The sequence below is a fragment of the Hydra viridissima genome, unplaced genomic scaffold, assembly GCF_058129835.1.
Source record: "Hydra viridissima isolate aposymbiotic clone 2 unplaced genomic scaffold, HvirCarnegie_v1 scaffold_4, whole genome shotgun sequence".
In the NCBI taxonomy this organism is placed as follows: Eukaryota; Metazoa; Cnidaria; class Hydrozoa; order Anthoathecata; family Hydridae; genus Hydra; species Hydra viridissima.
Window position 1 is genome coordinate 1272408 of NW_028324303.1, and position 490093 is coordinate 1762500.

At 29.6% G+C, this 490093-nt stretch overlaps 50 protein-coding genes, 5 long non-coding RNA genes and 5 pseudogenes across 111 annotated transcripts in view; 24 read left to right on the plus strand and 36 right to left on the minus strand.

The window, feature by feature from the left end:
* The first annotated feature begins 17922 nt into the window (after positions 1-17922).
* On the plus strand, positions 17923-20141 carry LOC149889340 (uncharacterized). The gene is made up of 5 exons (XM_090085333.1): positions 17923-18149; positions 18230-18286; positions 18718-18886; positions 19243-19379; positions 19812-20141. Exons 1-5 carry the CDS (start codon positions 18003-18005, stop codon positions 19905-19907), a joined length of 606 nt encoding a protein of 201 aa, XP_089941459.1. The 5' UTR covers positions 17923-18002; the 3' UTR covers positions 19908-20141.
* An 8583-nt stretch (positions 20142-28724) lies between these two features.
* LOC145182558 (protein Smaug homolog 1-like) lies at positions 28725-36792 on the minus strand. 11 transcript variants are annotated; one of them, XM_090085295.1, is made up of 12 exons: positions 36575-36704; positions 35699-35776; positions 33912-33998; positions 32637-32886; positions 31952-32473; positions 31599-31781; positions 31120-31316; positions 30530-30933; positions 30281-30449; positions 30023-30095; positions 29196-29270; positions 28725-29058 (listed from the first exon to the last, which is right to left on the minus strand). In XM_090085295.1, exons 3-12 carry the CDS (start codon positions 33954-33956, stop codon positions 29027-29029), a joined length of 1950 nt encoding a protein of 649 aa, XP_089941421.1. In that variant the 5' UTR covers positions 33957-33998; positions 35699-35776; positions 36575-36704; the 3' UTR covers positions 28725-29026. The 11 variants fall into 11 exon arrangements, with proteins under 11 accessions (XP_089941421.1, XP_089941422.1, XP_089941426.1 ...); XM_090085296.1 differs by lacking the exon at positions 36575-36704 and adding an exon at positions 36448-36468; XM_090085300.1 differs by lacking the exon at positions 33912-33998 and having other exon boundaries at positions 36575-36792.
* A 9985-nt stretch (positions 36793-46777) lies between these two features.
* On the minus strand, positions 46778-49287 carry LOC149889341 (uncharacterized). Of its 3 annotated transcripts, none has more exons than XR_016451826.1 (3): positions 49079-49287; positions 48942-48998; positions 46933-47063 (listed from the first exon to the last, which is right to left on the minus strand). It is a non-coding gene; the product is annotated as an uncharacterized LOC149889341 (long non-coding RNA). The 3 variants fall into 3 exon arrangements; XR_016451827.1 differs by lacking the exon at positions 46933-47063 and adding an exon at positions 48004-48133; XR_016451825.1 differs by lacking the exons at positions 48942-48998; positions 49079-49287 and adding an exon at positions 47422-47666 and having other exon boundaries at positions 46778-47063.
* Positions 49288-60267: 10980 nt separating this feature from the next.
* On the minus strand, positions 60268-62784 carry LOC149889342 (uncharacterized; annotated as a pseudogene). The gene is made up of 5 exons (XR_016451822.1): positions 62533-62784; positions 62396-62452; positions 61800-61968; positions 61283-61413; positions 60268-60936 (listed from the first exon to the last, which is right to left on the minus strand). The product of XR_016451822.1 is annotated as an uncharacterized LOC149889342 (transcript).
* A 1366-nt stretch (positions 62785-64150) lies between these two features.
* On the minus strand, positions 64151-69937 carry LOC149889343 (uncharacterized). 3 transcript variants are annotated; one of them, XM_090085335.1, is made up of 5 exons: positions 69653-69937; positions 69516-69572; positions 69001-69169; positions 68441-68474; positions 67131-68011 (listed from the first exon to the last, which is right to left on the minus strand). In XM_090085335.1, exons 1-4 carry the CDS (start codon positions 69806-69808, stop codon positions 68443-68445), a joined length of 414 nt encoding a protein of 137 aa, XP_089941461.1. In that variant the 5' UTR covers positions 69809-69937; the 3' UTR covers positions 67131-68011; positions 68441-68442. The 3 variants fall into 3 exon arrangements, with proteins under 3 accessions (XP_089941460.1, XP_089941461.1, XP_089941462.1); XM_090085334.1 differs by lacking the exons at positions 67131-68011; positions 68441-68474 and adding an exon at positions 64151-64398; XM_090085336.1 differs by lacking the exons at positions 67131-68011; positions 68441-68474 and having other exon boundaries at positions 68875-69128.
* A 2453-nt stretch (positions 69938-72390) lies between these two features.
* Positions 72391-74474, minus strand: LOC149889344 (uncharacterized). The gene is made up of 2 exons (XM_090085332.1): positions 74357-74474; positions 72391-74215 (listed from the first exon to the last, which is right to left on the minus strand). Exon 2 carries the CDS (start codon positions 73436-73438, stop codon positions 72791-72793), a length of 648 nt encoding a protein of 215 aa, XP_089941458.1. The 5' UTR covers positions 73439-74215; positions 74357-74474; the 3' UTR covers positions 72391-72790.
* Positions 74475-80294: 5820 nt separating this feature from the next.
* LOC145182897 (stress-induced-phosphoprotein 1-like) lies at positions 80295-85092 on the minus strand. Its single transcript, XM_090085307.1, has 11 exons — positions 84942-85092; positions 84382-84591; positions 84165-84303; positions 83870-84008; positions 83544-83620; positions 83276-83361; positions 81778-82007; positions 81466-81683; positions 81076-81341; positions 80774-80940; positions 80295-80662 (listed from the first exon to the last, which is right to left on the minus strand). The coding sequence occupies exons 1-11, from the start codon at positions 84951-84953 to the stop codon at positions 80590-80592; spliced, it is 1617 nt and encodes a 538-aa protein (XP_089941433.1). The 5' UTR covers positions 84954-85092; the 3' UTR covers positions 80295-80589.
* Positions 85093-89200: 4108 nt separating this feature from the next.
* On the minus strand, positions 89201-89746 carry LOC149889345 (uncharacterized). Its single transcript, XM_090085101.1, has one exon. The coding sequence runs from the start codon at positions 89744-89746 to the stop codon at positions 89201-89203; it is 546 nt and encodes a 181-aa protein (XP_089941227.1).
* A 1894-nt stretch (positions 89747-91640) lies between these two features.
* Positions 91641-93878, plus strand: LOC149889346 (uncharacterized). The gene is made up of 4 exons (XR_016451824.1): positions 91641-91852; positions 92360-92430; positions 93267-93341; positions 93853-93878. It is a non-coding gene; the product is annotated as an uncharacterized LOC149889346 (long non-coding RNA).
* Positions 93879-97448: 3570 nt separating this feature from the next.
* Positions 97449-106133, plus strand: LOC145183464 (RNA-binding protein 34-like). Its single transcript, XM_090085319.1, has 13 exons — positions 97449-97470; positions 97812-98072; positions 98312-98339; positions 98423-98447; positions 99615-99711; positions 99806-99865; positions 100374-100417; positions 100547-100630; positions 101098-101155; positions 101267-101309; positions 101489-101607; positions 105338-105434; positions 105703-106133. Exons 2-13 carry the CDS (start codon positions 97866-97868, stop codon positions 105912-105914), a joined length of 1074 nt encoding a protein of 357 aa, XP_089941445.1. The 5' UTR covers positions 97449-97470; positions 97812-97865; the 3' UTR covers positions 105915-106133.
* LOC145183463 (uncharacterized) lies at positions 102393-105289 on the minus strand. Of its 2 annotated transcripts, none has more exons than XM_090085304.1 (5): positions 104068-105289; positions 103859-103956; positions 103279-103703; positions 102870-103073; positions 102393-102711 (listed from the first exon to the last, which is right to left on the minus strand). In XM_090085304.1, the coding sequence occupies exons 1-5, from the start codon at positions 104830-104832 to the stop codon at positions 102545-102547; spliced, it is 1659 nt and encodes a 552-aa protein (XP_089941430.1). In that variant the 5' UTR covers positions 104833-105289; the 3' UTR covers positions 102393-102544. The 2 variants fall into 2 exon arrangements, with proteins under 2 accessions (XP_089941430.1, XP_079914943.2); XM_080058817.2 differs by having other exon boundaries at positions 102393-102774; positions 104068-104972.
* A 944-nt stretch (positions 106134-107077) lies between the features above and the next one.
* Positions 107078-109065, plus strand: LOC149889347 (carbohydrate sulfotransferase 3-like). Of its 2 annotated transcripts, none has more exons than XM_090085314.1 (2): positions 107078-107227; positions 107476-109065. In XM_090085314.1, the coding sequence occupies exon 2, from the start codon at positions 107512-107514 to the stop codon at positions 108760-108762; it is 1251 nt and encodes a 416-aa protein (XP_089941440.1). In that variant the 5' UTR covers positions 107078-107227; positions 107476-107511; the 3' UTR covers positions 108763-109065. The 2 variants fall into 2 exon arrangements, with proteins under 2 accessions (XP_089941440.1, XP_089941439.1); XM_090085313.1 differs by having other exon boundaries at positions 107196-107298.
* Positions 109066-116751: 7686 nt separating this feature from the next.
* On the plus strand, positions 116752-119291 carry LOC145183420 (uncharacterized). The gene has a single exon (XM_080058762.2). The coding sequence runs from the start codon at positions 116902-116904 to the stop codon at positions 119203-119205; it is 2304 nt and encodes a 767-aa protein (XP_079914888.2). The 5' UTR covers positions 116752-116901; the 3' UTR covers positions 119206-119291.
* A 1483-nt stretch (positions 119292-120774) lies between these two features.
* On the minus strand, positions 120775-133818 carry LOC145183043 (uncharacterized). Its single transcript, XM_090085278.1, has 10 exons — positions 133694-133818; positions 128491-128651; positions 128214-128311; positions 127654-127962; positions 123670-127318; positions 123172-123581; positions 122708-123013; positions 122354-122626; positions 121815-122117; positions 120775-121702 (listed from the first exon to the last, which is right to left on the minus strand). Exons 1-10 carry the CDS (start codon positions 133694-133696, stop codon positions 120876-120878), a joined length of 6339 nt encoding a protein of 2112 aa, XP_089941404.1. The 5' UTR covers positions 133697-133818; the 3' UTR covers positions 120775-120875.
* Positions 133819-135431: 1613 nt separating this feature from the next.
* On the minus strand, positions 135432-136827 carry LOC145183487 (glutathione-specific gamma-glutamylcyclotransferase 1-like). Its single transcript, XM_080058849.2, has 2 exons — positions 136490-136827; positions 135432-136083 (listed from the first exon to the last, which is right to left on the minus strand). Exons 1-2 carry the CDS (start codon positions 136697-136699, stop codon positions 135589-135591), a joined length of 705 nt encoding a protein of 234 aa, XP_079914975.2. The 5' UTR covers positions 136700-136827; the 3' UTR covers positions 135432-135588.
* Positions 136828-142331: 5504 nt separating this feature from the next.
* On the plus strand, positions 142332-145294 carry LOC145191378 (uncharacterized). Its single transcript, XM_090085303.1, has 6 exons — positions 142332-143001; positions 143088-143161; positions 143282-143438; positions 143512-144678; positions 144799-144875; positions 144973-145294. The coding sequence occupies exons 1-6, from the start codon at positions 142710-142712 to the stop codon at positions 145228-145230; spliced, it is 2025 nt and encodes a 674-aa protein (XP_089941429.1). The 5' UTR covers positions 142332-142709; the 3' UTR covers positions 145231-145294.
* Positions 145295-152602: 7308 nt separating this feature from the next.
* Positions 152603-156332, minus strand: LOC149889348 (putative glutathione-specific gamma-glutamylcyclotransferase 2). Of its 5 annotated transcripts, none has more exons than XM_090085329.1 (3): positions 156226-156332; positions 153535-153794; positions 152603-153248 (listed from the first exon to the last, which is right to left on the minus strand). In XM_090085329.1, the coding sequence occupies exons 2-3, from the start codon at positions 153742-153744 to the stop codon at positions 152784-152786; spliced, it is 675 nt and encodes a 224-aa protein (XP_089941455.1). In that variant the 5' UTR covers positions 153745-153794; positions 156226-156332; the 3' UTR covers positions 152603-152783. The 5 variants fall into 5 exon arrangements, with proteins under 5 accessions (XP_089941455.1, XP_089941454.1, XP_089941452.1 ...); XM_090085328.1 differs by lacking the exon at positions 156226-156332 and adding an exon at positions 155325-155440; XM_090085326.1 differs by lacking the exon at positions 156226-156332 and adding an exon at positions 154339-155432.
* Positions 156333-159977: 3645 nt separating this feature from the next.
* Positions 159978-164772, minus strand: LOC145182782 (actin-related protein 2). Its single transcript, XM_080058018.2, has 10 exons — positions 164586-164772; positions 162714-162824; positions 162431-162589; positions 162243-162299; positions 162000-162072; positions 161518-161654; positions 161217-161302; positions 161070-161133; positions 160657-160935; positions 159978-160429 (listed from the first exon to the last, which is right to left on the minus strand). The coding sequence occupies exons 1-10, from the start codon at positions 164634-164636 to the stop codon at positions 160259-160261; spliced, it is 1188 nt and encodes a 395-aa protein (XP_079914144.2). The 5' UTR covers positions 164637-164772; the 3' UTR covers positions 159978-160258.
* A 4531-nt stretch (positions 164773-169303) lies between these two features.
* LOC145196831 (uncharacterized) lies at positions 169304-172381 on the minus strand. Its single transcript, XM_080073718.2, has one exon. It carries the CDS (start codon positions 172379-172381, stop codon positions 169304-169306), a length of 3078 nt encoding a protein of 1025 aa, XP_079929844.2.
* A 1444-nt stretch (positions 172382-173825) lies between these two features.
* Positions 173826-175106, minus strand: LOC149889349 (uncharacterized). The gene has a single exon (XM_090085102.1). It carries the CDS (start codon positions 175104-175106, stop codon positions 173826-173828), a length of 1281 nt encoding a protein of 426 aa, XP_089941228.1.
* Positions 175107-193232: 18126 nt separating this feature from the next.
* Positions 193233-244367, plus strand: LOC149889350 (uncharacterized). 8 transcript variants are annotated; one of them, XM_090085286.1, is made up of 6 exons: positions 193233-193335; positions 193517-193686; positions 198083-198135; positions 198208-198462; positions 199151-202082; positions 241505-244333. In XM_090085286.1, exons 2-6 carry the CDS (start codon positions 193673-193675, stop codon positions 244203-244205), a joined length of 5955 nt encoding a protein of 1984 aa, XP_089941412.1. In that variant the 5' UTR covers positions 193233-193335; positions 193517-193672; the 3' UTR covers positions 244206-244333. The 8 variants fall into 8 exon arrangements, with proteins under 8 accessions (XP_089941412.1, XP_089941407.1, XP_089941411.1 ...); XM_090085281.1 differs by lacking the exon at positions 241505-244333 and having other exon boundaries at positions 193283-193335; positions 193517-193905; positions 199151-202243; XM_090085285.1 differs by lacking the exons at positions 193233-193335; positions 193517-193686; positions 241505-244333 and adding an exon at positions 196141-196269 and having other exon boundaries at positions 199151-202243.
* LOC145182441 (pinin-like) lies at positions 202353-375987 on the plus strand. Of its 2 annotated transcripts, XM_090085317.1 has the most exons (9): positions 202353-202382; positions 372037-372170; positions 372281-372379; positions 372629-372695; positions 373999-374081; positions 374251-374326; positions 374546-374701; positions 374808-374946; positions 375254-375987. In XM_090085317.1, exons 2-9 carry the CDS (start codon positions 372052-372054, stop codon positions 375613-375615), a joined length of 1101 nt encoding a protein of 366 aa, XP_089941443.1. In that variant the 5' UTR covers positions 202353-202382; positions 372037-372051; the 3' UTR covers positions 375616-375987. The 2 variants fall into 2 exon arrangements, with proteins under 2 accessions (XP_089941443.1, XP_089941444.1); XM_090085318.1 differs by lacking the exon at positions 202353-202382 and having other exon boundaries at positions 372021-372170.
* LOC145183454 (damage-control phosphatase 1-like) lies at positions 202359-363790 on the plus strand. Its single transcript, XM_090085311.1, has 6 exons — positions 202359-202383; positions 358633-358711; positions 359026-359131; positions 361730-361971; positions 362170-362320; positions 362497-363790. The coding sequence occupies exons 2-6, from the start codon at positions 358659-358661 to the stop codon at positions 363241-363243; spliced, it is 1299 nt and encodes a 432-aa protein (XP_089941437.1). The 5' UTR covers positions 202359-202383; positions 358633-358658; the 3' UTR covers positions 363244-363790.
* LOC145182677 (protein YIPF3-like) lies at positions 202360-355587 on the plus strand. 2 transcript variants are annotated; one of them, XM_090085322.1, is made up of 10 exons: positions 202360-202383; positions 350689-350817; positions 352620-352766; positions 353189-353295; positions 353445-353487; positions 353580-353672; positions 354181-354312; positions 354492-354611; positions 354802-354962; positions 355074-355587. In XM_090085322.1, the coding sequence occupies exons 2-9, from the start codon at positions 350701-350703 to the stop codon at positions 354931-354933; spliced, it is 891 nt and encodes a 296-aa protein (XP_089941448.1). In that variant the 5' UTR covers positions 202360-202383; positions 350689-350700; the 3' UTR covers positions 354934-354962; positions 355074-355587. The 2 variants fall into 2 exon arrangements, with proteins under 2 accessions (XP_089941448.1, XP_089941447.1); XM_090085321.1 differs by having other exon boundaries at positions 354802-354925.
* LOC149889351 (uncharacterized) lies at positions 209653-210828 on the minus strand. Its single transcript, XM_090085331.1, has 4 exons — positions 210618-210828; positions 210430-210537; positions 210048-210209; positions 209653-209965 (listed from the first exon to the last, which is right to left on the minus strand). Exons 1-4 carry the CDS (start codon positions 210795-210797, stop codon positions 209765-209767), a joined length of 651 nt encoding a protein of 216 aa, XP_089941457.1. The 5' UTR covers positions 210798-210828; the 3' UTR covers positions 209653-209764.
* Positions 222422-224591, plus strand: LOC149889352 (uncharacterized; annotated as a pseudogene). The gene is made up of 7 exons (XR_016451823.1): positions 222422-222464; positions 222662-222724; positions 222869-223145; positions 223275-223468; positions 223646-223710; positions 223869-223972; positions 224295-224591. The product of XR_016451823.1 is annotated as an uncharacterized LOC149889352 (transcript).
* LOC149889353 (uncharacterized) lies at positions 225018-226861 on the plus strand. Its single transcript, XM_090085615.1, has 5 exons — positions 225018-225554; positions 225664-225881; positions 225962-226069; positions 226290-226451; positions 226534-226861. The coding sequence occupies exons 1-5, from the start codon at positions 225530-225532 to the stop codon at positions 226732-226734; spliced, it is 714 nt and encodes a 237-aa protein (XP_089941741.1). The 5' UTR covers positions 225018-225529; the 3' UTR covers positions 226735-226861.
* LOC145182550 (COP9 signalosome complex subunit 3-like) lies at positions 246532-259409 on the minus strand. Its single transcript, XM_090085312.1, has 14 exons — positions 259073-259409; positions 258746-258858; positions 257486-257535; positions 256783-256875; positions 256398-256472; positions 255476-255580; positions 254989-255078; positions 248087-248137; positions 247900-248001; positions 247747-247818; positions 247479-247565; positions 247283-247396; positions 247103-247183; positions 246532-246689 (listed from the first exon to the last, which is right to left on the minus strand). Exons 1-14 carry the CDS (start codon positions 259243-259245, stop codon positions 246633-246635), a joined length of 1263 nt encoding a protein of 420 aa, XP_089941438.1. The 5' UTR covers positions 259246-259409; the 3' UTR covers positions 246532-246632.
* On the minus strand, positions 248562-250915 carry LOC145182548 (uncharacterized). Of its 2 annotated transcripts, XM_090085316.1 has the most exons (3): positions 250825-250890; positions 249668-250466; positions 248562-249540 (listed from the first exon to the last, which is right to left on the minus strand). In XM_090085316.1, exons 2-3 carry the CDS (start codon positions 250187-250189, stop codon positions 248686-248688), a joined length of 1377 nt encoding a protein of 458 aa, XP_089941442.1. In that variant the 5' UTR covers positions 250190-250466; positions 250825-250890; the 3' UTR covers positions 248562-248685. The 2 variants fall into 2 exon arrangements, with proteins under 2 accessions (XP_089941442.1, XP_079913838.2); XM_080057712.2 differs by having other exon boundaries at positions 249668-250915.
* LOC145182549 (innexin inx4-like) lies at positions 250979-252905 on the plus strand. The gene is made up of 2 exons (XM_080057713.2): positions 250979-251624; positions 251729-252905. Exons 1-2 carry the CDS (start codon positions 251103-251105, stop codon positions 252536-252538), a joined length of 1332 nt encoding a protein of 443 aa, XP_079913839.2. The 5' UTR covers positions 250979-251102; the 3' UTR covers positions 252539-252905.
* LOC145183826 (uncharacterized) lies at positions 262650-265833 on the plus strand. Of its 2 annotated transcripts, none has more exons than XM_080059305.2 (3): positions 262650-262872; positions 263496-263762; positions 264218-265494. In XM_080059305.2, exons 1-3 carry the CDS (start codon positions 262800-262802, stop codon positions 264406-264408), a joined length of 531 nt encoding a protein of 176 aa, XP_079915431.2. In that variant the 5' UTR covers positions 262650-262799; the 3' UTR covers positions 264409-265494. The 2 variants fall into 2 exon arrangements, with proteins under 2 accessions (XP_079915431.2, XP_079915432.2); XM_080059306.2 differs by having other exon boundaries at positions 262681-262872; positions 265133-265833.
* LOC145183827 (CST complex subunit STN1-like) lies at positions 265724-269026 on the minus strand. 2 transcript variants are annotated; one of them, XM_090084349.1, is made up of 6 exons: positions 268829-269026; positions 267938-268635; positions 267749-267844; positions 267455-267607; positions 267262-267361; positions 265724-267157 (listed from the first exon to the last, which is right to left on the minus strand). In XM_090084349.1, the coding sequence occupies exons 2-5, from the start codon at positions 268062-268064 to the stop codon at positions 267267-267269; spliced, it is 471 nt and encodes a 156-aa protein (XP_089940475.1). In that variant the 5' UTR covers positions 268065-268635; positions 268829-269026; the 3' UTR covers positions 265724-267157; positions 267262-267266. The 2 variants fall into 2 exon arrangements, with proteins under 2 accessions (XP_089940475.1, XP_089940474.1); XM_090084348.1 differs by lacking the exons at positions 267749-267844; positions 267938-268635; positions 268829-269026 and having other exon boundaries at positions 267455-267565.
* On the minus strand, positions 269480-271142 carry LOC145183825 (uncharacterized). Its single transcript, XM_080059304.2, has 2 exons — positions 270747-271142; positions 269480-270171 (listed from the first exon to the last, which is right to left on the minus strand). The coding sequence occupies exons 1-2, from the start codon at positions 271057-271059 to the stop codon at positions 269705-269707; spliced, it is 780 nt and encodes a 259-aa protein (XP_079915430.2). The 5' UTR covers positions 271060-271142; the 3' UTR covers positions 269480-269704.
* On the minus strand, positions 276749-280715 carry LOC145183525 (3-hydroxyanthranilate 3,4-dioxygenase-like). 4 transcript variants are annotated; one of them, XM_080058891.2, is made up of 13 exons: positions 280428-280705; positions 280188-280266; positions 279742-279825; positions 279459-279542; positions 279231-279293; positions 279023-279063; positions 278310-278399; positions 278157-278200; positions 277892-277962; positions 277688-277756; positions 277529-277594; positions 277161-277243; positions 276749-276992 (listed from the first exon to the last, which is right to left on the minus strand). In XM_080058891.2, the coding sequence occupies exons 4-13, from the start codon at positions 279531-279533 to the stop codon at positions 276911-276913; spliced, it is 684 nt and encodes a 227-aa protein (XP_079915017.2). In that variant the 5' UTR covers positions 279534-279542; positions 279742-279825; positions 280188-280266; positions 280428-280705; the 3' UTR covers positions 276749-276910. The 4 variants fall into 4 exon arrangements, with proteins under 4 accessions (XP_079915017.2, XP_089942038.1, XP_079915016.2 ...); XM_090085912.1 differs by having other exon boundaries at positions 279742-279852; XM_080058890.2 differs by lacking the exon at positions 279742-279825 and having other exon boundaries at positions 280428-280715.
* On the minus strand, positions 280839-281499 carry LOC145182955 (large ribosomal subunit protein uL29m-like). The gene has a single exon (XM_080058245.2). It carries the CDS (start codon positions 281489-281491, stop codon positions 280988-280990), a length of 504 nt encoding a protein of 167 aa, XP_079914371.2. The 5' UTR covers positions 281492-281499; the 3' UTR covers positions 280839-280987.
* LOC145183605 (uncharacterized) lies at positions 285905-289647 on the plus strand. Its single transcript, XM_090085305.1, has 9 exons — positions 285905-286040; positions 286426-286509; positions 286639-286782; positions 286863-286918; positions 287101-287210; positions 287283-287371; positions 288004-288037; positions 288142-289205; positions 289431-289647. Exons 2-9 carry the CDS (start codon positions 286431-286433, stop codon positions 289547-289549), a joined length of 1695 nt encoding a protein of 564 aa, XP_089941431.1. The 5' UTR covers positions 285905-286040; positions 286426-286430; the 3' UTR covers positions 289550-289647.
* LOC149889354 (uncharacterized) lies at positions 290695-293483 on the minus strand. 3 transcript variants are annotated; one of them, XM_090085793.1, is made up of 7 exons: positions 293152-293483; positions 292961-293035; positions 292294-292850; positions 291755-292018; positions 291556-291616; positions 291253-291421; positions 290695-291113 (listed from the first exon to the last, which is right to left on the minus strand). In XM_090085793.1, the coding sequence occupies exons 1-7, from the start codon at positions 293348-293350 to the stop codon at positions 290993-290995; spliced, it is 1446 nt and encodes a 481-aa protein (XP_089941919.1). In that variant the 5' UTR covers positions 293351-293483; the 3' UTR covers positions 290695-290992. The 3 variants fall into 3 exon arrangements, with proteins under 3 accessions (XP_089941919.1, XP_089941916.1, XP_089941915.1); XM_090085790.1 differs by having other exon boundaries at positions 291556-291613; positions 292961-293056; positions 293152-293440; XM_090085789.1 differs by having other exon boundaries at positions 292961-293056; positions 293152-293430.
* On the minus strand, positions 293875-296577 carry LOC149889355 (uncharacterized). Its single transcript, XM_090085103.1, has one exon. It carries the CDS (start codon positions 296575-296577, stop codon positions 293875-293877), a length of 2703 nt encoding a protein of 900 aa, XP_089941229.1.
* On the minus strand, positions 298346-307995 carry LOC145183786 (uncharacterized). 3 transcript variants are annotated; one of them, XM_090085051.1, is made up of 7 exons: positions 307866-307995; positions 304782-304927; positions 304518-304566; positions 304054-304139; positions 303801-303851; positions 303212-303255; positions 298346-299523 (listed from the first exon to the last, which is right to left on the minus strand). In XM_090085051.1, exons 1-7 carry the CDS (start codon positions 307920-307922, stop codon positions 298448-298450), a joined length of 1509 nt encoding a protein of 502 aa, XP_089941177.1. In that variant the 5' UTR covers positions 307923-307995; the 3' UTR covers positions 298346-298447. The 3 variants fall into 3 exon arrangements, with proteins under 3 accessions (XP_089941177.1, XP_089941178.1, XP_089941180.1); XM_090085052.1 differs by lacking the exon at positions 307866-307995 and having other exon boundaries at positions 304778-304916; XM_090085054.1 differs by lacking the exons at positions 303212-303255; positions 303801-303851; positions 304054-304139; ... (1 more) ...; positions 304782-304927; positions 307866-307995 and adding an exon at positions 301272-301361.
* LOC149889356 (uncharacterized) lies at positions 308042-309976 on the plus strand. Its single transcript, XR_016451380.1, has 2 exons — positions 308042-308193; positions 309811-309976. It is a non-coding gene; the product is annotated as an uncharacterized LOC149889356 (long non-coding RNA).
* Positions 311676-315679, minus strand: LOC145183488 (DNA-directed RNA polymerase III subunit RPC6-like). 2 transcript variants are annotated; one of them, XR_016452169.1, is made up of 8 exons: positions 315072-315679; positions 313612-313679; positions 313418-313485; positions 313076-313188; positions 312679-312822; positions 312388-312535; positions 312072-312266; positions 311676-311932 (listed from the first exon to the last, which is right to left on the minus strand). XR_016452169.1 is itself a non-coding variant. In XM_080058850.2 (8 exons), the coding sequence occupies exons 1-8, from the start codon at positions 315255-315257 to the stop codon at positions 311858-311860; spliced, it is 957 nt and encodes a 318-aa protein (XP_079914976.2). In that variant the 5' UTR covers positions 315258-315366; the 3' UTR covers positions 311676-311857. The 2 variants fall into 2 exon arrangements, 1 of the variants encoding a protein (XP_079914976.2); XM_080058850.2 differs by having other exon boundaries at positions 312388-312495; positions 315072-315366.
* On the minus strand, positions 328713-333207 carry LOC145183351 (uncharacterized). Of its 3 annotated transcripts, none has more exons than XM_090085816.1 (6): positions 333021-333207; positions 332598-332676; positions 331019-331102; positions 330801-330898; positions 330560-330655; positions 328713-329913 (listed from the first exon to the last, which is right to left on the minus strand). In XM_090085816.1, exons 2-6 carry the CDS (start codon positions 332661-332663, stop codon positions 328962-328964), a joined length of 1296 nt encoding a protein of 431 aa, XP_089941942.1. In that variant the 5' UTR covers positions 332664-332676; positions 333021-333207; the 3' UTR covers positions 328713-328961. The 3 variants fall into 3 exon arrangements, with proteins under 3 accessions (XP_089941942.1, XP_089941941.1, XP_089941940.1); XM_090085815.1 differs by lacking the exon at positions 333021-333207 and adding an exon at positions 332773-332971; XM_090085814.1 differs by lacking the exon at positions 333021-333207 and having other exon boundaries at positions 332598-332971.
* Positions 334972-343713, minus strand: LOC145183625 (uncharacterized). The gene is made up of 7 exons (XM_090085486.1): positions 343478-343713; positions 338562-338634; positions 338376-338469; positions 336045-336164; positions 335781-335862; positions 335435-335667; positions 334972-335198 (listed from the first exon to the last, which is right to left on the minus strand). Exons 1-7 carry the CDS (start codon positions 343517-343519, stop codon positions 335126-335128), a joined length of 717 nt encoding a protein of 238 aa, XP_089941612.1. The 5' UTR covers positions 343520-343713; the 3' UTR covers positions 334972-335125.
* LOC145182676 (uncharacterized) lies at positions 346443-350444 on the minus strand. Its single transcript, XM_090085315.1, has 5 exons — positions 350086-350444; positions 349677-349800; positions 348778-348869; positions 347283-347802; positions 346443-347197 (listed from the first exon to the last, which is right to left on the minus strand). Exons 1-5 carry the CDS (start codon positions 350326-350328, stop codon positions 346980-346982), a joined length of 1197 nt encoding a protein of 398 aa, XP_089941441.1. The 5' UTR covers positions 350329-350444; the 3' UTR covers positions 346443-346979.
* A 153-nt stretch (positions 375988-376140) lies between the features above and the next one.
* Positions 376141-379829, plus strand: LOC145183509 (aarF domain-containing protein kinase 1-like). Of its 3 annotated transcripts, none has more exons than XR_016451817.1 (9): positions 376141-376658; positions 376854-376937; positions 377199-377484; positions 377573-377671; positions 377787-377945; positions 378035-378151; positions 378335-378501; positions 378976-379173; positions 379289-379829. XR_016451817.1 is itself a non-coding variant. In XM_080058871.2 (9 exons), exons 1-9 carry the CDS (start codon positions 376401-376403, stop codon positions 379616-379618), a joined length of 1656 nt encoding a protein of 551 aa, XP_079914997.2. In that variant the 5' UTR covers positions 376151-376400; the 3' UTR covers positions 379619-379829. The 3 variants fall into 3 exon arrangements, 2 of the variants coding, with proteins under 2 accessions (XP_079914997.2, XP_089941432.1); XM_080058871.2 differs by having other exon boundaries at positions 376151-376658; positions 377221-377484; positions 378335-378481; XM_090085306.1 differs by having other exon boundaries at positions 376417-376658; positions 378335-378481.
* A 3638-nt stretch (positions 379830-383467) lies between these two features.
* LOC145182440 (DNA repair protein XRCC3-like) lies at positions 383468-396275 on the plus strand. 2 transcript variants are annotated; one of them, XM_090086051.1, is made up of 8 exons: positions 383468-383563; positions 383751-383920; positions 384074-384233; positions 393109-393248; positions 394382-394594; positions 395326-395369; positions 395725-395848; positions 396048-396275. In XM_090086051.1, the coding sequence occupies exons 1-8, from the start codon at positions 383509-383511 to the stop codon at positions 396180-396182; spliced, it is 1041 nt and encodes a 346-aa protein (XP_089942177.1). In that variant the 5' UTR covers positions 383468-383508; the 3' UTR covers positions 396183-396275. The 2 variants fall into 2 exon arrangements, with proteins under 2 accessions (XP_089942177.1, XP_089942178.1); XM_090086052.1 differs by lacking the exons at positions 383468-383563; positions 383751-383920; positions 384074-384233 and adding an exon at positions 391959-392076.
* Positions 387359-390706, plus strand: LOC149889357 (uncharacterized; annotated as a pseudogene).
* A 557-nt stretch (positions 396276-396832) lies between the features above and the next one.
* Positions 396833-432883, plus strand: LOC145182439 (anaphase-promoting complex subunit 1-like). 2 transcript variants are annotated; one of them, XM_090084474.1, is made up of 55 exons: positions 396833-396990; positions 397392-397454; positions 397564-397705; positions 397813-397904; positions 398557-398636; positions 401795-401865; positions 402055-402191; positions 402296-402557; positions 402683-402851; positions 403284-403382; positions 403621-403705; positions 403926-403991; positions 404192-404228; positions 404338-404393; positions 404572-404632; positions 405744-405925; positions 406016-406087; positions 406430-406530; positions 407480-407549; positions 407818-407888; positions 408125-408210; positions 409833-409906; positions 410115-410168; positions 410300-410379; positions 414772-414818; positions 417811-418004; positions 418237-418272; positions 419015-419121; positions 419320-419397; positions 419833-419922; positions 422095-422200; positions 422475-422615; positions 422787-422836; positions 422969-423245; positions 423404-423490; positions 423626-423664; positions 423777-423859; positions 423940-424018; positions 424193-424267; positions 425992-426041; positions 426215-426308; positions 426530-426574; positions 426652-426711; positions 428290-428426; positions 428643-428729; positions 428827-428944; positions 430635-430712; positions 430958-431010; positions 431369-431444; positions 431759-431803; positions 431992-432084; positions 432169-432258; positions 432344-432460; positions 432621-432684; positions 432780-432883. In XM_090084474.1, the coding sequence occupies exons 1-54, from the start codon at positions 396898-396900 to the stop codon at positions 432678-432680; spliced, it is 4995 nt and encodes a 1664-aa protein (XP_089940600.1). In that variant the 5' UTR covers positions 396833-396897; the 3' UTR covers positions 432681-432684; positions 432780-432883. The 2 variants fall into 2 exon arrangements, with proteins under 2 accessions (XP_089940600.1, XP_089940601.1); XM_090084475.1 differs by lacking the exons at positions 418237-418272; positions 419015-419121; positions 419320-419397; ... (24 more) ...; positions 432621-432684; positions 432780-432883 and adding an exon at positions 418023-418149 and having other exon boundaries at positions 417811-417936.
* LOC149889358 (E3 SUMO-protein ligase ZBED1-like) lies at positions 410782-412205 on the minus strand (annotated as a pseudogene).
* Positions 432637-437006, plus strand: LOC145182442 (putative RNA/DNA demethylase ALKBH6). Of its 3 annotated transcripts, XM_090084477.1 has the most exons (10): positions 432637-432684; positions 432780-432838; positions 433349-433406; positions 433631-433699; positions 434035-434095; positions 434235-434254; positions 434456-434482; positions 434563-434667; positions 434762-434869; positions 436629-437006. In XM_090084477.1, exons 3-10 carry the CDS (start codon positions 433359-433361, stop codon positions 436872-436874), a joined length of 684 nt encoding a protein of 227 aa, XP_089940603.1. In that variant the 5' UTR covers positions 432637-432684; positions 432780-432838; positions 433349-433358; the 3' UTR covers positions 436875-437006. The 3 variants fall into 3 exon arrangements, with proteins under 3 accessions (XP_089940603.1, XP_089940602.1, XP_089940604.1); XM_090084476.1 differs by lacking the exons at positions 432637-432684; positions 432780-432838 and having other exon boundaries at positions 433261-433406; positions 436629-437005; XM_090084478.1 differs by lacking the exons at positions 432637-432684; positions 432780-432838; positions 433349-433406 and having other exon boundaries at positions 433683-433818; positions 436629-437004.
* Positions 437007-439817: 2811 nt separating this feature from the next.
* LOC145183441 (ras-related protein Rab-27A-like) lies at positions 439818-444655 on the plus strand. The gene is made up of 5 exons (XM_090086231.1): positions 439818-440126; positions 440990-441078; positions 442009-442154; positions 442574-442725; positions 442832-444655. The coding sequence occupies exons 1-5, from the start codon at positions 439959-439961 to the stop codon at positions 442964-442966; spliced, it is 690 nt and encodes a 229-aa protein (XP_089942357.1). The 5' UTR covers positions 439818-439958; the 3' UTR covers positions 442967-444655.
* Positions 444656-450667: 6012 nt separating this feature from the next.
* LOC149889359 (uncharacterized) lies at positions 450668-452324 on the plus strand. Its single transcript, XR_016452241.1, has 2 exons — positions 450668-450972; positions 451587-452324. It is a non-coding gene; the product is annotated as an uncharacterized LOC149889359 (long non-coding RNA).
* A 3556-nt stretch (positions 452325-455880) lies between these two features.
* LOC149889360 (uncharacterized) lies at positions 455881-457176 on the minus strand. Its single transcript, XR_016452226.1, has 3 exons — positions 456989-457176; positions 456660-456743; positions 455881-456098 (listed from the first exon to the last, which is right to left on the minus strand). It is a non-coding gene; the product is annotated as an uncharacterized LOC149889360 (long non-coding RNA).
* A 2849-nt stretch (positions 457177-460025) lies between these two features.
* On the minus strand, positions 460026-461487 carry LOC145182901 (SNARE-associated protein Snapin-like). The gene has a single exon (XM_080058175.2). The coding sequence runs from the start codon at positions 460993-460995 to the stop codon at positions 460645-460647; it is 351 nt and encodes a 116-aa protein (XP_079914301.2). The 5' UTR covers positions 460996-461487; the 3' UTR covers positions 460026-460644.
* A 2552-nt stretch (positions 461488-464039) lies between these two features.
* On the minus strand, positions 464040-477575 carry LOC145183839 (RNA-binding protein 25-like). 7 transcript variants are annotated; one of them, XM_090083721.1, is made up of 17 exons: positions 477467-477552; positions 475655-475738; positions 475427-475502; positions 475294-475351; positions 473495-473586; positions 473263-473394; positions 472756-472825; positions 470131-470171; positions 469872-469955; positions 469258-469626; positions 468940-469103; positions 467022-467181; positions 466763-466873; positions 465903-466322; positions 465596-465694; positions 465381-465428; positions 464040-464402 (listed from the first exon to the last, which is right to left on the minus strand). In XM_090083721.1, the coding sequence occupies exons 5-17, from the start codon at positions 473537-473539 to the stop codon at positions 464310-464312; spliced, it is 1836 nt and encodes a 611-aa protein (XP_089939847.1). In that variant the 5' UTR covers positions 473540-473586; positions 475294-475351; positions 475427-475502; positions 475655-475738; positions 477467-477552; the 3' UTR covers positions 464040-464309. The 7 variants fall into 7 exon arrangements, with proteins under 7 accessions (XP_089939847.1, XP_089939848.1, XP_089939844.1 ...); XM_090083722.1 differs by having other exon boundaries at positions 475427-475548; XM_090083718.1 differs by lacking the exon at positions 477467-477552 and adding an exon at positions 474526-474685 and having other exon boundaries at positions 475655-475739.
* Positions 477576-479926: 2351 nt separating this feature from the next.
* Positions 479927-480788, minus strand: LOC149889361 (uncharacterized). The gene is made up of 2 exons (XM_090085477.1): positions 480561-480788; positions 479927-480421 (listed from the first exon to the last, which is right to left on the minus strand). The coding sequence occupies exons 1-2, from the start codon at positions 480771-480773 to the stop codon at positions 480206-480208; spliced, it is 429 nt and encodes a 142-aa protein (XP_089941603.1). The 5' UTR covers positions 480774-480788; the 3' UTR covers positions 479927-480205.
* A 147-nt stretch (positions 480789-480935) lies between these two features.
* LOC149889362 (uncharacterized) lies at positions 480936-481553 on the minus strand (annotated as a pseudogene).
* LOC149889363 (uncharacterized) lies at positions 481541-482428 on the minus strand. Its single transcript, XM_090085476.1, has one exon. It carries the CDS (start codon positions 482121-482123, stop codon positions 481614-481616), a length of 510 nt encoding a protein of 169 aa, XP_089941602.1. The 5' UTR covers positions 482124-482428; the 3' UTR covers positions 481541-481613.
* A 3467-nt stretch (positions 482429-485895) lies between these two features.
* LOC149889364 (uncharacterized) lies at positions 485896-487312 on the minus strand. The gene has a single exon (XM_090086395.1). It carries the CDS (start codon positions 486921-486923, stop codon positions 486111-486113), a length of 813 nt encoding a protein of 270 aa, XP_089942521.1. The 5' UTR covers positions 486924-487312; the 3' UTR covers positions 485896-486110.
* Positions 487313-488754: 1442 nt separating this feature from the next.
* Positions 488755-490093, plus strand: part of LOC145182711 (kinetochore-associated protein 1-like) — a 42793-nt gene continuing 41454 nt past the window's right edge. Inside the window, exons 1-2 of the mRNA XM_090085339.1 lie at positions 488755-489593; positions 489758-489830. The gene's annotated coding sequence lies outside the window, so the exon portion shown is untranslated. The remainder of the gene's footprint in view (positions 489594-489757; positions 489831-490093) is intronic.

A 490093-nucleotide genomic window follows, 5' to 3' on the forward strand; every position in this document is an offset into this window, starting at 1 on the left:
CGCAAGTCCCTTTGATCATGTTTCTGTTGTTTTTTGAGATTTCGTTTCTCAAATGGATCGTTTCTGTTTTCCTTTTACATTTGACGCAGTACATTTTTTTTATTTTAAATAATTATTTTTATATTAAAAAAAAAATGGACGTAACCGATTTGTCATGGAATATTGGAAAAAACAAAAGGAACAACAACGATCTTTTACCAAGAAGCATTCGAGGAATCATCGTTGGAAAATCAGGTTGTGGAAAAACAACCTTGCTTCTCAATTTACTGCTCAAACCTGGATGGTTGGATTATAACCACTTGCAGGTCTTTGGCAAATCTCTTTTCCAACCCGAGTACAAAATACTGAAAAGTTCGTTCGAGAAAAATTTACCAAAAAAGATTATCCTCGATTTGTTCAAGGTACAAAACGAAATGGGAATATTAAACTTAAACCCTGAATGCGTTATCAACGACCTTTCAAAAAATTATTCAGAAACCGATGACATGGAGTGTCAATTTTTTGAAACGGCTGACGATGTGCCTGAACCTTAAGATCTCGATTCAACAAAAAACAATTTAATGATCTTTGACGATTTGCAATTGATCAAACAAAACAAGTGCGAAAAATATTACATCCGAGGAAGACACTCCAACGTCGACTGCTTTTACCTCGCTCAAAATTATTTTATGCTACCCCGACAAACCATCCGAGAAAACACCAATTTTATTTGCCTGTTTCCTCAAGACTCAAAAAATATTGACCACATCTATCGAGACCACGTTTCGAGCGAATTGAAAAAAGAAGAGTTCAAAAAATTTTGCAGACATTGCTGGTCTGAACCTCACGGATTTGCCGTTATCGATTTGTCGTCAAAAAAATAGGATGGAAAATATCGAAGCGGATTTAGCAATTTTTATTTTCCAAAAGAAGCCATTTAAAAAAATTTTTTCACCCATTTAAAAAATGTCAGGCATAATCATCGATGTGGATGGAACATCAAACATAATAATAACAGAATTTTTGGACAAAATCGTTTTTGAAAAAGGAAAAAAATATGAGATGGCTTTTCTCGGTCTTGAGACGTACAACAGCTTTCCAAACATCACCAGCAAAAACAATTCTTTCCGGTACAGCATGACCAACGGTGCCAATTGGGAAAACGTCGTCATTCCAGAAGGAAGCTACGACATTATCGACATCAACAATTATTTGCAAAAAACCGTCTCAAACACAATCAAAAATTACGCGTCTCAAAGCGCAAGCTACGTTGTCGCAAATAAAATCAGCTACTCTCCCGAAAACATAAAAATCGGATCCAATTCAAACACTTTAAAATCAACCATCAAACTTGGATTAAATTATTTGATGGATTTGAACGTGGAAAACAGCATCGCCCCCCTTTTGGGTTTCACAAAAAGACAATTAGACTCCAATTCCGAATACGAGTCCGACGACATTGTCAGAATTACGAACATCAACACGATCAGAATCGTCAACAACGTTATCGGGTCTGCATACATCAACGGCTCGCAATTAAATTGCATTTACTCCTTTTACCCAGCTGTGGGTCCTGGCTTTAAAATTATCGAAAGACCCACCCATTTGGTTTACCTCCCTGTCAAAGTACCAGAAATTTCCACGATGATCACACGCGTTGTCGATCAAAACGGAAATTTAATCGACTTTCGCGGCGAGGACATCACGATCCGTTATCACATTCGAGAAGTGAAATAAATATTTTTTCCGGCATTTTAAAAATGAGCAATTACATTCGTGTCAAATTAAATGTGTCTCAGGGACAGATCGATAAAATAAAAAAATCAATCATTGAAGGAAAACCTGCGAGCATCCGTATTTCAAAAGATAATTTACACGGAAACGACGTTTTACTTTTAACAGAAAGCCAACATCGAAAAATTGTGGACGGTCTCAATCGAGGAGTTGGAGTCACCATAAAAATGAGCAAAACTCAATTGGAACACAACGCAAAAGTAGAAGGAGGATTTCTTGGTGCTCTTTTACCTTTATTGGGAAGGGTTGCAGCTAAAGCCGTCCCAGTTTTTGGTAAGGCCGCTTTGGGCAGGGTTGCCTCTTCTCTTGAATCCAATATGATCGACAAAATTTTAGGAAATGGAATAAAATCAGAAGGAGGATTTCTTCCTTTTCTTTTACCTTTATTGGGAGCTCTTGCACCCACTTTGATCGAAAAAATTGTTGGAAATGGTATTGCTTATCTCAAAAGCAATGGAAAAGGGATGAAAATTGCCACATACAAAGGAGACGGACTGTTTTTAACACCCTGGGTCACAGGAAGCTCACTCAAAGATGGATTTTACTTCAAAAGAGATGGAAAATATGTACCTATCCTATCTTGATTGCTTCTCGGACAAAACTCCCCATTCTCAAGAATCCTTTTTTAAAAAAAATTTTCTTGGCATAATAAAATGAACAAAAAAACTAGAATATTGCGAAATGAGGACGGAAAAATTAGAAGCATAAAAACACTTGACCACATTGAATATTTAAGGAGCAAAGGAGTAGGATGGCGCGAAATTGAAAGGTACAAATCAATTCTCGAACAAGAACAAGAACAAGAACAAGAACAAGAACAAAGAAAAAAAGAATTTTTTCTGGCAAGATTTAAACACCTTTACAAAAATTAAAGTTTTTTTTCATTACGCGTGTTTTACCACGTCATGAAAAAATAAAACGTTTTCTCGTCGTCGTCAGGAATTTTTATCCCAGAAAAATTTTCAACCCCACGATTATCAAAAAAAAAATCATTTTGTCCAAGAAAAATTTTCAACCCCGCGATTATCAAAAAAAATCATTTTTGGCTCAGAAAATTTTCAACCCCGCGATTATCAAAAAATTCATAACGGAGATGAAAAATGGTTTTGTCCCAGAACTCTCCTTTTATAGTAGTAGAGCCTTATACAGGTTCCAGATTTATTATACCGTTACGAGAATTCTCTGGCGTTTTGGCGTTGTGCTAACTAATTCCAAAAATTTCAATCCATGGAAAGCAGAGATTGACACTTTGGCGCTTGAGGAGATAAAAATAGAATTTGGGGTCCCGGGTAAAGTTGACAAACTCCCTAAAAGACTTTAGTGCCAACTAGCAGAGCATATTATCAAACGCCAACAGCATTCTCAATATCACCCTTGCCCCAGGTCTATATCTTATCCCGAGCATTCTTGGATTAAAAACTGACCCAATGCAAGAGTACAACAATGAGCTTCTCCAAGACAGGCATAGACCTTGATGTTGATGTTGAATCGGATACCGATAAAGCCAGAGCTGTAAGTGAGGCTATCGTCGCTCGCTATGAGAACGTGCATACCTGCATTAACTTGCTGAATCAGTTTTGCAGACACCTAGTTGAGCTGGGTCTTAGCGAGGAAACTGTTGTTGTTAGCAAGGGGTATAACATGGCCCGTATACATAATGAGGAGCAAAAGAGTAAATCAAAGAATAAATGGACAAGAGAGGTCTCAACATCCTGCGATAGAAGTGATAACTGCTGCAGCGTTAACTATGAATCTTTTGAAAGTCTTTTGACGTTGGTTGTTGCTGCACTAACTTTGATGTGGACCATGATAGAATTGGCTGTGATTGCTGCGATAGTTTTGACTATAGCGATTGTCGCTGTGAAGAGAGTGAGAAGGTTACTTTAATATATGAAATATGAGATATTTTAAAAAATTTTTGAAATTATTGGGGCACCGCTTTACTTTGCAAAAAAACAAGCTTGTTTACCAACTTCTTGTTGGAGTTTCATCAGGTACATCATTTGCGATAGATAAGAGACTATCTTCAATACAGTATTGGACAAAACATTTGCAACCAACATCGAACAATGCTAAAAAGTGTTCCTAATTTTACATGTCTTAAAAACGAAACGAACTATACTACCACAGCAAACAGTTCAGGAGTCTGGAGTCATAGCATGCCATGACATGAGCAATCAGCTGACAGGTGACAGCACACAGGCAGAATTTCGTTGACAAGTGCCAATTTGCAGCAGACAAAACAAGTGCAACTTTTTTGGTTTGTTTCATTTTCTTAAGTCTGGTCCGTGTCAACGTCACGGAAGTATTTTAATAATTAAAGGAAGTATCCAGAAGTATTCAGAAGTTTCCAGAAGAAGCATCTGGAAGCATCCAGCAAGCATCTCCGATAAGTTCCTGAGTTTTTCAAAAAAGTCTGGCAGCAGCGTTACATCATTCTTCATGTTGTAATAGTCACCAAAGATTTTGTTGCTCAGCTTGCTTCAAACTTCTTGTGGATGTGCATAGTCTTCATCCTCTAACTCACTTTCGCTCAGCTTTGAAAAGAGTACCTCTTTGGTTGGTAGACGGGGTTCATCAAATTGGTAAAAGCTATTGACTTACTTACAGGGATAGACACCCTTGCGCTTTAACAATTCTAGCTCAGCTTTCGTAAGACCTTCACTTATGATCCTAACACCTATGGGCTGCAGACCATTCGATAACTGCTCAAGAGAGAAACTGCGGAACTGCATAAAGTCTATAAAGGATGGCTACACAACTGAGAATGTCATGTACTTTTCCATATAATTGGGATATAGCTATGGTTATGGAAGACAACCGGGAGCTTTGTGTTCTTGCACTCGCTATCTTACTTTTTGGTGCTACATCTGTCATGGACTATTCTTCAGTACTTTCAACTCGTAGAGCGGTAGTTGGGAACCTTGTCACCATTCAGGGATATCTTGTAGATGAAGCCGGCTGTCTATTCCTCATAAGAGTGTTGATCTTTCCAGCTCATCCTTCTGCCCCAGTTTTCGAACACCGTCAACCCAGTCGCTCGCTGTTCGCACGCTGTTCACTATCTTGCCTTTCAATAGCCCACATGTCACCCGCTCGCTTGTCGCTCTCTTGCTACCTCAAAAACTACCTCAGAGGTTACCTCATAATGGTACCTCTGAGGGTTGACAAGAAAGTTGACATAGCACTTCGGGCATAGCCTCTGGCCAGATACCTCGGTGGATCAATATTTATCAACCTATGGTGCTACTTTCGTGGTATTCTTCTGAGGCAACATCTGAGGACTAAGGGCTTAAAAAGGTCTCTAGACCTATCTCAGATGGTCTCCAGAGCTATCTCGGAGGTTCTAAAATGTCTGATTGCTAGCTGAACTAGGGTCTAGACCCTAGGGTAGATTGAAACCGAGGTAGGATAAAAAAAGGAAATATTTATTTTCTATATTTCTGTCGTTGCTCATTTTAAAACTTCTATAAAAATTGTGCCGCTATTTTTTTTAAAATTTGCATAATTTTTTTAGTTTTGTTTCCAGGACCACAAAGTTGTGGAAGTTTGGAATTTTTTTTTTTCATTTTGCGAAAAACTCGCCGATGTTTCCATTCCAAATATTTCCCGAAATAAATCGCAAAATGATATTCTATTTACAACCAAAAAAAATTTGATTTAAATTAAAAATGCAAAACTTATTGTTTCTTGACTGCATATTCATTTTTCGTCATCTTTGAACTTCCTAAGAAAGTATTAGCTCTATTAAAGAACATAATATTGCAGAGTTTTTGAAGTGGATGGCTGAGGATTCTGCTCAACAATGACGACAATTATTTTAGGTTCAAAATGAGTCCTTTTACCTTAACGGGATAACATTCTCTTAAAGCATGAAGAAAGTACAATAAAAACCAAACAATGTTCCTTTGAATGACCCAACCACCTTACAAATGGGATGATGCCCATGGTTAGTACTGGGGAAGTTGAACTCAACTTAAGGTGGTGGACTTGATTTCAAACTGCAAGTGCCTTAGAATGATAAAACATTCTGAGAGGTACTTCAACATGCTCATGAACATTCAGGTCACATTCATTATTATCTGTTTCACCGGCAGAGAATGACACATTTGATTGCTGGACTGCAGATGAAGGAGTCTTTCACGGAATGTTTAACATTTTTAAAGTTTTTTAAAACCAAACCAAGAGTGAAGTGCTAAATGAATTAGCGAGCTGAGTATAGAGTAAGAGTTATAGTGGCGAGCTAGTCTATAGAATAAGAGTTGAATCAAAACTAAAAGAATTAATCAAACGTTTTACTTTAAAAACATTTGCGAGTTAATAAGGGTTTAACAAACATAATCAAAGGAAATAACTTTTTCAATAATTACCTAAAAGTTTGCAACTATTTGTGCTAATTTTTCAAACGCGTAAAACATATGAGATTTTATAAAAACAAATGAAACAAAAATAGGGTTTCTACAAACATGTGCGTTTTGTTTTAAGTTTAAAAAAATGTTCAATAAAATACCCTAATCAATCACAAAGTTTGCGTTTTCTTTTTCCCCGAGCTACACGTGAAATTATCGCAAATGAAATTATAAAATTTTAGGCACATTCATTGCCTCAGACCCTTTCTAAATGTTCGCAATCACACGTAAATTAGCTTTAATATTGATATAAACTGTTATCAAACAAAATCTTGCTAGTTTAAAAATTAATTTAATTCTTGGAATATAATCCGCCGTAAAAAGTCGCGTCAGTAAGATTAAGATAAAAATGCTTGATCCAAAAATAACCTTATTTACAGGTTATTGATGCTTTGCTGATTAAAGGAAAAACATTTTCGCAGATAAACATTTTTCTTACCCCTTTATTATTTCTGACTTGAAGATAACGAGTCCAAATCTAACGACAGTATTAACACTGACGCATCGTCAACATGTTTTTCCCCAAGCAAACTTATGGTTTGTATTTGACAATTCTGAGTCTACATGTCATCTGATCTTTGATTACATGTTGTTTTTGATGTTGGTTTCTTTCCTAGAGTTAAATTGTCTTTTAAGTTAGAAATAATATTTCGTATTTCAATTTGTTTGATGGTTAACAACTAACGGCATCAAGAAAAACTCAAAAAAAACAAAACAAAACAAAAAAAAGTGTTTCATATCCATAGGAAGCTAAATACGGTCTAATACCTGATCTTTAATCTCTGTTATGCGACAAAATGTAAATCTTACTTCAGAAGAACGTCGCAAACAAGCATGTAGACACAAAATCAACGATTAATCATCTTCTTTTTCTTCTTTTTCTTCTTCTTCTTCTTCCTATAAATATTATTATTATTATTTTTTGTTATTATTGTTTCTATTATTATTACTATTTTTTGTTATTATTGTTTCTATTATTATTATTATTATTTGTTATTATTGTTTCTATTATTATTATTATTTGTTATTATTGTTTCTATTATTATTATTATTATTTTTATTTTGATTTTTATTATTATTAATATTATAATAGAAGAAATAATTATGTGAATAAGTTTCTTCTCTTTTCAAGCAGATAAAAAAAATTGGGTTTGTACTTTTTTCATGCAAGATTCTAATTATGTTGAAAAGTTATTTTTAACTGATTAAAACCTTTAAGGTGTTATCTAGATAAATGAGTTATCTAGGTGTGGATGGGTTAATGGAAATGATACCGGACTCCGTAATCCATTTTTTGTGTAAATTCACTCATCTTCAAGCAATTTTGCGCAGGAGCATTACTTGAAGTGAAAATTAGAATAAAAATAAAAAACTATAAGTATTTATCATTTCGTCTATTTACATTTGTTTGAAAAGTCCATCAACTTATAGCAGCTAATTTTTAAAAAATGGTCAGTTGCTTCAGGGTTGACCTTAGCTCTACCCCTATCGAAACGCGGTAACACCCCTAATTTCTGCTTACTTCTAGTTCGAAACTCAAATACGGGGGTTAATTGTTAAAAGTAAAAAAGTTCTTGATTTGAAAAAATTTATCTTCTTACATATATTTTGTTATTTTTGAAAAGTAATAATTCAAAAGGATTTAACTGGAAGAGCATTATTAAGCAATTATTTGAAGAGTTGAAACAAAATAAAAGATAATGTCTAAACGCATCAATTATTTTAAACTTCATTTTTATTTCAAATAATTGAAATAGAAGTTTTTACTGTTTTAGTTATTATATATTATAATCAAAAAAACCAAACCCGACGCCATGTTAAGACTTAGAACATCTTGTCGTTGGGTAAAAGATTTCTTTAAATAAACTTGCGCAAGGTATCTTGCTCAAGAATGCACGTGACTAAATTCGCCAATCATCTGTTGCGTTGAGGCAAACACAACACTTCAGTTCACTATAAAGATAAAAAAAAAAACACATTTTACTTACAAAAAAGGGGACCTAACATTTTTTTTTTTATATTACCTTTCTTAAAGTAAAAAACCAACACTTGCAGAGCGTCGTATGTTTGCTTTCTAATTTATGAGGACAAGTGTAATCTTATCTTAAGAATTTGAATAAATGGAAGAAATATGTTACTCGCGTGAAGCCACTGTTTTATTAAGAGAGCTATTTATTTGCACAACAACACGAAGTTGTTTACAACCTTTAGCTGAGTGAAAAGAACAACGTGTAAGTTCCTGATCTTGAGAAAGCCTACACAACATGTCAAACTATTTGCAAGAGAAACACGCTAAAGCAGCGTTAGTACTGGGCATCGTTGAAGTGGTACTTTGGCTTATTTTGATCATCACCTCAATCGTGATATCAATTAAAGAAGGTTATAGTGTGAATGTGATTCACGTTTTCCCTATAATCATTGTATGTTACTACTTATTATAAGTTCTACAATTGCTGCACTATTCCTATGCTTGAATAAATATATTTTCGATTGTTTTCAGTTTCTTGTTCCTGGAATTCTCGGATTAATAGCCGGTATAAAAAGAAACCGTTGTACCGTAAGCTTTTCATTTGCACTTTTTTTACCATTTTTAATACCTTCGAATGAAATGTTAGCAAATAAAACCAAAAAAAAAAAAAAAAAGGTTAACAACAAGACTTTACTTTGCAAAGAAGTTTAGGCATTGATAAAACAAAAATCCTCTTTTACAATAAAAACATTTCTTTAAAGAGTTGAATCGTCCAAAGTGAAAGTCCGAGTTTTGCGATATTATCAATGTTAAAGTCCTAGCTTAGGTGGATTCGTAAAAAATTCACCAAAAATACCTACTACTAAATACCTGATCTTTTTGTAATAAGAATAAATTAGGTTAAGAAGCACAGATGTAACTGGTTTATATAGAGCAGCTAAAATGTTTACGTAAATCACATTAAAATTCTTTTGAATGTTAAAATATTGATTTTTTTAATTAAAAACTTAATGATTTGTTTCAGATGGTTGCATTTATGGTAATGAACATCATTTCATTCATTTGTGAGGGGTCTTCTACTGTAAGGTATATATATATATATATATATATATGGTTTGCTAGGTACTTCTTCACTCAAGAGGGTTCAATAGCCCGCTGATAATAGCAGTTACATTAAAAATATAACTAAGATTGGCATTTAAAGTTTCATACCGTAAACTTTGATAAATACATAGTGGACAAGCATTTTCCAACAAAATATATTTTGAACAAGAAATTCAACGGAAACGTTAAGTTATTTAAAGCTGCATGTCGAATTTAAAATTTATAATAAATTCATATAGACACAAAATCAACGATTAATCATCTTCTTTTTCTTCTTCTTCTTTTTCTTTTTCTTCTTCTTCTTCTTCTTCCTATAAATATTATTATTATTATTTTTTGTTATTATTGCTTTTATTATCATTATTATTATTATTATTATTATTATTATTATTATTATTATTATTATTATTATTATTATTATTATTATTATTATTATTATTATTATTATCATTATTAATATTATTATTATTATTATTATTATTATTATTATTATTATTATTATTATTATTATTATTATTATTATTATTATTATTATTATTACTATTATTGTTATTGTTATTATTATTATTATTATTATTATTATTATTATTATTATTATTATTATTATTATTATTATTACTATTATTGTTATTGTTATTATTATTATTATTATTATTATTATTATTATTATTATTATTATTATTATTATTATTATTATTATTATTATTATTATTATTATTATTATTATTATTATTATTATTATTATTATTATTATTATTATTATTATTATTATTATTATTATTATTATTATTATTATTATTATTATTACTATTATTGTTATTGTTATTGTTATTATTATTATTATTATTATTATTATTATTAATATTATTATTATTATTATTATTATTATTATTATTATTATTATTATTATTATTATTATTATTATTATTATTATTATTATTATTATTATTATTATTATTATTATTATTATTATTATTATTATTATTGTTATTATTATTATCCTTATGGTGCGCCTCCAAGAGGTCCGCACTTGAGAAGACATGCATGCAGCAGCGAAAAGGATGTTTCCTGTGCTGGATTTTGCTTGTTCAGTAGCACATCCCCGTCAGGTCCTTGATCCAGACGTAATTTGTCTTTTCTGAATCAGTCTTATCTATAATGAGTAGGAGGTCAATAACAAAGTCTTTTATCTCGCTCAGATGGATTAGGTACAACCCCTTCTTCCATACAAACACGTTCACCAAGAGGCTAGGGTTCAGACGCTCAATTATTCCAAAATTCATTACCTTCACCGGAAATTCGATTCCCCTGAAGCAAATCTCGTATATATGATAATTGTACTTAGTCGTACGTTCAGCGTGGGATCCTGCTGGATATATCGCAGATAGGATGGCCCACTCAAAGCATCTATTATCCCTTTTTCTAACGTTGATGACACATCTTTAGGGTTGTAAGATGGCGTTCCAATGTAGCTAGTACCGCGGAAAGGGTGATACTCGGTAGTGCCAAAGCCTCCAGCAAGATCCTTTGTTCACGTACGCTTCTAACCGCTCCATGATCTTTTCCCTTGATCTTACAAGCTTATCCTCAATATCGTTTTTATTTAGGATAGGTATCGTGTTGCTCCTCAGGTAAACGGTTTTCCTAACAGTCATTAACCTATCATCACCATACATACTGTTGACAGTAAATCTGTTCTTTTCCAGTTCAGCCCCAAAGATTTTTCAACACTTAGGTCGCGAGGTGCATATTCGGTTTTAATGTTGGAGATGGTCTGGACGCGGGGGTTGATCGGGTTGTGGGGGTTGGTCGGGATGCTGGCTTGATGAAGCTACCTGTTTCTTGAAGGCTTCAAGGTACTTATCTAAAGCTACTATTTTCTCTCTGAACAAACTCTTGAATTCATGCGTTACGACGCTGTTCATGTTGTACATTCGCGCTGCTGATATACATATTCAAATATATTTTCTAAATGGAAAAAAATATATCACGCTCTGATCACCAACCAATCGTCAACAGCGTCAACCCTGTCGCTCTCTGTTCGCACGCTGCTCACTAGCTTGCCTCTCGAGAGCCCGCGCGTCACTGGCTCGCTTGTAGCTCACTTACTACTTCAAAAACTACATCAGAGGTTACCTTAAAGGGGTATCTCTGAGGGTTGAAAAGAAAGTTGACTTAGCGCCACGGGCTTGGCCTTCAGTCAAAGCCCTCAATGATCAACATTTATCAGCCTATAATGCTACCTCCGAGGTATCCTTCTGAAGTAACCACTGAGCAGTAAAGACTCAGAAAGATTACCGAACCTATCTCGGATAGTCTCCGGATCTACATCGGAAGGTCCAAACAGTATGATTGCTAGTTGAACTAGAGTCTAGACCATAAGGCGGAGTGAAACTGAGGTTGGATAAAAAACGGCAATATACATCTACTATATTTCTGTGATTGCTCATTTTACAACTTCTATAAAAAATTTGCCGATTTTTTTTGTCACAATAGAACTAAACCCGCATATATTTTAAAATATTTTCAAAATTTCTGGAGGTTTGCAACTATTTTTTTCGTTTCGCGAAAAACTCACAGATGTCTCCACTCAAAATATTCCCCGAAATAAATAGCAAAATGAAAATATTAAATTCTATTTACAACCAAGAAATTTAAATTCAATTAAAAATGCGAAACTTGTTGTTTTTTGACTACATAGTCCTTCTTCATCTTCTTTGAACTTCCTAATAACATATTCCTCCATCTCTTATAGAGAACATAATTCTGTTAATTCAATAATACTGCAGAGTTTTTGATGTGGATGGCTGAGAATTCTGCTAAACAAGGAAGACGTTTTTTTTTACATTCAAAAAAGAGTCCCTTTATTTTTAAATGATAATAATCTCTCCAGACGTGATGAAGTTACAAAACAAAAACCAATCTCTTGCTAATCTAAAACAAACCTTTCAATTGCTGGACTGCAGATGTCTGCAGATGTCAGTCTTTTAAGGAGCGTTTAACATTTTTGAAGTTTTTAAAAACCAAACCAAGAATAAAGTGCTTAATGAATTAGCTAGCTGACTGTAGAACAAGAGTTAAAGTGGAGAGCTAGTCTATAGAATAAGAGTTGAATAAAAACTAGAAGAATTAATCAAACAAATTAATAAAACTTTAAAATCTATTGCGAGTCAACAAGGGTTTAACAAACTTGATGAAAGGCAATCACTTTTTCAAAAATTACCCAAAAGTTTACAACTATTTGTGCGATTTTTTCAAACGTATGAAATAGATGCGTTTTTACAAAAACATATGAAACAAAAACAGGGTCTCTGCAAACATGTGGATTTTATTTCAAGTTTAAAAAGATGTTCGATAAAATAACCTAATCAAATAAAAAGTTTGCGTTTTCTTTTTCCCCAAGCTACACATGAAATTATCGCAAACGAAATTATAAAATTTTAGGCACATACATTGCCCAGACCCTTTCTAAATGTTCACAATCACACGTAGATTAGCTTTAATATTGATATAAACTATTATCAAACAAAATCTCACTAAATTTAAAAATTCTTTTAATTTTTGGAATATAATCCGCCGTAAAAAGTCGCGTCAGTAAGATTAAAATGTCAGTAAGATTAAGATTAAAATGCTGGATCCAAAAATAACTTTATTTACAAGTTATTAATGCTTCATTTCTTAAACCAAAAATATTTTAGCAGATAAACATTTTTTTCATAACTTTGTTGATTTTTGCTGATGTGAAGATAACGAATCCGAATCTAACAACAGTATTAACACTAACTCATCGTCAACACGTTTTTCCCAAGCAAACTTATAGTTTGTATTTGACAATTCTGAGTTTACATGTCATCTGATTTTTAATTGCATGCTGTTTTCGATGTTTTTTCTTTCTTTGAGTTCAATTTTTTTTGAAGTTATAAATGTTTTTTCAGTTTTCAATTTATTTGATAACACCATGTAACAACATTTTTGTTTATGTTAATTTTTTAATGTTTCTTACATAATTTTTGTATGCTGATTTCAGTGGTACCATTGGTTTTTCTCTATCATCAAGATTTCCTGAGAAAAAGCATAAAGTATATTTCGGAGTTTTCGTATATGTGTAATGCAATTAAAACATTATATATATATGCTGATTTTAACTATATTCGTGTGTTTATTTTCAGTTTAACTAATTACAACTGTTACATGAAGTGGTGAATATGTCTAGTAGATCCTGCAAGCTTTGTCCTGACTCATTCTGTTATGTTTGTGGTTACTATATTAGTCCAACACAAGCTAAACATAAGATTGTCAGTGGTACAAAATTCTTTACTGCATATCATGCTTATTTTGGCATGGCTATGGGAGATCAGGACAAATCGTGGGCACCACACTACAGTTGTGGTAGCTGCAGATCAACTCTGGAAGGATGGCTGCGTGGAATCCGAAAGTCAATGCCCTTTGCGATTCCGAGAATATGGAGAGAACCGACGAACCATCATGATGACTGCTTTTTCTGCATTGTTGACATTTCAAAGTATAAAAAACCGAAAGATAGGCTGACTCTAGTTTATCCAAGTACACCATCTTCTATTGGACCAGTTCCACACAGTGATGAATTGCCTGTTCCTACTCCACCTCAATCCGAAGAAGCAGCTGCATATCATTCTGAAGTAGACTCACCGGATGAACTCAATGATGACTGTGATTTCAGGGAACCGAATGATTCACCTCATTTCCCTATCCAACAAGAACTTGATGACTTAGTACGAGATTTAGGTCTCACTAAATCAAATGCAGAACTTCTGACATCACGTTTGGAAGAATGGAATTTATTAGATCCAAGCTGCAGAACCTCGAAATACCGAAAAAGACATGAAACATTCGCATACTTTTATGTAGTATCAGAATCACTGTGCTATTGTCATGACGTTCGTGGTCTTTTCAATGACATTGGCATTGTTCACAATCCTGAAGAGTGGAGATTATTCATTGACAGCTCAACAAGAAGTCTAAAGGCAGTTTTGCTCCATAACGGAAACCGATTTCCTTCGATTCCAGTAGCTCATTCCGTTCATCTAAAGGAAGACTATAAGAACGTGAAGTTGTTGCTTGAGAAAATCAACTACGACAGTTACAAGTGGGATGTATGTGGAGACTTTAAGATGCTAGCATTTCTTCTCGGTCTGCAAGGAGGATACACAAAGTACTCGTGTTTTCTTTGTTTATGGGATAGCAGGGCTGCAAACCAGCACTTCACAAGACGTGAGTGGCCAGTGAGAGAACATTTACAGCCTGGTTCGCACAATGTTATTAATCAATCTCTGATACCTGTTGAAAAGATCTTACTACCACCCCTTCACATTAAACTTGGTCTTATCAAACCATTTGTCAAAGCATTAAACCCAGATAGTGCAGCATTCCAGCATATTCGGCAGATGTTTCCAAAGGTGTCAGATGCAAAAATTTCAGCAGGTATATTCGTTGGTCCACAGATTAAAGTTATGTTGGCATGTAAGGAGCTTGAGGACAAAATGTCTGCTGTTGAAAAAGAAGCATGGACTGCATTTAGACATGTTGTTCATAGCTTTTTAGGCAACAATAAGAGTGATAACTACAAAGAGATAGTGGAAAACTTAATTGTACGGTACGCAGATATGAAATGCAGAATGTCAATAAAGCTGCATTACCTGCATTCACACTTGGAATTTTTCAGACCAAATTTGGGTGATGTGAGTGAAGAGCACGGGGAACGTTTCCATCAGGATATTCTTGCAATGGAGAAAAGATACCAGGGCAGATGGGATGCAGCTATGATGGGTGACTACATCTGGTGTTTGATACGCGATGACGAGAAACTTCATAAAAGAAAACCTCGTTCTACTGTTCACTTTTAGTGTTTTTTGAGATTGTGAAAGACTGTTACAATACAATATAATGTAACATGATTGCAAAACGATTTATATTAATTATATGTTTAATTGATTTTTTTTTTTTTTACGACCAAACGATTGATGCAATAAAAAATCCAATGTCATATTTAGACTCAGCATACTCAAATTAATTAAGAAACATCAAAAAACTTTGATAAACAGAAATTTTTTTTTTTTTTGTTACATTGTGTAATTAACATTTAACGGCATCAAGATGAAATCAAAAAAAAAAAGAAAAAAAAAGCGTTTTGTATCCATGGGAATAACAAAAAAGCTAAAGAAGCTCTAATATCTGTTATGCGACAAAACAATTCGCGAGGTTAGAATCATTTTGTTCTATCTCCAATTTTAAAAGTTGGGAGAAAATGAGATATTTATTTTAGTAATAATAATTTTTAAAATACGCATTATTTTAGAAATTTTTTTCTAAATAATTTGCTTAAACATAAATTATTTAAAGCATAAAATATTATTTCTTTAAAAATAAAAGCTAAAACTTTAAACAATTTTTACTTTTAGAAAAAATCAAAAACTTTCTCCCAACATTTAAACTTGGAGATGGAACAAAATAATTCTAACCTCGCGAATTGATGAAACAGTTACGCATCTTGTTATATTAGTAATTTTCTTTTCTTCTCAAGAAGATAAGAAATTCGATTAATACCTTTTTCATGCAAGTTTCTTTACGTGAGGCCAAGAACAGTGAAATCAATAGAATGAATTTGCTAGATTTGTTTTTTGAAGAAAAATAGGTCGTTGTTATGAAATTTAGGTCTAAAATTCTAATTTTCTTAGAATTTTAGACCTAAATTTCCAAGATTTTTACTCCTAAATTTCCAAGAAATTGTGAATTCATCGGAGAACTTGGTGCTGAAACTTCAATTTAGTTAGTGACATCAACTTAATTCAATTTATTAACTAAAAAAAACAAAAACTTATACAAAATTTTAACTTCAAATCTTTTAGAGACAATCTAAATTTATAACACTGGAAAATGCAATGTCTCAAAGGTTTTCACACGCTTCATTCTGGAAAAGGAATACTTTCATTTTATTGAAAGAGATTTATTTCATTAAAATGAAAAAATCTTCTTCCTTTAAAGAAAATTTCATCTTCAATTTTGATTATCTGGAGATGTTTGAGATACTTTGATAGGATGCGTCTCATTTAACCCTTTTCCTCCCTCTGACCCGCACAGCAGGTCATAACAAATCTCGTGATGTTCGATTTTTTAGTTATTTTGTTCGATCAATGTATTAGTAAAAAAGAGACCAAGTTTCAAGAGATTGGTTCATTATTTTAGTCATTATAAGGTCTCAAAGTGTTTTAGTCAGAATCAGGAATTTTTACTCTGGGAATATAGCAGGAAATATCCCGGGAGAGAAAGGGTTAACATCAGATGGCTGAGTTTGCAAAATCAAAATTTGCTCATTACCTCATACTGACTGTGGACCAGAGGGTCATCAATGTGTTATGATGCATTACATGGAATTTTACTATCATTTTTTGTTCACAGTCTGAATTATGCTCTTTTTTTAAAAAAAGCCTTTTTACTGAGTTGTAGTTGAGTGTAGGATATATGTACCCATTAGTATGAAAAAATTTTCTTGTGTGAACTAGTGATAAATTATTTGAATAAGTCGAGAAGGTCTTGCAAGCGACTGATATGAAAATTAATTGAGCCATCGCCTCGAAGAATTAAAGCGGTAATTCAATGTAAATGAGGTCCTACCAAACATTAAGTGAATATTTGAAGTTTTACCAAAACATGAGAAGCTAATTTTTTAAATATTTTAAATATTTTATTATTTTTTTAAAGGTTCACCTTCTTTTGTCCATAGAAATACGTAGCTTTTTGCGGAAAGTTTGATAAAAAAAAGTGATTCTTTTTATGATTCAAACGTTTTAAATTATGTTAAGATTATAAACGTTTTAAAAAATAACACGTTATATTGATTATATTGATTATATTTGTGTTTTTATACTTTTGAATATTCAAGAAATAAAAAGTGTATTTTACTAAAACCGCTGCTTATTTAAATATGACTATTATGAAAAATAATCTTAATACACCATTAGGAATACGCTGTTTTTTTTTTCCCCGTTACGATTTAGAGTTATTGATTATCGTGACAGTTACTTTTAATGAGAGCCGAATGGTGACGATGTCAGGTACCGGGTTTCGGTTTTTTTTAATTTAATTACAGGCTCGATAACCCATTCGGTTATAACCTCGGGTACTCTGTATAACAGATATTTACTGATCTTATCACCGTTCGGATTCAGAACCCAAAAAAAAAAAGAAAAGTTGCTATAGGGTTAACCTTAGCCTTTACCCTAATTAAACGCGATGATGCTCCCTAATTTCCACATACTTCTACTTCGAAACTCAAATACGGGGGGTTATTTGTTGAAAGTAAAAAAGTTCTTGATTTGAGAAATTCAACTTCTTACATATATTTTGTTATTTTCAAAAAGTAAGTCCAAAATTTATTAGCTTTATTGAGCTCGAATGGTTTAAGCATAATAATTTAAGAAAAAAAACATTGTACTTACAAAAAAGGGGACCTGACTTTTTTTTTCAATGCCTTTTTTATTAGTAAAAAGCCAACACTTGCAGAGCGTCATATGTTTGCTTTCTAAATTTTGTGGACAAGTGTAATCTTGTCTTCAGAATTTGAATAAATGGAAGAAATATGTTACTCGCGTGAAGCCACTGTTTTATTAAGAGAGCTATTTATTTGCACAACAACACGAAGTTGTTTACAACCTTTAGCTGAGTGAAAAGAACAACGTGTACATTCCTGATCTTGAGAAAGTCTGCACAACATGTCAAACTATTTGCAAGAGAAACACGCTAAAGCAGCGTTAGTACTGGGCATCGTTGAAGTGGTACTTTGGCTTACTTTGGCCATCTTGATATCAATTGAAAATAGTTTAAGTGTGAAATGGACAAAATATTGGGCTGGAATCGTTGTAAGTTACTACTTATTATAAGTTCTACAATTGCTGCTCTGTTCCTAAGTTTGAATGAATATATTTTCGATTGTTTTTAGTTTCTTGTTCCTGGAATTCTCGGATTAATATCCGGTATAAAAAGAAGCCGTTGTACCGTAAGGTTTTCATTTTTTATTTTTTTGCAATTATAAATACCCCCGAATAAATTGTTAGTGACTAAAACAAAAGACAAGGTTAACAAAATCTGATTTCACTTTGCAAACCAGTTCAGGTTTTGATAAAACAAAAAACTTGACAAAAAGTTGAAAACATTTCCTTAAAGGGTTGAATTCTCAAATGCGAGATTTCGATATTTGTGATATTAAAAATGCTAAAGTCCGCAGCTTAGGTTGGACCGTAAAAAATTCACCCAAAATACCTACTCCAAAATACCTCATCTTTTTGTAATAACCATAAGTTGGGTTACAAAACACTGATGAAACTGTTTTATTTAGAGCAGCTAAAATATTTAGGATAAATCAAATTAAAATTCATTTGAATTTTAAAATACTGATTTAACACTTGAAAACTTAACTATTTGTTCCAGATGATTGCGTTCATGGTAATGAACATCATTTCTTTCATTTGTGTGGGGGGTGTTGCTTTTCAAGTGGGAACATTTGTTTTTAATTGGCAAAGCGCTGTGGACTGTACATGGAATTCATACACTAAAAATTGTGATTGTAATATTTATGGCGTGTCGAATAGTGTTCCAGGTGCTTTTTAAAGACAATAATTATTCATTATATTAACTTATAATTTATTCTTTCGTTGACTTTACGTTAATTTAAAAATTAAAACGATATTTATTACAACTTATTTAACAAACATATTTTCTTTTTTTATCCTTACATCTTTTTAAATTTAAACTAATTTGTTTTTGTTTCTTTTTGCATTTATCTTCTGGGTCTTAATATTAATTCTTGCATTAATACCATTATTATTATTGTTGAAATTATTAATATAATCGTTTTTATTCATATAATTAATGCTAACTAATGCCAACATCAATACTTTTAACTTTTATAATAGTAATTATATTTTTTTAATGCAGCGTTTATAAAATGTTAAGGCTTAAGCATTGAAGATTGTTCTGCAATAAGTACGATCTCAACTGCTTTCATCGCAGCTCTTGTATTGCTCATGATTGCATCAATTGCAACTTTATCTTCAAGTATCGTTGGATGTGCGGCTGTCTGCTGCTCAAAGGTATGCTTTTCTTACATTTTTTTTTTATTTTTGCAATCAAGTTTGGTACAATAAGCAATTTAGACAAATTGAGTAAATAAACTAAGATTACTTATGTTCAAACATACGATCCAATGAAGGTTACTTGTCTTAGTTATTTGATTGATAGATTTTTGAAATGAACGGCTTTTCTTACATTCTTTTTTGATTTGTGAAGTGAAAAAGTTAACTTTATTAAGAAAAGATCAGTGTTTTCGAAATTTTCTTTTTTTTTTTTAAATGGAGCCTTTAAATGTTTTAAACCCTTTCTTTCATTTTGGCATAGGATTAGTTGTTGCAGCTTCATATAACGATTGTTATTAACGATTCCACGAATTCAAGTTTTTTTACTAACGATAAGCTGTTTTATTTAATTTAATTCAAATACAACAATTTAAAACAACTTTTTTTTAGCCTGTCGAATACATGAAAACGTTTCCGAACGAAAAAGAAATCTGGACTCAAAAAACTACTATGAATAACCAGTTCAGTATGATTAATGCCGCTTGAACAAGCAAGTATGTGGTTCTCAACGTCGAGAGAACTTTTATGTTCGCTTTGGTTTCCTTCGATTAGCTGATTCGCTTACTACTTTTTTAACCTGTAATTATAAATCTGTAACAATATAAACCTGTAATTATAAATCTGTAACAATGTAAACCTGTAATTTTAAATCTGTAACAATATAAACCTGTAATTATTAATCTGTAACAATAAACCAGCAAAAGTAAACCCGCAATTTGATTGCTGACTCATCAGAGTTAGGATTAGGGTTATTTTATTAGAAAATTGAAACGAACAGCTTTTGGAATTGTGCGACGCATTGAATGTGGTGCTGGTCTTCAGTTTGTAACATGCGCAAACTTACCCCTATTTAGAACTATTGGTCTTAAATTCACTATATATATATATATATATATATATATATATATATATATATATATATATATATATATATATATATATATATATATATATATATATATATATATTTCAAAAACAACTAAAGTTAGGCGGCCACAGTTATTTGAAGTTGAAGGTTCAAGCCAACAAGTCTACAACAATCCGTTCATTGAAGGAGGAAGTTCAACGCTGTATCAACGAAAATCAGCCACATTTAGGCAAAACGGCCATGGAAAATTTTGACAAAAGAGTACGTATGTACTAGCAGAGCTGTGAAAGCTATTTAGCAGATATAATTCTATCCTATGTACTTTATCCATGCATAACTCTATCCTATGAACTTTATAATTCGATTAAAAAAAACTAAAATCTAAAGAAAAAAAAGGAGTGTTTTCTATTCAATTCAAATCTCTTAGAAAATACAGAAGATCTATAGACATGCGAAATTGCAAAACAAACAGCGCTATAACTTCTCAAAAATTGTAAAAGTGCTATTAATTCAATTTTAATAGGTGATCTTTTTAAAAGATATATATATATATATATATATATATATATATATATATATATATATATATATATATATATATATATATATATATATATATATATATATATAAAGAACCAACTGTAACAAAAGTTAAGTGACGAATGATGGAAGCAAGACATGGTGGTAGAATAGTGGCAAGGAAACCACTTTTTCGCCCTCAAAATAAGAAAAGAAGACTGCAGTGGGCAAAATTATATAAAAGATATGCTGTTGATGACTGGAAATATGTTATTTGGGCCGAAGAGTTAAAGTTCCAAATTTTTTAGTTAGAAGAAGGGATGATGAATATTTGGATATCTTTTTTTAGTAAAACTTTTATTATGTCTTCATAATCTAAGATATCAAATTGATTTGAAAAGTTTTGAAATGTTCTGAAAAGTTTTCGAAAAGTTTCGAAAATTTTTGGATTTTTTTAAGTGAGTACCAGCCTATTTTTTATGTAAGTACCACCCTATTGAAGCAAATAGATATTTGAAAACAAAAAAGTTAAATTTAAAGAATTCGAATAAGAATTTAAAGAATTCGAATAAGAATTTAAAGAATGCAATAGGATTATGGTTAGTTGGCTATGTAGACTATTTTGCTGTTGTCATGACCAGAGCCTATAAGTGTAATGCAATAGGTCTATCTATTTATTGAAATGATTGATAGTTCCATAGCATTAAAAACGAATTCTTAAGATGAGGTACTATTTTAACGTCTTTACGATCAAGTTTTGGAGGAAGAAAATTTATTTTATTGATTGATGAAGCTTGAGGTAGATTTATTGCATGTCACCAGGTGGAAATTCATTTGGAAACTTTGCTAATAATCCGGACAAATTTGCTAATAATCCGGAGAAATGAACTACAATGTTATATTTATATACGATAAAAAGTTTAAACGGTAGACCCCGAACTCTAAACAAGAATTCTTAATCTGACTTCAGCCGTTTCTTCGAAGTAAAAGCCTTTGCAAAATTGGCCTTTCTAACAAGAATCACATATTATAAAATTTAAGTTTTAATAAATCATTTAAAAAAACCGGATAAATTCCATTAATATAAAAAGAAATTATCAAGGAATCTTTAAAATAAACTGGATAAATTTCAAAAAAGTTTTTCCAAAACGTTTTAGCTGTGACTTTATATTTTTTATTTAAATGCTAAATAAAAAAGAAAAGAAATTATCCTAACTGCCATAATGCAACATTCTTCTTAACTAAGTCTTCATTTATGGCTGCAATCTGAAGCTGAAATAAACAATTTGGAGATGTAAGACTTGCAAATACTTTATTGGGTTAAGCTCAGCTCCAATCTCTCTCCAAATACTAATCCCTGCAATAACCATCCCAACTCACGGAATGAGCGTCATCAGGAGTTATGAAAGCCCATTGGAGAAACGTCATCAGGAGTGATGAAAACCCGTTGGTTTAGCGCCAACAGAGGAGAAAACTGAAAGTTCGTAAGATGCTATCATGGAGACCGATGGAGAAAAACTTTTCAAATGCTGGTAAGAAAAAATAAAGCCATACCTTTCCCAGCCATGTTTGTACTGCATCTATACACCTTCATCCCAGCGATAAAATAATGTTCTCATGCTTCGAAAATACTTTTTTCAGCCAAAAGGTTTTAGGTTATAATAAACAACGGTTGCAGTAATAGATTATTAAATCAACATTTAACATGTAAGTTATTGGTTTTATAACTAAAAATCCACATAATAAATGTATTGAAAAAAAATATTTTTATGTGTATATTATGACTCTTGATATCTTATGAGAAGGTGGGCTTAGCCTTTTAGACATAATAACTATTAAAGTATGGGGGGAGGGCGCGGGGGGGAAGCGCAACGATAAAAAGAGAAATCTAAAAAAGTTCATTTTCAACGATAAACGTGAATGCCAATAAAACAACGCATCAACCTCTAAAATTAACGTCACTCTATATTAAGTTAACGTCATTCCTATTTTAAATTTCAGCTCGCGATATGAGCTTTTGTTTGTCCTAATTCCGATTTTGTGAAAAACTCAAGTACATACTAAGCTGTCATTACTGATTGTAACCCCCGTAAAGTTATAGTAATATTTTACTTTGCACTTAACTCCACTCTTTTAATGCTCGTTTGTTCCAACGTACAAAGAACCAATCAAACTTTTATCGTCTTGGAGATAACAACAAATAAGTACTGTCATCGAGTAGCATACTTGTTGTGATGCTTTTATCTTGCCCCATGTTCCCCTACTTGTTTTGATGCTTTTTATAATCATTTTGTAACATACTTGTTGTGATGCTTTCATCTTTTTTAAGTCAATTTGCATTGAACGAGCCTGAAAATGAATCTGAAGCAATATTTTCATAATTCCCTTCAAATAAAAGTCGCATGCAACTAAGCTCCTAAATGTTGAAAACTAAATGTTTAAATTCGCCGACTCAATTTTCTCTAAACCTTGTTTAGTGGGGTGAAAATAAATAAAGCACTTGGGTCACGTGCTACTTCTTTGGAAAAACATGGATGCCAATCCCTGGAGACAACTTATCAAACGCATAAAGATAGTCCGCTTGATTTAAAGCGAGCATATCTTTATGGATAATATATAGCACTACAATATTTAATATACATAAGTCCTGATTAAGCTTGATGTTATGCTCAGTTTTGTTATTTAATGCAAATAATGGATGAATTATTATTTCATTAGCTTGTTCTTGTGAGAGTTGAGAGAGATAAAAATACTTGGCCTAGTAATTTTAGCCATTTCATAAAAAGATTAACTGGAGGGGGGGGGGGGGGTACCATAAACTCGCGTTTTTCAAAATGAAATGAAGTATTGTACCGATTAAGCATCGACGTTTAGTTTTTTGATTTTTATCGAATAACAACGAATAATAACCAATTTCTATGTAAGCATTTTAAGATAAATCAGATTTTCTAAAATTTATTAGAATTTTACTCTAAAAAAGAAAAGCTGCTGGTGAAACAAGTTTATTTTCATGTACAATTTTGTTTTTTTATTTAAACGAATAGTAATTCTTCGCATGCGTCTTGAACTGGTTTAAACAAAATAGCTAAAAAGCATGCGAGTTATCGCTATATTTTTTATCAAATCTTATAGCTTTATATGTCTAAACATAAATTATTTTAAATTTGATTTATTAAGCCCTGATGTGAATCGAATCGAAAGTTTCTGCGAAATAATTAAGTATAAGATTGAGCGTGCTAATGTGAAGACTAGTGATGAATTATTTGAATAAATCGAGATCTGGCAAGTGAGTGATATGAGAATTAATCGAGTCAATGCCTCGAAGAATGAAAGCAGTGAAAAAGCATGAAAGGAGGTCCTACTAAACATTAAGATAATTTTTCAAGTTTTTCAAAGTATGCTAAACTAATTTTTGAAATTTTTAAAATGTTTTGTCATTTTTCGAATGTTCGTCTTCTTTTATCCGAAGAAAAATGTAGTTTTTTTGTGGAAAAAGTTTTTTTTGTGGGAAAAGTTTTTTTTGTGGAAAAAGTTTTTTTTGTGGGAAAAGTTTTTTTTGTGGAAAAAGTTTTTTTTGTGGAAAAAGTTTTTTTTGTGGAAAAAGTTTTTTTTGCGGAAAAAATGATATAAAATTTGTTATGTGATTCTTGTTATGATGCAAGCTTTTTAAGTTTTATTAAGATCACAATAAACTTTTTAGAAATCAATATATTAAATTGTTTGTCAAGATTTTTTCAGTTTTTAAGTTTTGCTTTAAATTTGAGTTTATCCACCATGTTTTTTCCTTTTTTCTAATTTTCCAACTTTTTTTTTGTTCATTAATCTATCTTTGTGCGCCGTAGCTACTTGTGGTTCGATTTGTGTTTTTGTACTTTTGAATATTCAAGAAACAAAGAATGTATCTCCAAAAAGCACTGCTTACTTAAATATGACTTTTATGAATTAATCTAACGTACAGCATTGCAAATACTCTAGTTTTTTTTTCCCGTAATGATCTAGTTATTGATTATCATCGTTACTTTCAATGGAGCCGAATGGTCACGATGTCATGTACCGAACGGGTGGTCGGACATTGAAAAAAGTAATACTCAAATAGATACTCGATAATATTTTGCCTTCGGGATTATTTATTTATTAACTGCTCGATAACCCAATTGGTTACAACCTCAGGTACTCTATAAGACGGATACTCTGTATAACTCGGGTACTCTGTATAACGGATTTTAACAAAAAAAAAAAAAAAAAAAAAAAAAAAGAAAAGTTGCTTTAGGATTCACCTTAGCTCTGCTCCTATTGAAACGCGGTAACAGCTGGAAAATTTCTAACAAAATATGGTCGGAATATTGATTTAATTTCGTAAGCTGTGAAAAGAGTAATTGAAAAATTCATGGTGACTTGATCAATTGGTTTTACTAATCACACCGGTCGTCTAAACTATTCTTCCAACTCTTATATAGAACATAATACTGCAGAGTTTTTGATGTGGAAAGCTGAGAATTCCGCTCAACAATGACCATAATTTTATTTTAGAAAGAAATTTTAATTTAAATTTAAAAATGCAAAACTTATTGTTTTTTTGACTGCATAATCCTTCATCATCTTCTTTGAACTTCATCATCTTCTTTGAACTTCATCATCTTCTTTGAACTTCCTGAGAAAATATTCCTCCGTCTCTATTATAGAACATAATGCTGCAGAGTTTTTGATGTGGATGGCTGAGGATTCTTCACAACAATGACGACAATTTTTTTACGTTCAAAAAGGATCCTTTTATCTTTACGGGATAATAATCTCTCAAGACGTTAAAAAGTTACAACGCAAAAACAATCTCCTGTTAATCTGAAGCAAAAGTACTCTCCTGCTAATCTGAACATTCAGGTCACATTCATTATCATCTGTTTTACCGGAAATGAAAGACTCATTCCATGGCTGGATTGCAGATGTTAGTCTTTCACGAAACGTTTAAAATTTTTGAAGTTTTTTTTTAAAACCATTGCCATTTTTTCATAAACTATTATCAATCAAAAACTGACTAAAATTAAAAATTCTTTTAATTCTTGGAATATAATCCGTCGTAAAAAATCGCATCAGTAAGATTAAATTGTCACTAAGATTAAGATTAAAATGCTGGATCCAAAAATAACTTTATTTTACAGGTTATTAACATTTCGCTTACTAAAGCAAAGATATTTTAGCAGATAAACATTTTTTTCATCCTTTTTACTTTGGTGATTTTTGCTGATTTAAATGAAACGAGTCCGAATCTAACGACAGTTTTAACACATCGTCAACATGTTTTTCCCAGGCAAAGTTGTAGTTTGTAATTGACAATGTTGAGTTTACATATCGCGAGGTTAGAATTATTTTGTTCTATCTCCCATTTTAAAAGTTGGGAGAAAATGAGTTACTAATTTTAGTAAGTAATAATTGCTTTTAAAATACGTTTTTAATTATTTAAAGCATAAGTATTTACTTCTTTAAAAATAAAAGCTAAAACTTTTAGTAATTTTTACTTTTAAAAAAAATCTAAAATTCTCTCTTACCTTGCACTTAAGGCTGCGGGAGTCTAAATTTAGAGAGAGAAAGCATTTAGAGAGGTCAGCCTGACAGCATGAAGTTTGGAGTAAGCTCTATTTAAGTAAGTATTTTTTAACAAATGGGCTTTTTTTAACAGAGGGGGCTTTTTTTCCTAGAACTTCATTAAATGCTTCATCAAAATCTAACAAAAGAACTGTGACTTAAAATCGGAGGTTCAAAATACTCATGTTCAATCCTGAGCGTATTTGGTATAAATTCAAATACCAGTACCATTTATATAATGCAACGTCAGAATATTAATCGTTTAAAAGTTTTAATCCGTGAGGAATGCGTCGAGACACTACACCTACGTAGTTTACAAGGTTGAGGAATTAAAAGATGATAGAAAAGCTCAGTTTGTTTTAAAACAAGCGAACAAACATAAAAAATGAGCGCCTGGGACAAAACAAGATTTGTTAAAAATAACCAAATAAAAGAGGTTTAAAATACAGATATTAAAATTACAGTATATAAATAATTTGACTCAAAGTTTGTGTAAATAATAAAAAAAAAAGGGTTTGGGTTTGATTATAAATTATTTAATATCGCAAAAGTAAGTTATGATCCTTGGCTGGGCTTTGTAAAAATTTTATCTTAGAAGGATTTTGATTAATTTAAATATCAACTTATATTTTATTTCCTTACCTATTTAAAACATTTTGAAACAAATGGACGTATCTCCAAATGATGCTCTTTTTTAAATGCTACACCAGATGTGCACAATCTTAGATTTTAACTATATATACAGCATAATAATCATTGTAATGTTTCTTCCCCCCCCCCCCCCCTCTCCCTCTCTTTTCTAAGCTTTATTTCCCTAATAATTTTTACCCATTGTGGGCGTTTTAATTTTTGTCGCGAAAAATCTATTAAATGCTAAAAATATGCAAAAAAATTTGAATTTGACTAATCTGAATTTAGAAAACACGCGGTCTGCAATATTAGTTTCAAACTTAGTTTCTTCCTGTTTAATGATTTAAAAATTAAAGTAAGTCCGACCAAAGTGTTTTTTTAATTGATTTTGTTGTTTACATAAATTATGCATTTTTGAAATTTTGGTTTTTGAGGTTGTTATAAAGTTATATAACAGCCTTTATACTTCATCGCTTTGTAACCGATCGATGATGTAATCGATGATAATTAAATCAATTATTCAAATGTTTAATTAACTATTGATTAAAGAATGAAGAGCATCAAAAAAATAAAGAAATAAAATAAACTTAAATAAGAAGGAAACAGCAAAAATAATATTGTACAAATAAAGTTCAAAGCATCTCATAGTAGATCTAAGCGATCAACGACACAGCCGCTTATTGCTCAATTTAATAACCGACACACAGAGAAGAGAATCAACTCAGAATTTGCAATTTCGTTTTTATGTTATTAATTTCATATTTTAGTTTTTTTCTCTAAACCATTTTAACTAAACTATGCATGAAAAGAGCTTCAGTGCTTTGGTTACTTGTTTTTAAATTTTAACAGATGTCAAATGATTCACCTAAAAATGGTTTTGTAATAAAATAAAATTGCTTGTAATTAACATTAAAACTCGCATCTTAAGTGTATAAAACTTATTAAATTTTAACTTCGTAAACACTGAAGTACATAAAAATTGATACTCTGTTATCTTTTTCCTGATCATTTAGAATTGATCAGGAAAAATATCACTCGAGAGAGATTGGAGTTCAGAAGACACTTGATTCGATTTGATAGGGCGTAATAGAAATAAACTCTCATTGGGAATTTATCATCAAAGCTTAAAATATTTTTTAGGGGCATCCGATTAAAAAAAGAATACCAAGATATTATATTACGTCATTTAACCTAAGTCTCCGTTTTGCAGGATAAAATAAATCTACAAGCTGAACAAAGAAGACAAAAAGACTTGTGAAAAGATCTCAAGCAGACCAGCTACTTTACAAAGATTGAGACCAAGTAATTTACTTGTCGAGAGACATTGAGTGCAAGCAATTCGTCGATTTTAATCAGTTAAAAAACAAATAATTTAAAAAAATTAAAATTAAGATTTTTATTTCGCTTTTTGGTAAGATTTTTTCGCAGAAAAATAGTCACCTTCCTTAGCTCAATGAAAATTCGCTTGAAAACTATTTAACAATTGCTTTTGCTTGTTGAACCATTTTATTGTCTTGATAACAAACAAAAAAAAGGTTTTGGGGGGAGGGGGTGGTATCGAAATAAACAGGCTTTGAAGAAGTCAATAGCTTAGTAAAGGTTTTAGCAGGAACTGCTGTTTCGCTTATTTTTGCGGTCAAACCTCTTTATAGCAAGCAGGAGGTTTGAAAATAAAAATTTCTGAAAGGAAAGTTAAAGAACGACGATTTTGAAACACAAAATGTTTATTATGAGGTTCCCACTGGGAGCCTCATTTATTATGATATTCCCAAAGGGGATTTCATTCAATATCATTTTCCCACTGGGAGTTTTCATAAAATAGTTTCGGCAAATAAACTTATGTCTCTCTCAAAGATGCTTTAAAAATTAGTAAACGTAAAAATCTTTAACGAAAATGCTTCTCAATATACACTGACACTGCGCCTGGCATGATCAGGATTTGTCGTTCCTGACAACAAATGACACAACTGTAATTGTTTCTGTCAAAGCAGAGAAACCACGAAGATAATCAAAATACTTCATCTAACTTCTCTGACGCATCTGAAGAAAAACGCATTTATTTACAGAAGGAAATGACAATAGCTAAAAGAAACAACTTTATGTAAATATCTACATTTAAATTAAAATAAAATATAAACGGTTGGTAAGGTGTAAAATTGAAACGTTTTAGAACTTACCTTCCAGTGCGTGGTTAGTCATACTTAGACCTAGGCTTTCAAGACTTTTATTTATGTCTTCCATGTCTTGTTGCCCTAAAAGAATCATAAGTAGATTATTCAGAAAAACGCTAAATCGATTGGATTACTGAAAACAATACTAGCACAAAACAAGATTATTATTGGTTGTTAGGTAATAATGACATTGTTATGTAACACTAATTTAATCAAATCAACAGATACTTCCTTCTTTCCATGAAAACATGGCTTTTCTGAGACAGGATTTAAAAAAACTCCTAATAATAATTCATATTTTTATCCTTTTCTTTTATCGTTAAAACTTTCATCTTTCTTCCAGACCTCTCGTTCAGGACAACTTACTTCGTTAGCATGCTTTTATGTTAGTGAAACCATACTTAGCTGGTGTATCCTGCACGTTTCTACTTCTCATATTGAAATCAGTTTTTAATATAAACCATTAATTTTCACAAAAGAAATCACAGATCCTCAGTAATTTCCGATAAAATCATGAATTTAGTCCGATAACCATAAGCAAATAAACTACATAACTTAAATTTAACAAAGTTATGAGTATTACTTCATTTAACACACTTTTCACACAGGTTAAGTTGACACGTGGAGGTCAGTTGCCTGCAAAATGTTTGCTTATTGTGATGAAATCGCTGAAGTAATATCTGAGCTTATTTTACATTTATTTTACATTTACATTTTGAGGGCCACAAAACTTTTAACAGATACAAAAAGTAAATATGAGGTGGTTATTAATGTCAATAATTAAAGAAAAAATATTTTGGAAAAAAAAAGTTATAAACTAATTAATTTCTAACCTAAAGGATGCAATGTATCAGAAGAGCGAATAGGAGCTGATTTTGTTCTGTTTAATGTTTGGTGGGTTTTCATCTATAACAAATTCTGAAATCATTTTAAATGATAAAAAATAACTATAAATACCATTAATAACTTAATGATATTTTACATTTAGCTCAAAATGCAGACAAAAAAATGACAAAAAAAAAGTACTCACCTATCAGTGACAAGATACCATTTTTTACACAAATAAAATAAATAGATATGTATTAAATTACCATATTAGGGTGGTAGCTGTTTGCCACAGTTAACTTTTTATGTGTGTTACTTGCAACTAAAGGACCAGCTCTAGATGAATAAACTACAGTACCAGTGCCCGGTTTGGAAGGGTTCAAACGATTTGTTGATCGCCTACGAACAATCACACCACCAATAGGGTCATACCAACTGGAATAATAATTTTTATGAAATAAAAATTTAAAAGAATAAACTATAGCATCCAATTCCAAATTTAAAAAACTGCATACTTTCTTGGTCCTTTCTCAATTCCAGCTAGCTTTCGATTTGTGGCAAAGTCTCTGGCAAGTTTTTGGCATTGAGCTTTCCAAGATTGAAACCTTCGTTTATCTGTTTGTGAAAACGCCTCATGAGACAAAACCCTCTCCAAAAGACCAAGATAAGTAATACAGCACTCTTCATCAGGCTGAGTAACTAGAATCTGTGTGCAAGCTTTTCCCATGACACGAGTTATCTCAGAAGGAAGATCTTCTGAATTATCATCTTTACTACTTTTAATATCATCATCAAAATTATTTTCTATATTTTCTTCATTACCCTCAGTACTTTCAATATAGCGAGGTTTAATTGGCGTAACTAGAATGCTTTTAAGCTCAGCTAAAACATGTGGCAGACAACCCAGCTGCAAAACTTCCTATTAAAAGATCAAATCTGAACTAATTCTTATGAACTTTAATGTTTGTAGAAAAAGAATTAAAACTAAATAAGTTTACTTTAAAAAAAAAAAAAAAAAAAAAAAAGAAAAAACTTGATGAAGATTTTTATTGCAGATTTACAAAAAAAAAGATGCCTATAAAAGTGCTTCAAAAAAAATCATCACCTTTTCCAACTGCTCTAATGTTTCCTTTCTATCTTTTAACTTTTGAATACAAAGTAAAATTTTGTTACGAGCTCCTTTTGTAACACCTTGCTTATCCAAATAGTCATCACTAAAAGACATCATTTCTTCATAAGTGACATCAGTAAATATATAAGCATATTTGTGTAAACGCAGGCTCTTCAGCCACATTGGAATATCTAAATTGTAAATAACTAAAAAATTATATCCTTTAAATAAAAAATTCACACAAGTATAAAAATGAATAAAACATTTATCACCATCAAAATATAGCAAAATCAGTGTTAAATAAAAATAAATGCTCAAAGCCATTTAAAATTCACTTTTACTCAAATATAAATGCTAAATAGAATTACATAAAGAACTTAATACCATTGAAATATCTTAGAATGATAATATGAAAGAATTAAAAAAATTAAATACATTTGAAAACATTAAAAAAAAAGAGAGAAAAAAAAAACCTTTCATGCCCGGATGTGCATTCTCGTTTACTAAAATATTTTCTTTTCTAAGAGTGGCTTCTTCATCACTATCCAATGATGATTGTGGTGAAAGGGAAATATGCATATTTGAGGGATCAACAGGAAATGATTTTGATCTATTAGGTCTTGGATACACATCTTCTAAAGAGTCTTGGTTACCACCTACCAATCACAATCAAAGGAAACTATAACTTCAATAAAACAAATTTTTTAAAATTTAAAAACTTTGAAAAATTTTGAAAACTTAAGTTATTGGTTTAAAATTGAAAAAAAATAAAACAACCACAACAAAAAAACAGAAAAATAACATTTTGAAATTAATATAAAGAAACCTGCAGCATTATATCCATTGTTTGGGTTGTTGTCAAAAGATGTACAAATGCCTGAGTCTGTATGAGTAAGTTGAGACTGGCCTTTCCAACCATTAGTGGCCTGCCCGGATGGTTTATGAGAAAGAGAACTTTTAATAGGAGCATGATGATTAGTTCCCCATACTTGACAGGACTTTGTACCTGTTAATGGAGCATGCATATTTACAGTAGGATATATAAACCCAGGGGGAGGACGACGAGTTTCATTCATACCATCTCCTTTCTCCTCTATTAAACCTAACCACCATGTTAAAGAGTTGCGTTCTTCAGGAACAAAGGCAGGGTGAACAAGAGCAAGAGAAAGTAATTGCCTGCATTCTTCCTTATGAATTGAATACTCAAGAGAATGTGATAAAATTTTAGGAAGTAATTTGAGGTACTCATGCCTTGCTTCATCATTGCCAGGATGCAATAGAGGTAGATGAAGAAGCAGTTGTTGTACAGCTATTTCTTTTCTCTCATGACATAGGCTTCTAAGAAACTCTATTATAAATAAATTTTTAGCACTTTAATAATAAGTTAAACAATTAAACAATCAAACACTCAATCATTACAATTAAATAATCAAAAATTAACCAATGAAACATTCTTTTATAATATATACTAAAAAAGTTCATGTTAAGTTTTGATTTCATTCAAAAATAACCTTTTCCATTGGCCTCTCTTTCAAGAATATTCACTTCATATGCACTGTCTCGAAATGTATGCTCAAGAACAAGAGATAAAAATCTTGCTTGTGTGTGTCCTATTCTTTTAAGCAATGAATAACATGCAATAGTTTGTTCAATATCGTTCCATTGATCAAACCATTGTGCAACGGTGTTGACTTGATCGCGGAAAATATGAGCAGGTTTCATTACTTCATTGCGCGTGTGTAGGCTGTGTGAACGTTCGGGCTGAAAACAAACCATGTTCTCTTACTGATGAATTGCCTTTTTGTATTTTAAAAAAATTTAATTATCAAAAAAGATGAGTTTAGATTGATATGGTGGAAAATAATATGAAAGAAAAGGTTCAAAGCTTTCAAATGTTTGTAAGCACCATACAATGGTAAAAATGATGCAAAAGAAACTATTAAAATGGTGCTTTGAAAAATACCAAAATTTTACTAAAAATTTTTTAAGTAAAATTTTGGATCAAAAAATATATATTTGAAATTTCAATAAATGAAGTTTATCTTTGATGCTAGTAATTTATCTGAAAAAATTGGAAATCCAAGAAAATCATTAAAACTCATTTTGAGGAAAACCACATCACAGATATTATATGCTAACTATATTGTGGTTCCAGTGGCCAAGCAACATAATTTTTAAGTGTTAGTAAGGTTATACTACATTAAAAATTACTTTCTTAGGAGAAACTCAATGATCAGTATAGTAATAAATAAAAAGCTAAAACCCTTAAAAAAAAGTTTCAAACAGCAAAAAAAAAGAAGAAAAAAATATTATTTTATTTACTCCTTTCTTATTAAGAAGTTTAACTGAGCATATTATATTGCTTAGTAATCTAATTTATCATTTTTAATTCATAATATCTATTACACATTTAAATCATTGTTCTTATTGCTATTTTTCTGATTACTATTATTACTTATTTATTAGTATTGTAACTACTACTGTATTACAAACTACTACTGTATTACAAACACATATGTACATGAACATAAACAAACATACATCACACAAACTTTACTTGTATCTTTGTATACAATGCTTAAAACACAATAAAAACTTTTTTTGAAAGGACAAAAGATAAAACCTGTGTAATTACTCAACATATATTCAATATAAAATTATTTTCAATACAATAAGCCTTTTAAAATGTTAATTGGAGATAAAACGCACATATAAAAAAACAAGGATGTATAACTAAAGATACATTTTTATAATTAAAATATAAGTATACTCCAAACATAACTTACAAGGTAAAAATGAATTTTTCTTGTTTGATGCTTGGCGACCATCATGTATTAAAAACTTTTTATTTACACACAGCAACATCGAGTTATCTTTAAATATATTAAAGAGATTTTTTATGAAACACACAAAGACAATGACAACAGAAAAAATATTTAATCATACCTAACTAATTATTTATACATGTAGATAAAGATTCCCATCATGCTTAGTGCATAGGACAATAAGTTTAATCTGGTAAAAACATTACTTTAATTGACACCAGAACAATATATCCATCTCAAATAATGGACAGGAACTCTTTATTGTAATTACCACAACAGAGCAGATATTTTAAAGGGGGGGGCAGACAAAAACCAAACTTACTTCCTAAATCTATGGCAACATAAACTAATTAAAGAATATTTGGTAAGAAAAATAAAAACAGTTTCTAAGGGAAGTATATTCTAGGTTAAAAAAAAATCAAAAGCAACATCAGAAGGAAAGTCATAGAGAAAGGAAGGATTGAAACTCCAAACATATTTCAAATTCACAAAAAAAAAAAGCAATTAAGCTTTTCCTAATATTATATTGTACCTTCATGTTGATGATTCAACAACAAAAAAACACCAATAAAAGTTTTTTTATCCATAAAAAAAAGCAAAATAGACTTTCATGTTTAATTATTCCTTAAACAAACAAAAATATTTAAATAAAGCAGAAAAGCTTATATAAACACCTACAAAGTGGGCTTATCTTTTATTCATTCTTTAAGAATAAGCGTAGGTAGATAATGGCTTATACCACTCATCATGTCATAAAAGTTAGACCTTTATATATGTGTAAACATATATGTATATATATATATATATATATATATATATATATATATATATATATATATATATATATATATATATATATATATATATATATATACACTTAATCTTTTGAAAACTTAAAAAAACTTTTCTAAAAAAAACATTTCTTGACTGAATAATTTTTTTTTTGTATAATTATATACATATTATACTTAAAATCCATATATTTCTAACTAATTAAAAAAAATTAAAAAGTTTTAAAAAACAAATATAAGTAATAATAAAACATAAATTAATTGTAACAGTAGCAATAAGAAAAATTAGTTATATATATATTATATAAACACACAAATACACACATATATACACATACATATATATATATACACACATATATACACACACATATATATACATACACACATAGATGCATGCATGCATGCATACATACATACATACATACATACATACATACATACATACATACATACATACATACATACATACATACATACATACATACATACATACATACATACATACATACATACATATAAAGTATAAATTATACATTATAATATATATATATATATATATATATATATATATATATATATATAATGATTTAATGATTTATAATGTTAAGTTTCACACATTAAATTTACAAACACACTCTTCAACATTTTTATTGCCATCACTATCAGCATTGATATGATTATTGTCATCAAGTTTGAAAAAGCTATGATGATGATAATTTTAAGTTTTTTATATAAGTTGATGATTATCATCTTCGCCAAAATATTTTGGTATCAAAGATTTTTATAAATTAGAATTAGATAAACTATATCAATATTTTAACAATAATTAAAGCTTAAGTTAAAGAAATGAAACACGGGGAAAGAGAAATAGATGAATGTAAATACTCATATACCTTTGTTAAAATTAATTCATTTTCATACATATGATAAACTATTTAACAAAAAGAAACTTACCAGCATATTTTTAAGCCCCAAAGTAATCCAGTAAAATTCATTAAGTTTATTCCAAAGTGTATAAAACGTTGTTCTAATCTATAAAATACAATTTGATATATTTATTCATAAAATTAAACTAATTCCTTCTTTGTAAAAAAAACAAAGCAAACCAACACTTGTATTTATGCATGATAATAACATAAAATCTATACATATTTCAATAATCCCATACTTTTTTATATTATCACTTTCAAGTTTTAAATTTACATATATAAAGATTATATATATATATATATATATATATATATATATATATAAAATTAAAAATGACAAACTTATTATATAAATGCAACAAATACAAACAGTAAATCACAAACGTTAAGATTTAATGATAAAAACTTCATGAAAATTGTAATCAGGTCACTGTTGCATAATATATGTATAATAGGCGATTAATATATCACACGTTATGCTATATAAACAAACATTTAGAAATATAAATCATTATTTAACATATAGCAAATATTTCTCACCTACAGTTTTATATATATATATATATATATATATATATATATATATATATATATATATATATATATATATATATATATATACACATATATATATATATATATATATATATATATATATATATATATATATATATATATATATATATATATATATATATATATATATATATATATATATATTACACACACATAGATAGATCAGTGTAAGTTTAATTCTCAGGTTTATTGTCATACCTCGCCACAGCGCTCTCGGCGCAACTCAGAAACTGTTAACGACAAATATCTTATTTTAGAAACCGACATCATACATAATTATAACTTTTTTTTTACTAAAGATTTTCGATCTTTCACTATGACTCACCTGAAAACATAATGGAAGTCAGACGAAGAAGTAAAATGTATGTAGTTGTTATTTACACTTTTACTATAATCACTGATATATGTAAGCATACTTAGGCATATGTATGCTTATAACGATGTATATACCATGTTATGTAATATTATGTAACCCGGGATAATAAATACATATGCAATAAATGTAAAAAATGAGTGATATGCAAAATAAAAATTCGTAAGTTTGAATTTAAAAGATTATTTGTGCTTCATTTAGAAAGTAAGGGGGTTATTGTCGACAATCTTAAAAAAGTTGTCATAAAGTCTGTGTGAGAGATTTTCTATTTTAAAAAAATATATTTATATTTCTGCTTGTTCACGCTTAATATTTTAAAACTATTTAAACTTATTTTAATTTTAGGGTAAGCGGTTCTTTTTAAAATAACTTACATGAATTTAATTTACCTCCATAAAGAAAGTATAAAACATTTTACTTAAATAAACTTGGGAACTTGTCTTCGCAAAAATTACCGGATGTTAGTAGTTATTTTTATTTAGTCATATGTCGATGACAGTTCAAAATAAGAATATTAACTGCTGTAATGTATATACAGTAAATTTTAAATGCAGATTTTTTTTTCATAGAAATCTTTAAATCTGAGTCTCGTTTTCAAATTTATAATTCCGAGCCTTATTCTCATCATCATGTAATTTTATAAAAGGCAAAAACATATTAGCAATAATATTTCAAATATTTTTAATCGAATCGTTAGGGGATTTAAAAATCGAACCGTATCTTGGATCACGTTTTAACATTGGAAAGTTTCCTCTATTCCTAATCTGATAAGCATTCAAAAGGGTAATAAAGTTGGATGTAAATGATGCATCATTTAATGGCTTTACTAGAAGGCCATAAATGTTGGATATTAGAGACAGAACTCTGAGAGGCGAGTTTTTGATTCAAAAACATGATCATCTAAGAAAAAAGGATTTTGCATTGTGAGGTTTATTTAAAACCACTCATCAGTGTTTTAACCTATCTTTTTGTAGCAAAGGTTACTTTGGTTCATATACTTTAACATATTTTGAATCCATTTTATTAATGATAATTGAGGTGTTAATCTTAAGACTTACTTTCGCGCAATTTTTCTTCTTAAAGCGCGATATGTAACAATTAATAATGTATACACAATATAAAATATGTAAAAAAATAGTTATAAATGCTCGGGAGCATAATAAGTTTCAGTCCTTTACAATTGTTACCAAGCCGATACAACACATTAGTGAGTGAGTTTTTAACATGGAACAAATAATAAGCAAAGAATACGATAGAAAGTTTTTTCTATTGTATTACTTCTGTAAGTTAGGGAACAAGCTGCAGCCTGAGTTTGAACTATAATAACTACAATATTTATCAGTATTTCCGAAAGACTGCCACATATTTCAATTTTTATTCTTAAAAAAATTATATGCTCCCAAATTTAACCAAATTAGGAAGTAATAAGAATTTAAAACAACCGTTTAGTTTTAATAAACAATTGATAAATGATTTTTGAGAGGCATTGTTAATCACTGGTTGGATATTATAAAAGTTGAGTGTAACACACAAAAGGACTTTAACACCCTGATTTTCAGCAGAAGCTAGAAACGGATTTATTGTTTTAATTAACAAAGCAACGCAGTTACAAAAATAAAAAGGGGGAAAATCGCAGAATACTTCTCGGTTGTCTTAGTAACGTATATTATGATATTTACTAGTTTATTCTATAACAGAATCAACCATATTATCAACCGGATAGTTTTTTAAAAAAAAAAAAAAATACAAAGTCTTATTATAAGCGAGATCCCACTCGTTCTTTTTTTAAGGGAATAACTTTAGAGGCGACAATCACTTAGAGTCGAAAATCACTTTAGGCGATAAGCAAATCAAAAAAGAACAAAATAGATACGTCATGACTCAAAATGAAGAACGATCTCAGAGTTAAAGTAACGCACATTCTTAAACTTTAGTCGTTTAATGAACCTTCATACTTCCCACTCAGAAATAGAATCTAATAGTCAAAGAAAATTTAGATTTTTTTAAAATGTATTGCCAATCGAATTGCAGATGTTTAATTAATTTAAAATGCAAATTGAACAGATTTTTTTTTTAAGAAAGTGGAAAACAAACAAAGCAAATAAACTCTTAGAAATTTACGATTATTTCAAATCTTGACAAAGACAACAAATCGCTTTTGGTTTCTCGTGGCAGAAACCAAAAATGCAATGCAACAGGCTACTCTAGCCTGAAACTGTAAGATCGTTGCAGCGGATAAAACGGACTTAGTTTTATATGCGAACGAAATAGTTTTATATGCGAACTTCACAATAGAAAAAGCTTTTCCTTAAACAAGTTTGTTTATTTATATAATTTGAATTTTTTAACTGCTGCATTTAAATTCATTACTTTTCTTTTTTATTTGGTTTTGTTTAATATCTTGTCAAAGAGTTTTTGCGCATGATTTTAAAATGTTTTAACGTATTGAAAACAATATGCCTAAAGATAACATTAAGATTATATAAGCTGTCTTAGTCTTTCTATATTCTAACATTTACTAATATAACTAAACCTTAAATATACAGTGTGTGAAAAATATCTCGGCCACCGGTAAAATTTTTTGTTTTTCTCTTTTTTGGCTTTTTTTTCTTTTATTAAAAAATCTTGTCATTCATTTTTTTCTTTTTTTTAAAAGCTGGAAATAGAGCCATTTAAGAATGTCTCTGAAGTTTTCCGACAACCTTTGTTTTACACTTTCGTGCAGTGCGCTTAGGATAGGATTCAATACTCAATTATTAAGTAATTGAGAGAAGATTTTATTCAAGGATGTTTTTATAGACTATTAAAACTAGTTTTCCAAGATCAGAAGCTGCATACAGCACCATATCATCACAGAACCTTCTCTATGTTTAAAAGTTGTTATAAAATATTTTATGCCTGGCTGCGTAGTATACCTGCCATATATTGCACTTTTTAAGCTGTCATTTAGCACCCTATCATCACAGAACCTTTCCGTGTTTAACTGCTTTAATATTTAATATTTTATATCTGACTTGCGCCTCGATTGAACTCGATGTTTTGAAGAAAATATTTCGAATTTCTGACCAAACTTCTTCATCAGCTTTTATTTGCGCAATTTTATGTTTGAGTATAATTTTTTTCAATCGAAACATTTTTAAGGATATTGTTTATAAAAATGTTGTTTTGAACGTAAAAAACATTTATTCAAATGATATTTTAAGTTTGTAACTGTGAATTACAACTATATAAATATGTCGTCAAATTTGCTATAAAACCAATGATGGGACGTCAAAAATTGACAGTTGACGGAAAAATTCTTATGCATCAAAATGGTTCATCGTCATAGTGTTTGAAACAGTAATTGTATATCTTATTTGCCAGTTATTAGATTAAAGAACTTCATAAATAGATTTTAAAATATTCTTTTCCTGCAGTTTTTTTTTTGAAAAAAAAAAAAAAGAAAAAAAAAGAGGAACATTTTTCTGATTTTTCGCGTTTTAAAGGATTGAGATAACAGGATTAAAGATCGCGATTAAAAGATTGCGATAACAGCAACAAATATTTGATTGGGTTCAGTTCGACGAATGACTTTATGATCAAATTGACTCAATTCATTCAAAGGTATTTAAGGTATTCTGCGTAAGAAATGTGTCCTTTACAGAGGATTCCATTATAACTTTTGTCATTCCAACCAAAAAGGATTAACAAACTTCAAGCTATTCAAGATATTTTCTAAATGTTTATAAATTAGACTCTGACTCTTATCTTTGTTTGTCCTTATATATATATTTATATATATATAGTTTATTATTATTACTATATATATTTATATATAAAAATACGGGTTGTCTTAAATTTTATTTAAGTTAGTTAAATGAAAATATAAACTTTCATTTATTTTGATTCCCGCGATATTAATTAGCTTAACTAAGTTTCTCATAAAAAAAAACCGTTTTAAAGATTTAATTAGACAAAGAATTCATTTCATCGCCCTCTCCTATTTGCGTATAAAAAAAGTGACGCATCTTAGTACAAATTCGTCACTTTGTTAAAATACTACACTAAATACGAAACAGAAACCTAGGTTTATTTAGCACAAAACAAACGCTGGCTAAAAAAGAAATCTCGTAATCTAAATTAAGGCGTTATACTAATTCATTGAATGGTTTCACAACCTTTACAGATATGACGTAATTATAGTAAAAAAACGCTGCAACTTTTTTAATCCCAGAAAAAAATTTTGCTTATTTTTGCAATAAACAGCAGTTCAAAAACGCTACAGCACTTTTCGGCATAATTATCATCAAAACTTTAAATTCGTAACTACATAATTATCCAGGTGTTAAGTACAAAAAATTGACCAGTCAAATTTACTTTGAAGTATCCTAAAGCAGACGTATTTGATAATTACTTCATTTATTTTATGAATTAGTTTGACTCCCTCTTTCAAAACATTTTTGTGTAAGAGTTGCGGGTTGCATTTGCGATGAATCGAGTTTAGTTTAAACTTTTAAGTTTTATCTTATTAGATTATTTTGTATTTTACATGTTAATTTTATAGCTTATCATTGACTTGGGCTTCTTTAAAAAAAAATTTTCATTATGGAAACCGCTTGAAACCTGTAGTAAAGATTGTGGGATCACAATTGGATACTTTTATGATATCTCTTATTTGACTTAATTTCACGCAGTTTTAATACTAAAAACTGGCTTTGGTTATCGAAGCTGCAGGGAGTTCAAAGTTAAAATTTAAGTCAGAAAGTGATCATTTTAAGAAAATGCAGTATTAAAGCACTTTTAACCCGCAGAAGTTGTGAAATTTAATAAAAGTTTGAAAAAAAAAAAGAAAAAAAAAAAGAAATTTATAAAGGTATTTTGTTTTTTTACATATTCATTGTTAGAGACCGCCGATTTGTTACTGTTTATCGGTTTGCGGATTGTGCACCGAATTAACTATGCTAAACGGTTCAAATTACTTACGGATTGATTTGATCCGAAAATAATTTATCGGAAAAAAATTCGTTAAAAATTTTTCGGATTTTTTTTTCGGATTGCAATCCGATTCGATACTTTCGGATCGGATTGCAATTCGAAAAACTTTTTTCGAATTGGAATCCGAACCGAAATTATTTTTACGGATTTATACGGGTTCAGAATAAAAAATCTTTTTGAAATAAGATTCATTTTTATTTATTTATAATATTCAAATATACAATGAAACGAAATGATTTCCTTGTTAAGAAATAAAAAAAAGTCAAAATCACACTGAAAGTTAATCATTTTCCAAATTCATTTCCTGGCCACACAATGTCTTGAATTTTACTGAGTTGCTTAGTGTTTTCTTTCATATATACCAACATCTCAACCTTTGAGATTGAAAGATTGGTTCTTCTAGAGCTGTATATATTCCCTGCTGTTGAGAAAACTCTTTCAGATGTTGATGATGCAACAGGTATACAGAGATTTTTTCTGGCCAGCCTTGACATTATTGGGTAAATATACTGGTTTTGTTTCCAGAATTCCAGTACATTTGTATTTGCTAGAACTGGTTTTGAATTCAAATACCCCTCAATTTCAGCAGAAATGGCTTTCTTGGTGCTTGTTTCACCTCCAGGATTAATGTAACCTGCACCAAACACTTTCTTCCTCAGTTGTTCAGTGAAATCAAAGTCGTCATCATCTTCATCATCCAACATTGAAGGGGAAGGAGTGCTTTGGCTGGCCAAAATTTCTTTTCTTGACAGTTCTTCCATAGCTTTCTTTCCTGCAGTTTTGACTACTTCAAATTTTCCCCCCTCATCCACAAAGCACATGCTCTTCCTGTTAGGATTTAAAAAATGAGCAATAGAGAATTCAATATTCATCAACTCCCCTTCGAATCTTTTGTTTAGATCTTTATTGAATTAGTGAGCAAGCTCTAATGACACCTCGGTTTTTGGCTTGACACAGGCCTTATATTTTGCCTTGTTTTCCTCCACCTTGTTGAAGAATTCTCAAATATTAGATAGCTTAGGCATCTGAAAAGAAGAAAAAAATGAAATAACATAAAAATGGAATAAATCAGATTGAGTTTTTCCTTTATATTTGTCTTAATAAAAAATGATACTTTTGAGGCATGCATAAAGCTTTCAATAAAAGAACTAATTATTTAAAGGTTATTTGCCTTAATTGTTGAAATGAACGTAACAACTTTTCAAACTAGTTTTTATCTCTATTTTTATTTCTACTAATATTTAAGTAGAAAAAACATAACAATATAAATTTTATAGGACCAATCCACTAATTGAAGCAATCCGCAAAGCGAAATAATTCGCAAAGGAATTTGATCCACAAAAAAAAAAAAAAAAAAACGCAAAAATTTAGCTTGAAATATTCTTAACTTTTAAATCAAAATAAGATAATAATGGCTTACCGTAATAAATGTAAGTAAAGAATAGTAGACTTGATCTGTTGAACGAATTGTTGTAGGTTAAGATTTCCAAATAGGACTGATTGAAAATAAAAAAGAAATCCACTATTTATAGGACGCGCATATAATAAAAATGTAATTTTTTTGAACCACACCATTTAATGGTGACGCGAACGGAACGCGATTCGTATAATTCGCTAAGTGAATTAAAGTTAAATTGATTCGTAAAAGTTTTTCGGATTAATAATCCGAACAGCAAAGAGAATCCGCAAAAAAAAAATTCGCTAGTGGTTCGTAAATTAGTTTTCGGATTGTTAATCCGAAAAATTTTTACGAACTGACTGTTTTAATCCGCAAAATAAGTCGGATTGGCTTTTTGCGGATTTTACGAATCGAATCGGCGGTGCCTATTCATTGTTATTTAGTAGATAAAAAAAAACAGGACAAGTATAAAAACTCCTGAGCTTCGTTATGACAAAAATGTGATTTATATACTTTAATCACTAAGACCTTCAGTTATTACAATTAAAATGAGACAAAAGTAAGTTAAAGAGAATGAAAAGACTGGTGATGTACCGGATATGGTTTATCAAATTTAATATCCGGTCGGACAATAACTTCTAAAAAACCACCACATCCGGTACATCACAAATAAACATCAGCGTTACGTTTTTCGGCTTTTAACGAATAGTTACGAATAAAGTACGAACGATAAATCAAATGGAAAATAATTTATGTTAAGACAATAAATCATTTTAGAAAATACAGCGGTACCTCACATACCTTATGTTATTTTGTTTAAACTTTTCAAGACACATGCGCAGAAATGCTACTCGTTTAAAATCATCTTATTTTTACTCGATAAAAAAAAAAACAAAGTTGTGCATGAAAATAGACTTGTTCCTTCAACAGCTTTTCTGTTTTAGATTTTAATCTTCTAATAAATTTTAGAAAGTCTGATTTATCTTCACATATATAGAAATTGGTTATTATTTGTTGTTATTCGATAAAAACCAAAAAAATAAGGATCGATGCTTAATAAGTATAAAACTCGGTTTAATTTCATTTAGAAAAAATGCGTGTTTATGTTACCTCCCTCAGTTAATCTTTTTATGAAATAAATAGCCTAAAATTACTAGGCCAAGTATTTTTATCTCTCTCAAGATTAAGCTAATGAAATAATAATTGATCTATTATTTGCAATAAATAACAAAACTGAACACAATATCAAGCTTAATCAGGACTTATGTATATTTGTAGTGCTGTATATTATCCATAAAGATATGCTCGCTTTTAATCAAGCGGACTATCTTTATGCGTTTAATAAGTTGTCTCCAGGGATTGGCATCCGTGTTTCTCCAAACAAAAAGCACGTGACCCAAGTGCTTTATTTATTTTAACCCCACTAAACAAGGTTTAGAGAAAATTGAGTCGGCGAATTTAAACGTTTAGTTTTCAACATTTTTGCGTTTAGTTGCATGCGACTTTTAATTGAAGGGAATTATGAAAATATTGCTTCAGATGCATTTTCAGGCTCGTTCAATGCAAATTGATTTAAAAAAGATAAAAGCATCACAACAAGTATGTTACTCTACAACTTATTTGTTGATATCTCTAAGATTATAAAAAGCATCAAAACAATTATGCTACTCGATGACAGTACTTATTTGTTGGTATCTCCAAGAAGATAAAAATTTGATTGGTTCTTTGTACGTTGGAATAAATAAGCATTAAAAGCGTTGAGTTAAATAAAAAGTAATATATAGCTATAGCTTTACGGAGGTAACAATCAGTAATGACAGCTTAGTATTGTGAGGAGGGAGAACTAAAGTAAAAACGACGATCGATAAAAAATATGCACAAGATGATTCACCAACTCTTCACATAAATAAGTGATAAAGCGTTAGAAGAAAAGTTAAATACAACTGAGAAAAGACGTAAAGGCGAAGACTCGTAAATGATAAAGCGACAATAAGAAAAGTTAAAAATAACGATCGGAAAAGATACCCACAAGATGACTCGTCCACTCTTCACATAAATAAATGATAAAGCAAAAAGAATTAAGTTAAAAACAACAACTGAGAAAAGACGTAAACGCGAAGACTCGTAAACGATAAAGCGACAGTTAGAAAAGTCAAAAACAACGATCAGAAAAGACATATACACGATGATTCAGCGATCTATCACGTAAGTAAACGATATAACGGAAAGAAGAAAAGTTAAAAATTTAGAGAGAGAGATTAGAGCGACTGATGAGTACGGTCGTCTCTTTAGAAGAAGAGATTTAAAAGAGTCTTTAAGAGATTTAAAGAGATTTTAAAGAAGAGAAAGAATTTTGTGATAAGAAGAGTACTTTGATGAACAAGCAGTTTTATAAGCAGTTTTATATTTTTTTGATATTGATTGTTGAAGAATAACCAGAAGATTTAATTAAAGAAGAGATAGTTGTAATAAAAGAAGATATAAAAGAAAGAGAAGTAATTGAAATAAACTATATTGAACTCTGCAAGAAAGAACTCTGTAAGAAAATATTATTTGTATAATATAAAAGTTATAAGAGTAAGAGTGCTAACCATTATACATTAATAGAACATTTGTTGAGTTTTATTATATTATAGAATATATAGAGGACGGCGATTATAAGTTTAGCCCTTTAAGATTAAACCTTGCTCATTCCTAACCAAACTATTCCCAAACCTCACCCTTACCTAACCAAGTACTCCCCAGACCATCAACCTCGTTCCCAACCTCCAACAACCCTAACCCACATAACTTGAAGCTTCCCCTTCCCCTTCCCCTTCCTCTTACCTTCATTAGCTAAACTAAATAAAAAACTAAACGTTAAACAAAAATTAAATTAAACAGTTAATAAAGATCATTAAAACGCCACCCTCACAGTATGTACCTGAAGTTTTCACAAAATTCGAGTTAAAACAAATAAAAACTCAGGTCGCGAGGGGAAATTTAGTATAGGAGTGACGTTGATTTCATCGATTGATGCATAGTTTTGTGGACATTCGGTGAAAATTATTTTTTTAAGGATTTCTCGTTTTATCGTTGCATTTTCCCCCTACACTTTAAAAGTTACTTTTTCTAAAAGACTAAGCCCACCTTCTAATAATATATCTAATAAGAGTCATAATATACACATGAAAATACTTTTTTAATACATTTATCATGTGGATTGTTGGTCATAAAATCGACATTTTACATGTAAAATGTTAGTTTTATAACTTATTACATCAACTGTTGAGAAAAATAACCTAAAACCTTTTGGCTAAAAAAAGTATTTTCGAAGGCTGAGAACACCCTTTCATTGCTGGGATGAAAGTATTCAGATAGAGTTTAAACATGGCTGGGAAAGGGATGGCTTTGAAAATTCTGACCACCATTTGAAAAGTTATTTTCCATCAGACAGCGTCTTACAAACTTTCAGTTTTCTCCTCTGTCGACGCTTCTCCAACGGGTTTTCATCATCACTCTCGTTGAGGTTTCTGCAATTGCTTTTCATCACTTCTGTTGACGCTTCTCCAATAACGCTTCGCCCACACTTTATTGCACAATGGCGGCAAATTCAAATCATGCGTGAATTTTTGGGACACCCTATATAACTTTAGTGAATTTACGACCGATAAATCAAAATAAGGGTAAGTTGACAAACGTTGCAAACTAGCCCCGCAATTATTGTGCTTGCTAACCCCAAAAACTGTTTGTTTCAATTTCTTAATAAAATAACCCTAATCCTAATTCTGAAGAGTCAAAAATCAAATTCATTGCGGGTTTATTTTTGCTAATTTATAATTGCAGATTTATTATCACAGATTTATCTGTTTAGATGACTTACGAAATAGAAAACTTTAAAAGTTAGAAAATTAGTAAACGAATCAGCTAATCGAAGGTAACCAAGGCGACATAAATGTTCTCTCGACGTTGAGTACCACTTTTTTGCTTGTTCAAGTAACTTTAATGATATTGAGGTGGTTGTTCATTGGGGTTCTTTGAGAGCAGATTGCTTTTTTCATTTGGAAATGCATCTATGTACTCGGTAGGCTAAAAAAAAATTTTTTTAATTGATGTAGTTAAATTATATCAACTACAACAACTAATCGTATACAAAAATGAAGGGAGGGCTTAAAAGGCATTTCTTCGGCATTTAAAAAAAAAAAGTTAATAAAACACTCGATCTTTTCATGAATAAAGTTAAATTTTTCAGTTCATTTTAAAAATCTATCAATCAATAACTAAGATAAGTAACCTTCATTGAATTGCATATTTGAACAAATAACCTTCACTGGATTGCTTATTCGAAGATTTAAACCTTAGTTTATTTATTCCATCTTTCTAAACTCCTTCCTTTTTGTACCAAACTTGATTGCAAAAATAAAAAAAGAATGTAAGAAAAGCATACCGTTGAGCAGCAGACAGCCGCACATCCAACGAAACTCGAAGATAAAGTTACAATTAATGCAATAATGAGAATTACAAGAAATACGACGAGAGCAGACGAAATCATACTTATTATAGAACAGTCATCAGTTCCTACGCATCAACATTTTATAAGCGTTGTGTTAACAAAAATACTAATATAATTACTTAAAAATAAAAATATTGTTGTTGAAAAGAAAAATAGTATTCGCATTAATGTTAGCTTTAAAGTTAGTAAGTATATGAATAAAAATGTTTACATTAATAATTTTAACAATAATAATAGTATTAACATAAGAATTGATGTTAACACCAAGTAGAAAGATAAAAACACAGACAAAAACAAACTAGTTTAAAATTAAAAAATGTAAGGTTAAAAAAAGAAAAAATGTTGATTAACAGTTGTAATAAAGATTATTTTAATGTTTTAGTTAAAACTAAAAACAACGAAAAATTATATTGTAAACTATAATGAATATTTATTGTCTTAAAAAAACACCTTCAGAACTCTTCATCGCCCCATTGATAAAACAATCACAACTCTGAGTTTGTGAATTCCAAGTGCAGGACACAGCACCCTTCCGAACAGCAATAACATCTTTGTAATCAAAGACAAGTATTGCCACAAGAACAGCAGTAACCCCCTCACAAATGAAAGAAATGATGTTCGAAACCATGAACGCAATCATCTGGAACTAATAATTTAGTTTTATTATTTTTAAGTATAAAATCAGCATTCAAATGAATTTTAATGTGATTCAGCTAATTAGCTTAGTTGCTCCGAATGAAGCAGTTATGTCAGTGTCTTTTAACCTAACTTAATGCTTTACAAAAAGATCACTTATTTTAGAGTAGGTATTTTCGTGTGAAATTTTTACGACCCAACCTAAATTATGGATTTTACAATTGATAATATCGCAAATTTCGAACTCTTTAATTGGACGATTTAACCTTTAAAGAAATGTTTTCAACTTTTTATAGTAAAAGAAGTTTTTTATTATTCAAAACCATGAACGCAATCATCTGGAACAAATCATTAAGTTCTTTTAGTATAAAATCGATATTTTAACATTCACGTGAACTTTAATGTGATTTGCCTAAGTAATTTTGCTGCCCTAAATAAAGCAGTGACATCGTTATTTTTTAACTTATTGTTATTACAAAAAGGTCAGGTATTTTGTAGTAGGTATTTCGAGTGAATTTTATACGATCCGACATAAAATATGAACTTTAAAATTGATAATATCGCTAATTTTGAAATTTCACTTTATACGATTCAACCCTTTAAAAAAACGTTTTCAACTTTTTATTTTAAAAAAGCGTTTTTTGTTTTATCAAATCCTGAACTGATTTGTAAGTAAAATCTAGTAAAATTAAAATTAAAGTAAAATTTGTGACTGATTTGTAAGTAGAATCTCTTTGTTAACCATTTTTTTGTTTTATTCGCTAACATTTCATTCAATGGTGTTAAAAATTGTAAAAAAATATAAATCGAAAGCTTACGGTACAATGGTTTCTTTTTATACCGGATATTATTCCGAGATTTCCAGGGACAAGAAACTGAAAACAATCGAAAATATCTTCATTCAAATATAGGAATAGTGTAGCAATTGTAGAATTTATAACAAGTAGTAACTAACAATAATTCCAGCCCAAAATGGCGTCAATTGCACGCTTAAATTTCCTTTTTAATTGCGATAACTAATGAGGTGATGATGATTATAAGACCAAGAACTGCCTCAATGATGCCTAAAACCAACGCTGCTTTAGCGTGTTTCTCTTGCAAATAGTTTGACATGTTGAGTAGGTTTTTTTCAAGATCGGGAACTTATACGTTGTTCTTTTAACTCAGCTAAAGGTTGTAAATAACTTTGTGTTATTGAAATATCTTGTGCAAATAAATAGCTCTCTTCATAAAACAGTGGCTTCACGCGTGTAATATATTTCTTCCATTCAGTGAAGTTCTAAAGACAAGAATACATTTGTCCACACAAATTCGAAAGCAAACATATGACGCTCTGCAAGTGATGGTTTTTTACTTATAAAAAAGTGATGAAAAAGAAAAAGTTAGATTTTTGTAAAGTAAGATGTTTTTTTTCTTATCATCTTTTTTAGTGAACTGAGGTGTTGTGTTTGCGTGGTGAATTTAGTCACATGAATTCTTACGCAAGATATCTTGCGCAAGTTTATTTAAAGAAATCTTTCACCCAACAACAATTTATTCTTAGTCTTAACATGGCGTCGGGGGGTTTGGTGTTTATGATTATAATTAATAGTAACTAATGAAGCAAAAACCTCTATTTCAATTATTTGAAATAAAAATGAAGTCTAAAATAATTGATGCGTTTAGACATTTTCTATTATTTTATATAAATTAGATAAATTTGTCAAAACAACAACTTTTTTACTTTAAGCAATTAACGCCCGTGCCCGTGAATTTCGAACTGGAAGTAAGTGGAAAATAAGGAATATTATCGCGCTCCGTTAGGGTTAGGGCTAAGGTTAACCCTAAAGCAACTTTTGATATTTTGGGTTCAGAATACAGAGTACCAGAAATTCTATCCGATCTGGTTATCAAGCAGGCAATAAAAAAGAGATCTATAAACCAAAATATTTCAAAATAAATCTTTCCTTCCCGCAACAACCTTAAATGAAACTTGATCAAGGTAGTATACATTTAATTTAGCTATTTTTATTCTTTAGAAAAAGGTGGTTTGTTATCTAGATCTATTGAGTATTCGAGTATTAGTTTTTTAAATGTCGTACCACCCATTCGGTATATGACATCGTGACCATTCGGCTCCCGTTAAATGTAACAGGGATGATAAACAATAAGTCTAAATCATTACGGGAAAAAAGTATTCCCAATGGTATATTAATATGTATGGTATATTAATCGTAATTAATATAATCATTCCCAATGGTATATTTAGAGTATTTCATAATAAAAATATTTGAATAAGCAGTTCTTTTTGGAGATACATTCTTTATTACAGCATTGGAAAAAACGTGGTGGACAAACTTAAATTCAAAGCAAAACTTCTCCAAAAATTGAAAAAAAGTAGTTTGTCCTCGAAGCATTTGTTTTACGATATTTGACATATGTTTGGGCTCACAACCCCCCTCCCCTTCATATTTGCAGCGACAACTGTTACAATAAAAGTTGAAGTACGAAATAAAAAATATATTCAAATAACAAGATGTGAATGAAATTATACAACAAAAGTTACATTCAGTTATCAAAAAACTCATCATTTGACTCATCAAAACACTCAACACTTAAATCTTCAGAAGACTCATCATTTGAAACATTTAATGATTCATCGGACAAATAACAATTTGCTTTTTAAAATTAATAATACAACACAATGCAATGCTTAATAAAACACTAAAATTTTTAATTAGTTCGGCGTCTAATCCTATAACCTCTCCGTTCTTTTCTGGATTTAGCAAAAGCCTGCGAGCTGTGTTGCCATCATTAATGCATTGCCATAACGAGGTTTTGGTTTGTCTACAATAAGTCCCTTTTTTTTTAAAACTTTTTTTAAATTTCTTCCGAACGTTGTTTGATACGACATTTATCCTCATTGCTTCTAGCTTGCCACTTTTTTATGTCCAAGCGGTAGGTAATAAGTAGCAAACATTCGAAGGTACGGTTCCAAGCATGCAAGGTAGACAAACCAAAACTGTAATTTTGTTTTTTTATCAACCATATCTTTTAATTCACCATTCATCATTTTAGGAGTAGCACCACAGATATAACATTTTTGTGTTGAACGCGTGTCAGTTAAAGCATTTCATACTTTTGCGTCTGTTATCGTAAGTAACAGATTGCGTTTCACAATAAATTTAAGTTTACCAACAGTACACAGTGTTGAAAGAAGTTCAGATATTTCTTTCAAAACTTTGTTAGTTTCTGTTACAGTGAACTCATGTGTTTCTTTTGAAAAGATGAATTTAATTGGTCGATAATAAAGTGTTAACTTTTATTTGTATTTTTTTTTTTTGCGAATCACTAGTCACATTTTCTGTACAATATTCTTTCAGAATAAAGTCACACAGAAGAGAATCTCGTTCTTCCTTTGTATGTTTTCGCCATTCTTCAAATAATTCCAATTTTGTAATAGAATACCCTCGGTCTGAAAAAAATTCTACAAAACTTAAACGGGCAGACCTGGGCGGCCAAATTTTTATACATACCTTCTAAAGTAAAATTTATCGCAACACTCGTATCTAGTAGTTATTATAAGAGCGCTTAGGGTCATAATTATCCTGAAAAACAAAATCGGATTCAATACTCAATTATCAAAATATCGAGAGAAGATTTTGTTCAAAGATTTTTTTATAGACTTTGAAAGCTGCCATACAGCACCATATCATCACAGAATCCTCTCTCTGTTTAAAAGTTGTTATTAAATATTTTATACCTGCCATATATTGCGCCTTTTAAGCTGTCATTTAGCACCCTATCATCATAGAACCCTTTCCGTGTTTAACTGCTTTTGTTAAATATTTTATATCTGACTTGCGCCTCGATTGAACGCGATGTTTTGAAGAAAATATTTCGAATTTCTGACCAAACTTCTTCATCAGCTTTTATTTGCGCAATTTTATGTTTGAGTATAATTTTTTTCAATCGAAACATTTTTAAGGATATTGTTTATAAAAATGTTGTTTTGAACGTAAAAAACATTTATTCAAATGATATTTTAAGTTTGTAACTGTGAATTACAACTATAATTCATTTATTCTAAATATGTCGTCAAATTTTTCCATAAAACCAATGATGGGACGTCATAAATTGACAGTTGACCGAAAAATTCTTTTGCACCAAAATGTTACATCGTCATTGTGTTTGAAACAGTAATTATGTATCTTATTTGCCAGTTATAAGATTAAAGAACTTCATAAATAGTCTTAAAAAGTTTTTTTTCCTGTAGTTTTTTTCTTTTAAAAATAAAAAGAAGAAAAGTAAAGAGGAACATTTTCTGATTTTTCGCGTTTTGAAGGATCGCGATAACAGGATTAAAGATCGCGATTAAAAGATTGCGATAACAGCAACAAATATTTGATTGGGTTCAGTTCGACGAATGACTTTATGATCAAATTGACTCAATTCATTCAAAGGTATTTAAGGTATTCTGCGTAAGAAATGTGTCCTTTACAGAGAATTCCATTATAACTTTTGTAGGCACCGCCGATTCGATTCGTAAAATCCGCAAAAAGCCAATCCGACTTATTTTGCGGATTAAAACAGTCAGTTCGTAAAAATTTTTCGGATTAACAATCCGAAAACTAATTTACGAACCACTAGCGAATTTTTTTTTTGCGGATTCTCTTTGCTGTTCGGATTATTAATCCGAAAAACTTTTACGAATCAATTTAACTTTAATTCACTTAGCGAATTATACGAATCGCGTTCCGTTCGCGTCACCATTAAATGGTGTGGTTCAAAAAAATTACATTTTTATTATATGCGCGTCCTATAAATAGTGGATTTCTTTTTTATTTTCAATCAGTCCTATTTGGAAATCTTAACCTACAACAATTCGTTCAACAGATCAAGTCTACTATTCTTTACTTACATTTATTACGGTAAGCCATTATTATCTTATTTTGATTTAAAAGTTAAGAATATTTCAAGCTAAATTTTTGCGTTTTTTTTTTTTTTTTTTTGTGGATCAAATTCCTTTGCGAATTATTTCGCTTTGCGGATTGCTTCAATTAGTGGATTGGTCCTATAAAATTTATATTGTTATGTTTTTTCTACTTAAATATTAGTAGAAATAAAAATAGAGATAAAAACTAGTTTGAAAAGTTGTTACGTTCATTTCAACAATTAAGGCAAATAACCTTTAAATAATTAGTTCTTTTATTGAAAGCTTTATGCATGCCTCAAAAGTATCATTTTTTATTAAGACAAATATAAAGGAAAAACTCAATCTGATTTATTCCATTTTTATGTTATTTCATTTTTTTCTTCTTTTCAGATGCCTAAGCTATCTAATATTTGAGAATTCTTCAACAAGGTGGAGGAAAACAAGGCAAAATATAAGGCCTGTGTCAAGCCAAAAACCGAGGTGTCATTAGAGCTTGCTCACTAATTCAATAAAGATCTAAACAAAAGATTCGAAGGGGAGTTGATGAATATTGAATTCTCTATTGCTCATTTTTTAAATCCTAACAGGAAGAGCATGTGCTTTGTGGATGAGGGGGGAAAATTTGAAGTAGTCAAAACTGCAGGAAAGAAAGCTATGGAAGAACTGTCAAGAAAAGAAATTTTGGCCAGCCAAAGCACTCCTTCCCCTTCAATGTTGGATGATGAAGATGATGACGACTTTGATTTCACTGAACAACTGAGGAAGAAAGTGTTTGGTGCAGGTTACATTAATCCTGGAGGTGAAACAAGCACCAAGAAAGCCATTTCTGCTGAAATTGAGGGGTATTTGAATTCAAAACCAGTTCTAGCAAATACAAATGTACTGGAATTCTGGAAACAAAACCAGTATATTTACCCAATAATGTCAAGGCTGGCCAGAAAAAATCTCTGTATACCTGTTGCATCATCAACATCTGAAAGAGTTTTCTCAACAGCAGGGAATATATACAGCTCTAGAAGAACCAATCTTTCAATCTCAAAGGTTGAGATGTTGGTATATATGAAAGAAAACACTAAGCAACTCAGTAAAATTCAAGACATTGTGTGGCCAGGAAATGAATTTGGAAAATGATTAACTTTCAGTGTGATTTTGACTTTTTTTTATTTCTTAACAAGGAAATCATTTCGTTTCATTGTATATTTGAATATTATAAATAAATAAAAATGAATCTTATTTCAAAAAGATTTTTTATTCTGAACCCGTATAAATCCGTAAAAATAATTTCGGTTCGGATTCCAATTCGAAAAAAGTTTTTCGAATTGCAATCCGATCCGAAAGTATCGAATCGGATTGCAATCCGAAAAAAAAATCCGAAAAATTTTTAACGAATTTTTTTCCGATAAATTATTTTCGGATCAAATCAATCCGTAAGTAATTTGAACCGTTTAGCATAGTTAATTCGGTGCACAATCCGCAAACCGATAAACAGTAACAAATCGGCGGTCTCTAAACTTTTGTCATTCCAACAAAAAAGGATTAACAAACTTCAAGCTATTCAAGATATTTTCTAAATGTTTATAATTTAGACTCTGACTCTTATCTTTGTTTGTCCTTATATATATATTTATATATATATAGTTTATTATTATTACTATATATATTTATATATAAAAATACGGGTTGTCTTAAATTTTATTTAAGTTAGTTAAATGAAAATATAAATTTTTATTTATTTTGATTCCCACAATATCAATTAGCTTCACTAAGTTTCTCATAAAAAAAAACCGTTTTAAAGATTTAGACAAAGAATTCATTTCATCGCCCTCTCCTATTTGCGTATAAATAAAGTGACGCATCTTGGTACAAGTTCGTCACTTTGTTAAAATACTACACTAAATACGAAACAGAAACCTAGGTTTATTTTGCACAAAACAAACGCTGGCTAAAAAAGAAATCTCGTAATCTAAATTAAGGCGTTATACTAATTCATTGCATGGTTTTACAACCTTTAAAGATATGACGTAGCTATAGTACAATAAGCTGCAACTTTTTTAATCCCAGAAAAAAATTTTGCTTATTTTTGCAAAAAACAGCAGTTCAAAAACACTACAGTACTTTTCGGCATAATTATCACCAAAACTTTAAATTCGTAACTACATAATTATCCAGGTGTTAAGTATAAAAAATTGGCCAGTCAAATACTTTTATGATATCTCTTATTTGACTTAATTTCATGCAGTTTTAATACTAAAAACTAGCTTTGGTTATCGAGGCTGCGGGGAGTTCAAAGTTAAAATTTAAGTCAGAAAGAGATCAATTTAAGAAAATGCAGTATTAAAACACTCTTAGCCCGCAGAGGTTGTGAAATTTAATGAAAGTTTGAAAGAAAAAAAATTTATATAGGTATTTTGCTTTTTATATATTCATTGTTATTTAGTAGATAAAGAAAAAAAGGACAAATATAAAAACTCCTGAGCTTCGTTATGACAAAAATGTGATTTATATATAGTGTTCGGCAAAATCAAATATACGTCAAACCTTTAAAGATTTGAATTTGAACTGTTCTTTGAGGGGATAGATTTGAATTTGATTTGACAAATATCTGGAGGATTTGGATTTGATTTTCAAATATTCACTTTGTTCTCAATTTTTGCGTTTGAAAAAAAAACGCCAAATTTTACAGGCCCGCAAACATATATATCACTTTATTCCGGGGTCTTTGCAGTGGTTTCCGGAATGGCGGTCGCCTTTCAATAACGGAAAAAAAAAAAAAAAAAGAGTTTTTAATTAAAGTTTGTTAATATTAAAGAGAAAGTAAAGAGCATAGAGAAAGAAAAAAAGAAAAGAAATGTAAACAAAGTACAAGATTAAAAGAAAAAACGTAGAAAAAAATATATGTAAAAATCAAAAGAAAAAATTGCAAATACAATTTAACCACAATAAAAATGGAAAAAGTAAAACAATAACGAATCGAAAAACATTCATTGAAAGAAACAATCATTCGAAAAAAGAAAATAATAAAAAAATATAATAATGGCTTGCTTGAAAGCAAAGAATTTTTTTTTTTAATTTTATTAATTTTCTGTGCGTTTTTGTATATTGTCTTGTATGTTTGTCTATTGTTTGTATTTTCCGTCGTGTATTCAAATTCAAATTTATTTTAATATTCGTTATTCTTATTTTCATTAATTATTTTTCATTATAATAGTTGCTATATGTCATTGTTTACTTTTACGTTTTATCAGTTTTAACTGTTTGTAACTGTCTAACTTTGTTTATGTAGCTATTGTATTTATAAAGACAAGTGACTTATATATAATTATTATTATTGTTATCATTACTATTAATATTATTTTTATTATTTAAACCATTATTATTTTAATCATTTTCATTAGGTGTTTACTTAATATTAGTATATTTACTATTTGTAAACAACCTTGAAATGTATCTATTTCAGAAATATATATTACATTCCTAATTATGTCGGATAATCCAGAACCCGAATCTTTTTCTGTTACAAAAACCACCAAACGTTCACAATCAATTGTATGGGATCATTTCACAGTTGATGAGCATGACAAAACCAAGGCCATATGCCAGCATTGTCCAAAGCACAAGAACAAGTATGCTTACAATAAAGGTGGGACAACAAATCTAATGAACCATTTAAATTCTCAACACAAAAGCAAATTACTTGGGGACAGAGAACCAAAGCAACGACGTTTAGATGACATGATAATGACACCAATCGTTTATTCTCCAGATCTATTCAATGAATAGGGGAGAGTGGGGTATTGGCGAACGCGGGGTAAATCCGAACAAGGTCATTACGGCATGTTCGATTAGGAAACTTGACAAATTTTTTTCCCCCTGGCGAGAGTGTGTTCCACGATCAGTTCCAGACGTACAGTAGTGTAGTATAGATGCGCATGTTGTTCACGATAGATCTATTCTAAGTTTTTCTGTTTGTTTCATGTAATTTTTACTTGCGAAACATTTATGTATTGGCTATACTAAGTATATAAAACCTAAACTTTTTTTTATGTAGTTGCAAAGTATCATAATCATGGAGTTTTTTAACACGTATTATATTTAGGGTATATTAATACAACCTATAATTAATACAACGGTATGTTCGGAATTACCCCACGTACGTAGGGTAATTCCGAACACCAATGGTTTTGTTTTTGATCGAATTTTCTATTTTTTTATAAGATGTATGAAAATTGCTTTTGAGTGTTTTTAACTGAATAGTTAGACTAAATGATAAGCAATAAATATCATCAATATATAGTTATAGTTGTCTTTAATTCGCATTCCCGCTTAGCTATTCGCCAATACCCCACTCTCCCCTACTTAGTTAGCTGGATTGTCAAGAATGATCAATCATTTAATGAGGTAGAGTCCAGCCACTTTCGTAAACTACTCACTCTACTGAAACCAAATTTGTCAATCATGAGTGCGCGCCAATTAAAAAGCCAGATAATGGACACTTACAACACCAAAAAACAATTGCTAAAGACCCTTTTTTTGAATCTTGACTCAAAGGTTTCATTCACCACTGACTGCTGGACATCACCCAACAACATTGCTTTTATGGGCATAACGGCTCATTACATTGACAAAGACTGGAACCTACATGCCAAAACTCTTGATTTCAAATCCTTGCCTGATTCCCATTCAGGTTCAAATTTATCTAATGCATTCTTGTCAGTTTTGATTGAATTCGGTCTTACAAGCAAAGGAATGGGCATTACCTTAGATAATGCTTCCAATAATAATTCATTTATGGATATTTTAAATTCCAAGTACGAAATTAAAACCACCTTTGAGCATATCCGGTGTTTTGCTCATGTGCTGAATTTGGGCGCGCAAGCAGGTTTGGATGTTTTGAAAGATGATCTTGTAAAACTTAGAACAGGAATTAAAAAAATCCGATCCAGTCCTCAATCATATTCTAGGTTCAAAGGTTTCCAGCAATCAAATTGCACCTTAAAACCAATACTTGATGTCCCTACAAGATGGAACTCAACAGCTGATATGCTTAAACGAGCAATGGAATTAAAAGTTGGTTTCATTGCGTATTTTTGCGATTTTGACTCAACTGCAAACAATCCAGACTGTTGTCTATCAATTTCAGCAGATGTTTGGAACAGGTTTGAAACAATTGTTTTGTATCTTGAACCATTCAAGGAATTTACCCAGCTCATTAGTGGTGATTCATATTCCACATTGTCTTTGGTGGTTCCTCTCTTCAATATTCTTTTGGATCACATTACTGAATGGATGACCACAAAAACCAACCCTGAAGATAATCTACACCGCTCTACAGTTGCAGCGCTCGCAAAAATGTCAAAATATTATAATTTGACTAGTGACTGCTTTACTATCTGCACTGTCCTGGACCCAAGATTTGGTATTGAATATTACAAAAATGATAAGGGCGCAAACAGCGAGTCGTATACAAAGATTATGGACACAGTCAATTGTGAATATCAAGTCAATTATGCCCCAAGCAATGGTACAACTGCTACAAGCATTCAAAACGTTTCAAAATATACCCCGTTCAAATCGCGTGTTTCATCAAACCCATGTAATGAGTTTGAAAACTATTGTAATGATACAAGTAAGATAGATGGCGGCAATAATAGCAACATATTACTTTGGTGGAAATCTCGATCTGACAAATATCCAAACCTATCCAGAATGGCCAGAGATTACCTGGCCATTCCTGCTACATCTGTATCATCAGAAAGGCTCTTCTCATTAGGAAAAAATCTTATTACTGACAAAAGAAATCTTCTCTCTGCAGATACCATTCAAGCTTGCCAGTGCTTGAAGTCTTGGTTGGATTAAAAAGAATAAAAGAAGCTGTAATGTGTGAGAAATAGTAACAAATGCTGCAATATGAATAAAATTTATAGATTCAGATAACTAAAATTAATAAATGAAATAAGTTAAATAACGTTCAAATATACATCAAATCTTGGAAAGATTTGAATTTGATCTAAATTCAAAATAGGAAGATTTGAATTTGGCCATTTCAAACATTTGACGCATATTTGATCAAACTATTTGAATTTGTGCCGAACACTATTTATATACTTTAATCACTAAGACCTTCAGTTATTACAATTAAAATGAGACAAAAATATGTCAAAGAGAATGAAAAGACTGGTGATGTACCGGATATAGTTTATCAAATTTAATATCCGGTCGGACAATAACTTTCAAAAAACCAACACATTTGGTACATCACAAATAAACATCGGCGTATAAAACTCGGTTTATGTTCATTTATGCGTGTTTATGTTACTTACCTCAGCTAATCTTTTCATGAAATGGCTAGCCTAAAATTACCAGGCCAAGTATTTTTATCTCTCTCAAGAATAAGCTAATGAAATAATAATTTATCAATTATTTGCAACAAATAACAAAACTAAACACAATATTAAGCTTAATCATGACTTATGTATATTAATTATTGTAGTGCTATATTTTATCCATAAAGATATGCTCGTTTTTAATCAAGCGGACTATCTTTATGCGTTTGATAAGTTGTCTCCAGGGATTGGCATCCGTGTTTTTCCAAACAAAAAGCACCTGACCAAGTGCTTATTTATTTAAAAACCCCACTAAACAAGGTTTAGAGAAAATTGAGTCGGCGAATTTAAGTCTTTTTCTCAATATTTATACGTTTAGTTCTCAACATTTATTCGTTTAGTTCTATGTGACTTTTATTTAAAGGGAATTATGAAAGTATTGCTTCAGATGCATTTTCAGGTTCGTTCAATGCATATTGATTTAAAAAGCATAAAAACAAGTATGCTACTCGATGGCAGTACTTATTTGTTGATATCTCTAAGAAGATAAAAATTTGATTGGTTCTTTGTACGTTGGAACAAACAAGCATTAAATGCGTTGAATTAAATAAAAACTAAAATATATCTACAATTTTACGGGGGTAACAATCAGTAATGATAGCTGAGTATGTACATGAAGTTTTCACAAAATTGGAGTTAAAACATATAAAATCTCAGATCGCGAGCGAAATTTAGTAAAGGAGAGACGTTGATTTCAGCCGTTGATTGCATAGTTTTGTGGACATTCATATATAAAGGTGAAAATTATTTTTTTTAGGGTTTCTCGTTTTATCGGTGCATTTTTCCCCTACACTTTAAAAGTTAATTTTTCTAAAAGGCTAAGTACAGATGCAGTTTAAACATGGCTGGGAAAGGTATGGGGTTTTAAAATTCTGACCACCATTTGAAAAGTTTTTCTCCATCAATCAGCCTTGTTAAAACTTTCAGTTTCTCCGACGGGTTTTCATCATCACTCCTACTGACGTTTCTGCAATGGGTTTTCATCACTCCTGTTGACTCTTCTCCAATGACGCCTCGCCCACACTTTACTGCGCAATTGCGACAAATTCAAATCTTGCGTGGATTTTTGGGACACCCAGTATAATTTTAGTGAATTTACGACCAATAAATCACACGTTTTTTCACACATAATTGGCACACGTTGCAAACTAGCCCCGCAATTATTGTGCTCGCTAACCCCAAAAGCTGTTTGTTTCATTTCATAATATTATAACCATAATCCTAATTCTGAAGAGTTAACAATCAAAGTTATTGCGGGTTTTTATTATGCTAATTTATAATTGCAGATTTATTATCACAGATTTATCTGTTTAGGTGACATACAAAAAGAAAAATTGTTAAAGTTAAAAAATCAGCGAATCGAAGGAAACCAACGCGACATAAATGCTCTCTCAACGTTGAGTAACGTCATTGTTTGTTCAAGCAACTTTAATAATATTTAGGTGGTTGTTCATCGGGGATCTTTGAGTGCAGATTGCTTTTTTCATTTGGAAATGCATTTGTGTACTCGGTAGGCTAAAAAAAAATTTTTCAATTGTTGGAGTTAAATTATATCAACTGCAACAACTAATCGTATACAAAAATGAAGGGAGGGCTTAAAGGCTTCAAAAAATATAAGAAAACACTCGATCTTTTTTTTCATAAATAAAAATTAATTTTTCAGGTTCATTTCAAAAATATATCAATTAATAACTAACATAAGTAACCTTCGTTGAATTGCATATTTGAACAAATAACCTTTCACTGGATTGCTTATTCGAAGATTTAAACCTTAGTTTATTTATTCCATTCTTTTAAACTCCTACCTTTTTGTACCAAACTTGATTGCAAAAATAAAAAAAGGAATGTAAGAAAAGCATACCGTTGAGCAGCAGACAGCCGCACATCCAAAGATACTTGAAGATAGAGTTATAACTGATGCAATGATGAGAAATACAAGAATTGCGACGAGGGCAGACGAAATCGTACTTATTGTAGAACAATCAGTAATTCCTACGCATTAACATTTAATAAACGCTGTGTTAACAAAAATACTAATATAATTACTTAAAAATAAAAATATTGTTTTTAAAAATAAAAATAGCATTCGCATTAATGTTAGCTTTAAAGTAAATAATTATATGAATAAAAATGTTTACATTAATAATTTTAACAATAATAATAGTAATAATATAAGAATTGATATTAATACCTAGAAGAAAATAAAAATACAGACAAAAACAAAATAATTTAAAATTAAAAAATGTAAGTTTAAAAAAAGAAAAAATGTTGATTAACAGTTGTATTAAAGATCATTTTAATGTTTTAGTTAAACTAAAAACAACGAAAAACTAAATTGTAAACTAATATAATGAATAATTGTGGTCTTTAAAAAGCACCTTCAAAAGTCTTAATCGCGCCATCGATAAAACAATCACAACTCTGAGTATATGAATTCCAAGTACAGGACAGAGCTCCTTTCCAAACAGCAACAACAATGCCCACAAGAACAGCATCAATCCCCTCACAAATGAAAGAAATGATGTTCGAAACCATGAACGCAATCATCTGGAACAAATCATAAAGTTTTTTTAGTACAAAATCAATATTTTAAAATTCATACGAACTTTAATGTGATTTGCTTAAATAATTTTGCCGTCCTAAAAAATTAGTTACATCGCTATTTCTTAACCTAAATTATTGTTATTACAAAAAATCATGTATTTTGTAGTAGGTATTTCGAGTGAATTTTATACGATTCCACCTAAATTATGGATTTTAGCATTGATAATATAGCAAATTTCGAACTTTAACTTTGGAAGATTTAACCCTTTAAAAAAATGTTTCCAACATTTTATTGTAAAAAAGGTTTTTTATTTTATCAAAACCTGAACTGATTTGTAAAGTCTTGTTGTTTACCATTTTTTTGTTTTATTTGCTAACATTTCATTCAATGGCATTAAAAATTGTAAAAAAATATAAATCGAAAGCTTACGGTACAATGGTTTCTTTTTATACCAGATATTATTCCGAGAATTCCAGGGACAAGAAACTGAAAACAATCGAAAATATCTTCATTCAAATATAAAAATAGTGTAGCAATTGTAGAATTTATAACAAGTAGTAACTTACAATGATTCCAGCCCAATATGGCGTCAATTGCACTCTTTCTTTTCAAAATTACTTTACTTGCGATCACGAATGAGGTGATGGTGATTATAAGACCAAGAACTGCCTCAATGATGCCTAAAACCAACGCTGCTTTAGCGTGTTTCTCTTGCAAATAGTTTGACATATTGAGTAGGTTTTTTTCAAGATCGGGAACTTATACGTTGTTCTTTTAACTCAGCTAAAGGTTGTAAATAACTTTGTGTTATTGAAATATCTTGTGCAAATAAATAGCTCTCTTCATAAAACAGTGGCTTCACGCGTGTAATATATTTCTTCCATTCAGTGAAGTTCTAAAGACAAGAATACATTTGTCCACACAAATTCGAAAGCAAACATATGACGCTCTGCAAGTGATGGTTTTTTACTTATAAAAAAGTAATGAAAAAAAAAGTTAGGTTTTAGTAAGTTATATATATATATATATATATATATATATATATATATATATATATATATATATATATATATATATATATATATATATATATATATATATATATATATATATATATATATAGTCATCTTTATAGTTAACTGAGTTGTTGTGATTGCCTCAACGCAACAGAGTTTGGTGAATTTAGTCACATGCATTCTTGGGCAAGATATCTTGCGCAAGTTTATTTAAAGAAATCTTTCACCCAACGACAACTTATTCTTAGTCTTAACGTTGGGCTGGGGGTTTGGCGTTTATGATTATATTTAATAGTAACTAATGAAGCAAAAACTTCTATTTCAATTATTTGAAATAAAAATGAAGTCTAAAATAATTGATGCGTTTAGACATTTTCTATTATTTTGTTTCAACTCTTCAAATAATTGCTCAATAATGCTCTTCCAGTTAAATCCGTTTCAAAAATAAAAAAATATGTGTATAAAGATAAATTTCTCAAATCAACAACATTTTTACTTTAAGCAATTTTATTACGTTCATAACAAAAATTTAAAACTTTTTAATTAATACAAGAATCACATAAAAGTATTACATCACATTTTCCCAAAATTTACAAATTTTACAAAGTTTTCCCAAAATTTATAAATTTTACAAAATTTAGCTACATTTTTCTTCGGACAAAAGAAGATGAACATTCAAAAAATGACAAAATATTTTTAAAATATTTTTAAATTTTCAAGAATTAGCTCATCATGTTTTGAAAAACTTCAAAAATTATTTTAATGTTTGGTAGGACATCCTTTACTTAGATTTACTGCTTTCATTCTTCAAGACATAGACTTGAAGAATGAAAGCAGTAAATCTAAGTAAAGGATGTCCTACCAAACATTATTTCTAATATCACTCTCTTGCCAGACCTTTTCAATTTATTCAAATAATTCATCACATTTGCACGCTCAATCTTATAGTTAATTATTTCCCTGAAACATTCAATTCGACTCACATGAGGGCTTTGTGCAGACCACTCCATTACGATGGTATTTTTGTCCACGAACCATTTGTTTTACGATATTTGCCATATGTTTGGGGTCATTGTCCTGTTTTGCGTCTGTCATCGTAAGTAACAGATTGCGTTTCACAATAAATTTAAGTTCACCAAACAGTACACAGTGTTGGAAGAAGTTCAGATATTTCTTTCAAAACTTTGTTAGTTTCTGTTACAGTGAATTCATGTGTTTCTTTTGAAAAGATGAATTTAATTGGTCGATAATAAGGTGTTGATTTTTAATTGTATTTTTTTTTTTGCGAACCACTAGTCACATTTTGTGTACTATATTCTTTCAGAATAGAGTCACGCAGAAGAGAATTTCGTTCTTCCTTTGTATGTTTTCGCCATTCTTCAAATAATTCCAATTTTGTAATAGAATACACTCGGTCTGAAAAAAATTCAATACTTTGACTCTTATATTTGTTTGTCCTTATTACTATATATATATATATATATATATATATATATATGAAGACTCCACGGGAAGAAACGGCAGGGTCACATTTTTTCATTTTGAGATAAATCATTATTAAACTTTTAAACCTTTATAAGTTTCGAAGTTTTAGGAATGTTTAGAAAAACTTTAAATATGCATCAAATCGTTTATTTGATTTGAATTCAAATACAAAATATGCTATTATGATTAGCAAAGCTAGAAAGTGTAAAAAGTCGAAACTTTCAAAATGTGACCGTGCCGTTTCTTCCCGTGGAGTCTTCATATATATATATAGTTACCCAGCAAGCACACAACGTTGAAATAACGTTGATCGACGTTGACCAACGTTATTTCAACGTTGTTTCAACGTTGTGTGCTTGCTGGGTAGTTAAATGAAAATCTAAATTTTTAATTTTTTTTAATTCCCGCAATATATATTACTATATATATTTATATATAAAAATACGGGTTGTCTTAAATTTTATTTAAGTTAGTTAAATGAAAATATAAATTTTTATTTATTTTAATTCCCGATATTTTAATATTTTTTAAATATTAATTAGCTTCACTAAGTTTCTCATAAAAAAAAACCGTTTTAAAGATTGAATTAGACAAAGAATTCATTTCATCGCCCTCTCCTATTTGCCTATAAATAAAGTGACGCATCTTGGTACAAATTCGTCACTTTGTTTATACACTAGACTAAATACGAAACAGAAACCTTGGTTTATTTTGCACCAAACAAACGCTGGCTAAAAAAGAAATCTCGTAATCTAAATTAAGACGCTATCCTAATGCATTGAATGGTTTCACAACCTTTAAAGATATGACGTAATTATAGTAAAAAAACTTTTTTAATCCCAGAAAAAAATTTTGCTTATTTTTGCTACAAACAGCAGTTCAAAAACATTACAGTTTAATTTTGGAATAATTATCACAATAACATCAGGCGCGGAAGGGGTGGCCATTGTGGCAATGGCCACATAGTTTAAATTTAACGGCAACAATATTAGTTTTGGGTTTTTTCTCTTAAGGAATAACCCTAAAAATTTAAATTTGTCTGCCGTAATTTACGGATTTTGGCTATAGATATTCCGCCATGGCCACAACGGTTCTTATTATACGTTGTCAATGTTTTATTCAACCAATAAATGCTGCAAAAAAACATTAAAATATCGATCTTTTATCGAAATTTCAACCGTGAAAATAAAATTTGGCCACACAGTTACAAATTCCTGGATCCGCGCCTGAACATAGTAATCATAATTGCATAATTATCCAGATGTTTAGTATTAAAAAATGGCCAGTTAAATTTACTCTGAAGTGTCCAAAAGCAGACGTATTTTTATAATTACTTCAATTATTTTATGAATTAGTTTGACTCCTCTTTCAAAACATTTTTGTGTAAGAGTTGTGGGTTGCATTTGCGCTGAATCGAGTTTAGTAAAAATTTAGTTTAAAAAACTTAGTTTAGTAAAAGTTTATAAGTTTTATCTTATTAGATTATTTTGTATTTTGTATATTGTTAATTTTATAGCTTTTTTTTGACTTGGGCTGCGCTTCTTTAGAGAAAAAAATTTCGTTTGGAAACCGTTTGAAACCTTTGGAACTAGTAAAAGTGCTTGTGGGATGACAATTGGATACTTTTATGATATCTCTTATTTGACTCAATTTCACGCAGTTTTAATACTAAAAACTTTTTTTGAGTATCGAGGCTGCGGGGAGTTCAAATTTAAAATTTAAGTCAGAAAGTAATCACTTTAAGAAAATGCATGTTTACGTGCTTATGTTACCTCCCTAAGTTAATCTTTTTATGAAATAACCTAAAATTACTAGGCCAAGTATTTTTATCTATCTCAAGATTAAGCTAATGAAATAATAATTTATCTATTATTTGCAATAAATAACAAAACTGAACACAGTATCAAGCTTAATCAGGACTTATGTATATTTGTAGTGCTGTATATTATCCGTAAAGAAATGCTCGCTTTTAATCAAGCGGACTATCTTTAAGTGTTTGATAAGTTGTCTCCAGGGATTAACATCCATGTTTTTACAAACAAAAAGCACGTGACCCAAGTGCTTTATTTATTACAACCGCACTAAACAAGGTTTAGAGAAAATTGAGTCGGCAAATTTATCTCTTTTTTTCTCAACATTTAAACGTTTTTAGTTGCATGTGTCTTTTAATTGAAGGGAATAATGAAAATATTGCTTTAGATACATTTTCAGGCTCGTTCAATGCAAATTGGTTTAAAAAAGATAAAAGCATCAAAACAAGTATGCTACTCGATGACAGTACTTATTTGTTGATATCTCCAAGAAGATAAAAATTTGATTGGTTCTTTGTACGTTGGAGTAAACAAGCATTAAAAGCGTTGAGTTAAGTAAAAATTAATATATAACTGTAACTTTACGGGGGTAACAGTCAATAATGACAGCTTAGTATGCACCTGAAGTTTTCACAAAATTGGAGTTAAAACAAATAAAAACTCAGGTCGCGAGCGGAAATTTAGAATAGGAGTGACGTTGATTTCAGCGGTACTTTCACATTTATCGGTGAAAATTATTTTTTTAAGATTTCTCGTTTTATCGCTGCATTTTCCCCCTACACTTTAAAAGTTACTTTTTCTAAAAGGCTAAGCCCACCTTCTTATAAGATATCTAATAAGAGTCATATTATACATTTATCGTGTGGATTGTTAGTCATAAAATCGACATTTTACATGTAAAATGTTAGTTTTATAATTTATTGCATCAAGCGTTGTTTATAATAACTTAAAACCTTTTGGCTGAAAAAAGTATTTTCGAAGGCTGAGAACATCCTTTCATTGCTGGGATGAAGGTATACAGATGCAGTTTAAACATGGCTGGGAAAGGGACGGCTTTGAAAATTCTGACCACCATTTGAAAAGTTTTTCTCCATCAGACAGCGTCTTACAAACTTTCAGTTTTCTCCTCTGTTGACGCTTCTCCAACGGGTTTTCATCATCACTCTTTTTGACGCTTCTGAAATGGATTTTCAGCACTCCTGTTGACGCTTCTCCAATGACGCTTCGCCCACACTTTACTGCACAATGGCGGCAAATTCAAATCATGCGTGAATTTTTGGGACACCCTATATAACTTTAGTGAATTTACGACCGATAAATCAAAATAAGGGTAAGTTGGCACACGTTGCAAACTAGCCCCGCAATTATTATGCTTGCTAACCCTAAAAACTGTTTGTTTCAATTTCTTAATAAAATAACCCTAATCCTAAATCTGAAGAGTCAACAATCAAATTCATTGCGAGTTTATTTTTGCTAATTTATAATTGCAGATTTATTATCACAGATTTATCTATTTAGGTGACATACGAAATGAAAAATTGTTAAAGTTAAAAAATTAGTAAACGAATCAGCTAATCGAAGGTAACCAAGGCGACATAAATGTTCTCTCGACGTTGAGTACCACTTTTTTGCTTGTTCAAGCAACTTTATTGATATTGAGGTGGTTGTTCATTGGGGTTCTTTGAGAGCAGATTGCTTTTTTCATTTGGAAATGCATTTATGTTCTCGGTAGGCTAAAAAAAATTTTTAAATTGATGTAGTTAAATTATATCAACTACAACAACTAATCGTATAACAAATTGAAGGGAGGGCTTAAAGGCATTTCTTCGGCATTTGAAAAAAAAAATAGAAAAAGAGAAGAAAACACTCGATCTTTTCATAAACAAAGTTTTTTCATTTCATTTCAAAAATAAGTTTTTTATTTCATTTCAAAAATCTATCAATCAAATAACTAAGATAACTAATAAGGTAACTTCTTCATTGAATTGTATATTTGAACATAATTAACCTTTATTGGCTTGCATATTTGAACAAATAACCTTTCACTGGATTGCTTATTCGAAGATTTAAACCTTTGTTTATTTATTCCATTCTTTTAAACTCCTACCTTTTTGTACCAAACTTGATTGCAAAAATAAGAAAAGAATGTAAGAAAAGCATACCTTTAAACAGCAGACAGCCGCACATCCAAAGATACTTAAAGATAAAGTTACAACTGATGCAATGATGAGAAATACAAGAATTGTCATGAGTTCACTCGAAATCTTTCCAATTAAATTACATTACATTTCCAATTCAAATTAAATTACAATCATCAATTCCTACGCATCAACATTTTACAAACGCTGTGTTAACAAAAATACTAATATAATTACTTATAGCATTGTAAAAAATATAAATAGTATTCGCATTATGTTAATAATTATATGAATAAAAATTAATAATTTTAACATCAATAATTTTAGCAATAATAATAGTAATAATATAAGAATTCATATAATTACCAAGAAGATAAATAAAAACACAGACAAATACAAAATAATTTAAAATTAAAAAATGTAAGGTGCTGATTAACAGTTGTAATAAAGATCATTTTAAAGTTTTAATTTACGTAATTTTTTAAGTTAACTAAATATTAATTTTAAAACTTCAGTTAAACTAAAGTTAACGAAATAATAAATTATAAACTGATATAATGAAAAACTAATGTCTTTAAAAGCACCTTGTAATTGCATCCACTCTCCTCTGATATAACAATCACAACACTGAGTATATGGATTCCAAGTACAGATTTCAGCACTGTTCCAAACAGTAAAATTAGTGCCCACAAAAACAGCAGCAACCACCTTACTAATGAAAGAAATGATGTTCAAAACCATGAACACAATCACCTGGAACAAATCATTAAGTTTTTTTTAGTATGAAATTAATATTTTAACATTCATATGAATTTTAATGTGATTTGCCTAAATAATTTTGCTGCCCTAAATGAAGCAGTGACATCTGCATTTCTTAACTCAACTTATTGTTATTGCAAAAAAGATCAGGTACTTTGGACGATTCAACCATTTAAAGAAATGTTTTCAACTTTTTATTGTAAAAAAGATTTTTTGTTTTATCAAAACCTGAACTAATTTGTAAAGTAAAATCTCTTTATTAACCTTTTTTTTGTTTTATTCGCTAACATTTCATTCAATGGCATTAAAAATTGTAAAAAAATACAAATCGAAAGCTTACGGAACAATGGCTTCTTTTTAAACTGGATATTATTCCGAGGACTCCATGACCAATTTCCTGAAAGCAATCGAAAATATCTTCATTTAAGTATAGGAATAGTGTAGCAATTGTAGAATTTATAGCAAGTAGTAACTTACATAAATTCCATCCCAATATGGCGTCGATTGCGCGTTTAAACTTGTTTGAATTGCGATCGCGACTGAGATGCTGGTGATAAAAAGACCAAGAACTGCTTTAATGATGCCCAAAACCAAAACTACTTTTGCATGTTTCTCTGGCAAAAATTTTGACATGTTGAGTAGGTTTTTTCAAGATCAGGAACTTGTACGTTGTTCTTTTAACTCAGTTAAAGGTTGTAAACAACTTCGTGTTGTTGAAATATTTTGTGCAAATAAATAGTTCTCTTCATAAAACAGTGGCTTCACGCGTGTGATATATTTCTTCCATTCAGTGAAGTTCTAAAGACAAGAATACATTTGTCCACACAAATTAGAAAGCAAACATATAATGCTGTGCAAGTGATGGTTTTTTACTTGTAAAAAGTAATGAAAAAAAAAGATTAGGTTTTTGTAAGTAAAATTTTTATTTTTTCTTATCATCTTTTTAGTGAACTGAGGTGTTGTGTTTGCCTCAACGCAACAGAGTTTGGTGAATTTAGTCACATGCATTCTTGGGCAATATATCTTGCGCAAGTTTATTTAAAGAAATCTTTCACCCAACGACAATTTATTCTTAGTCTTAACATGGCGCTGGAGGGTTTGGTGTTTATGATTAGAATTAATAGTAACTAATGAAGCAAAAACTTCTATTTCAATTATTTGAAATAAAAATGAAGTTTAAAATAATTGATGCGTTTAGACATTTTCTATTTTGTTTTGACAGTAACGGAGTAGACATAATTATACATAATCAATAATATCTCATTATTACTCATTGGAAAACATCTTTAAAATCTTTTATTTCTATATTGTCCAAAAGATTTAAAGAGTACTAAAACACGTCATATAAAAATTTGAAATTTTACGGAATAAAAAAGCGTAACGGAGTAGACTTCGAATAAGAATATCATTTTTAAAATAAGGTAATTAGGCTCTCATTTTTATATAAATAATGCTTGCAGCACGATATAACTTTAAATGTTAATAAATTCCATAGAACTGGACTTTTTTTCATTATTTTAATTAGTAAATAAGTAAAAACTACAAACCTATGACTATTTTAGAATGTAATAACGGAGTGGACAAAAAATGTGGGGACAGCAAGTTTTTGACAAGAGCTACAACAGGATAAGGTGTAAATTAATACATGTATTAAAATACCATATATTAGCATGTCTAAAGCACCAAATCATGTCCCCAATTAGCCTTAATACAAAAGAAAAAAAATTATTGAGTATAACAATATAGTCCTAGATGCTGGACATCTACGGAGTGGACATTTTTGATTAACAATTGTGCACACAAAATTTTATATTTTAGTTGGAAGTATTCAATAAAATGCTAGTTTATATTAATGATAAGTATTACTACCCACGGTGCTGTTTTTTATGTTACTTGTACAAGAATTGCGTTTTTATAGCTGTAGGACAAAATTTCAGTAACGGAGTTGACGGAATGAGAAAATGACTCAATTGCTCAATAGCGCTGTTCAGTTAAATCCGTTCGGCTTACTTTTCTTAAATAAAAAAATGTGTGTTAGAAGATAAATTTCTCAAATCAAGAACTTTTTTATATTAACCAATTAACGCCCATGTTTGAATTTCGAATTGGAAGTAAGTGGAATTTAAGGGTTTTATCGCGTTCCGTTAGGGTTAGGGCTAAGGTTAACCCTAAAGCAACTTTTGATTTTTTTGGGCTCTGAATACAGAGTACCCGAAATTCTAACCGATCGGCCAATAAAAAAAAAATTCCGAAACCGGTATATTATCAAATACCTATTCGAGTATTACTTTTTTCAATGTCCGACAACCCGTTCGGTACCTGACATCGTGACCATTCGGCTTCTGTTAAAAGTAACAGTAATGATAATAAATTTAAAACTTAATTTGTTCAATTACTTTATTCCTATTTTTCAGTTATTGATCTTTAAGTTTTGCTTTAAGTTTGAGTTTGAATGCCATGTTTTGCCCGATACTGTAAATGAAATCGAAAAAAACTTACAAACAAACAACTTGACAAACTCTTTGTCTTCTCCAATGGCGTACATGCCTTACAGAAAAATTCTATAGGAATTCAATGGATGACCCATAGAATTCCATTGAGGCCCCAGGGAATCCTATGATGCCTCATGGTTAAACCATGGGTTCCTTTATATATAATTTATGGGTCATGTAGTACACTATGGGTTTCAAGCTACCTCATGGGGTCTTCACGGTTACCCTGTGGCTCCCAGTCATAATGACATGGGTCTCAATTGTTATTTTATGTGTTCCAATACTTTTCCCATAAGACTCAATTGTTGTACCATGGGTCCTAATGATTGGTCTATGGGTTTTAATTATTAAAACCATTGTAGCATTTTTTTTTATCATGCAGCACTTTCTACCTAATTAAATGATGAATAATGTACTAAATATGGAATTATGCATGTATGCATGAAGTCTTGTGCACAAATCATTTAATAGCTACAGCCAGAAATTATTAATATTGATCAGATGTACAATACATGCATTTGTTTCCCCATGTAACGTATATGTATGTCTTGCATGTACATTAGGGGGTTGACTTTTTCACAACTATACTTGGGTATAGTACCAAAATATGACATTCTACATTAGATTACCAATTTTAAAAGTTCTTTTGACTCAAGTTACAAAAACATCCCCCGTAATTAGAAAAATATGTTTTTGTTTGAGAAATACATAAAAATCGACAAATTAGCAGATAAATCACAATTTATTTTGACAAAATAACTTTCAGTTAAGCAAGATACAATTTAAAAGTTGTTTTGCAGAATAAATCTGTAGTTCATTTTTTCTATATCTCTGGCATGAATTTCTTGCATAACTTTTATGGCTCTTTCAGCACAAATATTGGATCTCTGAATTCCTTGTATTCAGCTGGACTCCTGTGACCAAAATCTTTTTAAGGTCTTCATGGCTGAAGTTGAAGCTATTGCTTGTTCTAAATTTTTAAAATCATGTTCTGAGTATTGCATGCCAGAAAACCATATATATTAGACCAAATTGATGCAATGAAGTCGCAAATCAAGCACAATTGATTATTATCCGATTCAGTTAAAATAAAAGCCAGAAGGACATAGATTGCTCTTGAATTTCATCTGGCGTTGTGGAACGATGGCAGACTTTTGAAGTTTATAGCTGGAAAGCTGCCATTAACCTTCATGTATCGGTAACTTTGTACCAATTTGAACAAAAACTCCATGTCGTCTCTCCATTTATTAGTCTTCACTTTACAAATATGTTCACCTTGCTTGAAGCTTGACTTTAAATTTTCATAATTTTTTTGCAGGTTTTCAATAAATTTGTTATGTAATTCTGGCGATTTTGACACTCCTTCATTAAGAATTTCATTCATAGTATGTTTCAAAATTGTGTCCAACACATGATGCTGACAACTAATAAATTGAAATGATTCAAGATTTTTCCTTTCAAATTCTCTTTGCAGTTGAATTACAACTCCATTTCTACTCCCAGTATTCACACTTGTAGTATCAGATGTTATAACTTTAATACTACTCAATAGTTGAAATTTATCCAACACTTCAACTATTTCACTGTAAATACTAATAGCTTTCCCATCATCTAGTTTTAAAATGCCTAGTTTCACCTCCTTTTCTGCATTTTTTAAAACCAAGACTTGATACTCCTTCTCGGACATTCTTTTACTGTCAAAATGCAACACCCAATTCTCATTTTTTAAATTACTTATCATGTGCTTTTCCATTTTTTGAGCTGCTGACATCGTAGCTCTATAAACCCCAGATTTAGATGGGGCTTGTACATTGACACCACATTCAGATAAATTTTTGCAAACTTCTGCTGATTTCTTAATACTTAGTTTTTACTTCTTAACTAAGTTAACAGCCACAGTAGTGTTCTCATATTTTTCTCTTAACTTTTTTGTATGGAGGAATATAATTAGAATCTTGCTCATCATTTTGTTCATCGCCTTCTTCATTGTTGTCACTGACCTCTACTGTATCTGTTTCAGATATGCTAGGTCTCTTCCTACCAGCCTTAGATGGATGTACTTAAACAGTTTTTGATGAACAATAAACAACTTGACCATTAGTATCCACTTGTAAGAAATAAAATGCTTTGTTTTTGTTGCTCAGCCATTTACCATTTACTTTAGTTATATCAAATAAATAATCCCACTCTTCTTCAAGACTTTGTTTAAATTTTTGAACTGAATGATATTTGTTGATGAGAATTTCCACTTTTTGTGTTATAAACCTTTCATTTATTTTTGGTAAACTAAGCTTGAGCCATGAATCAGATAGTTCGGCGCCAACTCTTTTACATCTCGAATAAATTGACTTCTGTAAACTTGATAAGTAAACAAACCGACCAATAACAGAATAAGTTTTTGGCATTTTATTCAAATTAATAAGTGGCTCTAAAACTTTGGGTATGTGAAATCTTGTTGAGTTTGACTTCTCAAAGTGGACTTGATTTTGAGACTAAGCTTTGATAATTTCAGGTTTTTCAGCTATTGACGAGCTTATTCTTGACATTTCTAAAATGTAAAGTATACGTTAATTATAATTGTAAGTTACACATGAAGCTTAGAATTAAATCTATTTTACATTTTAAGCACACATAAATAACTTATTTTAATTATATTAATTGTAGATTTTAGTAAACACGAAATAATCACCGTGATTTGAACACGCTTTTTTTGACAGCAAACGACAATTAAAGATGACACTTGCAGAAGTAACTAGTATTTCATGAATTTAAACAATTTATACATAAAATTATATATATATATATATATATATATATATATATATATATATATATATATATATATATATATATATATATTACCATTATTCGTATCATACAAAACAATAAAAACTGTATAAAAAATGTAAAAAAGGTTATCTTTTTAGCTTGTTTAAAAAAAGATTAAAAAAAAACCGTTTCTACGGGGGATGTTTTTGCGACCAAAGATCTAAAAGCATGTATTTCTATAAACAAATTTAATAATATCAGCTTTTAAAAATATACCCATTCATTTTTAAATGAAAAAATTGAAAAGTCAACCCCCAATGTACATATCTACTTAAGAAATATTGTAAGAAAACATTTGCAAATACATTATATAGGTATATGTGTAAAAATTTCAAACCATTTATTTATTCAAGTTTTATATATGGTTCGAAAGAGCTCTGAATTTGTAGTAAAATGGTGAAAACTTTATGAAAAAAGAATCATTACAAAAAAAGTTATGCTCATTTAAGTAACATTATTTTTATGAAGCATTGCTTAAGAAAAATGCAACTTTCGTATAAAACTCGCGTTCGGCTAACGGCAGCTTTGTAATAGAACCATTGTTAATTTGCGCATGATTTTGCATAGTGAAATGTGCAAAACGATTAAAAAACGTAACTAAAAAAGTTTCGAATTAAAGAAACAAAGTATTTTTAATGATTTAAAACGTAATAGTAAAATTTATAATAAAATTTTATAAAACATGCATAAATATATATATATATATATATATATATATATATATATATATATATATATATATATATATATATATATATAAGGTGGGTCGAAATGTAAAAAATATTAAGTTGGAGATCCTGTACATGTCTAAAAAGTTGCTTTTTGATGTACTCGTTTGAAAAAACCTCACTTTTTATTTTATGGACAGTGTCTACAGGTCCCAACTCTGACTAGAAAGACTACATAAATACCTAATGTTAGTGTAATGTATTGCAATGTATTACAAATTAAAAATAATGTAAACTGTAACGAATCAATGTTAAACAGCAACAATACAAAGTTGTTTAACCTAACTGTTAATAAAATCTTTCTTGCTGTCTATTTTTGGTATCTCTAATCTGGATTTCTTACTCTGTAACACCATGCCATGACGGGACTTTCTCCCATAAACTTTACAGCTCGCAGCGCTAACGTCTTTAATTGTTCTCTCTACTGCCTGTGAATGACATGGAACATCGGGCAGTAGTATTGGATGTGTGTAAGTAAGTTGATCATTTAAAAGGTGTGATAGCATTGGAGGAGATGTAACATTACTCTGGTCCCAGTCAATCATGTTAATGAACGATGTCGCAGCCAAATTTAATGTTATATCCTTCTTATCAAAGACGCGAACCGGTATGTTACTATTAGTCTGCTTCTCTCTTGCTCTTATTATTTGTTCTACTGAAAAACGACGGACTTCCATATCACTATCACTAACTGCAGCTAACAGAATGTTTTCAGCATGTGCAAAGTAGCAGTTATTTTCGAGAACAGGACGAACCAAAGCCTGATCTAATGCATCAAGTTCCTGAAACAACTGAACTAAGTAAAAGAAGTTGTTAGCACCATTTTGGCAAGAAGAATTTGATTTGATTTTGAACCAAGAGGGTCCGTAAAAGTTCAAAATGAAATGCGTTACTCTTCTGAGAGGTTCAGATGCCACCTCTCTAGACATGTAGAGACGCAAAATCCTGTTCGCTTTCGTCAACCACCGAGCATGACTTATATTTCCAGGTAAACTCTTCTCGAGGAAATCAATGTCTGTAGAAGCCTGACGTCCACGCTGAACTGCTAGACATGCTTTCAAAAAGTACAGTTGGTCTGTGCTAAGATCCTTCTTGACAGCTTCATCACAATCAGTCACCTTACCAGTAATGGGCAAATAATTAACGACAGGCAATTCATTCGGATCATATTCTAGAGCTGAGCTAATTGTACCTGTCGATGTGGAAGGTCCTGTAGTTCGAGCAAAATCCACGCCTGCCAAAAACCTTCTAAATGGCAGCTCGTTACAGTGTAGAAGGCATACCAACCACTGTAATGGTCTACCTAAGTTCTCCTCCAATTTTCTTATGATTCCGTTGCTTTTACCTGTATTATTATTTGTGCCATCACACACAACACCTTGAATGCTTTCTACGGAGTTTGTCTCTATAATAACTGACATTAACTCCTTTGTTATATCAGCAGCTTTACTACTTTCAGGAACTACATGATCGATGTATATGTTTCCTGGATACGAGACAATACTATAGTGTTCTTCTTTTTTACTTCTTCTACAACCAAAACTCTCAACTAATGTAGCGTCTTGTTTTCCATCAAAGCCTATACAGCAAAATTCCTTATTGCTCTGCATATGTTCTTCAACCAGAGTATCTCTCAAGAAATTCCTTTGTCGACGTAGCTTTGAAGGATCAAGAATTGTTGCTGAAGACAACATACTGAGGTCTTTTAAAACAGCATTAACAATAAGACATGTATCTCTGTTGCTAATTTTGCATCGATCAACTGCTTTACATAATTCCTTGTACTTGTTTCTGTTCTGCACTGATACTGTCTCTTCCTCTGATGTATAATTACTTTCAGATGTGTTACGCTCATCCTCATCAATATCTTTCTCAGTTTCATATTCAACCTCTTTTGACTGTGCTTCATCACACACTAATTTCATAAACTTGCGTTTTTGTCTCTTTTCCAGTGTTGCTGTCGTTTCTTTGTCTACTCCACCAATTATCATATTTCTAACAGTTTTCTGGTCAACCCAGAAATCCCACTCTATCAATGGAATTTTATTTGGCAGTGGGCACGTGCATAAGTTCCTATCTCTAATGCCCGAATCAAAGCATTTGCAGGTACAAATGTCAAATAACTGCTGAAAAGAATTCAACTTTTCAGTGAACGTGTCTGATGTTCTTTTTGCATCTGAATATTTTTCAAGTGTATGTACTTTATCCATAAGTCTTCTAACCCTAATGATTGTGCTATTCACTTCTATTGTAGGAATACTTGCTTTTGAATAAATACATTTCACTCTGTCTGCTAAAATTGAATATCTTTCTTGCAAGCTAATTTCTAATACTGTTTTCTGATTATAATAGAACGCCTTAATAACGTCTTCATATGATGGGATTTGATTTTCAGGAAGATCAACTAACTGTCCAAACAATGGATGTTTAGTTGCACTTCGTGTACACATAAATATGGATATTTAATATATTTGTCTAAAATAATAAAAAAAACTACAACAAGTTATGGTTACAATAAATAAAAGCTGTTAAAACAATTTTTCATAAGAATTTAGTCAATAAATATTCCAATATTTATACAGACTATAATATGTTTAGCCCTCTCATAAATAGGCCTACATGTTAAACGAAGTGATCTTTCTACAGTCTAAACTATAGCCTACTGTAGTATACATCTATATTAGCCTACTTGAATTTTACTATAGATCTATTATTGCAAAGAAGAAAATAAAATTACAAAATAATATATTAGATATTTTGCTTGTTTCTAAAAAATCCAGCACATGGTTTGTTGCTAATGTTGGTGACGTCACATGTAAATAACGTTATAAAATTTATTCCATTTCTTTTTTAGCACTTGTAGTTAGGTGCTAAACCATTTGCCAACGCATTTTAGTCCATGATTTATAGTTGGTACGTATTTAGACTGTGCCAAGGAAATGGTTAAAATACATCAAATAAGGTAAGGCTTTAATCAAAAGTTGGGACCCCTAAACGTTTCATAAAAAATCTTTAAATATTATTTTCATACTGTACTGATGCCAAGACAACTTTTTATTCATGTACAGGAAAGATAAAAAAATTCGACCCACCCTAATATATATATATATATATATATATATATATATATATATATATATATATATATATATCAATGAAAGATAAATATATAAATAACAATTCTAATAAAATATATCATTATAACGAATAAAAAAAACAAATATACTGAATTCTCTACAGTCAAAAACCGCCCCTCCCCCTAACACTATGTAACGGAAGTGGAAATACATACCTCCACTGCGTGGAACAATAGGGTATGTGGTCATGAATATTTTTTGATGAAATTTGGCAGGGAAATAGAAAATAGATCTATACAGTTGCCTGTAAAATTTTAAATATGTACCAACATGCCTTCAATATTAATGCACCTCCGGAACAGAAACGAAATTTTAAAACTGAATGAAAATGACTGGTAACTGTAAAAAAAACAACAGAATTTATAACAAAAAGTAACAGTAACAATAGCAGAAACAGTTTTATAAAGTGTAACAGTCACAGTAACGCTAAAAGAGGTGAAAATGGTACCTCCACTGGGTCGAAAAATACGGTATGTGGTCATGAATATTTTTTAATGAAATTTGGCAGGCACATAGAAAATAGATCTACACAGTTGACTGGAAAATTTCAAATATGTACCAACATGCCTTCAATATCAATGCAGTGCCAGAACAGGAACACAATTTTAAATAGCAATAAAAAAAACCGAAAAATTTATTACACGTAAAAAAAACCCATAATTTATTCAACATAGAACATTCTACTTTTTTAATAAAGTCTAAGCTGATATAAAATTCTAAAAAAAAAAGACAAATAAATACATCATTACCACACCGACTTCGAGCAAGCTGTGAAAAAAAAGGTCACAGTTTTTGTCTTTAAAATCGGTGCCGTAAAAACCCAGATACGCACATACCTACATTATAAATTGTAATTTAGCTTTAAGCAGGATACATTCATATTACTTTTTGTTGGTAGCCCTGACCATTTTTTTAAAAATTAGTTGCAATTAGTTGATGGACTTCTCAAACAAATGTAATGAAACTGAAGAGATGAATGAGAAGGGGGAAATTTAGTAAAGGTGTTTTCCATTTAACAGTATAAAGGTGAGTTTCCACTCATCCGTTTTAGCTACGGAAAAGAAATGGGAAAATTATTCACTTGAACGTGCGCATTGAATTATTTTTAAAATTAAATTACTGACTACGCAAACTCACGTGAATAATTTTCCCATCCCTTTCCCGTAGCTAAAACGGATGAGTGGAAATTCACCTTAATAAGATTAGTTTTTAATTGAAATGGTTCAACAGAATTGTAAATTCATGTAGTTTTTTATTTTTTATTCTAATTTTCACTCAAGGTTATGCTCATATTTAAAAATTGCTTAAGTATGAGTCTACAAGAGAACTAGATAACGGAGTCGGGCATCTTTTCATAAACCACACCACATATTTTGGTCATTATAAAGACAAAAGGAATATCAATAAGAAGATAGATAATTAATGTAGATGCCACCTTAGACGAAGGTTAATTAAGAATGAGATGACAGTTAAGGTTTTAACTGTCATCTCATTCTTAATTAACCTTCGTCTTTTCAGCGATGGCGAGATTCCTTTTACTGGTCTAAGTGATTATTCCGTTGGTATTATTGCGAGATTTTATTCCGAAAAAGAAAGTTGCAATTTGAACAACCTGGATTTATTTTACGCTTTAATTTTCACCTAAGCCTTTAAGATAATTGAGGTGGCTTAACTAACTTTAAAGTAAATTTACCTCATTAAAACTTCTTTTTCAGAATAAAGCATTTTAAAACATTTTCTATTTGAGATGCATTTTCCAGTGATATATTTTTTAACTGACTAAAAGAGATTTGAAGGTAAAATTTTGTATTAGTTCTTTTTAAAATTATTTAATTCAATTAAGTTGATGTCACTAATTAAATTGAAGTTTCGGCACCAAATTCTCCAATGAATTCACAATTTCTTAGTAAATTAGGTCTAAAATTCTCTATTATAGCAACGCAGCAACGATTTTTTTTTATTATTTAAAAAATAAGTCTAACAAGTCCAATTTATTGATTTCATTGTCCTTGGCCACACGGAAAGAAACTTGCATGTAAAAGATACAAATCTAGTTGTTTTTTTTTTTTTATCTATTTGAAAAGAGAAAAAAATTATTTACATAATTATTTCTAAAAGAACTATCACGGCAACAAACATAAAAAAAACAAAACAAAACAAAAAAAACTATTTAGGACAAGGAGAATAAAGAAAATAAGTCTATAATTAACAGCATATAGAAAAGGACATTAACGCATTTGTATGATTCCAGATTCTAGGAGTTTTGATATCTTTTCTCGGACAACAGGATTTTGTAAATGCCTAAATAAAAAATTGTTCAAAAGTAATTAAACGAATTAATGTAGGAGTAAATAAATTTAATTTTATCTTCCTAATAATCTCAGCAAAAAAAAAAAAAAGCCAATAACTTACTCTTGAGCTGCTTGCGGATTTTCTTGCATTTGTTCTAAAATCATGCGCATTGCAGGGTCTTTTAGAATATTTTGTACTTCTGGGTCTTCCATTGCTTGCTTGCGACGTTCTTCTGGAGTAAGATTTGCATTTTGTCGCATGACAGAGATCAGACCGTCTTTAGCTTCCTATGGATACAAAACACATTTTTTCTCAATCTTAACTACTTTATGCATTAAAAAAAAAAAAAAAAAAAAAAAAAAAAATTATATCAGTAACAAAAATAGAATATAATAAAAGAAAAGAGTCCTGCTTTAAAATACCTGACAGTTCTCATCTAGCTCCAAAGCCTTCTCATACGCATCTCTGGCTTTTGCAGTTTCCTTCATCAGCAAAGCAATGTTACCTTTCCGAAGATATGCTTTGATGAACTTTGGATCAAGAGCTAAACAACTTTCTACATCTTTTAGAGCAAGGCCAAACTCAGCTAGCTTCGTGTAGCAGGCAGCACGATTGCTGAATACTCTAGCATCATTTGGGTTGCGCTTTACTGACTCACTATACGCTTTAAGAGCTCCAGGATAATCACCTAAAACAGAGATGCATTAATGGTTACAAAACAACGTTAAGTTAACTAGAATTATCATATTTCAATTAATTGAATTGGTGTAAATAAAACCAGATTTTGATGTATGAAGATTTTTAAGAGAAACCTTTCTTGAATAACACATTTCCTTCTTCTCTAGCTTCTTCAGCTTTAATAGGATCTCGGTATTTCAACTCCTCCTCTTCTTTAATGATCTTTTTAAGACTCACCAACTTTTTTTTGACATCCTCATTGTGGGCCTCTGTTAGTGACATTTCTAAGTATTTCACAGCATTAGTATAGTCTTTCATTTTCTGATATGTGTTACCAATTCTTGCCAATGGTCTACCAATAATTTAACAAAATGTTATTTGAAAAAACGAAGAACATGAAAGAAATCAGATGATTTTAATTTAAGTAAGCGACATTCAAATCATACTTAGCAATATGAGCATAGGGAGCTCGATTTTGTCTTCCAACATCTACAGCTTTTAAACATAATTGTATACATTCCTCATACTTTCCTTCTTCAAATAAAACAGCAGCTTTGTTATTGAGATATAAAACATTTGTTGGCTCCAAATTTATTGCATTGTCATAATGAATATGAGCAGTAGCGAAGTCACGCTTTTTGTAAGCTTGGTTACCAAGTTCCTTTTCTGCATCTGCCTAATAATTTAAAACATGTCTTAGTTTAAATAAACCCAGAAATATTTTTTACCAGTATATATCTGTAATATCAAACATAAAAATAAACGGAGTATAATGAGGAATCACTAAAAATCTGAACAGGGTTCAATTTAATTTTGCCTCATTTCAAAATGACTATATGTAATATTCTGTATATATTTATTAAGCTTAGAATTTCTAGTTTTAAGAAAACTTGAAAAAAAATTGAAATGAAGGTGAACAAAAAAAAACAAACACTGAAAACATTTGTATGAGTTTTATATGGAAAATATTAATCTTGGAAAAACATACACTGCAAAGCACTTCCAAGCTGAAAATATTCTAAGAAGGAGAATTTATGACATAATTAAGCTTGCTGAAAACAAATTTGGACATGAGAGAGGCTGGGAGTGGTTATTTAGCCCAAAAAAATGCCAAAAAGTAAGGTTGTCAAGCTAAAAATCATTTTTCATCATCAAGATGGTAATTCTCAAATGCAAGTAGCTTGTAAATCCAGTATTTTGCAATCATATGTGAATAACTTACTTAAAAATAAGTCTGCTATCAAATGCTGTAAGAAAAAAAGAAAAAATTATGAAGCAAGATGATCAAATGATGTTCTTCTCATTATGTCTAAAGCGTATTGGACTATCTTAAGACTAAAAAGATTGAAATTGTACCAAAAAAAAGATAATCCAACAAATTTACCAGAATGCAGACCAATTTAAAATTTTTGGTCAATACTGAAAGGACTTATGTACAAGAATAGTTGGAAAACAAAAGCATTCCAACAACTAAAAGAAAGAATTAAACATTGTTTGACCAAAGGTGACCTCAATTTTATCCAAGAAATGGAAGGATGCACTAAGAGTTTAATCGACTGTGTCAGACAGAATCAAGTGATAGAATCAAATTGAACATTGTATTGAATAAAGTAGACAATTCTCTATAAAATACATTTTTCACTTTTGAGAATATGAAAAAAGTTATGATCCTTTTAAATTAGCGTGGATTTTTAGTGATCACCCATTAAGAATGTATAGAGTTAGAGTTAAATTGGGATAGAAAGAAGAACTTTGTAATAAAATAGTTTAGACAAAAAAAAGAAGTCTTTAAATGCTATTTATTTGATTGTATGTTTAAATGCTATTTATTTGTTTGTATATTGTCTTTTTAAACAAATTTTTGGTTAATTTTAAGGTAGACAAAATAATTAAAATATGACTTTAAAGTTCTTTTAAATGGTTACAAAAGTTTTTAAATCAGACCTGTCGCTGACTGTCTGTACGTTTATCTTCAGGAGCCTTTGTTGTTTCTGTTTTTACTTTGGTTTCTTGTGGCTTTGGCTTGTTTTCTTAAAAAAAAAAAAAAAAAAAAAAAAAAAAAAAACTTTAAAAGTTTACTTTTAGAATAATAAAGTTGCTATTATACAAGATTTTGTTAAGGCCATTGCTATTATTTATTTCGAAAAATCCTTTTTTTTAAGAGTGTCAAATTTTAACTTTAAAAAGATCTTTCAAAACAATTTTAAAATACCAGATTGTTGTGGAAAGTCCATAGGTATCCCAAGCAAAACACTTAACACTTGCATTACTCTTTGATCCTTTGCGAATCTAATATTTTCAAAGAAACCTATTATAACTTTGCACACAAATGTATATAGATTAATGATTATAAGTATTTAAAGCAAGTGCTAATTAATCATATTTGAAAAAAACTTGAAACATGCATTTTAATACTTTATAAATGAATTGCAAATATTCTTTGAAAATGCAGGGGAAAAAATGCTATGGCTCATTTATTTGTAAAACTACATTTGTTTTGTTTAATAAATTCAAACTGAGTGAAATGAATTTACTTACAAGCTTAACTTAGATGGGTCAGATTTTAAAACTTGGAGCATTTGTAAGAAAGAAGGGTCATTTAAATACTCTCGAGTTTTAGGATTCATTGCCAACTTTGCTTCTAGGCTTGGATCAGCAAATGGGTTGTTTTGTTGACCTAAATAAAGGAAAAAGAAAATAATGCAGAAAAATTTTAAATTATTTATACTAATAATCTCTCTTTTTTAAAATATTAAAAAATTTTCACAAAGCTGCAAAATTTTGTTTCTAATAATATACTTCTGCAATTAAACTGAAACAAAAAAAATCATACTCATTTTTTTATCTAGCTCTTGCATGGCTGTTTTCAGTTGAACATTATCAGGTTCATGTTTTAAACCTGTTTCATAAGCTTCATATGCTTCCATATCTTGCCCAAGATAACTGAAAGCAGCTCCAAGACGAGAGTAACCCTACAATAATTTACTTTTTGAAAATAAGTTTGAAGGACAACACATAAATTTACATATGAATAATACCGAGTATCTCACCTTTCCCCAATCAGGTTTGATTTCTACTGTTTTCTTTGCATCAGCTAATGCTCTATTATAGTCACCTTTCTTTGCATACGCTGCTGATCTGTTACTGTAGAACACATGGTTTAAACTGTCAAGATCGATTGCACTGGTGTAGAATTTAATAGCGTCATCAAAGTTGCCATCTTGCAAAGCTTTATTGCCCTTATCTTTGAACTCATTGGCCTAAATTTAATTTGCTTTAAGTTGAATGCTTTTATTTCAAGGTTAAATTAATTTGAATTCCTTAAATCATGATAAGGTTTTGCTGAAAACACAAAGTCAGTTATGATTCGATTTTCATTTAAATTTCTAAAACTGTTTTTAAAACTATTATGTTTGAAATAATAAAGGATTTAAGAAATCTATGTGATATTCACAGCTGATTTGTTTATTTTAATAGCTATAGTTAGGTAATTGTCAGGTGAAACTGATTAAACTGTAATCGTGGGGGAAAAAAAGGGAAAAAGTGAATATTAAATTGCAAATTTGAAATCAAATTTGAAAAACACAAAACACAATTCTACAAGCTATACCTTGTCTGACATTTTAAAACGTAATTCTTTTTTTCTGAATCTATCGTTCAGTATACTCTCTGTAAGGTAACTTTATTATTTGAGTCTAAAAGCATGGTCAGGAGACATAAAACATTTTTTTGCTGGCTCAGCGAAATATTGGTTCGATAAAAATGAGAATTTTATTTCTCGAAAGTTCGAGAAAACTACCGGATCCGGCAGGGTTGAAACAAAAAAAAGTTTTTTTATTCGAAATTTAGTCGAAGCTGAATGGATCCTTCCAAAGAATTTATATATCTATTGTTTAATTCTGATAATATAATAACGAGAGCCTTAGTTGGCAGCATCATGGCAATTTCCATTTTTTTCGTAGCACATGTTTTACAAGAAAGCGACGAAAATGTTGACAATGGTTTAGATAAAGAATATATAAAGACTTACTTAAAAGAACTAGAAGGACGCACTTACAGAAAATTTTATAGAAATCTGACAAAAAATTTACCGAAAATAAAAGATGTAAAATGAAGTTGTATTAAATAAAGGATTTTAAGTTGAATGATTTTTACCAAATGGCAACTTATGCGCTTGATACACTTAAATATGCCGTTCGTTTTTCTTAAACTATTGACACTGTCGTATCTAATTTAATTTCTGAACAAACTTAAAAGATTAACTCTTTTATTCGTTCCATTACTATTCGCTTCACAATTGCATGAAACTAGAACCTTTTCGCCTAATAAAACCACATTTTAAAAACAGACTTGCATAGTCAATGATTAAGAAGTAGGCTCTTTCTACTTAAAACTAGTGAAACCATTGAACCTGTCGATATATCAACAGTGATTGATATAAACTTAGAGGTTAATGATCTATTCTGGACTGCTGTTCTTTTTAAGTCAAGGAATTTATTTCTAGGTTACCGATCATAACACTGGCCAGTAAAAATTAGTTTTTATCTGATGCCTGGTCTATCTCAACAAATTCTTAAATAATCATTCCTGCTAAATTCTAAAACGCCTTCAGTTTTTCTCAATTAGCTTTTCTTATTCTTTTTATCTCAAGTTTTTGTTCAAGTAGATGCTAATAAATGCTCATAAAACTGTTTTCAGAAATATGCATGACCAGATTTCTGCAACAGAATTTTATTGATTTAAATGAACGAAACACATAAACAAACACAGCACAAATAAAAAAAATAATGAAAACTCAATTTGCAGGTTTGCATAAATGTTTGCTTAGAAATTCAAGAACTAAATTTACATTTCTTTGTGGACCATGAATGTTGAGTAACAGGAGTGTCTCGTTTTAAACACCAGAAAACGGGCTGCCATTTCAACGGGCTGCCATTTCAGAAAAAAACGATCAAAAAGACAAAAGAGAAAAAAAAGCTTCGATGCTCGTATTCGTACCAATATAAAAAAAAAACATGATATTAAGTTGGTGACTCAATACATATTTATGATACAATTTATGCTTATAAATTATGCTTATAATTTATGCTTATAAATTATGCTTATAAATTATGCTTATAATTTATGCTTATAAATTATGCTTATAAATTATGCTTATAAATTATGCTTATATTTTATGCTTATAAATTGCAAAATCTCTTCATAATTTTAACTTTTTTTTTTTTTGGTTACTGAGAGAAATTTGTACCACAAAAAATTTGTACCACACTTTGAAGTACGAACTTCCTTTTAGCTCATCGTTTTCAAGAAATATGTGTCCTTTAAGAGCTTATAGATCCATCTGATCAGAGAATCTGGTCCATCAAAAATCCCTGCTGAAATAACAACCTCTTAACTCCAAAGGTTTTATCTATCAAATAACGTAGATCAATACAATAAAAAATTAAATGGTAGTTATAACGCGACGATTATAATATTTCTCAAGAGAGTTGTAAATTGATAATTAGTTATAATTTATAACATTCTTCCAATCAATAAATTAATTGTCCTCAAATCCAAACCTTTGGGGCGCTTTCTGATTTCGTTGAGAACGTCTGGGAAAAGGTTGTACTTCTGGATGAGTTTCCATTTCAGATACCCTATCAAACAAGTTTTCTCGGTCTGTAATTAATGGTTTATTTAATTGTGGGGTATGCTCAGAGTGAACGGAATCCTCTTTGTCAGCATTTTCAGGATTAGGATTAGGGAGTTTTTTTATCTCCTTCTAATGGTGCTAAATCTTTAATTGATACAGTAGATTCTCGTCCGTTTGGATATTTGATGTGGGCGTACTGTGGTTCTGCTTCTATCAGTTGCACTTCTTCTACCAGGGGATCGTATTTACTAGATTGAAAGTGCTTCTTTACAAGTACTTTCCCTTGTTCTAGTAACCAGGTTGGCATAGATTGTCCGTTCGTAGATCTCCGTGGAAAATTGCAGAACCTTTCGTGTGGTGTTGCATTTATTGCAGTACAGAGTAGAGAACGTATCGAATGTAAGGCATCTTGTAACACGATTTCCCAGTTTTCGACTGGTAGATTTTTCGATTTGAAGGCTAATGTTATTGATTTCCATATTATTCCGTTAAAGCGCTCTACTTGTCCGTTTCCTCTAGGGTTATAAGGTGTCGTTCTGCTCGTTGCAACGCCTCGAGTATGAAGGAAAGTACGTAGTTCCTCTGATGTTAGGGAGCTTCCTCTGTCAGAATGAACATAAGCAGGCATGCCAAATAACGAGAAAAATTCTTAAAACACTTTATTACCGATGAGGAAGAAGTATCAGGGCAAGCAAAAGCAAATGGGAATCGTGAGTATTCATCAATAATTGTAAAGATGTAACGATTTTTAGTTGATGTTGGAAGTGAGCCTTTAAAATCTATGTTAAGGCGTTCGAATGGTTGGGTTGCTTTTATAAGATGAGTACTGGGTGGTTTGTAGAATCGAGGTTTCAGTTCGCAGCAGGTAATGCACTGGTTTACGACACTTTTAATCTCTTCTATAGAGTATGGTAAGTTTCGACAGCGGACAAAATGGTTCATTCTTGTGATGCCTGGGTGGCAGAGAGCATTATGAAGCTCCTCTAATTTTACTTTATTGTTACTAATATACGAACAAAGTGAGCCTTCATTGTTTGATAATTTTTGAGTCAGTAAAGCGGAGCACGAGGAACGTTTTAAACAATCAGCTGCTTGGTTATACTTTCCTGGTCGATACTGTATGTCGTAGCTGTAGCAACCAAGTTCAGTACGCCATCGCATAATTTTATCGTTTTTAATTTTGCCTCGATGGTTCTGATTGAACATATACGAAACAGCTTGTTGGTCGGTTACTAAGGTAAAATGGCGTCCGGTCAAATAATGTTTCCACTTCCGAAGAGCTTCTACAATCGCGTATGCTTCTTTTTCAATAGCCGGTTGGTGCGTTTCATGTTGGTTTAGAGATTTCGAGAAGAAGGCCACTGGCTGACCATTTTGGTTTAATGTTGCAGCCAACGAAAAGTCAGAGGCGTCCGTTTCGACAACAAATGGGATTGTTTCATCAATTGTTTTTACAACAGCATTTGCAATATCGTTCTTTAGTAGTTTAAAAGCGTCTGTAGCTTGTTGATTGAGTGGGAATGTTAGACACTGTAATAATGGACGAATTTTTTCAGAATAATTACGGATAAACTTTGAGTAATAGGAGAAGAGTCCTACAGTTCTTTGTAAAGCTTTACCATTTAGTGGTAAAGGTAAATTAAGTAGGGGTTGTAATCTTTCTGGGTCTGCCTTTATGTTGTTATGAGATACAACATAGCCAAGTAGATTTATTGAACTAACTGAAATTACACTTTTGGTGCTGTTAAAAGTAAGTTTGTTTTCCTTCGCTGCTTCGTATAACTTCTTTAAATTAGAATCGTGTTCAGCTTGAGTCATCCCTGCTACCGTAATATTATCTAAATACGCATAGGTGTTTTTTAAAGAGTTCTCATTTATAAATTCGTCAATTTTCCGTTGGAAAACAGCAACGGCATTTGTTAGACCGAATGGCAAGCGAGTAAATTGATATAGTTTGCCATCAGCTTCAAATGCTGTATATGGCTTGTCTTCTGTTAGAAGTGGTATCTGATGATAGGCATTAATAAGATCAAGAGTACTGAAAAAGTGGTACTTGGACAATTCGTTAATTTGGTCTTCTATTCTGGGTAGAGGATAGGCATCGAGGTAAGTGAACTTGTTTATAGTTTGGGAATAATCAACACACATTCGTTTTTTGTGTCGTTCATTTGTAGTGATTACAATTTGTGCCCTCCAAGGTGAGTTACTTGGTTGTGCCCTCCAAGGTGAGTTACTTAGTTACTTGTTATATTGCTAAGCTGTTTCATAAAAGCTTGACCAAGGATAATATCAGCGCATAAGTTAGGTAAGATTGACAAGGTGATAATAGCATACTTTTGGTTTTGGAAAATCATATTTACCCTACAGTAGCCTTGAATTTTTGTACTGAGTGATAATAATGCCATCGATACTCTGCCGCTACTTTTCGTATATGGGATTTGGTAATTATCTACTATGTATTTGTTGATAAAATTGTCCGAGCTTCCCGTATCTGTTAAAGCAGAAAAGTTCCACCCATTTATTTCCACCTTCCGAATTGCGTACGAAAGGCAATTAGTTGTCCCAGCACTAATCATCGCTACTATATCATCGGATTCGGTAACAGCTAATGATTTGTTTGATTTACACACTTTTGCAAAGTGTCCTCGTTTTTGACATTTGTGACATGTGGTTTCTTGAGCAGGACAAGCACTGCGTGGATGGCGATTGTTTCCACAAAAGTAGCACAGTTTTGTGGACGGAGGTGAAGTTAACTGGATTATTAGTGTATTTTCTTGCATTATGCATTGCATTGATTTGGGGTACGCTAGATTGGTACTGTTCCGAGTGCTTTTGAGTAAGTTCTAATGAGCGTGCTTGGTCGAATGCCGATGTTAGTGTGAGTGTCGTGTTTTCCAGTAGCCTTTGACGTATTATGCTTGAGTTTAAGCCAGTGATAAACGCATCTCTAATAGACTCATCACAATAAACATCGGCTGTTACTGCTTTGAAGTTGCAATCTTTTGCAAGAGTTCGGAGAGCTTGTATAAATTCGTCTAGTGTTTCCCCAGCTTGTTGCTTACGTGTTGCTAATTGATGCCGAGTAAATATTTCGTTTTTTGGTTTAACGTACAACGATTTGAGAACGTCGATCGCATTTTCAAAAGATAGTGAATCGGATATATATTCATAAACAGTTGGTGATACAAAGTTTATTAATATTCTTAGCTTTTCGTCAGATGTAGATTCTGAAGATAAGAAAAAATTTTCGAGAGTTTTAAACCAGTGAGTCCATTCTTTGCCTGATGTAGAAGAATTTGGATTCGCGTCAAATCTTTCAGGACGTAGATATTTCTCCATGAAAATTACTTCTTTATTTTTTATTTTTTTGATAGATAAATTGAAATAATAACCTATTAACTCCAAAGGTTTTATCTATCAAATAAAGTAGATCAATACAATAAAAATTTAAATGGTAGTTATAACGCGACGATTATAATATTTCTCAAGAGAGTTGTAAATTGATAATTAGTTATAATTTATAACACCTGCTTTAAATTTTCCTATTGTTAAAATTGAAACTTGCTACAAATATACATGAAGTACACCTTTGTTACAATCAGACTGCTGTCTAGCGTCATGATTTATTATCTTTAAGTCAATACAATTGACCCATTTATGATCATGGTTCTGTATCTTCTCAAAAAACAACTTAACTAATTACTCTTTTTTTTTCTTTCAGAGTTGTTGAGTGGGACAGAACCATTCAAATTTTCATTTAGTAACAACACACATTTTAAACTACGCTTAGAGCTGTCTATGAAAAAACGCCAATCCTCTGGATTGCGCCCCTCAATCCCAAGTTTATTAAGAACATCGCTAACACCTATGCATAAAACCAGCTCTTCCTCCTTGATGAAGAGAGAAAGTAGCTCTTCATGTCGAATCTAAAACGCTATATGGACACTATACTCTACAAGATTCTTTTGTTTAAATTGGGAAACCAATAGCTCTGCAGAATTTTGTGGGAGGTTTAAATTACGAACGAGATCATTTATACCAAACCTGGGGGCTTATGGCTTAGGTATGGCTTCTACTAAAAAGTCTTTATCTTTAACCTCATCTTCGGTTGATGAATCATTGTCGATTTGAGGGTAAACTTATCTGAGGGAGGACGCTGAAATCAGGAACAGGAAACTCTTAACTATGGAACTTAAAGTTGTGATACGATAAAGATTTTCAAATATGAAAAGCGGCATTCTATTTGCAAAATAACCCACGTGCGATGTACAGTGTTTTGAATTTACTTGCGACTTGTAGGATAATTTTATTGACAAAAAAATTATGAACGAAGTTTAAATTTATGATACGATAGCATGAAACTTTGGAAGAACAAAATTTTAGTGTTGAATGTTCCTTTCAGTCATGGCGCAAAACAATTCCTGATAGATGTGATTAACATATATAACTATACTTAACAAATATAATTCTAATTATACTTAATAATATAAATGTAATTATACTTAATTAAACATAAATTAATAATTACAATTATACTTGATAAATATGATTATATACTTAATAATTATAATTATACTTGATAAATATGATTATAAATATTAATTTTATACTAGATTCTTTATTTGAACAGAGATTTTTCTAAAATTTCAAAACCCATCAAACTTGATCAAAATGGTGTTGCAAATGTGACAATTTGACCTCTATATATCTAGTAACGTTTTTACGATTTATAATACTTCTAAAATTCACCTAACGTTTCTCTCCTTTATTTATTTTACTAGATAGTTATCTTAAGTTATGGCTTTAAAAATTACAGATCAAATAAAACGATTAGAAAAGCTAGCATTGGGAGTGCATAATAAAACAGTGAAAATCTCAACTGATAGGTAAATGTATACAATGTCTATTAAACAATCTTAAAGAAAAAATTAAGTAGCTACAAAAAAATTACTAAAATAGAAATGTTATTCTCCAACCTGCTTGAATCATAATGCATGCAGTATCCTATCTCAATATCAGTCACTATTTCTCTGTAAAAGCCATTAATGAATCACTGAATTACATTTAAGAAATAATAAAATTATTCAAGATAATTTTTTTCTGTCACTGCAATGGCCTTAACAAAATATTTACTGTTCATTGGAAAAACCTCAATATCTCAAAAGCTCAGTTCTTGCACTTAGAACATTCTTGCTCACAACAAGCAAGCTCAATGGAATTTAACTTTCAACTGTTTTCTTGCTATCAATAGGCAAATTCAACTGAAGTTAATTTAAATTTTTTACCTAATCTTTTTCTAACACAAAATATTGGTATCAATAAGAAATAAAATAGGTTTTTTTCAGATTATACTTTTTAAAATCTAAAAAAAATCTTGTTTCTTTAACTTTCAGCATTTTGTATGGTAAAGAAAATCAAAATGTGTTTGACATATCTTTTTCTACAGCTGGTTCTACAATATCTTGTAAGTAAATGTTTAGATATTTTGCCAAACCATGTTAAATATTTAGAGTTAACAATGTAAAATTTATGTTAAGTTTTTTTTTTTTAAGTTAGAAACCAAAGTTTCTTTTTATAGGGCAAGTGATATATAATGAAAACTACCCGGACTTTGCTCCTGATTTAATATTTGAAGACAACTTTTTTCCTGATATCAAAGAATTAAATGTAATGATTTTAAGTTTATTAGTTTAAGTTTGTTAAATGTAATGATTTTAAGCAAATTTAGTTGAACTTTTACTTAAATTTTTGTTTTTTCTTTTTTGCTGTGGAAAAGTTAGTAGAGCTTATTAAACAGACTTCTACTTTTAATAAAGATTGTTTAAATTAAGAAATCTTGTAACAATATACTCTGAAGAAAATAATTTAATAACCGAACTTATTTTCATCCTAAGAGTTTTAAAAATTGGAATGGACATCCAGATTCTTTACTCAAAATGATTGAAGAATTACATGACTTGTTCTTAATCCATCAACAAAGCTTACTCATTGAATATAAAAGCCTGCATTCAGAGCTACAAGAGTACCTTTCAAAATCAAAAGAAAATTGTGAAGTCAGTTTCATGAAAGATGATGTAATCTTTTTATTGGTTATTTTTTTTTGGAGATGTTTCAAATGCTTTTCACTTATGGATAGTAGACCCAATCTTTTCAACAAACCCCCAAAAAAAAGAAAAAGAAAAGTTACAATCTTTCCATCCATAATAACCCAATATCTTTATGAACACAACATCCTTTGTTCTTCTTTCTAATTCATATTTTGTGACCATCATAATAACTGAGATTTATTTTTGCTTTTAGTTGATGAATACTGTTGTAATGATTTCAATTCCTTTAAAAGTTGATAGCAACATTCTGCCAGAATATATCAGCATGGTGAGTGGTACTAAACAAAAATTAACAAATTGATTAGATAACTAGAAATAGTAAATAATAATAAATTATTAATAAATAATAAATTTTTAGTGAATGTTAAGAAATTTATGTTAAGAAATATTTTTTTTTTCAATTTTAAGGTTAAAGAAATAACATAAACAAATATTTGTTTAAATATATACTTTGATTTTTTAAATTTTTTCCAGGAAAATATAATTTTTAAATAAAATGAAATGATCATTATTTTCAATACAGTTAGTACATTATCAGCAGAAAAGCTACAATTTATTACTCCTCATTACACTAATCAGAGTTTTTATTTGAATTGTTATTCAAGTAAATGCTTATTTAGTAAATGTTACTATAAATTGGAATAACAAAACTATATTCTAAAGACATAGAATAATTAAAATGCCTGCTGACACCAAACAACTTCTAACTGGTTTTTATTAAACTGGTTTAACTGGTTTTTATTATTAAAAAATGATTTTTGATTTTTATAATGTTACAGGACAACAGCATTTTTTGTGGATGCTTATCTTTACAATACTCATCACCAAATCTATGTACTGTTAAACCATCTTTAGAACTGTTACAGTCAATAGAAAGGTGTGTTTACTTTTAAATTTGATGTAGACACTTTATCATTGTTTGTGCATGACTGATTTATTAGTTACTACATACATATTCTTTTGTACTCTTTTGATAAAGTAGATCATGTAACTTGTTAATTTTTATTTGAAATATAATTATTACATTATGCAAATGATTGTTCTAGTGTTATGGTCAACTATGTTGAAAAACAAATTTTTTGCTCTTTTTTTGGACCTTCTGTGCTCTTTGCAGGTGTTAAGCCTCCACTCATTAAAAGGTTTGATAGGTCATTTTACATAAAATCAACAAGAGGTCCCCATGGGTGACATCCACAGTTATCTAAAATCTATGCCTAATATTTGTGCATAACTACAATTACAATAAGCAAAAGGTTAAATTAAAAAAATGATTTTTTGTAGATTATCTTTCATAAAACAAGTGAAGAGGTATTTTCTTTCTTATTGAAGAAAAAATCTGAAAGACCTTTAAACAACTTCAAACGAGGCAAACGACTTTTAATACAAATTTTGAGTTTAAGTTTAACAATTTGAGAATTTTGATGGCGATGAGTTCATTGGGAGTTTCATCCAAAAAAAGAAAAAATAACTTGAATGGCTTAAAATTTTTTTCACATTTTCATAAGTTTCTGAAATATTTTCAGCAACAGCAACAAGCCGCTGACGCTTTTTTGCCATTAAATTTTCTCTATAAGTTATGCAGTATCAGATAAAAATCTGGAACATTTTCAATAACTTTGTTAATAACTTTATTAACTATTTTATTAGGCCTGTATGTTTGCCCACCATTTCTGATGCACTCAACTGTAGCAACATCAACTTGTATTAACTACAAGTGCATCAAGTGCCTCTTTGACATTAACATCAAAAAATTTTAGCTCAATCTAATGAAGCACTTCTGTTATGATGAATTTTGATACAACATTCCCAAAAAAAACACTTTTTTTTCAAATGTTTGGGGTTTTTTCTGGAATGTCTGTTTATTCATCAAGGTTTAGACTAATTGATTGGTTTAAACCAATTCAATCATTTGATTGGTTCACTGATTATTTTACAGTCTTTTTAGTCATTTACCAACCTGCTTTCTGCTACAGTATTGAAATGATCTTCCATAGTGGTATTTGCTTCTTTGCTGAATAATTACTTTTTATTTTTAAGAGCTCAATATAATTTTTTTATGATCTGAATTAATTACTGTAATAATGTAATGTCCATCGTAATTTTTTTCCTGAATTCAGAATCCCCCAAAAAACATGTAAAATTCCTTTCCCAAAAGTAAACAAAGAAACTCTTATTCTAAAGAGACACTTTTTAAAATCAAACTTGGTGAAGTTTAGTTTTAAAACTAAAAATTTTCATTAGAAACTTTGATACCAAAAGTGGTTGTTTTTTTTTTAAGTAAAGAACTACATCTGTTTCAAATTTCATTATGATAGTAGCTTTCCTTATTTAGTTATTGGATGCCAAATTTGGTGAAATCTTTTATGAAACTTACAAAATTTCTACTGATTTTCTGCAAAATTCAAAGAGCAATTTGAAAAATTGTTTGACCAATAAAGTTGAAGTTATTAGGGTATTTTTATAATTGTATTTTGTGGTTAAAATTTTAATAAAATTCTTGATGTCACCCATAAGACTGTCTGGCAAATTTGGCATTGGCTAAACTTAACTGTTTAAACTCATATCTTTTAAATTAGTTTGTTTTTACCTAAGTGCTCTTGGTGGTGCTACTAACATGCGGATACCTTCTTATACTGGTGCCACTTTGTTTACATATGTTGAAAAAGTGAAAGAAATGTTAACAAATTCTGTAAGTTATATATACATATAGTAAATTACTAATTATTTGATTATTAATTATTTAGTTAATTTAAGTTTTATCAATTATTGCACCAAGAGTATTTTGAATGATCAATTTTAATGCCATGTTAAGTAAGTAATCCTAATATTTAGCATTTGTTAAGTTTTAAGTTTGGCGCAAAAAGTAGTATGATTTAATTATTTAATTGAATTTAAAATTAAGTTTAAAACCAATTTAAATTATTAATTAAATTTGAATTAAATGTTTAACAATTAATTTATATATTATTTAATAATAATATGTAATTAAATGTTTAAGTAACTTAATTTAATCTAAATTAAATTAAATTTTGCTTTGAAAAATGCATGCTGCGAACGAATCTTTTTTTTTTGCATATATATTTTAAACCTCTTTTTTCTGATATTTGAATGAAGTTATTTTTTTTTTTTTTTTACTAAAAAAGTAACTTTGTTCATTTTGACATTCAAAAGATTTTTTACGTTGAGTTGAATTAAACAAGAAATGTGTTTTATTTACATAGATTGAGTTTGTTGGTCTTCAATATAAAAGAAGGAAGGCATTAATAGTTGAAATGCTTTCCAGTTTTTCTGGGTAAGTTTTTGTTTTGAATGACAATTCAAAACATCTAATGCAAAAATGGTGACAGTCTGCTAAATTATTTTATTATATAGTGAAGTTAAATACTTTCATAAAATTGATATATATATAAGATCAGGGCTATAACAAAATTAATGTATATACAAGGTCAGGGCTACAAAATTGTAAGTTCATTGATTAGTAAATGATGATTAGTAAAAATAAAATATAAGTTCAGGATTATGATAAAATTAATATATGTAAGATCAGGGTTGAGATAAAGTTTAAATATAAGATCAGGATAAAGATAGAATTTATATATATTTATATTAAATGTATGTATAAGATCCTTCAAAAACATCACATTTTTTTATCTTATATAGAAATATTTTTCAGTCTATTTTCTTTAGCTTTTGTTTTTTGATATCTTCAGATGTGTAATTGAATTTGACAGCAGCAGGTTCTTCGAAGCGTCATTTCTAATTTCAACAGATAGTTTTTACTTTATTTTAAAAGGTGATGTTCTGTTAGTTTCAAGTTGTGAAAAAGATTGCTATTTTTCTCTTTTTACAATATGCAATGTGGATGAAAATGATCATATAGAATGGCAAATGGTTGATAAAGACTTTTTACTTTTAGTCAATCTTTCTGAGTACTATCCTCTGGAACAACCATCATTAGTGTTGCAATCTATTTACAATATTCAATGCGAGTTTGTAAATATGCACAAGCTTTCCCTCCCTGATTTCAAGTTTAATTCTCAAATGGAACCCAAAGAAACATTGGAAAATATCAAGTAAAATTCAAAATATTAAAATCATTTAAATATAAAAAAATTTGTTATGATTATTTTAAATAAAATTTTAAAAACAAAAAAGCTTATATAATGTTATGCTGCAAATTTTTTTTTTTTTCAGTTTTAAACCATTATAAACCTTTCTTTAACCTGTAAATTCTCCAGTTGTTTATTTTTAGTTCAGATGTAGTTTGATTTGTACCTAAATATTATAAAAATCTAAGCTAAAATTTAATAAATGCTGAATGTTTTTTCTGTTTCACTTTGTAGAAAATGTGTTTTGGATAATATAGATGTTTTCAAACGAAGCTGCTTGAAACAATTGTAATGGAAATTAATATCAAAGTTTCTTTTCTTGTATATAAACTTTCTTTTTTTAAAATAAATTTACATATAAAACAATTTACTTTTTGTATTGGAAATTAACATTGTTCAACATTGTTGAATATTTTGTCATTTAAAATAATTTTTATTATCATTAATTTTATTATGTTGTTATCTTTATTTTTTATTATTATTTTATTATTATAATTTAACATAATGTATTATCTTATTATAATTTAATCACAACAGCAAACCAACCACTGAAAATTTTGTTTGTTCTGATGGTTGTTCAAACATCTTAAGATTCACCACACTCTTTTTAACATCATTATTGCTTATAGATTAACTATTACTTTTACTACCCTTGTAAAAGAAATCAATTAACAAAATCAACAATGGCTTTACAAAGTAATTATGAATTCGGAATGATCCATCAAGCTATATTAGCAGGTGTTGACGAAAAAAAAATCAAAGAGAAGAATAAAGATGGTAAAGAAGTTGAAGATAACAATCAAGCATTAGTGGACTTGTTTTCACAGAAAACATCTAAAGCAGTAGAACATGATAGCGGAGATCTAGAAGCACTATACCGCGATTATATTGTAAGCAAAGGTCTATATCAACATTAAGAATATTTACATCATTATTCTCAATTTAAAATCTACTGAAAGTGAGACAATTGGCTTTTGCAATTAATGTATATTTTGCATAACATATTTTGCATAGCATACATTTCATGGGAAAAATCTTTAAATGTAAAAGCTACATGCAAATAAAGTTTCTGTATTTATAGCTTCTATCCTGAATTATGTAACTCTTTCTTTTTTTTTTTTTTTACCAGGAATCTGCCAATAAAATTGAAGCAAAAGGTTTAAATTTATTTTTATTTTCTTTTAGTTTTTTTTGGCATTTTTAAAAATGACTACTTCATGAAAGTTTTTTTTTCTCTTAGAAAAAACAGATGAAACAGAAAAGAGGTACACATTTTGGAGATTTTTACAAAACATTTAAATTTCTGTTACTTTTATATTAGCTGCTTATTTTTAACATAGAGAAAAAAAACTTCTAACAAACCTTTCTCCCTCTCTCCTCCTTCATTTCTCCCTCTCTCCTCCTTCATTTCTCCCTCTCTCCTCCTTCATTTCTCCCTCTCTCCTCCTTCATTTCTCCCTCTCTCCTCCTTCATTTCTCCCTCTCTCCTCCTTCATTTCTCCCTCTCTCCTCCTTCATTTTCTCTTGCTTAGTTTCTATTTATAAATATGGTAGAAAGTTGAAAAAAGTGATTGTAGTTTCAACATCATATAATTTAGCAATGTAATTTCAATCAAGAAATTTTAATTGGATCCTTTAATTGGAGCCTGTTGTTGCATACTTATTAGTAGTTTTTTTATACTTGAAATATGATAAATCAAATGTTAGAAATAATCTTTTGATTGACATAACTTGATTTTCTATTTAGCAAAATTATAGAAAGGGTTTAATTTTATAATTGGTTATCTTGATACTTTAAATGTTATTTCAATAAGATGTGCTTGTCCAAATTATAAAGTTCTTGTAGATACTTCCAGGATTATTGTGATACTTTTAGTAGTCATTAAAGTTAGTAAAAAGTTTTAAAGTCTTTAAAATCCTGAGTATAAAACTATTACAATTTATTTCCTTCGTTTTCATATTGTTGGAATGATTTTTTTAATAGATAAAATAGCACCTAACAAAGTTAATATTAACGCAAGAAGCAACAGTCGTTCGCAATAATCTCGAACCAAAAGGTTTGATTAAACGTTTACATGACAAACAAAAGGGTTGTAGTGAATCTCAAAAAGGGAATCTCAGTTTATCAAAAAAACACAGCAAAAACATGACCTAATATATAGCATATTGGACTAATGAAGTATAACTTCATTAAAAGTATGAATTCATAAATTTAACCCATTCCCATGACTGTTCAAAAAATGGCAAAGTTTGTTAAAACTTTTAGAATTCACAATATTAACTTACCATTTTGTTATACTAATTATGATCTAAATAAACATAAAAAAACTGACTATTTTCACGCTAAAGAAAAAAAGGGATGAAAAACTGAAGAAAAAAAAGTTATATAACATATACTCATAAAATTTTTAAATGATTTTTTTTTTCTTTAGTAAAAAAAAGAAGAAAAAGAAAAAAGAAAAAGAAAATCCTGAAAGACTTTCCAGAACAATATTTGTTGGAAATGTTGCATTAAAAGTTACACGAAAGGTTTCATACTTTTATCTTGTTTATGTTATCTTAGTGTTGTGTCACTTTTTGATGATGTAAAAATTGATATGGGAATTTCTATTTCCTTTTTAAGGATTTGAAGAAACTGTTTTCAAAGTTTGGAGAAATAGAAAGCATCCGAATTCGATCAGTTGTAAGTTTTTTACTGTTTTAAACAGAAAATAAAAATGTTGGATATTTGTCTCTTTAAGATGTACCGTCAAGTCATTGTGAAAGTAGGCAAGGCTTTTTGTTTTTTTAATCTTTTACAAAAACTTTCTGAATAATTTTTATTAAATTAGGGAACATTGTTATTTTTAAACTATCATAGTAGTTATATTTTAAAATAAATTTACTTAAATTAAGTTTTTCATTTTCAGGCATGAAAATAATGTTTCACAATATATTCATGCCTGAAAATGAAAAAAAAAACAAAAAACAAATAAAAATTTTGCTATGCACACAGAGCCAGTTTCCTAATTTAATTAATTTTGATAAATGTTAATTAGAACACTTTTTTTAAATATTAGAAAAAAACTTTCATTTCCTTACACACGCACACACGCACGCACACACATGCACACACGCACACACTTTTTGATGACTGGACAGTATAATACAGTGCTGTATTTAATAAAATCAAAATGACAATTTTAATATAGCCAGTTGCTGAGTCAAAAATACCCAAAAAAGTTGCCCTTGTTCAGTAAGTTACTTAAATTTTTGGATCACTAAAAATTTGCTTTTTTGTTTTTTTTTCTATATATTTATTTATAATTTGTCTTGATTTTTTTAAAAAATTTAAAAGTTTCTTAAATGTATTTTAAAATTTAAGGAAAAAGTTCCATCCTGAACGTGACAGCATGAATGCTTATGTAGTGTTCAAAGAAAAAAAAAGTGCGGAAAAGTCCCTTGAAAGGTTTGTGGAAAGTTATAGATATATGTGTGTTTTTATTTGGAAATATTTAGTTAGATTAACTTTATTCTATTTCATTATTTAAAAAAAGGGTTCTAAATTTATTATAACAAATATTTAACCTCATAGTATTTTTTATGCAAATTTCCATGAAATCAAATGTTGTTCTTTTATTTTTTTTGGAATCATAAATTTAAATGTCATAAAATTAAATGTCATAAACTTTTTTGTGTTAAATGTAATATTAGCTATATTGGGGAAACCCAACATTATTAAGAATTTATCAAAGTCCTGCTAATTCTATATCCAGGAATTAATATTTTTCTTTGTAAAATCAATCAAAAAATGTTTGCTAACAAATGACTCAATTCATATTACCCAATCAAGTTCAACATCAGCGTAAGTTTATAAAAATGCTACTTTTAACAAATATTTTTTTATTTTAATTAATTTTTTTTAATGAATTTCAGCAATGGATATTTGTTAGAGGGATTGCATTTGAGAGTTGACAATGCAGAATTTAAACAGGTAAGTTTTTTGTTCAATAAATTAAAGACACAAAAAAAACTCTCAGTTTTTTTTTTTAGTTATTTGTTAATTTGTTGTTTATTTATTTTTTAATTTTTTTTTGGTAAAAAGGTTGATCAAAAAAGGTGTTTGTTTGTTGGCAACTTACCATTTAGTATGTTACTTTTTAAGTTTTTAACGTTTTCTTAAATTAATGACATCTCCATTTGGGATACAATAATTTTAGTATATAATAATTTTGCATGAAGTGATTTATATTTTTGATTTGTATTTTTCTTTCTTATTAATAATAAAGTTTACTGCAAGTATTATTTAAAGATTTTTTTTTAAAAGATTTGTCAGAGGAAGATTTACGCTCACACTTCAAAGACTGTGGTCCCATTGAAGATATTCGTTTAATAAGAGACAAAGCATCAGGACTTGGTAAAGGCTTTGGTTATGTTAGGTTTAAGGTAATATTTGCTTAGCTTTAATTTGTGCCTCCATAAATTTCACAAATTATTTTGTAAAGAATTAGATTAATCTGTGTAAAAATGTTGTATCAAAATATTAGGTCTATTGATTATTCTTAATAAAATCACTTTCTAATCACTGGCTATAAATTTTTGATAAGGTATAACAAACTATCCAGAACTGTTAGTAGCTGCAGTTAATTTTAACACAGATTTTTTTTTTTTTAACAATTTAAAAGACAACAAGGTATTGTATTTAATAGTGCCATTTTATTTAACTCACACACTCGAATTGACTTGAGTGAGCTTAACCTGCAGAAATGTACACACTCGAATTATATTTTTAAAAAAATTGAAAAAATTTGATTGGTGTACTTAGTGTCTAATTTTAAGTTTATATTTATCTATATCTTTACTTAATTATGATAATTATGATTGTATTTGGTGATGGAGTGACAATCTGATTTATGTCAGATATTTCTAGAATTTTTAGGGTGCAATATTTAAGTTAACTCTTCTTAGTTTTCTATTTATTTTTAAAACTGATTGTTTTGAATAAAGGTGGAATGTAAACATAAAAATGTAAAGATAGCAAAATTTGTTTTGAAATGATTCACGAAAAAAAAAAAAAAAAAAAACCTTTTTGACTGATTATGTATATCATGTGATCATGTGATCAATGTTCTTTTGTTTTTTTAACCCATTACATATCATTCGGCAATCATGGTTTAAAATCAATTTGTATCAGTAGCTGCAGAGGGTAAGAGATAGCTGAAGAAAGGGGCTTTTATTTCAGTTCTAATTAAACCTGAGTTTTATTCTTAAATATTAAACTATAATTATAAGACAGACTTTTTTTAAATTTATTTATAAAATGAAGAAAAAAAATACACCCCATGATGCTTTGCAGAATAATATCTACTGCTGAATTTTTCTCTTATTGAATTCTTGTTCCGAAAGCTTGCACAAAGTCTTCCACTCGTATTTGATCATTTTGGGACTGTGATATAAGCACATTGTGGACTTGTTCTTCGTTGAAATCTGCGTCCAATATTAAGTTGTAATAATTGATTAGCTTTCGAACCTCGTCACACAAAATAATGCCTGAAATAAATATTAAGTTGTAATAATTGATTAGCTTTCGAACCTCGTCACACAAAATAATGCCTGAAATAAAAAAATGATTTTTTTGTCACTTTCATTTTTGTAAAAAAGTTAAACAAATCACGTTTCATTTTTATGCAATATAATTTTCAAATTACCATTGGTGCGTTTCCCTTTATCATATAATGCCTGTGAAACTTTCTTATATATATCTCCTCTAATCCCATACATCGAAAATTCCAATTTTGGTGTTGTATTTTCTTGGTGATGCTTCTTTTCGTTTCTGATTTGGTGTAGAGAACTAGAAAACGCTGCCTCGATGTCTGCATCAATTTGAAAATGTTGTGTATTATCATAGTTATCTATAGAATGAGTGTAGTTTCATATTATATAGAATTATTGATTTACAGAAAACTACAAACAAATGAAAAATTTTAAAGATTTAAATTTAATATATATATATATATATATATATATATATATATATATATATATATATATATATATATATATATATATATATATATATATATATATATATATATATATAGTATGATGTTTGCTTACTGTAGTTAAATGAATTATTAAACTCTTCATCTTCATAGTTATCCGAGTAGTTATTTGATGGAACCTTATCAAAGTTTGAATAACTTTGGAAATTTTCATTGTTTAGTTGACCTGGATAACTACTATCGAAATCATTCCGATCATCGAAATCATTCCAGTTGCTCTGTGATTTATTTGAGTAACTGGTGTTTCTGTCATTATTGAATGAGTTATTAGGCTCGTTAAAATAGTTTTGATTCGTGTTTCCATTTGTGTTTCCATTCGTGTTTCCATTCGTGTTTTTATGAACTGCACTTATATCACTTAGAGGGCGGGATGTTTCCCATAGAGCTATCTTGGGCACTTTTAAATTGTTCTGATCTTGCTGTTGTTTCCTGGGTCTTTCACCAACCGACTTGCGGAGAAATTCAATAAAATTTTCCCATCTAAAAATATGTTTTCATGCAACTTGTTTTCTCTAAAGTTGTTTTAGTATGCAAAGATGCAATATATATATATATATATATATATGTAACGATGTTAAGCATTCAGCACGAAGTAAAATAGCAACGGTTTGCAAATTCTTTGCATAGAAACTTACCTTATTTTCCCTAGATTTTCAGTGTCACAAACCTGAATGCATTTAACGATAAGAGCGGGATTTAATGGTAGATTATGTCTTTCCACCAGTCTTTTCATCTAAACAAAATGGCATGTATACTTTCCTTGTCATCTATTAAGGACCTTGACGTGTGCTATTTCTTAATCTCAGTGACAACCCTTGCCTCCCCTAAGTCTGTTAGAACATACCTGCTCATTTACCACAGTTTTCCCATTGTAGTTTGAAAGCAATGTGTCTTCTAAAGCATCTATCATATCGTTTCTATCAATACGAGTATTCTTCAATGCTTTGTCTACTTCAATCATAAGTGCAGCGTCTCTTCGGTCATTAAATCTTTGCTGTGTAACTTCTCTACGATTAGGTCGGTACTCATTTTGTCGTTCACTTTGGGAGCGTGTTGTTGAATCAAACCTACCGATGACACTGTCTGCTTTTGATGTATTAGGAACAATTTCGTAAGTAGTTGTTGGTTTTTGAGGATTGACTTTGCTTTCAAACACTCCTTGACAATGCGTAATAAACTCGATCAAGATTGTGTAACGCACCTTCTCGTTTTCTGTGAAGCTTGCTGCGAGTTTTTTCTGTTCGCTTTCTTGTTCGGGGACTTTATAGCGCTTGAGTATATCAGTGATTGCATTAGTTGGTATGCAGCCGTTATTTGTGGGATCGTAGAGCGAGCATTCTCGTTTAATGTTACTGAGTTTTTCTTTTGATCTTGTCACGGCTCTCCCGACCTCGTACTCTAATTCCTGCAATATTTTATTCCGTCCCTCTTTTATAGGTGGTAGCGTGACATTGATACTGGTTGGGTCGAAATTGATGGAACTTGTCGTTGTGTTAACATTCGCATACATCTTTCTTCCAGTATGGTTGCTCTCTAACTGATTGTCTGCGTTTTGCATAGCTTTTTCCCAGGGAGACAGTGAAACTTGGTTATTATATGTTCGTACCATGGTTTAAAATATTTTTTTAAACAGAAAACTTATTTTTTTTTTTTTAGCATTAAAAAAAATTTGATAGAGAATAAAAACCTTAACGAAAGCGCATTTTTCTTATCCAACGGTGTTGATCTCGGAAAATGTGACTTAAGCATTTGCTTTCATATATTTTCACGTTTCCGTAGAGATAAGTGAAAAAGAAAAATCAATTATTGATCAACGAATGACGACGATCAAGCTTTAATTAGTTTGAACAATTGCTATTCATTTGCCTCGAGTTATTTAGTTTCTACGTATGTACGACGAATTTGTTAAAAGTTTGGACGCAACTCCCATGGGTCTCTTTAAGTTCTTTCTGAAAAAGAACTTGAATAATTGATTCATCCGATAGCATAATTGAATTTGTTGTGCGACTGTCGGTTCAATTCCCGTCGCAGCACATCTCAAACGTTTTTAGGAAGCGTTTTGCTCTGGTCGAAATTTTTAAATCGTTTTTAAAATATTCGACGTTTATATTTAGAACAGCGACGGTGTCGTGCTCGGTTTAAAATTGCACGGTTCTGATTTCAAAGGAAGAAACTTGCGCGTATTTCGATCGAGAGAAACCAATCATCAAGGTATTTTTTTCTTACATTTTTATTTTTGATCTGTAAAATGTTTTATTTCTTTAGAACTTTACTTTTAAGAACCTGCAATAAACAACTTAAGCGTAAACGAAATGTTAAAATTAAGTGATTCAATCCGCGAGTTTTTGTTTGTTTCCTAAGGAATGTGTTTTTTTGTTTTTAATTGTGATGTTTAACTAACTGTTTAATTAACAATTCCCCTCCCTCTTCCCCTCCCCCTTCCCATTTTATTATAATCTTTTAAACTTAATACTTTCAGAAAAGCAAACATCGAAACCTTCTTTTCGTGGTCTTCGAACGACGTCAAAGAAAGAATTCGAAAAAATATCCAAACAATTCAGAGGAAGCGCGAAAAGTACCAACGCTTTATATAGAATTCAAAATAAACACAAGAAACAGATTAAAAGCAAGCAAGCAAAAAACAATCAAAAAAACATGCGTAAAAAGGTTAATAAAGTTTCGAAGAAATAAAATTCTTTTGACTCAACTTGTACATGAAAAGGTTGAGTATATTATGCAAAAAACTGAGAATTTTTTGTCAAAATCTACTGGAGAGCGCAAAAAAAAAAAAAAAAAAAATATCGGATAACTTTATAATAAACGAGCGAAAACATTAAAACCGTCTGAAACCGCTTTTCATTTTACTTCTTGTAAGCTGCAATTGTTCTTATTAACATATCATAATAAAAATTTTTGTTTATTCCCTTGAGACCCTTTAGAAGGAAACGACCATTTGCGTGTCTAGCTCCATGGACTTATTTCGTTAAGGAGTTGAGTGTCCTTTGTTAATATTCTCACTATCGATAATACTAGCAAGTTATACCGAATGATCTAGCGTATCAAAGGATACCAAATAATCTATCTGCGTGCATTAATTTTTAAAATCTCGGTTTTTTATTAAACAAATTCATAAAAACCAACTCAAGTTTTTTTTAACTCAAAAAATTGCATCTAAATAAATAAAGATTGCGATATTGATGCGACAAAAGATCTCAACTGAAAATGGACCAAAAACTTGGAGTTATTCATACCAACTGGTCTGGTATTTCTTCATACCAACTGGTCTGACAAGAGATGAAATATTTTATATCTTAACCACTAAAACTACGGGGATTTTTACATTCACTGATTTTTTTTATCACGTGATACTTGCAACAATTATTTTTTCACACCGTTAATTCTCTAATTTTTTTAATGCGTTTTTAACTTTTTTTGTTCCAGTATCGCGTTTAATTTTAATTATGTTTGAAATTCCAGAGAAAGATATTTCCATCAAAAAATTTTATCATTTTTACAAAGAGAGCTTAAGAAAACATCTTAATCTTAGAATTATTTTGAATTACAAAATAAAAAACATGTTCGTGGTCTTAATGTTTCATTTTATTTATGTTTCATATATAAAAATGCCGTATATTGTACATACGGCATTTTTACAGTTATAAATGTGTTTGCTTTCGTTTTGCGAGTTTTAAATTATCGCGCTTATAAACACAACAAACAGGTTTTTACACTGCTATTACTAAAAATCTCTCAAATAATATGACTTCATTGAAAGATTATTTGCAAACATGAAGAAGATGTTTATAGATGGCTTTCAGCGAACGGTGATAAAAGTCGTTTGCGTTTTAACAGTTACGCACTTGGTAGGCGCAGTGGAGCCTCACTCAAGCGAAACGCTTCACTAACTATCAAATTGCCACGTGATTCACATACAATTTTGTGCCCGTTTTTCTGAGAAAAAAGAGCTTTAATCTTTAACAAAAAAAAGGTTTTTAAAGTTCGAGGTTGGTTTTTTATTTGATTGTTGCTTTCGTGGGCTGTCAAAAACTTTAAAATAAGTAAATTAGGAAACAAGGTTACCAGATTTTTTTAACATTTTTCATAAATTCGTTTGATATTTAAATAAATACATAAACTGCAATGTTAATAACACAAATAATAATGACAATAATAATAATAATTTCAGCAGCTATAAATGATAAAAAGATATAAATGATATAAAAAATAATAGATGGAATATTTATTTTTTTAGAAAAAAATAGATGGAATATATTTGTAATAGTTGCAGATGATGTGGCTTTTAATTGATGGCGATCTACTGCGAAAAATTCCAAAAACCGTCTACTTTGTAGCTGCTTTAATAATATTATCAGGGATAGTCGTTTATAAAAATGGATTTATAAAATTTTTATTGTGTGACTTGGCGTTGGAAAGTTGCTCTGACCTTTACGTATTCTCGAAGTACTGCGACTGTTACGTATCTGACGGAGAAACAAGAGATGAGAGAAGATCAAATAGAATCGTTCAAAAAGCAAAAAAAATTAGCAAAATTCTAATAACATCGTTGCCCAGATCTGGATCTTCATTTCTTGGGGAAATTTTTAATAGGCAAAATAATGTTTTTTATTTTTACGAACCACTGCAAGTTTTGACTGCACTCTCTAAGATAACTTCCTTATACAATTATAAACAAGAAGCCATTAATCTACTTTCAAAATTTTCTGATTGCAATTTTGAAGAATACCAAATTTACTTTGACTTTCTATCTTATCCTGAGCTGACTAATCCTCATTTTCGATTGATGAGTCGTGTTTTATCGAAACCACCGTTTTGTACACACCAAGTTCGTCCAAATTCTACAGAAGAAGAATACAGGAAAAACTGCATGAAAATCAACGTTAAGGTACTACGCGACCATTGCAAGTCGAAACAGTTTTTTGTTATAAAAGAACTATTGCATCGTATGCCCAGAGTTTATTCACAAAGCCATTTTTCAAACTATGTGTCTTTGATTCGGGACCCAAGGGCAATAATTTGGTCAATGAAGAAGAATAAATGGGTGGAGGAGAAAGGATACTTTGCTTCTTCTGAAGAAGAAGCAATTAAGAAAGTATGTGAACTTTTTCGAAGCAACTATTTTTCAATTATAAATAACAAAAATAATAAACCAAACAAACTGCTAATATTGCGGTATGAAGATTTAGTGAAAAAACCCAAAAAGATGGTGCAAGCTTTATTCCGAGCAACAAATACTTTTATTGAGCAAGATACACTTGTATGGGCGGAAGAAAATACACACGCTAAATCTGAAGACAATTCTTCAAGTTTTTCTGTGTTGATGAGAAATGCTTCTTACTCTTTAAGCTCATGGAGGGAAAACTTAAAGTTGAGTAGCGTTATAGAGATTCAAAATAAATGTGGCGACGTCATGGAACAACTTGGTTACGTGTTATACACCTCAAAAAGTGATCTAAGAGACTTATCCAATTCGTCCTTTGTAAGCATAGGCCGTTTTAAAATGAACATTTTAACCGGCTAGTTAAGTTAATACGTCATTCTAATACGTCGTTCTAATACATTGTTCTAATACATTATTCTAATACATCGTTCTAATACATTATTCTAATACATTATTTTAATACGTCATTCGAATACATTGTTCTGAAACATTATTCTAATACAAATGCATTATTCTAATACAAATGCATTATTCGTATACATTTTTCTAATGTGTTTTTCTAAAATATTGTTCTGATGCATTGTTTAAAGTTTGCAAAATGTTTTGTTTATTTTACAAACACTTGATTGGAAACTATGAAAAAATAACCAACAAAAATGAAAAGATACCGTTTTGTTTATAAAAAATTATAGCAGCAATCACAGGATTGGTGAAAGTTGCTAATAAAAGCTTTTATTAAAAATCCATCAATTTTGAAAAGTACTTTGCATTTACTATAAAATGATGGACAACTTCTTTCTATTTAGATAATGCTAATTTCTATAAATATAAACCTCGCAATGAACGAATGAATAATGTCTTTCTAATAATGTCCTAACATCATTAGGTAACAAATGATGAGGTGATGAAACTTTTTATAGGTCAGGTAGTAGCGCCCTGCGTTTCGACCGTCCACTACTGCGAACTATCGACTACCGAGGACTATTGACAAAACTCGGTCGATATTTTTGTACTTAAAAACTATTGACACGCAATTTCGGTTGGTAATGGCTTTCATTAAAAAAGTTATCGGTAGCGGACGCTAATACGCGGTAATTAAAAAGAACCGTACGATAATTAAGTTACTTGTCAATTCTATTGACATCTCTCAGTATAACAAAGTTAATATCGGTAGTGCGCGGTAATTTTTGGTAGTCCACTTTAGAAATATCGTTTCTCAGTTATAATTAAACTTTTTCTATCATTATCAAAACAAACTCGTCTGAAGTGAAAATGCGCGAGTGTTGTGGGGATGTGTTGTGGGGCATGTGTTGTGGGGGTGTGGGGCAACATACAAATGATCTACATTTAAAAAACTACCATTACTTTTAGATGAGTAATGCTATTCTCTTATATTTTGTCTAAATTTTTTTTTGATATACAGGAAGTTGGTTGCTCGTCGGGACAAAAAAAAAAAACATGCAGATAAATGAACTGCACTTAAAGTCAATGTCAGTTTCAACTCTTTGAATTATTAAGTAGTCAAAACTGCATGACTAATTTAGATAGTAGGGTTTCGCCAAATAATAAGACTTTATGGCCAAATTGCGTGTCTGTCAAAATAAAAAATAATTGGGCAAAATTGCGTAATCTGTCAAAACTGCTTCTACGTGGGGAATTATTTTAAATTGCTCTTGAAGATTAAAATTTCTCTTTGACAAAAAAATGAGTTCAAGTTCTGAAAATAATCCTCAAGTACCTAGTACTTCTACTGCAACACTACTACCTCGTCAAACTCAAAAAACAAGGAATTCATCTTCATAATTCAGTCAACCACCTACTCCTCCTAGGAAAAGTCAAGCAGACATAAACGGTGTTAAGAGTACAGTGCTATGGACTCATTTTACGAAACTACCACTGAAGGAAGGAGAACTACACCGAATGATCTAGTGTCAACACTGTCCTAAACAAATCAAGCAAACTCACTCTTGTACAACTGGTATGAGGTCACATCTCAGTAGCTACCACAAGGACGTTGCCTTGAGGGTTGTACAAAAGAAAATTGCCTGAAAGAAAAAGGATGATATCAATATTGTTGAACTAACCAGAGTCATTGATGAATCTGATCAGTAAGAGCAACGTTGAGATGAGTTCATCAGCGTTGAAAAGAACACTCCTCTGAAGCCTAGGCCAACAAAGAAGCGTCAAGTTGAGTATACTTCTCCTGGAATAAGACCCATCTCAGCCTTTCTTCAGGTCAAGAACAGTGCTTATGACAAAAGACAGCTCGAATTTGACTAACTTGTGATTGAGTTTTTGGTAAAAAGCAATCAATCAATCACTCTGATAGATAGTGATGCCTTCAAGGACTGGCTCCAAGATCTACTTTGAAGCGCTCGACTATTTTTAGTAGATTTAAACTACCGGTTTACTATACTGGTTATGCAAATGCGGAGGTGCAGGATGACATCATTAGAACAAATCCTGGTCTTCATTAGAATTATCAAAAAGTGGCCGTCCATGATGCTGGTGCCAATGTTCTGGCTGTTATTCGGAAATCAGATTCGGACATAATCTGTGCATTGGTCACGCCTTCAACACAATCTTGAAGAACAGCATTGAGGCTATTGCAGAGCTAGAAGACGTACTGGAATAGTTTAAGGCCTTGACAACACACTTCAGTCATTCAGAAAAATCAGTTGAAGTCCTGAGACAACACTGTAATGAAATAAGCAGTAAATATAAAATATGATTGGTTAAATACTATTAACATTTAACCAATGATATTTCGTCTTTTAGCACTGTTAAATTACCAATACTAGTTAAGCTTTAAATATAACGTGAATTGCGCTGCAAATTGCAATTCACAAATTAAACTATGATGTAGTTAATAATCTAAAATTAAGTTTATCAAGTTAATTTTAGATTATTACAATGCAAAAAGTACTTAAAACAATTTAAATTTATTACAGTTCAGTATTACAAACCACAGCCTCCAGTTCAAACACGTTGGAACACTCATACAATTATAATTGGAAGTCTACTGCGTATTGAACTTTGGTACTGCGTATTTGAGCTTTGGAACAAGAGAATGGTAACAGTTTGTGGACTAGGAAAGTGCCACCAGAGCAGCTCTCAGAAAGATTCAAAAGCTCTATGATTAGTGTCTTCTGCTCTTCAAGACATATTTTATGAAGCACTAACAGCACATCTGATCATTCCAAGTCTGTTTGAAATGAAGCTTAAACTTGACCGTGTGGGAATTGTTAGAACAACAAAACTACTTACAGGCTGACCGAAGCTCTTTTACAAAAAATCGAAAAACACCTGGATTTGGAAACAACATCACTTCCAATGGATTGGATCTATTCTACCGTGGAGCTTTTCTGAAACGCGAGGGTTGTTTTGAGAAGTAGATTTCTGAGATTGTGAAAGATCATCCTCCACATGAGAAGCTTCCGAATCAAATCCGAAACGAAACTGAAACATCAAATGATATAAATGAAATTGAGGAAATAGTTCTGTACTAATTTGGTACTAATGAAGCAGTTCCCAAGACTAAATCAAGCATTGAAATCGAATTTGAAGCATTCTTTGCAATACTAAAGCCTCCCAATAATAAAGTTAATGAACCGGATTGGTTGGCTAGGCTGCTGTTGCAAATACTGTCTAAAGTGGCGATGTTAAAATTTAATAAATTTAATTTCGTTATGTGGGTGTGGTTGGTAGCATAATCTATAAAAATTAAATCAGAGAAACTGGATGTTAATTAAATTACAAATAATTATCATTTTATTGCTGTATGAAACAAATTTTGTTATTTCGGACGAACTTGAAGAGAAAAGGGAGGAACTAACGATAAAATTTTTGTTTTTTTCCTCTTTTAAAAAAAAAGTAATAAACATTTTTTTGTAAAATTTAAAAACAACAACAATAAACAAACAACAACAATAAACAAACAGAAAAAAGTGAAAGATTCAGAAATTTCTTCTGGTGAAAAAACTTGCAGCAGCAAGTTGAAGAACTGTTTCTTTTGTCAAAATGACGTCAAAACTCGTTCATAATTTTGTTAAATATCTTAACTCGTCCATAATTTTGTTAAATACAGACAAGTATTGCTGTTGTAGCCGGATTTAAATTTTTTCTTGATGGGCGTAACAATTTACCTCTGGCGTTGAGTCGATACTCACTCAGAGGTCATTGTAATACAGAAAATGTTTCTAATTAGTTCAGCAAACAAGAGCAGTGTGGTTTGGTAACTACTCCACTTTTTAATGGATTAACGTTAGCTGTTTCAACAGGCGAAACCAAAAAGTGTTCTAGCTCCAGTTCTAATTACGTAAATGATACCTAATGCTGAGACGCCGTTACAGCCATCATTTCGCGAGGTTAGAGTTATTTTGTTCTATCTGTCATTTTAAAAGTTGGGAGAAGATGAGTCATTAATTTCAGTTAGTAATAATAACTTTTAAGATACGCATTAGTTTATAAATTTTTTTCTAAATAATTTGCTTAAACATAAATTATTTAAAGCATAAGTTATTATTTCTTAAAAAATTAAAGCTAAAACTTTAAACAATTTCTACTTTTAGAAAAAATCAAACGCTTTCTCCCAACGTTATAACTTGGAGATAGAACAAAATAATTCTAACCTCGCGATTTGTATTTTCATTTAAATGTCAACGTCGTTTAATAGTCCTTTGTTGAAGTATGTCTAAAAGGAGATAAATTCTTAGGCATCTTTCACAGTTTTAAAACTAAATGGTTTCTTTAGAGTTGGCAATGGCAATTGGTTTTTCTGTTTTTAACGAATAATAACGAATAATAATCAACTTCCATACCAATCTATCAAGATAAATCAAGTTTTCTAAAGTTTATTTAAAATAGAACTATTTATGCGTTTAAAATAGAAAGCCGTTGGTGAGACAATTCTAATTTTATACATAAATTTGTTGAAACTTTTTATAAAAAAAAAAGTTTGATGATTTTAAACGAATATCAATTCTAAGCAATGTCTTAAAGAGTTTAAACAAAATAACACAAAGCCAGCGATGTATCGCCATTTTTTATTGAATCTTGCAGCTTTGTATATCTCTATGTAAAGATTAATTTCATTTATTTCAAAAGACTGATATAGAAGTTTCTTTACCATTCTTTACGTTTCGTTAAAAACCGAAAAAAAAAAAATCGAAAGTCTACTTTAGAGAAGGAAACTGATATACAAATACAACTTTGAATTTATTTAAATGATTGAATAAGCGAGGCTTTTTTTTTTTTTTTTGGCACTCCAATTGGTTTGTGTCTCGTTAAAAGTCAACTAAATATTTGAAAATTGGGTAAACGTCTATTTAAAGTTATGTTTAAAACTATTGAGATGCGTATGTTTGAAATAGCGATCAGCAAATTCTCACATTTCCGAAAACCTGAAATCCAATACTTCATTCAGGTTTTGGATTCGTCCTACATGGACAAGTAAAGGCCTACAGATCCAGAGACCCAAATCCATGTGAACCGAATTCCAAAACCCAAATCCATACCAGAATCTTACGATCCCCAAATCCATAAAAGGATTTGATTCTTTTTTTTCTTTTTTAAGAAGACAAAAAAATTATTAGTAGTTAGCAACGACGTAATGAAAACTTTAATTTATTTCGGTTTCGTTTCGAATATAATATTCGCAACCAAACCGAATCCACACCAAAACCCGAATTCGAATCTGCATAATCGATACGAATCTCTAATTATTTTTTAAAAAAATATAACTAAATAAAATTTATTTTGAAAGATTTATTCATAAACCACATATGGTATACGAATCGTATAAAACTGAACCTTCAGTTCATGTTTCCAGACACGGTCAAAAATTCTTAGTACCGAATCGGCCGGCCAAGAATTTGAAATATTAAGAAAATAAAAAGATTAATAAAAGTGTTTTCCTCCCAGGCAACTCAGTTTTCCCCGGGGGGGGGGGGGGGAGGTTTTGAAGGTTAAACCTATTAAAATACAAAAAACATTTTTCAACACAAACAACAAGTTTTTTCTATACGAAAACAGAATCTTCTCCTTACCCTCATTTGTAAAGACAGTTTATGGTTAGATTCAGGGGGTTAACATATTTTAGGTTGACATATTTTACAGATTTACATATTCAACATGAAGACTCCACGGGAAGAAACGGCAGGGTCACATTTTTTCATTTTGAGATAAATCATTATTAAACTTTTAAACCTTTATAAGTTTCGAAGTTTTAGGAAAATTTAGAAAAACTTTAAATATGCATCAAATCGTTTATTTGATTTGAATTCAAATACAAAATATGCTATTATGGTTAGTAAAGCTAGAAAGTGTAAAAAGTCGAAACTTTTCAAATGTGACCCTGCCGTTTCTTCCCGTGGAGTCTTCATATTTATTTTACACATATTTTAAGTTTTTATACAAAAGCAAAATCTTTTCTTCACCCTCATTTGTAAAGTTGGTGCAAATGATCAGTTTTATATTTAGATTAAGTGGGTTTTTTTTAACATGTTGGAGCAATTCAAATAACAATGTTCATATATTCAGAAGTAGATGCAGGTGGGACAAATGCCAGCAGAAAAGTATGAAAAATATTGAATTTTAATGGTTGTAAATATGCAAACTATTATCATTTTAATTTTTGATTTATCAATCGACCGTTTAACTAAATTTAGGTAAAAAAAAGTCCTCTTTTCGTAAAATTGCTTCTAACGAAAAGTTTTCGAACTTATTTAATATTATCTGAATATTTTATGTTTGCTATTTGGGAGCCTACTCATTTTTTAACATTAATTACCTGTAATTTTTACCTGCAACTTTTTGAAGTTTACAAGTTAGCCTCTAATTAAATACTATAGTTGTAAAAGTGTTTAGCAGAGATATACCGATCCTGTTTTTTTGCCTAGCAACGAACCCGAACGTTCGGTCATGAGTTTTAGCAAAACTTCGAACAATCTGGCTGCCGAACTTTTGGAATTTCAAACTTTGTTTTGAAATTTTTTGGTGAAGTGAAAGTTTAAGACGTTTGATTCAACCAAAGTTTCGAAACTTAATGATTTCGACAGATAATCTAAAGAGTTTTGATTGATTTATGTTTCAAGGTTTATTTCTGGAGATTTGATTAAAACTATTTAGAATTACTGTTTATCTTAGCAACACTATAGCAACCACAAACACATATTTTATTATAATATGAAGCAGATTTGTAAGTTGTTTTTTCTACTATTAATTAACTGGTCTTTTTATGGGGTAAAGAAATAAAGGAAAATAAAGACGTTGCTATGGTTGCATAATGTGGATTGGCAAAAAAACAACCCTGAACTCCAGGAACGCGCCGAATGTTCCGATAAATAGCCGAACTTTCAGCGCGTCCAAATGTGTATATTGCTGTTTGTGTGAAATATGTTTATAGCTCAAAATAAAAAAGTATAAGTAAGTTGTTAAGCATTAAAAGTAAAAAAATATGTAAAAAACGTTAGGAATACATTTTCAAGGTAAATAACATCCCCCTCCTCCCTACCTTTAGGAAAATCCATTTCTCTCCCTCTCCCTCTCCCTCTCCCTCTCCCTCCCCTCCCCCTTCCTCTCCCCCCCCCCCCCCTTTTACTAGTACATAGATAATCCATACTCTTCTCAATATATCAAGCTGGCCTCTAACAAAATTAGTTGCCACCAGTGCACCTTCCCCCTCTCTTTACGCAAATACACACTGACATCTCATGAATTACCTATAAATAAAATGCGCAGTCTTTTATTCAGATTACAACTGCTCTTTACAGTCTTTTTTTACTTTCTTTATCTTTTACCGTTTTTCTTTCTCAAATGGTTCGCAACTGATTTACAAACGGTTATTTGTTTAATTAAAGTTCGTTTACTTAAGGTATCTTTCGACAATACTCGATTTTTCGATGATGAAGGAAATCTTTTTTTTTTCTTTCACAGTCACTTATCATCTAAATGATTTTGTAATACTTCGAGTTACACAAAGTTTATTGCAAAGCTTTTATATTTATTGCGAGACTTTTTATTTGGTGTTTTGATAAAACACCAAATTTCCGCCATTTTCTCTCTTGAGCTTTCAATTTCACTTTCACATGCTTCAAATCGTGTTTTTTAAATATTATTTTAGAACCGCATTAACGAAATTTTCATACATCGCATTTCTAAGATTTATCTTAGAATCTATGGTAACTACTTTATGATAAGCTTTTAATTTTTATTTAGCGTAAATTTTTTTTTGAATTTTTTTGAAAGGAACTCTAAGGCTTTGAAAAGCTAAATTTAAAGTAACTAAACGTGATCAAGCGAGACACTTGTAAATAAAATCATTGAAGCATAAACAAACAAACCAGATTTTCTGTTGAACTTTGTTAATTAGTACCAGATCGGCAGCACAAAGAAAAATGTTACTTTTATGGAGGAGGGATCAAAGTTTTTGGCAGCTGTTATCAGCTCTGCAACTTTTGTTTTTGATTTTAGTAACGTTATGAGTATTCCCTTACGGAAATGCATTTCTTTGAAAAAATAATCATCAGCGGGCTGCTGGCTTTTCACATAACAGCTCAAATAATTATACTGCCTTATAGCAACGAACTGGAAGAAGATGCTTTAGAGACAAAATTAAAAAATTCGCATTCTGCCACAACTCTAGTGAACAAATCTTTTGTAGAAAACTTGTTGACGAGTTTAAAAGGTGAAACGTCACAGAGAAAAGAACTTTTAACTAAGGAACCATCTTTTTTACAAAATAAAACTGTTGGTAAAGCGAATAAAGCAAACTTCCAAAAGTTTCAAAGTCAAAATGTTACTGAAGAAAGGGGTTTAAAGATATCTAATTTTTCACGTTTCTACCAATCAAAAGCAAATAACTTTCTGCAGTTCCACCAACCAAAATCAACCAAAGGTACGCGGTCCAAAGTTCATGAACTGAAAAATGAAAATGTTCGATTTGTTCAAGAAAGAGGGGTTAAAAAAAATTTTTTAGAAAATGCAATAAGCAATCAACCTCTTATTGAAGAAATATCATCTACTGATAGCCGGCGTGGTACACTAACCGATGATATAATAAAGCAAAAAGTTGCAAGGGCCAAAAACATTTTAAAATTAAGAAACATGCAGCATACAAACTCTGCAATGATTCAGCTACATAACCTAGATTCCTTGAGCAACCCGATGAAATTAGAGGCTGAAGATAGCTCTGCAAAAGACTCCATAGAAAAGAATGAAAATAAGGATGAGGTACCAAAGCAAAATGAAACTACTAATGACGTAACAAAAACTGTTCCTACATACGAGCTAGCTTCTAGCTTATTAGTTCCACCTTTGAGTACAACTCCAGTACCACTTATTGTTAAAACAACTGTACAACCATCATTAATCAATTTTGTTTCCCAAGACTATGGAAATGTTTTAGTTAGTAGCCCAAAGAATATAACCGAAATTACCCCACAAACGGAGGCTGAATTGAATGATCCGTCCATTCATTTAGTGGACATTTTGCAAAAAGACGTTTTAAGTTCATGGGTTTACAAAGACTACATTAAAAGTCCAGCTGATCTAATGCTCGACCAAGGCCTAATTAATCGTGCAAAAATAAGTGTTAGTACGGGAAAAAGATTGCGACATATTTTTGAAAAAGCGCTATCTGGTAAAGAAATCCATGTAGCGCTTATAACGAGTGCAGTCACTCGAGCTTTTGCAAGTGATCCAGCTAGTCAAAAGTGGCTTTACCCTAATGCATTAATAGACTGGTGGCAAAAAACAATAACACCTAGCACAAACTCCTCCATGCTTTACAAAGATGTTTCTTTAACTGGAGTAGGTCGAGATTACTTTTCTCGGTGTCTAAAAAGTCATTTACCTGATAATGGGGATACCAACCTTGTTCTATGGGAGCTCTCTGGAAGTGATTATAAACCACATGGAAAAATAAAACCTTTAGATGCAATATCTTTAGAGCGGCTTTTGAGGAACACTTTAAGTTTTCGATCTCACCCGGATCTGATTATCCTTAACTTCTTCCGAGGAAACAACATGAACCACAGTGCTTATTGCAAAGAGCTGGACGAAGAGAGTGAAACTCGTTTAGCCAACCATTACGACTGTACGGCATTAAGTTGGAGTAAATCTGTTTGCCCATATCTTACCGATGACGAAGAAGGTTTCTCATTTTCGTATTTGTTTTCAAGAGATAAAATTCACCCGAGTATTATAGGACATGCGCAAATGGCGTACATTCTGATAGATTACATAAGAGATGAGTTTTTGAGCTTTTTGCGTGATCCTAAACCGGTAACTAATTCGTTTTCTTTGCCCACAGCTATATTTTCACAGGTTTTTCGGCCTTTGTGTTTTACCACCCTGAAAACTATCAATGCAGTTATAAGTGGAGATAGCAACGACTTACCAGTTATATTCATATCGCCTGATTCGAAAGATGAAGCTATACATAGATCACAGATTTCAAACTTTTCAAACGCTATAATACCAACGATAATGCGCTTTACAATTCCAGATGATCCTCCAGAAGATAGTTATAGAAAAATCGGAATGTTAGCTTCATTTTCAAAGCCTTTAAAAACTGTTGCAAGATTAGACGATAGACCATTTGTTCCTCTTCAAATAGAAGATCACGCTTCAGGAAAAATAATAGAAATAAATCCTGCAGTACATTTAAGCAAAGGAGCACACATGTTGAGAGTTTGGTCTTTAGATAAAAACTTTAAAATTTTAGCACTCACATTAGATTCTATTCATAAGTCAAAATGTTCAAACGACAATGATCCTGGGTATGATTCTGGATGCTGGTAAAATTAAATTTATTCTGAAAAACTTTAAACTAATCATTTTTGATTTTTATAGGTGTAAATATGTAAAAATATAGTTTTGTATTCAAACTGTGTTTTTTTCGTAATGTAAATATAACTTTAATCCCAAAGTTTAAAAGTTTATTATAGAATACGCTAGTAAACCTCAAAAGTAAAGTTAAAAAAAACTTCAGTAGAAAGTTAAGATTCTGTTTACTGAAACTTAGAAAATTTTAAAATTTTATGAAATTTTACAAAATTTTGCAGAAATTGGTTGTTAAAAGTTGAAAAAATCACTTTTTAGGCATAGATTACTTATCTTATCTCCTAATTATTATTTTTTATCTCCTTCATTAACTTTTATTCCTCTGTAAAACTTTTTTCTGCAAAACAACCGTGAGGTTATGAAATCTTCTTCAAAGTGTGAATTATAAAAATATTTCTAATACTATTTTAAACGATGGGAATTTAAGTGATTGTCTAAATAGTAGTAAAAATAAAAAAGATTGGTCCTCAAAAATAAAAGTGTTTATTACAAAACACAAGAAGCGATTCGTATTTGAACACTAATAGACTGACTGGGACCAAAGTACTTTAAAAACAGTTATGTTTGGGTTTCTCTGTTTGTTTGACCTTGTGGAACCAAATATTGATACTGATAAAAAAATTTATACTCAGCAAACAACAATTTTTTCAAAAAATATATATTACGGATGCATTATTTGTTGCTAGTTTTTCATTTTTCTGGAAAATTTCCGTAGATGAAAAATAACCTTTAAAAAATATTTTCTCCGGAAATTTAGAGGATTTCTTTCTGAGTGTGATTTATTAACAATGGCTTTTGATAATCAAAAACCGAAAAAAAAAAAAAAAAAGAAAGAGAAAGAGAGGAAATTATGATTCTCTGATGAAGCATTTAAGTTTCAAAAAAAAATTAACGACAAATGAAAAAGTGCAACTATATCATCTTCAAATAGAGCATAAATGAAATCTCTACAAAAAGGCAGAAAATTTTCGGCTAAATCAACATTAGGAGCTATTTCTTATTATTTCTCTTCTAAGGTGAGTAGTGTTCTAGTGTTATTAGTGTTCTAGAGCTTTATTAAATCTACTCAGGACCGAACTGAGTACATGTTGTCTTCAACTTATCAGAACCAAAAATAAAGTTGCAACCAATTTGTAACACCCGTAAAAATATCATTTAGTAATTCTGCTGAGTTCTGTAGACAGTTATCAATTGATATTCGAATTAAATTGTTATTAGCTTCCAGTTTAGTTGTAATAGCTTCCAGCAACTTTGTGAACTGATGAACTTAAATGAATTGGATTTAAAAATTAAATGATTTGGTGGAATCTACCCAAGTTTATAGCGATAAAATATTTTGAGTAATTACGTAATCCACAAAAGAAGTTTGACCAAGAAACAAACCAAGGATTAAACTCAAAACAATACTTCAATAAATGAGTAATGAAAAAACAAAACTTGCAGTGTATAGAAAAGACTGCTGCAACAGGTTGAGATGACACAAGGAGCATTTTAGATAAACATAATTGCAGCAAAAATATTCTCATGTAATTGTTGTGTTATATTTCCGAGAACATTTTTAAAATAAATACAATTTTTTTAAAATAAATTTTCATAAGCAACAGCTTATTGACATTTTCTTTAAATATTTATAAAAAACATTGAGGACTCTTTTGAGCAACTCTACGATCAATGCCTTGCATATTTGCTAGAAGAACTGGTGTCATAATGGAATCCGAGATTGTTGATTTATAAATTGAAGCAAAAACTACGTATTGACTTCCTTTTAGATTCTTGAATGTTGTAACACTACGCACTCCATTTAAGGCAAACCTGTCAATCATTTCAAACCCGAACTCATAGCTAAACTTAAATAGAGAAACGGAAGTATCAAAGTGAACAATAATCATGTTAACAATTGACCCAAACTGGTAAATAGATGCATCAATAGCTCTTGTGGTTGGGATTGTCTGAAACCATTCAAATTTGCTTGATGCAGCGTACCAAGCGTAAACATCGACTCCTACTTTAAAAGTTGATTTGCTGCCTATAGTATAATCATGGTCGTTAACTACCACTAAATACAAAACTTTTTTTTGCCAAAAAGATGTTATATAGCTTATACCACGAGAAGCAAGTTGTTGATGTAAGGATATATTTACTCCAGATACTAAAGCAATACTAACCCAACCATGAGATGAAATGTTGTCTGAACGTGTAGCGATAGCAATAGAGTAACCTATTGGAGAAATGAATGCGTGTATTGCTCTTGAAGGTAATTGGTTAATCTGATAAAATGATGTTTGAAAAGCGTTTACTACCACTAACTGTAAGCCACCTTGTAAGTTACTTATAAAAATGTAAATAAGACTCATTTGATTCTGCAAAGAAGCATCCGTCGCTCCTGTTGTTGCTATGACAATTTCAATTTCAAAGTTTAAGCTGGTTGCATTCCATTTATAAAGTTGTGAAGGACCTGGTTAAGAAAAAAAAAATTTTTTAAGACGAAAAACAAAGATTTTTCAAAACCGAAGTAATAATAGATAATAACTGGTATGTAATTTTTAAAACTATATTAAAATCATCACCTTTTATCTTCGGACAATTTTCATCATAGTTAAGAACGAAAAGAAAAGAGGCGTTCCATACGGTCGTGAAAAATATCATTTTTCTAACATCAGCAGTTGGAATCATTTGATAGTCAACAAATTTTGCAAGGGAAGAGTTATATTTCATTATCAGGGAATCAGTGCATCGATTATTAAGATCATCTGATGGAACGGATACTGCTATAAATTCATCATCTCCGATATAAAAATATTCGACATGTTGAACTCTTTTGTGTGGTAAATTTTGTTCTAATGTAAAGAAGTCTAACTGGCTCGTACCGACTGAAAGTATATTAAAAAAAAACTTTTTTTCCATCTCTTAACAACACCAGCAAGTAGTGATAAATAAAAAAAAAAGTAATAACATGAAAAAATTAATAATAATAAAAAAAAACAACAACCCTCTAGTGATGCTTTTGTAAAAGTAAGTGAACTGCATTGTTTGTTTAATGTTGTATTTAACTGAACTTGAAATATAATAACATGAAAGATTAAAAATAAAAATAAAAAAAAACAACCTTCTAGTGATGCTTTTGTAAAAGTAAGTGAACTACATTGTTTATTTAATGTTGTATTTAACTGAACTTCAAGGCTGCTAACATTAACCGTTATATTTGGGCTTTCCATTAAAATTTCGGAGAGATCGATTCCATTAACTAAACCGCTCAATGTCGTATTACTATAAACGTAGACGTCGTTGATGAAAATTACATCACTATCAATTGTTTGATTACCATTTTTTGTTACGCGCGATTTGTTAAAAATGTTCAAATCGATACCAACAATTTTACCTGAATGCAAATTTAGTGATAATGTTATGAGTGTTTTATTAAATAAAAGTTCAAAAAAAGGATTCAAATTTACAAACTTACCCTCAACTTTAATGTTTTTGCAAACCAAATTTTCGACAAATGTTTTGTCTCCAACAACTTCTTGGTCTGTGTGCAAAGTAACAAATGTGTCGTTGTTTATCGTTAATCCGTCGACTTTTCCATCAGAAACAACAAGTTGCATTGTAATGTTTTTTAAAAATGACTTTTCTCCATGAATCTTTTGAATTAACTCGGAAGACTTAAGCAACGAGGATGAAGCCAAATCACTGATGTTAACATTATTGATTAACTTCCCCACTTTAACATCGCTGGTCGTTTTTAGTGATGATTGGAATCGTTTTTGACCTAAATGGAAATAAAAAAAATTATATTTGAAAAAAAAACAAAACAAAAAAAACAAAAAACGATAAAAGTTAACAAATAAAAATAAAACATGAAGCAGCAGTATTCACAATTGAAGATTAACTAGCAATAGAACTTGAAATCAAATACAGCCAACTTACCAAATACAATTTGTTCTGTAGTTTTTGTCAATAAATCATCTGGTAAGTTAAGTCCATTGATGTTCTCATAAACAGTCAAATTATCTACTGATAAAAGACCTGTGAAAGTTTTTGTGTTAATCACTTGATTCCCACGGCTTTTCAAAGTTGTCTCATTCAAGTTTGAAATATTTACCCCATTTATAAGACCAGTTGCAATCAAGTCACCATCTACCTGTATATCATTTGATACAGTGAATCCACTATGAAAAATTATTTCTCCTTCAACAGTTTGTTCCTTGTTTGACTGAACAAGAATTTTGGAAAATTCTTTAAGATTTACGCCATTTGCCTGCATTACCGAAGTAACATTGTTTAAGCTTATAAAATCATGGAAGGTCTTTGTAGCTGTAATTCTCTGATAATCCAAGCTAAAAAAATAAAACAACATTTCATTAACAATATATTTCAAGAAAATATATATTTTCTTACAAACCACTATTGCAAATAAAAACTTACCCCTCAATTCTTACAAGTCCTAAATTGGTAATGTTAAATCCATTTACATATGTGGAATCAATATCTGTCCCAAGCAAATTTTCTAAGAACACTTTATTCCCTTTTATTACCTGATCTTTGCTTTTGAAAACTGCTTGCTCATGTAAACGTGTAACATCAACATCGTTGATGGTACCATTAACAATAATTTCACCAAAAGACGCCGAGAAAAATGTTTTAAAACCGTCAATAGTCTGCTGCTTTGTTCTGTAAACAATATCTTTTTGCATGTCCAATCCGTTAATGTTTGAAATGTTGAAACGATTTCCTTGAACGTTACCTGAAACCGTTAGATTTTCTAGTTGTAGATTGTCGGATTTTGAAACAAAGTTGTCGAAACTTACAATATTCTCTCCACTCAGCAGATTTCCAGTAACCAATAAATCTTTATGAATTATCAAGTTTGATGAAAGCTTTAACTCGCCTTCAACAGTAATAGTTTGATTTTCATAGAAAGTGTTTGCTTCTAGTTCGGAGATGTCAATTTCGTCAATTGTAGAGGCTGTAATTAAATCTTTATTTATTTGAATGATCTCAAATATTTTATTTGATGAAATCATTTGATCTGTATTTAAAGTCACAATATCATCCTTAAGCGCATGCAAGTCAATATTATTGATATAATGAGTTGATGTATTGTAATTTGGTTGCTGAAAACAAATGCTGCCTGTAATGGTTTCATTTTTCGAAATCATCATTCCAGCAAAATTCAAATCAGACAAATCAATTTCATCAATCGTTGAGGAGACATCTAGGTCGCTTTTAACTGTTACCAGTAGGTCCTCATATGAAATGGACATAAATTGTTTTGTGGTCGAAACTTGCTGGTTTCCGTTTAACAGCATAGCATTTGTATTAAGATCGATTCCGTTGACCAATCCGTCTACAACTATATCTCCGTCTACGCGTACTTTCTGTGTAAACTCTTTCTTTCCACCAACAGTCTCGTTTCCGTACAGAGTAATTACATCTTCTTTCAACCGTCTAACTTCTATGTCGTTTATTGTACCTTTAAGATCAATGTTTTCTTTAAACACCACATTATCTTCAAATACTGCTTGACCTTGAAAAATTTGGTCGGTATTTAAGCGCGCAAAGTCACTTGGGAAATTGTAACTATTGAGCTGAGTAGTGTAAAAGTTAGATGCTACGTATAATTGGTCAATTTGCTTTCTTCCAGTAACTATTTGATCCCCATTGAAATGTAAAACTTCAGAATAGAGCTGATTCAGGGAAGAAAAATTATCATTATTTATCATGCCTTGGATTGTGGAATTGTAAATTACAACTTCATCTAAAGAGAGGTCATCAATATTCTCTTCATTATTCACATGAACAGCTGCGTCAACAAGTTGTGATATATCAACGTCGTTTATTGTAAAATTTTCTCCAACAGTGAAGTTTCCGGAAACGCGAAGAGACTCTGCAAATGTTTTTGATCCAAAAATCTCTTGATCGCTATCTAATGTCACTAATTCATTTAAATCCATGCCATCTATCTTTCCTGAAACAGCTAAGTCTTTTTTTAATGTTAAATCACCTTCGAATAACTTTAGGGCAGTTATGTTTCGATCTTCTGAAAGTTTGACGTAATTTGAAGGATCAACCCCATTTACTAACCCGTCTACATTCAAATCTGTTTCAATTTGAACCGTTGAATTAAAAATCTTGTTTCCGTAAATAGTTGTTAAATTTTCTTTAAACCCAATTTTTTCTCGGAGCTCTTGAAGATTGTAATTGTTTACATTAACCGCAACATTTATTGAATCATCACTGAAAATGCTATCAAACTGTTTGAAACCTGTTATAACTTGATCTGTTGATTTAGTAAAAGTATCTGAAAAAACATCTGAAATTTGAAGATCATTTATACTGCTGTTAATGAAGATATTACCTGCACTAAAAGGTGCGTTGAATATATTTTCACCTAGGATAACTCCTGGCCGATCTGAGAGCAATACTTCTTCTGTTAAATTGAGACTATTTATAAATCCAGTGTTCATGTTGTTACGCACAATAGTTTTTTGTTTAAATGTCTTGGCAGCAGTAATGCTTTGCTTAGTGTTGTTAATAACAAGATCTTTTTCAATAAAAAGTCCATTTAAAGATCCGAGTTGGATTTCAGCTGCAGTAACTTTGCAGTTGAAAGTTTTCTTCCCAAATATAATAGAAGGCTCCGTGTCAGTTACTAAATCATTTATCAAAGACGTGAACTCAATTTCATTTATTGCATTTAAGTTAGAGTCGGCTTCAATATCCATGCTCTCAACTAATAATTCGTTGAACGTCATGTTTGCTGTTATATTTTGCAGTTGATCTAAAGTCATGAACTTATCTTGATGGTCCAAAATATTGTTAACAGTTTGGTTTAGTTGGCTGAAATTTGAATATAGTTCATCCACAATAACATGAGAAAAACCTGATGGGTCTGCTATATCCGTTTCATTATCAAAAATATGCAGAATACTTCCGTTTGTTATTATTAGTTTACTGACATTCCCATTGTTAATAAATACTGTATTGAAAAAGTTCTTCGTACCAGTTATTACTTCATCTTCATTTGTTTTCACTGCATCATTTAATGCATCTTCAGCATTGGAAAGCATTTTTTTAACTTCCTCCAAAGTGTTATTTAGCTGAATTAATTTAGCGTTAACTTCCCTAGTAAATAAGTCAATTGGACTATCTGTAAAGAAGACTTCATAAGTAATTTTATAAACAGAACTTCCTTTACTTGTATCATTCGCTCCAATCATCAAAAACAAGTATGATTCTTCAGTGGTAAAAACCTGCTTGGAAAATGTTGCTAAAGACAAAGGATTGGGTCGGAAATTCGATCCAACATCGCTCAAGTGATAAATTGAAAATGGAGCAATTTTAAAACTTTCCTTCACGTGTGAAAACGTATACAAGCCAACTTGGTCTACATTATCTCTTTGGTCTGCATAAAAAAGTAAAATATCTTGCATGCAATTTGGCACTGCCAAGCTTTGCCATTTTTTTGCTCCAAATGTTTCTACTGATTGAATGAGATAATACTTTCCATTGATGAACTTATAAATATCGGAGTAGACACCTAAAGATTTGTTATAAACAGTCCCCATCGCTTCATTTGCTACCACTAAATAATCTTCATTACTTAACAAAAAGTGTTTCATATCTCGTGCGCCATGTGTTGGAAGATACTGCATTATATCAAACGACTTCGTTTTGTCATTATAGATATAAATGAAAGAAAAAATGTCTAAGTTTCCGATGTTATCACGGTAATTTGTCACTGTTATATAGGTTTTTAGATTAAAGGTGTAAGACTCGAGATCCACAACTCCTGATCCTGGTAAACTTGAATAGTAGTGAAAAAAGTTCGAGATAGGGTCATAGCGTTTCACAATCACTTGGCTTGCAGAATTATATTGCTTTCCATTAGGTGTGGTTATAAAGTAAGATCCTAGCATGAGGTAAGTAGTCTGTTGAACTTCCACATATTTTATAGCGCGTATATTCTGGTCTGGAAATTCTTGAATTTTGATAAACAAGAATAAAGGTGAAGGGCCAATTTCGTAAACCGATACTTTAGTTGGATGCGTGCCATCATTTTCTTCAACATATCCTTTATGCAATAAAAATTGATAATAAAGATAAAAATAAATAAGATGAATAGTACTAAAGCCAGAAAGTCAGATTTATTTATATATACTTACAATGGTGCCTGCTGGAATAATTAAACGAAAGGATATTTTTTATATAATCAATGTTTATAGAAATCAACCTCAATAACCTTTTTAAGGTCATAATCGGGGAGATCGGATGCTATAGGCTAAGTTCTCATGCTCATAGAAGTTGGAGTGTAACAAAATGAAGGAATACGCACCGCACATTTGGATAAAAGAGGTTAGGGTATCTACAAATGTAAATTTCTATAATAAATGTATGGTACTACCCTACCTGCCACAGCTAAGAAATGTTTGTGTTGAGCTGGAGTAATGCTTGCTTTAAAGGATTCTATCTCATAAGGAGCATATTCTTCTAAAACCTGGTGAATGACAAACTCATCAGTGGAATCATTATAACGCCATATTATCACATTTGAGAGATAAGAACCATTTATACTTCGATAGTTTGCAATTGCAAAAAATATGGATCTTTCTGGAGCGTACACTGTATTCTCTGTTTCTATTTCAATTGGTACAATATCTGCAGGTTCAGACATGAAAGGGACTTTAGGAAACGGTATTGAAGATTTAACATCCAACTCTGAAAAAAATTTAAAAGATAAAGTCTTTTACTACTGAAACAAGACAAAAGATTATGACTGTTATATCGATATACTCATTGTACTTGGAAATGCTTGATTAAAAACATAAAGAAAGATTGTATAGATGTTAAACAAAAAGAAAGATTGTATAAATGTTAAATTTCACCTCCTCGAAAATAAATATAAGTAATCAAAATACCCTCGTGAAAATAAAGTTAAACTTTTTTGTCAAACAAAAGAACCAAAAAACCTTCTCTATTTCCGGCCTGTTGAGCAGTTTTAATAGTGTACAAATTTAAATTTGATCGTCGTTTACGAACATGATGCTGATAGGTGTGCTCTGCATCACTGAAATTTAGTTAAAGATTATTTGTACAGATAACTATTTGAAATAAGTCAAAAAAATGTATTTAAAACGAAAGTGATCAAATTATTTGATTCAAGTAAAGTTTTTTTAGTCTAGTGATTACTTACAGAAATTAACAAACTAAAGCTATATAATAGACCCTTAGTACTCAAATTCTTACATAGATGGTTGCATATCGCGATGTAGACTGTGTGCGTTATAAAAGTTATCAATCAATTCAAGACTGGACATATCAAGACTGTGTTTAAAGTTTTCAATAATTTCAGATGATGATAAAACCATAGCAAGAAGGGAAGCCATGAAAAAAGCCTCCGGTAAATCCTAAAAAGAAAAACACTTTTAAAAAGAATCAGGTAAAATCAAAAATAGTTCACGAGAAACTTTGAACGACAGTAAACCTGAAGACCGCAGTGGATTAAATCCTCATAAATATTGATTACCATTTTGACAGTGAACTGTGTCAAAAATATCTGAAGCATTAATTATATATTTTTTGATATTTAGCTTTATCTTAACTGATGCTAAGCTATAAATACCAGGTATGATAGCGTAATATTATACCTTAAAAAATTAACGTTTTTTCCTTTTTTTTTCACATAAAAAGAAAATATATTTACACGATCCCTCCTTTTACCCAACCTTTCCTCTTATAAGTATATTTACACGATCCAACCTTTTACCCAACCTCTCCTCTTATAAAAGTTTAGGTAAACGCGCAACAGTAAAACAAAAAATTATAAATCAAACAAATTTTAAACGATAAAATGAGAAACAACAAAACGATAAACGGCGAAACAAGCAAAGAAAGTTAAACCTAACTAATAATGATAATAATTAAAAAGAAAAGTAAACATAAATGAAAAGGATGATGATAATAAAGAAAGGTAAGCATGCATAAAAATACCTTTGTAATACATTTGTCCATTTACAATCGATATACTGTTATACACAAATTATTGCATTAGTAGTCATATGCAATTTAGAATTTCACAATAATCGTAAAACTCATTTTCGTTTATGAATACCGATTTCAATCAAATCTTTTTTAAGTGATACTAAAATCTCCCTGGGCAAACCTCCCTGACACTAAAATCTCCCTAGAAAAATGATAAGTCCAACGCGTTATAATAATCAACACTAACGTCAGCTCAACGTCGGAAAACTGGCACATAATGCAACTGCCTATATGAAAACGGACCGATTAAAATTGAAAATATTAAAAGGAAAAGTTGTTCGCGTAAGAAACACAAAAAGATAAAAGATAATAAGAGGGAAGAGGAAAATATTAATTGCAAGTTAAAAGTCTTTAGTTTCTTAAAAAAACAAAAAAAAACAAAAAAAACAAAAAAAAAAAAAATCTGAAGCGATAAACTTGAAATCTGAAGGTATACACATGATGTTTCCTTCAAATTTAACTTAGATTTATCGATTTATCATTTTATAAATACCGTTACGAAGAGTCTCAATCCAATTGAGAACCTCTGAAATGGTATTAAAAAATCTGTGAATATACAGAAGGTAAAAAAATTCACAGTTATAGGAGTACGTAAAGGATAGATGGAAAATAAATTGAAGCTAAAAAGCTACCAAATGTTAGTACTGTTTAATCAATATAACCTTAATACTAATTTTAAGCGCTCGAAACATTTAGTAAGAACGAGCTAAAAAATATTTTTAAAATTAATTTAAATGTAAAAATAATTTTCAAAGATATAACAGTAATAAAAATTCAAGAAATTTGGATTTCTGGTTCTTTGAAAAGTAAATAAAAATATTGATTATTTTTTAGAAAATTTTAAAAATGAAAAGTAAAACATTTTTCTTCTAAACTTTTAACAACTATCAATATTTATTTTATCTTTTTTAATGATCATGAAAGATGAGGCTTGTTTTGTTAAGTTAGTGGATGAGAGAATGGAAAACAAGTGGTTTTTCATTTATGTGATTCATACTCACTATACGCATGCACATTACAGCAATATAACACGTTTTAAATGAGGTTGTGAAGGACGTCTTGCAAAGTATGAAAAGTTGTTAGCAAAAAAACCATAATTTTTGTAATATTGTTTAGAAAGTTTTATTGGACCTTGTACCTATGTTGGTTTACAGTGTCTAACATTTTGTGAGGAAGGGAAAAGAACATGTTGAGAAAAGAAAGAAATTTAATCATTAGTCTATAACTTTTACTCCACCATTTTTACTCCACCATAATACTCATGGAATAAATCAAAGTGCAAGACAGCTAAAATAAAAGTTGGAAGCGCCTACACAAACTGTGTGAAAGATAAAACAATTGCACAATTGCAGTTTCAATTTAATTTCGCAATTACAACTAGAGATAAAGATAATAAAATGTTTTAAGCATCGTGACCATTTTTTTGTATTTTATGATTTTTCGCTAACGAGTCGAGACCTGAGACAAGCTATGAAATAAAGTTTAAATAAATCAAAATGAAAAACTAGTAAAATCTTTTTTAGAGAATCATTATTCAGAAGTTGAGGTCACAACACTAAAGGAACTTTAGTGCTACATTGTGCATAATTTTACTGCACTCGCTGATAACTTTCCTGTAAGAAACTTCTCGTTGTGACTGCGAGGACTTTATGTTCAAACCAGTGTTATGCGAACCACAGCTCATTAACTCAAAAAAACTAAAACTTACATAAGTTTTAACTCAAAAAAACTAAAAATTATTTAAGTTTTAGTTTTTTTGAGTTAATGAGCTGTGGTTCGCATAACACTGGTTTGAACATAAAGTCCTCGCAGTCACAACGAGAAGTTTCTTACAGGAAAGTTATCAGCGAGTGCAGTAAAATTATGCAGAAATTATGCATAAAGCAAAATTATGCATAAAGCAGAAATTCTAAAAAAAATCTGCAAGTCTATCTTGCGTACCAGAAAAGTTTTTTTTCGGATTTAAAGCAAGTAAAATCAATTTTTTTCAAGGTCGTGTAGAATATTATATTTTTATACAAAGTTATTTTTTTTATGCAAAGTACAATGCAAGAGTTTTAGCAACAGAATAGAATTACAGAAAAAACGCTGCGCTTTTTTAAAACAACTTTTTATCTTTTATTTACTGTTAATTTGCAGTAAAACATTTTTCTGTTTTAAAATTTTTGTTCAGGGTCATGAAAGTTAAAAATATATTTAGAAGAAATTCTAGTTTTTCAGTTGAAAAAAAATAGGTGATGGCTAGTGATAGTGGATTTCTTTGCCAAGGTTCTTAAGCTGTTAATTTATTAAAAATCTTTTCTGTCTGAGTTTTCTGAAGCCGAAGTAAAAGCCGTTATTTACGTTTTTACAAATTTTCACAGCTGCTCAACATTCACAAAAGGCTCAGGACAGCTTAGAAGCAGTTGTTTATGGTTTCTACGGAAACAACATAGTTGATAGACAATAACAAAAACTTTTTGGAACTATTGTTTATAACTATAAACTCATGGGTTGCATCTTTTTAAGTGCAAATATTACATACTGGTTTGAACCAATTCAAAGACAGCATGAGAGAATATTCGGTAAAATACTCAGTAGTTGTTCATTTTAAGTTTTTTTTTAAATGATTCAAATTCCTAACTAAAATTTGTTTCATTACGGCATCCAATAAATTTAAAGAAATATTTACTTAAAATTGCTTATTTCATTCTGATGGCTGCATTAGCAAATATTTTCGGGTAAAAAGTTTTTAAGTTAGCAATGTGGAAGAAGTAACAATTAGTTATGCTGAACCCAGATTTAAGAAATTTATTGAGTGGTGTTAAATATGCTAATTTTTCTAGGCTCTCGTGCAGAAATGACTTAAGCTAGTTACAATATCTAACCATCATAAAATTGTGTTTTAATCATCAAGTCTATTTTCAGTAATCTGACAAAATATCATAAAGCTTAAAATAAATTATTTTGGGCTTGGCAAGTATTAGGTTGCTAAAGTATTCAAAACACGTGTATCAATACATTAATTAAAACCTAGTGCTTTAGGTTTTGTAATACCAGAAAACACTGCGATTATTGTCATGACAAAAAAAATACACAAAAATGTATTTTTGAAGTTCAGCGCATTTCTTTTTTAAATTAAAGAACTAATGCTACATTTCCGAATGAAAGACTTATTTTTATCAAAGCGAAAAATATTTTGAGAAGAAAAATATCGCAGTGAATAAATAAACTCATTTTTTGTTTTTATTTAATCATTAGGAACATGAAAGTAAGGATTTAAAAAAAGTTATGATATACGTCAGATAAATATGACTTATTACCTCTAAATTGTTAGTATAAATTTCTTAAGCCATTTTTTTCATTAAGCAGGATTGTAAATTTATTTTATTCTCTCTCCGTCTGACGGATCTGACAGATCGGAGAGGTAAAAAATGAAAGAAAAGAATTTAAGACGTATCAACAGTCTTGGCCGTAGTCAGGGAATTTTATGCCTTCCGCTACCCAACTTATAAAAACTTTGAAGATCCCAAAAACTAGAAAAATAAATCTTTTATAAATCTTTAGTTAAAATTAAGCAAATTATTATTTTTTTTTTTTTCTTTTTTTTTTTTTAACTTTTGTATAATTACATAATATATATTTAAACAAATATCAAGCATACATAATTCTTTGGTATCAAAGAAATTATTCATTAGAAAGATTGCTAGAAGATAAAAAATGTCATTTTTATAACGATCGTGGAAAAATACTCTTATAAACTTCCTTCCCCCAAATTTCTAATTCTTTGAAAAAAAAAAAAGGGATATTTTTTTTTTCCATAGCTTATACAGATTATTATAAGTAAAAAATTTGACTTAAAACTTCAACGAAGCAAAATAATAATAATAATAAAAAAAAAACAATAACAAATTTTTAAAACTTATGCCATTTAAAAAGTGCAAACTATTTTCTAAGATAATATCTTTTCACTTTCTCTTTTTCCTATTTACTTCAAACGTTACTTTTTATTTTGTTATAAAACACTGTATTTACTTCAAACGTTATTTCTTATTTGTTATAAAACACTGTATTGACGTTTATTCTTATTTTCATATTTAATTTTCAAATTAATTATTTTTTGAACGTAATTTTTAACCTATTTTCGTAATCAAAAATTCAATCTCTTTGCAATCACAAAGTTAAACTCAATTTTATCACTTACATATCAAGTATCATTCATAAACATTGTTTGTGAAACAAACCGTGTTTTTGACGCAATCCTAAAACTTCTTTCCCTAAACTTGATTGTAAAATGATCTGAACTTGTTTATTAAATGAGTTTTTTTTTATTAAACAAGTGTTTATTAAACAAGTTCAGATCATTTTAGTATTACATTAAAAACACGGATTCATATCAAGTACAAAATATTTAAAACAGTTTGCTTACCATTTCCCTCCTTAAGTCTTTACTTTACAGAGAAATAAGTATTGTATGAAAACTTATATTGAGTAGTAAAGAGAATTGACGAGAATAAACCCCACGGGAATAGTGTTTTTTTTTTTTGTGTGTGTACTAACTGTTTATGTTTATAGCAATTGGGTTTAGAAAGTTTTTTTTAACTAAATTACTGTTTAATTCCTATGAGAGAAAGTGCTTTTAACTTGAAATGCAATTGAAGGTTCATAGTGATTACGTTTAAAAAAAAACAAAAAAATGTAGTGTTTAAAATTAGTGGCTCATCCCGAACAAAATTGGTCGAAAATAATGGTGAATCATGGTGCATCGGCTCATATTTTTAACAATTCCCACTATACCTTAGTTTACTTTTTTCTGTTATGCATTAATAAAACCAAAGTAATGATCAAGTAAATTCCGATTCACAAAAATAAATTTCTTTTTAACTATGCACTAACTTTAAATTATGCAATAACTTTAAATTATGCAATAACTTTTGAAAGCTATTTTTGAACTTTTAATGACAACCTGTTAAAGAAGCAACGTTTGAAATATTTCCAAATGGTTAAATTTACGAAAGAAGTTTTTCCTTTAAGTAATTAGTTTCTTGGATACTGATACCATGGATAATAATGCCATGGTAGTAACCAATAAAAACAGGTAATCAAATCAAACGAACAACGTGCTGTCTGGTTGCTCAATCATCAAAAAGTGATAATTTTTATATTTACAATATCAATCATTAAGCGTTTATAATATCTTTTATCTCATTCTCTTCTAAAAAAAATTTTCTCTTCAAAAGTATATGGTTTTAATTAAGTTCTTAGGGCTTTTTTAAAAAAAACTTTTACTTTACAAATGCATCCAACATTTCGTGTAAAAAAAATTTAGCTTTAATTTTGGTCTTTACATTTTCACTTTTGTTTGAATGACAACAAATGTTTCTGACTCATTAGTGGCTTCTCAGTTATTTGTTTCAAAGGAAACATTATAAGCAAAATGCATGCACTTCCGTGCCGCATCGCAGAAGGGTATTTTTATCACCATTTTCGGCCTCTGGAAGGCGTAATGTTTTCATTGTAAAACTTATTGGTTGTGACGAATGAACGCAAATTTGCATATTGCGTTTTTGTATTTATGTTTATTGGCAACACAGAGTTGTTGCTACTATCAAAAAATGGTAAAAAATATAACAAAATTTGATTCAGTCTTTAAGAAGGATTTTGTCTGTTAAATGCTATTCCCATGTTACTAATGAGGAAACATTTAAAATTTAAGAAAAATGTTGTGTACTTCTTTAAAAAACAAGGTTTGAACAAAAGAATACTTTTTCAAACAGGTGATTAAATGGAGGAGAGGAGAGGGTGAAGGGTTTGTAATTAAGTGCTGTCGAAATTTGGGAAAAAGTTATAGACCGAAACAATTTGGTACGGAAGAGTTCCAGGAAAAAATTTTTCCTTTCAGAAAAAATACTTCCTTGCGTTTTTAATGTCTTCTTAAGCGAATTACCTCATTGTAATTATTTTATTTTCACGTTTTCAAAAACGTTCACCAGAATGTAAAAACGAATTTTCAAAATATGTGAGAATGATTCAATTTGATTAAGTCAAATACGACACAGATTGTACTTTTCTTTAAGCCAAAGTTTTAGTGTGAATCAATTTCATAATTTATAGTACACATTTCCCTACAAAATTTTGTATAAAAATACTATGCTAGGTGAATATATCGGAAGTTTTTTTTTTTTCTTTTTGACTGATGTTGTCACAAATTTATATATAAAAAATATATATATATATATTCGATGAGTAAAAAAAGAAAACAGACAAACCGAATATAAACAATTCGAAAATAGAACCTAAAAAATTTATCAATTTAGAAAAAACCTACGATACTCGTAGAACTATAGTTTTTAAAGCTTCATCGTCGTATTTCTTTTCCTCTATACTAAAGATTTTTTTTCTGAAGCTGTCATATTCTAAAAGTTTATGCCACGGCAACACGTTCTTTGTGTGTAAACCTATTTTAAACCGAACAAGTTTATCTAAATCGTAAAGGTGGTCATCCTTTTCTTCAGGCAAATTCTCGCGCATAAAATCTGTCAGTCTTAACAAATATTCAATATTGTGGCCGACCGCACCGTATGATTGTATGATATTTTCAGCAATTTCTTCTAACGAAGATTCGCCGAGAAACAACGGATTTTGAGGTGTTGCGTAATACACTACCGAATATAAAACGTCACTTGCATCTTGTATATGAACAGGAACAATGCTAATATCATAATGACCTAATTTTTGCTCGCGTGTTTGCAGCGAGTCCAACGCCTTGCGAATTTTATCTACGCCATTTATGACGAAAACTCTTCCCCAGCAACGACCCTAAAAATATAATTTATGTTTATTATTTATTGCTATGGATAAAAATCCTAATTTGTTTTTTTTCAAAATTTCTAATGAAAATCAAACGTAATTTAAGTAGATTAAAATAAAAATGAAACGCAAATTAAGCTCTTTCAGTTTCAACGCTTAAGAGTAGATTTAAATTTTATCTTTAACGACAATCTTTTAAAGAAGAAACAAAGCAGGTAATCTCTTGAGAAATTATTACAAAGTTTTGCCATTTTGTAATACTTTCTCTTCTTAAAAAAATCGAAAATTGTTATGAGGGCTTAATGCCATTTTAAAAATAACTATGTTTTATACCTTTTATTCAAAAATTGGAGTTTTTTAAAGTTTTTTTTAAAGAATTTTTCAAACTAATTAGAATATATTAGTTTATACGTACGTCATGCACTTTTGTCATTGTAAGCACTCTGCCCGGTTGTTCTAGCGTTCCTCTGTGATATGTACTACCTTGCCAAAATCTTCTTTCGTAACCGCTTATGTAGCCTAGATAAGAAGTGTCATATTCAAAGTCTGGATTCCATACCAAAGAGCCATAGCCAAATATGTTAATGCAACCTTGAGTTTTTAGCAACTCCTCTACGATCGCCATGATGCCACTTTAACTTTTAATTAAATTTGAATGTTGATCACATTTTTATAGAAAAAAACGAGGATGATGAAAAAAGCCCTCGGATTTCATAACTTTTTTTTTTCCGAACACAGGTGCAGTGCTTAAAGTGTTTGAAAACATTTTTCATTGGCTGAAGAATTCTCTAAAAAGATATAAGTTCTCTGATTGGTTCACTGAACCGCATAAACTCATAATTAAGATAATCTATATTGAAAGATAATTATACAGATGAGCAAACGTTTTCAATAAATAATAAAAAACGCATCCTGTTTTTAGTGTTCGTAAACGACAGTTAACAAAGAGTTATAAATCTTTTTGTCTGCCGTTAAACTTCCTTCATGAAACGTTAACAAATATTCAAAAGAAATATAATGCTTTAAATATTTATAATGTCTGAATTTTTTTCGGAACTTTAAGAAACTAGTTTATAAGAAATAAGTTCTAGAATGCTTAAGAAACTATCAGTGCTAAGTTACTTTTCGATAAGAAACCTATTTTATTGTGAGTTCGATTAATATTTCCCAGTTTGTGTTTTCTGTTTTTGTGTTCAGGGACAAACCTGAGGATTACATAACATTGAGTTGATGTTTTGATGGAATTCAAACAATTTTAGTTGACTCTGAAACATTTCATCCTGTTAACACGCTTTCAAATTGCATTTTATTTACTTTTTCTCTCTGTTGATAATCTGAAACTTAACAAACCCTTTAGAAACTTTTAATAAAAGAGTTGTAAAAAAGAAATTTAAAATGAGAAGCTTTCTTGTGCTACCTCGTTTGCTTGGTTTTTAAAAAAAAGGTGAAAAAACAAAATTTAAAAATGTTTGTATTGCAATATACAAGACGGCCAGATAAAGTAAAAAGAGCAATAAGCACTGAATTTTCTCCATTTTCTAAAGCTTTCATTAAAAAGAAAGAAAGAAAAAGGAGGTTAGAGCATGAAGAACAAAGGCAGCGGGAGAACAGAACGGCCAGACAACGAGAAACAAACCAAGCAAAAAAAAAAAGAAAAAGAAAAAGAAAAAGATAATACTTCAGGACTTGTCTTGTGTTACATTTCCCAAAATACTTGGAGGACTAAGATCTATCTACGCAACAAAACAGATTTAGATCTTACAACAAACATTTACAGTTTCAACGAAGCTTAAAAAGAACCAGTTGCAGTTAGTAAAAAAGAACCAGATGCGAATTAGTCAAAGTAAAAAGATAAAAGAGTTACAAAAGACGATTCAGATAATGATCAGAAATTGTTATGCCTAGGCGACAGATTTAGTGTTAATATTTGTTTGAGCACCCCACTGAAAAAAAATTTAGATTGCCATATATCTTCAGCAATTTTTCAGTTCCTTTTCGGTCGAAAGATTGCGTTTTTCTTTTGCTATCAAAATAAATAAAATTTGCAATATTTTGAATAATTTAAAATATTAAATCAATTTTATTAAAGATCGAGTACATTTTTTTAGTATAAAAATTATTAATAATATAAAAAAGTCGTAAAATACTCGAGCCAAAAAGGTTCTTGCGAAAGGCAAGAAGCTGAAGTTACATCTCAGATTGCACTTTTCAAGTACTCGCATTATGCAAAATGATGATAAACTGATGTTATTATTATTTCTTTTTGTAGTAGTGATACTAATAGTGCTGCACAATATAAAAAAAAACCCCTGAAAAACACAGTTTTGCTTAATTAAATGACAAAGTAGTAGAAGAAGAAAAGCAATATATGAAACATTTTGTTTTTGTTTGAGAACTCTTCTTAAAAAAAACGAAGAAAGGGGGAGAGGATATTTTTTTAAAATATAATGCCAGAGTTACATAAAATAGTGATAAAAATTTTTCTAGTTAATAAAGCCAGAACAAGTTTTATGAGGTTGCGATAACCCCATTAACATTTGATTATTTTTTTAATGCAAAATTTTATCGTAGCACACGGTTTTGAAGTTCTGTTTGTTAAAATAAATAAGGTAGTGAAAGTTTACAGTTGATGTTTTTACCAACGTCAAAGCAATCCATTTTTTATCATTAAATTTCTTGTTAAAGCATCGAACAATAAAATTAGTGAAACAGCTTACCTACTTCTTGTTTATTTTAAAAGCTATACATTGAAATATTATACTAACTTTCAACTTTGAAGAAAGCTTAACGAGTTGTGCTTCATGTTTTTGTTTCCTTGATTTATTATTGTTTTGTTCTAATGAGAAAACAAAGATAAAGATGATGTTCGATTGCGCAATCCACAAAGAGATTGTTTTTTGGTAATCAACACTTAAAATCTTTAAAGTATACTCAATTTGATACATCATCCTTGTTTATCAGCCAACTCCAGAAATATCTTATTCTCTGAAATAACTGAAACATCAGTCTTTAAATGGTTTTTCCCCTGCATTATGTCCCTTCAATTTTGCAAAGGTTGTAGCTATTGGAAAAAAAAAAAAAAAAAATTTCCATTTCTAAATGATCAATTCTAAAACATGGTTTAAGATGAATAATATGTTGAAGATGGATTCAAAATAAACAGACGTTCTTAAGAAGGATAACCAATAGAAATTAAAAACCATGCACAATCTTTAACACTTTAAGGTCAGAATCTTTTTGATTAAAAAAGAATAGGTGGAAAAAGTTTACAAATATGCTTCAAAAGTATTTTGATATGGCTATCCGACAAACTGTAAATAACTCATATGCATTACAAAAAGCTGCTTAGACAGTTTTATTTTGCAACTGTGACATAAGTGAAGAGTTAGAGACAAACAAACTTTACCCATAAACTAAAAATAGTTGATGTTTATGAGTGATAAAATAAAAAAAAGTATTTATGGCAGAGTAATAAAAAAAACAGGTGTAAAATTACCATTAGTAATTCAAGCAGTACTTATCCCTATATTTAGAGATTCAGGAAGTGAAACCATGTCGTCAAAATGAGTGCAACCTTGAAGTAACAAAGTCTCAATATTACGATCTGGAAGAGATCTTTGAAAATATTTTTTTATTGACAAAAAAGTCCTTGAATTTAGTGTGAACTCTGCTGTTGTTGCATTTAATGATGGAAGCACAGCAGTTGAAATGGCTATGTGTATTTGAGGTATTGAACCAAATATATTTATGCAAGAAAGAAAATAAAATAAGCTGGGCTTAATACTTAGAAAGATTGCATAAACTGGGCTTTAATAAAATTAAAAAAATTATCAAGAAATCAAGTACTTTGCATAAACTACAAAGAATGCAGCTTTGAGCTATACAATTCTTGAGAAAGAACTAGAAAAGTACCCACAATATAATAATGAAGGATTTTAATGTCAATTATACTGTAAATAATGTATCAAACTTTTGTTTTATTTTTGCGTTTTTCTCAAATTCTACTTTTTCAAATTTTAAAATATTTTTATTTTATAACAAGATGGTGACTTCGAATTTTCAGCATGCTTTCATTTTTAATTGACATAGGTAATGAACCAAAATTACAAATAATTCTTGTGTAAAAGTGTGTTTACTAGATTTTTTCCTTACATTGATTTTTATTTAAAATTTTTAGGAGCTATAATAAGTTGCTTTATAAATGTTCCATGCGTCTAATGCATCTCCAATGAATTATTTTAGTTCATAAACTTTACCTATCTTTTAAGAATATAATCTGAAATTTTTAGCCTTAATGATTTTATCGAAGTGAAGATACCTTGCTTTATAGGTAAACAACAAATTTTTTTTTTTTATATAGATAAGAGTAACAACTTTTATCTGGGATTATTGGCATAATCATGAGTCTAGACCCCTCACTTTTTAAGTGTTCAAAAGAGTAAGGGGGTTTCAATAAATTTGGATAATTCCACTTTTTAAATGTTATGTGTCATCTAAAAGTGTTTACTTAACTTTTCATTTTAGTTTTATGAGACAATCTTAGCTGATGTCATTAACATCAAAATAAAAATCTTTGAGACACCCTTGAGACCACCAACCACAAGAATAGACATGCCTATTCCTTTACTACCTTTTAGTGCATTCTCCCCTCTTTTATTCCCTTCCCTGCAACCCACTCTATAATACATTTTGGGTAAAGGCAGTTAATTTGGCTATTAGAAAAATTTAGCACATCCTCCAAATATGACAAAAAATTCAAAACAGTTTGTAACGTCTTTCAAGGGGGTGCATACTCACTTTAGGGAAATTAATCTTTTGTATATATATATATATATATATATATATATATCTATATATATATATATATATATATATATATATATATATATATATATATATATATATATATATATATATATATATATATATATATAGTATGCAACAAAATTATTCATACACCTCGCATGTTACTAAACTTTGTTTTCATATTCTAACGTGTTTATTCTTTATTGCTGTGAAAAAATATGTGTAAAGATGACAATAAAGAATGATTTTGTGTTGATAATTATGATGTTAAGTTATTATGTTTGGCTATATTTAGTATTAAATTGATTTATTAAGTGCTTTAGTGCTGTTTTGATTGTTTTTGCTGGTAAGTTATTTAATTTTGTCTGTCTGCACTAAAGACGGAAAATTTAAAATAATTAAATAACTACTTCTTTTGTTGTATTTCAAAAGTTATCCAAAATATGCCTAAAAGCTACGAAATTTGTGTTGATGTACGGCAAATGTATTTATGTAAATATATTTATCATGTATTAGAAGCCAACATCAACCACCTAACATCTTATACGAGCTGTGACGAAGACTTATTTGCGTGTGAAAATATATCTCTTAAGACAGAATTAGATCTCTAATTAAAAGTATGCCACGGCGATGTGGTGGTAACACTTGTTATTGATAAGTCAAAAGTATTTCAAATGAAACTGTATTTGTGTGCATTACAATAATAATCATTTTAATCATTGATTTTACTAATTGAACCATTATTTTTGGTTTTAGTTGTTTTTTTTTACCATTCTCAGAGTCAATTTTATTATTATCATCAAAATAATTCTGTTTATGTGTTCTATTCTTAAGGTGGTAGACTGCTAAAAAAAAAATTTTAAAATCTGACATTATTCCAATTGATTTTCTCATTTTAAACACGATAAATAGGACTAAAAAAAAAAAAATTTTTTTTTTTTTTCCTCTTTCTAATTTTTGGGCAAATTTAAGTGTTTTTAGGCCTAAAAAGTGAAAAGTTCTTGGAAAAGATATCTCAAAAAGTAAAATATATCAAGTCTCAAAATTTTACAGTTGTGTACCTTTTAAGTAGATAAATGTCCTGAGATAAACAAAAAATTTGAATCTTTTTCAATTTCGATGCACCATAAGCTTTTTCTATGCGTCTAAATTTAGGCCAAATTCCTGACCCCAAAACAGCCCAAAAAATTTAATTTTAATTTTTATCCAAAATTTCTTTATCTCAGGACATAAAGCTCATAAAAATGAACATCTGTACAAAATTTCAAATCAATTGGACAAATACAGCTCCCGCAATCTTATCCAGAATATGAAAAACTTTACAACAGAGAAAAATGCAAATAAAACTTTATATTTTGAAAATACAAATATATTAACACTTGAAAACAGGTTAAACCCCCCCCCCCCCTTTTCATATAATGTTCCTTCTTCATCATTGTGCTTATCATCAAACACTAGTCAATTCTAGGTCGTTTAGGTTGAAAATTTGATTACTTGAAAAATTTTTATTACAAGATGTTCAGGACTATTATACAGACAATATTATGAAAAGAACAAATTGTTTGGTGTACGTCCTAATGAGAAAATCAATTTTTAAAGGGGATCAGGGCAACTCTCTCTCCCTCCCCTTGCCCCCTTTTATTTATTTTAAAAAAAAATTATACCATCTTAAAAAAAATCAAACTTGCAAATGTCTTGGCGTTCAAAAGATATGACCATATAAAGTAAAAATAGTCAAAGTGTTACTAAATTTAATATGTATGAATGTATATGCTTTAGTTAAAAGCCTATTTATTTGCATTTAAACTAGCATAATTAATATAGTTAACATGCCAAACAAACCAAGGGATCATTTCTCTTCAAGAAAACTTATTTGCGTTTGTTGTGGTGATAAGAACTTAAAAAGTACTGAACTGGTAACTGGAAATCCTTTAATAATCTTGATTCAACTGTATGCCAACACTAACTATAATCCGACACTTCTTTCCAACCCTGTTGGGTTATGTTCAAGCTGCAAGATTTATTTGTACTGTGCTAAAAAAGGAGAATCTTTATCACTGGTTACTTTAGAGAGGTGGTTGCTCACATCAGAGAGAATAAAATTACTTCCAAGGTTTAAAGGTAATACTTGTACTTGTACTTACTTATTCATATAATAAAAGCTATAGGTAACATAAATAAACATTTGTTTATATATATAAATATAGGTGATACAGTGTCAACATGTGATTGCCCGCTCTGTATCATGTCAAGAGATAAATCCAAATCTATAAACCTTCAGGTAATTTATAAAGAACTCATATTTGTAGTTTATTTATTTACGTTTAAAACATTTATAAAGTTATAATTTTTATTATAGTTTAAATAAGTATATTTTAAATAAGTATAGTTTTTTATTTAGGATGTATTAAACATGTACATTAATGAACCTGAAGTACCAAAGGAGGTTATAGATAAAATTTGTTTTACTTGTTATCAAAGAATTGGATCTGGAATTCGACATCCCTGTAGTAAGAGAGACATTGTACAGAACCTAAAAATACTGCTAATGTCAACAGGTAAGAGCTTTATTATAGCTTTTTGTAAACCTAAATTTTTATGTAATCCTAGAACATATTTCCAAATTTTCAGGTTTAAAAACAGTTGAGCAAGTACTTAGCAAATCTCTGAAAGAAATTCAACAATTTAAAAATAATGAGTTAGACAACACTGTTACTTTGTCGACTGGAGGAACTCCTTTATGTCTGCAGATTGGGAAAAAGCCAACCCTTAAAACTATCTCTACCCAGACTTTCTATAATATCAAAAGAAAGCATGATATGTCAGACTGTACTATTAATTCAATAGCAATGGAATTAAGAAAAGATTTGGCTAGATTAGGTGTGGAATCTAATTCTTCCAAAAAAATTAAGATATTGTCACATGCTTTAGATAACTATTACTCAGTGGAAAAAGTGGAATTTTTATCCAAAAAAAAAGTTAAAGAAAATGAAACTATTGAAACCGTTATTAAAGATCTAGTGTATGTCAAAGATCCAATATCTCTGGTTAATCATGTTTGCACTGCTAGGGAACTTGAAATCGGTAATGTTATTATTCGTGTAGGAATAGATAGTGGCCAAGGATCTTTAAAAGTTATTATGAATGTTTTTAACAGAGAAGTAAATTATGAATCCAAAGAAACCAAGAATACTGGAGTAAACAAAGTTATAATATTGGCTTTTGCCAAAAATGTTTGCGAAAGCCACACAAATTTTCGAATTCTTATAGAAAAAACAAAGCTAAATGATTTAAAGTTTTACCTTGCTGCAGATCTTAAATTACTCAACATAGTTTTAGGTTTGTCAGGACACGGGGGAAAATATTCATGTTTATTTTGTGATGGTGATAAAATAAATCCCGGAGAACTGAGAACCTTTAATATGCTAAAAAACTTGTATAAAAACTTTGCTGAAAGTGGATTTAAGAAAAGCTCTATGCAACTCTTCAAGAATGTTATACATCCATGTCTCCTGGTTGAGTCTGGAGAGATGTATGTGCTTGATGTAATCCCTCCTCCAGAACTTCATTTGCTGATGAAGATTATAACAGAGATTTCAAATGTCTTGTGTAAGGAACCTGATGTTGCTCTCTGGTTAAAAAAACATGGAATTATTTGGCATGGGTATAATGGAGGTGGACTGGATGGCAGAAATGCTAACAAAATACGGAAGCTTTTGCCAGATTTGGAAAAATTTATCTTAGATAATTTTTCTTCTTACCATCCAGTTGTTGAACTGTTAAAGTCTTTTTCTACAGGTAAATTTTAAATTTAATTTTTACAAAGTATTTATATATTAAAAGTAAATATAATTAAAAAAGAAATATTTATTGAATCAAAAGCAATTTCTCACAAATGACATTAAAATTTACATTTAGTAGTAAATATGTGTTTCGGAATGAGACTCCATGAGGGTTATGCTGATGCCATTGCAACATATATAAGGAAGTTGAAGGTAATAGTTACATAAATATATAAACAACTCATATATTCAAAAATAAAGTTTTAATCTTTGTGCGTATCAAGTGGCATCTTTTAAAATGTTAATTTAGGAAAACCAAGAGTATGTAAAGACTAGATTCAACCACAATCTTTCTTTGGGATGGAAAGGTCATATAATTGAACACCATCTTGTCATGTTTTTAAATAGAACTAAGCTGCCATTGGGAGTATTTTCTGAACAATGTTCCGAATCTGTTCATCATAATATGTTGAAAACACTGAGCAGATTCTCAACTTCAGAGTTCAGAGAGAACCATGGAGAACTTCTTAGAAAGGCAATAGTTGAATATTCAAGTCATAGAATTTAGATTCTTTCTTTGTTTCTATCTTGTATATTATATCATATAGCTTTGAAGATTATATTATACTAATTCAGAGTATATATGTATATATATATATATATGTGTATATATATATATATGTGTGTATTTATATATATATGTATGTATATATATATATATATATATATATATATATATATATATATATATATATATATATATATATATATATATATATATATATATATACAGCAGATGATTTTATATTGTACCATAAAATATAATTATATATTTAAAATTATGTTATACAAAGTTATACAAAAAAAATATTGCAGGTTAGGTTTTATTATATCAATAATATTACATATTAAACTTTTTGTAGTTCTACTTTAAATAGTCATATCTTTTAAACACCAAGATATTTTTTATTGAATTTTTGAATATGTATCTGTAGTTTGATTTTTTTTAAGATGGTACAATTTTTTTTAAAAATAAATAAAAGGGGGCAAGGGGAGGGAAAAAGAGTTGCCCTGATCCCCTTTAAAAATTGATTTTCTCATTAGGACGTACACCAAACAATTTGTTCTTTTCATAATATTGTCTGTATAATAGTCTTGAACATCTTGTAATAAAATTTTTTTAAGTAATCAAATTTTCAACCTAAACGACCTAGAATTGACTAGTGCAAACCCCTTCCTTGTTGCTCAAAGCTTTTTTCTTTGTTTTTTAAACTTTTCAGATGATTTTATGTCCATAAGCTTTTCACGTAGCACATCACTATTTTGAAAACCGTTTTTAGTAAAATGTCCTGGTAAAATTCCTAAACTGTGAAGAACATCTATCATACCAGTTTTACCATCATTAAACTGTATGACAGCAGATGCAACACTAATTTCAAGTGTTGACCTACCCACGTACACATTTTTTGGGCATTTTGTCCAAATTACATTATTGAGCGATTCATTTGCATTCTGTGTTTCTCCATCAAGACATCTTTTTAATAATTTGTTTGCACCAAGATCTTTGTGTGTGAAAAAATAGGTTTTATAATTTCACAAACAGCTTCTGGAATGTTTATACTGTTTTTATAAGTCAAAGTTTGATTAATCTTGTCCCTTTGATATTTACACCACGAATCGCTAGTACGAGGACAATACTTATGGCGTTCTTCATCGCTGCTGCTTTCAGAACAGTGATGAATTAGTCCTGCTATGGATTTTTTCATGCCATACAAATTCCCTTTGTTTTGTCGTATACTCATTCCATAATAGTTTTACAATGTATTAATGACTTTATCTGTCATCCTTCCTTTTCCAGTAAGTCTTTTACCATCTTTTAAAACTTTTCCCTTGTACAATACTTTAAGAGAGCGTAAACGAGACCCAACTCTTTTTTGAACATGACTGACACATTCACTTTTTTCAATTTTATACCCTGGGTAAACATTATTACTTTCTATATTTTGGTAAGACTTACTGTCACCATCACCACAGTATTTTGTATAACGCAGTTTGTTAAAAACAGTTGATCGTTTAAATATTTGCAATGCCCCAATAGCTTCCATTGCACCTGCACTACCTTTGTGATTAATTGGGCAAATATGTGATTCTACCCAGTCATTGTATCCCGGTATATCTTTGTTTCTCTGCCAATATTGGCAACTTTTACAATCCTTTATGAGAGTTTGAGTGTCAACACACTTCCCATTACTAATAGCTGTAACAACACCGTTCAGCGAGGAAAAACCGCGTCGCTGCCACATTCCATCAACACTTACAGTAACATTTTTTATATCAGGGTCACCAATAGTAGACTCACTTGTACGTTGTGCTTGTGCAGCTGCTCACTTCATTGAATCTTGGGCAACTTTGATATAAGACGAATGCAATTTATAGACAATGTTATTGTATGTTTTTTTTTGCATTGGTGGTGGACTGTTTATTATGTTACAAAAACTTTCCATTGCAGCATAACCTTTTCCAATTTCTCTGAAAGCTACACACATTCTGATATTAATGTCAAACGATTTCATGCCTTGTGTTTCATTATCACTGTTTTTTTAAATTTTTTTTGAGGTAAAAAACTCATTTTGCCATTGACATTTTTTTGCAGTGCAAGACAAAACAAGTTGATGTGAAAATCCTTTCTTTCTTGATAAATCATTATTCAATTTTATTAAAGATTGGCATTTATGGACAAGAACCAACAAGATTTAAAATTGAACTCAAGACATCAGAATTAAATATAATGTAACATTCAGGATTACTATCTTGACTAATACTTGGAGTATCAGAAGTAGGTAAATTTAACTTTTCAGCAGATGCTGATTTGCTTGAAGAAGTATTTGTTAGAGATGTATTATTTGATGTATTATTTGAACTTGAAGTAGTATATTCAGAAGTCAAGTGAATTTTATTCGCAAGTAATCTATAACATTTACGTTTTTTGCTTTTAGACTTATTTCTTCTTTCTGCAGAACCCATGTTGATAGTATGCACTTTTATCGAGTTAATATATAGTAATAAACCAATTCAACAACGTTGTTCTTTCACACCATGTCATTTAAACATAGAAAAACAAAAAACAAAGAAGTAGCTATTGGTTTGAGTGCTTAGATTTTGTAAAATTTAGTTAAAATTGCCTTATTTTGACGTTGCTATGAGCGTTGCTAGGGGAAGCAAAATCACCCTACTAAGTTTAAACTGTTTTTTTTAGGCCTTTTTATGTTTTTTGTAAAATAATATGTATGTTTTTAAAAACAGCAATAGTTAAAGTTTTTAACTAATCAACTTTTGAAAAACTACTTTTTTCAATGTTTTTTAGCAGTCTACCACCTTAATATGTTGTTCAAAATGTATGATAGTATTGATGAAAATTAAAATAAATCGGAATGTATATGTGTATACATTTCGTCATTTGTTTATGGGGATTTGGTAATACCTAATTTCACAATAGGGTTTTAGAGGTAATTAGCATTTTATGCACTCACGTAGCAGTGCGCCTTATTGACTATAGACAAACGTTCGGGTTGACATGTGAGCGGTAGCGACTATTCACAGCGTCAATACTCGCATGCACAAGAGTACACAAATGAATTTCTGTTTTAAAAAATAGATGTGTATGTTTTTAATACATACTATCAATTATTTATTATATCCCGCAAGGTTCCTGGCCTGGTATTGGTGCTGTCAAGAAGTTAGCCGCTACGGCCAAGGTAAGTGACGAGGATGCAGGCGAATGGATAAAGCGACAAGCAATATGAGAGATAAACTTGCTTGCTCCGCGGTATGTTCCACGACCCACTTTTAATGAAGTCTGACCTAATTCAGTTTATCAGACCGACTTGGTATACTTACCAATTAATAAGCCAAGTCGCAAAACTAACAAATACGCGCTGACTTTTGTCGACATTGCCTCGCGATGTAAGGAGGCTGAAGCCTTGACAGATGCGTCATGGCAGGGTGAGTACTAATCGAGACCAAGGAATTTTAGAGAAATTCAACCGGATATATCAAAGAAAGTTGCACAATAAACTTCTCTCTCTGCTTTTTTGTAAAATTCTAGGAGACTTTACTTCCCTTATCGTCATTTGTTCTTCATTTGTTTTCATCAGGCGAACTCGAAAGTGGACGTTGTTGTGCAACCAACTTTGCAAGGTCACAAGAAGTGTATGATAATAAAAATGTGATCTATCAGAGAAATCAGCTTGCACTGAGTGATCGCGGGTTTTTTAGAACCCATTTAATGACTATGGCTATTAATAATCACCTGTTTTAGCCTAAACTCCTAGCGTTTGTTTAGGCACTGTTTAATTCATAGCGCAGATTCTTTGTAAGCACTACTCCTTGAACATTCTTGGACCTGGTTTTACTAACACTACTGGCCTCTTGGAAGAAGTGTGTCTTACTTGTAAACCTACAAACTCTGCTATGAAACTACGGTTATACTAATTTTTGAATTTACCAACAAAGTTCTGTAATAAAATATGTACAGTTGGGGACAAAATAGTAGTGGCTAGTAAAACAGTGATTTGTGATAATAATTTTATGTAAACTTAAATATAAGTTAATAAACTTAGGCATAACAGTAATACAAACACTGAATGACGAAATGGGAGTAAAAAATGTTGGTAACACTGTTAAAATTACTTTAGGGAAGTCCCGAATTTTATATACGAACATATCTAGATTTGTAGGTTAAAATAACCTATCTGTTGTTTCCTATCAATTTATTTATATAAGCTTTTTGTTTATTTGGTTTTAGTTAGACTAATTAAAGGTAAGATTAATTTTAGTGTTGATTTAATGAAATATATAAAATAATCCCGTAAATTTATTTTATAAATAGAAATTATGGGTCGTGCAAAGCATTATAGTGCAGAAAAGAGACAACTAATTGTTAAATTAAAACAAGAAGGGAAAACATACAAATTTATTCAAGAGACATTAAGTTGTTCTCCTATGATGATTAGAAATGCTTTAAAATGGAAAAATGTAGGCGAAACAAGGGCCGAAAACTAAAAACGACTGAACATGAAGACAGATTGATAAAACGTGCTGCTGTTGCCGATCCTTTTGTAACTTCACGCCATATTAAAGAAGATTTAAATTTAAGCGTTTCTTCGAGAACAGTACGTAGGCGGTTAGTACAAAGTAAATTAGTCGGCAGAAACCCAAGAAAAGTTCCCCTTTTGAAAAAAAGGCATGTTGTAGCAAGATTACATTTTGCAAAAATCCATGCAGATTGGCCTGTTTCAAAATGGCATAATATTTTGTGGTCTGATGAAAGCAAAATTGTTTTATGTTAGGCGGTCTGGATGTTGTCCGAGATTTACTGAAAATAGTGCATAGAAAATATTTTTAACTTTTATAACCACCCTTTTTGGGATATATGATGTTGACTTTATAAATGAGCTTCCTCGAATGGGTTGATATTTTGTTATTGATAGATCATGCGACACACATTGATTAAGACTCCAATCTGACTGATGCACAAGGTTATTTCACAAACTTAATTTATTTTCTCTACCATAAAGCAACACAATCTTTAATCTCGCTTTTAGCTTGCGATGATAAAGAATTCATTATTTTAGTTCTCAGAAAACTATTTTGATAAATATCTAAGACTTGCATATACATTTTCATTTTTGAGTTCTTTGAATAGCTCTACAGCTAAAACTATACTAAATTTTATTTCCATCATTATCATTTTGTATCAACAAGTAGATCATATCAACAGCCTATGGAATTTCAGTTACAAGCACGCGTGGGTGCTTTTCTAGAACATGATTGAATGGGATAAATCTTTTTACTAGGCTGATATCCTTAATTATAATAAACTTTATGGACTCTTGTTATTTGTGGGATCTGTAAACCTTCACGAAACAAAAGAGTTTTTTACTGACAACAAACCGGTTGAATTCCGGTTCAAACCGGTTGTATGTAATCATAACTCAATATATTTCAAAATGCTTCCCAGTCAGTAGCAGTAAGCAATAAAGGTTCCAGAGGAGCTATTATTGATTTAAGCCTAGGTAGAGGCCTAGGTTTAGGCCTTGGAGCAATTGATTGCACCGCTGCTACTCTCAACAAAGCAATCTCTTTACTCCTTTCGGACAATGTCTGAGCTGTTATTGTATCGATTGCTTATATATATAATCTATTAATATTGTAACGCTTGGTATATAATGAATATATTTTTTTCTCTCTAAGTAAAAATATTATAGAAATGTTAGTTGTGTTTGTATCTCAACCGTTGGTTGAGACATCAGTCAAACCGTGTGTTTGCGTATATTTTTTCTCTCCAAATAAAAACAAACAAACAAAAAATAAACAAAAAAAGTTTATATTAGAGAATATTAATATAATTGTTATAAACAAGATGTCTGAATATGCAGTTCCATATGCACATAATGAATATTTATCATTTAAAAGTCCATGCGAATCAATATGTTTAGATTGCTCTAGTCATATCCATAAAAAGAGAAAGTGGGTAATAAATGGCAAAGCGGTTGTCATCATGGTGTATCGTTCATTAGGGGTTACTTGCGCCAAATTTAAAGTATCGAAACACAAGTAAAAAAACTAAAATCTCTACAAAAGCAAGACGCTCTAACTGAAATCCCACCCAATGTTTCACGCTTTGTAAGTTTTTTTATTTTAAATCTGAAGTGCTTTGGTACCAATAATTGGAAGAGTTTTGTTAGAATCGTAACGAGTTGTGTAAACATACCCATTTGTGCGTTTCATCTAAATTTTTGTTGTTCACAATTCTTTTGAAATTTTTATCTTTTAACATTTAACTCTGTCCCATATGATAATTACATTTATTATATTTGTTATATTTATTATATTTATTATATTTATTATATTTATTATATTTATTATATTTATTATATTTATTATATTTATTATATTTATTATATTTATTATATTTATTATATTTGTTATATTTGTTATATTTGTTATATTTATTATATTTGTTATATTTATTATATTTATTATATTTATTATACTTATTATATTTATTATATTTATTATATTTATTACATTTATTATATTTATTATATTTATTATATTTATTATGTTTTTTTTCACAATGTTTCAAATTGAGAATTTCGCTTAGAGACGTTGCGCTTCTTATGCGCTACGAAAGGTTGCGTTTACAATGGCCAAAACTTAGTAGGAAACGATTGTTCTTGGGTAAACTCTTCAGCCAGACGCTAAATAGTTGCTGAACTTTCATTGCTTATAAATGAAGTTTTCCCTGTAGATTTTTGATCGAGGTCTTGATCTACCTAAATCTAGATGGATTTATTCGCGCAGTTTAATTTGAGGTTAAAATCAATTGTGATTGTTAAATTGTTACTGACACCATTAGCACAATCAGAGAGCGTTCTTCTGATAAGAAAAACAAGTGAAAAAATGGTTTCTAATCTTCATCGACAACTCGACAACTCGACAACTCGACAACTCGACAACCTAAAATTCTTAGCGAAAGGTAAACAATCTGGGCTCAGTTTTTTTTTTTTTTTTGTATTTTTTATTACATTTGTTAATAAAATTAAAACCAAAGATTTTAATTTTATAAACAGCTTTTTTTAAACAGCATCTTCAAGTTAAAGCAAAAAGATTATTAACGCAATATCAAAAACGCGATATCAAAAACGCGATATCAAAAGCGAAATATCAAAAACGCAATCTCAGCCTTTTTGAAATCATCGTGCTCAATACTGTTTTTGAATCAAAGCTTCGCGATCTTTTTTTTCAATTTTATCAAACTTATATCAAATTTTAAGAAAAAAGGATGAAATTTAATTAACTAATTAATTATGCAAATATTTTATACTTGCATAATTATCAGGATTATTTTGCGCCGAAGGGTAAAATACAACAGTATCATTAAGGACCATTTCAACGGTCAATTCTTTGTTATTGCAAAACTCATTACAAGAACTACAATTCTAAAAAATTCTTTAACATTAAAAGCTTATTTGCAAACGAAACGAAGTATTAAAACAAATATTTAACAATTTACAAGATGAAAAAAAAAACAAAAAACGATTAAGTAACACTATTTCATTATACGTTATTTATCTTTTTCTCAATTTCTGTTGAAACTTTTTTTCTAAAAATGTCGTACTCTAAAAGTTTACACCACGGCAACACGTTATTTGCATCCAACCCAGCTTTGATTCGAACAAGTTGGTCCAAAGCGTAAAGATGATCGTCTTTTTCCTCTGGCAATTTCTCCCGCATAAAATCAGTTAGTCGTATTAAATATTCAATGTTATGACCGGATATTCCACAAGATTGAACAATTCTATCAGCAGCCTCTTCTAAAGGCAATTCACCAATAAAAAACGGGTTTTTTGATGTGGCACAATACATCGCAGAATTTATAATGGTATTAGTGGTTTTTATGTGAACTGGAACAATAACAACTTCAAAATAACCTAGTTTTTGTTCACGTGTTTGTAGAATAGAGATTGCTTTATGAACTTTATCAATATCTTTGATTACGTACACCCGACCCCAGCAACGTCCCTAAAATACAAGTAATCAATATACTTTTGAAAACGGAGTTGAAAAATCATTATCAAAAAAATTTTAAATATTCTTCATCATCGATTTGTGTCTACGTGTTTGATGTATCGATATAACGATATATCGAATTTATAATGTGAAATGCTTAAAATCATTTTTAATAACAGTAAAAAAATTTTTTAAACTTTTTTCTTTATCAAAAAAAAAAAACAAAGAAAATAAAAAACAAAAAAACAAAAACAAAAACGGAATAAAGTAGAATAAATAAAAAAAAAAAAAATAGTACTTCATCACTTTTTATCATTGTAACCACTAATCCTGGTTTTTCAATTGTCCCTCTATGGTTTGGACTTCCTTGGCAAAACTTTCTTTCGTAACCGTCAATGTAGCCGAGGTATGAGGTGTCGTATTCGAATTCCGGATGCCATGCCAAAGAGCCATAGCCAAATACATTAATACAACCTTGTTTATTTAGCATTTCTTCTAAGTTGTCCATTATTTGAATTTAGCTGACACAAATCAAATATAGGTTGACAATTTACAGATCTATCAGAAAAAAAAAATTGATTTATAAAATTTTTTTTTTCGTTAACATGCCAAATTTTGTTAAGTTTTTTGTAAGTCCCAATTTTAGATTTTTATTTTACTTTTGGCTATAGCTTTAATGCTATTAAAAGGCTTATAAAAGTTGTCTATAAGCTCTCTATTATTACATAACACTTTGATGTAGTTCCTTTGAATAAGTACAGGAAAGAAATAAATGAAACAAAAAAAAAGATGTCATATTTGAATCAACTATATAAACAATCCAAAAATTTTGAAAATATTTTGTGATTTCGCAATCTAAGTAAATTTAAAGAGATTTAAAACTTTCAACCCCCCCCCCCCTCCTCCTATGAGACCATCAGTTTAAACAACTATTTAAATCAAATGAAACACCAAATTTGTTTTACAAAAGTTCATTAACTGAAACCAAGATGTCAAGGATCCTTTAAAAAGTAAGTTTTCGAACTTCGAAAAGTAAGATAGCATATCAAATCATAAGACGAATGAGGAGGGAAAGTGGGTGATTGAATCTTTATCTTTTCACCTTTAGAATGAAAAGGGTCTTGATAACTAAAAAACTTCAGATAAAAGTCTTAATTCCCAAAGAGATCAACCTTCTTTATAACTAGGCATTTTAGCATGACCGATGTCACAGTAACATCAAGAATGCGAGATAAAGACCAAACACTCCTCTCTAGAATGAGACTTCATGCCACAGATAGTTCATATTTAAAGCTTGGCTTTAGAAAGATTTTTTAGAAAGTTTTTTTAAACCAAACTTTAGATTTAAAATATATCACTTGAAACTTCCAGTTCAGTTCATGCATTCGGGCCTAAAAAGAATATTCTAGAATTTAGCATTTTCTAGAATTAAACACTTTTAAAGAACTGATGACACCCTTTTTTTGACTTCTTGACCACTCATTCCTAGAGTTTTCTCTGCTGCCTAAACTAATTGTTTTGTTAACTGACCAATTGGTACTACTAGGATGAATTCGATAACAAACACAACTGGTTTCAACTGCTGAGAATAAACAGCGTTTTTCTTGTTTGTGATTAAAGAGCTGGTAATTAGTAAATCTAGCCCTGCTTTCAGACATTTTGACCGTTCGAATGGAAATCTTTCTTTCAGACATTTTGACCTTTTTTATTGAACTTTTATTTTCTTTTTTTAGCGAATGGTTATCTTTTTTTCATCATTCGAGTTTCATATTTTTATGCAAGAAGAAGCAAAAGAAGTCTCAGTTTTTCTTTCTAAATTTCATCGGCGCATATTTTGTAGCTACGAGGAAGGGAATGGGGTAAGGCTAGGTTGAGGTGCGATGTATTCTTTTTTAAGTCGAACAAACGTACAAACAAGATTTTGCTTTTGATGTTCATCTTTTGGATAGTTTACATCGAATGTTATGATAAGAGATGTAAATATTAGCTTTTCGAATCTCTTTTCAAATGCGCTTAACTTCAACTTTTTGCTTTCGCTGTCCCAAAAATTTCTAAATGGAGAAAATATCGATTTCTATAGTAAATTACTTATGTGTTTTTTAATAGCTTGACATCTAGTGCAGCCGTGTCCAACTCGACTTAATCCAGTCCAATCAAATATTTTCTGCTGTCAAATGTTGTTTTAAATGTTGGCCTAAAAAAAATAGTGGAAAAAGATTAAAGGAAAACCCAGAAACTTTATTAATACGTCAAGTAATTAAAAAAAAAAGATATCAATAAAATCAGTTACTTAAAAAAAGATACCTAAAGTAAAGGAGTTTGCTCAAACTTCGCTTGAAAGAAAGACGAGCGTTTACTTACAGCGGGAAGAAATATTTACATTCTAAACCGCCACGAAAATGAATAAACTACCATGAAAATGAATAAAGAAACTCAGATGATTAAAGTTTTTTTTAAATATAAATTACTCTTGTTTATTTATGAACTGAAATAACCAATGTTTGTTTACAAATCCACTTTTTAAAACTTTGAAAAAAAAAAAAATATTTTTATAATCAAAAACATTTTGTATTTTTGTTAATAAATGCCAATTTTTATCTTAAAAGAAGGTTTGACGTAATATTGCCAAAAAGCTGGTGGGAAAAAAAACAATAAAAATCCATCTTGATTTTAAGTCACAATGGCATTAAAGTTGTATCATCGAGACCATTTATAGCAAAACCAATCAGCAAAAATCTGTTTTTCAGGTTTTAAATGAGATAATAGCTTCATTATTTTACCAATGATTATTATTGAAAATAAAATTGAATATTCTTCTTCTTCTTTCAAAAAAATTTAAAATCTATTTAAAAGTTTTCAAATTTACAATTTACTTCTGCATCGCAAATATCTGAAATTCTTGTTACAATAAAAGTTCTTCATACATTGTTAACAATTTACTTCAAAAATAATTTTTTTTTTTAGTCTTCCGATGAAAAACACTACGTACTTTTTGTAATTTTTTAGATTATTCAATGGTAGATGACCAATCACTCGATGCATTGAAGTTGAATGACTGGTCATTGAACATTGAATCTAAAATTAATATCTTTAAACGTTACAATTAAGTTGAATGAAGTTGAAGGAAGTGGAAAACTTGTCAAATACTCTCATTAGAATATCCTCGTCAGCAAATACAATATATATATATATATATATATATATATATATATATATATATATATATATATATATATATATATATATATATATATATATATATATATATATATATCAATAAATCCAAATTTTTGAAAAACTTTTGTATATATTGCAGTATCGCATATAAAACATAACGTATTTTGCTTTTTTTATTTCTGAGAAAAAAAACACTAAATTTTGAAAAAAAAAAAACCAAAAGGCATTTTGCGTTTAAAAAGCGCAAAAAAAAAAAGATTTCTTAACTCCAAAAAAACTCAAAATTCACAACAATAACATAAATGACAACAGCAACCAGCTCATTAATCTCAGTTGTGTCCATATGCATCAACAAATATAATACAAATTATGATTATTTTCAAAAATTTTGCAGCAAAAGTGTTATTTATAGAAAAGCATTAATAATAAAAGTTGTCACTTGTTGCTTAGTTATGATTTCAATTAATCCTATTCATGGTTTTGTTAGACTTTAATCTCAAAGTTTTTTTGCAATCGCAGCACAATCTGAAACAAAAGCTGTCAATGTCACGTTTGACTATAAGTCCAAAGGGTAAAGTTGAGGCGCTGGCATAAAATTCTCTTTTACATTTTTACATTTTTCAAAATTAATAGTCTGTGTAATATGTAAAATATTATATGATTCCACTAAAATAGAAGATTAATCACTGCCCCACCCCCCTTTTTAAAAAAGACCAAATTAAATCCGAGTAAAGAAGTGCTTTAATAAATCAACATTCGCCGCTTTTGAATGACTATTATTGAATACGCAACGCTTTGATCAAAAATTTATTTACTAACATATGTGAAAACAATATTTATTAATATATTTATTTAGTAATAAATATATAATGTACTAGTAAGTTGTGATAAATATATAACATTTGTAACTTTTATTCATCAAAATGTAATCACTTTCTTATACCGTTTTTTTTATATTAGGTATATATTTGCCCTCGTAATAAAAAAAATCTATTCATAAAACTTTCGTATGACTCTCGTTAATAAAACCCTGCCTACATTTTTCTAAATCTAAACTAATTTAGGGCGACCGGGAGCATTACACAAAACATTATGTGTGGCAAAACGCTCATGTTTTATTTAGATTTTTCTGTTTGAAGAACGGTTTTGTTATTTCCCGCATGGTACAATAAAAAAGTTCGTAGGTATTTATCTTGACGAAAATATGACATGGAAAACTCATATTAATTATTTATCAACTAAAGTTGCAAAAAGTATTGGAATCCTCTATAAGGCCAGAAACTATTTAAATAAAAATAATTTAAAACAACTATACTACTCATTTATTCTTAGCTATATAAGCTATGCAAATATTGCCTGGGGAAGTACAGGTAAAAGTAAGTTGCAACGTCTTTACCGCCATCAGAAACATGCAATGCGAGTAATATATTTTTTAAATCGTTTTTCAAACACAAAATCTTTATTCAAAGATATGAATGTATTAAACGTTTATGAACTAAACTTGTATAATACTTTATGTTTTACGTTTTGTTGTGTGAACAACCATTTATTAAATGTTTTTAAAGATCTATTTACCTTTAAAGTAAAGAATAAATATAGTTTGCGAAATAAAATCTATTTAAAAGAACCCTTTTGTCAAACAAAGCTTAAACAGTTTTGTATAGATTATCGAGCACCTTATCTCTGGAATAAAACTGTCCAGCCTAATTTAAATTCATCTATCTCTTTTTCTGTTTTTAAAAATAAGTTAAAGAATATTATTTTTTCAACGAATAATATATTGAAATATTTTTGAGATGTTATTCTAACTATTTTTCAAATCTTTTGAATAATATTTTGTTATAAACTGTATTATATGGTCTAAAAGTTATATTGTAATTATATTGTAATTTTTTATATGGTTCTGGCGACAAGATCAATATGATCTTCTTCCAGATTCCAAGTTTATATATTTATATTACATGTAAATCACGACATGTAAATAATGTAAACTAAAATAAAAAAAAAAAAAAAGTCAAAGACGCAAAGTCAAAAAGTAAAAGATTTTGTCAGTTTTATTACTTTAATATACAGTGTTGAATATCGTGCAGTTCGGCATCGGATGCTCCAGGAATGGCCTAATGTTGTTACGCGCTCTGCTAACACAGGTAGATGTACATCCTAAATTTACAAAGAGTACAATTGCAGTACTAAAGCACCATCTTTGGTATTTGAGATGATTCTGAAGAGATGTTTTCATTCTATCGAACAATAATTCCACTTGCAGAGGCAGGGATTTTAGCTGACAGCCTCTTGCTATCAAGTTACAACAAACAGTTTCTGTTTCAAAAACACTTGAAAACCTTGCGGATTTATGGTTCATGCTTTACAGTCTGCAGTTAAACTAAGACTTTTTTACCGAGAATATTGCAGCCAAATTCAGCTTCATAAATCAAGTTTCAAAATAAGTATTGAAACAATAAATTTTGTTAATGACAGTGTAGAGCAAAAGGTAAAACTCAGCTCCGATTTCCTAGCAACAGCGAGAAGTAAAGAACATTACCAGAACGTATTGCAAGTTGTGTTAAGAGACCGACAGGCGCAACCAAACATTATTAAAGGCATGAAATTAACATTGAAGCCACTGATGAGGACTGTTAATTAACACAGATCAGCACAGAAAAATCCTCCACTTTTTTATTTTAGATTAATATAAGAACTTTTTTTTTAATTTGAGGATGCTGAATCTGAATCTATTAGCCTATTTGTCCCATCTCCAAGTTTTTAAAAAAAGGTCTTTAAGTTCGAAAATAGTGCATTTTCGACCATGTTGGTGGCACTGTGGCATCAAAACCATGGTCTTTCTGGTTAATTCTATAAGCTCCCCTTATCATGAGAACTTTTCTGAATCCAAATACGGTTTACATTTTTTTCTATCAGACGCCGTTTTTTCAGGAGAAGCATTCGAAATTTACGCTACATGAATTTTCAGCTAAAGAAATTATACTATTGCATCATCAACCTTTCTACCCGGCAGAATTAAAGCTGACTCATGAAATGGACTATATTGTTGACTTTACAATCTCTAGATAGCTTTAAGTCAATGGGAACGCGAATTTATCGAGGACGTTATTGGAACTTATTGATAAGAGAACCTCCTGAGAAAACGGTGCGTAGTAGAAAAAAATCTATTACCACAAAGGTTGACAATGCACTTCTTTTGAACTTTAAAAGTTTATTCTGAAAAGTCGATAGAGTAAAACAATTATTTTGCCGCGCAAATTTCTTTTTTTCTTTTAGATAACTTGTTTATAAATCAAACAAAGCGATTGGGAAAGTCAAAATGCCTTATTTACCAAACAACAAACTTAACTGTCGGTAAAAAAAAAGACGACGACAGTGTTTTTCGCGACAAGCTTTAGCCTTTTCTCGAAGACCTTTTACCTCACTTCCATTTAGTGGCTGAATATTGTTTTCATTTAAATAGCAGCGTGCAATTAAAAAACAAAATGGTGCTAATCACTTTTAAAAGGTACTGAATGGCGAATAAAAGTTGAATCAGTTGACATCGCCGGAAAAAAAGGATGATGATTACGAAAAATTATTCAAAATCCCTCCAGCTATATACAACAACGTAAAAACACACAGAAAAGAAATAAAAAAGTTTTATAAAAGAAATCATAGACTAGGAGAACAAAATCCAAAAACCAATTAAAACGTCGGATCGAATTGAATCTTGTACGTAAAAAATTTTTGCTATTAAATTAAATTTTCAATAAAAAAAACACTTTAAAGCAAATAAAAAACAAAAAAACGGAAGCAGCAAAATTTTTCATTTAAAATATTTATAAAAATATCTGGAAAATTTACTTTGGTGCAACACCTAATTTTGAAAGAACTTTTAAACCTTTTTCTTCGTATTCTTTTCTAGTCATCCAAAACTCTTCTTTATTTTTCATAATGTCAGCCAGCACAGCGCCACCCAAATATACCATGTGTTTTCGACGAGGTGGATCTTCGATACGTATCTTAAATTTCTAAATAGGAGATTTCGAAAAATTACCGAAATTTTTAAAAGTTATAATTTTTAAAAAATTTTAAAGAGGGGAAAAAAAACTTTAATATCTAATAATTGATTGGTTAGTTTACATTTGTTAAATAAAGAACACTATTATCTGATATTTGATTGGTTGGTTTATGTTTCTTAAATAAAGGCCACTTATAGAAAAAAAAACGATAAATATTATGTCGAAAAAAACTGTACCGATAATCTTGCAGTGTCTCCTTTCAACACCCTTTCTAAGTAAAGTTGTTTGATTTCACGTTCAAGTCTGCTCGGAAGTCCGGGATACATAGTTGAGCCACCTGATAACACAATATGTTTGTAGAACTCAGGTCTTGTATCTATATCAGCTGCTTGAATGGTGTTAAACAAGAGCTCCGCTACTCCTACACCTTCTACATTGATGAGATGTGGTTGAAACAAAGCTTCTGGTGCTTCAAACCGTTCTCCACTCATGCGTACAACTCGACCATCAGGTAACTAAATGGTCATATTACAGAACAAGCAAAAGTACAATCAAATGGCAATAGAAATGGCTGACATAATAAAAAATTACTTTATTATACTTCGTTTCAAAAAACTTGCTGAAAGATGATAGAATAAAATTTACCAACCGTATATTGTTCAACTAAAAAAGTAGTCTCCAGTGCCAACTTTTGTTCTTGCATGATGTCATAACTAACAGTAAAATTTTAAAAACGACTTAAGAAAGAGAAAATAATAAGCTTTTGAAATATCAGAAACATTTTAAAAAATTATACCCAACATAGCAAAGTTTTTCCTTCATCATTCGAACAGTTTCAAAGTCAGCAGTGTGATTAAAAGCGTAACCTCTCAGCAACAACAGCTAAAACAGTAAAAATCAAAAAAAAAAAAAAAATTTAAGTTTAACAAATATTAATGTGAGAAAAATAATCTTGAATAAACATGAAGATTAAAAAAGATCTTTGCAGAAACAAATGATTTTAAAACCAAATTAAAAATCTCTCCAAAAGACAATTTCTTTTTTGCATATTTAAGAAATTTCTTTAAACGCTAAAAAATAAAAAGGAAAACACCAACCTTGATAAGATATTTAGTAATATCACGCCCAGCAATATCTAACCTACGAGTCAAATGAGGTAGTGCAAAACCCTCGTACACAGGGCAGATATGTGTGACACCATCACCAGAGTCAATAACTACACCGGTAAGAAGTCCTAAAAACAAATCGAGTGTTGAACATCAGAAAGCTTAAGTAGCAAAGGCAAACAAATTTTGTATTTGCGTTAAGTTAAAAAGTTTGTGCAAAAGTAAATATACTTAAAAACATTTTTTCCATGAACCAAATTTTTGGTTCCTTTAAACCAAAAAAAAAAAAAAAAAAAAAACAGTTAAAACAATATTATGATTATTTTTTACTTTTCAATATTATTATTTATTTTTCAATACAAAATTATAAAAGAATTTGTAATAGATCTCACAGCTAATACTATTATATATTGCATTAATAATTTTTTATCAAGCAAACAATTCATTTTTTTTTGATATTACAGATGTTATACCTTGAGCATATAGTGTAAGAACTGCCTGAATAGCAATAAATACTCCATCAAACCCATATTTTTCAAACATAATCTAAACAAGAAAAAGTGATCAAAATTTAAAATTTGTTTTTGCTATTTATTCATTATTAACATTATTTTAGATAAAATTTGTACAGTAATATATATATAAAAAAAAGGAAGTTTAAAATTAAAAAACTTTGTAAAAAAAACTTAGTAGAGTAATATGTATTATAAATCTACCTCTACCATCTTTTCTCTATTTTTACTTGGATTTAGAGGAGGTTCTGTTAACAATATCTGTAATTAGAAAAGGTAAATTCTTAGCAAAAGAAATAAAATAAATATAATTTATTTGTAATGAATTTTACTTTTAAAAAATTTAAATGACACAAATGTTATGATTTATCTAAAACTAAATAAAACAATACTTTGCATTCACGAGTATTAACATTGAGTTTGGTTTCTCCAAAAGTGTAATCCCAAACATGTAACATGTCATCCCAATTTCTAACCATACCATTATCCATAGGATAACTGCATTCCAACATAGAGCGCAATTGACTGGCTTCATCACCAACCATCAGATCCTAAAGTATACAAGTTAAAGCTCACAACAAAAAAATATCAAATAAAAGATTTTCACTTTATTTGCTTGCTTTTAACAAACAAGATTATTTTCACTACAATAAACTTGAAAAAAAAATTACATACTTTAACTTCAATATCTCCAACTTTAGCAGAAGAACGCAGCATAGGTCTTCCTACCATTGAAGGAAATATAAAAGCAGGAAAATTTGTACCTGCATACCCGCATTTGACAAACTAAACAAAAAATCACATAAGTTAGAAAACAACTGAACATTCAACGAAAAAATCAGTTTACAGGAAATTATTACATGAGCTAAAAGTTTTAGGAAAGTAAGGCAGCAAATTTGCCATCAAGCTGTTTTAAACAAAAAATTTAAAAGAAAATTAAGAAATTTTGTTTAACATTATAAATACATGAAGGCCAAAGTGGACCCACTAAAGATATAGATATGATTAAACATATTGAATTTTATCTAGTGAACCCTTAAAGAACACACTAATACTAGCAAAAAAAACTCCCATTATTTACAAAAAAGTAGCACTTTAGATTCACCTTAAGCTTAAGCAAATTACAAAGAATGATTTTAAAACTTGTTGAGACACTCAAGCTAATTTAATATCTTGATATAACTTTGATTTTGTACATAATGTTTGTGCATCACAAAATTTTAAACACACTTACAGATATATATATATATATATATATATATATATATATATATATATATATATATATATATATATATATATATATATATATGTATGTATGTATGTATGTATGTATGTATGTATGTATGTATGTATGTATGTATGTATGTATGTATGTATGTATGTATGTATGTATGTATGTATATAAATATGTATATTGTTTTTTGTTTTTTTATTTCATAAAACATACATACATACATACATACATACATACATACATACATACATACATACATACATACATACATACATACATACATGCATACATATATACATTTATATAGAACATTTTTACATTTTAACTAGGTAAATTTCAAAATAAAATTTATATTTACATTGAAATTTCCGAAAAAAATATTCTAGTTAAACAAAATTTGTCTTACAGTTAAACTCGAGACAAACTTTATTCAACTAATATTTTGAACTATGAACAAACTTTCAAGTAAATATTGAAAGCACACTAACCATAATAGTTACTCCATTATTTGAGTATACTGAAATAAATCTTTCATACTTACACATATGGATATACTAAAATTGCAAGAACATATTGAAATTGACATCTTACTTAACACTGGTGCATGTGCATACTGAAATAAGTGTTTAACAGACTTAAGACTTTTATTTAAGGTTGATTTCAGCAGCAATACTTGTAACCATTGCTTGACATTAATATCCTTATCATTTTACAACTACAACTATATGGTGAACTGCTGTTCATTTTTTACAAAACTAAATAGATTAATGAAACTATTTGTTACAACTTTCATTGGTATATGAATTACTAATGTAAGTTTTTTAAAATGTATTCTAGAACTGTTCTAATGACATTTGCTACTTAGTTAGAAAATAAAGTCGATTGAGGAAGAGGAGTGTTTTTGAATATTGACTGGTGATTTTTATTTTTATGTGTTGAGGGTTGTGACAGAGTTCATTTTCATGTAAATCATATATAATTAAATTCTTATTTCTGTAATTTTAAAAAGCAATTTGTTTTTTGTTTTTTTATTTTATAAAACAATTTCTTTGAGTTACAAATTATCCCAAATTTCATAAAACTAATTTATAAAACTTAGGTTTATTAAACTTTATGTGGTGCTTAACCAGCCCAAAAACCGATAATATGATTTGTAGCTATGTATCGCATTTTTTTATCAATGTTTAACCACGAAAAGCTGGCATTGTATCGTCATATATACAGAGCTAACCTTTTAGTAAACTATTAAGATAAATAAAAGAAGATTGAGGAGTAGCTGCAGTATTTATGAATGTAAAAGATATATTTACCCCAGTTCCATTGTCGCATACCAGAATCTTCCTTCCCTGGTCATCCATCATCAACTGTTCCAATATAACAACCAGGAAATTGGCTTTGCGCTTTAAGCAAACGAATGGTTACTTTAGGGAGTTTCAAAATGGTTTTCCATAAATTAGAACCCGAATTGGATGAGACTGCTATAAATTGCAATATAAAAAGCCAATCGCAGAGAGTTAGGTTGATCATTGAAAACGAAAACATTGTGTCCTCCGCCGTCGAGCAAAAAGTATGATATTTCATTTCGGGATTGGTTTGAGACAATGACTTTGAGACGAACCTAAAAAGTTCGGTTCAGCTCTTTTAGACTTGTGTTGAAACTCTGGTCTGTATTTAGCCAAATTCACGTCAGAGGCCTGGGTCTATTTGTAGGGAAAAAAATAAAAATGGTAGCTTTGTTTAAACTTGTTTAGCGCATTTTAAAGGTGTTCTGTTTGTGTTTTTTATTCAGAAAAAAAGTTTTCTTTGAGCCATATTAAACATTCTATTTTATTCAAAGAATAAATACTTTGTGCGAGTAGTAGAAAAAGGCCGGTTCTGGCGCATTTCATGCTAAGCTAGGATTGAAGCAGAATAATTTTCTTATCATGCGCCAGAACCGTCATGTAGTAAATCGTTGATGAAAAAGGTCGGTTCTGACGCATTTCATGCTAAGCTAGGATTGAAGCAGAATAATTTTCTTATCATGCGCCAGAACCGTCATGTAGTAAATCGTTGATGAAACAAATCTCATAATCTAAAACATGTTGTGTTTTTTAGATGTGTAATTTCATGATGAAAGTATATCATGAAATTTTAATGAGATTTTTTTTTTTGATCATTATAGAATTAAATTTAGAAAAGCATGACATGAAATAAGATATATATACGTTATTTCATATTGCTATATAGTAAGTTAAGCATCGTCATCCGATTCTTTGACACTTAGATTCATATCTTCGACTATAATACTCGAATGAGAGATGGAAGCTAATTTTACGATGACGCCTTCTACCAATTTGACTTGAATGGATATAATCGAAGGACCGATATACACTCCCTCAATTTTAAGTGCTCCAATCGCATAACATCTTTGATTAAGAAACTCATGCCCAGAAGAGAGGACTAAATTTTTATTGTTGCGCTCTCCTTTAACTCCATTTTTTATATCGAGATTTGTCTTCTTTCTATAAAATACAGAAGTAATGAGCAATTCATCTTTTTTATCTTTCTTTACAAACATTTTGGCATAGAATACGGGAGCTGCTTCAGGATGGTCAGGCTTGTATTTTAATAGACTCAATTCGGAGGAATTGATTTGCTTTTTTCTTCCTCCCTTTTTTAGTTTAGCTGATAATTTATCCACTTCACCTCTGATAAACAAAGTAATCTTTTCCATCATGCTGATAAACTTTTCGTCTTCTGGAGTCCTTCCCTTTTTTGCATCAAAGCATACAAAAGGCATGGAATATCCAGTCAGTTTTTGTGTCGCTGGATCCTTATTTTCGCACACACCATACGAAAATAATATGGGCGTACGTATTAAAAGAGGACCCTCTTCAGTTGGATATGAATATTTTAATGGCACTTTTTGATATGCGACTGGTTTAGTGGCAGCATAAACTTCACCTACCATCAATTTGCTCTCATCAAAATTATCAATTGTAATGTAATTCATTTCCTTTTTCTTTTATTAAGAAAAATGTTTTATTTAAATCATTTTTTTCTTGCTATAATAAGATATATACAAAACCCATTTCATACTATTTTTTCATGATGTCGCATATAAATTTCATGATGTCACAACATCATGAAATTACATCGAAAAAATGCTTTAAGCCGCAGGAGCACATGAGTCTTCATCATTAATACCTTCTATTGCTTTCTTTAAATAGAAAAGATATTCACCTAACTCCTTCTCCAATTCATATCTAATAAGGTCATTATGTATATAAACTATAAGATCCATAAGCATTTTCTTTATGATGATAGCGTTGCAACACGATTTTTTTATATCCATCAATTTCATAAGGTAAACATTTGATCTAGCAATGAGCAACTCCAACCTTTCTATTTCTTTCTTATATCCATCAGGCTTGAATTCCATATACTCATACAGGTAGTCGCTAAATTCCTCAATGCTCTTCTCCATAACATATTCAATATGATCTATATTTCTAATGATGCTCTCCATTTTTTATTATAATGGGAATTTATTTTTCTTAACTCAAATTTTTTTTATGTCTTACCTACAGATCGAGCTCCTTTATTCTGTATAAAAAAATAGTTAGATAATAAAAATGCGCCAGAACCGGCATTTTCTTACTACTAGTGTGTAATGATCACGCGTAATAATAGACTTGTCCAAGTAAAAGGTAAAAACTTCCAGATTGACCGACTTGAGCGTCGCCAGAGTTGAGGGTGACGACGAGTCTTCTTCCAGGTTCAACGCTAGGCATGGAGTCTGCTTTTCCGAAATTTCTGTAGAAGGAGATGGTGGTGGTAGAGTCAATGGAAGCGTTGGATTGATAGAGTATTCCAGAGGACTCGTTGTTGAAGGAGGTTACGTTTGATCCGTTCCATGAGGACAAGTAAAAATCTTCCAAGCCAGACGAGGAGAAGATGCATTTGCTGCCGCTGTCATACCCAGGGAAGGAAGTGTAATTGCTACCGTTACAAGGAGTCCATGGACTGAGCACAGCTCCATTTCCAGGGGGTAAATTTCCATCATACATTCTCACTCTGGATTCCCACCAGTTTCCAGAGGCTCCAATGATGTGTGCTCTGATGCCTTTCAGAAAAACGCCATTTCCTTTACCTGGAGTATTGATCAGTACATATTCATTTCCGTAAGTGGTGTTGATATACCTAAACGTTCTACAGTATAACTTGTAAAACGGCAAGTAGGTGGGGATGTTTGAGAGTGTGGTGATGAAGGGTTGAATCCAGTAAGTGATGGGTGAAGCCGTTTTGTTGTTTAATTTTATTTCAATGCTTGTTTTAAACGGCATGTCAAGTGTGAAATATCCTCCTAAGGAAGTGTTGCTATATACATTGCAACCTTGTAAAGAGTTGGCATAATACGGTCCCCCGAGAGGAGAGAAGAGCAAGTCACAAGCAAGAGCAGCTTGGTCTACACCTACAGCATCTGTGGTTTCTGAATAATTTCCAACTCCAATTTCTCCGTCTGCATGAATTCTAAGAAAAACATTTCCAGGAACGCTTAATCCTCCTGTGACAGTGCCATAAAAAGCCAACCATAGCCTTCTCAAAACTCCAGGACCGTCAGAGTAGCTGAAAACTGTAGCCGCATCTGGTAATCCAGCAGCTATAGTTTGCGATTTTAATCCTAAACTGGTGAATCCAGATCCTGGTATCATTTCTAAAAAGTTGGATTTTTGTGACAAGACGTCCACATAGTTTTTCGTCGCTCCGTCTTGCACACTTGTCGGATCAGTCACGTTGATCAGTTTGTGAGAATTCAAATCTAAATCTGCTGTTCCTACTGTCGTTCCAGTCCCACCTGTCACATGAGTGTCCACATAGTTTTTAGTAGCAGCATCTTGCGCACTTGTCGGATCGGACATGTTGACGATTTTGTGCGATGTCATGTTAATGTCTACGTATGAAATATTATTGTAAGCGACTTTCGTGTCTACATACCCCTTTGTCGCAGCGTCTTTTAAATTAGTCGGATCAGTCACGTTGATCAGTTTGTGAGAATTCAAATCTATATCTCCAGTGATCGTACTAGATCCATTTGTTTTCACGCAAAGACTCGTGCTCACATCCACATAATTTTTTGTCGCGGCATCATGAAGAGTTGTCGGTTCGTTCAAATTGATGGCTTTGTGAAAATTTAAATCCAAATCTGAAGCTCCAACTACCGTTCCAGTCCCACCTGTCACGTGATTGTCAACGTAATATTTGGTGGCAGCATCATGAGCATTTGTCGGTTCTGCCATGTTGATGATTTTATGAGAGTTGAAATCCATGTCTGAAGTGATAGTGCTATTCCCATCTGTTCTCACATATAGGTTACTGTTTAAGCTTTCAGTTTCTAAAACAGCGTCTAAATAAGCTTTTAATTGTGTTCTGTTGTATCTGTCTACCATTTTTTTATAGGCGTTATTTTTTTTAATTCAGCGCTAACACGCATTGATTCTTTGAATCTAACGCTCTGGCAAATTGACTCATTGAGTCTACCACAATGTGTTAATGACACTTTGAAAGTCGTCTCCTTCCTGCAATCTTTTTAAAACGTAAAGGCACAAGTGGCCACAATAAGAAGTGTTGCCAAATTGCACCCTTTCGCTGTTATAAAAGACAGGACTTTTTAAATAATGGACAAGCTCCTCGAGAGGAGGCTGAGCGTAAGAGTCAAAGCTGTATTTTTTATCCCCGTCTTTATACCAGCAGACCCAATGAAACCCTTCTGTGCTAGAATCCCCCGTATTCACAATTCCACATTCTTTTTTCAGTGCCTTATTCGGTAATTCATTACGAACAAAAACGCCTCTGAAATTTTTAATCTTTAATTTTTTTGCAGACTCTATCAGTTGAAAGTTGGATAGAGGTTCGTTTGGCAGTATTATTCCTTCTACATTGATCATTTTATTATTTTGTTGTATTTTTTTAGCTGATCATATTAACAGAATGCATTCTGTTAATATGTTATTTTTTTATTTTAGCTGAGCGGATCTACTTACCATTAGTTTGTTGTATTTTTTTTTAATTTGTAATGTCCATAGGCTAAGGTACTTACCCCGTCTTCCAAGATGATTCTTTTATCATCATCAGCGCTGAGTGCTACTTTGTTGATCTGTTCAGTATAAATGTCATGTAAACGAGACCGGATCACATTCATGGTTCTAAGTTGCTCGTTTTTAGTCATAAGACAGTTTTTATAGTCCTCGTAAGTGATTGTTTTTTCAACCACCTTTTTTTTCACTCCTTTACATCTTTTCTCTTCTTTTTCATGGAGTTTGTAAGAGTAGAGCTTAGATCTAAGCCCTACAAATTCTTCAATCTGTTTTCCTCCAGTTTCGTCTTTAAACATTCCTATCACTTTCTTATTTAATCCTGCCTTAAATCCGAAATTGCTTATAGCAGGATGATCTTTATTAAATTCGCTCGTGTCGAATTTACTTTCTACATCTTCGGCAATGTCTTTATAAAAATCGTCTGTTTTGATTTCATAGAAGAGTGAATCAGTGTCTGTCATTAACAATTTTGCTTTATCACCACCGTATTTTGGTTTGATATAGTCGTAATGGAATTCAAACATGAGCGTTTTGCTCAGATCCAAGATGCACATTCCTAAATAAATGGGTTTGTTGTAAACCAACTTTGTCCTTTTCATATGTATAGCAACCAAGTTTTCATCGAAAATGGTTCGACTTTCAAAATTAGGTTTCTTAGATAATTTTAGAGCCTCGTATTCTTGCGTCACGAGTCTGACATCCACACGATTTTCAATATTCTCCATGGTCTTTCCAAAGACAGAGTTGTTCATGAGCTTAAAAAAGTCCTTTTCAAATTCGTTTTTAGCTTTGGTTCTTAAATTCGTATTAAGATCGATATACTCTTTTAACCAAGGTTTTTCTTCAAAAGTGATACCTCTATGAATCTTTGTCAATTTCAATCCTAATCTCTCATACAGCATGAGATTTTCATGGTGAATGACATAATTCTTTTTATCGTTTAAATTTGGAACAAGCTTATCCACTTTATTAATTTCCATTCTTTCAGGAGCTAAGGGGTAGTCATTATGCGCATCGTGAAGGCTTTCAGGATAATCTAAATCGACTTCGAGAATGCAAGGCATGGACTTCCAACGAAGGAGCTCCTCTTCAGCCATCCATCTAAATCCTTCAACGGGAAGAGGTTTGCTCATCGCCCATCCATACAAGTTATTCGCATCCAAGTATTGGATGAAGGTCGACTCTTTGTGGGGATCATAAGAATCTCCCATGTACTTATTGTTAGAGACTCCATATCTATTCGATATCATGCTGATTCCACCACGTATTCCTTCCTTAATCATCAGTATCATGTCATAGTCACTGATCAACTCTAAGGATATCTTTGTTATTTTGAGTGCGGCATCCCAGGCTAATCCTGGAGATGTGTAATAATGAGCGGGATCAAGACCATAATTTTCACTACAAACATTTCTAAAATTCTCAAACACATCTGCGAGGATGAGCACATCAGACGCATTGTATATATTATGATAGTCTCTGAACGATTGACAGTTAAATTCTTTCCATACCTTTTGAGCGTGTAAATAATCCTCATCGCTTATTCCCTCATCACAAAGCCTGGAATAGAACGCCTCTTTAGGAGGCAATTGTGTTTCAGAAAATTTATCCATCGTATCCACCCATTCATAGGGATACACCCCTTTTTTTCTCAATAGATCAAATTGGGTTCCTGAATAATATTTTGCAACGTTTTTGCATTGATCATCGGTAAGATTTTTAGCTAAACTGTCTAAAGTACTAGCCATGAATCTGTAGCTGTCGATAAATCTCAATTCTCGCTTTACATCACGAGTCTTTCCATCTTTACCCACAAACTCTCCCACTTTGATTTCTTTTGAAAAGCTAATGTACTTTTCTTCATTGTTGGGGATGCAACTTAATTTTCCACCTGAGAGTTTCTTGATGAACAAATGAGAGTCATAACCAGATAAATTGTGGAAAACGATAGGGAAGAATTTTGGAACTTGATATTTTGTATTGCAATCGCTATGAGCAGCACCTCTATATTTTCCTGAGAGATGACAATGATCTCTCACTCTATCGGTTGTAAGATCTTCTTTACAAATATGACATACTTTAGCCTCTTTAAAATTCTTCTCATCCTCCTCAGTGACCACCATCTTTTTTGGAAATTTAGTGCTTTCGTAAATCTCTATAATATCCTTCTCAATACTCTCTACAAATTTACCAGCTACATCATCTGTTTCACTCGTCGCAGTATAGGTCTCCAGCTTTCCTTTATATACTGTTTCGTCAAAGCATTTGATATAATAACAGTACGAGCTTGGAACATGCTTTTGATACTGTTTGGTAAAAGACTGCTTTTCATCAGGATTGCATGTGCTGATAGGTATGATGCGACTTTCAAAATCAGCATACACCACAAACGGAACTCTCATGGATCTTCCCACTTGGCTAAAGCTTACGGATGAACCTTCTTTAGGAAGCTCAACTCGAACGCAACTATGCTCTTTGCAATAAGTACAATGCTTGTCTAACGCTTCTTGAGAAGAATATCCTTGTAAACAATTCCTACAAAAATATTTCTTATGCTCCTTCTTCGATGTTGAAGAGGCCATAAGTCGACTGAAATTATTAATTAAACAATAATGACTCGTTGTCTTGTTTGAAATGAATAACAAGTCGATATGATGCTTTCTATCGAAATATTTTAATTTTTTCAAAGGGTAAGGTTGTTTGTCTTCAAATCCAAAAACAGAGATGCTTATGTCAGGATTGTTCTTCTCAAACTTCTCGATTTGTTCTAGCTTGACTGGGAATTCTATTCCTTCCCAATGGAAGTCTTTTGACTTTTCAATGAGCTCTTTATCCATTCTCTCGTTGTCTCTGTTTTTCATGTTCAAGGCTCTAGTCACACACCATTTGAAGCATTCGTTGTCGTTATTTTTTATATTAATGATTGCCTTTTTGTTTTTCAGAAATTTATCCAGTTCTATCCATGATGAAGCTCTCATAGGCTCATAATTAATCACATTCATATCTATTTTTAAAATTCTCGACATTCTCCAGTTGGATCCATTACTATTAAATTTAACTATGTTCTCTAGAATTTCTCCTTTGGATGTATTATATAACTCTTCTAAATCCGTTGCTTCCAAGACAATGGCGTACTTACTTGCAAAAGGAAAAGTGAGACTGATTTCCTCCCCAGTGGTAATACTCGCACGAGTCATGGTACAATTTAAAACAAAGTTCACTTTGGTATTTTTATTTTGTTTCAACATTTTTACCGCCCCCTCTTTAACCATGTCTAAAAATGCGGAAGCATCTTGTTGATTTTGTTTAGCTTCATAAGAATATTGTCTAGTCACATTCTTCACAGCGTGTTTGGTTAATTTAAACTCAATAGGACTTTTGTAAACGGTTGATCTCACGATGGCTTTTAAATTGTTCATTTTTTCTCTCAATTCATTGCCTACATCGTCTACTTTTTTCTTGATCGGTTCTGGGATGTAGGGCTCTACCCATTCTACGACATCGTTAAATTTATTAAAAACAAAAGAAGAAACTTTTTTCGCAGTTGATGCCAAGGTTGAAAAAAATCCAGGACGAGGAGCAGGAACAGGTCTTGGTAGGATAACGGGCGATGGATCTGAAACAGGCTCATCAACAATAGATGTTTCAACTCTAGTAGTCGCATGATTTTGTAAGCGAGCAGGTCCGAATGAAATCAAGTCGTTAGAAACAGGACGCGGAGCTGGAACAGGTCTTTGAACCACAGGACGAGGAGCTGGAACAGGTCTTGGAACAGGAGCTGACTGCAGAGCTCTTACAAGATCTGCTTTATTCATCCTGTAATAATATTTAACATTTCGCACTCTAGCGATTTCTTTTAATTCTTTGGCAGTTTTGTTTTCCATTTTTTTATAGAGTAAGATTTTTATTTATATCATTTTTCAATTTTGTAACTTTTTGTGAAAAGTTACAAAATGTTATCAGAATTTATAATTTCTATCTTTATACCGTTATCATCTACTTTCCCATTTCGATTATAAAAGTATTTGCACCCATGTTTCGTCTCGTTAATGGCTTTGTAAAGGGAATTGTATTCAGTCACCTCACCCGTTTCTACATTAGTGATTCTCACAACGACAGGAGTATTTCTAATATTATGAAGACGAGCATATTTAGGATTACTTTCATTCGGCTTTTCTTTTTTTGCTCTCTTTCTAGGTCTGCCTACAGGTCTATCTTCTTTCTAATCTTCCAAAAGCGTATCCTTATCGATGAGCTTGTTCTCGATAGCAATCATCATCAGCGTCATTAAATGGTTTGATGTTCTTGAAACACCATTTTCTCTTAACAATTTTTTCAAATCCTTCACTGTATATCTCATGTTTTTATTATGTAATGAAAAAAAATTATTTAAATCATTTTATCAAGAGTTCGAATCGTGTATTTTTTTTAAAATTCGAAGAATTTCATTGATCCTAAAAGGAACTATAATCAGTAAACAGCTATCATGTTAGTTCCATTAGATTGGAAGCTCAACAGTTTGTCTGAAACAATCACCGCGTAAATAACAGTGTTTGCAGGTGTTGCAGTACGGAATTGAACATTGACAACCAATTCAGCAGTTTCAGAAACTACTCTTTCTTTTTGCTTGCTTATATCCACCAAGAATATCGGGAATAAATTTTTATACTCCAGCAAAGATAAACCAGATTGGCAAACAAGCTCATTTGTTCCATAATATCTATCGTCGAATGAGAAAGCGTCCGAATGAGCCTGTGTAATTTTCTTCTCTCCAAAATTCAAGTCGTAATTGTAATTGGGGTATTTTATCCCATTGACAATCACGTAAAAATTGTTGACATCGCAATGGTCGAATATGGACGGATTCACAGTTTGACTTTGATTTCTATTTGATTGAAGTGCGAGCAGTATGAATCTAGGAATGCTCTTGTCTGTGGCTCTTCCAAGAGACCAATTGAATTGCGTTATTCCAGCTGGTACAATCTGCCTTTCAACTCTGTTTGATTTAAACGCTACTGGTATGGTCAACTTACTCTTCATCAAGTCATAGAAATTATTTTTCTCAGTCAAGTCCAATTCAAGTCTAGGCATGAATAGTCTGAATTTCGACAAACTAATCGTTCCTGCAGCAACACTCTCAGCTCTGTATATAGCATCGTCATTTCCTTTCTTTGTAAATTTAATGGTGTGTCTGAAACCGTAAACAACTTTATCATAGGTTTCGCAAAATCCAAAAATGTGTCTCAAGGGTATTTTAAACGAAAATGCTCCAATGGATGTGGTGTCTGCAAACAAATGATCTCTCCTCACGATGAACCCACCATTTCCAGTGGCGTTTGTCGAATCCTTATACCACATCTGTTTAAGACCTTCCGCCACCTGAAATGCATAAGGGTATTTTAGCAATCCAAGCATCGTTGTTCCTTGGCCTGGTTCTGTCACTCTTTCTACTTGAGCGCCTGTTAAATCGTAAGTGATTTCGCTAAACAAATACATCATTGCATTGTGCACCAAGGTAATATTATCCGTTGCTGTGTACGCAGTTCCATCTGCTTTTTTCAATACTCCTTCGATGAGGACGTACGCCTCTGACGGAACTGTATGCACAGACTGACAATCAATTTCAAAGGTGATGTCGGTTGAATTATTTAAATCGAGATTTGATGGAAGGTACTCATAGAAATCAATTTTTTCAATACCAGTGTCATATTCTGGTTTTTCTGTTACTCTTAATCTGTCGGCGTTAATCATTTTTATATAAGAAATAAAAAAAGTTTAAATCCTTTTAGGATCAATGAAATTCTTTGAGATCACTTCATGCAGTGCGCATCCCACTCCCTAGTCGAACAAGATTCTGAATTTTAACTGCATTTTCTTCTGTCATTTTTCTTCTCCTTGTAGATTTCTTAATGGACGATCCATATAACAATTTATGCAAATCATCTATGGGTTTAACCACGTCGTTCACTAACGTATTGATCTTATCGGCTGGACTCCCCCTATTGGCTTGCATCTCTGGTTTCTCCGTCCCAGTGATTGAGTACACTTTTTCGATCGCTTTTTTACCCTTGTCAATAGCAACATCTTTGACAGTAGATATAGCTGAAGTAGCCAATTCTTTACCAGCAGATTTTGCGGCCAGGATGGCTTCTCTACCCAGTTCGCTCTTTGCCGCCTTTTTTAACAGGCTCAAAGAAGATCTTGATGCGTTAGAGGTAGCAGCCCTTCTCAAAAAATTCTTAATCGTATCCACAATTCCTCCTCCAAAAACGTTCTTTTTAACATATCTTCTGTTGTTTATGATTAGCATTTTTTAAATGGGTAAATATTTTTTTATATCTTTTGATATATACTTCTTTGTAGATGTTTGTATTGCTCTTTGTTTATCTCTTTTTGTCTTAGCAATTCATCACAAATGGCGACAGCTACGTTTTTAGAGGTCTGATTTCCAGCATGACCAGCAGTGATGCTCAATTCAAGCTGTTCTACAAGAGCATCGGGGTCGCTTGGAATAATAATGATTCCTTTACCTGTTCTTTTAACACTATTTTGACTTTTAAATCTATCCCAAATGGGTTTTATAATTTCCGTGTATTTTGCTAGTCTGGAGCTTTTTGCTCTGTTTGGATTTGATTCTGTGTAAATAGCTCCAGTGTCGAACAAAATTTTCGAATAATTTTCCAAATCTTCATCGTTCACATCGCTCCATTTGTTCTTAGAATAATTTTCCGTCATAAGACTCCAAAGACCCTCTGTTCCTTCATACCTCTTTCCTCCAACAATGATATCATTTCCATCTACTTGCACCTCCATTTTTCCAAAGAACCTTTTTTTTCCAATTTTACTAATTTCGAAATTTCTTTTAACTATATTTTTTTTAAATCGCGTATTATACATTTCTAAATATCGGGATGAAATGTCTCCTAATGGATTAGACTCATCTCCTAATGGATTAGACTCATCCACATGAGCAGGCTCGTTATTCACTTTTTCTTCAATACTCTTGATCATCTTTTCATTGCTTTCGATGAGAGGTTTATAAAACTGACTCAAATCACTCTGATAATTGACATTTGAAATGTTTCTGTTGAGGCTTTCTTCATAGATTTGTTTTCTGTTCTCATTAATATTTTTAATAATTTCAGCCCTCTTTTTAGGGTCTAGTATTTTAAAAAATGACATTTTTTTAATCACAAGAAAAAACTTAAATAAAAACCCCGAGTTGACGTTTTTATTTATTTTAAATTCACTTGTGTAATCCTGGAAAATCATTATGATTTTTTAAACATGTTGTTAAAGGCTTTGATCGCTTGATCTCTTCCCTCATTGATCAAAGACTCTTTGGTCACTTCGTCAATAGCATTTTTATTTGTGGATCTTATCTCACTCATCATAGACTTAAACTTTTGAAGTTCATTCAAAATCAATTCATATTCTGAATCGCTCACAACATCATCCTTCAACGCTTTTGAAATGTGATCGCTTATGGTGTTTAGTTTTGAATCTGCAAGCACTTTTATTTTTTCATGCTTTTCTGCTTTTAAAGCCAATTTTTTATTAACTTGACCTCCAACGATAGATAAAAAACCAAGACTTAGAGCCACACTTTCGCAAGCAATCGCAACAGGAGCAGCTGCAATGGTGGTTAAAAATCCTACTCCAACAGCACCAAGAGCGATACATAAGGCTTGCATTGAATCATCTGCAAAAGAGATGATTCTTACAGCTCGATGGTACTTTTTGCTCAAAGTCATTCTTTTTTCCTTTTCCAATTCAATCTCCTTTTGGATTTCTCCTATTTTTTGAAGTCGGTAATGTTGACCTTCATAGAATGGAGCCGTTGCTAGATCTGGATAAAGTTTATTGTTTATTTCCATTTATTTTCTTTACGTAAAGTATTTAATTCAAATCGATGTACGATATTTTACAAAGCAACTCTCCTTTTTTGACGGTGACATCGCGTTCACTATTACTATTTACTTCTATAATAATGTCATCTGCAGAATCTGAAAGAATAATATCGTTTTTATAATATCTAAGCTGATCTTTTAATTTATTCGTCAACGTCACGACTGCAATACCTTTGTCTAATTTCAACCCGATGGATAAAGATATTTGTTTGTGCGAAAGGGGCTGAAATTTTAATTCCTTTTGAGCAAAAATCTCGTACTGGTTGTTTATGTTTAACTGAGGAGGGTGTTCCAATTTAGTCTTGGTTATAATACTATGACTCTGTTTTCTTTTCTCTAAAGATCCAATTCTTTCTTCCATATGCTTCAACACCGTTTCAAAACCGTTCCATTCTAATTCCTGAACATTTCTTTTATACTTATGAGTAAATGACATTTTTTTATAAAGAAAAGAAAATTATTTAAATCCTTTTAGGATCAATGAAAATCTTTCGATTTTTAAGATCCTTTTTGCATAGAAATCAATTCTTTATTGTTCACCCAAGAGTTGAACGTATCAGGATATCCTAGCCATTTGACTAAGGATCTGCTCTTTTGCTTGCGAATGACTTTTTCAATTCTAAATACGTCTTGAGAGGTCTTTTGCATTTCTTGTTCATAAAAGGTACCTTGTATCTCTTCACCATGATGGTCTGATATTTTATATGTGGGCGGGTCTGTGTACTGAATTTTTGATACAGTAAAAACCTCCTCTGTCCATCTTGGTGTGTATCCTTTTTCAAAATGAGACTTCTTTTTGGCGATCCTCACTTTATCACCCATGGAAAATTTAGGCTCTCGTCTTTCTGCTTGCAACTTTCCATTGAGGCTCATCCATACCCTGCTTTTATTCTTTTCATCGCTCGCTTCAACTGGAGTCATTTTAATGGAAGAGTGTTTGGTGTGATTGTAGTCATCTACCATTTTGTCTAAAACGCCAATGTATCTATTGGTGTTGTTAGCTGAAAAGTATTTAAACATTTTCTCTTTCATCGTTCTATTCCATCGTTCGACAACAGAACTTTTTTCTTCATTTTCAGTAGAGTATAACGACACACCTAGAGCTTTTACATGCTTGTTATAAAATTCTTTTCCTTTATCTACCCACATCTTCATACACTTTCTTTTCTCAAATATTTTGCTAAGAGCGTTGGCTACATCAACTCCAGTCTTACTCTTTAATGGAACAATCCATCCATACTTTGAAAACACGTCAATCACCATGAGCAAATATTTAATCCCGTTGTTGAATTTTGAAAACGATTGCATGTCAACCAAATCAACAGCCCATATTTCATCCCTATTATTCACAAATACTTTTCTTCTTCTAAAATTCTGAATCATCGGTTTATGAAGCTCGTTTGCAAGCTGATCTGTCCATTTTATTTTCTCCGGTGGTTTTTTTTCAGATTTTTTGAATCTGTGGAAAAATCTTTGATTTTTTTCACTCCTAATCCGAATTTGGCTTTGGCTTTGATGATGGGTTCAATTATTTTTCGTTCGTTAATTTCTCTCTGAGTAGGGTTTTGTATAGAGTTCATTTCTTCAAGCATCATTTGATCTGCTAGATTTCTGTTTTGCTTGTCGTTAAAATATTTATAAGCGAGATCGTGATGGTAGGCTGCGTTATCCACTCTGTCCACCGGCTTGCTCCAATCTTGATACATGTCTGTAGAAGTTAGCCTTTTGTCTAAATTCGTACCAGGTCCTGCAAAGTTCATCCCTGGGACGTGCATTTCTCCTGGAAACTTTGCCCATGGAAGTTTGATTTTGTTAGAGAGTTTGTTAATCGATTCAACCAAGTCTCCTCCTTTGGCAGACGAAACAAATTTGTTTTTGGTTGATCCGCAGACGGAGCAAGTTCCTTTGAGCATATTTCTATTGTTTTTGCTTATCGCATGACGCGAGTTTTCTGTCTCTGTGTTTCTCTTACATTTGACGCAGTACATTTTTTTATTTAAATATAAATTTTTTAATATAAAAATGGATATTACTGATTTGTCATGGAATACCGGCAAAAGCAAAAGAAACAACAATGAACTTTTACCAAGAAGTATACGAGGAATCATTGTTGGAAAGTCTGGCTGTGGAAAAACAACGTTGCTGTTGAATTTACTACTCAAGCCTGGTTGGTTAGATTACAACCATTTACAAGTGTTTGGTAAATCCCTTTTTCAACCAGAGTATAAAATACTGAAAAGGTCATTTGAAAAAAGATTGCCAAAAGAGATCATTCTCGACTTGTTCAAAGTTCAAGGTGAAATAGAAAGATTAAACATGAGCCCAGAATGCGTGATTGAAGATATTTCAAAAAAATGGGGAGACAAAGCAGACATGGAATGTCAATTTTTCGAAACAGCAGACGACGTGCCAGAACCTGAAGATCTCGATCCCTCCAAAAACAATCTGATGATCTTTGACGATTTGCAGTTATACAAGCAAAACAAATGCGAAAAATATTACATCCGAGGAAGACATTCCAACGTGGATTGTTTCTATCTAGCACAAAATTATTTTATGTTACCTAGACAAACCATAAGAGAAAACACCAATTTCATTTGCTTGTTTCCACAGGATTCGAAGAATATAAACCACATTTATCATGATCATGTTTCTAGCGATATGGGGAAAGAAGAATTTAAAAAGTTTTGCAAGAAATGCTGGTCTGAACCTCACGGATTTGCTGTGATTGATCTGTCCTCTAAGAAGGATGAAGGAAAATATAGAAGTGGACTTGACACTTTTTATTTCCCCAATGAATGATTTTTTTTTAAAAGATCTAAATAAAAAATCTCAAATTATAAAATGACAAGCATTACAATCGACGCTGATGGACATTCAAGCGTAATCATTACAGATTTTTTAGATAAAATCGTTTTTGTTGATGGGAAGAAGTATGAAATGGCTTTTTTAGGCCTTGAAACGTATAACAGCTTTCCAAACATCATCAGTACAAACAATTCTTTCAGGTATAGCATGAACAATGGAGCGAATTGGGAAAATATCGTCATTCCAGTAGGGAGCTATGACATTTCTGACATTAACACTTATTTGCAAAAATCTGTTTCAGATACGATAAAAAATTACACAGCCCAAAGCCCTAGTTTCATTTCTACATATAAAATCAGTTACAATGCTGAAAACATCAAAATTACAGGTAACTTACACACTTTAAAAACAAACGTTAAATTAGGCTTAAATTATATGCTGGATTTTAACGTGGACAACAGTATCGCGTCCGTACTGGGATTTACAAAAAGACAGTTGGATCCCAATTCGGAATACGAGTCTGACGACATTTCTAGAATTACAACGATCAACTCCATCAGGGTTCTCAACAATGTGGTTGGCTCCTCCTATGTGAACGGGAAACAATCAACCGCCATTTACACCTTTTATCCAAAAGTAGCACCTGGTTATAAAATCGTTGAAAGACCTGCTCATTTGATTTACCTCCCTGTAAAATTGAGCTCGATTTCTACGATGATTACAAAAATCGTTGATCAAGACGGAGAACTTATCGATTTTCGCGGCGAAAACATTGCTATCCGATATCACATACGAGAAGTGAAATAAATATTTTCCTATGTATATAAAATGAGCAACTACCATAAAGTACAACTAAACATTTCACAAGGACAAGCTGATAAAATAAAAAAAGCGATTCGAGAAAAGAGTGACGTCAATATAAGACTATCTCATTCAGATCTAGACGGTGAACACATTCTTGCAGTGACGAAAGCCCAATTAAATAAAATTACAAAAGCGTACACCAACGGAACCGGAGTCGCCCTCAAACTGAGCAAAAAACAATTATCTTACAACTCCAAAATAGAAGGTGGATTTATCGGTGCTTTGCTTCCACTCTTGGGGATGCTAGGTAGCACACTTGCGACGAGAGTCGTTCCTGCTTTAGCTACCGGATTATTAGCAGGTGTTGGATCTTCTGCAGGAGCTGCCATGGTCGATAAAATTGCTGGAAAAGGTGTCATTTACTTGAAAAAGAACGGAAAAGGAATGAAAATGACTGCTGCAGGATCAGGAATGTTTTTAACACCGTGGGTAAGTGGAAGCTCCTTAAAAGAAGGAGTTTATGCCAAAAACGGTAAAAAATATGAATCTGTTGGATCTGGTTTACTTCTAGGACCAAATTCACCCTTTTCAAGCATCCCTTTTCTAAATTTAATTCTATAATGATCAAAAAAAAAAATCTCATTAAAATTTCATGATATACTTTCATCATGAAATTACACATCTAAAAAACACAACATGTTTTAGATTATGAGATTTGTTTCATCAACGATTTACTACATGACGGTTCTGGCGCATGATAAGAAAATTATTCTGCTTCAATCCTAGCTTAGCATGAAATGCGTCAGAACCGACCTTTTTCATCAACGATTTACTACATGACGGTTCTGGCGCATGATAAGAAAATTATTCTGCTTCAATCCTAGCTTAGCATGAAATGCGCCAGAACCGGCCTTTTTCTACTACTTGTGCGTTTTATAACTTTAAACAGAAACCAACATTTTCAGTAAAATGCTATAATAAGTAGATTTCATAACTAATATAAAAAAAACCGTTTACTTTTGAAAATTCATTTCTTCACTTTTCAATCAATCTATATTTTTCGACATAATACGACTTTAAACTAAAGTAACTATTTTTATTGAAAAAGATTTGAAATTTATATAAACAAAACTATCTATATACAAAAATAGACTTCATACGATTTTGTTGTTATTTAAAACGCTACCATTTTTATTTTTTTCCCTACAAACCGCGTTATATGAATTTGGCTAATAACAATCAACTACGAACAATCAATTATGAGCAAATATAAAATCCATATATTGAAATACCTCTTTCCAGATCTAGTATCAATCTCGCAATGATAAATATTGCACCGATTTCAAATTCAAAATGTAATAAAGTTGATACCTTTGTACTTAACAAATTCTACAGATGCAAAGGAGATCAAAACTCGTCGATGTAAAAGCAAAAAGCATTAGTACTTTAATCATTTTTTGCTTTAAAAATTGATATTTTAAAAATGAGCACTTAGTGAAGACTCTTTACGCGGGAATGACCTCCCGCAACATTGTGAAGAGATAGTTAATATATTCATTAAATGTCTTCACAATTTCGCCAGAAGTCATACCCGATGATAAGCACACCTGAAAGAAGTCTATGCGTCACCTAGACTTATTTAGATCTTGAACAGTATACTTCGAACTATAACTTTTATTAAATAAACTTTCGTTCATATTCACTGAGCATTGTTTAGTTTTATTTACACTGTTCTGTGAAATTTAAGAATAAGTAAATTAGCGTACCGCATGCGATACGTTTTTGTCAGATAATATTTCATCAGTTTTTCGGTATAGTTAATTGCAAAAGTTGTAAATGGAGATATTCACTTCGTCTGAATTTAGAATTACTACCTGTGTGGTAAATTACTACCACACAGGTAGTAACTTACCCGGCTCTAATCTTAAACGGGACAAAAAATACCAAATGTGATTGAGTACCCGGCTACTTGTGAGTAGTTTTTACTAAAAACCAAAAAACTTACTGTTAAAACCAAATAGCAGGTTCCACAATGCATGCTATCACACCAAAATAACTATGTATCTGATATGTATCTGGGTTTAAGGAATATATTTTTGCAGCCATTCTCCGAATGTAATCCCAAAGATGCTGCATTCTTTATACTAGTTAAATAAACTTTCGATGCTCTTCATATTAAAATTCTGCAGCTAAATTCAAAAGCTGGCCCGCGTGGAATGGTGAGCACAGTGTTTGTTAGTCTCAAAATAGGCTGGATTTCACAGATAATGACTCAACATGCTATTGTTGACAAAATGGAACAATTCAACCTAGATGATAATTTAATAAGAAAAAAAAATAAAAACTTTCCCGACCTTCCTCATCTCTTAAAGATAGTGTGCATGCAAACCATCAAACATCAGCCTCATCAAGCTCAGTAGTTCTTCTAATGTACCATCATGAAAACTTAAGAAAAAAAATTTTATAATATTTAAACACTACGACAAGGTGTTGAAAACACTTTTTGCTTGAGGAATCAACCACATAAAGCTCTTTACTTAGTTAGTGAAAGTAATATTTTAAGAAAAAAAAAAATATACAAAAGTCGCTTTTCTGGTCACGAAAACTTTGGTAAAACCGGGAATAATTGAACCTTCTGAGCGTGTTTTTTCTATAGTTGGTCTCCCTGCCACAAAAGATAGATCCCAATCAAATTCCAGTACCGTTGATTTTTAATTGAAAAATATTGCATATTAGATAATGCAAAGAAAATTTTTGGCATATATTACCACGAGCCCTCTCAAAGCACAAGATATGGTCAAAAAAATATCATAAGAATGATTTAACAAGGAGCTAAAAGAATTCAATCATGAGCAGAGTGGTGTCACTTTACGGGACAATATCTGAAGCCAACCATACTAAATATTGAGTAAAAGCAACTGGAGTACATATTGATTCTAAACCATTTTATCTTAGAGCAAGTCCAGATGGAATTTTCTGCTACAACTGTTGTAAAAATGAAAAAAATTAGTTTTTGATCTGAGTTTTTTAATGGTTGTTTGAAATTCTTAGTGTTGCCTTTAATGTCATTCTAAAGAAATTTTTCAAAACAAGATTTAAAAACTTCGTTGAAGCATCTGAGGGTGTGAATAGATCCACAAACTTGAAATGCTTAAATTTTTTCCGCCATTCCTTGCAGAGTGATTAGCGAGACCTTATGGCTGTCGTTTTCACCATAATATCGATTTTGGAAAAAAATGCTAAACCGAGCAATGTGACACAAAAAACAAATAATATTTTGGAAATCTATGTTGACCGAAAGACTGATTAAACATATATTAATGCATTGATTGATGAAAGTGGTATTAAGAATGCTATTGGTATTGAAAAGTAAATACGTTGGTTGAAGCTTCTCCTCAATATAAATCGCCGAGCGATTTTAAAATGATTTCAAGGTGATTTACATTTTGGAGAACTATAACTATATTGTATGACGATAAGATGTATACAAATACAAAATCACAAAAACTATTCAATTCGATGAAACTTCGTAACCTATGCATTAATGATGAAGAAAAATTATTTACACAGGTTTGGGTAATATAATTCGAAAGGGGCGGTGATGCAGAGTGTTAAAAAACCATACTTTTATGATAATTGGAAAAAATATTTCAAAGTAAAAAAATATTTTCTTCAAAAAAAATGTACCCTTTGAAACAAAACTAAATAGTCCTGTCTCGAAGGGTATATTTAGTTTGAAAGTACCTTTGTATCACATCTTTAGATATTGCGAAGATTGTGATAAATTTGTATATGGCATTAAACATTTACTTACACTTACAAGAAATTCTGATGATGATGCTGTTGTTAGGGACAATGCAGTAACTGGTAGAAAAGTAACACTGGATTTAATTTGTTGGTGAATGCCAGAAGTAAAACCTTCATTAGAAGAGAAAAGTCAAAAATGACCTTACCTATTGCTTACAGAGGGAAATAGTATAATCAGTTTGATCAACCTGCTTCAACTTACTTTACTTGGAGACTGTCTGTAAAGTCATCACCAGAGATACCTAGATTTATTTTGGTGGAATTTCAAACTGCTAGAGATTTTAGTCAGCTTCAGAGCACTGCTATCTTTAACAATGTGACTTTAACTAACATTTACGCCACATTAAATTCGACTAGGTATCCTGCAACTGATTATGATATTAACTTTACACAACAAAGAATTGGTCGCATCATTTGAGACAATTTTTCATTCAGAGTTTTACAATATAGGTGACATGTATCAAATCCAAATATAACACCATCTGGTTTTAAAACACTCTTTCCTATTTTTGTTCTTGATGTAAGAAAACAAGAAGAAAAAGTAAAGTCATTTATAACTGACATTTTAATAAAGTGCTATTTTTAAAAAAATGCTTCAGAAAAATACTCAAACTTTTACAGTTATTTTAGGGACAATATGTTGTTTAAAAATATCTTACGATTTATTCATTTATTTATTTATTTATTTTCACTGAATAATATATCGAAAAATTTTTCATTACAAGAAAAAATGAATTTTTTTTTATAAATCAATATTTTAATTATTCTAACCAGATTTTTTTTCTGAAAAAAACTGCAGTGTTTTAATAAATTCTGAGCTAAAGTTTAAGTCAGAACTTTTATTTCTTTAAAGAGCATGAAAATGTTTAAATTTACCCCAACCTGGGGTAGCTTAAAATACACTTTGGGCAGCTTTGAATTATCTCTGACAAATGGAAATAACACGTAATTACAATTTTTTTTTTTTTTAAATAGAGCATTGACTTATTTTTAAATTTTCTATTAGTAGCAATAGATAAAACAAGGGTTATGTAAAAATATTAGAGCATCCACTGATCTATTTAAAATCTTACACTTTAATAAAAATCACAAACTTTTAAGTTAGTTCATTGTTTAGTTGGCAGTGTATTATAGAACATTAACAACGTAATAAAGAATATATATATGTATATATAATATATACATATATATATATATATATATATATATATATATATATATATATATATATATATATATATATATATATATGTTTAAGACTGTATGAATATATATATGTATATATAATATATATATATATTATATATACATATATATATTCATACAGTCTTGTTTTTGCATAGCTATGCTTTCAGGTGTAATAGGAATTTGATGTGAATTATCAGAGGTAGCTATAGTGAATGTATCTAATTAGTTACTTCAGCACTTTGAAAGTTGTCATAGCAGAAAGCAATCCATGAAAAAGTATATATTCCAGATGTGGAAAAACCAGCAACAGTATTCCTGGCAAATATATTTTTTAGCATATGCTAGTGTCACTATCCCAACTAAATCGTGTATTATTATTGTTTTCCCTGGATTGCGTACAAGCCAATCATTCTGAGAGATAGACAGTTTTTGCTTGAAATGTCAAAACAACCATTCCTTTTTCACAATAATAATTGATGGCATCTAATGTACAATGGCTTTCATGATTATCTATTAAGAGTAAAACAGGATCCTCTTTCAAACATCTGACTAGTTTTTTTACATGTTCTAAAACCTTTTAAAACAACGGCCCTGTCATCCAGCCACTTGTTGGACTGTTTGCATTTCCAAAACAACCAGGTGGTCCTCCTTTTATCAAGGTTTCATAAAAACGTGCTCTTAGAAATATAAAGAGAGATAGAATGACATTTCCAATACCCCACATTGTAATTAGTTGTCCACGTTTAGTAGACACACTCTGTCTTACTTGTATTGTTCCACATGATGCTATAATATGGGGGTCCTTGTACTACTGTTATAATGCTGCTTTCATAGATATTATATACTTTACTATATACTAAAACTTTATATATTATATAATATTATATACTTTACTAGATACTATAAACTTTATTAGGAACAAAATTTAGGTTTAAACATTTTCATATCAAAAAGTGATTTACATTGTGCTGATTAAAACTTGTTGCGTAAGACAAATTCAAATTTTCAGGTTTTCTAAGTGAAAGTTGTTGGTGACGTCTCATGAAGCCCTTCAACCACTCTATACCAGCTTGTTTATTTTCCATCCATTTGCTTAGATATTTTCAGGTTTTTGTAACATAATGAAATGCTAATTCCTTTGCTTGTTTACATGTCAAGCCATAATTCATTTTAGAGGTTTTTATTAGGTAGTCTCTTAACATTATTTCCTCATCTTTATTAAATACTTGTGTGACAGTATATTTAGTTGTGAAACTTGGTCTTAGATAATAAATTTTTTACATTCTTTATTTTTTAATGTAAAATTACGTTTTATATTACGAGTTATAACAGGTTTGTTTGGCCTTATTTATTCATTTGCAACTTGGAGTACAGCATTATTAACATCTTCCTCTAAGACTTCTGTCAATCTCTTTTTTTACAATTTCGAATCATTTTTATCATTAAATAATCAAATTCAGGCCTTAATAATCTAGCAATAAAATGCGAGGAGTTTAAAGAACTAATTCAAAGGTGTCCCATTCACTTTATTCAAAGCTGCCCTAACAGCATTTTAATAATAAACGATGATTTTTCCAAACAAAATTATTGACATTACCTGCTTAATTGTAAATGTTATGAATTATCCTATCTTATAAACAACATTAAACATCTCACTGGTTAGAAACGTGGTCAGGAAAATCTTGCAACTTTATTTCAAAATTTTGATAGCTGCGAGGATAAATATTATCTTAAAATACAAAAACACTTCAAAAATGCATTTTTTCAAAGTTGTCCCCGTTCAAAACTGCCCCCTCTCCCCTATTTGGTTTTGAACAAATATCACTTACTTCCTAATCAAAAAATTCATCATCCATTATCTGCAATAGATCACAATTTTGTTTTGATACCTTTCATATGCGTCTGAAATAACTTTCTTTTGGTTTTGACTTGATGCTATCATTCAAGAATTAATCTGTTGAAGCTTGCAAACATCTCTTGCAAACCAAGCTAAATGTTCCCAAAAGCTCTCAATTGGTCTTGCTTAAGGCACATTTGATGGATTGGATTGCTTATTAACATGATTGATATACTCGTCCATCAAATTTAGAGAATCTTTGGAATAATGAGAACTTGCTAAAATAAATAGTAAAATGGCCGCGATACTTGTGAATGAATGGAAGAAGTCATTTATCTAAACATTCATTAACATAGATTGATGTACTGATTGCTACAGCCTTAGAAATACAAAACAATGGATAGGACATACCTCTGTAAGATACGTCTATTTACATTAACAACTTTTACGAATTTTCTGTTTCTCTACTAATGCGAATACTTTCTGGGCTTGTTTCTTTGATGCTTGTGTAGTGTCCAGAATTTCCAGGTGTGTTATCACCTGCAAACCAAAAGTATTTTTCATCTTCAATGACCAGAGTTGACTTCATACAAGTTTTCTTCTTCTTTTCTTCTTCTTTTATTTGCTGTTCATTATTGAATTTGGGAATCTTTTCACGTTTTCTGTATTGAATATATTTTTTTCTTAATCGATGATCGATTACTGAACTAAAGAACAGGTTTTTCTTTGATTGACCTTTTTTCAAATGTTGACAAACCTCTTCAATTTGGCATTCTATTCTCTGGCTCAAGATATTAGAAGACCAGAGTACTTTTTATAAAAAAAAAGACGAAACCAGTCTTTATATTAACATAGATTGTATTCCTTCTTTTTCGAATTGATTTACGAATTCAATATTTGTCATATTTAAGTTTCAAAATTTTTGAAAAGGTTTTTGAAAAGACACTTCGTTATGCTGCATACAACTTTATTTTTAATAACTTTTTTAAATCCACGGAAACGAAATTTCGGTTCAGTAAAACTGTAACTGAAACCGCATCCGAAATTTGAATGAAAACGCAAAGCCAAAACAGTTTGAAACATGAAAACTAAATTAATTCAAAAATAACATGAAATAACGATTTTACACATAAAATGTATCCCGTAAATCACTACAAAAACTAAACCTATGTAATATGCAAAAAAATATATTTCTGGTAAACCAATCATACTTTATCTTCATTATTATAGGATAAGGTTTTTATATAAACTTCTAACTTTTGCAGATAAGTGCACCAAACAATAATGCAAGTTGGAAAGAATTCGCGACAAGGTTTTTGGAAAACCAGTTGAATAAGCAAGACAAATATCTGAGGACTGATGACGTATTTCCATTTAGACGGTACTGTTTACACCAAAAACGCCATCTTTTGTGGTAACACGATTCCTCACAGTCGTGCCAAAAAGTCACTAGTTAACCAATTGTGCGAGTGGATATTTTCTTCATGCAAAGTTATTGTTTCACCATTTTTCATCAAAAAAGGGACTGTTTATGGTAACAGCTACATGTTGCAGCACTATGTGGTTCTATACTTCAAAAATCATTGAAGATTTTTATATACAGTATACCAATAAAATAGTGCTCCACTCCACATAAAGAAAAATGTGCAACAATTTCTAACGGAGACCTTCACATACGATTGTGTTAGCCGTTTTTTCCCACAGTTCTGGCTAAGGTGTTCACCACATTTATCGTCTTGTGATTTCTGGTATTTGGGCAATCTAAAACAATTGGTGTGTGCGCACGGACCACCTTTAACATTTGAAAATCTAAAGGCTCGAATATCAAACACTGGCGTTTACTTATCACTCAAATTTGTTTGATTAAATTTATATTTGAAAAAATAAAATAAATTTGTTTTTGTTGTGACTAATGGAACTCTAGCCATTGAAACGATCAGTATGTAAAATGGTTGAATAAAATTTACATTCTAAGACATTTAAATTTTACAAAATTAACGCAACACTTATACATTTAAATATTTTTAAGTTCATTAAAAAAAAAAAAAAAAAAAGATTAGAAGAATAGAGCAAATAAATAGAATTATTTTGATGATAACTACAAACTTGATTTTGTAAATGGTGAAAAAAACAAACTAAAACCAAAAATAATGTTCTTTTAAGTAAAATGATTTTTATTGTTATGCACAAATACACAGCTTCTTTTGAAATACTTTTGATTTATCAATAATTAGTATAATCATCTCTAAATGTTTTTACAGCTGACAGCGCCGTAGCATACTTTCAATTAGAGATCTAATCGTTTCTGTAAGGGTATCTTACCACACGTGGATAAGACTTTGCCACATCTCGTCTAAGCTGTTACATGGTAGATGTTGGCTTCTCACCCGGCATCCCATAACATTCCTTATGTGCTCTATTGGGTTCATATCTGGACTACAACCTGGCCAATTCAAAACTTTAACATTAAAATCATTTAAATATTCAGTAACAATAAGTGCCGCATGTGGAATAGCATTATGCTCCACAAAAAGGAATCCATATCCAATGTACGGTGCAAAAGGAACCACAAAAGATGTTAAAATGCCTGTTATGTATTGTTGAGAAGTCAGATGTCCACCATGTGTTTCTTCTGTGGTCTACAAACAAGCTAGGACCAGCATCTACTACCCAAGGTTGTAAGTTTGAAGAGCGAAGCCTTCTTCTTATTGTATCTTAACAAACAGCAGCTCCATGACCCTCAGAAAATTACATTTGGAGACTTTGTGCAGTTGTTTTGAAGAATTAAAAATTGGTCTTCCACGACATTGGTAGCTCGTGGATTGCCATAGCCAAGTCGTGTGATGGTTGGTCTCTGCAAACCTTTGAAGAACCCTACCGACTATTGTATGAGACACTCAAAATCTTCTACCAAATCTAAAGTGTATTCAATGATAATGTTAAATAGAAAAGAATAAAAAAAAGGCAGATCTGTAAAAAAGCCATTTCTAAAGCACTGCTTTACATTTGAAGAATATAAAAAATGTTTGTTTCATAAAATAAATAGTTGCGTCTATCAACATTATTTGTAATCGTAAAAATGAAGTTTATATATATATACATATATATATATATATATATATATATATATACACACAAAATTAGATGATGGTGTACTTAAACTAGTATGTGCGCATTTTAAAATTTGAAAAGAAAATAAATATTATTAATAATTATTGATACTTGTTCTAAAAATGGCTGGTTAGTTCCTGTAAAAGATAAAACAGATAACACTGCAACAAAGGCATTTAAAAGCTTTATTCAATGTGCGAAAGCCAAGTCAAGTCGAAGTGTAAAGAAATACAAAGTTAAACTATACACAACAGAAAATGAAGAGAAGTTGGGTGTTATAGAAAGATAGAGCCGTACAATCACAGAAAAAAAGTGGCAATATTTTAAAGCCAATTCAACACGTTTACATAATTTCGATTGTTTAGTTGAAGAAAACTAAAAACCACTCACTCTTTAAAAAGGTGACTTTTGCTGAAGCTGGTACTAAAAATTGATAAAATGCAGTGGGAAGAAGGATATTCTCAGATATAGTTTGCAGAGTTTATAAAAGTTAGAAATATTGAAAACAACATAAAATTGTTGAGTGCTATTAGTGATTGTATTTAAAAATGTTTGACATGTATTGATTTTTTAAGTACAATTGTACTCTTTTGTACAATAACTAACTTGACCGTAGTTCACTAATGAACTTTAATATGGTGAAGCATTTTATCATTTTTTTGCCTTTGTTCAAATATTTAATTACATTTAGTCATTTAATAAAAAGTTACTGTATTACATTAACTTACAATATTATTAATTTAAGTTAAACATTATTATCTCACCAATCACAAAAACAATGCAAATGCAAATCGGCATTATTTTGTTAACTTGACTGTAGTTAACTAATGAACTATGATAATGTCAAACATTTTATCATTATTTTACATTTGTTCCAATATTTAATAACATTTGGCCAGTTTTTGAGCTCCAAAATATATATGTAGTTGTGAGCTGGTGAACTTATTGATAATGCCAGGCCTCGGCTCGTTCCGCTAGCTGGAGAGCATGTTAGCTACAGTTCACTTAGTTCAATTCAGAATGCGACTATGAGCTGATACGCGAATTTCAGAACTACTTAATTTTCAAAAACTGTAATCAAGTTTTTTTGAATCGGTTTTTTAGTTTACTTTTGGTGCGAATGTGTGCAAATGGAGTGTTCATTCACACCAGAGACTTTATCTACTGCAAGATATCAAGGTGTTTACAGTGAACAGGCTGTGGAAACTGCTTATCAAAGCTTCAATTACCAACGATAGATGTAAAAAAGAACTCCAATTCATCCAGAGTACGGGAACAGGCTAGAAGCTGTCTCACAGACTATAGCAGTAAACATTGTTAAGAATAGTTAATTTATTCCAAAAAGTTTTGATCTAAATTTCTCATTTTTTAAACCACTTTAGGGATTGTAATAAATGCATAAGCTGTAAAAAATAAAAGTAAAAAACTTCTTATTTCTCTAAACAAAAAGCCATTTTTTTCGGTCGGATGTTGTAACTAGATTTTAAATTTTATATTTTTAGACTCTGGGAAGTGGGTACTTTTACCCCATATAGGTGGAGTTGTCGGGTCACCTCGATTTAGTTTTTAGCTTTTTTTGACAACCGTGTGCGTTAATATTATTGTCCTCAACCTTGTCCTAATAATGATGCGTATTTAATCATCGAAACATGTTTCATTCGCTAATCTTTAAACATTATACACGCGGGAAAAATACAAACTTTGTTTTATCGATGTTTTTCAAAAAATCACATGTAAAACAAAAATTTTCTTAGCAACCTATAAAAATTTTCTTACCAACTTATAATGCTTAAAACATCCAAAAGTACATTGGAGTAAAAACAATATGAGTTAACTTTAGTAATCTAAATTTTATTTTCATACTTCTAGGATGCTAGTACTCGATTGTACACGTAAAATAAATTGCACGTTGTGCAGGATTGATTTATACTTAAAATGCTTTCACAACTTTTTGTCTGCGTCTGATGTATAAAATAAATTTCAGCATAAAGATAAATAATTTTTTTTTGCTCTTACCTACACCTATAATTATCAAAATTATAATATAATTATAATGTAATTATCAAAGTTATAATATAATTATAATATAAAAATTATAATATAATCAAAATTATAATATAATTATCAAAATTATAATATACTTATAATATATTTTTCAAAATTATAATATAATTATCAAAATTGTAATATAGTTATAATATAATTATCAAAATTATAATATAATTATAATATATTTTTCAAAATTATAATACAATTATATTATAGTTATCAAAATTATGATATAATTACAATATAATTATCAAAATTATAATATAATTCTAATATATTTTTCAAAATTATAATATAATTATAATAAAGTTATCAAAATTATGATATAATTATAATATAATTATCAAAATTATAATATAATTATAAGATAATTTTCAAAATTCTAGAAGATATTAGAATTTGCAACTTTTAGTCTGAGTAAACAGCCTGGATATCAGCCCAAAAGTTAAACAGCAACTTATAAGAGGTCATACAGGGTTTTGTTAATGTTGTTTTTGTTTTTGTTACTTTTGTTTTATTTATCTTTAAAATCTTTCTTTATATGTAAAACTATGAAAAAGTTATTCTCAATCTTCATATTTTAATCTGCTTTTTTTTCCAGTCAAAGGTTTCTAATATTTTTTGTGTGTTTTTTTTTTATAATTTAGCCAGAATAACGCAAGTTTCAAATCTCTTTACATTTACACCTTATGAGTTGGAAGAAAAAATCTCAATAAATGAATCAGAAGTAAAAGAGTTTTTAATTATAGCAGCAAAGTTCCTTTTGAGTACATCTACAAGCACTGCATAAGATATTCACTCAAATGAAGAATCTAAGGTATAATAAAATGTGCAAAATGTTTGACAGACAGTAGTTGAAGTCTGTATATTTTTTACTAGTTTTAAAGTTCATAATTGTTAGCGTATTAGAATGATGATTATTTTTTGTTTTAGATAAATTACTCTTTTAATTAATTTTTAATTTTGAAGCACCAAACGTTGTCAACAGGATGTGCTTTTATTGATCAGTGTCTTAATGGAGTCCAGTTTACCGCAAGTATGTAGTGAAGTATAGCATATAGCAAATGCTTAAGTCAAAAATGCATATTGGCTTATAATTACGATGCGTTCGCTTTAATTCTGCGTAGCGTAGTAAAGTGCTATAACTTAATTTGTGAATCGTCTAAGGTTATATCCGAGGTTTGCGCCCCATTCCGTATTTTCTATTTTTTTGCGAGCAATTGAATTTTAATTCTCTGCATCGGTTACCTAGGAGTCTACTTAAACAGGTAGATCAGCTTAAATGTATTAGGTAAAACTAGTTAAACGAACATTGACACTCAGCAAGAGCTAAGAGAGTTAGGCTAAAAATATACACTTCGCAAGAACTTAATGCAATTAGCAATTCGCTTTATTTTTAAAAACGAATATTGACACTCGGCTTGAACTTTTGAACGAATATTGAGAAAATGAAGAAGAGGACCAGAATCACACCGAGCAAAAACTTATTCCGATTAGAAATGTCAATTTTATAAGAAACAAATATCGACATTAGTCTAAGAACTAAGAAAACAAGGCTAAAATTTGCAGATCAGAAACTTAATTCAATTAGGAATATCATTCCTTAAAAAACCAATGTTAACACTGATCTTGAACTAAGTTTTAGGATTGCAATACACTGAGCAAGAACTTAATCAAGTTAGAAAGACTAAAAAAATTATTGACAACAGGCTAGAACTTGAAAACGAAAATGGAAACTAGGCTAGAAAGTAAGGAAATGGATCTTAACCACACCGAACAGTAACTTCTTCTAATTAAAAACGAATATTAATGCTAAGCTAGAATTAAGAGGATAAACTAGAAATACCTTAAGTAGAAACTTAGTTTATTCAAAAATTTCAATTTTAAAATGAATACTAACACTGGGCTAGATCTTTAAATCAAAGATTGAGACTAGACTAGAAACTGAAGAAGAGGATCAGAGTCATACCAAACAGAAACTCCTTCCGACTAGAAATGTCAGTTCTTCATAAAGGAATATTGAGACAAGGCTAGAACTAAGAGAATAAGGCTTGAACTTAGAGAATAAGGCTAGAAATACCTTTAGCGGAAACTTAATTCAATCAGAGGTTTCAATTTTAAAACAAATATTGACCCTGAGCTTGGACTAAGAGAAATAGGCTAGAAACACACGGAGCAGAAACTTAATCCAATGTCATTTTATAACAAATGTTGACATTGGGTTAGAAGTTGAAAACGAATATTGAAACTAAGCTTGAGATTGAAGAATTGGATCAGAATCAGACCGAACAAAAACTTTTTCCAATTAGAAATGTCAATTTTGACACTAGGCTAAAACTAATGCACTAGGCTAATGCACTAAACAAGAACTTTATCCAAATAGGAATGACAACTTTAAAATGAACAGAGACACTGGGCTAAAAAAATTTTTAAAAAAGTAGGCTAAAATTAGACTGAAGAAGTATCTAACTTTTTAGATTGACCATTGAAAGAAGACAAGGAGCGGAATTGTTAGGCTAGAAGTCCACCAGGTAGTAATTCAATCCAAGGTCAAATAATACTGTTGTTAATGTTATTAATAGTATTAATAAACAATTTATAAAAGTTGTTGAACCTGGAATATGAGGAAGTTAAGGTTTCTAGAGATAACATTTATGGCTAAGAAGTATTAAGTAATATTTTATCAGGATGGGCTGTATAATAACAATCTGGTGCACATGCAACATTTGGGCATTGAAACTTTTTCATCAGCGTGAGTCTTTAATTTCTTCACCTACGTGAGTCTTTAGTTTACTCTGGACAACCGTCCGAAAATATTTTTAAACTCCCAACCTTAGGGCTTATGCTATTTCTCCCTGGGACATTCACTGCTCAGTCTTGACCAAACAATCCAAAATAATTTTCAAATGAAATCAAATGATTAACTGTTTCTTGGATGGTAAAAAGCTTAGGTAAATTAAATTTTGATGATTTATTTTTTGCTCACGTAGGTTCGTCAACTTTTTTTAGGGAGATATAACTACTGTTTCTGGCTACTCATACTATACTGCATTTTATTTATATTTTAAAACAATTTTTGAAACTTTCCAAAACTATAAGTGTGTTAAAAAAAATTGCTGGATAAATATGAAACAAGAATAAATATTACAATTTGCTTCGTATCGAATTCCCGTTATACCAATTTCTATCCATGAAATTGCTTGCAGCTCGTGACGTTTGCTTAAGCTGATTCCAACTCACTTTTAACTCATGGTATAGATACAATGAAATTCTTTTACAATTTCGAGAACAAATAACAACTGAATTTGATTTCTACGCACGAGTGCATATTTTAAGTTCAAACATCTTAAATGATAATTCAACAGCCATACAGCAGTTCAAACTTGTAGATTGGTTGCAGGTGTTCGGTTTTTCATTCTTTAAAATGAATTGATTTAATTATTTTTTTTTTTATTTTTTTTTTTTTGTTTTTGTTGCTTTTTTCTGATTCTCGGCGAGTGAAAAACAAAGGCAAAGGATATGGTAATGTATTTATTCTTCGCTGAAGACAAATAGTTAATTGTAAACTGCTGATTTCAGTTCTTTTTGTATATATCTTCAAATATTTAAAAAATTAAGTTCCTTTAAAACTGAGCTAAATAAACATTAAGCTAAATTACATTTCACAATTTGATTTTGTAACAAAATCTTCTTAAAGCCATTTTCTACTTTTGATATCTCATTGCACTCGTGACATGCTCACAGTAATTCGATCCCATGCTTTGTTTGACCCAACTCCAACTCATCTTTAGTTCTTGGTATACAAACAACCGAAACCTTTTTGCAAACTTGAGAATAAATAACAATTTTAATCTCTACGCAGGAGTGCTTGTTTTAACTTCAACCCTTTTTTTTTTTTTTTTAATTCAAGAAAATTCATTCAAATTTTGTAAAAAATGGTCTCCATTTTGTAAAAAAGCTGACTTAATCAAGCGGTAATTTGACGTCTTTATTTTTGAAAATCATGTTTCTTTTGTTATTGAGGATGGATTTTTCACTTCATTCCTAAAATGGGTTGACGTCAAGTTTCTATTTTGAAATAGCAATCTAGGTCCTTGAAGACTAGAAATCTATGATTTAAGTCGTCATTTTGCCGTTCACAACACAAAGCTATTAAGTGGGTTTTTCATTATCAATATTTCTTTCTTAGAATTTCATTGTTAAATATACATTATTATTATTATTACAAACATTATTATTATTAGTAATATACATGTTATTATTGACTTTTCACAAGTAAAGTTTCCCTTTTAAAACTTCATTATAAAAAATTTCTCTATAAAAATTTCATTACTAAAGTTTCAATATTAAAAATTCATTATCAAAACATCATTATTAAAACTTCCTTTAACAAAAATGGTGATTTAAATTTCCAATATAAACCAGGGCATAACTTTGCACCGCTCGTAACCTTTTTTCTGGTTAAATTTTTTTTTGCTTTTCAATTTACAGGGGAAAACATAACCTCAATTTTTATAATTCAAAAATTAAATTTTTAAAATTCAAAACATGCCTCAATTTTTAAAATTCTTTGTAACATGTTATTTCTGTTTGCATACTTGCAACTTAGAAAAGCTCACCTTACTTTTTTATTTTCAAATTATGACTGTCTCTCTATGCTAATATTTTCGAGTTCTCAAAATGTTGAGCCTATTTTCGTATTAACGTAGAAAAGTAAGCAAACGGATTTGGCAAAACATATATGATATCCTAGGGCTGCACCTGTCATTGGAAAGGTTACACATTTTTTCATTTTGTTTTTGAAGATGCTCTTGTACTAGTTACAAATTTTGTTATAGAACTTTACTTGCTCGCTCGAGCATGAGGTGAGACACATTGCTATTGTTCTCTGTTAAACCTCCAGTAGAAAAACTAATAGTTAATATACACTTAAAAAGCTACGTGTTAAATGTTGCAAAGCATTTGAACTAACAGAAAAATTCAATATAGAAAACAATTTTAAGTAGTTAACAATTCCATAGATATAAAAGCGAATAGAATTTTTTTTTTTTTTTTGAGTATTTCATTTAATAAGCATTTATCTAATAAGCAATTGCTCATTTCCACCTGCTCTTGTTTTAATTTACTTTTTCATGAATAAATTTGATTCAGTAAATTAGCTTACCACAAGCAATTACAAATAAAAATAGATTCATCAAATTTGTTGTTCATAGGATGGCTTTTAAGGATCAAACTGTGATGGAGAACGAGTTTGATGACATTAAAGGTAACTTCAAAGCGTTTAAGTTACAATATGTAATTTGGTTTCAATTTTACTTAACAAAACGTGGTCTTTTAGTTAAAAAAGTGCCACGAGAAGTATTTACAACACTTGCAGATAAGTTGGCTTATGATTGGGAAAAATTTGCTCGACGTCTTTTGATTGAAGACTCAGCGATTAACAAAGTTAAAGAAACGTTTATAACATTCAAAGAGCAGACCTTTCAAGCACTAAACCAATGGCGTAAAGGTAATCCATTAAAAAGATGGCGAGATATAAAAGACGGATTAGTTTTTTGTGAGCGGCAAGATTTGGTCACGGAATGTGAGCAAAGTAAGTGCTTTATAATTTTTGAGGATTTTTTAAGGATTTTTAAATTTTTTAGGATACTTTATAATTTCTCATTCAGAAAAATCACTTATTTAAATTCTTGAAGAAACTCGAATTTGAAGATTACAATTTATGACAAAATTTTAAAACTAAAAACAACAATCCATACAGGACTACTCAACTTGAACAATTTTGTTTTTGCAGTTTACTGGATTTGTTAATATTATTTGTTTAAAATAAAATAAAATGTCGAGAAAAGAACTGTTAATAAAAAGTATTTTACCTTCAGAAAATGACTTTTATGTCTAATGAAAAAAGGTTTTACAATAAACGAAGCCTCATTAAAACGAACATTAGTACTGTTTTACAGTAACTTCTCATTTTTTAGCAACTTAAGCCCAGGATTTTCTCCTTATTAAAAGATTTTTGCTCTCTTAAATTCCTGCTGCTTAAAACTGTATTTCCTTAATTTATATGATTTACTTCAAGTTGTCGTTATAATCGCCATTTAGAACCTCTAAAACATATACATATTGATTTATAATTTTGCGCCTTAAAAATAAAATGAACGTCAGTGGTGCAAATGTATCTCCTTAATTTATATGATTAAGTACAAATTTATATATATATATATATATATATATATATATATATATATATATATATATATATATATTGTATTGTTTTGTAGAAATAGCATTACGACATTCAGTTTTCGGAATGCTACCCCCGCTGAAAACTTTCTTTTCACGCGATGATGAACTGCAACAAATTCACAAATATGTTTGCGAAAAAGACCAATCGGGTAAATCTATTATAGTTTTAACTGGGATGTCTGGAGTTGGAAAAACTCAACTCGCTAGAAAGTATGCAGCAGTTTATAACTACTTCTTTGAAAGTATTGTGTGGGTGGATGCCGCGATAAACAAAACACAAATCTCCATGATCAACCTTTGCCACGTATTGGGGTTAGCCGTAAAAGACTCTCAAGGCAACGCGTTCGATATTGAGGTGATCTGTCAAAAAATACATAACTATTTTGAAAGTGAAAAGACGTTATACATTTTTGACAACGTGGATGATGAAAGCATTAAGACCTTTGAGAAATTCGTGTCAAATAAAAGAAACGCGTTTACATTGGTAACATCGCAATGGAAAACGTGGTCAACCAACGTTCATCAAGTGCAAATTAATCCTTTCTCGCATCAAGACGCATTTATTTTCATGAAAAGAGATCTTCAAACAACAGACGACGAAACACTGAAGGAAATAGCCTCAGTACTAAGATATCATCCTCTCGCCATTAACCTAGCCATTTTCTATATAAAAAACAACAACATATCTTTGCAAAACTATCTAGAACTTTTCCAATCACAACCCGTAGAAACTCTACACGAAGGTATGCCTATCGAAGCTGAAACAAAGTCTGCAATAACATCAATCAACTTGGTTCTATACAAAATAGAAACATCGAATGAAAAGTCAGTAGAACTTTTAAACCACTTATCTTATTGTGACGGTCAATGCATTACCAAACAACTCATTCACGATATTTCAAAATACCTGAAAATAGAACAAGAATATTTGATATACCGCGCAGTTGCTTTGTTAGTAAGTTACTCTTTAGTTGATCGTTTTGAGGTTGAAAACGGCAGTTACACAATGCACGAAATAACACAGTTAGCGTGTAAACATTATCAAAAACGCAAAGAAATAACAGAAATATGCAACAAAAACATGATCATATTCTTAAAGTCACAGATTGAGGAAGTAAAGCAGCACGTTGATGATGGGAAAGATATCTATAACCATTTTATCCACATGTTTCGAATTTACCAGCCAAAAATGTGCGAAGCGTTCCATCGTCATAGTGGGAGTATCCATCGGTTATTATCAAAAAAAGGTTTTTGTCAAGAAGCTGTGAATATACTTGATGCTGTTCAAAGCTATAACACAAATACTTATGGGGCTAAGAATGAAATTACTTTAAATACAAAACAGACTGTAGCAAGGTGTTTAAAGGATATGGGAAAATATAAAGAAGCAATAGAAATTAGCTATGAAGTTGATGAAATGCGAACTGTTGTTTTAGGAATCAATCATCTACTAACATTAGAAACAAAAGATTTTATAGGCCTTTGTTTAGATGGAATGGGAAAACATAGAAAAGCTTTAGAAATTTTATATCAAGTAGAAAAAACAAAAACTGAGACTTTAGGAGTCAGCCATCCATCAACATTGAACACAAAATCTGGCATTGCATTCTGCTTATTTCATATTGAAAACTATAAGGAAGCTTTAGAAATTAATTGTCAAGTTGATAAACTACAAACTGACATTTTTGGCGTCAATCATCCATTAACATTGGATACAAAAATTAATTTAGCAGCTTGTTTATATGAAATGGGAAAATTGAATGAAGCTTTAGAAATAAGTATTCAAGTTAACAAAATCCATGCTGATACTTTCGGAATCAATCATCCATCAACATTGACTGGAAAAAATAATATAGCAACTATTTTGCTTGGAATAGGAAAATATCATGAAGCTTTAGAAATTTATTATCAAATTGAAAAAGCACAAACTATTTGCTTAAGAGCCAATCATCCAAATCTAATGATTACAAAAAAAAATATTGCAAGCTGTTTACGTGGAATGGGAAAGTATAATGAAGTTATAAAACAACTGTATCAAGTTGAAGAAGTACAAGCGGATACTTTAGGAATCACACATCCATCAACACTGAATACGAAATATGATATAGCTCTCTGTTTATATGAAATTAAAAAATTTAATGAAGCTTTAGATACTTACAGTGAAGTTGAAAAAATACAAACTGAAATCTCCGGAATCAGTCATCAATCAACATTGAATACAAAAACTAATATGGGGATGTGTTTAAAAGAAATGGGAAAATATAATGAAGCTTTAGAGATTTATCATCATGTTGAAAGAATACAAACTGAACTTTTGGGAAGTAATCATCCATTAACATTGAATGCAAAAAGCAACATAGCAAACTGTTTACAAGAAATCGGAAAATGTGACGAAGCTTTAGAAATTTATTATCCTGTAGAAAAAGTAGAAACTGAAAGATTAGGAATTAATCATCCATCAACATTGCGTACGAAAAATGATATAGCAGTCACTTTAACAAAAATGGGAAAATATGATAAAGCGTTAGAAATTTATTATCAAGTTGATAAAATACAAACTCGCATTTTAGGAATCAATCATCCATTCACATTGGATACAAGAAATAATATAGCGTTGTGTTTGAAAGGAATGGGAAACTATACTGAGGCTTTAGAAGCTTATTATGAAGTTGACAAAATACAAACTTGTGCTTTAGGTATATATCATTATTCAACATGGAGTACAAAAACTAACATAGCACTTTGTTTATATGATATGGGTGAATATAACAAAGCTTTAGAAACCTATTATCAAATTGATAAAATACAAACTGATGTTTTAGGAAATAATCATCCTTCAACAATGAATACAAGAACTAATATTGCGAGTTGTTTATATGCAATCAGAAAACACAATGAAACTTTAGAATTTCATTCACATATTGATAAAACACAAACTGATGTTTTAGAAATCAATCAACCATCAACATTAAATTCGAAAAGTAATTTAGAAAACTCTTTGAAGAATACAAAAGATAATCAATCAGAGAAATTGTCTTGTCAACTACTGTAGATATCATTTTTTTTTGGACATTTCTTAAATGAATGACTTCTTTTGTTAAAAAAAATTGTTTATTTAATCATTACATTAATGAGCAGTCTTTTCACTAAGCAATATATATATATATATATATATATATATATATATATATATATATATATATATATATATATATATATATATATATATATATACACACACACACTTCTACTAAGTCACTGTGTATTAAGTTAACTAATAAATAAACTTAAATAAGTTCTCGACCAAGAGGTAATCCACTGATATTCAGAGTGGTAGCCCTCTTATCAAATATAAAACATCATATTGAGCAATTTTTCAATCATTGGTGATAATGAGCACACCTTATTCAACCGACCAACTTGCAGCTCTAGCAGCCAACTGGCCAGGCCTAGGTCAAGGTAACCATTCAGCTGCTTCTCAAAAGCTTGATACAACGATATCAAAACTAATAGCCACAGTCAGTATACTTCACACCCGCGTATCTGCTCTTGAAAAAGAAAATATTACTCTAAAAGCTACCCTTTCTCAACAGTCAAACTCAGCATCTCCGAGCTTAACCACAACTCTTAACTGGGAAAACGCAGTCAAGCACGGTTCAGAAGCCAATAAAGCAATTATCACAGCAGTCAACGAAATGCCAAAATAGTAGAAATGAAATCAAAAAGAGCTGCCGGTTTGCCAAATTGCCGGTCTTCCAAAATCCTCTCACAATAATCAGAGGCTAATTTCAGTTCAAAGTATGCTTAAAAAACTTAACTATAATGTTGCTTTTAAAGTTGTTGGACATTTCACAAAAAAGATTAACAATACCGCAATAGCAGCTGAACCTAATGAATTGATCATCGTTGAGTTTGACTCGAAAGAGCACCGCAATGATCTTTTATCTAATGCAAAGCAACTTGCCTTAATAGACGAATTAAAATCTGTCTGCATTCGCCCAGACCGTACACCTCTCGAACAAGAAACATTCAATAACTTAAACAAAAAGCGCGCTACCGAAAATGCAGACAATTGGCAAAAGATTTACTTGACAAACCCTTTCGATTTGTCATCTGCAGCGAAAAAATCAAGTGCATTGACACATCCAAAACAGTCAACATCAATGGAAGAGAGAGGAACCCATTCCTCAAATGGAAATCAGCTGCTGAAGCCATTCAGTCGCTCTCAAAATCCCACTAATTCATTCCTTAACAAGGCCAACTCTTCCATTAAACTATCTCATCTTTCATGCTTCTACACCAATGCAACCTCCCTCAATCCCATAAAACTCATTGAACTGTCCTTACTTGCAGAAAACAACTCTTTTGACATTATTTTTATCACCGAGACATGGTTCAATGACCAATTAACTCCCTCTCTTCCGTACTACAACCTCTATCGTTCAGACCGTTGCAACCAAATCGGAGGAGGTGTAGCTATATACACAAACAATAAAATCATCTCAAACCAAATAAAGGAATCCCTACTGCACGAAGATTTTATTCGTTACTATTCAGAACAATCATGGATTGAACTAAAGCTTCTGAATGAAACTCTGCTCCTAGGCTGCATTTATAGACCTCCATCCTCCGGTATCGAAGCCTTCTCAGAGATTTCAAGTGCTATTTTCCATGCCAAAACTTTAGTATTAACCAAAAAATACAATGGTATCATCATTGCCGGTGATTTCAATTTCCCAGAGATTACTTGGACTTCCAATTCAGTCTTTTCCTCTAGTAAAATTGGTCTCAGCTCTTCATTTGTCTCTCTCTTTCAAGATTTTCATCTTCACCAAATCGTCACTGTCCCTACTTTCAAACCTGCTAATCGCCCTATGACAAACACTCTTGATCTCATAATATGTGACTGTCCTGATCGTGCTAGTGAAATTAACACCGGTCCTCCACTCAGTCTGTCTAATCAATATCATTGTTCTATCACCTGGCATTACAAACTGGCTTCCAGTGTAAAATTATCACATTACAACAGCTCTAAATTTATATACAAGCTTGGTAACTACGAAAAAATCAACGAAGAGTTCAATAAGGTTGACTGGTCATCTATTATTAAAGACTTAAACGTAGAACAATGTAACCAACTTTGGCTCAACAAATACAATTAATGTTGTCATCAATTCATCCCTCGTATGCCGAACAAACCATCCCCCAAAAAACAACCATGGATAACAAAAGTCGACATAAAAAATCGCTCTGGGCTCGTAACCTCAGTTCAAAATGGAAAATCACATCCCTGGTTGTGAAATATAGAGAAACTAGAACGCTCGTTAAAAAAGTCGTTCTTCTTTGAAATCCTTCAAAAATGCCCTTGCCAATGATAAGCGTAACCCTAAAAGACTGTTTTCATACATAAATAGTAAACGCTCTGTAATAAATCAGATCTCATCTATGCGAATCACCAGTTCCAGTGAGATCATTAGTTCTGACAAAATTACAATAGCCAATTCACTTAACAATCAATTTCAATCAGTTTTCAGCAAAGAGCCATCCAATGACAACCTTCCCCGTTTTGATCTTAGAACTAACGCAATCCTCAATAATATATCTTTCGATACTCTGGCCACAATTATCGAATTCTCAGCACTAGATATATCTAAATCACTTGGTGTAGACAATGTCAGTCCTCACGTTTTACGCTATTGTTCTACCTCAATGTCTTCTCCACTTACTCTCATCTTCCAAAAGTCATTTGACAATGGTGAAATTCCAAGCTCATGGTCCAAAGCAAATTTAACACCTTTATTTAAGAAGGGCTCTAGAATCGAACTACAGACCAATATCCCTCACCCCAATTCCTTGTAAAATAATGGAGAAACTAGTTAAGAAGGCAAATATGCAGCACCTAATATCGAACAAACTTTTATCAAATAGTCAACATGGATTTTTAGAAAAAAAAGCATGCGTTACAAATCTCCTTGAAACAATGGACTTCTTGACTGGAAATATAGCCAAAAAGCTACCAGTTGACGTTGTATTTCTGGATTTTGCTAAAGCTTTTGACAAAGTCCCACATCAACGAATGCTTTACAAATTAAAAATGTACGGAATCGAAGACAATCTTCTCAATTGGATAAAAGCTTTCCTACTCAACAGGTTTCAAAGAGTCATCCTTGGTGACACTCAATCGAATTGGTTACCTGTGACAAGTGGAGTTCCGCAAGGATCAGTCTTGGGTCCAATTTTATTTGTCATTTTCATCAATGATCTGTTCATCAATGATCAAATCATCAATGAATGGGTCCAATTTTATTTGTCATTTTCATCAATGATCATTTTCATCAATGATGTAATAAGCAAAGAAAACAGTTGTAAGATCTATGCTGACGACACTAAAATCCTAAGCATTGTCAACTCACTTACTGCTCAACTTCAACTCCAATCAGATATTGACCAAATTGTTCATTGGACCAAATCTTGGCTCATGGAGCTAAACGCAAAGAAATGCAAGGTCATGCACTTTGGTCAAAAAAAAAAAAACTCCTTTCAAGTACTCAATGGAGGAATTAGGCCCTTGTTCAATAACGACTCGAACTACATTGGAAGCAACCACCTCTGAGTGTGACTTGGGAATTCAAATTAACAATAATTTTAAAGTAGAAACTCAATCCATCATTGCCTCATGTAAAGCAAATCAAATGCTAGGCATCCTAAAACACACTTTCCAATCTCGTGATGCTTCTTTATGGAAACAACTCTATTGCACCTACATTCGTCCTTCACTTGAGTTTGCGATTCCGGCCTGGAACCCCCATTTTTATGAATGATGAACAAACTATTGAATTAATACAGCGCAGAACAACAAAAATACCAGACAAACTGAAAAAGTTAGACTACATGTCCAGATGTTTACATCTTGGCCTATCTTCTCTAGTTGAACGTCGTAAAAGAGGTGACCTCATCCAAAAATATAAAATTACTAATAACATCGACATAGTCAACTGGCACTTTCCCCTCATCACAGAAAGACATCACCGTGAGAAGTACAGCAACAACTTAGCTCGTTTTCACTTTTTTAACAATCGAATTGCCAAGGCTTGGAACATGTTACCAAATAAAGTAATTAGTTCTCCAACTGTCAACAGTTTTAAAGCGAACCTCGATAAGCTTTAATGTTACTACAGCTCGCAGCTTTCCTTAGAGAAAGTTCCAGTATGAGCTTCACAAAAACTAACTGTAATCTGACAATCTATAATTTTTATTTTGTCAATTATTATTATTTTTGTTGTAACAAATATATACTACTACTACTACTATATATATATATATAAATATGATAATAACGTAAACAATAATTACAATCTATTCTGTGGCTCAGATGTAGACGAGACTGTAATGGAAAACTTAAGAGATTTTCTTGAATTCTTAAAAGCAACAATCGTTGAAGATTTTAACCTCACGGCTGATGAGTTAGTAGGTATAGATTTCAATGTTTGGATTGCCAACAAACCATCAGATGAAGACATCATTGCAGAAGTCTTTGGACATTATGCTATTGAAACTGAAGAGGAATCCACCCACCCAACATAAGACGACTTTAAGACGTATGTAACTTATCTTTAACTCGACTATACGTCTGCAACTAGTTAAAGACATGTTTGTGACGGCTTTTCCACACCTTATTAAGAAGTCTTCCGACAAACAGTTTAAGACCTTCGTAAGACATCCTAACAAGACGTCTGTTGGAACAACCAGTTTAAGATGTTTTTATTCAAGGACGTTTCCCACCCAACAAAGACAAAGTTAAGACGAATTGAAATTGGTATTAAAGATGTCTTAAACTGGTCTAAAATGAAACACGGTAAATCGTCTCATTTAAAACGTCTTAAAGTTGTCTTATTTAACACGTATTAATGACGGCTTAAAAAGATGTGTGTGTGTGTGTGTGTGTGAGTGTGTGTGTGTGTGTGTGTATATATATGCATACATATATATATATATATATATATATATATATATATATATATATATATATATATATATATATATATATATATATATATATATATATATATATGTTCAACAACAGAAATATATACAGTTAAGGATAAATAAGTTATACATAAAATGAATATAAATACAAGAAAGAAAAAATAGTTTGTCTCAGATTTAAAGAAGTTATCAAAGCCAATATATGGCAAATCGCAAGAATTACTAAGTTTTTAATATTAACATAGTATGATTTACCAGATATATAAACTAACTTTTATTAGACAGAAAGTAATGGGCTATTATGCGCTTTTTATGATAAATGAAATAATACATGAAATATGTTATGATAAATGAAATAATATATGAAATATGAAAAACGAAAACATGAAATATCTGGCCACATTTTGCAAGATAACACTGGTCAACAAAAAAATAATTTTTGAATGCACCATGAATCTAAATAGCTTTTTCTAAAACAGTTTTTTGCGCTGATTTCAAATCTGCTTTTAGTTTTCTTCCAGCACATCTAGTTCTTGAGATATTTGGAATTTTAATTTTCGGACATTCTGTACTTTATCCCAACTTTTACACCGGGTTCGTATTCAGTTCTCAACATCCAATCACGTTTTACGTAATGTTCGTTCACAGCACGACTATCTCATAAACAAAGAAAGCAGCAGAACTTGGTAAACCCTGTTTTCATACCCATTAACATACCAATCACTTTTAAATCACCACAAATGTTCCACTGATGAGTTTTTTAATCAATAGCGTCTAGTAATATTTTCATATTTTCAGCCCACTTTTTGGAACGAATCGAGTAGCTTTTGAATACAAATTTCATGTTCACACGATTTGTGTGAATACAAATTTCATGTTCACACAAAATTTGTATTCACACAAAGTTTTATTCAAGTGTACGGAATGAGCGATTGGAGTACATGGCAATACATTGACAATATGCAACAACACGGCCTTCAAACTCCTCTTGGATGAATCATTGAAGAGGCGCCAATCATGAGGCGAATGCATTTGTTATAAATTTTCGAAAAGACCATTGACATTATTTCAGTAGCACAAGGGTCCATCAATGGTGAAAAACCATGATAAATCGTTGTTGCGCTTTCGAAAGTGGGATACTTTGACACCAACTGCAAACAAACATTTTTATTTCAGTCTTGACGCCAAAAGTTCAGCTTTTTCCTTGGAAAGAGACAAGTCTCTAACCAAATCATTCAGCTCACCTTGTGTGAAAACCTTGGGCTCTTCAATATCTGGATCAAAGTCAACATCAGCCGCATCTTTACGTTCAACATCAACAACACATTCGTCTTCAACAGAGTCTAATCCATAAGCCGTTGCATACTTTAATGTGTTACACGTTTGAATGTGTGAGGTTAGGCATTAGATAAAAATATTATATTGTTTTTTCAAGATTTATTTTTTCAAACTATTTCATGTTTAGGGGAGACTGGGTCTAATTGGCTGCTGGGGTAAGTTGACACACTGCGTTTAAGTTTGGAATTTCCCAACAGAAACTTCTAAAAATCACATGGAATCTTCCGACTATATTAATTCTTCTTTCAGTGTAGTATCAGGCCAATTTTCTGTTTTTTCACTAATTTTGTAACTTTTGTAACTAAGATACTTTTTTAATTTTAAAAAGCAATAGCATGAGCTACAAATAAATTCGATTAGATGAAAAAGTGTTGAACGGTTCACTCTAACCAGTCACCTTTTGTGTTTCTCTACATTTCGTGTTTTAGGGGATTTACAGGCCATTTTGTGAGCTAAAAACTTTTGGTGTTAGTTGGCACAAAGATTGCGGAGTTAGTTGGCAGCATGTGTAACTTACAACTTTTTGCATCGGTCGTAAATTCACTAAAGTTATATTACACTGCAGCTCTACAGGCATGCGAAGTTATAAAAGAAAAATACACAAGCCTGTAAATTCTAAAAATGTTACGACAAATGCTGTTGATGCTATTTTTATAGGAGTAAAGTCTATTCGATAGACTTGAGAGCAAAAAAAGTTCAAAAGGTCAAAACAAATTATTGGATAAAAGTTATGAAGAGTTTTCATAAAAAATGATGCACTTGAAACAGATGCTTAACGTTGTTATACTTGTCTCTTTTTACATGGTGATGCAAATTACCCAGAGAGAATAGACAACTCACCCCGGGTCGGAGAATGTTGGCACATGTTTTTTTCTCTGCTTTAGAAGCCCGTTTTCAGCCAGCAATATCTTCTTTTGGTATGTTTGACACTTGAACATGTTTGCCAAGTTCTTTTTTTTTTTGAATTGCTGTTTGATATCTTCAAAAAGTTCACGCAGAAATGCTCAGAGCTCAAAAACTGTAGCCAACTATTCCCGGTCTCCCCTTCAGCACCAATACATTTAATTTCATAGTTTATGACATAAAATATAGTGGGGTTTATGCAAAAAAAAAAAAAAACATTTTTTCATTTTAATACATTAGTATACTGTTTTTTATTATATACATATATATACTTTAAACACAATTATACAACTTATTTTCCTATGCAATTATATACAAATTATTTTCGTTACAAAAATGATTTAAATAAGTTAACTTCTTAAATACTTCAATGTGCATATTAAATATGGAATTGCTAAAAAGCCGCATTACTGAAAACGGGTTTAATTGGAGGTATCGCAGGAAACATGTTTCTTCTGTCTGTTCCAAATATCTTCTTTCATGCTTTTCTTCAAAATGTACAGCTGTTTGAGTATGACAAACATGCTTTTGCGATGATCGTATTTTTTAGTCAAAGTGGCATAGCCTTGAATGTAGTCGTTACGAGTCTTCTCAAGAGCTTCGCATGTGCACTCAGAAAATTTCTAGAAAAATAAAACGATGCAATGTTTTTTAATTCGACACAAGTGTCGAAAAATGAAACGAAAAATGTGCTCAAGCACGTACCTGTACAACACTTTTAACTCGATTGACGAGAGCTTTGACATTATCGTATATGTTTAACAGAGTCGATCGAAAGCTAATGTCTGACTCAGAGTTCCTTACAAGGTGTATTTCATCAACAAACTTATCCAACAGATCTCGGTATTGCTGAAGGGCCAAAAAGTCCTGTGTGAATAAAAAGAGACAAAAATCTTTGTCATTTATTCCATAAAGCATGGTTCGTATCGTGGTTCTTAAAAACAACGTGACTTTTCCGTAACTGACTCTTTATTTGGAATCGTCATTTATTTGTTGTAGTTGTTCATACGAAGAGAGGCAGTATGTTCTTTTGACGACTTAATATTTCACCTTAAAAATGATTTTCAACAAAAAACATAAATCTTACCGACTTAGGGTCAATCTTTGGGCTTTTAACAAAACTTTCAGAAATGTCGTAAGAACAAAGCGATTCGTTTATGGACAGTTTCTGTTCAGGTGTTGATATGTGTTTTTCCTATAATAATGTAAGAACTTTTACGTTTAAAAATGTCGTTTCCTTTCACGAAACGAAAACAATGACTTTACACAACTTACCAACAAGCACTTCAGATTTTGCATAAGCGACCAGTGGTATCTATCCACGGTTAGGTAGTCTGTTAAACTGTAGAACTCCTTAAAAGCCTCCAAGCAAGTTTTTGATCGTTTCAGTAGGTTTGTAAAAAGCTTATCCGAAGATTCTGATGGAAAGAAACCACCTCTATTATGCTCCAACATGACCGTGTTCTTTCCAATCAAAAAAGTTATAAGAATGGTTGGAATAAAAACTATCAGTATATCTGAAGTCCATTTAAGCAAAGTGCGTTATGAAATTACTTTTCAGCCAATTAACTAAAAACTCATTAATGAACTTCTTACCGAAAAACATTTTAACCAGATTCATTACTTTTAGATATGTGCTTGTGTTGCAAACTGTGGAATTGTAGTTTTTTTCTAACGCTCATTTTTATAAGCTTCTTGACAGACGGTTATTACTTTGTCCCAACGGAAATTGTCTTTCTAACGGTTCTAATTAATTAATTGAAGAAACTAATTTTTAATTGGGGTAAATTTTTGTTCGTTTCGCTTTCAAAACTTTGCTTTAAACAATCTTCGAAAAGCATATTACTAAACGAATCAATCATAAATTTAATAATGAATTATAGCTGGCTTCAATTTTGGCATTGAAGGTTTTTTGTGAAACTGACATATTATTGAGTATTATTTTAGTGGAAGGAAAAAACCATCCATATTTCTTAGAAGTCGTTTAAAACGGTTTCTAAGAATTTATAAACTTATGTGAATTAAATGTGAAACATAGCAACTTTATTTTAATGGAGAATACTCAATGGAAACTTTCGGTTTCGGGAAAGGTTTCTGCCGAAGTTTCGACCAAACCGAAACCGAAGTTTCTCTTTCGGTAACATTCTACCTGTTCGGTTTCGGCCGAAATTTCGGTTCAATGTGTTTATCCGTAATGAACCAAACGTTGATTAGGAGAATTTTTTTAAGTTTAGACAACTTGTTTTTAGTGAGAGATTGTGATCCTAATTAAACTGGTCTTTTTAGTGTTTTTGGAACCTGATCAGTTTTTGATTATAACAGCTGTTGTAATTTTGATTAAAACCACATTACATAATTGTTTCAAGTTTTGTTCTCAAATCATTTTTTAAGTGAACTTCAAATTTTCAAATGCCTTCATACGTTCTACTTTTTATTCAACTATGTTATAACTTGATTGTTTAAATATCATGAGTCTCATAGGTCACTACAAAAACAAATCAGTTTTACTTTCCCAAATATTTCTTTATTCAAATAAATTTGAATTATAAACAAACGTCATAGGAATGGGGGTTTGTGAATACCTCCATTCCTATGACGTTTGGTTTTCAATATCACTGCCATCACTTACTGAGTATTGCCTGATATTCGAGTCTTTGGATTTTCAGTTCTTAAAGATGGTCCTGGCACATACACCAGCTGTTTTTGATTGCTCCAGAACCAAAAAGTTTCAAAGCAATAAATCTGGTAAACGCGGCGGACAGAACTGTAGGAAAAAACGACTAATAACACGATCATTTGTAACGGTCTCTGTTAGAAGTTGTTGCACATTTCCCTGTATGTGCAGCGAAGTGCCATCATGTTTGTATGTTGTTGATGCACGTTTTCGTCAGGCTTTCAAATATGAAATCACATGGTGCTGTAACCATAAACAACTCTGGTTTCGATGAGAGAAGGTGGATCGATAATTTTGCCCGAAAAATTCATTCACACGCACTATTGGTGAATAACTTTAACTTTTTACGGAAAAAAACAAAATCGAGAAAAACATACAAAAACAAACGAGAATGTTCCAAAAATATTAAACTTAGTTAAGTACCCGAAAACTTTCTTTTTCAGTTAACATTACTTGTCGTGGTGTTATGATATATAAGAACCTTTTGCTAAAAAACTCATAAATGAACTTACTCTCAAGTTAAACCTTGACTATCTGTTTTTCAGTCAGTTTTAGGTTCACAGTTACAATATGCATGTGAACTTTGGTGAAAATTTAAAACCATTTATACTTTTAAAATTGTTTTACATCAAATAGAGTAATACGAATAATTCATATCTGCACTAAGATCAGTCACTTTTAAGAACTTAACTATCCCACTAACAAACAACTAAACATTCAAATACATCTTATCATCGAAATATGTATTGAGAGTTCCAGAGAAGGATTAAGATCATTGACATAGTTAATAAAGAGAAGAGGATGTGAAATGGACTTTTGAGGGATACCAATGCGAACACTTTTAATATCTGAGAATGTGTCGTTTAAAGCAACAAACTGTTGATGATTGGAAAGGCATAATTTAAAACTTTGCGAGGGTATGTCGCGTACACCATTACAGTAAAGCTTTGATAGGAGAGAATGTTACGATCTAAGGTGAAAAAAGTTTTTTGTAAATCAATGAAAACCCCACAAGTAAAGTTTCCATTATCAAGAGTAACTCTTATACTTTCTGTTTTTTATTTCGATAAGAGCGTGAGCTGAAGAATGCTTTTTAGGAAATCCAAACTGGTTTTCTGTGTATATATGGTATATATGTGTATGTATACAGCTGTTGTGTTTATATAAGTATTGATTTATGTTAAGGAAATTGAACAACTTATTATGTATAACTTTTTTAAAGATTTTTAAAAAGTTGAAAAACACTAAAATCTCTACGACATCTATGCGCATGCACTAATTTCCCTAATATACACTGAAAGATGTATAAGCTTTGTTGGAAAGCTCCATATGATATGGAGATTTCTGGTGGAAAGCTCTACTGTTTTACGCGGTGTATCAATTTACCTCTTTAACCAATTAGATCCTACCTCCCTACCTTTTATTACTTCAGTATTTACACGAAATAAAATTGCCAATATTTGAATCCTGGTATTTTTATTTCACTGTGAGGGGGTTGAATCTGAAAAGTGAGAAACAAAGTTTCAGTAATAAATTTTTTTTAAATACTGATTTTAGTATTTTTAAAAACTTCACAATACTCCCCCTCTCCCTCCCATTAAAACTTTCCACAGCACTATGGTTTCTGAGACCCGATTTTTTGGCAGAAACACATTTTTTTTTTAAGTTCTAAAAAAGATGTTTTTTATGTGGTACCTTAAAGTATACCCATCAAAGTGATAATAAACGTGGTCTATTTTTAAATTAATTACCTAGTCTGTTTTTAATATGCACTCAAGTTGAGGATAAATTTAATCTCAGCTTCGTCTGCAGTGAGTTAGCGTGAAGTGAGCTGTTAATTTAATAATACATAACTTTTGAAATAATTAACATTTTTGATTGCTGTAAAGAAAATTACTTTTATACAGGTATATGCTTTTTAAAATTATTTAATTAAATTAAAATACTGCATTATTATATTATGTAAAAGAAATAAGCGCGCGTATAGAATTTTTTCTTCCTTTACATTTTTCAAAACTTTGATTTGACTTTTAAAAAAATCTCCGTATTCCTCCAAAAACATTTTTACACAATTGAATTTTGGTAATATTCAGCAATATATTCCAATTTTCAAAACTTGCCACTAGTTGCCCCAATTATAGACGATAATTCGTCTGACTATTTTTTCCCGTGAACTTTTGGAAGTCAGTAGGGCTAGCAAAACCGGTTTACCAGTTTACTGGTTTACCGGTAAATTGGTTAAGAATTATGTTTAAATTTACCGGTAATTTTCAAATAATTTACCGGTAATTCTGTAAAATTTTATGGAAATTCTGAATAAATTATTGGTAATATTTTTATTAATATTTCTAACTAAAAAGAAAAATTCTACAAAAAAGCTAACTTTTTTACATATTATAAAAAAACAGTTGAAATCGCAAAAAATTAAGAACTTTATAATGAAAAGAATTTTGTTTCCTTACAATATTACAATATGCATTTCTTAAAAAAAAATACAGCCTACTTGATTGATTTTTCTTAAATTTTCGTTTTTTAATAGAGAAAGAAAAATATTTACATACAATTAGGATTTGTTTATGTAGTTTATGTATAATTACATTCAGTTTATTTTGTGGTCGCGTCCCATCTGGTTACAGTTACAGGTGACATTTTATTTAATTTAAATAGTGCGTTAGTGAGTTTTTTTTTTAATTACTTGGTTTTTTGCACTGGATGATAAAATTATTAAGTATCATAAAAAGAAATTGAAAATAAACACAAAACATAACTTTGAAAATAAAGCGAATATTTTTATTGTGTTGAGTATTTCACAAAAAGTCTTTAAAATTATATTATAGAATATATTTGTATTGTGTTCCAAAATTTACATATTGAATTTTTTTTAAAAAAATAGCCTTATCTATGATATCTACTGGATCCGGACAAAATCAATGTGGAATCATTTTCTACGTACGAAAGCTGGCGATTCAGCTATATGCAATGTATGCAAAAAAAATATAAAATGCTCTGGCGGCAGCACAAGTGGTTTGCACAATCACCTTATCAGAAAGCATAAAATTAATCTGCTAAAAAGAGTTCAACATGATGGCAGAAGCTAGCTGTTCTAATATCAATACCATAACTTCCGTTACAAATGATACAAATTCTAGATCAAAAATTTCTGATTATTTCAACATTATTAAAACAATTGATAATTCATTTCCAGCTGTTTTAGCAAGACTGACAGCACGAGATTGTTTATCATTTAAAAAGATTTGCACATCATACGATCTTCAGCAATTATTTAAATCCAAAGGATATGATTGCCCAAAGACTCCAAAAACAATTAAGAAAATGGTGTTGCAGTACGGTGACAAAATCCGAAAACAAATCGTTACAGAATTATCAGAAAGAATAGCCCGTGGTGATTTATTCAGCTTGACTTTCGATGAATGGACATCTCTCAAAAATCGAAGGTTTATGAATAAGAATGTCCACTCGTATGATAATGTATTTTGGAATCTCGGATTGGTTAGGATTAAAGGATCGATGCCTGCTGAAAAATGTATAACTTATCTTCAAAATACATTTAAAGAATTTAGTATTGCGATAGAAAATATAATTTCCATTACTACGGATGGGGCCGCCGTAATGAAAAAGGTAGGCAGATTACTGGACGTAAATCATCAACTTTGTTTAGCCCACGGCATCCAGTTATCAGTAATTAAGATGCTGTATAAAAGATCTGTTTCGGATAATATTTCCGTAGAAAATCAAGAAGTGGCTATTACTGAATTTGAACATGGTAAAGATGAAGAGGACGATGTAATGGAAGATATTAGGGTTTTTGACGTTATTGAGGATACATCAACTACTGATTCATCAATTCAACATGAAAGTATAGGTCCAATAACAACAAAAATTCGAAAAATTGTTGTCATGTTCCGTAGGTCACCAACAAAAAATGACATCCTCCAAAAACATGTTAAGGATGAATTTAAAAAAGAACTTACGCTAATCCTTGACACAAAAACACGGTTGAGCAGTATTTTGATAATGTTGGAAAGAATTTATGAGATTAAAAATTGTGTTTGTAAGAGTCTAATTGATATCAAATCCGATATAGATTTATCAGAAAATGATCTTAATGTTGTATCAAATATAATAATGGCTTTGCAACCTGTTAAAGTAGCTGTGGAAGCTCTCTGTTCAAGGGACACGAATCTATATGTTGCAGATTTGACAATTAGGTTCATGTTGGATGAACTAAGTAACCAAAATAATTTCTTAAGTAATGAATTGAAACAAGATTTAATATTTCGAATAAGTGAGAGAAGAACCGTATATTCTGATATATATTCATATCTTCATGAACCATGTCCACGTACAGCTTTAAATAATGAAAGTAATTATGGCGTGTTTAATACAACAAGTAAATTGGTAATGGAAAAATATATTGTAGAAATCATTCAACAATTTTTAAAAAACGATTTCGAAACTACTGAAGCTGAAGTTGTGCACGTGTATGAAACTGAATCAACTAGTGAATCTACGGTTTTATCAGCAGTGGCGACATCAAGTCAAGCAATGTCAATGAAGGAAAAACTTAATTTAGTAATTAAAAAAAAAAAGATAACTATTGTACACGAAGTGATCCGAAGACAACATCCGGTCTTTTAAATATAGTCAGGAAAGAAATGACGTATTTCAAGGAACAAAATATTAAAGGAAAATATTTAAACAAATTCCAAAAGTAAATTTCAGCAGTTCGCCCAACCAGTGTAGAGTCGGAAAGAGCTTTTTCTGCAGCAGGTTTAATTGGCACAAGGTACAGAACAAGTTTAAACGGCGAAACATTAAATGTAATGTGTTTTTTAAGAGCTTACTTCAATAAACAATTTATGCTCCTTGAAAAGAATTGACTATATTAATTATTTTTACTTTAAAAATGAAGTTTTTTTTATGTCTATGTTTGTGAATGTTTACGCTAAAGTACAAAAATGTTAATGTATAATAAATGAATTAATTATATTTTATTATATAAAAAAAATCTTTTTGATTGTTTAATTTATTTCTTTTTAACTAGGATGGGCCTGTAAACTGATGCTGTTTTACTAATATATTCATTTGTTATGATTTTTGTTGTTTTCAGTGTTTAGATTATTACTATTTGAGCCTTTAGAAAAAAAACCGTTAAATTTCCTGTAACCCGGTAATAATTTTTTTTTTACCGAATTACCGGTTTTTTAAAATATCGGTAAATTTACTAGCACTAGAAGTCAGACGAGAAAACTTTGGTTATTTAAAAAAATGAGTAATGGCAAAATATAATTACGTTTTGCAGGTTTAATGACGGGGGTAATATGCCATTGCTTAGAGTTTTTAAAGCTTCTTTTTCGTAATCCTTCAAAAATTTAATAAAAAGTAAATCACAAACTATTTTAAAAGCATACCTTAAATTATCTTTTTCTTCTTTTATACTGCTTCTGAATAGCACTGATAATTTAATTTTAAAAATTTTGGCGCAACCTACGATTAACCCCCCGAAACTTTACGATATTTCATTAAGATCAAAGAAAAGCCGCAGGAACATATTTGTTCCGGTAGATGAAAAATTGCATTAGCGCGAAAACCAAAGTTTTCTCTTCTGACTTCCCAAAGTTCACGGGGAAAAAAAATCAAACGAACTATCGTTTACCCCAATTCAAAATATTTCTGTTTATTTGCAGTGATTATATGTTTCAAATGTGAGGATTTATTTAATGTGAAAAGAAAAATATAAATGAGAAAAAGTCAAATGTTTTTTAGCACGTCATTCAACTAGTTGGAAATGATGAAACAGTAGTTATTAGCAAAAAATATTCAAAAGAAAATGTCGTTTGTGCAATTCTTTTGAACGAAAATGGTCAGATTGTCAAAGAACAATATGCCGATTAAAATTAAAAATTCAGATTGTTTGAAAAGAGAAATTACATTTACTGGTGATACAGTTCCATCAACATCTTTAAGTCAATCAATTCCATCAACATCTTCTGGACGACCAAGGTTATCATATACCGAAAAATCGGATCGGGCCAAGAAATTGGAAGCATCAGAGTTGTGCCGAGATATTTACACGAGACAACTCTTATATTACAAGCAGCAGGTATGGCTGCACATCAGCAAAAGAAAGGTGATTTAGCATTCTCGGCCAACTGAAACTAAAAAAACTATATTGTCACCAAAAAAGAAACAGTACGTTATACAGCCGAAGAAGCATTAGAGTTAATTTTGGATTCCAATTTAAATAAACAACAGTATCAAAACATTAGAGTTATCAAAAATTGTAAAATAAATCCAGATTACAAAGAGATTTGGAAATGTAAATCAGCATGTAGACCAAATGGTATATCAATATCCGATATCATTGCACATGTACCATTAAAGAATTTCTTAGAGCATACAATGAAACGTTTTGTACAATTACAAGAAAAAGTGATTTTTCAGCACATGGAATCCATTAAAACTATTGAAATTATAGCCGAGATGATATTTCTTTCCAGTATCAAATTAATTTAGATAATTTAGAAAAAGATTGTTTTGATACGGCAAAACATTTTGTCTAAATATCCTTGGTATCCGATGCCTGCAACTGTACATAAGGTTTTAATAAATAGTAGACAAATTCTAGAAAATGCAGCACTACCAATAGATTATTTTGGTGAAGAAGGGTCTGAAGCCAGACATAAAGTTTTTAAACATAAGAGACAACTTCATGGACGTACATTCAACTACTGGACGTACATTCAAACAGCAAAAAAAATTATTTATGACTATTATATAATTAAATTAATAGAAAGAAGGCCTTAAAGTAGTCATAAAAAAATTAAAAAAAAAAACAAAAAACTATTTTACATATTTTGTTTTGAAAAAAAATTCGAGATATCCGATTTTATTACCCGACTTGTGTGTAGTTCCGAAATACGGGTAGTTCCGATGACCGCGTAACAAAAAATGGGTAGCGTATTAAATAAATAAAAAAAAAAAAAGAAACTTTTACTTACTTTTATATTTAAAAGGTTATAGCACAATGTTTAAAAAAAAACTGTGAAGAATTGAGTATTAATTCCACCTATTCCATATCAATTTTTAGCTAATTAAAAATTATTACTTACATGGAGTAGGTGGAATTAATACTTACATGGAGCATTAGTTCCACCCACTTCATGTAAGTATTAACTTTTAATTAGTTAAAAATTAATACTTACACAGACTGGGTGGAACTAATAAATAGAAACAAATATGATATTAAAAGAATTGAAATAAAGTTAAATTTAAAAAAACACAGTAAAAAAAAACAACAACAACAAAAAAAATGTACGAAAATACCCGATCGCGCGAAAACTTCGGTTCGAGGATCGGGTAATTTTTTTACTTAATTTCAAGTAATTTTATTACCCGAATTATCGGATAGTTTTATTACCCGATATACCAGATTATCGGGTATTTTTATTATCCGATTTTCGGGTACTTCTACGGGTAATTTTATTACCCGACTTTCGGGTAAAGATATCGGGTAATAAAATTACCCGATGATCGGGTACTTCTACGGGTAATATCCGGGTAGCTTAAATCGGGTAATACCCGACCCGAAGGCTTGGATATCGGGTAACTGAAGTTATTAAAATTACCCGTCTACGGGTACCCGCGGGTATTCGGGTCGGGTATTCGCTCCCTAATCCGAATCTTGAAAAACTAATTAATGCCAAAATAACATGAAATAACCCAGCAAGCAAATGACGTCGTGTCAACGTCGAAGCAAGGTTGAAATTTCAACGTTGGAATTTAACATTCGAATGAACCGTTTAAAATTTAAAAATTTAAGCAGCGGCAAAAACCATGTTTAATTTCTAAATTATTACTTTTAAAATTCGTCATCTCGTTGAAAAAATGGCGAATATTAGCGTTTTCGTCATGAGAAACTTTAACACTAATGCAATTTTTATACTAATAATGATTATTGAAAAGATTTCATGTTTTTATCTTACACAGCTTTATTTACAAACATTTTTTTGGTCTGTAATTAAAGCTAAAAGTGCTATAACGATAATAACGATAAATTAGTGTTGAGAGAACTTGTATTTATTGATGTTTATATATTTTCATGTATATGTAGGCGCTACTCAACTTTCTTCCCCCCCCCCCCCCCTAATTTTATGATTGATTCTGATAGAGAATTTTATGCTGATTAAGAATCGTATAAAAACATGAGTCTCAAAATCAATGGAAAGTGCTCTAATTTGAAGTTGAAAGTACAAAATTTATCGACAAATCCCTAATATTCGCCATCTTGAATAAACTTATGCTACGGTTGATTTGGTTCTCAAAAGCTAAACATTGCCAGCCTGGTTTTTATTATAAAAAAATGTTTTTATGAATTATTGTAGGCGCGAAATTTCTTTCGAGTGAAATTAAATATATATACGAGTATAAACAATTACTCTTACTCTTGTGAAACGTAATTCTTTCTTGAAAATTTTATTTTTATAAAAGAATTTAAGACTATTTTTTAACAAAAATTTGTATGATCACTAAAGAAAAAAGTATTAGAAAAGATGAACTTTCATTGAATAATAAAAATGGATTTCTTAAGCCGTTTTTAGTTAGCAAGATCCTAGGCGATAGGGCTATTAAGTTTGTTTGTTGGTTTTTGAAGAGCTATGGCATGTTGATAAATGAAGAAACACAAAGATTATTGTGAAACATTCTTTTTTTTTATGACATAATGAAAATAAACCTTTACGGGGGGTTATTTTGAAGTATTAAAAAAAAAGTCTATAGTTTTTAATATATATAATTTGTTAATAAACAAATTTAATTGTTTTGAAATTTATTTCAGTAAATAATCAATAAAAGAAGTTTTCTACTTATTCCATAAAAACTTTAAAAGATGTTCTAGACAACAAAGTAAGAGTCCTAGTTAAAGCATATTGGCGTGGTACTTTAAAACTAGAATTAATTCTCATGTTCTATTATTCGAAGTCTTCAACATAACAAAATAAAAACCAGGTCGTGAATTCTCTGAAATAATAACTTTTAGACAAAAAAATCATTATTCAAGATGGTGAATATTTGGGATTTGTCGATAAATTTTGTACTTTCAACTTCCAATTAGAGCACTTTCGATTGATTTTGAGACTCGTGTTTTTATACGATTCTTAATCAGCATAAAATTCGATCACTGCTAAAGGCTCCGATCGCCGCCATTTTGGGAGGCCAATTTTGGCTTCAAATTTTTTTGAAAAAGACAATTGAATCCGCTATCCAGTTATATTTTGAGATCAGTGGCACACACACACACACACACACACACACACACACACACACACACACACACACACACACACACACACACACACACACACACACACACACACATATTATGTTATGATATACACACACATATTATGCTATGATAAATTTGTTATAGTAATAATAGAAATAATGATAATAATACAATAAATATAATAATAATAGAAATAATGATAATAATACAATAAATATAATACCAATAATAAATAATAAGTAAATGATAATACTAGTGATATTAGTTACAAGAAAATAAATTAATAACTTTGAAACCTATAATAATGGATTTTTTTCACATTTATTTTGATATTTTTATTTATTCATTTTACTATTATATTTTCCTAATTTATTTTTTATAGATTAATTTTTTCTTTTGAATTAGATAAACAGATGTACAATAATTTAAATATCAAAAAAATATGTGAGTGTGACAAACAAAGTGTCTTGGACCAGAACAGTTTACTTCAAATATGCAAAGGATGGCTCATAAGAGGAATTTGACCAGAATCTTTCATCAAACTGGGTAAATCGACAAAGTATTTTGGGTTAATAGGAATGTAGAGTCATCGCTGAAAAAAATGTCTAATCCAATTGATTGTTGTCCAATTGATTGTTGTTTATTATTACTAAATGATGTACTCTTTTAACATAATGACTTTACTCTTTTAACATAATGACATCTCTCTATTTATTTACATTCACAATATTTACACAAAAGTATTATTTTTTAAGGGTTCTTTCAATTCTACTAAATTATTTACATATTTGCAATGACTCAAATGTCTACTATACTCCTAAGGCGCTTCACCTATATTTCTTTCTAAAATAAATTCGTTAGAGATTTGTGTTTAAATTTTTTCTAGGTCTTTTCATACATTTAATGAGTGCTCGTTAAAATTACTTAAGATTAAGAGGTCATCCTTGTTTTTGTTTCTTAAAATAAGACTTTCATATTGTAAACATAAATTATTTCCATCCTAGATGATGACAAAGAAGTATGTGAGAAGTATGGAGACAATGTGACAGCTGGAGAATAACAATGAAATGACAATTAAGACATGCAGTTATTAAGTTAGCAGAAAAGTCTATTCCAATGCCAGCTCTACCTAAAATGAAAACAAGTAAAAGAATATATTATTGATAACACTATTCTTGCTGTTAATTAAGTTTTATTTATTTTTTTTTAGTTTTTTTTTCTCTTTTACAATTAATAAAATAACCAAAGTTGTTCTTTTTCAATAAAAAAAAAAAAAAAGAAAGTCAATATGAAAGAAAAGAAAGAAACGTCAATTAGTTATTTTCCTTCCTTCTTTCTTAGGAGCCTTTTATGATATTCCATAAAAAGCAACGAGGAATAATTCAAGTCAAAAAATATTATCTGGTACCTTTTCCCTTCATGCTATTGTTTTACTTTTTATTTTAGATCATTTAAATTAATTTTTAGACCTTCAAAATAGCATGTTAATGGTATTTACTGTAATAAGTTTTTTGTTAAACTTTTTTAATGTTAAATTGGTTTTTAAAGGTTATACTGCAACCTTTTCTATACCTGATGGCTATTGGACTCACTGCTTTATCAGCCAACATACCAATGCCCTTTAAGTCAACTACTACCTCTTCTATATGTGGAGGTTTTTCTGGACTCAAAGCAACATTAAACAATCATTCCACTATTAGTATATCAGAAAGCTCTTTCACCAATGTTTCTGCTGGTATTCCTCAAACCTACATGAATTACAATAGAAGAGATTCTGCATGTGCTTGGGACGAGTTAATTAGCTCAAAAAATCTTAAAGGTAATGGTAGGTTTATTTAAAATAATTATTTTTTGTTGATTTTTATATAATCTTACTTCTTTTGAGACCCAGGTTGACATACTTAAAAATTTAACACATTAAGTAATTTATAAGTACTGTTTGTTTTCAACTTAGGATTTCAACATATAGTATTATGGAAGTTGGCCCAAATAACCTTGGAAATGAATGAAATTTCTAAAAGGTTAGCAATTAATGACACCAGGATGAAAGATGCTAAAAGAGAGATGTTAATACAATTTGATGATGTTAATGTTCTACATGAATCTGATTGAAAAATGGGAGCTGAAAAAAGAGTTCTTAAAAAGTTTGTAAGTTATTTTTCATTAAAATGTACCATTGATTCAAGTCATTGGGTGGACGTTATCTTTATCTTGGGTATTGGGTGGATGTTCCTGAAAATGTCCATTGAGAATATAGATCTTCTATTGTGCAAGATCGCCACATTGTTCATAGAGATATTATTTTGTATTCTATTTTTACATCAGGTGAGGCAGCTATCTTCCATTGGTGGTAACAATCAAAAGAAAAGTATTACAAACATGATAAACAGGTTAAAACATTTCTTTAATCAATAATACTTATTAGTTTAGTAAAGAAAAATAGTTCCACCGATTTTTTATTTTTAGAAAGATTTTAAAATGTTGAAATTCTCTTTTGACATGTTTAATCTTGTGTTGCCAACGTTATATACCAATTCTCTAATTTTAGGGCTAATGACAAACAGATTTCAAAGTTTAATTTGGTTGGTTTGAAAGGAAAAGAAACTGTGAAATTACCTATGGAAGGGTTGAATATTTATAAAGCTATAATTGGTAGGATATTATTTAGATTTTAAATGTTAAAAATTAGGTAAGATGCAGATCTATATTGTTTTATTAAAAACTTTTTTGTATACTACTTTTTATTGGCTGTCTGTTGAAAATAAATAAATTTGGTTGATTTCACAAAAATTAGATGGCAAACTTTTTTTATGCACATGTTCATCAAAAAAATAAATAAATCTGTTTAAACGACTAAAAATTGAAAACTTCATGTTATTGTATAAAATAATGTCACTGGAAGGTTTTCTTTCCTCCTTTCTCTGCATTTTTATTCACTTCACCAAATTTGAATATTTTTGCATTTATTTTCTAGAATCGATTAAGCGCTGCGATGCAAAAGCGACAGAAAAAGAAACTCGGACGTTTTTAGTCTTCTGCTTGAAATATGCTCCTTATCGTTTAAATGGAAGTAAACGGAAATCCTGCAACCACAAAGTCGAAGATGAAGAAGTTCTTGAAGAAGGTGATAAAGAAAATCAAGATGACGATGAATGTGAAGTAGAGGGTGACGTTGAGTCAAACGAAAGCGAAGGTAGTGGTGAAAAAGCGAAAGAAATTACCCCCACTTGTAAATTTTTAAATACAAATACATTTTAGTAAATGTTTTAAAGTATTAGCTTTCGAAAGTTCATAAAACGTAACGTCAGTTCAACGTTGATTTTTTAACTTTGAATCAACGTTGATACTTCAACGTCGATATTTTGTTTCCAACCCAGCAAGCACACAACGTTGAAACAACGTTGAAATAACGTTGATCACCGTCGATCAGCGTTATTTCAACGTTGTTTCAACGGTGTGTGCTTCCTGGGAAACAACGCTTAAATCAACGTCCGTAAATCAACGTTGAATCAACGTTAGATCAACGTTGAAATGCTGACTGGGAAGAAATATGGATGGTTTTTTCCTTCTACTAAAATAATACTCAATAATATGTCAGTTTTACAAAAAACCTTAAATGCCAAAATAGAAACCAGCTATCATTCATTATTAAATTTATGATTGATTCATTTAGTAGTATGCTTTTCGAAGATTGTTTGAAGCAAAGTTTCGAGAGCAAAACGGAAAAAAATTTACTCTAGTTAAAAATTAGTTTCTTCAATTAATTAATTAATTAATTAATTAATTAGAACCATTAGAAAGAAAATTTCCATTTGGAGAAGGAAATAACCTTCAGTCAAGAAGTGTTGCGGTAATCAAATCGTCATAAAACAATTAATGCGGAATATGTATAAGTGTCGCGGTAATCTAATTGTATTAAAACAGTTAATGTTCCCCTGGATAATATGTATAAAAAGCGTGATCTTCGAAACCTCGCTCTCTTGAAGTAACAACAACGGACTCGAGCAACTCTTCTACCACTAGCTGTTATAAACAAGCTCTTCTTTGTACTTACCGCATAAGTTTATATAAAATTCTTATAATATATTAATAAATTAAACTCGTTTTACAATACGACTCTTACGTAAAACAACAAGAAGCATATAAAAATGAGCGTTAGAAAAAAGCTTCAATTACAAAGTTGCCAACACAAGCACAAATCTAAAAGTGATGAATCTGGTTAAAATGTTTTTCGGTAAGAAAGTTCATTAATGAGTTTTTAGTTATTTGGTTGAAAAGTAATTTCATAAAGCACTTTATTTAAATGGACTGCAGATATACTGACTATACTGTTTTTATTTCAGTCATTCTTATGACTTTTTTGATTGGAAAGAACACGGTCATGTTGGAATATAGTAGAGGTGGTTTCTTTCCATCAGAATCTTCGGATAAGCTTTTTACAAACCTACTGAAACGATCAAAAACTTGCTTGGAGGCTTTTAAGGAGTTCTACAGTTTAACAGACTACCTAACCGTGGATAGATACCACTGGTCGCTTATGCAAAATCTGAAGTGCTTGTTGGTAAGTTGTGTAAAGTCATTGTTTTCGTTTCGTGAAAGGAAACGACATTTTTAAACGTAAAAGTTCTTACATTATTATAGGAAAAACACATATCAACACCTGAACAGAAACTGTCCATAAACGAATCGCTTTGTTCTTACGACATTTCTGAAAGTTTTGTTAAAAGCCCAAAGATTGACCCTAAGTCGGTAAGATTTATGTTTTTTGTTGAAAATCATTTTTAAGGTGAAATATTAAGTCGTCAAAAGAACATACTGCCTCTCTTCGTATGAACAACTACAACAAATAAATGACGATTCCAAATAAAGAGTCAGTTACGGAAAAGTCACGTTGTTTTTAAGAACCACGATACGAACCATGCTTTATGGAATAAATGACAAAGATTTTTGTCTCTTTTTATTCACACAGGACTTTTTGGCCCTTCAGCAATACCGAGATCTGTTGGATAAGTTTGTTGATGAAATACACCTTGTAAGGAACTCTGAGTCAGACATTAGCTTTCGATCGACTCTGTTAAACATATACGATAATGTCAAAGCTCTCGTCAATCGAGTTAAAAGTGTTGTACAGGTACGTGCTTGAGCACATTTTTCGTTTCATTTTTCGACACTTGTGTCGAATTAAAAAACATTGCATCGTTTTATTTTTCTAGAAATTTTCTGAGTGCACATGCGAAGCTCTTGAGAAGACTCGTAACGACTACATTCAAGGCTATGCCACTTTGACTAAAAAATACGATCATCGCAAAAGCATGTTTGTCATACTCAAACAGCTGTACATTTTGAAGAAAAGCATGAAAGAAGATATTTGGAACAGACAGAAGAAACATGTTTCCTGCGATACCTCCAATTAAACCCGTTTTCAGTAATGCGGCTTTTTAGCAATTCCATATTTAATATGCACATTGAAGTATTTAAGAAGTTAACTTATTTAAATCATTTTTGTAACGAAAATAAATTGTATATAATTGCATAGGAAAATAAGTTGTATAATTGTGTTTAAAGTATATATATGTATATAATAAAAAACAGTATACTGATGTATTAAAATGAAAAAATGTTTTTTTTTTTTTTTTTGCATAAACCCCACTATATTTTATGTCATAAACTATGAAATTAAATGTATTGGTGCTGAAGGGGAGACCGGGAATAGTTGGCTACAGTTTTTGAGCTCTGAGCATTTCTGCGTGAACTTTTTGAAGATATCAAACTGCAATTCAAAAGAAAATGAGTTTGGCAAGATATCAAATTGCAATTCAAAAGAATTTGAATTTGGCAAGCATGTTCAAGTGTCAAACATACCAAAAGAAGATATTGGTGGCCCAAAACGGGCTTCCGAAGCAAACAAAAAAACATGTGGCAACTTTCCCCTACCTGGGGTAAGCTGCCTATACTCTTAGGGTAATTTGCAACACCATATAAAAAGAGACAAGTTTAGCAACGTTAAGCATCTATTTCAAGTGCGTCATTTTTTATGAAAACTCTTCATAACTTTTATCCAATAATTTGTTTTGACCTTAACTTTTTTTGTTCTCAAGTCGATCGAATAGACTTTCCTCTTATAAAAATAGCATCAACAGCATTTCTCGTAACATTTTTAGGTTTTACAGGCCTGTGTATTTTTCTTTTATAATTTCGCATACCTGTAGGTGTGCATTGTTATAACTTTAGTGAATTTACGACCAATGCAAAAGTTTTTTGCTCACAAAATGGCCTGTAAATCCAAAAACACGAAAGGTTGAGAAATAAAAAAGGTGACTGGTTTGAGTGAACCGTTCAACACTTTTTCATCTAATCGAGTTTACTTGTAGCTTATGCTATTGCTTTTTAAAATTGAAAAAGTATCATAGTTACAAAAGTTACAACGTTAGTAAAAAATCAGAAAATTCACCATAACTTTTATTCGCATGCGCATATAGCCCTGATACTACACTGAAAGATGAATTAATATAGTAGGAAGGTTCCTATCAATTTTAAAAATTTCTGGTGGAGAATTCCAAAGTTAAACGCACTGTGTCAACTTACCCCAGCAGCCAATTAGACCAAGTCTCGCCTAAGCATGAAATAGTTTGCAAAAATTAGGGTGGAATGCAAGAACCGAACTTCAAATTTGAAGTCGAACTTCAAACCTTAAGTGCGACTTGAGCGAATGCATAAATCGAACTTCAACTCAAGTCAGACTTGAAAACCGCCAAAAATAGACCGTTTTCAAGTCTGATTTCAAACCAGACTTAAGAAAGCAAAAATTCCTTCCTAATGCAAGAAGCGGACTTGAAATTTCAAGTCAGACTTCAAATCTGAAGTCTGACTTGAACGGAATGCAAGAAGCGAACTTGAACTGAAGTCAGACTTGAAAAACGAGAATTCTTGAATTTTCAAGTCATTTTTTCAAGTCTGCTCCAGACCAATCTTGAAACCAAACTTGAAAAAAAAAAAAAAAAAAATCGCCATAATCATTTTGCTGATGCGTAACAAAACTTTACTATTACTATATACAACCTTTTTACAACCTTTGCAAATATGAAAATGAGTTTTTAACAAGCAAAAGTAGTTACTTGGGTATATTGATGTGATTAATTAAAAGATTACATTGTGAAAGTATATTTGTCAATGAATTTATTACAGAAAACTGAATACCAACATTGTGAAATCGTGTGTCTTTTAAAACATCCTGTAACTCGTATGTAATGATCCAACATGTCATATTTTGATGCCATTAGAAATGCTTATCAGCAGGTCGAACTTCTTAGCATTATCAAAGGCTGTTGATTAAGGCACGTTTATGTGATACAGTATAAAAGTATTCCATTTAGTAATAAACAGTTGCAGTTATACAAAGAAGTGATACGTGTAAAAGGAGTAAAAGAGAGTTCATGAGAAATAGTTACAACAATATGAAGTATTTTAAAAAAACTTGTTTTAAAACGTTCAAAAATGAATCGGTATGAGCTGAATTTTAGAAGAAGAAATATGCCAAACCACATACCAAGGCTTATTATTAACAGAGTCAATAATAAACCTTGGTATGTGATTTGGCATATTAGCCATTTGAATTGAAATGTTCTTAACCACTTGGCATGTTAGCCATTTGAATTGAAATGTTCTTAACCACTCGACAATCAGTCAACTGTTTGTCGAGTGGTTAAGAACATTTCAATTCAAATGGCTAACAAAAGATATCAGTACATAAAGTTTCCAACAGAAGCTGATTCTTTAATAATTCAGCAAAAGTGATTAGAAGTTTTCATGGATATCTGATTTTGTTATTTCATACAAACTTTGAACTTTTATTAGATAAAGAAAATATTTATATTTATCAACCAATATTTAGATTTTACCAAATTCAAGGATTCCCAGGATGTATAGAAGCAATTGATGGAACACATTCCTATAAGAATTCCTTGTGGAGAAAACACAGAAATTTCGAGAAGAAAAAAGGGATTTTTTTCTTTGAATTGCCAGGTCATTGCAGGTGCTTCAAAAGAAATTTTATCTGCTTGTGTTCAATGGCCTGGAAGTGTTTAGGATTCATTTTTTTTTGCTAACTCAGCTATAAAACAAGTTTTTGAAGCTTGCCAACATGTTCATGTTTTAGGTAATTCTGGCTATCCTTGTAAACAATATTTAATGACACCTTTTTGTAACCCAAAAATGAAAGTGAAATCAGATACAATTACAGCTTAAGAAGTACACACATGTTGAATGTTTTTGTTGAATATTGTTTTGGTATATCAAAAAAATGATACCCTTGTCTTAACATTCCTTTACGAACAAAACTGCAAAATTCCATAGATATAATAATATCCTGTTCTGTGCTTCACAACATTGCCCTTCTACAAAATGATTATTGTGGAGGCAATGAAATACAAAATAGCAATGAAAAATATGGTGCTGAAGCATTCACAAGAGATATTTTTGTAGAAACAAAGAGAAATCAAATTTTAGACTGATTTTTATTTTTTAAATTTTGTCTGATTACGGATAAAAAATTTGTGTCTGATTATGGATAAAGGTCTAATAACAAAAACATTATTTGCAAATGTTTATACTGCATATTATTTCAAAAGAATTACATTTTATATTTCAAATTAGTATTACATATGAAAAAAACAATTTCACTAAAAAAAAAAGGTGATAAATTAAAACATTCTAAAAAAAAAATTTGGATCTGATATTGTTTGAAAATAATCATCCTCACATAGAATCATTCTGTTGTATTGCTTTTTTAAATTTTTGTGAAAATTTTAACTGCGAGATTTTTTTTTTGAATAAATTTCCATTTTAATTTCATGTTCTTTTTTGTTTGTATTGTTGGTTTTTCTGGAGTGAGTTTTTTTTTTATATTAGTTATTTCTATTTGTTTTTTTGCATCAGTTCTTTATGAAGATCATGAATTTCATTTTATTGCTTTTTTGTGTTTTTTTTTTATTAAGAGATTTTTGCTTAACCTTAAATTTTGCTCTTTTTCATGTGTTAATGAGCAAGATGCTATCAATGGTTTCTTAAAAGTTTTATTTTATGTTTCTATAAGTGGCTCAATAATTTCAGAAGACCTGTCTCCATATGTGATCTTTGTTGACTTACATATGTAAATGGTATACTTACATATATATATATATATATATATATATATATATATATATATATATATATATATATATATATATATAAAATTTAAGTGACATCTTTAATAGTATGTGTAAAAGTATTATAATTATTAGAACATCATATACGGTATCATACTATTATTTCTTTTTTTATGTAATATTTCGGCTCATATGGTGAGAGCCATTATCAAACTAATAAAACCGTTTAAAAATTATAATAAATGTAATCAAATTATGTCATTGCAACGTCAGATATTCAAGATCTTTTAGTTTTACAAAAAACGGTTTCCAATGGTGAGTCATCACCAAATTGCCATTGCCGCGATTTTACATGTTTTCTTTTGGTTTTGTGCATTGTATACGTTGTATTTCAATGGCCTCACGAATTTTCCTTGTGTAGTTGTTTGAAATTATAGAGAGTGTTTTAGGTTTCTCCCAGTTTATTTTACCATTACAATGTTGTGAATGTTCGACTATTCCAGATGTTTCCCAGTTGGCTTTTGTAACGTTATTTTTATGTTCTTAAACTCGTGTGGAAATCTTTTTTCTTGTTTCCCCAATATAACATGCGCCACATGTGCAATTAAGTTGGTATACTCCTGGATAACTATTCGGAGGCAGTTTAGATTTGTTTCGGCAAAGTATATTGACTAAGGGATTACCAAAACGAAAGACTGTTTTAACGCCAACTTTACGAAATTCTTTTCTAAGTAAATATTACATAAAAAAGAAATAATAGTATGATACCGTATATGATGTTTTAATAATTATAATATATATATATATATACATATATATGTATACGTATATATATATAGTATTATGTAGTATTAGAATTGAGATAACTAATTTTGTTAAAAATAGTTTTCTCAGTATTTGTAAAAAAAAAAAAAACATTTTCATTGAAGTATTAGAAAAAAGACAAATAAAAATACATTCTAGTATAGTATCCCCAAAAAGCGTCAAAATAAGATTATCTTTTTTCTAGAACATTTCCGTGTATTTTAATTCGAATAGAATCTGTTAAAATGGAGAAATCAGGAGATATTGTCTTGATCACTTAAGTGGTACATATAAACAACCGTTGTTTACCTACAACTTAGGATTTGGAACTGAAAGTGCCGAGATGAATTTACTTTTGTAATGAAAAATACATAGCAAAACTGTTTTTTTTTTTTTTTTTACTGTTAATAACTTTTTATTTAATCGTATATTATAAAAATATCATTACACGAATTTCAGTAAAAGGTTTTTCCCGTAAAAAAAAAAATGTTTTGCCGCTATTGGTTGCGAAGTGCATTTTCCGATAAGCGCCCTTAATTCAACGCCTCGACTATTTTTCAAGTTCGACTTTCTCAAGCACGAACTTGAAATTTTCAAGTCTCGTTTACGCATTCGTTCAAATCAATTTTTCAAGCCTGACTTGACAAAGTCGAACTTGAGATTTCAAGTCGAACTTGACTCAAATTCGGTTCTTGCATTCTACCCTAAATCTTGAAAAAGCAATATAATGTTGTTGGCATTCATTTCAAAATTCGTGACGTCACAGACTCTAATGCCTAACCTCACACATTCAAACGCGTAACACATTCAAATCTGCAACGGCTACAGAAAAATTAACAAGTTTTGAGCGGGGAATTGCACCTTTGCGACATTTGAAGAAGCGTTTTACTTTCATTTTAGACTGTTTGGCTTTTTGTTTAAAAAAATTATTAGGTTTGGTTTTCTTTGGCTTTATGTAAAAATCACTCTAAACACAAAGTTTAATACTTTTGCCATTTTTATTTCTGTTGTAATATCCACTGAAGAATTAAACGAAAGGCCAGAAAACCAGGTCTATTGCAGGTAGTTAGTGAATTTTGAGCTACTCCCGAGCCGTCACACATTAGAGTCTGGGACGTTACGAATCTTTGAAAAGAATACTAATTACTAAGAGTGTATTATATTTTCAAAACTTCTTTTTTTTTTAAATTTACCAAAACATTACATGCTACAGTTTGTGGTACAAAAGATGGCGAGGTTTATGTAACAGAAAAACATATTGCTCTCTTAATACATGATGAGACAACTTTTTTGTTGCATATATATATAATTTACTTAATGCAATAATATATTTTATGCACTAATCTATTTAAAATATATTTAAGTATGAATATTAATATATTCTTTTAAATATATTTGATATATTTAAAAGAATATCTTTTTGTTATAAAAATGATTTAAGTATTTTATTAAATATTACAAATAATATACTAATAATGTACGTAATATAAAATATATTACAATTTAAGTACTTCTTAAATACTTTAGTGTGCATATTTAATATGGAGTTAGAAAATGCCGCGTCACTGAAAATGGGTTTAATTGGAGGTATTGCAGGAATCATGTTTCTTCTGTCCGTTAAAAATATCTTCTTTCATGCTTTTCTTCAATATGTACAGCTGTTTGAGTATGACGAACATGCTTTTGTGGTGATCAGCCAAATAACTAAAAATTCATTAATGAACTTTCTTGTTTGTTGTGATTCAGATGGTCCAATTAGTGATTCCAATCAGAATCACTAATTGGACCATCAATTAGTGAGTCCAATCAGAATCAATTAGTGAGTCCAATCAGAATCATCAGAATGAATCTTAAAAGAGTCATCAACCCTCATTCTATCTGCATCTTTTCTTTCCAATTCTGTGAAAAGATCTGCATGTTTTCTTTTGAGGTGCTTTCGCAAAACACTTAAATATATATATATAACTATTATACATATTTTAAAGAAATATTATGAAAAAAAACCATGAGATATCCGATTTTATTACCCCACTAGCGAGTAGTTCCGAAATACGGGTTGTTCCGATAACTGGGTAACAAAAGCGGGTAGCGTCTTAAATAAAAAAGTAAACAAATTAAAAAAAAGAAATTTTTACTTAGTTTTATATTTAAGAGGTGATAGCACAATGTTTAAAAAAAAACTATTAAGAATTGAGTATTAATTCTACCTACTCCATATAAGTATCAATTTTTAGCTCATTAAAAATTAATGGCGTATTAGTTAGCATGACATTTTCTGTAATAGTTATAGAACAATATGAGTAACAGAAGTCACCACCACCAAAGAGGTGGGTTTATGAAGAAAAAATGTTACTTTGTGTGATTAATGGAGTTGAAAGTCAAAACCAAAACGTAAGACGATAAAGATAGCGAATAAAAGTGTAAAATGATACTAGTTGCTGTTGAAAGTCAGTATTTAATTCGCTTGTTGTTCATATTCATAGTTTTGCTAAAAGATGTAAGTTTTTAACATTTTGCTTTTCGTCATTGCGTATTATTTAAAATGCAATATCAAGCTAAGAGGAAGAGAGATTATTTGATACTAAAAGAAAAATTCAAAAGGGCTACTTTTTTGCTTTTGAAAAACCGAAACCTATGTAAAACACAAATATACTTCATTGCTATGTTGAATTTTGTAAACAAAATGCCACGCTGCTAAAAAGCGTCCCATTTAAGAGTTAAATGTTCATCTGCTTCATCAAGGAGTTTTACCTGACTAATTTTAATCCATAAAAAAACATTTTATGAGCATCCTCTCAAAAACATGTTATCATTGTTACATTGTGCAAAGTCTCTTTGCCATTCATTATTGCTTATGAGACGAAATAGAAAACATATCTCAACAGTGTCACCTCTCCTAAAAATGCAGTAAAAGAGAAATTTTGAAGAAATAGATTGCAATTAAAAGGTGTTTCAAAATTTGTGATTCGTTGGCATCACAAATTTATTTGTGGAATTGTGTTTTGCATTTTTTGCCTTTTTTTAATAAACAAGCAGGGGGGTCTTGGAACATATTAACTTATAAACGTATTTAACTGGAAGTTTGACTTTTTTTCTGAAGGAACCCATTTCAAAGAAATGCTTATTTGTATAGTTGGTTGAGCATAAATAACTTGTTTTTTGTTCAGTAAAAAATCATTCCATAATTGGTCAATGACAGGCGATTGGCTTTTGATAAAAAATGACCTTAAATAAAAACCAAGCATTCCTCAAAAATAGTCACTTTTTCTTTATAACGTTTTACTAAAAAAACAAATACAGCATATCTTTAAATATGTTGTTTCTTCGTTTTATATGGTGTGCGTGTGCGTTTGTGTGTAAATCATAAATACTTAAATTATTGTAAATTGTTACTATTAATGTGATTAAAAATGTAGTTCTTTATACAATGAGCGCATCAAGAAGTAATCAGTTACAGATTCATTTTTTATTTGAACATTAAATATTTCATATTTTGCGTAAATTTAGAACAATTCCAAAGGTTATATTTGCGTAGACCTTTTAACCCTTTTATGCTCTGGGGTGTTTTATAACAACGAATTAAAATAAGCTTCCCCAATCCAAAAAGTGCATCCTAACCAATTGAAAACAATATTATTTTAAAAAGAACTGTTGATTAGGGCTGTGGAAGAAGTCTATTTTACTATTTCAGAGTACCACTAACATTTTGTAGATGATATTTTATGGGCGAGGTTGGTACTGGGAGCAGACAACGAATGCTACTAATTTAAATGATTTTTCATTCTGATCTTGTTGTGAAAAAATATTTAATGCTAGTTTCACATCGTCCTCTTCTTACTACTCATTTATACTTTTGTTTATTTCTAACTTTTTGACATAAAAATAAATAAATAAAGTTAATTTGTTGTTGTAGAGCAACACTGCACTCCAACGGTATAAAATCCAATCCATTATTATTATTGATTTATGCAATGAGATTTTTTAAATAAAATATCTTTTTTATCATTTAACTGTTAAAATGTTTAACGATTAAAATATTGTTGTTGTTATTATTATTTATAATATCGTTATTCTTATTTTTAGTTATTTTAATTAGTAAATATTATTACTGTGAATGTGATTATATATGTTACTTATGGTTAAATTGAGTACAATGCTATATTATTTACTGGGTGTGCTTTGTACATGTGTGTGTGTGTGTGTGTGTGTGTGTGTATGTGTGTGTGTGTGTGTGTGTGTGTATGTGTGTGTGTGTGTGTGTGTGTGTGTGTGTGTGTGTGTGTGTGTGTGTGTGTGTGTGTGTGTGTGTGTGTGTGTGTGTGTGTGTGTGTGTGTGTGTGTGTGTGTGTGTGTGTGTGTGTGTGTGTGTGTAATTTGATGCAACTTATTTATTTTCAGAGCTTAAAGTAAAATAAGTTATGGTACTGGTAAAAAAATTTTATTCTTCTAAACACACACAAAGAGTTTTTAGAAAGTTAGTTTCTGAAGCTTTGGTCATAAATTTTGACGATAGTGATGTTGATAGTGATAATACTAATAATTGTGATTTCGAGAATGCAAATATAGAGAAGGATTTGTGTACAGTGATTTTACTTGCTCAAAATCTGAGTTTAAAGTAGATGAAAATTGAAAGTTTGTAGATGAAAATAGTTGATGAAAGTTCTGATGATGAAAGTATCAATATCAAAATAACTTCAGCAAATAAATTTCTTTGTCATGTACATTGTTAGCGTAAAGTTTCTATCCAATAAGAAATCAATACTTTTGATGGCGAGCCTTTCCCAGAAGCACCTTATCCAGAACTAACACCTTATCAGTACTTTAAACAAACTTGATGTTCTGAAATAGTTGATCTAATTGTAGAACAGACAAGTTCGTATAGTGCAAATTTGACAGATAAATCAATAGCAGTGATAGATAATGAATGAAAAAAAAATATTGGTGTTTTAGTTTTGATGTCGATAGTTAAGCTTCCACATCAGAGATTTTACTGGAGTAATGAAACTCGTATGCCAAATATACCAAATGTAATAGATGTCATGACTTCAAAGCAATTTAAGAAAATAAAACGGTATTTGCATTTTTCAGGTAATGATAAATCACTTCCCTTAAACTACCTTAACTATGACAAATGATTCAAGGTGCGACCTCAAATTCAACTTATTTTAAAAAACATTAAAAGTATTTCACAAGAAGAAAGTCATTCAATAGATGAACAAATTTTGCAAACAAAAAGAAAATCTTTTCTAAGCTGACACCTTCCTAAAAAATCTCATCAATGGGGTATAAAAGTATTTGCTAGATGCGGTGTTTTTGGAATTGTATACGATTTTGAGATTTATTTTGGAAAATGTTCGTTGAAAAAAGATGAACTTCCAGGTCTATTGATGGGAGGCATCGTTGTATATCGCTTGACACAAAGTTTAACGAGTGGTGTTAACAACAAACTCTATTTTGATAACTTTCTTTCATCTATCGATATTCTTCGATTGCTAAAAGCGATCTTTACGGATTGTTGCTACAGTAAAAAATTTTTTACTGTAGCAACAATCCGTAAAGATCGCTTAAAGGATGCAAGTAAAAAGTTACTTAATGATGAAGATCTTAAAAAAGCTGGAAGAGACTCCTCTCACTATATAACTGATGTTAATTTAGGAATTTGTATTGGTAGATGGTATGATAATATTATTGTGCAACTCATCTCAAATTATGTGGGAAATGAATCAGGTAATCCTGCTGACAAGGTGGTCAAAAAAGGATAAAAGATTTGTGACTATTGATTGACCCAAGATTGTTGAAATTTAAAATAAGTTGATTTATGCGACATGCTGCTAGAGACAAACAGTGCGAGACAAAGTACCGTGAGGTTATATGCATATTTTCTATTACTGTATTGGCATATCTGTATAACAATAGTTTGTTTTTGTATTGTCGTCATATGAATCAACAACATGTTTCTATCAAGAATCAGCAATCACTGTCACAGTTTAAAACACAAGCCGGAAACTGTTTGTGTAAAGCTGGAAAAGATATATTACTTGCAAAGCGCGGGCGCCCATCACTTGCTGCAGAAAATAAAGTAGCTAGAAAAGAGACGCCCACCAAACGTTGAAAACCCTTCTAAAGATAATAGATTTAATATGTGTAGCCATTTCCAAGTATTTCAAGAGAAACAAAGTTGTTGAAGGCAGTGTGGAAATGGTTTTACTTTTATTCAATGTATGAAATGCAAGATGCAAACCAGTGTCTTTTAAAAGCAAGAAACTGTTTTAATGAGTTTCATGGAATCAACCAATAATTTTTAATGTTTTTTAATCCACTACCAGTTTTTTTCTTGTTGTTTGGTCAGCATCCCTCTTTAACTGTTGTTAACGTCCCTTTTTGACTGTTATTTTTATTTTTTTTACTGTTTTAACAAGTGTAGTGTGGAATTAACTTTGCTAAAACTCAAAATTTTTTGTTTATTAAAAATACTCAATTAGCGGGCAGAGTCGTTGTTCCATAACTACAATTTCAAATGGCATCTTCACATAATTTTTGCATAATTTTTTTTTTTTATGTCATATTTTTATTGGCATAAATGAGAATCAAAAAAACAAAGTTTGGATTTTTTTTAGTTATGGAACGATGAGTGGAGCATAAAAGGGTTAAGTTGTAACCTGCAAACTCTTTTCACAAAGTATTATTTTGAAAATATTTAAAGTTTAGTAACTTTCTTGGTCATCGTATTTACTCTTTCGTTTCCTTCCAGCATTTTACTTTTACATGAAGTATACGCAAATATTTCGTTAATAAAATAAGCAATTGCTAAGAAGCGAGAGTGAAAGATGAAAAAAATAGTTGATGCATATTTACTGTGGAAGTTATTAAAGTTATTAAAAAGTAATTGAAGTAAAATAATTAATAAATAATTCGATTAAAAGTTGTAAAAAAAGCGATTGGAGTGAAATTTAATAAAATTTATTGATAATATTTAAATGTAATAACTGTAAATTTTACATTCAAGTTAAAAAAATATATATATATATTAAAACATTTTTTATTAAGACTTTTTTATTGAAATTATTAAATTTTCCAAATGCATTTCATCGAATTGCTTTTTTTTCTTTTGTTTTTTTTTTTTTTTTTTTTTTTCTTTCGTTCTTCTTCTAACGTTTCTTCGAAACAAGATTTCGCTTTCAAAACTCACAGTTACTCGATCGTATGGTTAATTTAAGTCTACTTAAACTCATCGATAATTCTTCGTATATAAACTATGAAAATCTTTCGCCCAATTTTAGAATAATAACAATCGATTTTCTCTCTACGCACGAGTGTTTTTTTTTTAATTTAAACATCTCTTAACTAATTATTCAACGACTTAAAGCAATCTAAATTTCGTTGATAACTGCTTTCGTTCGGTAATTTTTCATTCTACAAATAAATTGATTTAATTTTTATCTTTAGATTTTTTTTTTTTTTTGTTTTTTATGTTGCATTATTCAGATGTTTTTTTTTTTAATTGATTAAATACATAGTTTCAAGAAAAACAAATTAAGCTTTGCTTTTAGCCATCAAGTAGCCGTTCACAATAAGCGTCTGCGTATCGTTTCATTTCTGTATCTTTATCACTCCGATATGATATTGGAAAAAAAGTGTAATCGGAATGACTAGAGTTCCGGTATACACCGGGATTTAAACTAACTACAGTACCGGTTAAAATTTTTTTAACGATGTTTTGTTGTAATCATTCCGATGACACTGTTTTTTCCAAAATCGTTATGATAACGATACGGAAATGAAACGATATGCAGAAAAAGTAAGCCCTAGCGCTTTTTTATCATTTAGAAACAGAAATTCCGTTTTTTTAGATTAACTTAGTTTCAAATTTTGATTTCGAAGTTTCAATTCACCTTTGGTTTCGTTTCATAAGTTGCGCTAATTTTATTTTTTTGATGCGTTTTGCAAACATTTTTTATGCACCACGCAAGTTTATGTTTATTCTAGAAAATGTTTTCGTTTATTTAATTTTGCATTACCAATCAATAAAAAAAAAAAAAAAAAAAATCAATCGGTTTAACAATTTTTTTTTGTTCATAAGACGGCTTTCAAAGATCAAATCGTGATGGGGAACGCATTTGATGATATTAAAGGTAGCTTCAATTTTTACAAGTTTTCAACAAAAGACGTGGTTTCAATTTTACGTAATAAAACGTTGTCTTTTAGTTGAGAAGATCCCACAAGATGTATTTACAACACTTGCCGATAAGTTAACTTACGATTGGGAAAAATTTGCTCGATGCTTTTTGATTGACGATTCAGCAGTCGACAAAGTTAAAGAAAAATTCATAACAATTAGAGAACAGACTTTTCAAATACTAAACCAATGGCGTAAAGATAATCCATTAAAAAAATGGCGAGATATAAAAGACAGATTAACTTTTTGCGAGCGAAGAGATTTGGTTAGTGAATGTGAACAAAGTAGGTTTTTATAAATTTCTCATTTATATACACCATTTACTAGAATTCGAATGAAAATGATCGATATTTAGGATAAAATTTTAAAGTCAAACTTAAAAAGATCCACGGGAGAATACTTAACTTTAAATGAAATGCTTCCATCATTCACTGGATTTTTAACCTATATAAATATTTAAATCGTTGAATTAAGAGATTCTAATAATGACTCTCTTAAATTTAGAAAATACGAGTTAAGTTTTTAAATAAATGAAAATTTTCATTAAAACGAAGATTTGCACCTGTAGAAATGTTACATTTTTAAGCATTTAGTTACTGTATACTTTTTTCTTCAAACCATCGTTGTAATTGCGTTTCTATCGTCTAAATCATTTACATGATAAATTATATTGTTGTGTCCTCAAAATTGGATGAAAGTTGGTTGCGTATTTATAAGAACAAAGGCATATGTATTTGTAAATGTTTCTTTTATTTGTAATTTAGAATTGGCATTACGACACTCAGTTTTCGGTATCCTACCCCCGCTGAAAACATTCTTTTCACGCGATGATGAACTGCAACAAATTCACAAATACGTTTGCGAAAAAGACCAATCGGGTAAATCTATTATAGTTTTAACTGGGATGTCTGGAGTTGGAAAAACTCAACTCGTTAGAAAGTATGCAGCAGTTTACAACTACTTCTTTGAAAGTATTGTGTGGGTGGATGCCGCGATAAACAAGACACAAATCTCCATGATCAACCTTTGCCACGTATTGGGGTTAGCCGTAAAAGATTCTCAAGGCAGCGTGTTCGATATTGAGGTGATCTGTCAAAAAATACATAACTATTTTGAAAGTGAAAAGACATTATACATTTTTGACAACGTGGATGATGAAAGCATTAAGACCTTTGAGAAATTCGTGTCAAATAAAAGAAACGCGTTTACATTGGTAACATCGCAATGGAAAACGTGGTCAACCAACGTTCATCAAGTGCAAATTAATCCTTTCTCGCATCAAGACGCATTTATTTTCATGAAAAGAAATCTTGAAACAACAGACGACGAAAAACTGAAGGAAATAGCCTCAGTACTAAGATATCATCCTCTCGCCATTAACCAAGCTATTCTCTATATAAAAAACAACAACATAACTTTGCAAAACTATCTAGAACTTTTTCGATCTCAACCCATAGAAACACTAGACGTAGGTATGCCCACTGAAGCAGAAACAAAGTCTGCGATAACATCAATCAACTTGGTTTTACACAAAATAGAAACATCGAATGAAAAGTCAGTAGAACTTTTAAACCATTTAGCGTATTGCGACGGACAAAGCATCACCAAACAGCTCATTCACGATATTTCAAAATACCTGAAAATAGAACAAGAATATTTGATATACCGCGCAGTTGCTTTGTTAGTAAGTTACTCTTTGGTTGATCGTTTCGACGGTGACAATGCCAGGTACACGATGCACGAAATAACGCAGTTAGCGTGTAAATGTTATCAAAAACGCAAAGAAATAACAGAAACATGCAACAAAAACATCATTGATTTTCTTAAGTTACATTTGGAAGAAGTAAAAGAGCACGCTGACGATGGGAAGCATATCTATAAACATTTTCTGCACATGTTTTCTGTTAACAAATCAAAAATGTGCGAAGCGTTCCACCAACAGAGTGAGAGCATCCAACGGTTGCTATCAAATAAAGGTTTTTTTCAAGAAGCAATCAAGATACTTTATGCTATTCAAAATTATAACACAAATACTTATGGGGCTAAGAACGAAATAACTCTAAATACAAAACATATCATGGCAAACTGTTTTAAGGAAATGGGAAATTATAGAGAAGCCTTAGAAATTTACTGCCAACTTGATAAAACACAAACTGATATTTTAGGAACCTATCATTCATCAACATTGAATATAAAAAATGATCTGGCACTTTGTTTATATGGAATGGGAAAATATAATGAAGCTTTAGAAATTAATTATCAAATTGATAAAATACGAACTGATATTTTAAGAATCAATCATCCATCAACGTTAACTACAAAAAATAATATATCACTTTGTTTATATGATATGGGAAGATATAATGAAGCTGTAGAAATATATTATCAAGTTGATAAAAAACGAACTGATAATTTAGGAATAAATCATCCATCAACATTAAATACTAAAAATAATTTAGCATTGTGTTTAAATAAAATGGGCAAATATAATGAAGCTCTAGAAATTTATCATCAAGTTGATAAAATACAATCAGATATCTTAGGAATCAATCATCCATCAACATTGAACACAAAAAATAATTTAGCACTTTGCTTATATGATATGGGAAAATATAATCAAGCATTAGATATTAACTCTCAAGTTGATAAAATTCAAACCGATATTTTAGGAGTCAATCATCCATCAACATTGCTTACAAAAAATAATATAGCATTGTGTTTGAATAGAATGGGAAAATATAATGAAGCCTTAGAAATAAACTATTATGTTGATAAAATACAAACTGGTATTCTAGGAATCAATCATAAGTCAACTTTGCGTACAAAAAATAATATAGCACTTTGTTTATGTGAAATGGGAAAGTATAATGAAGCTTTAGAAATAAACTATCGTGTTGATAAAATACAAACTGGTATTCTAGGAATCAATCATCCATCAAGTTTGCGTACAAAAAATAATATAGCAGCCTGTTTATGTGGAATGCGCAAATATAAAGACGCGTTAGAAATTTTGGATAAAATTGGTAAAGTACAAACTGATAATTTAGGAAACAATCATCCATCAACATTAATTACAAAAAATAATATGGCAAGCTGTTTAGTTGGAATGGGAAATTATAATGAAGCGCTAGAAATTTATTATTCAGTTGATAAAATACAAACTGATACTTTAGGAATAAATCATCCATCAACATTAACTACAAAAAATAATATAGCTCATTGCTTACACGGAATGGGTCAAGTTGGTAAAATACAAATTGATACTTTCGGAATCAATCATCCATCATCTTTGCTTGCAAAAAGTAATATAGCATTGTGTTTGAATGAAATAGGAAAATATAATGAAGCTTTAGAGATTCATTATGAAGTTGATAAAATACAAATGAATACTTTAGGAATCAATCATTCATCAACATTGGGTACAAAAAATAGTATAGCACGCTGTTTATATGGTATGGGAAAATATAATGAAGCTTTAGAATTTCATTATGAAGTTGATAAAATACAAATGAATACTTTAGGAATCAATCATCCATCAACATTGGGTACAAAAAATAGTATAGCACGCTGTTTATATGGAATGGGAAAATATAATGAAGCTTTAGAAATTCATTATGAAGTTGATAAAAAACAAACTGATATTTTAGGACTCAATCATCCATCAACATTGACCACTAAAAATAATATAGCACTTTGCTTATATGACATGGGAGAATGTAAGGAAGCTTTAGAAACATATTATCAAGTTGATAAAATACAAACTGTGGTTTTAGGAATTAATCATCCATCAACAATCACTACAAAAAATAATATTGCATTGTGTCTAAATGGAATGGGAAATTATAATGAAGCGTTAGAAATTTATTATTCAGTTGATAAAATACAAACTGATACTTTAGGAATCAATCATCCATTAACATTGACTACCAAAAATAATGTAGCACTTTGTTTGTATGATATGGGAAAATATAATGAAGCGTTAGATATTTACTATCAAGTTGATAAAATTCAAACCGATATTTTAGGAGTCAATCACCCATCAACATTGCTTACAAAAAATAATATAGCATTGTGTTTGAATGGAATGGGAAAATATAATGAAGCTTTAGAAATAAACTATCATGTTGATAAAATACAAATCGGCATTTTAGGAATCAATCATCAATCAACATTGCGTACAAAAAATAATATAGCACTTTGTTTGTATGAAATGGGAAAATTTATTGAAGCTTTAGAAATTTATTATCAAATTGATAAAATACAAACTGGTATTTTAAGATTTAATAATCCATCAACTTTGCGTACAAAAAATAATATAGCAGGCTGTTTATGTGGAATGGGAAAATATAATGAAGCTTTAGAAATTTATTATCAAGTTGATACAATGCAAATTGATTCAGTTGGAATCAATCATCCATCAACATTAATTACAAAAAATAATATGGCAAGTTGTTTAATAGGATTGGGAAAGTATAATGAAGCTTTAGAAATTTTGGATCAAGTTGGTAAAATACAAACTGATACTTTAGGAATCAATCATCCATCAACTTTGCGTATAAAAAATAATATTGCTCGTTGTTTACATGGGATGGGAAAATATAATGAAGCTTTAGAAACTTTTTATCAAGTTGATACAATACAAATTGATACTTTAGGAACCAATCATCCATCAACATTAAATACGAAAAGTAATATAGCGATTTGTTTGAAGGATATGAAAGTGAAAGAAGCGGAAAATTTGTCTTTTGATCGATCATAGATTTTCAATTTTGAATTTTTCTTACTTTATTGATAAATTTAATTTTCATTTGATGTATACATTATGTGTATATAAATCTATTGTTTCTTCATAAAGCAACATTTGTAATGATATATTTTAATGAGTTATTTTTAAAATATGCATGAAACTATTTGTTTAAAACAGTGAAAGGTTTAATGTCGCTTTTATTTTGCTTACGATGATGAGAAGCGAGATTGGGGATAAAAAATTTGTGGAATGCGATAGTTTCGTTGTCTGCTGTAATGGAACTTTGGAGGAAGTTTTTAAATAAATTTTTTTTTTTTTGGAAATGCAATTAAAAAATCGAATAAATCAAAAGATTGTAAATTTAGTAACTGAAGAAGCAGAAAGTTATTTTTTCTTGCTCTTATTCTCTTCTGTACCCAAATAAAATATCAGTTTCACTAGCTTTATTGAGACATCTTGAAAAACTATGGTTTGTTCCAGTTTAGTTTATTTAAAGCGATCAACCATACTTTATAGGGTACGTCGTTTAGGCATTGTTGAGAAAATCGTGTGTACACGGTTTTATATTGAAAATTGATTTTTAATGTAGATTTTTCTTTTAATATCTGTTCGTTTGAAAACAGTTTGGTACAGCTGAAACTTTAAAATACGAACTTAGATTTGAGGTACAAAAATAATGATGCTCGTCATTCTATTTTTCCTTTGTTTGCTGCTGTATTATCAGAATACCTTTCAAATTATTGCGCCGTGCCTGGTGTGATTACCTGAGAATGTCTTTCTTTGTTTTAAGGGTTGGAGTCACCTCATTATGTCTCACTCTAATTCTGATTATTCCTAACTAACATTCCTGGCTAAAAACAGTAGCGGCTAATTCCTTAATAAGGTTGTCGCAAGGTTCTGTGGCTTGGGGGTTAATTCTAAACCTTTGCATCTGGGATGGGTTTTCTGCAGGCCTAGTTATCTCAGCCAAGTTGGTTAACATATTCATATAGACTCATAGCAATATTAACGTTCCAAGCACCCAATTCCTGAAATGTAGAATCGTTTAGGCTAATCTTCAAAAGGTACCTTGACCAATTAGCAACGTCTCCTATTTCAATATTTGTTCCTATCTTAACTTTGGATTACCGAACTCTCTTTCAGTTTGACGTGTGCTAGAAAGCAGTGAGAGAAAGACACGCAGTGATGATGCAAGGTCTTATAATTTGAGGTGTAAGGTGTTATAATTTGACTCGATGAAAGATATTCTCATTACACAATAACAAAGAAAGAAAGAAAATTGGATTGTGATACCAAAAATAAACCATTTACAAATTAATAATCGGTTTTTAAATGTTTATTTTTGTAAAAAAGTCGATTGGCACACCTCTCCCTTAACCATACGTATGCAAAGGTCTTGCTGATTTGAATCAACATTCTTTTGATTTTTTTTTAACAGACGTGTAAAACAAAAAAAACCTGTGACGCAAATACAGGATGAAGCATATACAGTCTATCAAAACAAACCGAACACATTGAAATTAATAAAAACATAGTACGTTACCTAGAATTTTGTTTCAATAAGAAAAAATATAAAAAAAAAAAAAACTGGATTGGTTGGATCTGTACTTTGTATAAAGTGTATATGTATATATAGTTTGCTGTTCGCTGTAAGCTATTTGGTTTACATTCGTCTTTTTTTGAAAGAAAGTAAAAAGCGAACGTTTATTTAAAAAAACACACCCTTTTTTAAAAACATACCACAAGTTCACTTTTTTGACATTACAAAATTATCTGAAGTATACGTACCTAACATGCTATACCTGAAAAAAAGATTCCAGACTTAAAGCAGATTTAGTGTGTTAAAGTTATTCCAAAAATTATACTTTTGCATTGTGAGTACAATTTAATCCAATAGCTTACTAATTAAGCATTCACATAGTTATCATAATTAACAAATTATCATAATTATCATTGGATGCTATTAAATCCACCAATGTCTTTAGCAATCAAAAATGGAGTTGATGATTGATTGCTGAGCATTGGTCATCTCGATTAATAAAAAGTTCTTTGAAATAAAGCTGCCGATTTTTATTCTCTTAAAAATCCGTCTGTTCCCTCAATTGCTGCGAACTCTCTCATTCTGATATCCTTACTGCAAGTTCCGGAAAAAGACCGGAAAAACTCTCCGGAGAATCATTTCTATTACTTCAACAGCAAGGTGCACAATTAAAGTCAAGGATTTTAAAAAGACACGATAAAGTGAATAAACTATGGTATATATAATTATTCTGATTAATTTCATACCCGTCGCCACCATCAATGATTTGACCGAACCCCTTTAGAAAAACTATTGAACTGTGGTTTGTTTGTTTTTTCAAAAATAATTTATTACAGCAAATATAAAAAAACGTTTTCTTGCAAAGGATTTTGGGAGAAAGAAAAAACTGAAAGACCTCTTTAGCTGACAATTTCATCGCTTCTGCCTGCATCATCGAGTTGAGCCAGGTTTATCATCTAGAAATCAAAAGAAAATCAAAATGTGAAAATGATGTAAAGGATATAAAATTACCAGTAGAAAAAATCAGTTTGTTTTTGAGTATCATTATTCTCCAGCCAAATAAAAACTGTTGCTTGAATTTTCAATTTGATGCTACTTGTGTCCCCCTCTTCCTCTTTACAAAGCCTTAACTATCGTCACAATAAAATGCAATATAAGGCACTAAACCGAATACAGCTATTATGCCCGACGACTATCACGAAAACCAAACTGCAACACGATAATCACATTTTCCGGTGGAAAAAAACAAAACAAACGCTTTTTTAAATTTCATTAAATAATTTTGTTTTTAATTTAATTTCATAAAGATATATTCATAAAATTTTATTTTATTTTTAAATCATTAGAAACTTGCTAAAAGTCAACTCACCCTTTGCACATATTGCGGATTGGTTTGTAATTCTCTGTCCATGATTTGCAAGCGTTCATTTAAATGGATGCATTTTTTGATCTGCAAATAAGTACAGTTGCGTTTAAGACTGCCTTCACACAATAAAATAAATTTAAGTGGAAGAAAGTTTAGATAATTTTATCAATTTTTTCAAAGCACCTCAGCATCGAATTTAGAAAAGACTTCCGGAGAGCAATAATCTTCAGGATTATCATGGAAAGATACCATAGCTGCATCTTGATCGATAGTAGCAAATATGGTACCTTCTGCTATCTAAAACATCGGAACAAAAAAATAACTTCTGTTTTTGAAAGTCTTTCAAAATTTAGAAGAAATTTATTTAAAAAAAACTAACCATATCCAAAAGAAACTTTTCGGCTTCTGAAGCATCTCTAAGATTAACTCTGGCAGCCATGTTTGACAAAGATAAAGTAAGAAAAGTCTAGAAAAATAACCCAAAGCAAAATTTAACCAGAAGCTTAAAGCTAAAGATTTAAGTTATAACAAAAAAATAAAATTAAAAAAAAAAAAGTATAAACAACTAAAGTTATGAAAAGAAATTTAAATACATATATTATAATAAAAAAAATAATAAACGTTCCATGCACATATAATATCCAAACCTTCGTCAGCTTCTGTATTCGCTTTTTAACAAGTGAAGCCATTACTTGCTTTACAAGACCGATATTTTTATCCTAGGAAAAAACAACTTTTTTATAAAACCTTTATTTAAAAGGTTACATTAATAAATAAGAAAAAAAGAAATATGAAAATACCGTTTGGAAGACTGACTGGTGTTTATTTGCAACTGCTCTCAACTGATCTGGATCAAAGGTTAAATAAGCTTCAGCAAGCTCAGAATATGCTGAGCTCTGGGGCTACAATTTACACCATAAAAACACTATAAAAATCAAACATCAAAATTGATGAACTTAAAAACAAACGATTGAGAAAAACGTTTACCTTAAGGAAACGCGATACCACAGGCGATGTGTATTTCGGAAGATTGCAGATCTAAAAGTGATTTGATGAATTTTAAGATATTATATATGAACAATATGACGTGGCTAGAAAATCAACACTAATCTTTATTAACAGTAATGTTTGTTAACATTAAAGAAGAAACATCGCATGGGTACGAAGGTGGTTCAATCAATCTAATAGTTAGATTCATTTAACTCTCAAAACAAATTAAAAAACGTAAACCTAATTTGGTTGAGCGAGTTCGGTCATCGAGTTCCTGGTATAAAAAACGTCGAAACCAAACCGATTTAAATCAAAAGTTGTCTAATTTAAAATTTGTACGAAGGAAGCACACAATGAGGAGTTTGCCTGATTGACAATTAGAACTTTGATTTGACAGTTCGAACTTTGAACAACGAAAAAGCAAGATGTAGAAAAACAAAACAACAATAACAAAAAAAAACAACAGCCGACGACCGTAGCAACAAAATATCATTCCCAAAAAGTTACTACATTTTTTACTAGTAAACAAACGATTATATCGTAAGAATAAAACGGGTTTAAAAAAAATTTCAAAATCTAATGTTTGTTTTAAATCACTATAAACCTCCAGATAACAAATCATCTAAAAGAGAATACTGCATTTCGGCTTTTGTTCGATCCTTAAACTTCATTTTGGTCATTTCATGATCGGTACTGCGAAAAAAATTTAGTTCTTCAGGCGAGCAATCTCCGATATCGTCTACAGACGAGTTATGAACACCAATAACGGGTTGAGCGATGAAACCCCTATTTTTATTAACTATTCTTTGAGGGATAAGATGACGTGGAATGACGCTCTTTAAAAGAGAATTTTTAGTAGCAATAATTCTTACGACATTACCAAACACGGCTAAATTCTTGTTTCTAATGTATACCAAATATTCACATTCTCGAAATGTTAAATAGCGATAAACGTTACTCGATCCAACCGGTTGTCTTGTCTTCCAAAATGCAGTCAAAACATGAGTAAAGATATTTTCTAACAAGCCGACGGAAGATACAAATATACCAAAAATCAAAACGAACCAGAGTACCATCATCGCGTACTGATAAAGGATATTTGATGAGATCTCGCAGATGATTTTGTTTTTGTTTTCTGTAGCATACTGGCCGTCAAGTGATAGCTCGTGAATGTCGCAGAATCCGAACGTCGGAAGCATCTTGTTTCCTGGTGTAGCGGAGAATCCTTTCGCATATTGAACAGATGCGTTTTGGATTAACCATTTTGTCCAGCTAATACCGTAGTTAATAAATTGTCCGTCAAGTAGAACGTCCAAAACTCGGAACGCAAATAAATTAACAAACACATATAGACATTTTATTACCACATTAAATACGACACGCAAACGCATTTTTGACTTCGAGTTGACTTGATGATTAAAATAATTCTGGACGATCTCTTCACAATCAATCTACAAGAACATATTTGTAAACTTTATTATGAAAAAAATGTTTAAGACTAACAATGAGACGCTCCAGAGAGATTACAAAAGGAGAGGCTGGTTGCTTAGAAAGAGGACAGATTAAAAAATACTTTACCTCTGAGATCTTCATGTGCAATTGTAGACTAATCATATCTGAGTTGACGATGCGGAATAAAAAGTACGGAACGTAGAACAGTACTGCTAGGCTAGCAACGTAAAAAGGCATCCACTGGAAATGAGCAAAGTAATGTTTCTCCATTGGAATACAACTGGGATTTGGTTTATACAACTTTTTCATTGTGCGACATAAAAAATCACCGTGTTTTGATATTCCATCCAGATCAACATATTGTGGAATGCCATAGTAAGCAGACTCATTGACAAAGCTCTCCATTTGTGGATAAATGTAAAACCCCTGGATCCAACAGGCACTGTGGACAAAATTTTCAGACATTTTAGAATTTTTCGGAAGGACGCAGAATACCGTATCATGAAACCAATCTACTCCAACAACTAAACTAGCCACGAGGAACATTTTTGCAACGAAAATTCGTGATATTTGATCCGAAAAACTATCATGACGATGTTTTATTTTGATGGACAAAATAGATTTTATGCTTCCAGTAATCAATGACATTTTCGCTGTATTAAGATCAGCTTGATAATGATTAGATAAATATGATTTTCAAAATATTTTCATCGTACTTAAAAAAATTGTTAACTTTCCTTTTTACTTGTTTCAAAATTTACTCTTTACTCTCTATAGCCTCTCTTTTCTAACATAAAGATGAATAATTAAAAATCTTTCTCCTCATTGCCACATCAACCGCATCAAAGAGTAAATTAGAAATTGAATCAAAAGGAATGTATCGAGACATTATTCAATGAGTGCACTTGATCTGTGTCAGCTTCAACTATTGTACATAATGAAAAATTTAAAAACATTACCTAAAAATTAATTATTAAGTTAAAAATGTAATAAATTAGTTATCCTTTCTATGAATATTTATTGCTTCTCCATTTTCTGGATCTTTAAATGAAAATCATTATGACTAACTTTAAAGAAATTCAAGATGACAAATTTCAAATGAATTTCAAATGAATTTATTCAACATTGATCAATACTTTTATATTTTCAATCAAAAAATAATTTTACTTCACATAAAAAGTGAACGATCGTTTTACTTTTTATGTTATAAAAAAAAATATTCCTTTAAATTATTTTATTTTTTTTAAATTGTAAAGTTTATGCAAACTTAAAACAGTGCTTACAACAGGGTGGTTTTACAACTTTCAACACTCAGTCTTTCAGGAACCATATTTATTCAGAAATGTTTTACACAAGTACTAAGATATAAGAATTGAATAATTAATTGAAGAAGCTCAATTACATAAGTTTTGAGAGAGAGAAAGCATTCTTTTAATTAATTTTTAAAAAAAAAATTACTTGCTTCTAGATGCACAAATAATTCATGTGCTGTCATTCTTAAAAACCTTATTTAAAATTTTGTAGCAAAAACGTTTTTAATACATGAAAATAGTTTTAAAAGATGTCTCTCATCACTGGCAGCATTAAATCAATTTTATCTATCAAAATCAAGCACAGAGATGATAGCTACACAGATCAGATATCAAGAATTTTTGTTGCAAAATCATTTATGGTTGCAAGTTTAATAATAGGTGTTGATTGGTTCCGCGACAATGTCTTTTGTACTCTACCAAAAAATTCCATCATAAATGAAGATTTTGTGCACAAAGCATGCTGGATTCAGGGGTTTTATGTATATCCACAAATGGAAGGATATGCAGAACATTCTGCTTATTATGGGATACCACAGTATGTTGAAATAGATGGTATAAGGAAAGACACCATGGACTTGTGTAGAACAAAGAAAAAACTTTATCAAATAGATAAAAACTGCATTCCTATGGAAAAACATTTTTTTTCTCATTTTCAATGGATGCCATTCTACATGGCGAGTCTCTCAACAATATTTTATCTACCATATGTTTTGTATCGAATGGTCAACACTGACATCATTAGTTTAAGAAAGCATCTAAAAGACTCCAAGGTATGTTGCATCACTTGATATTTGAATCAGCAAAAAAAATAATACAAAAGCAGTAAGCAATTTAGTTCTTCATCTTGTTAAGTTGATACTTTTTTCAAATTTAGACTGAAGTCAGAGAGATTGTTGATAATTACTTTAATCATGAGTTGAACTCAAAACTCAAGATGAGATTTCGAGTTTTTGCAAACCTATTTATCAAGTGCGCTTATGTCGGCATCAATGTATTCACATTTACCCTTTTAAATGCAATTCTAAACCATAAATATCGTGACTATGGTGTAAACTGGCTGAAGTGGCTTCAATACAACTCATCCATGGCTTTGAACTTTAATTTGCGAAAAATACCCACTCCTGGTAATAAAATGCTCCCCACTTTTGGATACTGTGATGTACATGAACTTGCAATGGATAGCGAATCTGCAATTGACAATAAGAACAAAGTGTTGTGCGAAATCTCATCAAATATTCTATACCAATATGTTCTGATGGTCATCTGGTTTGTGCTGGTACTCTCAATTATTGCATCTATTGTTGGTGTTTTAGCATACATATCAACACATATGATTAATGCCTTCTGTCTTGTTAGAAGAGAGAAAACATCGAAATTTATCTACCGCTTTCTGACTTTCAGAGAGTGTGAGTATTTAGAATTCATTCGTCAAAGAAATCTTGCTCTTTTTGGTAATGTGGTTAGAGAGATAAATGCTAAAATCATTCATGAATGCAATAAAATGCCAGTAAACAAATATATTACAAATAATAAGCAAACAGCAAACAATGGCATGATCAAGAACAATATCAAAGAAAATGATCATTCATTTGTTATGACTAACAACACTTCAAAGGAGCCTGACAAAACACAAATACTTAATGGAATTTTGGCACAACTGAACTCTTATGAAGTTAATGCATAAACTTCATAAGATAAACTTGATTGCTTTGAACGATATTTTAAGCAATTCACTCTGTGTAGAGTGAACTTCAGCTTCATTACAGTAGTTTTTAAAAAAAAACCAACTTTTTCTGAAATTTTTTTCCTCAAATAATGTTAGGATTTATTAAAAGATTTATAAATTTTCTATGTTTTACGGAAAATATTTATAAAGGATTAAAAAAAAAAACACTTAAAAAAACCATTTAACATGCTATATGTAAATTTTTTTAAGTAACAATAAAAATTTGAAATAGTATTTCAATCTTTAATTTCTAATACTAATTAATTTTGAATATTTGTTGTATTTTGGGGAGTTTAGCAAATGAATTAAATCTTGAAAAAGAAAACTTCTTATTAAAAAAAACATTTACTCTAGGCAAAGTTGTGTCTTTATTATCATGCATTATTATGCTAAAAATGTAACAAAGACAATATTTTTTTTTCTTCACTAAGATGTACCAGAAAACTTTTAATAATGTAAAATAAAACTTAACAGCTTACAATTTACAAGCAGAAAACTTTGTTTTTCAAATAAACAGCAATTTGTTTTAACTCAAGGAAAAAAGAATTTTAAGCTTTTGAAGAAAAGAAAAAAAAAAAAAAAAAAAACTATTTTTTTAACTAGAAATATCAAGTTAATTATTTAACTGGAGAAGTCATTTTTAACAAATTTTTGCAGTAAGCATGTTAGAGAAAAAAAGCTGACGGATAAATTTAATAAAAAGGTTTCAGTTGATCGCAACAACAGAATAAATCTAAAATATTGTCTCTTTCTTTGATTTTAATCTCTATTTTTTGCCATTACATCTTGAAAACACAAGTCAATATAAACTTTAAGAGGATTTTTGATCTAGTTATTTAGAGATTTTGACTATTTTCACTAGAATCATAATAATACTACCCAAAAAATTTGAAAACTTAAGTTTTTCATTTGAGAAAGTAAATGAAAGTTATTTTTTGTATGTAAAAATGATATGAAAACATTTCTATCATATCCAGCTTTTTACAACAATTAGTATCAATTAATAGATGAAGCTTAGATTTTAGAAAAAAATCATTGAATTCATATACAATTTCAATAAAAAACAGTCCAACATAGAGTAAATGGTATTAAAAGTAATCAAATGAACTTAAAATCATTTACAGTTCAGCAGTCAAATTTCCCATTCAGAAACCAGCAAAAGCCTGCCATTGTTCTTTTCTCAAATGCTGTCTTGGTAGCAATTCTTAATGGTCTTACTCATTTGAAGACATCACTTATCATGTTGATCACTAACTTTGCCTATATCTATCTCTCACCTGATTGATAGTCATTCTGAATGCATTATCTTAACTGAGGGGCAAACAAAAACTCATGCTTCAACTTTTGTACTGAAAACCAATTGGAATATCTCAGTCAGTATTGTCAATGTTTCACCTTTATCTAAATATTTGACAAACTGCTCAAACAATCATAGCTTTATGTGTAGAGGAGGTTATTAAGATATTGTTAGGTTTGACCAGTAGATTATGTTTGAATGTCTTCCTCATACTCTATCTTATCTAGCTGCTCAATTATTGAGTTTTATCTTTATGTAGTAACTAATTTCAGATCATCCCCAAGTTTCCACTCATATTGGACATTTTATCAATAATAAATTATATTAAATACATATAACAAATAAATATAATAAATATGACAAATATGGAATATACATATTACTATTGGTAATATGTATTTTCCATATTTATTACATTTATTTACTATATTGAACATTATATGTATTTAATATAACTTATTATTGGTAACGTGTATTAGTGACGTCAATATTTTTGTTAGCGACATCAATATTTTTGTTAGTGTTAAATAGTATTAATATTTTACTATATGCTTATTTTTATTAATGATATAATACGCTTATTTTTGTTAGTGATATAAGATGGCTAATTTCTATTAGTGATGTAAGATGGCTAATTTTTATTAGTGATATAAGATGGCTAATTTTTATTAGTGATACAAGATGGCTAATTTTTATTAGTGATATAAGATGGCTAATTTTTGTCAATGAGCCATGCATATCATTAATATGTTAAAGAGCTTGAATCATAACTTAATAATGAGCTGCTAAGTAAAAAATTAATCTCAGGTGGTGAAATTAAAAAAGATGTATAAGCTGAATATTTTAAAATATTAAATTCATTCTTCTGCACTAATAAATAGTACTTAACTCACTATTTCTGTATTTCTGATAAAGATTAAAACAGAACATGACACTGATTTTAAATGGAAGTGTTAATAAGTTCCAGGTGTTACTCAAGGTTTAGTAAAACTTGTCACATAAACTATTTATTTATGCAAGTTAATTGCATTATGACTAGTTCAAAATATTAAGTTTAGTGTCCTAAATAATATCAATGAAGATCTAAGTATCAATAATGACAAAAGTATACCTTTCCATTTATCAATAATGATAAAAGCAGATATTTTTTGTAGGCTTCTAGCATTATATGACTAACAGGCATAGCAGGTGTTGTCACCACCTAAAAGAAAATTCTACATACTTTTACTATTACAAACAGGAATGATCTTTGTAAAGTAAATATATAACTTCATTCTATTTTTAAAAGGAATCCTTAAGTTATTAAGGGATTTAACACCTTGACAGCTTTTTGTTTAAATATCCAAAGATCTTAGAGTCAGGAAATGTGTCTAAGCCTTTTTTTCTTTTTTCTTCTTCCTCATAATTTACACCTTTGTCAACATTTGTCATTTGATCTTGTGCTGTTTAACACACTAAACAGCAGTCTCTTTCACAAATGAATCTCTCTTGTGTAAATTAAGGAGAGATATAAGTCCTAGTTGCAAGTAGGTATAAGCAGAAATACACTCACAAAGATATAAAAAAATTCAGAAAAATGTAAAAATTATAAATCATACTGCTTGTAGACAAAACATTGCTTTTTCAAACTGCTTGAGTGCAAGAAATATCATTCCACCATAGTAAAAGTAAAGTAGAAATGATTTTGCATCAAAACTTCTTTCCTAAAGATATTAAGAAAACTACATATAACTAGAGTGATGGATAAATGCCTATACAGGTCTGGAGATTAATGTTGGTTATTAATATTGGTTAATTAAGGTCTGCCTGAATTTTAGGTATGTCAGAGCAAAATTTGTAATCAGACATTCTTCATGCACAAGAGACTTTCGTGTTATAAAGAAAAAAACACTACAGTCTGTATTTTTTATGCTTACCTACATTTAAAAAATAAAGTTCTTCTTGTGCCTTTTCAACTTTAATTTTGAAAATTATCTTTGAAAATTTTAGAATTCTCTCCTGTTAAACGTCAAATTCTTTTTAGTTTTAAGCAGTTTAAAAAATAATATTACCAGCATTTGCAATATATATATATATATATATATATATATTTATTAAAAATATATATAATTATTTATATATAAATATATTTATTTTATATAACTAAATATATATATATTTATTAAAAATATATATATATAAATATATTTATTAGATTTGTGAAAAAAATGTTTTCTATATAAAAAATAAATAATCAATGTTAGGTTTTTTTCACTTTAAGTAAAAAAAAAACATTTAAAAAACAAAATCTACAGAAGGATTTTAGAGACCTAAACTTTTTTTGTTTTGCCTTGAAAACAAGAAATTAAATGAAAACAAAATATTAGCATAATCGTTATGTGTTTCACTACTATAATTCTCAAATTAATTTGTACTAATAACTGCAAAAATTTCTGTGGTGTAAAACACAACAACTAAATAAAACTCTGTTCAAAAAAAGGTACGAAATCCTTCCCTTGACAATAAAGAGAAAGAACATACTTCATTATTTATATCCGTTATATCTATTTCCAGAAATTTTAATGCAGGTTTAAAACACTTGGCAGATAGACACAGCTAAAAAAAGAAAAATAATGATAATGATAAAGTGTTCAATAATAGGTGAGATAATAATAATATATAATATATAATAATAACAACAACAATAATAATAATAATAATAACAATAATAATAATAATAATAATAATAGGTGAGATTTAAATCATATGTAATCATGTATTATTGTAACTACTACAATAGATACATTTTCTTGTTGGTAGCTACGACATTGATGAGTAAGCTTTAAATTGTTAGAAAATTTAGTCTTGATACTTTGATACTTTACACAATAAAAGAAGAAGTAAAAGTCATAGAAGTACTTTTCACCTGAAAAAGATCTGCGTGCAAGGAAGTCATTTGAGAATGACTTGTTTGAGCTTTTGTGATGGCAATTGAGAAAATATGAATGCCACGTATTGCCTATAGATAAAAAAAAATTTATAGGCTATAAGATAAGTAATTTTTACAATCCAAATTATTGTCATACCATGAGTAGAACTCAGAACTATGAACATGTTTGCCGTAAGACAATAAAAAAGTTTAAAATAATGAAGAGTTTAAACATGTTAAGTTTTTTGTTAATGAAAAATAAACCATGTTAATTCTAGATTTTATTGTTAAATTGCAGATTGAGGATAACTTGCAAATGAACAGCAAGTTGTTTTTGTGTTTATGTTAATTAACTACTTTAAACATTTTTATTTGTCCTAATAATTTGTGAAGAGATTAAAATCTTTTTAAAATCTATTTGTGTTTAGGAATTAGAAAAAGAATTTTCCATGAAATTCTTTCTAAGAATTTTAATGATTGAAACTAACCTGAAATTAGATATATTTCAATGACATAGACAAAACAGTTTGCCAGTTGCTTACATACTTTAAAGTGCACTACTTACTTAAAAGTGTGTAAGCAACTGGGGAACTTACACACATTCAACCAATACAATTTTTTGACAATTAAATTTTGCTAACTAACTTATTTTAAACTAAAAACATTAGGTTAAATGTAAAAAAACAATTGACAATTATACCTGTTTAATTTCAATTAGACATTTGACCAAAACATGGCAAAGGTGACAAACTAGTAAGAACAAACGAAAAATGTATATATATTATCTACAATGCATAGTGGTGGGATATTAGAATCACCTATAAATTTCATTGATTTCTTTGGATGGTGGATTTTTAGGTTTTTCATTATTGTTTATGATTGTAGGATGTTCTTTTTTTTTTAAATAGTTTAATAATTAATTTTTTTCCATGATAATCACCAATAGATAAAGTAACTGAACCTAGTGGACCTACTGAACCATGATTGTTTGTCAACCAAGAAAGAAGCCACTGGTGAATGATAAGCAATGGGTCCAGCATCTCCAGTGGGGTTTAATGACACCAATATTGGACTGCTGGTGATTGAAAAAAAAAAAGATAAATAAATAAATGGTAAGTCTTCTTCACCTCTTTTTATTAGATTTTTATTGTTTTTGACTTTTATACTTTTATACTTTTTTTGATTTTTATACTTTTATATTCTTATACTTTTTTTGATTTTTATATTTTTATACTTTAGAATATTTTTATGGTCATGTTTTTATTTCCCTTTTGACTTTTTTTGAATTCTTCTTCAATTGGTAAGCAGATTACACCTAACAAAACTGGTGGAAATCCTGATATTATCCTGCATTAAAATGCTAAACAACTTAAAAAACTTGAAAAAAAATTTTTTTAAAAATCAGGCAAAAATTTACAAAATCTCAAAACTTTTATCAAACTTGTCAGAAAAAGAAAAAATTTTATATTGGCAGTGGCAAAATAACTAATTTTCTCATCTTTACCTAGATAAAAAACACTAAAAAAGCTCATGTAGCAGCAACAGAAATCAATGAAATGTAAAACTGATTCTAAATATTTTTCACATCACTGTATTCTGTATCAATAAAAGGTGGATTTAAAAGAAATATAAAAAAAGTAATTAACATATACTACAACATATATAACATATACTACTGCAAATATAAAAAAAAGTATTTAATATATTCATAATATACATTTTTTATCAAAAGGAAAACAACATGTTTACTATTTTAAGCAATTACATCTTTTGTACTTAACCAAATGACAATGTCTAAATAAACTAATTATGAAAACTTAGCTAAAAAACTTTAACTGGTTAGCAATTTTTTGTTTTTTAATATTTTTATTGATTAAAGGAAAACTTCCAAATTCTTTAGACAATTATACAATTCTAAATAGCATGGGTTATCTACGCAACTTATAAAAAAAACACTTACACTTTTCTAGATCCTGTTGAATTTGCTCCTTGCTCCCATTCTTTACAAGTTGGTGAAATTGATCAAAAAGTAATTCAAAGTCACCTACATTGGATAATGAAACTTTAAATGCCCTATAAAATAAAGGGAAAGTCTCTTTTGTGTGAACGTATGGTATGTGTGTTATGGTATGTTTGTTTATATATATATATATATATATATATATATATATATATATATATATATATATATATATATATATATATATATATATTATAAGTATTAGTATCAGCACTATAAGTTATATCTCCCTTAAAATGCATGGAGATAAATCTTAAAATATCTTACATCAAGTACAAATAGCCCAAACTATTTTCAGGTAAATCTAATGCATTCATAGCAATATCTATTTTTGATGCATTTTTTGTGAGAGCAGTTGCAGACTCGCTAAAATATTCTTTTAATGCAACCCAATTTTTGTCTGGAGAAAACCCTCTTATTGCAGCCACAACATCTTCCATTTTATAGCTGCCTGATGTTGAATTGGTCTGCTATTGCCGAGTTTCGATCTGCAACCCTGTTCTCCCTGAAATATTTTTATATATTTAGGAGCCACCGGACTAGGGTCAAGGGTATGCGTAGCGAAAAGTTGCTCAAGACGGAACAGTTATTATTAAAACTTACCAAGAGTCTTTATTTGTTGTTGTTTTTCAAGGCCCCAAAATGGTAGCTTAATAAAATATCTTCGTTAGAATTCTGTATTATCAAATTACAAGATTTATAATGCAAAATTTAAAAAATGCAAATGAACATGACTTCTTCGTTAGTTCATCTCAGGATATTAAGGTATTAAGACGAAACAGTAGGCTTCCAAAATATCTGATTTAAGGGTTTTCATTTTTTTAATTTAGACAAATCAATAAATATCTTCGATCAATTTTCCTATTTGTAAATAATGAAAAAAAAAATATCATATAAAGAAGAATGTTTGTGGTTAAAATTTCGTGTTTATTTGACTTAATAAACAGCAACTTTTTTTTTTATTGTTGATGCAAAATCAGGTGGTATGCAAATCTTGTTTATTTCGCAAAAGAAACAGATATTCTATTTTCTGAATGAGGTTTTGATCTTTGCAAGCTCATTTGAAAATAAAGTTCTTTTTTAAAAATAAAACAAACTTTTATTTGTTCAATTAATCTCATCTTACAAATCAATATTCAGATAAATTGACAAAATTGAAACAAACTATCAGACAATTTACGAAAAAATTTTGAAACAAATTCGTCTGAAGACTGAAATATTTATGGTATTATCATTATCAAAAATCTAAGTAAAAAAAAAAAAGAAAATATTTATGATAGTAAGTTGTAAGAAGCCCCTGAATAAAAAAAATACTTTGATTTGAGGCACGTGTCTCGTGGTTTAAGAACTAGAAGAAAAATGCCCTCAAAAGTTCTCCTCAGTGGTGAATTATTTTTTGAAAAAAAATTTTACTTTTGTAAATTTAGTTACGATTCATAAACAGATTTTACATTTCGTCAAAATCTATTCAGGTGCTCAAAAGATGTAACCAATTAAAGCTTAAAACTCCTCAGATTTCAAACCTTTGGCAGTTTTAGAAAAAATTCCATTTTTAATTCGCTTTCGACGGTTTCTATCTCATGCTACTGAAAAAAGTTTTGCAAGAATGTTGGCATGGTTAACATTAAATAGCTCAACAAAACCTGCTGCAAAATTTAGTCTAATCAATCTAAATTTCTTATACTTATCTCGTTTTTGATTATTTGATCAAGCCATCATTCTCGTTTTAAATAAAATCAGAATGAGAATTTTCATGCAATCGTTCACGATTGCACACGTTTGAACATTCTTAATGATCTATAGTTTTATTTTTTCTTTGGCTTTTTCATCTTTTCTACCATATCTTAGTTCTGGAGCTACATATCGCTTTTGTCTTGGGAAACAATGATGAGAAATAAATAACCACAAAGTAACAAACTTATCGACTGCTTATCTCTCACTATTACTCAAAAACAATTCGTTGATTGAGAGAAATCGAAGGTCTGACGACTTGAAACTAGCAAAAACGTTGTAATATCTTCATGCAATTATGAAAAATATGATTATACAATCAAACAGCACATTGTTTATCAAAAACTCCAGCACATTGTTTATCAAAAACCATGTGCTTTTTCTCATCTAGGATCTCATCCATTGCATCTAATCGATTACACATTACAACAACTGTAATCGTTATGTTGGGGTTTAATACTTGTAATTAAGCTACATTTCTCAAGGATGTAATTTACATTCAAAACAGCTTTAGTTAAATTTACGGCAGTTTTTCAAAAGAAATCTTTTTTTTTAAAAGAAAATTATTTTTCAAAAGAAATTTATTTTTCAGATATTATGGCAAAAAAAACGTAAATAAGGGGGAAATATTCTTCTTTATTCATCTGTTATATATGTAATTATCATCTGCTATATATATATATATATATATATATATATATATATATATATATATATATATATATATATATATATATATATATATATATATATATATATATATATATATATATATGCAGTGGCGTATCTAGGGTAGGGCAGGTAGGGCACGTGCCATGGGCGCCAGCCTGAAAGAGGCGCAAAAGAGGCTTGGTTGCGATACAATAAGCGAGAATTATATAAAATAAATTAAGAAATAATATATCATATAAAATAAATATATTATATAAAATAAAGTTTGTGTCATCATCTATTAAAAAATTGTAATTAAGCACTTTATGTGGGGGAAGAGGGGCGCGAGATCGGTGTTTGCCCCAGGCGCTATTTACCCTAGGTACGCCACTGTATATATGAATTTTCATTTGTTATATTGCAGAAAACATGAGTAAATGTGGACAATCGTGTTTTTCAATAGAATGCCAAAGGAGACAAGCATTATTTCATGTTACCTGCTAATTAGCATTATTACCTGGTAACGAGTATTGTTAACTGGTAAAACAAATGATGAAAAAATTTACAAATGATTTACAAAAATAATTGTTGAATCAGACACTAAACAGAGAAAATTGCAAGAACTGTTTATGAACCGGTTTTATTTATACTGCCTAAACATATTTTCAAATACTTTATTATGTTACAAATCTACATAAATTATATGAGTAGCAACCAATCTAGTTTTCTAAAATTCTTAATAATTTACTTAAAGCTGATAATTTATTTGGTCATACTTCGTGAGAACAGTCATTAAACGGCGATCAAAGATACTATAAATTACACTGACATTAAAGTTTTTAAAAAAATGTAATTACAGTATCAATTTATATTATGGTTTTATTGGGGCGAATATAAGCAACTGTAAATAAATTATTCAGGTTTTTGAAACTGATCCTAGTCTGCTGAATTTAGTCAAAGATCTTTCATAGTCCCAGATTCTTCATATGTTTTCTGAAGGCCCAGTTAACAAAGTTCTAAATAGATTTCATTCATTGTATTTTGTTAGGTTTTCGTTCGTATCCGCCATTTTAATTCTAATTGAGATTTCCCTTGATGGTAAATGATAAATATGAATTTGAAAGAAGTTATTTTTGCATTGAAAAACTTTTGGCTTTGAGTAAATACTAAAGTAAATACTTGGATACAAAATGTTCAGTTTTTTTTTTGAAGTTTTATAATTAGCTAATGGCGCCTAAATATCAATAAGTATCGACTTAAGTGAGACTTATGAAATATTTAGAGCTGTGACAAACTCAATTCAATGCGCGCGGTAAGAAGTTTACTAATTTTTTCTGACCGCTCATTTGCTTCCATAAAGCTTTTATTGCAAATGTTTTTAACGCTATAAATTTTAATTCGAACGCAAAATGTTCCGGTTTCGCGCACAAAATTAAAAAAAACGCCAAGTTCTCTTTGTTTTATGCTGAACATTTCATCAACCAATTGACATGGCCCAGATTCACTGCGCACTTTCTCAAGCGTGAATTTAACACTACACGCATTTTCATAGGAAACGCGAAGATATGGAAACTTTGCTTAGTATATTAACTTAACTTTAAAACAATTTCGAATGGATTGGAAAGTGTTGTTGTTATTTTCAGTCGTTGTGTACGGAACTGACGTAAAGGAGGAGAACAACCATGGTAATTGATTTACTATGCACAAAAAGATAAAAACAAGAAACAGAAATTTAAAAAATTATACCAACAAACAGAATTATTTTTGAATTTTCAATAAAAATTTAAAATAGAAACAAATTTTCATGTTAAACAGTTTCTTTAGTCGTGAGCCGTTTGTTTTTCAACGAGCTTTTAAATTTCATGATTTTTTTGGTGAGAGATTTAAAATTATTTTTTGAATCCTGAAAATTTTACCTTTAAAAAAAAAAATTTGATAAAAAAAACCGTACTGTAAAAAAAAGTAATTACTTTCTTTTTTTTTTAATCTCTATGTTTTTTTAAATCTTCTTAAAAATAAACCACATTTCATTTGTTTGCAAGATGTTCTTCAAAATACACACGTCGTGCTTATTCGAAAGATGCTCTTCAAAATACATTTACCATACTTATTTGCAACAGCCCTAATATATTAATTGTCACAACCTTTAAGAAGTAAAAAATATTTTTAGTTTATTTTACATAACAGCAGAAAAAAAGTAATTGGTAAGGATCTTGAAGATAGCGAACAAAATTTCACTTTAAGTCACTTTAAGTTTATTTACAGCGACAACTAACAACAATTCATGAACTGAGGTTTATTTTTTCAGGTTTAGATCAGACTGACCTCCCGATCTCTCAACTCTTCTCAGATAAACGGTCCGCAATTGCTGAGCCAGACAACAAGGAGAAGATATTGAGACGAGATCGACGAGGATTTCGATCATATTTTTACAATTATTTAGACGAAATCGCAATGTCTATTTGCGCCTCTATTCCTAGTGAGGGCCCAGGTCTTCTCTATGCCGTTAGAAGAACTTGCGGGGAAAAAGCTACCTGCAAGGATATCTGCACAGATCCAAAGCTTAGAAAGCAAGGTAAAAACTAAAGTTTCTTTTCTTTTTCTGCGTTGTAGACCAGTATTGTTTTTAACAAATAAATTTTTTGGAAAAAAAAAATGTCATTTAAAATGAATTGGTAACTATTCTGAAATTCTAAAATATACAAAACAAAATTTATTTCAGGTTGAAATGTCATTATGTTATTGGACAAGGCATATTTTTATTTCTTTTAATAGTAAAATGATGGTCACACGTCCTTAAACAGTGAGACAAAAAAATCGAAATATTTTTAATCATTTTAAGTATTTTGTTTATTTGTGGCTTTTTTTACACACATCATTGATGAAATTAAGTGTTGAAACTTTAAGTTGTAGTAATTTAACTTGATTGGTCTTAAGAACTTCTTATATCACTAAAGAAATGTATGTCAAATTCAGATTGGTAGTAAATTTTTTAGATCGTTTTCATTTTCTTGAAAATTTTATAAACAGGACCAAAGGAAGTGCAGAATCTACAATGGGCGTGTGCAGAATCGCTCCATGTTTACAAAAGACAACCTGCTCTTGCGGACAATTTTGAAGATTACACCGATTCCCATAAATTAGGACTTGCCATATACAGGCATTATTCGTGCACAATTGGAGGCTGCGGCCCTAACTACTGCTGTTGCAGAGCTGCATAAGGTCAAAAGCAGTTCAAGTCTGTTTATAGCTATTGAAGTCTTAAAAGATAGCTATTGTGAAGTAAATAAAAAAATAGCTATTGCAAAGTTTGAGTGAAAATTGGCTTGAACTAAAAAAAAATTTGTCACTCCAACATGTTGCTAGATTTGGTGCTATATATTTTTCACCAAAAAATGGTGAACATTTATCAATTAAACATTAATAATTTATAATAAACTCCAGCGGGAAATTAAAGCTTGACCCGAGTTCTTAATAATATTTTTCATTGAATGACTTTCTTTGTTTTAACTTTTATAATTTACAATTTTAAAAAAATTCAACGGAGTTCAGTAACTTTTATTTAGTTACCTACAACATAGTTTGATAACATAATTCTTATTTTTTGACTTTTTGAATAAAAAAGATAAAAACTTTTAGTTTTTAGGTAATGATTTATTCGAATAACATGTACACATTTTTTAGTTGAGAATTTTCAGATTCGCATGTTAAACATAGATATTTAAAATGGAAGAATAGAAGATGTACAATACTTTTTTGACATCCTCAAAATAAATTAACTTTTTTACAAGAATTTTAGTTACTACAGCATTTTATTGCTTTCAATTCCGTTTTATCCTTTTAGTTCAAATAAAGAAATAGCATGCTTGTTAACGTTAAAATTCATGACAAACTCCCATTCATATTTTCATGCATGATTATATTTTCAATCACGTTTCCATCTAGGTCCGAAGGAAGTTCAAAGTCTTGTTTGGGCTTGCTCTGAATCTTTGCATGTTTACAAACGACAACCATCGCTCGCAGATAATTATGAAGATTATACAGATTCGCATAAGTTAGGTCTTGCCATATATAGACACTACTCGTGTACGATTGGCGGATGTGGTCCTAACTACTGCTGTTGTCGAGCTGCGTAGAGTACCAGTTTAACTAAACTACGATCATAGTTAGGAGTTGTTAAGACTAGAAAAAAACAGCCTTACTTTTAGACTATTTGAGCGACGAAACAGTAAGAGCTTTAATCATGGAAAGGAAATCAAAAAAAAAAAAAAAGAATTATTTCCTCAGTTAACATCTTTTATTTCAAATGACTGAACATGTGACGTAACTATGAAGGTGATGGAATGTTTCCTTCATGATTCCATAGAAATTCCGCTTATTTTATCAAAATATTTGTTACAAAAAAAACTGTTACAAATGTTTTAAGCTATAAAATTTTGGTATTTATTTGTAAACCTCACTTCAAACATTTTGGCTTTGAGAATAAGTTTAATAGAATGATAATCAATTTTAAGATAAATAAAACAACACTAGTTCGTTACATGCTATTATCGTTTTTGTAAAAAAAATTGTAAATAAATATATATCCCATGAAGCTTTGTAAAAATTTTGCTTGGACAATAAAAAGTGTAACGAGAAATAGGAAACTTAAGCTTATGCAACTCTGTCCTATTGACATTTGAAAATTTGATTTAAAAATCAATTTCATAATTTACATCATCCAGTATTGGGCTGTTTTTTTTTTTTTTCCCCCAATATTTTCCATTAGTTCTTGCGACACATGCTGTGTCTTCAAAAAGAGTTTTTGTACCTGTATTTTGGACCTCGAGTGCTAAAATGAAAACTCTTTTAAAAGAACTTATATCCATTCAAATTTAAGAATATAACTTGTAATAAACCTTTAGCCATCACCTCCTTGGGGAATCCATATGAACCAAGTTAGGAAAGTGGATTTCTAAGAACTCAGACAGCCATATTTTATTATTTTCCTTTAAAGATTGAAGTTCAGCCCTAAGATCAACAATTTTGTCTTCATCACTTTTTTCTCCTATAACAACCGGCTGTAAAGGAGTTATCAATAATTCCATCAAAGCCGATTTCACGTTCATAAAAGGAATATTTGCAAAATCGTCATGGGAACTTTCTCCTGCCGTTCGTTGCATACAACCTAATTGCAAGATATCATTACACTTGACAAAATTTGAAACCTTGGTAACACTGCACATCCACTTCCAAAATATCGCTTCATTTTTTAACCACTTCGAGTGTAATTTAAGGAGAGATAACTGTTGAGTTAAGATGGGCAACATCTTTTTTTGCAATTTTATATCACCAAGGAAAAGAAAATCAATTACCCTAATGTTTAATTCAAATTTGCACGAGTTTTTGTTCAGCTCGCTTATTAGCATTTCAGACACAGGATACGCTTTATTTAACAATTTGGTAATATGTCTTGATGCACCAAACAAAATTCGAAAAGCAATATCAATATGTTTTCGTAAAACAATTAACTCATTTAGATGCGTAACTTCAAATATTTTGAGTGATAGAGGATTTGAACTACTTAGAGGATCGTCAAAAATATTTTCTGCAAGAAGAAAAAGTGCCGCTTTACGTAAACGGTCAAATAAATGCGTTTTTTCAAGTAGAAAACCGAAGACAAGCAGTAGTTCTCGGCTTGAAATGTTATCCTGAGTACATAATGATAATGCTGATAAACGAGGGTACTTAAATGCACGCAACAGAGATATCATTACTGTAAAAGACTCGGATGGTAAAATTTGTCTTCGAGATGCGCGATTTATTATAGCATTTATTAGTAGCAGCAGATAAGAACTTGCCTCTGGCCTATCAAACTTTGCTTGACGAAAAACCTCCGGGGACAACTTTGGATAATTATGTAATTGAAGAAGCTGGCATAATATATTGATGACTTCCTTTACTTTGATTGGTTCACTCATTCTCAACAAGCTACAAATAAGGTTTAAAGCAATTTCTTAAAAATAAATAAAGCTGAATAAAAAAAAAAACACGTTAACAAAGGAAAAACTTTTTGCATCTCAACAATGGCTTACAATTTTTATGCAGGATGAATAAACGCTTTCTTGTAAATTTCTTGACAATCAATAACTTGGAGCCAGTGAAAATGCTCTATATTTGGATCTTTTTCTAATACTGTTATCATGATTTAAGTTAAAGTTCATTATTAAACCAGAATAAGAAAAAGAATACATTTAGAAATAAAAAAAAAAAATGCGCAAAGGATACTCAAACGATCAACCTTTATTTCTCTTTCGTCTCGAAAGGTGTGCAATTTTCCTGTTACTGAAACCAAATCTCCTAGATCATATGAGCAAAGATCAGAGGACACGTTTTCATTGAGCCATAAGCAACAACTGATCACTCCTGTGCCATCATCCACTAAAATTTATAAGAGTAATTTTAATTTAAGTTGTGAAAGCATAAGGGCTTAAACAAAAAAAAACAAAAAACAAGTAACACTAACAATGATTTAAGAATAAGCTACAATTTCATACACTAAGATAATCAGCAACAACTCACCAGCATATTTGATAAATTTTTGTGTGAGATGTTTACTAGTAATGCAGCCCAAAACATCAAACCTTGTAACCGGGTGCCCGTGCAAATTAAAAATACCTATTAAAAAAATTGACCTTGCAAAATATTTAACATTTATTTGTATTTAGTTTCTGTCATTTTTTATTTAAATTCTTTTTCAAGAATTATTACCTGGAAATCCTATAATTTGAGGTAATTGATTGATCTGTCTTATGAACAACTTTATGCCACATCTATGCAATGGATCCAATCCCCAGATATTAACAGGTGGCAACTTGTTTAAACATTCATTCTCCATACATATATTACTTATAGCTATAAGTTATCCATAAAAGTATAAGAAAAGGAGAAAACAAAAAGATCAAAGTAGTAAAAACTGGTTTGTATCAAAAAATGAATAAAAACTCAAACTTGATATTACAATTAAAAAGCTTATAGTTTTATAAATCAATATATAGTACGTTGAGTAAGTACACAATAAATCAACTGAGATTAAAGTACAAAGTAAATACGCTGAGATAAAAGTGCACATTAATTTACTAACAAAATTTATAATGGGTAGTTAATTATGAACAAAATTCCATTACCAGTATAGAATATTGCGTAAGCCAGAATCCCATTAAAAATATAGAAAAAATGCGCAGGACAGAAAATTCTCAAACAAAAAGATCACTTTTTCTTCATTTTGTAACAAAATATAAAATAAAAATAGCTTGATAAAAAATTAAAAAGTGAGAAACTGAAGTAACGTTTTTTGCAAACAAGATATCAAGACAGTCCAAGAATTTCCATTCCTCTGCGTATGGAAGCTGGCATGAAGAAATATGATGATATCAGGCTCATCAAGACTACACCAAGAAGAATAAAATCTATTATTTCAATCAAAGAAAAAGTTAACAACAAGTTGTAAAAATAAATTTAAAAATTTTTCTTCGAAATATTAAAATCAGAAACTTTACATTCTGATTAAATTAACTTTATTCTTAAGCTTTCATTATAAAATTCAAATTATCAACATTTTATTGGACTCTCTGTAGATAAAATAAGGTCTAGAAAAGATACTGAAAATCTTTTTCTCCCAAGGTTCCAGCATGTATATAGATGTATTGATTTCATACTGGTAGTACTTCAAATTAAACCAATCTCGGACTTTTTTTAATGATGTCATACTTTTGTGAAAGCTACTTTCAAAAAATTAAGCTATTGTTCATTCAGTGTTCTTTTACTAAATATTTTTTAAATAAATACACTTTGCGTACTAATTTGGTGATGAACATAACAACAAATTTTGTAATGAGCATAACAACAAATCATAAACTGGTTAAATTATATGTATGTGTATCAGTTTGTGAAAAGACATTTATAACCAATCAGAAAAAGCTAAAAGAAATTTTATTTTAATTCATAAATGTAAACAAGAAGGAATTACACAAAATGTTTATGGTGGCAAAAATATAAAAGGTTGCAAGATTTTTAAAGTAAAAAAAAATGAGCATTAACACCAACTTGCTTATAAATGATTGAGGATGCCTTACCCTTCCTGAATCAAGACTACATATTAATCAAAAAATATCATATAAGAAATTAAATACCATGCACCAAAAAATAAGAAAAACATATACATTAAATTTTTCAAACTTTCAACAAATTTAAAAAAAAGGGGGTGAGGGGGGGGGGGGGGGAAGGAATAAAAATTATGCAACAAAGCAAACAAAAAGAATTAACAGCTAATATTTCAGCTTCATTCTTAACAAGAATAAAATTTAAACTTGTTTAAACTTTTCAGCAAATGGTAAATAAAAAATACTTTTTCTACATTTTATAGAAAAACTATAGAAAAATATCAAGATTACAAAGATAGAGAAATAAATATTAAAGTAAGTAGAAAAAAACTTGATAAATACAAAAATTTCTCAGATTATACATAAAAATATTTTTTTATTTTGCTAACTGAGCTAATTGAGGTGCTTCAACAGTCAGTTTAAAATTGCTAGTGTAACGTGAGCTCAACTGTGATGGATCAATTCCAATAGGTAATGATACTTGTCTGGTGAACTGCTTCTGGTGAGAGTGGACACCATGTTCACTATTACCTTCAGCTTTGGACTCACCATGTATAAACAATTTTTGACCATCTACTCTAATTGTAATTTCATCAGGTTTATACCCTTCAACATCCAAAGAATATTTAAAACCTTTATTTCGAGTTTCATTTTGTTCCAAAGGATGAATTGGGTCTTTCTCTTTACATACTTGAATACAAAGTATTCCATCTTGACTAATTTTAGAAACAAGGGATCGAGGATTAATGTTACTAGGTATTTCATACTTTCGATAAAATTTACATGACTCAAAACCATTTTCTTTTTCACAGTAATGTTTTCCTTTGACCTCAATAGTACGTCCTGAAGAAAAAGAAAAAAAAAATAGAAAAACTATTTAAAACTCTATTATCAGATTAAGTGCAACTTGTAAATCTTGTCAATAATAATTCACATTGACACACTGACTATTACAATAACTTTTAAAGTAAAAACCTGATGAGTTTATACATTTTCACCAATATATGACACTGTTTCTGGAACTAATATTTCATGAAATCTTACTCTTTTTACTTGACTAATAAGTTCATGAAGAGTAAACACTAGACAGTGTGTTGAAGAAATAAACAATGCACATTTAGATACCACTCTTGGAATGTATGCTCAATTTCTAATGTTTTTTTTCTTTTAATTCAGCAATAGCTATGCTTTATATCATTATTTTATTAGTAGTGCATAAGATTGGAAAAAAGATGTTAAAAAAGAGATTAGAAACTCTTCTATTACAATTGTGGTACAAAATTTTCAGTGAAATATCAGTTTAATTTATATATGAACAATTCAAATTCATTATACACACAAAATACTTGTAAAATGTAAAAGACTAATCATATAAAAAGAAAATTAAAATCTATATTATATTTAAAAGAATTTAAAACCTTCAACTTTTACTGTAACCTCCTCAGGTTTGTAGTGTCTTACATCAAGCTTTACACGAAAACTACCATCATTCATTACATTACGTTCTTTATGATGTGATATGTATGGTTCATGTCCAACTAGTTCTTTATACAAACGATCCCGCTCTTTAGCACTTTCTCTGCGAGAATTTGAAGTACTGACTACCTTTCTGTCATAGAATAATGGCAGATATCTTAATGGTGGAAAAGTAAAATCTTGTAGATCATCTTCAAAAGCATCTTCTTCTTCATTATCACCAGACTCATGAACTGGCATTTGCCATGTAGCCATTATGTTAAAAAAATAACTTGCCACTTATTCACTAGAGAAATTTAAAAAAATATAAGTGCAGTCACCTAATCAAAATAACTCTTTAAAAAAATGCATTAACTTTAGTAAGGTGGTTAGTTTTACCACCATTCTAAAGGTGATGCCTTTTTTTTAAAGAGTCACTAGGTTGTAGTAGGTAAAATACTATTGCATGTAATTTAGGCGAACAAAATAAATAGACAAAACAAGCAGTAAATTATATATATATATATATATATATATATATATATATATATATATATATATATATATATATATATATATATATATATATATATTAATGGCTGCATTGGGCGAGAGAAAAAAATAGATTCTTCATGTTTAGCCTATTGTCTATTGCTGTGAACAATGTGAATCATGTTGCACAAAAATATTGATTACTATACAATTAACAGAGAGGCTCCTGTAGATATAAAATTATTTTTAAATCTGTATAGTTGTAAGACTTGATTGTCACAAATTTAAATTCAGAAGCGGATGAAGCTCACAAAAGGTTACTGCTTGATGATGATTGGAGGTAAAATTACCAGTAACACTTAAGCAAACAATATACAAATCCATTTTAATATTCCATCAGTTAAATAAACAAAAAAATTTCCTTTATTATATGCAGTTCTTGCAAACAGCTTATTAAACCAAATGAGATTGAATTAAAGTCTAAAGAAAAATTTTGGTTAAATTTTACTAATAAATAATCAAATTTTATAGTTTTATAGGTTTTTTTTTTCATTTTATCTATTATAGTTTTGAATTTTTTAATGTAAAACCAAACAGTTATAGCCTATTATTAAGTTGTTGTGCAACTTTGGATCAAATTTGTTAATTTTACTAAGAAAAACTAATGACAAAAAGTAATTTTTAATTTTTGTATCAAAATAATATATCAGAATTAGTTTTTTTACTATTTTCTGTTCTGAGTGTGAGAATAAGACGAAATTATGTTAAAATTTTTACTGAGATGTTATGATATCTTTAACCCAGGATGGTTATGACTTTTACTTCTATAAAACCTGGCTTAAAGATAAGAAAAGCTCTGACTAGACCATAAAAAAAAATATGAAAAAAAATTCTTGTACAGCCTAATTCATCCTAAGGTACTTTTTTGACACTCCAACTGTCTTGATGAACATTCCATTAAATCCTTAGCTACAGGAACATACCCTGAAAAGAGGTACGATACATTTAATAGATCTGTTATAGCTAGAGAAGTTTGAAGTGCATTGTAGCCTAATGCAATTAAGCACGAAGGCATGCCAGCATCCCGTTCAATAATTCCGACTTGTGAGTATCAATGATTAAGAATTTAGTATTTCGTCTCCCTTTCAAATTACATCCATGGATAGACTATTAAAATTTATATTCTACCACCTCCGTATTTCTCCTTTGAAACTCCCGGCCGGGTGTTTAGATATAGGGCAGAGAGTGAGGTAAACTGGTTAAAATTCACCTGCCGGAGGTTTTTTTAACAAAACATTTAACTAGTTATTTGGATGATCTCGCTTGTTAAATATCGCTTTATTTCCTTTTTAAGGGATATATGAAGTAACATCATCACTAACAAAGTGATTCCATTACTTATAGTTAAATTGGAATTTAGTAACTAATCATTTGTATCTAAAATAACGCTTAAACCATCCGGCATAGGGAATTATTCCCCGGACTTTCGTCTAAACGAATCTTTTAATCCGTGCAATTTCGCAGGCACTCAAAAATGACTCACGAAGTGGGTGCTTAAGATTTCATACTCTGTTCTTCGAAGTATAACGAATTTTTCTTAACCTGCTGAAAGTTTTGTATAAAGATTTTTTTTAGTTACAATGTTGATAATAAAGATGACCGACAATGTTGGTAAAATCGGAAAGTGTATTTTTGTCGGATAGTCAAAAATATTTAATCAAAGATTCCAAGAGGCGAGTTAAAATTAAAAATTCATAAAAAAAAAAATTATAGAGTAAAGTAGGGTCAAATGAAATATTTAAGAATTTTTGAACAAATTAAAATAAGTTTTAAAAGTTTCACCGGTATACTTATAAAGTAAAATGATATAAATAAAAACTTAAGCAATCAAAAAAAAAAAAATTTTTTTTTAATTAAAATCTGATATCATACATTCAGAAAAAAATTTTCTACAACATGATTAAAAAAATATCTGCAAAAGGTTTATTCAGTAATTAAAAGCAAAAGAATAAACATTGTCATAACTATTTCATTCAACCCTCTGTTTCATCTACCCTGTTTTACTCTACCAAGCAATATTAAAAACATGACAAAATATTTTGTTTAATAAAAAGGAGTTGTGAAAACTCGTCTCAATTGTTTCCGGCGGGAAAACAAAGGTGTTTTTTGTGTAAGTAAAAAAGTTTTGTACAAGTAAAATTTCGTTGAAAAATGACTTTTTAGGGAAACAATTTATGTTAAACTTTAAACTATAGTATCTTTCGCTTTTGACTACATCAATACCATTCTTACTTCCTGGGCTTCAACCCTTCAAAACTAATGTCTTGAGGGGTTGAGCCGAATTGCTGCTATTCGATTTTAACCGTTCAGCTTATAACTTTAAATTTAACGATTAATCAACTAGCAGTAACGGAAAATACAAGTTTGTGACGCAGAAAAAAAAATAGATATTTATATAATAAATATTTATAAAATAATAGATATAGATATTTATATAATAAATATCTACATTTATATAATAAATATAAATATTTATATAATGATAAATATAGATATTTAATATTTATCATATACTTTTGAAAGGTTTGACAAAGATACGAGTTTTTTTTTTAAACTTTAAAAAAGTCCCTTTAAGTATCAAAAGTTAAGGTGGTTCGTGTAAAAAAATAAAAAAAATAAAAAAAACTTTTTTTTCTTATTTTTTTTTTTCGAACTTAATGCTCAACTCATGATATAATCATTTCCTATAAAATCAGTCTATAAAATCAGTTTTTTTGTTTGTTTGAATATCACAAAATGTATTAAACAAAAGGGGTGAAAAAAAAACGGCATATGATCATGATATTTGAACCCATGGTTCAAACATAATGATCATATGCTGGTCTTTTATTTAATTTTTCATTATTTGGCAGACAATTTGTTTAGGATTTTTTTTTTTACTATACAGAAAATTGTTTTATACTGATTTTTTGAACTTTTTACATTGTATGCTGTTTTGAATAGCCGAAATAAATATAAATAAAAACAAGCAAAAACTACGCAGAAAAACCTCCATATCGGTGTGTATGCCGTAGTGAAAAGGAGCCTTTAATAACGGCGTTTTTACGGTATTTGTTACGGCGTTTTTCCGCGTCTTTTTTCATCACAGTTTGAAAATACTAATGAAAACAAAAAAAATTATTAAATAAAAGTTGTTGAAGTGTCTCTGTAGAGTAATAAAATCTCTTAGATAGTTCAATTTATAACATACCCGCCTCATTGAAGCGTTTTGCGGCAAAATCGGCAAAAATTTGGCTTGCAGTTAGCTGAAACCCCATAAAACCAGTTGTGTGCAAGATATTTGTCTGAAATTTGGCAAACTTGCAGACATCTCCTTTAGTGGCAAACCCAATAAATCTTATTGGATCATACCAGAGGGATTCTATTGCTGTTTTTCTATGTCACATAAAATTGGTTGATTTTAGCTAAATAATTTAGCATGAATTTGGATTTTGGCTTATAATTGCAAAATGGATTTATTTCCGTAGACGTCAGAGATGGATTTCGAAATTTATATTTCCTGATAGTGAAATGTCTACTTTTACCTAGGGTAAATTGCACTCTCGGATCAGCTAGTTCAGTATGAGTGGCGTTCTCGGATGAGCTAGTTCAATATCTCAAAATTTTACAACTGTAAGGTTTTCATGAAGATAGACTTCAAAATTTTGAATTCTTTGTTTTAAGCCTTGATTAAGCCAAGATTCTCCTACTTCCATTCTAAAATCTGAAAACTTAAATCATCTTTAGTTATGAAAAAATATATTTCTGACTCAGTAGAGTTTGGAGCTAAAAAGATAATTTCTAGCTTATCAAATTTGTTTAAAACTCTCTGAATTGTTAACATCTAGACCTATTCTGTCAATCCAGGTGTTCATTTCACACACACACACACACACACACACACACACACACACACACAGAGCTAAAAAGATAATTTCTTGCTTATCAAGTTTGTTAAAGACTCTGAATTGTTAACATCTAAACCTATTTTGTATTTTTTGCTCTCAATTATTTTTCTCTGCACCTTCAAGTGCAACTATCTAAACTCTATGCTTTTCACAAACTGCATTTCTGCATTTTAGATCAAATGTCACCGAATACTTTACATTCACATAATATACAAATGGTGTCAAAAGTTTCAAACGTGTTATAAAATAACCGATGATAACTAAAAAAATACGAATAAATTTGATAATGTGTTCTGTGTTATATAATATCAATTACTTTAACATGACCTTAACAAAGCACAAAGAATTCTTGTTTAAAAAGGGTAGATTACTTATTTTAATTAATTTAGATCATTGAATAAAATAAACAATAAAACAAGCGTGTATAAGAGAGCGGATATACAAGTAACAAGTTGGACAATAAACCTAAAGGAAAAATGTTCATTTTAAATATGAGAAAATCCAAAAATAAAAGCTACTTATAGTGGAATTAGACGTACTGAGAACGAATCTGGCCATAGACGCTTGAACCTCTGATATACAGTGATCTTTGCATTATCAATGCAAGTGTTCCATCATTTAACTGATGGAACACTTGGATTGATAATGCAAAAATCACTGTATATCAGAGGTTCAAGCGTCTATGTACCAAGTACATAGACGCTGTTGGCAAAAGCTCTTGGCTGTCTTCTTTTTTGTGACTTTGGCATATAATGGAGGAAACAAGATTAGCTTGTCATTAAAAATTTCTGTTGCAAAAAGAAGTTTATTAGAAACTGTGGGGTACACTCGAGCAACATCTTTTTTAACTTGTTGAGCCTTTTCTTATTCCCTTGTCAATCTTATCGCTGAACTAAATAATTGCACAGTTAAGTTACAAAATAAATTCTAATCAATAATCCAAAAGCTGTCGTTGAGTGTTAGTCTAAATTTACGTCTGAAAAGATCTGTCACACTGTCAGGTGAATTCACAAGATTTTTGATAGTAACAGTAACATATCAACAGTTGTAAAACTTTTTAGTACTAAAACAATATTTCAATGTCCACCTTGAATTGAGTTTTAACATAATATAAAAAATAGCTTACAGCAGTTACATTGGTATTTCTTAACCTACCTGTTTTTTATGGAAGTAGGAGAAATCTTGAATGAATCTTAAAACAGAGAATTCAAGGTTTTGAAGTTTATCTTCATAAAAACCTTTGCTACAAATTAAGAATCAGCTGGAAAGTTTACATTCTTGTATGTCATCTTGTTCCTTTTCTTAACAAAAGGCTTTTCATTCTTACATACTTAAATTGTCGAAAGTTTGTATTGTGAAAGCGTTATAAATGACATAAAAAGGATTTAGAATGAAGTAAAATAAGAAGATTATTGTAAAAGCTTGGAACAATTTGAAATCCTCGTTCACTTCACGATATCTTCGTTGAAATTATGAAATCTCTTGTGTAACCTACTTAAAACAACCTTAAAACAACAATAAAAACATTTTTCAACTAAGATTTTTTTTTTATTTTAAAAATATATTAAAGAATTTTTGATTATATACAAAATTTGTGATAACTATACATATAAAATTTTACACATATAAAATCATTAGCTCTGAAAATACTCTTTAAAAAAATAAACTCTGTTGATTAGAAGACACTTTCAATCCAGTAAATTGTGATTTGGTGACACGTTAGAAAATACCATACAAAACGACTTTTCACCCAATATCTTCAGAATCAAACTAAATATTAATATTTTAACAAGTAAAAAAGCCAGTGACAAGGAACAATTTGCATGTCTCTTACTTTAATAACTATTTCAACTTAACATCTTAACATTTTTGTTTTCTTATTTCAAACATATGCTAAAGATATCGGGATTAATTAAGTATGAGAAGAAAAATACACACTTTTTGTTAGCTGAAATAAGTAGCGAATCATTTTCATTGAGGTACATTGTTTTTTTTTCAAGTGTGCAAACTGCAGTACCAACCTTAAAAAAGCAAACAATTTCCATAAAAAATACAAATAGTGGCTATAATAATTAAAAATTAAAGATAAAAACAAACAAAATAATACTTTTGACTTTTTATGATTGAGAAATTTAGTCATTGGAACTTATACAATTAATTAAAAAGGCAACTTAGATATTAATTATTACGAGCTTAAATATTAATTATTATAAACTTAAATATTATAGCCAAAACATTTAAATTTATTTAATTTTACTCATAACCATGTTTCATTCTGATTAAAACTGGGATTTAGATTTACTTACTTTTAGCCATAACCATGTTTCATTCTGATTAGAAAGATTGAAAGTACCAACTCCATAAACTCTCACCTTTAACAAAAGTTTATGAATTGAAAAAGTTTACCATTCAAAAGTATTCAAAGTTTTTTTTTCCAGATCATCATCAATACTCAAAAAATTTACCTGGAACTCTTCACTATTATAAAGATCTGCCACACTGTCAGGTGAATTCACAAGATTTTTAGCTAACCACTGTAAACAGACCATATGTAAATGTTAATGAGTTTTAAAAATAAACTTGTAAAATCAATTCATAATTCAGAATAAAAAAATTCAGAAAAAGAAATAGAAAAAAAAAAGCCTAAGAGTGAAGAAAGCTTTTCTTACTTCTTGTAATCGGATTGGTTCAGAAAAACTGGTGTTTTTAGTATTCGGAAATGTAAAAAAATCTTCAGCTCCTAAATGTAATCTGCAAGTGCTATTTACTAGCAATCTTTAAATTTTAAATGTCTTAACGCAATATGTTTAATATATAAATCACACAATATTTTTAATACATAAATAACATAATACTTTTAACATATAAATAACAATATTATTTCACAGAAATCTAAATCACACATAAAATCTTAAAAAAAAAAAATTGAAGCACTTGGTTTTGGAATGCCAGATTTGAACTCATCTGATTCATGAAATCTAGAAACAACCAGTATAAATTATATCTTTGAATTTTTGAATAAACAATAAGCATTACACATAGAATGAAACATGTGATGAATCAAAGTAACAAAATTAATAAATTTACTCTTTAATTACAACTGGGAAATCTTTAACCAAACTGTGCAAATGAAAAACCTTCTCCCATAAAATAGTTACTCCATCATCACAATAATATCTAAATGTCAAAATTATAAAACATTGTCATCATTATACAGTCATAGAAAATCATACTTTAAAGATTTCCACAACACAGGAGGAGGTATATTGTTAACATAAGTAAAATATGCAGCATTTTACAGTGAATTAACATGATTTTAAAGTGAACTTCTAAAGTAATTTTTTCAGTGTGAAGTATTTAATAGCATTAATATTTAAAGTTAGTAACAACTTGGCATTTCACAAAGAAATTATTTCAAAAAAAAAATTTACATTTTTCCTTTCCCTCTAAAAGATCTGATTGAAAAAGCTATATACATATTTTACAAAAAAAAAAAGAACAAGAATATGGACAATATTACTTAACAAAAAATTATAACTTAATGATTTGTAGAAACATCTCAAAAACTGATCATAACCATAAATTAAAATTGGACCTCTGAATTAAGATGTTAGAAAGGAACAATGTTAGAAAGAAAGATGAACTTTTTAAAAAGTTTATTGTAAAACTGAAACCCTGAAAAAAGGATTGCAAAACCCAAACTCTAGAAAAGTTCGATTATAAAACTCCAGATTTAGCTCAACTTATGCAAACTTTTGTCCGAAAGAAAATGCAGCTCAATAATTGAAATATAGTTTCACCTCAATCCATCATAAACATTGGAGCGGTCCCGCTCGATTACCTGAAAAAGTAGAATTACACAAAATTTACTGTGAACATTATGCTTAATCAAAGGTTGCTGGAACATTATGCTAAGCCAATGGCATTGCTAGACATACATAAATGCGCTTATGTATATCTTGAGATTTTAGTTCATAAAGAAAAAAAGTAATTTCCAACAGAACTTACCAGACCAAGTGTGTTTGGGAATCTTTGAGGAGAGTGAGGAACACATGATGGAAGCAAAAAAATCTTAAAATAAGTAATACTTACTCATATTTAGGAGGATTTGTCTATGAAGCATTAAGTATTTATTTGATATGTAAGATAAAAATGAAGAATATAAAAATTGTTCTCACATTTAAGATTATCAAGCTGAGAAAAAGTTTTTATGATTAAGATTCAGCAAAAACAAACCTCTCCTTCTCTTATTAATACATCTTTTGGACCATCAGGAAGCATTATTTTCAAGCACATGTCACCTTTCATCATGTAAAATAGCTAAAAAATTTTATTAAAATTAGAGAAGAAAAAAATGAAATTTTTTTTTTTTTAGTAAAAGATACTGATTTGATATATACTTATGATGAAAACCTTGTCAGAATCTCAATCAAACAGAAGTATCAATCAATGGAAGAAGTAAGGCTAAATTAAACCTTAAATTCAAAATTATGCGATGAAAGGGAAAAACTTTACTAACCTCTCCATCCTGTCTTATTAGTAAAAAATATACAAGATCTGTTTATGACAATTTTTCTTTCCAGATCTCAAATACAATGCTGAGCTGCACACAAAATGAGCAGAATAATCACTGTGAGATTAATGGAAATAAGTGATAATGCATTTTTAACAAACACCTGGGTCATAAAAATGGAATTCAGGTCATTGTAATGTTGTTTAACTATGCTCAATATGTTTACAAAAACCAGATATCACCGATAACAATTTTTAAATGACTCCGGCAGAGCTTGTAAAGATTAGTTGAGATAAAATAAATAGAAACCAGTCTCCTCAACTATCAATTTCAGAAAAAATTGTTTTAAGTCCAACTTAAATAAATAAATATTGGCAAATAATTCTAGTGTTTGGCTCATGAAGTGTTGAACATTGTTAGTTTTTTATTTATCTAAGCTAAACAATTTCAACCTCCTCTCCTTGATCCAAGTGATAATCTCTCCTAACATTGGGCCCACCAACAAACATAACCTTTAAAAAATTTCCAGCCCTGTAAAAAGGTTATAGGTGTTAAAATAAAAAAAAGCTGAATTAAAATACTTCTATTTAAACTTTATCACTGATACAGGATTATTAGATAACAAAAACCCTAGATACATTCAGAACTCCACAAAAAAAGGTGACACTAATACATAATAATAAAAGATATACATAATTGCATTGCACACAGGAGGCTTAAAATTTTCATTATTCTCTTCCACCCATCTATCAATATTAACAATCTGTTCTAAGTTTATTTCTTCCACCATTGTCAGATTTATATGTAATTAATCTGTATATATTAGTGCTAATGCATAACAAAACCAAATTAAAACCTGATTGCACATATTAGAAATTCATCATAAAGTTTAAAAATATGAAAAATATGAAAACATCTATTGAATTTGCAAGCAATTTTGAAGGACAAATTTTTATCTAAATTGTATTTTTAAAAGTAATTTGTATTTAAAGTGCATGTTTTGAAGTAAAAAAGTAAATATCTAAAAATTAAAAATTAAACAGATAAGTTGATACATGTAGAATTGTGTATAATTTGTTACACCAAATAAAGTGAATAAATCATAAATTTTTAAGATTCTTCTAGGTTATGAAAAACTTCTACAAACTTTTTATTTATTTTTAATTGCAACAAACACATTGTATTCACTAAATGGCAACTTAAAATCTGCAGCAACAAGAAGATATTTAATTTCCTGTAAATACAAATCACTCTATATCTTTACTGTCTCTATATCTTTAGTGTCTTCTTTAGTGTCTTCTGCTTTCACTATATTTGACATTTTATATGGCAATGGGGGAGGATCAAACTTATATCGTCGCTCTTTTTCTAAATGAAGAATAGCATCATGTCTTTCTTTTATAACTGATTTAACAGCCAACATGGATTTATTTACTTTATCTAATCTTGTTGGACCTGGTACAGGTATCCCTAGTCTTTTAGCTTCATGTCTCATAGTTAATAACATGTTTTTTTCTTTTAATAAGACATACCAAAACTTATGAAGATCAGTATTACTTCGTATTCGAAGCTCTGACTTTTTCCATTTTCTACCTACAGTTGGATTTTCGTCAACAAGTTTATCAGAATCATAAACACCTGGAGGAAAGAATTCTGCCAAACTACTTCTGTGAAAAGTAAAAGATAGTGGTCTTATCACATTTAGGGTATGACCAAGTCTTTCTGCACTGGACTGAAATAATTTCAGAAATAACATTTTTTTTAAGCTGTAAAATCAAACCAAAAAAATGATTAAATATTCATATAAACAAAACACAATGCTTAATTATATAAAAATTAATTTTAATGTAGAAAAAAAATTTTTAAAAAAATTGTCATAAGTTTAACATAGTTTGCACAAAATTAATACATTTTTCATTTCAAAAATGTTTCTCATTTCTAGATTAACTTATTTGCCATTTCAAAACTACTAAAATTTCAAAAATAACAAACATCTCATTATTATATTTTTCATTTTAAAATTAATAATTGTCTCATCTTAATAACTAAACATTTTTAGTCTCAAAATTAATAAATATCTCATCAAAGAAAAGTATAGTTACTTGTTAAATGTGTAACTGTTTTGACAATAGTAATTCAGCTATCTATTGTTTGGGATTTTCACGTGCAACATCAAGACGTGACTTTCAATTATGGAGATAGTAAACAATAGGGGGCGCCAGAGGGGCATGTGGAAGGCTTTCTACTTGAAGGTTATTTGTAGTCAAAGCCGTAAAATCTACCAAAGCATTCGGGCAAATGCCACGGGAAAATGTCAAACTTTAAAAGGAGCTAAGAATTAAGAAATTAAAATTTTTATATTTTGCACTAACCTATTTTAATGCAATAAAAACAATATTTGTAAAATGAAATCTAAAAAATGATTTTCTCATATCTTGAGAGACCGCAAATACCGTAAAAAATTTGTTTTTTGACGAAAAAAAACAAAACAAAAGAACAATAACAACTTAAATTTGAAACGTGAAGCAGGAGAAACAGGTTTATCAAATAAAAAGTGTTTAGAAATACATTTACCACATTTATCATTTATGACAGTTTCAAGTTGACTCTTGAACTTGGAACAGATGGTCTGGATGAAGCCCGTGGACATTTTATTTGACTCCGTCTTGATAGCAGCCTTCGGGAGTTAACACAATATTGGTGACTTTTGAGAAGGAACACCGTTCTGGGTTAAAAATGGCATTGTTTTCTGTTGTATGAGATGAATGAAATATAGATGTTTGAAACTCTGCTCTTGATCAACTGAAGTGCATGAGCAGATCTCTTCGAAATACTGTCAGGCTTTCTCTTTACACGACATTTGTAAAAGTGAAATCACAATGTAAACTGAACTTAAACGCTTGTCGAGCATCTTGACAATGTTTTATTCTAAACGAGGTCAATAATTGGCTTGATTTACATCACTGATTTTCGCTTTTTTTTTTCTTTTGCGCATACACTAAAAAACAAAACAAAAAAAAACACGGAATATTTGTCTTGAAAGCGCCAAATCTTCGATGAAATTTGAGTTCGTATTCAAAACAAAATTTTATTTGCTTCGAAAACAAGAGGTCATTACAATCACCAAACGTTTCCAACGACGAAAATCATAAATCTAATAACATCATTCAGCACCAGCAAACAACTCATGCTCACACCTTAGGCAATCATCCAACATTAAAATTTGTCAACCCACTAATTCACAATAATTGGTTGAGCTGAAGTATGCGATTATATCGTTTCGTGATATTTAAGGTCCAAATAAATGGTATTCTACTGAAATGGTAAACAAATGGATTATTTTGCGAAATATTAAAGCAAGGAACTTTCTAAATAAGCTGGTTCATTTTATCAAGTTTATTTCGCAATCAATGTTTCCTCTTTGTTATTTATGATATAAAAGTAAAAATTTAGCTGAAAGAAATGATTTCTCTTAGCGTTCGATTTACTTTAATGTTTTTAACAAATCCATTTTTTTAAAAAGATAAGTTAACCATTGTAAACGCGGTCAATTTAACCACGGTAAACGCGCTCAATTTAACCCTTTTTTTAATTATGAAATATATTTTCCACTACAATCCAAGATTTTCAAAGAAAGTTTCGCAAGGTTTTAATTTGGCGCAGGCGATTTAGTAACAAACAGTTACGAATTAAGTAAGCATCTGCGTCTCGTTATTTTTTTTTTATTCGAGACGAGACGATCCTAAAGGCTTTGTTCCGGTCAGCGATAAATTTCGAGACAATTTTCAACCTTCAGTGGAAATCCGGAACGATACCGAGACGAGACGAGATGTCCAGGGCAAAATAGGAGCTTTGTAATTTCCCGGAATTTACATCTTTTTAACGGGGCATAACCAGTTAATCCTTAATTTGAAATTTAAATAATGAATTTTTCAGACATTTTTAAAACTGTTTAATTGGTCTCGCGCACAGTATGTGAGAGGTCGCGCGTTTGCACCCAGGAAGAGGAACATCGTTTGTTCTGTGTGGCTGTCTTGACTCATGATCTCCTCATCCGTTCAACATCAGCCTCATCAAGAACAACCACATCGTCTGAGTCTTAAAAGTTGTAACGTGTCAAACCTACGCATGAGTTTACTCTATGGATGAAGTGCTAGAGAACCTCCTTTCCTCCAATAAATTGTCGGGCAGCGGATATTGTCTGTTGAAAATGTTTTTCTTTTTTTTAATATTTTTATTTTTATTTTTGGAGTACAATTGAATGGCCGAGTGTTCAAAGGGATAAGTTCAGAGAGCAGAAGGTTGAGCGTTCGTGCCCCGGCAGATTACTACTTGGCTGAGACTAATGACTCTCCTCTGCGCTAGGCTACAGTTGGTGTTGGTAATAGACTGCCTTTGGTTTACCAGCATAACAACTGAAGACTTCTCCGTTTAGTATTCTGCTGGAGGGCACGGCCATAACAATTTTTTTTGCTTCTTTATCATAATTTAACTAAGTTAATTTATGCTGACTTGGCAGACTTGGATTAACCTGAATCTCGACCACGTCATCAAATTCAACAACATTGGCTTGATCACTCTCTTGAGACAACAAATCTGGAAGAAAATTTAAAAAACTTTTTTAAACTGAGCAAAGTTTAAGTTTGAAAAAAATTTCAAAGTTTAAAGTTAAAAATAATAAACATAGTAACAGAAAATATTTATGTTTAGCCTATGATATAATAATAAGCAAGCCCTTAATAAAACTTTAGGAAAGTTGTATAACTGTATGGTTTTTACAAAAGTCGCAAAATTTAAAATTTTACTAAAGGCGAAGAAAAAGTTAAGATCTAGCTTTAGAATTTTTGTGAATGCCCTACTAGGATATTTATCATCTTTTAAGGTCAGTTTCCAGGACTTGATTTGAACACAGCCATAGTTCTGTTGGAGATAGAGCAACTTTTCAACATTTTCCGACTGAAGCTTGGTCCTTTTGTGTGTGAATATGTTTCCTCCTTCAAGTTTACTGTGGCCGTTGGTTGATCCATAATTTTTTGAGCTATTAACGATGATTGTTGTGGTTTTCAACAAAATACTTGTAGGCATTATCATAAGTTCTAGACCTTTTGCATGCCACACCTTTATAGTAAGGATTAAGGAGATAACCAACAGCAAGAAGCATGGTGCGAGTGCCAGCATCGGGAAAGCTTTTATCAAGCTTGGTTGAAAAATTTCTCAAAAAAGTTTTTATTGTGTCTGACAAATCATCCTTGACCAATTCAACATTGTTGATATAGTGCTGCAAATTGTAGAGATAACCAACAAAAATGTATAGAGTCGACTTTTTGTCTGCACTAATGCTGTCAGATGCCTCTGCCAACATTTTGAGAGTAGGCAACTATTCCTCAAAGATTTTAAACTCCGATGCAGAGGGCACAAGAGAATACAAGATCTGCTGGGTTAATGCCTAGACTTTTTTTGATTGCCAAAGGAAGTTCTTTCATGTCAAAGATACTCTGGATACAAATATATGTAGAATTACAGAGAGTGTTGTTGGCGGTGATGAACTTTTTGTAGTCCAACTCTGTAACATTTTCCTCTAAATCGGTTTCCATGGTAAGACGAAGGTCCCTGTTCATAGCTACGATTTCGGCATTGATCCTTTCATTTGCCAAATGACTCTTGTACGTCTTTTCTGCTACCCTTTGAGCACGTGTGATACGAAGTTGTAAGTAGGCCTCAAAAAAAGTTATTAACGTGACATCACTATTGACATCACAATTATTTGGAGTACTTTGATCGTCAAAATACTCCAAATTATATGCTTTTATTATTCCATTTACATGTTGTTAAGGTGCTCAAATAAAAATTTTTAACTTGATATTTAAATCTGTCATGTGAAAGATTGTCTATGCACCTAACATCAGGTCAATATCTCATTCCTTTTACTAAACATTATTTCACAACAACAACAAAAAAGCATGTTTCAAAAAATGCTGAGTCAGCATAAATAAGGAAATTGAAATCTGAATATGTCAAGAACCATAAGGAGTTTGAGATTCAAACTTTCAGATTCACCTGATTTTCATAAACCCTGTGACATATATAAAAATTAGCAAATTCCAAAACGTGGGGTGACATTTTTTTTCTGCTGATTTTACTTGGACCCGTGACATTTATTTGGCAGTTTGATTTAATGTCCTAGTGTCCAGACTTTATGTTCTTATACGCGGAATTTTTCAAAACAAAACGTTTGGGCATGTGTGTTTTTGAAAGTTAGCCACAATAAACTCAAACCTCGACTTTTGTTTTGAGTTTTTTTTTCGGTCAGTCCTATAAGTCTTAATATTATGACAGCTATACAAAACATCACCATTATTACTTTTACATTTAGACAGTTTATGCATGTTAAAAATGGTATCAAACCTTCGGTGTTTTTGGTGTATAATGTATTTATCTGAAAACATTTTTTAAAAAGAAGATAAGTGTCTATATAAAAGATCAGGAATTCTTAACCTGTTCAGTTATTAGCTAGAAAGGCAAAAGTATTGCTGTGTGTAGGCTGTTCTGTTTTAATTATCTGTTCTAATCTGCTTGTTACTAATCATATTTTAACTAAATTGAATGAATTAACGAATTAGTAATATTATGCTGTTACTTTCTGAATAGAGTATTTTTTTGTTGACTTATTTTTGTACATTTTTATTTTAGTTAATATGAATATTGCTAATCATTTTCCAAGCAAAAAGAGAAGAGATTCTGAAATTGATGTAACTCCAACAAGAATCACACCTGGTAAACATTTGATTTATTTATATTTATGTAAAATTTATTTATATGAATTTTCTGTTCAATTTTATTTTAATGACTTTTATCATGCATTTTTTTTTTTTACATCTATATTTTTAAATTAAAATCTTATAGGTGGAAAGCACAAAATTAACCAAGATATTCGACATAAAAAAAAGCGCTCTCGAGTTTATTCGCCTTCCTGTAATTCTTCAGATGAATCTATGATAGAAATTAGTTGGGATAACAATTCACCAAGTCCTCGTCGTGCTTTTTCTGGTATTAAACATTCATATGTGATTTGGATCTTCATTGAAAAATGCATTTCATTTAAGTTCTTTTCTTTTGCTCTTTTTTAGGAAGGCGAAAAAAAATATCAGATATAACATCAATTATAAATAAAATCTCTAAAAAGGTAATAGATTTATATTTTCAACATTTTTTGACATCTAAGTTTGAAAGGATATAAAAACATTTTAAAATAGCATATTTTTAATGTTGACTGATTAAATAAATTACTTTACATCATAACAAAAATAAAAATGTCATTTTTTTTGTAACACAAGAATCATTAACAAATATAATACTAATGTTTAGAAAAACTCTGATTTGATCATAAAAGATAATGATGAAAGTTTGTTGACAACATGGAAGTTAGGAAATTTGCCATCTTCAAACTCATTTCGGTTATCAACAAAACCAAGAAGGTATTGTCTTTTTTTAAAAGTTTTTATGTGATTTTATATAAATTATTTTTTTAAACAGTCTTTTATTTTAAGGTTATCTGCACGTCGTTCAATACAGAGTAAAGTAACCACAAAGTTTAGCGATGAACTGAAGCGTTTTTTAGAAGGTGTTAATTTAGCAGGTTTGAATTCACTATTAACTTTAACCTAAAACTTACTTTTACTAATCTTTTACCATTTTAGTTTTGTATTGTTGTTATTGCTTTACTTTTTTATTACCCTATTTTTTTTTATCACTCCTGTTTTTACTAGGAATTTAACCCTGGTTTGAAAAGGTCCCAGTATTTACATTCTTTAACAAATGTTGTTAAGTAGAAATTACCTAAATATTTTTAAATTTGAGTTTAAAGAAAAATTTTAATTACTTCCACAATATGATTCTAATGAGATTTTATGAAAGAGATAATATCTTTAGATTATTTGAGTTGACAACAAAGCAGAAGTTATCTTTATATGCATTACATATATTACTTTATATACTTTGTTATAAAATCTCTTTTGAACTGGTGTAGCTTTTTTTTATTTGAATGCTTACTCTAAAGTACAAGACTTTAAAATTTATATTTGAATGTGTTTTACTAATTTCTACTTCATAATGTTTTGTGTATGGAAATTTATAGATAAGTAACTATTTTAAACAAAGTTGAGCTAATGAATATGTTTTCATTTTATCTTTAGTTTTTAAATTCAACATTAAGCGGGAATTTTTTTTTTTTTTTTGCTTTTTTATATAGAACTTATTAACTAAATTTAGGATGTAATGCAATAGAAGATCCATGCATTAGAAGGTATGTTGCATAATGTTGTTTCAATTTTTTTTGTAATTTTAATTGTTTTTTGATATTTTTTATTTGTTTAGATATTTGTTAATTGTATAGGATTTGTTTTGTAGATCACCTCGCCTTATTGCTATGAAAACTAAAATTGCATCCAGTCCTGTTACATCAGAAAGATTTGATCAGGGTGTTTACTATAGTAGCAAGAATGCTACACCACGTAGAAAACATAAACTTCCCCTTTTGGATTCTATTTGTACAACACCTATTGGTCAAAAGTCAGAGAAAAGTTTTGTTTCTACTGAAAAACAAAAATTACAGTTAAGTCTTCTAAAAAATTCTCTTGATTTCAAACGTTCAAAAAAAGAGACATCTGATTTTATTGATATTGATCTAAATGATGGTTTAGATGCTATTATATCAAGCCATATTGAACAGTATGATCATACCACATCGCTAAATAAATCTGCAGAAAATCTTGTTAATCGTAAGACAAATCAAAGTAATGATTCTAATAATGAATCAGAGACTTGCAAGGAATTGACTGATGGCTTTTTTACAAAGATCAAACCAGACATTTACGAAAAACATAAAAAAGATATTGAAAAAAAAATTGAAATAGTTACAACTCCAAAAAGACAGATGTTAGTTGATTTTAATGATGCAGATGGTTTTGATGAGTTGTTAATAGATCTCGATGATGAAATAAGGTGTAAAAGTCAAGAAGTAACACGTTTAACACCAAGTCAACGTGTTTTGAGAACAAGAAGCATGACTTCGCCTTTTCCATTTAACAAAAGTTTCAACAGACAATCAAAACTAGCAGAGAAAGAAAGATTAACTGAGAATCACAATAAATCAATAGACTTAGATACTTTGAGTCTTCATTCACCCATAAAAATTACTCCAGTAACTAAAGTGTTACAAGATAAAAGTTTCTCATCAAATGTTAATACTCATTTGCCTAAATGTCCGAATCTGCAAAAAAATAGTTCTAGCCAAATAAAAAACAAAGTTTACCATAAACCTTCGGTACTGAAAGGTAGAAACACTTTAACGAATGAAACTCTTTGTTGCAATATTCCCAGTATAAAAGATATGCCTTTAAATCTTTCTTTGATTGAAAAATCTGGAAAAGAAAATTATTTGGAAGATGAACCATTAACTTTGGACATGCCAGGTAAATTTTATATCAGGGATTTCTCTTGAAAAATATTTGTGGCATTTTTTATTTTTATTTTTTTAAGCTCGAGCGAAGTTATTTTTAAAAAAAATCTTTGTTACAAACGATCCATTTCCACTTGTTTGCATTTTTTTTTTTTTTTTTTTTTTTTTTTTTTTTTTAATATGCATTTTTGCTTAAATATACCTTTCTTACTTTTACATATTTTTCTGCATATTTTAGTAAGGAACAGGCCAACTCCTTTTATGTCAACACAGCGTTGTTCTTATTCTGAAATCGAACGCAAGCGACAAGAAGCGCAAAACCGGCTAAAAGAGAAACTTAAAAAAAGAAAGAAATGATGTTTGTTCGCTGTTTTTTGTAAATCAGCTTTTTGTTATGATCTTTTTAAAAACTTTCGAAAGAAAAAAAAAATTTTTATTAACTTTATATTTTTAAAGGAAGAGTTTTCTTTTCCGCTTCAATCGATTTAATGATAATCCTCCTTGAATTTATACTGTAAGCAGACCTGTATGGGATAGCCTAAACTTGGATTTTAGTTTGACGCGAAATTTAAGGTTTTCTTTTTAACTATGTAAATAAACCCACTGTGGGCCGAAGAGACCGCCAGGCTCAATGTCGTTATCTTGTATGTTAAGAAAAATGTTTTTAAAATCTGAACAAAGTGTTAAAGTCAAAAAATGGGCTAAGGGGTAAATTTTAGGGGGGCTGGACCCATTTACGTCCTTAGGATCATTTCTTTTTTTTTTTTAACTTGTATTTTTTTTTTTTTTTCTTTTTTTTTTTAATTTATGGTAATTTACACTTATAGATAACAAGTTTGTTATATATCAATTTTCATCTTTCTTTTTACCTTGTTCTGAAAAGGTTACAAATGTTTGAAAACCTTTTTTTAAAATTGCATGTTTTAATGTAAATAAAAAAATCAAACATATAAAACAAAAATTCTTTGGCTCTCATTAATTTCTTTCCATTAATACTTTCTCCGCATAGTTTGGCTGAGTTTACCCAATCCTTGGTTATGGTGTTCCACATACGGCTTTTTTTTTTTTTTTAATCTAATCTTACTGCCACACTGTAAAACTTTACCGTGAAAATCACGGTACTATACCGTTACCCATAAATGCCGGTATTGTACCGTGATTATTTTACGGTAAAACACCGTGAATTAATCTCGGTAAAACGCCGTTATTTTACGGTAGAATACCGTGATTATTCTGTAATGAAACAGCGTGAATTACGGTATAGTACCGTGATTAATTTACAGAAATGCCTCGCTCATTTGTTGTAAAGTTTATATTGTATAACATAAATCAAAATATATTTTTACTATTTTCGAAAATGCTTCGCCTGTTTCATTTTGTCTTATTTTTTCTTTAATTTCAATTGTATTTCAATAACATTTTTTTCAATTGTATCTTCAATTATAAATATCTATTAACATATATGTTTGTTTATATGCTAATGGCAACAAAAACACGTCATATTTTTAAAAATCTTTTCAGTTTTACATTACTAACATGTTATTAAATAGAAAAAGTTACTCAGATAAATTAAATGAATATAAATAAATTCAAATAAAACGAAAATTTAAAATCTCTTACATATCAATATGACGTTATATAAATAGTTATATTCGGTAAGTAGGAGTTCAAGAATGTATTAAATTCAAAAATAAAACAAAAGACATTGTAAAACTTTTGAAATTTACAAATAAATATAAATAACTACATAATAAATTGCTGTTTCAAAGTTATATTAAAAAGTTTAGCAACGTGGTAAATTCAAATATTATTAAATTTCGCAAACTTCTGCAGTATTGACAGCACAATTTTGCTTATTGCTGAAGTCTTCTTCGTTCGCCTTGCTTTGCTTCCTTTTTCAGGATTGATGCCGAAAAATGCACTAGAACGGTCAATAATATATGTATAAGCAATTGACGTTTAAAAACATTCTCATCAATAAATATCATTAACATCAAATACTATGTAAACCTTAGACAAATTAAACACATTTAATTAAACATAATATAAGCATTATATACCGTTGACAAAATTCTAATATTGATGAAGCTTCTTTTGGATATGGTATATTGAAAATATAAAAACTCGCAAATAAACAACAAAATGACTTGATGAAATTGTTCATTCCATCAACTACAACAATGCAATCAATTACCAGCATGAATCGATTTGCTGTAAATAGCGAATTCCCTAAAAAAAGAATGCAAGTTGGCCTAACAAAAATCCATTTTAAATATATATAAATAAAAATGATCAACCTCATACCTTTTTTTTAAATTATTTTCAAAATCTTAAAACATGTTAGAACTTGTAATTCAACATACCATAAACACATAGATGAGGAGAATTTGATATTGGCACCAATTCTGTTTGATCCATTGTCTCCTAAACATATTTTTCTTACTACCAAATATCTTTTAGTAACTGCATTGCATATTATTATAAAATGAGTGAAACACAATTAATGGCTTGAAAATATGTATTGGATATATTTTAAATTAATGATTACTATCTTTAACTTACATCCACAAACATAAAGAGTGCATCAAGTTTTTCATTAAACAAACTAATCAAAGCCATTACAAGACCGGGAGCCACAGGTAAATCTGACAAAGTTTCATGTTTTGCTTTATCTAAACTTATTAACACCTTCTTTACTTTAAGGTCTGCTATTCCACAACTATGCAAAAATAAATATAACTTTTCATCATATAATGCTTTCATCAAAAGTTCACCAGCATTCACTCCACCCATCAAAACATCAAAGTGATGTAGCAAACCATCAACCTAAATAGAAAAAACCAATTTACATATATATATATATATATATATATATATATATATATATATATATATATATATATATATATATATATATATATATATATATATATATATATATATATATATATATATATATACCAAAACTAAATAAAATAAACTTCTACAAACATCTTATTAAATACTATAAAAAAAATCTCTATTTAGTAGTAATATAGATTAATACATACTGGTTAACAATATAAGTTATATTATTTTTAAATAAAATGAATTTAATTTACTGTAAATAAATTGGGGAATTTTATCAACAAATCATTCAATAACATCTTTTCATTTATTTCAGTTCGTTGCAAATAGTATTCGAGTTCTTCAGGACTGTTTGAAACACTGAGAACTGGTTCTCGGTTCAAGCAACCATAACTATCAGTTTTTCTTTTTATAACATCTACTGATAATTGTTCCTTTTGGGATTCCGTATTTAAAACACTCAGTAATGGTGGAACATGGTTTGGCCGCTGCAGATAGTCATAACGGTTTACTAGTTGTAACGTTAAACTGTCATGACCGCTACCAATCACTGTAGTACCATATTCATCTTTAAACGATTTAGGATATTTGGCAACCATTGAAGATGCAATTACATCTAAATGTTTTTTTAATGGCTTTGGGCAAACAGCAAGGACATCATTCATAATAATCCTTATAATTGCACACCGATGTGCTGTTAAAGGTCTTTCTCCAGCTGCTAATATATCTTGTACCTCTTTAGACATTTTGGCCCAAGGTAAAACAAATGTCAAATACCAATCAGCAGCACTTACATGTTTAATCTTCATTACTAGACAAAATTGACACTATTTTAAATACAGCAATTAAATATATAAAGAACACTAACTAAATATTTTTTCAATTACTATGTTTTATTAACAACTTATTTTAATAACTTACTTGAATTAGTTGAGTTATTTTTCACTTCAACTGTGGGCACCATTTGCATGCTGGATTGTGTGGCCACAATAAAATCTACAGAGTTTTGGGATTGTTCTGCATAAAATTTTATTAACATTATAAATAAAAATATATAAATGTATATGATAATAAAAATCATATTTATTTTGAGTATCATAAATCGTTTTTACCAGAGCTTTCCTTTGCCCAAGATTCAAGGAGTTTGCGTTGTTGGATGGGTTTTAGCAAAACCAAATCATCAACTTTAACCAGGTAGAGATCTGTTTCATTTTCAACACCTATTTCCCATAAATTTTTCACAACCTGGTTTAAAACACATCCGTCAATATTTGGCAGTGTTCTTAAAATATTACTTTTAATAACCTCCATTATCTAAAAAAATAGATCATATATAACATGTGTATATATCAAGAGTATCATAATAAAAGTCATATTATATTGTAAGTAAATTTTACAGAGTTTGATGTGGTTATTAAATTTAAAAGATTACAACTAATTAAATTTAAAAAACATATATAGTATTCACAAAATGCAGCATTCAAAAAATAAATTAAATTAAAAATATATATATAAAATATTAAAAATTATACTTGCTTCCATTTTAAATTATACAAAGCAAAAAAACAAAATATTAAAAAATTTAACAAAATTCTTAGTAAGGCATTATACATGTAATTATGCAGCAAAATTCTTAAAAAAGAAAGTTTTCTTAAAACGTTTTTATAATACTCTCTACTATTGTTTTTGATTGGTTCTTATGACTGGTTCTTTAAATAATATTTCTGAAAAAAACTGCACAAATTTACTGCATAAATACTATGAATAAAATAGTTTACAAATAAAATCTTTTATCATGATATTGCCAAATAAAATATATAACTTTTAAAAATCATTTATGTAAACCTGTAGTTGTTCGATGAGCATGACACAGAGTGCTTTAAGGAAATAAAAGAGCGATTGCAGTGCTTGTAAGATGGTAGTGGAAGGTAGTCTATTAAAGAAGCAATCATTATACATCGAATCTCATTATTTTCTCCACAGACCTCATACATACCAAGCTCATGCACAAATTGTGTGTTCTGCTCATTAATAAGAGCATACTCAATTCCATGTGTATCAAAAAAAAGAAACAAAATTCTTGCAAAAATAGGAAGTTCGTGATCTTTTGTAAAGTCAAAAATCAAGAATAAATCTTTTTTGTAATGGGTACCTTGATAGACAATATGGGTAGAAAATGTATCTGGCAGTTGTCCACATGTAGTTATAATTGCCTCAGAAATTGTAGAACTAAAATTTGTGACATTGAATGAAAATGAATTGACCGCATAAATTTTTGAACTTGGTATGCTTGAATTATTGTATGATTGCAACAACTGGTGTGTCTCTGTTAAGGTTTTACATACATGCTTGTAATTGTTAAAATTTCTGGCACATTTTTTAAAGTAAGAATGCTTTTGTTCAAACCTCAAAGTGAAAACTCGCATTAGAGGCCCGTAACGTAAAATTAGCTGTGGATAGTGGGACAAATAATGATGTTTTGGTAATAGTTTTGAAGAAGAGAATAATTCTCTACGAGAAGACAAATAACCATTTATTGAAACCTGCAGATAAGCAATATGTTGAATGTCAATTTTAGGTGAACATATAATCTCAACAATTTCTTTCAGTCTTAAATACAATAACCACACAGGATCTTCAAAATCTGTAATGTAAATTCCTATATAAAGGGGAAACAAACGCAAAAACACCCAGTTTTGAACTGCATGACCACTTAACTTTTCAGTACTCGAAGTTTTATTCATCTCACAAGGTTTATCCAAGGCATCTCCTTCAAAATATTTCTGCATGTTAATTCTTCTGTTGATGTTGTTAAATGAAAACCATCGCTTATTAACAAAATATTTAACAAATAGATACATATCTCGTGAAGCAACGCCTTCGAAGATATCATGAGCTAAGCATGGTGGCAAACCTGTAGACACATGAAATCCACATAAACCATTAAATGGTGAATTAAATTTTATTCCTTCAAAATTGTTACCATTATTCTGAGCTAATTGAAGCAGGCTATTATTGTAGCTTGATTCTGTTCGATCTAGTCCACAGAATTGAGGGTTAAAATCAAACTCTGCACGTGTTGCTAAACAGTATCGACAAAAGTGTGAAACTGTGCTAAAATTTTCACAAAAGCCTCCTATAGAATGTGATCCTAAATTATCCCCTAGTACGCATAGAAGTTTTGTTTTTACAGATAAACTTTCAGAAACAGAAACAGAACCAGATATTTCTGCCAATTCAGAAAATATTGGTGCAAATACTTTGCTGAGGCCAAAGTACTTTAAATCTGCATCTTTACACATAAGTACCAGCTGTAGCTGCTCCGATGCATATCTCTTGTGTGATGGAATATTAGCTAATGTTAAGTAAACTGCAAGTATCTTGTGTTTTTTTCTTCCTGATCCAATTGGGTTGACAATTTCAAAAGAATCTTGATATAGAATAAGATATAAAATTTTATCATCAGACTTTGCAATATCTTGAATTAGGGATCCACTCAGTAAGTCTGAATATATACCAAAATTTTCCTCATGTTTTAGCCAAAACCCAGGTTCATTGCTGTGTTTATTGTACATCATTTGTAACAAGTCCTTTATTGGAACATGATGAACAGTTCTAAATTTTTTATTGGCATCAAAACCTAAAGTAAATTCTATTGGAGATATGTAACTCATGTGTTTATGAAAATAAGCTTTCCTTTTTTTATTAGTACTTAAAGCATACAAACTGTTTTTCTTTATTTGTTCTGATTTAGAAAATTCAGTTAAAACATTTTCACAGATATCGCTGCTTTGATTCGAGATTGCAGAAGTCAGACTTTGAACAGAGAATTGAGTACTCGAATTATTAACTACCATAAGTTCATCAAATATAGATTGAACACAAGAAGCTGGAAATATATTTTTTACTTGCAATTTTAAAAAAAAGAGAGCTTGATCCTTCAAATATTTTTCAGAAGAAATGTAATCAATACAATCATGAAACTCTTCATTTTCATAGTGTTCTAAAGATCCACATGAAATACTTTCTTGTTCAAGGGTGTTAACATCTTTATTGTTGTTTAAATTAGAAGAATTTAAGCCAACAACATACAGTGGCTTGATAAAACTTGAATCCCATTGCTTGTGTCGTCTTGTTATATGAGATGCAAATGAATTTCGATTAGTGTAAGAACTTTTGCAATTCATGTAAGGACAATGAACGCGGTCAAGTGAATCAAGATGCAATTTAAGATGTAAGATAAACTGAGATAGTCCAGCACATATTTTTTTACATAGTGCAATATCACATTTAAAACTTTGGAAAATGTTATTTATTTCTGTTGTTGGTTTATTTTCGATAATACTTTTATTATGTTCTTTTCTTATATGCAATTTGAAAGTTGAATACGTTTTGAAAATAATTCTGCAATTTTGAATGCAACAAGGAAATTGAATATTAGCTAAATTGCGATGGCTTTGATAATGAGTCATATAACTCAGCAAAGATTTCATTTTTTTGCCACAATGGTTGCATGCTTTTAAATCCAATTTAGACATTATCTTTTTATAAACTATATATGTATATATAAATATATAAATATATAAATATATAAATATATAAATATATATATATATATATATATATATATATATATATATATATATATATATATATATATATATATATATATATATATATATATATATACATTTTTATATATACAAAATATATATACATATAATGCAATAATTATTAGGATATTTTGTATATATACATAATTATATATACAAAATATATATACATATAATGCAATAATTATTAGGATTTATAATATTTATAAGATTAAAAGGATATAATGTATGATATAAAACACAACTAGATAACCTAGCTGTGATCTTCAGGGTGAAGTCTTCAGCCTGAAGATACCATGGACTTCAGCTATGTCTTAGTAAGATATAGCTGAAGTTAATGATATCTTCAGGTGTGTTGGTATCAACGTGTTTGATATCAAACACGTTTTATATACTCAATCTTTAATCTTATATTTGATGTCAAACACGTTGATATCATTTAAGTTATATCATAAAATTAAGTGCAATAAGAAATGACATTGAAACAAATAATATTATTTTGTAAATTATAGGATGAATTATTTAGACATATACAAATATTTCAAATAGAGATTATTCAAAAATCATTGCTAAGACTAAATATAAAAAAAAAAACATGGCAACCCAATTTACTTGATTTGTCTAAAAATTTAACGGTAATATACCGTGAAGTAGTTAAGAGTCGTGTTCGCAGCCAAAACACCGTAATAGTTACGGTATTGTACCGCAAAATGCATTCACGGTGAAATACCGTGTTATTCACGGTATAGTGCCGTGAATTTCACGGTAAAGTTTTACAGTGCACCTCTTATGCTGAAAGAAACGAATTCTTTAGATTTTCTTTATTGCTTCTTTAAAGCAAGGTTGTAATTTGCTAGAAAAACAACATTTTTTTACTTTTCAAAAGTCTTTTAAACACTGATTAACATTTATAGGCTAATCATCGAACCCTTATGTAATTCATTAAATCTGATTTAATTCATTAAAGATGATTTTATTGACTTGTTCTTTGCATATTTACAGTATCAATAATAATGCCAATAGATTGTTTTGTCCCTGGCTTTTAGGTAGAAATTCCGTCACACCATAAACAAGCTCTTTATCAGAATGAAAAAGAACGGTTTACAAATTTATACTTCATTATGTTGAATTTTTAACAAGTTTTATTAATCTATGATATGAATAACTTATAATATTTAAGTGTATATATATATATATATATATATATATATATATATATATATATATATATATATATATATATATATATATATATATATATATACATATATAACAAAGTAAAATGGCAAAAAAATTAAAAACTAACTACTTTTTCCATGGGTAAAGCTCATGAGCTTTTGATAGTATAATTATAATATGCTTCCAAGCACAAATGTTCAACTATTATATAAAGTATGCTGTAACTCATGCGTTATCAAAAGCATCCTATGCAATCTTAAAATCTAGTTTAATTAGTTTAATTCCTAGCTTCTTGTATAAATCATTGACTCGGTGCAATTGATGCATCTTTCTTATCCGACATTTTAGCTTTCTCTCAGTATTATACTATTCATTTTCTCAATAACATCATTTTTCTACTTAACCTTTCAAATCAGTCTTTGAACTGCTAAACTTTGTATGAACATTTTTAAAATGTTTAAATACAACCTTGGCGCCCGCAATTCAGTTTTTTACTATTGAAATTAAAAGTCAATTTTAAAAATAGCTATATTTGTATAGCAAAAGGTACAGCAAGAAAATCAATTAAGGTCAAAACATATTGATACACAGTTTATCCTGGTTAACTTCAAAAGTATTATAATTGCTTTTTGGATGCTTTTATAACAGCCATATTTAACTGAACAAATTCAAAATCTTCAACTTTACCACCTCTATCAGGGTGATGTTTTTTGCACTTCATCCTATAGGCGGTATTGATCTCATTATTAGATGCATCGTATTTTAGATTAAAGTATCTGAATGCATTTTCCAATGCTTCTTCTTTGGGTAAACCAAATAGCCATTGAGTAAATCTGTCTGACAGATAATTTACAGTCGAAGCAGAAAGAGTACCACCTATAACTCCTCCTGTGTAGATTCCTACAGGACCAAACAAAGATCCAACTGCAGCACCAATAAACCCTCCTGCTGCGCTAGCAACAGCTGTGGATAATTTGTCAATTATATTTTTAACGCACCTAACACCAGATATATCTCCCTTCCACCAGCGATCTACATTTTCGACAACGTTTTGATAAAGAACCTGAAAAGCTAGAGAAATCCCTGTCAGTTGGATACATGCGGAATTTATTAAACTAGCGTCGTTAATTATCAGTTCATAGTATTCGCTTGCAAAATAATTTTTAGCAAAACTCAACACTAAACTTCGACTTGATTCAGGGATCACTGTCCAGGCGCGGACAAATCCTACTAAACCTGCTTTTAATAAGACTTTTTTTTCTAATAACTTTTTTGGATCAAAGTTTTGATAAATTGTAATATCTGTTTTGCTGTCAGAAGGATCAAACATGAAGCAACGCAGCTGTTCCATTAGTAAGTGAAACTTATAATCATTTTCAAATTCCTTTGCTTTTTCAACTAACTGCTGAGCGTAATACTTAAACAATGGTTCAATAGTTCTTGAGAACTTAAGGCAAAACGCAGTTAGTGATAGTGTATAGTTAAAATCTATTCGCTCTTGATCTAAATAAGTTAAAATTCTGGTAAACGTTTCTGGGTCATCTTTATACACTATTGCTAGGCTTTTGTAAACATTGTTTCTCCATCCTTCTGATTCTGTCATCATAATCATCATCATAATTGTCATTATCGTCATTGTCACTGTCATCATCAACATTACCATCATTGCAATCATCATCTTCATTTTCAGTGCTAAAGTAAACGTCTCTGGTATATCAAAAACAAAAAATTTGAAAAAAGTTGAAAATAAAGAAGTATGTAACTTTTTTGAATTATATATAGGATGAAGTAGTTTTTAACCTTCCCTTATCAGCAGTTATTTTTCGCCCAAATATGACCTTTTTTAAAATAATTTTGAATGATTTAGAATAAAATCAAGCATTTATTGGTTATAACGTGTTTAGAAATTTTAAGCTCGTTTCAAATCACAGTTATGCAAAGCTTTGAGATTTTAAATTATAAAATATATTTGACATAAAGCAATTAGATGCTGTCAATTTAAGCTGTTTAGAAATGAGAGTCTTATTTAGCTATAATTGAATATGCTTACCATTTCAAAACGGAATAAATACATAGTGGAACTATAGGCAACAAGTAAAAACAAAAAATGGGTTAAAAACGAAATCATCCTTTCAAAGAAAAAAATTTTAAGATAGAATATCTTAATTGGATGTATTAAACGTTAATTCACGTTCTGTCTCACAACAATTAAATCCTTATTTTGAAACTGGATGAGGTGTAATAGAATAAGGTTAACAAAAATAGATCATTTAATCAGACCGGAATCAATCAGTGCTGAAAACAATGGTTGAAGAAAGACTGCACCTTTTGTTCATAATTCATGCCTTCTTAAAATACTTTGTATATCTTAGCTGTGTCTTTCAACTATCATCAATAATATTTATTTTGTTTGATTAATGGAAGAGATAGTTACTTATTTTATTTGCTTAATGGAAGAGAATAGTTTATCATACTGTTTAATTGAATATATTTAGAAAAATTTTTGAGTAAAACTTATTTTCTTAAATCATCTTCCAAACATTCAGGATAGTTTACTACATAACGAAACTATATTTTTGCATGGCTTTTTGGAGAAAGCATCTAGTATATTTCAAAACATTCTCTGCAGTTTCAAAAATATGTCAAACACTGCTCTAGAAGAAAAGCATTTTAATAGTATGTCTTAATTACATAGATAAAAAAGGTTCCAAGTTGGTCCAGATGTATTTTAGTGAAAGCTCTTTTCAATTTTAATCAAAATTTGCGTAAAACACGAAAAACCACATTACTGCGAGTGAAAATGAATTCAATCAATCAAAAACACTAGTTAAGATAATTTTTGTTGTTGTTAGAGATGTTGTTCGAAATCTTAGAGACTAAATCGTAGATCAAATGCTGCCTTTAGATTAACAACGCACTTTTTTCTTTTTTATTTAACAGCCGTGTGGAAATGCGTTATTTCACTGCACTTCAACACTGTAAAGTGAAATTTTTAAAGGTTTTGTTTGCTTTTAAAACGTAACTGATGTTATTTGTTTTATAAAACATTTCCATGATTTAAATGTCTTCAAACCATGTAAACGTCTAAAACAAATTAGAAAAAAAAATCGAGATGGAAAAAGAAAGTGACCACGTTTTAATGTAATTTGTTAGGGTTTTTAAATTTGCCCCTCATAAAGTTTGATTTTTGCTTCAAAAAATACGCGGAAGTTAGACATCTAGTTATTTTTAACATATCATTGGATTTGTTAGGGATTACTATTGGATACAATGCTGTAATAGAAAACTTCCCAGCAAGCACACAACGTTGAAACAACGTTGAAATAACGTTGATCGACGTTGATCAACGTTATTTCAACGTCGTTTCAACGTTGTGTGCTTGCTGGGTTTATAGTATAAAGCTACATCAGCATTTTTTTTAGTACTCAATTAAAACTTACCTTCTTTCTTTCCGTTAGAAGTTACAAAAAAAAGAAAAAAAGTTCTTTTTCTTTTGTTTTATTCAACCTTTTAATTATCTATAATATAATTCCTACAGAAACGTTTAACATTTAATGTTTAACGTCGTTTCGTCATTAGTTACTAGGCTTTGAAAGAGCGCGTTCTCTAAATGCACGCGGTCATTGGAGAAATATCTCTTGAGCGAGTTAAAATTTTTGCCTTTTGAATTTATTTATTAGTTTAGATATATTATATAAAGAACCATATTAAGATAAATAATAATCGTTAAGGACATATTATAATTGAGGTAACTGTATAAATATATACAGTTACCTCAATTATAATAGCACTTCCATTATGAAGTGTAGACTGTTATAGTATTATAACCTTATATAGTATAACAAGTGCGTCATTTTAAAGAACTATCACATTATTCAAATAAATGATCTTCAATTAAATAAAAGGGTTTTTTAAAGAAAAAATCAATGACGTATGAAAAGAATTCGTTTTTTTCTGAAAGTGCAAAAAAAAAAAATTTCTTTCTTTGAAGAGAAACTTTTTGCAGTTTTCTATCAAATGAACTTAGTTTTATAAATCTTTTTATTTCGTTTTTCTAGATCATTATATAACTTATGATTTGAGAAGATCAGCTTTCCCTCTTCTCATTATAACGTTTCAAAAACAGGAAAAAGTATTTTTTAGGATTAAAAAAAAAAAGGTTATTATTTTCCCCATTTTCCATGATTCAACGCAAGGTGATTATCCTTATATTTGTGAAAAATATCAGGAAGGTGAATGTAAGCTTGAAGTGACCAAATTAGTCATCTTTATAGTGAGATATTGGTAAATTTTGTTAAAAAGTATGGACAGCAAGACCAAGTCTGTGGAACTAGAATTGAGGAGGTAGAGTTGGAAGCATTTAAAGATATAAGAGTTGGAGTTGGGTTCATTTTACTCTGATTTTGGCCTGATTATAGTACTTTCAACGTAATTACAGTGTGATCAACCTAAATACAGTACTATCAACCTAAATAAAGTACTATCAACCTAAATACAGTACTATCAACCTACAGTAATAGTAGAAGTAGTGTTAACACACTAGTTAAGAGATCTGGCATCACAGCCCTAAGTAAAAAAAAAAATCACTCCCTATTGCAATAAAAAAAGAAACATCGTGGATCGCAATGGTTGGTGAATATCACCCTAAAAAATACCCCCCCGCGGTATTTTTCTCTAAGTCTAAATTGCATATTGTTTGTCTAATGCTAGTAAGAATATTTCGAATGGCAAACTGTTACCTTGTTTGCATTTTGCCATGAAGGTGTTCAAGCTATAACCAATTAAGTTGAAGTATTGGTGTTTTGAAGGTCATAGTATTAGGTTAAAGCAATTAGCTTATTAGCGCGAAGTCGAAATACTTAGCCTCATTTTATCCACAAATGTTTTATGAGTTAGCAAGCTATAAAAATATAACCTTCAAACACGGTTCGCTAAAAAAAGCTTATTTAAATAAATAATTGATAATTTCAAGGTTGAATTTTTGTGCAATAATTACGAAGGGGTAATGAGACTAAAAGCTTTTAGAATCAAAATACTTGCTAATAACGAACATATTGCAGGCGCGGATCCAGGAATTTGTAACTGTGTGGCAAAACTTTATTTTCATGGTTGAAATTTCGATAAAAGATCGATATTTTAATATTTTTTCACAGCATTTATTGATTGAATAAAACATCGGTAACGTATGATAAGAAGCGTTGTGGCCATAGAAGGAATCTCTCTAGCCAAAATCCGTAAATTACGGCAGACAAATTTAAATTTTTAAGGATATTCCTTAAGCAAAAAAACCCAAAACTAACCTGGCTGCCGTTAAATTTAAACTATGTGTTATACTTTAAACAATAAAGTTAATTTTTTTCCTTCAAAAATATTTATTTACTTAATGCTTTTGGTTCAAGTCTTTCTATTTTCTTGAGCATTTCTCTAAAAAGGAAAAAATTAATTCTTCTTCTTATCAAATCTTTTACAACTTTAACTTTTTTACTAATATTTTTATAAAAAAAAAGTACACACTAAATTAAAAGGTGTTAATTTTCTCTAAAAAAGGTGTGCAGCATGAAAAACACCGGAAATGGTGTTAATTTACGTCGTTTTGGTGTATTTCATCCGTGAAATTAATGTTAATAATCTCTAAAGAACCTTAAAGTGTTTCAAATTATTTCCGGAAATACCAGCAGAAAAAGCATTGCAGCTTTTTATTAGTACACACTGTACACATATCAATAAAAAATAAAACCTGTATTATTCATGCATGAAATATGCCAAGACGGTATAAGTGTCATATATATCATTTGAAATATACCAAAACGGTGTAAATTTCAGCCATGAAACACACCGAAATTGTGTAATTTAGCACCCAAACGGTGTAAATAAGCACCTTTTTGGTGTTTTTCATGCTGTACACCTTTTTTTAGAGAAAATTAACACCTTTTAATTAAAAGTGTATAAAAAATTAATTTTCTACTTACATCAGATGTGAATTTTCTTTACAACAACTAATGCCATGTTTTAAAGCAGCTCTGAAAAGAGTTTTAAGAAATTCTTCCTTTTAAACACTTATACATTTTTACAACTTTTAATGATACTCTCTAAAGAACCTTAAAATGTTTCAAATTGTTTCCGGAAATACTAACAGAACAAGCAATACAGCTTTTTATTAGTACACACTGTACACATAAAAAATAAAACCTTTATTATTCTAAATTTCTCAAAGTTACCCACTGTGCTTTGCTCCAATCGTTCTGCAATAACAAAATTCTAGCTTTCTTATGATGGTACGAAGGCTCGCCTTCATTTAAAACTAAAAACTAAAAAAATGTAAACTCTTACTTGTCATTAACCATTGAAAGTTATTCACATACAATAGAGCTACTAGGAGTAAAAAAATGGGCTAAAAAAAGGTTACCAATATGTCTTTAACGCATGTCTAACAATATATAGTTATATAATATATATATATTTTTCTTAATTACTTGTGGAAATGTGTTAATGAGAACATTTATTATTTAAATTAATTATTGTTACATTTATTTGTTAGTGTCTATTTATATTTACTGTTAAAATTACAAAACTGATTTTAAAACTAGTATTTTTTTTTTACTTGTTTGATTATCTATACACACATCGATATTATTTTAAAAAAGAACAAATTATTTTAACTTTTAAATGAAAAAATAAATAATAACCTTCTCTGTTTCTGCTAAATGTGCGTTCAAGAAATTGTTTCCCCACTCTCTATAAATAAAAAACTAGTATACAGATTTGAGTTTTTTTAAAAAAGTGTGTGTTTGTGTCTACCCACCCAATATAAAACGTCTTTAAGACGTCTTTAAAACGTCTAGACGACTTAAAGATGACTTAAAGACGTCTTATGTTGGGTGGGTATGTATCTACATACGCATATGTGTTTGTTAAGTGTTAAGGAGTAACAATCAGATGTGGGTACCTACAAGTTTCTTTTCTCTGATTTGTCAGATCTGTCTGTAGAATTTGTTCTTAACTTTAAAGCTTCGCAGTACCAAAATGAAGCTGCTCTAATATCTCCGTTTAAGAAACATTTGTCACCATTTTGTATCAATTTTGATGCGTCAACATTCTACATCAGTAAGTTAGTATTAAAAGCATATATTTCTTTAATGATTTTTTAAAAAATACCCGTTGTGTCACACTAAACTTGAAATAAAATTGTGAACTAAAAGTTATTAGTATGTTTGAAGTAGTTTATTTATACGTCACGCGCCGAGGGGGGAGGGTTTTGTGATTTTGTAATGATTCAAGGAGGCGGGGGAATATCAATTTTTGTGATGCATCAAATTTTAGATTTATAAGTTATTGTATAAACCAATTGATCACAGTCGTCAAAAACATTGATTTTGAAGCTTGAAAGTTTAAAACCGTTTTTTTATGCACTAGAAAAATGAGTTTTATCATGAACAGTGTCTTGAGCGATAAAAATCACTTTTTTAGTGCATATAAAAAGCTATAAAATACAAAAAAGTAACTGTAAATTTAAGAATGAAAAAAAATTTCAGTAAGACTTTTTGTATTACTTTAAAAAATCGAAACTTATAAGAAAAAACTTTAAAAAAGAACTTTTAATTGCGAACTAAAGGTTTCATAGATCTTCGAAATGCTTTGATTGATTTTAAACATCAGTTTCTAAAAATCGTCCGCTCGCTGTTTGTTGTTTTATGTATTGCTACATCGATTGCCTCAAAAAGAAAATTCTTTTTTCCCTTTAATTTTTTATCTTTTTAATTAATAAATCTATACAAAATGGATAGAGGAAATTTGTACAAAGAGTTATTGAAAGGATAAGTAAAAGCTTACGGTCGTGCGCATAGGCGCCGAGTTCACGGGGGCAACAGGGTCAGTGGCCCCCCTGGAAATTTATACTAATAGTATATTATCATAGATTATCATGAGGGCGAGAGTATCTATTCGCCCCCGTAATAATCCGTGATTATAAATTATTAGTATAAATTTCTGGGTGGGTGGGGGGGGGGGGGGGCACTGCCGCTGTTGCCCCCGTGAACTCGGCGCCTATGGTCGTGCAAATTTGAAGCAAAAATATTAACAAGAGATAAATTAGATTGATAGAAAGAAATAAAAAACGACAAAAGACTTCCTCAAAAAGTTCAAGAGTTGTTAAATAAATTTTCTTCAAAAACAATGAAAGTCAAAGGCGATTTATTTGACAACTGGTCTTCATTTTCAAACATCTAGGATCTCTCATGATAAAGAGACCAAATGCTCTATCCAATATAAAGTCTATCGAAGTTGATTTAATAGTCGAAGAATCTCAAGTGACCACATTAAGGCTGAAACTTCGAGTTTTCAATTTGCACTGCGAGAAAAGCTCAACACTCATTTTTTCAAGATTTGATTGGTTTGATGAAGAGAAGAAAATGCGGATAGTTAACATCTAACCGACATCGGACCTTACGGGAAAAGAGAGAAGGAAAATTGAATTAGAAGAAGATCTTAAAAAAAAAATTCCTTGATGAGAAACTGGAAGTTCCAAAGTAGACAGCGGGAAGCCTTGAAAGAGTTATCTAACTCAGTTAAAAAGACTCTTCGTCTCTGAGTAAGTATTTGTCGTCTACGAATTGAAGAGGATCAACTTGATACACTAAAAACTATTTGTGATATTGCTCTTTATGGGTGGGCATCTCACAAAAAATGAAGAGATGCTGTTATTAATACAAAAACGTTGAGCTGACCAAAAAGTTTCAAGTAGTAGTACAACCATACTATAGTTTTAAATCATATTGTGTCCTCTAAAAACAAAATCCGGTTTTCGCACTTGAAGAACATACAAAAAAATATTTTAAAAATAAAAATTATCTTCACTTAAAATAAATACACATATTAAAACAAGAAAAAATTGTCTATAAAACATAGTGATTACATTTTAATTTGATTATTAACTTAACTTGCATAATTTGCTTAAGATTAAAGTTTGACGACATTACAAACTCCTAATAATTTAATCTTTAATAATATATTCTTATATATATTATATTTACTTTTAATTATTTTTAATGTAAATGTTATATATATATATATATATATATATATATATATATATATATATATATATATATTATTATTATTATTATTATTATTATTATTATTTTTATTATTATTATTATTATTATTTTTATTATTATTATTATTATTTTTATTATTATAATTATAATAATAATAATAATAATAATAATAATAATTATTATTATTATTATTATTATTATTATTATTATTATTATTATTATTATTATTATTATTATTATTATTATTATTATTATTATTATTATTATTATTATTATTATTATTATTATTATTATTATTATTATTATTACTATTATTATCATTATTATTATTATTTTGCAAACTCCTAATAAAATATGTAAATGCCTGATTTAAAAGTTAATTGAGATAGCAATACATTGTTTCTTGGAGAATGATTTTTATGCCATATTTTTTATTGGAAACACACCAGGAAGGAGAGATGTTTACAATTTTTATTACGACAGAAATCTTTAAAATTTTAACGAAACTTTGAAACCGTTTTTTGTTTTGTTCTGTTTTTCTATTTCTCAAATAAACATAAAATTTAAAAAAATGCTGGGACAACACCCGGCTGCTACTCATTTACCACAAGAATCGAAGACTTCGATCTCTTATTTTAAGGGAAAGTCATGGGGCTGCAAAAAATGGTTCGCAAAAATTTGCAGTTACGCGAGGTGTCTCAGTTCTCTCATATTTCAGTTCTTCCCATCCTATTAGTTAATAACTCTATTTTTAAAAAGGCGTATTTTCGCTTTTAGGGTTTTTTACTTATAAAATTAAAAGTAAAGAGGTTTACTGAAACAGCTATATTAATACACTTAATGTCATTGTTTGAATAATTAGGTTTTATAATTAGGTTTTATAATTAGGTTTTAAATTATGGTTTTATCGTGCGCTTAATTGTTCGAAGTTAAAAATATATAAACTTTTTAGAAATAAATAGCTTATATAAAAGCACTTACTTGGTTTAAGGAACTAAATACTGTTTTTTCAGGTTCTCGCTTTTCTTTGGAATTCATGTGATATTTTTATTTGCACTTCATCTGCAGTTGTTTATTTTTTTTTTTTTTTTTTTTTTTTTTTTTTTTAAAGATCGAAAAGTAAAGAAAGTATTTCAAATATCTTTTTTTTTTTTTTAATTTTTTGTCTGCATCTTAAATGAAATGTAAGATAAGATTATTTTCTATAAACAAGATATAAAGCCATTATAATCTGATTATTTCTTCAAATTACCTTAAGAACAAAAGAAGACTTTTTATTGGGGAAGTAATAACATCGACGCCATTAAAGGTAATTTTATTAATGTTTAACTACGGTACAGTGCTTTTGAAAACAATTCTTTTCGTCATTTGTAGAAAACGCCAAGTTAAATTAATATTTCTAAGATAAAAATTGATATTTCTAAGATGAAAATTTGTGAAAAATTCAGTGTACAGGTCTTAGAAAACAAATCTGACCACTTCGCTTTATGCAAACCAAAATCTTTTACTTTCTAAATGACAATTATATTGACTTTTATTGTGAACTGATGTCAAAGTCCGTAGCAAGAGAGTGACGTAGCAAGAGAGTGACGTAGCAAGAGAGTGATGAAGCAAGAGAGTGACGTAGCAAGAGAGTGACGAACAAAGATAGCTCTTAGACTATGTCTTAAAGTGGGCGCACTAATCCTGTTTTTTAAAATTAATTAATATTGAATATTTACAAACAATTTATAGAAACTTTAATCTAAATTAACTTATCACAATTCAATATTGTGAAAAGAGGAGAATGTGAAAGTGGAGAGGGTAAATTGAAAATTTGAAAAACATGTTAAGGTTGGCTTTCTGTAGCTTTTACAGGGTTTAATAATTTTGGATATATATCTACAACATTTGGAACTAAACTGATATTATGTAAATTCAAATGAAGGCTTCAAGAAGGTTATATTTTTTTAATGCTACAGATTATGATTAGTAACTTCATCCGCTCTCCAATACAAAAACCAGAAGAGCACATAAATGTTCTTCTTAATCTTATGTCCAGGATCCATGATCATATCATTAATTATTAACGAATATGCATAAATAATTTAGGCATAACGAGTGTTCCTTCAAAAATAGAACTCTACAAAATGGTTTATGTACAGGTGTTTAAATTTAAAAATAAAAAAATGTTTTCGTGTTTATGTAAACTAAACGATATGTAATTACAAAACGATATGTATTTACAAAAACGATATCATAAACACGATATCGTGTTTATGTAAACTAAACGATATGTAATTACAAAAAAAAACAACAAGTGTATTAACCAAACTCACTTTCTTTAGTTACGAAAATGAACTCAAAAACGATGTAAGAGAACGCTTGTACAACCTCAACAAAAATAACATTACACTAGGAAAACTGTTTATGTATAATTACAATGGTCAATACAATTTTTTGCTGACTTTTAATGGTTTTTTTTTTACTAAGCTCGATGTACTTATTCCAACTCTGGCTTCCTTTTTTTTCTATCACACCACGTGTCTGTGTCAATCTTGATATCTATTCTCCATACTCGTCGCTTACTTCGGCAAGATTAGAAGGAAACTCATCGAGATGGCTATTGATGGCTTGCATCTGATATATTTACTTGGTATATTTTGCTCTAGTTCGATTTTTAATCGAACACTCGTTATAATTCATCACCTGAGTATTCATTATTTCATGAAAGCAAAAAAAAAATCTACAGAAAAAACCTACAGAAAAAATCAACAGAAAAATTCTACAGAAAGAATCAACAGAGAACATTTAAGTGATAATACTTAGTAATAAGACCCATTTTGTTAAAACCGGGGGTTGTCTTGCGTGTCTTTTTCTTGGGAAAACTGCCAAAATTTATATCTATGTGTATGTTATTATAACATTGTTATATATGCAATTTCAGACTCAATACTGAGCCTAGTCAGGCTGTTCAGGCGATCCTAAACCATGGTGAAGGCTAGCTTGGTAAAATTTCTTTCTGCTGATGCTACTGTGGCTGGTGCTGCAAGGAACACCCGCAAACTAACACTGAAGTTTTTTTAATAAGGAAAGATTATGGAATAAACTTGCTTACTAAAATTCTTTATTCTTTATTTAAAAACCTTCAAACTTTTTTTCTAAATTCATAAAATGTAATTTTAAAACAGCATTTTATATTTTTTTCTACTTTTGATAATTTCATGCTATGAATCCGTTCGTTCAGCAAAATCAGCATTTTACATTTATAAAAAACCATAAAAGTAAAATTTTTAAACCGCTTCAGACTTGATTATGATTATTTCGGAGATCTACATTGGAAACCCCACTTTGTTTTTATATTGTAAATAACTGAAGGGTCCAGGTGAAAAACGATGAGATAACCAAAAATCTCATTTTGAGATTTTTGGTTATTCACAACTGATAAAAACTGATATTTTTATACGCACTTATTATACGTGTGCGTATATTAAGTGCGTATAAAAATAACTATTCCGATATATAGGCTTGTAGAATAAAGTTCACTAATGCGTTTTAAACGGTAGCAACGTGTATTTATCATTCTTAACCCTGGAAAAAACGTTCTATAGAACTTCTATAAACTTTTGAAACATATGGCCTACAGAAATTCTATAGAAATTCTATAGAGCTTCTATAGAATGTCTATTAACTTCTATAGAATTTCTATAGAAGTTCTATAGAACTTTTTTTCCTAGAAAATTTCTTTTAATCAATAAAATTCGAAGCTGTGGTGGAGTGTCATCGTTTTTCCCCTGGATTTCTCCTCGTTTCGGTTAAACAAAATAGTTGCTTTGTTGATTATTTGGTATAAAACCATTTTTGAAAAATGTTGTGATCAAAATAAACTCCCTCCTCCTCCCTCCCTCCCTCCCTCCCTTTAAAGTACCTCAGCATTTTTATGTTCAACGGGACGAAGTCTGGCACAAGTGTATTAACGCTATTTACTTGGAAATCGACGCTTAAGAATTCTTTTAAAGTGAATTTTTAGTCTCCAAGTACTTGGAGACTAAAAATTTGTCTTTATTTTAAATGTCGGATTTGTCGTAAAAGTAAAGAAATTATTTGCAACGTCTATGGTTGGATGGGACCCCTAAACTCTTATGGACCCTGGTGCGGCGCACAGGCTACACGCCCTCTTGTAGGATCTTCAGAGAATTGTCAGAATATTTGCTGATTCTGTAAGCACTGTGCTGTTTGTCATCAATGTCATCATCCACCAAATGTTTAATATATATTCTTTTTTCATCTTTATTGATCATTGAGCTTTTGAAAGAAAAACTATTATTATTTATTAAAGTAATTTAAAGAATTAAGCGCATTAACAAAAAAAAAAATAGTTTGAGGGGAAATAAAATCGCAGTGGCAAAAGTCACCCCATTGGCTAAAGTTGAATGTATTTATAGTTTGTTTTTTTTTTTAATATTTGATTTTTAAATCCTCTGCTTGATTTGAATAATGAAAACGTTTATTGAAACGATAAACTGCAGAATGGGAAATAGTCAAATGGGAACTCCGAAAAGGAATCTCGCAGGAGTTTGAATAATTTATCACTTAAATTATTGCATTGTTAAAAAATTTCAAACATCTTTCGTAATTTTTTTAGTAATTTGCTACCTGATGGCCAATATTCTACACAATAATTGTTCGATGGATTACTTACTAGCATTCATATCAATGGCCATTTACAGCGTAATGCCAGAACAATTTCTTAACTTTAAATGCGAGAGAAAACAAACAAGATATTTCCCCTTAAATTTATGAAACAAGAAATCTGTTGTTTTGGTATATAATTTGAAATTTCTATGAGATTGCATATTCCTTTTATATACCAGCCCATGTTGCACGTTTAGATAATCGTTGAGATTGCTGACTAAATCCATTTAAAACACGTGAAAGTGAGCGAACGCAACAGTGACGCACAATGTTGAATATTTTCTTGTAGTCGTCCGAAGTTACTCTAGCCATTCTTTTATATAGACACAATTTTGAGGTGAAACCAATCCACCAGGGTAACAGTTTTTAACAACCTGAAGAAAAAAATAAATTTTATTAGTTTGTTATACTTTTACCAAGAAAACTTTTTTAAAAAAGGTTCCTTGTGTTTAATATAAAATTGATAGCAAAATTGATTACAAAATCGGTGCCGTAATAAAATAAAATAAATACCGGACAAACACCACAGGGTACTCGCATAAGCCCGGTCACTGGCAACAATGGCTTAACAGCTCGATACAGTTTTTTTTGCATGATTCCAGGTTCACTGGAAGCCATTGAAGAATCAGATACAATAATCATCTCAGCCGTTCCATCATAAAGTAAAGTACTCAGGATTGTTTCAATATCTTTAATGGTCAGGGTTACCTAAAAAGCATAAATCTGTAATTGAGAATTCAAATTAACTAACTGTAAATAACAAAATATTTAGAAAAAAAACCCCGGTTCAAAAAAAAATTAATTCAAGAATTAAAGTGAAAAGCAATACCTTACTGATTCCAAGCTCAGAAATATATTTCCAGACTTCGTGTGATGAAGCATACGAGCGATTCCGTTGCAACAATGGATCAACTTTTAGTTCTTGTGCCTGCTGCAGCTAACAAATGAAGATAGCCAACACATGAACCAGTGAAGAACTAATACATGAATCAGTAAAAAACTAACACACGAATCAGTAAAGAATTTGAATAACGCTAATCAGGTATTCAATAATAATCTTACTTATACTATTTTGCGTTAAACATTCCTAATACAATAATGCCTTAAAGGTATGGCTAACCTTTTGAATTAAAAATTTATGACATTGCTGATTTAATATGTCAACAAACTCAGCTTCAAAATCTTGATCACTGTACCAAGCTCCTCCTGTAACAGATGTATCTGGTACCATATTGTATAACATATACACTTTTTTTTTGCCAGCCTTAAAAAAAAAATTTAAAAAGAAAGAAATTCTCAAAAACATAAGAAAATATCTCTCATCTGAAAAAAAATTACATTACTTGATAGTCAGTGGCTTTAATTTTTTTTTTTTTTGAAGACACTCGAGCTCTTAAGCTGAATTTTATCAAAATACTGGAGCTCTTGTCTTAAAAAAAGGTGTGTTTATAAAAATCTATTTTTCAGATAAAAAAAAAAAAAATAATAATAATAATAATAATAAGATTAGGATTTACCCCAACTGAAGTTACAGATTTGATGAGCTTTTTACTCTCAAGACTCTTTAACACTTTATTTACTTGGGTCATCGGAAGATTACATTTAAAACGAATATCACGTATCCATATTCCTACAATAGTTAACACCTCATTATGATCATCATATTTATGAAATCTTTATCAATAAGAAATTAAGATTAACAAATTATAATAACTATAATAAATTATAATAAGATTAATAAACTAAGACGTAAATAAAACAGAAAAACATCAATTTACAGTAAACCAAAAAAAAAATTAATTAACATTAACAACAGAATTTTTAAAGTTAGATATTCAAGATTAAAATTTTAAAACTACCTTTGTTGTCTGAACTTTCAATGACTTGATAAATCAACTTTTCCTCAACCTCAAATCCCTTTGTTTTACTATAGAAAAAATATAAAAACTCATTTAACATTTAAACACTCATTTTACTATGAAATATGTAAAAACACACACTTAAACACAAAATACATGTTTAATAAATAGAAGCCTAAATACAAATAAGTAACCTGGCAGCTTGACTATCTTTATATTTATATAAGAGTTTTGAACCACTTTTCAAGAGCTCAATTTGTCCCTAAATAAAGTTCACTTTGTATAAAAAAAGTTCACTATTAACAAAAATCACCTTCATAAATGAAGTTCACAGTTTATCATGAATAACAACTTCACTGGTCGTAATAAAATATTTCCTTTCTACTTAAAGTAAAAAAGAAAAACAAAAAAAAACAAACTTATATATGAATGCAGTTATGAAAAATAAGAATAAATTTGAGTACATTTTGATTTTTTTTTATTCATTACTATAAATGACAGAATGGGCAAAGCAAAAATCGCTGTCTTTGAGAGCTCTAAAGAATATTATCTGCCTAAAAAGAATCTGGTGATCAAGAGAAGAAAGAAAACAAGATAATAGTGAATTTTAGAATTTCAGGAGTCAAAATTTCTGGGGACTGAATTCCAAAGAAACTGTAGTAGCTTTGAAGCAAAAAATTGTACAAGGAAAAAAAATATGAGTCAATAAACTTTTCAGCAAGTGGCTAAACATATTATAAATACTATAAGAAGGTCAAAAACTGCACTGTAAAAACATCCTTGAAACTCTTGAAGAAAAACAAAAGAAAAAAGTTATAAATACACACACACACACACACACACACACACACACACACACACACACACACACACACACACACACACACATTTGTCTTACAAATCAAAAAGTTGATTAAAAGAAAAATTGATAGATAAGCAGAAAATATTGTCATACCAAAGAGAATTTAGAATCAATCTAATAAAATTATTTGCTATGGAGAAAGTACTATATTTGTAATTAAACTACAGCAATAATGAGTTGATAACAAGAGTGTAGAAATCATATTTTGAATTAAAGATGAACACTTGCATTTAGTTTAAAAATCTCTCAAGATCGAAAACTTATAAGGTATTAAAGAAAGTACAGACTGAAGGGCATTAATGTTTGGATTTCTGATGATCAACCTGGAAGTTTATCTAATGAGCGAAGACTGAAAAACAACTTGTTTTGCAGTCTCAGTACTGTGGCAAAAAGAACCATCTTGAACAAAGATAATATTCATAAATCATTAAAATTTTATCACTTTTTTCTTTTTAATAATAATTACCAACAGTCCAAAGAACAAAGACAGTAAAAAGATAAGAGCAAATGATGTAAGGAAGTGAAAGAAAAAATGTTGTATGCAATAAAACAAGAAGATTCTAAAAACATAAAATGAGAATTCAGATAAAATCTAAAAAAAAACACATTCTAATGACAGATGACAAGGAAATTTTAGACTCTAACAAGGCAAAACTAATTCCACTCAAAATATTGAAAACACAAATGTATAGATGGCCAGCACTTTTTTACCATACAATCAGATCAAGTCTCAAGAAAACTGAACATTATTTCTTTTTTTAAAAAAACCATTAAAATAAAAGCTATACATACAGTAGATAGCAAACGATTAATTGCTTTGACAAGTTGCTGTGTTGAAACATCGCGTAGTGCTGCCTTTACATCACTATCAACTATGCCTTTTACATTTGATTTGCAGAGATCAACAATTTTTGTCTCAATACCAACAAAATCAGCAGCTTCTTGTTTTACTTGGACTAGAGATGATGCTGTTGCCATTATATCACCTCCTCCCCTTGTATTTTGACATTGAGACTGAATAAGATTTTTTAATGTAATGTTTAAGATATGTAACTTTAAAAATATATACTGTAAAAAATAAAGTATCTAAGTATGCTGTAGCATGAAAACTTATGAATTCAACACACATCTGCAAATATTTATGAACTTAACAAATAAAAATAACTGCACTTCGGCGATCTAATCAAAATATGATTCTTAAGGAAATAATGTTAAATGTTTCGACAAACCCATGTGTCTAATTTGTTGCTTCTGTAAGGTTTTTTCATTTTTCTAAACATCCTATAGTAGTTAAATAATTTTAAAACTTTGTTATAAAAAATTAGGAATAACAATGAAACAAACACGAGGCTTAGGAAAAGCGTCAGGAGTATTTCCACTTTTCGCTGTTCAAAATGAAATGCATAAATCTCGCAGCAGTAAAATTAGTCGAATTTCAAAAAGTGGAAAGCGTTTTGATTGTTCTTAACCGAATTTAGTTTAGAGGGGAAAATAATCAAAATTTAACGGTAATTAATGGAAAAAAATCTTTAAACAATCCAAAAAATCATCAAAATCTTATAAATAAAAAAACATGTTCTAGTATAACAGACAACATGATAAGATTTGCGATTCATCTGCGGATGCAAATGTGAGCTTTGAGAAAACGTAACGGATCAGGTACGTCATCACTCATCCTAGATTTTTGTTAATGATAACCCTGGAGCAGAAAAAGTTCGGTTACTTTACAAACCAACATTTCTTTTAGATTGCTAATAAGATTACTCTGCCTTCTCTCTTCATTGCAATTCAAAGACTCGAATCTCTTTGTAGCAGTCTTAACAGATCGATACAAAGAAGATTAAACCAAGAAACTTGAAAGTTCATCCAGCAGTAATCGAAGTTCATCCAGCAGTAATCGAAAGTTCATCCAGCAGTAATCGAAGTTCATCCAGCAGTTATCGAAGTTAGATTTAGTTGACAAAGAGCTTCTCCTGCTAGTTTGAATGGCGCAAGATTAACAACCAAATGTGGAGAAATGTCCTTCAGTTCCTTTTTAATTGAACCTTTTACTTTGAAGAACTGTAGAATCATTAAAAGTAAGCTGCTCGATCTTGTTCTTTAGTCGGAAAAAAAGAAAGAAAAAAAAAATTAGAGACCTCTTTTCTTCATTTTTCTCGAGGGTCGTAGTTTTTTTAACTCGAGGTTTTCGATAAAATAACTTGATAGCAATGTAAGTTGATGATATTTCTGTCTTTAATGATGGTAGATTTCAAATGAACTTTTAAGAATGAGAACGTTTTAATCTGAAATTGTCGCTCGCTTCTTCCAGTATGTGTATTTTTGTGAAAGCTTCTCATATATTATTTCTTCCAGTATGTGTATTTTTGTAAATGCTTCTCATACAGTATTTCTTGAACTACCATATGCATTTCGCGCGTGTTACAGGTTTAATGCTCAGTTGGAACCTGTTCTCCGAACATAATCATCATGGAAGTCCTTAACTGAGCAGACAATACTGGTGCCATTTTTCAGTCAAAATTTTGCTACTTTTTGGTGAAAATTATTTCAACCTCCAAAGATCTATTGATTTCATCATCTTTTTCGGACGTTGCAAGTTGAATAAAAGAGAGCAGTTGACAATGGCATTGAAAGACATTGAGTGCTCTCAGTCTTCAGTTGCTTTTGAAAAAAAGTTGAAACTTCTGGATTTTTTGATTCTAAAGCGGTTTTTCTTGTCTCCATTTTGATTCTGTTAGTCATCTGTTTAATATACACAATAATTATTCCCAAACTTTATTTTATAGTTCTTACTCTTAAAACTCTTCTTTGGGTGCCATACTTGGCGTTGACTAAGGGTTTTGGAGAATTGGGGTGTTTGGAGATGGTTTTAGGTTCTGTCTAATTGCACCACTCGGACTTTTGTTTATCACCGTGTATCTTTTATCTTTACAATAAACCTAATAAAAATATTATATAGGTAAAAAATGTATATTTAGTATTAAAGTATATAAAAATAATATTCTATAGGTAAGTGTTGTGAGTTTTAAAATAGTTGTTCTTACATCATTTAAGGACGTTAAAAACGAAAATGATATTTAAAATATATATTGGTTCTATTTTCCATGATACAAGCAATCAAATGCACCAATTTTGCAATGTTAATGTGAGGGCGGTAATTTGTGTTCACAGAGATATTGTTTAGTCTTTGAGGAATGTGTTTTTGTTTTGATTGGTTACGTTAGGATGTTTGGGTGTTTTTGATTGGGTTGTTGGGTTGCCCTCAGTGTTATGTGGGTGTGGGTGGTTCGTTTATGGTTTGTGTAGCGTTACACTCCTAGACTTCAAACATTTTCGACCTGAGTAAAGCTTAACAACAAAAGTCTAAACGCAATTAATAACGATATAATAATTCCTCAATCAAAATATGAATGAAACGGTCTTTCTGGTCTTACTTGATAAATATTCTTACTTTATTCAACTCAAGTATATTCTTTTAGTAAACACAGATAATAATATGCAATCAGCTCACTCAAAAATATTCTCTCGCCACCTTTGGACTTATGACCAAGTTTTCTTCTTTTTCTTTAACTCTTCTTTCTAAATCTCTTTTCTCTCTTTCCCAAAGCACTCTTTTTTAAATCTCCAAAAATTTCTCCTATGAATTCTCTAATAAAAATGTTTTATAAAATCTTCTATAAAATCTTCCAAAAAAATCGTTTTCTGTGCCCACCGATGTTTCTTTACTCAAATGTTGTTCTAGCATAAACAATGATTTTATGTTAGTTCACTTAGTGCTTTAGCATGGGCGCCGGCAGGCAGGGGCAAGTGGGGGCAGTTCCCCCCCCCCCCCCCCTGGAAAAGCAAAATAACAAATTTTAATATTCACAAAATTTCTTTTAACTGTTAAAAGATTTTATTTCGATATCTCATCAATTTAACTCATTTATAGTTTACTCACCGTAATGTAAATGACTACAGTTTAAATGAAATATTACTATCAAATGCAATAACTTCCACGATGGCGGAAGCTTTTTTATAAAGGCATATTTTATATTTAAAAAAAAAGATGTTTGAATGAAAGTTTAAAAAGAAGTATAAAAGAAAAACAAAAAAGGAATAAATAGAAAAAAACAATAGATAAAGGAGAAGTATAGAAAACAAAAAGAAGAGAGGAAGAAAAAAAAGGAAAATAAAGGAAATAATAATAATAATAAAAAAAAAGAAATCGAATTACAATAACAAAGTTCTTACGCAAACAAATAAACTTCGAACTAACGAAGAAAGAATTGGATACAGTGATCAAATTTTTTAAATTATTTTTTAATGTGTCAGTTTCATTTACCTTTTTATGCTGTTGTTTTTTTGTTTGCAAAATGTTTTTTGTTTGTATTGTATTTCTTTTTTTTTTTTTCCAAAATTTCTCTCGGCTGCTATGATTATATATATTTAATTTGATTAACTTGCATTAACCTGCTGTATTTTAATTTTTGTTTTGTTTTTTGGAATATGTCTAATTTGTATTTAATAAATCATTTAATGTTTTTTAACTAATCATTATATTATTATATAATTTAGCATTATTAGGTATAACTTAGCATTAGCATTATGAGCGTTTGTCTGGGCTTTGCATGCTGAGCGTGCATCGTGAAAAAATACGCTCCAGAAAATCTGAATTTATGGAACAAATTGTAAATAAGTTTGGTAGTGAAGGCAGACGACTACAATTTACTGAATAACAATGATTTAATTTTTGGTTTTTTTTTTTTACATTTTCTTTAATTTTCTGTTGTCACTGGTCTAATAAAATGACTTGATTAATTGATGTATTTATGTAGTTTTTGAAATATCACTGTTGAATTTTATTTCCCCCCCCCCCCCCCTTGTAAAAAATCCTGCCGGCGCCCATGTGCTTTAGTTTCGACCTCTTCGTCATGGCAAACAGATGGTGTAATTTATAATAATCAAGGCTTGTCCGTTGGTTAAGTGGTTAAAAGACTTCTATGCCTTCGCAGTTCCAATTAACGAGCTACTATCAGTACAGATTCCGGTTTTTTACCAAGTTGCAATTAAGGAAACATAGTAGTTTAAAAGAGCTCTTAAGATAAGATAACGAAGATCGATGTTTAATCTTCCTTCAGGTCTTCAGATTGAATTTTGTTGCTTACTATGTGAATAGAACAGTCTTGTTGAAGAATTTTACTATATTAAAATTAACTGGTCGTTATGGCAGATATTGAAGTTAGGGAATAAGAGTGTAAAGTATCCAGCACTTAAAAACAGCAATAAGATTATACTGCCTCCATTAAGAGTTGTTATGAAGCGAAATTTTTGTGAAGGCAACGGACAAGAAAAAAGCAGCTTTAATGTACCTAGTAGATAAATTTCCATAACCTAATGCTGCAAAAATAAAGAAATTTTTGCCCAAAGATCCATGAGCTTACTAATTATGAGTTTCTTTCTCTGTTATCCATCCAACTGGTACTTGCATGGATATCATTCATGTCACGTAGTATCAGTTTTTTTCTTGGAAACAATAAAATAGCTATTGGAAAATAAACTGGTAAAAAAAAGTTGAAAAAATAAATTTAAAAGCTCATCCAGGCTAAAAACATCTTGGCTGTAGCATATCCTTAAAAATTCATTTTCTACACTTATCTGGGTTTCTTTCAAAATTTTTGGCTTTTAATAATAGATTGCAACTATAGAAAAAGAGATATCACGGTAAATGGAGGCCATCATTGCAGACTACTAACAATTTCTAGAGATATCCATGAATACAAAAAAAAAAGTCAAGAGATCCAGTAGAGACGCAAACTAAAAACAAGAATAATGAAAAGTTACTAAACAAAACAAATTACTAACATAATAGATTTAAGTAAAGTATAAGTTAATACTTTTTATGCGTTTGGAAAACATAAACTCACCGTTTGCATGTTGCTATGTTTAAAGAGACTTACGGTTGCGATTAAGCGAAGTAGAGTCAGTTTAATCGCGTACGCGGAAATTTTTGATTTTCCGAAAGTCGATTAAATTAGTTGCATTTTTTTTTAAATACGTCATTATTTGATTCATAACTTACGATCATATTCTAATTAACGAAATTAATTTAAGATTTAATCTTAATGATATGTATCTTAGGTCAGTTAGGAAACTTCCGTTAAGAATTTGTGTTAAAATTCGTAAATAGCGATATGGGTCTTTTTATAAATGGTATTTTTATATAATTTTATTCGTTTAAAAAATTGCGCTCTACTTACTAGATCAGTTCTCATTTTTAAAAGTTTTTAAAGTCTTTTTTTTTTAAAGCTATTTTCATTAGTATTATTGATTTTACTGAATTTATTTAATGTTAACAATTTAATTTTTATTTCTTGTTATTTGTTATTTTAATCATTATTTACGATTTTTAAACGTAAATATTCGTCAGTTGTAAAATTTAACTCCTTTTTTTTAAAACTAAGTTTCTACTTTTGGTAAGGTCAACGAGGGTTGTCAGGTCAAGGCCAAGTACAAGGTAAGTGAATCTGAGGGTAAGCAAATCACTCTTTCACTTTCAGCATTAGCACCCAGAAGAATGGAAGCAATTCCATGCAGAAGAAAGAGCAGAAAAGCCAAACGAAGTCGTGCAAGATTCCGACAAAAATGTTGAAGTAAAAGAAACTAACCGTGGTGAAAAGAGGAAGCGGAGCTGGAGCCACAGACAAGTGGGAAACTTGACTCCCAGCATAGAGGTTCATTTTTAAAAAAGGCAAAGTTCCAGAAACGACATAAGGGCTAGGTCTTGATCATCAGCAATAAAAAGTATGGATTAGTCAAAAAGATCTTTGAAGAATACACATCAATGTAAGCTTACAACAATTGCCTTCACAACAAGAACAGAGTTGTTGATGCTGAGCTACAAAACCCAGAAAAGGACATTGGTGAACATTGCTTAAGAATGCACTTGGATGAGATGGCTTTAACAACTGGACCTAAAGATGAGGATTAGCAGCCTTCATTGGACAGAGAATTTAAAAGATACTTTGCCTTCTCAAAAAACCTAGACTAAGTTTTAATTTGAAAAAAAGATATCAACTGATAACTTGTCTTTAAAAGTAATCAACATTTTGTCAATAAATGATCATGATCATGATATTCATTTAAACAAAAAAATTTGTTATTGACGGAAACGTGCTTATAACGTGCTTGTGCACCATTTTAAAATTTATTTTTAAAATTGTGTAAGATTTTTCTTAAGATTGACCCTCTGGACTGATGGAGATCAAATGAGAAGCATCTAGCGTTGATTGTTAGTCTTTCCACGTGCATTCTTGTGTACTCCACCCACATCTCTCGAAAGAGAAAGAAAACACTGAGGTCTCGGATTCAGAGGAAGAGACAGACGATGAATGCAGTAAAGGAGCATTTACTGCGCAAAATATCGCTCAGTCTCAGTTCTCTGCAACAGAGAAACATATCAGGACACCAGCCAGAAAACAACTGAGAAGATACGACAAAAACTAAGCCAAGTCAGTCTAATGACAAGTTGTGATTATTGTAAGAAAAAACATGTTCAAACTAGTTTAAAATTTTTTACATTGTCTAAAATTTTAAACATTTTTACGACAATATCAGTAAAAGTAAAGCTGTGCAAATGTATGTGTATAATATTCTTTAACATTACGTTAGTAACGAATGAGTTTCTAAAAAAATCTTCGATAGTAGTTATCATAAGAATCGTTAGTTTCGAAATTTTATGACAATTTAACGGGAGAAGATTGAAATAAATTCAGCGAAGGTTTTAGCGGAAATTTCGAACAAATTAATTATACCTATCTAATTAAAGTTTGTTGACGTTCGAAACATCAATTGTTAATTGGGGTGGCTAAATAAATATAATGGGATCTTGTTTTTTCAATTCATTTTTTGTTATCAATATTTTTGTTGTAGAACTTAAGAACTGATTTTTATTTTCACAAGAAACTATTTTTTAATGTTTCAAGCGACTGAATTTTTTTGTTCAAAACTGTTGATTTCAGCAATATATAGAACAATAGGAATGTAAGAATTTCTTTCTTAAAATATTTAGACAAAACAATGTATAAAACGCGAAGAATGTAAGAACTTCTTTCTTAAAATATTTAAGTAAGCCGAATCAGTTTGCAAGACAAACTAATAACAGCTTAATTGAGAGCCACGTGATAACTAAACTTTGTATGCGTCAGTCAAGCAATTTCTGGCATTTTCTTACATCTCCACGCATTTTCAAACATTAAAAAAAAATTTCTGGCACCTGTTTGATGGGGGGTCATAAAGAGTCTTTTAATAGGAGTGGAAAGTTTTTCAATAGATATTTCTCGGTTGCTGTTAAGTATATTTTTTTACTTCGAGGTGTCAAAATATTTTATATAGGTTTCAGTTTTATTGTGCAGTGCTTGACTCTTCCCAACCGATTTGAAAAAAGTTTTAAACTGTTACCTAAGAAATAAAAGTACGAGCCTAGTTGTGGAAGTTCAATTTTTATTCATTGGATAATTAGTTTCTATCACTGTTGTGGAAAAGTTTGAGCGGGAGTCCCTCTACAGGATATAAGTAATCAATAAGATAACGAAAAGCACGAAGTAAGGAGAATATCGCAGCTGTAGCAGCCGATGAACCGAGTTTGTCTGCTTTAGGACGATTGCAATAATTGGAGCTCGGATGCCAACTCGGAGAACTTTGTGTGAGAATTTGGGCCAATATCCTTACAAAGCCATATTGGTTCAAAAGCTAAAGCCAAAGATTGCGTTTGGAGGTTGCAGATTGGGCCCTTGAGCACTTGAAAGATAAGATTGATTTCAGTTTTAAAAAAATCTTCTCAAACGAGGCGCATTTTTTGTAAATGTATTCATTAACAAATAAAATTGCCGTTGTTAGTGTGAGAACAACCCACAAGTGCTACAGTTTTTGGTAATGCCAAAAGCTGTAATCATCAATCGCAAGCGCTATACATGCGTGTTATTCGAATATCCGATTTCTGTAGTAGGGATGCGTTGAACCTGATTTATTTCCCGAACATCAAATCCGAAATTTTTTTTTTTCATGTTTTTATGATTAAGATAAATTCACACTCTATGTCTAAAGTACCTTATTTCAGTATTTATCAAACTTTATTTTTATAATTTATCATTAACTTTACGGTTTTCAAACCATTAGAAGTATAAAACAATAGTTTCTAAAAGTAAAAATTCTGTGAGAAAATGTTTCAAAATTTGAGTAAATAACCAGTTATTCAATAAAATAGCTTCTTTGTTAAACTATAATATTTCAGAAAATCTTTCAATGTTGACTGCTCTTAGAAATGGTTTTTTTCCTGAGCTCAAGTATTCACTGAGCATTGATTAGTTTTGCTTTCTAGTTCTGTATGTAATCATTGTTTATGTTGAACTTAACAGAAGTTGTCATTTTTATTTGAAATTTACTTGTTTGTGTGTTTAGAATACGTAGCCAAATTTAGACTAAAATAATGCCCAGTTACTACAGAAATAAATCTTTTAAACCTGGCAATCCACATTTTCTTGGCGCCATTTGGAAAGATTTGCTCTAATTTAATCACATTCACTTCTATACACAACAGAGACATGCATTCTTGTCCTCAAGGAAATATTCCGTGGGAATTCAATGGGTAATCTATTAAATTCCATTGAAACCCATGGAGTTCTATGGGGTTTTGTGGGGTTTAAATCATGGGGTTACACACACATTGGGTCGCAATTGTTATCTCATGAATCCCATGAGATTTCAATTGTTTTCCCATGGCTCCCAATGGTGACACACAATGGTTACACCCAATAGTGGCACACAATGGTTGCACCATGTATCCTAATGATTATACCATGGGGTTGTTGGAACCATTGTAGCATATTCTGAGTCATGTAGCAACATGTGTCTAATTAAATGATAAATGATGCACTAAATATGGATCTTTGCATGCATTCTTGAAGCCTTGAGGTTAAATCATTTCGCTGCTGCACCCATTAAATATTGATATCGATCAATGTATAACAAACATCTTTTTATATTATAAAACATATTATAAAAATTATATTATAATATATTATAAAAAAATTTATGTAAGTGTTTATGCAAATAAATTGTACACATCATTTGGCTTAAAAGTATATACAGACAAAATAATTTAAATTGGTACCCATAACCCGTTAAAATTAGCTGCAATTAATTGACGGACTTTTCAAACAGATATAAAACGGAAAAAATCTGCATTGTATGATTTAATGTAAAACTTGAATTATCAATAAAACATGCATCAACCTCCATTTTATTATTAGACAAAAATATAATCATAATTAAAGAATTGTTGCATAAATTTTCAGAAAATTATGCCATAATTGTAAAAATACTATAGTTAAAACGAAATGCCACGACCTTCACAAAATAATTAGGTTTATTTGAGTTTTGATAATGATAAATATTGTTTATGGTGTACTATTGTTTATGATGAACTGCTTTTTGCTGCATATTGTCATAAGCAAATGTAGTATTTATTTTAATAGTGTTTTACACCAGTGACTCTGTATAGACTTTGTTATCTTTTTCCAGTAATGTTTTGTGCATTACTTTATCTTTGGTTGGCTGCTGACTATAATCGAGTGCCCAGTTGATACATATGGTTTGGACACCATAATAAACCCATGGGTTATGGGTTTCTTATGGTGTTCAGATGTCTTTTCCATTTATTTTCCATGGATTATTCACGGAAAAACCATTAGTCATGGTGTTCCATATAATCCACGAACTTTGAATCGTTTGGAACCCAACATTCGTCAACCGATTGCTGGTAGACAACCTCAAACGTAGGACAGAGTGATCGAAAATTGGAATGATCAGGTGCCTAAGTATAAATGGAGGTGTGTTGGACATATGAACGATGTTCCGAACACTAAATATAAACCGTTGTTGTTTTATTTAAAGTTAAAACCGCTCTTAATAAAAGACCTTTTAGCGCTGAGTTTTATTTATATACAAAAATATCAAAGAAGAAATCTATTATAGGAGGTTGGTTTGTAAAATGAGAAATGTGGAGAGTTGGTATGAGTGAAATCAATTCATTTTAATAAAGCTAATCTGCTTTAAAAAAAAAAAAAAGTACCTACTAAGTTTTGTTACACGTAAACGGTTGTTAAGCACATGTTTTGTTACAAATTTACACGTTGTTAAGCACATGTTTTGTTACAAATTTACACGTTGTTAAGCACATGTTTTGTTACAAATTTACACGTTGTTAAGCACATGTTTTGTTGCAAATTTACACGTAAACGGTTGTTAAGCACATGTTTTGTTACAAATTACACGTAAATGGTTGTTAAGCACATGTTTTGTTACAAATTGACACGTAAATGGTTGTTAAGCACATGCCTCGTTGCAAATTTACACGTAAATGGTTGTTAAGCACATGTTTTGTTACAAATTTACACGTAAACGGTTGTTAAGCACATGTTTTGTTACAAATTGACACGTAAATGGTTGTTAAGCACATGTTTTGTTAATGTTTTTTGAATGTTCTTGACGCTTATTCCGGAAATTATTTATTTAATTGCTATTTTTCTTTTGCTAATTCTGGGGGGGGGGGGGGAGCTATCCTTTATAGCTATTATCTGTCACTTTGAGCCTTAACTACTGCTTTTTTGACTCTTTTCTACACATCTTTTCTACATATCTTATCTTTTAGATCTTCACATAATCTCAATAAAGAAACCTTAAATGTGACTGGTCTCATGTAAACCTTTGTATGTGGTGAAAAATGTAATGAATAGCATTTGGTTTGTGAAGAAAACAGAAATCACTTTACAACTTTGAGCGACTGTATTTTTCAACATTTCCAGTATATTTTTTACATGCACATGATAAAACTTTTTTCATAAAAAAGCAAAGATATTACGTAGAGAAATATTGATTTAATTGACTTTTTTTAAATATAGTTCATTTTTTAAGATGTTTTGAAAAAAAGAATCAACAAACAACTTTCATGTGCCAATTTTTTTTTTAAAACCACTTTTATTCCCTCTGTATGTTTGTAATTACACTTGAGGTGTAGTGTACACAGTGACATAAAATCCAGTGTATATAGTACAAACATAGACACAACATTTACCTGCACACATAAAAGTGTTAAATAGGTAGCACCAGCACTTGAACTTTTGTGAGCTTGCTCCTCCTCTCCCCTCCCCCTCCCCCCTCTCCCCAAACAAAAAGTCAAGCGGACCCTTTAAAAGTATGTTGTTTAATCATCAAAAAAAAAAATGTTTACCAGAATATAAAATACCAGAAACATTTCTACAAAAGAAAATTTTAAAAATATTAAGGACTAATTGCCATTCATTCAAATAAAAGTCTTAGCCGTAAAAGAAGTCACGTCACAATTACAATGAGCTTTTCGACCTGGGGGGGAGCTCACTTTATTACTTAAAAACTTTGACATTTACAATTTTTAAGTTTTGGAAAAAGTTTGCATTTTTATTGAACAAAAATATTTAAATAAATTGAAAAATATTTGAAGAATAAACAATTTAATTTTGTATTTTGTTTGTTTTTTCAAATATCCGTGAGAAACAAATAAATCTTTCTTTTTCAAAGGAGTGGCTACAAATGTTCCAAACCACAAATGTCGCAATATATTGAACAAGTAAACCTGTTTTCATACGACTAAGAAACATCATGGGTATTGCAAATAGTTATATTGTTTAATGTATCAGTGTCTTACGCATCTACGTTGCCGTACGTGTTTACGTGGCACGAGTGTCTAGGTATATTACGTGCCATTGATAGTGATGTTATGTTTGCTTTGCTAAGTAAACTGCTTTATGGAATTAAAATACAAATTAAAAAGTGCACTAAATAAACCAAATGACGTAGTTAAGTTAAAAAAACAAAACTGTCAAAGGTTTTCTATATTTGTTTATGGTGTTATCAATTATGTTAGACAAAATAATATATATATCAAATATAGCAAAAAGGAAAAGTAAAATCTGAGGAATGTAATGATCGAAAACCTTTTTCTTTTTTTTTAAAGTTAAAATTCAGAATTTTTATCTTTAATAAATTCAAGTCTCTAGAGCAAGTTTCAGAGGACGGTAGCAAACAGAGGAGACGTTGGCTGTTCAAATTTTTAAATTAAGACTTAGAAAGAAGAGACATTAATGTAAGGTTGTTTTTTTAAACGAAAAAAACTTGAAAATGTGCATGATGATTCACTTTTAGATCAGATAAACTGGGCTTCCGATGTTTAAAGGCCACTACTTACATGTTTATTGATAAAACAGGACCTGTGCAAACTCAAAGATAACCCTATTCTTCAACATCCTGTTCATGGTCAATCGTTTAACAGGTGTTACTAGCACCTGATGTGATACTAGCAGATTATTTAACGTACACATCCATTGATCCTTAACCATATAATTAAGAAGTCTCGCCTTATGATACTAGCAGATTATAATTGTTAGGCTAAAGTTAAGTTACCAACTTGAATATATAAATAATTGAAAGTTACACAAGTTGCTTTCAAATAGTAGTTGGTAAAGTGAGAACGGATGGATTTATAAGAACAATAATAGTTGGTAAAGTGAGAAGGGATGGATTTATAAGAACAATAATTGTACAGCGAGACATTATACCAATCGAAGCAAGACTTGTTAAAACTATTGAAATTAATATAAAAGTTTTTAAGTTTTTTTTTTTTAAAATTCAAAAGTTTTATTCTTATTTATGGTCAACTAACTTTTTAAGTTATTCTATATTTAAGGGCCATTTTTCTTTAGTCAATTACCAATTCAAAAAAAAAGGAATTTTTAATGTTAAAAATTTAATTTATGTAAACTTATGCATTATGTCTGAAATATGTCTAATATTTCTTGTTTCTTTTATCATTTATAAGTTTAAAGTCAAAGTATAGAAAACTGCTAAATAAATGTTTTTTTGGTAAAATTATATTTTTAAAAATCCCTTATACCTCTAAAAAATATATAAATTTAAAAAGATAATTGTTTCGTTTTCCATCCTAGATAGTAATAGATAAAAAAAAAAAAAAAATTCCTAAGTGTCGTATTACTTAAATATGATATAATGAAATTCATTTTTTTACTCATAAGAAAGCGTGCTAAGAGCTGTCTTTATTCTTTGTAAAAAAGAGAAAGAAACATAATGCTCGTTTTTATATAACAAATAAAAGGAAGCGTGAGAGGCTTGAATGACTGCGCAATTGCCCGCAACACATAGCCCTCTACCATTTCTAAAATTTACAAAACCCATCCTGTACGGTATGTAAAACACGTAAGGCACTTAAAGCACGTACGGCACGCAGGAAACGATGTAACATAACTGCCACGTAGGAGACACTTTAACATAACTGCAACGTCATTCGCACACTTGCTAAAGTACCATGTTGAATGGTAAACGAAAATAAAGCAGACACAGTTCTTTTTGTTCAATGTATTTAAAACCCCAAACTTAAGTAAACACTTAAACATGCTGTCTGGTCCGTATATTTACCGGGGGCTTTTGATTTGTATAATTAAAGAAATATTTATAAATAAAAATAGTTGTGAAAGAAATCGTAAAAAAAAAAAAATAGATACCAAAAGCAATATCATAAATAGATTCAAGAGTTCTAATTTAAAGAAATATATTACAGATGAGTAAAAAAAAACTATTTTTAAATCTAAAAATTCATAATGACGTCTTTAGATGTTCATCAACCGCTATTCTGAGTGTGTCGCTATGAACAATTATATACTCATTTAAACTGATCTTTCTTTTAACTGGTGTCCTCTCAGTAGAAGATAATAAAGAGTACGACCGTCTTGACGGAATAGTCTGCTTTGGGGACCTAAACCCTGTAGGTTTTGTATTCTTAACAGGAGTGTTTAGTAGCGATTTGTGACTTGAAGCAAAGACGTTATCAGAACCATCTTCATAAAACGATTGCGACGGTGTCAACGCGTGGTTTGATGAAGTTGGAGTATCACTATATCTGTCTTGTAATTGAGATTCTGACAAAGAAGTGTTTGAGTTAGCCTTGCGATCTCTAAAACGCTTTTTTTTAAAACGTCTTTTACCAGGTGTGGTTGGAGCGCTTTCGCTCGCAGTATTTGTTTCTAAAGTTTTAATTTTTTTATTATTTGAATCGGAAGAGTTGGAGTATAAATATTCGACAGAGCTTTCAAAGCACCCTTTTTCATCATCACTGGGTATTGGTGCAGGAAGAGATGTTAATCTTAGTAATGTTATCTGATTTAACAGTTCTTTATCATCTTCAATTTGTTCAATAACGTCTTCGTCGTTGTCATCACTTTCGTTATCAGCCAAGTGACCGTCGTTGCATATATCATCATCATCAATTATTTTAAGGCATAAAATTTGATCGTTTGTATTATTTTCAGAACTATCGAGAAGCCAATCAGGTTCTTCACCTGAAAATCCGCTGTCGTGTTTAGCTGCTCTTTCGCGTAATAATACTCCATTTAGACGATCTTTGCATTCTGATTCGGCAAGGATCTCTTCGGAAGCATCCTCATCTTTATTGTTATCAAGAAACTCCTCAATTTCCTCTACAGATAAGCTACTTTGTAAAAAAAGATGAAGACCAGGGTGCGAAAGATAGTTTGCATTTTCAACCAGTCTAAGGATAAAGTAAAAATCACTTTCTTTTAAACTTTTGTGAATAGTAAAAATTTAGTTTTAGATGTTTAAAATTTTGAGAAAGTTAAAAAAGTTAAAGTCTAAATTTAAGTTGGGGTTCTAATTTTGCTCGCAAAGGTCGCGGATCTTTAATTTATTGTGGATATTGCGGGTATTTGTTTTCGAGAAGAAATGCTCTTCCGTTAATTGTGAAGTTAGAATTTTACGCGAGTGAAGTACAAATTATTGGTTCGGTATTACGTTAAAAAAACTCTTCGTTTATTATAGGTGAAGAATTTGCTATTATATTGATTTGGGTTGCACAGCTATAAGTTATTAGAAAAATTAAATTACGCAACTAGGCCTAAAAGAAATTTTTTTTTTTTCAACGAGTAGTTGTAATTAATTGTCAGATAAGATGCTGTTTAGACTATTCTGTTATGGCTGCAAGATGGATAAGTATTCCAGCTGCTTGTATTCAAATTCGCTGTCAAAATGTGAAATCAAAACACGTATCTTCTTTAATGTCGATGACTCATCGAGGTTGTCATTCCAAAAAAAATACTTATCTGCCTTGTTCAGCGATTAAATGAGCTTAATTTTTGAAATCCCAACAAAAACAAAAAAAAAAAGCACGAAATTCTCACCCAAATATAAAATCTTTCAGTTGTTTTTGGCGTTGTTTAATGAAATCTTTATTGAATCTGCCAAATAGCCTTTTCCCAGGTAGTCTTGGAGCTTCCCTGAAAGATTTTAAACTGGTTTTAATCTTTTAGTAAATTGTTTTTTTTTGGATAAAGTTTTCAAAACGAACTTTTTTGTCGTAATAAAAAGTGTCTCGAAAATAAAAAGATTCTAAACTTGATTTTAAAAAAGTGCTTCTCTTACGTCCGTGTGTCTTTAATTAATCTGTTACGAAGCCAGACAAAATCAGAGTATCGTCTTCGGACTTTGGAGTACTTTATTGTAAATGCAATGTGGTTGGTCTATAAAATAAGTGTATCTTTAAAAAAACGTTACCAAGGTGACTTGTTTTTTGTAAAATGAAACTAAAAAATGCTGAAAAAAAATACTCAATAAAGTTTTAACGAAAATAGAAAAATTACCCGAAGTTCAATTTCGTAGTCCGTGAACTGCGCCTTGCCGTCATCAATATGAGTTCGTGCATGGCGAACGGATATCTGTATAAACTAAAAAGTATTATTTTGTTAAAAAAAAACATTAAAAATTTTCGGTTTAAAATTGGAAAAATCTTGTTAAAATGGAAAATTAATATACAGACATTTAAAGAATGAACTATACTTAATATGAATGATAAATAATTAACAAACATTTTGATGATAATGATAATAAGACGAATTAAGAATTTTAGCTTTAAATAAACGACAAAATCCCTGTAATTGAAATATGTCAAATAATTAGCAAACATTTTGATAATAATAATAATGATGATGATAACTAAATATAAATGAAAAAAAAAACGAGTTATAATTTAAAAATTGTTTTATAAATAAATTTCCGAAGTTCTTTAAAAGCAAATGAACTTTAAGCTATAGAAGAAGAAAAGGGAGAAGATAAAGAAGTAGAAGAAAAGGGAACTTGAGAAGCCAAAACTTAAGCATTGCAATATGCGAATCATGAATGCTTGTAAACAGTTCAAAAAAATGATTGCTTATAAACGCTTCAAAAAAAAGGGATCAAAAGAAAGCCACCAAACTAAAAGCTGAGGACACATGTTTACAAGTTTTGAAGCATTTTTCGACATGCAAATCTTAAAACAAACGACTAGAGCGAAAAACAGCTTTTTTAATGTCGCGGCAAAAAAAAACTTCGAATAAGAAGAATTAAGAATGTTAGTTTTAAATGAAAGATAAAATCCTTGTAATTGAAATATGTTAAATAATTAGCAAACATTTTTATATAGTCTTATATATTTCAGTTTAAACAAGAGAATTCACGTCTACGGTGCTTGGCAAAAGTTTCAAATTCACGACGACACAAACAATAATATTATTTATTTACTTTGTAATCACTTTCTGATGAATCGTCATAAAAACAAAAGAGTACATCAAGTTTCAAATATACTGTTTAATTTCTTTTTCAAATTCTTTTTCAAAAACGAATGTCAGTGGAGCATTCTTAAACTAAATTGCATCGTATAAGCTACGATTACACATCGTTTTATAATAAGTTATTTTAGATGACTATGTTTATTTTAAATTACAGTCGATAATCTTTTTTTTTTATTATCACTTTTAACTTTTATTGCACGCGCATTTCAGAGTTTTCATTATAGTTGAATATATTATAGTTCACATTAAAATATTGCGTTAATTATCATCTCGCTTTTTTACTTCATTGAAAAAACATTAAATATAAGTTCACGTAATATGAATGAAACCTGAATTTGTTATGATAGCCAAGCCAGATCGGATACACAATATCTCATACTCTAATCCTGGTATGATTAAAATCTATTTATTTGACATACAAAAATTATAAGTTCCGTTATTATAAAAAATATGTTTTTAGCTAAGATAAAAGTAATATTACAAACTGGATTTTTGTAGTGAAAAATAGCAATTAAAGTAATAAGTCAATAATAAATTCGGTACCTTTGTTAAAGATTTAGATTATTAAGTTGTAAGGTGAATTTGACCAGTGAAAGCAAGAAGTACTTAATACCTGGTTTCCTAGGAAACGTCTGATGTCGGGGCGATCTATATCAGATGGGAGCATTTTATCCACCATAGTTAGCGCGAATCTATAAACAAAGGAAGCTGCAAGTTCTAAAGGTTGCACTAAATATCTCTTCGCATTAGATAAATTTTCCGAAAATGTTTTGCCAATCTTTAATTACCACTCGCTAAGTCGACGTTGAATCTGCATGTGAACTAATCGCAAAATATTTTTAAATTTAAGATCATAACAATCTTGTTTATTTAACTAAACGTTTTGAAGAATACTTGTTCTAAAAAAATAACGGTTTTTTTCTTCAAAACAAAACATAGGTTTGAAAAACTAATTTTTCCAAAAACAAACATCTTCTTTATGCTTTCGAGTACCTTTCAGGAAAAAAAGTAATCGCAAACAACACTTGTAACATACATTAACGAATGAAATTATCCTTTGAAAACAATGATTCTTCTAATTCTAAAGGTTCCTAAAGCTAAAATAAGCAAACAATAACAAAGCGAACAACCGGACAAAGTCAGAATGTTTGCTTCCTACATTTGTAATATTTTTGTGTGTGTGTCTAGAACGTTTTGCGCGTTCTAAATAATGCTATCAATAAATATTGCGAAAATAAGTTTTTACGCGTAACAATTCGCAAGAGCTTAAGTGCTTCCGAGTTAATGTAATCTGAAAAATGTCAAAAACTGCGTAAATTAATGCCTGTGTAAGTAAGCCATTTTTTATAAGGAATCGTTTCACCATTAATTTTTATAATCATTTCCAGTTATCTCAACCTAACTGTCAGAAAACTCATTAAAGAAATAAAATAGATAACATCTATAAAGTAAAAGACAATTTGCTCTGTGAAAACAAACGTTTTTAGAAATCTTTTAAATTATCATTTTCAAATTGGGTGTATCTCACCACGTGGTTGTTTTTCGCCATCATTTGCATTTTTAAAAGCGTCATTTAAAGTAGAAATGATAACCTTTTTAATGAATGATAAGTTTATTTTCATTTTCTTAAAATTTTTGGAATTGCAAAACTTGTTTTTAGAACTGAAAAATTTCAAGAACTTGAAGTGCAAAATATTTAATAAAAAAATCTGCAGCCTTTAGAGATATTGATTAGATAAAGTTATTTTAAGATCATTTTGAACTAATTCTGTAGAAAGTTGTCATTTGATTGAAGAAACTGTTTATATTTCAGTGCTGAAAGTAAAAAGCCCTAAGAGAAAATATACTTACCTAATTATTATCTCCATAAATTGATCGTATAAATTGCTCATTTTGTTCTTAACTTAAAAAAAAAATAAAAAACAAAAAAAAAACGAGTTTAAAAAAGAATAAACAGATTTTGAAAGTTGGAAAATACGAAGATCCTATAGCCAAATTAATGAAAGTATCATAAGAGCATTCTTCAGCTGGATTTTACATATGTGAAAGTTTGAAGAATTCACTGAGAATAATTAAAAATATACAAAATAATTATTTTAGTTGAGTACTTCCTGTCTTTTGACCAGTACTTTTAACGAACGTTTATAATTAGATTTATGTATGACAAAAGATTAATGTCAAATGATCAAATTAAAATATTTTAGAGTGACTTTTCCTTAAATCTGATTGACATAACTGTTGTTTCCCCGAAGAACAAAAAAGGAAAAAAAGAGTTTTCTTTGTTGTTTCCCCGAAGAACAAAAAAGAAAATGAATCTCTTTGTTTTAGTATATCTTCTTTTTTTTAACTTCTGGTAAAGGTATTCAACGAAAAAAAAATCACGGTCACACTTACCAATAAGCGCATATTTTAAATTAGTCGAAATTTTAAATTGCGTCATGGAGTGCAATATACCTTCTAAAATTTACCCGAAGTAAACAAGAAACAATCTTTTTATCCATCAATCAACATTTTTTGTCAAAATACACGAAAGGTAAACAGCTCATAAAATAATTGGGACAATTTAAAGACGTTTATGCTAAAGATATATATTTTTTATGTTTAAAATATTTTTAATGACCTTTAGTTTTATTTAAAAAAAAAAAAAAAAGTCTTTTTATAACATCCAGAAACAAATAAGCTCCGACATTGAGGGATATTCAAAGATTTTGAAATTTCATGGAAAAAAAAGATTGTCAAACATTGAACATTGAAATAAAACTGATTTTTTAAAGATTTAACGTAAGGTGAGATCAAGTCATCATCTCGAAATGATTATTTCAAAGTCTAACAAAAGAATCCTTAGGATTAAAGTCAGAATTGAGCTTATTGAAAAATGTACCCAAAGTTGGATGCAAGATGATTGAGATGATCTGAGTAAATCTTTTGCTTCGAAGCGGTACTCTCGTTTTGAAAGGAAAGTGGATATGTAAAATAATACACCTGTAAAACACCAAAATACCTGACATTATCTTTCGACAAAATAATTAAATCGGTGTAGGTTATCCTACAAAATGTACAAGTTTGCAATTCGTAACTGAAATCAATATCCACTTTCAATTATATATTTATATGTATATATACACAAACATATCGAAAAATTTAAGCATCGTAATCATCATCTTCATCATCGGCGTGTTGTGATGACGGCAGTTTCATAACTGCTGGTAAAGCACTAAAAATAATAATAATAAAACAATACTAAAAGTGGTTTAAACTATCCTTTACATTTAATCGAAGAGTAAAAAGAAGTTTTAATGTGTTACTTATAACATCATGAAAAAGTAAAAACGGTTTTTCACTTTCACTTTCACTTCACAAAAAGACAAGAAAGGGGGTTTGATGAAACGACTTCACCAAAGTAACAAAATATTTCACCACAGATTACTTTTAAGATTCTAATAGCCTCACCTAACCGGTTGACCAGATAACTTTTGTATGACAGATTGGGATTGAGGCTGGGGTGTATGAGGCCGACTCATTATAGACTCAATAGAATGGTTGCTCGTTTTTTGAAATAAATTCATAGATGTAGGAGATTGAGAAGTAACTGATGAAACAATACTATCCAAAGAACGCGATTGCTTGCTTTTTGGTTGAACTTGTCTTGGTGTCTTTTGTTTTTTGTGTTGAGACCCATCCTCCTAATAATTTAAGAAATTTATAGAAACTTACATTATAAAGAGACTGAAGTGTAGGAATGATTTTACCAAATTCAAAGTTAAAATAACGTATATATTTTTTAAAACTTATTTACGTTTTCAGCATCTGTTCCTTCATCATTATCTGATGAGGAGGTTTTCTTTCTCTTTTTTCTTTCGTGATCTCCTTTTTTCTTTCTGTGCAAACAAGTTTTAAATTTTTAAGGTTACGATAGTTTCTGCAAAACTTATCGTGAACGTAAAAATAATTATTGACAAAAAAAAAAAAAAAAAAAAAAAAAAATCATAACCGTAAGTGTTTCAAGTAAACAGGTACTTTTAAACAAAATGCAAACAAAAATGACTATAATGAAATTTGCCTTTTTGGTTTTTCATTCATTTCGCTCGAATCTTCTTCCTCCGCATTTCCAATATCTGCAATATTAGCCACTAAATCCTTCAAGAAATCAAATTTTCCTTCATTCTCAATGCAGTGTTTTCTAAAATGAAATGTTTTAAATCTCATAAGGGCTCCACTTAACATTTGAGAATAATTCGCAAACTTTTCTGTTCGTACCGGGAAATACATGCCGTAGTTCATGGCTTTATAACAATGAATGAATGAATGCTGTTTATTAAATAGGAAGTTCTCATTTTCAAATGTAATATGAAACAAATATCTCCAGGTTTTTTAATTATCATTATAACCATTCTTTATAATATACTTAACTCTAAAGATAATTACCTACGCCCTCGTCTACTTTAAGTAAAAATACACAATTAAAACTCAGTTTTTAAAAGTTTCAAAGCATTCAACAAATTTAAAACATTTGTACTTTTAACACTTCATGTAAACACGGCTCACCAATAAAAATCCTTCATTAGCTTGATAATAATAAAGAGCAGCTAACAATAAACTTAATGCTTTTGAAGACTATTTTATACAGCATTTATATCGTATCTAGTTTAAATAAATAAATTCTGCCGAAATGCGACTTATGAACGTCCTCATGCGACTTATGAACGTCCTTATGTGATTTTACTTTGAACTGGCGAATTTAACCGTCTAAATGTTTTAAACTATTAGTACTATATAAATATGACAAAACACAGCACAACTAAACTTTAAAGTTACAAAAAAATATAATGCAACAATCACTTTATCACTCATTTCTTAGAGTGACCTTTTAAAAACCTTACAATCATGCAAACTTTTCGGATAGTTTTTTTAATTCCATCAAGCTCACATAGCTCAACAGTTTCTTTGTTAAATGGTGATCATTCTCAATTGACTTTGATAATTAGTTTCATTATCCACATCAACTTCTTTAGTGTCCTCTTCTATTTTGTCACTACAAAGGTCTTTATCTTCTAATAGACCTTTTTTTTTTATAAAGCACATCAACTACTGCCAAATGAATTTCATTAGAAAGTGATGAGTTTTTTGAAACAATCTTACAGTTTTTTTCATCACACTGGCTCCATCCTAAACCATTCCAAAAATATGATTACCAAGATTTAACTCAAAATCTTCAAGCTTTGTTTCAACCAGTTTAAGACCATCTTTAGGCTTTATTGAGCCAACAACCATCATCATTCTAAGGAACTGAATTATCTGACAAGTGTAAGTTTAGACAAATATATCTTCACTTTCTATTGGAAGTCCATTCATCCAGAGTCAATGAAAATCTATCACCATCCTCAACCATTTTGGACAAACTATAAACCATCATTTCTAAAGTTTTTTTCTGTATTCCAAAAAAATTGAAGTCATAGCTTGCCTTGAACTTGGATTTTCAGCACCTAGAGCAGCCCATCCATTTTGAATATCAATACTTTTTAACAATTTATATATGGGAACAAGATTGACAGCAATCATTCGAGCCAAAACAAGTTCAGGAGAATCTTTTTTGGAAAAACTGACAAGAAACTCCTTCAATTCCTATACGTTTATACTTTCTCCTTTTTCTAAATAATAAAGTAATGCTGTTGTTGCTTGTTTTGCTTTAAAAATTGAAGGGCAATAATTGCACTTGATTATATTTTTATCCCTTGTTGAAATTAATACATTTCCAAATTTCAGATAACTACTAAAAATAGATTGAAAACAAAAAAAAAACAATTTTTTATAGACAACCAGCAACATTTTCAGCAAAATCCGTTGAAGTTGGCAAACATGGTAAGACAAAGCCACATGCTGTTACATTTATGACAGTAGCTGACAAAAAAGCTATATATTATGTACAAAATACTCTTGTTTACTATTTTTAGCATGGATGATGCAGTAGAAATTATTTAGCTAATAGTTTAAAATTTACCTGGAATAAACCAACATTTAGCTCTAGGGAAAGTTTTTGGATGAATTAAGTTCAGCTAAACTTTCCAAAACTTTAAAATTTTTTGAATTAATTTTAGTTTTACAATGTTACGTTAATTTTTTTTTTAGATGCAACATAAATGTGTAAAAAAGTAGTCCTTAGTTTTTCAGCAAACAGCTTTAAAACAAAAATGTTGTGAGGTTTGAGCTGTAGATGAATTGAGTTAATTTTATTCAAGAAACTTAAAAGTTAATTAAAAAAAAATTGCATATTAAAAATACCACATTCATTATCATTATCTAGTAATGAATGTAGTACTCACAAAATGTATTGCATAAATACATTTATAAGTGAAACAATAACAGTTAGTATACATTTAAACAGCCAACTTACAGATGAGATGTTGTAATTGTTTTAGCTTTCCTATCATTAGTATACTTAGCTGTAGTTTCCACTAACGATTGCAGAAATATCTCCAAAGATCGTGCTTTAACACCAGTTAAGGTTGAAAGTAAACTTTTAATAAATAGATTGTCTTTAAATTTAAAAAAAAAAAAAGAAAAGAAAAGAAAAAGATACAAATAATAACGGGGACAGCAGCAGCAACCTTTCCTATTTCTTCATCTGTCTGCATAATTTTCTTGATACGTGCCTAGCAAAACAAAATAGAGTCTAACTTACTATAATAAAAAAAACTTAAAAATAAACCATTTTTAAGTTTGTAAACTTGAGCTGGGTTTGTGAAATATATGGAGATTCTGGCTCAGTATGTTATCAAAATCAAAAAACCCCTTTTGTTAAATACTTACATTTTTGCAAACTGTTTGGAAATTTATAATTGTGATTATTTTTTTAAATATGATGGCATAATTTAACACTTAAGTGATGGGTTTCAAAATTTTTGACACTAAACAGCATACAATATCTGTCCAAACCCTAGAACAAAAAGTTCTAGAATTTTCCAGAAGTCTATAGAATTCCAATATAAAAAATTCTATAAGATTTCTAAAAAATCCCCTGGACAGAATCCAGGGAATGAAGATTCCAACTCCATTGTTAAAAAACCTCAAATCCTTTTGCTAAAGGTTTTAAATGAATTAGTAAACCAAATTTATATTTAACCCAAATTTCAAGAGTTTTTTGGGAAACATTGTAAGTAAAGGCATTATGCTGCTTTTGTAACAGTGAGCATTATTGAAACTTTGAAAATATCAGCAGAGGATATTGAAGCAAATCTTAGGAATGCTAGGGACAGTAAAAAAAAAAAAAAAAGCTTTTACAGAGCCTTTATATCTGGAATACCTATCTAAAAAAATAAATACTAAGAGTCATCTCTTTACTTTTATATCATTTATTATAAAAAAATATCAATTACTTTCAGAAACCCCCTTCTACCATCAACATTAACTTATATTATTAATTCAGTGATTACAAGGCTGTTTGGTATAGAGATAATTCAAACCATTAAAAAGACAAGTAAGTTGTATTTTCTTTTACCATCTTATGAGAAAGAAAGTGCATATGAGAAAGTTTTAACTATATCTTAATCAGATCCATTAAAGTGATATAAAGCTGCTTAGCTATAACTAGGCTTAAAAATAATTGTAAAAACCTTTTTTATATAGCTTAATGGCTAAGTATTTTTCACAAGTTGTTTGCACTGCTACTTTAAAAGCAACTTGTTCCTTCACTTTACTGGAATCTTGAAGTTTTGTAAAAACATTTATTTGTAACATTTTACTAGCACATTTGTGTTTTATACCTACTGAGATGTCTGAAAGACACTAATAACACATCTTTCTATTTGAAGGAAAAAGTTACGATGGCCTTCCTGGCTTTTCTCAAAGCTGGTCTGCCTCAAATTTTAGCCAGCTTATAAAGTTTAAAGTGATAAACTGTAGTATTTCTTGTTAATATGGTGATTTTAACTTTGGAAACACTTCTAAATAATAATTTTGTTCTTCATAAATCCATAACTGTTTTCTAATATCATCTCAATCAAAATAAAAACGGGTACTTTGGCCCACAAAACATTTATTGTTCAACAGGCTTTATAGGTACAAAAAAAAGGCAAATCTTCTCACTATCATTTGGATTAAGATCGCACTTTTTGAAAGATGAGCAATCATTTAAAACAAATGTAAAACAACAATATACAGTGGCTTTCAAAAATATCAGGCCACTTTCATTTTTTAGTGATTACTTAAATTATTTCGATGCTTTTTTAAAAAATTTAAAAAATCTTTTTCTATATTAGATAGATTTTTATTGGGATTTACATTGAACCAAAATAAAAAAAAATTTAAAAAAAAATTGTTATTTTGGTACCAAAATCATTCAAAAAAGAGGTCAAAAAACTATAATAAAAAAAATGTAATGTTTAAAATGTAAAAAAAAAAAAACTATAATAAAAATATATATCCACCCAAAGATAACACAGAAAGTCAACGAGAAATAGCAAGAATATGTGGTGTTTCACTATGCTGTGTCCAAACAAGGCTGAAAAACTACAAACTTTTAAATGACGTAAAAGATATACCAAGAGTTGGTAGGCTGCTAAAACTTAATTCTAGGGATCAAAGCTTATCGTATAGAAGGGTAAGAGAAGATCCTAAAATTAGCTAGCGAGAACTGTCGGCAGAGTTAGGTGTAAATAAAATAATAATAAAAAATAGGCGTAAATAAAATAATTTAAAATAAGGTATTTACTCTAATGTTGCTGCTAGAAACCTGCTTTTAAGTGTGACAGATAGGATTAAAAGATATAAGTGGTGTAAGGAAAGACTTCACTGGTTAGAAAAAGATGGGTGTAAGGTCATTTTTAGTGATGAATCAAATTTTGAGGTGGTTAATCGTAAATCAAGATTTATCGTTAAAAGATTTGGCTTCAGAGAAATATAAGAAAAGATTTTGTGCACCAAGAGTACAAGGTGGTGGTGGCTTGATAGGTATATAGGGATGCATTTCTCATAAGGGGATAGGATTCAAAATATTTATATAGGGAGAATTAACCAGTCTACTTACAAAAAGACTTGGGAAAATAAGCTTTAACCTACTGATTGATCATTTTTTGGAAGGCGTAAAAATTGGATTCTCCAACAGGATGGTGAAACAGCACATACTAGCAACTCAATGAAAGTAGTTTCAAAGGTAACATATTACTCTTCAACCCTGATGAGCACAATCACTAGACCTGAACCCCATCTAAAATATTTGGTCATGGATGGATTAGAAATTGTTTAGAGAGAGCACGGAAAGTTTCGCACAATTAAAACTTGGACTGGAAAAAAAATGGAACAAAATTCCAAAGGAATTATGTATGCATTGCATTGAATCTATGCAAAAACTAGTTGAGTTTGCATAAAAGCACATATTGGTCATGCAAAAAACTGAATTAAAGCATGACCCAATATTTTGACACACATTTTTTCTATTACAGTTTTTTGAACTTATTCTTTTATTTGATTGATTTTGGTAAGAAAAGTGATCTTTTTTTTTAAATTTTTTTTTTTTTTTTAAAAAAAAATTTTAGTGACCTTACATTTTTGAAAGCCACTATTTAAAGAAACAAAAAAAAATATTAACTTTCTAAGTATTAACGGAAGTTATCTACCTTATACAATAATAATTATTTAACATTTATTAAAATTACTATTTAATTATTTAAACTATTATTTAGGCTATTATTAACTTTTAAACATTAACAATTTGCAAATTGTTACCAAAACAAGATTTTTTTGATTTTGGTGACAAACTGAACTGGAATTAACACATTACAACAAGTATACTGATGCATGTCTCAACCAACCAGCTTCAAATCAACCAGCTTAAAAATAATTGAGAGGAAAGATCCTTTCTTATTTTCAATTCTAAGAAATATTTTAATAACTAAAAGGAAAATGAAATATCAAAGCACATACACTTAAGGCTGATTTATACCAATTGTTTTCGCTACCTAAATATGAAAGCCTCAACTTTCTAAGCATGGATAAGAACTCAAACTTAATGTTGTATTCAATCATTTGAACAAATCATTCACTCTTTTCTAATTGAAAATGGTTCAATGCACCCTGTATCACTTGTTTAACTTCTTCTTCAGCTCTGAATCTACACAAGCCATGGCCAGCATACCATGTTCATTTTAAATTCAAGCTTTACAGTATGCAAAGCTTTCAGCATTACAGCTTATAAAAGTGTCCAGCTTTCCAGCTTTTAAAAATTCCAGCTAATAAAGAATATATTTAAAACAATACATTTTCCAGTTTTTCTATATTAAAAACTACAAGAAATCCAGCTTCACTTGAATCTATTTTGCAGCTTATTATTTACTCACTATTAAGACAAAATTTGTTTTTTTGGCATAATTAAAATGTGTGTATTTGTTCACAAAAAATCACCGTTGGCTTTATTTTTAACAAATGCTTTAGGTGTCATTTGCCACACTTCTTTTTTATTAAATACCTTTATTGTATCTTGAAAATATTTTTTTCATTTCCAGTAATTTTTTTAAAATAGAAATTTGCTCCAGCTAAACCAGTCTGACTGAATATAATGAGATTTTTCACAACAAACTCTTCTTTCAACTCTCAGTCTCCAATCTTCACATTTCCTCTTTGGATGATTCTGTTTCCCAGCCAATAGTTGAATGTGAAAATAAAGCATATATTGCAAGAAATGCGCAAAAGAAAATTATTATCTAACAATTTTTAGCAGTCAAATGTACTTCTTCTATATTTAAATTATGATTATCACTGTTAATTAGAAAAACAGTAAGATTTTGGACTACTATTCTTTTCCGCAGTCACAACTTTTTAAAAAGGTTACAGATAGAGTCAGTGAATAAAAAAAACAACAGAAGGTTATCTCAAATAACTCATCAACTATATCTTTCTCATGGAATTCACTTGATAGTAGTTGATATACTTTATAAAAAAGCAAATGATCTAGTAAAAGATAAAGATTTTTGTAGTTTCAACTTAGAAGAGGACACTGAAAAAGTTGATGATGATGATAATTGAACTAATTATCAAACTTCTGAAATAACTGGTGCGACATCAAAATACTGATTGCAACAATCTTTCACAGATCTTAGCTTTTTTTAACAACTTTCTCTTAACATGAATAACTTTTTAAGACTATTTTAATATATCTCTTTTGTTACTGTTTTACATTAACAAGTAATATCTACATGTTTGAATACTTGAGAAAATCCTAATTATTTCAGTTACAAAATCTGTTAGTTCTCAACTAAGTTTACAAAACTTATAATTGTTAATCAAAAAGCAAAAAACTGTGCTGCAGATAATATGAACGATAAAAAATGTAATAATTATAAACTTCTCTACCTACTCCTGCCCATACGTAAAACCAAACATAAGTTTTTATATTATGTCAATAATTTAACTCCCACCACAATTGTTAAACTAGTTTACACATATCAGGTTCGCCACCTGTTGAAGAAAAATGGAAGGGTATCAGGTAATATAGTCACTTACTGGAGGAAAACGTGCTTCGTACTTCCTTTTCTTTGAAGGCATTGTCTTTGGGGAGCTTCAAATAAAAATAAAAAACTCATGAGAAATCTTAAAACAACGAAATGGTCTTTCCATCCATCGTCCTTTTTTTTTTTTTTTGTTTTTCTGTTTTTTTTTTTTTTTTTTTTTTTAGGCAATTAGAAATACTAACGCTATCCTCAAAAAAATGTGCGTAAAAACGAATTTCTAACCTCGCTAACCAGGTTGGCGCACAGCATTAAAATAAGCTTAACGTTAATTTACTTGCTCCTTTTGGTTTTGGGATGTGGATTAAGAGTTACTTTTAGGTTAGATAAGTCAACCCAAAGCGCGAAGGAATGGTAAGCCAGGAATTCATGCTCTTCAAATAAAATGTACTGCTTAAAGAATTCTTTGGGTATTTTGTATCAGGACCTTCAAAACCAATTTTAAAGTGAAGAGGTACAATAACGGTGCCTAGTGATCTCTTATAGTTAAGAAAATATAAAAAATGAAATTAAACTTTAAGCGGTAAACATTTTATGCTTAACAGCTATCATCATCACGAAACACAAATCAAAAAATAGACATTTGATGCCTAATAAGTTCTGACTTCATAAAAAAAAAAACAAAAAAAAACAAAGAAGTTTAAAGGCCTATCCAATCGCCTAAAGAAAACATGTAAAATGTCTCCTTTTTACAAATATGTCTCTCTATTTTTATTACTTTATGTATACATATTGACGTAGCAATTTAACTAAAATAAAATTGATTCCCGTAAATGTGAATTATGGGCGAAAAGATAGTGCGATAGTGTCCATGGCTACTGATAAAGTGCATTTTACGTTCTTTTATTTTATACGAGTTTCAATAAGGAAGAAATGCTATAGAATTTGTATGTAATAATTTATTAAAAGTTTTTGGTGAAGTACATTTTCTGATAGGACATGCAGAAGATGGTACGAAAAATTCGAATCAGGTGATTTCAACCTTCCTAATAAGCCAAGTTCTGGGTGACCACAACTGATCAGTTGTAAAAACCATGTAATGATTCTTTTCTAGTCCTTTCACCTCTAAACCGAATTTCACTTTGAATAGGAGAATGTTGTGTATATGGTGGGATATTCGAGAACAAACACATTATGAGCTTTTAAAACCAAACAAAAAAGCTCAATTCGGTGAGGTATTGTCAGTATCTGGACAGTTAAAAGACAGCAGTCCAGGAAAAGAGGCCGGGAATGCTCAATAGGAAGTACATTTTAATGCATCTTGATAATGCCAGGCCACATGCTGCTTTAGGGACTTATCAAAAAATTGCAGAATCAAAGGCTGTCCACCATATTTCCCGGACTTAGTATCCTCTAACGATAACTTGTTTTTGTGCTTACAAAATTTTTTGAGGGGCAAACAATTCAAAAATGAAGAAGATATCAAGCAATCACTGTTTTAATTTTTTCTCATCAAATGATAAAACATTTTTCGAAAATGGGACATATAAACTGCCCCCTCACGCAAGAAAAAGCCCTCTAACCCTGGCTAGAGATCATTAATAAAAATGTCAATTACATTATTTAATGAAGTTTGACGGTAAAAAAAAATTTGTACTTTGTTTTATTCCAATATCTTTCCGGTTTATAATATCTTTCCGGTTGTTTTTTTAATGGAGGAAAACAACATCATTTATTACATCAGCTATTATTATTGGTAATTAATAGCTGATGATTGCCGCAAGGCACAAAACTTTAAGTTCTATTAAAATGTTGTTTTTCTCCGTCTAATTAACAGATCTACATATTGCTCTATTGTAGTAATACTGAGGACTCTTTTACGTACAAGAGCTTTGTATTATTTTGATATAATGCATAACAAATCAATATATATATATATATATATATATATATATATATATATATATATATATATATATATCATTGTAAATACAAGGAAATTTAATGAGTTGATGATGTTTATATTGAGATTGGTAAAAAAGTCTAACGCCAGAATCGCAAAGATAAAGTAGAAAGCGCTAATTAAAACTTGGCTGTTGCTAAAGGATTTTCTCCTTACAATAAAACCATAGTATATCTTTCAAATAATTTTGAGAAACGAGGATATATTGGTATTTCTCGTTTCAAACGATATGCTATAGTTACAAGCTGTAAGTTTGTAACTATACAGCATATCGTTTGATACGAGAAATAATAACTAGAAATACCGAAAAAACTGATAGGAGACGCTAACTGTAAAAATAATTGATTCCTATTGTTTAGAAGTGCATTTTAAAGAATGGAAACTTTTTATCTCACATAATAAAATTATAATTGGTATCGTTATAAGAAGAAATACTCAGAGTGCTGCACAACTTTAAAAATAGATTTTTTTTTTTTTTTAATTAGAAACTGGTTTATGATAACCAGTTTTTGTGTTCCATTTTTTGAGTAATTCGTAACTTAATATAACTTACTTCATAAATTGCCGAGATTAAATAAGTTTTATTTAGGCGTCGACATTAGATCTTTAACGAATAACGAAGTAACTACAAGTTTCTATAGCTGTCTTTTAAAATAAATCGATTATTCTAAAGTTTATCAAAATAGATCTCTTGATGCGTTTAAAACACCAAAGGTTTTTGGTGTAATAAGTTTATTTTAATACAATTTTTTTTTCAAATTCGTTATAAATGAGTTAAAGGGTTGAAACGAAATAAGATAGGTATGCGACATATGATAATTTTTTAGTAACCTTGTAATTTTGTAAGATTTTAAATGACTGGTATAGAAGCTTGTACTTTATTCGTTATCATTCGTTAAAAACAGAAAAACCAAACGCCGATACTTAGTTTTATTTAAAAAATTATAAATATATAAATAATATATTCAAATATATAAAAAATATAAATAATTGACTTTTATGGTTTTGAGGTTGATTCGTTACTAAATAATGATGACTAGACAGAAATATCAACTGCTTCTAGAATGTTGCATGTAATGTAAAAAGCATTCAAGTAATACAAGCAGTTCTATTGTTTTACAAAATTTTATTTGATTTAGTAAAAAATTTAGTGAAAAAAACCATTTATAAACTTTTATAAGCAGAGCTTATAAAAGTTTATAAATGGTTTTTTTCAAAGTATTTTTTACATTTGAAACTTAATTTTAAAATGTTGATCCAAATTTAAAGGACAACCTGATTTTTTTTTAAACAAATGCATCAAATCCATCGGGAGAACATAATTTTCTGTGATTATTTTTCACAGTTTAATCGAATATTTCTCGCTGGTCGGCAATTTCTACAACTTCTACAATAAGATCCATACCATAAATATCAGCCCTAAATCATTTCCCAATTACGTTCAGGAAGCTTCATGCAGAGAGCATAACTCGTTTTTGCAATGCAAACATGCTATGCAATGCTTTTGCAATGCAATGCAAAATATGCTACCATTCTGTCAGCTCAAGCAGCAAAAAAACTTCTTCAGACTTCTCTTTTCTATGTAAACTCGTGCTTAACAACAGATAAACTTTTTCAAACTTCTTAATTTTGCAAAGAAACCAGAGAGAACTCCACGTTGAGGAATGTTAAAAACAAATGTATCCTGATCAAAATTATGTTCCATTTTTTGATTTAAGCATATTTCTGCACAAGCGCGAGAACAGGTATACACTGAAACAGGTACATAAGTGCAATTCACAAAGGATTGACAAGCATACGTGAATATGAACCCTAAGCATATAACACAAAATCTTGTTTTAGTATTTTAAATCAACACTTGCTAGAAAAAATTTAACAGACCAAATTTTTAACTTACCCTCCTCACGAAGAATGATTCTGCTACAATTGCTGCAAATTCCAACTATAAGCTGTAAAACATCATTGCGGATGTAAGCAGGAAAAAAATTAACAAAGTCACATTGTATATCCAAAAGGGAAACTTGCCTAATAAAAGATTTCAGGGACATCAAGTATAAACTCTCACATTCAAACACTTTGGAGATTTTTTTATGTGTTTTTTTTGCTTCATTGATAATGTTAAATTCATTAAAGTTAAATGAGTTATGAAGACGATAGAGAGTATTTAAACATGGCAATTTCAAGAGAAACTCTGGTAAGCAATTGAACTTGTTAAATTCTAACAACAACTCTTCAAGCTTCTGACACATAATTAAAGCAAAGGGCAAATTCTTAAGATGATTGTGCTGCAAAATCAACACTTTGAGATGCTTCAAATATCCTATATCATGTGGAATAAAGTTCAATTTATCGTTACTGTTATCTCCTAAAAAACATCCATTTAGCTCCAATCGCTCTACTTGCGGCAAGTTCCAAATCTATAAATATAAAAAACAAAATTAACAAACAAAACTATTTATAGAAATAATATTTTATATTATGCATAAATGAGGCTAAAGCTGTACAGACAGCTTTTAGGTGTTCATTTACATACCCACCATATTCAATTATCATACCTAATAAAAGCAGTTACTCATTACAATCCCCTATTGAATGGTCTAAAACTCTGTGCCCCAATATTATAACGAACAACTTTTATATTTTCCAAAAATAAAAACTTCAGTAGCAAAAACATGTTTTCTTCATATTTTGAAGCTCTATATTTTTAAAACAAAATTTCAGAAGAACTTCTAGTTTTTTTCTATTTTATACAACTCTTGACTTACTTTAATAAAACTCTGACATTGAGTTCTCAAATGTCACATTTTTTCCATAATGGCTAACTAAAAAAGCTAAAAATTGTTTGCAAGATTTTATTAAAGATCACAAAACAGTTAAACTTATCTCAGTGTATAACTCTTATTAATTTTTTAACAAGTAAATTCAAAAGCTATTGACTTTGATCAACATCTCAATTTATGTCAACACTACATCAGCTTGATGTAAGCCACATAAGATAAGATTACATTTGAATGCCTTTATTACTTTTGAATATTCTAACAATAGTTCCTTTTTAAAACTTAAAAATATATTAAAATATGACAGTTTAAATATATAAAGCCCTCCCCTTTGACTGAACTTTCCCATCTGATCAAAAAAAAAATTTTTAACAGGCTTTCATACTTATGGGATGTTTTAAAAACCCTCAGTCTTAAATTAAGCCTTAAATTCTGTAAAGTCAACTACTTGCCCCTAGTCTCCTAAATGTACTAATCAAATTATCTAATGTGAGGATTTTTTAAAGTTTTACATTCAGGATTGTCAGAATTGAATCTCATTTTAAAAAAAGTACTAACTTGTTTTATGATAAATATAATCAACTAGGAAACAGGAAACTAACAAGAATGACTTACATAAGATATGCAGGGCAAAATATTTTTATCCTTGAGAAGGACATAAAGAAACCATCTATTGGGCCAATTCGGTGCTTCAGAACTGACTGTTTCTATAACAAATTGAAACACGATAAGCTTTTAAAAAAACACCTGTAACTTAATTCTAGAAATCACAATTAAAAGATAAATACAGAGAAAAAAAAGTAGTAGAGTGGAAATAAAAACTTTTAGGAAAAAGCATTACTAAAAACAATTATAATTTCAATTATTAAATACACTTGGAGATACAACACAAAGAAATGTAAAAACAAAATACAATCATCCTGCTTCCTAATAATAATTTAAAAAAAGCATCAATAAAAAAATAACATCATTAAAGAGAGCTAAGTATTCATATACTCAAATTAAAAGTATATAGCAATTACTACTAAAACTCAACCAAAAAAAAAAGCTAATAGTTAGCTGTTGCAAAAAGACAAAAACAAATGTCACTACTGATATAAAAAAAAGTTAATGAGTCAAATAACTTTCTTAAAAAAAAAAGTGGAAATTTTTCCCTAAAAAACTCATATTATAGTCAAAATTATAGCAAAAGCAATCTTAGTCAGAGAAATGAGAAAATAGGAGAAAAAAAAAAAAAAAAAAGCAAGAACAATATGGTCTGAAGTAGGTAGTTAATTAAGCTATTTATTAGTGACTAATCCTGCACTTTATAATAAACATATATTTCCCTAGTCTAGAAGAGAAATTTAAAAAAGCTTGAATGGATTGGAAATATAAAATGTAGTGCAAAAATTAAAAATTCATTAAATAATTTTTTGCTTTTTAAGCAACAAGTCTTCAATATTACAAAACAAAACTCAATTAACAAAAAGAAAATTTTTTCAGAAATATTGTCAAAACAGAATAGTATTTACCTGTTTTTAGCAGTTTTTCTTTAAGACATAAGTTAGAACTCTCTTTACCAAAAATTAGTTTCAATTCATAAGCTAGTTCATAAACTCTTAAGACGTCATCTGAACTTTCAATAACAATTACTACCTAAAAATTTAAAGAACATTTGATATTAAGATATATACATATACATATAAAAAAAAGCGCATACATACACATACATACATAAAAACTCTGTTAAAAAAAAGGACTGGCAAATACTAGCAACCATGATGGGCCAATGGCCAAAGTGTAATAATTAAATTATAAACAAATATGCTTAGGAAAATTAACTAAAAAAAACATTTTCTAAATTTAAAGCTAAAAAAAAATTTAACTATCAAAACAATATATTGATGAATTTGTAAAAACATATCAAAATATGTTAAGTACCTTTTTAAAGTACTTTTCTGTTTTAGATTCTTCATCAAACTCTGGATGATTTATTTGTCCTAAAAGCCAGTTAAGAAAAAACGATGTCGATCCACAATTTGAACACTTTCCTCCATTTGAATCACCTTTTGAACATTCGCTTGTTTCATGTTTTATTTTTCCTGATTCTGAAATCTTTTTACTAAACTCTTGTATGTAAACTTTTTTTATTTCTGGAATTTGATTCTCGAAAACAGTAGACATGACCTGCCAGAATACTTAGATTCATGTTTTAATGCCCTCAGGCCGATCGAATTTATTTGCATTTTTTTATGAACTAAATTTATATTTGCTAAATCATTAACTTTTTAGTTTCCAGTTCAGTGCCGTGAAAGCAAAAACCAAATGACGAATAAGAAAAGTTTAAAGCTCACTTTAACTTGTAAAAAAAAGTATTTTTGAGAAATTAGAACAATTACTAAGTAAAAATACTTCAGTATAACTGAAATATAAGAGCTAATTCTGTAGAAGAAATAGTATTTCAGTATAAAAAATCTTGAAATAGAGATGTTCTAGGTTGTTTCGCGAAACAAAAAAAAGATATTATATGACATCATAACTTTTAGAATAACAAAGATGGCTGCATCGCAAGGAAATCTAAATACATCAACTTCTCATTTGAAAAGAACAGAATATGTAAAAAGAATGGACAGCAGTGAATCTTCTACTTCAAGTTGGGATCTTGTTCCTAATGTATTTAATTTTTACTTTAAATAAGTTATTTTAAGTATGTCGTCATATATGTCATTTAATCAGTGACATCTCAGTATCGCTATCTCAGTTAGGAGGAACAAAGATGATCAAGATTAAATATCTTTTTAAGTGTGGTGTTTAAAGATTAATTTTTCTTGTTTAATTTTTTTAATATTAAAAACAAACAAATAAAAAGTTTAACTTCAACATATATGGTATAGTTAATGACATTAATAATCTGTCCATGTAAAGTATTTGCTGAATGTTTCTCTTACTTGGTTTGGCATACTTTATAATATTTACAACAGACATGCACAACAAATTGTTTGATAAAATTGTAGAAATTTTAAAAGTTATCATTTAGAACTAAAATATATTAAAAAATAAATTTTTTATACTTTCTACAATTTTATCAAATAATATATAAAAAATAATAATGATAATAATAATAATAATAATAATAATAATAATAATAATAATAATAATAATAATAATAATAATAATAATAATAATAATAATAATAATAATAATAATAATAATAATAATAATGATAATAATAATAATAATAATAATAATAATAATAACAATTATAATAATAATAATAATAATAATAATAATAATAATAATAATAATAATAATAATAATAATAATAATAATAATAATAATAATAATAATAAATTACAATAATAATGATAATAATAATAATGATAATAATAATGATAATGATAATAATAATGATAATGATAATAATAATGATAATGATAGTAGTAATGATAGTAATAACAATAATTATAATAATAATAGTAATAATAACAATAATAGTAATAATAATGATAATAATAATAATAATAATAATAATAATAATAATAATAATAATAATAATAATAATAATAATAATAATAATAATAATAATAATAATAATAATAATAGTAATGATAGTAGTAGTAGTAGCAATAATAGCAATAATAATAATAATAATAATAGTAATGATAGTAATATATATATATATATGTATGCATGTATGTATGTATGTATGTATGTATGTATGTATGTATGTATGTATGTATGTATGTATGTATCTATATACATACATACATACATACATACATACATATATATATATATATATATATATATATATATATATATATATATATATATATATATATATATATATATATATATTTATATATGATGTAAGTTTCTTTGAAAAACTGATTATATTGTTTTCATGTATTCTACTCAAATTCTACACAAATTGTTTTAAAAAAAGTTGTTCCATCTTCGCCTGATGTAAACAAAGTAAATTAACACAGTTTCAACACAATTTTACAAAATTTCTCTGTCAAATAAACGTATCTAACTTTTTTCTTTGGACATTTTATATTCAACCCTTAATGAAATAGAACATATATATGTGCAAGTTCTATCAAAGTTCATTTGAGAACTTTATTTTCCATACAGAGTTGGTTATGTACTGAAAATACTTTTAAAACTTACACTTGAAGAGTTCATAAATCTGTTGGTTGTTACTCTTTAACAACTGCAAACTAAATTTGAAACTGCCTTATACTTGAGCATAATCACTGTAAATTTTATTCCAAAATTTTATATAAAAGTAATTAACTTTGTTTTTTTTTTTTCTTTCTTTAAAAGAATTTTATTTTTTAAATCATTTAGTTTTTAAACTTCACTTCATCTACTTTTCAAATTAAGGAAATAAAAGAAATTTATTAAAATATAACAGTTTCAGTTAAATCATCATTTTTTTTAAAATATTTAAATTTTATCTTTAACGTTAGGATGGAACTGCTGTAATTGATTTGGGTTCAGACACGCCACTTTCATTTGCCTCAGGTAATTTGACACCTACAGAAAAACATGCAAAAAATGAGTATGATTTTATGCAGCAGATGCGAACAAAGATTGTAGAAGAAGTTGGTGGACAGGTATATATTAAAAAATATGCTTTTAGACTTAAGTATTATGCACCTAATATTTATTTAGGTAGTTCATTTATTGAAATCATATTTGCTTAAATGTAACCATTTCAAATACTGTTTATATTTAGATAGAAGTTTTAATCTTTGTCTATAATATAAAAGTGTTGTATTCCTGTAGCTCTGAAAAAAGATAAGACATTTATTGTATAAAAACACAAAAATTTGTACTTATATCTACTGAATTGATACATGACTAAGTTACTTAGTTTCACTGGGTTATTTGTCACATGTTATTACTAAAAAAATAACTGTTTATTGAAATGTTGAGTATTTTATCTTAAAGGTAATTGATTCTTATTATTTACTATTTTTTTTAAAATTATTTAAAATTAAGTAGATGCTGAAAAACACCACAAAATTTATTACAGGTTTGGGCTGCAGGAAAGTCACAAGCACGCAGATTTTTTGACTTATATTCAAACATTGACACTTTAAGACCATATTTTGATGTTGAACCTAGAGAAGTTTTAGTGAGGTATCTTTTAATATGCTTAAACTATATAGATTTAATTTTCACAGATTGAAAGCATAATTTTTCAAAATCAAATTAATGGAATTATTATGAGAGAATTAAATTTATTTCAGATTTTTAAATTTATTTTTTTTTTTTTAAATTTATTTCAGATTATCTCAATCATTAGTTCCTAGGAAAACAACAAAGCCTCAGGTAATTTTCTGATCTAGATACTTTTTTTTAGAATGTGATTTCTTAATGAAAATTGTATTTTTACTTGTATATTTCTGATTACAACTGAATAGACTGTAGCTGGAGAGTTGTATGGACCAATCATGGTTGTATTCACATTAGTTGCATTACTACTTTTTTCAATGAAGTTTTCTGGACATACAGTGGTAAAAAAATGATTAAAATTATATTATTTAGAGATTGTTTGTTTTAAAAAGTATACAAAATAATCAAACTATTTTAACTTGAGCAAAAAACAAAAATTTTTATGAAAATTGTTAATTCTAATTGACTTTACATTAATTTTTACTTCAGCTTGTTTTTGTTTTAACAAAATCAAATTGAAAATTCAGAAAAAAAATCAATAAAGATTAATATTTTACTTGATTTCTAAAAATCCCTATTGAGGATGGGGTGAATGAATTGCTCCAGCACTACCTTTAAATATTATCTTTAATCTTTTTAAAAATATGTTGGAATGAACACATTTAAACATTTAGAGATATATATTATCCTAATTTAATTTTTTTTTTTTTTTTACAAAAAGGTATGTGCAAATACATACATACATACATACATACATACATACATACATACATACATACATACATACATACATACATACATACATACATACATACATACATACATACATACATGATCTTTATTATTTAGCAAGAAGGAACACTAATGGGAACAGCTATTGGAGTTTGTTTTGGTTACTGGCTTGGTGGCTCACTTTTTTTTTATTTTTTATCATATCTCTGTAATGCTCATATAACATTGCTACAGATTGTATCATTGACGGTAACTGCTATGTATTACTATATTTTCTTTAACCTTTTTGATGTTTTTTATCTTGTTTTTTAAATCTTGCTTTATGCATGAGTTAGTACTTTTTTAAATATGTTTTGTGTGGAGAAATATGGATAATGGGTTTAAAGAATTTCTGCTTCAAATTCTAACTTGTTTTTTTGTTTTTTTAGGGTTATGCTTTATTTAGTCATTGTATATGCATACTTCTAGCAACAGTTACTCATGAAAGTACTCATGGGATATTTTACTTAGCAATATTTTTACTTGGTGGACTGTCGTCTCTGCGAATGGTAATCATCTCAAATGACTTTTCTTTTTAAATTTAAAAAAAAATAGTAAAGAGCAGAATTTTTTTGACGGTTTTGTGGTAATGCAGTGGTATCTCATCATAACAGAATCTGTAATTGAATAGAGCATTTTGTTATTTTGATGTGTATAGACATTTTTTTTTTAAGTGTACTTTTTTACTAAATTCTTTAGCTAGGTGTCTACATTAGTCGTACTTGGTCAAAACATCAAGGCTTGATTATTGGCAGCATTGTGGCAACCATTCATTTACTCTTTCTTCTATATTTGCACTTTGCATATCATTCTACATACGAAGGTATATAAAAGTGACATTATGAAATTTTGAAAAAGAAGTGAGTCGTCACTTTTTCTTTAAAATGGTGTTTAAAAACTTAAAAGATTCTAAATTTAATTTACAAAATTCTTGATGTTGGTATAATATACAAAGGTTTTCTTATATTTAGAAGCGGCAACTCTACTCGGTCGAGAAAAGCGCTCCGTTTCCCCATTTTCGGTTATGCAGTCTTTAAATCCGGTGTCAATCATATGAAAAAATTCAACTTTTACATAAAAGTTCCTGTATTATACTTATCATTCTGTTTAACCAATGTTGATATGTAAAGAGTGTTAACCTTTGGTGCTCGTTTCACTGAATCGAGTTTGTTGAAAATGGTGAAGAAGACTTGCCACAAATATGTCCATCATGCGGACATAAAAATGTAAGTCAAGTACAAAGCTGAGCTGATCGATCGATTTTTGTTCTTTATATAAATATGGATTAGAAAGACCTACAAAACAAAGTGTCAGTGTCACGTGGTTGAACTCTTACCTAATTTATATTTCGTATTTAAGGAAAAATCAAAAGATGAAGTTCTATGAAATAAATCTTTTTATTGAATAAAATCTATTTAAGTGGAATATTTATTTGTTAAATTTTAGCATAATCTCTGTTTGGATAATATATTGAAGTTCGCTAAATTTTTACTTCATGAAAAATGCTCAGTAATTAAAAAATGCTTCAGAAAGAACTAACAAAAAATTTGTTTGTTCCTCCTTCATCCTGAATAAAATAATATTAATACCATTATATTAATATATTGAAATTAAATAGCGATGTCTGTTGGTGATTCTGTTAACATGGCAATTAAACCGTGTTAGTAAAGCACAATCCTAAATTAACTCGGCTGCGCAAAGGCTACGTGATTCAAAAGTTGCCCAAAGACTCCTAGAAAACAGCCCATGTTGGTTTTTAGTCAGAACATTTATCGAACAAAATTTCTCGCAAAATTAAGTATTCAAGATGGTTTATGGTACATTATGGTAGTTTGTAATAAAAATTACAAAAATTGAGGATTCATAGCCTCAACAACTTGTCCTTTTCATTATGGAGAAGCAATCTTTAAAAGACTAAGGCAGTTGGACTACAGTCACAAAACATTAAAGAAGCCAGTATTAAGGAAATATGAAAGAAATTTTCATGTCTCTCACCATTTTAATAAATGCGTGGAGGCTGGTAAATTTGGAAGAAAATGACGAAAAGAAGTTAGTTTGAAGCTCTTCAGCTTGACAGAGATCTTGTTAAATAGAATCAAAAACCCCATTGAAGTTAGAAGTGAGCAATTTAAAAATATATAAGTTATTTTATATCCATTGAATTAATTCAAGACATTAAGGAGAGAGATGGTGATTAAAAGAAAGGAGGGGCGGCATTTTTCAACTCTCTCCTAGCTTGGCAAAACACGTATAGAAAGCTGGCGTAAATGGGTTCATAATTTTAAGGGGAGGCTTGGTTTAAGGTGGTTCCTACATAATCAAAAGTCGAAATTTTTTCAAAAATTGATTTTTTGGCAAATTAGATATTCTAATGTAAAATTTATTGCTCTTTCTCGTGGTATATACTTTTTTTTTAAGTTTGTTTATGCTTTTTACAATAATTTTAATTTTATACAGGTAGGTATAGTTTTAGTGCCTAGCAACGGCCATAGCAACCGTTTTATTTTTTAAGTTAATATCTTAAACGTACTTTAAAACTTTAAATAGTACATCTCTTTTGCTATTCTAATGTTGCCTTATACGTCAAAGTTGGACATGTAAATAAACGAATAGGCTTTCGACTTAGGGCACTAGTACAAGAATATAAAAATACCTCTACACCATTTGGTGGAAAAGGAAAATTGACAAACAACTCCATCAATTCAATAACAAATTATTATGGTATGGCTATTCGAAGAAGTCTAAATCTAAATTGCACTAACGATGAAAAAATTTACTCAATGAAAAAGTGGATAGGTGCTATCCTTCATCATTGTACCAACTTTTCTAACTTAGATAAGCGCCACATGTTTTGTCCACCAGGAGAAGAATCGTGGTGTACTTATAAGAAAAATAAACTTAAAAAACACAAAGAGAAGATTAATTTACCAGAGTGGATGTTTCCTATCTTGTCAAAGATTTTCCAAGATCTTTCAAATGATGATCTTCTTCGCAAGTGCATTCACGGGGAAACTCAAAATGCTAACGAGTCCCTGAATAATATTATCTGGATGAAATGTCCTAAGCAAGTCTTTGTAGAAAAAATGAACTGACGCAGCATCAAAAAATGAACCGACGCAGCATCCAAAATTTACTTGTTAAAACATCAGAGAAGACAAAATCAAAAAGAAAAAAACTAAAAGCCATCAAGAAGGGTTTATTGGATATAGACTTACATAAAGAGGGAGGAGAAACTTATTTAAAAGGAGGATTTTAGTTTTAAAAACAAATTTTTTTCTTGTTTTTTGATTTTCTACCGTATCGTTTTTCAAGAAAATTGTCTCACAAAAAACATCATAACTTTTGAATTAATAGTGATAGCTACTTGAATTTTTCAGGACTTATTCATCCAGTGTACTGCTAGTGCCTGAGTTTTTTTCAAGTAAGTTTATTACTTGTAAGTTGTGGTTAGGGAACTAAGATCAGAGGCCTAGTAGCACATTTTTCGAAAATACAGTTGTTTTGAAGCATAACTTTTAGTAGAAACATGATCTTTTAATAAAAAAAACTCACGCACTAGATACAGGTAGCACGAACAAGTATTCCAAGTTTGAAAGTAAAATGAGCTTTTACTCATGAGTAATTGTGTTTCTAGTAAGCTCAATTTTTAGGGGTTATTTTGACTATTATAGGCCTCTATGTGATCATCAATATATTATATGTGTTCGAAAATTTTTTTTTTTTTACACATTCTGTACCTACTTTTGAGAAAATTAATGCTTAATGAATAAAAGTAACTTTTTTTGATTACGTAGGAACCACCTTAACGAATTTATAGATCAGAAAAACTTTTTTCCGCATGACGGAACATCTCCGTTTGTTATCGAAAGCTTAAGTCTGATACGGGATTCTGAGGTGTGAGCAGCATTAGCACTACATAACTTTAACTGTAGATCCTCTAGACCTGGCGTCTTTTTACGATTGGGGAGAAACTTTGCTTTTCAACAAATATTTTTTGCAACGTACTTTACAAGAAATGTTATTTTTTAGTTAGAATATTTCCGTCTCCACCACGTGAACTCGGTTAAAGGAATCGCTTTTTCCTTAATTGTTTTTACTACAGAGAAATAACAACAAAAGATGTTTTCTAAAAATTTTCTATCGCCTAGACGAGTTATAAAATATTTTGGCTTCGTAGAAATAATTTTTTGAAATGACTTACAGAAGTTTTTAGATCCAAGAGACTTTTTCTTTTTTAACTTTAACGTTGTAGATACTTCTCAGAAATTTGTATTTAACCCAGTCTTTTGCATAATTCAAGACTCGATTTAAAAGAATCTCGTTATTCATGATTTCTAAAGTAATTTATCTTGAAACATGTAGCTGTTATAACTCTGTACAGTCCAACTCCTACTGTGCCTTGTTCTTCTTGTTTTTGTAGTGAGGAATTGTCAAAAATTCTCCTTTTTTCTAACACCACCAGTGATTGAAGTATTTATATTAAAACATGTGTTAATAGTTACTTTATTTCACATGCCTTTTTATAAATATAGTTTAAAGGGATAATTATTACAACAATGATAAGTGCACAAGATTCTTGTCCTGCTCCACTGTCTGGCATGTTTAAAGGGTAAGCATTTCATCGATTTTTCTTAATAGCAACTAGGAAGACTTTTTTCACTCGAGTCATTGTTTGCATAAATTAGAATGTCTAGTCATTGTTACTTTATTGTTGCATTTTTAATTCTAAAAGTTCTGAGAATTTGTTTTATAGCTGATAATTTTTATTACCATAAGGCAATTCAACCAAATCATTTTTATATTGCATAACTTGAAACTTATTTATTACCAAATTTTTTTTTTTTTTTAAAAAAAAAAAAATTGCTCTTTGTGTTTGTTTTTTTTGAAAAAAGCTCTTTTTATATCAAAATTAATTTTATTTAGAACATTTGCTTACCTGACTATCCGTGATCGCATGCCAGCTATACTAACTAAAGTAATAGATCATGTCAGCAGATTAGCATGTCAATATTATGATATAAAGGATTTGGTGTGTATGTTAAATAACTTACAAATACTCTAAATATATTTTTACTGTTTTTGACATTTTCAAGAACAAGCTAAATTGGATTGCTCTTAATACAATTTGGTTGAGAAATAGCAGTGGGAGCACTGTACATACAAAGAGTAAGAAAGATGTTTAAAAATGGCTTATTCTAGATAAAGTAGGACAAAAAAGCTACCTTTAGCAGCCATCTTCTCAGACTTTGATAAATTTTGCTGCATATTGAAATTTTTTTAAAAAAAAAGTGAAAAAAGTTTAAAACTTTATTTCATAAATATACGCTGTTGAAATTTAGCCATAACTTGGTATACATAAATGTATATCAAATTTTAATTAACTAAAAAATTGGCAGGTTTTCACAAAAGTTCACAAATGGCAGCCACTTTGAAAATTTAAATTTTGTAAAAACCCTTAAGTCTTCTCACTGGTACTTACAAATTTCCTTATGAAAAGTGTTTATTAAAAAGATGTAGAATTCAAATCTGAAGTAAGAATTGTGTATTTATGTTATTACAGCCATTTACAATGTTATTACAGTCATGCCTCTGAATTTCCTAGTTGATTCTTTATGGTGGAATTAGGAAATGCTCCTTAAGTTTCAAATTTCAAATAGAAACCCTTTTTATTAGTGACAAGCTTTAGTAAAAACTGTTCAAAGAGTTTTAAAAATCTGCAAACCATGGAGCATGTTTTTATATTTTGTTTATCATACTATCAATGCTTTTGACATTTTCTGCTGAGAGATGTTCCTGGGACTGCTTTTACTAATGAACACTGATTTTCCCAGACCTTAAATTTTTAATTTCGTAGTAATGTTCAAACTTACTCATGGGGTTCTATAAAAGTTCAGCATATCATATTAAGATTCGATCAGTCATTTGGTGCTGTGACCTTGAGCAGTCATTTGTTTGAAAGTAATACTTATGAAAATTGCCATGTGATGGAATCATCACATTTCTTAATAGTGTTGTTATAATCAAATTAACAGTATGATATATATGACATGATAGATACGTTGCAAAAGATGTCACTTCAGAATGATATAATTATATGAGACCAGATTGTCACATTAATATTTTCTTTTTTCTGGTTCAAGATCAACAAACCATAACAACACTTTTTCAAGAACAAACAAACCATAACAACATTTTTGGAAAAAGCTTTAGGATAGTTGTTACTGGCAAGCATGACACCAAACCCTTAAAAATACCTAAAAGATTTTTTTTACATAAAATGGTAAGAATCTGCATCATAAATTCAAATAGTTTAAAATACTAACAGTAAAAAACTCACTTTTTTGCTATTAGTATTTAAAGTGCTCCTCTGTTTTGTAAATGCTTGTAAGAGTAAATTTTGTGTACCATAAAAAGAATTAAAAAGTTCACTTTTTAGTTTTGAAAAAAAAAAAAAAGTTTATTAGTAGTTTATAAAGCACAGTTTATGCAAATTAGTTACGTTCATGTTATACAAAAAAAAAAAAAAAAAGCTAAAAATTCTTTATATTTCTGTTAAATTATAAATTATGCTTGGATCATAAATTTATTGCTCAGGCTTTTGGTTTTTCTGACCGTTTACAATTTTTGACCATTTCTAGTATAAATAGGTTTTGGCCTTTTTGATTATATATGTTTTTCCTTGTATTATTGTTAAAAGGTTTTTGAAGTTAAAATTGTGGTTTTAGGTGTTGTATAACCTTTTAAAGCAATTACAGTTAAAAATTTGGTGAGTATTTTGTAAAAATACCACTACGTTTTAATATGATATTAGACATGTAATCTCTTAAATATACAAATACATTTTTTTCATAAGCATATATTATTGTATTTTTATTAACAAATGTATTACAATTAGTGATAGATCAAAGGGGTAAGATAGGGTGGTAGGACTGTAGTCCAACAATCCCACCACCCAACCACCTCCACCACCCCATATTCCCACCAGTTAAAACAGAAAAATCCATGATAATATCTTTTTTATTCGTTTACATTTCAATTGGTATTGTTAAAGTTTGTGTTTGCAAAATATAAAAAAAGAGAATTGGTTTCAAGAAAGACTTAAGATAATTTACGCGATGTTTCAAAGCATATTTGGTAAAAAAAAGTTACATGATGTTTTAAGTATACTTGGTAAAAAATTTCAGTTCCTCTCAAATATGATTTTTGGATCCACCACTGATAACAAATGATGAGTCTGCTGTAACAAAGAGTTAACTCTAAAATCTGCCATTTTGATATTTAACTCCATGTTTTAGTAGTATTAAAGCAGCTTTTTTGTTTGGTGCAATATTCAAAATAGTCTTAAAAATGAATTTAAAAAAATCTTAAATTAAAAAAATGAATGGACAAAGTTCAAAGATTATGTATTTAAAACCCAATTTGAAAATATTTTTTCTTATTTGGCAAAATCCAAGATAACCAAGTAGCTCCTTGTTACCACAACCCCTCAATTCACCCTTTTTCTAACACTAAATATATTTAGCATATATTATGTACTCATAAATTGATAGAGAAAAATTGCTCTGTAACTTTATAAAGTGTTTCCTTGGCTTTTTTAAAAAAAAACCATTGTATTTTTTCAATTTAGAGTAAAGCTGAAGATGCAAAAATCATTGTGTCAAAATTGTGCAAGTTGAAAAATGAACTCCAGACAGACAAAGTTATAAGAAAATTGAGTGACTGTTGGGATGATAATGAAATTTGGAATAGCTTTATTGAAAGAATTCCGATACTTGTAGATGGTGTGACCGAACCTTCGTGGTTTACTGTAGCTTGGCTTCACTGTGAATGTTACATGTACAGGAGGATTATTGAAGCAATGCTAGAAAGGTAACACTTTCTTTAATTGTAGTTTAAAAGTAAATTCTGTCTTTCATTTGTGCAATATCTCTTTTTCTCCCATCAATCTTTATTTTTACTAAAACTACATAACTATTTTAAAAATTATTTATATTTAAATTACATTTAAATTGACTTTAATTAACCGAATTCTTTTGTTTACATACAAAAAATCTTTTTTTTTTTCAGCCAGTTTCATACTGAATTCGATCCTTTTTTAAAGCAAAAGTCTGATGCATTTCTGTCATCCATAGACCCAATAAAAAATTTGGCGAACTACTTGTCTAACTTTAAAACTGTAAAAGATAACTTATTTGAGCGTTTTGAAGTTTTGTTGGAGGTAAGTGTGACTATGGATTTGAATTAAATTAATAGTTTATTTGATCATTTTGAAGTTTTATTTGAGGTAAATTTGACTGTAAATATTTATTGAAATGAGTGGATTTTTATTGCTTGCATTGAAAAAAAAACATAGGTTTTATAGATTTATCTTTAATTTATTCTAATTTGTCTCAGTACTCATTATGGGGTAATAGGTGTGATCTTTCAATATCATTCGATGGAGATCAGCAGTTAAAAAACACTGAAGAGCAAAGCGATCTCAAAGCGAACATTATATCTAATCACACCGATGAATTATGGATTTATCTTGGCAGCATGCGTTCAGCACTTGATAAAGTTCGATTTACATTCGTTTTAGACAACGCAGGATTTGAATTATTCACTGATTTATGTTTAGCTGATTTTTTTCTAACCTTTGAGTTTTGTTCTGAAATTCATTTTCACGTGAAAAGTATACCATGGTTTGTATCTGACGTAACAGCTAAAGATTTTTTGTGGACTATAGAACAATGTGCTAATTCTGAAGATAAAAATGTTTCAGACTTAGGAAAAAAATGGCGCAAATATTTGGATGAGGATTGTTTTGTTGTTATTGAAGATTTGTATTGGACTTCGCCGCACGACTATTCAGTGCTTGAAACAGAGAGGCCTCTACTTTATTCCAAGTTGAGTGAATCTCAATTAATTGTTTTTAAAGGTGATTTAAACTACAGGAAGTTAGTAGGTGATCGAAATTGGTCCCACACCACAAGTATCAAAGTTGCATCATCTGGATTTCTTCCTGCACCCTGGTGTACTCTTAGAACATTGAAAGCTGATGTAGTTGTAGACCTCGCTCCAGGTATTTCAGAGCAGCTAGACAGCAAGTTCGAAAATTGGATGACTTCAGGACTTTATGGGGTAGTTCAGTTTTGTATTTAGATTAGATGTTCTGAAAAATTATTCATTTTTGTTACTTTTGCAAATTCTCGGACTTTCATTTTCTTAAACTGGTTTAGCAATTTTTCAGTATAATTTTAACTTAAGTAACGCTGGACCAGCCGAGTTCAAAGTCGTGAAACTTGAACGAAAATTTTTTAAAATAAAAGTTGTCGTGTAGTTATAGAAAAGAGGAGCTTTGAAATCTGGTGCTCGTTGAAAAATAGAATTAAAGATCAAAGTTCTTAAATGGCCCTGGCCCATCTAAGAACTTTGGGCCTTCAATTGTGGTTTTCTCTGTTCAAGTTTATAGTATTGTAATTTAGATTTTTTACAATTTTAGTATATTGTAAGTTTGAGCCTCTTTAAGGCGAGTACAGGCTCCTGAACGGGGTAAATAAAAATTACGAAGTATTAAAAATGAATAGTTTTGCAGACTTTAAATATGATCGATGTGGGTAAAAACGGTGAATTTTTCAGAACTTAGTCTTTTGTATTGTTTATGATTTTCTGTGAATGCTTTGAACTAAAAACTACCCATTTCGATTAATTGTTGCAAAATCTGTGTGTCAGTTTTAACCGAATTTAAAACCGGCGCATGAGCTAAACTTCATTTCGTTTTCAAATCACATAAATAGTTTAAAGTTTTTTCAGATACTATTTCTGTATTTAAAAAAATGAAAGATTTATTTTTAAAAAATTATATATTCTTTTCTTGTTTTCAGTTCAAATTCAAAACATATAAATTCAATACGATTATAATCTTATTACAATTATTACAATTATTACAATCTTATTACACAACGATTAACTTGATGGCTAGTAATTTTTTTCCGCATTCTTGTAGAGCGTATTGTCGGGTTTCAAAGATTTATCTGCTCAGTTATTACTTTTGCTGTGATTTCTATCTTCTCTTCGTAGGTTTCTTTACTTGGGGCCTTTGATCTTATCAAGGGCAAATTCATCGAAACCTTTAACATTTTGAAGTGTCCATGTTGGTATCTATACTTTAAAGAACCAATACTTGTGGTTTTGGTCCTATAATTGTGTAATTATCACACCAGCACATCGAAATATCATCGATAGGTGTTAAAAAAAACAACATTGTTTTCTGATTACAGGCACAATATCTCGCCGAGTTTTTTTAATCCTCAAGTTCACACTTCAGAACATTGTTGTAGTTGGCAATCAAGTTCTTTAGTTCAGGAAAACGATCAAAAAATTTTATGTCCTAAAAGATAATTTTATGTCCCAAAAGATAGATAATAAAATATACTTACCTGACTGGGAAGTAAACCTGATCAACATGGAGCTAGCCTCCCATAAGCGGTCATCAGGATACTAACCTGGACGACGGGGGGTCTTTGTCTACTTCCCGAAGCGGGATCAAACTCTGGGACGACGCTCACAGAGTCTCCTCTGGACGAAGTGCCCATGTGTCTATAAGGCAATTAGCTGGAGGACGTTAAACTCTAATACATGTCCTAAAATATAGTCTTCTTCCTTAACCATTACGAAAAATGAAAACCATCTCTTTTTGTTTTTTATTTTAAGAGTTCTTGAACAATTTGTAATTGTACAAGATTTTGCCTTATTGCTCTTGTCCCAATGGTGATTTTTAGAGGGTTCCTCGCTGTAACAGAAAGTATTATCAGCCAGATTTTCTGTGATCATCTTACATTTTTTTTTATTCTCATAAGCAACCTTCAAAATTTATTTTGAATATATAAATATAAATTCATTTCACAGATTGCTAAAACCAAATGTATTTTCATAAAAATATTTTATTATAGAAATAAAGTATTTTTATTACATAACACTTTACTATTTAAATAAAATACGCTTTGTTTTAGGAACCAGTGAAGGAATTTTCCCTCTTTTTTACTTTTACTTAAAAATAAATTGCTATTATATTATCATTTCTACATTGCTTAAAAATAACTTTCTATTACGTTTTATTATATATACAGTGTATATATAATAAAACGTAATAGAAAGTTTTATATCGGATATTGGGTTGCTAGGTTTGTACAAGGGACAATCCGATCCGTAAATATTTTATGCTTAGAGGCTACTTAAATTACTTATTTCTAAAACTAATTCATACTAACAAGTTTTACAAATAAAAATTTACGTGTGGATTTAAAATTTTATTTCTGTATCCTAAATTAAGAAATAAACTCATAACTCGTGGTGAAATTTAAAATATTTTCCGGTGTTAAAGTTAAGCGTCTGCGTATCGTTTCATTTCCGTATCGTTATCATTCCAGTATGATATTGGTAAAAAGTGTCACCAGAATGACAAGAGTTCCGGTATATACCGCAATTTAAACTAACTAAAATACAGGTTAAAATTTATTTACCGATACTTTGTATAAATATGAGAAAACTCAACATAACTAAGCTTTGAAGTTAGAACGCAAAAAACATAATGTATAAATCATTTTATTACTAAATCATGTTCCAAACTCAGTAAAAAAATGTCCAGCAACACTAAATCTTTCTGGTTCAACTAATGGTGGTAAAAAATTTAAAACACAGTGCAATTTTTTAAATTTTTTTGGACAGCCATTTGATCCTTCAAATTCACCTATTTATTTTTTGATGCAAGCTAAAACATTTATATAACCTTGTTCATTATTAAGAGAGTTTTGGGCTAAGAAATGATTAAATTCTTCTTCCTTACATTTTTTTTGTAAAGGCTTTTTTAATTTTCAAATAGTATTAAATGCATCTTTGGGATCATAAAAAAGATGTGAATAAATATCTCTTGCTACAACTGGAAGTTCTTTTTCCTTTGAATAATTTAAAAAAGAATCTTTTTGAACTTGATCATACTGATTTGATGTCTCTAAATATCTTCAATCCCAATCCTTTCTTTCTTCAAAAATGTTAATGCAAAAAAAAAAAAAAAAACCACCAGATTTTTGTTGTGTCTTTACTTTTTAACTTTCTTAAAACAAATCACGAGTTTTATCAGCTCCAAAATGAGTAATGTCTCTTCTACAAACGACATTATCACCAGCTTCAACATTTTCTAAACAACCTCCAAAATATCTGGCAGTTTAATCTCATTATCAGTTGGTAGCATTTCCAATGCATTAAGGTAACACACCCTGTAAAAATAACAATTAATACCAACTTCATGTCCCCTGAAAACCCCTTCAGGGGTAAATAGTATATGAGTACAAGGTTCATCACAAGAATATTCAAAATCAAATATGGCCGTCCGAGCGAGATATTCACATTCAAAGTTTTTGGTCCATAAATCTTATTTTCGCCATAAAGATATTGTCAAAACTTAACAGATTTTTATTTTTTTTCTAAATTGAGAAGCTCATTATTGTTGCTAATAGAAACAGCGACTATTTACAACATTTACACCACAATCATATACTTGGCAGAGTAGATATACTAGGGTGTAAGTTTTAACCATATCATGTATTTTAAGCCAAAAATGAAACAGACAAATAAAGATAACAAATAGAATTTCATTCTGGTCATTTCAGCATGTATAAAGAACAATATCTGATGCTACAATTTCTGTCATTCCACATAAATTATTGCTGCCAATAATTAGAAAGGTTGGAATGCATTGCCTCGTTCGTTTGTTCACTAAAGATTCCCAAAGAGCATTTACTTCTAGAAATGAACTAAGGAACATAGTGGAAAAGAGTATGAAATTTTTTTTTCACAGTTATTGGAAGTCTTAGGTATAAAGATTTGAATGCCTCAATCTTCTGATTGCAGTTGGCTTCCTAATGGTTTCCAAAACAGGCTGATACAACATCATGAAGTGTTTGAAATGCATCAGTGAACTTTGCCACTTCTTGAACTTTGTCTATTGGTGCAAGAGACTCCAATAGATCAAAATTTTCCAAAAGCTTTTTACATTCATTTCCATTGAATTGATCCCCATGGTATGGTTGAATGGTAATGTGCAGCTTCGAAGGCCATTCTTTGGCACCTGGTCACACTTGAAGCAACCCCTTGAACATGTGGTTTACAACTCCCAACACGAAATGCTGTTCCATGAGCGGAATCAGGTCAAGAATCAATGATGATTCGTTTCCTGGAATGATTGGTGGGTGAACAACACTTTTGAACTCTCGGGCTTGTTTCACATTGCATCCTGTTAATTCAAAAGCTTTGAAGCACTCCTTGATGGAGCCTATTGTTCGGAGAGCACCAACATTAACAAGATCTGTTGATGCAATGTGACACCAGCAGCAAGGGTGACTACTAGAATGTGCCTGGATTCCACAGATGATGTTGGCAATCTTCAGGTCACAAGAAACAACAAAAGGTACCTTGTCAACACGAAGAAGGCCCAAGATTTTTTTGATATTTTTTCATAAGCTTCTGGAACCTCTTCAGCCACTGCCACTGTGAAAAGCCAAAAGCTTTTTTGAGTTGGGTTAGTCTCACATGGAATGACTCCTAGAGTGACTTTAAAAAATAATCCACCACCATCCATGCCAATCTTTAGAAAGTAGTTGTTCTGCAAATGTCTTGCTTTCACAACCTTTTGTGCAAGTTGCTCAAGACTTTTGAAGTGAAAAATATTCTTTGTCTGTTCTTTTCCAGTCCTATCAGTAGAGATACTGATTTGTGAGGTGATAAAAAAAATCTTGCAAAACTCGACCAATAGCTGCAAAACGTTTTTCAAAATTGAGCTCAACGACTTTGCCTGTTGAAGATTGGTTTAATGTTGATACCTATTGTCTCATTTTTGTGTTAGAAAGATCAGTATTCAACTGCACCTGATTTTCATGCCTTGTTCCTGCTGTGCAGAAATGCGGTAGGCCTCGGTCAGTTGTTGAGAGGCAGTTTGCACAGAGTTTTTCAGTGATGGTTTTTGAATTTTGAATACTTTTATCCAGATCAGTTTTGCTGGAAACTTTTGTATTCTGGAGTTCTGACAAAGGATGTATATCTCTTGATGTCATTTTTCCAATTTTACAGATCAAACAACTGCATACTGTGCTTGTCCTTGTAAAAGGTCTTACTAAGTTGGAATCAAAATTAAACAATGTAGGATACTCTGCACTAGCACCCTTGTCAAGTCTTTCAACATTTTTTCTGCAACCACTACAGACACCTGTAGGTACCCTTTGATCGAAACCAATGTAGGTACCCTTTGATGAAACCAATGTCTTTGTTTACAACTAAATCCACTCTTTCAATTGCGAATGGAGTAAGTTGTCTGCCGGTTTTCTGAAGGCATAAAAAAGCCATGTTTTTCTGCAGTCCTCATGAGTTTTGCTTTTATTTGGCATTTTAATTTTGGAACTTTGAGATTAGAAAACCAGCAATACACAAAAAAAAGTGAAGATTAATCTATGAAGAAATGTTTAAAAGAGGGTGAATGCCCTTTCCTGAAGCATGGTGACATATCTTTTCCCGGAAACAGGAGTTGTGAAAAAAAATTGTAGTCTGCCAGACAACAAAACATAAAACCTAAATTACGTGAGAGAAAGATATTGTAATGCAATTGACAAAAAAGGAGATGGTTGTTAAATATCCTTTTGTTACCTTTATTCGTCGGTTTCATTTTTGGCTTAAAATACATGATATGGTTAAAACTTACACCCTAGTATATTTACTCTGCCAAGTACATGATTGCGGTGCGAATGTTGCAAATAGTTGCTGCTTCTATTAGCAGCAATAATGAGCTTCTCAATATAGAAAAAAAAATGTGTTAAGTTTTGACAATATCTTTATGGCGAAAATGAGATTTATGGACCAAAAGCTTTGAATGTAAATATCTCGCTCGGACGGCCATATTTGATTTTGAATATTCTTGTGGTGAACCTTGTACTCATATACTATTTACCCCTAAAGGAGTTTCCAGGAGACATGAAGTTGGTATTAATTGTCATTTTTACAGGGTGTGGTAATCCTGCAGTTAAGCGGCGTAAAATAATTTAGAATTCTCGCTTGAATAAAATATACGGAGGTGAAAAGTGAAAGCAATAAATCTGAAAGTGACGTAAAAGAAAACTCAAAAATTCGAAATATGGAAAAATTCGAAATATTATAAAAAAAAGTAAAGAAAAGAAAAACCTGGTACAAACGATGAGTAAAAGCAAGAGTAATTGTTAAATTTTTTTATTTTTTCATTTATATTATATATTATACAACATAATTATATATGTGAAAATCAATTTTATTAACTAATTCTGCACTGAGTAATTAGTTTTTATAAGTAAATAGTTTTTCTTAATTAATATGGACTAGGTAAATCCTTGTTTAGATGGCTATGTAGCATGTTGGTCATGGGAGACCAAGTGCTCTTGCAACAGTTGTTGCTGTTGATGAACACCTGGCTGAACCAGGTGTGTTGCAAGAAAACTGGTGTTTAATGGAGCAATACTTTTCTATCTTGTGTGTCACTCCAGTATCCTCTGTAATTGAAATATAAAACGGCTATTTTCATAGCCACATATCTTTTAAAAACACATTGGCAAGAACAATAATTGTAGTATCTTATATTCTATAATTGTGATAAGCAGTGTTGGAAAATATTTAAATACTAGTATTTTAAATATGTAATTTAAATACTTTTAAAGTATTTTATTTAAAGTATATTATCCACCAAGAATTTTGTATTTGAATTTTAAATTTTTTAAAAGTATTTTTTACAACACTCATAATAAGTAATTAGTGTGAAACAATCTGAAATTCTTACCATAAATCTTAAAATAAGGCAAAATTCTTAAAATACAGAAAAAATTTTAAAACGTTAAATACTTAAAATACTCAATAAAGAAATCTTACAATAAAGAACTTAAAATATTCTTACATAATTAATGGTGTAATAAGTAAATATTAACAACATAATTGATAAAATAGTTAGATATTAAAATAGAAACAAATAAAAAGTATAATAAACAAAAACGTAATATAAAAAAAACAACAAGCAAATAAGTACTTTGAAATTTATCAACATTGATTTAATATTTATTTTAAGAACTTTTTAAGTCTCTACAAACGAGAGCGCTAAAAGCGAAAATTATAAATTATTTTTAAGTCTCTACGAACAAGAGCCCTAAAAGCGAAATTTACAAATTATTTTATGCCGCTTAACTGCAGGATTACCGAAATATGTATAAGATAAAACTAGATAAGCAAAGTTAATATATAGGACAAAACTACCAGAAGTAAATAGAAATCACAAACAAAGCCATTCTTTGAGATCACTGGCAAAATTTTCAGCAAAATCCATTATATTGGCAAATAAGGTAAAACAAAGCCGAAAAGTTTCAGTGTCAGGCAAGAAAACGGTAACATTTTATTTTTAAGGCGGCTGTCAACAGAATTGAAAATGGGACTATTTTTGTACAAATTTTTCTAAAATACCAATTTTCTGTTGTTTTTTTTTAAACAATTACTCAAGTACCTTAATTACTTGAAACAGCCCTATATTCAGCTGTGTGCAATATAATAGGTAATATAATACATATAAAATATAAAAGGTAATATAATATATATAAAATAGGTATCATTGGTAATTATAATTAACAATCAATTTAAACTGATGTTATAATCTAATTCCCTTAAAGTTTATTTTAATAGATTCTCTATTTTGGGTTCCTTTATTTGGATGTAGGCAAGTGCAATTGTATTTTATGTTTAGTATTATGTAATCTTCACTTAAGTTGGTTGATACTTTTAAAAATTAAATGTTAAAATTTATTAATATTACCCATGTATCAATTGTGAAAAGATTGCCCCGAAAGTCAAAGAGACCTAAAAACTGCAGGCTGAAGGTGGAGCACAAAAAGAAATTGCTAGTTTTTTTGGGTCCAAGAAATATGGTGGAAGCACAATGCGAATGTGATAAATGCTTGGTTTGAAGATAGCAAAGGTTGTGAGATGACTAGCGTAATGTCTAAATTCTAGATCTCATACAAAACCTATTGAGTCAATTAAATCGTGCGCAATGAAAATTTTGAGGCCATTAAACAAAACTGTACTTTGAAAAAAATGTTTTTATTTACTTTTAATTTTGATTATTTCAATTTTTATGTAACAAACATTTTCTTATATACTATTTATTTGCACAGAAAGACCATTTGTGGTTATAATGAAGTTAAAAAGTAACTAATTTCCTGTTGCTAAGAAACTAATAATTAAAAAAAAAACAATTTTCATTTTTCAATAATAGTGATTTTGTGAAAAAATTATATCAAAAAAAGACATTTACAACAACATATCCTAATATGGTAAAGTTCGTCTTCCACCTTACCGATTCATGTTCTCGATTAGAGTGAAAAAGGATATTATATCATTAAGATATAATTGCATCGGGTCGACACACAGCAACGATCTTTTTATACACTATTTTGTGGTCGTACTAGTGTCATATTTTCCTATTGTGCTATTTAGTTGTTCTAATTTAAAATAACGCTAACGGCATTCCAACAGTACGTAAATATCATGCTTGAAATGTCGTTAGCGACGTCTGTGCGCTCGATTTAGATACGATCTAAACTTACTAAAATCTTAAGTACTCAGATATGATGGTGACCATCAACGTACTAGCTAAATTTAAAATATCCTGTGCCGACCACTCTAAATGCAGCTTCTGTTATTTATAATAATTGTAACTAAAAGAATAAAAAATTATTGTTTACTTGAACTACAAATAAACAATTCAAATCTCCAACAAATTCAATTTTTCGAATTAGGCAAATTTGAAGCGTAACATAATGTAGTTAATTTATTTTAATTTTATTTCATTTATCTATCTGTGCAATTTCATGTAATATACATATAGATTTTTGTTACAAAAAGAAGTAAAGAAAAATGGCAACTGATATGATCAGCGAGTTACAACAAGCTCGTGATGCTTTAAAACAAAACATAATTGCTGTTGATGAAACTATAAAAAAACTAACAGGTCGTGATCCTGCAGAAAACTCTAGGTAGAAACTTAGTGTAGAGTATATAAGCAAAAATTTAAATTAATTTTTTTAAAATATTAAATTTATATATATATACATATACATATATACATGCATGTATGTGTATTTAGGTCCACAGGAAGAAGAATACAACTAAAGAGAAACTCGTATGGTGACAAATTTGGTAACCACCAACCTCCTGCTAAGTTAGCAAATACAGGACGAAGGAGGTAAAAAATATTTACATAGTTTTTTTAATTGTAAAAGTGTTGTATCTATTTTAGCAGATAAATATTTATGGTTTGTGTAAAACTTAGGCTGATAAAAAGTTAATGTTCAACAACTGTTGTACCTTTGGATTTTTTTTATGAATTGTTTTCTTGTTCAATTGCAAAATCTAAAATAGTGGCCAAAATCACCTCAGTTGACAGTACTACTTTATTTGAAACAATTTCTTTCTTTGCATTTGACTTACTTAGATGGGGTACAACTATTAACCGTGAAAAGCGGCTGGATAGTGGTGGAGAGGAAGAAGAAGAAAAAAAGGTTGGTCAATATAATCATGAAAAATCAAAAGTTTCTGTATTTTTTTTGCTGAAACTAAAAGCTATTCGTTTTGAAAATAATCATTAATTTTATTTGTATATATGTTTGTATTGCTTAGTCAAGACTGAGCAGTGAATGCCTTAGAGATGGAGTAGCATAATTACCATAGTTATTAACACTCGAAAAAATAAAAGTACCATTATTGATCCATTTCTGTATACAGTGTAAAAAATTTTCATAAGACTTCTGAATATCTTTCTTTTAACAATTTCTAAAATGTCAAAGTACCTCAAATAGGGCAGGATACAATATTTATCTATCAATTGTGTATTGTGTTGCTTCTACAATGGTAAGAGCTGCAATTTCTGGTAAATAAAGAACTTCAGTTGTTCAATTCTTTGGTTTATATCAAAGAAGCTTAAATATTTAATATGTATCCAACACATTTGCTATATAATTTAACATTTGCTATACAATTCTAATGTTTAGAATCTTTTATACATCAATAATTGTGAACATGTACAAGAATCTGGCATGTAGAGCATTATTAAGAGAAGGACTATTTTATTTTGAGGTTTTCATAGTCTAAAAATAAATGGAATAAAGAAGCTGTTGGCAGTATACTTGATATCACTAATATTAAGTAAACTACTACTATTGGTAATACATGATATCAGTAAAAGGTTCTAAAATCTGATAAGTTCTTACAAGATGGCAATTTATGTCATTTTAATCTGACAAGATGGCCGTACCCTACAACTATTACCATGAGATGATTGAGGCTCTCTATGCACAACACATTTTCTAGCTTTATCTGTTATATTATAATTACTGCTTGAATATGAAAAATTAAAATTGACTATAACGGTGATGAAATCTAAATTATTTCATGTTATCTAAGTAAACTTATACAATTTTGGGATAAAACTGGAATTTTTCTATTAGATTTTAAAAATTGTTAAATGTCTACACTCTTGCAGCACCAGCAAAAAACTGATACCTCGTTTTGAATAACAGTATATTGATTTTTGTTTTTTTTTTCTAAAAATAGTAAGCTTTTAGTTACTTTAATATTCCTACAGAAATGAAACATAATTTGTTATATAGTCTACTTTAAAAAAGTTATCAATCTACAGAAAAAATAAAAAGTTTGCATGCAATAAGTTTTGTACTTTAAGTTTTTACCTTCTTTTTATTCCTTAAGGACTGTCTAAATGTGTATTTAGGTATTGTCTAGCAAAATGGTAAGGTATTGCTAGTGCCATGTAGTTATTAAAGCATAGTTCTTATAAAAATTTTTTAGCCTGCTGTCCATTCATCGGTTGTGGTTACTGGAAAACCTGTACTTCAGTCATCAATAAAGGAAGATGCTACTACGAAAAATAGGTTAAAATTTTACAAACTGGTAATAAATCATGCATTAAGTGTAATAGGACATTATTAAACAAAAACTGCATGTATATATATAAACATATATGTGTGTGTGTGTGTGTGTGTATATATATAACAAGTTTTGGCTAAAATATTAGCAATAGACAGCAATTAAATTATTTAGAAACCGTCGTATGTTTGGACTATTGGTTGGTACATTGGAGCAGTTTAAACGTGATAGTCAAATCAAGACCGAGCAGGTAAAATTCAAATAAAAGTTTTAAGCAATCTTTTTTTTTTTTTTTGTTTAACATTAATGTGTGGAAATTTCTGCTCTCTATGTAAAGGAAAGCTTTTATTTTTTCAATGGTGCTGTGTGCAACAGTTGAAAAAGTATTTAAACTTGATTATAAGTAAGCTGTTATGATGATTGAACAATACAAAAATTTAGACTTAGGTTTTGCATTTTTTTATCTTAGGATTCTAAGCGTGAAGAAAAGTTAAGTAAAGTTGAAGACCAAGTTCAAAAGGAGAAAGATAATGCGCTTGTCGAAAGAAAAGAACTTTATCAAGCAAGAAGAAACAAACAACTTGAACTCAAGCAACTTGAATTTAAATTGGAAATGGCACAACTAGTATTATTTTTTTAAATTTTAAACATTTATAATTATAATGTTATTCAACATGCTGATAAATAAGTCAACCTCTGATTTTTTGTTTAAAATAAGCATTTTGTTGTAGAATGTTGAGCTGAAAGAGCATTATTCAAAGTTCAAAGATTTTATTCAATTGAAGTCAACTCCTCGTGTATTCTACAAACCTGCTGTTCACAATAAAAAAACAACAACACTTTTGGAGGAATCACAAAAGTTTTTGGAAGGTAAAAACTTTTCTTTTAACATTAAATGATAACACATAAATTTTGTAAAAAATTTTTTTTTCTAATTTTGTTGTGTTTAACAAATCTCTTTTTTTGATGATGTCTTGACATCAATGCTTATTTTTTCATAATGATTATTGGTTCCACCATTAAAGTAAAATGACTTTTTATTAATGACTTTTTTTGGGTTTGGTTTTTACAACAATTTCATAAACTTCCTGTTTCAAAGAAATTTTACACTGAAATAAATATAAATAATGTATAGTAATACATAGTTTTAAGTCTAAAACATGCAATTTGATTTTAGAATCACTTGAGCAGCGTCTTAAAGAGATTGAGATGTTTACAGAAGCTGATCTTTTACCTCCCTCACGTAACACCCTCGGTAAGACTAGTAAAGAGCCCATTGTTATTACAGATGCTAAGCCTGCAAATCAAAGGGACTTGTTTGCTGAAGATGCAGACAATGAAGAGAGAGAAAAAGATTCTGCTGTAGATCATTATATAAAAGATGAAGATGATGACTTAGATGTTGATCACAAAAAGCAGGTTTGCGATATTGATGTTGTAAAAAGTGCATCTGAGAGTTTTGATGTTGTTGATGAGCGGATTGTTGAATTAGCTAATCATTCAGAAGAATCTAGAGATCAGGTAAGTATGGAGGAGTAAGCAGGCTGTTGCATCAGTTACTAAACTTGCCAAAAGAGCAACAGAAAAAGCGTGAGTAATTGTGTCTATAACTCAGGAGCGAAATTTTTTGGTACAGAGTAAATATGAAGCAAGTTATTTTCTTTTTAGGCAAACTTATTATCTTATAACTATAAATTAGTATTGTGTTGTGCAACTTAATATACAAGAAACTAAACTTATTTGTAAGTTGGCTGACAGCAGTTAAGAGTTTACCTCATCTGCTGTGGACTATTTCAGTGTAATACAGAAGGCTGTTAAAAGGCTTTCTTGCCAAGCAACGAATTTTATATTATATTAAGTCAGTTGTACTTTTACAATATAGAATAAAATTGATTACAAATATAAAAAAAATCAATGTTTTTTTCTTTCAGTTGCTGTGAAAAATACAGAATTGCTAAATTTTATGACCTTTAATTAAGATATTCAGCATGTTTTTTAACTAATTTTTTTTTCTATTGATTTTTCTTGTCCTGAAAATGTTGAAAATTAGAGATAACAAGTAAAAAATTTACATTAGGATTTTTTTTGTTGTATTAAGACATTGTTTCTAGAATTCACATAACATTTTAAAAGGATTTTTTTTTCTGATTTATAAACTGATAGTAAGAGATAACAAGACTTAGACTTATAATTTGTTGTAGTTTGTAACAGTTGCGCTGTGTATAAGAGGTGATGGTCATCAACATGTTTTATTTGCAAAATAAGTAATAAAAAAGTTCTAAGATTATATTTATAATTTTCTATTATCACTTTGATATGTATAAATGTATTTTTTAATGCAAGTAATGGGGAAATGGGTAATAAATAATATATTCAAAAAATTATGGGAGTGTGAAGAAAATTCAAGGATTTTATGTAGAAGAACAATATACACTGCTGCATTTACATTTGCTGCTGTAAGTAATGCAAAAAATGACAATGATGCTAGGAAATGGAGTCAAATCAAATTGTGGCTATCCAATGAGTACAATGAGAAAGTTACTCATAGCAGTTTGATGCGATTTGGAAGAGCCACATATGCTGTAAGAATAAATTTTTGATTTAGATGAAGAATATGATTATCAAAAGAAATCAAATAGTTAACTTTAAAAAAAAAATACTTTCTTTAAATAGTTATGATATAATTATTTATTACAACGATAGCTTTTTTCTTGTTATAAAATCAGAAGAAAAAAAAAAGCTTTTTTTTTATCTGTAAAATTTTGAAAAATTTTCAGATTGTTTCAGTGGTTCTTGATTATAAATACTCATTGGTGGGGATCGATCAACAATCAAGCCAGTATTTTGAAATAAAATCACAGGTATGAAGATTATTGTTATTTTTTCTTTTAGCTTATATTTTTAAAATGAATTCTGATCATAAGAAAATATTTGATCATTCAAATTAATAAATCTTATGAGAGTTTTACCAATTTTTATCATGCTATCTATAGACATTTTGACTTTTTTTGATAACATATTTGATTAGAATTTTTGTAATATTTTTGCAGTATATTTTTAATTTATATATTTGATTAAAAAACTTAGTCAAATTACTTTATTTTTTTTATGCATTTGTGTAGTAAGAAAAATATCTTTGTTAAGTGTCATCTTCGATCTGCCTTGAAATTCCGTGATTTGTGTTCAATGAATGGTGGATTGTTTATGAAGATTGCTCAACATATCGGATCATTAGAATTTCTCTTTCCTAAAGAATATACTGACACATTAAAATGCTTTCAGTATCAAGCACCTGCGAGTAGCATTGATGATGTTAGATATGTAATTAAATCTGAAACAAACCAAACCATCGAAGAGTTGTTCACTGAATTTAATCCAAAACCAATAGGATCAGCATCTCTGGCACAAGTAAGTTATCTTAATTTTTTTTTTGAGCATTTATTTAAACTTTATCATTGATGTTACCTTTGCTTTCTTTAAAAACACCCTAATTTAGGTACATCAAGCTGTTCTTAAAGATGGCACTGCTGTTGCAGTTAAAGTACAGCATCGTGCAGTAAAAAAATATGCTTTAGCTGATGCAAAGTTTATTGAGGTAAATGAGCTAGAGTTTTTTTTGTCTACTCTCTTTCAATATATTATCTGCTTAATTGCTGTCAAGTTCTTTAAATTTGTTTTAGTCAATCAGTTTTTTGCATTTTTATTTAAAGTTCTTTGTTGGAATAGCAACTCAACTTTTTCCTGAATTTCAATTTCAATGGCTTGTTGATCAGATTAAAGAGAACATACCATTAGAAACAAATTTTCTTCATGAAGGGAAAAACTGTGAAAAAATGGCAAATATGCTTAAAGAAATTTCTTTTTTAAAGGTATGGCTTGCACAAATGACTTAAATAATTCATATAACTTATCACATGATCATGATATTTTCCTACAATTCATTGTCTTATCTTTATAGGTTCCCAAGATTTATTGGAACGGGTCTACAGAACGTGTATTATTGATGGAGTATTGTGAAGGGGGGGTTGTAGATGATCTTGAGTTTATAAAGAAAAACAATATTGATCGAAATGATGTATGAACTTTATTTAAAGCATGAAATGCATACACTCATGCATTTATATATGCTTATATACTTATTAGTATTCGTTGTTGTTCTTGAACTCAAGTTGACAGATTTTGAAGTGTACTTATTAACAAAAATTATAATATATTTCAATACATCAAAGTTAAAACATTTACAAAATGGCATTTTTAGATATCTTCAAAGCTCGGTCGTTTATACAGTGAAATGATATTTGTTCAAGGTTTTATACATTGTGACCCTCATCCTGGAAATATATTAGTCCGATTAAATTCATCTGGTTCAACTGAAATAGTTCTTCTCGATCATGGCTTATATCAGGTTGGTCCTTGTTGTCTCAGGTAGACTTTTGCATAAACCTGCTAGACATTTTTACTTATAAATGTTTTGAAATCCTGAAAAAGCTTTTTATTTAAAGTAACCTTGAGAAGCTGTGATTTTTTTCTTTTTTTAAGCAGATTAATTATAAATTTTTAGATGTTGATTTTAATGACAATTGGTTAAAATATCATCTGATCGCCATTCAAATCCTGTACATTGTTAAATTATCAACTTAATATTGATATTGTGATATAAAACTAATGATGTTAAGTTCTTAAATATATCTTTAGATATTATCCTAATATTAAATGATAATTGATGGACGGTATTTTGAAATCTGTAATAATGGACAGTATTTAACAAAATATTCACAATAATATTTAATGGGCGAATCGACGTAATTTCGAACCCTATAACAATGGACTGTATTTGATGAGTGAGCTGAATGAACTCTTGTGTTTGCATTTTTACTATTTCAATTTTTTTCTTTTTAGAGCCTTCCTAACAAGGTTCGATTAATGTATTGCGATCTCTGGCAGAGTTTGATTAACTCAGATATTAAAGGTATTAAAAAATATAGTGAGATGCTGGGCGTTGGAGAATACTATAGCTTGTTTGCTTGCATGGTGTCTGGAAGATCGTGGCAGTCAATTCAAGCCGGCATAGAACGTAAATCGATCACTCGAGATGAGGTTTGTCGGCTATCCTTATTAAATAGATGATTTCATTTATTTTCAATTTATATTTCATTTAATTTGAAAAAATTTTTATCTAGCAAACATAATTAGCTTAACAAAATCCTTTTAGCTTAACGAAATCCAAAGCACTGCTGTGCAATTGGTATCTACGATCACAGAGGTATTAGAAAAATTGCCTCGGGAGATGATACTCATATTTAAAACCAATGATCTCTTACGCGGACTTGATGGCCGCTTAGGTACCAAAGTATCTTTCGTCACTATGTCTAAATGTTGTATCAGAGCCAAGTTCAATCATGACCTTTCGTGTGCTTTGTCCTGGTCCCAAAAAATGCTGCTGTATGTACGGTTTTCTTTAAGTTCGCTCAAACTGTGGTTATACGGAATAATAGTAACTAATTATTACTTGAGCTCTGGACTTGGAAAAATGTCCAAATGAATTTTTTATTTAAAATAACACTCAGTATTTGTAAAAAAGAAACGAAGAGTTCATATTGAGGTTTTTAACAAAACACGAAAATGTAAATATGTCTAATTCTTAAATACTTCAATTTAGGTTTTTTTTATTTTATATTTCTTAATCTAGATTATAAATGTATTTAAAGTTTCCAAAGATAATAACTTTTATAAGAAAAACAGTCCAGTACAAATTTTTGTATTTTATAGAACTGAACGAAAAAATATCGAGCAGTAACTAAATACGTATCAAAACCCTAATAGTATTCAGTAAAATATCAAGAAATTAGAAATTTGAAATATTAAAATCACTTAAAAAGTTTAAAAAAATTAATTTTTCTCATGCAGATCAGAAAAACTTTTTAGATTATTTTTAAAAATATTTTTTTAACTTTATTAATTTTTTTTTTGACACCTTTATCGAATTTGTTTTCTATTTTAATTTTTAACGTCCAGCAGTATATACACATGTAACCAGCATTTTATTGTAATTTGCTTCTCTGTTATGTTGTATCTACCTAAATTAAAAGTGGATCGTTGAAAGTTTCTCACCTGTTTGCTTTGCTGATTATTTTTTTTCAGAGTGATTTAAGGCTTCAAACTGAAGTTAATTTTTGATTTTGAAATTTTAAAAATTATGAAAATGTAGGGTTCATCAAAAATAAAGTATATTAATTAATTACAAAAATTAATTACAATAGATGAACATTATTTTGAAAGAAATATCAATTAGACTAAACCTCACGTTTATTCGGGTTGATTATTCTGAAATTGAAATTAATTTCTTTTTCAATTTCGGTAGAAATTTATACAGACTTTAACGAATGCTTCAGATCGCAGTAATCAAATTTGTTCGAAAAAAAAAAAAGTTGCGCACATTTTTTTCAATAAAAAGTATTGCGTACACTAAACAACAACAACAACAACACTCAACAAATCAGTCGTTACAAATCATACAAAACAAGAACACGAAAACTAATATTGTTACAAAGTCCTAATGAAAATCTTGTAACAAATGGAAGCCAGAAGTATAAGCCTCCTAAAGGAACTTGTAAAAATGGATCCAGATGTATAAGCCTTCTAAATAATACACTTATCAACCTTAAATGAATTACTAATTTCATAAAATCCCCACCTCTGATCTTTAAGAGAAAAAATACAAAATTTCTATCAAGTCATTTGAACTAAAATTGCTGCTGTTTTTTCTAAAACTTCTAACTTTTGTACGTCATCCTTATTAAAATGATTTCCTAAAATAAACGTTTGTCAAGGAAAACAAATGTTTTCAAATACTCGAAATGGATCATTTTTTAATTTCATCCAAGGTTAACGCCAATTTTAAGGTTATTCTTTTAATAGTTTCTAAAGCTCTAAAAATATTTGACAAATAGCTGAATAGCAGTTTAGCGAACGTCAAGATTTTGCGAATGTTTCATCTAAAGAAAAATGCGTAAAAAAGAAAAAAAAAAGAAGAAAGTGATAAGGATTATTCAGAAATGTTAACAAAAATTATCCTTTAAATAGTCGTGGATCAATTCGTAGTTTGGCTGCTGCCATTGACGTCCCAAAGTTAACACCTTTTGATGCTTTTCAAACGTATATTGTTTTTGTATTGCAAATTCGAAAGCCCAGAAAGACTTTAACCAATATGGATCGCTTAATCGTTAGGAATTCTAAAAAAGATCATTTTTTAACTTCTCATGAAATAAAAACCAAAATAGAAGAACAAAATTTTGTAGTTGTTTCAACCCCAATTATTCGTCGTCCTTTACAAGAAGCCGGCCTTTGAAACTGTACAGCATACAAGAAACCCCTTCTTCCAAAATAAAAATTAAGTAAAGCGATTAAGGTTTGAAAAAATGTTCCTAAATAAAAATATTTCCCTGAAAAACATTTTATGGACTGATGAATCCAAGTTTAATCACTTCCAACCTGATGGGAAAGTATACATTAAGCGTCCTATGAAGCAAGAAAACAACCCATTATATACTCTAAAGTATGGTAGAGATAGTAATAAGATATGGGGAACTATTTAATGACATAGTTCCCCATATCTTGGGGAACTATTGGTGGTATTATATCAGTGGTATTATATTGTATTATTCAATATGTTTACAACAGTTTTGAACCAATATTCTAGGACACCCTTGTTGAAGCGAAACTTGAAAAATGTTTAGTCCATTCCGATAACATATTCAAAATTACTTTTCTTTTTCTACAGAGCAATGTTAGTACAAGAAAAATTAAATGTACTTTACAAATAATATTACAATACTTTGTCCCAGTACTCACTTAAGAATTTTATTGAAAAACTCATATTTTTAACAATATCGGTCAGTTGGTCAAAATATCGGTCCGTTGGTCAAAATATCGGTCCGTTGGTTAAAATATTGGTCCGTTGGTCAAAATTGACGCAAATTTGGATCAATACAAATATAAAGATATATTAGAAAACGTAATGAAGCTGTATGCTGATGATAACCTACCTGCTACTTGGATTTTAAAGCACGACAACGACCCAAAGCATACTACGAGATCTTAAAAATCTTGGCTTGAGGAAAATAAAGTTAATATTCTAAAATGGCTACCTCAAAGTCTCGATTTGAATTCGATTGAGAAGTTATGGAACGATATTGGAGTGGCTTTACGAAATAAACAAAAGTCTAATTTTAATGAGTTTTGGGAAGAAATCCAAAAAGTCTGGAATGCCACTACTGTCATCACATGTCCAAAGGTTTTGTTAACAGTATGCCATCACGATTTACTGAAGTGAAAAAGAATAAAGACTACCCAAAATTATATTAATGTTATTTTTAACGTTTTAATGTTGACTTTTATGCAGCACTATTTTTTTTGTTTGATAAGCTATTTCTATAATCACAACTTTATGTTGTGTTTTGTAAATTTTTCAATAATTATAGTTATACTTCAGTTAAACACGATTTTTTTTTCTTACGGTTTATAGCTAATAAATGTAAATTAATGAGTTAAAATTTTTTTTTTTGTTATCTCCCTAATAAAGAAAGAAAGTATCAACTCCAATGAGATTCTGTGATCACTGTATAGTGCAACAAAAAAATCAATATTAAAAAAGATACAAGTAAATGTACAATATTAATTTATTTCTCTATCTTGAATGATCATAAAAACAATTTCTCTATGTAAATGATCTTAAAAATCCTATCTTTATAAGAAAAATATTTTAATGTGTTAAACCAAATTTTTTACAACAGAACAAAATAATCGCCAAAATCTTTTATAATTCTAAAACTTAAATGTGTAAAACTAGTTCTCTGTTATGTGACTGTCCAAAATATGGCTAGCCGGTTATTGGGAAGTGTATACTTTCACCTCATATCGGGTCACCTCAATTTAGTTTTTTTTTTTTTTTTAATAACAGTGTGCGTAAGTGTTATTGTCCTCTCCTCTTGTCCTTATAATGATGCGTATTTAATCAGGGGAACGTGTTTCGATTTAAAGTTTCATTCGCTCATCTTTAAACGTTACACACGCGGGAAATATACAAACTCAGTTTTATCGATGTTTTTCCAAAAAGCACATGCAAAACAAAAAAATTATTAGCAACCTATAATGCCTGAAATATCCAAAAGTACATTGGAATAAAAACAAGCTAATTTATCTTTAGTAGTCTAAATTTTAATTTCATTCTTCTAGGATGCTAGTACTCGATTGTACACTTAAAATAAATTGTGCGTTATGCAGGATTGATTAATACTTTAAATGCTTTCACAACCTTTTGTTTGATGTATAAATTAAATTTCTGCATAAAGCTAAATAATTTTTTTTTCTCTTACCTACACCTAATTTAATTTTCTAGAACATATTAGAATTTGCAACTTTTAGTCTGAGTTCATGTCTGTAAACAGTCTGGATATCAGCCCAAAAGTTAAACAGCAACTTTTAAGAGGTCATAAAGGGTTTTGTTAATGTTGTTTTTGTTTTTGTTATTTTTGTTTTATTTATCTTTAAAATCTTTCTTTATATGTAGAACTATGAAAAAGTTATTCTCAATCTTCATATTTTAATCTGCTTTTTTTTCCAGTCAAAGGTTTCTAATATTTTTTTTGTGTTTTTTTTTTTTTTAAATAATTTAGCCAGAATAACACAAGTTTCAAATCTCTTTACATTTACACCTTATGAGTTGGAAGAAAAAATCTCAATAAATGAATCAGAAGTAAAAGAGTTATTAACTATAGCAGCAAAGTTCCTTTTGAGTACGTCTATAACCACTGCATATGATATTCACTCAAATGAAGAATCTAAGGTATAATGTAATGTGAAAAATGTGTGGCAGACAGTAGCTAAAGTGTGTATGTTTTCTACTAGCATTAAAAACTTATATTTGTTAGTGTATTAGAATGATTATTATTTCTTGTTTTAGATGAATTATTTTTTTAATAATTTTTTAATTTTGAAGCACCAAATGTTGTCAACAGGATGTGCATCCATTGATCAGTGTCTTAAAGGAGGTTTAATTTACCCTGGCGTTAATGAAATATGTGGTGAAAGTGCAAGTGGTAAAACACAGCTTTGCATGCAACTCTGTCTCCAAGCTTTAATAGCAGATAGTTCTTCAAGTACGTAAATATGTTTTTTGTTTTCTTTTTAGAAATAGTAAACAAACTAATTTGTTTAATGTGTATTATTTGTCTTCTATCAACAATAATTTTTTAAAAATACTTAATAAATGTTTTGTATTAAAAAAAGTTCTGGAAATGTAGCACAAATCGATTAGAAGCTCAATTTTTGGTATGTTATAAAATAGAAACAAAAATAAAAACATAAACTTTTGGGAAACAATATCCTGTACATGAGCAAAAAATGTAAGAAAAGGCATTATGCATTTTACAATAAAATTTATTAATGCTCTTGAGAGTTGTTTTCTTAGAATATTCTTTATCAAGTTTGCATAAGATAAAAAATCTATAAATATACTTTGAAAATATATAAATATAAAGAATATGTCTATAAATATATAGAAGTTATATATAAAAAATACATATAAGTATGTAAAAAATACATAAATATATAAAAGTTATATAAAAATATATAAAAAAGAAAGTAAATACATAAGAAATATATAAATATATGCACACACTAAAGTAAAGTACATCAATTAAGTTTTTTTCTATGTACTATACAATTATAAATATTTTTCCCACATTTTATTGACAGATCATTGATTCTTTTTACAAAAAGTTCCATTAATATTAATATATTTTCTGACTTTATTATGTAAAAATGAAGAATTTTTCAAGTGGTTATTCATATTTACTAAATGAAGTGATTATCTTGTTCAGCAGTATATATATTAGGGTATGTCATACTTTTAAAGAATTTTAAAATTTCAAAAATAGCAATTTGGGGAGTGATTTTATTATGCGGTAGGTATTTCTAAATAACATTGAAATAAAACGTTTTTTTTTTTTTTTTTTTTTTTTTTTTTTTGAGTAAAAATAAACATGAAAATTGCAATATTTGAGTAAATACTGTTAAAATGAAATCAATGGATAAAATTACATTATATTTTTATAACACGTGGTTGTTATAACATTTTACCAGACATAATAATTTTTGAATATATATGCGTTACTGACTTTTGATAAAATAATCTTTACAACACTAAAAAACCAAGCAAATTAGGTAAAAATTAAAGTTTTGAATTAGATTTGTCCATGGGCAACATACTTTTTTTATGTTTCATATGATATCTTTGGCCATTTCCAACTCCAAACTTAAGTATGTTCATGCTTATGTCAAATGAAAATGTTTTGCAAAAAACAGCACCAATTAAAGTCTAGAAACAAAAATACCTAAAAAGTTTGCTCATGCGTGTTAGCTCCTTTGCCCTCATACGTGAGGGCAATGAGCTAACAAAGTATATAGTTTTACTATCTTATACTTGGTATATATTCTTCAACAGGTTTCATCTAAAAATCTTTAGGTGTTCGAAAGTTATGACCGTATAAACTTCAGCCCTTTCTAAAATGAGGGTTGCAAATTTTTCATTGTCATAACTTTAGAACACTAAAAAAGTATTATATGAAATTTAAAAACTGCAGATGAACTGCTTGATATTGTTATATGTGAAACTTCAAAATGTTTTGTGGATGCACACAGATTTGTCCAAATATACTATAATTTCATAAAATGTTAAAAAAAACAACATGTTTTGATGGAAAATAAAATTTTCACTAAAATTAAGCTTGAACATCAACTAAACAGTTTGATTAAATCTTTCTTGGATTTCAGATTTGGAACATCTCTGTGCTCTATTCTTGCTCTGATAAAACCATTGTATCTCTGAAAACCATGAACAGCTGCTGCTGCTTCAGCCACTTGCTTTAAAACTCTTTCACATCACTGGGTGTGGAGAGGATAGTAAGGTACTTCCATAGGAGAATCTATTACTTTTTGTAAATCTTTTTTCGTCATATTACATGTGAAATTCAGCTCCAAGATTTGTTCATTACTCCAGTCAATAAGTTCAAGGAGAGTAACAGCATCAAAGTTGAGTGTAGGTTTTTTTCGGTTTCTTACACTTGCATTGCCTTGCTCTTAATCTTCACTAACTTTCAAAATCATGTTAACTGCAAAAGTTCTATTTTCATTTGATGAATTTCCAAGAAGAGAAATAAGAAGAGACTCAAAATGAGCATGAAATGCCCCATTTTGAATAGACTTTGTAACAGCATCCTTAACTTCGACTGTTTAACCTCTTAATAAATAAAGAAGTTTGATTAGATGATGGTGCCCATCAACAATTAAGTGTTTCACCTTGATTCTAAATCACATATGAAAGTATACTTGAGCCACGAACTGAGAAAGAACTTTTAGATTTTTTAAAATATCATCTTCCAACCCATGTTCAATAATCTAAAGCTAAAGGATTGTTTGACCAGTTGTGAGCCATCTGCTATGGCAAAGATTTCGAAATTTTTTGTTGAGATGTGAAGGATTTAAGATACCTGATTCAAGACAAGAAGCTAACTTGTAGCTTAGTAAAGTGTTGGTGGGTGTTAACTTTAAAATGTCATCCGGAATTTTAATCAGAGGTTTAATCTGCCTAATTGGTTCAAACTTTTCTATTTGCTTTAATTGATTTACTTTTGACAATAGTTTGCCTATAGGCCCTTTAAATCCATCCTTAGAGTTTGTAGGCCCATCAAGATTTTCAATCAGGTGTCTTAAAGGTAACTCATCTGTATGCAACATGCAAATTGACCAAAAACATTTTCTTCCAATAAGTTTCTTCTTATGAGTTAACAATCCGCAATCATTACCAGACCCAGCATTGAATTTGTGGAATCTGATCCAATCACAATTATAGTTTGATCAAGTCCTCTAGGAAACATCCAGTTATTAAGCCCAATTGCAGCTTCTTTAGCTGGTTTGTTTGGACCCTTTGAAGGCGTGTATTGGGTCAAATAGGTTCCATCTGGTTCAGAAGTAACACTTATATTTTCTTGCTTTTCTATTCTTTGACAAAACATTTTAGTGATTGAATCTTCAATCCAAATTAGAGTTACATCTTTTCTTCCATCTACAAATATACCTTTGATAGGTACTTCAATAATTAGTTTTTCTGGTGAAACTCTAGTTTTAACCATAACCTCTTGTCTGGCTCTCCAAATTTTTTTTAGGATTACATACTAAATTAGCCATTTTTGGAGTCAAGTAATTAGATTTGATCAAATCTTGAATGAAAGCAGATACAATTGCAGATATAGCAGCAGGTGATATGTCAAATCTAAGAAATGCTAGTACTGTATTGGGGATCTTCATGTAGTTCTGTTTAATGGTGACAAATGGGGAAGTTTTTTATTTGATATTATTGGAGCTATCTTCAGAAGATATTTCATTTACATCCCTAATATTTTCAGGTGAAGTTTCTTGACTAAAGTCATGTCCCACTGATTCATAAAATTCATCTTCAATGTGTTGCACCTACATTTTGTTATATCCAAAATTTGTCCAGCTTGCCTTCCCACAATTTGATAACTTTTTCTTTTGTTTCTTTTCAATTAGAAATGTCTCTAAACTTATTCCAGGCAGTTAAAATTTTATCTGACAGCGTTTTTTGAGATATGACTACAGGAATCTTAAACAAAGCATTGGATTGAAACCATTGTTTCAATACCAAGTCTGTCAATACCACAAAGATTTCTTTTACAGGTAGATGACATCTCCTACAAAAAATATAAAATTTAAACTGTTAGAAATACTTAATATTGTAATATTTTCTACCCAGTGGTCACTGGACATCCAAAGACACTCAGCGGATATCCAGACATCTAATGTATGTCTTATGGATGTCATCGGATGTCTTGTGACAACTAGATATATATTGAAAACCCACTTATCAATATTGTGTCAAAAAACTCACATATCAAAGTCATCAGAAAGAAGCAAATTTTATTGAATATGTAGACCTTTCCTTAGTACATCCCTCAGTGTAGGAACTTGAGTTTCCAGCCAATCTTTTCCTACTCCAAGATATTTAATTAAATTAGTTGTAGAAGAATATCTAGTTTGTTTCAATTTTGAACTTTCCATAGCAAAATCTTTTATTTATCATTCACTGTAAAACAAAAACAATTATACTAAAAAACCATAAGAAAAATTCAACAAAAATTGCAACTTTTTGATGTCGCAGACAAATAAATAAATCCACTGCTAACACAAAGTAAATACTAAGTACTAAGTAACTGTGTTCTATAATTCACAGATTACAATTACAAATGGACTTAGAATCTAAGTCAATTTGTCTAAGTTAAATAGTTAAAAATTTAAAAGACGTTTGTAAAGTTTTGCTAATTTTTTGTTGTAAAGATGTAGTTTTTATTGTTTTTTTTACATTTTTCAAGTTGATTTTTTCACAAAAATAAAATTTTTTTTTGGCTGAATATTACTTATCTTACTCTAACTCATAAAAAAATCACTCCCCAAATGTAATTTTCAAAAAATATTTTAGTATAATGTACCCTAAAATATCTATATATATGGTAGACTACTTTTAACCTAAGATGAAACTTTGTAACCTAGTTTAAAGTAGGTAAAAGAGTTGGCAAATTTCTTTTCTTCTTGTTCTTGTAAACTTGGTGAACATCAGTAGTTGTTTGTTTCGATTATTGAACCATAAGCCTAGATTTTCTAGGTTGTTTGCCTAATTTACATTATCTGTATGAGTCAAAGCAGATTGCAGATTAGCTTGAAGTTCTAAAAAAATATTGAAAAGAAAGTGCTTCTTGTAGAAGGAAGAACAGAGGTGTTAGCTAATACTAAATTTCAAACTAGTAGAAGTGTTTTAAGTATTAATATTAGAGGCTTCTCATCAAGCACAAGCAAAATTCAGTTGTCTTATCCAGTGATGTGATTTAGTTGTGCATAATTCCGTGTGAAAACATCCAGGGCATGCAACCCTAAGTCTCAGATTTTGCTGATTTTTAAACCACTTACAGATTTTAGTAAATTATGAACATCCTGAAAATTTTATCATCTAATTTCAATCGGTTCCTAAGATATAGCTATTTAAAGTTTGCCTCCAACCAACAAAAAACCGCCATTTTTAAAAATGGTTTTGGTCCTAGTTTCTGTTATATGTGTGTTGGAAAGCTGAAAATTTGTACCTTTACATATTTTGGGCCCACGAATCCAATGAAACAACTTAAAATATTTAAAAATGAACATAACACCTAAAATTTAAATGTTTACCACAATTTTACTGGGGCGAGTCCAACCATAAAAATGCTGATGTAGCTCGATTTTTTATTTTTTATTTTTTTTTAGAATTTGTCTTGAATAGTTTAGTTATAGTTATTACAAAGAATTGGAGAGTGGTCTTTTCTAAAACAGAAATAAAAACATGATCAAATCTACTTAAATTTAGTGCTTAAAAACAGGTATTTTGATAAATTAAATGAGAAAAAAAAGGTGCAATTATTGTTTCTCACATTAACTAACTTCACATTCATATATTGCTAAATGCCAAACTCGCTATTTGAAGGAGCTAAAAAATAATTTAGGTAACAATTAATGTATTATACAGCCAGATCTTGCAGAGAACTATCAATTTTGTTATACAGGATGAAATACAAAGTTATCATTGGAATAAACAGCAATGTACACTACATCCTGTTGTTATATATTTAAAGGAAATTTCTGAAACAAATATTCAGCATAAGTCGTTCTGTTTTTTAAGTGATGACAATGATCATGATACATGCTTTGTGTATGAATTTCAAAAGAAAATTGTAAAGTACATTAAAGAACATTTAGTTGGTATCAATAAAACTTATTATTTTTCTGATGGATGTTCTGCTCGTTATAAAAACTATAAAAACTTTATAAATCTATGCCACCATAAGGAAGATTTCAAGATTACAGCTGAATGGTTGTTTTTTGAAACCGCCATGGAAAATCCACTTATGATGGCATAGGTGGTACCATTAAAAGAATAACAGCAAAAGCAAGTTTGCAAAGATCATTAGAAAACCAAATATTGACAGTTGATGATATGCTTGACTTTTGCATCACCAATATAAACACAATCATATTTTATAAAATTAAAAAAGAAACAGTCAGTTCAAGGCAACAGCAACTAAAGGAGCATTTTGAAACAGGAAAAACTGTTCCAGGTACCAGATGTTATCATCATTACATACCCATTTCAAAATTTGAAATTAGTTTTAAAAGAACAAGCGAACATCAATTTGTTTACATATTTATATTGTCAAAAGCAGTAATGTCTGATGTTGCAATTGTACTAAATCTAAATGATTTTGTTGCATGCAAGTACGATTCCTTTCGGTGGATAGTAATGGTTACAGAGATAGATATTACTACAAATGATATTCAAATTAAGTTTATGCACCCTCACAGTCCTTTTCAAAACTCCATTTGGCCACAGATGGATGATATCTGTTGGGTACCATTGTCAAGTTTAATTGCAGTAATCAAAGTCCCAACAACAAAATCAGGGCGAACATATAACATTGATGTGAATGATTATAACACTATAACTAATAAGTTTTAATTTTTTTGAGTTTCTAATTTTTAAATTTTATATATTACTTTTGTTTCTTGAACTTCTTTTCAAGTGCTCTATTTGTTTCGGAGCCTTTTTTTTTTAAGTTTATTTGTCTTAGTTTGATAAATATGAAACTAATGTTTTATAAGTAATAAATTTAAGTATATTTGAAGATGTTTTTCTGTTTTAAGTCTGCAATCTGATTCTTTGTAAAAACTCCAACTAAACTATTTAATACAACCTCTGAAAAAAAAAAAAAAAAAATTTGCGATATACTTCTGCATTTATATAATCTCCCCCTTTGAAACAATAATTTTTAGGATCAGATTCTATAAAATTACAAAGAAAACAGAAACAGCTAGTCAACAACAACTAAAAGGACAATTTGATGTTGCCAAAACAGTTTCAGTTACAAAACTGTCAAATTACACCCTTTTTTTCTCGTTTAATTTATCAAAATACCTGTTTTTAAGCGCTAAATTTAAGTAGGTTTGACCATATTTTTACTTCTGTTTTAGAAAAGACCACTCTCCAATTCTTTGTTATAACTATAACTTAACTATTCAAGACAAATTCTAAAAAAAAATAAAAAAATAAAAAATCGAGCTACATCGGCATTTTTGTGGTTGGACTCGCCCCAGTAAAATTGTGGTTAACATTTAAATTTTAGGTGTTATGTTCATTTTTAAATATTTTAAGTTGTTTCATTGGATTCGTGGGCCCAAAATATGTAAAGGTACAAATTTTCAGCTTTCCAACACACATATAACAGAAACTAGGACCAAAACCATTTTTAAAAATGGCGGTTTTTTGTTGGTTGGAGGCAAACTTTAAATAGCTATATCTTAGGAACCGATTGAAATTAGATGATAAAATTTTCAGGATGTTCATAATTTACTAAAATCTGTAAGTGGTTTAAAAATCAGCAAAATTTGAGACTTAGGGTTGCATTTTCAAAAAAAATTGGATGTTTTCACATGGAATTACCCTTGTCTTATTCAGTGAGTGATGTGAGTTCTTGTTTACTAGACAATAAATCGCAAGCAAGCTACACAAAAGTAGTTTTGCATTCTTAACCAAGTGAAAAAAATCTTGTTGAAAACAGGGATTTCTTTCCTCATCCAAGCAATTAGATTCCTAATTATTTTTTTGTAATAAATGTAAAATGATATATCGACTAAGCAGCTTAAATATGGTTTAAAATACTTGCGCTGCGTGAATATACAAAGAGGTTAGTGGACCCATCTAGATATATAATATCATTTGTTTAAGACAAAAATAGTAGCTTTAGAAGCTGAAAGAAAGACTCTGGGAAAGCGAGGCTTTAGAAGCTGAAAGAAAGACTCTGGGAAAATCAAAGCATCACGTTGGGGTTAAAGCAACTACAAAGAGTAAGGAGTTTACATCAAGTTAGATAAATTATTTGATATTGTTTGTAAGGATTGTGATGAGCAAATTCTAAAAGAGAGTAAGGATATAAAAGTATGACAAGATCTAGTTTTTCTGCAACATCAAAAAGAATCAAGAATGTAAATAAATTCTTGCTAAGACACTAAGTTCAAAGCAAGATATGATAAGCTTCAAAAGAGAAAGGATATAGAAGAATGAAAGAGAAAATAAGAGATAGAAAAAAAAAAGAGAGAGAGAATGGAGAAGATAAGTTGCATTAAATCTGATATTTTGAACATATTGATCTGAATAAGAAAGTAAATAACAATTCTGTTGCTCCTGGAAAAAAAAAGACATGTGTGCATGTAAAAAAAAAAAAGTAGATACAAATATAAACATATTTAAAAAATGCATCAATATATTTAAAAAATATATAAATAAACATATTTTAAAAATGCATCAATATATTTAAAAAATATATAAATAAACATAGATAAAATGAAAAATTTTTTGTATAAAAATTGTTACCTGTTTATAAGCATCAGGGTTTTGTTTTTAATTTTTAACAAGTAATAACTAAAAGTAACCAATTTCTAAATCAGTTTTTTAAGGTAAATTAAAATTTCTGAAGTTTACTAAAATAAAACTACTTATGTGTTTAAAACAGCAAACTTTAATGTGACAAGTTTGTATTCATAAATTTGTTATTTAACCTTTATTACAAAAAAAATTAGGCAGGTTTAAATAAATTTTTTAAATAAATAGCAATTTCTGCACAATGTCTTGAAGGATTGAAACAAAAGGTGTGCACAATTACTGTATCACAATTTTGTTTCTGCAATCTTGTAATTTTTTATGACTAAATATGTAAATTACTTTAAGTTTATTTCAAATAACTGATATAGAAGTTTTTTAAAAAAAAATTGTAAAGAAAAAACGTGAATACTTATTTTCTTTTTTTTTTTTTTGTCCAAAATAAAAAAAATAAATCTTTTTTTAAATAGTTTCTGCTCAATTTATTTTTCCACTTTTAGGCGCATTATATATATGTACAGAAGATGCTTTTCCTATGAAGCGTTTACAACAATTAGCAGAAGCATTTATTAAAAAACTTCCGGCAACTTCTTCATCTTATCTTACAGATCGAATATTTATTGAACATACTGCTGATCTTGTAAGTTAATTTTCTCTCCCTCTTTTTTTTTTTTGTTATTTATGACAAAAACTCATAGCATAAAGATTTAACTTTGTTATTATAAAGACCTGATCTTCTAAGGTTTTATCTATCATTTAATATGTCAGCTTAAAGTATAAAAGTCAAAAAAAATGCAACAAATACACATTTCTTAGAAAAGTCATCTAAGATACAAGTAGTTGTAACATTTTTAAATGTTTTTTTTTAAAATACTTTACCTGGTTTTAGTAGTCTGATTGGATTGCCCATTTGTTGATCTCCATGGAAAGTTAAAAAAATTTTCCTATGGTGTTGCGTTAATTGTAGTGTGAATGGTTTGCTGTTTATGTTTTGCTAACTGGTTTCTCATGATTTTTTTTTTTTTTTTAGGTTTGACATAAAACAATATGAAAACTTTAAGATTTTTAAAATTTTTTTTTCATTTTTGTTCATTTTCAAAAGTTTTTGATTCAAAGATCTATTGATATTTTTAGCTTGTCAGCTGAAGTTAACTCTAAAATAGTTAAAATCTTTAAAAGAATATATCTATCTATTCTTTACATGATGAAAAATTTCAATTTGCATCAAATCTTTTAGGACAATTTTCTCCATGAAAATTTTATATTTTTAACATTTAATCTTTTTTTTTTCTTTTTCTAATTGATAGAAAAGTCATAATAACAAGACCTCTTACCTTCACAAGTTTATTCTATTATTTAATGTGTGAACTATGGGAAACAATAAGCAATTTAAAAACTGCAATTTTATTTCTCAGGAAAGTGGAAACCTCTTACAAAATGAGTAGTAATTTTTTATAGTAATTTTTTTTTTTTTTTATAATTAATGCTGTTAAATTTATGTTACAATCAAATAACAAAAAACTAACACAAATGCACTTTTTTAAGTAAATGACTTACATTAGTTAACATATAAAACTCAAATTTCATCATTATGCAGAATAGTTTTTAAATAAAATAGTCTTGCAGTAATAATTATTTTCCTCTCATAATCTTATACTTATAACATGCTTGATACAAACCAAACTTATTAATATATTAATAACTTATTAATAATAGTAATAAATTAAATTTAAAAATGTTTGATATTTTTAATTTTTATTTTATTTTCATCAGGATGATCTTTGGACATTGCTCAATATTAAAGTTCATTTACTTTTATCAAATCAAAAAATTAAATTAATTATACTGGATTCAGTTGCAGCACTCTTCAGAGCTGAGTATGATGCATCAAACATGGTCAACCGGGCTCAAATGCTTGGTAAATTTGGTTTGAAATTACATGATATCTCTCAGAAGTACAAGATTTGTACTGTATGTGTCAATCAAGTAAGTTGTAGTTTTCCAATTTTGTAATATATTTAGTTTCAATTAAATATTTCCTGCTGGCACATCTATATTTTTCTGTTAGATATTACAACTCTTATTCTCAGAAATTTTTTGCTTTAGCAAAGAATAAGACTGTTGTTTTCATTTATTGCTATGTTATTTTCATTTGTTAATATGCTAATTAAAATATGCTAATTAAAATATGCTAATTAAAATATGCTAATTAAAATATGCTAATTAAAGTATGCTAATTAAAATATGCTAATTAAAATATGCTAATTAAAGTATGCTAATTAAAATATGCTAATTAAAATATGCTAATTAAAATATGCTAATTAAAATATGCTAATTAAAATATGCTAATTAAAATATGCTAATTAAAATATGCTAATTAAAATATGCTAATTAAAGTATGCTAATTAAAATATGCTAATTAAAATATGCTAATTAAAGTATGCTAATTAAAATATGCTAATTAAAATATGCTAATTAAAATATGCTAATTAAAATATGCTAATTAAAATATGCTAATTAAAATATGCTAATTAAAATATGCTAATTAAAATATGCTAATTAAAATATGCTAATTAAAATATGCTAATTAAAATATGCTAATTAAAATATGCTAATTAAAGTATGCTAATTAAAATATGCTAATTAAAATATGCTAATTAAAATAGCACAAATCTCAACCTCTTTTTGGTTGTTTTTGCTTTTGATACAAACCGCAGGTGTCTGATGATTTCAGTTCTTTTGAAAGTGTTAACAATGATGGGTGAGTTTTTATAAGTTTTTTTTTAGTATCGTTTGCTTAGTTTGTTCAAATTTTTCTTTTCGAAAATATTTGGTAAATTTTTGTAGGGCTAAGCTTGTTTCTTAAAATAATTATTTTAATAATGATAAAAATAACAAAAAAAGGTAGTAGCAAATAATAGTGATAGGCTTGTTGTAAAAATTGTCAGTAGTAATAAAGCAATCATTACCAACACATCACAATTAACCTACCATTATTCAGTATTTATGTATTGCAATAAATTTAGTTTGTAAATATTCAAAATATTGGGAATAAATTTGTAACTTCTATGTCAATTGGTAAAAAGTTAGGAAAAAAATGTAATAATAATTTTTAGAAGTAAAAAAGTTGTTCCTGCTCTGGGCTTAACTTGGTCATATATGGTGACAACTAGAATAATGTTAAGTCGCACTGAATGGGCCTATGCTGTGTTAAAAAAAAATCATGCTGGAAAAGAACAGGTTTACTTATTATTTCTTACACATTAAAAAACCATTTAAAATCTTTTCTAATTTTTAATCCTTAAAACTTGATAGTTGTATTTTTAACTTTTAATTTTGATTGTATTTTAAGTTTGAAACACTTTTTAACTTGACTATGGGTTTAATTTTACATGTTAAATGTATATTTTTTTACTTCATGTGGTGAATGGATTTTTAGAAAGATTATGATTCAGTTGTTCGAAGTTTAAAAGTGTTGCATGCACCTCACTTGCCACAAGCAGTCTGCTATTTCATTGTTGATGAAGGTGGAATCAAAGACTTCAAGCTAGAAAACAAATATCAGAACATTTAGAGTTTTTTTATTTTCAGATTTGTTGGTATTTTTTAAGATGATTTAAATACAACATGTTTAAAGGGGAACATTTGATTAAACGACTTTAATAAACAATATTTTCTTAGTTGCTATCCTCCATTACAAATAAAACGTTCTCTTTCAAACAGGTTTTGCATTCTATATTTTTTAACTCATCATTTCAATTCAAGTTAATGTTTTGTTTCTTAATAAAGTAAGAAAGTTTTTTTCTATTTAAAGGGATTCCAAAGTGAAATATACATTGAACTCTACTTTTTAGATGTGAAAAAAAAAAAGAATATTATTATATGGTAAAAGCTTGGATGGTTCTCAAACTACTTTTTTTGTTAAAATCATTCAAAGTTTTACAATTATATCTACAGCTCTAAGATTAGCTACCTGGGTATTGTAACATTTGCATTATTTGAAAATACAAAAATTCTTAGAGTTTTTCATACTTTGATGATGACCTTTAAGCGTAAACTATATTTAAGGCCATTGTTATAAATTATTTTAGTGTGATAAAAAATGTTGTCCTAGTGTAAGTGTTGTTATTTTTAGATTTCGTAAAAGTCTTTTTCTTAAAATGATAGCCCCCTCTAACCACTGTTATGATTTTTAGCTGCTCTATGTTTGCAACTTCTTTTAGCATAACTTAACTAAGCATAAAATATTCTATTAAAAATTGGTACTTAACTTAACTAAACATAATATTATGATTAAGTTGAAATCTGTTCATAATGTAACTCATTTTGGAAGAAAAATTGTGACAACTCATCCAGATGCTGCAGCAGCTGAGAATGCAAAAGTAATTTTTTATATGTATTTACATAAGTATATATATATATATATATATATATGTATATATGTGTGTGTATATATATATATATATATATATATATATATATATATATATATATATATATATATATATATATATATATATATATATATATATATATATATATATATATATATATATAATTTTTGAGTTATTTTTAAAAAATGCAGTAAAGAAGCCATTTTAAATTATAAAATTATGAAATAACAGTTAATTATATTTAACAGTTTATTATTAATGAAGTATTGTTGTACTTTGAATTAAAAATTTTTTGGTAACTTAAACATAATTTGTATAATATTTTTTACTTTTGTGTGTAAATATTCAGAGTCGTATTTTGTTATTTGATAATTGTTTCTGTTTTTTAGAATGAAGGATATTTTATTCATGTTAGAAAAACAAAAGATGAAAAGGAATACACTGAAGAAGAGGTGATTACTTGCGAAATTATTTTTTATCAACCAGCACAGATTGTTCTGAGAACTAAAAAAGGGTTTTCAAAAGTTTATAACTATTAAGCATTTCTTTTTTTAATTGTAGGTGTATTGGAAGGGACGAACAGTGGTTGTAAGTAAACTAGATGTTTATCACAACAGTCACTTACTGAGTAAGTGTTTCACAGTTGACACTGATGTAAAAGATGTCATCTACACAAAGTTTTACATGAGTGATGATTCAAAAGGTTTGTTAAATTAATTGAGTAATTACTTAACATGAATAGCAACAAAAATTATGAAATAGTTTCATTTATTTTGAAAGAATCAGTTTAGATTTTCATTTGTATTTCAGAGTTAAATGACTGTCTATGCATATTGGAGAAGGGGTGCCTTAGTGTATTTACTGACACAGGTACTGCATACTTTACCCCCCTGCCATTTAAGGTAAGATTAAAATCAATTTTATTCTTTTTAAACTTTGTAGGTGATATTTATTATAGTTAAAAATTATTTTTCAAATTTTCTGAAGTTTTACCTATATAATAAACAGTTATTTTTTTACTTGAAAGTAATTCTTCATTAAAGTCATTAAATAAATTCTTAAATTATTATAAACTCTTTAACCATTTTTATAATTACAGTGTAAGCAGGTAAAATTGGTTTTATCATTACAGTGTAAGCAAGTAAAATTGGTTTTGATGCATAGAAATGGCAGGTAGAACTGCGACTTCTTTTTTGCTAACTTTCTTTGAAAACAATTTGCATGGTTAACAAACAAGAGTTTTTAGCATACCAAAAAAAAAATTATTAGCTAGTAAATCCTGAATAAGTCAGCCATTTTAAGTATGAGTATTTGATAGTATGAATATTTGGTTCAGGTGTGCAAGACCAAAGAAAATATGGCAATTATAGCAGCACCAGTTTACACCCTAAAAAAATAGCGATTTGCACAAGTACCAGTTAGATTCTCATCCTTGATCAGCAAATTGCTTCCATCACCAGTTGCTTTTTTGTTACCAAAAAAAAAAAAATCTTAGGGAGTAAGTACTATAATTATTGGTTACAAGTGTATTTTTATGCTTTTGTAAATGTTTAGGTGAAAAAGTTGTGGAAAATAAATATTGGAATTTGTGTTGAAAGGGAAGTACTGCCTAATGAAAGTGAAGATGAAAAGAAGTAAGGAGTGCTTAAATAAAAGATGCCTTTATTTTTTTTTTAGAACTTGTGCTATTTAGGTTTTGGTTTTGTTGTCCTTCTGACCTACATGTTTTTTTCTTAGCTATCTTCTTAATTTGACTATTTTTTACTTCATTTTTTTTTCTCACTGCTAGTCTTTCTTTTAGTACACAGCAGCTTTATTATTTGGTTTTTTTTATAATTTTATAGTTATTAAAAGAGCCTTCTTTTTCTTTTTGTTTGTGTCTTGGTATTAACATCTTTTGAGGTGATTGGTCTGCAATCTTATGAAACAAATTTTTACTGAAGTCTCAAAGTTGAAAGACTGGTAATATATCTAAATGAAATGATGAGTCTTGACCAAGCAACGCAAATCTATTTCCAAATAAGAGAGAATTAATATATATAGATTTTCAACGTCTAAGTGGCCAGTATAAAAACTCAAATACAATCGGTTTCACCGAAAGTATTTTATAAATATGAATTTATAAATATAGTATTCTCCTAAATCAAATAAGCATGTTTGTTTTTACTAAAACTCCGTAGTTAAATAAGTTTGCGTAGCTTAGTGGAATGTGAAAAACGCATTCGAATATCGGCCTCAGGTTCGATGCGAGGGTCGAGCCACTAATTGGAAATTTTATGTTTTTTCCGGAAAATTGAGTTTTCGTCCTCTAGATCGGTTCATCCAGCATTTACAATAAGAATACAAGCTTAGATGTTTTATGTATCATTAGTTAAAACAGACATTGATATTCAGATAGAGCTAAGAAATAAAGGCTAGAAAATAATCCGAGTAGCTGCTTGATCAAATCAAAAATCTTTAATTTCTATATAAAATAACGAATAAGAGAATTGAGCGAGAAAAGAATTGATACAAGTCAATTTTAAAACGAATATTGACACTACGTTAGAACTAAAAGAATCAGGCTAAAATCAAACACAGATAAGTAAATGTTGAAACGAATATTGTCACTAGGTTAGAACTAAGAGATTCAGGCTAGAAATACACTGGGAGCAGACAATATTAAAACGAGTATTGACACTAGGCTAGAACTAAGAGATTCAGGCTAGAAATACACTGGGAATGGTCAATATTAAAACGGATATTGACACTAGGCTAGAACTAAGAGATTCAGGCTAGAAATACACTGAGAATGGTCAATATTAAAACGAGTATTGACACTAGGCTAGAACTAAGAGATTCAGGCTAGAAATACACTGGGAATGGTCAATATTAAAACAGATATTGACACTAGGCTAGAAATAAGAGAATCAGGCTAGAAATACACTGAGAACGGTCAATATTAAAACGGATATGGACAATAGGCTAGAATCAAGAGAATCAGGCTAGAAATACACTGAGAATTGTCAATATTGAAACAGAAATTGACACTAGGCCAGAATTTAAGGCTAGAATTACACTTGAGCAAGAACTTAATCCGAACCAAAATGTCAATACTAAAACGAATATTGACACTAGGTTAAAACTATGAGAATAAGACTAGAAATGCCGTTATGAGAATCTTGATGTAATCAGGGATTTTTAATTTTAAAACGAGTATTGACACATGTTTAGAACTAAGATCTTTAAGCTAGAGTTGAACTATGCAATAACTTATTCTCAGTAGAAATGTCAATATTAAAGCGATTATTAACTTATGGCTAGAACATAGAGAATAAGGCTAGAAATACTTTACGGAGAATCTTAATTTTTATCGTAAAAATGGGATCAGAAACTTCAGTTTTAAAGGAAATAAAAGCGTTAGGTATAACATTGATGAATCTGATGTACTAGATAATTTTGACTTAGGAAGGGCTGTTTAATGACCTTGGGCGTGTGCAACGGTGAGCATAGAAACTTTTTCATCTACATGATTCTTTAATTTCTTCGTCTGCGTGAGTCTTTGGTTCACTCTGGACATCTGTCCGAAAACAATTTTACTAATTCCATCCTTAGGGCTTATGCTATTTCTTCCCTGAGGCGTTCACTGCTCAGTCTTGACCAAGCAACGCAAATCTATTTCCAAATAAGAGAGAATTATATCTAAATGAAATGATGAGATATTATTTGTACAAGGAATAGGGAAAAGATTTTTATTATAAATTACTGTGAATTTATGATCTCCAAAAGCATTAAGGTTGAAAGGTCAAATACCAGGGGTACGAATTCCACTTATAGCATTACACATTGAGGTCAACCTCTAGAAAAGCAAGTTCCATAAGGTTACACACCTAAAGGTTGGTTGTTCCTCTCCCAGGGTTAAGTTGCAATCACTTTTCAACCTCTATCTCATAATATCTTTGTAATGGTTTAAAAACTGATATGTCAAGAGACTGCATGCAATGTGCAATATGTAAAAGAAAACTCATTATTATACCAGATTCTGATGCTTTTCAGCATGTTATTTAAGTTTTTTGTATGGGTGGTATGACCATCTAATATCAAAAGAATAGGATTGTTTGATGATTTCACAAAAGCTATGAAGTGGTCAACTCATTTTTCAAACAGTTTTGAGACTATCTGCTATCATTACATGCAACAAGTGTTCAACGAGTGTGCACCATTTTTTTTGCTAGACTCTCATTCTTTTACATTTAAAAATCAATCAGTAATAGGAAATTGCCACCTTCATTCATCCAAAAAACACAAGTGGTTGTAACACCTTTCTCAGCACTGGAAAGAGAACTTACCTGATGCTTTAATTTCACTGTTATTACTTAAGAACTGTTGACAAATTAATTTTGTTTATGCTAAAATTATCTTTGGATTGAAGTGAATGTTTATCCAGAGGATATTGTAGCTTGTCATAAAAGCCACCAAGAGCTGCTCAGTTAAAGCCTGGGGCTCTAATAATTGATTTAGATTCTGGTTACTTTGAACTCAATGAAGAGTGAGTAAAGAAAATTTCTGTTGCAGTGTTTTAATTGCCGATGCAATTCATAACAAAATAAGTTGATTAATGTAAAATTAGAAATCTATCTTACATTAACAGTAAAATTGCATAAAAATATTTTAAAAGTTTTTTATACTCATCTTATACATATTTTTTTAAAGGACTTGCTGTTCATGAATTCTCGTTATAGCTGTATTGTTAATGTTATCATTATTAAAATTTCTTGAACTTAAGTTAGTTTATTTTTAATTTTTTTTTTAGAAATATGCCAATATTGTTCAGTTTGTTGCATCCATTGGAAGATTTCAAACCTGTAGTTTATAGATATCAAGGTTTTTATATTAGTTTAAAATTTTATAAATTTTTTCAGCATACATTTATAAAAATCAAGTTAAATATTTATGTGCAGCTTCACAATTGGTTTGAGCATAATGATTTTTTTCATAATTGTTTTCAAGCATATTGATTTAATTGGATATATCCTATTTTAATATGATATAAAAACAAGTTTGCTAATTTAGATAGTTGCAGACCAAGTTATTTTACAGATCTCTCTCAACATATAGTATACACTAATAATCAACATTCTATAGCATTGTCCTATGACACTATGCTTGGTTTGCATTCAATATGGATTATTAGGAAGGCAGAGGGGAAGGTATTTTTAACTTAAAATTCTTTTTCTGTTTAATGTAATCAATGAAACTAAGTGTTTAGCATCATTACAAATGGTTCAGCTAAATTTTTTTCTTTTTTCTAAAGGATATGCCTGATCCACAGCAGCAGCGAGACAATTTACCTGAGTTTCTTTTTTTATCAAATCAATCATTAAATAATGCTTCATCTAGAGATAATACACACTTATCAAAATCTCCTGCTCTTAAAAAGCGTCATTCTTGTCCACCTATACCCTTTCAGAGTTGGAAAGCTTCTCCTGCAGCAAAAGCAGGTTCTCCCGCAATATCAGCACGTTCACCAATTACAAATTTTAAAAGTTCTCCTCGTGTAAATTACATGAATGCAGGTACATTTTTTTTTTTAATGTTAATTTCTAAATATGATTTTTAAACATTTATTTTCTAATTATACTTTACAATTTTAACTATATTTTGAGTTTTTATTGATTGGTATTTGTTTATTTTCATGTAGTCATGGAAAGTCAGAACAATGAATCTACATACATTCGTAAGTCCTATGCATCATCTCCTATGATGTTTCGTATGTCCTGTGATGAAAGTGTTCTTGAAGAAGATGTTGAACCATTGCCCCCAGATATTTGTATGGAGCAAGTGTGGCAAGAGCAGGGAAACATTATTAGGCATAACTATTTTCAGAGTTTTTTAAGTGTTCAGTGCATTACAATTGTTGAATTAATTGTTGTTGGTTTTTTTAAAAAATATATTTAAACATCATCTAAAGTTTTATACAAAAAATTTATCCAATCATTTTCAGCAAGTAGTCTGCCATATTGTCTTTTACAACAGTGATAAATAGGAAAGCAGTTTCATTTTCAAATTCATACAAATAAAACATGAGTACAGCTCTCTTGTAATCAAATGTGAATGGAACCAACCCACACAGACAACCTACTCTAATCATACTTATGTTATTCTGCCTGTTTGTTTGTTTTTTTCAAAATTTTTTAAAAAGCATGATAGTTATGGAAAACTCTGTACACTCCTCATAAATCTACTTTTCTAGGTTTTAATCTTTGATTTGGTACTAAATGTCATTTTTATTTTCATAATAGACATGGAATAAAAGGCAAAGCTGAGAGGGCATTTGTTACTACAGATTTCTATGGCAACTTGTTTTTTGTTTATTTTATGAAGAATCTCAACAAGCTCCAGTAAGGAAAAAGTTTTTAAAAATCTCAACTTTCATTTTTATAAATTTCAAGATATATTTATTTTTGTAAATATCAAGTTATATCAAGCTATATCTATATCTATGTATATTCTTCAATTTAAGTTTTAAAAGGCAAACAAGTGAAATAATTTTCATTTCACAAATTATATTAAATATATAAATATTAATTATAATATAATAATTATATAAATATTTGCAAAGTAATTGGTCTCATTTAGACTTTTGCAAATGAATTTGAATGGGAACAGTGTACAGTTTGAAAAAGTCATGGAATTGGATTGTTTGGATGTTGGTGGATTTAAGGTTATCTTTTCAGCTTTAAATAAATTGCTGAGATTTAATAGTTTCTTTTACTCTTCTTGGACTTCTTCTCTCACAAGGAAGTTTATAGTAATGTGAATTTTTCATTTATTTAAAAAGATATTTTTTGTTCTTTATAAATGGTTTTCACTTTTAATATATATTTTTTCTTTCTTCTAAGTTACATTTAAGTTACATAGAATTGGTCTTTTTTTGTTATTAGAAGTTGCCTATTTATGCAATAATTGATTTGTCACAAAAAGTTAATCTTTTCACAGGAAAGCAGAAGGTAGTTTGGGGGTTAATTTTTTTTCTTATATTTTGAATTTTTTCAGACTTAGTAATAGTCACAAAAAAAAAAAAATTATTTGTAGATATATTAATTACTTGTGTATATATAATTTTTTTATATATTTTTTTATATATATATTTTTTTGATAATCTTGATGTATTCAAAATATTCAAACAATGGCTCAATCTTTTTTTGAGGTTGGTTTATTGGAGTTGTCTTTCTTCTCAGCTGATGGTGCGTTTTTATTCAACTGATACCTTTGTCAACTATAAATGTTCTTTTTTATAAAGAAATCCAATAGAAATAAGTTTAATGAAAATATAAAATGGTTCATTTTTTTTAGAGATCCTGCATAAAAGATTAAGCATTCAAATGTTTGCTGCTACAAGTTTTGATGTTGTATGTTGTCTTTTCATTTGGTTTTTTTTTTTTTTATTATTATATTTTTATTTCATTTTGTTCTAAGGTTTCATAAACAAAATTTTACTTTATTTTGGAAAAAAAAAAAAAAAAAAAATGGAACTTTGAATTTGTGGATGGTTGTTTAATTAAAGTTTTTCTTTTTTTAATATTTCAGTACATAAATCCAGATGATATAAAAAGAGCTCAAGTGCATGATGTTGGCTATTGTAGCAAAGGTATATCGTCATCAGTGGTAGTAGCTTTTTAAAAAAATGAAATGAAATCATGTTCACTTAATTCTTAAAAATAAGTTATGATGGTATTGTTTAACTTATTTTATGTGATGAGGTTGATTTAAAAGTAGGAGTTCAAAGAATCTTTTCCCAGCTGATTTTCCACCCCCCAGTGTCTTTTTTTATTGTATGTAGCGAAGCTCCATCCTTTTGAAATGCTATTTTAGCATCAATGTAGTTTGAACTGATCTGTAGCCTAAAGTTTTTCTCCAGAATGTTGTTGTATAAATTTGTGTAGGTTCTTAAGTTTTTAATGTTCTTAGTTATGTTATGAAACCCTTAAGTTAAAGATTCTTACATAAAAATAATTTAATTTATGTTAATAATTTATTTTTTGTTAAATTATTATAATACTGTTTGGCTTATTTAAATCTTAAGAGTTTTTAAAATAAAGTTAGAAAAAAAAATTCCATTTAAAATGTTATCACTCAAAAACGAATAAAAAAGAAAACCATGTATGTTTTTTAGGTTTTCCAGTTTTAGGCAAAATTTACAAAAAAAATACATGTTAATTATTAATACTAAGAACTAATTTAGTTAAAAGTTATTTCAGGGTTAAAAAAAGTAATACAATTAATTTATTGTTAATGTATAATGACAGCAAAGAAGATAGCAAACTATTATAAATTATAAATATATACTTTACTAAATGGTTCTTAGGGGTTTTATGTCTATATTCCTCAAATTTTATACAGGTAAATACTATAACAAATTATTTGAATTCTTAGATCTTGTAAATTTACTTTAAATACTTTTGTCTTTTTTTGCCTTGTTATTATCCTATTAGTTTTATTTATACTTATATTATTAGTTATTTATATTTTATTAGAATCTATTTACATTAATTTTAGCATTAAATAGACTGCAAATAATAAAGCTAAATTGTAATAAGTATCTTATATATGATAATAACGTAATGTAATAATAATAATATAAATATAATTTAGATTAATATAAATATGAAAATGTTTTTCGTGGATTTTAGGCTATAAAAAAGCAAAATATTTTATAATGATTTTTTTTTATGAGTTTACAAAATTTTTCTACTTTTTAGTTGAAATGTGTATCTCTTTGCTCCGCAATATCTTATCTGATACTGAATACAATTTGGTGTGCTCAAAGTATTACTTGACACTCAGTAAACACAGTACAGTTGGTGCTGTATTATGGATCAAGTTTATTTGTTCAACTTTAAAACTGATGGGTTTCCCAGAATCATCGTACAAAGATTTAAATGTAGATTATCATGTTTTTATAAACTTTACATTTTCTTTGTCTTACATTTTATTTAATTTCCTTTTGTTTGGAAAACATATTGGTTTTTAGGAAAACATATCAAGTCCTGCTCCACCCCTAGCCAAAAAAGCCAAAAAAAGTGACTCGTATGTTGGATTTGAGGTTAGAAAATAGTTTAAATTATATGTTTTTGTTTTTTGTTTTTGTTTTTATCTTTTTTCTATCCAAAAAAAATTTAATTAAATAATTTTGATATTTAAATATGCCATTTGTTGTGATATTGTGAATAAATTTTATAAAATTGATGAAAAATCAAAATCTAGACAATGCTATAAAACTATAAAAAGGAAAAAGAAATTGTTTGGCTTTTTGGTCTCATGAGCCTGATTTGAATTTTTATTTTTAGATTTTAATTTTTTTTACTAACTCTAAGGTAATTTGTGCCATATTGTAGTACATTGGTACCATTCTAGTACCATTTTGTCTTTAAAAGTTTTATCATAGGATTGGGAGTATGTCGTAGCAAGTAAAGAAAGTTCTGTCAACAAGCTGTACAATATTATGGAGATAAAAAGCGATTTCCAAAAATATGCAATAGAAATAAAGTAAAGTTTTTTTTTCTTCTAATATTGTAAAAAATTTGTAGCATATATGCTTAAAAATAAACTTCAGTTTCTGAAGATGGTTTAAGATGATTAAGATGAAATTCATTAATTACACCATAAAATCTGCACCAACTCCAGTGTTATAAAAAAAAAGTGGAAATTCAAAACTATTATTTCTAAAAAGAATTTAATTATAGATTTCTGGCATAAAATTCAAATATATTACTTAATGTGAGACCCATTGGTGCTGATCCTGGTGCTTTTTGACATAAAAATTGGGTTGCCATACTGAATGTCTGTGTCATTGGGTATGACTACCATTCCACTGCTTGATGATTGAGGTCTTCAGAGCAGTCTTTTTGTTGTGATAAGATGGATAATTCTTTGACTCAATATATGCCCAGATTTAGTAATCAAGTAGATTTAAATCTGTAAAAATGGGAGTTCAAAGAATATTTTCATGGAAATTTGATAGATTTTCAGTGGTCCACTCTTGTGTCTTTTTGTTTGTATGTCCTTTTGAACATAATATTATCAGGTAGTTTGAACTGATCCATAGTCTAACATTATTTTTCCATGATGTTAATGTATACATCTGTGTGGATGCTGGCACCAAATATGATGAAAACAGGTGGCATTTTCAGCTGTCTGATAGCCCTACTCCATCATCCTTTAGGCTGGATGTAATGCCTTGAAAGTAAAGAACAATTTCAATTTTATAATAGGCATGATAAACAATTTTCATGATAAGAGGAAGAAAATAAATTATTTGTTTCGTGTTAACGTGCATTACAGAAAATATCAAGTCAATGATGTTTATTCAAAATATTCAAATCTAGTATAAATTTTAACATTATTTTAGAAATAAAAGCTTTATAATACATTTTGATCATTTTTTGAGCCTACAAAGTTGGTCACTTTTTGTGTTTTATTGTGGATTTATTTTCAGTATTCAAAAACTTTCACCACTGTATAAGCACATACCTTCAATTTTCTTTTGCTGGCACCAATTTTATGATGTAAGTACTAATATTTATATAATACAAATAAAACAAATAGAATAAACTGAAAATTTTTATTGATAAAACAAATTAGGTTCGTTATCTTTGTTAACTCATACGGGTGATGGCAAGATGATCCCTCTAAAATTAAATATTTTAATAAAAAAAAAAAGCATCAGTACGATGCTTCAATATATGTAACAATCAAGTCCAATTCAAGTTGTTATCAAAATACTCAAAATAGTTTTGTTTTAGTTGTAAAAACTTCTTCAATTTTAATATTTAGGATCTGAAATTGAATATTTATGAAGCTCCACATTTGAGAAATATTGCTAAGATTTTGCACTACTTAGCGAGGTGATTTTTTTTTTTTAATTATCAATGATTTTAATTATCAATGATTAGTTATTTCAGTTTTACACATCAATACTGTTATTTTGTTTTTTTTTTGTTTTGTTTGTTTTTTTTAAATTTTGTTTTTTGTTGCTGAGTAAAAGATTTTATTATTAGAAACAAAAGAGTTTAAAGTATTTCTGTTTTTATTTTTGTTAGAAATATCATTTTTATTGCTGGATAGTTTTTTCAATTTTTAGTGTGTTCAGCTTAACAACTTACATAAAGTTGTATGAAGAGGATTTCCCGATTCTTAAAAAAAATGCACCATATACATTTACTGAAGGTAGTTTTCAGTTTTAAAAAACTTACACATTTACTGAAAGGATTTTCATTCAATTCATTTGTTTCACCATCATCAATCAAACAAAAATTTTCAAAGCATTTTAAAGAGAAAAACAGTTAGATAACTATCTGAACGAAAAATTTTATTGTGAAAAATAAATTTTGGCAAGTTATTTCAGAAAAAAAATTTTGAAAGCAAATTTAATCATGATTTCAGATAACAACAACAACAACAACAACAACAAATGCTAATTAACTTTGTTTGCTCAAGTTTTAACAAGTTATTCAAAATTTTTAATATTAAATATTCAAACAAAGTTTTTGAGATCAAATTTTTCTCTCAATAATTTGTCTGAGGATTTAGTATCAATTTTGGTCACTATTGGCTTTAATGACATTTACAAGTCAATTTTGCATTGATTTAACTAACGTTTTTGTAATATGTGGATCAATTTGAGTCCAAGCTTCTTGGAGCAAGATCTTCATTTCTTCTTCCTTTCTGAGACAGACATGTGCCAGCTTTTTGATCCAGAATATCCACAGGTGTTTAATTGGATTGAGATTTGGACTTTGAATTGGTCCTTTAAAGTAATTTATTCTGCTTCTTGATGAAAAACTCTTTTGCTTTCTTTGACATTATTGCTTGTGTTTATCTTGTTTAAAGATAAAATGCTTACTGATTTCCAGTTTTTGAGTTAAGGGCAGAAGAACTTATTGAAAATGTTGAAATAAACCTCAGTTTTGTGGAATTACTAACAAACTCTCACACCATAACATTGCTTCCATCAAGTTTTCACTGTTTCTCAAATGCAGCTGAGTTTAAATGCTTTACCTTCCTTTTTCCATACTTTTTTCAAGAATAAATTTTGACTCTTCAGTCCACAAGATTTTTTTCCAGAATGATGATAAGCGTATGTTTATATATATCTTGCAAATGCAAGTCTCTCACTCTCTCTCTCTCTCTCTCTCTCACTCTCTCTCTCTCCATGTGTTTTTGAAAGGAACTTTTTTTCCAAGGAAATTTTTCTTGCTTTGAATCCATTCCTTTTCAAATTGATTTTGAATTCTGAGTTCTTTTCAAAAGGGGTTTGACACTTTTGTTACTAATAAAAAATTGGTTCTCCTGCACCATCTTGAACAACTTGTTGATCAATTCTGGGTGCCATCTTTTTTGATATCAAAATATTTTGTAGTTTTTAATCAAGCTGATGATGGTTCCTAATGCTGTTTCAATCACTTTTTGTATTAATCTGAATGTTTTATCTTCCTTGAACAAATCAAAAGCTAAGTTACACTGAGCTTGGAACCATTGTTTAGTTTTAAATAACCATTTAAAAGTTCTAGTTCTAAACTTATCATTTTTCACAATAATATTTTTGATTTGGATACTTATCTCTCTAGTTATATTACTTATTACAAATATTTATTTTAAAGTATCAAAATATTTTGTGATTCTTCTATACAATCATTTAAATGATATTAAATTAATGTAATACCCTCCAATATTATTATATATTATTATTATATATTATTATTATATTGCTGCTCTAGCACAAATAAATTTTTGGTGAAATATTTTCTTTACTGACTTTTAAACATAATTTTATCATTTTTTGATTTTAGCTCACAAGTTGGTATTTAAAGCACACAGCGAAAGCATTTATGCTACACTTTATGAAGCCTTTCAGTTAATTAAAGTAAATAGTAACAGTATTTATATATTGATAACAAAAAAATACATATTTAGTCTTTCTTTTTGTCAAAATCTATTTCCAAAGAAAAGTTTTACGTCTTTAAAAAATGCGAAGAAAAAAAATTCAGCAAACTTTGTTATGTGAATAACAATATTTATTGTTGTACATTAATTTTAATATTATTTAATTCATGTTTTATTTTCCCCATCAGAACTTTAAATATCAATACTCAAAGAAATTACCTCATACTTTAGTAGTTGTAAAGGTAAGAATTTGAGTTTAAAAAAAAAAAAAACTTTTAAATGTCATTGAATATCATCTTTTGAAGATTTTTGATTTCTCATACTTTGTTTTTTGTTGTTTTTTTTATTAGTAAATATTTTTCATTTAATTTAGGTTTTTACTTTAATACTCACACTTGTTGAAAAAGAAGCCATTGATGCAGAAATACTGTTTTCTGAGTTGCAGTTGGAAAGGTAAAAAAACTTAAAATGGCGTCTTAATTTCCCAAAGTTTCAAAATACCTTGTTTACTTACGATATAATTTCAAGAAAGTTTTATTATTATTTTTTTTTTTTGCATTTTATTGCTCTTACACACCAGCTGGTTTTATAGATAGAACACTAAAAAATATAAATATAGTTATAAATACATATACAAAGGCCAGGTTTTTAACACTTTAGTATTATATTTATATTTTTTTCACTCTGTTGTACTTTTACACAGCATGAGTCTGGAAAGTAAAAAAATGTTTTTAGAACTAATGACAAATCCCAGCAGTTCAGTAAAATTTCTTGTAAATAAATTAGGGCTGGTACTGATTAATTTTTTTTTGTTCGATTAATCGTCTAAAGTTTTAATCGATTAATCGATTAATTTCGATTAATTCTGAAGTCGACAGAATAACCTGCTTTTCACCACTGGTGAGGTGAAGTTGTTATCGGTAAACGTTAACTAACTACAGTATTCACAAACGTTAACAAACAAGACACTTAATGCCTGCTATACTGTATTCAGTTTAATTGACAAGTACAAGTAGGCATCACTTTAGCCAGTCACGTAAACAAACGAGGACGTTAACGTTTTCTGGAAGTAGACAAGATCGCAGTTTGTTGACAATGTACCCTGACGAACTAAACAGTCTTTCACAAGGAACAGAAGTGGCAGGTACACACAGAATTGTCTGCACAAAACTGCTCAGGTTAGGGTAACGATGCCTGTTCAGTTGCCACCACATGAGGGGATTCTCAGTTTCTGGAATTACACCTTCTTCTCGATATCATGTAAGCTCAGCCAGTGAGCCATGTACTGTTTGTGATTCATCTGATGAGGATTGCGATTCCGAGTCGCTGACCAACAGAGTAAGTTTCAGTTTCTTAGGCACAGGTTGTGATGCCTTGCCAGTGCTGGTAGTAGTTTCATGTTCAGCTCTCTGTCTTTGGTTACAGTACACCCGAAATGCATTAGAAAGTATTGTCCAAACTGCTTCACGTTTCTCTCTTGAGAGACAGCCAAGTTTCTTGTAACGTGGGTCTAATGCCACAGCCATTTGCAACGTTGGCAATGCATCAATGTTTTCAATGCGACCTGAGAAGTCATTTAGTGTTGCAGATTTGAAACGTGCTATATACCCTGGATCGTCATCATTAACCTGCAGAAGTCTGCGCAAAAATGCTTCAAACGGAAGTACAGCCGAACATGTAGCATACTGTTCACTACCAATATACTCAGTAGCATCTGCAAGTGGACCCAATACCGAGACAAATTTTGACATTTTCTCCCAGTCCAACTCCCTTAGTTTATCTCCAGTGTAATTCTCGGGATGGTCAATATGATACTGCTTAATGGCATCTTTCACTTCCAGCAATCTGGCTAACATTAGGTAGGTACTGTTCCACCGCGTAGCTACATCCTGCTGCAATTTGTGAAACTTCACATCGTCAGACCTGTTAGAGGTACTGGCTTGGCTGGCCTTTAGCTCTGATGTATTCCTTGAACTGCGCTTAAAATGTCCAACTAGCTGTCGACATTTAGCCAGAATAGGAGATGAATCAGCTGCTTTCAAACCTGCTAGTATGCTCAGTTGAAGACAGTGAGCAATACACGGTATATGGCTGTAATCCGTCCATCCTATAACAGCAACCATATTTCGTGCACTGTCCGTTACGATACAGCTAATTTTTTCAGCAATGTTCCACGTTGCGGCAAACTCTTCATAGAAACTGGCAACATTATCAGCAGTGTGCCTTTCTTCAACATTTATGCAAGCTAAAGCGACAGGCGTCAGTTTCCACTCAGAATCAATCCAATGACCTGTTATCCCACAGTACGATTCATTGTTGGTGGAGGTCCAAAAGTCAGTAGTTAGAGCAATACTATGAATGCATTCTAGAACTTTCTTGTGCTCATTCAACTTCTCATTGTACATCTCTCCAATGACAGTGTCGATTGTACGGCGACTGGGCAAAGTATAAGTCTGGTTTTGAAGGGGAATACGAAGCACTGCCTCTAGTCCAGCATCTTCTACAATTGCTGTTGGACGTCCAGAACTGGCAATCCAATGAGCTATTGCCACCTTCAGGTCGGCTGAGACCTTTTCACTGACAGGCTTGTTTGACTGACACGTAAATAAATTGGTGATTGATTTTATCTGAGGGGTCATCTTACGTTCACTGTCGACAACCTGTTGATATTTCAGAGGATGCTTGTGCTGAAGGTGATAAGTCAGCGATGTGTTTGAGCCACGGAAAGCAAACTGTTTATTGCAGTGAATGCAGTATATTTTGTCACCTTCGTCTACTTTACCATCAGCATTCAACTTGAAAACAAAATGCTTGCTTAACTTTCCAGTTATATGTTTGACAGAAACGTTGCTTTCATTAGTTGCCGCAGCCATATTTGCAAAACAAACTTTGTTTACTTTAGAAACAGATATAGAAATGTAAGATAATGTTCCCAGGTCAGTAAGTATTTTAAAATATGACAAAATTTTTAGTCGAGATTTTCAAGATACGCGCTTTCAAAATTAATTTTATATTTATCAAATTCTATTGAAAAATTCTAAATTTAATACTCTTTTTCGTCATGGCTAATGACTTTGAAACAATTGATTTTGAAAAGTTGCGTTTAAACGTTTTTAAAACTTTTAAAACTGAAAATAACTTCTTTGCGAATGATTTATATGAAAACGATATATTTTTTTATAAATTTTTATGCTTAACATTTATCAAATTAACAGATATCAAAATATATTGTTCATGCTAAAATTTAAATTAGGCCAAGTACCATACCACTTCACAAATAATTTCTTTATAAATAACGTTAATAAATATAATATAAGAGAAACAGGTAATCTTGAGTTTATTCTAATTGAAGAATATTAAAGTTAACTTTAATATTCGAGTAGTTTTAATACAACTAGTTGTACTTAATATATAATATATTACCTATATTGAACATAATATATATTATTCACTTGTAAGGGCTTCGTGATAAGATCAGTACGATCTTCTTGAAGTCCTGTCTGTACTATTTTAATTATAATTATAATCTCGTTTATATATTTTGACTAAGGAAACTTGTAAATATTACTATTATAAATTACGAAACTTGTAAATATATATATGTACAGCAAAAAAAAAAATAAAAAAATAAGTAACGGAAAACCGGCAAAAATTAATCGAAATATTATTGATTAAAGAAATTTTAATCGATTAAATAAATTAGCAATTAATCAATTAATTAATCGTTAATTTCCGCAGCCCTAAAATAAATACATTCAGTAAAATTCCTTGTAAATAAATACATCCAGTAAAATTCCTTGTAAATAAATACATCCAGTAAAATTCCTTGTAAATAAATACATCCAGTAAAATTCCTTGTAAATAAATACATCCAGTAAAATTCCTTGTAAATAAATACATCCAGTAAAATTCCTTGTAAATAAATAGCATATTTATTTACAAGGAATTACTGAATGTATTCAAATGAGCGATTAAGTGACTCTAAACTGATTAGATCATTTTTGAACTTTTTATATCGGCATGTGAATAGTTTTCATTTATAAATTTAGAAAGTTATAATTATTGACACAAAAATAGTCAAACCTCTAACAGTCAAAGTTAGGAGCAACATTTTTGACTGAAGTCCCAGAGAATTACTAACAAATGACTAACCCTGGCTATTTGAAAAACAATTACTAACCCTGAGAAAACAGGTTTTTTTTATATATCTTTAGATGAAACACCTTGAAAAACCCCTGAAACTGTGTCTGAATAGCATAGGGAATGTCTTGCACATATAATATAATCAATTGCTGTTGCTTTTTTCAACTCCCCATTCAAGAGGCAAAAGATTAGAATTGAATAGGGATGGGTGTGTGTGTGTGTGTGTGTGTGTGTGTGTGTGTGTGTGTGTGTGTGTGTGTGTGTGTGTGTGTGTGTGTGTGTGTGTGTGTGTGTGTGTGTGTGTGTGTGTGTGTGTGGGTGTGTGTGCCAATCTTCTTTAATAGTTTCTATAATACACAAATTTGTACTATTACGTAGTATAGAAGTTATTACAACCTCCTTCTCCCAAAAAAACAATTTCACATTAAAAAACTGGAAAGAACCCTAGCTGATCTATAACCAAAGAACTCTTCAAAACCAGCTTTATCAATAAAATTTTGAACCAAACTGGAAATTTAGAGTTTGAGTTCTTTCCCATCTCAAATTTTTCAAATTTGAGGTGGGAAACACAGGGCATAGGAACATAGGAAATTAAACTCATGGCTTGATTTGGTATAAAAAATTAGCAATTTTTCTCTGTTCTCTGTTGTTTAGGAAACACTCTTTGTAGAAAAAATTGTTAGCAATTTTTTTTCTTTTTAGCCAACATGATTTGGTAGACAATATTATAAGCATCATGAGGGCAGAAAGTAAGAAAATAATTTAGTGTGTTATGTTGGTTCACATTTTATTTTAACTAAAATGTCCTATCATATATAATGTAATATAAAATGTAATCCATTATTAAACAACAATATATGACTTAATATCAGTAAAAAATTATGTATATGTTGCAAAAAAAAAAATGTACATGTGTTTGAAGAGAGCTTTCACCAAGTTTTTATCAAAGTTACATTAAAAAAACTCCTTTTGGTTTAGGAGATTCCTTTTGGGTTGAACATGTGTAGACCATCCTACCAGTCTCTGCTTATTTTCCATAATAGTGATTTTAATTTTTCAAAAATTTATTTGTTTTATTATACATTTGAAAAACCCTGAAAAAGTAATACTGTAGTTATAGAAAATACTAATAAAAAGGTGTGCTGCAACAAAATCACAATATCACCAGTTAAATTTTCTTATTGATTACACTGAATTTAAAGATGGGACAGAATATATTAGTACCACTATAAATCAATATGCTTATACTTGTAGTTCTATTGGATTTTCTATTAAGTTTGATGAGCTGTGAATAACAACCTTTTTATAAAACAAAAAATTATTAATTCCTATACAGTAGCGTGCAAAAGTTTAGAAACACCTACTTTTTTTCAGTTTTTAACGCATAATTTTTCACAAGCTTTCTCAAATAACCTGAAATTTTTACCAAATGTGCTCTATATTATAACAATTCAAAATCCATTTCACAAAGTTTTTAAAGCTCACCAGTCAATTAATTTTTATTGTTTTTTTGAAAAGGCTTCCGTGCAAAAGTTTAGAAACAGTATAATAACCCGCAATTATATCAGGTTTTTGTAAACAAAAGCCTTATAAAAGGTCAAATTTTTTTTTAAATTTATTATTTGAATTAACTTGAGATATTTCAAAAGCAATGAAGTATAACTAATTGAGAAATTAATTGTGAGTTTTATAATTCAATTACGTAGTGATATTTTAAAAGCATGGGAAAGGCTAAGGAAGTTTCATATGAAATAAAGAAATTAATTATAAAAGCTGTGGGGAAAAAAATGACTTACTAAAGGATTTCTGAACTTTACAATGTTTCTAAACCAGGAATATGTCACATTATGAAAAGGTTTTGTCAGCGTAAAACTATTGAAAGCAAGCCTCGCTCTGGAAGACCTAAAGTTACAACTGAAAAGGCTGATAGATTATTAGTAAGGTTTTTCAAGAATAATCCTCGGATGACTGCTGTCGAACTTAATTATGAGTCAGTTTCATGGCACAAACTGTAGCATTGATACAACTAAACGTCGATTACGACAAAATAATCTGTATGGTCGCCGTCCAGTTAAGAAACCTCTTACATCTGCAAGAAATTTAAGAACCAGAATAAAATTTTGGTCAAAAGTCCTTTTCTCCAATGAATCAAAGTTTATGCTATTCAGTAGTGACAAAATTAGATATGTCAGACGTCCAATAGGAGACAGATTCAATCCAAAGTATCAGTTACCTACTGTTAAACATGGAGGAGGAAATGTTATGATTTGGGGGTGTTTTAGTTGTGACAACCTGGGTCCCATTCATTGTATAGAAGGTATTATGGACCAGAGAGTTTATTTAGACATAATGAAGAACATTATGCTGCCCCATGCAAAGGAAAAAATGAATCGCAATTGGATCTTACAACAAGATAATGACCCAAAGAATTGTGCCAGATCTGTTAAGAAATATTTTCAATCAAAAAAAGTCAATGTTCTTGAATGGCCTTCACAGAGCCCAGAATTCAATCCCATTGAGCATCTTTGGGAGTACATTGACAGGCAGTTAGTTGGTAGAAAACCAACCAACAAAGACAATTTATTTGGTTTGATTAAAGAATGTTGGTATAATATTCCTCAGGATGTTCTCATTAATTTAGTTGATTCGATGCCTCGTCACTGTGATACTGTTTTAAAGGCAAATGGATATGCCACCAAATACTAACTTTTTTATTGAAACTATTTTATTAAAAAATTGTAAATTTTGAAAGTTTTAGTAAATATTTCAGCTTTATTGAAATAAATAATAATCCAAATTCAGTTGTTTCTAAACTTTTGCACGGAAGCCTTTTCAAAAAAACAATAAAAATTAATTGACCGGTGAGTTTTAAAAACTTTGTGAAATGGATTTTGAATTGTTATAATATAGAGCACATTTGGTAAAAATTTCAGGTTATTTGAGAAAGCTTGTGAAAAATTATGCGTTAAAAACTGAAAAAAAGTAGGTGTTTCTAAACTTTTGCACGCTACTGTATATAAAATTCTTATTCTAACATTTACGTTTGTCTAAGTAATGTTAAGATAGCCAGGCTAAAAAATGATTCTGCTTCATGCTTTTGCTTGAAATTTATTAGTGTCACAAAATGTGAAATCTATTTCTGATTTGTGAAATCTATTTCTGATTTCTGAAATCTAATCATTAAAAAATGAATTGCCAGAAATTGGAAATTAAAAAAGTAATTTAGATCAAATTGAAAGTAATATCGATTATCATTATTATTATTATTATTATTATTATTATTATTATTATTATTATTATTATTATTATTATTATTATTATTATTATTATTATTATTATTATTATTATTATTATTATTATTATTATTATTATTATTATTATTATTGTTGTTATTATTGTTATTACTATTTTTATTATTATTAAAAGAAAAAATCAAAGTGCAATAACAAAAGTCCTAAAAATTTTTTACTATTTGACATAAAACAAATTACCAAAAAGTTAGAGTTAATAATCTTAATTAAACACAGTTAATAATTTAAATTAAAAAATATAAAAGTAAACTGCTGCAGTAAATTTCTAGGCATTTAACACTAAGTTTGTGATTTCTAAAAGATTCTTATAAAAACTTTTTAAAAATTTTTTATGAAATTTTAAATTTTTTTGTTATGGAAAGTCCACAACAATGAAAATTTAACTATTTTAAAGAAGTGTTTTTTAAATTTTTTTTAATGCATCTTACAGGCTTTTCTATTGAAGATGTTGAAACGCTTCCAATTGGCTACAAAATACCAATCAAAGAATTGTTTTACCATTACAAAACAATGAATCAGTCTGAGATGTCTGTGGAGACTGCTGCATACTTAAAACGTGATGATATTGTTTTTTTAAAAAAAAAAGATTGCCACCAAAATGAAGATAAAAAGCTTTTAAATAGTGTCAGTACCTTTATTTAGATTTAATTCTTGTTTTCCGCTTGAAATTTTAAAACTTGCCACTCCTCTCCCTCTCCTGCATTGAGAGCTTTTCACAGCAGAAAGATGGCAATTAAGATCATGAGACCAAAAATTTTAACTGCATTATGTAAATATTATATGTTTACCATTATTGTGGCATTTATTATAAACACTTTTTTGTTATTTAAAGAATTTTTTTGGCTTTTTAATCTAGGTTCATGATCGTGATGGAATGTCTTTTGACACAGAGGTTTTTAACTTTTCTTTTTAGAATTTTCTTTAAATTTAAATTTGTTCTTTGTTTTTTATTTGAGAAAATTCTTTTTTTGTTTCTTATAATTACTAAACTTTTTATTTAGAGTTAATAAAACATCGTTTTATTATTTTATCATTATTTTGATAATAAAGTTTTGTAATTTAATGGTTATAATTCGCTAGCAGGTTTCTGGTATTAAAATTAAGAAAAAAAGTTGGTAATATGTAAACTGTGATTAAAAAGTTGACTTTAAAATCAAACTCAAACCTGATTATTGTTGTTGTTGTTGTTAATATTATTATTATTATTATTATTATTATTATTATTATTATTATTATTATTATTATTATTATTATTATTATTATTATTATTATTATTATTATTATTATTATTATTATTATTATTATTATTATTATTATTATTATTATTATTATTATTATTATTATTATTACTATTATTATTATTATTATTACTATTATTATTATTATTATTATTATTATTATTATTATTATTATTATTATTATTATTATTATTATTATTATTATTATTATTATTATTATTATTATTATTATTATTATTATTATTATTATCATCATCATTATTATCATTATTATCAATTAATTAATATACTATTAAAATGTTAAGAAACTCATAAAAGTTTTTGAACTTGTCTATTGTAACAGTTTTAGGTTGGTAGTCATGAGATTATTTTTGATACTATTATTTTTCATGGTAGGTGTTTAGAGTTCGCTTTAGTCAAGACTTGCGTATTGATGAAGTTAAACGTCTGCTTGACTCATCCAAACCTGTTACACTGTCATTGATACAAAAGCTTGATGTCAAGTAAAGTTTGCTTTTTAAAAATATCTGAAAGCTGTATCTCAATTGCAATTTACCTTGCAATAGTGATTTTTTTTTTTTTATAACTGAATAGTGATTTTTTTTTTTTTATAACTGAATGAGGAAATTTTTCAAATCCTAATTTGTGAATGTTATATCTTTGCAGTGATCATGGATTTTTTAATGTTGTTTTTAATCCAGTGATCATGCATTTGCCAAAGAAGAGGAAGCTTATCTAAGTTTGCTATGTAACAGGACTATGTCATTACCGATAGCAAGGTCTCAAAGAATTTTCTTAATTTTTGAGTTTTTAACATTTTTATTTTTATTCAGTCCTTAAACTTTATTCCATTTTTTTTTTTATTTGTTTTTAAAATACTTTTTTTTTATAAAATAGTCAACTTTTTTTTCTTATTCTTTTTAAGTTTCTTTGTTGAATCTTTATGCTATTTTTATGCTTTGTTGAAACTTTATGCTATTCTTTATTTATTCCTCCTCTTTATTCTTAATTGATTTCTTTTAATAGGAATTTTGGATAATCTATTGAACAAGATAATAAAGCAGAATTAAACTCTTTAGTGGTTAACTGTTGCAAAATGTCTTTAATTTACCTTCAAGCTAAATATAAAAATGACATAATTAAATTGTTTATAGGTTATTGATTTTGTTAAATTGTAACGTAATAATTGTTACTAAAATGTTTTTTATCTATAGAGGAATGTTTACCTTGGGTACCTCCAGTCCAATAATCTCTGAAGCAGTCACTATACCAACTCTTGAGCTTTCTGGTTACTCGAAAACAAAGTACTTTAGTTATTATCTTGAACTTACTTGAAATTGATTTACTTTAAATTTAATATTAACTATTTACTATTTTATTTATTTTACTAATATTTTCAATATAATCTAAATTTTTAGAAATTATTAGCTGACAAAAAGATTTTTCAAATCTAATTTATTTTAATTTTTTATAATTTATTTCAATTTGTTAAGTTAAAAAAACTATACATAGGTATTAAATTTTAAAAGGAACAGGAACTGTCAAACTTGATTAAACTAAATTAACTCTTTTGCCCCAAGTTACACCCTGATGTCCCAATATACCCAGCTGACAGTATAAAAAAACCATAGAGAACCAAAAAAGTTTAGGATCATATTAAAAAAAGCCTTAACACAGATTAAAAAAAGCAGAGCTCAGACCAAATAAAAAATGCAAATAAAATATTTAAATAATCTTATGTTTTAAGAAGTAATTATTGAAACTAAATGATCAACATTTAAATATTATTTTAAAATACATTTATTATGAAGCACTTTAGTAAAATGCACTATTAATTTATTTGTTAAGTTTTAATTTCTACTTGCTTTAAGTTTCTTAGTATAGTCTTCCTAGTTTAATTTTCATAGTGACTATATGTCACAGTAATCAAACAATATGGCTGCTATGTGATTTATCCAAGATTTATAAGAATATATCACATAATAATTCATGGAACACGTAAGATTAAACTAAAGTTGTATTTAAAAAAAGAAATATATAAATAATATCACAGAGTATATTGTAATCGTAAATAACTGACTTACTGAGTTTACGTAAAAGTAAAACTTATGCTAATTTTAAATGCTGCAAAAAACTGCAGATGTTCTGTAGTATTTGAAAACTGCAGATGTAGTGTTGGAATACACAAAACTTGATGAGTCACTTAAAACAGTTATGAAATAATCTTGCTGTTAAGCTATATCAATGTTTTTCTGAACATATATTGAGAAATTTTTTTTTTTTTTTTATTTACCAAAATCATAAAGGTCTAAAAAGTCATTGATTTTTGTTTTTCTTGGATTGGATTTAAGGATGTTGTTTTACTGCTCTTTTTACTAATCAGGTCTTGAACAAATCTTTAATTTGCTAACTGCTATTGGCTTAAAGGTGTGCTCTTCTTCAGGAAACTTAAAAAAAGTACAAGATATTAAAACTTAAACAGGACAAAAACTAAAACCAAAGTTGTATTAATTTCAAAGATTGCAGCTCACTTGAGATAAAGCTTCACATTCTGCAAAATCAAAGAAATAATTAGTTTGCTCATGTTACGATAATCCTTAGAGACTTCTTCAATAATAGCAAGAACAAATGATCTTTTCAATCAGAATCATCAAGTTTTAAATAAGTTGAAAATTATCAAATACCTATAATGATATTGTGCAATTACCAAACTCTACATGTTTAGAATTTCATCTTGCAAAAGATTGTCTATATCTATATATAATATCTATCAGATTACTTATACTTGAGTGATGTGTTTACTCATTTTATCTTATAATCATATTTTATAAAAACTAAAGAAAAACTTTATTAAAAATACTTAATTCATCTAGTGTCCTTAAATTTTGTTCTTACCCTGGTTTCATAGATTCCTTTGGCAACTCTTAATTTTACATGTTTTTATGAATTAAAAAATATATTTTTACTGATTTTTAGAACATTTTCAAAAAATTTCTATATATTTTCGTCAAATTTTAATAACTTTAAAAAATATCTAATAATTCTTACACTTCACTTTTATTGAATTGAGTGTATACATGAAAATGACTGAGCAATTTTTGAAAGCTATAAAGCTAAAGCTATTGAATAATCCTATTGAAGATTGAGTTAGATAAGTCATCTTAAAATGCACTTTTGTGAATTTTGCTCTAAACATACAGTATAAGATTATAAAAAAATTATTAATCTATTTACTATAAAAATTATTAATGTATTTACTATATTTACTATATTATGTAGCTAAAAGTTTTTGCCAGCAAATGGATTATTTTGATTCTGTAGTTGAAGTGTTTTCAAATTTAACCATAACTATCATATGCTTTGAATTTTCTGTTTGTAATTCATTTTCATTAGTTTCGTTGGAGTAAAATTAGAAGGAAAATATATAAAGAAATAAAAATTATAAAAGTGAGCTGATGAAATTACATTTTTCATAGTAATAAAACTGTGCAGTGCAATCCTAATGATAGTGCATCACTTTTGTGGCCATCTTTTCATAATGGTGTTGCAGCTGGTTTAAAGATTGCTCCTGGTGTATCACAGGTTAATATTATTTAATCAAATTTTAGTTAGTAAACTTGTATTTGTAATTCAGAAATGCAAAACAAATATTTAGTTTGAAATAAACTCCATAATATATTACCAAAGGCAATATATAGATAATGAGAAGAATCATGCCACTAGAATTTTTCAGTGGTAACTTTTTTTCGTGCTTTTGTTGCTTTTTTTGTCGTGCAAGAATTTCACATTTTTAATCAGCAAAAAAAAAAAAAATCTTGCTGTTTTAAATTTCTAATGTGCAGATTTTGGAATTTAGATTGACTCAACTTGGATACTGTTTAACAAACTCAAATCTGCTGACACAGCGGCTGATCATGCAGGATTCTTATATGCTCTTGGATTGTCTGGTCACTTATCAGTATTGCCTAATATATATTTGCATGATTATCTAATCAAAGTTTGTTACATTTTTTTTTTTTTTTTTTTTGAACTTTAATAAATATAACATTATAAAACTTTCTTAAACTAAAATGGTGTAAATATAAAAGAATTTTTTTGCTGGTTCTTGGCTCTTTTTACTGAAAGTCAATAAAGTTAAAAAAGTTCACCTTCTTTGTGTTGTTGACAGGCTCATGATCTAACTACAGTTGCATTGTTAATTGGAATATCTTGTACACAGTAAGTCATACAGTTTTATGAAAAGCAAAAACCTGTTGTCTTGATTAATTGCCTTGATTTTTTTAAATTTGTTACCACAAATATGTGCTATATATATGTTACTATATTTGTTGTATATGTGCAATGTTTTAGGATTGGATCAAAAAATTCAGACATTTATAAAATTATTAGCCTCCACCTTGACTCATTACTTCCGCCAACCAATCTTGAACTTTTTATTCCTCAAATCAGCCAAGTTGCTGCCATTACCTCACTTGGCTTGCTCTTCTTTAACACTGGAGACAGCCATCTTGCTAAAGTTTTAATTAAAGAGATAGGACGCTCTCCTGGTGCTGATTTAGAAAGCTCTGTGGACCGTGAAAGCCATGCCCTTGCCTCAGGGTTTGCCTTTGGAATGATAATGATAGGGGTATACAGTTAATCTAAATTATTGGTTTTTGCTAAAAATTGTTTTAGATGGAAATTGTTACAATTTTTAATTTTGTTGTTATCTTTTTATATTTTCGAAGTTTATTGTTATATTTTTCTCATAAGTTAAACATTCTCATTGTTATGATCTTTTGTTAGCAAGGAAAAGATACAACAATGGTTGCAGATATTAATGCTAGTGACACCTTGTATCATTATATGTTTGGAGGCTACAAAAGAGACCAAGTAAATAGTTTTCTGTTAAATATTTTTTGTTTTGAATTGTAGGTGAAAAAGCTTTTTTTTCTTTTTATTTTTAAAATTCTTTTAAAAATAAAGCTTCAAGTCCAAAAAAAATTTTAACAGTGTTTTCTTTTATAGTTATACACTGAGTCTTCCCAACAAAATTGTCAAATACAGGTAATTTTAAATACAGTTTTGAAATACAGGTAATTTTAAATACAGTTTTTTTAATTTAAAATTTTCAATAAATCCATTGATCTAATTTAGAAGTTAAAACCTTTTTTCACAGGAAGGGGAATTAGTAAATACTGATATTACTTGTGTTGCTGCTGTAGTTGCAATTTCACTAATGTACCTGAAAACAAATAATAGGTAGGATCTTAGATTTCCTTTTTTTTTAAACCTTTTTATTTAAAATGCTGGTATTTACTTAGCTGTTAAATTTTTTTTAGACATGTGTCATCTTGGTTAAAGACTCCAATATCTGAAAAACTCCTCGATACAATGAAACCTGATCAATTGCTCTTGAAGGTTTCTTTAGCTTTTTTTTCTTTCAAACGATTTTATTTTTGTCTCAGGAAAATAAAAATAAAATGTTTTCAAATTTGTTTCAGTGTTTTTTTTTAATTTATATTAAAAATCAATAGGAAGTTTTACCATGATAATTATATAATTTATGTAGTTATGTAATTTTATGGTTTATAGAGCATGGCATACAATTTTGTTATGTGGGATGAATTAGTGCCAAATGAAAGTTGGCTACGAACTTTTACCTCAGAGGTAAAATTACTAGGAAGACCTTTTTTATTTAGTTCTTACTTATTACGTGTAAAAATTATGTTATCAATAAAATTTGTACGGGGGTTGGGGAGCATTGCTACACAGGCAAATATTCAGCAAATATTGATTTTTTTCATATTTTACTGTGTATGGTAAATTGCTACTTTTTAAGTGTTTAATAATGTTTTAATTTGTTCAAACTTAAGGATTTATGAGAAGGCATTCATCACTTAGTTTATGCAAACCTGAAAATACAAATCTTTCATGATTAACAAGCTTCAATCAGGTCAATGTATTTGAATTTTTTATAAATTATGAAAGAGAATTGTGGAAACATAAAATTCCACCCAACCACATTTTTTATACAGATGAAATGGGAGTATCAGCTGTAATGCAAACTTCTTTTTTAGTTGCTCCTAAGGTAACGAAACAATAAATACAAGCTGTATCTGCAGAACAAGGAGAAATGATCATATTTTGTGCATAGTTGGAATAACTGGCAACATAATCCCACCAGTTTTTATATTTCCTTGAGTTTGCTCTAAAAAAGAATTTTTGAATGGTGCATCAGAGGGTAGCTTAGGATCAGCAAACCCTTCTAGTTGAATGAATGCAGTTTGTTTTATTTAAGTTTTGAAGCACATCCAGAATCATATTAACTTTACAAAAGATAATCCCATCCTTCTCGTGAAGCAATTATGTTTTTCAATTGAGAACATAATTGCTTTTGTAATGTACCCGTCACACTGTACACAACTACAACATCTTGATGTAGGATCTTGATGGGGCATTTAAAGGGAAATTGAAAATTGTTTTCAAAAGGTTGCTAAGTAATCCTGATAGAACTAAAATCATTTACAACTTAATTAACACATCAATTAACACATCATATTTAGGAACATTTTCATTGAAAAATATCAGGATCAGGATTTACCAACATCGGTAACTGGCTGTTCTGTTGGTCAATTATTTTTGAAAAAGATTTTGAGTCTGCATATGATCCAAAAACAATGGTCGGAGAAAAACCTCCTGCTATAGCTGTTACAACAGGTAGAGGAGAAGCATTACATCATCAGTACAAAAAACTATATTTAGAAAACTCAAAAGTATTGTACTTAACCATTAACATTTCTGAACATAAATTGTATGAAAATGTTGCTAATGATTTTTAAAAATAGCAAAAAATTGTTTCCAATTTGTTCTGAAATTTCTTTTGTTTAATTTCTTGTTGAAATGTACCAATGCTCCCCCTCTCCCCTCTCTGTTAGTAAAAATGTGTTGGTTTTTATTAGTATTATATATTGATTTTTTATTGAAAGTTCAAAATATGATAAATAAAATGGATGAAAAATTATAAGTATAAATAAAATAAGTAAAAAATTATAAATATTTAAAAAAAATTTTTAATGTTTCCAACAACAAAAATTGTTTGTGTATGATGTTCAAAAGGATATTTAACTTCTTAGATGGTGAAAAAAATTTTTCAAGTGTAAAATTTGGAAAGTAAAAATAAAAAAACAATCAGAAATAAAGTTTGAAATGTATTTTGGGTGATCAGAGTATCTTAAAATTTAGTCAGAGAGGTTTCGATGATATTATCTTGTTTTGGTTTTGAAATCTCTGAATTCGTAAGGTTAAGATGATATGTGACACAAAGACAGTATGTTAACAGTGAAGTATTTTGCACATTTATTTGAATCAATTTTTGGTTGTTCTATTTTCAGTATAGTATTGGTTCTGATGGCTTTCTTAAGTTAGATCAGACACTGGAAATGTAAGTTACTTTTTGCATATTTTTAAAAAATTTGTCAGCATCAGCATAAAATAAAAAGTTTCAATTAAAGTTTTACGTTAAAAACTTTAACTTTTTTTCCTGATCAATTTGCTCAACTTGAGTTCAACTTGCATTCATAAGTTGCTCATAATGAAAACTTTGTTTGGTTTAAGTCAATGTCACATCATATACATTGTTGCTGGATGTTTTCTTGCTTTGGGAATAAAGTTCGCAGGGAGTCATAATACAGCAGCATTTAACTTAATGGTATATTTATTTTATTACCTTGCTATTTTAGGATTTTTTAACATAATTTTGGTTAAAAAAACAATTCTATTTTGTTCATATTACTATAGACTTAATTTTTATTGATATTTATATTTATTACTATTAATACTATTTGTTACTTTCATTATTGTAATTATCTAAAAACTGTATTATCTATTTGTAACATCCAAGAATATTTATTGAATTTTATAAAATTTTAGTTTCCGTGGTTGCAACTTATCAAGAATACTTTAAAGTCTGTTGAGGTAAGTCAAATATTGTTGAAAAATTGTAACTATTGGTAAGAAAAATAAAGACAATTTTTAAACTTTTTTTTCTTTAGAGTGGTGCTTGTGTGACATTAGAACAAAGTTTAGATACAATACTTTTGGCTTTGTGTTTGGTGAGTATTTTTTAAAAAAACTTTATCAGACAAAATCAATATTTTGATTGATTTTTAGCTTATTCAACATGATAGATTTGACAGTTTAATAAGTTTTTAACAAATTATTGATGTAAGTAGTAGTCTGAAGGATCTTCAATGGTGGAATACAATGAGATTCTATCTATTGTAACTAATGAACAGGTTAATTATTATTCTACATATAGCCTACACTCTTAATTAAAAAGTGTAAAATTACACCATTTTGGTGTGTAGCATGAAAAACACAGAAATTACAGTTTACACTGGCACAATTAATTTACACTGTTTTGGCGTTAATTTACACTATTTGGTGTGTTTTATGCATGAAATATACCAAAGCAGTGTAAATTTACAGTTTTTTGTGCTTTTCATGCTGCACACCAAAATGGTGCAATTTTACACCTTTTGATTAAGAGTGTAGTAAAGTCATTGTAAAACAAAATGTGGGTTTCTTTCATAAACTTTTGTTTTGATACAATCAATTTGAGGTGATTGGATTTAGTTTTTTTTACTGTTTTATCAGGACCATTCATACTTTACATAGTTGTTGTTCCATCAATAACAGAAACCATTTAGATGAACTTTATTTTCCAGTGAAAAGTCTCATAATACACATGGTGTTTTTGCAGTAAAACTTATTTTTAATACTTTTTTTTTTTTGGGGGGGGGGGATGAGGTCACACTGTTTAAAAATGTTTAACGAACACACTGTTTAACAATGAACAACTATTATAGTTTATGAATAAGTATTCGTGTTTGATGAAGAGGTGTTATAATTAATGAATAGTTACTCTTATTTAGTAATGAATAATCATTATGGTTAAAGAACAATTGAAATATCATGTCTATTTTATGAAGCAATCAGCTGTACATGCATCCAGTTGCTTCAATAAAAAGACAAGTTCATTTTGACTTTGTCATAGTTGGGGAGTTCATCCAAACTTTTGGACTTTTTTCATAAGTTCCTTACAACTGCTTAACTAAAATCAATGCTGTCAAACTTTTGTCACCACTTGGTAAGACAGCTACTGGAACTTTATCCTTTCTCAGTTTTTATGTTTGTACCATTGGAAATGAAAAGATTGAGCGATCATCTTTGCACTCTCCTTAAGTGCTTATCAAAGAGTTGAGTTTTAAAAATGCTTTAGTAGCAGTTAAACTTCAAAATGATAAAGCATGATATGATGAATATGTTTGTAGTTATCGATGCCCATTAAATTTACATTCCTATTAAAAGAATGTTGAACCATATTCTGAATGATTGAGACCAAGTCTTTTCAAAGGCTTTCTCTCTATCCCACTTCAAATAATCTTGCTACCATAGCCGATTGATCATTTAGTTAAATGATCATTTAGTTAAGAGATCTTTACATTTTAACATTTTTATTAAATTTTAATTGAATTAAAAAAAAACAGCATTCTTTCATAGAAACAGTCAATTTTTTTTTTTTTTTGAAAGATAAAATCTTGCAGCGTAAGTTTATCATAGATCTCGATCCCAAATTATAAACCAGTTGATTAATTTTGCATCAAATTATTTACTTGCTTTTTTTTAAGGTAATGGCAGGTTCAGGAAATATCAAACTTTTGCGTTTTGCACGTCAGCTTCATAAGCGATGTTCACTCGATGTGACATATGGAAATCATATGGCAATACATATGGCAATTGGATTCCTATTTCTTGGTGGTGGAAGGTAAAAGGTTTTTCTTCTAATATGAAATCATTCTCTTTATACATACAATAAGTTATCAAATTTTTTCCAATTTAACATTTCATTACACTTTTAAACCATTAAAACCTAAAATACTTTAAGTGATGCTTAAAGTGATGCTTTTAAAGATACTTAGATTATATCTACTTATCTGTCTAACTGCTGTTTTAAAACCAATTTGATTTTTTTTTTTATCAGATATACATTAAAAACAGATAATTTGGCAATTGCTTGTCTTTTGTGTTCTCTTTATCCCAAATGGCCTATCACATGTAAAGATAACATGTAAGTAATATTTTTTAAAAAAAGTAAATGAAAAAGTATTTTCTTTTTTTTTTTAGTTCCAAGTTGTGATTTTAGAAAAACATTTTTTATCTTGTAGGTATCACCTGCAAGCTCTTCGCCATCTTTATGTGTTGGCATGTGAACCAAGGCTGTTTGTTGCTCGTGATATTGAAACGAAACAGATCAGTTTTGTTCCAATACAAGTTACATATAAAGTTAGTTTTACAGCATGCTTTTCTTTACTTTGTTCTTCAAAATCAATCAAATGATCACCATAAATTCACTCGATCTTAACAACTTTGACCAATTTTAAAGCTATGTGTCATTTGATAGAGCATTAAATAAAGCTTAGTATTTGTTTACATTATTTGTGTAAAGATAATTTTGTTTATTACAGATTATCATAAATTATGTATATACTAATAGCAATTCAATTTTTACATGTTAAATTAATCATACAATTTTTTTATTTTTATATTTAACATTTAATAAAAACAAACAGAAAAACATTATACAGATTGTTTTTTACAATTACTGCCAACACTCAAACAAACTGTTGTTTGTTTATTGAATTTACTAAATTCTGTCTGATTTCAGAACTCATATTGTCTTAGGCTTCTAAAAAACTCTTTTTGAAGTCATCTTTAAATTTTGGAGTGTTTTTTCAGATGGCTTGGTCAATAGAATCTCAAAGATGTTCAATGGGATTCAAATTAAGAGATCAAGGTGACCAATCAGCTCTGTTAACATAGTTTTTTTATAATAATATTTAATGATCCTTGCAGTATGTTTTGAATCTTTATCCAAGTCCCAATTTTCTTGCTAAATCTTGAAGATTTAATTGCAAGATCCCAAAATGTACTTCTTTCATCATGACTCTTTTAAGTAACTCAAAGTTAGCAACCCTAGACCAAGTTATAGAATCCAAGACCATAACTTCTCCATCACTGTGTTTTAGCCTAGGATTTAACTTTTTTAGTTTTCTTTATTTCTTCATACTTGCTGACAACTATCAGATCTGAAGATATTGAAATTTGACTCATCTGACCATAGAGCTCTTCTTAAAAAAGACTATCCACATGGTGCCATGCAGCCATTTTTTCTGATCATTCTTATTGATTTATAGCTTCTTGAGAGCGTAAAAAGCTTTTTAAGTTGTACTTTTTTTAGTACTCTTGCAATTGTAGATTTACCGACTGCTGTTCCAATTTTACTTTCAATTTTTGTTTGGATTTTTTGTGCTGTTGATGAGGGATCTTTTTTTTCTTCAGTATTAGCCTTTCTTCACAATGGTTCAAAATCCTTTTATGATCTTATGTTTTCTTATGCTTTTCTATGATGTTCTGCACTGTGGTTTTGGAAAGTTTGTATTTTGTTGCTTTTCCAGTTTTGGAGAAGTAAATCAAGAATCAGTAGACCTACGTGTTTCTTTGTTTTTTCCGTGTATCTAAAGAAGTTCTGACATAAGGAACAATGTAGGGTGCTTAATAGTTAAATATATATTTCAAATGCAAATTTTTTCTGAATTAACTTTTTCACCTAAATTTAGCTGTACGATTGATTTTGAACAAAAAAAGTAATGCGAGTTTGTTTCAACATCCCATTCTAAAATTCTGCAAGAATTTTTTATTGTCAAATTAAACAAATCCTGCACTTCACTTAATGCTCTATCAAATGAGAGTGAATGGCTGTCTGATTAATTTAAAATGATACTGTACATCATCAATATTTAAAATTTGTGCAAGAAAAACTTATATAAGAAGTATCATGTTATTTAATATCGTGATCTTGTTAAAATGTCACTTTTTAGATAAATAATAAAATGTAAAATGTTTATTTGTTGAAATCTTAAAGAGGGTCTGTGATTCAGATGTATGATTTGGTTTTTTTTCTTTTTTATTTTAGGAAACAGATTTTTATCCAGAAACAGCAGTTAAACTTATGTCGCCGTGTTTTTTACCTGAACTTAAGTTTTTAAAAGAAGTAAGTTTTAAAGAGGAAAGAAAATTTAACACATTAAAATGCTGAGTTAAATAACTCATAAAAGTTACAAAAATAGAGGTGATGTGTATTTGAGTTTCTTCCAATAGGAAAAGGTTTTTTTTTTCCTCCTTGTTATAAGAAAGTAACCTCTGATTTCATCAGATTTTCACTTTGTGTGGATTTTCAATTGAAGAATAATGATTAATTTGAAGTTTAAAAGTGAAAACATAATTTGTTGTATTCAGGTTTCTATCATTGGAACAAGGTACTGGCCAATAATCTTTAATATTGAAAGCAGGTTAGTTTTTTTACAGGAGAGTTTAGCATGTCTTGTTTTAAAATCTTATGTAAAATCTATAATATTTTTTCATCTGACATTTTTACCTGTAGTTTAAACAGTATCTAGAGTTGCCTGCAAAATTCATATTCTAATCTTTTTATTCATATTTTAACTATTTTTTATTTTACTTTTTCTTTATTAGTCACTTTTATCTACTACTTTTATCTACTTTTTTTTTTTTAAATATTTAAATCACACAGAAAGATAGTTGGGCAGATAATTTGCAACATAAAAAAATATTTTTTAAAAGTAAATCAAAACATTAATAGTTTTTAATGACAAAAATTTTGATTAAAAGAGTTTTTATTTTTTCCAGTAAATTCAACAGCGACATATTGGATATATATGTGAAGAAGAAAGCTGGTTATCTTTCTTATGCAGAGGATCCAAAAGTAAGAATGCAGTTACCACTTTATTTGGTAAATAATTTAAATTCAACAATGAAATAATTTGAAGAAAACCAATTATCTACTGCTGTCAATGAAGATTAAAAAAACCAAAATTCAGTGTAACAACTCTTTGGTCGCCCTTAATCTTAAAGTTTTTTTTTAGCCTCAATATTAATCCTTGTAGTATGTCAGGAAAATTTTTATTTCAAAAGCAATATGAAGGGAGTTACAGTTTATAATATTTTACTATTACTTTAAATCACTGGTTCATCAGTATATTGTTACCACATGTTTTTACTTCTATTTAAAATATTTAGGGAACCAAGAACCTGCCAAGTATAGTTTTCAACCAATCAGACAAGGTGAAATAAACCACTTGTACTAATTTTACTATTGATCTTAAAAAAATTGAAAAATGTTATGGGATAATTATTATTTTAAGAAATTATTTTATATTGAAACAATTTTAAAAAAAAAAAAGAAAAATCATTGTGAATCTGTCATTTGTTACATTGTTCGATTCAGCATTTTGAAGATTCTTATCTTCTAGTTGATGCAATTCAAATTGATAAATTCGGATCCTGATATGGCTATGTTTGCTCAGCTCTTCTGTACACCTGAAGATGATTGTGAAACCTCTCAGGTATGTTTATTATTTATTGATTTACTAATTGTTGTAATGATTAGTTCTAAATATTTTTTTTTTCTTTGAATATTTTTTTTCTAGAAACAAGTTGATTTTTATGGTAGCATACTTTATGATTGTGTGCTCAAAGACAAATTGGATGTTCTCAGTGATTACATTTTAATTGAAGAGGTAATCAATGACTGTTCTTTGTAGCTTTGTATACAATAATTTCATTAATTTTATAAAAAGTATGGATTTTAATGGAATTTTTTAGACTTTACTTGGTCTTGAAGCTGGTAGACCATGTGAAGCAAACGTAAAACAGTTGAAGCTGTTACTGCTTTACTATGAAAATATCCACCCGAGGCTTCGTAGAAAGGGTTTAGTTCAGGTACTTTGATTGAAGTTGCACTCTTGACTTACTACTTAAGAGAGAGAAAGCTCCAATTAATGTTGTTGTTTTTTTTTTTATTTCTTACAGTTTTATCTACCAAACATTTTGCTTTTGTTAAATACTAATAAAGTATATTTTTACTTAAAATTATTTTTAGGAACCTCTATTAAATCCAATTTATATGATGCAGGCTTCAGTTAGACTGCAAAAAAAGTAGCAAAGTATGTTGCCATGTTGTTTGATATTCCTTTTTTTGGACTTATTTAGGTTGTTTATTTATATTTTATTTGTAATATTTGATATCTAATATTTGTAGGTTTTATTATCTGAAAATTCTGGAGATGCAAGAACATGCTAATACACACCTAATTTCTTGTAATTTAATTTCATCTGTAAATAAATTTTCTGAAACATGAAAAATGTTCTCTTTTTTATGTGCTTTACATTTTCTTTTAAACATTAAGTTTTTTTATAGAAATTTAAAATCAAGTTTAAAACCGGTTTTTGATATTTTTATTTAAGAGAAAAAAATAAATTTTATTTAAGAGAAAAGAATTTTATTTCTGTCATAGTTTTTATATCTTTCACAAGCTCTTTAAGCTTTTTTGTATTAAATTTTACTTTATTGTTCATAATTTGGCCTCCAATTGTTCTTTAAGAAAGAAAGAAAAAATGTTAACATATTTAGCAATAAATTCATAAATGCACATTGTACAATAATGCATGATTACATGTTTACCAATAAATGCATAGTTATACATTTTACAATAATCCATAGTTATATATTTTATAATAATAAACAAGAAAGTTTATTCGAACTACAATCAATTTTAATCTACAAATCAATTTATGTGTAGTTTTTTACATTTTTAACTTTTTATTTAGATAATTATAAATGCAGTGCAGTGAGAATTTTAATTTGGAGTTCTATCGTGTACCTAAGGTTAAAAAAATTGTTTGTATAAATTTAAAAAAAAGTGTCACTCCTCCAAATATTACCATTTTGTATTTTTTGTTTTAATTTTTTTATCAAGTTTTTAATAATTTGACTTCCAAATGTTAACGTCCAGATCATAATTTTGATTGCGATGATGATGATGATCATGATCATGATCATGATGTAGTACACTCTTTTTTCTTTGGTTAAATCTTGCTTTTCTGTTTTAGGCTCCTAATAGCGCCTTTTATATCCCAAACTTCATAACTTCAGAAGAGGAAACAATCCTTTTAAACCAAGTACGAAGTGTTTAACAAGTGAAAACTCATAACACAAGTGTTTACTTTGTGCTATGAGTTTTCACGAGAACGTTTGTGCATGAGATGTAGGGTATAAACATGATTGGGATGTGTGCATAGTAGGTTTAAAATAAACAACTTCAATATTTTTTTATTTTTTATCGTAAATATTGCTTAAGTTGTCGTAATTAAATTTTTGGTTTTCTTTTTGTTGTACTGAAATTTTTATATTTAAATTATAAATTTATATCATTTGAATTTCCTTTATTTAACATTTGAAATAGTTAATTGTTGCAATTGTTTATTTCCTCTTTTCTTTTTTCTTTTTTTTTAAGATATACGAAGTGCCAAAACCTAAATGGACAATACTTTCTAACCGAAGGTTGCAAAATTGGGGTACATACTTTTTTATACATAAAATTGGGGTACACATTTTTTTTGTGAGATTTCCTCTGATTTGTAGTGTTCGTTTATTTTTATCTTATTTTTATTTTTTTTTAAAATATTTTATCTTAACTTCCTGTAATTGTTTTAGGTGGTCTACCTCATGCAAAGGTAATTTTTTCTTTTGTTAGTTGATAAAAAAGAGAACTGCATCCTGTTGGATTTAGCTCTCTTTTTTATGAACTCTTAGGTTATGGATATTCTGAAATGTTACCATTAACCATGGCCATTTATATTGAATTGTCATAACGTTTTTATAAATTACTTTATAAGCTTATTTTTTATAATTGAAGTTTGAGATTTTATTTTTAGGGCATGGTTCCTGAAACAATACCATTGGTAAGAGCATTTACTTTCTTAGTTTTTTTTCTAAAGGTTATGTTAAAGAAAAAGCGTTTGTTTAGTTTTCTTTTTGACAGTGGTTGAACAAATATTTAATGCGAGTTGGCACACTAGATCTGTTTGATGGAAATCAACCAAATCATGTTTTAATTAATGAATATCAACCTTCGCAAGGGATCATGGTAAATTTATATCTTATCCATTAGATAAACGTTAGTTTTATAATTTACACAATTGATTTATTTGAAGTTTTTTTAATGTTACATTATTTGGTAGCCTCACCTTGATGGTCCATTATTTCATCCAACAATATCTACGATCACTATTGGCTCGCATACTCTACTGGATTTTTATAAGTCAAATATGGAATGTGATGAATATGAAGTATACATTTGTTTTTATTCGCTTGTTGTTCGTTTTTTTTTTTGTTTTTTTGTTTTTTGTTTTTTTTTATGATTATATTTATAGAGATTATTGATTATATTTATAGAGATTATTGATTATATTTATAGAGATTATTGATTATATTTATAGAGATTAATGATTATATTTATAGAGATTATTGATTATATTTATAGAGATTAATGATTATATTTATAGAGATTATTGATTATATTTATAGAGATTATTGATTATATTTATAGAGATTATTGATTATATTTATAGAGATTATTGATTATATTTATAGAGATTATTGATTATATTTATAGAGATTATTGATTATATTTATAGAGATTATTGATTATATTTATAGAGATTAATGATTATATTTATAGAGATTATTGATTATATTTATAGAGATTATTGATTATATTTATAGAGATTAATGATTATATTTATAGAGATTATTGATTATATTTATAGAGATTAATGATTATATTTATAGAGATTATTGATTATATTTATAGAGATTAATGATTATATTTATAGAGATTATTGATTATATTTATAGAGATTAATGATTATATTTATATAGATTATTTATTATATTTATAGAGATTAATGATTATATTTTATAGACAATAATAGTGATATTTTGATGCTAATATTTTTTGCAGAGAGGTTTTTCCCGCTCTAATGAAGCCTGCATTGTGCCTTTTGAAAGAAATCAATCTCTTAATCCACTTAAATATTTCCACAAGTTTTTTTTAAAGTCTTATTAGCATGTCGTTAGATGCTGCGCCTCATGTAAAAAATTAACTTAATTTAAATCTGTAATTTGAATTCAAATTTATCGTTTTTTTATATTTAGTTATGCTTTTCTGGCACGTCTTTAAACTCTTTGGCACAACGAAGTCACTTTTTTTTATGTTTGGCGCATGAACTGTTTTCTCTAAATTTTTCATTAAATGAATGAATTAATATTTATAGTTAATAAATAAATTCTGTACTTTAAGAAGATCTCCTAAGGGAGTCTATTTACATAGAAGAGCCTACGGGGAGTTCTAGTGCGAATGAAAAAAAATGAGCGCTGCACGGAGCTAAATGACTTAACGAATTTAATTGAATTAATTATAATTCAATGAAGAAATTTAATTCAGTACCAACAACTTTTTATATATATATATATATATATATATATATATATATATATATATATATATATATATATATATATATATATTCGCATAGTTTTTTTTTTTAAAAAAAAAAAAGAATTTGAAAAACATCGAGAAAATGGGAAAAATCTTTTAAGGGTTTTAGTTAATGGTGCGCGCGCGTTTAACACCGTGAATACAATACGTGAACAAAATACGCCCCTTTTTAATGACGCGACGTAAAAAAGCGCGACCCAAGATTTATCTAAGCGAAAATTTCAACTAATAACAATTTTATGTCAGCATGAATCAAAGTAAATCCTATAAAATAAATAAAAATGGTTGTAATGAATAAATATCAAAAAGTGTTAAATTTTAAAACATTAATAAATAATTTTTTATAGATAGAATTGACAAAATCTAGTCCCAACTTTACAAAATTGACAAACTAAAGTATTTCATAAAATAAAGTTTAACATGTTTAATGAGTATGTTTTATGTATTTCACAGAACATCTAGCGAGTATGTTGTGTGCATTTTATAGAATATTTAAAGAGTTGTGAATAAATTTTTAAACTTACAGTTAAAAAATTAGTTATTTTTAGAGTTTTCAATCTCGTTATGTTGGATCTTTTGTTCTGGAAAGAAGGAGTTTAGTGTGCTTTAAAGAATCTATGTATACGAGCTATATGCACGGTATAAAAGAAGTTTTCGAAGACAACTTACGCGATAACATAATTCTAAATGACGTAGGTGAAACAAAACAGACCTTAGTTCGTGGTACACGCGTTTCCATGACAATCAGACACTTTCCTAAAGTCTTGAAATTCAAAATGAAGTTGGGACGCTGATGATTTTTATTTCTGATTTAAATACTGGTTGTTGCTTTTTTATTATTATTAATTTTGTTAGTTGCATGTTCTGAACTATGAGAATATAGCTTATTAATTTTAGTCTACTATTTGTATGTCATAAAATGGTGGATGCTTTTAAAATAACAACCATATTCTAAGAAATCAAACGTGTCTACAGGTTTTAATCTTCAGTTTAAGTGCTGTCTTAACACTGAAAAATAAAAGTGGAAAAAGATTTGTATTTAGCGAATCACCTATATGAAGCTTTTATAAAATTGTCACTTAAAACTTAGATTTTGTATAAATTATAGTTGTGAATAATTAATTTGAATTAAAATTTGAAATTTAGTTATTGAGTTATTGATTTCGAAACAAAAAAAAATCTGGTTAAGAAAAAATAAATTTCTTTACAGATCCAAGGTTATTTTTTTTGCAAAAGAAAGTTTATTACAAAAGTCAAGTTAACGTAATACAGTTAAAGCTATGTTTGGGTCCTAATTTCTCCTGCAATTTTATGAGCCCAACATCCACGTCGACAATGTCTACAACTATATTCTGAGTTTAATCTTTATGCAAATAATGTCGTGATACAGAGTAATTTCAGAATCAAACCTTTTTTATGAAACTTCGCTGATGTTAAGAAACATGATAAAAGTAGACGTGAATTTTCTTCAGAAATTCTTGCATGTAGGTCGTGCATTTGTGAAACCTCACAAGTGGATATAATTTCTTTAGGAAATCGTAATAAAAAGTTTTAAATAGCAGATCATCAGAATTGTTCATTTTCGTGTTCGCTTTACATAGAAATGTCAACGACGACATTGACTACAAATCGTCATGCTATTATTAAAATAAAAAATAATAAACTAATTTTCTCGCCACTTGTTAAAGTTTTGATGAGTTATTTTTTTAGGTGTCCAGTTGCAGAACCCAATAGTAATTTTTTTATAATTATAATTTCCTTTCTAGAAAAATTGACAAATTGATATTGAAAGTTAATTTTCTTTACTAGTGGACCGTAGAATGAAGTTCTTTTAAAACCAAAAATTAAAAAAAAAAGAATTTGGTTTCTTGAGAAAAAATTTATGCAAATTTTTGTTGACTTCAAGAAGTGGTGTTTTCTTGTTATCATTTCTGTGTCAATAGTCAAGAATGTACGGATTAGAATAGCCAATCCGTACCAGTGTCAGTTTTTTCAGGGGCTCTTCAAATATATTTGTTAAACGTTTTGTTTAATCCTTAAAAAGATATTACAAATTTTTTTTTTTAAATAGCTTGAAAATAACGTACTATACTCAGGGCCGGCGCGAACACGTAACTTTTTTTTTTTTTGGGGTGGGGTGGGGGGGGGGTGTGAGTCAAAAAACTTGCCGACTAATTTTGCTTCGTCATTATTATGTAATCATTTTAGTATAGTATAGTTGATTACTAAAGTAACCAAAAATAAGCATTATTTTAATAATATAAAAATTCGTATTTAAAAAAAAAAGACATATTTTGAAGACTTTTTTTTCAACGGGTTTAGAAATTTCCTAGTAAACATTTATTCTCCGTTGTTTTACTGACGCCCACCTTTCAACAACCCTTTTTAAATCAATTTTGTCCAACATATCTTTATTAGTATTAAGAAGCATCACATTTTGAAGTCTATCAGCGTGCATTGTGGATCTTAAATAGTTTTTTTATCAATTTTAGTTCAATGGCTGAAATACATTTTTTTAAATGCTCAGAAGACAAACAAACTAGAGAATCTAAAACTTTTTTGAACTCTGATCTATAAAATGTATGAAAATCAAATTTTGTCTGAAAATTCGGAATAGTATCTATGCTTTTTGGCAATAGTCTTCTTCTATAAACTCGTTTAAAATCAGATTCAGGATCAATACCTAATTGAAGTGCATAACTTATTGAGCTTTCGACTAAATTATCCATAGCCAGTTTGCCATTATTAATACTGTTGAAAATCTCAGTTGAACTGATTACAAACTAAGAGCAAGTAAGTCTTAAAAGTTAATCGTAAGTCTTAAAAGTTAATCGTAATAGTTTTAAAAAACTTAAAATGCTGTAAAAAATTGAAAGTAAATATTTTAAAATGTAATCGCAAAAATTAAATGAGTCTGCATTCCCGACTAAGGTCATTGAATCCGTTTTGTGCCGACTAAGATTCAGTGTTTGGGGGGGTGGGGGTGGGGTGGGTGTATCACACCCCCTCTCATGCACCTCTCTATCGCCGGCCCTGACTATACTACACAGGACCACTGAAAGTGATTCAGGGTCTCGGAGCAATGTCGTTTTTGGACCCCAAAAACGACATTGCTCCTGCACTCTGTCCTAGCAAACTGAACGTTTAGACGAGAGTTTTAGAGAGAGATAAAGCTTAAAAAGCGCTTTAGATTTTTTTAATATTAAAATTTTTATTTTAAATTTCTTTTAATTAATTCTTAAAATCAATTTCTAATACATAAAATTTTTTTATAATTGTATTTACATTATATTTTAAGTTTATACTTCAGGAACAAGGATATCAACATAATTTGCTGCTCTGCAAAAATTTAAAAACAATACTTTATTAAATGTAAGTTAGTATGTTGCTGGGCTCTGGAACAATATGTCAGCAAAATCGCCTCTAAGGAACCCTGTGTATGTATTCTGCACTACAATAACATACCGTAATACAGCGACAAAACATTGATGCTAAAATATTACAAGATTCGATCCAAAATTCGATTCCAATGATTTTTAATGCTGAAATTTTTCTATGTAAAATTCTTGAACTTGAAGCCTTTGATGCCAGCAAGAAAAGAAAAATTCGGTTCTAAAATCATTCTATCTTTTAAAAGTTCTATTTTTCTTTCGGTTTGAGTTAAGCCGAATTCAGATTTTAAGTTCGAGCAACTTTGTAAGGGCTTCGCCTAATGTTTGAAATCGAGGCTAATTACCCAATAACCAGCAAGTTTATGTAGACTGGTGTACGGTATTAGCAAAAGTTACGAAAACGACTAGAAATAACAGTTAATTTTAAAATCAACTGTTGAAAACCACTTTCAACAAATGTTGTAAAAACTGTTATTTCACTAGATTATGGAGGAAAGACCTCAAAAAATGGCAGATTATGATTATTTAATTAAGCTGTTAGCACTTGGAGATTCAGGCGTCGGAAAAACAACATTTCTCTTTCAATACACTGACGGAAAATTCATTGAAGAATTCATTTCTACAGTGGGCATAGATTTTCGTGAGAAAAGAGTGGTACTTGCCTAAATTTGTTCTTCTAACATTTATACATACATGTATGTATGTGTGTGTGTGTGTGTGTGTGTGTGTGTGTGTGCGTGTGTGTGTGTGTTTACATTTTATATATATATAAATATATATATATATATATATATATATATATATATATATATATATATATATATATATATATATATATATATATATATATAGTCCAAAATCTCAATTGTAGCTACAGCTACAATTTAAAGATATGCTCTATTCAAATTAATCAGCAGTAAAATGATTTTTTTCAAATGACTTTTTTGTTTTTGTTTTCTAATCTTACATACATTTAAACTCATAATCATTTATTTTGAAAAATTTCCAGTTTTTTTAAATTTCTCTAAGCACATTAACCCTTTTTATGACAATTTTTCTGTCTTGATAGAGAACATTGACTCTTACTTCTTTAAATGTCTTTACTTATTTTAATATTGGTCCTATGTACACCACACAAGATACGTTACTTAGAATATTGTAGAGACAATAAATAAAGTTCATTAAATTTAGTGATTAGTCCTTGTAGAACCAAGCAATAGATTCTTTTTTTTTTTCATATACACACACACACACACACACACACACACATATATATACATACTTATATTTATATTGGTATTTTAAAGTTTAAAAAGACTCTAAATTTCAGATATTTTAAACTAGTAGTTCAATAAATTATTAGGAAGTCACATTAATGTTCTTAAATATTCTTAAATTGTCAGTAGTATTTTTTAATATTCTTATGACTATATTCTTTTCTTGTTTTTTTAATTTTGGCAGCTTTTAAAGTTGCCAAAACTTTTCACTTTTATTATTTTGTCAAAAAAATCTCATAGGTTTATCATGGGAGAAATGCAGATGGCACAAAGCAAGCTCGAGGGCAAAGAGTTCATTTACAGTTATGGGATACTGCTGGTCAGGAAAGGTAAATAGAACTTTGTAATTTATCCAAAACTTTTATGTAGCTCTTTTGAGTCAAAAAGTCTTGTAGATTGAGGGGATGGACAGGCATAATCATGAATGTTACAAAAAAAAAAAAAAAAAAAATAGATTTGTTAAAAGCAAGATTCAAATAAAAAAAATTGTTCGCATATTTTCAGTAAATGTTTTATGACGAAAAATTACTTGGTAAATCAACAATGAAAAAATGCCACATTAATCTTACTGAAAGTTATCAAAGGGGAGTGAGAAGGTGGAATATGCCTTTTCCCTATTCCTTACCATCTCCTGTTTTCCTCTACCATCTATACAGGGATTTCTGATGGCCCTGTATGCTCAGTCTCATCTTTAAAAAAAAGTTCTTCAATAGTTTTATCTTTTAAATTTTTAATAATTGCATTAAATGTTAAAATTATGAAATTTATCTCATAAAACTCTTTGTAAACTTTTTTTTCTATGTATGAACATATTTCTCTGTACACTTGCTATACAATGAAGTCATCAAACCAATATGTTATGGTAAAGATCTCTAAAAAAAAAACTGTATTAAAAAATTTTGCTAATTATACAGTTGTCTAATGTCAGATTTAGTTGTCTAAAAATTAACTCTTTATTGTGGTAAAACTAAAATAGCTTTGAAGCTTTTCTGATTTTTTAATTTTATATATATATATATATATATATATATATATATATATATATATATATATATATATATATATATATATATATATATATATATATATATATAGACACTTACACAGTTTTAAAATAAAAGTGAACCAGTTAATTGCATTTTTTTTTTTGTACCCAAAGCATTCTTATTTTTATTTATTTTTGAGAGGTTATTAGATTTTTTTTTTTAGATTTTTATTAAAAAGTTTCCTTGCTGTAATTCACTTTATGTCAATTAAAGATTTAGAAGTTTGACTACTGCATTTTTCCGAGATGCAATGGGCTTTTTGCTTATATTTGATCTTGCACATGAAGAGTCATTTGTAAATGTTAGATGTTGGCTGTCTCAATTACAGACACATGCGTATTGTGAAGATCCAATCATTGGTATATTTGTGTAATTTTTTTGTATGCTTTACACCAAACACAAGTTTAGAAGATTAAATCTTCATTCATTATTCTTCATCATTATTTTTCATTATTATTCTTCATTCAGTTTAGAAGATTGTTGTAATTTAAAAATAGTTTTCAAGTCATTTTTGGAATTAAATCTTCATTTCTAAGAAATAACAAAGTTGTTATTTAGATTTCATATGTTAAGATTTGCCCAATAAATTATTTTTGGAAGGGAAGAATATGGAATAAACTGTATTGTGCTACCAATTTAATGTTGAAAAAGTATTGTAGCTAGACTGAATAGAACACTAGACTGCATAGAATTTTAGGATTTGCTTTCATGCAAATTTTTTAAATTTAGTTAAAAAATTAATGGCTTTAATTTTTAAGGTGAAAATTTTTAATTTCAGTTCTGGTTGGCAACAAGTCTGATCTCGACGACAGAGTTGTGGAAGAAGCTGCAGCAAAGCAATTGGCTGAGAGTCTTGGTATTCAGTACTTTGAAACAAGTGCCAAAACAGGTAAAAATGTATCTGAGGCAGTGCAATCACTTTTAGATCAGGTAAAGTGTACAAATTTTCTAAGATTTTTTTTTCCTTTTTGAAGGGGTGAACCATAGAGTAACATAATGTAGCAACAATAACATAATGTAGCCCTTCTCTATGTAGATTATGGAGCAAATGGAACGTTCTGTTGATAAAGCAACATTACCTCCTGGTCTTGCTAACGGTGTGGAGCGTGGACATAAGTTAAGAGAAATTGATGAAGCACACGAAGAAAGCAAAAACAATTGCTCTTGTTAGCAATCTCCATTTTTACTTTTATATGTTCTGGTCATGAAAACAAAGTCATTGTACAGTGTTGTTGGTTGAATGGTTTGTGTATTTAAGTAATGAATTTATTTATTTTAACAGAATGATGAATAAAAAGTTGAAGTTCTGTGGGAACTTCTTCTACATAAAAGATAGACAGTTAAAAATCTTATGTTTTTGGGCTATATTAATTTTCTATTTATTATTCTTATATATATATATATTATATATATATAAATGCATATGTATTTTTTTTTTTTTTTTTTTTTTAATGCCTTAAAGAAGCTGCATTAAAATTGCTTAGGTTTTTATAAATATGCTCTAAATATATATATATATATGTTTTTTACTTTGTTTCACTTTCTTCATTTCTTGTTATTTTTTTTTTTTTTTTTGTTTTTTTTGTTTTTTGTTTTTTGAGTCGCGTTTTTAGAAAAGTTGCTTTTTCTTTTTAAGAATTAGTTAAAGTATATTTTTAGTTAAAAGAGATAGATGTAATAATTCATATTTTTGATTATAATGGGTTTTTTTTGTTTTTTTTTTTCCATTCTAAATGTGAAACAAACAGATCTTATGATTTTTTGTTTAGTTTAGACAAATGCAAAATGATTTTTTTTTATAGAATATTATTTATTTAGTCCCAGTTTTTTCGTATTTTAAAATATTAAACATTCCTTTTTTGCTGTGTAAATAACATGTTATCGAAACAAACTTCAGTTTCATGCTACAATTTTTCTTGAAAATCTTAGATTGAGATGCCTTTTTGTAAATATTTGCTTTGCGAATTTCTATGTTTTGTTGTTTAAAACGTCTCGCAATTGTTAGAAAAAGAAAATCTTCTTTTCTTCGTTTTCTTTTTACCTGAGGTTATTTTTCGTTTATTGTAAATTTTAATTTCTGGATAGACTATTACAAACTACATCTGGCGAATCTTTTTGTGTTGATCAAGGCTTTCATCTGCCAAGGAATGTGTCTGTGTTGATCAAGGCTTTCATCTGTCAAGGAATGTGTCTGTGTTGATCAAGGCTTTCATCTGCCAAGGAAAGACATGCTTCACTGATGCTTCAACAAATTCTATTTCCGAAGGAATGTCAAGTATTCCATTTATTTTGAGTGCCATTTAAGACTTATCATTTTCAGGCTATCGTTTGAAGAAAATGTTTCTTTAGTAAATCTTTTGCACAAATGTAGTAAGTACAAATTTCGGTAAAATTGAATTACATATGTAAAAATTTACGTTGAAAGATAATAACTATCAAAATTCTGGTAACATTGAAATCTGGTCAACAATTTAACGTTTTAAAACTTACCATAATATTCACTGGTTTGAATTTCAAAATTATCGAAAAAAATTTTTCGTAAATGCTACGTTGGTTCGCTGCACCATCGATATATAGTGAATCACAATTGTCTTCATCATCCCTACATAAGCTGCATTTATAAAAGAAACTAAAGTATGCAGTGAATATATAAAGATAAAATATATTTATATATTGTGAAGCAAAAGTTGATATGCAAAAAGTTTTAGTTCCGAACTGCGGCTTTTTTGAGAAAACAATTTTTTGAATTTTTATTTCACAACTTAAAAAGATTCTCGTTATTGAACATGAAATGTCTACAACGGACAGCAATATCGGAGTGAATGTAAATTACATGAACTTTGGAAATAGCAAATGAAGTTCCCATAATATCAAAGGCTCTCATTCTTTCAGACTATGCCTAATAATCTTAAAATTGTTGTTAATAAGGATATTGATTTGATACTTCGTTGTCTACTATTAGAATTTTTGTTAGTCTTCCCGCCATTCGAATCTGATGCGATTCGAATGGCGGGAAGACTAACAAAAAGTTAGAAAATGCAAAATTTTGAATTAGGAATCTTTAAAGACTTATCTTTAAAGGATTCTAAAAGAATCTTCTGCGTAAGCTGTATGGGATGTCCTCAATATCTTCTACATACTAAACCAGCTAATGAAGGTTCCTTAATAATGATAGCATAAGTTTTTAGATTTTCTACACAGAAACAAATCTGCAAACAAAAATTTACAAGCATATATTCATAAAGTTTTATCTTATACACTTATCTTTTATTTATTATAAAAGTTGCTTCAGACGCAGGAAGCAATTTTATATATTGATCAGTCGTTTTGCAACGGATTTACACGTTTTTTTTGTTTTTTTTTTATAAGAAACTAGTACTAGAAGCCCAAAAATTTTAAGAAACTATTTGTACAAAATCACTTTTCGATAGGCACCGCCGATTCGGTTCGTAAAATCCGCAAAAAGCCAATCCGACTTATTTTGCGGATTAAAATAGTCAGTTCGTAAAAATTTTTCGGATTAATAATCCGAAAGCTAATTTACGAACCACTAGCGGATTTTTTTTTTTGCGGATTCTCTTTGCTGTTCGGATTATTAATCCGAAAAATTTTTACAAATCAATTTAACTTTAATTCGTTTAGCGAATTATACGAATCGCGTTCCGTTCGCGTCACCATTAAATGGTGTGGTCCAAAAAAATTACGTTTTTATTATGTGCGCGTCCTATAAATAGTGGATTTCTTTTTTATTTTCAATCAGTTCTATTTTGAAATCTTAACATACAACAATTCGTTCAACAGATCAAGTCTACTATTCTTCACCTACATTTATTACGGTAAGCCAATATTATATTAATTTGATTTAAAAGTTAAGAATATTTCAAACTGAATTTTTGCGGGTTTTTTTTTTTTTTTTTTTGTGGATCGAATTCCTTTGCGAATTATTTCGCTTTGCGGATTGCTTCAATTAGTGGATTGGTCCGCTAAAATTTATATTGTAATATTTCTTCTACTTAAATATTAACAGAAATAAAAATAGAAATAGAGATAAAAACTAGTTTGAAAAATTGTTACGCTCATTTCAATAATTAAGGCAAATAATTAGTTCTTTTATTGAAAACTTTATGCATGCCTCTAAAATATCATTTATTGTTAAGACGAATATTAAGGAAAATTTTCAAATAACTTAATAAATAATTAGTTCTTTTTCGGAAACTGTTTGTATGCATCAAAAACTATCACGTTTTATTAAGGCAAATATTAAGGAAATATTGAGGCAAATATTTCAATAAAAAGTCAGTAAATCGAAAATGTGATTTGATCCGTGTTTTCGAATTTTTAATCCGAAAAGTAATCCTTATTAACAATCTGATCCGTTTTTGTGGATTTTAAATTCAATAAATAATCCGAAATATTCGTCCGATCCGATATGGCAAACTCAATCCGATTCGTTTCTTTTTTTTTTATTTCACTTTTTTTTTCTTTTCAGATGCCTAAGCTGTCTAATATTTGGGAATTCTTCAACAATGTGGAGGAAAACAAGGCAAAGTGCAAGGCCTGTGGCAAAATATACTTAATCAATAAAAGCACCACAAGTCCTTTAAGGAACCATTTGAAAAGAGTCCACTTGAATTTATATAATCAATTAGAAAGGAAAGACAAGCAAAAATCAACAATACCAGACATTTTTGATGAGCTTGCCTCTGAAGACTCAGATTTTGAACAAACACAACAAAGAGGAAAAAAGAGGAGATGTCCACAAACACAAAAAGATACACCAGTATCACCACAGCCTGGACCAAGTGGAACTTGTGGCACTTCCAACACACAGACACTGCAAGGCAGAAAACAGGCTACCAAACCTGAATGGGAAGTTACTGACATCAATCAAATAAGAACTGTTGTTGACATTACTAAATGGGTGATTGAGGACACTCAACCATTTTCTATTGTAGAAACTGACGCATTCACCCGGATGATGAGAACTGCAACCAACGGTCAATTCAGAGCCATTACAGCAAAGAATATATCTACAAAATACATTCCTCTCCTTTTTAAATTCATCAAGGAATAAGTAAAAAACATTTTCAATTCAGACAAGTCAAATCTTGATGGAGTGGCCTTTACATCCGACGTGTGGACCACTGATCACACCAATTTGTCTTTCATGAGCCTTACACTCCACTATATAGATTCAAAGTTCCAATTAAAGCGCTTCTTGGTAGAAATGTCCTACTTCCCCGAACAACATACTGCCGACAATATTGCCAAGAAGCTCAATGAATCTATCAACAAACTGGAACTTGATTTTGGAGTCAAAACCTGGATAACAGTCGACGGTGCAGCTAATGTCCAAGCAGGTGTTAGGAAATCAATTGGGGTTCAAAGTGCAATTTGGTGTGTCGACCACCGTCTAAATCTAGTTGTCAGTGGTGCTGTCGATGATAAAAGATGTCCAAAATGGTCAATTCTCAACCACAAAATAACAAAATTAGTAGGTCACTTCAACCAGTCCTCTCAAAAAGCTATGACTTTAGTTAATGCTGCCAAAGCCTTAAAAAACTCCAGAACGAAGTTAGTACAGAGATGCCCCACAAGATGGAACTCTGACCTCCATCAAATGGAGTCTGTGGTGGATCTTCTTCCGGCGATGCATTCTTTAAAGAATCCAAACCCTACTGTTTCTGGAGGTTGTAAGTTGACAGATCTTTTACCAACAGATGATGAAGTGGAATCTATTCAATCTGTCATCCGGCTTCTGAGAGGCTTTTCAGAATTCTCTGAGAAATGCAGCAGTGAAAAGAATGTTAGCATCTGTTCCGTTATTAATTGCCTATACAACATCAGAGGAAGATTAGAAAGGGAGATGATCAAGCCAAAAACCGAGGTGTTATCAGAGCTTGCTCACTACTTCAATGAAGATCTAAACAAAAGATTCGAAGGGGAGTTGATGAATATTGAATTCTCTATAGCTCATTTTTTAGATCCTAACAGCAAGGGCATGTGCTTTGTGGATGAGGGGGAAAAATTTGAAGTAGTCAAAACTGCAGTAAAAAAAGCTATGGAAGAACTGTCAAAAAAAGAAATTTTGGCTAGCCAAAGCACTCCTTCCCCTTTAATGTTGGATGATGAAGATGATGACGACTTTGATTTCACTGAACAACTGAGGAAGAAAGTGTTTGGTGCAGGTTACATTAATCCTGGAGGTGAAACAAGCACCAAGAAAGCCATTTCTACTGAAATTGAGGGGTATTTGAATTCAAAACCAGTTCCAGCAAATACAAATGTACTGGAATTCTGGAAACAAAACCAGTATATTTACCCAATAATGTCAAGGCTAGCCAGAAAAAACCTCTGTATACCTGCTGCATCATCAACATCTGAAAGAGTTTTCTCAACAGCAGGGAATATATACAGCTCTAGAAGAACCAATCTTTCAATCTCAAAGGTTGAGATGTTGGTATATATGAAAGAAAACACTAAGCAACTCAGTAAAATTCAAGACATTGTGTGGCCAGGAAATGAATTTGGAAAATGATTAACTTTCAGTGTGATTTTGACTTTTTTTTATTTCTTAACAAGGAAATCATTTCGTTTCATTGTATATTTGAATATTATAAATAAATAAAAATGAATCTTAATTCGAAAGCTTTTTTTATTCTGAATCCGTATAAATCCGTAAAAATAATATCGGTTCGGATTCCAATTCGAAAAAAATTTTTCGAATTGCAATCCGATCCGAAAGTATCGAATCGGATTGCAATCCGAAAAAATAATCCGAAAAAATTTTAACGAATTATTTTCCGATAAATTATTTTCGGATCAAATCAATCCGTAAGTAGTTTGAACCGTTTAGCATAGATAATTCGGTGCACAATCCGCAAACCGATAAACAGTAACGAATCGGCGGTCTCTACTTTTCGATAAGAAACTTACTATATTAAGAGCTTGAGGAATGTTTCCTCGTTTGTGTTCTGTTCAGGGAAAAATCGGGAGGATTATATTACATTGAATGATGTTTGATGGAATTCAAATAATTTTTAGTTGACTAACTGTAAAACATTTTTTCTTATTCAACATGCTTTCAAATTGCATTTTATTTACTTTTTCTCCCTGTTGATAATCTGAAACTTAAGAAGCTCTCAAGAAACGTTTAGTTCAAGAGTTGTAAAAAAGCAATCTTAAAATAAGAAACTTTCCGGTTTTTTCTGGCCCATTTGCTCGGTTTCTTACACGGCAGTTCCGTAATGGAACTTTATTGTGGGCATGCGCATTAACAAATATTTTTTTTTTAAGCTTAAAAAAAAAAGAAGTGTATCCTGATAAGAGTCTTATCAATAGCTTTTAACTAAATAAACTCTGTATCGAATTACGAAGATCAAACTGACTTAACCCATAAATTTGCTGCTAAGCATTAATTTTTTAAAATGTATCCTGATGGTATTTCAATGTTACGTTCGTTAAATAAATTTAGTATTAATCTGCTTATTTACAATTAAAAAAACAGCGTAGAAAAAAAAAGTTTGATTTCTATATAAATATTCTTTGATAGCACGATTTGTTATTGTAAACCTATTAATACTTAGGCTAAAATTATACCTTCAATATAAAAACTTAGTTAATTGGGTAAATTTTCTGGTTAATTTTTATTCAAAAAAATCTCCATCTAAAATGAGATAAAATTATATAAGATATAATTTTATTAGATTAAATTAATCTTATAAAGATTAGATAAAATATTAGATAAAATTATATTAGATATAATTTTATTTTATATTTGGAGAATAGAAAAAAGAAAATTTGAAATGACGCAGAAGTTCACCAAGAAGACATGCGCGTGTTGAAGCTTCTTATCACTTGTAATCTGTGTACCAAAACCGCCATTGTCATGACATAATACAAAGTTGCTGTTGCAAATGTTGAACTTCATGGTCGAGCTAACACACTGTCATTAAAAGTTGAAGCAGGATTAGCTCACTATTGTTTGTTATTTGCATCAATGTACTTTGGATTGAGGATAGATGATCTTTGTCGACTAGCATTCGACAAAGTGCTATTATTATACATTCGTGTGAAAAATTCCACAATCCTTTGCTTCGTGAACCCGAATTAACATTTATTGAGCGCACAGAATTTTATAATATAGATGAAACTAGCCTATTAACAGAACAAAATGGTCAAATGAAAATCATTGGCGTAAGAAGTAAAAAAACGAGTCGGAATCCTGCTGCATATACGAAAACTGCGTCAGTGACTGACGTTGTATCTTCAGCAGCATTCAATGTCTCACCTGTTAATTTATGAACGCAAAAGGACGCAGCCAAAATTATATAAAATACATATAAAAGTATTAAAAAAATATAAAATATAGTACACCACTAGAACTAATATTTTGTATTCTTGAGAAAAGTTGTCATTTTCTTGGATACTTAACCAATAAAGGTTTTTTAGAGTGGCTCAAACATTTAATTAAAGTTGTAAATTCATCAAATGTTATGTTAATACTTGGTGACCATGTCATTCATGCAAAAAAATTTTTAGCACGCGATGCTGAAGTGCGAACAGTTACCTCTCCATACCACATATAGACTCCAACCATTAAACAGCTCATTTCTTAGACCGCTTGGTACATAATAGCCGGTCATAGCAGCCGAGAGAAATTTCGGGCCCCGGGGAAGTTTTAAGGGGCCCTCATTAGGATCAATTATATACCCAGGACCAAAAAAAGCGGCTCTGGGCATCGAAAGTTTAAAAATAAAAGTTAGTTAAATCTTTTAAAATCAAAACTATTTAAATTTTTTGAAAATTATTTTTAAAAATTTGTTTGTACACACACGGGGCCCCGGGAATCTTCCCCGTCCACCTCCCTCCCCCCTCTCGGCGGCCATGAGTACGATAAAACTATGCGGAAAAAACGGATGCGTTTGTGAATTCCTTGGCAAGAAGTAGAATTTAGTATGGTGAGGTATTTTGAGGTAATCAAGGTAATTGTTTCATGAGGTTTATGGTCAAACAGCATTATTTAAACTCTAAAAGAGTTTAGACTAAGTAGTTATGGCCTTTGGACATAAATATTTTACTGATACAAATTTTGCAGCTTCTGCATTCACTTATGTCAATCTTCTAACAATGGTCATTCATCTGAAGTTAAAGATGAGATGACAATACTAGCCAGAAGTAAGTCTTGTGAAACAAATCAGTTACTTAAACAATATATGCACTATTAAGACTTCTAAAGGTAAAGTAAAAATATTCAAATTTTCATGCATACATCACGTATTTATAGGATTATCATCACGTATTTCTAGGATTGTCATCATGTACAAATCCATTAAAAAAAGACTGAAAAAAACAGGATTAAATATTTGTTTTTATTTATTTTGATATCTTTAAAAAATCTTTCATTTTTGTAATTTCTTAAAAACCATGTGTTTTATTGCTGTATTTTTTTCAAAAGTATGAACTGTTTCAATTAATTGAAACAAATAAAAATTTGTGCCTTGTTGAAAGTTCAAGCTTGTTTCTAATAAAAGTGCAGTCAATAAAGTCAAATCATGGTTAAAAACATAATAAAGTCAAAACATTGTTAAAAACATAATAAAGTTAAAACATGGTTAAAAACATAATAAAGTCAAATCATGGTTAAAAACATAATAAAGTCAAATCATGGTTAAAAACATAATAAAGTCAAATCATGGTTAAAAACATAATAGGGTTTACGTCTACATTAATCAGTTAATAAAGACTTTCATAGTTAAGTTATCTTCAGTGAAAAAATATTTGTTCTTTAGATATTGTGAGGAGGAAGAACTAAATTAAAAACAACAAAAAAAAAAAAATGTACGCAGGATGACTCGTCAACTCTTCAAATAATTAAGTGATAAAGCATAAGAAGAAAAATTAAATACAAGTAGGAAAAGATGTAAACATGAAGACGCATAAACGATAAAGCATAAGACTTATTAAATACAACTGGGAAAAGATGTAAATGCAAAGACTCATCAACCTGCTACATAAATAAAAGATTAATAGGTATCACAATAGAAAAACAACCAAAAACTATTAAAGTTAAAATAAAAAGTCTTTGAATGTCTTTGGACAGATGAGTATGTTTGTCTCTTTGGACGGATGAGTATGTTCGTCTCTTTGGACAGATGAGTATGTTTGTCTCTTTGGATGGATGAGTATGTTCGTCTCTTTGGACGGATGAGTATGTTCATCACTTTGGAAAGATAAAGTTTTAAAGAGAAAGTTTTAAGAAAAATTTTAAAAAGAATTTTGTGATGAGAAAGTTACTTTGATGAACAAGCAGTTTTGTAAGCAGTTGAATAAAAGAAGAAAAGAGGATGATTTTAGGATTGATTAAAGGAGAATAACCAGAAGTTTCAAATAAAGAAGAGATGTTTGTAATAAAAAGAAGATATAAAAAAGAGGAGTAATTGATATAAATAGTATTGAACACTGCAAGAGAAAATTATTTGTATTACATAAATGTTATGAGCAAAAGAGTGCTAACCATTACACACTAATAGAATGTTGAGTTTTATTATATAACAGAATATACTGAGGATGGCAAATAGGACCTTAGCCCTTTAACAATTAAACCTTGCTTATTTCTAACGAAACTATCCCTTAACCTCGCCCTTTTCTAACCAAGTAATCCCCACACCATCAACCTTGTTCCCAACCTCCACATATACCTTTCCACATCCCTAATTCCTTAGCTTCATCATCTCACTACAAATCAAACAAATAAACAATATTAAAATATTTTAATTCTTTTATAAAAACGCCGCCCTCACAGTATGAAGGCCACTCTCCCCTATGTTTTGGATGTAAAATCAAGTTGTTGTTTTTTTTATTTTATCAATAAGAGCATGATAGGGTTCTTCTCAACATGTTCAGTAAACTTATTGTAAATTTTTTTGTTCACAGGTGTTGGCAAATGAGCTCTTTCGACAATATCAAGTTTTTTTGCCTTATAAACTGTACTTTTAGACACTACAGATATTCCGATCACTTCTGTTGTAGTTATACCCGCTTGAATCAAATTTAACGCTTTAGTTCTTTTTGCTTCAATCTTTAAACTTTTTAAATCAAAACTATTTTTCTTAACTTTGTTGTCAAAACAACATAAAGTATCAATAAAACACAAAAATAACAAAACTCCGGTTTAATTTAGTCCGCGAATTGCTTCCGCACCCTGTAAGTAATTGTTTGAATAACATCATTTCTTATTTACTAAATTAAAAACTTTAAAAAGATAATGAAACTAAACCAAAGATAAAAATCCTAATAAAAATTCATCTTCTTTGATCTAGTTAATGATAGGCTATTAGAATAATTCTTGCATGAACTTTTTAACCAGTCCTGTTGAAGGCCTTGGGTTTTTTTAGTTTTAAAAACCTGAAGTCATGGTCAATCCTACCTTTGGTAAAAAGAAACTCCCAAATCACTAATATTTGCATTACTCCTCTTTCTGGTTAAAACAGTTGAAGGGATTTTATGAACTTAACACGTGGTAAGACATTCAAATGCTAATCGATCGTTTAGTAATGTTGATTTATACAAATGAATGATGAGGGCTTTGCCCCGATTAGCGATAAAAATCGAGACAATTTTCATCTTTCAGTTGAAATCCGGGACGATACCGAGACGAGACGAGACATACTAGTTAATTCTTAATGTGAAATTTAAATAATGAATTTCTGGCACAATTACCGTTATTTATTTCAGCTGCTACTATTGATATTGTTATTCAATTTCGTTAAGTAAATCCTTCCATTATCCTAATTTATCCACTCCTAATTCACGTACATTCGGGATAAGATCTAATCTTTTCTTTGTTGTTGTTTTTAAAATCATTAATATGTATCAGAAACATTTTTGAGTACTTTATATAATTTTTCACTTTACACTGTTTAGCATTTTATGTTATTACTTCTTTGACAATCATCACATTACGTTTCCTGTAATGTTTAAGTAAATAATGTTACTTGTATATTACAGGAAATACTGAAGTTGTTATGTAAAGCTATGTCAAATGTCTAATACTTCTCGATTAATAAATCATTATTTAAAAAAAAAAAACATTTTAACAAACTTCTAAGTAGCACATGATTACAAAAATAAGTTCCCCGAAACTATGTTTGATATGTTAAAACCAGGGCTGTGGAGTCGGAGTCGTGTAGTCGGAGTCGGAGCTCAATTTGGTTGGAGTCGGAGTGGGAAAAAGTGTACCGACTCCGACTCCAGTTTAAAAAAAATCTTTTAAAGTTTCATAATTTTCATAAAGATTTTATAGATGTTATTCATTAAAATATTTTATGTTCTAACAGTATAAAGCATAAGTATCAAACTCTGGCCCTCCAGTTGTTACAAAACTACAAGTCCCAGGATGCTATGAAAGCTTTAGGATATCCAGCCACAATGGGAATTGTAGTTTGCAACAACTGAAGAACAAGGAGTTTGACATGTTATTTTAAGGCCTTTAAAACAGTGATAAGCAATAGGGTATTTTGCTGCTTATCACCGAGAATCATAAATCACCTCCCTTACGCTCTCCTCTACCATCTCTTAAACTAGATAACTTCACGTGCCCCAACTCCCGACTTAAATTGTCTGACACTGTGCTGCATATTCTTAGTAGAAAGCTAGGCGTGCCACCACCAAGCAACAAAGAGCTGCTCCACAAACAGAAAGACTGTAAGTATTCAATTAGCTTTGTTTCTCTGGAGAGAGAGAGAGAGTATTAGAAAATTAGTGGTTGAAGAAGATGTTAAACAAAAAGAAGAACTTAATGAATCCCTCAAGGGACGCTTTGTGTTTCTTAACAGAGTGAACTATTTTGCAACCAATGTTTAATTCTTTTTTGAAAAAAATGAAGCAGTTACCAAGACATTGGCAGTAAAAGACACCAAAGCTAATCACGCCAGCGAATTTCTCCAGGTTTTAGTAGAAAAGACTCTTAAACAATATGAGCTTAAAGAAGAACAAGTTCTTTCTGACCAACTGACAATATTTCAAACATGATTTTGACAAATTCATAATGTTATTAGCGACTGCATAAGAGTTTATTGGATAACAAGAGTTCAGAAAAGTTGTTTGTTCAGAAATTGTTTTCTAATAAATAGTGTTTATAGCACTAGGTGGTTGGATTATTTGTATCATATTGATGAAATAGCCAATGTTAACATTTTACTACAGTAACTTTGTTGTTACAAATTGGTTACTTATGAAGGAGTCAGAGTCGGACTAGTTTTTTTTTTCAGGGAAATTTCTCGTCTCGTTACGCTTGTACCGGTTCATTTTGAGAAAACGATTCCGAGACACAGACGCTTAGTACATACCTTGCTAGTTATTTTTCGTTCTAAATTTTGATCTGAACTTTTATTCTCATTTGAATTTTGATTTGAATTACCAATTAAAATGAGCTCTGCTACCCACATTTTGAGTGAGAATATATTTGATACCTTTATCTTTAAAAAATTATTACATCCCCGTGATCCCATTTCTCTGATCCCATTTGAGAAACATCCCCGTGATCCCATTTGAGAATCTCTAGTTCTTATAATAATATCATTTTAGATTTTCTTGATCAGTTTTTATCAATTTCCTTAAGCTTAGCTGAGAATTCCATTTCTAATAGTTTCAGTTGTAACAATTCTCAGCTAACTATGCTCCTTTGAATGAATAACTTCTGCATCAAATTGAATCGTGAATTAAAACGTGTAAACATTCAAAATTAAATCGAACCTTAAATTGCAATTTAACATTAGAAGGAAGAAAAGAAAGTCTTTTCCTGATATTGTAAGCATTTCAAAGGTTAACAAAGTTGATGCATTATTTATGATTTTTTTACAAGACCGTGCATATAACAATTTAGAGCTCGCTTCTAAGAAGCCTGTAGTTTGTCAGGAAAATTGTTACTTAGAATAAAAGATATAGTTTTATGATGTTTATTTAAAGATATTTATCAGTTTGTTTGTTAAACTGATGTTAAAATAATGGTAACTATGGTTAAACTTTGGTTTGTTCAAAAACATTTTTAAATACAACTTGATATTACACAATTTTTTTCTCGGCCCGGTATTGACGTCTGAATTTTAATAGTAAATTTGAAGAGCCCTGAAAGGTGCATCGGATTTGGGGAAAAAATACGCCAAAACTGGATAGATTTAAATTTTTACACAAAGTCTTAATGGAATAATTTTATTGAAACTTAAAAAATGATGTTCGTATGTTTCTTTGACCTGGCCATTGTTGATTTGCCGATTGTTGAATTGGTCATTTCATATGGTTAACTAAAGAGTAGCATTCTACTTTAGAAAATAGTTCAGGTAATATGGAACACCATATAGTTAATAAGACTATCAAATTACAAAATCTTTTCAGCATAAATATAAAACTCACACCTTAGTCACGAAAAAAATGTTTCACACTGTTTTGCCTAAATTTTACTTTTGTTATTTTATTCAGCCCGCTAATTCACAAAATTTGCCAACACTGACGTGTGGTTAGTTACAATGAAATTTAATTATAACAAAAAAAACTATTTGTCAAGTTTAAAACTCAAACAAGTGCGATTCTATTTAACTTTGCATAGATATCTCTCATAATATTTGTATTATCATGTTAGTAAGTTTAGAGGCCCAAAGAACAAGAATCCAAACATTAATACAAACTTACAGAGTGGTGAAAGCTAAGAAGCGAGGGTACTTTCAAAGAAGAAAACTCAAAGAAAAACAATAGATTTAACCGGAGAACAGTAAAAAAAAAAAAAAAAATTTCAAATTCATGACCCTGATGAAGTAAATAGCATATCACAAGATTTCACAAACGCAAAAATTATATATATAACTTACATTGATATTATAATTGGATAAATGCGTTCAGCTTCGCAATTTCACGTGTAACGGGTTTTATACGCGTTACGGGGCTCTTTGCTTCTAAAACATAAAACAAACAAAATTTTCTTCGTTTCAGCTTTCACTATTTTTTAGCCAAATTTCTATTTACACCTGAAATATATGAAATATATTTCTAGTTATGGCTATATATATATATATATATATATATATATATATATATATATATATATATATATATATATATATATATATATATATATATATATATGTCACTAAAAATGAAGTTCAAACATAAATAGTTACAAACATTAGTAATTACTCACTTCATAAGGTGTTTAAATTTAAATATCAAAAAGAGTGTTTTTTTTTTTTTAATTTGACATCACTTCTATGTTTTCTGAAGTCAAATTCTGCTATTAGTCATTATAAGTTCATTGAATGTTTTTGTATGCTGTTTATGGTGATAAGTATATTGAAGTAAAGATTTTTACCAAAAGCTGTAATGGTTGTAAAATGTGATTTAAAAAATTAATTCCAGAGTTTTTACCCATGGATAATGATGTCAAAGCAGCAAATCCCTATAAAAAGAATGGGAATATGCCTGAAAAGCGGAAATGTGTCGGACATATTCAAAAGCAGCGACGAACATGTTTTCGAAATCTTATTGAAATTCAAGAAGCTACTAAAATATCTTTGGCAGATCTAAGCTTACTGAAAACTTCTAAAAATTAATTAAATTCGATTAAAATCAAAACTTCTATGGTCTTGTAATCAAATCCAATGTAGGAAACATGTATTCAATAAAAACCCTTTGAGCCATAAGAAAATATGACCTTGGGTGAAGAGAAAACCAAGGAGTTAAGTTAAATTTATATTTCTGGAGGGTTAGTATATCTGTAGAATTTTCCAGTCGTTTATCTCACTTCACATTTTATCGCTTTTGCTTTGACTTAAAAGTACAGTTTCTCAAGTTTAGCTTTGTTCATTTAATCTGAAATTTTAGAGGGATTTTTGAATTTGGTTTATAAATCTTTATTTTTTTGTTCAGATCTCTATAAAAAGTCGAAAAAAAACTTAAAATTTTAGGAATAATTTGTACGGACTTTCATCATTTCATCATTTTAGTTTGATATTTAGAAAATCCCTGTGTTAAATGGATAAAAAAAAAAGTGTTTAAACTAAGTGCACAAAAACTCAAGTCACATGATGACGCCAAACATAAGATATGTTTTAAGTATTAGTCCAAATCAGCATATTTTGGAAAGTTTTTCCGCCATTATGGACTTAAAGTTGATTTAAAAATAGTCGATTTTTATTTCGGTTTCCGCGAAGTCAAATCCCAATGCGGTTTTTCGGTTACTTTCGGTTACTAAAATTAAAACCGAACCGGTCAGTTACTTGGAGACCGTTTCAACTAAATACTTATCAGTGTGAAGAAATCGCGTTTCATAAAATAAATTTCATTCTCTGATAATAATCAGTTCAACAACAAAATATGTAAAACTTGACGAACTAAAAATAATATTATCATAATAATATCAATACTACTAATATAACTTAGCACATAAATATGAAATTTATAATTGCTGAAAACTATTTGGAAATAGTTGCTTCGAAAAAGTCCCATATATCTTTATTCTAAGGGTCAGTTTCCACTCATCCGTTTACCTACGGGAAAGGGAAAGGGATGGGAAAATTAATCACGTGAGCATGCGCAGTGGTTAATTTTCAAAATTAAATTACAAACTGCTTATGCTCACGTGATTAGTTTTCCCATCCCTTTCCTTTTCCCGTAGCTAAACGGATAAGTGGAAACTGACTCTTAAAGTCTCACTCAGTTAAATCTCCATTCCGTTTACAAATATTTTATATAAAAATGTATACATAAAATATCTGCTTTTTTTTTTTTTTTTTTTTTATTGAAGAAAATTTTTATTAAGAACAAAAAAATTAAACAAAAATAAAATTTTTAGAAAACGTTGATTTTTTTCTACAACAAAAAGTTATAAATTTGTGCAAAAAACACACAAAATTTTCTATAGTTTTAACAAAAGTGTAAAATAATGATTTTTTTAGCTTCAGTTTTTCATGATGTGTTCTACCTTTTACACAAATTAATTCAAAGATTTTTAACTTTTTACACTTTTTTTAAGATTTTCCGAACCCTCGAAACATTCACCCCATACTTTGCTTGATAGAGGTTTTAAGTTCTGGTATCGTCGATACTCTCTAGAATATACCGTCCGTGCCATTATTTCTCATAAATTTTCAATATTATTCAAGTCGGAGTGAGCGGAGTAGCCAATCCAAAATACCAGTATTTTTTTCTTGGAACTATTTTTTTTACAATTCACGCTGCATTATCTTGTTGAAAATTCCATTTCTAAAAAGGAACACCCTCGCTAAAATCGATAAGGCACCTTCTAAAAGATTTTTTTCCTCTTGTATTTGTACTTCCTTTCATTCGTTTTAGCTGCACTTAAATATTTGGAGTTTTTCACTGAAAAACTATTGCTGTATCTCTCCAAAGTTACTACTCATGCCAATGTTATCTTTTTTTTGATTAAATCATACCAATAATAAATAAAACCGTCATTCATTCTAACTTAAGTTAAAACTTTCCGTCTGAAAAAAATAAAATTTTCCCATCAAACTTTTCCATTTTTATTTGTCAATTGTTTTTTTTTTTTTGTGATCACTTTTTTTCAATGCCATTTTTTCGCTGCGTTAAAATTTTTTTTTTCATGCTAAAATCACTAAACTGCCTCGTATCAGATTTGTATGAGATATGCATGAGATTTGTATGAGATTTAAATGAGACTTATATGAGATTTGTATGAGTTGCATGAGATATGTATCAGATTTGTATGAGATAAATTTGTATGAGATAAATTATATCTCATACATCTCATACAAGTCTCATACAAATGTATGAGATTTGTTTCAGATTTGTAGCAGATGTATCAGATTACTAGAAATTAGTTTTCAGGCAAAGAGTCTTATATGATTATATAAACTAAGCGCCATTGTTTAAGGACTTACCAGAAAAAAGAGGTCCATGAATTTGTGCATTTGCCCTTCATCGTCTTAGACAAAGGTTGTAGATCACACATAAAAATAGATTTTATTTAAAATAAAGTTTGAAAACTTTTTCTCAAATTTAATGTAGAAATAAAGTACCGTAAGTAGTTAGTATATCCATTTCAAAGTTTTCATAAAATTATTTTAAAAAAAATTTGTATCCATCCTTAGATCTTATCTTTGTTGTAGTTTATTATTTAAAATGGAAATGTTTTCCTTGACAATGCTTAGTTTATGTCTATGGTTCTGACAAAAATTGATTCAAAATTAACAAGTTAATAAAAATAATCATTTTTATTATAAAAACAACAGTTATAAAATCTGAGGACAACCTGAAATTAACTTTACCAGAAGTAATAAACCTGTCTAAACCAAAGTAATAAACCTGTCTAAACTGAAAAGAAAGTTTTTGGAAAGTTTTTCGGTAGTGTAGAGAGTTTAGGTCCCTTTTTATCATCGAGACATTGTTTTTTTTGTTTGTTTTTTTTACCAGATCACTGTTCTTTTTTAAAACCAAAGAATTCCATGCACTCAGAAAAGGGATGTGTTTCTTTTAGAAATTGTCTTTTTTTTTTTATCATAAGTCTTCTCTGACATATAGATATATTTTGTAATTCCACTTGTTGACTTCCTGGCGTGTTTGTTAAGGATGGTTTAAAACTCCCATAAGAAGTGATGTATTCAGAGTGTTTGCAGTTAAAGACTCATTTTTCAACAAGTTAAACATCCTCTATTGATCAGAATTCGTGATTTATTATGGTTATTAATACAAATATTTATAACACTATATTCTTTAATTATGCAAAAAAGTTTTATGCTTTTAAAGCAAATATAAGATGAGCAAAATTAATCTTTAACATCAATAAATCAAATAGGTAAAATTTCAATATCAAGAATATCACACAGAAATATTCTCTGTAAGAGATTTTTTTTTATTTATCTCTCTTAAAATATTTTGTTGTAATTTGCTCAGTCTTTCTTGAGTATTTTGCAGAATACTGTTAACTACTGTTACTTTTCGACGACAGTTTAAAAGTTTTTTAATATAAGGGTCAAGATCAATTGGAGGTTTCTGCAATGAAGCCAGTTGTTCTAAGTCTAAATTTAGCCTGTCAATACTATCTCGAAGCAACAGTTGACTTTCTCTTGTGTCTTTAACATTCATGTCAATCTCTTCAACAGCAGGCTTCAATAGATATAAGAGACCTTCTGAAAGATTACTCTGGCTTGCATCACCTAATTTTGACATTTTAACCTGCAAATTAAATTTAAAAAATTAACAGAACTTTTAGCCATATATAGTTATATCAATTTAAGACATCCAAGACAAGAAATTTACACCTACACCTACATTTTTTTATAAAGCTACAAAAAAAACTTTAGACAAAGTGTTATTTATTTATAAACATGTATTTCTTTATAAATTTTTATGAATTAATTATAAGGAGTTCTATGTAACTAACATGGTAGTTTAATTCTATGGAATATTCTTTGGAAATATTCTAATATTAGTATTCAGTTATTTCTCAAACAGTTGCTAAATGAATTTATTTTTATTAAATTAGCATTCTACAGATGCTGTAAGGTATCAATCCATCTCAAAGCTATGAATTAATCAAAACCATGTGCAAAAAATTTTTCATTTGCTTTTTATCCAAATTTATTTCATTCATTCTTTCACAGAGCTGTTGGGTATACGTATTATCAAATAATTTATACTGTTATAAGCTATACTTAACTACAGACCAAGCCCTCGTGCGTCCGTAATATTTGACCGGACGGATCTAAATTTTAAGGCGGATTTCCACGGAGCAAATTATTTCGTGCGATGCGATTTTTTTCACAGCTTCAAGAAATGAGGCCAAACATCATAACTTAAGCCGGATATTTTGTCTTAAATGTATACTTTACATACTCTTGGACTGGTTGATGACCAATAAAACGATTGGTTCTGCTGTTTGAGAGAATCAACAGTAGATAATTTCTTATCTGAGATTAGGATGGTTGTTGATCTCTTCTTCAGGAGGCTCAGAAGTTTCTTTGATCTTTCATATCTTTTTTCTTTGACAATTAGGAAAATCATGTGTATTTAATCCTGACTATTGACTCCAGATCCTTCTTGACCAGATTTCTTATGGTGTGCTCACTGACAGATTGCTCTTTAGCCATTTTCCTCATTGACCGTACTGGATTTCGAGAAATTTGACCCTTGACTGCCTTGATCAACTAAAGAGTCCGAACTGACCTCTTTAAACCACTGCCAGGTTTCCTCTGAACACAACCAGTCATTTGAAAACGTTTAATCACTGTGTAAACCGTACTCAGAGGCTTGTTAAGCATCTTGGCAATGTCTTTAGGCGTGTTACCATTAATGGCGTTGTAATAATGAACTTGTTTTTACTACTTATCTTCACTTTTTGGCTGCTTTTTCATTTATTTCAATTTTCAAAGATTTTTGCGTCAACAAAAATAAACTACGTGCTTACAACAATGGAGTATTTTACTTTGGAATCACCAAACGTATTACAAAATTTGCGTTCAGAGCTAGACACCGGACTTTGGTTTTTCGATTTTTTACGATAAAAATAAAAATTTCTGTATATTGTTTAAAATTGATCTTATTTACAATAATTTTTTATATTTAGATATAAAAATTTACAGGATTTCAAAAAAAAAAAAAAAAAATTGCGATACCTCGCAAAACTTATGTTATTTTGTTTCAAGATATTGAGCAGAGGTGCTATTCAATTAAAACTGATTTAATTCGATTAAAATTAATTTTAACTAATAATTTTACGAATGAATGTAAACATGCCACACCGAAAACCTGGCAGTGTTTTAAACGCATAAAGAGTTCTATTTTAATAAACTTCAGAAAATTGAATTTATTTTAAAAAAACTTATACAAAAAATTTTATTTTAATCTTTTTTAATTGTAAAAAAACGAAAAACCAAACTTCAATCTCTAATTAGAGCAGTTAATATGAAAAATGAAGCTACTCAAAGTTATAAGCAGCGAAATCGACTTTTTTCGAGTTAAAGAAATAAACGGACTTAGTGGTGTTGGTAAGTCAAGAACGACGGGCTAAATATCTAAAGTAATCAATACCAAACTTTTAAAATTTATAAACAATATTGGTTTTGAAAACTAAGGAAGATTTGATTGTAGTTGAAATCTAAAAGAATCAAGCCAGACAGAATTATTTGAAGGACGTTAGACTCGAAAGCAATACGATAGCTTTATGTTGAAATAAATTGGCATCCTTACTAAAACAGTATTCAATTTTCCTGAAACAGATTTGTGCTTTCGTTGAGCCAAGTTTGTAAGCAGAAATAGTTGGAGACCATTTAATTTATCTGGAATATGTTTTGATCACTTTGAAAATTCATCAGACAAGGCAAACAAAATACTATAGACTTTACAAAAAACCTTTTCAAACAATAAAAACGAAGATTGCTTTTTAAAACCAGCTTTTCTTCCTTCACTTAAGCCATTGAGAAGGATTTAACAAGGAGTTGATGACGTCTATCATGAAACTCCATTTCGTATGTTTAATTATGAGAGCGAATTAAAAATTAACCAAGATAAGATTCGTATTTTTCAAAAAGGTTTAAAAAGTGAATTTATTTGCCTCGTTAAGCCATTTAAGAAGACCGATAGTTTATGAGAGATTAGGAGAGTGGCGCTCAAAATATTTATTGAATGAACAAAAATTCAGTAAGGATGGAAACTGAAAAACTTTTATGAATAGTACGATTAAACAAGTATTATCAGATATTAACAAATTAGTACTCAATTTGCTTAGAGATCAATCGACACTTCTTTGTAGTTGCAAAGGACAGGATTAAAAAGATTGACCTGCTACAACAACTGAATCATCTGCTTTAAGCTCATAAAGAAATACACGAGCTGATATACAGTTAAGATTAGATGAATAAGAAGCCAACAAGAGTATTTTTGAAAGCAGAAAAGTTACTCTATCAGCTCTAAAAGCAAAGTATATACATATATAAAAAAAGAGAAAGTTAACCGTTAATAACACTCAGTAAGAGGAGGGTAAAAAAAGTAGTAAGACCAATAGAGGAAATATTTGTAAATTGAAGTCGATTTTCAAAAATAAAACCGTTTGTAATATTCACGCGGGGAACTGGATTTGGATTGAAGTGTTAAATTAAAAGAACAAATGCTTTTTTTTTTTTATTGTCAGCTTTGATACGGAATTAAATGTTTGTGCAATTGTTAAATCGCCTTTAAATGTAAGAATTTACTAATTTAAAAATTAGCCTTAAAAGTTTTGTATAGAAAGATTGATATTTCATATAATAAACAGGATTAAAATACATAATATAAAGCGTGAAATCACCGGATGACGACAACGTTGCTAATAGTGATAGCACTTTTTAACTGACTTCTCATGAATTGCAATAGCGAAGCAATCAAAAACCCATTAAAGGTTAATTTGAACTGTTCTTCAGATACTATTAAAAGCATACTAACGCCAGTTATCTTTTGTTGTTGTTGCTTTGATAGCATCAGAAGGCTGAATACACCGAAGCAATTGGTTACTTCACCAATCCTAGACACTTAGCCTCAGTTTCGTAAATGAGTAAACGCCACATTTTTACGACAAACACTTCCGATTCCTCGTCCAAAACCTGGAAATAAAGTAATAATTTAAAACGCTGAACTACTGAAATAAAACTCTTAGAAAAAAACTATTGCAAAAACAAACAACAGCAGAATAATCGATCATTGAATAAAAGTGTCAGTTAAAATTTCCAGTAATCAAATTAGTACGAGAAAATTATGCATTTATCATTAGCATAAATTAAAAAGAAACCTTACAACACTTAAAATAAGACCGACTTAAAGGTTTTTTTTAATATAGATACAATATATAAGTTCATGCATTTTATAAAAAAAACAATGTTAAATTTAAACGAGTATACTTATCAAAAGGTTAAATTCGCTGAAATAAAAATGATAATCGATTATTCCCCGGCAAACCTTCTCATGCTTCTGTGTCTATCAATCTCTTTTCTGGATCACTGGCAACAACGCTATGCCTGCGTAGAAATTAGATTTTGGGCAAGCATTACTCTGTATTAAATCTAGTTTCTCTGAGACAAGTAACGAATGGTTATGCAATAAACCAGAACGTTTCGTTTGAAACATTTTAATTTTTTTGACGAATTTTTTTTGACGATTTTAAAATAAAATAAAATCTTAAAGCTCAAAAAAAAAGGAAAAAAAAAAAAAGAAAAAAAAAAAAAATTAAGGAAATTGAATTTATTTTTTGATATCCTTGAGTGCAGAGGCAGCCATACCTGTAACTGCAGCACCCGAAAAATGAAAAAAGATTTCTTATCGAAAAAGATCGAGATTTGAAAAAAGAATATTTTTCATTCATACGTCAGGTTTACAAGTAAACAGCTTAAACCAACTGCAACATCAACATTTTTCACTGGACCTACGAACGAATCAAAGTAGTTCATTGCAGTATTAATCCCCTTATTCTCACTAATATCGCGCTGAGATCATTTGTAACCAATTTGAGACGTTCATAAGAACCAAGTGAAAATAAGGGGATGTAGAGACCAAAACAAAAAGTTGAAAAATTTTTTTTGACATACCATAGCAACATCTTCCAAGATATTTTTTGCGCTGCTTTTGCTTAGTACCTAAAAAATGAAAGACTACTTTAAAAAACATCTCCTAGGTGGAGGGATTCCTAGATGGATGGAAAAGGCTTGTAGTTTTATTCTGGGTCAAATAAAGCTAAAACAATATTTAAAAGTATTAAAAAGTACAATTACAAAAAAAAAATATAAAAATGATAATAAATTACCTTGCTGCATATAAATTCAACAAGAGTTTGCTCTTCTTCACCTATATATTCAAATATCTTTTTATTAACCCACGGCTTGATCCGCTTTTCAACTAATGTCTGAAACAAAATTTTAAAAAACTTTAGCTTAAAAAAAAGTTTCAAAATGATTTATGGCAATTAAGAAACAACATTCTAAATATCCTAAACCATTTATTGGATATTTTTTTTCTTTCACAGCTTGATTAGGAAATTCATCAGCCATATTTAGCAGAAAATAGAGCTGAATTATAAGCATACTAAAATATTGGTTGAAATTCACTCTTACTTCGTCAACTATATCCCATTTTAATGGGTACATGAATAAGTCCTCTTTAACAGTGGGTATTTTTTCTATAAGGTTTTTAATTAACTTTCTTTTATCTTCAACTGTTGGTTGCTCCTTCTTAGAATCCTCATCAAGACGAGATAATTTTTTTTTAGGTTCCTCATTAGCACCTTGTGCATCCTCATTGACGTTAAAAACAGCACCTAATTTGTTTTTATTTGCAACATTTGTTGCCACTTTCATTCCAAAACCAAACTTTTTGGAAACAGGTTCACCAGAGCCGTTTGTTTCAGAGTATTCACGCTTAAGGGACGGTGTATTTCCTTTAGACTCAGGAGTTGACTTAAATTTCGTAAACGATGGACTACTCATAGGACTTGGAGAGTTTGTATCTAATTGAGCAGGTGATGTATCAGGAGTCTAAAACATGAAAATTATCATTACTAAACTGTTTAAATGTACAAAATTCCATTCTTTTAATTTCAGATTAAAAGATTTATTTGTAAAACTAACAATATAAAACTAAAGATGTAAAAATAATTTAATATAACAAAAACAAAAAAAAAAAAAGTGCAAAAATAAGAAAAAAAACTCCTTTAAAAAACTTTTGACCTCAGTCATTTTTTGATTATATTCAACTAAATAATAAAAAATATCATATTTATAATATTTTTTATTAAACACCCACATATTTACCTAACCATTACTTTAAAATACTTTCACACTTATTTTAAAAGATTGTATTGTATATATGGGACCTAAAACACAGTAAGATTTAACAGAGAAAACTTTAAAATATAGTTCTGAATATTGTTTACAAAACAATTTCTAGGCTATCTTTTAAAATAAAAACTTCTTACTTCTTCATTTATTGATGTAAAAGCTGGTCGAAGATTAGGATTCTGTTGCACTGGGGCTGCAACTGGTTGATGTCTTTCTATTTCCATTAGTTCTTGTTGAATGGTTGTTTTCTAAAAAAACAATTATATTCTGTTTTTAACTCATAAATAAAATTATTATCTTAGCTAAACCTTGAAAATCCTTTCTTTATTTTACACACAAAAATAACAACCTTATAAATTGTATAAAAAAAAAAAAATGCAAAAAAGATTTTAATACCTCCAAATCATTCCCACGCTTTTTTTTAGTTTCTATAGGTTCTCCAGCTAACTGTTTTTTAAGTACTTCTTCAATTTCCTCCATTTCTCTTTGTTTATCACGAGCATCTGCTTGTATTTCAAGGTCTCTGTCACGCATACGTCGACTAAGAGCACTCCCTCTGTTTTACAAATAAACTTTTGTTACATAGAGTATTATAAAGCCCATTCAATCTTTTGTACTGTAAAAGTGATTAATTCAAAAAACTACAAAACAATCTATTGATAACTATATTTTTTACTTTTGCTAGAGTCAACGTGCGAGTGTAACTTTTTACAATAATTTGAATACTAATTAAATAGAAAAATTGATTCAAGGTCAAGAAAATCTGATCATTTAAAAAAATTTGTCACAATTGGCAAAGTTGTTTGGGTTTTTATATATCTCAATAAGCTAATAGTGTACAAAAATAGTGAATTGGCAATAGATACTACAAGAGATTTGAGGCTAAGAAGAATGTGAATGTAATGAAAGTGCAAAAAAGGTCTAGTGCAGGCAAAGTTGAGTTGAAATGGTTTTTTCACCATTATTAACATCAATATTTATAAGCATCAATCCATGTAATTCTTGAGTGACACTGAAGAACTGCATAGATTGATGTTCATAAATACAACTCCAAAAAGGATGTCATATCTTGTTTGTGAGAAATAGTTTTTTCTTTACATGCAAACAACTCTTGCAAAATTTAAAAACCGTGTCCAGTTTTTTTTTTTTTAAAAGTCACTCAGTGTTAAGAACTTGATATTTTAACATACAATTATTATTAAAATCTATAACTAGGTAGTTAACTTAAATTCATGTTTTTTTTGACATTTTAGCTACAAAAGTTACATTTAGAACAAAATCAATCTACATCTTTTTGTGCTAAAACCTGGTCAATCAGCACATTCAACTTGGCCTGTCTCAAAATTTGCAACAAAGTTTAAATAAAAAATTCCAAACCAAGCTAAAAAGTTTTAGCTTTAGAACTAAACTACTCAGATTTTTTTTGCAATATTGTATATCCATTTGTTGAACTTAAAGAAACATTCTGCATCCCATTTGAGCATAATTCTAAACCATCTACTTGCAATTTTGAGACTCTTGGATGAACTGTAGATAAATAGGCGCCATTCATTTAGACTACAGCTAATGCCTATACTCTTGAATAGGCTGGTTGCACTGTTGCAGAAGCATAGCCCATCTTGGTGACTAAAAAAATTTGACCAAATTTTGGTTTTCTATGATAACTCTGATTTACACACCAAATAAATTCCCCTATTTGAGTCTAGATGTCATAAGCTCAGAATTGGACTCAACAGGCATACTGAAATATGATTTATAACCTTGACACATCTTGACATATGCTTTCAGTGAACACTTTTATATTTTTCTGATAAATTGCCAGATGTATTAAAATGCAACTGCTAGGTGCAAGCAATCTCTTGGATGCCATCTATTTTAACAGTGCTATGCAAACAATACTCACAACATCTCTACTTAGCATATCAACACTGAGATATTGGTATATATTATATTGAGATATTGGTATATATTACTTTTGTACCTATGCTGCTTCAGGACAGTTCTAGAAAGCTCAAGAGAGCTCTAAGAGATTCCTGAAAATTCTATAAAAGTCTAGAAATTAAATAAACTTCTGTCAGTACAAAATGTCTTGTACTGACAATAAAACCATTTATTTTTTTACTTTAGAGCTATACTTAAAACCCAAATTTAATTTTGTTACATAGTGTAATCAGCTATATTGAAGATGACTGTAATGAATAGTATATGAGAACCCATATTGGAAGTTAAATGCACTATTATGAAAACTTATACATTTTCTTTCTGCATTGATTTGTAACTTCTTTTAATTAGTTGTAGGAAAAAGAATTCTTACTTGTAGTATTTAATATCATCTCTGTCATCATCATAGTCCTCCAAAAATTCCAATAAATGAGTTCTTTCTTCTTCTTCTTCATTCCTCTTTCGTTCTTCTTTAGTAGATTGTTTTTCATAGTCACGAGCTCTTTTTCGTTCACGAATTTCCCATTCCTTTAATTTCTAATGGAACAGAAATAGCTCAGTAATTATTGTGAATAATGTAAAATTACATTATATAATATTATGAAAATTTATGCTGAAATTAATCACTAAAATATGATTACATAAAACATTTTTGTAATCAAGTAAGTAGATACTTATCAAAACAAACAACCTCAAGAAATGCATGTTCTTTGTCTTTTTTAATCCTCTCCATCCTTCTTCTCTCATACTCTTCATCATTATCTTCTACACCTCTTTCTCGTTCACGTGAGCGTGATTTTGAGCGCTTAGAAACTCTCAATGGTGTTTCACTATCTTCATGCTTACGACTGTCTCTTTCCTCACGTTCTTCACGTTCTCTCTCTCGCCTTCGTCTTTCCCGTTCTCTTTCTCTTTCTTTTTCCCGCTCTCTTTCCTTTTCTTTCTCTCGTTGTTTTTCTTTTTCCCTTTCATATTCTCTTTCCCGTTCTTTACTTCGCTCTCGGTGCCTATCCTTCTCTCGGCTTCGCTCTCGATCTTTTTCTCTTTCTTTCCTCTCATCCTTAAAAAGAAATTTTCAATTATTTATCAAATATGTGTTGATATAGCATGTAATAAATATGTGTTTTTAGAGCATGTAATAAATATGTGTTTTTATAGCATGTAATAAATATGTGTTTTTATAGCATGTAATAAATAGTGAAATTTTTTTCTCATTAATAAGATATTTCTTGAATGCATCAAAAAAGATTAAAAAAATAATATTGCCTAAACACTCAAAATTAATAAGCATTTTAAAATATTTACCTTGTATGTCTCTCGAAATCCTCTTATTTCTTTTGCAACAAGATTTTTTGTATCATCATTCATATCTAAGCCTTCTAAGTTTTCCTGAAACAAAAAATTTACTTTTACTTTGGAATCAATGTTTTTCAAAAATTAAAAACTGACTTAAGACTCATTGACATAGAAAATAAATTGATTAAAAGAAATATATCCATATTGCCTGTAGAAGACAAATGCTAAGAATTTATATGGATTCCAAATGTAAAATATTTTAACTTACTGCATTGCCACTATGAGTCTTTTTAAATGTTTGTAAGATGCCTTAAAATGAACAAAATGTAAATCACAAAAAGGTTTACCAGCATGTATGAATTACATTAGTCTGTAATGGGAAAACTGTCTGAAAAAATAATGGTTAATTCTTATTGCATATATAGCACTGATTTTGTTTGATTGTCTACTATTTCTTCAAAAATGAAGCTAAGATTATTGTGCGTCATGTTTGATAGCCAAATGCTAATGGAAAACAAATATTTTACAACAATATAGCACTTAGTAAACTGCTTTTGAAAATAGCCTTGCATTTTAATAAAAATTCTGTGGCAACATTTATAGAAATTAAGGGCTATTGGGCAAAACACCTCCTCCCCTACTTTATCCCAGACAACAAAGATTGCTTTAAGGACTCTAAATTTTTATGTGGTTTAGAACAACAATTCTTCTCTAAAATTGACCAGATTGAATAGTTGAGGGGATTAAGATCAGGTCAAGATGGGGGCCATTCTTGAGAGGTTATGAAGTCAGGAAAAAAGGCAAAACACCAGTCTTGTGTACTCTAGGCTCTGTGACCAGGAGCAGAGTCTTGCTGAATGATTTAGTGGTTATTACCAAAGTGCTTTTGAGCCCAAGCAAGGATCCGCTCTTAAAAAAGCTTCTGATAGTTCATTTGATTCAATTTAACTTCTTGATTAACAAAAAAAAAAAAAAAAAGGAGAGGGGGCACAAATTTCAGTCCGAACCCTGAGTGAGGATGGTTTTGGTGGCATTCAACCTGTCTTGTATTTTCTGAGTGCACTTGAGACCAAAACCTATATATTTGAGGATTGTGGGTTTGCTGAATTGTGACCAGTTTTTCATCTGAAAAATGGACTTATTACCTATTGTTCCCTACAGCCCTGTTCAAGAGCATCTGACATCTTTTCTTCTTTACAGCTTTGTTAACATTTGTCAGCAGCTGCATTTTACAAATTTCGTAAGGTTTTAATCCCATAACTTCATTAGTGATACTGTTCATACTGTTTTGGTATTCACTAAGATGTCACAAATAATCATTCTCATTGATCTCTTTAGATTTCATAGATGATTCTCTTTTTGATGATTTTCTGTAAATAAGACATTTGGACTGCGGGTTTACAACCTTTTCCTGGTCTGTCACCTTCATGACCCAACTCCTTGTATCACTGATTTGTTTTTGACACAGTTTACTCGGCAATCTTCAAGGCTCTAGGAATATCACTTTGACGGTTGCCTACCTCGTGTAGTGAAATTATTATATTTTGATATAATCTTAACTAATAATAAACTCTCAAAAAAACAAACAAACAAACAAAAAAACTTTATTATGAGGTAAATAATACCTTATTAATGAAGTTATAGAGCTATAATTTATTAAAATAGAATTATTTTAAATAGTTCTATTTTAGTATCGAAAAATATCCCATTATTTCTTGTCACCCTGTATTTGAAATCAGTTCCAAAAATCCTATAGAAACTATTCAACTAAGAACACTTTTTCAAAAGTTTTTTTTTGGATGCCTGTGTAACTGATTGATCTAAAGAATAAAAAAGTTGATTGATTAGTTTCTGAAAGATCATTAAATTTCACAGACATACAAAATTGCAATTGAAAAATATCAATTAAAAAATTTCAGCTGCACAAGAAACAATTATTTCATGATAGCCTAAGTTGTTTAAATGATTTGAGACTGAAATTCAGCAATGATAGATTTTTAAAAAATAGTTCTTTTTTGGGAAAATATTTTGAGTACAACAGAAAGAGCTGAAAATATGCAGAAGTATTTTTAAATGTAATAACAAACTAAAAGCCTCTTTTAAAGAACAAAATTTATCATCTAGAACAATAGCACTAAAATAAATAAAATGTATTTTTGAAATGAGAAAATAACTTTTTCATTAAGATGAAGTTACTTTTTCAGGTTTGTATTGAAAATATTGTTTAAAGATGATGGTTTTTCATGACTTCTGAATATTGGTTAAACAGTATAAACATTTATTTTTAGTGCATCTCAGGAAAGAATTCTACCAGGAACCTATTGTTGATATGCTTGCAAGCAACCAACCCTAGCTGAGCATATGCATTTAATTGGACTGTGTAGCATTGCTTTTAACAATTATGAAAGGATGCCACAGTTGGGATGCAGGAAGCTAATTTGGTGGAAATTGTATCATTTTGTCAAGCAGAGTAAAGCTAGTTTAAAGTCACAATTCATGTTTAGTAATGATTCATAGTTATCAGTTAGTGTAAACTATTGCAAAAAGTTATACCAGTTTGTGTAGTGGGTTTTTTCCAAAAACTGTCCAAGTAAGAAGATTTATCTGTTTTATAGCTTTCCACTCATTTTATACCGAACAATTTAGATTTCTAGTGTTTTAACTTTACATTTATGTAAACACTATTTGATCAGGTTATTCATCTTCTATTGAGACTTTCATCTGTGCATTTAATATTGTTTTAGTCAAGTGTAAATTTTCAAAATGCTTGGTTTTGGGGAAAGTACTGAAAGTTTTAAATTTGTCCCCAGTCTCAGTCTTTACTTAATGTAAATAAAACCAAAGCCAAAAATTTTAAAAATATAATAGATTGTGCATTATATTTCATACTTACCACTATCCAATTCAGACATATTATCACGAATTAACTTTTCAATTTCTTTACGAATTGCATCATCTTGTTTCTGTTAAAATCAAAACAATACTATTTTAAAACTAATTTTTGCAAAACTTACTTGCTGTGGTGTGACCTAACAAAGTCCTACAATTTAATAAAGTCCTAATTTAAGAAATGACAAATTTCCTATATATAAAATAATTAGAGAAAAAAATTTAGTTATTTTAACTAACTAGATATCTAGTTAAAATAACTAAGTTGCTTTAACTAGAAATCTAGTTAGTTAAAATAACTAAATTTTTTTCTCTAAATGTTTATTTTGTATATAGGAAATTTGTCATTTCTTAAATTAGGACTTTCTTAAAGCATAGGACTTTGTAGGTCACACCATGGTAGTAAACTATGATTTCATTATTCAAATCAATTTAATACTAGGTGCCAATCATTCACTAACAGCTTACTGACACTAAAACTAAAAGAAAAGTCACTAAGAAATATTCTCACTTTAGTTTCTTCATCAGATTCAATATCATAATCATCCAAATTTTCACCAGAATCACATAAAACCTCTTTTTCAATCTTTTTTTGTTCTTTGTAGCGGTCTAATTGTGATCGGGTTTTTGAGTCAACTTTAACCTGCATTTAAAAGTAAACTTTACATAAAATTAGCTCAAGAAAACAAGCTGATAAAGATTCGTCTAACAGTATCAAATTAATAAAACATTTATTAACATACCAGTAACTTCTTATCCCCAATCTGGAATCCACTTAATAACCGCATAGATCTAAGACCAGCTTCAGGATCAGAATACTCACAAAAACCAAATGCTGAAAAATTCAAGAGGATTTAATTTTAGGTTTTTATTAGAAATGTTATTTTTATACATACATTAAAAATATTAAAAAATAATTTTAAATACAACAACCATGAGGTCAGGAAAATACTTTTGATTTGTGAATTGACATTATTTAAAATGAGAATTACACATTTACAGCTTTTTATTTGTAGATTTTAACATGTGGCAAAATTTAGAGACTGTTCTATTGTAAAATCTGTGTAAATAAAAGAACTTTTCTGGTAAACTTTATAGCAGAATTAATTGCAGTTGATGAAGGAGCTTTTAAAAAATCTGTGTATTGATAGATCTCTAACTATCAGCAGAATTATAACAAATATCTTTCAGCTTTTTATCTGCAATTTAAAAAACAAAATAAACCAAATAGCATTATTTTTTTGCAGTTATGTTTTTATAATAGTAAAGCTTTTTTTTTTCATCTAGCATACAACCATTACAAAATAAAAGATTTACTTTCATTAAAGTAAAAGATAGTTTAAGGTAATTTTAGGTATTAACTCTTTTTTTTTGTTACAGTAATGTGCAAAAGTTTGGGACTTTATTTCAGTTTCTCTTTGATAGCTTATTTTTTCTTTTCAGTTGTGTTGTACCCATGGTTTACATGAAAAAACATTCCATTTATTACCTAATTTGAAAACAAATTTACAAAGAATTATTAATATTGTGGTGTAAAAATTTTGGGAAATGACTTTAATCATAACTTATATCTGGTTTAAATTTAATAAATTTTACAATAAAAGCTTCAAAAGTAACTAACAACAATTTAACAAACTTAGTACTTGGTAGGATATCCAAGTTGTGGATTCCATACCATGTCAAACAGTTTTTGATTCTAAAGGCAATCCTATTGCCATCTTTTCACTAGAGTGTGGCAGCATTATGTTTTTATTTGTATATTGATTCATAATACCTTCCATAAGAGATATTGGATCTATAGTCTCCCTTAACACATCCCTAAACAACCACATTTCCTCCACCATCTCTCATAGTTGGAAATTGGTACTTTAGATAAAATCCTTGGGTAGGAGGACAACAAACATTTTATTCCATCCAACCCAAAAGTGCATTATCTAAGTTGAAAAATAATAGAAGAAAATTGGTAGAAGGTTAATTGTTGGTTGTTTTCAAGGATATTTATGTAGAAATTTTGAGATGGCCAACTATCTTAAAACAGTCAACTCATTGTAATTCATGCACATCTGCCTTCCAGATGACTTGTTTCCTTAATTAGTACCTTTCACAATGCAATCAGCATTTAAAATTTAAGCAGGCATTTAACAGTTTTCATTTTAACAAATTCCATTTTTAAAGTTAAATTATCAAAAATTTTCTTTTCTTATGACTACTTACGAAAGATAATGAAACTGCTTATATTTACTTATGAAAGACTACTACTAAACAATTAACTAGCATAAAGCTAGTGATTATTGCTATTACAGTCACCTACTTCATATACAAAATCCTATGACAAAACAATTCGAATAGCTTTCAAAAAACTCAATTAAAAAACAATTGAAAATTGAAACCTTTATTGTATAAGTACTTTAGATTAATTTTCAAATAGTAAATGTATGTATGTATGTATGTATGTATGTATGTATGTATGTATGTATGTATGTATGTATGTATGTATGTATGTATGTATGTATGTATGTTGTATGTATGTATATATGTATACCTTGCAATCTGCCAGCTGCACCTTGAACACGCTTCCAACTTACAATATAACCACATTTCTAAAAAAATCACATAAATAAAAGCTTTATGCATTTACTACAGACATGCACATTATGCAATAACAAATGCAATACCTGGGATATGGTGAATTAAGAAATGTTTTTTTTCCCAAGGAAATGAAATACTTTGTTACCAGTTCATTCCAACATACTTCATTAAAAATTACCTCAATTATCAATCATGCAACTTTTCTATTCTTCAATTAAGCAAGACAAATAAAGGTTTTGGGAAATGCTTTTATATATTAAAAAAAATAAATAAAACAATTCATAAATTCTTAATAAAAAAAAGTTAATACTTACCATAAGAATTTGTCTAATAAGTGTATCAGAAGCTTTGTCAGTAATGTTACCTACAAATACAGTGGTGATCTCTTGTTTCTGGACCTATGAATTAATATATAATTTAAATTGATAGGGAAAGCAAAAATACTTCTATATTTTAGCACAAACAGTGAAAGGGAACAACTTTTGATTTTTCAAAACAGATTTAAAACACTATTCTGAATTATTATGAAAACTGTTGTATAAAACCAGCAAAAGTTGGATTGCTTTCAAAGACATTATTGAGTAACATGCTATATTAAGATTTTATAGCCTAATTAGGTTAAGTTAAGATATGTATGCACTCATGAAATCAACTGACTTAAGCTTTTTTTCCCTAGGAAGCAAAGAAATTCTGATAAATTGACTTTTCCAAAACACAATAAAAAAAATAAGATTTTAAAAGTTTAACAGAAAAACTTTCAATTTACATGATTTATGCTGTTAAACTAATACTCACACTTTATCAAGTATACTATTTTAGCTTTTAAGAAATGATTAAAAAAAGAGAAATTTTTTAGTATCCTTTCTATAAAACGAGAGGAAAAAAAATTAAAACAAATCAAAGAAAATTCACCATTTTTTAAGTAAAGGTGATCCTAAATCAATAACATAGAGAAGGCTTAAGGAATGAGCCAGGAGCCAGAAATGCAATTAAAAAAATCTCTGATTGTCAAAAAAAAAATTTCACCAAGAGAGTTAAATCAACATTAAAAAAAAAACTGGAATTTTAAAAAGAAAACTAGCTAAATACTACTAAAGCTCACCATCCTATATATAAAAACTAAGAAATCTTACATTAAGAAAGAAAAGAACATTACAGGACAAACATAAATTCAAACAAACATGCAACTGTTACCAAAACCCCAATTTTAAAGCAGCTGGATATAAACAGATTTTTAAAATATTTAAATTCAAATTAACATTTTTTCACTTTATACAAACAAGTTTCACACTTGCTAATTTTCTTTTTAAAATTGTATTAGCTTTAAAAAACCAATCCTGGTTAAAAAAATAAATGCTTTCAAGGAATTGCGACCTTTATTAAACAATTAACCCCTTATGGCCCACCTTTTCAAATAGTCAAACTTACTAAATTAATATAAAATGTATTAAGTAAGACATTACAATATAGTTTAAATAGCAAGTTAAACCACTACTGTGGGCGCTAAAGGATTAATCAAGAGTTAATTGCATATCATCTTGTAGCTGGTGAGATAATTTAAAATTGGTACCTAGCAGGCCTGATTGTTATCTGATTGACAGTGATGAACAATAAGCAATTAATTGTATGGTTTACTTAGAATTTTAATAAGAAAATTTGCTTAATTTTTGTCTCAATATGATTATTATGTTGATAATCATGTAAAAAAACATTTAACAGTTTAATCAGATATATTTAAAAAATGAAGAGGGATTATTGATAATTGTTTGAAAAGGATGATAGCAATCATTCAGCCATATTTGTTAATGATCTTCGTTGATTATCTAATAAGTGAAAATAACTAAAAGCAGCATAAGATAATTGCTGTTAGTACATACTTGCCAATGATAAGGTAATAATGTGATTGTTGATAATCCTATAGCAAATATATATATATGATTAATTGCTCCTACATAAAAAAACCAAAAAAAAAAAATATTTCTCATTTTTTGATTGTCAATTACCTGGTGACTACTAGTGAATAAAAAACTGTTTCCTAAATTTCAAATTAGTGAACAATTTTTTGGCTTTTAAAAATTATTAACTATTTAGGGTTTTAACATTAATGATAGATAATGTAGACTTACCAAAGGCGGAACAATTCCATTTATAACAGGAGCCATTTTATTTTTCAATTATATATATGTATATAAAGTATATTTTTTTCCTAAATGAATATATACAAGAACTAAAGGTTTACTGCATATAAATACCTAACTCACTGTAATTTAATATCTTTACTGAGCCTAGTTTTCTTCTTTAACGTTAAATATACTTACTGAATTTGATAGAGGGGTTATATCAGGTGAATAGATAGGGAATATCAGGTGAATTCCTTTTTACAATTAATATTTTAAGGAAAGTTTTAAAAAATAATTAGCCTTAAAAAAACTTATACAAATGCATAGATATTTTGAGAACTATAATAATAGGTTTTAATAAATAAAAAAAACAGAATACTGGCCAGAAAAAACATGGTTGGTAACATAATAGCTAACGAGGATTATTAGTTAAGTATGCTCTTTAGTTGTCTTTACATGCAATATGTAGGCTGTTTCTTTGCCAAACGCTCTCTAAATTAATGGTATCTTATCGCCGATGGTTCTCAGAAATGCATCTAAAAGCTTACTTCTATTTCCTTAGCTCAAGTCTGTCGTCAGGAATTCCAACAAATAGGCAGTTTTTAAAAGCAATAACAAAAAACACCTTCAGAACTTTGTAAGACAAAAAAAAATTGAAATTTGATGATTATTTAACTTCAAGTCTTAATTTACAATAAACATTTAGACATTACCCTAATCTTACGTGGAAATCAAAAAAACCTTTACACCAAAACGTTAAGTTTGCTAACTTCGGGCTTTGTATCATACTACCAATCGCAATGGTTCCTGGGACCAAGTGTAAAATTAAATCTAACAAGTACCAAATTGGAGTAGGCAACTTCTATAAGTCAACTGTAAAAGTGAATTTATGGAATTACTATAATTGGCTATTTTAAGATTATGCTGAAAAATATTAGTTACGCATAGGCAGCAGTTGAACTAATTTGGAAGGTTTAGATTTACAGATTTGAGTTTATTGTAATTACATTGCCAATATAGTTACAATAAACCCATATCTGTAATGATGTTTATTAGAAGAAAAACGCCTTTGGGGTAATTAGGAGGGACTTCTTTCTGCATCGTTTTCTCAAGAAAAGTATTTGAAGTTTATGATACATGATTTTTAAATTAATAGCAAAACTTTTTATGAATTATTAGGCTTATACATTGTATTTTTAGCCGCTGACACATTGAGCCATTTTCATGTGCTAAGAAAAGTCTGATTGGTGCAAGATGTTAATTTTATAAAGCTTCTTTTTTACCTTTGACATCCCTGTATCCACATTGTTTCTGTATTTATACATATTACAAATAGTTATAAATATTGATTACAGTGATCATGATGTCTACGGGGTAAATTGTAACAACTTTCATGGGGGTAAGTTGAAACACAGTGTATCTGGAGCTTAAATTAATTTTTACGCTTTTTCTAGTTTTTCCTAAAACTAATGGACGTTTTTATCATAATAGTAGACAAAATTGTTTACAAAAAAAGCTGTTTACAAAAAGTCATAATTTAGTTTATTACAATATTGGACAAAATTTTAAATATAGTAAATTTCCAGTAAATTTCTTTTGGACTTTTTTCTTAAGTACAAAATTTATGTGAGAAAAACATAAATTACAGACAAATTGATAATAATTCTCAGGACTCTATTAGGTTTATATTTTTAAAGTATTGCAAGTTGCGCCTTTCACCGTTGCAACTTGCCCCGGAGCGGAATAAGCCGCATCTTTTTTTTTTTCATTTTATTTTCACTATCTCGGGATGACTAAGTTTTATGCTATAACTATCAATGATGAATTCTTATGTTACTAAGATCTAATTTATCACTCTGAAAAATTTTTTTTAAGAAAATCAAAGTTGTTGGAAATAAATATAGTTTTTTAAATTGTGTTGCAACTAGCCCCGGTCTCCCCTACTATTTGTTGTTTTAAGAACACCTAGCTTCTTATTAATACTTTCAATGTTCTTTTTTTTTTTTATTCCCCTTAAATTTTTAAGACCTCTCTATTCAGATTTTTGTGAGCAACCTTGTTATGAATAAAATCTTTAGCTGATTGATGATTCTAGCATAGTTCTTCAAGTACGGAGATAATTAATGAGGTAATTAATTAAAGAGATAGTTAATGATATTTAAGGACATAATTTTAAAAAACTATTTTGAATTTATTTATGAAACAATCGTTATATCTGACAGTTTCGTTCTTTCTAGTCTTTTTTTTTACATATTTTTTTGTTCAAGTTTTACAATATGCATTGAAAAAATTAAGAGTCTAATCAACATTATCATTTAATGATGAAATAAATCTCAAAAATAAAAGCAAAACAAAAAAAAAACAATTATAAGTCCAATTAACAAACAGTTCTCTCTTTTGCAGAAGTTATTTTGTTGGCAGTCAATTTGTGGCCGGATAATTCCGCGTCAAATTAACCAGCCCATTTCATATTATATTTCGTGTCCAATGTCAGAACCGAATTTAAATAGAATAGAATGAGACGATCGAATTTTTTATTAATCGAAGATATTTAGAATCGAATTTGAACTTTGTTTGTTTGAATAGAATCATTTACAGTCGAATTTTTTAAATTAAGTTATTAAAACTTGTTTCAGTCGAATAATATAGAACCACCATCTAGAACCGAATCTTCTAGAATTGAATCAGTTAAACAAATAAAAAATTTAATGTAGGTATATCAAATAGTACATTAAATAAACACATTTATAAAATCTGCTGTTGGTTCTCTGCATACTGGACAGTGATTAATAGAACTACTTTGAATAGCTTCAGCACATCGCTGGCATAGGCAAAGATGGCGGCAAGGAAAAACAACAACTTGAAGATTGTTGACGAGACAAACTTTGCAGACATTTTCAATTGGTCTTTCCACCGCAGCAGCTTGTCCATTTGATTGAGATTCTTTATCAACAGTTTGTTCTTAAAAAAAAGTGTAAATATAAAACGTCTAACTAGTAGATAGTCTCCACCTGTCAAAAACAACAGCAAACCCCTAACATGAATGCAATGCAGTAAATACTTTTTGTTTATTGTTAAAAATTGAATTTAATTATCTAACCTGTTCAATTAATTCTTGAACTTCCTGATCACTTGGCATTTTCATACCGTTGCAGAGGAATAATCCAGCTTCAAAAAATTTGGTTGCAGTCCATACACCACTTGCAAGCTTTTCTTCATACCCACGAAGGCGCTCATGCTGCCTTTGACAATCTTGACGCAGATCTCTTCTAGGTTGGGAACCATTTCGGATCTGGAGCATTTCAACTTCCATTGGATAGACGACCTATTTAAAATTGATATTTTAAAGATAGTTTTAAGGATAGGATCTCAACTGCTACATCAAAACACTAAAGCGCTATTATATAAAGACTTATATTTTGTTGAAGCTCCTTCAAGAAACGCCATAACCCAGGGTGTGCTGTTATTGAACAATTCATCTTAGAGTGTAAGGATTTAAACACGTTGTTAGTACGATGACTCAGGCCATGAACAGAAAACATCTCAGGAGATTTTTGGAGCATCCAATACCTTTCGTAATACTGAACAAACTTTTTCATTTTTTTTTTTTAACAGCAATGTCACTGCGATGGTTAGCTTCAGCTTTTAGTTTGTCAACTTCAGGCCTTACTAAATTGGGTGGTAGCAAGCACATGGAAATAAACTTACAACATCATTTTCTGATGATTGGGTCATTATTCCTTGTGTATTCCACCTGCAGACCAATGACTTTAATCTTTTTGAGAATTGTCTGGGCATAATGAAATCTGCAACCGGTTACCCTTATGTTTGGAAAAACAGCTTTGGCAGAGTTTCCGATGGCAGTTTCATAGTCAGCCATCACAGTCTGTGGCACTACAGTTGAAGAAAGTTCGCAAAGCTTTTTAAAAACACGTAGGTAGAGACCTTCTTTTCGTCCAGTCGTTAAGACATGCAGAACAGGCACGATCATTGTTCCTAACTCCAGTGAAATATTGAACAGCTGACCACCATGGAAGATGGCAGGAACCACACGAAATGTAGCATCAACAAACAGGATAGTGGTTTCTGAAAAAGAGAAACTATTAACATTTAAAAATAGCTGGAATCTAAACTAATAAACAATTATTTTAGGTTAGGTTCCCCCATTTTGATATTGAAATGAATTATAGCTTAAAGAACAAAAGAACAAAGGTAGTTGATCCTCAAACTCTACAAGGCCTTTGTAGATGTTAGAAAATGGATTGGGCTGCAACATGTTTAGAACTGCTTCATTTGGAGGTTTAGGGTTTGTGTTGTAGCAACTTCTTCGTGCACTCTGTAGAATTTGTTCACACTTTCTGAAAGTAAGAGCAGCCTTAACACCTTCATTTGAGGACTGGATGACATTGTTGTAGATTTCACGCAAAGGCACCTGTGTAGTTGAAGCCATGTCTCGCATTTTCTCAAGAGCTGGAAAATGATCAAAATTTTGGGGCCTAGTTCCACAAGTGTGACCATGTATTGTCTCAAGTAAATTAGTTAACAAAACTATTTTTGCACTCTCATCAAAAAGATGACGGTGCTTACACTTGAGATAGCCAAAGTCTCCTACAACATACACAAATGTTTTCCGTTTGTCACCTTCAATTTTTTTGTATTCCATTTTGCTAAATTAATCGGCTGTGAAAAGTAATTAAGTTTTAAAATGACAAACTCGGTTGTAAAAAAATCGATTGTACAAATTCGACTGTAAAAAATTCGATGCTAAATTATTCGGTTGTGAAAAGTAATTGGGTTTTTTTAAAGTTTTTTAGTTTCATTAAACTTTTAATGATATTCGATCATCTCATTCTATGTTTTATAAATTCGGTTCTAGAAATTAGTTAAATCTTTTTCGATTCTAAGCAGTTTTTACACAAATCGGTTCAAGAATATCTTCACAAATTCGGTTCTGGCATTGGACGCCTTGTATTTTGATATGACTTAATTTTTACAATTTTGAGAGAAATTATTACGACTAAAAAAATCGTTTTGTTAAATTTTACCAAGACCATCATTGGTCCTATAAAAATCAGACAAAAAGCAGACAAAAATAAATTGCATTTAACATTACATTTGTTTTTATCTACTTTTAAAAACTAAAATACTGAGTTGTATATTGAAGTGCAGCCGAGGTTCTTGCATTACTTTTAAAGAACTTATGAAGTGGTAAATTGCCAACATAAAGATTCTATATTGGCTACTATCTTAACAAAAATTAAAAAAGATATTTTGTAAAAATTTATTGGTCTGATCCACAATTAAGACCTGAAACAAAACAAAAAAAGTGATAACTCTGTAATTAAACTGAATTCACAAGGAAGACATCCGGACTTGTAGAGACAAGTAGTCCATAGCATTTATCAATCCAAGAAATCAAAAAAAAAAAGGAAAAATGTGAACTGAAACAGCGTTAAAAAAGTAACCTATTTTTTTACAAAATTGAAATCAAAACATTGAAACTTTAATGATTTCATTTTACGCCGTTTTGATTCATTTTATTGGATTGGAAGGTGAAATGAAATTTATCTTGTTGAAAGAAACATAAAAGTCAAATTAATGCATCCACATAGAGGATTTACGAAGCTCGATTTTCCAATTACAGCAGATGACTGCTGGGCTAATGTCATGTTATTTTTCGTTGAAGTGCAGATTACCGTAAATGGAATTATCTATAATAGAATACATCAGAGAAATTTCAATTCTAAATTGTAAAAAAAAAGTAAAGTAAAAAACAATGCAGTGTCCTCTAGCCAAACGACAATTTAACCTTTTTTTTTAATACAGAAGCATCTGCTTTGACGTATTAGCATTCAGTCGGTAAAATCTATAAAGTATAAGTTTTAGTCATTTATTTTTCATTTTTTTGATTAAAATTTTAAAATAGTGCAAAATAAATATAAATACATAGATAATTGTAAAATTCTTGTTTTAAATGTACTTCTAGTTAACATAAACTGAACATAAATTTTTTAAATTTCTACTAAATAATGTTTTTAAGTGCTCTTCAAATCTATGACGTACTTCTAGTTACCCTTCTTTTTGCAGCATCAAATACGTTGTTCTTCTTACTGTACTTCGTGCTACATAATCCTACTTGTTATGTATATTGTACATCATAACACACTTCAAGTTTACTTCAAATGTCTGACGTACTACTACTTATTTCGCACTTCAAATGTGCTGTACATGCTTAATATAAATTTTACTACGCGCTTCAAATAAACTTCTTAATAAGTATAACATACTTATACAATCTGTGTACTTCAGAAAATTTATTTTCTACATTCTTATCAGGTAAGCGTTCATACCATTACCTTTTAAGGCAATCGGAAGGAGTTTAATTTACACTTTTTTTTTATGCTTTAATTTACATTTTATGCAATATTTATGTAAATATATAAATAAATCTAAGTTTATCATTATTATTATTTTTTTTTTATCAATAAATTTATACACACGAACGCTTATACAAATTTGGAGCACGCGATTACAACCGCACTCAAAATTAAATTTTTTTTTTTTATACGGTAAAAAAAATTATGTAAATTATAATATTTTAGTGCATTGAAATGCATTATTCGTATGACGTTAACTAAGATTGGTAAATAGAAATAAAAACAAAGTTTTACTTTTTGCTAAATTACAAAAACGGGTCCGAACATAAAAACTCTCTTGGATCCTCGGGTGTTTGTTTAAAAGTTCGAACCGTTATTCATTTAACATTTTCCTTTTCTTTTTTAACTTCAAAATTTAAGACCAATTTGATAAAATAAAAAAAGGATGTTTCAACTTGATACAAATAGAAGTTATTGTTACGGAAAATTAACGAATAATTATCCCACTCGTAAAATGTAGTTTTAAAAGCATTTATCATTTATCTTATTTATCTCAGTTATTTTTTTAAATGACGGAATAAAAACCATGAAAATAGCTTTTAAATATTTACATTTATGCAGGTTATACAGGTTTGTCTTTTTTATCTTAATTTACAAAACAATATGGTGATTTTTTTAATTTAAGAGATTGATTCTGGGTCTACTTTTGAAAACAGAAAAAAAAATTTCTGAAATGGTATATATATATATATATATATATATATATATATATATATATATATATATATATATATATATATATATATTTAATAAACAATTTGATTAAGGGAACTTTAGGATTTGTCACGATAACGCAACTGCATAAAACGTTCAAAATACAACAAAAATCAATTGTTCACCATCGGCTGAAAAGGTCAATTAAGTTTATTCTTTATTCTGATCTTGTGTCAATTTTATCTAACTTACGTCTTCGTAACACAAAATTTTTATGTGTGTGAAAAAAACTGTTTAACAATTTTAGCGATGACTGATTTTTTTTGTAATGTGCGAAAATGTTCGCGTAAATACTTGCGTTATAAGTTTTTTAATTTCAACGCCAGACCACTGGATTCATATTCAGTGTAATATTTAGTAAAATATTTTTTTAAGAATGGGGGAAATTTAAAAATTAAATTTATAAATTTCATAAAAATTCAAGAAAAATAAAATATAAAAACCAATGTCAAAATTTTTACTATTGTTTAAAAATCAAAGGTGTGACGTATTTAAGAATTCGTGATTTTCTTTTGTTTTATACTTTTTTCAATCAAGTAGTTTTTGCAATTTTTAATCATTTTTACGCATTCACATAATTTGTCGTGTTGCAGAGCCTTAACGGCTGGTTTGCAATTGTTAAAAGCATTTTCGAAGTTCTGACGAAAATAATCAATTTATAATTCTGATTCCAGCTCTCTTTTTTATTTGCAAGTGAAATTAGGAATTAAGCCACCTTTATCTTGATAAAAAATGACGAAAAGGTTTTTTTTTAAGCAATTTCAGATTAAAGTAGAAGAAGCATTGTTTGAAATTTCTGTGCGAAGGATTTAATAATTTCGTTTATGGTAAAATTTGTAAAAGCCTTTTAAATTTTTAATCCTATTAGTTGGACTGGGAAGTCACAAGGCGCCTCTTGTAGCCTCTTGTAGCCATGAGAAAAATGGGTGATAAAGTATTATACTCTTCCTTTATGTCTCCAGAAGTTAATTCTTTAACGTGGGAAAGTAGTGGTGATGACGATTTTAGTTGTCATGGTAATAAAAGACAGTAGTTTATGATGATAATTGCAAGTAATTGATAATTGTAACAACAGTTTGATGATGATGATGATGATGGTGATGATGATGATGATGATGATGATGATGATGATGATGATGATGATGATGATGATGATGATGATGGTGATGATGATGATGATGATGATGATGATGATGATGATGATGATGATGATGATGATGATGATGATGATGATGATGATGATGATGATGATGATGATTGCAGATACCGCAAATATTAAAATTCTTTAGAACAACGTATTATTAAAAAAATAAAACATCGTCCTATATATAAATTTATACAAAATGTAATACCACAAGAATATATCAACTATTCATATCCATAATTTCAATCTTCTACCATCTGTTTTGCGCTATCTTCTAAATCATCCTTAAATCATTAGGGGAATGGTATTATCATGTTCTCTATATATATACTTCATTATATAACTACATTTTTTATTATTTACTTGTTTTATGAGCGACTGATTTTTTTGACCTTTTTACGATTGTTTTTTTGTAAGTATTTATTTCATCTTCGTTTGTTGGCCAGTGAGACTCATTCTTCACAACACTAGCTTCGTAAGTGGTCAAATTTCCTTTGGTCACGCGAATCGGTTTTATGCTAGTAGCGGATTGTGCAGAATCTTTTTTTGTAAAACGCAAACAAATTTCAGCAATAAGACACAAGCCTCGTGTATCATGGCTGTGTGTGACAAGCAGTAAATTGGGTGCAGGACATAGAACAATGTGACTAAAGTTTTGAGAGATTTTAAACGATACCTTATTGAAAACTTCTGGCACAGCCAACAAAGATGACGTTAAATAGTTAAGTTCATTAGTGTAATATATACCCGTTTGTGTTTCAATAAATAAAGGTCTATTTTTTTCAATCGATTCGATTTTTTCCAAAAGATTTTGTTTCGCGTACTTGTTTAAATCCTTCTCTTTTCTCTTCCAAACTAAAAGATCAGAACTTGAGACGTATCGAACATTTTCTTCTTCTCCGTTTGTATATAGCCCGTATATAATACCCATATTTAAGTTCGGCATTTGCTTTGAAACCAAGGTGGTTTTTGATTCTGCAGACTGAAGCGCTTTGTTTGCATTTTTTATCCAACTCCACGGTTTAACTACATGAAAAACATGTTCTCTGACATCAAAAAAGTTTGGTACTGGACCTTCTTTGATTTTATAAGATATTGGGTTGTTATCCGTATTGTCTTGGCTCGATCTACGGGTCAGTCGAAGTAGCGAACCTTTTCCTTGATTCATTTAAGTAAAAGCAGTTTAAGCCCGGCAAGAGTTATACTCCAGTGAATTCCACTTGATTGAAATAAAATTACGAACCATTTAAATATTTTAGCGACATCGAAAACATTAATGCTGTCTCATATGCAACTGTCTTTAAGAATATTTCAAAGATTATCCGAGTTGTTTTGTAATCGATTAAAAGATGTTTATTTATTAAGTTAGTGAAACAAGGAATTAACAGTGTTTATAGAAAAAATATAATACTTATGATGGACTTTTATGGTTCGATCGAAGATTGTCGTCAAATTTCCAAAATTTTTCGATACTCTTTTTTTTTAATTTCATTTATCATACCATTGTCGTCTTTTAATTTTTTATTTTTAAAATTTTTGTTAAAGTTTTCTCATTTATATGTTATTATGCACTTTAACGTTAACAAGCAAAGTTTGTTGGTTTAGCGGTAAATCCTGTCTATTTTTTTGTGTCGTGTTAATTAGATAAAACAAAAACGAAATGGAAATGTTTAATTTTGAACTAAATGATCCTAGATCAAAGGAAATTTTTAAAAAGAAGGATGGCGAATTCTATATTTATATAGACTTCATTATCGTAAATGAAAATCATTTTCGTAAAAAATGAAAAATCATCCCTTATATAATCGGCTGAACTAAAAAGGATTTTAAAATTCGTGTGCGTGAGTGTGTTATTTGGAGTGTTAATACGTAAGAAAGCGCTTTTAAAGAAATTTCGAACTATTAGTCGAAGTTTTTTTCATTTCAAATTTAAGGATGGCGGAACTCTTTTAGCAACCGGTTTAATATTTTTCAAAGAACCGAAATTGATCCCTCTTCCTCCACAAGAATTAGCACTTTTCAAAATACCAATATTGATAGAAGTATATTTTACGTTGGTGGATGAACCACAGGTAGCATTATGCTTCTCCGCAGAGATGGAGAATAATTTCAAAAAGCATAAGCTCGTGCTCACACCACAGGCACCATAACAACGTCTATACACAAAGGAGAGAGGAGTTCACAAATTTCACCTTAAGCAGTTGACGAATGTTCAAAGGAGTTGTGTATAGGAAGGGGGAGCTAGTCACTAAGTCCTGGACGTCCGCAAAGGAAGAAAGTTGTTAAAATTAAATGTACAAAGAGTAATGTACAGTCGATGTAGAAATTGATAATTTAGCAAAAAAATTTTTTGCGAACTAAATTTCAAGTGAAATTTTAAAAATTCAAACTTTGTAAGTAAACAAGAAACTTTAAGAAACAGCGTGTTTTCTTTCAATGACCTGCGTCAAGTTTTCACGTTTGCGAACAACCCCAGCATGAACAGGACGTTCAAAAGTCGTCTTATGTACATTCAGATAATACCGGGCGTCTGAAAACTCTTTCGGAACCGTTTTAAATATTTAAAAGGGATCGTATGAATAGTTTAAATTGTATTTCAGAGTTTCACGATTGTTTATATTATATCATAAAATTGTGCTGTTAAAAAACAGGGAATAAAAAAGAACAAATGAAAACAAGGCAATACCAATTGCCTAGTATGATTTTTTTATGGGCTTAATACAGTAGCTAACAAACTTAAAATTTGACCAGAAAAAATGGGCCTGAAAAAATTAAAATTAAAAAAAATTAAAATTAAAATAAAAAAAAAAATTAGTTTATTTGAGTAACGGGCGGCTCTTCCTAGATCTTGTTTGAATTAATTGCTTTAATTATATTTTTATTAATTTTTTTTTTTTATGGCTTTAATGCCTACAATGTGTTTATTTACATAAGTGATGAATAATTATAATATTTTTTGGACTCTTTTAAACATGAACTTGTTTGATGCTGTAACTTCCATATGTTATTTACCAAACTACCACTTTAATAGGTAACAGATGATCAATTTTAACCAGCTGATTTCATCGTGCCAAAATAAGAATTATTTCATCATAGATTACCGATACGAATATTTCACTTAAAAGGCGATCAAAGTTTATCTATAAATTACATTTAATTATGCAGGAATTATTCCAATGGGGTAATGCGAATTATGCTAAACATTGTAAGCTATGATGGTAGCACACATGGTTGTGAGTGAAAAAGTCACGAAAGAATCAAAGGAACTGAAAATATTTATCATTACTTTTTTTTAAATTGATTTTTGTATATTAAACCAGTTTTTGTGATTTAGCTCATAACTTTACGTTATCATGTAAGATATTAGAAAGTTTATTTTCCCTGTAAAAACCACTAAGAAGTAGTTTATTTCACTACTGATAATATAGTTTGTAAAGTTAGTTTATAAAGTTTTATATTTCCTAATTTCATCGTATACATGTTATTTAACGTTCTCCTCCTTTTGAAATAATTGCTTTTAAGACTATTGTTAACTATTATCATAAGAAGCAACAGTCCATTCAAAAAATAAACATTCATTGCAATAAAAAAAGGTCTGGATACAAAAGTAGTCTGAAAGTTATTATTGTGCGTCAATGATATAATTAACTAGATATCTAACCTCGCAAGAATTCCGTAAGAAAAAGTGAAACAAGTTTTTAAAGTTTTAATGCCCGTTGCCATTTTATTTAAACTGACAATAATTCATTTTTGTTTTGCTTTGATATATCATTGTGTCATTTCAGGCTGGCAAAACAAACCTGGCTGGTAAAAAATTTGCTTCACTGCGAAAGTGCAAGTTAGACATCTAATTGATATATATTGTTGTGCGTATCCGAGTTTTACGGAACCGAGTTCTAATGCTGGATTCTGTGCCAGATTGTCTGTTAATCTGACGAGAACCAACTTTTTTGAAAAAATGATTATTTTAACTTTATTATAGCGTGGGTTGTTTTTTTTTAGTTACAGACGTTTTCATTGACTTTATTGGTATTGAAAACATGGCTAGTTTTCTGGCATCGTATTTCTACCGAAAGTATGTTTTTTTACTTTTAAAACCTATTCTTTTATGTTTTTAATAATACTTTTTCAATATCTACCAAACTTCATTGAAAAATATTTTGTAGCACATATTCAATTTTTTGTCGCAAAATAGGTATAAAATCTTCGACTCTAAACAAATCGGTTTCAAAGAACAAAACTCACGAATTGCAAGAGTAACTAAAACAGTAACTCAAACAAACTAAACTGACGGTTACCGAACGGAATATTTCAAAACATGTCATAGTTTTTTTAAGA

Coding starts and splice junctions, on each gene's coding strand:
- LOC149889340 (XM_090085333.1), top strand. CDS start 18,003: ATGTCAAACTATTTGCAAGAGAAACACGCTAAAGCAGCGTTAGTACTG. Junction 18,150..18,229: donor AATATTGGGCTGGAATCGTT/GTAAGTTACTAC, acceptor GATTGTTTTTAG/TTTCTTGTTCCTGGAATTCT. Junction 19,380..19,811: donor CGGCTGTCTGCTGCTCAAAG/GTATGCTTTTCT, acceptor ACTTTTTTTTAG/CCTGTCGAATACATGAAAAC.
- LOC145182558 (XM_090085295.1), bottom strand. CDS start 33,956: ATGATGGTCGCCAAGCATCAAACAAGAAAAATTCATTTTTACCTT. Junction 32,887..33,911: donor GAAAAATTCATTTTTACCTT/GTAAGTTATGTT, acceptor GTTTGTTTTCAG/CCCGAACGTTCACACAGCCT. Junction 32,474..32,636: donor AAGAGAGGCCAATGGAAAAG/GTTATTTTTGAA, acceptor TATTTATAATAG/AGTTTCTTAGAAGCCTATGT.
- LOC149889343 (XM_090085334.1), bottom strand. CDS start 69,808: ATGTCAAAATTTTTGCCAGAGAAACATGCAAAAGTAGTTTTGGTTTTG. Junction 69,170..69,515: donor TAAAAAGAAGCCATTGTTCC/GTAAGCTTTCGA, acceptor GATTTGTTCCAG/GTGATTGTGTTCATGGTTTT. Junction 64,399..69,000: donor AGAGTGGATGCAATTACAAG/GTGCTTTTAAAG, acceptor AATTTTTTTCAG/ACCGAGTGTATTCTATTACA.
- LOC149889344 (XM_090085332.1), bottom strand. CDS start 73,438: ATGTCAGCAGCTCAAAAAATGGAAAAGCACATGATAAGTAATTTAAAA.
- LOC145182897 (XM_090085307.1), bottom strand. Junction 84,304..84,381: donor TCAAACCTGATTGGGGAAAG/GTGAGATACTCG, acceptor AAATTATTGTAG/GGTTACTCTCGTCTTGGAGC. Junction 84,009..84,164: donor AGAGCTAGATAAAAAAATGA/GTATGATTTTTT, acceptor TCCTTTATTTAG/GTCAACAAAACAACCCATTT.
- LOC149889345 (XM_090085101.1), bottom strand. CDS start 89,746: ATGCAAGAAAATACACTAATAATCCAGTTAACTTCACCTCCGTCCACA.
- LOC145183464 (XM_090085319.1), top strand. CDS start 97,866: ATGGCTTTACAAAGTAATTATGAATTCGGAATGATCCATCAAGCTATA. Junction 100,418..100,546: donor AAAAAAGTTGCCCTTGTTCA/GTAAGTTACTTA, acceptor TTAAAATTTAAG/GAAAAAGTTCCATCCTGAAC. Junction 105,435..105,702: donor GAGAGAAACCAATCATCAAG/GTATTTTTTTCT, acceptor TAATACTTTCAG/AAAAGCAAACATCGAAACCT.
- LOC145183463 (XM_080058817.2), bottom strand. CDS start 104,832: ATGGTACGAACATATAATAACCAAGTTTCACTGTCTCCCTGGGAAAAA. Junction 103,957..104,067: donor AAACTGTGGTAAATGAGCAG/GTATGTTCTAAC, acceptor CATTTTGTTTAG/ATGAAAAGACTGGTGGAAAG. Junction 103,704..103,858: donor GAAAATCTAGGGAAAATAAG/GTAAGTTTCTAT, acceptor ACATATTTTTAG/ATGGGAAAATTTTATTGAAT.
- LOC149889347 (XM_090085314.1), top strand. CDS start 107,512: ATGATGTGGCTTTTAATTGATGGCGATCTACTGCGAAAAATTCCAAAA.
- LOC145183420 (XM_080058762.2), top strand. CDS start 116,902: ATGCATTTCTTTGAAAAAATAATCATCAGCGGGCTGCTGGCTTTTCAC.
- LOC145183043 (XM_090085278.1), bottom strand. Junction 127,319..127,653: donor ACATTTCTTAGCTGTGGCAG/GTAGGGTAGTAC, acceptor TATTGCATAAAG/GATATGTTGAAGAAAATGAT. Junction 123,014..123,171: donor TACAGAACAAATTGTATTTG/GTAAGTTGGCTG, acceptor ATTTCCATTTAG/GTCAAAAACGATTCCAATCA.
- LOC145183487 (XM_080058849.2), bottom strand. CDS start 136,699: ATGGCGATCGTAGAGGAGTTGCTAAAAACTCAAGGTTGCATTAACATA. Junction 136,084..136,489: donor CAATGACAAAAGTGCATGAC/GTACGTATAAAC, acceptor TTATATTTTTAG/GGTCGTTGCTGGGGAAGAGT.
- LOC145191378 (XM_090085303.1), top strand. CDS start 142,710: ATGCCAAACAAACCAAGGGATCATTTCTCTTCAAGAAAACTTATTTGC. Junction 143,162..143,281: donor CCAAATCTATAAACCTTCAG/GTAATTTATAAA, acceptor TTTTTTATTTAG/GATGTATTAAACATGTACAT. Junction 144,876..144,972: donor CATATATAAGGAAGTTGAAG/GTAATAGTTACA, acceptor ATGTTAATTTAG/GAAAACCAAGAGTATGTAAA.
- LOC149889348 (XM_090085329.1), bottom strand. CDS start 153,744: ATGGACAACTTAGAAGAAATGCTAAATAAACAAGGTTGTATTAATGTA. Junction 153,249..153,534: donor CAATGATAAAAAGTGATGAA/GTACTATTTTTT, acceptor CTTGTATTTTAG/GGACGTTGCTGGGGTCGGGT.
- LOC145182782 (XM_080058018.2), bottom strand. CDS start 164,636: ATGATGGATGACCAGGGAAGGAAGATTCTGGTATGCGACAATGGAACT. Junction 161,134..161,216: donor GAAAAACTTTGCTATGTTGG/GTATAATTTTTT, acceptor TTTTACTGTTAG/TTATGACATCATGCAAGAAC. Junction 160,936..161,069: donor TTTTAGTTGAACAATATACG/GTTGGTAAATTT, acceptor ATGACCATTTAG/TTACCTGATGGTCGAGTTGT.
- LOC145196831 (XM_080073718.2), bottom strand. CDS start 172,381: ATGTCGAGAATTTTAAAAATAGATATGAATGTGATTAATTATGAGCCT.
- LOC149889349 (XM_090085102.1), bottom strand. CDS start 175,106: ATGATTAACGCCGACAGATTAAGAGTAACAGAAAAACCAGAATATGAC.
- LOC149889350 (XM_090085286.1), top strand. Junction 198,463..199,150: donor GGTCACGGAATGTGAGCAAA/GTAAGTGCTTTA, acceptor ATTGTTTTGTAG/AAATAGCATTACGACATTCA. Junction 202,083..241,504: donor GAAATCAATCAACCATCAAC/ATTAAATTCGAA, acceptor GAACGAAATAAC/TCTAAATACAAAACATATCA.
- LOC149889351 (XM_090085331.1), bottom strand. CDS start 210,797: ATGTTGGAGCATAATAGAGGTGGTTTCTTTCCATCAGAATCTTCGGAT. Junction 210,538..210,617: donor AAAATCTGAAGTGCTTGTTG/GTAAGTTGTGTA, acceptor ACATTATTATAG/GAAAAACACATATCAACACC. Junction 210,210..210,429: donor CAAAGATTGACCCTAAGTCG/GTAAGATTTATG, acceptor TTATTCACACAG/GACTTTTTGGCCCTTCAGCA.
- LOC149889353 (XM_090085615.1), top strand. CDS start 225,530: ATGAATCTGGTTAAAATGTTTTTCG. Junction 226,070..226,289: donor CAAAGATTGACCCTAAGTCG/GTAAGATTTATG, acceptor TTATTCACACAG/GACTTTTTGGCCCTTCAGCA. Junction 226,452..226,533: donor GAGTTAAAAGTGTTGTACAG/GTACGTGCTTGA, acceptor TTATTTTTCTAG/AAATTTTCTGAGTGCACATG.
- LOC145182548 (XM_080057712.2), bottom strand. CDS start 250,189: ATGTCATTGATTACTGGAAGCATAAAATCTATTTTGTCCATCAAAATA. Junction 249,541..249,667: donor TGCACATGAAGATCTCAGAG/GTAAAGTATTTT, acceptor ATGTTCTTGTAG/ATTGATTGTGAAGAGATCGT.
- LOC145182549 (XM_080057713.2), top strand. CDS start 251,103: ATGTCTCTCATCACTGGCAGCATTAAATCAATTTTATCTATCAAAATC. Junction 251,625..251,728: donor AGCATCTAAAAGACTCCAAG/GTATGTTGCATC, acceptor TTTCAAATTTAG/ACTGAAGTCAGAGAGATTGT.
- LOC145182550 (XM_090085312.1), bottom strand. CDS start 259,245: ATGGAAGATGTTGTGGCTGCAATAAGAGGGTTTTCTCCAGACAAAAAT. Junction 258,859..259,072: donor TTGGGCTATTTGTACTTGAT/GTAAGATATTTT, acceptor TTTATTTTATAG/GGCATTTAAAGTTTCATTAT. Junction 248,002..248,086: donor TGGTATCGCGTTTCCTTAAG/GTAAACGTTTTT, acceptor TGTAAATTGTAG/CCCCAGAGCTCAGCATATTC.
- LOC145183826 (XM_080059305.2), top strand. CDS start 262,800: ATGGATTGGAAAGTGTTGTTGTTATTTTCAGTCGTTGTGTACGGAACT. Junction 262,873..263,495: donor AAAGGAGGAGAACAACCATG/GTAATTGATTTA, acceptor TTATTTTTTCAG/GTTTAGATCAGACTGACCTC. Junction 263,763..264,217: donor TCCAAAGCTTAGAAAGCAAG/GTAAAAACTAAA, acceptor TTTTATAAACAG/GACCAAAGGAAGTGCAGAAT.
- LOC145183827 (XM_090084348.1), bottom strand. CDS start 267,147: ATGAGTGAACCAATCAAAGTAAAGGAAGTCATCAATATATTATGCCAG.
- LOC145183825 (XM_080059304.2), bottom strand. CDS start 271,059: ATGGCTACATGGCAAATGCCAGTTCATGAGTCTGGTGATAATGAAGAA. Junction 270,172..270,746: donor GGTTACAGTAAAAGTTGAAG/GTTTTAAATTCT, acceptor CTTTTTCTTCAG/GACGTACTATTGAGGTCAAA.
- LOC145183525 (XM_080058890.2), bottom strand. CDS start 280,525: ATGGTGGAAGAAATAAACTTAGAACAGATTGTTAATATTGATAGATGG. Junction 277,963..278,156: donor ATCTGGCATTCCAAAACCAA/GTGCTTCAATTT, acceptor GATTACATTTAG/GAGCTGAAGATTTTTTTACA. Junction 277,595..277,687: donor ATAATAGTGAAGAGTTCCAG/GTAAATTTTTTG, acceptor CTTTTGTTAAAG/GTGAGAGTTTATGGAGTTGG.
- LOC145182955 (XM_080058245.2), bottom strand. CDS start 281,491: ATGTTATTTCTGAAATTATTTCAGTCCAGTGCAGAAAGACTTGGTCAT.
- LOC145183605 (XM_090085305.1), top strand. CDS start 286,431: ATGAATATTGCTAATCATTTTCCAAGCAAAAAGAGAAGAGATTCTGAA. Junction 288,038..288,141: donor GAAGATCCATGCATTAGAAG/GTATGTTGCATA, acceptor TTTGTTTTGTAG/ATCACCTCGCCTTATTGCTA. Junction 289,206..289,430: donor ATTAACTTTGGACATGCCAG/GTAAATTTTATA, acceptor TGCATATTTTAG/TAAGGAACAGGCCAACTCCT.
- LOC149889354 (XM_090085789.1), bottom strand. CDS start 293,350: ATGGAGGTTATTAAAAGTAATATTTTAAGAACACTGCCAAATATTGAC. Junction 292,851..292,960: donor AAATAACTCAACTAATTCAA/GTAAGTTATTAA, acceptor AATTTTGTCTAG/TAATGAAGATTAAACATGTA. Junction 291,422..291,555: donor TCCTCATCTATGTGTTTATG/GTATGTTGAATT, acceptor TTCTTTTTTTAG/GGAATTCGCTATTTACAGCA.
- LOC149889355 (XM_090085103.1), bottom strand. CDS start 296,577: ATGTCTAAATTGGATTTAAAAGCATGCAACCATTGTGGCAAAAAAATG.
- LOC145183786 (XM_090085051.1), bottom strand. CDS start 307,922: ATGAATTCCAAAGAAAAGCGAGAACCTGAAAAAACAGTATTTAGTTCC. Junction 304,928..307,865: donor TATTTAGTTCCTTAAACCAA/GTAAGTGCTTTT, acceptor TTACTGATGTAG/AATGTTGACGCATCAAAATT. Junction 303,852..304,053: donor AACGATTGGAGCAAAGCACA/GTGGGTAACTTT, acceptor AACTCTTTTCAG/AGCTGCTTTAAAACATGGCA.
- LOC145183488 (XM_080058850.2), bottom strand. CDS start 315,257: ATGGCAACAGCATCATCTCTAGTCCAAGTAAAACAAGAAGCTGCTGAT. Junction 313,486..313,611: donor AAAGATAGTCAAGCTGCCAG/GTTACTTATTTG, acceptor TTTTTTCTATAG/TAAAACAAAGGGATTTGAGG. Junction 312,496..312,678: donor ATAAATTTTTAATTCAAAAG/GTTAGCCATACC, acceptor TTCATTTGTTAG/CTGCAGCAGGCACAAGAACT.
- LOC145183351 (XM_090085816.1), bottom strand. CDS start 332,663: ATGGTGGATAAAATGCTCCCATCTGATATAGATCGCCCCGACATCAGA. Junction 331,103..332,597: donor GACGTTTCCTAGGAAACCAG/GTATTAAGTACT, acceptor AATACTTTTTAG/TTTATACAGATATCCGTTCG. Junction 330,656..330,800: donor TTAATTAAAGACACACGGAC/GTAAGAGAAGCA, acceptor AAAATCTTTCAG/GGAAGCTCCAAGACTACCTG.
- LOC145183625 (XM_090085486.1), bottom strand. CDS start 343,519: ATGCCTTCAAAGAAAAGGAAGTACGAAGCACGTTTTCCTCCA. Junction 338,470..338,561: donor TGCTGTCCCCGTTATTATTT/GTATCTTTTTCT, acceptor CTGGTGTTAAAG/CACGATCTTTGGAGATATTT. Junction 335,863..336,044: donor ATGAATGAAAAACCAAAAAG/GCAAATTTCATT, acceptor TTGTTTGCACAG/AAAGAAAAAAGGAGATCACG.
- LOC145182676 (XM_090085315.1), bottom strand. CDS start 350,328: ATGTCTACTGTTTTCGAGAATCAAATTCCAGAAATAAAAAAAGTTTAC. Junction 348,870..349,676: donor AGAAAAACTGCTAAAAACAG/GTAAATACTATT, acceptor AATTTGTTATAG/AAACAGTCAGTTCTGAAGCA. Junction 347,198..347,282: donor AATCATTCTTCGTGAGGAGG/GTAAGTTAAAAA, acceptor TTATATGCTTAG/GGTTCATATTCACGTATGCT.
- LOC145182677 (XM_090085321.1), top strand. CDS start 350,701: ATGGCTGCATCGCAAGGAAATCTAAATACATCAACTTCTCATTTGAAA. Junction 353,673..354,180: donor AGTTTTCTGGACATACAGTG/GTAAAAAAATGA, acceptor TTTATTATTTAG/CAAGAAGGAACACTAATGGG. Junction 354,313..354,491: donor TACAGATTGTATCATTGACG/GTAACTGCTATG, acceptor TTGTTTTTTTAG/GGTTATGCTTTATTTAGTCA.
- LOC145183454 (XM_090085311.1), top strand. CDS start 358,659: ATGATAAGTGCACAAGATTCTTGTCCTGCTCCACTGTCTGGCATGTTT. Junction 358,712..359,025: donor CTGTCTGGCATGTTTAAAGG/GTAAGCATTTCA, acceptor AATTTTATTTAG/AACATTTGCTTACCTGACTA. Junction 362,321..362,496: donor GTTTTGAAGTTTTGTTGGAG/GTAAGTGTGACT, acceptor AATTTGTCTCAG/TACTCATTATGGGGTAATAG.
- LOC145182441 (XM_090085317.1), top strand. CDS start 372,052: ATGGCAACTGATATGATCAGCGAGTTACAACAAGCTCGTGATGCTTTA. Junction 372,171..372,280: donor GATCCTGCAGAAAACTCTAG/GTAGAAACTTAG, acceptor ATGTGTATTTAG/GTCCACAGGAAGAAGAATAC. Junction 374,327..374,545: donor GTCAAATCAAGACCGAGCAG/GTAAAATTCAAA, acceptor TTTTTATCTTAG/GATTCTAAGCGTGAAGAAAA.
- LOC145183509 (XM_080058871.2), top strand. CDS start 376,401: ATGTATTTTTTAATGCAAGTAATGGGGAAATGGGTAATAAATAATATA. Junction 376,938..377,220: donor ATTTTGAAATAAAATCACAG/GTATGAAGATTA, acceptor ATCTTTGTTAAG/TGTCATCTTCGATCTGCCTT. Junction 378,152..378,334: donor ACAATATTGATCGAAATGAT/GTATGAACTTTA, acceptor TGGCATTTTTAG/ATATCTTCAAAGCTCGGTCG.
- LOC145182440 (XM_090086051.1), top strand. CDS start 383,509: ATGTCTGTAAACAGTCTGGATATCAGCCCAAAAGTTAAACAGCAACTT. Junction 383,921..384,073: donor ACTCAAATGAAGAATCTAAG/GTATAATGTAAT, acceptor TTAATTTTGAAG/CACCAAATGTTGTCAACAGG. Junction 395,849..396,047: donor ATCATGCTGGAAAAGAACAG/GTTTACTTATTA, acceptor ATGGATTTTTAG/AAAGATTATGATTCAGTTGT.
- LOC145182439 (XM_090084474.1), top strand. CDS start 396,898: ATGATTAAGTTGAAATCTGTTCATAATGTAACTCATTTTGGAAGAAAA. Junction 397,706..397,812: donor CATGAGTGATGATTCAAAAG/GTTTGTTAAATT, acceptor TTTGTATTTCAG/AGTTAAATGACTGTCTATGC. Junction 423,860..423,939: donor TACCTGAAAACAAATAATAG/GTAGGATCTTAG, acceptor AATTTTTTTTAG/ACATGTGTCATCTTGGTTAA.
- LOC145182442 (XM_090084477.1), top strand. CDS start 433,359: ATGCAGTGCAGTGAGAATTTTAATTTGGAGTTCTATCGTGTACCTAAG. Junction 433,700..434,034: donor AAACAATCCTTTTAAACCAA/GTACGAAGTGTT, acceptor TTTTTTTTTAAG/ATATACGAAGTGCCAAAACC. Junction 434,255..434,455: donor GTGGTCTACCTCATGCAAAG/GTAATTTTTTCT, acceptor TTTTATTTTTAG/GGCATGGTTCCTGAAACAAT.
- LOC145183441 (XM_090086231.1), top strand. CDS start 439,959: ATGGAGGAAAGACCTCAAAAAATGGCAGATTATGATTATTTAATTAAG. Junction 440,127..440,989: donor ATTTTCGTGAGAAAAGAGTG/GTACTTGCCTAA, acceptor AAAATCTCATAG/GTTTATCATGGGAGAAATGC. Junction 442,155..442,573: donor TTGTGAAGATCCAATCATTG/GTATATTTGTGT, acceptor TTTTAATTTCAG/TTCTGGTTGGCAACAAGTCT.
- LOC145182901 (XM_080058175.2), bottom strand. CDS start 460,995: ATGTCAAAATTAGGTGATGCAAGCCAGAGTAATCTTTCAGAAGGTCTC.
- LOC145183839 (XM_090083716.1), bottom strand. CDS start 477,502: ATGGCTCCTGTTATAAATGGAATTGTTCCGCCTTTG. Junction 469,627..469,871: donor GATTTCGAGAGACATACAAG/GTAAATATTTTA, acceptor TTTCTTTTTAAG/GATGAGAGGAAAGAAAGAGA. Junction 469,104..469,257: donor AAGAACATGCATTTCTTGAG/GTTGTTTGTTTT, acceptor CTGTTCCATTAG/AAATTAAAGGAATGGGAAAT.
- LOC149889361 (XM_090085477.1), bottom strand. CDS start 480,773: ATGGAAGTTGAAATGCTCCAGATCCGAAATGGTTCCCAACCTAGAAGA. Junction 480,422..480,560: donor TTCAAGAATTAATTGAACAG/GTTAGATAATTA, acceptor CTTTTTTTTAAG/AACAAACTGTTGATAAAGAA.
- LOC149889363 (XM_090085476.1), bottom strand. CDS start 482,123: ATGGAATACAAAAAAATTGAAGGTGACAAACGGAAAACATTTGTGTAT.
- LOC149889364 (XM_090086395.1), bottom strand. CDS start 486,923: ATGAATCAAGGAAAAGGTTCGCTACTTCGACTGACCCGTAGATCGAGC.